Raw genomic sequence first — 576,716 nt, 5'->3', positions numbered from 1 at the left:
CCTCCTTCTGTCAGAACTTTATCACTACTGTATGTTCTGGTGCTGGGTAAACATATATATTAAGTGTGTCCTCCTTCGTATTCTCAGCATGGCGTGCTGTGGTTGTTCAGAGAAGTATTTTCCTCTTGTATATTCCAGACACTTACATCATTCCATGTCAGCCCTGCTGTTGTAAATGCAGGGAATAAATCAAGTGATATACTGTACATAGTTCAGCTAACACTGAGCTGGGTTCAGAGCAGGCTACATGTTGTCATGCTTCTCCTTCGTGGCTGGCCGTAGGCAGGCTATAAATCAGGCAGAGTAAGGGTGTTGATCAGTGATCAGACGCCAGTTCCCCTTAACCCACTGCATTTAGGATGACCTAAGCAGTAATGCTGGTCTTAAATTTGCATTTGGAAATGCTTGATTAGTACCAGGTCAGCACTCCAAAGCAATAGAGCTGCCACGAGGTGAGAGTGAGGGTCAGTGGGCTCCACTTACACAGCAGGAGGAGCAGAGTCACTTTAAATCTCTTTGACACTTGGTGCCGCACCCAGGGATTTTTATAATGTACTTATTTCCAACCGCAGCGTTCTACAGCTGGGAGGGGATGCAGGATATAGCTTAATAGGTGCCGATAGATGTATAAGTGGCCGCATTTGCCCGATGAATGTCTCGTAAGAGAAGGTCATGATCCTAGTGACGCGGAATAATGACTAGGCAATGAACATTGTGGTACTGGTAATAAAGCAAAATGCGAAAATTACCTTTGGAATTGAAGATGGAGTGGTTTTATATCTGAGAAAAAAAGAATCATAAAAACGATTGTATCATCTCCCCTAGTGCCAAGTAGAAGTCAGGAAAACCCACAGGTTAGCTGAACATCTCGCTAATAAGCAAGAGGTCTGTGTGTATTTATGTGTGTGTGTTGTTCTATAGTCAACATACTTTCATCCAAACTGCTTCATGATTGGCAGGTAAACTGCAAGACAACCAAGCAAGAGCAGAACTTTGGGGTTTGGATGTCGTCATATTCTGGCTGAAAGTCTTAAAGGAAGCACAGGTAACTACAAGGAGTGAACAGTCACTGCAACCAACGGACAATTTAAAAAGACATCTCTCATTGGCCACTCCCTGAGCTGCTTGGTAGGTGCGTGTTTGCTGTCCATGTGTCTGTGTGTTCAGCAGATCATTCAACTACCTACTATTCAACTACTATTTGCATCACATATATAGCATAGCAGTTATACCAGGGGTGCCAATTAGGTCGATCGCGATCGGAGGGGGTGCGGGTGGATTGCGTGCCATTTAAAAGATGTGTAATTTTATTATTTCTGTGTTAATTATTATAACCTGTTTATATATACTGTTCATATATCCTAAAATGGAAATCAATTATATACACGTGTATATGTGGATTAGAGTGGGTAGATCACTTTGACTTGGTCATTGTAAAAAGTAGCTCACGAGCCGAAAAAGTGTGGGCGCCCCTAAGTTATACTGACCATTAGCTGTCCATCCATTCATTTTGTCATAGTGGAAGTGTCTAAGTTTTGTTATATCATAATGTGAGTGAATATAGTGTGAATAAACTCTGCCATAACAGGCAAAAAAAATAAAATAAAATAAAAAAAAACCTTAAGTTAGAGCCAGTTATTTCTCTATGGAGCTGTTGGAGGCCAAACACTGAACTAAAAGAAAGCCAATACTGAGTAAACATGAAGGGTAATGTTGTTCTCTGTCTGCCAGATGTTTGCTAACATGTCTCTGGAATTGCAAACTGTTTCTTGTCCTGTCTGACTACATTACATGCTGCTGTGCTCCCAGATGTTACATGAGTTGAAGTGTGAGAATACAAATAATGCAAAGGCCCCTAATAACCAGATATAGAACAATGAGGCAACAATGAATCATGTCACCGTCTGGTTGCACTTACCACCGGTTAGCATGAGGGCGCACTTGCACATGCAGTTGTCATTGTCCATGTCCTTGGTGCTAAAGTCTGCTCCGTGGATTACTAGACTGCTCTGTCTGCCTGCGGTCCCACTGTGGCTTTTCAGGAACAGCCTGAAAGACATCACAGGGAGGGAGAAGGAGGAGGGGGGAGTCAGGATGCGAAAACACATACGTGGGAGTTAGGAGAGTACGGTGATGTGAACAGTGTAAGCAATACAGGCAGTAAGAAGACATAACATGCTGCTATGAGATGAGATGTCTCAAGAGAGATATTTATTTTTTGTTGTGATTGAGTACATGTAGAGCACCTGGAACAACATTAAGAACAGGACAGAGAGAATATCAAATAAAGAATGGACAGGGCATATGAAAAAAATTACAGATGGGAACGTGCAAGAGGAATGTCTGGGAATCACATTTCCGTCTGTTGTGGCCACAGAGCTTAAATTTACACAGTGACAACAGACTAAATTACCAAAAACAGACATAAAACAGAGGAATAACCCTATGTAACATGTTTAACCGGTTGTATATCACTAAGTGAATAATCTAGTGTAGTGTCAGTGGATTTTTTGGTGTTGGCTTCTTTTGTTTCTACGGTCCTCTTTTTACATTTTTGCCATGAAGAAACATACAGCGAGATGTTTTATGTCTTTTATACACAAGTCACAGGCTCCTCAATATTCCCATGCATTCAATGCACAGCACACAAACTGAAAACAAATATGGGGGCAGGTTTGTCCTGGGTGTGTCCCGACGTGAACTCACTCCTGGTCTGAGTGCTGATCCCTGCACCCCTCGGACACACTACGCCTTCTCTTGTCCCACTGTACTACTACTCATTCTCACGCTCTCAGAGCAGAAGAACTCGCACATCCAAAGAGCAGGACTGCAGCACCAAACCAGCAGGGTCTCCATTATTGCATACTGTTCACTCTAAAAAACAAAGCAAGCTCACTCCCTGACACCTGGGGACTATGGGTGTGTAGTGAACCTCGCTCCCTTTTCCAATATTTCCGATGAGAAAGTTGCAAATGCAAAAAACAATATTTGTAGAGATGGTGGAAATTAGAAATCGTGCCACAGAGCCTGTGTGGAGTATGCGGTAGCTGCAAGGCATCAGGTTGAACATCTCAAAGACTGATAGACTTCCCCTGGAAAGAAAGTCACTGAACGTGAAAGACGCCTGTATTTGGACAGCTGTATGAATGGCTGATTTGTGCAGCGGGGTAAAAGACTGCAGGCCACACTGGGGAATTCACTAAGCCACCAAACCACAAAGCATAATCCAATGTAAAGGGTGAGTCATGTGTCTAATCAGTGGCACCAGATGACCACTGGACATGGCAAGTTTGGATAAGGACCTTTGAGTATACTATAGTAGCGGTAGGGTGTAAAAGTGACACATATGGGAGTATTAAATGGTGTCTGCAAGGCTGCGGATGTCAATGGAGATATTTTCCAGTTCAGATCGCAAAGCAGTGCCTCATTTACAAGCAGCATGACTTCTATCAGCTAATTCCCGATTCTGAGGAATAAAACATGCAGCGTCAAAGATGAGGTCTGTCCCCGCTCTGATAAAGACCAGACTTTAGCTGCACATTTTCTCCGCATCCGACCATCTTTGTTGCGGTGATGAATTACCACGGCCCGTCATCAAGAGGGCTTTCCAGCATGACACTTTGACAGGCTGCTTTAAATAGTCTGCGGCTGTGTTTACCGGCTAGACTGTATATTTACCAGACCAACAACCCCCCTCTTCCCCTCCAACCCAACTGACATCTGCAGTTTTTCCTGTCAGGGTCTATTATGCACTCAAATGATAAGTGGGGTAATCCAAAGATGGGCCAAGTAATGAAGTCAAGAGGAAGAGATGCTTTTCCTGCAGTCTGTTCACAGTGAGACAAGGAAACGGCATCTGTTTAGTCACATGAATGAAATGTATCAGGGGACAGACGTCTGCTCAACCACGACCAGAACTAAATAGACAATCGGTGCTAATCTGAATGTTGCCGTGAAAGTAATTTAGTAATGTGGTTGGCTGACAAGGCTCATTTGTTACCAAAATACTGAGCAGCAAGTGGGAATTATTTGGTTTTGCTTTGAAACACCTCAGGGGAGAGAGTTTGGTGTCATGCCATCTCTAATCTCCACCGGGGATGCCGGATTGTTTCTAATCTTTCAACAAATTCACAAAGTTTCAACAGCGCATGTAACCAGTAGAGGGTCAGCTCATCAGAAACACAAAAAAAACATATTTTTCCATTTACTGCTTTTGTTTTCTTAGCTTTTTTAAACATTAGCTTACTGTGCTACAGCTAATCACTCACCCCAATAAATATTTTTATGTTTGCCAACCTAAGAGAGCTGACTGCACGTCTGGCAGTACTCCAGCAGTACACATAAGGCCTGTGAAAACAGTTTTTTTTTTCCATTTGAAACTTGCTATACTATTTCTTCACACAACAACAAACATTCTAATTTAATATTCAGTTTTTCAGCACCACAAATGAAATTACTCATCCTTATCGTTGTAGGGATGGGTGCTAATTCCTCTTTGGGAGACACATCAAAACTTAGGCAGATACAACCAAAACAGATTACATGACATACAACTAAGGGCAAATGAGAATTTCAACAGTGTGTATGTGTGGGATTCGGGTTTAATGACGCCTTGAAGCCTTGATACAGTTTCAGTTTCTGTGCTAATGAGTCTGTGCTCTGGAGTATTACAGCTGCAAGCTGTGTACGTGGGAAATGAGTTGTAGCAGGGTCAGGTAAGCTCAGATGACGGTAATATGTTTATGTGAGAACACTTCCAAGTAAAACTAGGTTACAGTGATTGACATTTTATCAGCCTGTAGCATAAAACACAGTTTTCTGACATCATTAAGACATTTAACGCCTTTCTTTCCACCAGTGTTTAAGACAAAAATGTATCTATGATGCACATTAACTGTTCTCCCTAGAAAGCATCTTAAAACCTAAATGAACGTAAATCAGCCTTTATATTTGAGGAAGAACACTTAATTTAAAGTATAAAAGTGTTGATAGAAGACTGCTTTGGGCTTCCCAAAAGCATGTCCCTCCCTGCCGACTCAGAGGAGCAGACCAGGGCCGGAGATCTGCTAACATGTCGCCTGTTTGCAGTCTTTCATTCAGCTGACATGTTCCATTTCACAACACACTGTGTTACTCTGAGCAGAGGATATTGCCGTCACAGTGATTTTATAGAAAAAAAAATCCTCTAGGGATGCTTGGGTCAAGTCCTGCAACAATCTGTTTAATGGTATGTGTGTTACACTGCAGAAAGTTCAAATGATTCCTTGAAGAAAACACTGGTAAGGAAATGATGTGAGGAACATCTACAATGTGCGTAAAATCTTTAAAATAAAGTGGTTACGGGAGTTGAAAAAAAAGCCATTTTCAGCTCTGGACTGACACACTAAGCTTAGCATGGTTGCCTTCTTTCATCTCCACACATGAAGGCGACAACCAGCGTGCGCTGCTACACACCTGGCAGTCATTATCCTCTTGAACTGCAGTCTGATTGGCCCATTGTAAAGGTTAATCACCTTGACCAAAGGGTGGCTTCCTACTGCAAGGCCACAGGGGTGTCTGGCTGTCTGCTCTCTTGCAACTTCATATAGATTCACTGGCAAAAAATACAATGCATATGTACAGGCAATGCCTCTGGCAAACATAAAAATAGTCTTTTAACAGAAGTTTTAGTTTAGCATCTTTTTTTCACAGCTTTTCACCATATTGCAGAAAAGCCACTAACTGATGATGAGCCTCCGATACATGAACAGTGGAGATTAAGGAAAACCTCCTGGAACCTGAAGCTTACAGGGATGTCTTTCTAGTAGACACAACTGGAGGTATCCAGGATTATCTCAGTGTGAGTTTGGGAAGGAGGGAGGTCGCCATGTTTTGGAACCCGATTTTGTTCCAGAATCCCCACATGAAAAACGAGATCTATCTGATTCCATGGGGCCTTGGGCCATTACCATACGGAGGAATCGGTGGATTTAAGAACTTGGCCGTCGGAACAAAGATAGATATTGAATAAAGATGTAATGGCTCATTCAAAAATAAACACAGAAGTCTTTTCTTCCAGCTGGGAGGCTTTGAATGCGAAACATTTTCCCTTCTAGACCTCAACTTGTGTCCGTGCATATATTCCACCACTGCAAATGTCTCAATCTTTTTGTGTGACTTTTGAAATGATTGATTGATCATTTAAGTGCCTAGACTAGTTTATTTAGGAGAGCTATTAAAATACCACTATAACTCTTTCTGACATGGTCCACTATTAAAACATAATTGTGCACATTTATTATTTATTGTGAATGGTCTCTAGTCCAGTCTGAGTAAGTAATCCTGTGGAAGCCTGCCAACTCATTTGTAGTGTTTTTCTTATCGTCAGCTTCAGTTCATCTATTATTATAAGATACAACTTTATGCAGATGATACGAGTTTGTACAGCTCAATTTTGGTGCATTCCATTTTAACAGATAGTCAGATTTAAAATTCAAGTTTGTGGACATTTTGTTATGGCATTTGTATGCACAAAATACCAACTAGCACTGCTCGCAATGGCTAATCTGGCAAGTCAGCAAGCCCCTCTGTATGTTTTGTTTCCCTCGATTGGTTGAAAAATTGGCTTCCACCTGAACAAAGATGATGAAGATTGAAATGTTCTCTCTTGGTTAAGAGTTATAATAATAGCTGGACTTCATTTCTTTACAGAGCCATTGTTATGAGAAAAAAAAAACTACAAAGCCACTTTAAATGAAAATGCCTTGGCTTCACTGTAATTTTCTCAATAATTACCCTTTATCTGGTTGAAACCATTTATCTCAGCTGTCTTTTTTCTTCTTGTTACATAATTAGCTTTTGCGTAACATGTCATTTTCTTCATTCTGTACTTTTCTCCCTCTAACTCGGCATTATTGTATTGTTTTACACTGCATCTTTATTTATTTTCATTTTTGTGTGTCTGTGCTGTTTTTGCAAGACAAAGATCTCATCTTTGCGTTCTGTTGACCGTTACAATCAATATATAAAGCCGACTTAAGACAAATGAGCATGATTAGTTAAATATGTAGGTATTACAGTTAGAACTACAACAATATTTACAAGTCATTAAATTATGTTTGATTTTATTATTTTCTTTTTTTGCAATCCATGCAGCCAGATGAAGATAGGAGCCTTTTTTTCCCCCAGCTGTTTACAAAGACAGAAACCTCTGCAATTATGGTGACCCCAGTCACAATGACACACACAATAAAAAAAACAAAAAAGGCTCATTTCACAAGATTATGAGGTTGTGGTTCAGTGGGAACTTTATGGGTCTACTCAACTGAAATTTGCTCTACCAAGAGCTCAGATAAGTTTGTTCATCATTAAAACAACATTGCTGATGTCAGCTTACACTATGCAGATACAGTCTCTGCAAATTCCTTCTTTTAGTGGGCTGCTCCTTCATCTTTGGATCTGCTCACTTCATCTATTAAACTACAAATCATTACCCGTCATTCAATTATTTGTTTAACCTTTACGGCGCAATAAAATATTAGAGTGAAATCTCCGTATCATTTTTTGAAATTCACAACACCTGATAAGCACTACAGGTACTGCACTACATGCAGTCACAAATCATGTAAATAAAAAAAAGCAGGTATGAGGAAGACACGCTAGGAATATAAAGGAAAACAGTGGTGACAGGAACATGGGATGAGCTGGCACACACACAGAGGGAGAACACTAAATATGCAAAGGGCTGATTCTTTAGTCATGTCTGTTGTTTAGTCATGCTTATTTGGGGTTTCCTGGGACACTAAACACACACCTACCACCAATGAATCATCTCCATTAATTATTGAAATCATCTGATGGTTCTGTTTTATTGCAACGGGCAGAGAGTTTGATGACTGAGTGCAGATAAATGGCAGGTCAAAACTTTTAGAGTGCTGGTAATAAATATGACATTGACTCTGTGTACATGATTTCATCTAAGAAGGATTAGGACTCTATATTTCACAAAGGAATAATTGCACACCTCCCTCCCTTCCTCCTTCTCTCTCTGCAAGTTGAGTAATTTCCGCTGCACAGTACATGCAGATGAAACCACAGAGCTGGCGGCAAGACAAACGTTTCCTGGCTGGTGGTGCTCAATATTGTTTATGATAAATGGTGAGTTGTGTGCATTCTGCACGGGCTAAAGACCATTTACTTTGCCTGCTTTCCAAGTGGAGCTTGTCTGTTCGTAGCCTTGTTTGCATGTGTGTGTGTGTGACTGAGAGAAACTGGAAAGCAGATTGACTGTACAGTATGAGGTCTTTATAAATGTTTGTCTGACTTGCACTGACGCAGACTGTATTCCAGTAAACCGCCATAGCTGACAGAAAATATTTCAAAACCAACCAAAAGTCAGGCACTATCACTTACAACTATCTCTTTGAGTTTCAAAGTAAAATAATAAATACAATCTGGAAAACCTGCTGCAGATTGTTTGACATTTAGGAGTAAGATAGGTGCCAAAGCAGAAAGAGCAGAGCGTGGCGGCACTGGTTTGTTTGTGGCCTTGGCCATCTGGTTGGTTTTGGCCCATGGTTCAGAAAGAGCAATGTGTGATCATCATACCACAACTGTTTTTTAAGAACCAGTCTATTTATAGGGATGGGTGCATTTGTTGGACTCACAAGCAGTATCCAAAACATGCTCGAACGACCAGGGATGCCCTTTTGCCTGCCTCCATGGGACAACAATTGTTATTACACAGAAGGTCAAGTGTTGGGTGGAAAAATAAAAAATAGGAAATGATGACAGAAGCAATCAGAATGAAAGCAACAGAGAGCAATAGGAAGTACGCCAAATTTAGTCACAAGCCTCTGCAATGGATGTTGCATGTATAAATCCTCAATCAATCACCACTAGCAGACTTCACGACTACCTTCAACAGGTCAGACCAAAAAATTACCAAAACAAAGAAGCACTGCAGATCTTCTGAAAGCTTCCAAGAAGTAGTTAGCATGGCAGTTTTTGCTGTATTTGTAAGAATACAGCTGTGGTCATCAATAGGGCATCTTAATGTATTCATATAACTGGTGAAATGGATTTGTATGACTTGTATGACACTTTATGACTCTAGCTGCCTTGTACGTTCACTTCTGTGAGAATTCTGTGAGAAGACTCCACAGAGGAAGAGGAGGGCTGTTCATTTACACACTACCCATACTCTAAATGCACAACCATGGTTCAAAAATCATCACTTTCCTTTAAAAGTACACAGTGAGGTTTGATACGCAACTCTAAAAACATGTGTCTGTGCCATGTTGACAAGTCTGAAGTCAGTGTCTCAAATAAAGTCAGTCAATAACAAGAGATGGAGTTTCACTCCCTTTATGTTGCGGTCACTCAAAACCTTAGCTGTGCATTAAATTCAAAACAAAAGAACACAATTTGATCTCTTCCGCTCGATTTGAAATCCATTCTCTTGTTCCTTAGGGGGAACCACAAAGTCCACTTCAGGTGCACACTCCTCACAGACCGAAACCTTGTAAAGTGAAACTCCTGTCATCACACAGCAACACTGAAAATTAGATATGGCAAAAAGTCTACCAACCTACCGCTGTAGGAAAACACTTGAAACCTATATCCTTTTCTGTAGTTTTAGTGCACGGAATGGAAGGATTGAGGTAAAAGCTTTTAATTTTGTTTCTTCTTCCATTATTGAAAGCAGAACACGAGACATTTCGCAACTAGAGGGACCTCTTATCAGAAAGAGCCAGCCATCCAGTGGAAGCGGCAGAATTGGAGATGTCAGACCTTTGCCTCTGAAGCCAGCAATTGCTTGGAATTTGCAGTCGTTTTCCACATCTGAGAGGGCCAAGCATCTGCCATAGTTTGAGGCCTGTTATCATTAACCCCCTCAAAAGAAAACAGAAACCTTTGCCCCAGCTACACAAAAGGACAAAGCATCAATCAAAGTACCGTTTGCGATGAGGAGACGATGACAAGCGATACATTTGGGCTAGAAGGAATTTCCAATGAGACTCACTTCACCACTGACTAACACGAGATAGACATTGATTGAAGGGTCTGGAAAGCTCACAGTCAGAAACCACTGTTCCAATCTGTAAGCATTATTTCCTTCATTTCTGACAAGAAAGGGTCGAAAGGAGACCAAAGATTTGCCATATTTTTTTTTTTTCGGCCAATCATTTCTTGGCCGTCTGACGGAATAAACAGTGTTTTTATCTTAATCAATACAGTATACAGAGGCTGTGTAATAACCTACATTTCACTCAGTCTGTTCTGTTTGTGTGTAACTGTGACCTGACACCAATTTTTATGCTTTACACCAGTTTGCTTCCATTTTACATGCAAAACAAAAAAGCTGTTCTGTGCTGTGCTCAGATCACTGGCAACACTGCACTTCACTGTGTCAACAGAGTGAAAAAGTGCATAGCTATGTTAATATGAATGGCTGATGTTGTGCAGAATAATGTGATTGTTGGTGTCACTGCATGCTCCTTTTTATATATGCTGCTACCCCAAATACGAGAGAAAGAAATAGGAGCTGTTTTACCTGTAGTTTTGTTTCTCACTGCCGATTTGGAAGCGATCATACAGCGAGAACGCCTGGTGTCCATCCCAGTCGCTCAATTCCACGCGGAGGGCATACTGCCTCTGACTGGTCAGTTGGTAAACATATTCATTTCCCAACCAATGCTCGGCCGACACGCTGCCAAAACCCTGCAGAGGAGGAGGAGGAGGAGAAATTAAATACTCAGCATGGTAATATAACTTTTTGTAAATCTCCTCTCTTTTCTCAGAATGATAACATCTCAGCACTAGAGGATTGTGCAATGGATGGGATGGAATTTTTTAATTTATTTATTGATTTATTTTTATCAATCAGGAATTAGATGAGAACAAACAGTGCCTCATAATAAATACTAGTCGTTTTTGCTTTAACAGATTTTTTTTTCCTCCTCTTGTTTCGCAGCATCCAAGTGTTGCTGCACACATTACTCACATTGAACAATAATATATTTTTTTTAAACATGCTTTTCCACATGGATAAACTTACCTACACATTAAAGTGTGTAAATTGGTACCAGCTGACATAGACACACACCTTTTTTTCCCCATATCTGTCTTGACTTGAGTCACACATGTTTAACTCATTATTACTTTAAGACTTCTTTCCCAAAATACGCACTGCATGCACAGACACTCCTTCAAACAACTGCAGAAGTGTGTATTTGATCAGAGTGGCTCCCGGTCACAGGCAAAGTGCTTCTGACAGCAGCAAGAGCAGCGGACTGCAGAGGGGGAATATCATGAGGCGGGATGACATTACAACTCTGACAGGATAGTCTCGACCGCTCCATTAAAGATTGGAAAATGGGAAGGATCAGGGGGGGGCAAAGTTTGGAGTGGGCAAAGTCAGGGAGTCTGTGTTTGTGCTGAGTGTGTGTGGTGATGAGGAATGGGAAGGAGGGAAAGTAAATATGGGGCATTCCTCGGGCCTTAGGCATGTCCTGCTGAGTGGGTGGAAGAGAAAGGAGCTGGGGCCCATTACCACTTCTCTCCCTTTTGCTCTTTCTTTTCCCCACTATTGATCTCACTCCTGATGAGATGTTCCCTTCTGACTGGCTTTCAGCTCAGTCCAATGCCTCCCACTGTGGCCGCGGTTTATCTCATGAACTCTGGCTGAAGGAAAAAAAACTTGGAGTCAAGATCTTTTGACAGTTTTCCCTTTGTATGGTTCCGGTGCTTTATGATTCTTCACACGCAAACCTGATCTCTATCACTCAGTCCAGGAAAGATGAGGAGGCGGTTAGTCACATTGTTGGACTGAGTGCTTGGTTTGCATGTCAGTTACACTTCCTAAAAATCCAGTAAATATTTCTGGTAAAAAAAAAAAAATGTAAATGTTATACTTCGTAAATTACCTTTTGTACATACAAACATGAACTACAGAAAGTCTAGTAGACTCTAGATAAATCCACCCAGCTACAATTAGCATCAGCTTCAAACATTTTTTCATTACTTTAAGCGAACAATTTCCACTAAGGACTCATTTCGAGCCACATCCCTAACGTGTGATGTGACGTTAAAGTGTTACAACTGACTCAGACTTGATGGGCAACGGAGTGATTACTGTAAATAATGATGTGTTACCTGTTAATGTAATCACTAATGTGGCCTTGGGATCATATTTTAATACGTGCTCTTCATCCAAGTTGCCAAAATTCCCCCCCGAGACCCAACAAAAAAGAATCCGCCTTTGACTGAAAGATTAACAAATCCTCCAAGCGCATTAAATGTGAAAATACAAGCCTCAGGAGACCAAGAATGAGAAAATTAATAACTCAATAAAACACTATCAATCATGCTGCAGTCTTTTCAGGGAAAACAGCAGTAAGGCAAAGTTATAGAGCTGTAAATGTCGGCCAAGGTCTGTGAATGTACCCTTGAGCACTCCCTGCCCTGTGTCTGTACACCTGTTCAAAGCTGGAGAGCTCCCAGGTCCATCTCATTGCTGCTTACTATTTAGGCATCATATTATCCTCCTTCCTCTTTTGTTGCTGTTTTTCTCCTCTTTGTTTGTTTCTTGTCTGCTTCCTTTTACTCTCCTGACTTTTCACCGTCCCTTCTGTCAAAACAATGAGGTCCCAAGTGCAAACAAAAAATGTCTGCCTTGTCCCTAAATGTTTATTAGTTGTTTGTGTTGATTTCTGTCCAAAAATATTTTAGTTTTTAGGAGCCAATGTGAGAATTTCTTACAAACATAACTCTACTATTAATAAGTGTAAAAACTGGCTGTTACTGTTTTCTGTCTTGGCTATGGGCTTTCATTTAGGCCACTATGGGATTACTTTATCTTTGAAATAATTTCCGATTGACGAAAAAAGTGGAAGAAGACAGAACATAAACTGACAGTCAGCAGAAGCAAGTTTTACAGCAAACAGCGGCATCACAACTGCCAGCAATAATAAATGCAATTTTACACACATCCTGAGTTGGAAATGTTAACACTCTTAATGCAAATATGCATAGATTTCTCCTTGACTGCAAACACATGAAGCACCTGGCACGCTGCTCTTCAGACTAAACAAATGCATTGTTTTCAGATTTAGGTAGTAATTTCCTGTTGGAGAGGAGGAAGAATAACAGTATGTCATTGAAGGCCTCGGCTGAGGAGCGAGTGCAAGTCTAAGACACCCCAGACAATCTTGCTAATGCAAAAAACGACAGGGGAGCAATTGCTGCGGAGGAATCACATCTGGCCGAAGTGTTCCAAATGGTCTTGGATCCTGCCTCAATATGTTCAACCGAGGCCAAAGCGCGCAGAGTATTTGTCATAGTCCCACTGTGGAAGCGTGTTTTTGAAGCAGGATGTTTTGCTCATCGCACTGTTTCGTAATTTATGTTTAATGGATATGAATGTTGTCTCCACTTTTGTGTTCGTTCACTATCTTGTGGTTTAAAGAATCAATGTTATCATCTCGTTTCTAATGGATATGGATGAATGCCTGGATGTGTATGTATTTGTCTCACCGTCTTGTACTCCTTCCACGTTCTCTGGAAGTCCACGCTGCCGTCTTCTCTGCGCTGGATGACTGTCCATCCACCGCCGGCTGTTTCCATGTTGCAATACACCTACGCAATCGTAAAGAGAAAGAAAAGGAGGGTGGGAAATGGAACACTTCAAGCACCCATAGGTCTAGAAGATGTAATTTAACTACCAAGCTAATGAATTCAACATTTAACTCTCAGCGGCATTAACAAACAATTGAAGGGCCTTTCGGACACTCCTTTTCCCAGCTTTCATGATGAATCATCTTTGGGAATGCGACATATCTGTGTCCTCCTCAAACTTAATCAACGTCTCCTTATCCCTCACCAACTCCCTGGAGATGTTCCTCATCAGCGGGCCTTGTTTCTGTGAGATCAAAGTGGAGGTCCGGGCCGGACACATAGCAGCAGGCACCTGGGTGTAATGTGGCCCTTAACCTTGGACCTCAATGTGTGTAAGCTGATAATGGAGAGCTGGTGCCCTATCTGCAGCGTGTTGCTCTTTGTTTTGAGGAGGAGACCCTGGGGGTGCAGCAGAGAGGGTCTCTCACCTCAGAGCGCCCACACAGCTGAACACACATGACCACAGCCTGGGTATAATTAAGGAAGTAGCCGTCTCCCAAAGACTAGCTCATCATTGAAGCACAAAATACACCCATACTCAAACACTGCTGGACTTTACAGCAAACGTTCAACCTCAGCCAAGCATAAACAGAGTTTACTCCTATCTTAGGATGCTGGAAATGCACTTACTGACCTAACAGGTGCTTGTTTAATACAAACTAGGGTGGGCCACAAACAGTGTAGGTGGCCAGGACAGCAAAAAACATTATATATATTTTATATTCTGTCTGTTAAAATATGAGGTTTTGATTTCAGCCTGAGGAAAAAAAAACACACGAACAACTCAGCCAACTTCTTAACCCCTGAAATCATCACTCCCATCAGTCACAAAAACATACAGTGTACATGTTTGGAACACACACAGCCACACACACTCTTGCACCATTGTCACCACTCTAATCAGGCTCGTGTCCTGTTTCACACTTCACCTCCCTGCTAAACTCATGCACTCTAAAAAGCTGCCAAATGTATTTTTAGCTGTCAATATTTCTGCAGCAGCTAGCACTCATCATTCACACTCATCAGCGGCTCATGGTTTGTAGCTCACACAGAGAAAAGCTGAGTGTTGTTCCAAGTCAAAGAAACCAAGTGAAACCCTGTAAATCCGCTGCAGAAACGCCTCTTCGAGTGATGAAAACATATTTTCATTATACAGTGGACTGCTGGCAGTGTAATGTTGAGGCTTCTCACCTTTTTGGTCTCCTGTGAATTTATCTGGATGGTGTACAAGCCGTTATTATGGAAGCCGGCCTGGTAGAGGTCAGCACAGTCGCGGAACTTCTTCTCTTCATCCGCAACCTTTGTACTGTTAGGAACAACTGGGGATACAGAAGAAGGCAATTCAGACAATAGTGAAGCAAAGAAGAGGTCAACAACACTTTAAATGTTACACCAGATACAGACACAAAAATAGCATGGTACACCATTCAAATTACAATTTGTCAGACAGATGTCAGAAATAGTATAAATCCCATATTGGCTATACCTGATCAATTTATCATATTTTGCATCTCCATATCTTACAAGAATAAATATAAAGAGGCAGAGGTGATCAGTGAAGTCTGCTCAAGTGGTTCATTGCCTGTATAATTTCACACTCTCAGCAGAGGCCTCAGACTCTGACAGACCAGCTGCATCCATTTCCATCTGCAGATAATTATGGCAGCTCTATTTTGAAACCAAGCAAGGGGCTAAGGACAAAATACTACAAGCTATAAATTTCAAGTTCCTGTTATAACAAGTGGTTTATATTTACCTTCCAAGCCCTTGTTATATTGATGGAAATTCCTTCCGATTTCCCCTTTTTCCCCCCGTCCTGTGCCTTTACCCTCTCATACGAGGGGTTCACATCAGTTTTCACACCCTTGTTTTTATTGTTGGAATTGTTGAGTCAAAGAAGATGTCAGTGAAACGTGAAATGTGTCAGCGATCCTTAGCCTTTGCCTTTGATGCCCCTGCTCCTGAGTGAGGAGCTTCTCGGTGGAAGCGGGGTTGCTTATTTGGGTGTGCTGAGCATTTTGACAAAGTACTGAGTGTCAGTGACACAATCCCCTGCTGAGACAGGTTGAGGGATTGGACCTTTGCTCTCCAGTCTCTGACACAACAAAGGATGGTCCAGCCGGGCAGTAATTTACCCCAAGCAGACAGACAGCAGGGTACATTTCAGAGGCTAGAAAGATCACCGTCAGAGGGGAAGTCTCTGCCATCCGATCTTTAACAGTGTGGACAATTATTTCACAATTGCTTCAGAGAACTCCCTTGGTGGAAGAAGACTGTGTGCCGGGGGACTGGATGCTCCGAGTAACAGCGGCTCCCTTGAACAGCTTGCTGCCCAGCTCTACAAATATTATTTATGTCCCAATATTTATTTACAGAAAATATTTTGTAGTTCAGCGGGGACTCGTATTCAGTAGGGGGTTCATGTGAAAAGACCAGCAGGGCTCGGGTGTTTGCATAAATCAGGAACCTTGCCAAATGAGCCCAAATACTAGAACTAAAAAGCTTGAATAATGGAGCTAAATGGGCTGCTATAGACATCACTGCTCCCATGCGACCATAATCAGCCCACTGAGTGCCTCTGAGAGTTAAAGTGATTCCATACAAGACTTGATGAATTTCTTCAGTGAACTTACATACATATCAGGGATAGAAAGCACGCTGACATCTCCACAGTGAATGTATGACAATGATGTGTAGTGTTTTGATAAAACTGGCTTTACTTCCTCATAATTCACACTAAAATATTTCCAAAAGTTTCTTTTTGTGTCTTTTATTTTCTTCTGACTTCAGTGAAGCCAAACATGTGACAATTTCAATCCATTCGAAGGTACTTGTTGGAACAGAAGAAGAAGATTAGGACGCTGGAATTAAGAGGTTGTTAAAAAAAATGAAAATTCATAAGATCGAGATATAAACTTGTGTTCACGTACATATTTTAGTTCTTTTAAGTGCTTCTCAAGGTTGGAGCAAAGGTTTTCTGACAGAAGCAAATTTTGCGCTATGCTACTGCTCACCAAGTGTGTTCAAAAGCTGCACACAAACAACAACAAGTTTAGTCTGCCCTTTTAAAAAAGGGAGGTGAGAGGGACCCCAACCTTTAGAAAGGTCACTCAGGTGGCTGGCAACGACTGCACATACTTCATAGGTGTCAACCTCATTCTGCTTGTCAGTGAAGCATAAAAATAATCACGTGGTGCAATAAAAGAAATGTTGGTCTGGATTGGCTAATGAAGTGGTTTACCATACTTTTAAGGCTTTCCGTGGAACCTTAACATAATTACACTCTCTCTAGGCTCTGACTAAGCAGCTGTAAAAATGATGAATGTCATTCATTTAGAGGGATAATAGAGCAGTGTAAAACAAAATCAGATTTAACAGCCAGATTTTTTGTTTTTATCACAATGTTCCTGAGCTGAGGTCAATTACACTGTGGCTCGTCACATTCTAATGAGGTTTGGATAATGACTACAACCTAAACACAAGCTTAACTCCAGAATCTGGCCACATCAAACGCATCTTCATGACCCTCACTTTGCACTGCAACAAACTCTGGAAACTTTAATTTCAGGAAAAGCCCTTCCTGGACAGCTGAAGGGAGGGGAAACACATTTATGGAGATTTAGTGTTAAAACTCCCTTCTCTAAGTATCGACCACCTTCCCCAAAAGTCAAAGATGATTTGAGTCCATCCTTTAAAGGAAATGCTCTGGCTCAGTTTTCAAAACAGAGCGAGCAGATACTGCTTGATGACACGAAACGCTAACCCCCGTCCTTAAATGAAAACACTAATCTCAAACAAACAAAAGCTATGCGTCCAATGGGGAAGCTCTGCTGCTTCGGTGGTGTTGAGAAACAGGGGGCAATATATCAGATGAACAGCGAGATCTACCTACTCCTTCACCTCCTTTGGACAGAGCGTCCCCCAAGGAGCTATTACAGTTTGACTTATCCGGGCTGGGGTGAAGAAAGGGGGCGGACCTCTGACCTCAACGCCTGGCTCAACCTTCACCACCACCGTGAAAAAGGAAAAGGACCAACCACAGCGTGACAGCGGGGCACGTTTCATTTCTATCTCCTCTTGTTAAGGCAACTACCAATCATGGATGAGGGGGTTGGGCTGCTTTAAAAATATCTAACATAATATAAAATATAATAATATAATAAATTACTCTGACTATTTTTCAGAAGGAGGGAAGAAGTGTTGGATGGAGAAGCTGAACATTAGAGAATGTGTAGATAATACAAAAGGACCAGTCAGGCCAAAGTGGTCTCAAAAGACCTCTGGTAATTAAATGTAACATACACAAATCCAGACTAAACAAATGTGCGAGCCGAGGCAGCGCGTGACCTTTATTGCATGGAACATTAAAATTACAAAAGGCAGCAGCATGATAAATACAAAGCATGTGTTAATCATGTGCTGCAGTTATCCACTCATGACTCTTACATCCTTTCGTGCCCTTGTTGTTTCCTGTCTGATGGGAAACCACAAGAAGCACCGTGGGGTCTGGAGGCGTCTCTGCAGGAAATCCATGAGTGGAAACGGGACTACAACCAATCCCCCAACACAAAAAAAAACTCATTCCAAATCTCCTGTGACCAATGGGATTTCAGGAAAATGTTAGGATCAAATAGGTTTGGTGTTGAAAAAGGGGTAAATGAGTTCACTGTGAATAAGAGGCTGCATTGCTGTCAGGTCAAACGCAGGGCCAAAAGGGAAATCCCTGGTCTCGTATTAACAGCGAGGGACCCGGAGGAATGAAGTAAGCCTATTACTTCATAGCTAGAGTCGTGTCGGACATTTCAGTGAAGCTGTTTGCACAGACTTTATAAAATTAAAGCGTGAAAAGCGATTGTTGCAGAAAAGAGCACCATGCTGGTTTATGAGAGTCACCAAGTGTCTTTAACAGGAGTACATCGGGTTACAATAAGAACCCTGTTGCTTTCTTCATGCTGCTCTCAATGATGCAGAATGTAATAGCTGGTGCATCCCAGTGTCTCTTGGTATGGGGTAAGGTTTGTATGACTGATTTCACAAAGATTGTAAAAAATCAAAGATGCTGTAGCAAAAACATCGGACAAGAGGAAGTAAATAATCCGAAACAACTTTCTGCCACTGAGTTCAAACGTCGCAGATTCGATCCACAGACTTTGCCGTGCGCCTTGTGGTCTGGCAAAAGTTGGATAGGCATTTTCCTGGGTTATGGTCATTGCTAGTGGGGGGTAGACAAATATTAGAGCAGTCCATAAGCAGCAAAGAGATGACTGACAAGTGCTCTCCCCCACTGAAACACAAACATAAGCCTTTTTTCTCCTGGTTGGATCCAGCCGATACGACATGCTGGATCATCTTGATTTTATTAAAGCCTCTTTCAGGTTGACTTTGAACCGTATGATTTTTGTGGCTAAAATAATCCCTCATATTATAATCACAACATTATCTCATGTGAGGTCAGCAAACACCGAGTAGAAACAGTAGTGACAAGATCTAAATAACAACTTTTCTGTGTTTGAACAGAATCCTATAAACAAGTTGTAGATGCAAGATTTCAATCCAGCCTGTTGGGCTGTCTAAAAACATAACTGCTAATTCGGTGATATAAGATCAGCTCAAAGCTATCTGCTGAAATCAAACACTGATTGGGGTTGAGATATGGGCTATGATAAGTTATTCTTTGGGTCTGTGCTGTCTTTCATTACTTGGCCCTTCTTATGACTTCAAAAACAAAGCCTTACTCGTTGTTGTCTACATCTAAACCATTCCTGGTATTTCAGTGATTGGTCCAGCTCTAAGCCCCCTCTCAGTGGCTTTGCTTGGCTATCAGAATCCCCAGTTTGCTTGAACTTCTAATAGGATATGACTGTGTTCATTTTCTACTTTTTTTTTTTAGAACCACACAGTTGCCAGACTACGCTTTGAAGCGATGGCTATTGTGCAACACACTTCACATGTTTGCCTCTTACCTCCATCTTTAGAGCAGAGGTTGAGCAGGTTGTGGACGGTGTCCATCATCTCCTGCTGCTGTCTCTGCAGGGCCGTGCTGTTCCCTGTGGCCCGGCTCAGCTGGGTTTCCAGCTCCCTGATTATACCGCTTTGCCTTCCCACCAGAGTCTGGAGGCTTCCCTTTTCTTGCTTAAGCGTCTCCAGCTCCTCGCGGTGACGCACCTCCATCTCTAACATCTTCTGCTCCAGGAGGCTATGGTTAGAAGGGTCAGAGAGAGTTTGTTATGGAAGATGGAGAAGTTGTAAATTATTTTTCCTTCAGGGCATCCAAATCCTCTGGAACCAGAATTATTTTCAGAGGATTTAAATAGATTGAAATTTGTTTTGCATTTTCTATTATGATATTAGCAAGATGTATCGGTTTCGTTTTTGTATCATTGTGAACAAAGGTCAGATTAATAAAACTAAAATGAATAAAATGCCTTTATCTTTAACTTTAGGTTTCCGCAACCCCTTCTTGAAGGACATCCAGAATGATTACAGTCAAAATGTTGTCATACTGTAGCTTCACTTCTTAACTATTTTCCAGCGAGTGATGTGGGAATTCAGGAACTTTCCAGATGAGTGATATAAAAATAATGATCTCTCCCGTTACCATGTGCTCACACAACATAAACATGCTCCATCATGCAATTTGAAGCCTCATATGACGGATATGAATACAATCTAATACCTGAAAGATGATATAAGCTGACACAAGTTAATTAGATAATCACATATTTCCCTGCGCTGTAAGTTTGGTAAAAGGAAAAGACGCCACACGCAAGATGGAGTAATGTCATAATTGCTAAAACTCAGGAAAATTGCCCTCAGAAATCCAAATCTATAATCCTGAAGAATAACTTAAAAAGTCTCAAGGCTGTGACGTGTTCGCTTTTTCAAAGTGATTGCAGGAGTCTCTATGGATAATGCAATGATACATGTGGACCAAACCCCTTTAAATGCTACAGCATCTCTGTCAATCCCGCTGGACCAATCACTGTAAAGATTTGGAGACATGAAAATGTATCCAAAAGCCACATTTTAATTGTAAAAGATTGCACAGGGTTCGATTGTGGAAAGCATGGCCTCATGCACTTCAGAGTGATTTACTGAACATCAAGAGAATATAAGGAATACATCCTTTTATGCTATTGTTTATACAAGTGAATATTGTTTTGGAAAATGGACAAACAATGTGGTAGTCAGAGGGAGCTGGTAGCAATCTTTTGATTTTGTTTATACAATCCTGCAGAGAATAAGAACAGAAGAGATATAGATAGAAATATGTTTTCTGTTGCACTGCACGTCCCTTCGTCTGTTAAATGTATCGGCTTTATTTCCCTGCGTTTATATTTGCTTTCCAGCCTGTGTTGTGTGTTTACCTGTTCTTGTCATGCAGCTTGCTGATCTCGTTGGTCTGGAGCATTAATTGCTTCTCCAACTTGTTAGTGGAAAGAGAGTTTTCCAGCAGCTGGATCTCAAGCCTGGATGTTTGATTCAAAACCTGTCACAGTAAGGAATACACACAAAGGGAATACATAATTAAGAATAATCATAATAATGTGGTTTAAGGTAAATAACGAAAGATGCTGTACATTAGTCAAATATTTTAATATTTCAGGTAATATATAATTTGTCAGCTGTATTATACGTTGTATAGCCTCAGAGAAACCTGAAACTGTTGGAAATCAAACATAAACCATCAGCTTTGTTTTCATTTTGTCAAGTCCAGAGCAGACACATGGTAACACTTCAGAGATATTCATCTCTGGTTTCATTACTTTTTTTTTTTTTTTTTTTTTACTTTGAAAACAATTATCTTTTTAGTGCTTTTACAACTTTAAATTACCTCCTCCTCAAACTCCTCCATACAAGCCTGTAGCCAAGAAAAATCAAAGTAGGGTTACGAATTTATATAGCATCACTGTTGTCTTTGGACAATTCTCTGTAACCTCATTAGGGAGGATAGATGTGGAGTATTTGGCTTAATGGAGTATACCTGTGTTTCAACATCTGTTAGCTTGCGCGTTTGTTCGGCTGTCTGAGAGAGGAGATTGGTTCCCATTTCCAACATGGCTGCTGTGTGGTTGTGGACAGCACTCTGCTGAAGCTGAGCCATCTCTGTCTTCATACTCTCTTTGATGTAGTTTTCAATCTGCAAAATAATAATAATCATATTAACACAATTTATACTCACAAGGAAAAGGAGACAGGAGACAGAAGTGTGGTCGCCATGTTGGCATATTGCTTGGTTACTCTCACACAGCCCAGCTGCAGAGCCCCACTTGTTGTATTGTCCCCTAAATGTTCATAGAACTCCCTTATTTTCCTTTGGTCACACAATGCAAATAGTATTTATGTACATCTGAAAAATGTCCAAACAAATATCTCAAGTGAAGAATGAGTTGAGTCCGTACAGGCACATCCAGATGTAGGTGGTTAGCTTGGGATGGAAGAGGCAAAGATGACCAGATATCCACTGGAGCTTGTCTGAAAAGAGCTCTTTCATCCTTATCTGCTCACCAGTCTACTCTCCAAACCCAAAACCATGACAAGATGGAGATAGAAGGTTTAGCTTGGATAAGATTTCTCTTATGGACTATCTGAGTATGTCACCTAGATTTGACTCTGATTTTGTTCCAGTAAAAACTCTACTATGCATGTCCTACTTGCCATCTTGTGCTTTGCTCCTTCTTCAGTCCTCACATTGGCTTATGGCCTTAATAGCTGACCTATTAGATAAAGTGTCTGTCTGTTTATAGCTTCTTGAACAAACAAACCTTACACGATTGGATTTTGAGTGTCTACTTGTTCATCCTGAACACACACTGAGAATCAATAATCAGCCAGTCGGATGATTCTCCCACTTGATCTATTTTACTTTGCTGAGTTTTGCTTTGCCAAGACAGATCAGTGTCACATGTCTCCTTAGCAACAGTTTCCATTTGGTGGAAAGCTGTGTCTACTCTGTGCAGCAGCACTGGGTCAGTGTGGCACTCACTGATCGTCCTGTAATATTAGAATAATAGAAACTTAGCTGTTAAAAATATTTGTAGTACAAATGTATTATTATTGAAGCTCTCAGTGGTTGTGTCTACAACCACTATTATGCGCTCACTAACTTTTCAGCACTTTCCACTGTGGCTGTTACGTTGGAGTTCTTCCACTTCGAATCTGATTAAATATCAGAACAGTAAATTAATTACTGTAGTTGCAAACTGCACGCTACAATGCAAAGAGTTAATATACAGTATGTTGGTTTTGGATGTGTTGGTCGTCATAAAGTTTCTAACACTAACAGAAAAATCACTCTGTGTGTATCTGCACATTAAAATATGAATAATACTTTGCTTCCTATAAAACGTTTATTCACAGAGAAAGAATAGATGAATTGCAATGTTTCAATCAATCCATGGCTGGTGGAGAAAGTGAAAGAATGGAGGTGGATCTATTTGCTCGTCAACGGAAACAGCCGGCTCTCAGCTGTTTGCAGACGTCTGCCAAGTCAAATTAGTTTTTCTAATCTAATATCCGTTCAAGGCGACAATATGAAAGTTAAATTCAACATTTTTTTAAGGCTGCATTTCAGACATGACACAGCTTCCCCTGACTGCGGACTACATAAGGCTGATATACGCGTCATTTTCCACATAACCTCCAATGGTCTGGCTTCAGCAATTGAAAAGAAAACAAGGAGCCTGGAATTCACAAAGCTTAAATAATGATGGATTACTCTGCCTGATAATGAACCGTAGAATATGACTGTGTTTGGGAATGGTGTTCAGTGTATGTAGAAATGTAAACTCTATGTGGATGGTTATTTTTACATCCTTAAAAGCTGCTGCCAGCAGCTCACTACATCCACTGTCTGTCTGGTGGCCAGTGAAAGTCACCTTGAAAGAAAGAAGGTACTGAAGGAGACTAATGGCTGACAGAGACACAGCCATCACTTCATGGTTGGTCTCACAGGGTATGTGGCTGGATATGGTGGGGATCATAAATGGAAAGTACCAAGGAGAAACAAGATTACACAAACACATCCAATCATGTAAAATCACCACTTGGGCAGCAGTAAAATAGGTCTATGTGGGTGTTGGGTTATTTAAAGGGTTTCTAACCTTGACTCCGGTTAAGTGCTGTGCTTTTCCAGTCTCTTGCCACCAATAGAAAACTATTATCTACACAGAAAGCAAATATTTGCTTCCTCTGCCAAAGCAAAAAAACGCAAATAGGTGTCAGTCAGAAGTGCATAATAAGAATGCAAAGGTTGTGGTGTTTCTTTTTCTGCAAACACACCAGAAATATTTAATTAAACTTTAATCTGGTGTTTTTATCATAAACCAACACAGCAGAAGCAGAGGAGACACTCATACACGCTGCACGCTGACTCAGTGATGTCTGTTACTCATTGTTTATGTAGAATTAGCCACCATTAAACCCCTGGTCGTACCAGACCAAATAAGGCTTTAACTGGAAAACCAGTCAGAGGGTGTTTTTGCTTCTAAATTACATTAAACAGTCTTACTTTAAATTTAAAAAAGATTCACTTTCAAAACATAAACAAAGTGCTTTAGTGTTATTTTAGAAGGTGTAATAACACTAGCCTGAAACTGCTCCTTCTACCTTCTGGTTTTACATAATGACTGTTTGCTGAGGAAATCACACAAGTTTATGTTTCCCTAAGTGCCACTTTACACGGAGGCATAAAGGTTTTAAGGTGGTGTGTTTGGCACAGTCTGACTTCATGTGGCCTTGCCTGTGACATACAAACTTCCAGAGATCCATTAGGGCCTTAAGTGTACCCCTTAACAATGTGACAAGTACAGACTGGCCTGTTGAGACAGTTTATGAGGCACAATTTGATGTAATTCACTAAATGAGCTGGTGAGAATGGAGAAGGATGCAGATGTTAGAAGTACAGGATCTAGGTTAATGATTCAGTGACAATGTATGTGCACAAATCACAGGCAAGAAAAAAAAAAGCTTGAACTCCATCATGTGAGATCCCCAACATACATATTCTGTGCATCATCACAGCAGAGCTGCTAAATTGCTCTTGCTTGAGAACCAAGAACAAGATAATCCCTCAAAGACTCCCTGCTATCACTGGTACAAATTACTGCAAATGTTTACCACTGCTCTGACATTTTCCATTTGACATAGCTTCCACTCAAGAAGGAGATTTTGATCTTTTTCTAAACAGCAGCAGTGGCAGAGCTCAGAGACATTGTGAAAGTAGGAAAACTGTCGGCCTGGACTTTATAAAACACTTATGAGTAGAGCTCTGTCACATCTCCGCTTATCTCCGCTCTGTGTGTCTGTGTGGGGAGGTGATGGTGATGGTGTTACTGGGGGGGGGGCGATCTGGCTTCTGGGATGCATCTCTTTCTTTGCGAAGGCTTGGATCCATTACAGACCACTTTAATGGACAAGAGCTCAGTGGGTGATACACACCGTCACACAAACTCCCCCTCAAATCAGCACCTCACAATGTATCACGCCGGCAAACACACTTACGCCTTCTTATCACCCACCGACAGTGAAAGGTGAATTTGACACCCCTCTTTGAAACCATGGTCTATAATTTACTCTAGTGGAGCTTTATAAGGTGTTACCCTGACTCACTGTGCTGCCACTCTCCAGGGTTGTATAATACAGATAAAGTGGCAGCTTCTCCATGGTTCTCCATGAAGCCGTCTGAATTGGTCACTGGAGTGTTTATTTTTAAAATCCACCTTGAAACAGTTTTAGGCTCTCTGTCTTAAACTCTGTCAAGATTAGGTGAGTAACAACTCAGTCTAAACTTGCAGCTGACTTCTGTGACCTTCGGCCCCGGCGGCCAACGCACAGGCGTTTATTCAGTTGCTGCCACATTTCTTTAGTCTCCCAGAATGTCGTCAGAGAGAAAGACCGGCTGACACGAGAGAAAAAACAAACACACGTTCCACATGTCTAAGTGGACTACGATGTGCACTAAGCTTGAGTGAGACTTGGCTCTCAATTTTAACTTAGCTACTGTAAGAAGGCACGGTAGAACAGTCAAGCTTTGGATTACGCACAGAATAGATTTAATTATCTGTGCCCCGCACAGTGGAATAAAAGAATTTAGGACCTGCTGTTGGCCACCATCTTTTTTTTCCGGGAGAAAACTAGGCTGGGTCCACTTCATTTGTATGTATCTAATAAACAGTTACAATCTCTAAAAATATCCATAAGTCTAACCACAACTCATTCATAACCTTATTACCGTAAGTCTATCATCAGTGTCATCTAGGATAGACACAGAAGTGTGCAGTGAGGTGGGTGGTCCAGCATAATCTTAGCATATTCATACAGTGGATCCCAGGCTTCCATGCAGCCAAAGAGACCTGCTGCCATTTGAGAAAACACCACAGCTACTGCCAGCTCCTGCTATTCAAAGACTTCTTATTCCCATCAATTTACATATTTCTTCTTTTCTTCCCTTTTGTTTTACTGTCAAGATGCCTTTTTGTGTCGCTGTCGACTGCATTTTCACAGAAATAATGAACCATGTGTACACAACCCGAACACCAATCAACAACTCCTCTGTACAACTCACTAGGCAGAGCCTGGAGAAAGGTTCAAGGTGCCCAAAATTGCTTGGCAACAAGTGGTTTGTCAACAGGGCAGACAATAAAAGAAAGTGAGACTATTAAGCTGGCTGGTGTTTCTTTAGAAACAACAAACCAAAATTTCAAAACCGAGGACAAAGGTTTATCGGCCAAATTTTTTTTGAGTCATCTTTTCTAGTTAACATTTCAAATAAATTACAATCTATAAAAACAGGGGAGAAAATGTGATCATGTGTTTTGATGTGAGAAACTGAGCTTCGTATGAAATGTATTTACTTCATGTTACAACAACAGAAAACCACAAAGATATAAGACTTGATTTCATGGACTTAAGTACTGAGAAAGTTCTGCTACATTATGATTTTGCAACAGGAACTGGCAGAAATGGGACTGTGAGGCGAGTCATATTTTAGATTTTCAGAGGTCAAGTGTACAAAAACAAAAACTCGATAGAAATTCCAAAAATTGGTCTGGATCTGCAGTCCACAGACAAATTTCACAATCTCCTTTTTAGCTTTCTAATACATAATGGTCAAACTTCAGAGAACTTTTTAAATCTAAAACCCCGACAGTGTTATGTCTACCAGACATACCTTCAGTGATTAACTGCAAACCCCAGAGCAAAATGACTCAAAAACATCTCTTTATGTCTGTCTGTAAGATGTGAGATAAAAGCTAATGGGATATATAAATGGCCATTCTGACATGGTGTTTTGAAAAGCTTGGACTTTCTCTTGACACGTAAAGAAGAAGAGATAGACAAAAAATGTTTAGCCTTGAACTTCTCAGCACTCTGAAGCGTGTGAGAGAATGTCCAACAGAAATGTTTGCTTTTCTTTTATTGGTATTGGTACGGTTGTGTGGACACTGCTTATTTTAACAATCAAAATTCATTCCGGAAATGAATTTACAGCGTTAGCCTAGACGTGGATAAGTTGGCTAAGCCGATATTCGGGTAGCAGTGCATACAGCATAACTCAACTCACTGACTGCATGTGCAAATAGAGTAGTAGCAGTGTCCAGACACAGAGAATATATGGGGAAATCGTACTGTTAGGATGACTTGTGGATGATTTAGAAGTTAGAGACATGTGTGCAAAAATAAATGATATATAACATAGTATAAAAAAAACATTAATAGCTATCATTAATTGTCATTATAAGCTGCATTGTTTATTGTTTTTGGGTACCTTAAAAAGCACTGGACCCAGACAAGCCTGCTTTCATCTGATTTACTTCACTTTAGCATCGAGCACATGAAACAACAGTCTCCATCAGAGTTGTGATGTGGTTTCTTTCAATGATAAATGAAAACAAACACAGCAAACTGACACAAGGATGTATATTTTTACAAAACCTCCAATTACAATCTTGCTCTCTAATGTCAAAAATTACTCCAATTAATTACGCTTATCTGGCCGTATGGGAGAGGAAGTACTCTCATTCGCCCAAGACATGGGAATGCATAACGAAACCCAAACAACCAAACAAACTCAGACCTGCTCATTCATGTAGGGCTCCTAAACAGCCAGCACCGAGCACAGAGGCCGTCTGCAGAAACTGTGGCCAAGTCGTTCAACGTAAAAATGTTTCCTTTGGGACACATCTGGACAGGAATGTGCCCGAAGATGGCTTTTTTTTGTGCGTCAGGCCATGTCAGTCTGCTCCTTTTACCACAAACCCACCATCCCATAGAGGGGTTTCTACGTCCAAATATTTGAGATAGCATTCCAGTGTGCCCTCTAAACATCACAGCAGGAGGACTCCTCTTCCAAAAACTTGTAGAAGTAGATGCAAAGGGACGTGTTTTGTTTTAAGCCCTGCCATGACTGAAACGCGTGGCGGTGTTGTATGTTGAACCTCCTAGTTGGGCAGAACGTCAGGGGGAAAATGTTTCCAGTGTTCCAGCCTGTGTGCCAGCACCACTATCTATCATGCTCGGTGTCTCTTCTAATCAAAATGAATGGGTATTTAATGACAAGGTTTGTTTCCCTCAATGTCACGTTTGTGTTTATCTTTCTTCCTAACATCCCTCTAACTGTGGACTCCAGGGTTTATAAACCATTCCTGTTAGTTGTCTGGGGTTACGATCGACACAGAGAAAGCCAACCACAGCCGTACAGCTTTTCTCACTTTCCCTTTCTGCCTCCCTCCATATCGCCCCATCTTTATGTGTTTGTTCGCCTCCCATCTCTGCTTTGCTTTGAGCTATTGGATCAGGTTCAGATTCTGTTATCCATGACTCATTTTGCTCTTCCACTGTTGCTTTAACGGTGGCTAACAAACCCCTGGGTCATTTATCATATCAGTGGCTGTATGAGGCACTTTTAGGATGATACCTTCAGTCAGTATGCCGCGTGTGTACATGTGCAAATGGGTCTGAATTTCCCTTAAGTGAAGTTACAGTAGCTACATGTAACAGCTCCAGTCTGACCTACAATTCACCACAGTTGAAAGGAAATAGATGCTGCTGCTAATGATAAGGCCAGTGCACCCCTATTCTGCAACATAAAAATCATGGATGGAAATGCTGATAAAGTGTCTGTTTGTGTGTCTTTGTTTTCTGTTGCTTGTGGTTTTCCTGGGAAAACCAAGCAACACAAATACAGCTGTGAGTCATGCATCCAAAATTACTTGAAGCAAACATGGCGTTTTGACAGTACAATTTGTTTTATTTTTGGATGACTTGCACTGTATTTCTTTTGGGGCGAAGATGCTAAACAACACAGAGGGAAAGTGGAGGTGGATTCATAGAAGCATGGAGAAAACACTGTCAAGTCTACGTGTAATCACTGGTCTTTTATGTGTCCAGGTTACCGTTTATTTTAAAAATGTTTCAGGCTAAAACACAAAAGATGTGTGTATAAACACAGTCAAAGGCAAGACTAAAACTAAACTAAGATCACAATGTTCAGACAAGAATGCAAAACGTATTACATCACTCAGAATTTCCACCATCAACAAAGACAAAAACAGCCTTACCATGTCACCCTGCAGTCCTTAAAGCTACATTAAAAAACATTACAGCGCCCCTCCTAAAATACTCCCTGGGAAGAGTGGTTATTTATCAGACTAGCTGTTAAACCTGTAGTGTCCTTTCCTCATCATAACTACCATGTATCACAACCCCATGTAGAGTGGAAGTGCTGTTTGACAAACTGAAAAAATGTAAAGGCCTTATTTTTCATCCAGGCTTCAGCTAATGACTGTCTAGAAGAGCAATTATTTAAACTGATGGTCAGCTCATACAAACACAAGACGATCACACAATGTCATACACACACACATGCAGAGATGGATACGAATGTGACTCTTATGTGTGTGCTCACACATGCAGAAATACACACACACAGATGCCTCTTGAGGATTACCTTCTCTATCTCAGAAACATGTTAGTTTAAAAAAAACATAAAGAACCATTTGTAGCACATCCATCTGTTCAATCAGTGACAGATTTATAAGCTAGTTCCTGTTAGGTCAGCATGCAAAGGCACATTTTAGAGTCAGTCTTCCAGCTACTATGATACACTGGGGAAGAAATACCTCCATAAAAACACTTGATTATTTTTTTTCTGTCTCTAAACACTGGCCAAAATGTTATATGACAGCACTGAGGTCATGATTATTTGCTAGAAATCAGCAGTCAATAATCAGGATCTGCCATTTTTAGTTTGTTGTACTCCCGTAGAGAACAGCTGGATGCAAGAAACAAGTGCCAAACACAGCAGCCTCAACATTTATGGCACAGAATGGTTTTACTTTGTGAAACAAGCAGCATACAATGCAGACAATAGAACGCTGAATATATCTGAAGGAGCATACAATTTATGTTGCTCATTCAGCCATGCAATGATCTCACAGACTTGATATGTTTATCATCAATAATGGCTCTGAAGCAACGTATAATAATGCATGTCACCCGGTTACCAGGTCAGAGTTTTGGACTCTTCCAGCTCATTGTTTTGGTTGTACGGCTTTTCTATTTTGGTTCAATTCTCCTGCGCTACTACTGTTAGTGTTCTCAACACACTCACACTGTGTAATTCAGTACAAAAATATCCAGCAAGAAAAAAGTGGGATCGTTACATAAATCTTACATATACTGTAAGGCAGGTGTTTTTCATCAGCTAATCACCTGCGCTGACATTTGGGTGTCACTAAAAGTGCAACATACTGAGAAAAGAAACGCTGGTGAAAGGTCAACAATGTAAATGATTTTATATGGCCTCTTGATTTGTGCTGTACAATGTTTTAAGGGTGTTACTGCTGAACAGCAGGGAGTAACCCACTTTACCGTGTCTCCACTTCAGAACTGTTAGTCAGCGTGCCAACTCTCCGGCCCCTGGTATTAAGTGGAATACCTCTGGAGACGTCTGGCTCAGGTCCCAGGTAAGGCAAGCACGCAATTCTGAACATGGTTACGAGTGTTTTCAAAACACGTATGCAGATTTGTGGGTGCAAATGTGTCTGCATGTGATCATTGCACTTACCAGATAAACTGAGACCCAACACACTCAAGCGTCCAAACCACTCAAAGAAAATACAGACGAGCCATAAACACACTCTGCATCTTCCATCAAGATGTGTGCGCCTGAAGTTGCACCATATTCACCCAACAACTTTTCCTTTTCACCCACGCCACAGGTCAAAAAGGATTAAATAAATAACTGAGGTAATTCCTGGATTTGGCCCAAAGTAGAAGTGGCTCACATCCCATGGCCACAAGAACACAACAAAAACAATAGAGCCAACCATTACTCATTTGAAGATCTATCTAGCCCACAGTGCAAGGGAGTAAAAGTGTTTATCTTTCACCTACTATCTTGCAGTCTGTCTTTATCTCCTGTCTTCTCTTTTCACCGTTACGTGCTTCCTGTCTGCAGGGGGGGGGGCTGAAAAAGTATCTTCCAATTTCAAATCACAGGAACACTCAATCTACAAGGCTGAACTCCGAACAAGGTGAAACGGCGCGAGAGAGGGAGACACTGTGGGGAGAGTGCGCCTCAGAGGCAGCATGCACGGCAGCTTCAGGAATTTTCTCTTAAGTTTTGGTATAGTAATTATCAGATACATGGGATCAAACACAGCTAACTTTGGATGAACATTAAAAAGGGGCATGTAGCGAGAGCATTAAAACTTCGAGCGTATTCTCAATTTTCATTCCCCTGCTCTTTGCCAGAATCAGCAATACAAGACATGCATGTTTTCTCAGAGCTATCTTTTACTGGAAGTAAGCTGTAAAAAAAAAAAAGAAAAAGAAAAAGAAAAAACGCATTACTGTGAATTCACACCACGTAAGACGTCCTGCAGTATCCACTATAAGCAGCTCAAATGTCCAAACACAGTTTTGTTTTTTCTAATGCCATTTCAGTTCCCTTGACCTTCATCAAGCCTTGATTTACAGCATACGACCAAAACTAAGTGAGGTCTGAAGGAAAATAAATAGCAGCAGATACGGCTGAGTAATATTATCATCCCCCGCTGGTTATCAAGAGTCGTTATAAAAATACAACAATGATAACAGCCAGCCCTGCGACCGAAATAAGTTCAAACACAGTCGTGATTTGCTGCAGGCTGCAAAAACACCACATTACTTGTGCGCTCAGCTTGACTATGATGTCTGATGTTTCGCTCTATCTAAGCCGTTATTATCATGCATTTGGCTCATAATCACTCAACCTAAGCAGTGGCAAAGATATAGTCATGAACTTCGTGCCTCTGGCAACTCTTCTCACCATAACTCACACAACTTATACACACACTCAGTACTAATGGCTTCCACTCGCCGGCCTTTTTAATGCTGCAGTAGAGTAAAACGTCTGTATAATGTAAATGTAAAATTCTACTTAAACATACACTTTAGATTTAAAGCACATGGAAATTGGAGCACCTATGTCTGCCAAAGACTGCTACAGGACCGAAATCCTCCCGGCATGATGGGAAGGCGGTTAGTTCTTCCAATTGTGATTGTAATTTTACTTCATTTATTGATTTAACAGCTTTACTGGATGTTTTAACATCTTGCAGCATGTTTTGGTTTTACTTCCTGGAACTTTAAAAAGCTTTCTCTGCCTCCGATTGGCCTTAAATAATCCATATCCATATTTTAGATGTAGAACAAATCACTGCCCTACCTGAGTAACATGCTGCAGAACACTCTACATTCATTTTTATCTCTGAACCACAAAATGAAGAAAAATTAGTATCATTACAGGGCTGAATAGTCAAGGGCACTTCGAAACACAAACATCAGAAGAAACTCTCAATATATTCCACAGATGCATCCGTGGGTGCCAAGCTACAAGCTAGCAACAATGTTTTCAGAAGGGATATCGTAAATCCTGCATGCATTTAGCCAAATGTGCAACCTTATAATTAAAACAAAATAAATCCCAAAATAAAGTGCTCACCAGAGAGTTGTTCACTAAAATGAATGATGGAAGAGGTACCGAATGCTTGCTTTATAGGTGCAATAAGAGAAACGAGACAGATTCAAGACAACCACTGAAATCGCCATAAAATGTACCGCTTCATTCATTCACTGCTAAAGAGACATAGGTGTACCGTACCTGCCCAGTATCAAAGCTGACAGGATGTTATGAAGCCACCGGCTTACTAAAATATGACTTCTGGAAACCGAGGGGCCTCCAAACAAAGTGCTTCGTTATATTGAGCATGACAAAACTACTAAATGTCCCTCTTCCTGTAAATCAGCTACATTAACAAAGTTGGGCTCTATTTTCAAGTCCATATGGAAACACTGTGGCACAGCTGTAATGTTTTTCCTTGTTCCCAAGACATGCTGAGTGGCTCTTTCCTTTTCATTTTTTAGTCCTTTTCATTTTTACAACTCTTCTGGAAGCTGTTATTGTAGTGTCCTTCCGTAATTTCTATGATTTCCCTTTTACAAGTTTTGGGGTCAAGGAGGACAAGCTCTTTATTCCTCTGAGTATTTCCGAGCCTTTATGTATCATCTGATTGTTAGTTTTGGCCTGCAGTATCAGTGAAAGTAAACGTTCATAGAGGAGGAAGTCACCACTAAAATAGATAGGTTTCTCCTTGGATCCCCAAGCACGCTGTGTGGCCCTCTGATAGCATTAAGTAGAGAAACATATTCACCCATATGAAATCCCAGTGTGGAAGGGGAAACAAGCTGCTGCCCACATGCTGCTGTATTCCCTTTAAACCGCTGTTTATGGAGCACAGCCGTGTTCGTCAAGAGGCAGAGAGATGGGAATTTCACAGGGATAAGACAACATGGATAGATTTCCCCCCTCCCTTTGTTCAACAGCTTAGCTTGGCACAGGTCGTCTTTCTCAAGAAACACTGCTCGCAACCACTTTCTACTGTCTCCACTAGCAGGGAAAGGAGAAGATCTATTACTTTCACTTCTGAAAGCAGATACAAGATTTGGCCTGCTGAACCTCTGCCTGTGCCAGAAATGTTCATCGTCCCTGAAATGTTACAGAAAGGATATTTTCAGAATATCGGTAAAAGTACCGTGAGATGCATGTTTCCAAAACCTCAAAGCATTTCATTTACTTTTTTTTTTTTTTTTGGAAACTTCAAGGGAGATAAAGTCTGGAATAAAAAGATAATGCCTCAGGTTCTGCTGCATTGATTTTGATCTTTCTGTCTATTATGAGTCTGACAATGTTCATACACGGTTAATTCAAAGTTTGTATTAGGAGGTAGGACAAGTTTTGGCAACTCTGGCACAGGACTCCAACACTTTCAGTCACCTTTATAGGTTGTCCGACGCTACACATTAACCAAACCAGAGCAAGATGATGTTTTTGAGGCCAAACTGAACCAACTACCTTAAGGTTTCTCTGTTATATTTTCATGCTGCTTGTTTTCTTGTTCTTGTTTGCGGCTGCCTACCTCACAGGCAAGCCGGAGCAGTAATCCTTGGACAAACACAAGCCACCTTTTGACTGGTCAGGAATGTTATCAGGGTCCATATACTCTAACCTGTGTTGACGGAGGAAAAAAGTCAAGACTTCAAAATGCTTCCCCAACAGCTGTTTGCTGCATCACTCCTAACAGTCTACCCCCCACACAGGGCTGAGCACCCAGTCACAGGGGTGCTATCTAGAATGGTCTCCTATGTCAGTCTCTTTCATCAGGGCTGGCTGGAGCGACATCAGGGCAAACTTTCTTTCGGGAGAAAGGCTGGTGATTAAGATAGATAGACTGGCTGGGATACTTAATCTTCTGTCCAATGAAAAATGTTAACTGCATCCTGATGTGTCCCCTCGATGCTGTGCAATTAGTCTGAATTACCACTGTGTGTGTTTAAGGAAACCTTCTGAAACGCTGATTCCATTCTCATGCTAATCTGCTCGCTTATAACAATGACGTAATGCTTTTTACAACTACATACCAATTACAATTAATTATTAAATAGCATTAGAGGGTGATGTCCGACATCTGAAGAGAAAGCGTAAAGGTCTCATTAGTCAAACCTTCAGTCTACCAACGCTGCTGCCGTGTTTTCTTAGTATCACTTATGCTATCACAGACGGATGAGGTCCACTGAGCAAAGATAAAGCTCCTATTATTTCACCCCTGGCCTTCTTGACACATTGATTGCTTTTGGGAGCCATATGGAAACACCCACACATACGCACAGCACTTCAGACAAGTGACTCCAAGCACAAAAAAAAAAAAAAAAGACATAAATAAAAGGTGCAACAGTTATGCATCTTAAATGAGCCTTTTTGCAGCACGTTCTGTTTATTTTTCTTGTTCCTGTCTTATGGCACATGTACTGAATACCTCTGCTAAAACTGAGATAAAGTCAGTGATATACAGTTCCGTGATAATAGCTGATACAGGACAGATTCCATTCTGTAATCTTAAAACCCCGCTTGTGCAATACTTCACTTGGATGTCTACCTGTGGACTCTGTTTCCATCTCCCTAATCACAACCTGATCTTGTTACAGAGACAGGTTAATTTAGGGGGGGAAAAAAAGACTATTTCCTCCAGACTGAGGAGTGAAATGTTTACTTTCTAACAGCAAAAGGAAAGCAAATGCACACAGGAGCGTGACTCCGACACGCTGGTTGCTAATGAGCAGACTGGGGGTATTGATGAAGTTCAGGTCGATTAATTGCACTGGCTACAGTGTAATCCATCAAATTCTTCAGGTGATACAGTATCTGAGCCTGCATTCGCTCATGCGTCAAAGCTGCTTCCTAGACAAAAAAATAAATCACAAGCTTTAGGCAATTAATCACAAATCTGAGCTGCTAATCTTATTTAAGAACAACAACATTGTTGAAAGTCTGAGGAACAAGAGGGGCTGCTGCATTTGGAAGTTTGTTTGTTTGATTCATGTATTCATTTCAGAGATAGTCTCGCTTTTCTTTGGAGACACAAAGTCTCAAAGCTTGAAACACCACAGTGCCTGCCAAAGCATATCAGCCATGCTCTCACAAGTTATTAACAGTAGAGCCATATTTGAACAAACCTCAGTCACTCCATGATTTTAGGATATTCATTTGTAGGAATTCAATAGGAAATATTCAAGTAAGATCATTTCATTCTTGTATTCAAGTCTGGATTCTCAAGTTGAACTCACACATCCTTGACTTGAATAAATAAAGGGAGCATTCTCTTTCTCTGTCTTTTCCTCTTCTGTGTGTCTCTCGGGGCTTTCTCTGACTTCCTGCCATTAAAGAGACAGCCCGCTGGAGAGCATGGGGTGACTGACATATAACTACCTCAGCTCTATGACCAACGATCTCTGCAGCTCAACTGGACATCTGTGGAATTTAGTAGTTTACTCAAGAAGAAATAGAGATTGCAAGAGAACAAAACAGGCGTACTTTGTAGGACTGGCAGAAGGTGGTGGAGTGAGACTACGCAGCAGTATAAGATGTCAGCGAAGGTTTAAAAAAAAAAAAAATCAGACAGCTGTTGCGCATCCAGAACAAAGAGTTCAGTCCAGTCAATGTACATGGTTATATAACAGCAAGTGAGATTCTTGTGTTATATGGCACTTCGCATTGTGTAACAGATGCCCGTTTCTCCAACAATTGTCGTGCCTTCTCTTTACCTCATGTTTTATTTTGAAATTGGCAGCGCAGCATCTAACAGGCAACAAAAAATCTCAACTCCCAAAACACATAAGCTTCCCTACGGACAAACATTTAGACAAAAAATGTGTCGGCTGCGAGAAAACAACACTGCCGTCTGAGTCTGAGATCCTGAGATCCTCATCCAGACAGATCTCACAAGTTATCTAGCGAAGCCACAACCAGACCACACACACTAACAACATACACAGAAACACAAATATCTCAACAAACATACGGCAGCGTGACCACTTCAAAAGAAACTGCTCCAGCATGTTCCAGATGCAACTTTTACAACATGGATGGAATTAAAACAGGAAAATTCCACTGCTTAGCTATTTCGGTTAAGAAATCCAACCCCTCTCCATGTATAGGTCTCTTCCTTACCTTCTGTAGCCACTGGGTATAATTCTCCATAATGTGCTCGAGCTGCTGGATCTTCTGGCTGGGAAACTCTGGCTCAGGTGGCGGAGCGTCCCTCTGGAGCGAGTTGGCGTTGTACTGCGAGCTACTGGTTTTCGCTTCCCTGCAGGAGCTTCCTCCAGCTCCCTCTCCCTCAGGTAGGATGAACGTGTAGGTGCACTGGCCATGCTGGATCTTATGAAAACGTCTGTTACTGTAATTACTGTTACTTCCTCCACTACTACTACTACTACTGCTGCTGCTGCTGCTGCTGCTACTGCTGCTGCCACCTGTGCTGCCGCTGCTGCTGCTGCTGCTGGTGGTGCTCCGCTGATCCCCTCCTCCACAGCTCACAATCACTAGAAGCGCCGCCAGCGAGAGCAAGTGACGACCGACGTGGTACAACAGCATCATATCAGTGTGGGAAACAGGTTACAGCTCAATCAAGTTCTTGTATCTTTAGCTGCTTCTTCTAGGTTAGATTTGATGTTCCCTTTAAAGCTGGATCAGAAAACGGTGAAGAACACCGTTGGCCTGAAACGTGTCATCCATCCAGAGCTCCTTCAAGTTTTGGTCCTGTCAGAAAAAGTTTCACACCTCTCCTGCAGAGTGACAGCTTGGTCATAAATCTTGGTGTTCCTCCAGTAAAAAGAGATTTGTTCTTGCATTTAACAGTGCATTAAAAATGAGTGCCGGGCAAGCGGGGATGGTGTCGTCAGACCTCCCCTGGTCTCTCTGCCTTCCCTTCCTCCTTTGCTCTCTGACTTAACGACTGGGGGAGAGTGAGAGAGACGCTCACTCTGAAGAACAGTTCCAAGCTTCCAGCACACTCTGCGCCTGCCCCTTGCAGAGCCTGTAGAGGAATGTGACTCTGTGCATGCACGTCTCTGTGTGTGTGTGTGATCCTGGCAGAAAGAGACCCCAGCACAGAGGATGTGCTTAGACTATGAGGATCGGTTTACAGGCAGGCTCATGTGGTTGACCTGCCTTCTTGTCTGTGTGCTGACACAAAAACAAATTCGTCTGAATGTGTGTGTTTAATTTATCTGCTCCTGAAAAACACTCTACTCCCTATTCCTCTACATACTGACAGGTGCTATATTACAAAAGGGAGGTGTATCTAGTGTATTATTGATCTAGATTTCAGTACAACAGTACAATAGATTATCAAATCAGGGCAACAGTGGCTCAGTGGTAGAGCAGGGTTGTCCAATAACCGGAAGGTCGGCGGTTTGACCCCAGCTCCTCCCTAGTCATTGTTGTGTGTCCTTGGGCAAGGCACTTTACCCGCATTGCCTCCAGTGCACTCACTGGTGTATGAATGCGTATGAATGAATCGGCGGTGGTCGGAGAGGCCGTAGGCGCACCTTGGCAGCCACGTCTCCGTCAGTCTCCCCCTGGGGAGCTGTGGCTACCACTGAGATACTGACTCTGTTCCCAAGAACAGAATAGACATAAGGTCACAGCGACTTTGATCTTTGATCACCAAAATTCATCCATGAGTCAAACTGAAAGTTTCTATGAATTGTACTAATCCAAATGTTCTCCTTCACTCAAAGACTGACTGATTAGAATTTGGTGGTCAAAGGTCGAGGCCACTTAAACCTCATAAAACAATAATTATTTTAAAGTTCATTCATGAATGCAACATCTTTGGAGAACCCTGAAGGTTACACTCAATTAATCCAGTTTATGTACAGGTTTCTCTCCATCACCGCAGGCCAGAAGTAGTAAAGCCCTTTACACTGCCAGAATCAGTAGGAGACTGTAAAACGCTCCGTCTGTGTTATTTATTTCCCATCTCTCATCCATAAACTGTATCTCCATTACACACACTGCCCCTATCTTCCTGCATTTTATATACAGTATGTCTCCATCACGCACACCCTCGGCTGTTATGTTATGTTTTCAAGAAAACAAAAGTGAAATCCAAGAATGAGCAGGGGAAGAAGGAATGCGTCTTTATCATTAAGCCAGAAGAAGGAGCAGAGTGAGGAAACACAGTGCTGAAAAGCCCTGGGTCAAAGGTCAGGTCCTTGCTATGGACAACCCATTAAGTTCTGATTCGGGGAAACACAGCTGTCTGATTTCTGGCTCAACGTCAACATTCTTTCATTCCAAAAACATCCAAATCTATGTACAGTGTGTGTGTGTATCTGCATACTTCTCTTTGTGAGCTGCATGTGTACAATATACACACATTTACTGCCTGCCCTTGCTCTTACAGTACATGTTATTTATGTCTGCACATGCATCCAGCAATATTAGCGGTCTAGAAAAAATTGGGTCGTCCGTGAAGGAGCAGGGAGGGGGTTTGAACAGCCCACACTGGTGTCTCCATGTTTGCTCTCGGACTCTTTATTTTAGCTTGATGTACTTTGCTGGTGCCAGTTTCTCTGTCCAAGGGAAACTGCACAGGAGAAAACACCAAAACTGGCCAATCATAAGCGTGCAAAATTAAAACTACACATCACTATGAACAGCTACCCATAAAAAGATACATATTTTTAAAAACTGTAGCTCCACACTGTGTCAGGAATTCACTTTTCAACACACAATGACAATGCTCTCACTATCCCATCCAGTGGAACACATTTTTGCGATAAAGACACAAACTGTACAATAAAAGTCAGCCAAAAACGCAAACACACAATTATTAACTAACAGACATAACAACATGTTTTGCTCTTTTACACCAAACACTGGCTAGTCTTGATCTTGTCAAATGCAGAAGTTGCATATACAGTATTTATGAGTTGGATACTGAGGGGTGCAATCTCTAATACAATTCTTACAGGAATGTAAACATATTGTGAGCCACAACCCCTGGTTTTGAAAGCCAGCAAGAGAGTAATCATTTGCTAACCCTTTGGGTCTCATAGCAGCCTGTCCCACACATACATCCAATGCACAAAATGCAATAATCGTTTTGCTGGTGACAGTAAAGCACAGAGCGGGTCATGTCAGCTCTGAGAGGCCTTGAGGCAGCTGGTATTCATGGGAATCTGGTTTGTGTTTTACTTGTGAAAAGCTTGGGAGGACATTTTGTATAACTCAACATCAATCTGACTGACACTGCCTTCCGCATGTAATGTAAAAAAATCTATGATAAGGGGAACATACAAGATCAGAGTGTTTACATCCTTCTCAGTCATATCGGGTGTGACAACTGCATTTAAAACTGAAAAGAAAACTACAGATATATTTTTGTCTTACTGACTTTTGGAGTTTTTTTTGGCATTTTAACATATATAACATATGCAGTAAATATTAGATGGCCTATCGTATCATAATATAGAACATTATTTACTTTTTACCCTTAATATTTAATTGCTATATGCTTCAACCTTAAGAAGAAAAACACAATTAATAACATTAATTTGTGATAATACAATGGAGATTATTTTATAAGCAATTCAAGTTACCTGAAATTTATGTCAAACATTTACATTCACTGATTAACATCTGTGCTTGCTATTAAGTCGTGGGTTCTTTGATCTCTTACACCAGGCCTGAAACAACACTGTGGGTTATAAATGCAGTTGTCACTGGATGTGAAAGGAAAAAGCGTTCCATGTGACTCAAAAGACAAACCTCAGCAACTCATTCACACATGTGTGAATAGCCTCAGCTCAGTGAGTGTTTACCAAACTGAGAAAATTTGAATTTGAAGAACACTGATGGCATCCTTTCTTTTTGCTCCTTAACTGTTTGTCATGGTGACACACACTCAAACACAATGTCACGGCGATGCTGAACTAGTGCCAGCATCCATGAGAGACCTATTTGCAACTGCTAATGCGGGTCATTCTGGTGTATTATTCTCCTGTTTTTGAGTTTAGGTCAGTCGTGTCATATTCTGAGCTCCTCCTGAAAGATTGGCAGCACGGTCGGCTGGGGCCTCAAGGGAACGTTAATCTTACACACAATAGCCTCGTTAGCATTTCACCAAGTGATGACTTCACTTTTCACGCTTAATGGGTGAGTAGCGAGAGTCAAAGAATCATACATCTGTGTGTGCCTCGAGTGGCTTCGGTTAGTGAATGGCTCTGTGAGAATGGATGCACTGAAGTGCATGTGTAAGGAGTCACACTGATGACTTATTCTCTGAAGCTACTTGAACTACTTTGTGGTAAGCCTATAGAGTGATAAGCTCAAGTTTTTTTAAGTCTGCTTACTGAAATCCCTTTGAAAAATAATACTGAGGCTGAGGTTTTCCTAGCTGATACAAACATAAAGGGATTAAGAAGTAGAAAGTTAAAGAAAGGGCAAACGGAGACAGGAGTTTGGTTTCCAGCTTCCTTTGCAGAATAGAATCAAGATGCAAGTTATTACCTCAGAGACCCACTATATTTTTCATTAAATAGCATTCTATGCTTCATTAGTTTTAACCATGCAAGTAGCATGGCTTTGATAACAATTTTGACTATGCAGACATTAAACAGAAGTTTAAATCTTCACCCAACTTCTGGCTAATGAAAGACATGCATAAGTATACTTATGTTTGCTGGCAATGACACCCACCCCACAAGCCCTTAATTATGAATACCTATTTACAGGCAAGTTGTATAGAACTTGTTTGTGAGGATTACCTCACATTTGGAGCCAGCCTCAAGTGGCTTTTTGACAAACTACAACCTTGTCGACCCACACACATGCAAACACAAGCCGGTGAATTTAAAAAAATAATAACAAATCAACACTGCAGATCTAGCCAACGCTATGCTAATGAGCGACATAGCAAAATGCCCTTAGCTATACTCACTTATTAGCAGTCCTCAAACGTCACGTCCAAGCGGCGGGTGATGGAGTAGCAGACTGAGCCTGGCTGATGGGTTTCCTGCCGTGGTGAACTTCAACTGTCTCCATTGTTTCCAGAGGAGTTGTCAAGCTCTCCTATCATCAAAGGGCTATTTCAGCGACAGCTAGCTAACACTGTTAGCATATCCAGCTAACTACAAAAACCATCTTACTCACCGTCTCTCGAACTAACACGCACAAAGCAAATCATTCCTGTTCCACGGTAAATATCTGCTGTAACATATACAATAGGATAACTTATAAACAGAGTTAAATGTCAGTATTTCCATTATCTCTTTATCAACTAGCAACAAACGCCTGCTCCCTCACTTTCCCCTTGCTCAACCCCAAATTAATCTAGCTCCATCCCCTCAGCCAATCAGAGAACAGGAACACTAACAGGACAGCCAATTAAGTGCAAATAAATGTAATCACGTTTGGTTGTACTCAATCTGTGTATAGTACCATACATTACAACTAAACTATGTCTTAAATACATATTCTTTCTTGACCAAACCTTATAATAGAAAAGAAGTATTATTATGATATATATCAGTATAACCAATTAACGTACAAATATTTATATAATTACTATCAATAATACATTTGAGTAACTAGCCAGGTTAGACATTACAAACACAGAAAGCTAAAGAAAACTGTGTATCCATAAAGCTTCCATGTTGCCTGGAATGTAGCCACTTGTAGGGTTGTAGACTCTTCGTAGACTCTTTGTCGTAGAGTCTTTTTATCCCCAAAGAGATGCTGACAACATAAATGGTACCTTTCATTATCAGCACATATTAATTTCTGCTACGCCAGCAGAGTTTTTGATGGATTTCCTAAACAACCCATTCTGACAGGTGCCTGCCTGCAGCAATGATGTCATCAGGGTGAGCCCGGTGGGAGAGTGACACCGTGGAGCCATTAGCACAAGGCGGCTGTCATTCTTTGTTATCCCCCCCCCACCCCCCCAAAGTTCCCAAGTCTATGTTAGCCCCAGGCATGGCCTCTATCTCCTGTCAAAGCAGCCATGCCCGATCCCTGTCCCACCTCAATCCCTCCCATCCTCGACACATGAGACCAAGTTCAGGCCGAGGTGAATGGAAAAAGAAGAAGGTTTCTGTCTTCAATGTGATGCTAAATCTTTCGTTTCAGATTTTGGTCCAGTTGAGGTTACCACTCTGCTGTTGGTCCAGCAGCTGGGGGTACAGAGCCATTGTAACAACAGCAAACAATAGAAAGATCAGTACTTTGGGTTTGTTTGCGAAAGCATTGTTGGTTTCACCAATTTATCAATACAGCAAAATCAATGTAAAGTCTAAGTTGATGTGTTTATCTGTTATGACACTGTATAATATTATCTACTCCATGTCACCGATCCCATCTGATGTGTCCTTCCAGCGTCTCACCCTCAGCCCTGTCTCACCATGAGCTGCCACAAACTGTGTGTTTCACTTTAGTGTTTTATTGTTATTTTATGATCTGATTAGCCTCAAATCACTGAGGTCAAATTTGTCACAATCAAATATAATGATGTAATTATGCCTTTTTAAATATACAATCACAAAGTTGACCGACTCCATGTGAAAACACATCGCACAAAAACAAAAGGAGGATTTTTGCTGCTGCTGCAGTGCGGGGGGTTGTTGCAGGAGTCAGCCGAGATGCTAAGCATAAGTAACACTGAACAATGCAGGTCTGGGACACACAAATACACACAAACACACATTTGTAGACATAAACATCTTTTCAAAACAAATACTAACGTCCCCATACTCATACCCATAGTGCACATATATTGCAACAGACTGGGATGGCCGTACATAGCGTACAGATGATTTATAGCATTCTCTGCTCTTTGTCCTTCTCTTATTTCATGCATGTCGTGAGTTTGTCCCCCTTGACTCACTCAATGACTGCAAAGTCGTGACACTGAGCCCTCAATCATCAAGGGCTTACAGGAAATCGTGCTCCTTAGAGGCAGCTAAAAACAGAATATTAAACAAACACTGATTTTACATCATTTTTCAAACTTTTCTACTTATCCGAAGTAAGCATGACAAAATATCACTGAGAAATTAGACTAGTTCTGTTCAAGTTTATGGAGCTTTCACTTCTTTGGACGTTATGCGTGTGCTCCTGGGAATGAGGGTAAAAATTCACCTGTAGCCATACATCATCCACAGTATCCACAGTGTCAGGGATGATTACTTCCCCTGCCACAAGGAGGAGACAAAAGTCCCACCCTGCAGCTTTAATATGATATATACATATAATGTTCACAGCATGAGTGATTAACTATAGGACCCATCACATTCTTTAGTCGTTAGTTCACAATGTTTAATGTACGTTTCCCATCCTATTCTGCCACATCAGATAAAGTGGAGTGTGACACCTGATACAACCTGATATCACCATGTTTCCTTCACAGTGTGTCTATGGTTACACAATTAGATGATGGCCATAAACAGAAACATGCCTTCCTGTCAGTCAGAATAGTTACACCATGCCCCCCCCCTCTCTCTCACTCTATGACATTATCAAACAATGGAACCTGATATGAAGCAGAAATGCAGCTTTAATTAGCAGCAGCTAATTTAGCCTTGCTACTTGGACCACTGTTTGACATTACGTGTAACACGTTGCTGATGGAGGAGCCTTTTGTTGGCCTCAGATATAGGCTACTCTGTCCAGTGTCATACATCAGAGGGGACACAGTAAGCCGAGCTGTATCTTCTTACTTACTTTGCTAATTTCCATTGCTGGCGAGTGCTGTTTGCTCTCTTCATCTTAATGTGCAGCCAGCTTGCTGTCATTTGTCATGTAGTATTTTTCCTCGGCAGTAATGGGGCCAGTCGGTCCTCCTAACATGGGAAACGAGCATGACATCAGCGCATGGCTATTTTCTTGCTTTAACCTGCCTGTGGAATCAACATGTGAGAGCAGTAGATAAGACTTTGTCTATTTAGTTTCCTATCAATGGAATAAAGTAAACTGAATGTCACACACAATCTGCTACAATCACAGTTTTGTCTATTTATTTTTGGGCGCCCTAACAGGTAGAGGTGAATGGGAGTCCACTCCCCTCAGCTCCCCTCAGCTGGCTGAGGAAGGATGAAGGATGGGTATCTGATAAGAGGTTTGGTGAACTGTGCGTTTCCCCGTCCACCCCACGTACACCTACATCTCCCTCTGTTTGTGGATGTTATGAATTATGATACAGACAGAGCAGGTTTTTGTCGATTCTGTCACAGAGGTAATCCTTTAATGGAAAGAAGGTTGGTATGCCGAGAGCTGGCGGTGGTGTGTAATACAGAAACTGCTGTGAGAAGATGGATGTGTACGATACTGCACCATCCATCTTCGAACCTGTGTTATCTATAGTAGAAATGATGAATCCATAAAAACTCAATGTAACGTACAAACACAGCGGAGAATACGGGCTTGACGTCTGACATTCCAGAAAAATGGCTGAAGGTTCTTTTAAACTGTGTGATAACACACACACAGTTTAAAGTTGTTCATGCAGAAACAAGCAGGGTGAGAGATTTCTGAGAGATTCTTGTGTTTCATGGTTTCAAGACATAAATATTTACTCACTAAAAAAAAATTAAATCAGCTGCACATGACTATCTAGCCCCACAGGAACCATCATGTCAGCCTCGCTTTCATGTTCTTTAACACTAACAGGCGCATTTGCATCTGCTTACAGTTTGAATCTTGTATGTTTTTGGTGGTTAGCCATGACATGGTGCACCTCAGGGCTCCATACTGGGACCGATCAAATACTCTTGCATACATTGTGTAGCCTTTGTACAGCATTTAGTTGACGAACAGATGTCATGTACTTCTAACACTTTGCTGGAGTCAAACATCGTGGGAGCTCACTGGGTGTAGCCATAGACAGTAAATAAAGATGACCGAACCCTTTCATGATATCAGCCACAGAATTTCAGCAGAGCACCAAAGATGAGTAGTGCTATTATTTCCCTTAGCTTGCTTTTAGGCTTCCTCTCTTAGCCCAAGAGGTTGCTGCTTGGTTATAATGCTAATAAAGTTAGCATGCTAATGCTATGTATGTTTATCATTTCATCTTGTTTGCATTTAGCAGCTATATGTAGCAACCTATTGTGTCCCTCAGGGGACCAATTAAAGTGGACTGTAAATAGAGATGGGCCAACCCCTTTGTGATGTCACCAATAGAATTTCTGAAGAGTGGAGTCCACCATTACACCTTTTTTGACGAATATATTTATATTGCCATAATTTATGTCTTCAATAAGAACTGTAAGCATGATTTAGTCAAGCTTACAGACAAGCGGCATTTAGAGAATTAAAAAAAAAATCCCTCTACCCACACACCCACAAAACGGTCTGTTTTCAATTTTATCCTCCACATCTGAATCACCTGATGACAACACAAAGTGACGCTTATATTTTCCGTCTGTAGAGCACTGACATTAATCAGACATTTTTTCCTTGTAGATAATGATACCACTCAGCGGTGGGTTGCCAGTTTGTCATCTAGCCACTTCATCAATTACCTTGATCGAACGTGCAGTTTTACTTCCAACTTCTCTGCCAACATTTTTTTTAAAAAAAGGCTTGATCAATGTATACTTTAATTAATGATATTGTAGTATTTATAGTTAATAATAGAACCGTTCTATCAATGCTGTGTCTTCAGGTAAGATGTGTTCCTTGTCACCTGGCCAGGTGAGTGCTGCACAATGTGCTGTCATCACCTCAGAGTCATTGGCTTCACTTAAAGTCCATTAAGTTTGACGAATGTTATATGAAAATATTTTCTTATGAAATATATATATTTCCATATTTTCACATGTGGAAGTCTCATGGTGTTTCAGTGCTTTTACATAATGAAGACATGTCACACAAGAACAGCCTGACCTTTAGCTCATTTTCTCATCCAGGCATGCTTTCCTGCAGGAATTAGAAGGAATCATGTTGTTATGCTTTGTTGTCTGACACTGTTTCACCACACTAATGACTCCTCCGTGTGATGAAGAGTTTAATTTTCCTTTTTTTGTGTGTATGTGTGTCTTCAAATTGTGTTGTTGTGACAAGATTAGCCTGGATCATTGTGAAAACTAGGACAAAAACTGATCTGCCTCAAAAAGGACATTTACAAGCTCAAAAACAGAAATACTGTTGTGACCTTACATACTTTTACCATTTAGGGTGGCTTCTTTTTTCTTTTTCTTTTTTTTATACAATAATATCAGCGGGTGACCACACATACGAGCCGCGATAGCGCTTGCAGCAGTTTTCTGCGGACCGGTGCCAAACATGCTACTGTGCCAAAATTTGATTTACAACACTCCGAAAGGATATGTTTTGAGCTTATAAGATCATATTTTTATGACAACCATATGGAAAACAGCACCCAACAGATATGACCACAACTCCACGCACACTCATAAAGCTGAATGTCACCAAGCCAAAGCTATTAATTTCTGTCTCTCGCCACAAAAGTTGATCTTGTGCAGCACTTGTAAGATTTAGCAAGTGTGTAATGTCAAAGTGATATGATGTTGATAGCATCTCTGATAATGTAAAAATACAGAGAAAGAAAACACAAAAGGAACAGAAGATTTTTAACCTACTTTCAGTTTCTGTAAATATCGAAACAGCCTGAGAGGCATCGGTGCGTCAGAGTCTGGCGATGCTTGCCCTAACCATTACAAACACAATGAGGTCAGAGGAGTGACTGACGCAGCGTAACATGGACCTTAAATACCTCCCAGAACGCGGGCCTATTAGCCACCTATTAAAACTCAAATAGCAAAGGAGCGTGTCTAACATGTCTAACAGAAAGCGGGCAGTTATTCACCTGGTGATTTGGGCGGGTATGTTTCACTGATCTGTCAGAAACACTGCCTGTGCTAGAAACCAGCACCCCCGCACCCCTCCTTACTTTCAATGGTGAAACACTTGAGATGCTTCATGGAGGCGAAATCCTTGGCTGCTGATCAGAAACTAACGTCTCATTAAGCTGTCGAGAGTGATGAATTGATTCCTTTAAATCAGAGAGTCATACAGCTGATAACTTGACCTGCTCAACCAAATAGTTGGAAGGTGCGCAAATGGTACAAACTTGGCCTTGCTGTGTGTCTGTTTATGGGAGTTCTGTCACGTCAAATAAAGCCAGAAGTGCAACAATCGTTTACATCGTGTCACCTATTGGTATGGGTCAGAGAGCCAACACTAAACACAATCAATGACCAGGCCCTCCTGCCTTGCCTCCAGGACACTCCACCGAGGGTCCTCAGTGCTTATTTGAGTATTTGTCTATGAACTTGTCACACACTAAAGCTGTTATTACCAAGTACAAATAAATGGAAGCTAATTTAGCAAATGGGGAGCAAAAGCACCACCACATGGTGCCTGACCTCTGTGACACTGGGGTTTGACCAAACTCGCTGATCTCTCTGGTTCTGTTTGTTGCTCCTGGTGTTCAAACACTGGAGCTTGGAGGCACTTCCCACTTCTCACAGACGGTGCGACACACAAGAGTCAAGCCATGCTCCACAAATATTAGGCCAGATGGCAAACAGGTCCTTCACAGCAGCGTAATTTATCTACATAAATGCACAAAATCACTGGACCACCATAATCAACAGGTTTTTTTACCTGTCAGCTTGTCCTCACAAGAAAATCATGACATGAGGCTGATCATTTAGTCTTTGAATCAGAACATTTATGTATTTCTTTACCTAACCCTTTACCCTGTGTTCAATGCCTAACCTTCACCAAAAACAAAACAGCTCAGGGTGTCAGGGGGGTCAAACCCCAGATTTGTGAGTGAAAGTCCGCTGTTGCCTTTTACCACAAGCCTTTGAGGCTGGTATGCTCCCATACTCGGACGACGTTGGGAAATACGATAAAATGTTCTCGATAAATGCAACCATGTGTCTATCTGGTGGAGGTATCATCGATCAAATGTGGTGTTTCTTTGAGGACGTGTTGTACTTGTTGGATTTATACACAAAAACTGCTCAACAACACGAGCACATGCATCACTGTAATGCAAGTAGAGAGGAACTTTAAATGTTCTCAAACAGAATCTTTGGTGAGTTTGTAAATGGTTGTATTAGATCTGAATTTATGGGGGGCAGGCTCAGAACTCTGCTGGGCAGTGACAGGCTGATGTAGAACATGTTAGCTGATGTAGAAAGATAAGGGTTGAGCTCACAGAAGATTTAAGATGTAGCTGTCGAAGTGTGAAGATGTTTTATACGAAGACTGACTGACCGCTCCCCAGGTGCTTGGGCGTGCATGGGAAAAGTGTTCCGTCAGTGCTGCGACGTGTCGAGTTAATTCTACAGCAGTGTTTTATAAAGACAGAGCTGGTGTCTTCTGTTTGAAGCTAGCTTGTCTACCATCACATATCCTGGAGGAAACCTTTCGTGTTCATCATTGTCACTTTCTGAATTTTCCAGTTTTTGATAAAAACATGCTTAAAGAATCTATTTGGCCCAACAACGTTTGTCATAAGTCTTCTTAACAATGCCAGATGCCATAAATTCTGCAGTTATCTGAGAACACAAAGTGCTGCATGCACACACCCGGACCCTCCAAACTGATATTTAACAACGAATGTGTGGGGCAGAACATTTTTTATCACCCGTAGCCTGTCTTTCATATGACACAGCACGGGACGATGGAAATCAGCCAGCCTTTCAACACAACATCCAACCCCCGCTGCACTTGACAACCTAGCTCGTTTTTACTCTTTTCCTGCCACAGTGAGAGAGACGTTTTGTACTAAACACCTTCACATGCTGCATCAGGCTTGCCAGAAAAGCTCTCTGTGCATGGAAACCGGCCTCTCTAAGGGTTATTAAATAGTCCGTTTGGCCTTTCAGTGGCACAGGATGAGGAAGAGAGGTGTGAATCCCACAGTGACGAGTAGATACTGTCGCAGGGTGGGCTTACTTCAGAGGGCGATGATCCTTCTCTCTTTGGCAAAGACAACGGACGAACATCACATAAGCTCATAAATGAGCGGTGCTTCCTACCTCTGATACAGAATATGCTTTTGATTTCAGTAATGTAATGGTCATATGGGGATTTCAGCATGAACTAACATGAGTTTAATTGCCGAGCAAACTGTCAGCAGTATCTAAAAAGTGACCTTAAAGAATGACTCATTGTCTTGTCATTGTGTACCTTGGTTATGGTTACAAACGAGCTCTTGACCTCTGAATTATGTGGTCATCATTGTGATTTAAAAAAGATTGAAACCAGTGGAAAAGTAAAAAAGGACAAAAGCCTGACAAATCCTAGCTCTTTCTTTCCATTTTGGCTTCTCGAGCTTATAATGCAGCTTTTCAGTCAAAAAATCTAAGATGGTTTGTGGGAAATTGGCTCGCTTGGGTTTGTATTGTGCAAGTTACAAAAACATTTAGTTCACAGAAAGAGGTGAAAAGCTAAGGACATTGTGTAAAGACCTGACATCCAGTATATGCCATGGAAATTTTTTTTTTGTGTGTGTGCAAATGATGAAGTGCTCCTTGTTTTTATTCCGTGGTTGTTATATTTTATAATTGTAGCCATAACCAACAATGACTGCTCACCTTTCCCTGTGACTGCTGCCTGGCTCCAACTTTCAGCCCCGTTTGATCATACTGACATTTTTGACTCTTTCTCTTCAGTGTTATTTCATGGTAGATGGTAAATCATCATTTTGTGGCCTATGACCATTACTCCATGTTGGGTTTTTATAGCATTTTACTCATTAGATTCAAAAGTTGAGGCAGTGCATAACCATTTGCCTTCACTGGAAAACCATGTGCTCGTGCCATGAATACATACAATACACTGCCTGGTGTTGTGTACTGTTGCTATAGTTCCACATTGTTGCCTATAGCGAGGTGAAACTAGCATAAAGCTGCAATGGTGGAGCTTTACATTGGTAGCATTGCATCCTCCCATTACAGCCCACAGAGGCTCTGTGCTTCTGGGTTTGGAGTTAGCATGTTTGTTGTGTGTCCTGCTGGTGTTTCCTCTAAAGATGGATAGAGCACTTTAAAATGAGGAGGAGGAGAAGGAGGAGGAAGGAGGCTAAAAGAGGCCTAAAGAATGATTTCAAAACTGGAAAAATCCCAGAGCTGCTCTCTTGACCAGCCAGAAAAAAAATACAAGGATGATCTAATTTTATTAAACCGCTGTAGAGTTGAGACTGGATGCTGTGCTCTTTCTTTTTTCTTTAGAAAGAAAAGTGTGTGTGTGTGTTTGTGTGTGTTGTTTTTTGATCTGTCTGTAACGGCAGCAGGAGGTCTGTGATGAGATGGTGGAACTTCACACAAAAGTCAACGCTCCAATTTAGCCTTTGAAGAATGTGAATAATCTGAATGTTACATCATGGCAGAATATTATTATCATAATTTGATCTGTCATGAATAGCAAACTGACAAATTCTACTACTCACGTAGAGAAAAAAAAATGCATCAATTCATTTAGAAGGTACCACCACATACTAAACTGACAAACGTCCTGCCAAATCCAAAGCATAACGCTAGCTAACGGGGACTCATTAAAAGGCAGGAGAAGAGTTATCTTTTTTTTGTCTTTGCAGCAGTCAAACCAAGAGGTTTGGGTTTCAGCACAAAATAAGAACCACTGATTAATAACTGCAGCTATTCATCTAACTGAGGTCACACACATCGACTAACCTGAGGTCAACACTGAACGTGTCATTCAGAAAGGCGCACAGTTTGGCTGAACCAGCTTCACCTCTCAACCTCTACTGCACTCCAAGATGGCGTCTTTTTCCAACATGGTGGAAATGGAGCTGCATCATCTATCTTTATATTCAGTCTATGAGCGTGAGAAACATCAACATAAGTATCTCTCGCTGTAATGATGTACTTCATGGATTCTGTGTGTGATTGACACCCTAGCACCTTCTTATGATCTATCACCACAATGTCTGTGTCACCTTGGAGCTGGAAAGTGGTCCAACCTCTGCCTGGAAACTAAGAACTGCAATCCAACACTGGCACTGCTGCCAAGCTCTTTGGTCTGTGGTGTGGAGATAATGAGCAGCCTCAGCTTTTTTTTGCACTGTGAGGGAACAAACGTTATCTGTTCTATTTTGGTCAGAATTTGTAGCATTAATGTGCTAAAATAGGTGGAAAGAGGCTCGGTTTACTCCTCTCTTTGTGGCCTGGTGTCACCAAGGTGTCCGCATATCCACACACGCTTCCCTCTGAGTGCAGAGTCAAACAGCTGAATTAATTGTTTCATATCTGCTGCGAGGTGTCAGGACAGAGCAGCAGGGCTGTCTTTTCTTCCTCTTACACCCTCTATTTTTACCGAGCACTGACAGCTGTACAGTGCAGAGGATCTCGGGAGCACATGGCATCCATTCCGACAGATCGAGAACAAGCAGGATGTCGGACCACTCTGATCCCCTCTGCTGCAGATTAACTGAGGTTTAAATATTGATGTAGTCCTGGTTTTAAGCCTCATTGAGACCTGTTGAACTTTCCTCTGAAACATCCTCGTCAGTTTGAACAACACCTCTGAGACTCAGGAACTAATATTTTAGTGGTTACAAAGAAAATAATGTTTGCCATCATGTTTCATTACACAAACTTTTCCTAAATAATAACACAACAATTTATCCTCATTTATGTCGCCGGACGCGTCGTGTTAGCGGAATGCTTTGGGAGATCCAGATTGTGCGATGTCTCTATTTATCTGCCATTATACAATCACTTTCACAGCTGCTCGGTATTATGGTCAATTTGCTGCACAAGCCTTGATAGGAGCCCGCTGCATTGTGCCACACTCCACCTATGCGATGATGTTATTTGATTTGGCATCGGGATGCACACAACTGTCTAGCTGACATGTCTAATGTGACAGGAGTCGCGGTGTGATCGATGAAAACGGGTTTAGAGGAAAGATTTGCTGCTCTAATTGCAGAACAGCCTCGGCCTGGTGTGTGTCTGCGCATGTAACCATGAGTAAATGTGATTAATCGCGGTCCCGTGAGTGCAGCCTTAATAAATCTGATCTCAATTTAGCGGCTCAGTCCAGAGAGCTGCTTCATTTCATCTCAGTGTTTTATTCCCTTTTCCTCCTGACCACACATACCTGAGCTCTGCAAGCTGCCAACACATTTCCCTTTCGCGTCTTACTCGTGTGTCCCATACGTGGCTGCAGAGAGGATCCCTCTGCCCTGGCATTTGAATAGGGGGCTCTTTGTGTGTTAACAGCTAAAGCGCTTCGTTAGGAAAAGTGCTACTCGCGTCCTTATCTGAAAACTGACAGAAATGAGTTCCAGAGCTGTGCAGGACATTCAGAGGAGAACAAGGAAAACGTGTGCTATCTTAGATCTTCTGGGTGATTTGTCATCTTGTCTTTGAAGGCCCCCTTTTTTTAAAATTCTGGCATCGTGTTTAAAACACTAACACTCTTAGCCGCTAAGGAGAGCTGCAAAATTACATTTTCATCAGGGTTGGATTCACTTAAAATCAGATGACTTGCAGCGATAGAGCGGTAAGTAATGTTTCCCGTAATTCAAAGCTGGTCGCAGGTCTCTTGGGTTCACATATATTCAACTTTATAATTCACTGTTTTAATTTCTGCTTTCGTTGAGGTATGAATGAGTTACAATGCTTTCTTTCTTGCAGCCAGATTTCACCTCTGATTGCACCTCTGAACTCACAATGATCATACAGTCAGTGCTAAGAATACTTATTCTACTATACTGCTGCAAATGAGCTGACAGGTACTTAAAAAATTACAGAAAATAGCTAAAAGCTGATTGTTTTTTTAAGGCAAGATCAGATTTAAATATTGGTCACCATGCCTAAGAGAAGTAAGAGAAGCTCTGGCAGTCCTGCTGTGAAGCTAATTTTAGATTGTTTGTTAATGCCTAACTTTAACCATTTGATTTTTTTAACACTTTAGGCAAAAACACAACAGCTTGCATATGTCAGGAGGACTCAAACCCTGATCAGGCAATACAATCAGTCCTTGTCAGTCATTGTTGTTTCCATTTATTAGCTCTTCATTAGGCTTGATCTTGTCAGCTTTATATTAGGAAAATGTGACAGCCTTGTCCATCCATCATCCATAAACCGGCTTCATCCTGCAGTGCAGGGTCACGGGAGGTTGGAGCCAATCCCAGCTAACTACGGGTCAGAGGCAGGGTAACACCCTGGACAGGTCACCAGTCCATCACAGGGCAACACACACACAGACAACCTTTCACAATCACACTCACACCTACAGGCAATTTAGAGTGATCAATTGACCTAACAAGCGTCTTTAGAATGTGGGAGGAAGCCGGAGCACCCGGAGAGAACCATGCAGAAAGGCCTCAGTCACAATCGAGCCAGGAACCTTGCTGTGAGATGACAGTGCTAACCACTGCACGCCCCACAGCCTTTTCATATTTCTAAATTTTATGTCCAAGGACGTGGAGACAGAGACATCACTGGTTTTACTGGAGCTTTGCCACCATCAGCCACACAGCACAGCACAGACATCTACTTATCATTCATTTCCTGAATGCTAATGTTTCACTGACAGTTATTTCAAGTGCTGGTTGGTGCACCACTATCTACTTACAGAGCAAAGGTAGATCTGAGGCAGCTGCACAACACTAGCAGCCATATTAAATCGAGTGTGAGGGGTGTGAACTAACAGAAACACTGGCACATTCCTGATTTTTAACACTCCTGTTAAATTAACATTGACAATTTGGTTGTGTGAGTTTTAAGAGAGAGAGAGAGCGAGGTAAAACTCAAGGTTTCATGCTCATTTAATCACTGACTCTATATCTGTCATCGCTGACGGAAACATAGCAACTATAAAACACAGCATCCAAAAACACCACTGAACCTCACCAACCCTCGGCTCTGCAGATTGAACGTACATGTTAAATATACAGAACTGATAAATCCATTATGAAGAAATGGAAAATACACTGTCATTGTCCTTTCAGTGGTTAAGCCACCGAAAAGTTACTCATTAAGATTCTAAAAGGATGTAAAATAGAAAATATGTGGCCTTAATGATCTCAAAACAATAGTTTGATGACATCACATATTGATTTCAGTGTTTTAAGATGATCTTTGTATAACTCCTTATCCTGTTTTTAATGGAGTAGCTTTTTTTAATGCCAAATCTAGCCAAAAGTTCAAAATTAAAAAAGTTAACCGCAAGTGCAAATGAAACGGTGCATGAAAACAAAACAGCTCACGGTGTCGGGGGAGTCAAACCTCAGACTTCTTGGTGAAACCAAGTCAATTTGATGCCAAGTAGTTAAACTATAGCTGCGTCTCAACAGAGGGGCTGCATCCTTCCAAGGATGTGTTTGTAGACTGATTGCCTCACCGTGGCGACGCATTTATAAAAAAAGAAGGATGTAAGGATCCTTCACAGCCAGTAATATCCAATCAGACTCCACCGACCGAACTCCTAATGGCTGGACTCAACTGCAGGTTTCTAGGCAACATGAGGAGTGCAGGACAATACACAAGAAGTCTTCTACAAACTAGACCATCCCATTTAACAACCATTGGTGCGACCTTTGAGGCTACGTCTGAGGACAGATCGTGTCCTCAGCCGCTCTGCCCCACATTACAAACGCTCCCTTCAGAGATGAGTGATTAGAGAATTAAAGACAATGACAGAGGATCCTCTGGTTGTTTCTCCACTGCCTGAGTGTGTGTCTGTGTGTGTTCAGGTGTGGCTATGTGTGTGTATTTCATATTGATTGTTGCAGACACCAGAAACAGTCAGAGGTAACTGAAGCCTGCAACATCCAGGACCTACCATTTATCAGTTTGCAGGCATGCGACTGAATGGAGGTCACAGGGTCGCCTACGTGTGTGTGAGATGGTTTAGGAAGTGGAGCAGACAACTGATAGCAACAACAGAGCAGAGCTTTACAGAGGTTTAGTTGAGGGATACTCGAGCACAGAGCCACCTGGACTGAGGCGAGCTGCCTCAACGTCATCCCTGAGATAAACCCGGGACAGAGAAACATTATAGTTGATTTAACTTTCCAATACTGTTACCATATTGTTGTGACCATGTTTTTTCCTGGCTTTACTTGTGTTTTTTGCTTGATAATGACAGTAGGTGGTGCCAAATACATGCAAAATGAGGTGTGGATGATGGTAAAAGGCCCCCTGAAGACCTGACAGAAGCAGGTGAAGCACATTATGATAAACCAACCAAGTCTCATCCTGCAATGTAAAACAGTCAGGTAATTTTGAACAAATTGTTTCATGCACATGCTCAATGGCACATAAGTAATATCCCGATCTTGCAGAAGAGTTCTCTTTTTGAGGTGCTAGCCAAGCTAGCGGTTTTCCCTCGTTTCCTAGCCTTTATGTTAATCCTGGCAGCCTTAGCTCCATAGTTAGCACAACAAGAGAGCGGTAAAGACAGCATGTAAAGGGTGTTTCCCAGTCTGCAAAACCATTACTCCATGGGAACCTACAAGTGGTTGTCCTACATTTTTTTCTCCAAACTGCATGGTTAGTATAGTTTGGCCCCCTTTGCTCCCGTGGAAAGACGCCATTTGTTCCATTTCGCTCAGCATGAAATGTAGCTTCAGACAAATGTTTAAATGTCTTCATGTGCTGGATGTAGAGAGATAATTCATCAGCGTTAACATCAAAGTTTCCACTTAATCATAACTTAATGTTCCCTCCCTCTAAATAGGACAGCTGTGGGAAGAAGTGGAAGTCACACGAGGAGCAATCTGAAAACATTAAAACAAGTAAACACACTTAAAAAAAGCTAATTATGCAGTAGTTATGGTGCAGGGTGCTTTCCCCTGGAGTCAGCTCTGTAAACCACTAAAAGGAGGCATTATGCAAATGGAACGCAATCTAATCTGGAGTTAACAGTGTCTGAGTGCTCGGTGGCAGAGATCAAACAAGCGTGTGTGTGTATTCCAGCTACAGTCCGACGAACCCTCGGGACGGATGGGTCACAGAGGCCTCAGATAGCCACTGGCCTTGGGGGTGGGTAAGGGGCAGGACACAGGAGGTTGGGAAGTATTTATTAGCCCAACATTATCTACATAAAGAGACAACGAGAGTGCTGATGATAGCAAAGGAGCAGCCTTCAGAGGGGAAAGAAGCACTTCAGCTAGCCCACCGAGCACTACATGAGCCCATAAAAGCAGCAGATAAATCATCCGCCCCTGTCTGTCTCCTGTATAAAAGATAAAAAAAGACAAAACAAATGGCTGCAGAGGGGAAAGAAAGCAACATTGAGAGACAAGGCTCTGATTTATTGATTCATCTGAGCTGTGGAAGAGATTACAAATAGGATATGGGGTGACACAGAGGGATATTTGACATCAGTCATGGCAAGAGGGAGATTTTTATTTTTTTTTATTGAATGAAGGAAGTGCACCACATCATTGAGACTGAACTAAACTAAAATAGCACTTAAAATTATGTTGTTTGTGTCTGTATGATGCTTTTAATTAGATGACAAGTTGCTATAAATTTTGCTTTTCCTGTAAAAAGCCACAGTGAAGCACTGCTGCCACCTGTTGGCCAAAAAAAAAAACAATCCCTGTGTAACAGTTCTCACCACACCATGCTGCAGTTCAGTTTGCTATTACAACAAACACACCCTCCACACACACTCCTCCATGAATCTCGTCAAGCTGATATAAATAAACCAACAACACGATCAATTTTTCATCTGACGCAGTTCAGTAAAATCTCTTAAAATCACAAAATATTCTAAAGGGAAGTATAACGGTTGCTCTGCGTGGTCGTGTGATAAAGTGGGTTTATGGTCGGTTGACACACACACACACACAGCTGTGAAGTATGTCTTAGCTTTGGGAGTAAAGTCCCAGACATGCTGTCTAGGAGAGGGCTCATCACTCAGCAGCCTGGGGGGCTCTGATGGTGGGCGTGTGCTGTAAATGCAGGGCTACTGGGGGCTTTAACCTTTAGTGCAACAGTGTGTATGTGCAGAGGAATTCATGTTGCTGCATTCTCCCTCCATATTCTTTCTCTTCACGTGCACAGATGCATCATATCCTACTCAAAATTACAGTATCCAAATATTTTATTCCTATGTAGAAACAAGGTAAGATTTTGAAGACTCCATTTTGTTCTCTTAGAGGCCACCTATGGTAATTTATTTACCATTTAAAAACAAAACCAGCGTACAAGTTTGATGTGGCCCAATTGTACAAAAGTGAGGCCAGGTTGGAAAAAGACGCCATCTTGGAAGCAGGATGTGTGCAACAGAAGCAGGACAGAGGTGAAGCAGCGTCGTCTCTTTTCCACCCATACACCCACTCACTTCAAACACTCCACCTTCCATTTTTGTTGAAGCTCAGCCGTTACTTGCTCTTTTTTTGCCAATAATAATAAATTAAATACAAACTTAGCATTTGAACACAGGCCTATCTACTAACACAGAGAAGTTTATGACCATTACTGCAGCCTTCCACCAGGGGGCAATCCAGATGTTTTGGCCCCACTTTTGTCACCAATGTTTGGGTTCATCTAATATGACTAACGTGACCTAATAATGCAGAAATAAAGATCGAATTTCAGCTGGGTTTGAAAAATTCATCATGAAAACATTTGACTATGTTTCACTGCACCACATCGTGTTTTCACACAAGCTCAACACGAACAGACTGTTAAACATGGTGTCTATATGTCTGAAGAGATTGTGCTGAGCCAGGGTCAGACTGGAGACTGAGGATTAAGTTGTCACTGTTAAGTCCAATAATGATTTATCTACTAGGTTTCTGCAGTCCATGCTTTAATGCACTGCCTCTCACTTTCACACAAACACTATTTCCCCTCCATGTCCTGAGAGACTTGAGGGAAACTGTTTTTAACTACACCCCCAGGGAGAATCTGTGCGACGTGGAGGTGGTGTTTAAGTTGCCTGTGTCCTGTCTCACCTTCCAGAAGAGGGGAGCCGAGGCCCAAAAGGTCCCGGAGTATCCCTTTGTGGATTGTTGGACACAAACCAGACTGCTGAGTGGGAACAAACAGAGGACAGAGGACTTTACTGTGTGCCAGTGCTCATTATAACCACTAGATGGCACTATAGTATTTGCATGAAAACAAGACATCTGTATATCCATGCACATGCAGACAAGCTGTTAACAGCACATGGAAAGTCTGCTGTTTTATCCCTGTGCTTCATAAAATATGCAGCCGATCGGATGGTTTTAAATTTGCATCCAGTTTTTGAAGAAACACAAATATACATGTCATTAAAATGCAGAATAACTTCACAGGTATCTGCATATAAAAAGCTTATTTTATGTCACCAAGGGCAGACATCAAAACGCTGTAGTGATGCTTGAAGGAGAGCTGCTTTTTATTTACCTGTTTCTGTGACACAACGGGTGAGAGAACAAATCTATAGCCCCCCCTCCAGCACTGTGACTGTGAATAAGATGAGCTATTTTGGAGAAGAGTCTAATGTTACAGCCTTCTGACTACGCTGTGTGGAGAGAGTCCATGGCCTCCTGTGTTATGGGTATTATAAATGCCAATCCTGAAACTTAATATCTGAATAGGTGAGAGGGCGTTAATGTCGACAGACACACAGCCTTAGGGCCTAATATTTCAGTCAGGCTTGAACTGCGACACAGTTTAGCAGATTATTTGAAGGCCAAAATAGAAAACAGTGATCTATCAAAGTCTCCGCAACAGGTGAGGTGTTTATGAAGTGTATAATAGCACAATCAAAGGATCTTTCTGAGGACCTCACACCAACAGTCGTTGCTGCTCATCGGGCTGCAAAAGGTTACACAACCAGCTCTAAACAGTCTGGAGTCCACAACATCCACAGACAGATAGAACAACCAACAACAACAAAGATCAGTCCAAAAACAAGACATGTGTTAAAACGCAATGCTACAAAGGAACCCAGCAACAGCAACCTCTAAACAGCCAAAGGTCTCTCTCACACTGGTTAATGTTCATGAATCCACCAGATGAGACCAGAGTAGAATTAGAATAAGCCAAATGTTGGAAGAAAGAACAAGGCTAACCCTAACCCTAATGTGAAACACGGTGGTGGTAGCATCATGGTTTGGGGCCCTCATTGGCTGCATCTGAACCAGGATGAAATCCCAGGAATTAATTCAGAATTCTACCAAGTGAATATGACAAGAAGATGTCATGCAGCAAGACAACAACCACACAGGTCATTTTACAAAAGAATTACAAAAGAAAAACAACATTATAATGGTTAAAGAAGTACAAAGATAATGATCTGATGTGGACGAATGACGTTAACAGAAACCTTTAACTGTTGTTATTCCTGCACAAAGTTCACAGAGCCACATTTATCATTAAAAATGGATGTTTGTAAGTGGCCAGACTCAAGCCAGAGACAGTACTTGTTGTTCCAATCTAATAAATAAGCTCTCATGAAAACTATAATGAACTCAAGAAGAAAAACTGTAAAAATTCTTTGTCAACGTTATGCTTAATAAAGTTTAGATGGAGACAGAACGTTCATAAACATGCATTCCCCCACTCCATCGACTCCTCAGGCCTTCTTTTCTGCCCTCAAAATTTCTGTTTTGGACGTTGGATCCTGTGATGCTCTGCCAGTGGCAGCACGGCCGCAGAGCGCTGCTCAAATATTTGAGCTCCGACGCAGCCAAGTTGACTTAGCGGTGTTCCCGGAGCTTTGATAGGATGCCTACTGCACGGAGCTCGGGCTGCTCTGTGCGCCTCTCAGTGCCTCGCTCCCGCTTCTCGTCTTCAGAACAGACGGGGTGGGGCTGAAGTGCAGACGGCCACATGAGAGAGGACTGAGGTTTCCTCACCATCAGAGTCAGGCACTGGCACAGGAAGCCTGCAGAAATCAAAGTTTCACAGTTTTGGTGGAAGGCAGAAGAGCAGTTTACCCTCCATTTTAAAATATGTGGTGCCAATTGACATCTGAATACAGTGGCCTACTTTTTCCTCTCACTAGGTTGGTCCTGCTGGCCAGCCTCCAGCTTCTACTGAAGCAGTTCACAGCTGAGGGCTAAGAGCAGGACTGAGAATCAGCACCTCTAATTCGGAGGTCATGGCTCTAAAACGGAAAACGTTAGAATGCTCTTTCAGATTTGGTGACGCATTAGGAGTTCAAGTATCTCGAGGTCTTGTTCAAGACTGAGGCAAAAGAGCAGCGGAAGACTGACAGCTTGATCAGGTTGGCGTCTGCTGTGATGAGGGCTTTACTAAGGTCGGTTGTGAAGAAAAAGTAGAGCCTAAAAGCAAGACTCTCAATTACCAGTCGTCGTCCTCCTCAATGGCTATGAGCTGTGGATAGTGACTGAAAGAACAAGATGGCTGGAATCTCCTGCTGAGAGGAGCTAGTTGAGGTGATTTAGGCCCCGTTCACGCTGGATAAAGTAAATCCAGCTAGAGTAGGATTGAATCCAGATAGCCTTTAAGCTGGATACATTTTCAAATCTGGCTATAGAAACGTAAACGTAATATACAGAGTCCGTTCAGGCCACAGTAGGACCGCGTGTGTGCATGCGTCACACGTTTTTTGTCCCATGTTGCTCGTTCTTTCGTTTGCGGGATTCGCTAGCCAGATTTGTGTTCAGACCTGAGCCACATTGGAGCCAATCCTGCTAAATCCACCTCCAAGGCCCTGTTCACACTGGAGAAAGTCATTCCAGCAAGAGTAGGATTGAGCCCAGACAGCCTTTAAGCTGGATGCGTTCAGACCTATTTTCAAATCTGGCTAGCACACACTTGTGTCCGCACTCAATCCGGCTTCATCCAGCATGTTTGCGGTCCTCCAAACCACTAGGTGGCACCTCGTAATATACAGAGTCCTTTCACGCCGCGGTAGGACTGCATGTGCGCATGCGTCGTGCGTTTTTTTTGTCCCGTGTCGCGCCCCGCAAACCGGAAGTAGCATGTCGCTAACCGGAAGTAACATGTTGCTAGCCGGATTCGCTCGCCACATTTGCGTTCACACCTGAGCCACATTTGAGCCAATCAGATTGAAATCAAACTGTATACAGCCGGATTCGAGGTGTTCACACTCGGAAAAAAACACATCTGGATTGATCTGGATGTGGCCGAATCCTGCTTAAGCCACATTTTTTTCCCCAGCGTGAACGGGGTACAAGAGATGGATTGAGATCTATCCAGATATAGCCGGATTCGCGTTGTTCAGACTCCGAAAAAAACTATCCAGATATGGCCCGAATCCCGCTCTAGCTGGATTGATTTCCCTAGTGTGAACGGGGTCTCAGGCACCGGGTTTGGATGGCCCCACGACACCTCCCCTGGTAAGGTGTTTTGAGCATGTCCCCCCCGAATGAGTTGTAGAGGGTGGCTAGAGAGCAGGAGATCTGGGTTTTCTTAGGCTGCTGGCCCTGCGACCTGACCGCTGATAAGCTTAAGAAAACGGATGGATGGATGGATGGATGGATGGATGGGTGGATGATGCTTTTTACATTTCAGTACTTTTCCAGCTCTCCAGAGTGGCCTTAATTGAGCTCAGTTCAATATTGCACAGCATGGTACCTGACCATTTCAATGCTCCTACGTTCATAACACTTCAGGAAAATGTGCAGCTTCTTGTTCCTCCTCAGTTTTTCCTGTCAGAGCTGCTGAGCCTCATTTCTTAGTTTATTGTTGTACATCAAAGACTTCAGCGTCATGATGCATACAAAGGTTATGCGACCCTTTCATGCATAAACAAATTCCATTTCAACAAAAGCAGACAAATCCAAGTTTAATAAACACGAGTTTGAAATACAATGACGCACACTTTATCCCGCTCGGCTTTTAGACAGCAGGGCAATGTAAAGTGAAAATCAGGCAAGCACATCTGACAGAGTGGATCTGAAAGCCTGAAAATGAGACAGCAAAGAATAGGCTGATACGAGACTGTACACACACACACACACACGCCGGCAAAATCTCCAGAACAATAACAGACAGCCTAAGCAGGCGTAGCCGAGAGAATGAAATGCCCTGAATGCCTATGAAAGGGTTTGATTTTCTCAGAAAACCAGATCCATCTTGCTCACAGTGTAGGTTAAATAGGAGATGTTTGCAGTGCGAGGAAATTCCCATGGTGGATCAGAACCCTGTTGTTTCCATGAGAAAGAGGAAACCGGGGCCCACGCAGCTACAGCGCAGCGCTGCAGCCTACGGGGCCTGCGTGAGCTGGAGGTCGTCCAACAGAGACAAGTTCTGACAAATGATCAGACGACGGAGAACGTCTTCCTTTGTCTCTTTTTGATTCTTGGAGCAAAGACACGTGGACAGACACGTCATCAGTTATTGCGTCACTTATTTTCCTAACGGCCATTTAAGCTGTCACGTCTGATTAAAAGGAGACGTTTAGGCGCAGTGCGCGATGAAGGTTCCATCTTTGAATAACCTCACCATGAACTCCCGTTTCCTCCTACAACATTTTTTCTACGTTTTTATGCAAGTCCTAATTTTCCTCTGCTCAGATAACCATGATGTGTGATTCATATCTCTGCTTTTACTCAATTTTCTTCTCCATCATTCTCTTTTCCAAAGTACACAATGAGGTCAAATTGGCAGTGTATCTATGTAGAACCAGCTGCATGAGTGATCAGCAGGAGGACACAGCGTTCATACACATATAGGTATAACTGAACCTAGCAACACACAAGGGGGTTAGCTGCAGGGTGCACTTCAGGGCAGTTTGACTGACTTACATCACCCCGTTAGGGCACATATTACATGGAAGGGAGCGCTGATGAGCACAGGAGGATATGAGAACATCGCAGGAATTAATTCCAACCTTTAAAAAGTTTGACTGACATTACCGAAGTTTCATTAATTGTCTTTTATTGCTTTTTAATATTCATAAAACCTCACAACTAAAACCATTCGCTCACCTAGTCATCATATCCCATCCCACACACATGCAGGCGTGCTGCTTTGTCCAGTTCCATGTCAGTTAATGTGTAATTATAGACAGCTTCATTTGCATTTTTAATTAAGCAGTGCATAATGGGAATACAGGGCTCACAGATATTGGGGTGATATTTAATGGTGTGGAGGCAATCGGAGAGATGACTGTTAATTACAGATACGCCGTCTGATTGCTGTCTGCCATCTAATGAATTGTCTGCCAGGATAAATGGCTTTGATCTAACGGACGTGGTCCCGATGAACCGAGAGGACCACCAAGAACTTTACCCCCCCTGCAGAAATCACAGGCCGCTGTTTAAAGCGATGCTGCTGCGTGCTGTGCAGGAGTACGCCCTGAATTTATCTTTATACCCATTCAATAAACACACTGATTACATGATGGTGAGATCACTTAAAGCAGAACAAAACAATTATTTCACTCTGTATTGTATTCACTGTGGCCGCACTTCCATTTCCCCACATTCAGCCACTTCTGGGCTGCTGTTCCCAAGATGCAGCTCATCTCTCACAGGCTTTTGTGGGTGAAGATGACACTGAAAGCAAGAATGAAGGCACTATTTTATTAATATTTTTCTTTTTTTTTTGCAGGAAAGCTCTGTGAGCCTCTTCTCTGTGAGAGCTATGACAGGTATTCTGCACTAAAAGCTTGTCTTTTTGTGTCCTTTTCCAGTATACTGCAATTTGTTCAGTGATGGCACAAGGTGAGGCGACCTTGCAAAAAGTGCAGGATAAACAAGTAAGGAGGCGAGGTCGGGATGATCTGACATGCAGGGACGTTGGGGTGTCGCTGTGCAATACACAAAGACACACAAAAGTGAGTCCAAAATAGTCTCGTCTTGAGTTAACGCCGCCTTTTGGCCTGTTGCAACCTTATAAGAGCTGCACAACTTGTTAAAAAATGCATGTCATGCTGCTGTGCAGAACGAGGTGAAGTGACATCACAGGAAAAGAAATGTCTGGCTCTTCCAAAATAGCTCTGGGGGGATGAAATTAAATTAGTATCATGGAGAAACAGAAGCCTCGGTGGCTTATTTAAAAAGAGGGGAAAAAGAAAAAGAGACGCAATTATCATTAAAGAGTGCGACAGGTGGAGAACGCCCTCATTAGCCGTCGCTGTGGTGTGTATGCCTCGTTAGGGAGCGCTAAAGAGAGGCAAGCCAATCAGCACGGAAAGATGATTTCTGGGACAGAGTGGAATCAAGGAATTATAAACGACTTCACACCGAGCAGCTTATCATTTGCACAAAAATGAACTAGAAATGAAATCTGTCCTTAATGCTTAGTGATTTTAAAGATGTATGATTTTACTGAGTTTGAGCTCCTTACTGGGCTCAGCTGTCATTTTAGCTTTTAGCAATAATAAAGTCCGAGCATAACTTGCTGTCACACAGCAGAGTGATCCGATGGTTGTCAGGCCAGAGGAGGGTCGGTGTTAGGAAGCGTTCAACAGAAACGTCTCATTCATATCAGTCTGAACAAACAGCAGAATGTCCTTTGAAACCACGAGAAACATCATAGCTTCTGCAGAGAGCGTTGCATCATGGGTTGTTGAGACTATATTGCCAGAAGTAGTCACTCATCTGCCTTTACACGCATATGAACTTAAGTGACATCACATTTTTCACCATTCACACTGCATGCTGTTTTGTTTTCTGCCATGTTTAAGTGTGGTTTTCACTCATGGTGAAGTCCCCGCCCCCATGAACACACAGAGATGGGACCAGAAATACACAAACGTGTTCGTTTTCAAGGACTGACACGTCCACCTTATGTTATGTTATTCTGGTGAGGCGAGCTGCACAGGAAGAGTGGTCTGTATTGTACGGTGTGTTTTTCCACTTATTCAAGGGCACTCTAAGCCTGCTTCACTCTTTTACACACACACACACACACACACACACACACACACACACACACATTGATACATAAATGGTGCAACCTTGCATTAAGTGTCTTAGTTGATGACACATCATCAGAACGCAGCCACGGTCGAGGATCAAACGACCAACTTTGTGGATAGAGGACGACCATCCAAAGATCCCTGCAAGCCTATCATATGCATTAATGCCAAATTAACAAAATAACGTTAGCTAATAACATTAGTATTAGCATTAGTTCCTCCTGGAAACTGGTGTGAAAGACACAGCCAGGAAGTGCGAAAACACGAAAAGGTGAAGAAGAGCTCCGCTGTCTATACTCCAACTCAATGAATGTTACTCCACGCTTTGTGTTCACAGTTCTTTTTATGTCTGAGCCATGTTTGCACCATTGTCTTTGTGTAACTCCTGTGAAACTTCAGAGAGAGACCTGTGCTACACATTAGACAGACATATCTATTCCTATCATATTCTAGTGCAGACAAACATAGCAGAAACAAGCAGATTTATTAAACTTCAGACCGGGTCTCTTTAAGAGTAGCATCGTCTAACAGGAGCTTTACTACATGTTTACCAAAAGTATGTGTGTGGCCACCAGTGGTTCCCATTTGCAGCTAAAAATAGTCCCAAATAAACCTGCTATTTATTCCTATCTGAAGAACATTTGCTAGTTACCAGATGTTTTGGGGAATGACTTGTTCTTAGTTAAAAGTGGGATGTTTTGAGCATCTAAGTTACAGCAGGTGAAGATCTGTCACTTATATATTGCCAGCCAAGTTCCTCCTGAGATTTGACATGAACTTTTCCTGTGGCTGCACCCACTGACGGCCTGGTCTGTCTGTGGACCTGAGCAGCGACAGGTCTCTGTTTTGAAAGCCTGGCTGGTGCCCACGTCTCCTGACATGTGGCTGGCTGGCTGGCTGGCTGGCTCAGAGACGGACCCTGCAGCTTGTAAAAGACATGACTCGGCCTACGCCTCAAATTGCACAGCCTCTGAGCACGTTTCTTTCTTCGTAGTTGTCAAGGTAACCCCGGGGCTGGAAGGAAAACATCCCACTTACTGTCAAAAAGGCAGAAAAACTGACAGCGGGAGAGAAAGCAGAGCAGTCTGCTATGATTTCAGTACAGTACGTGCGTTTATCACACTGGTATGTGGCGCAGTTTATTTCCAGCCAAAGCCCTGCGATGGTTTTTATTGTCCCCTTTCCAACCTATAAAACACGTCTAATAAAACACAGGCTTGATGCTGCACCTGTAGAGCAGAATGTGGTCTTTCTAACCTGAGAAGCCACACACACACACTGTGAAACATGACGCACCGCAGAACCAACATGCTGTCACTGAAATAACATCCACGGCGGGATGAAAAACAGACATTTATTCATCTTTATGAAATCCTTTCATTTCTATGCTTGAGTCTTAAATGTCGACATGGTTTATTGGTCACGACAGTCACACTAAATTCTGCTGGATAATATGTCATTTTTTACCCACAAATCTACCAGACAGACTCTGATAATTTAATCTCACAGTATGGCCACTAAATCTAGCATTTATATATCGACGTGCCAGCCAGCCTAGAGGGATTAAGATGGTGCTGACGATGTAAGTTACTGCTTCCTATGAATCCAGAATGAGGAGGCGGCCTCGTATCTCCCACATAGATTTCCTGAAATTCATTTTAAGGCCGGCACATCATGGGAGTTGCAGAATCAATGGAAATTCAATTCCTGCAACAGTTTTGTAAGCACAGAGCGATCAGATAAGCTTTATTTCCAGAGAGAATGAAAGGTGAATGAAAGGAAATGTTTCTATGATGCCTCATATGGAGCTCACCAGTGTTATACTCCATCAGCAGCACTGAGCAGATTTGGAACATATGGCATCTTAAATCAGAGAGTTGCATGAATATTTGCATTGATGTGACAAATTTTTTGCAGTTTATGATCTGTTGTGTTCATTTATCATTTCCAGCTGTGGCAGTAAATAATATAAAAATATTATGGTCACATTTGGTATATAATATTGATATAGCATATAGCATGTGTCATGCAGGTGTCACATATTTGCGAAATACACATGATGGCAGCCCTAAGATGTGTGTATGATGCAGCCATTTGGTTGGTATATAGACGTAGTAGTAATAATAATAATAATTCAATATTAATTTCTTTCTATGAATTTTTTTTTACATATGGCCAATATCCATACACCAATAACCACTACATTATTTTATTTTATTATAGACATCTTATTATAAAGTGAATATAACTTTTTATAATAATAAAAAATAATAATAATAATAATAATAATAATATATGTCAAGATTTTTATAGTGTATAGTGCATTCCAGTGTATGGCATTGTTTTTTTTTTTAAAGAATTATTGATACCAGAGTCGTTGCTTGTCCAGTGCTTGTCATGCCTCACCCATTCTGTGAGATATAACAATATTGGAACACCAGAAAACAACATTTCCAAGCCTGAATATTCTGTGGCACTTACAAGACCTCTCGAGTGAGACACATACATGTCAGTTGGTGGGATTACATTCTCCAGAGTTTAGACTGTGGAGGCTCGGGGCAGATAACAGTTTGTAAATGCCTTCATGGAACCAATTTGCCCAGAGACAGATGGACTCAGGTTATCTTGGTAACCCTGTGAAGTTTTTGGACTCATACAAGCAGCTTGTACAGAGTTTGAGCAGAGAATTTAAGACACTTCACAGCGTTAACAAGCGCGTAGGCTGCCTACTTCTGGAAAAAGCTTGCTGCGGATGGAGTCCATCATAGTGCCAAATTTACAGACAAAATGTCAACATGACTTTTTCTTTTGAAACTGTTGACTCATCTCAGGAAACTCTGTCTCGCTGGTCATTTACGACCCATCAGATCACTAGAATCTCTGACTTTCCTTCAGTCAAGAGCATGTCCACAAACACGTGTCCACCATTCTCAGACAAAACATCAATAAGAGGTTGTAAAACGTTCATTGACTCATTCATATTTATCACCTCTGCTCTCTTTGGTGATTTAGGATCGTGTGCGAACTCCCTGAGCCCTGTTCGGTCGTTACATTCCTAACCACCAAACAGAGGCTGAATCGTAATGTCACAGTCTGTGCCGCACTTAGCTTACAGTAACGTCTCACAGCAGGGCCAGAGGAGACTGAGCCATATAACACCCCGTCAGCAGAGGAGGGAACGTACGTCAACATGTGGCTACACACCTGTAACAACATCACGCTCGTCCACCTTTTATATACACACACACACACCGCCGTGCACCTGTGAGCCGCAGTCTGGCCGAGTCAGCACTTTATTTGCTTGCCTTTGCATTTGTAGTCAGTATTTCACTCTGCGGCTAACAGGCAGCACATTCATTCTGCAGAAAATTCAGGAGCGATCAGGGGCTAATTCCCTCAACCCGAAGAACATGAATGTAGCAGCGTGTGGGGAGTCCATCTCCACAGGCAGCGTATTGTGCGACTATGTGCAAGTTTAAATGGTGGAAAATTGTAATCAACATAAGAAATAAAGATATGCTGGGTGCAATTTTCTAAACTCTACCTAGGCACAAAATAATCTGGATAAAGATGAGCGTGTCTACTGCCCCCCCCCCCCCCCTATTGAAAGCATTATATCCTGCTGCCATGAGGAATTCCATATTATCACAGAGAAAAAGATAAACCTGTTCAGATGATTCATGCGTGCAGTTGAGCTTTCTCTAATAATAATGACATTCTTTAACCATTGTTTCCACAGGTAGAGAAATCAGTGCGGCCCTCGCCGGTGGAGCGTAATAACATTTGTGGTATGCCGGCACTATTATGTTGTGTTATCTGGTTCCAGGCAGGAGAGGCTGGAGATCACTGTAAATTGACAGTTTGCTAAAACTGTTCTCCTGAACAGTAATTTTCCAATCACAGCTTAGCAGCTGTAAACACAGCACAGCAGACCTGTCAGGTACGAGCCGAAGCTGTGGTCTGTGCTACTAGAAAATTAAGGAACAGAGTGTTTATCGGTTCAGGGAGTACATCATGGGCAGTGGCCCTGTTAGGACCCCAGAGTCTGAAAAATAAAAGGGGCCCCTTCAACCAGTGTTTATACCCCTTATGTTATAAATAAACATTTTTAAATAGCTACAAGTCGAGTCCAGGCTCTGGGACACAACACACCTAAGTTGGTTGCACCATTGGTGTGTAAAGGAAAATGTGAAATACTGCAGATCACACTGAGTACCGGGAGGGAGAAAAGTGTCATATGAATACAACCATTTACCCAATTTACATTGCAGCCATCTTGTCTATTGGACACACTGCATGTCGAGTATCACCGACACTTAAGCAAATGCCATGTCAGGATTAGGGTTAAATCATCATCTTGCTGTTTTTACTCCCTCACTCATGTTGTTTCAGGAGGCAATCAACCCTTATGTAGGAGGAACTGTTTGGATTATGCCTTATACAACCACCATCTGTGGAACTATGTCATTTTTTCAATACATTTAAATGCACCAGTCATCAAAACATTATCTGGAAAATTACTAGCAAAAAAACTAGCAAGGAGAAGTACCTAAAAAAACATAGTGACTACCACTGTGAGCCTCACCTCCAGCTCTATGGCTGAGCTATCTATGTGAAAACAGTCCAACCTCCTGCTGTGTAGCCTGCCTGAGTCCAGCGCGGCCCTATTTATTGTCCAGGGAGCAGACATTGGAGAGCAGCATGGTATTTATCCTGGTCCGACAACACTTTCTGCATTTTTAACTTCACCAAAGCCTGCCTCTGTTTGAAGCCAACAACCATCTGTTCCAACCAAATGTACTGAAAATGTTTTCGAATAAATGCGGCATCGTCTTTGTCAGAATGAGGGGCGTACAGGGAGGGGCAGGGGTTGTCAAACTGTCAACAACATTCCATCTGATCGGAGGCTCGAGGGGTTTTTACTGGAGAGAAGAAAAAAAAAACACTGGAAATTGAAAAAGTGAAGAAAAGGGACAATTTCTAAAACATGTGAAACAGATGCTTTTCATTCTCTCTATCTCATTTCCCCCATCTCTTTTTCTAAAACTTCCCATGAACTCCACCATTCTGACAAGAAAGATGAGGTTGGATACATCCTGGCACGGCTCAGGAAACTATACGTCAACTTGAATGAACATTATGTCCTCAAACAGAGACAAATAGAACAGGTTAGTGATCTGTTTAGACTTTTATTTTCCCTCCTCCTGATTTTGGAACAGAGGAAAAAAAATCTGGCTCATTCGATTGGCCTCAATAATGAGCTGGATAGAAATCAATACACCCTCCCTTCTTCACTGTGTGTGTGTGTTTGGGATATAATTAGCTTATAAAACACACTAACTTCTGTAGTGGTTAATGTGGCTCAGAACACACAATCTGCATTTCAGAGACAATAAAAATACTAAAGAAACAGTTTAAAGCCGAAACAGATAAATATTTCTGCAGAATGTTCATTATTTTGCCAAGTAGTTTATCTCCCTCCTTTCTTCGCCCACTAAAAGGGGCCTTGGTGGTTGTAAGTGGTTATAATTGTACATCTGGTAGCAGTTAGAGCCGCGTACTTGGCACCGCCGAGGTTTCTGCCGCTTGAGGAGAGCAGCAACACGTTCCAGGCTGTGCTCTCACTTCATCTCCTGGATAGAAACAAAAGAGCCGTTTGATTCAAAGCCTGCCCGACCTTTGGTCTTCACGGGAGGGAGGAGACATGTGAAGAAGAAGAAGAAGAAGAAGAAGAAGTTGCCAGCTCTCATATCTTCATATCTTTCATTCCTTCAGGTGCTGTTGTGTGAGTACACGCAGCGATGGAAGGGACGAGGCGAGAGAAGGAAGGAAAAAAAAATGCCCACAGAGATGATTGATCACGAAGTAGACTCAAGGCCTGCCTTCCACACTGATCTCTGCGGCATATATATATATATAATGATGATGAGGTGTCACATGGCCCTTTTCTTCCCCCTTGGTCAAATAGGTGGCTATCACATTCCCTCTAGGTGGAAATAAAGGTTATTTCCAGTCTACCATATAGGAAAGATCCCTCCGACTTTACCAGGCTTTGTTTCATGTCCTCATCCAGTCGGCTGCCTTTTTTTTCCCTGATAAGAATGCTTTGCTATTACCTCCAAACAAAATGACTTTCCAAAGATGAAACAGATTGACCTCCTGTGTAGTGCAAATAGCATCATCCCCAACAGTGCCATTACTATCTGGGTTGTTTCATGCCATTTCTCATCCCAGATGAGTCCCTCGACTTTCAGCTAAAGCCAATGTTTGCTGGAATAAAATGAGGTTGTGTGTGTGATGCCAGCTCCTACCAAGTGCTCTGTCCTCGTGAGGCACGAGAATCGCACACCAGCACATAGCAACAAACCAGTTCCAGACAACAACACGTCAAAACGTCTTTTCAGGAGCCAGATGTTGCCTGATGCAAGCGGTTGAAAGAACACATTATGTAATATACCTACAGCAGACTCTATTAGTGCTTTCACAAGCAGCCACCGCCATGACCTAATCATCCACGTCTATAATCTACATAAATACTCAATGCTCGCCTGTGACGGATAATCACAGGTATTAACAGTTTCGTCTGTGGGCTGACTGTTATCCAGGAATGCACAGGAAATTGTGAGGTTAGATTGTGTGGCTTTTGTCTAATGATACTCCACTACAGGTCACATGCCTCTTTCTCCCCACTCCATTCTTCTGAAAGTTAAAATTTCAGATTCGTGGCCACACGGGGGCAGCAGAAACAAGTTGTGAAGATGTATCTGTGCCAAGTGTAGGGTTGGTTACATTACATACATCCACTTTTTTACTTCTGGTGTATTAAAACACTTTTTTTTTACATATATGTTATTAGTTCTGCTTCTGAATTCTTTTGTTTTCAAGCACCAAAAACTGCTTGGTAGGTTTTTCTTCTCTGCCATTATATTGGTTACTATGGTGACCAGAGATTTTATACCAGAGTTTATAAGCACTCATTTAAATTATGACTGGAGGGTGCAGAGAAAAATTTAAAATCTGGTCATTTCAAGTACCGTAAAAGTTTGACTAGAGTGATTAACAGTGAAACATTGCCTGGAAATCATAATAGAGGTCTGTAAATGGTAGAGCTGCAGATTCAACTTATATTTTTTATCACTATTAGTGACTCCTTTCGAATTCTGAGTGCCTATGTAGTATCCTGTGCAGTGTTGAACATCGTTTTCCAGTTTTGTAGACCAGGATAAGCCTGGTTTTAAAATGCTCACTCGAGTGAACTCTAAAATATGGAATATTGTTGCATGTTTCATGGACGTGTTGACCTATTCAAGCCTGTCTCAGGCAGGTTAATGGCATGACAGTGGGGAAAATTTGCAAACAGTGGGGAGCCACAAAACTGGTCACTTCTATAAAAAATATCGCTTTAAATGAAGAATCTGAATACTTCTTTCACAAGTCTATCCATTGCTGCAGCGGTATAAAGTGGCTAAGAAAAAAAAATGCTGTGATCACCCAATCATGATTCAGCTGCGTTGGAATGTAATTATAAAAGCATTATGAGGTGCTGAGAGCAGCAAGAACAAGACATGCAAGGGAGAACAGCCCAAACTCTCCTCACCACCAGGTTACTTTACATATCTGCAATCCAAGCAGCTCAACACTCCCACCACCCCTCTGGCTCCTGACTGTGGTAATGGGTAGGAACAGTCAGCCTCCTTGGCACAGCCCATCTGTTGTTTTTGTTTTTCAGATCGGACGTTAGAGGGGAGTGGGTTGATGGGTGGGTTGGTGTTGGCCGGGCTGAGGAATGAGAAAATGATGGGAGGCTGTAACCGCAATTTGTTGCTGGCATATTATTACTGTAGGTTGAACGTTAGCGACGGTTGCACACAGCCTAACTGGCTGACACAATGGTCATCTCTAAATAAAGCAGCGGCTTACTGACGCAGTCGGTCCACCGCTTTTAGGCTCAGTGAGGAACCTGGGAGGCAGTTCGTAGCCAGGCTGTGACCACCACTGACCTGCACACAGGAAACTACAGGAAGTGGTACCAAGGTCAAAAATGTCTTGATTTCAAAATGAGAAATCTGATCAGAGGCCAGAGCTAAAACTTTATATGTTACCGCACACTTGCATGGATTCTCTCTAATTTCTATTTAAGATCTTGTTAGTAGAACTGCAACTAAACATCATAAAATTGATTTAAAATGTGGTGTTAAAGGACCAGTGTGAAGGATACAGTGACGCCTAGTGGTGAGTGATGAGACTGTCCACCTATCCATTTTCTTCTGCTTATCCAGGGCTAGGGTCATGAGGTCAAAGTAAGGAAAACCCAGACCTCCTTCTCAACAGCCACCTCTACAGAAACATGGAAAGAATGCAGCAAGTGCTCAAGATACCAAAAAAAGAGAGAGAACAGGCTTCAGCATATGCTACGTGGAGAGCAGGAGTCTGAAGTGAAAGACCTGTTGATGAAATCTCATACTGCACCTTTCCCCTCCGGGTTTTATATTCAAGTCCTTGAGCCATTGATACTGGTGTAAAAATATAACTTTCTTCTCTCAGTGATCCCTAGACAAGCTCGCTTTTGTTTGCAATGTAAGCAGCCCAGCAGCTCCTCCATCGCTCCCCCTGTCTCACACGAACAGCCCCTGCTAAAGCCAGCCATTGTTCCAGGCCAAGATAATAGTATCAGTCCTCAACGGGAGAGTTATACTTGGATTGGCACCAGCTGTTAAAGCAGCCATACTTTGTCAACCTGATTACATTACAAAATTGCACCCAACCCAATGGTCTGGCATTAATTATCAGACTGTAATACAGAGCGAAACAGGCACTGCGCTTTTCAACCGAGAACTACAAACAAGCCTCTTTAGCAGTTTGACATGTCCACAGTCCACAGAGCTGTCACTGTGTCCAGAGACTGTGTGGGTAATGTACTGTAGACATTTTAATTCAGCCTAATCTGTAATCCTAATCACAATTCCCAGAAGAAAGGAGAATGTTTTTCATTGTCAGCTATTGTTTCCAGACCACCTTCGATGGACGGGATGAGGAGCTGGCGAGAGCTTGTGTTACTTCAGAGGTGTACTGTGACATGTAACACTTTTCAGAGTAGAGATGTGTGGCACATCGGTGTGCACACAGACGTGTGTTGCAGGAAAACAGACTGAAACAACCAAAAGGCACTGTTGGATTTACTTCATTGTAAGGGGTTACAGAGGTGACATTGATGTTACAGCCATTAAAAACAGACCCTATCCAGCCAGTTCTCCAACCCATCGTGCTCTCCAGTGTTGGCTCCTTTAACAATAAATGGGACTTCATTTCAGTCCTTGTGTGTAAACATCAACTCTGCACTATTTACTCTCATCCTTTGCCCGACTCCAGAGTTTCTTATGTCATAAAAAATTATAATTATAGCACATTATGATAAAAGTGGCTTTTATCATAATGTGCTGTAGTTATAATGTGTTTTAATACAGCATGAGAGCAAGATACAATTTTTTATGACATAAGAAACTCTGGAGTTGGGGAAAGGATGAGATTCAGTGTCTCTGGGCTATTTAACCTAATACAGCTAACCATGAAAATAAACACAGAGGTCTTGTTGCAGCATGCAGTTTACAGAGCTGTACTGCTTTGAATTATTTGTTGTTTTGTACTGCTAGGCATTGTTACAAGCTAAGAGACGTTCCAGAGGAGCTGATGGCACATCAGACCCTGAAACTGATAATCTAGGCCTCCAACAACATGATGAAACGCAGATGAAACTATGACCAAAGGGAAAAAATGTCCATATCAGTAATTCTGTGCACCTGCTTGATATGACTAAATCACTAAAAGGGCAACTTTAAAACCAACCGACGCACTGCCATCTGTCATAAACAGCACACGTCACCAGTATTTAAAATGATATATACCCTCACTTCTAATTATTACCCGCAGATCTGTTGTCATAGTCTCCACGCAGAAGACAGGAGAGATGAGGTGTACGAACTGTGAGGGGAATATACGGGCAGCAGTGGATTTATTGAGTGATGCAGTGGAGAACAGTGTCTCAGATTTAGTGCAGGTCTGCTGCCTTTGAGGCAAAGACACCTCCAGAGCAGAGCTGGCTCATTCCTATTAAGATTAATAATGCTAGTATTTACAGGGCCCAGATCTCCCCTCAGAGCCCTGAGGCCACACTGTGCCAAGCCAGCAGCACAAAAGGGGCTGACAGAGACAAGGGAGGAAGAGCAAAGATGGCTACACACTCAGCATGTCAGTGTTTTTTGTTTTTTATTTTTTGTAACGCTGTTGTGTTTTCCATTTTCTTACAAGCTACAGTGCAATTTTGCTTCATTATAAACATTCCTCCACCTTATCTCAACATAAGTCACAGCTTATCATTGGAAAGTTTATCACAGTGTGGTTATACAGGACCAGGAGCCTGTTAGCTTATCACACAGACTGGGACCTTCACCTCTAAATCCTCACTATGCATATTTGAACCATAAAAAAAACAATGTCCAACTCTTCACAGGTAACCTAGCAACTAGTGCGAGTTAACGTTTCCTCTCACACAGGTATAAAAATTTTACATTTATTTACACCATAGAAAAGCAAAACATAAAAAAAATTACCTTAGTAGTATGCTAATATTTAAGGTTGATACTATTAAATTTACATATATGCATATTATATTGATCAGTGATTTTACAAAAACTAATACACATGCCCACAAGTGCTATTAAAATAACTAAAGCACCATGTGCTACAATGGGTTAACACATCCCATTCATTTATTTCACAGCCTTCAGAATGTACAGCGTGAGCTCAGTTCACACAGACCGCATACACTGATAAACACATACACAAAATGTTGAATATTAAGGCTGTTTTTATGTAGGTCTACATAGTTTTACACATCTCATATAGCTGTAACTACCAACTTTCAGATGGAAGTCAAACTTTCTGATCTTGCTCACACTCCATACTCCATACTCCATACTCACACTCACTTGGCTCTAAAAGTTTGAGGTTTGCTTGCACTGCTACCAGTTTCTGCACTCTTTCAGCCGTCAAAGAACCTTGCTCCTTCATATTACAGAACTGTGACCACAGGCGGTCACAAACACCTGTTGTTGGAGGGATCTGAAGTATAGTGAAGGCCACGGCAGACAGTGGCTCAGAGGAGCACAGGCCCTTCCAAGAGGAGGGTGCCGACACGTGCTGGCATGAGCTCCAAATGGCGGCCCCGTTCCAGAGTCCTGGCTGAGTACCTGGCAAAGCTGGCCAGCACTTTACCCTCATCGAGGTTCAGGTGGTGCGACAGGCTGGATATCACGTAGTACGCACTGTTTATCTGCTCCCCAGAGAGCGTCTGCTGTCCAGCATGCTTTGGATCAAGCATGTATGCTGCTGCATGGATGGGCTTCACACAGAACTCCTGACATCTCTCCAACGATGCCATGATGGCTTTCTGCTCGCCACTTTGCATAACAGACCCTGACAGAGAAGCTCCGACGAGATATCTTAACTGACTGAACATGTCAACAACACCAGAGAGTACAGCATCTTCTTTTTTCATGTAATCAATATAATTCCCAATCAAGTGGAGCAGGTTTCGACTGCTGCTCAACCCCCTCCCAGAATTCTGCATCTTCTAAAGTAGCTCTGATGGAAGCTTCAATGTCTAGTGAGGGTGAGACAGCCATCTCTTGCAGAGATTTCTGACCTTTGAGGAGGCTGCTGAGCATGTTAAGCACACCAGTCCAGTCAGAGGTAGAGGGCAGCTGAAGTGTCCCTTTAGAAGTCTCGTTTCTTAGCTTTGTAGTTTGCCAGCATCTAAAAGTCTCTATTAATGTTTTGTCCTCTCTAAAAAACCTCACCACCTGCTCAGCTCTTGTGCACAGTGACTTCATCGACGGCTGTGCCACCACGTCATCGAAGAGACGCTGGACACCACATGCTGTGCAGGCGATTGCTGATATGTGTGGGAAAATGTCCTCTACTTGAGCCCACGCTGCCATCATCTCAGGGGCATCATCTGTAACAATGGCAAAGACCTTCTGTGACCCGACTTCATTAATGATGCCAATCAGATCCTCTGCGATACATGTGCTCTGCTCCTTTGTCTTTGTGCATTTGTAGAACAGTGGTAAAGGAGTAGCAACAACGTATATAATAGTTCCAGTTTCTTTTAAGTTAGACCCGCCACTGCAGAGGATGGTGACGGACTCTGCTTTCCCTATGGCCTCATGAACCTGGCTTTGCACTCTGTCATACTCACAGTCCAACAGATGACAGGACAGAGCCTCTCTGGTGGGTGGACAGTAAGCAGGCCTGAGCACGCTGAAAAATCGTTTCCAATAAATATCATCTGTGAGAGTGAGAGGTGAGGCTGTGGCATACACAGCTCTTGCCAGGCACTCATCAGCGTACGCCTGGCTGCGCTGATCCACCGAATCAATGAGGGACGGTCCCTCAGGAGGGGCATACGGTAAGAAAGAGAAGGAAGGGACAGGGATGGAGGCAGAGGAGCTCTCGTCTGGTCCAGGTGACCTCTGTGAAACTACAGAATACTCCTTGCATTTGTCTAAATGCATCTGCATCTTTGTGGCATTCTTTCTGTATTGTGAGCAGTAGTTGCACATGAACATTTCCCTGCCATCTTTGATGACGAGTGTTAAATGCTTCCACACACCTGACCGCAAACGTGGCATTGTCCTGTATGGGTACAATGAAAAAATGTATATTCAACAAAACTTAATAACCTTTCTAAGTATAAAACAACAGATCAAAAGCACTATTGACTTTGTAATGATGTAGATGGCTGAACACTTCTCGCATACGTGTCCACAAAAACTAAGCAAAAAGCAAAAAAGTCTGTTTCTCCTCAGATCTTGTCAACCAGGTTGAAAACCACTATCCCAGGACTAAAATCAAAATTGTGCTTTTAATTGCAACAAACATAATAAAGATAAGAAATGTAAATGTAAATTTTAACAACACAGACAACGGCAATCAAACTAAATATATATTTCATTAACTCACCTCTAGCACTTTAAAAGTTGCTGAATACTGAGAAACTCTGTGTCTATCTGAAGTTAGCTAAAGCGTGTAGGCTAACTTGTTAGCCTGCTAGCAAAGCAGCCCCAATGAACGAAAAAGTACGATGTCCGCCCGTCGTAAACTTTGACCGGATAACGGAATGTCTGTACTCGTGTTGCGGCCCGATAAACAAGACTAACATATGAAAATACGTCATTATTTAACAAGAAAGCTGCGCTATACGCGTTTGTTTTGGAGACTGTGACTACTTCCTGAAACAGAGAGTGAAGGTACGGGAGCTCACATGGGTCAATAAAGTTAGGTTCGACTACAGAAAAGTTGCAGGGAAGGGAGAACTAAGGTGACTGTCAAATGTTAAATGTTATGAAACAGCTCAACTAACAATCTGTTGTGAGAGGAAAAAAAAGAAATAATATCACAAGAAAAGTCAAGAAAAAAATTACTTTTACCCTTGTAGCTTTTTGTGGACAGTATTTTATTTAGCATTGTTATTTTTTATATGATAAACAGCTTAAAATAGATGTTTTTTTAACAGCATCTCCTTAAAAACTGTTGTATAAACAGTCACTTTTAGCCATCATTATATGCACTGTAATCATGCAGCATGTGTGAAGGAGTACAGGTGGAGTAAATCATCCTAATTATGACTCTGTCAACATGCAGCAAGTTGCACCAATTTAGCTGTTTATCCTGAATGAAGGCAATAAAACCAGCTTCTAACCACATGTATTTTAACTTCCTGCCACTATAATCATATTAACCAAACTGATCTTTTACCGCCGGTGTAAGCCTGCACTGGTTCGGGTGTTAATGGCCCACAGTGATTTGCTCTAACGCTAAATGACAGTGATTATGTCTCGCTCAGGGTCACGTTTCTGTACCATATGTCTGTCATTAGAGACATTTCTGTAGTTTCTGCTACGGCCCCGGTTTTTCGTGGCATGGAGAGTGCAGCCAAAGCAAACTCACTGTATCTAATTTGGGTTCAATCCAAGCTGGTAATGTCAGGTTGTATCACAGCGCTCTTCAGAGGGAGAAAATCCATGCTGACGGGCTGCATGGAGGCCGAGAGAGCACCAGGACCTGACTAAAGCTGAGCACTATTATTTTCCTGTCTCTCATCGTTGGATTAAGTCGCCCAGCCCTTTTGAGAACCTCAGAATTGAAGCCAGAGAATTAGGAGTCCAGACCACAGGGACACCAGTAGAGAGGAAGCGGGGTGATGTCATGACACGGCAGTGATGGAGGGTGAAGTTGGTTTTCTGGTTAGTTGGTGGATTTGGCTGCTCTCAAGCCTCCTCAAGTCTCATGGGAATTGCCATTTATTTAAAGGTTATACTTTCTTAATAGGAAAATCCACTGAGGACAGACAAAGAGTCACAATCAAGCTGCCTCGGAGTGCCAGAATCTGATCTGAAGCACTGAAAAGCACATTTTGAAGCACGATAAATGTTTCTTTCCCCCCCGTTTCATTCCAGATTGATCAAAAAAACTTCGCCTCTAATCGCGTTAAACATGGAACTGTAATGATACCAAACGCTGCCATCTTGATTTAACTGTCACTCTTACACACAGGCGCAGAATTCTTCTAAAGTAACACAATCAGCCTGCTGACACATAAGCCCCATCTATCTGTAGGTCGTCGTGGAAACCTTGGCTCCCAGATTAAAGTTATCGTTTAAGATCCCAGCAATGCTTTCATGTCTTCCCTGTGAAATGCTCCGTCTTTGTAATGCTCCGGCGGAGTCGGGCTTAATCCGTCGGCGCTAGCTTTGTGACATAAAAGTCTTTCAGTTAGCCTGTAAAACGCGATTCTTTAAACATGACTTAGGCCCGTCAATAGAGCTGAATTAAACTGTATCATTTTTATTCCCTTTTAATGGGTGATCTCTGCTTCTCTGAGCCTGAAGCTAAAATAACATCATGGGACTCTGTTAGCAATTACTTGATTTATATCAGCGTTTGGCTACTTTTAAAGAGGCTGAAAATAGCTTTAGTGAGGCAGTTTATGGGAAAACATCTCGTACTGTACGTCGGCTGTAGGTTCTGCCTTCACACAATGGGATTTGGTGTCGTGCAATCGTGCGAGTTTAGTGTTTTTTGCTTTGTTTAGTGTTTTTACAGCAGTCTCATCTGTTCTGTCTGCCTGTGGTTGGCATTTTAAAGCCGTCATTAAAGTTAAAACAGTGTTTTCCAAATGTTTTGTCATTGTTTTTGTGTTAATTCTTATTCAGGCAGACTCAGAAATGCTAATTAAAAGCAGATCAATTGAATATTCCCCATCATGATAAGATGGTGCTTGATTTCCTGTATTAAAATAAACAATCCAGGTGTAATTTGATGAGCTACACTCATGGCTGCCTCCTGATTGAATCTTGCAAACATTCCAGCTCAATTATATAAGCCAAACAGTGCTGCCATCCTTCTCCAGCAGCTGTGCAAAGACGGGACAGATGCATCCAACAGCCTCTCCCAGTATAAGCAGTTGGGATCCATCCATGTCAATTATAATCCAGCACAACAGTTGGCTGAGTGGGGTTCATTATCTTAAGGTGAGCATGAGCCCATAGTTTCATACAGGATTAAAGTAATTAGTGATCATCCGCCCGTTCTTGAATAAATGTCACGGCTGTGGCGCTAACAAAATGATTGTCTGCACCCCTGCATGCAGTACCTTTACCACTCAGCAGAGGCCGCTGTAGCCAAGCACCTACACAGGACCTTTGACATCAGTTCCAATCTCTCTCTCTCTCAGGCTACACGGTGACCTCATATCCACATGCAACAGCTTAAAAAATGACTTGATAAATCAGAAGAGGGCAGACATGTCTGTTTTGTGTGTGAGAGAAAAAGTTCATGTGGATTTTAACAACATCTTTTCTGGTATCCATCTGTGACTGGAGCAGCAACTGGAGGGTGACTGAAGAAATTACACAATTACACAGACAGCTACACAGGGAAGCAGAGTCAGATTTAGCTGTGTTTGTTCTTCTCAACACTGCAGCCACTGTTTTTTAGAGCAGTGGAATTTAAAGGCGGGACAAATTGCCTTTACACAGGTTGTAATAAGTGAAAAACAAAGGAGGTCACACGGAGATACTTTTGATGGAGAGATGTTTTCATGAGATTTATATCAAGTATGTTGTAAATTGTTTGTTAGCTTAATGGACTTAGCATGCTAGCTACTGTGCTAATAGGCTGTTATATGCACATTATATTCAGATTATTAATTTATTGCTATGTGTATGTATTTCTACTGCTGTGTGGCTCTTCTAATCAGCTGTGTCCCCACTCACTTTACACTATGGAGACATTCCTGTGAACATAAACTATAATGACTGTCCTCCTGTAAACTATCATTTGCACAGCTCTCTGTTGACAGAGCTGCTATAGACACAGGATTGATGTATTGACCAACAGAGGCTGAAAGGCAGCATGTCTCATCTCCCCTCTGAACACAGCTAATGTCCCGGAAAGCAGCAGGTGTGTGTGTGTGTGTGTGTGTGTTGGGGAGGCAGATCAGGGGGTTGGAGGGATAGGTAAAGCTTAATGGATCAGAAACAGTGACAAGGAGGGAATCAATCTCCCTTCCAGACTCGGATTGTTTCCAAAACCGTATTTTTTGTTGTGAGCGTGGAAATGACGAGCTTTTGGGTGCTGCTTCATTCAACCTGTGAACACGCTGGAAAATATCACAGCAATTTGTCTTTGAAATTACCTTGTAAGCAAATGGATTTTTGTTTGTTTTATTATTTTTTTTTTTTACACCAGGCAAAGAGAAAACAAAACATATCTGGATGCATGATTGGAGGGAATTTAAAGGAACACCAAAACCACTGATGCAAAACATTCATCAGGCATTGAAAGAACAAAGCTCTAAAGTCTGCAGGACTGCTGGTAACGGGTCTGAATTCTTCTTTGTAATACTTTTGCAAGGGTCTGAGAGGGCCAGTGTGATGTCTGCATACACACGGCCCATGTGTGAAAAGGTCCATTCACACCAAACGTCTGTACAATGTGGCTAAAATAGGGAAATTAAAAAAAATATGTTATGTTTGGTGTAAAGCCAGGATTATTTCTGCTGAAATATCACTCTCTTTACCAAATGCCATGACCCAATTTAGCCCTATTAACATGAAGCATGGGGTCGGCTATGGAGCCAGACGGCTAAGTGTTGTTCTCAGAGACGGGGATAAACACATGCTAATAACACCAAACGCCATCTTCAAAAGCATTTTAACCGCATCTACGAGTTCATCCACATGAACTTAAACACAGTGAGGCATCACAGTTTGCACATTTCTCTGGCTGCAAGAACAGAAGAATGAGAAACGGCAAAGGGAAATCAATGACCGCAACAGACACATTCTTCAAGTGTCAGGGGTTAAAAGGAGCTCTTTGGGTTGAGTGCACATGCTTCCAATTAGGTCTTAAATAGGCAAGAGGAAACAGTTGATTTAGGAATATTACTGAAGAATGACTTTAATTATCTGAGAGAGCAAGGGGCCCTGAATGTGAGCACCGCTGTCAGCAGCAAACAACACTCCACAGCTCTGAGCAGGAATGCTGAGAGTCGCCGGAGATAAGACAACGAGCGGCGATATTTGTTTATCATCACTATCCTAATAATTCACAACTGCTGACAGCAGATTGAAAAGGAACAATTAAAGTTAAACAGATGGAGGAACGGAGGTTCAGCCCTGCTCTCTGCTTTTTACTCGGCAGCAGAAACACAGCCATTGTCACTTCCCGATGGCACAGCTGGATTGGGACTGTAGTGACTTTCAACAAATCAATAGCCTCATTTGAAAGGCAAATGCAGCAAATTGAATGTCAGTATATTGCTTCATGCAAAGCCTCGCTTTATTAGATGCTGAAAGATGCTGCGGCTGGCTAGCTCTGAATATGTCAGCGTTATCTCCATCATGTGGAGTAAATTAGATCCGGTTCTTAGATTTTGGTTTGATTTATTTAGAGTCAATTTGCTTTGTGTTTAAAGTGTTCTGCTTAATTTAAGTGTGAGTCACGGCCTTGAGAGGTAGATTAAGACCCCCTTCACACGGAAATCAATCCGGCTACAGCGGGATTCAGGTCGTATCTGGATATATCCCGATTTTCTGAGTCTGAACAACGCGACTCCAGATATATCCTGAACGGACTCTGTATAATACAAGGCGCCACCTAGTGGTTAGGAGGACAACAAACAAGCCAGATTAAGGCGGATTGAGTGCAGACCAAGCGGCAACCTTCGGGGCTCAAAGTGGAAGCCCATGCGGAAGTGTCAAAACTTGTAATTCACGCTGCAACAGCTGGGGGTTGGCTCCAAAAGCGAGTAATTTCCCATAGACTCCCATGTTAAAATGGCCGACTTCACAGCAGAAATTAACATGTTTACGGCCTGGTACAAAAAACCACTCTGGTCTCAGATGATAGGTTCTCTTCTAGTGTCAATTGTAGGGGGGGTGAATTTTTTTTACAACCCACTTGTTTCAATTGTATTCGGACTTAAAATTACGCATAATTATGGGCGTTGCCGCTTGAGTGACAGACAGTTGACGTATCACAGCGTGAGTTTCCTGCTCCCACGATCGCCCGCCCCCCTAAACCCCGCTTGTGCTCCCCCTCTCTTTCCATATTTGAGAGTTTTGGCGGACGTGACGCTGCCAACATGGCGGCGGTCATCACGTCCCGGAACCTCCCACCGAGCCTCAAAACGGCTCTTCAGAAACAAACGGGTGACGTCACGGAAGCTCTGTCCATAGTTTTTACTGTCAATGGTGCAGACATGCATGTGTGTGATTTTAAAATAGGTCTGAACGTATCCTGCTTAAAGGCTATCTGGATTCAATCCCACTCTAGCTGGATTGACTTTCTGCAGTGTGAACCTGTGTGTGCGTGGGCCTAAGTTATGTGAGGTAAAACTTAAAAGTTACATATTGTGTCAAAGCATGTGACTGCATTGTAATCAGATGTTTTTAACTACTGGTTTTTGTACATGTCACGACGCTGAGAGAGCTTCGGTTAAGGGGGCCATCTCTAGCAGAGATTTAGGTCTTTTATTCTTCTTCCTTAGCTCTGACTCGATACATGCTAACACATAAGGATTCAAATGTTTTGTTCGTATTAGCAGTGCACTACAATAAATCCGGAGTTCCACAAGGCTCCATTCTGGGTCCCTTTACTTTTTTAGTTTAGTTTTGTATGACTTTACTGGCCACATTTTTCAGTGAATACCACATCAGTGTGTTCACATTTCAACATGTAAAAACCATAGTTAGAAAACATCTACATCTCAGATAACTTCCCAAAATGCTATTCAAGCCTTGGATGCTTAATTAACATTTCAATGTGTTTAGTTGTAATTGTATACTTTTAAATAATTGTTTATAAGTTTATAAATCCTCCACCTTCACAAATCAAATCAGTTGCATTACAGTAATTTCATCTTATCTTCCTGCAGCTGTCATGCTAATCATCGCTTTATCAATCCAGCTTTAACATCTATTGCTGCGGCAGCTCCCCAGAGGAGCACTTTGCTTCCAAACAAGCCGCCTGAAACTAACTTCCCCACGTATTTATATTCAGGCACAGACTTAACCAGGTAGAGCTCTAACTAAGATGATTCTGTGTAATTATGCAGCACATTCAGCAGGCCAATGGAGGAAGCAGCACACAAAATCATTATAGGGCTTTGACAACTCCTCTTAATTGATTGATGCACAGCAACTAGCTGGTGATTACATGCGCTGTGCTCATATGAATCATCTCACATAAGGGAGGGAAGCTTTTAGCCACATATCACACTCCACAAAGCAGAAACACATGGATTAAAAATTCACATGTACTAGAGGCTGTTAATGAATCCACAGATGTTAGCGTCATGATTGTGTGAGTAGAATTGTGTGCGATTACACTCATTCTGGTGTGACTTCCACACTGGTCGATTATGTATAATAAATGCAGAGGTTCCTGTCAGAACAGTGTGACTCCTCGCTTGGCTTCACACACTGACTATCTCATAAAAACCTGCAATATTCTTTCCATCACTTAAACAGACTTTGTCTCAGAGGAGTGGCTTCCCACCAGACCGAGGAACAAAGGAACTAAGAGTGAACGATTACAGAGGCTTACCCAGATCTCTTAAAATTGATTACATCTATAAAACAGGTTCGACATAAAGAAATGGATTTGGATTTGGAAGGAGTCCTGCACATAATGCTTCACTACATCATATTTCAGTTATGGAGGGATTCATCATGAGTAAAAAACACATTTCTGCTTAAATAAATCTAAAAAAAAAAGGCTGTTTTAAACATCAGGAAGTGGTCGTCATCAGGAGCCCATGTACAGCTCAGGTACATGCGGTTAAACGGGTCCTATGTGGTTCACCAAAATCCTATTAGAGCACCCTGTTTAAAAACAATGTGCATGCAGCCGTGACCCACAATTATTTTTGTTCTATGTCATCTGATCTATACCATGAGTTACACAGATGTGTATTTACAACAATTTATGACATTTCTATACTTGCAAAGCTAGCACTAGCAGTAAGCTAAAGGCAATGACAGTGCCTAGCTAAGCAGAAATGAAGAGAAATGGCTAGTGTTGATCAGTTTATATGAGCTTTGGAGGTGACGCATATGCTTAAAAGACAAGCTAGCTATTTCTTTCTATTCCCTGCTTTCATGCTAAGCTAATGCTCGATCTCAAGGCTTTAGCTTAGTGTTCACGACACACTTGCACGGCATCAATCTTCTCATCAAGCTCTGAGCAAAAAAAAACAAAAAAAACTTTAAAAGTTGAGCTAATTGCTTTTAAATTTTACAACATTCACATGAATTTGTCAGTTAAATGTAACTTGAGGTCAGTATTTCAGTCCAGTTAAATATATTGTTGTCCAGTATTGAGTGAAAACAAAACAGCTTGCAGTGTCAGGGGGACCCAAACCCTAGACTTAGAGTAAAAACAGGCAGATGAACCCTCACCATCCTAACTTTGGCTTTTTCTGTCCTAAGATTGCATCAACATAACCACGCGTATATTGACCAAATGTGTTTTTTTCCTCAGGACATGTTGCCATTTGTAGATCTATTCTGACAAAAAATAGCAGCATAAGAACATTTCCTCCCAAACCCCAAAGCTCATGGGGGGTGCAGTTACACACAGTGGCATACACCAAGCAGCCATATCCCCTCTGCTCATGTGCACTTTGTCCTACATATTTGTATATTTCTCTGAAGAAGCAGCTCCGCTGCCCTCAACTGCTTCCAGATGTGGAATGCCAGAGATAATCTGTCCTTTTGCATCTCAATGGGAGAAGGGTGTCTCGCAGAAGCCAAAGGTCCAGATCCGGCTCCCAGAGACTGCAGTCATCATACATGTGGCAAGCAGAACGGTGCACCTGGTATACACACACTCACAGAAGTGCTACACCAAGGCAATCATCCTGTGTGAAAGGATGGTGTATCTGCCTCTGCAGCATGTCCATAAGTATTCACTGACATGTGCAGAGAAACACATTTTAATGATGCAGATCCCACTTGTGACATAAATTGCATAAATAGGATCCACCCCTACTGACCTCATTCCAATGCAGTTTCTCAGTGGTCTTGGCTTCGATGCATTTCATATACATATATATAATAACAACACAGAGCAAATGTGGCATTTTTTCACAAGGCAAATGACTTCCTGGTGTTATTTGCTAACAAAAAAGTCACACATCCTACAAACACTGTCAGGATGATGTCTTTCTCAGTTTTCTTCTTTGATTACTATTTATTCATCCTAGTTTATCCAACAGTTTGTTTTCAGCTGTGCTATGTTTGAAGTGGTGTTTTTGCTGATGGTTAGCAGATGCTTACTGAGAGAGAGGGACAACAGATATTTAAAAAATGTCAGAAGGCTGCGAGTTTATCGACATGACACATTACAAACACGTCTCCGTGAGCGATGGGATGGCCCAACATTGCAGATTCTTTAATTACTGCATATGGAAGTCGGTTTTGTTTTCATTTTTGGAGAGCATAGGGTTTCATTTCCACCGGTCCACGCTCGCCACAGTTGGCAGCTCTCCCATAGCCAACATAAACAACCGATCCTGGAAACCGGGTGCCAGGCATCTCAGCAACCCAAAATGTGTATGGCAACAGAACAGAGCACAGACCAGGCACTCCGGTATCCAATCAGAGGAAAGTATTCCAGACTGGAAAATGTGTCCATCATAGTTTAGAGGGGGAAAGCAATTTAGCTGCAAACCAAACAAGAACTTTAGAAAAAAACAAAAAAAACATGGAGAATTAATGTCATTACCGTACATTTGGGTATTTTCCCGGCCGCCAAAACAAAAGATTGGCTTCATTGGAGAGAGTATTCATGTTCCAATTTCCCTGGCACCAGAGCAGACATTACAATGTTTAGAGCGAGAACCAAGTAGGGGAATAACCAGCGACACAGAACATGTCCTCCTTTAAAACATGCAGGCAGACCTGGAACCGCATCCACAGCCTCCAACAACCCTCTGACTTTCACGTGTCAGGCTTCATGGGAGACTATTTCTCATGGTAGGGAAGGCTGCATGTCAATAAGGCATCAGCTTGCAGATCATAAAGCATAACAAGCTCACATTTCTCAAAACAATCTGCTTCTGCTTTGAGGGAAAATTGAAGCGATGTAAGAGAGAAAGGAGAAAAAGATTCTGTTGATCATTGGATTCCAGACATTGTGACTCATTGTTGTCTCTGCAGAAAGCCAAGCAGGGTTTGGGGCCCTACTGTTTAGTCACCTCCAAAGACTAGAGGCAAGTGTGAAACTCTCCAGAGCGATAGCAAAGTGGATGCAATTCAATTTACAATCAAAGCTGGATGTGAACCACGTACTTTTCCTGCATGGTACAAGTTGTTTTAAGTGATAACAGCGGCAGACACACTGATGTAGATTCTCTGGAATCTTTGTGCTTTTGGTTTAAAATTCTGCGGGTCACAAGCAAAAAGTCAACAACTGCAACAGCTTCATGAGCATAGGAGACACTGAAATAAACCAGGATAGACCTGCCTCTAGTTTTTCATCTTGCTCTTGTCTCCCTCCTACTCCACCATCCCCGTCCAGTACTCTGACTTCTGCCCTTTCATCCTGGTTTTCATGCCTCTCATCATGTCTCCTCTGGTCTCCCCCCCCCCCCCCCCCCCCCCCCCCCCGCCCTCTCTCTCTCCTCCCTCACCTTCCTCTCCTCCTCTCACAGAGATGTGAACAGCGCTGCCCTGGGTTCTGGCCTCTGAACAAGCGCTTGCCTTGTGGAGTTGTGTTTGCTTTGCGAGGTGTTTTCTCACATAGCAGCGTTTCACAGCCTTGCCTGGAAGATCACACCTCTGTGTGTTTGCCAGTGTGTGTTTGGAAGTGCTCTGTAGTACTCTGAGCTTTTTTTTAATTCATCTATAGTTCAAACCCAGTCTCATATATTTTGTGCGCATATTTAATGCACGAACATGCAACTTCGTGTGTTTGTTTTGCTTGTGTATGTCTTGAATTGTGTATTGAAGTGAGAGTCGCCCCTGGGCACTGCGTACCTAAAGCTTCACTCGCTGGTTCACTAATGAACCAAGGCATTGCCTGCCTTCCTGTTTTCTTAATCAACAAACATTTAAAGGAATTCAGCAGGTCTTCACAAGGCTTTATTAGACCGACTGAGAGAAAAACACCATCTAAAGCACTCTCACATGGAATCCTGGTGGTGGTACTTACATAAATATGCTCATCTGATGAATAATGAAAGACTGAATGTTGTTTATGGCAACAGAAAACAAGCATCTGATACTGATAAATACACAATAAACACGCTGCACTCTGGATCTGACAGACGTGGCTATGATTTAACATTTTAATTCAAAGGCATCATTGATTTTCGAATCACTTCTTGACAGACCTTACAGTGGGAGTCCAGTAATTCAAATCTATTTAGAGCTGCTGGATTTCCTCCTGAAATACCTCTAAAATGAGCCAGCTAGTATTAAAACACCTCACTGATTGCATTGAAAGGCCTCAGTACAGTACTTTTGGCATCGTGACTCATCGCCACGGTAGCCGAGAAAGCCAAGGAATAAACATGTTTACTCTGCATGCTCGTAAGTCCATGTGCGCTACGCTAACTCAGCTTGAACCTAAGAGAAATATGTTTTTGGTCCACTTTGACTGTGCACCAACCCACACTCCTGGGGTAGCTAGCATGCTGACATACATTAGCACTGTTGTGTCTTTTCCATGTCGGAAGCCGCTGTGAGAAACGATGTCATCTTGCCGATCTTAAACATGTTAGTATTTGTAAAAGGTTTAAATAATGCTTTATTGTCTTGGAGCTGTGGACATTTTACTTATGAACTGAAGCCAGGGACTTTCCGGAGCTTGCAGTGTTATGTCACGGCTGTCCGCACTGTTGATGGCGTTCTTTTTTACACTGTAATCCTTTTGTTTGTGATGCTTTACTCATAGTTTCTGTAGCCTGCTTATCTCCATTGCTATGGCTGCTGGTTGCTAGTGAACCAGTCATTTTTGGTTGGCAAAAAAAGCCTTGGTGTTGGAATGTCTCCACAAACATCACATCTAAAGACGGCGTACTGCAAGAAACACATTAGGTGTAAATCAACATTGTGTGAACTGTCTTTTGGCTGGGGCTTTAATGTACTTTTATTACATAGACAATACAAATGTCAGACTCTTTGTTAGAATAAGGCAGCAGGTGGCTCACAGAAATAATATTTCATACCTTTTACATTAGCAATTAAGAGCTGCAGGCAAAACCTGAACAACTGTAGCAGGTGGTGTATATTTCTCGGCCTTTGTCACATATGCTGCACTTAGCACTTAAGTTGTTAAAAAAGTCCATCATGGATTACAATGTGACACAACTGATGGCTTTGCAGCAGTGCGTTAGGTTCTATAGGTTTTTTGGCATTGTGGGTTTGCTCAGAGCAGATCATCTAGTATTGATTTAGTCCTTTTTGCCAACCCTGGTGCATGCTGAAGGTCATGCTGTCTATTGATTTCTCCTCAGAAAGCTTGCCACAATGTATTGGCAAGATGAAGACGTTTATATACGATACTGTGCTCATAAAAAACATCTGATCGGCCTGTACTAAATGTGAGTTTGCGAACATGTATGAGAGTATGCATGTGTCTCGGTCAGGAAAAAGAATAACATTACATCAGCCCCAAACCACGACACAGAGCCAGTGAACTTCATCTGACAAAGTAGCATTCCTGTATTATGTGTGTTTATCACACCTGCCTGCTCGACAGCCCCGACCTCTCCTGAGATGTCTGAGGCGATGCATAGAGAGAGATGTTAGCATTCCCAGATTCAACTCAGTCTCAAAACATTTGGCACTAAATGACCTGAGGGATGGGATTTCCCCAAGACAATCAGAGGTGGCTGACTCCACTAAGATAAAGAAATACCCTAAAGCACACTAACAAGGCAAAAAAAGAGTTGCTTCTTGTAGTATAAAGTGGTTAGACAATTTTGCTGCTTGCAAGCTTTCCACTGCAGAACATGAAAAATCTGAGAATAGACTTGCGCAATGTCAGTTACAGCACCACCACCACCACGACCTCCCTCCTCTTCCTCTGTACCAACAGAAGGGGGACTGGTTAGAACCAGACAAAGAGGAATTTCTGCACTGTGGCCAAAAATCAGAGACTAGAGCAGAGATCACATTGCACGTAGATGTAGTTTTTGAGCTCACACTGATACCAGGCTGTCGCTGATGGCAAGCTTTCGCAGGATTGGCCAACATCAAGCGCTTATGCAAGAGAGAGTGAAGAAAACCCAGACCCTTAGCTGGTAGTCCATCAGTCATTGCTTACTGGAGAGAAAAGTTTGCATCATTTTGAGATGCTTTTCTCAGGCTGGCTTTAGCTTATGTTGTTTCCTCTGATCATATTAAACCCAGTAAAAAGCATGGAATGCAGGAACAACAGACCTACTGGTGTGGCAGCATGGCTGAGAACAGAGGGAATCTGCAGAGAACACACTTGGCTTAGCTCCTCCCCTGCACAGGTGGGTGTTTCCACCCACTTCCTGTTTAAGGTAACATCCCTGTCCTAAGTACAACAACTGTTGTTAACAGTCACAGTCACCATCCAGCCATTCCTTCTCTGAACCCACGTTGTTCTATACTACAGAGTCAAGGGGAAGGCTGGAGTCTAGCCCAGCTGTCAATGGAGGAGCGGTGAGGTACAGCCTGGACAGGTCGCCAGCCTATCACAGGGTTAACTTAGAGAGACAAACAACCATGCTGACACCTACAGCCAATTTAGAGTCCTCAATTAACCTAATCATGCATGTTGTTAGTGCGTGGGAGGAAGCTGGAGAAAAACTCAACCCACCTCAGGACTGTGCCGCTGGCTGTCACCATGATGAATAAAATGAAGGAGAAGTTTGTTGTGGAAAAAGTTTTCCATACGTGTTGCGAAAGGTTTCATTTTAACTCAAACCATCATCTTTTCCTATTTGTTTTTGGTGCCAAAACTTAAAAACAGCGACGGAAGATATAAGAAATAATAATGAAACAGGGCGCGTAGGTGGTTCAGAGACTTTTTCTGGTTTATCAGCAACATCTGCTTCATCACATAGATGTTCCATTTTAGAAAGTCTGGCCCACACATTTTCCTTCGCCTCTGCACCTTTGCTTTTCTGTCCCCAAACATCTTCATCCTCCTGCACACAAGCCTTTTCCTGTACTCCACTCCCCTTCCCAGCAGAGTGATGCAGCGTTGCTTTTATGAGATACCAGAGTTGGGCTTGCGGCAGGATGACTGACCGACTTGTAGAGAGGACACAGGAACCATTTTGTGCACTGCCGCCTCGCTGAATCCCTTTAAAATATTCATTCATAAACTCCTGGAGCCTTTTACTCCACATCAAACAGTGAACCCATAGGAAAAGCACTGAGCTGATGCACCCAGAGAGGAGGTAAACAGGACCGAGGCTGAAAGCCACAATTCATCTAAATATTGATGCACTAAATATACTTTGATATATTCATTTTGTTTTTTAGGGAAATTATTTAGACTGAAAGTGGATCAACAGGATTTGAAATTGAGAAAATATGCAAAACCGTCTCGACTTGCCGAGTCATTTTTGCAGAGCAGCTGTGTTTATCTCTGTGAAATTGTCCAAAAACAATGAGGCTGTTTAATTCCTGGAGTAAATAGAAACACATTTCCTAATTAAATATCAACAAATTGATCTATTTCAGTGAAAGAATGAGACGTCTTGATTTGGCTCATCAGGAGAGATTCAGATTCATCACAAGGTTCTAAAGTAGGTGAATCAATTAAAGAAAAAAGACAAAAAGTCATTCCAGAGAAAGTAGAATTCATAAATGTGCTAACTTAGCTGCATTTATTTTTATTTGCAAATATGAAGGTTGTAATATTTTGTGTGTAATTTGGCCTCACACACGATGCGGAACTATATTCAGTGGTTTTTTTCCCTATCCTTGTCTCACAACAAGCGACTCCTCACCACAGAAGCCTCTCCTGACATCTCGGAAGTCACCCAAACTCACAACATATACTCGCTCTCTGCAAGTGCAGAGTGCACGGCTGCACTCAGATATCTTCACAGACAATATTAGGGTTTCTGTGCTGAAGTGTCACATCTAATGGACCTCAGCTTGACAGATATGTGCTTTTAATCAAAGGGGCACTACAGTATGAGAGAGAGCGGGCTCAGATGCAAAGAGAGAAGAAAGCAGGAAATGGAGAGGAAATCAGGGCTGATTGTTGATTAAAGTGAAGCCTGAGATGAAAAGGAGCGATGCATGAGTGAAGAAGGGGAGCACAGTAGGAGGGGGAATGACAGCTACGGCTGGTCAGTCATGGCTGTCACTCTAATGCCAAACAATCATTTCAAGCCTGCCTCGGTTTGTATCTACAAAGTCAGTAAGTTTGAAATGAGCTGCATGTTTGGGTGTAGAGGTTGTGTATGATCAGAGGAGGGTGGAGGCTGTTTTTTTTTCCTACAGTTCCGTGTTCCTGAAAGCACCTTGGCCTATTTTTCATCCATGCCGTCAACACAGTTTGTCACGGCAGGGGCACCAAACATGTAGGCTGGCAAAACATCCCATTCTGGAAGGGGGGTGTTAGGCGACCTCCCCCCCCCACTCCCCACCCCCATCCCTTCTTCTTCTCTCCTTCCTGTACCCCCCCTCCTTCCTGCAGACACCATAAATCACCCTGTGTCTCTTTGAGGGTGACCTGCTGATGAACCACTCACTTTAAGAAAAAAAAGTCATTTAAATTGCTAAAGCTGAGCCCACACACACACACGTGTGCACTTCTGAGAGGTCAGAAGTTTAATATTTTATAATACCCAACTGCTGCACCTTTGCAGCAAGGATCTGACAGTCAGAAGTATCGGAAGGATTGGAAGACAACTCTGCTGGCTCTGGTTTGCTCTGGACATGTGCTTCATATTTCATTGACCATACTTGGTTTAGGGTTTAGGACATGCTATATCATTAAATGCTGCTTTTTCTTCAGCGTTCATCCTGTGAAGGAAGGTTTTGTTCTGGCAGATGTGAGAGATTTGGGAAGTTCAGATGGGTCCAGGTCTAAGCACAGAGATGTGGTGATGAAGAAAAGTTGCAAACCCCAGAGCAGGAGTAAGGACATGTGACGCCTTGGAGCACAGAGGTCCAGGGTACCAGATTAAGTGAATAAAGCTGTTGGATGACGGCAGCCATCACCACTGGTGGACGAGCACTCCTCTTCTCATGTTATATGTCTTTGTTTTGAGCTGTCTCAGAGGTTAGAGTAGTATGGTCTTTAGCTGTGTGACCCACTTCCATGTAGCCCACTAGCAGCTCACCTTTTTTAATCCTAAAAAACACGCCCGCAAGTGTTTTCACAGTTTAGCCTGTTATTTCTAATTGGAAGTGATGGATCCAAGTTACACCCATGGCTAAAAATTGCTGAAGAAACCTCTCAGGATCCACCTCCAATGGTCAAATCCACTTTCCACCCAACACAACATGAGTAGCAGGAGCTGCACAAGTCATCTTCTTCTACCTTTTGCCGCAAACTTATCAATCACCCCCTTGTTGAAGAAATAGAAAGCCAGGGGAGTGAAAAAGCAGACATTAGTATCCTGGGGCGAGGCCTGCAGGAAATGAAGTCAACAGTCTTAGAGAGATGAGAATGTGAAAAGCAGCTGTGGGGCCGCCATCCTCTGCTCCCCCTGAAATATGCTGGAATGATTTTACTAACACCGGCTAATGAGCCAACCCAGAAAAATCACACTGTACTCCAAAACAGACTGTAATTAAGGGCTGATTAGACACCACGTGTGTTCTCACCTGCCTAAATTCAACTATACTGATGTCTAAAACGAGATGATAGTTAAAATATTATTCCGATTTTAAGGCAGAGATTTACAAGAGTCGCAATAAAATGTAACAGTGGAAGAATAGTATGCATTGCAGGCTGGGATAATTGGATTATTTGACTTTGTAGCAGCAAATCCCAGCTTAAGAGTTTTCATTAATCACATTCTGAGGTAAACACTTATGCAAACGCTGAATGTTTTTCAAATTAGATTACATTAAAATAGGTTTGTGTTCTGAATCTAGTTGCATGTGTGAAACATTTTCTACCCTTCATTCACAATGACCGTGATCCAAAGAGGATTAAAAAACATTGTTGGTTCATTAGCATAAAACAAAAAAACAAAAAAAAACTGCTGCATAGAAGTCTGAACAAAGAGCGGAAGAATGGAGGGGTGATTAGGGTCTTTTCAGCTGAGGATGAGCCCACACAGATGGGCTGAGACAGAGTGACGGAGGAAGGGTGGATGGGGGGGCTGATTAATGATTAATCTACCTTGGCCACAACAGAGAAAGATGCAAACACAGCCAAGGAGGAGAGCCACTTCAAACCCTGGCACAGAAAGGAGAAAATATGCCATCATTCAAGGTGCTCACTGGACCTCATGCACATTGTATCCTTAAGTGATGGAGCAGTGAAAGAGAGAGAGAGCTATTTAGAGCCCACACTTAAAATGAGATAGTGGGTGGTGTAGTGTGTCTGTTATGGAGAGAATAAAGGATGAGGCTTATGGAAGAAAACACTACCTTACCATTATTCACTTTTAATGGTTTCTCTAATTACATTGCAATGAGCTGTTAATGATAAAAGATCTCCTTTGACTGAGAGGCTGCTTTAAAACCAGACAATCATTTCACAGACTGTAACAAGAGAAAATTGCAGTCACCTCATGTACTGAAGCCATGACATGTTTCCACACCGCTAGGATTAAAACAGAGGGGCAAAAAAACTCCATTATGATAAATATAGTGTATAAATCATTTCTGCACTCACATTAAATTATGCATAGTCTACATAAACTGGCAATCATCTGAAGATATGGTTTGTCCAAGAGTTTGAAATTAAGGGCAACTGGACTCTGCCAGTCCCCCAGAGTGCCTCAGATCAGCTGCTGTTGTGGTGGAGAAGACGGTCCAAGTGGAACAGGACCAGTCATCCCATAAGTGTCTGGACTGAAGTTTCTGAGAAATTCTCAACAAACATCAGATCCAATGTTAAACCCATCTCCACTCTGAGACAATAACTGGTTCAACCCAAGGACAAAAGACACCCAGGAGGACGAAGAAAGACAGAGCAATTCAGTCTATGTAGTTAAGGGCAGTAAAGAGACCTCTGATCCATACATTGGTGGAGAGCCAGCTCTTCAGGACAGGCTTCAGCCACCCATCTACACCCTAAAGACAGTGGACACACAAAAATGTACACATCTTGGACAGAACTCCATCTCTAAACAGAGCAGGAGGGCTAAGACATCAGCTCTCACCTGTCCTCAGTCCTGGCATCTCAGGAGGTTTCACTCCCATTCACAACAACAAGGGGTCATAACTAGTTCCACACATGGGGCTGGTGTAGCCGATTGCGCAACATGCACCCACAGAGGCCCTTCACACATACATCTGCTATCCTGACCCAAGGAAGTTTCTTATTTGTAATAAACAGGCAGAATTTATAGCTTTCTTGCAGAATATTTAATAGAATGTGTCATCACAAATTGTAGCAGAAAGTTTAAGTGCAGTGCATTCAACACAATCATTCTCCAGGTTTGCAAAATATTTAGTAAGACCAAGTAGCCCATTTTTCTCCAAGAGTGAAATGTCTAACCCTGCGGCAAGAAAGGTGAAAGGCTCCTTCTTGTGGTGCAGAGAAGTGAGGCCACTGTGGATCCATCTTGTTACCGCCCCCGTATCATTCATCTGACAGCAGAGTTTGCTACAGCAGAGCTGAGGTGATTACTTCTCTAGGAGATGGACAAATACTGAGAATAGATCACGATGTCGCCCTGCCAGGTGAGGACAGCAATAAGAATCGGCTCGGTGGGAGGGAGAGGCAAACAGAGGCAGGGCATGCAGGCAGTGAGGATATGAGTGTTTGAACGCGGGTTGCTTGTACATTTGTGTGCTGTTGTAATATAACAGATTAAAATCAAAACAGAATGACATTCAAAATGAAGCCCGAAGGATCAGGCTCCAGCCGGCGTTTGTGGTTTGATGGACTGTCAAAACACTTTGGCGAGATTACACACCTGTCACAGGAATGCTGCTGTCGAAGTTATACAACGCTGATAACAAAATGGGATTCCTGTTATGAATTTTAGAAAGAAAAAAAAAGGAAGAAAAGACAAACACCTTTCACTATTATTCAGCCTTCTGCCTGTGTCTTCGGCACACCTGCCACACCAAGCCCGGTCTTCAGTATGCAGCGCTGTCAGGGCAGGCAGCAGCAGCTGAGCCACTCACTGCTCACCTGAATGAATTCCAACAAATTGCTTTCTATTTATGCTGATTTATTGGAGCTTTTTGTCTATTTTTTCCTCCTCTCTCCTTTCCCTTCTTCCTCTCTCTCTCCTTTTTTCCATCTGTTTCTCACCACAGATCAAACAGAGGAAAAATCTGCTAAAGCAAATACACTTGCTGCGTCACTCCAGTGTGGAAAAAGCCAGATGCCAGCATCTCAACCCTCGAGTGCTCACACTGCAAGACACTGCCAGTCATAATAATTATACATATATAGCATTTACCGGGACTAATACAAAGCCAGGTCTGTGGAATAAGAGACGCTGAATCCACATTTCAATACATGCAGTTTTATACTGATATTTTAACACAGATGGTCCCATTTAAGAAAAATCGGGCTTATGTTTAACAGTGGAACATTTAACTTATCGGTCAATAATATATCCACCAGATAGGACACATGGTTACATATATGAATGTATTGTTTTTAATGTTATGTTAATACTGATCAGGGACTAACAGCTACAAAGCATAGTGGGCTTTTCCTCGGGACTCTGGGTTTGAGTCCCCTCACAACACTATTTGTTTTGTTTTTGCCTGCTTTTAAGTTTTGTTTAAAATCACAGTTGGATTTAGCATGAAAAATGTTGCTGTTACAACGAAGGGTAAGTGTTAGGATGATCATATTAATAGATAGATTTGACTTTATTGATCCCCAACGGGAAATTCAGGTACATATCTTAAGTTTACATGGACTGAAATATCAATCTCATTTCTGGTGAGGACGGGCTTGAAAGGACACGACGTCTCAAAGTAGTGAGCAGTCTCACACTTTCAGCCTAGATATGGAAGAAGTGTCATTTTTTTTCGCCTTTCAGAGTCGACTCCAGTGTCTCTTGTGCAGACCAACCAATCAGTTTCTTTTTACCTCTGCCTGTTAGCTTGCAGTGACGTGTTTCCCGTCCGTCTGTATTTTCTCATTTGTATCTGGGTCTTCAATCATGTTGCCAGCATGAGTAATTTTCCAGTACATATATAAAGGCATTTTCAGATGATAAAATATCTCATTGCTGTGTGTGCTGACTATATAATAAGTACTTGGTGCCCATGGATTAATCAGTTCTGAGGTTTTGAGTTTTGAGGTCCCACATTCATAAGAGACTACCTGAGTTTCTCAGCAAGCTATAGAGTGTGTGGGTCCTGAGACAGTCTCTGTGTTGCATCTGTAAGCAGGCAGGAAATTGGAAGCGACAGAAAGGTGTGCTTGAGCGGCTGCAGGTCATTTTATCGATGTCAGACATGGAGTGAATGAATAGGCAGGCTGACTCAGGCCCCGTAGGATCTCTTCTTTCTTTTTTTTGTAGTGTCGATCAGAGGAAGAGGTAGATCTATACTGCAATTTCCAACGACCATGTGTGTGTGTGTGTGTGTTTGTGTCAGAAGCAGAGCTCTGAAGTCTCCGCGCTCCCTTGGGTTCTGAAAGATCAGACAAAGGAAACCGATGGGAACCCAGGGGACTGCAATAAAGTGCCATTTTCAAGCACATACATAACGTGATGGTAAAAAGTCGGAAAGGTTTCCACGCACACCTGGAGCTCAGGGCGTGATGGGTCAGGTGAGGCTGACAGAAGCAGACATGTTGTGTCTGGATTCTGCTCTTTTTTTAATGGAAGACTTACTGTGATAAGACACACGAACAGGAAGATAAAGTACATTTAAACTGTATCTTAATCTGCTGTCTAGAATCTTAAAGGTTGGCAGCTAAGGTTTCTGAAATGAGGAAATCGTCAGGGAGTCCTCTTTCATATGATTTGTGTTAGATACGTTTTGGACTTATGTATGTTACATTTGACCTCAGAACATCTTTTGCTATCATTTGATTATAGTCTGTGTCCACTGTAGATCGTTGCTCTCAATCGTTTTTTAATTAAAAGTACTTCTACCACCGCGCTCCATCAGGAAGGAATTCAATCATTAAAATTGCCTGTGGATAACTAAAGTGGTGCAGGAGAGGTCTTAATGGAGGTCTGGATATGTTTTGACATTTTTGCAATGATTCATTGTACCTGCTGTTAATCCAGCCTAATACTGTACAGCTGCCATCCTCTTTGAAACAAGGCCATTCTCCTGCAGCAAAAGCAGCGTTAGTCATTTCAGCAGGTGCTCAAATATGATGTGTTGACGTTCAAATGCTTAAATTGTTCCTATATCAAGCACGTCCTTAAATGCACTCTTTCTTTCCATGCTTGCAAAGGGCAGAATTGGTAGCTTGTGGTTCCCAAAGTTGCTGATGTGGGTGATAGCTTTTTACCTTAGTCCAGACTTTCAAGCCAGGGAAACCCATCTCAGGCCATTACTGCGTGTTGAGCTTATAACAGCAAGTTTCTATGATTTAGTTTAGTTGAGACTGGGCCTTTTTTCAGAAGGGTTATGGTCTCCCTTTTCTTGTCAGATAGCTGGAATCATATGAGATCAGGAAGGTACACAAACCCATGCACCAAATGTACTTGGTTAGGTTTGAAAATAGATCAATAATATGCAAAATACAGGCAAATTTCTATTTCTTCTAATATCTGCACCAAGCATCCACTGTTATTCAAAAGCTTGGCAGAAGATTTCACATACATGACCACATAAGAGCACAAATCTTATGTTGTTTCTCTTTTTTAGGTGTTGACAAGCAGGAAAAGAAGGTCACGACTGAATATGGGAGATACTGCGCACAAGATGAATTGTAACATAGCATTTTTGCCATGTGGGTAAAATGGTAATCATGGCAACAAGATCTTTTATTCATATACCCAATACTTGCCTACTTTTTATTCTTTAACAACTTTCACCTTACTAGAGGGTGACCTTTATTTTTATTTTAATCTTGATTTGTCACCCTTTCGTAAGTCGACGTTTTCATGGCAACAAGTGCTATGACAGAGCTCAGATGAAATGAGGACGACTCTTTTTGTTAGAATACACTGGGATTAATGATGCTCAGTGTTATGAAACATACTCAGAATTTTAAGGACATTTTTCATGTTTAAAATTGAAGGGGTTTTGTCCAACAGACACACACACACGGAGAACCCTCTGAGGACCATCTAATATTTGCGTAATGAAATCACAAAAGCCCATTTGTGTGTCTTGAGGACAATACCTCCACGTGTTGAGCTCATAAGCCAGCACCTCCTGCTGCAAGAGGCCTACACCCCCGCTGTGGCACCATCCAATGGGGGTTCCGAGAATTGAAATTCATAGATTCAGTATCTCCTCTTCTCTCAGCGCTGCACTAATATAAATACACTTTAATAAAAAAAAAGACTCTAAGCTTCCCATTGCGCCACATGAGAAAAAAAAATATCTGATAACACAAAGCTGGCTTGTAGTGAGGCAGTGAGTCAGTGAGTCATAGGTCTGGAAGATTATGCAGCTTCAAGAGGGATTACAGAGCCTACATTACAGGGCAGTGACTTTTGACTTTACCATAAAGTAACAAATGATCATGCAGGATTGAAACGGCTCTCAGACCTCTTCATTTTCCTCGGTGCTGTTCGAAGTGTCACCTTCCTGACAGCAGTCACCCCTCTGTGTGATTTACCTCACTCGCCAAAATGTATCAGACTGCAAAATTCAACCGCTGAAATTTAACCCTGCAAATCCCCCTTCTTCCCTGAGCTGTGCAGGGACACTGATACACATGTTAGAAACACATGCATGTGCATTCTGTCCTACTCACTCCATCGCTTTCAAAGTATAAGCAGCTTTCAGACTGGCACTTATGCAAGCTGAATGTTTTGCATCTGATTAGCTGCGCTGCTAAAAGTGCACCCAGCAGCAAACTAGGTGCCCATCGACCACAGGTAGACAGCTCCGAGACAAAACAATCCACTGTTATTAATGAGGACATTCTTCAGCTCACTTAGGAAGGTAAATATACCCCTCTGAATGTTAAGCCATATGGGCTTCTTCTGAAACCAGGATCAAAGAGGAGTCAGTGATTGGGTCTGACATCAGTACAGCCCTGAAATAACAATGATCAGACTGGGAATAACTACCCACAAAGTGTATTTGACTGTGTCTAGTTATGTAACATCACACTTAATATCCATGTAACAGCTGTTTAACTATGAGGCTGTGATAAAAGGCAACATGTGGTGTTTTTCAGCAAATAAATTAGCAATAAATTGGCAACTTTTCAATGAGTAATGTTTAGGAAAATATGCATTTTTAGCTGTAAATAATCTTTAAGAACAGACTTGTCGATGTTATTATAGCTCGTAATAACGAGCTTCTGTAATTGGTACAGGAATGGTGGGCAGTGGAGCTGACCAATAAGAGCAGACTGGGGTTTTTCAGGAGGGTTATAGCCTCCCTTTACCCTCCCAGACAGTTTTCAGGCTTCAGGTTATGTACCTAAACTCTGACAACGATACGAACATGACATGCTAACTGTTCACTTCCAAAGCTCATAAGTTATGCCTTAATAGACAGGTATTCTTTGAAAGTGTCTGCTATTTCTTGACAATTGTCCTACAGGGATGTCAATAAAACAGCTTTCACAGAAAACATGCAAATATGCCTAAAAGTAGTTAAAAATGATACACATGTGCTAGAGGACCGGGAAAACATACACAAGGTGTAACGACTTCCTGTCCACTCAATCAGCTCTGTTCAGCTTGACATGTCTGCCATCCAATATAGACTGGTTGCTTATTTTTAGCAGAACATAGCAGAGTGACACTTGTGAGATGCTTAAACATGCTACAGCATGTCTGCTGGAAACACATTATGTAGTGTGGTCGTGATCCACTCCGGTGGCCGTGTCACAGCCGGATAGTGACACAAACTGCCTCCTGTGGATTAGAGAGATTTAAAGCTGATACATTTGCTTTGTAGTTTACTTCTGTGCAGCTTTTATGCTTGTGACTTAACCAAATGTTGTGATTAAAAACCTGTATAATGTTGAAGCCAACTCCATAAATTCTCATCGTAAGTTTCCATCCTCTTGCTTTTGTACAACTTCTCTTGTCTTTTCCCTGCACGCAGCACACACACTCACCCACAGACCAGCTACTCACGCACACAGAACGTCCTCTGACCTGCTGTTTCAAAGTGAGCTGACTGTCCAGCGTCTCACGGGGCCGCAGCAGCACACCCCCAACATTTGACATTGCGTGAGGAACTAACTGCACACTTGGATGCATCTGGTATTCTTGTTATACCCAGAGACCCCGGTGTCAGGGCTATATAGTTTCAAACTGAGGACATTTTATTGTCTCTTGGATTTCAACACAGATCGTACGGCTCTCAGTAAAAACAGAAAATATAGACACGCGAGAAGAAAAAATGTAAAACTTATACCGGCGGAAGTCAGGAGTTGACTGACTAAAAACCCCTGTAGGGAAAGGTTAAAGTTGTGCTGAGAGCAAGGTGCTGAATGTATTTCAAGTCACCCGATCTATTCTGAGAATTTGCTTCACTGCACAAGTTAGCAGAAAAAAAAACAATCGATTAGGAGTTGTGTATTCTCTCATGTATTCTCTGAGGCCAACCTCACTGTTTGTCAAGGGCAATGACACATTTAGCTAGCATGTACCCTACTTTCTCCTCTGCAGTAAGGAAATATGTGATACACACACTAATAAATCACATTTATTATTCTGAACGATGCTGTTAAAGTTTACATTCCACAAACTGTAGCACTGAGCTGGCAAAATAAATATACTTTTACACCTAAAAGTATTGAATTACTCCAGGAGATGTCAGTTCCTACTACTGTGAGGTTGAGTACACACAGTGCAGCTCTAGGCCATAGTGACATTTTCACAGACGTTACGTTAGGAGATTATATTAACAGCACTCATCGACCAGATCCATCTTTAAAACCCTGCCCACCGCCACCGCTAGCCCAAGGCCACATGGCTCCTGAACAATGAGAGGCCTATTACAGTGCAGGGGTGGTAATAAAACCATCATGGTTATTAAATAGCCCTGGTAAGAAGGAATAAATGTTGAGTGGGAGCTGGTAATGATGATAGTTTTCATTGTTTTTATTGTATGCTGCAATAAGTCCTTGTATATTAAATGAATTGGATTTGACAGTTGTGGACAATTACTTCAATCAGTATTTCACTAAAAAAAAGCTGCAAGGAGAGTCAGATCTGTGTGGATCCTGGAGGGAAGGATGATAAAAAGGTTCGGATGTCAGCGTACTGTGAACTCGGAATTGGAAAATATTGAAGTAGCAGTAGAGCTGTGGAGTTTTGTTGCTATGCAATGAAGAGAATAGATCCGAGAATAGACAGTAAAGAGCAAAAGGCTTCACTTTTTCTGCACCTATTTGCTTCATGTGATGCTGATAATCACACATCACTGCGGGTTGAAGCCTTGAGCAGAGGCAGTAGAATAAGTATTTTTCATCCGATTAAAATGATGATTCGATGTAGTTTTATGTCACCGTCATTCAAACAAAACCCAAATCATTTCATTGTCAGTGATAAATGTCTATATAACAGCTGGTGGGTGGGCGTGAGGTCAGAGGTCAACCTGGCTGGAGCCACGGAGACAATTGGAGCCTGGGTCGTCATTTGCTACAGCGCAGGAAGAGCTAATAGACATGAATGAACCATTAGTCATTACCAACACGGTGACGTTATGTGGTGAAAGATCCACACGGTGACATCATCCTCCGCTGTGCGCTGAGAGGGACACATGATCAAACATTGCCAAAAACAGCACAGCTGTTATTTTTGGGGACATTCTGGATAAAAATACCTCACAGCACAGACACTCTTCTGAAGATGTGCCACAGCAAATCCTCCTCCTGTTTTTTCCCCCCCTTCCCGTAGGCGCCACCACGAGTTATGTTTAGATCTTAAGTTGAAGTCACACAGAGGTCACAACCCCAGGAAGACAGCGGGTCACAGCCCCACTGACCTGTCTATATTTCAAGTTATTATTCAGGTATGTGGGCAGGGAGGAGACTGGGATCGTGTTGCAGCGGGGTCTGCCTGTTCATCAAGTCAATGAAGAGACGGCGAATGTGACAGCAATGGAGACGGAGGCATGATAAATATCAGCGGGAGCCATCTATGAACCACAATAACATCAGACATCCAAAAACCGCAACATTAAACTGACAAAAAGTACAAGGAAATGAGACACAAGGATCCGGCAGAGAGCCCGTCGGACCCGAGACTTATTGGCACAAATCAGCACCGTCAGAATGCCCCCCCACCCCACCCCACCGCTCCTGGCTTAGCTGACCACAGGACCTGCAAGCTAATTTATAGATCGGTTGAGTTTTCTGTGGTTTGCCTGGAACCTCCCGCTCTATTATAAAGTCCTTTGGGAGCGGAGCAGTTGAGACTGGCAAGTTATTAGTCCATTCCTTTCTGCCACTCGGGTTGTAACTCTACCCTTCTTTTTTTTATTTATATTGAAAAGCCTTTATTTTTTCCACCCCCAGCCACAGTGCTTGTGAGAGTGTGAATGCATCTTTAACAAAGTGGCAGTTTATCTATAATGATCTCATGAAAATGCATCCACTCCACTCCACTCGGAGCAGTTTTGCAGTGATGCCTTGTTTATTCCGGGGCATCTCTAATGCTTCCTCTCATATATATATATATATATATATATACACATTCACAGCCCTCCTTTAAAGGCTCCCTAGCTGCAGACTTAGTTGCAGGTATATGAATATTCAAGACCCAAACAATTTAGGTACTTTATGAATAATGCTGGCTGTATAGAAAGTCATTTCCTGACTCATTGTCGTTTGTCATACCTCCCCTAAAGCACAAACTGCAGTGTTTAGTGCTCTCTGTAACAGCCTATAGGGCAGATTGAGAAGATGGCTGCTTCAGGAGGAGAATAGGAAGATTTAAACACTGCTTACTGTCTTGGCCCAACGCCTCTGATGACTTCAGGGGCTGGAATTTAAAATGGGATACAACCAGAATGGGGGAGGAGGAATTAATGTAAAGTGAATCAGGAAAGAGCAGATGTAGATGGCAGCACCTACAACAAAGCATATAACCTCTACATATACCCGCTGTATGAAAGCTAAGGGAGGACCCAGATGCAGACAACTGGCACAGGTATCAAACACATTCAAAAGAAGTTAAATACACACTAACATATAACATATAAGTCACAAATATATAACCTAACAAAGCCATAGACCAGCAGCCACTGTGTTCTGCACTCTAAAATCAAACTTGGTGGTCCTTCTCCTCTAAACAAACAGCATCATCGCAGCAAACAGACAGTATATGACTATTGACGGAGTGTCTGTGAGGTCACATATAGGTTCTGACCATCAACATGTTGGCAGGGTCACAAGGTGAAAGACGAGTTATAAAAACATTTCACAGCCATGCACTCGGTAGGCACCAAAAACCGCTGTAAAGTTGAAAATTTAATATGGCAGCATATGGGAATTGACTCACTTCTGGAGCCAGCCCCTAGAGGCTGCGGGTTGAACTGCACTTTCAACACTTCCACATGGACTTTATTCTCAGCCCCAGAGGTTGCCACTGAGTAAAACCCAAGAGCAAGTTCCAAAAAGTTCAGTTCTACATTGTTTGGATTCCCATAATCCTTCACTGCATGTTGACGTAGAGTGACTCAAAAAGACAACATCTGTAAATCAGCCTTTATCCAATTTGGGTGAACCAATTCTTTTACGACCTCAGACAGAAGGCGACATTTCTGCAGCTGCATGGACATCTCCACTTTCACACGCTGTACTAACAAACGCACAGACATAAACAGCGCACATGATGAATAGTACGACAAAGATATAAACACAGACATGCCAGCGGAGCCAAAGTCTCCTGTTTACATAGACCTATTTCTGCATTTAAGCTTTCACAATAGTTACATAAAAAGAATTCCACACACTTGTGCGCTGTTGTAGCGTAGCAGCCACCTGCTGTATGAATTCTGTTGTAGAATACCTCTCAGTGGAAAGCGTTTCTATAGCGATACACAAGCAGCTCAGAATAATTATCTATCGGAGGAATTATGTATGCTCTTAATGAGTGTTTGTTTGTGTGTATGTGTGTGTGTGTGTGCTCTCTGTCTTAAGGTAGACTCACTTTAGTTGGTTAGTGGTCCCTTGCAGTCTCATTAAATGTGGTCTCTGGCAGGGGACTGTGCTGCTGCACATTCTCAGGGTGTGGTGGTGAGAGCTGGCTTAAATTTCACATTTCTATGTGTGTGTGTGTGTGAGTGTGTTTGACTGCTTATTAGCTGTAGATGCCATTGTGATTGATCCCATAACCATCCCCTGGTTGGCCTTCCACCAAGCACATGCTCTGGTTTTTATAACCTGAACGTACACGACCCAGTTTTATTTAACAGACTGCAAATGAGTGTGTGTGTGTGTATGTATATGTGGAACAGGCACTCTCACAGGTCTTTAAATACAACCTACAGCTCACTGAAAAGGAGCCTGGACATCAACATAAACCAAAGCTGCCACAAAGAAATTGAAAAAGCAGCCCAGAACGTTTCAGTCTGGAAGAAATTATTTCATAATCCTGCTTCTGAGCCTTCTTATTTTCCTGCTCAAACACTTTCTCTTGATCTCAGCGACTACGGCTGCTTCACCTCTGTAGAAGTTTTTCATGAGTCGGTGTGGAGACTGCCACTCCGGCGCTACTTACTCTTTGGAGCATCTGATAAAACAACCTGAACCGTGGGCGTCAGAGGCCTGTGATGCCTCAAGCAGCAGCATAAAGCTCTGAGAGCAACAGCCTGCAATAGCTTGGCTTGTTGCAAACGACGCACACACACACACACACACAAACCTCACTATAGATGGGACAAAGTGAATGAGAAGGTCATGAGCACAATTCACTCATGTCTGAGTGCCGCTCAAAGGGTCTGTAGCCTTGGTCTGCCTGCAGTTCAATAGTGGAGAATTTTATAATATGTAACAACACAGACAGCAAGCCTTACTGTGAAGGTCTATCAGTGCTATGGTCCTGTGGGTTTGTTTTGCCACAAGCATTCATTTTGGCATTAAAATCAGTGTTGCAAAGGACATTATGCTGCCAATTACAGCAACATGTTTTGAAAGGAGAAATGTAGCAAGAATAGAGGACAGCATGATGTCAGACACCCCATTACTAAAGCAATCTGAATTAATCTGAATTTATATTGATAAAAATGACTCCAGTGTTAAATCAACACCTCTCTAAAGCTGATCAATGTAGCATTGATAATAGCATTGATTTAATAATGTTGTATGAGGCTGTGTTTTACATAATAAACTGGAACCCGAGCTCATTGCAATGCACTCTATTAAAGGTTATTTATGTCCTGAAAGATTATGGTGGCTACAAATGCCGCCATCTTGGCAGAGTCCACCTAAAGTGGCTCTGTGCTTGGCTATGCAGAACTTTACAGATCTGTATCTACAGCTGAGCTGAAGGCTACTGTTGTTCTGTTTATTGTGTTGCTGTAGCGGTCTCTAGAGATGTGGTACCGCAAACAGTTGCAATGTATGTTATCTAGTGAGCGCACAACTTGCCATGATCGATTAGAAACAACAGTACTATGAATTGAGGCACCACACAGATCATTTACATAGTGTGCTGTGGATGTGTGGCACCTTTGTGTAGCGGTGTGGTTTGTGTAAGACTTTTTTGACAGATACAGACGTATATGTGTCAGGAAACGCTGTCCAGGTATGCTGAGAAGTGCAGACGGAGTCAGTGTAAACAACCAGCGGTAAGCAGCTGTGGCAAAAAAGAAAAGAAGAAAAAAAACAGCTACAGTAACACGGCTAGGAACTGATGTGGTGAGGTGCCAGCTTGGGTAGCATCACACCAACAGGGTACATCACACGCTTGGGTAGCATCACACCAACAGGGTACACGCACACCTCGCACGTACCTCAGTCTGCTTCTATTTGGTGACACAAACCCACCACATACCAGGTGTGTACTTGACACATGGCGATAATGGCATGCAGGCATGACTAATACACAGAGCCCTGCTGGTGAGAATAGGGGCTTAGCCTGGGCATATGGAGATCATCACTCACACCTAGAGAGCTAGCGATAGTGGTGGGAGAAGATCTATGGATTTCAATGGGCGCCCGGGTTCTGGCCTCTTAGCGTCAGAGCACATTAAAGGCAATCACTTACTCTAAATAAGCACACCAAGAGCTGATTAAAGGAGAGCGGCTGAAAGCAGAAACACAGATGGATGACAGAGAGAGGAGAAAAAGAGCTGAACTACATGAATCATTGTGAGGTTTGCAGGGGGAAGAACCAGCGCACCTTCGTTAGTGCTCTCGCAGAAGCAGGTGTGATGGGACCAAAGAGGTGTCGTCCCAATTTATTTGACATGGGCTCGGCTGAGTCACCGCCGTTTTAAACTCACCTTTTATCTTCAGATCCGTCCTTTCCGCAAAAGGGGCCCATCGCTCAGCAAACCCTCCAATAAGATAAGCAGGGCAGATCAGAGTCAGATGAGCGGAGGAGAGGAGACGATGAAAGGATTAAAAAAGAGGAAGAGGAGGGGAAGTGTTAGATCTGAAAGGTGCTGTCATTACATGATGATCCTTACCAGGAATGTTCAGGGAGAAGCGGCTCGTACGCAGCAGGTCTGATACCTTTGATATTCAGGCTTGAGATAATATATACTTTAACAAGCACTTCACAGCATATATGAGACCATGCATGCATATTAATGCATCGATGCTGCTGAGGAAAAAAATTATTTTTGAAATATCTGGGATACCCAGGTAACATTTTTGGTCTAACCTGTCATCTCTGCCTCTAGACTTGGTTCACCTATCCATGTCACACTACAGGATGAAGTGGTGACACCTGTGGTGATAAGCTGGTATTGCAGCTGTGCCTTTGACGCAAACTCTGCCTCAACTACCACCTGCACTATGTACATAACCATGTACATATCACAACAACAATTCCTTTTTAACATTAGCATTGACAATGCTAAAATTAGCATCAGCTTAAAGCATTACCCTGAAAATTAAGGGGTTGATGTTAGCCACATGCTAACACTATAGGGTAGTTTTTACACATAAAAGCTATAGCAAAAACATCCATGAACAGCACTGTGTATACAACAGATTTTAATGAGACACAATAGCCAAAAGTGTGCACATAAAAACATGCAGGGAGCAGCTAATCTTAGATTGTAGGAGTTGATAAGTTTCCTCTAAACTTCTCAGCCAGCTCCAGTTAAAAAATTGGAAGGAACCATTTCCAGCCTTAACTAGACAATTCCTCCCCTGTATATGTTTTTATAGATGATGTAGGCGGACTGCAAAAAGGGGAGTTTTTGAAGAGGATTCTGCTCAGCTCCAGCACTTTTAACCACCATCAGCCTGATTGTTGAGTTAATATACCACAGAAAGACTCCTCTGGAAAAACTTCCCTGCTGATGTGACAGAACCACAGCCGTGTCCTCCCTCACATCTGATTTAATCATATGCTGAAAGTACTGTAAGTTCTTGGGTGATTACCAGTCATGCCACAGACTGTCATAATGTTACCCATTCACTGTTTTCTCATTATGTTGTTAGCATACTGCTACTGCTAATCTAATAGCACAGGCCTGTAAATCTGTGCCAAACAATCCTCTTGGCTCCACTGTATACACTACGTGCATTATTATCCTCTGTGTATGACAGAGGATTATATTTATTGCTATCCAAACATTAAAATATTTATTCCTGTTGATTTGTGCCGTGAAGCAGATTTTAATTTGCAGTGTAAACTTGAGGTTGTCATGGGAGCAGCATAACAGGCCATGACACACAACAACACTGCTAATAGGAAACAGCACTCTGCATCCCCGTGTTCAGGGGTATGTCCTCTGTGAGCCAGTTTGGTCTAATGGGGTAATTGCATTGGTTCTATACAGCTGAGGAGTGAAGCCGGTCAAAAAGTGAATATTGCCAATGTACATATAAACATTTTCAAATAGAAAAACGAACTACTTCTACACAAAAAAAGCTTTGCATTAGTGGAATAAAACGGCTCAGCTGTAGTCGAGTTCTAACAGGTGCTTGCATATGTACAGTAAATATGCTGCTACTAAAAATATCTGTAATTATGTACTGCTGCACCCTGAACCTATCACATCTGCACCTGCATGTGTCACACTTTATAAACTTCCACATCCTCCAGCCACCACATTGAGTCACCCTTCATGATTAAGTGGCTGTTAACCTATAGGCAGGATTATCGACAGGATTATGCACAAATCCAACAGTTAAATAAGTCAAACCTGCAGAAAAAAAATGTTTGGTGATCTATATGCATCGTGCTCTGATTCTAATTACATTACATTACATTCTAATTACCGCAGGGGGGTCTTCTGGAACCGTCCCCCTATCTGCCTGTACAGGTTTATTGCTGCAAACAGAGACACAGTGAGGGAACTGAGATGGGGGGGCGGCAGGGATGGATTAATGTGCTCATTATTAGGGGGGGATTCGGCTCATTGCAGTTTTGACGCTGATACATTTAATCCAGCATGTTTGGTAATGAAGCTACAGCCTTCCTCATTGGCTGATTTTAATTGCTCTGACAGGATCAGAACCAATACACTGCTCATGTCCTAAAGCTTGATGCTGTGTGATGGTCCACATCTGACATGTACAAACATTCAGCGCTGAATTCAGCTGATGAGAACACAGCAATTTCAGCTGCAAAAATGACAACAGCTCCATTCAAATAAAGGCTCAAATCTGTGCAATTTTCATTTAAAATGTGGCTTAGAAAATCAATTTAATCGTCCATTAACAAAGTTACACAGGGAGGATTGAGGAGAAAGTGCAGCTGCAGCGTGTCACATCTGTTACTGCCCTCATGGTGCAGGTTAACAGCAGGGTGATAACAGAGGTGAGTGTGGTAAAGAGGGGAGGGGGAGCAGGGAGCAGTTTATCAACAGTTGAGGGGGAGCAGCACCGATGATATGGAGGTGGTGGTGGTGGTGGAGGAGGAGAGAGGGAAAATGAGAAGGAAGTGCAGCGTATGTGTGAGGGCTGAGGGAGTGCGCTGAGATAACGGCGGTGATGGTGGTACAGGAGCGGGAGAAGACTTTATCTGAGCTGACTGAATGTCCTCCATTGTTGAGATCCCAAGCTGCTGCTGGCCTCCACACACAGATGTGCCTCAGAGGACGGAAGGGAAGAGGGGAGGAATTTGACGATCTGCAATGCTATCTCTCAATCTTCACCCGCAGCTGCTACCAAATAACCTCCTCCTCCTCCTCCGCCTCCTCCTCCCTTCACTGCACTCCCTCCCTCACTGTCTGGGAGTCTGTGAAGCATTTTTTGGTGTTTGGAATGAAGCTCACACAGACAAGCAAAGTAAACATGACCAGAATTTAAAGTTGTTTGTGTCATCCTTTGCAAAGCTAAAAAATGCGACTTGTGAGCATCAGAAAAACCAAACAATTGTGAATAAAGAACAAAAACATCCTCGCACTAGCAGCCTCAACCTCTGACTTCCTGTAGCTCGTGCTGTTGACCTGTTCAGAGGAGGATATGACAGATCTCATTGTAAACCACCTGCCAGCTGAGCCCCCCTTTCCTATAATAAGTAACTTATTCTGTCCAGTTGCTATGGACACAGATGGCACCGAACTAGTCTGGGGCAATGGTAATAGGCAGAGGGGTGAATGTGGATGTGTGGATAAAGGGCAGTTACTGTGACACCGCGGTCACCGCTCTGATAATAGGCTATCGCTGGGTGGCAGGTTACAAACAGCAAACATGCACTCAGTGTCAGTGGCAGGAAAACACACTGAAAATAACGTGTTTTCAGAACATTCGACTTTCAGACATCGGAGCCGCAACACTCACAATTGGAAAGATGTTCATATTTTTATAATTTTGCATAATTCTGCATAATTTCCGCAGTGTGGATAATTTGCTGTTCTGTGTGGGAGGCTTGTTTCTCAGCTGATGGGACATTAAAAGTTCTATGTTATTGTATTCTATGATTTGTGTTCGTTCACTTCAGCTCAGGAAACATTGTGGTTACAGCTGGAGTATTATGAGCATCCTGCTCAGTTTATCATACCGTAACTATAAAAGTAGAGGAAGTGTGTCAGCTAAATGGAGCTCTGCAGAACCATTCAGATGTCAGCGAGTGTTTATAACGCTCCTTTCCTCTCTGTAATGCAGCTAAAGCGCTGCAGTGGGGACTGAAGGAAATAAATATCAACCAGGCAGATATACACAGATACCTACTACTACAGTTTATACATGTTTTATGAGCTTATTAAATGATTTGTCTTACATTAATATCTTGTATTATAATTACAATCTGGCATTCATAGACTAGAAAATCACTCTATATGGTGATTTTTCTTCGAGGTTTCAGCTCTCAAACCTCTGACTTCACTATGCAGGATGGTGTATCTCATGTCCCAAAGGGGATTTATCCATCACATTTCAGATACATGTGCATTTTGTCCTTTAAAATAATCTTAAATATAAACTACAATTACCATTTTTGAAGCCTAGATACAGTTGCGAGTACTAAAAAGCTATTGTTAAGGAACAAACAAACACTGCAAGACGTCCCCACATCACATTTAGTCGATAATTCACCCAGCACATACAAACATGTTTGCCTGTATGTCATGGAGCATATGACTGTATTGCCCAACATGTTTTTGAAACAGCCATGGGTGTCTAAGTAAGGAGGGGACAGTGGAGGGTTCTGCAACGCAGCAGTCTTTTACTGAGGAGCCTGAGGTTTGAGTTCCCTGACAACACGAGCTGTTCTGTTTTCACCTGCTTCATTTTCGCCTGCAGTTAACTTTAAATCACCACTTACCGTTACCGTCATAAAAAAGGGGGAAGAAGTTAGGTAAAGATCAGAATTCATAATAATAACACTGTAGAAAAAAAAAGCACAAGTCACTGCCTCACTGAGTGGCAGGACAAATATGCACACATTTCCCATTTTCGAGGACTGAAGGGTCAACGTCATGTTACACTGGTGAGGATGGGTGAGGATGGGCCTGTTCAAAAACATCTCCTGTAGGGTATATACCCATGGGTTTTGTTAGCTTGAATGCTAACAAGCTGAGAGACTTTTAAAAAGTACACCAGCTGCTCTTTGTGCTGAAAATGGGGGCATTGTTCTCCAAAGCATCCTCTGTGATTTAAAAGTGAACCAGGAAGTTGCTGGTGTTTCCTTGGTCCTGTGAGCCTGTCACATGGTCAGCACAGTTGTTCCGTTTACACGCTGTGGCCTCTGCAGAGGATTAGCTGTACAATAACAGAGCCACTGTTACACGTACACACATAGCAACGCAACATGGGCACAGAAAAAACAAGCAGAAGAGAGGCCACCTGTTACAGATCATTTCTGGTCATTCTCTTCTTCCTCACTCTTCACATGAAGAAAAAAAAAACTTGAGGTCTTGCTCTCAGTCTCCTGTGATGTCAGCTCTGACCTCCTGACAACACAAGCACTGCTGAACTCACCACACAAACACGCAGCCAGTGGCAAACGCTGACAATTGGATAACATCCCCAGCTGTCCTGTCGCTTTCACCTTCACAGCTGCTAAGCCATGGTGTGTACATTACATTAGGCTAAGCCATGTGAAGTATTGTGCTTTTGTGCGTCAGTGTGTGTGTGCATAAACATATGTAGGACCACGTGTGTGAGTGGCAGTGTAGCCTTGTCACCAGCAGATTTAGGTGTTGACTCCTGCGGTCAGAGGAAGCACACAGGATCATTTACAGCACACAAACACGCACACACACACACACTAACAGTTCCAATGTGAAGAAATGGAGGAAGATATGGACAAAGAGAGGAGAGGAGCAGATTGGGTGCAGGGGCTCTGTAAGCCACGGCACTCCGCACGACTTGGATGTGGAAATGAATATGAGTCTGCCACGTAATCAGCTTATCCCGGGACCTCGCTCGGTGCCTCACTTACGCAACGCTCACACCATCTGAGAGCCTTTCATTTAGTTTTCATTTAGTGGGATGAGAGAGACTGATATTCCACATCCACTGGCTGACTGGCTGGCTCACCACAGCTGGGCTCAGCCACATACATCCTGCTCTAATCACGCCTGCTGCTGCTGCTGCTGTATAACTGCGTGTGTGGGTGGAATTGAGCTAGGCAAGGGGTTATGAGAGGTTGCGTTTGTGTGAGAATTTTTGCTTTTTATTGTGCAGCTGTGGATTGTGTGTGTGTGCTACATCAACTACAACCTGCTTGTGCTCCCAAGTGCATCTTTCCATTTTCTTGTAAGAACTGCTGCATGTTCTTTAGACTCCACCAGTACATCATTGTTTTAATAAGTAACGATTTGGGCATGTTCTCCCTGCACAGTAATACATATATAATTTACTGATTGGAAACAATGGCTGCATCCTCACCAGTGTTTAAATCACAAAGCATACACGCAAGCTTACTTAAATGTTGTATTTTACTACAATGTTACTACAATGTTACATTACTATAATGTTTTTCTATTAGGAAAGGTGCTTTGTTGCTTCTTAACTATGGCTGGATACTTGAACGTCCACCCTTCCTCCTTTTTGGCAGCAGCTTGGGTAAAAACCACTCTCCTGGGATCTGATTTATTCACCGGCTGCCCCCTTTTTCCACTTTATTTTTTAATGAATTTAACATGGCAGACACGGTTTGCTCCTTAACCCACTAAGCAACCAGGCCTTGATAAAACTGCTTCTCCTGATGAGCTCATTTTGTATCTTTTGCTGCCTGTGCTGTCATTCCAAAGGTAAATATCTGCAGAATTTTCCTTTTAGTTTGGACAGGACTGTCTGCACTCGCTGTTCTAATTCTGAAAGGTTAAAGTAAACATTTTAACTTTCAAAGAAATGAAGTGTGACATTTAAAACCAGACTTTTAATTATCTTCTGCAGATATGTTTAACAGGATGATGTGCAAAAGTGCCCTGATTCAAACCCTTCTTAGAGAAAACGTGCCTTCTGTTACAGCTGTAGCTTACAACGCTCCGCCTCTAAACTCCTCAGGTGTGCCCACACTAATGCGACTAATAATGTCGCTGCAATTTGAGTGCACTCAGGGAGTTATTTTGGAATGCCATGATGAAGTTAACGTCTCTCACTGCACCGTGTTTTTTCCCTCAACTCACCTCATTTACTCCAGGTTACATTTAGATGCATTTCCGAAAATGACTGTTAAGGGTTCCCTGAAGAGAGGGTGTGCACTGGCTGCAGCCATTAAACATATGCATAAGCCTTGCCATGCTCTTTCTGCAAAATATAACATGGATGTTTTATAGCTGCAACGCATTACGGCTTATTACAGCTGCTCTCTGCAGACATTTTAGTCTCAGCTGCATATCTGACATATAAAGAAAGTGAGAGCGTGAAACTTGACATTTCCCACTCCCACAGTACTTCAGGTAGCTGTACAGTCACAGTATTCTGTGCTAACAATGTACTGCAGCTATTAAATCATTTATATGTGCCCATACAAGAAGCGTGACAAGGACGCACAGACAGACATTCTTGGTTAGTAGACAGAGCTATTCTACAAAAGTGGTGGAAGAGAGAGTGAGATTTTAAGGACATCCTGTTTTATAACCTGTAATGTACAAAAATAACCGCACAGGTCTGCTTTTGCTGATGTCAGACTCCATTAGTCTTGCACATTTCCATTTGATCCAAAGCGCCATCACATCCGTCCTCATTAGAAAGCGTCTCTCTGTGACATAACACGTGTCACAAATCTGCCGCCACAGCCCCGCCTGTCACACGGCAGTGATTAAAAAACGCTCACAGATCTATGTGTGTCTTTGTAAATCAGATGGCGTGTGTGTGTGTTCTGTTTGTCTTGATTAATGTGTATCCCGTCCTTGCAAACAGTCATGAATGCCAGCGATTCTCAATTACACACTTGAAGTTTTCCCTATTACCCGATGTGAAAACACAGCTGTACACAGATAGATCACGTAAACTGGTCTACACTCCGACACCTTCTCCGCCACCACAAACCATTACCGCGCTCTTCTTCCAGTAAATGCAGCCATAGCATTAACCACACACAAGGTGCGTGTATACAGCTCACGGCATTTTACACTTTAAGTTGGTAATCTGCATGACGCACTGACAGCAAAACACACATCAAACAGGATCGATTTGAGTGGAATCTCCCTTTTTTTAAAACAGAAACCAAGACCCATCCTCTGTCCTCCGCTCTGCACAAGTGTGTCTCAAGCACGCCCTCGTGGTATGTTGATTGGGTGTAATACAAAACCTGAGAGCTTTATTAGAGTCTGTTGGTTGTGCAGCCCAGACAAGGAGTGTTTCAAGTGATGGCGCACCCACGTCTCTTGTCTAGCGGAGAAAACAAAGAAGCCTTTCTGCTCCCTGGGCAGTTTACCCACTCTGGTAACAATAGAATCACGCTCCTCATCTGTGTGTATATATATATATACATGAGGCCCGGCTCTCAGCAGAGAGCCTCAGATGGTTGGTTGAAATGCATAAGGTACTCTGGATGAGACGAAACACACAGCTGGACCAACAGAGTGGATGATGTATTTGAATAGATATAGTCCTATCATCCTGCTGATTTGTTGGCGCAGTAATTGTGGACTGAAGGTTAAAGTGCGTTGCTATTAGTTTTCCAGCACCGGGGGGTACCTCGGTTCAAAGCAAACAGGCTGAAGGTTGTGTTTGTCTGTGAGATCAAAGTACTCGTGCTGGATGATACCGGCAGGGGAAGAAATATGCAGATCCAATTTGATTTGAACTCATCCTTAAAACCAACACTGCAAAAAATATTCTTATCATGTTTTATTTAATTGAGCTTTGAAAGGCACCCCAGAGGCCCGTGCATCAACACTGAATGACATGAGCATGCATTCCAAGCTGGCAAGTTTTTCTATAAACATAGCTATTGGTGCTCGATATATCTGCATAGATCTCGATCCACCTCTCGGAGGTCTAGCCGGATTGGCTCAAATGTGGCTCAGGTCTGAACGCGAATCCTGCTAGCAATGTGATACTTCCGGTTCACGGGGACAGTGTGAAGTGTGACAGTGGGTAACGTACAATAGTCAAATGTATACAACCGTCGAACTACGACAACTTTGCCCCGAGTTTATTTTCCACAGGGTTACAAAGGAATAAACTGCCTTTTGACACAGGACAAACGAAACACACAATGCATGCGCACACACGGTCCTACTGCAGCCTGAACGGACTCTGTATATTACATAGCGCCTAACAGTTTGGAGGACAACAAACAAGCCAGATTGAGTGCGGATGCGCGTGTGTGACAACCAGATTTGAAAATAGGTCTGAACATATCCAGCTTAAAGAATCCAGATTCAATCTCACTCTAGCTGAATGGACTTTCTTCAGTGTGAACAGAGCTTTACAGGCAAAGCTGTGGAGTGAGGCAGGCACCAAAAAGGGCCTCCATAAAGAAGGATCCTGTGGGCACAGCCTGATAGTATATTTCAGAGATAAACTTAGTTAAACTTAGTTGGACTATATAAGTACGTTTGAGTGACCGCCCCTTACCTGCCTCTAAGCTTCAGCTGGCCCTGCTGGAGCTGATGGCTGAACAGCCTCTTGTTTCATAACACTCTGTAAAAGCCTAATTTGGTGCTAATGGGCCACTGTCTGTTTTTATAAGCCGTCGCATGCAGCCACAAGAACTTTACAAGGGAGTGGTTAGAAATGCAATTTTCCCTAAGAAGGGTATAGTTAGATGGGTGTGAGGGTGGGGGCAGAGAGGAGGGGTTTGATTTGCTGCTACAGCGCAGGGTGGAGTCCAGCGCCGCACATAACCTCTCTTTGGCATTCCTCGACTAAAAACAAACTGTAATCTGTGACTAAGCCCAAACATAACAGATTGAGGGCATAAACAGAAAGCCCAGCCGAACCTGGTTTTGCCCACTAGGGGCAGAATGTAGTGAGGGTAAGGACTCATTATGTTCGGTCTGGGGCTTGGAGTAGAGTATATAATAGACTTTTTGTTTGAAGTAGCTATAAGAGTACTGAGAGTGAACTGAAACGGTTGTGGCTGAAAAGCAACACAATAACAGGAAGGCGGTACAGAAGCAGGGGTTTTGTAGCTCTCGGTGGTCTTTACATGACATTTATGTCATCCAGCCTGTTGTCAAATGAAACTGCCGTTTAAAATAGCATCAACGAGGCAGCAGTGAAACATTTAGACTCAAGTACTGTACAACCAATAAAGATACACATGTTTGTTTCATTAGGAGACACACCTATAGTATAGAAATCATCCAACAACCAACCAGCATGATGATAAGCTAGTAGGGTTGGGTGCTATCCAAATTTTCATACTGTCACACCCTACCCTACTTTCCACTGCCAAGTTTTTCGAATGGAAACAATTAATTAAAATGATAAATGTAAACCAAACTTGTGCCTACACCATTTAGATACCATCTGAGCTCTGGCTCATCCTCTGAAGCACAGCAGTGTTCTTCTAAGGGACCAGGTCACAGGTGCAACTACAGCTCTCTAGCTCTCTCTCTCTCTCTCTCTCTCTCCCGCACTGTCACGTCATGTTCATAAACTTAACATCTCCAAAAGTAAAATATATTATACTACTGAAGTAAAACTGAAGATTCAACCAGGCAAGGCATCAAATAAAATATGTTTAATATTTGATCCTTATCTTCTATATTAGTGGATTGCATTTTTTTTATTGACAGTATTAAAAATGATACCGTCGCTACCTGTATGCCCCGCCGGTATACCTTAATACCTTAATACCGCCCAACCCTCTCATCTTTTCTTGCCTAAAGGACTCATTAGCCCATTCGGGCTACATACTGGCATGGTAAAGACAGACACACAGCTAACACATGCTCACAAAAAAACACCACATTCGGTTGATTATACGTCAGATATGACACATGGTTATGTTTTTGCTAACTGAACATATCAACGTATTGCCGGACATACAACATTATGTTTATGCAAACAGAACATATGGTCTGATCTGAACAAGGGTCAAAAGTCATTGCGGAAATGCACATGTCGCCTTTAATCATGGCTGGATGTGGCATACATAATGAAATATTCCGCTACTGGTACTTTAAGTAAAGGCTTTGAATACAATATGAGGGCGTTGAAGTGCCATCATAGGATGATTAATCACTCTGCTGTGATATCATACCAGTGGTTGTTTTCACACTGACAGCTCAGTCTCCTGCTGGAAGGAGTACAATAAACAAGTCAGTCAGCAATCTGTAGGCATATTTATAATAAATATGGTTCCATGCCGAGAAGAAAGGGGCACAAATAGACAGTGGGACATACTGTATGACATATGTCCTCATTCATCCATGGTGCAGGTAAACACACAATATTAGGTCAATCAGAAGTTTATGGTTGCTCTGCTGAGATTTAACTGCTTTGCGATCAATGTAGAGTTCTTGGATTTGGTTCTGTTCGGTAATGGAGATCACCACTGACATATTTGAACAACTTGGCTTCCTAATAAAAGAATTGTGTGAGTATTAGACTAGGTTATTCTGCCTCAATTTCACAGCTATGAGCAAGCAGAAATGGAGGGGAAACAGGAGAAGAGACTAAAAGATAAGGCTGAGCGTTAGAAGATGATCCGATGTTCCTCCGAAATTAATGAAAAAATTCATATTTCCATGGAAGTAGAGAAATAAAAGATTACTCACATTCGAACACCCACTCTCTCCCACACTACAAATGTGATTTATAGTCAGTCGTTACCACTAGCTTCGGGTAATAAGAGAACTGCGGAGCTCCAAAATACATTATCATAAATAGAGAAGCGCTCGGTACCTGGAAACACAGGAAAGTGCCATTAAAGAGCATGTGAACTCTATGACATATCTGAATAACTAGCAAAGGAGAAGCCAGAAGCACATTCAGCTCTCATTCCTCTTCTTTATGAAATGTGTCATTGCGACAACAACTGCCGCTCCTCAAAGTAATTGTTGTAAGAAAGCAGTAATGCACTCTGATGAGAAGCCCGTCTTCAAGCTCTCCGGACTATCAGCAGACTGAGTCTTACACAAGAGGTGGACATATTTATTTTTCATGATGTTTGGGAGGTGAAAAGTGCATCGCAAAGCAATAATTCAAAACTGGAAAACGGCAGTGCTTGGGGAGTGTGCGGATACATGTGTGCGTGCCACACTTAGGCTGACGGAGGAGGGGAAAGAGGTTGCTACTGTTTGGGATGTTTGGGATTTTGCTTGTTTGACCAAGCATCCGTTTACCTGAATGAGGGATGATAACAAGCCAATAATGTTCAGGGAGGCGTACATGATCGCAGCACTATAATAGACAGATTGTGGATTCTGCGCACCTGAAGAAGCTTTTCTGCTTCTCCACGCCCACAAATTCAGACCAATCACACAATAGTTCTCAGACACGACCAAGAAAAAAGTTCTGCCCAGAAGATGTGTCGAGAACAACCGCCCAAACCAGCGTGGATCTGGCATAAAAAAAAACTACAGCTACAACAACTATAGCTTCTCTGATCAGCACAACAGTATTCAGCTTTGCTAACATACTTGCACATGGCTTTTCTAATCATCAATTAGCCTTTTAACACAATGTACCATTAGAACACAGAGAGAGTTGCCACTGTACACTGCTGTATTCCACAAAAATCAGCCAGCTAGAATATTCAATTACCTCATTCACCTCATTCACAACATCTACACTGTCTGTCTGATTGTCTTCATTGAAACCAAAAAAAGGACATTTCTATGTGACCCCCAAACGTTTCAACAGCAGTGCATAAGCATTAAGAACACGATAAGGGATTTGGTAAAGATCATTTTAAAACACATAAAGCCATAACATTGAACACACATCTGTAAACATCATCACCACAGTCTGTTCTGTGATATAACCAGGGAGTTTTGAGGCTTTACCTTCACTGTCATGTTGTACAGGCTTTGTCTATCTTGTCCAAACTTGAAAATGTCTTCACCCACTCCCACTTCACCCAAGGACGCGCGGGACGAACCACTCTGCTGTCCTCATTTACTTCACCTCATAAAGAGTTAAACAGGATGCTAGCCCTTTAAAGAAATGAAAAATAAACACACAAAAGAAGTTTCAATTTATCAATTATAATTCTTTTTCTTTTAAATCAATTGCGTTTCTTATTATTTAGCAAAAAGAAGACATTAAAATGAAGACCATATAACGTTTATAAATCAGTTTCGGGCTTAATAAGCCACATTTCAGGCTACATGCTGCTATCGCACCGTGACTGCAGTCCGTATATAAACGTTTCCTCACGGCAGACACTCACTGCTGAATTATAAATGTTTTCTAACCAGTGGCCGCAAGCTGAACAACTGCTTCCATCAGTTAACCGCTGTTTGTGACGAGGGACGCCGAGAGCTAGCACAGGTGAGAGGGTTTGTTTTCTTCCGATCCCGCGGGTGCGTCACCTTATCGGGCCCGATAGGAAACAAGAGCGAAACATATGTTCCCCTTTTCTCCGTGCGCTTTTTTACAACAGCTGAACGTGACTTTTTTTTTTAAACCACTGAAAGTGATGAATGACGAAACGCTGATTACACGTGACATTCCTAAACAGGCAAAGAGGCAAACTCCATGGTAACAGATGACTTCTTCCTGTTGTTTATACACTGTCGTCACTCCAAACACACACCTTGAGGGCCGGTGTTGGACTACAAAACTTATAATTAAGTAAATAATTCAACAGATAATCACAACCTTAAATGTGCAAGAGTCCAAATATAAATTTTGTGTCACTCACAGTTTGTGATTTGTGATTAGTGGCTCTTTAGGAACACATGTAAAAAGTTAGAGAACACTAAACAAACGAGTCAATGGTCTGTAAAATATGAGTGAAAGAAAGTGAAAGCTGGAGAGGCTCATTATCATCAATCTCTCACTGCAACACAAAGACCTGCTTTTTTTCTATATAGCTCTGCCTCCTGCCTTACATTACAAATCCTTTCTGTTCTCACATGAAACGTGATTGCGTGGCTTCACTTTGTCTTGCAGGTCTGCACATGTCAGGAGTGTGTGCACATATGTGAGGCAGATAATTGTGTTGTTTGTACTGAAAGTCCTCTCATTGACGTCTCGCTTCCTTCAGTGTGGTCTTATAAGGCTGGTGACAGGTACATTATTGCCCTCATATGTGGCTGCGGGGTGGGAAAATAAACACGAAGCAGCTCAATCATTTGGTCTTTTGTGTGGAGAAATGGGTGTTTTTTCAAGACGGCTTACTTTTGGAGATTTATTGTCCTATGATAAAAAAAAAGTTCCTGTCAGAATGAAGGTGAAGTCTAACCACAGACAAAAAAACAACTAAATGCTACATGCTAGTGTGGGATATCCTGTAACAATGTGTGAGAATGTCCTGTGATACTATGCTCTTTGTTGTTGTGGCATCCCTGTCCTTAGTGCTAATGCTAATGGATGTCATATAAAATGGTGAGGACACAAAATATGATGGAAGGATAGATGGATACTTTATTGATACCTGAGAGGAAATTCAGGTGGCAGCATAGGGGTATAAACATAGGGTACTGAAAATAAAAAGCAAATTAGTGCATGTACAGGTTGGACAGGAGGTGCATGGGTGGGGGGGGGGTGCCAGCATCAGATGTGCAAAAATATAAGAGGTATTTACTATATGCAATATATAATAAAATTCACTACAAACAGGTGTATGTGCAAATATACATAATATATACAATAAGTACTTTATATACATTATGCAGCATACCAGGAAGATGGAAGTGGCTTAACACGTGGCTCAGGTCCTGCTCACAGAGAGGACCCATACAGCCTGAGGGACACATGACTTCCTCAGTCTGTCTGTGTAGCAGGCCAGAGACAACAGCCTGTCACTGAATGAACGTCTGGTGCAGAGGGTGGTGGACACTATCCAGGGAAGTGCTATTTATATACAATTATATACAATTTTATATAGAAATAAAATGTGCATATACAATTTCAGTAAAGCCTATAAAATAAAATGACTGAGATACAGAGAAGGCAACACAAAGTCATACACAAAACCAACAGATGACAAGCAAGAGGTCAGATTAGGCAAGGTCTAAAAATGCAAACCAGATTAAAAAACACTGGAAAACACACCAGGAAAAAGGCAGGAGAGCCAAGCACACAAGTTAACCAACACAAATCATCTTCAGAATGCACCACAGAGGTCACGTCAACCCATCCACCCTCCCCTAACTCTTCCCCTCGCAGACTTTCTCATTCAAATCAAATCTTTAAACCCTCCCAGCCTTCAAACAGACTAGAAACCAGCAGCTACAGCAGCTGAATGAATATTTAAAACATTTTAAAACATCTGAACTAAAATATCATCGGTGCACATAATTATTCACAGTTGAACGTGGACACACACGGAACAGCTCGCTTAAATATATCCTTCAAAATGGCTCCGGCCTAAAAATAAGACTCATTGAATCATTTATGGGTTAACAATCAAAGATGTTCTCCAGACATGAAGCAGCAGCGCAGCGGGACTCAGACGACTGCCTCGGCGCACAGCAGACAGGAGAGAAAGAAGCCAAAAAGCTTCACAAGGAAAAAAAAATCTGCTCCCAGTGTGGTGTTTTTAAAACGTAGGTGATTACTGATCGGCTGTATCATCATGCACAGCACTGGAGGTAAATGTTTCACAGATTCCAGGCCTTCCATGTCCTTCAAAGATCTTCTTTGTACAAAAAGACACATAAACACAGGGTTTCTGTGTAAAGGGGGGGGGCTGGCAGCTCGCTCAAGCAGGCAGAAGCAGAGAGAGGTGAGCATGAACCATAGCGCTGCGCTAATGTTGTCTTTCAACTCATTAATCTCTAGCTGGCCACGCTGCAAAAACAGGGCCTGGATGAGAAGGGGGCTGTAATCACACAGACTAAGCTCGCCAGTGGCTGACTGACCGTCCCCGGCCTCCTCCTGTCCTCTCCGGAAAAAAATCCATGGTTAAGTTTACGCATGCCAGCCTCAGCTGCACCAAACACAACAGCACATGACTGCTGGGATACAGACAATGAAGACAGAAACAAGGAAGTTAGGCGAAAAACCAACCTCGCTCAGACTGTGATTTGTTCACTGAACATTGGTTTTGAGTGCAGATGATTTAATACTGGACTCAAAACATCATCTTCACAAACAATGAGACCATGACCACCAGACTGTATATGCACTGTATCAGGTGTTGGAGCTCTGGATCTTCTTTTCAGGGAAGATGCTCCCTTCACATGCTTCTTAGCAGCCTTTGGAATTCCATGGGGTGGGGTGTGGCTCGATGCTAACTGATTGGGATTCATTTCCAGTTAAGCTCTGAACAAAAAAAAAAGACAAAGACAGAGGCAGAGCCAAGGAAGATGAGATAGGAAGGAGAAGTGAGAAAACCTGGGTCGCGCAGTGTTCCTGTAAAAGATCACACCACCTGACACCTAACCCTTCCTCTGGTTCCTGTAGTTTCAGAACACATGATCACAGGAAGGCTCTGGTTAACGCTGGTTATCCCAGTGGCCTCCGCTGCTGCTCCAGGGACCAGGGAAGGGATTTCACCTTCCAACCTGGCATACTGTCATTAAATTGAGTAAATATGAGTTTTCCCATGGCTGATATGGAGACTGTAACCACTGCTGATACTAATCTGCTTTTATTACATTTGTCTGGATGCTCTGTTTCTATACAGTAATGCAATTTCCAGCACTTGCATAATTTGCTACTTACTTCAGCTTAAATACTGCACCTCTGTGTGCTTTCATGATCTGTCTTCACTGCCCAGTTTAATAAAGCATTGTCTATTAAAGCATGACGGCTGGTGTGGAGTCAGATATCTGAAATATCACAGTGTAAACTGATAGAAATGTTCGTCAGTGTACTCGTACTTGTTGAAAATGCGCTAAAAGATTCCAGAAGTTTAGTTTGGCAGCGATCACATTATAATAGTTTACATTCACAAAGTATTGCAGACTATTGAGCTTCACTTCCCCCGGGCTTAATGCAAACCATATGCAGCAGTGTATATATTCCTTTTGATAACACATGGCCTTAATAGATTGCTCCAGGCAGGACTCACATGATAGAAGCCCACTACAGTGGAGATCAATTATCTCAGGAGAGAGAGGGGGGGTTAATGGAGTAAGCAAGAGAAGAGGATGACCTGCAGGAGGAAGAGTGTAGGAGGGTTGGATTGATAGGAGGGTGGCAGGGAAGTCGCCCACGGAGCCACTTTGTTTAGATAACAGAGTGGTATCAGTGCCGTGGGGAGGATGGGAGGAGAGGCGCTATCTGCTCCTGAATGCTTGGTGGTGCTGGTGTGTGTGTGTGTGTGTGTGTGTGTGTGTGTGTGTCTTTGATGCATATAGTTACATGCACCTAGGCAACCAATGCATATGACCACACACTACTTTCCATACATCCATTTCTGTAGTCACGGGCTTCAAAGTGGGAGAAGCTAACAGGATGGGACCAGCACGGTTAGTTAAGTAGAGACATGATCCATGTCCTGATCACAGAGGAGGACAGGACGGGGAAGGAGCCAATCATTCTGTAGGAGAGAGGAGGAGGTGAAGATCTCACATGGAACAGACAGAGACAAAAGGAAGGAAATCAAGAGGGAGAGGTGGAAACAGTGAGGGGAGAGAGGGGAGAGAGGACGGCGCATCCTCCGAGAGATGTTGGTCCCTTTTGAAGAGGACACGGGTGCTGCTCAATCACAGCAAACTTCAAAGGCTCATCATTAAAGCCTTGCCTGGAGACGGGTGCCCCTCCCCTCCGTGTACCCCCCTCTTCATCCTCATCCTCCTCATCCTTTTTTTCACTCACTCTCTCTCTCTCTTTCTTTTCTCTCCTCCTCCTCCTCCTCCTCCTCCTCCCCATCTCCTGCTTCCACTCAGCCATTAAAAAAACAGCAGGTAGAGGAGTAAGTGAAAGAGAAGAGGAGCGAGGAAGAGACAAAGGATCATCCAGACGTGGCAACAGAAAGCCGCGTCTGCCGAGCCGCTCTGGTCTTTTCTTAGAATCCATCTTCTTTTGTCGGCGCTCAGGCTCAATCAGCAATGTTGTCTTGCACCTCTTCTTTTTCGGCTTGAATGCTCGAGTCAGAGACGGATGAAAAGGTGTTGCACAGGCTTGAGTGAAGAAGCAGAATAGAAACGGAGGCGAGTGTTTGAAGCCCGCCGAGGCAGGCTGATGTGTCACATAACTTATCAGCTGTCACACGGAGACGCAGCGCTCCCAAAAAGTCAATCTCACGGCTTACGGATTTCTGACATAAAGCTTCATCCAAAACATTGTGTCAATTAATAATCAGCTGTTCTTTATTTGACTGTGGCAAACAGGAGCTTGAGGTGTGTGTGTCACAAAGAAATACACACCTATGAAAAGGCGATTATTAGCACATACACCCAATCTACAGAAGGTGAATCAAAGTAAACACATCACATGCTCTGATTGGGCGTGCAGACGTCGACATCTGTCAGGTGGAATAACAAGAAAAAAACAGTTTCCTTTGCAGGCAGAGTCCTCATCTGTCAGAAATGATGAAAATGCACGAGCAGCCATGATGGAAGTGGTGACAGGGAGATTTGAAGGCACAGAGGAAAGTCTAATGAGAGGAGGATGTGGCTGATTTGCTTTTTTTCTCTGCATCACTCCTCGGATGTTTTTCTCAGGCTGACATTTGGAAAAGTTAGTCGATGTGATTCAACAGCTGATTGTCGGCTTCACTTATTAGAAGAGCAAAGCTGTTATCAACACACTGCTCCGTGTTGTAAAAATCCCATTTCCCATGACAGACACTGGGTTTAGCTCCTTTTTTGGTTGTGACCCTGCCTAACTCCAAGCTAATCCAAACATGCTAGTGCCCTGTAACACACAAACACAAATCCATCTCATCAGTCAGGACCAATAATCATCAAGAGAGCGTCCTCTGACAGTAACAAGCTGCTTGCTAGCTTTTCAGGATTGATTTTCTCTTTGTTTCCTCATTTATCTGATGTATTGAAGTTAGCCAGAGAGAGGCGGTGACCGATGTTTCATCCAATCATCTGCTAGTTGTTCTTTTTAAAAGGTCTTTTTCCTTCAAATTTTCAATCCCGCTCCCGAAGCCTCTCTGACCGCTCCTGACCAGATCCCGAAGCCTATCCCAACCTGACCGCCCGTATCAGAGTTATAAAATGTAAAACGATTAGATACGAAGAATAAAATAAAGCTTTTATTAATTACACAGCACTCCCTCTCCTGATCAATACACAGTGAGCAGCTTGGACCACAGCTACTGTGTCCTTAAAATCCTCCATGTCCACTCCCTACAACAGCCTACTCCTAGTGAGACGGGACCATAGACCGGACAGGACCCGGTACCTTTAAAATGCCCGCCCGCTCCCGCCCGAGGCAATGTTACTCCCGCCTGATCCAGCAAGATCCTGCGGGAATTCCCGCCCATTGCAGGTCTCTGCTTTATGGGGCACCAATTCGCTTGCAGGCTTAAGTGGCCAACCGGTGAACTGCAGTCCAGCATCAGTTTCCTGTCATGTAGGTGAGAAGTTCATGTGACGTTCTGCACTGTGGATCCACCTGACTCACCACAGTGTCAGCGTCCTGTGATGCACCTGAATGCTGCCAGGATCACTGAACTCTGCAAATATCAAATATCAAAGTGATTTGCAGATTATTCAATGGTCGGATTGGCCATGTCTGATTTTGTCTGTCCAGCTCTGACTTCAGAGATGATCCTCTTCATTACCGCCTGTTTTTAAGGTGATTTATTCAGAGTTGCTTTCATCATACAGTCGCTGCCATGATGATGAGAACAAAGGCAGCTGTGCAGAAACCAGGTCCTCCAGAGTTCAGTGGGAGCACGGCATCCCCCTCCTGTGATGAATATGTAATCAAACGAGAGACAAAAGAAAGGCGAGATCAGCAAGTTAAGCCTTTAAACAAACCTTCTCATTAAAACCCACATTTTATCATCAAGTTAATTTGACATATTTCAACATAAAAACCTTCCTCTCAGGCCTTGATCTTTCAAAGTGTCACACAGCACTCACACTCTAAATCAGGAAGTCTGTTACAGAGCTACAAACCATCATTTAAACCATCACAGAAACAAGCACTGCACTTCCAGAAACAGAGCACATTCCCATGAGCTCCAAGCAGAAATCCATATGACGCGTCCTCCCTGCAGCTTCAGATCTAATTAGTATATAATGGTTATAAACGTTCCCATCACAGGCGCCCTAATCAAAAACAAAACTTCCACTTTCCCCTCAACGGACCTCCAACAGACGAGCTGCATTCAGATGAAATGACGGTAATATCATGCTGCAGAGCTGTGGCAGCAGAGGATGAGAAGTGTGTGTGTGTGTGTGTGTGTGTGTGTGTGTGTGAGGGTGTGAAGGGAATGAAATGATTTCCAAATCCTATCAAGAGGAAGTAAGGTTGCACATTCATTATCAGTCAGTGTTTAATCAAGAAGCTCAGTGATTAAGTGGCCGAGTGAGCCGCTTGCTTTTTCAGAGTGAGTTTGTCGTGTGTGGAAGGTTTAGTTAAAGTTTGAAAGTTCTGCTGAGGATTGTGTGTTAACATGCTAACTGAATGCTAACTAAGATAATTAGCATTATGAGCTTTGATGTGCATGACAATAGCATTTAGCTAAACAAAAACAAGGTGGCTGCTGTGATTGTTTCGTTTGTCTTCCCTCAGAGAAGAGATTGAATGCCAGGATTAGAGCAAAAAGAAGTCATATTCAGGGTTGCTGAAAGCCTCCCAGATTACAGCCTGCACTGTGACTCAGACCAGTAAATCATGTAGGAGAAAGTGGGACAGCTGGAGTTTTTGGATCTGATTTGAAAAACGATACATCTTTTTTGTTTGCGTGTACGGGCAGGGAGTGGTCGTCCCTCCGGAGTCCACACTCCAGCTCTTATGAACAACACGCTTTGTGGGCTCACCATGAAGTTAGACTTGATAAATGAGTCCTAATAATCTCATTATACCTTATCTGAAGTCAGCTGGATATGAGGTTATTACATTAAATCAGCACCATCATAACATTTAATCAGCTGTGACTGGGTGAAATCTGGATGAAGCCTTAATCTGACTGAACGAGCTCAAAAACTTACAATGTAGATTTTTTTTCTCTGAGCCTGGTGGCATGAATCACTGAAAGAAACAGAGCGTGCCTATTAAACTAGATTAAAGAGCCTTTCTGGCCCTGACGGTCGTAGCCACACACTGTAACAGTAGGACCCCCCCCCCCCCCTCTCCTCACCCATGTGTGCTATCTTAGGCCCCGTTCACACTGAAGAAAGTCAATCCAGCTAGAGTGGGATCGAATCCAGCCTTTAAGCTGGATATGTTCAGACCTATTTTATAACTCTGGCTATCACACACGCATGTCCGTGCTCAATCCGGCTTAATCGGTCGAAAATAAACTCGGGGCAAAGCTTTACATACGGCTTTTGTACACGACCCAGACATTGTCCCCGTGAACCGGAAGTATCACGTTGCTAGCGGGATTTGCATTCAGACCTGAGCCACATTTGAGCCAATCCAGCTAGATCCACCTCTGAGAGGTGGACTGAGATCTATCCGGATATATCCGGATTCGCGTTGTTAAGACTTAGCAGCCGAGCATCGCAAACCAACTCGTGCATTCATGCTTTCAGCCACAGTTTAAAACTGTTCAGACTCCCAAGTGGATCATGTTGTAGTTCATGCCTGATGTAAAAAAATAAAGCTTTAAAGTGACATATTTTGCAGCTTTTAAAAGGTGGGACAATCATTAAAGCGGGGGGAGATTAAGTCAGTGTTTCTTCACAACATTTAGATGTGATTCACATCCGAAGCATCCTCGAGCTCTAAACCCTTTGATCCCAACAGGTACTCAGCGTAGCTCTGAGCTCACCTCCCTCACAGAAGTGAAATTACACCGGCACACTGCTGCTGCTGGTATCCGTCCTCTTTGACCAGTCAGACTTTAAATCCAGCACTCTCAGAGGAAACCTGAGGCTGACAGCACAGCACAGAACCAACCAAATATAGTTTCTGTGTGACAGGCTAGCATTAACATTTCCTCCTGTTTAATCTGAGCAGGATTTATTCCTTCCTGCTTCACCCAGTTTTGCTCCATGCATGAAATGTTTACATAAGGGTTATATTTGTAATCTGCACCTATTTGGGCTTATAATCACACCCTGCTATAGTTTCAGATTATAATCCTGTTGACCCTGTGTGCCTGCAGAGACCTGCTGCATGTTTAAACACTGGTCTGTACTAGTTTGTGGTTATTTTTTCTTGCTCTACATTTCTCTTTTTAAGCCATGGTAGCAGCAAGGATTAGCTATTTGTGACCAAATGTGCAAAATAGATGGACCTGCTTAGGGTTTAGCACCGCAGCTGTTCTCTAGTTAGATTCAGAAACATTTCACGAACGGCATGAACTCGGTCCATCTGAAACAAGCTTTTCCTGCCCGGACAGTGTTTACGTGCCCATATGACGCTGACCACAGGAGGGCGCTAGCTGTGTAAACACTGGTTGTTTCGGTCATATATAATATGCGACTACTGTCATTTTTCTGGTGTGGACAGACTGTAATCAAATGACTATAATCATGTTTTCAGAGACCAATTAGCAAATGTTAGCATGCTAAGTATGCCAATGCATTTGTGGACATGTAATCATGCTAAAGTTAGCACTGTGAGCCATGTCTGCCTTTAATTTGATGATTTTAATATGCTTGTTCAATTCTTTTTTTCTTGTGTGTGTGTGTTGGACTTTTCCGACTATTCTGTCATGTGTGTCCTCCTGGAAAATGGGACCATGCGGTCACTTACCCTTTCTGTGTGTATGTAGTCAGCTTTAATGTTGGGTTGCAGTCAGAGTGGGTTCTTTGTTTGAAGCTGTGGAGCAGCAGCATGTAGCAGCGGCTGCAGCTGGCAGCGCTGAGCCCGAGGTCTTGCGGCAACAACAGCTATGACCGATGCCAGGCTGGAATATAGACCTGAGGTCAAAGCTTGGGCAAAGACTCCAGCTTCATACTGCTATAATTATCACCGCTGTATTTGCAGGACTCCGGCTTGGACGGGTGCATTGGAGCAGTGCTGTGTCTGCTGTGTTTGGGTCAGCGAGGTGCTACGTGTCCACCTCCGTCAGGCCCAGGCTTAGTCTCCAGCCATGAGCTCTTATGAGACCTGACAGCCTGTTTACCTTGGACGCCATTTCCTTAACGTTTCTGCATGGTTTGGTGCTGACTACCAGTCGATGGCCGGCAGCTTTATTGAATTAGCTCTGTTGCTACCAAAGGGAGACAAAAAGAACGAAGAAGGAAAAAGACTGGAAAAAAGGAAAATACCTACAAAGTTTACACTTGCAATATTAACTAGCGTAAACACGCACACACTGACCCCTTCCATGAAGCTAACACACATAAATCCTGGGTGCACTTTAACACAAACTGGACTAACAGAGCAAACGCTTGCAACACAGGGAAGCAGACGGGTTGGGAAATGTTTGTCACTGCAGCAGCTTCAATATAAACGGCATCTCCCATTGGTTCCCTGAACCACCCCCCCCCCCCCCCTCTCTAAAAGGCTCCGGTCCCTGTGAGATACATACAGACTGCTTCTGGGCAAATATCACTATCAGAGAATGCTGACCTGGTTCCTTACAAAGGAGCAGAAAGGCAAGTGTTCACGTAAAACAACATGCCGAGAATTCAGATGCAGCTTCATACTGTTCCTGATAATCCAGCCGCCCTCAGGTCAGGAGGAGGCGAAGCTCAGAGTCACTCTGACACACACGCCTGTTCAGCTCTTCCATCCTTTCATCATGCTCAGAGACGACACCACAAACTGCTCTATGTACACATGCAGGTCACACAGGGCTCATATAGGAATCCCAGCACTGTGCAGAGCTATGGATCCACCGTCAAAGACAACGACATACTGTACGTAGTCCATGCTTGTTTGTTCACTTTTACCCCGTTCACACTGGGGAAAAAATCTGGCTAAAGCGGGATTCGGGCCTATCCAGATGTTTTTTTCTGAGTGTGAACACCTCGAATCTGGCAGTATCCAGTTTGATTTCAATCAAACCAGTTTGATTTCAATCAAACTGGATTGGCTCAAATGTGGCTCAGGTGTGAACGCAAATGTGGCTAGCGAATCCGGCTAGCGACATGCTACTTCCGGTTCATGGGGTGCGACAAGGGACAAAAAACTGCACGACGCATGTGCACACGCGGCCCTACCCCAGCCTGAACGGTCTCTGTATAAGGCAGAGACTTAAGGCCCCGTTCACAATCCGGCTCAATCCGGCTTCATCCAGCGTGTTTGCTGTTCTCCAAACCACTAGGTGGCGCCTCGTAATATGGCTAATAATGTGGCTAGCCGGATTCGCTAGCCACATTTGCGTTCACACCTGAGCCACATTTGAGCCAATCCTGCTAGATCCACCTCTCGAGGGTGGATCTAGCCGGCTTGAAATCAAACTGGATTCAGCCGGATTGGAGGTGTTCACACTCGGAAAAAAACACATCTGGATTGATCTGGATGTGGCCAAATCCTGCTTCAACCACATTTTTTTCCCCTAGTGTGAACTGGTGTCTAAAAAGAATCACTTAGCTTAGCATATTAGCTTTGATTAGCTCAGCGTGCAGAAAGTTCACAAAAGCCACTTCAACACTCATCAATTAACAATAACAGATCTTTAGCTGCATCAATCACAGCTGTTTCCAATCTGTATGCTACGCTAAGCTAAGCAGCCGCTATCTGAAATATCACTGAACAAGAGAAACCAGCTTAGGAGAAACCACATTTCAGCAGGCCTGGTGTGTGTTTTATGTGATAACTGCATAAATAAAGCAGTTAATGAGAATAAAGCCAGGATCCCTCTGAGAGTTTTATCAGCACTCGTGTCAGCCGTACTTTTTTTTTTTTTTTCCTCTCCACTCACAGAACCACTCAAGATGTGCAATCCTGTGGAGAATAATCCCCTGTGTTACTCTAATCTCCCTCTGTAACAGGGTGAGATTAGGGCACTAAAATGATACGATGGAGCACATAACCACATAAAGATTACTCATCTGCACATTGATAATCCCCTTAGAATTTAAGTAATGTTAAGAGAGTGAATGTGCTGTGGAGTATTAAAGACGGCCTCACATTGTAACTGCTCTATTTATAGACACAGCATTTAAAAAAATAAAAAAACTTCAGGGCAGCTTTTCTCTGGGGCGTTTTGAGTTGTAGGGTAACCACAGTACAGAATAATTACCTTTTAATAATTAGCCAAATGCACACTTTGTCTGAGACATTTTTTAAAGCAGCTAATGAGGCGTGACGAACGGCGTCTGCTCTCCAGTCTTTAGACAAAACATTCAGTAATAGATCCCAGGAGGAGCCTTTGCTCAAAGTGTTATAAAATGGCTGAAGTATAAAGTAAAGCCACAAAGTTTTTGTCAAAACCACACAAAGGGCTCACTGTGGCTTTTAAAGGAAGGCTGCGGTTGTTTTATATATCAGAAAATGGTTAATATTAGCTGATAGACATAGGGTGCTAATGTTTTGAGCTAGTTGTAGCTTGTTGTTTAGCTCAACCTCACTAGGAAAGTAAATAAATAAGGAGATGCAGTGACTTAATATTATGACATGCTATTGTAGCTAACTACAACTTGCTAATATTAGCTTGTAGCAAGATGTTTACAAGTTTTGTTGTCCAAGTTTCAAATGACTGAAACAAACGTTTTTAATATCACTTATAATTTTACGCTAATATTCCACAAATGCAAGAAGTGTACTAGTGACCGTATAGTTAGCTAGGTTGCTAGTAACTAAATGATAGACTGACCTGTCCCGGTGCTTTTTTGAGCTGCCTGGTGAGGTGGGACGTTGTCAAGCCTCGCATCGTTCACTCTGCAGGGAGCCGTTCGCCTGTTAGCCGTCTGTTCGAAGGCGTCAACTTCAAATGTGGCACAGCTACAGGAGAAGCTGCCGCCGTGACTCGCCATGGCCCGTGTGGATTTGAAACCTGTGGCTGCACGCATGCGCTGCTTTGCATGTAGTAATACATTGTAAAAAGCTGAAATAATGCAATAAATAATTCCCTGGCTGGTGCTAATCCTTTGACATAGTGAAAATGAGTCCAATCAGGATGCTAATATGTTTGTTAACTACAGTACCTTGCTAATAGGGCCATCCTGTTTAGTCTAGCTTCACCAATGCAACAGGAAAACAGATAAATTAGAATGCTATGCTAACATGAGACAACTACAGTAGCTTGCTAATATTAGCATGAAGGGTTCTCATCCTCTCCTGACTTTGTGACAACTTTGGTGTTTTGGCTAGCTACCTTCTTTAGCATGGAAGTAATAGATACTATGCTAATGTTAGCACTTTTAGCAAGATACAAAAATCTACTTTAGCCTAACGGGGCTGTGGATGCATGCTAATGTGTTAGCAAAGCTAAGTATTAGCAGTGCGGATGCTAATCCTCTGACACATTCCAAATGAGTGTTTTCACAGGCCAACATTCAGCAGTAATATAATGAAGGTGGGGAAAAAACACAATGTTTATCTAACTAGCACCCTGCTGTGATCACGTGATTACACTAAATGTAACGTGTTGATATATATCATATATCATATATCAAGTGTTAAAACACATATGAAGTGTGTTTACACTTGATATGTGTTAAATCAAGATGGCTGACTCCGCTTGATATTAGGCCACAATGTTTATTCAGTAGTGTTGTTTCAACTTATAGGTACAATACTGTCAGCTTTTGTAAGACTAAAAAAAAGTTACCATTACAGTCATCCATGCTCACAGAATGCCAGTCAAGTCGTTTACACCCCTCCTGTGTGTACACACCCGCACATGCTCACCATGAGCAAGCACATTCCCAAATGGTAGGCACTTCGAAGGTTTAAAACATTTGTGAATATACATTTATATATATATATATATATATTTATATATCTTTTCATATACTAATAAGCAATTGGACTCAAATGTCAGGTCTCTAATAGAGAGAGAAAAAAAAACTAAAAGAAGACAGGAAACAACATGATGTGGCCATGATGGAGGGGTGGGGGGGTGGGAGCTGAAATACTGTGAGTCTTTGGGTTTTTCAGTATAGTTCAGTACCTTTAGGTCCTATGACAACGAAAGGACGAGAGAGATTGAGAGAGAGATAATGACAAAGACGTGGACTGGAAGAAGAGGAGGGGTGGAAGGGTGTAGGGACCAACAGCTGCATGTGGGTGGTGTTAGGAGTTTAGACGATGTGACCGCATCTATTTATCTACTTCACATTACTGTACAGCTGAAAAAAAAAAAGGCAACTTCACAAACCTGCCGGACGAAACGTGTCAGAGCAGACGTAACGTCGTGGGAACGATGAGAGAGACGGGAACTGGCCTGTGGATGTGACCGTGAACTTTCACTTCATGTAGCTACATGTGCAGCAGCCACTGTGTTGCATGTGCATCACTTAAAGGGACAGTCTACCTCAGAACGGTGCTGGATGTAAACATGAACTGCACCCTCCTCCTCCTCCTCTTCCTCCTCCTCCTCCTGCTGTGCCATCTGAATGAGATGGATGCCTGTATGACTGTTTTGGGGTGAACTGTCCCCTTTAAAGTAGTTTCGGGGTGCATAATGGCATCAGAACAAACCCCCCCGGGTGGGTTTTAACCCTCGCCTCTCAACAAAAACTCACCATAAAGAATGAAAAATAGCCCTCGACTGAGGCATCTGGTCAAGGACTGCTCAGGTAACACTGGAGGCTTTTTCTACGATTTCTGTGCAGCCACAGTTACTCTGAGGGAAACTAGGGAAATCTGCCGTGTGCCGCAGAGGTGTGTGTGATGCATGTAGGGTGGGGGGGGGGGGGGGGGGGGGGGGGCGCGGAATTAGGCCTGGCTCTGTGTGTTTGTGTCCGAGCAGTAGCCGGCCTTCACTTAGCAGATCTTTGGGCCTTAAAGCATCCCCGCGGGGACACCGACGATGACAGCGGGCCCACAGTTGAGGAGGAAGTCTGACAGCTCCTCCGGCTGTACTCCAACGGGATTAAAGAGGTGGGGGGGGCGGGGAGAGAGAGGGAGATGGGAGGTGTAACAAAGTTGGGGTGCAGTCAGTAAACATAAGGGACACATCGAGGATGAAGAGGAGGAGGAGGAGGAGGGAAACAGTCCATGCACACACACACACATACAAAGCTGCACCACAGCAGTGGAAACTGTGCAACGAGAGAAGAGAAAGCGTTTTAAATCGAGCCGGACATGAAAGAGCAGCGATGCTGCAACGCTCTCCAGCCCTGACTGACTGACTGACTGACTTCTTTCTGTTAAAGACTGGTTCCTGCGCACGAAAATAAAACAGTCAGAGAGAGAAAGGCTACACCGAGAAGAGAGCGAACAAACAAATAAACAAACATCATGAAACGCTAAAAAAAACAAAAAACAAAGCTGTGAGAGCAAATAATAAACATCGTAACCTGAAGGACATGTACACTGACTGTAACAGCGTTAATATGAAGAGCTTCATCCAAACTACAAAGGCAACTTTAAACATCAGAGAAAAGATAAATTAACGTAATACACCTTTAGATCGACATCAGACATGCTAGGACAAAATAAAAAGATCAATGAAAGAAGGTTTGATACAGAATTATTATATTCAATTATTTCCACTTTACACAGAACACACTGCTACAGTTAGAAGTAGCTCCTCACCGCCTCAGATCCTGTGCTCACTATCTCAGCCTGTTTCAAATCATACACTAAATGTTGACTCAGATTCGCCGTACGATGAGAAACGCTCGCTTTCATTAAAAAAAAGAAGAAAGAAAAGGTCTTAATTACAATACTCTACGCAAAGCTTTCCTTTAAGCTATTTATCGACTTTGCCGCTTGAACAGGTTCGATGTTGTTGTCGTCGTTGTTGTTGTTGTTGTTGTTGCTGTCGCTGCCGACAGTCGCTCAAGAATTGGCGCTCACTGGTGACGGGAGAGGGGCGGGACTTTTATGCATAGAACTCCTTGGTTGGAGCCTTCTGATAGGCCGCGCCGGAGGGTTTCCTCTCTCCCAGGTCGTAGCTGCCCTCGTCCTTCTTCCTCATGCGGTAGACCAGCAGGAGGATGAGGAAGATGGCGAAGAGGAAGCCGATCACTCCGCCTGCGATAACAGCTGAGCAAGAGAGAGAGAGAGAGAGAGAGAGAGAGAGAGAGGTAGGAATATATCAGTTAAAACAGGAGACCTTTCCCTCTTACAGTGTGAAGTTGATTCTGTCAAGCACTGGAGAAAGTCAATCCAGCTAGAGTAGGACTGAATCCAGATTCAATTTAAATTCCTTTAAACTGGATACGTTCAGACCTTTTTTCAAATCTGGCTATCACACATGTGTCTGCACTCAATCCAGCTTAACCCGGCTTGTTTGTTGTCCTCCAAACCGCTAGGTGGCGCCTCATAATATACAGACCCCGTTCAGGCCACGGTATCACCGCGTATGTGCATGTGTGCGTTTTTTTGTCCTGTGTCGCTCGTTCTTTTATTTTTTTGCTTCAAAAAGCAGTTTATTCCTTTGTAACCCTGTCGAAAAAGAACTCGGGGCAAAGCTGTCGTAGTTCGACGGTTGTTTACACGCGGCTTTTGTACGCGAACCAGACACTGTCCCCGTAAACCGGAAGTATCGCGTCGCTAGCAGGACTCGCATTCAGACCTGAGCCACACAAAATGTACAAAAATGACCTCTATCAGAAAAACTGTAAGCCGCCATCTTTGTTTTGACACAGGGCACTGATTATGAACAGAAACCCTGGGAGCGTCTCTGTGGAGGACGTGCTGTGCTGTGAACCTGTGGGCTGACAGGATGAAATCCACCCACGCTGAACCCCCCCCCCCCTTTCAATTACGTCTATATGAGGTTCTTTATAGCTTCTTAATCTGTTTAGAGCCTCTCCCGGTGCTACAATCAGCCCTCTGCACCACTTCAGGTTTCCACATGTTGCCTGGCCCCACACTCCCTTCGGTAAAGATCGTGGCGCTCTCCCAACTGCTGAGCTCCGAGAGGCAGTAATGCAATGCTGGGAGAATACATGAAAATTAGATTATGTGCAATTATTTTTATAGGAGTCATATGGGAGATGAAGAGTAATGGTTATAATCTAGGGGAAGGGCGGAGGGATGGTGGATGTGCGGAGGTGGTCCAGCTTCAGAGGCCTTAGCCAAAGACTCCACACACTGTATGCTGGTAATCCTCTTTTTTTTCCAACCATAAAAAAAAAAAATGATCCGATGACTGCAGGAGAGACGCTGCCCTGCTCTGTCCTTGTTGATGTTGTTCCTGCACGCTGCCGACACCAGATGGATATCACAACAAAGTCAAAGTGAGCTGCCAATCAATGTTCGCCTCAGACGAGCGGGGGAAACGGGGACGGCATCAGAGAGGGAGCGGTGTCAGATAATTTCCTCTACATCCTCCTTTCATGTGTTCACAGCGCACTTGAAACGGCCACAATGCTGTGAACTCCACGAGGTCCCACTGAGGGATGCAGGCAGAGTTTATAACAAGTAAGAGGCTGAAGACGGAAATATGACGTAGCTCTCAAGGACGTAGCTGTTTACTGAAAACATGCAGGCCAAAATATCCATCATTGTGATGATAATTAAAGTGTGTTTGTGCGATTATACAGAGAAGATGGCACGTACCTGCCAACACTTCTGTCCTCTGGAAGAGGTTTTCAGTGCGGACCTCGATGGGCCCCTGAGGTGAGCCGGGGGCACTGGTCGTACTGGTCGTCAGGTCCTCTGTAACTGGCACCGGTGCCTGTGAGAGGAGGGAAGAAGACAATGATTACAAACTGATTATCTTTTTGTCGATATAGTTAAGATATGAAAGCTGAAACAAGCTTAATGGTCGACTTAGCAAAAAAACTGCATCGAAATGGAACCTGTCCAATGGTGGCTGGCCAGAAAAGACAATGGATCACATCCAAATTTCTCAAAAACAAAAGTGCAAATAGGCAATACAAACTGAGCCGGTGACCCCGTGTAGGTCTAGGAGAGGAAGCGATGGATCTGGGATGTGCACGTTTCCCTTACTTTTTCCAATAACACCAGAGAAGGGTGCAAAGCCAATGGAACAGAGCCAGCGCATTGGGCCAAAGGGGGCAGTGACGGAGGGAAAACAGTGGACCACAGCCAGGTAGGCTTGGCTCAGGGGGGCTGAGGCCTTGAGGACTAATCCTAAACAGATGTAGTATCTAGTACGGTACAGTAAGACTGCAACGCAGAAGTGAGATCCAGGATGGTTCCCAAATATCTGATTATGTCCGAGAGAGATCTAATCCTCCGTAATTTGCAACGGAGGCGGAAAACATTGAGAACTGACATGAGCACTTGATCTTTATCCTGAAAGCGACCCCGCAGCTCCTGGTACTGCAGGGGATTCGATGTGGGTCAGCTGAACACATGCTGCGGTACAGATTCACTCTCTGTCTCAGGCGGGATGGGTACAAATAAGACGATAAATGGCACGGACAGAACTCTTCTTTCAAATGTGAGACAATCAAAGCCACGGTTAGCTTAGCTTAGAAACAAAGGAACATATTTTTGCTAAGCTAACTGTCCCCACAGATGTAGCTCAGCGCCGCCCCCGCCCAGCGTCCCATCCACATCACACTCCTCACCTCTGTTCTGATGGGTTTCTTGGGCACGCTGTCCTGAACCTTTTCTCTAACCGTGGCCGTGTCCATCCTGGGGGTGAAATCTTTGGTGGTGTCCTGGGTGGGTTGTGCTCCTTTGGGCTCAATATAAACCATGCTGACAGTCACTGCTTCATCCACCACTTCTTCACCTCCACCTTAGAGAGAGATGGTGACAGATAAATGAGATTTTAATGCATGAGAAAATACAAGCATTAAAAAAAAGTGTATGTATTATTTACAATTTGCACTTCCCTGTAGAATACATAGTGCCAGAGCAGACTAATAGGGTACATGCACAGTATTGGAGAGGCTATTGATCACAGTCCTTGTCTCCTTTTACCTAGTATGACCTTTTCCCTATACAGTTACACAACCCCCCCTCAGAAAGAGAAGTTACTTTTGACCAGGGAATGAGCACTATAAAAGGTGCTTAAGGTAAGTAGAGCAGAGGAGCTAATAAAAAAGACATGTAAAATTTGCACAACGGCCCCACGGCAGTCTGGGTGACAGGGCAATCTTAGATTAAATCAAGTGAGAGAGACAAAGAGGCAGTGAAGAGACAAAGATGAGGGAGGGAGGGGAGGAAGAGTAGTGGCAGCGAGAGAAGAGGAAAAGAGTTTATAAGACTTACCTGTAGCCACATGAATGTCATCATGCCTCTGAGCAACTTCCTGCTGAGGCTGCGTGTGTGTCCCTAAATGTATGTGTGTGTGAAAGTGGCGTACCTGAGCCAGACCCTGAGTTGAAGTCATCATCATCTTCAGGGTAGTAACCTCCTGAGCCGGTGTCATCCAGGTACAGGTCATCAGTCTGAGAGGAAGTCTTGGCTGCTTCTGCTATCTGCACAACAGAAAGATAAGAAGATGTTGATGTGTTACTTTTCTCATTTGCAGTCCAGGTGCGGCACATCACACTCACAAAGTCTCTTATGTCAGTATTTCACACTTACATTTAAATATAAATCAATCCCTCAGACACTTTTTTTCCACTTGTTTTAATTGGCAAACATTTAAAAAAATCCTCCTAAGGAGCAACTTAAAACTCAGATCACTCGTAAAAGTTTTTGTTAAATGTGTCGTCCTGAAACGGAGGCAGCTGAGGTAAAACAGCCCAAACAACAATCAGTCTCTTGTGTCTGCCATGATGTAGGAATGAATACACCCTGTAGACACTTCCCAGCAGACGGTGAGCCTCGCAGAGATGCTATCAGCAGAACACCCGCTGGTTTACATCTGAGCTTTGATCAGACTGCAGGGAAATCAAATTTCACAAATCTAATCATCGCGACAGGCTGTCAGTACAGTTTCTACAAGATGTGACATCACAAACAGTAACTACATGTATGCTGCATGTACAAACTGTTACTTGTTACTCAGCTTCAGCAGCCGGAAGCTGATGCATTTGCAGGAATCTGGACAAACTGAGCAGCTAAAAACTAACGTCTACGACTTTTTAATGAAGCTTAAGAGAACAGGTGACTGCAGCCCCTCTCACAGCATCATTGCCTTGGCAACTGCTCTGACAAGCGGGAATGTTTGTGTCCCGCTTAAGGCACCAATTGTCTGAAAAGACCTCAGTCTAACAGAGCCTGTTTGTTTAAAAAGCTCCTCCTCTGTGGCGTGTAAGTTGAAATTTTGACCGCAAACATCATTAAACAACAGCCTGTAGATGTATGCTGGAAGTTGGTAGTCCTGCAAATACATGCAACTAGTTAGATGCTATGTTTAGTGAGTGTGTGTGACTGGACTAGCTATAAACGCATCCATGGCAACGCCTATTCAACGCCCATTCACCAATCAGTGATTGGCTACACTGGCCCTTCTATACTGATAGTGCTGCCACAGAAAATAAAGAGTACAAAAGAAAGACTCCACCATCCTCTATGTGTGTGTGTGTGTGTGTGCCCCCATTGAGCTGGTTGCTACAGTTCCAGGTCTGCTGTGGGCATGTTGTGCTGATAAAGGTTGCTGGATTGAAGGAAATAATCAATTGGCTTGGCAAGAAAGCTAAGAAAAAGAAATATTCACTCAACAACAACTAAAGGCTGTTTACCCATCTGAATACAAAGCAATGATTTCTTTAACTTCAATATGTAGTAAGTCCTGGACCTCTATGGAAAAAGCACAATTATGGCTAGAGGAGCAGAGAGAACCCCCACAAAGACAACAGTACCTCCACGTACTATAGATGTTTTTAGCCGCAGCAGAACAAGCCAAGAATTTCTGATGTGATTGTTATTAGACAGTGAGTAAATCATAACTTTATAGTTGCAATATATAGTGTAGAATTTTTTGTTTTTTTACAGAATCTTGTTTTATTTTCTTAAAGTAAAAAGTGGTTATGATGAAACTTGACATTTATTGCATTGCTTTCCTCAGGTACCTTTAGATGACATTTTCTATTTGGGTTCGATAAAATAAAGTTTGATATTAAAAAAAATAAACTTTTTTTCTGTTGCTTGTTTTGATTAATGGTATAAAAACACAAACCCTCACTGCACAGATGCTGAATCTGGCATTTTTGTTGGTTGATAAATGACTTGAATCGGAGCTATTTGCAGATTAATGTCCCAACAAACTAATATTTTAGCATTAAATGCAAGAACAGAGGTACAATCCTGCTGCATCTCAGCAATTACACTCCATATTATAATGTGAGTGTGTTCAGTAATGCTTTCAAGTCATTCTGTGTGTTTAGTTCTGAAAGAAAGGCCAGGGCGCTCTCCATAACAAAGAAGCAGGGAGTACACACAGCTAACAGCAGCGTAAAAGAGAATAAAGGGAGACAGAGGCCAGATGAACACAACAATACGTTTCTCCATCCCTGCTCTCTCAGCAGCCTCTGACTTGTGGAATAAAGGCCTTTCACCACCGTACCCCCTGATCAAAGAGAGAATTTGTTCAAAGCAACTTTATCTTAACCTCTCTTGCCTTCTTCTCCTCCAAACACCCCCCCCCCTCCCTTCCACAGCAACAGCCTGGTAAACCAATTCACCAGCCCACGGGCTCCACAGGTCTTTATGCATTGGCGATACGAGCACAATGGACCAAAAAAAGGAGGCAGGTCAAAGAGCATTAATGAGTCAGAGGCCACACACATGCATGAGTAGACGTGCTTTACAAACGTATGCAAGCGCTCATTGATTATACATAAGACACATATTAGAGGGAGCAATTGAGCATGTAAACATTACGCCACACTGACATGCATAGAAACCTGGGAAGGAATGCACAAAAGAGCCCATTAAATATGTTATGTTGAGCAATAAAGTCAGACAGATAATAATAATAATACACCTTCACCTGACTTATCAGACGAATAAGTGGGTGAATAATATGCATAATGGTGTAGAAGTTGAAGAACTAATTATAGTTTTTTTAAATCAAGGATAATTTTTTATTTGAAGCAAAGAATAAGATCACAGAGTTCACAATGTTATAGTTTCAGTTTGTTGAATGTGTTGTCTTGGACTCCAGAAGGTGGTCCACAGCAGCGACATGCCATCGTCACGGTCAAAACTGTGACCACTTCCCATGGAGGATGGAGCACCATTGGTTCCTATAACACTGTAAGGGCTGCAACTAATGACTATTTCAATAGTCGACTAGTCATCGACTGCCTTAATGACTAGTCGACTAATAGTGGACGACTTTGGACGGCTAATTTGTCGTTGATATATCCTCCTCCATGCTGCCACTTCAATGTATAAAGCTGAAGATCTTAAGCCGAAGCCCTGGGTTCATGTTTTGTTTTGTTTTTAAAGATGTGTGGGTGTGTGTGTGCTCGAAGCGCACTGCGCTGACTCTACACGGTTCTCATACGGTCTGGCACATCACCTCCTCTGCACTGACCTAGCAGACGCTCATCCTGGTTTCGAACCTGCACCAAAAGCACCAACCATCCCGCTACACCATGAGCCAGAGAATCATTATCACTAACGACCCGTCGACTACTAAATTAGTTGTCGACGAATTTTGCCGTCAACTAGTCGCTGCAGCCCTATTTCCGGGGAGCAGAAGCCAGAGCCTTCACCTTGATGCAGACCTGACTTTGTCTGGAGCTGCAGATTTGTGTTAAAGGTTCACAATCAAATCTGTGTCAAACTCAAACACACCTCTGTGAGGAAGGCGAGAAATCCTATTCAAGAGTCTTGCTACCCTTACAGAAACCTTTTTTAAAATAATTTCAGACTTCCCGGCGCACAGTCAGCTGTCTCCTCTGTAATCTTTGTGTTTCGACGGGTTGCACAAAGCTCCTGGATTAGAGCGGTTCGACTGTGCAAGCTTCACCGCGACACTGAAATCGGTACAGACCTGAGAGGAGGAAATGGTCTGCTTGACCTCGATAAACTGCGCCAACTTTATCTGACACACGGGGAGACACACAAACCAGCGAGCATGTGTTCCTGTGAGCGTACACAATACAAACATGATAAAACCGACTTTCTCTATCACTTAATAACACACACACCAAACAGCAGCAGCTCTGATAAACCTTCCGCTCTTTATCAATCCAGTGACATTTACAGGTAGTTTTCTGCTTTTAGCTCTTATCACAGTCTCTGAGCTGAACCAGACATCAATCCACTGCCAAGTAAAAGCAGAGTGGACACTGAAAACCAGTTAGGGAGACCCTTTTCTTTCTTTTAAATATAGTTTCATTGTAGCATTGCTGCTCTACTCTAAGGAGCAATTATCTGAAAAGTACTGCGGTGCTGTGGAACAGTATCAGGACAGAAAGAGTCTGAAAAATGGAGCAAATTGTGGTCGTTTAATCAAAACGTAAAAAAAGGTTTTCACTGTGTGTGTAATAATACAAGTTAGATTTCAGTTCATGATACTCAGCAATAAAAAGAATGAGCCATCCCTCAGCCATTAAAATAAAATAAAGCGTGCACAAAGAGCGGTAGAGGCTTACAGTGTTGAACACAGACAGCACTCATTTTCACCTGTCTGAGTGTCATGCTGAGCTGATAAAAAAAGGACCATGGAGCAGCAACACCAAAGCTCTGAAGTAACAGTAACAGAGGCAGATCTGAGAGGACTGACACCATAAAAAAAACAGCAAGCATCCTGTTATTCATTGGAAAATTGATACAAAAAACACAGCCACCCTTAAACAGCACTACATTATGACAGCCTTAGTCACAATGTAGTGCGACATCGTCTGGCAAGGCGGTGCACAAGCTGATCAAACACACACAGGTCTGTGCACTTCAGTGCAGAACTGTTTTCTGCCTGAACGCCCACACTGAACTTTAAAGCTATGAAGATTTGCAGCTTTTGAACAGTTCCCCTCATGACAAATAAAATTAACTCTTCACGCTTCGATCAAGCAGCAAATTCCACGGCTGCAGTTCCTGAAACGGTCACTTGAGGCTGGCTTAAAGAGCGAGTCAATCCTTTGGTGGTTACTTCTGACTAAACATTACAATCGTTATTTATTTTAGCTATAATCAGCTCTGGCATGGCATTATGGGAAATATCCAAACCTGTTCATCATTAGGGGTGTATCACCAAGCCTTGCCATACACAGAGACACACAAAGGCACACGCACACACACACACACACACGGTAAGGCTTATTTAGTCGCTTTAACAAGCAGTTCCCACATAGTCTGAGCAAGCTTACAAAGAAAAAGAGACAGAAGAACCAGCAGAGACGGCAAGCGAGAAGGAGGGCGAGCTGCCATAATGAGGTAGTAGCTGGCAATGTATGGCCTCTATTAGTTGAGAGAAGAGCTGCATCTATTGGCATCTCTGCCTCTGCTAATGAACTAATAAGCCAGCAGGAGACTCACCTGCCTGACTGTATGTCAGCGCCGCAGTTTGACCTGTAAATCCGCAGACCAAGACGAGGCAAAAACGCAGATGAGAGAGAGGCCGGAGAGTGCTGAATGAAAGAGCCAGAGTGGGGGGGAAGACGAAGTGAAAAGAGAAAGTGAGGCGAGGACCCTGTAGCCTGCAGGTTTCTCTGCTAAAAGCCCGTCAAAACCACCATGTTCATGCCTGGCAGGGCTCGAAAAAGTCTATATGTGCTTACAGTGTGTGCAATATTTGAACTCTCTCTCTCTCTTTTTGTACACAGAGGGGTTACATACGGGGAAATGGAGTCATCCTGACTGTGCCTGCGTGGGCCCCCTGACTTTCTACTGTTGACTCACCGCTCTAACTTCTAACACAACAAATATTAGCTCAGCTCCAAGTCAAAGCAGGGGGAAATACTGCTCCTCTCAAAGGAGTGCTCACACACTGCAACAACGGCGTGGCCATTAAAGCACCCATATGTGCCAGAACAGGCAGGCGCACACACACACACACACCCTTATCCAGCTCTCACATCTGAAAAGGCGTGAGACGAATACACAGACAGTCATCACAACTTCAGAGAGAAGAAAAAGTGGAAAACAAGAGCACGGGGGCCAGCAGACAGACAGCTCCTCAGATCTTCCCTCAACGGTCTGCTGACTTCTCTTCTTCTTAAATCTACAGCAGAGCTTAGACAAGAGCAGATAAGCAGCATCTCTCTGCTTTCCAAGCATTCTCACTGTATACAGTGACCCCTCTCAGTATTTAATAAGAATATACAGCATGTTAGAATCTGTGCTGTCAAATCAAAGCCTTCAGCTTCTCATGTGCATACTGAGATATCTGTACTCTGTCCTGTGAATGGATCAGTTCTCATTATCGCTGCTGGGCCATCACATATCTGCATCTGTGAGAGAAGTCAATAATATGTAAAGAGGAGGGTGTGTGTGTGTGTGTGTGTGTGAGGAAGACAGACAGAGAGAGACACAGAGATAGTGTGTTAATCTCTAATTAACAAAGTAAAGGGTGGCAGATTGGCCTTCTGGCTCTCACTTCATCTGTGTTCTGGCCTGCTGCAGATCCATACACAAGGTCAATACAGCAGCACAGGCTGGTTAGCGACAACTGCAACAACACAACCAGACTTCTTTAAAACAGGAGGCTGAGAGGTGTGAGAGGAGGAGGAGGAGGAGAAGTTATCCTGCAGGGACAGTATGGGGATGTCATTAGGAGAGACCCTTCAAATATAATTTAATGTGGTAAAGAAGACCGTCTTCCTGCTTAGCAACTCTGTGCTTGTGAAAAAAAAAGCTGCTGTCTGCATGAGACAACAAATTGGCTTCCCTGAATTGTGATGCAGCCATCACCGCAGCGAACAGCTGCTGCCTGCACTGAAGAAGCGTGAATAACGACTGGATGCCAGAGCTGTTCCAGAAAGAAAGGGGAAAAAAAGCAGGACATCCAAACATTCAATTTGTCCCACCAACACCTGCTGATGGCTGAACAAACTGCCAGCAAGACAGACAGAAAAAAAGGTCTCTGTGAGTCATGTACTGTACGTGGGTGGTGAGCATTGTTTGGAAAATGTAAATAGAAAGAAGAGGCAGTAACAGCCACCTACAGGCCTGCCAGCAAGGATGTCCAAACTGTAACTGTAAACAGGCCAAAAAAAAGGTTAGCGTGTGCGTGTGTGTGTGTGTGCCTTTGTGCTCTTTGAACCCACTCTAACTTTTTATTGCCCTCCCAGGGATCATAATAATAAGGAACTAATTGATAGTCTTTGAGCCGCAAGGCTGAGGAGAGAGAGAGGGGGGGAGTTCCTTCAGGAAGTCAACACAAATCAAACTCTCTCAGAGCCCTAAAGGTCTGGAGCTACTCCAGCTGAGTGGTGGTGGGTAACAGTCACTGTGTACATGTGTGTGGGTGGGAGAGAGAGAGAGACAGAGGAAATAAGAGAGAGAGAGAATAGTCTGGGAGTTGACATTTAGGGATTTACAGGGTTTGCACGTCTACTGCTCCTCACTTAACCACATGCTTCTACTTTTGACCTAATAACTCAAAAGTTCACATTCACAGAGACACAACACCCTACCTGTGTTATCGTGTCGACCTTTAAGTGGCTTATAGAAAGACACACGTTATACAGAAAGTCAACACAACTTTACATAACCTTCATGAAGCTGTTGTCGCCCTTTCAGAGTTCAACACTGTTCCACATCCTATGGAAAACTCATCTCACTTTCTCTCTGCCCCCGAAGGGTTAGATCACGTTGCCTCAGTAGGTGAAAGGCCCCCCCCTCCGCCTATTCCCACACCACACACACACACACATCCTGAGCACAAGCTGAGCAAGTGGGTGCGCTCGGCTCAGATTCATATCGTCTCTTATTCCAAAACAAACGACCGTCTGACATAGAGAGGAATACAGCACATTCCACAGGGCTCAAGCCCCTTCATAAGGAGGCAGGAGGAGCCAGAGGGGCTTCCAGCTCAAACTTCCAGGGGTGTCGGCAACTATATTATAGCCGAGGTTCAACACAAAGTTCACATAACAACTGTTGCCTATGCAAACAAAGATTATTCCTCTGATACCTAACACATCATCTTCTGATATGATGGCACTTCATTCCTGCACACAGGGCTGTGCAGCCATGGCTGTAGACTTTCAGCACCAGCAAATGGATGCATCTTAAATCTGACTTTATCTTACTCTAATAATAATGTGCACTTGACAGCCAGGTCTTGATGAAAACATCTGAGTATACTTTGACCTGCTAGTTACTCAGAAAACTTTGACTCCCTGCAGTTTTGTGCTGCATAGTTAGCTAGTGTGAGCTGTGTTTGACAGAAATGACAGCCTTTAAAAATGCACCATTGAAGCAGCGTTCAGCAAACAAAGCCTCCAAGATTTACACATTATATATTAAAATGCAGGTGCAAAGATGACTGCCAACCGTCTACAGTTGCATTAGGACTTTTTATGGAATTTTATGCTTCCATAAAGATTAAGTAAACGGTCTTCAGGACGATCGAAAGCAGCAAACCCTTTTAGCAAATACGGATGCGCCGCCTGAGCAGCGCAGCCTGACACCGCTCAGCAACTACACAGAAATACATGACAGATCAGCGACCTGCTACCTCACTGCACAGCCAGAACATTTCCTCCCCACAGAGAGAGTAGCAGAAACTGAAACTGGCTGCTTTTTGAGGTGGGTTTTGGTTGATGGACAGGAACTGAAATGCTGAAAGCATGTGATTTTGATAGACATGCCAGTGGTGCAGCTGTGGGGATGACAGCGCTGATCCAACTGGTGACTTTGATAAGCACCTCAATGAAGCTGCTATTATTATGTCTCAAAATAGCTCAGATTATCACACAGTTTTGCAGAGACTCTGGTGAAAATGTAGCACCATCATCAGCACAGGCTTTAACAGGATTAGCAAATGCTAATATACTATGCTAACAGGAACATTTTTTTTCGTCTTTGTGGGGGGTGCGGGGCATGTCACATGACTGATCTGGGAACATTACAACATTACAAAACAACAGTTGCTCCATTAAATTTGCTAAGAAATGTTGGTAGATTGTCAAAAGGCTGAAAAATCTAATTGCTGCCTTCAGACTCTGTATATTCCTTGAACCTGTACCATGTAAACAGCACACGTGGGTCTCTACCTACAGAGACATGCTGCTTTTGAACCAGTACCACATGCTCCTTTGTTTTTTTTCCCCTTCCTACAGACCAATCAGACACAACATGGGGCGACTATGATTTCCTCCCTCGCTGTATTACTTCCCAACAGGAAGAAAGTCAATTTCATGGTTCCTAAGAAAAACAGACACAGGCCAGACGGACCACTGCCTCACGTTGTCTCTCTCTCTCTCTCCTCTGTCTGCCTAAAGGAGTGTTTAGAGGCTAATGCAGAATATCCAAACACTCCCAAAATTGAGAGAATGAATCAAATATTAATTTCTTATCTCTCTGTGAGAGCAGCTGCAAAACATTACAGCTGAGTTACTTCATCTCAGACCACTAAATATTTCACCACTCTAATTAAAAGCTGTCTAAATTGTGTCGGGTGGCTCTCATGAGGCCCTGATCGGATTGAATGTAAACTTTAATGTAAACCTCCTCGCTGTGAAATTTCTCCCTCGGCACTTCCAGAACTCGTAAAGAACAATGTGGAGCTCATGTGGCTTCAACATGGCTGCATTTAGAGAATACCTCAGAGCTGTGGTATCCAGCCTCACGGACCGTAACTGCCTTTCTTTCTGCTTACTGCACAAGAAGGAGCTCTGCAGATTCCCACTGCCGAATCCCTCCCCTCCTCTTCCTCCCTCCTCTTCCTTTTCCTCCTCCTCATTTGCTCACACGTCCACCGGTTGGGAATTGGGGAAATTCCTCTGCTCCGTTAAATGGCTTCTGATATGCACGGGAAAGTCTAGATTCTTTGTCAACTGTGAAACTCTAGAGTCTGGGAAATGGGCTTTACCTTCCAGTCATCTCTAGTGCTGAGGAGGGATAGAGGGTGGGGGGGGGGGACAGTAAGATTTGCTGCAGCACAGCAGCTTTCTTCCCTCCAGACAGGAGAGAAATATGAAGCTTAAGAGGAAAGCCTGAGCTGAGCAGCGAGGAGACAACCAAATGTAGTGAGAGAGAGTTTTAAGTGCGTTATATAAAGCAGGTTTCATATTCTGTATCTCACAGACTACAACAACCCGAAAGGCACAGCATGGGAACAAGCTGGAGTTTCTCCCATTTAGCTGGCTTTGACAGCACAGCCCATATCAATGAACACCACATATCAAGGACTCAAAATGGAGACCAGCCATGTTCACAGATGTATGAATGACAGACACAGCAAAGTGGGTACCCTGGCGTTTACCTACATACCAACACCATACCATATAATGCACACGTTAGGTTAACTGTCGACTCTAAATTGGTTGTAGGTGTGAGCGTGAATGGTTGTTTGTCTCCCTATGATAGCGCTGTGATAGACCCACCCTCCACCCACTGACAGCTGAGATAGACTCCAGCCCACCACCCGTAGACCTGCAGTACAGGACTAACTGGGTTCAAAAAATGGGTGCATGATTAGGTCATTGCTGCTGTGAGTGTGTCAAACAAATCACACGCTTCATCCTTTAATTAACATCAACTTCCGGCTCTCATGCAACTTTTAGCCGGACTAAAAACCTCTTGTGTTTCTTTTCCTCTCATTTCTCTAAAACAAATGACTAAGCCTGCAGGACCCACTTGACCTGGGGAGAACATCAGCATCACAGCAAAACCTTATTCTCTCACAAAGGTCTGGGTGACCCCGTCTTTGTATGCTCACTCCCAGAATAACGTGGAACTTTCTCTTTACTCCCAAACAGCACAGCCTCTCACCTGCATCACATCAATTTTCAATTAGCTTCAATTTTAGCCTGCAGGTGCACAATATATACGACACCCATGGCTTTTGTCTGTGCAAGAGCAGGAAATAAATGGTTATCCTGCAAACTTATTTTGTATTCTCCACAGTCGCACTGTATACTATTAGAAAAAAACAAGTGCACAACACCCGTGCTTGCAGTTGCCTGTGTGCTGGCCGTGCTGTGTAACGCTCACCTTCCGTTGGCAGGAATGTGTGCATATACATACACCTCTATATAAATGCATGTGTGCCTGTTATCTACCTCTTCCTTGCTCCCTGGATGGCGCTTTGGTGGAGTAGCATGTGGCCCAGAACTGAAGCTCCGCTGTGTTCAGCTGCTGTCAGCTGCCAACAGACGGACACACGGACACACTCTCCTGGTTCTCTTCCTTCCTTACAGATGGTTTTGGCACCCTCTGTTAAGCATTTTCAGCTTTAGAGTGCAGGACAGAAAACAGGTCTCTCTTTATCTCTATGTGCTTTGGCTAGTTTGCTGTGAGGACAGACTGGGGGGAGGGAGGATTGTGGAGGATTATGGTCTAGTTTTGTGTCTTTTCTGCAGATGCATTGATGTTACCAAGGTGCACAGATCAAATCTGTCAAGGTGTCTGGGTATGTTTTCTTGGCACACGCTCTGATTTAGTTTTTTTTTTCCTGTCACGCTGTCTGAAATTGATAAGCAGCCAATGAAATCCAATGCAGTGGCTTTTGTCACAGCCAGCTCCGTGTCTGCCTCTTGCTGATGAGAAGTGTCCAATTATAGAAGCCAGACGCTCATGTCCTCTGACCCCCGCTGGTGGCACCCGGTGCCTCCCCGACTTTGATATATGACCACTTCCTCTTTATTTCTAGAAACGATCAGCTGTCTGAGCTGGCAGCATTATTAGGATCACTGCTGCCAAAATGATCCTTTCTACAGTCAGACTAGTCTTTGGTACAGCTTAATGACAGAATGATTCATATTCATACGTATTTAAAGTAGTTATTTGTGAATATCGGACTGACAGAAGACAGAATTATATTTTATCTGCCTTACAAACATAATCCAGTACAGGCATCAAAAGCTTCACAGGACTCCCAGCTGAGATATATCATGCTGTTTGTTATATAAATCCCTGCTGTGCATACACACACCTGTGCCACAGGCAAACACACACACTTTCAGCACGGTGCCCTACTTATAAACAGGCACATACAGTGTAAATATAAAGTGCCACATGGTCATGGTCACACAAACTGTACACTGTGCTGGTTTGACCTGTGCATTGACCCGTCTTATTACAGTGTGCACATGCACAGCCTTCTCTTCCTCTCTCTCTCTCTCTCACACACACACACTTCTTCCATCAGGTAGCCAGCGTGTCAGTCAGTGCTCTGAAAAGGGATGAATGTGGTCTTTCAAGCCGCAGCAGGCCCTGCAATATCAACCACTCCAGCGCTAACACAGGTGTTGCTTCTGCTGGACGAGTCATCTGTGAGAATATTATGCACATGCAAATATAGAAGCTACCAGTGTGTGTGTGTGTGTGTTGTCCTTGCTCTGTACTACACATTCAACATAAAGTATCAAACAAGTACAAGTATCAAAATCACCTGAGAGGCACATGGGGTCGGTCAGAGCAGTGTGTTCTGCACCATTGACTTTGTCAACAAAGCACACACACACACACACACACACGCTGCTGGAATGTGTTTTGTTTGAACCCTATCACTATAATTAGGCTCTGTGTATGTTCCATGATGTCTCTGGATGCTTTGTACTTGCACTCTTTGTTGTTTTTCAACTGCTCCAGTCTTGCCACACATAGATCATGTACACTACATGTATACACCAGCCCTCAGTCTTCCTGTTAGGCATGCACATAATGTCTAACATGGGGGGGGTGCTTAGGGTTTTAAACTCGGTGCCCTTAATCTTTGAAACAATGGCATGCACATAGTTCAAGGCACCGGAGAGGGTGGGGTGGGGGTGGGGGGGTTCAGTGTCATTAATCACTGATCATGTGCTCCAGACTTAAAGCTAAGCTAATCAACTTATCTTAAAACAATTGAGGGCAATTCACTTTCAGTGAGGTCAAACCCACAGCATAAATTTAAAACATGCCACTTCAATAACACAACCTGAAGACACACACACACACAGCCAAGTTACACAATCCACCAGTCCTTCACATCACAAAACGTCTCTCACACCTCACACACTCTGGTTTTCTGTCACTCTGTCAATAGGGTGGCATGGTTTCCATTAACTCTCCCTTTTAAGAAGAGTGTGTGTTTCACTCAGAAATGTGTGTGTGTGTGTGTGTGTTAGTGTTTGCTTGATGGATGTAGCCAGATTTAAATGTAATAAACTCCAGCTTTACTTTTAACCCACCTTAGCGTCTCCGAGTCTACATGAGTGTGTGTGTGTGTGTGTGTGTGTGTGTGTGTGTGTGTGTGTGTGTGTGTCCAAAAAGAAAGAAAACCTTCAGCTCTTCATTGCCAGATCATTAACACCAAAACATGAAAGCTCTGTGGAAGACTGCAGGGCCCCATGTCCTCCTCACCACATAAACTACAACAGATCTAAACGCTGGATCGTCAAGAGTAAAGAAATAAAATAAAAATAACGGAGATAGTTAAATAAGATCTATTTTAGTATTATTGAATTATTTTCAGGCTTCAATCTGGTTTATCAGTTTACTTGACACCTTTATTACAAGTGTACCTTCGAAGCATTTTAGATGACAAGAAGGAACATTTGAGTAGCAGACTGGAATTAAATACACCTCATTTTCCGTTGCTGTTTACACTTATGGCTGTTTATGCACTTATGAGCATTCAGGAATGAAATGATGATGCACCACATTCCTTGGGATGCCAATCTCCCATTGCTGCCAGCTCTGACAAATAGGCCTTTATCACCTGAGATGAAAGCCAGAGTCGGTGTGCGGCACAGATGGGGCAGAGGCATGTGAGGAGGATGAGGGGAGGAAGAGGGAGGAGAACTGTTTTGCCGCTTTGTTGGCTGATCTGGTTCAATCCTTGCGGTGCAGCGATTGAATTCCCATCCAAGCCTTTTCCTTAAGAGGATTTGGACTCGAGGGAGTCGGCAGGCCACAGGACTACAGTGTGAGGAGTGTAAACCACTGATGGGATGATGGAGGAGAAAGGCATGGGTGCAGGAGGTGAGGAGGAAGAGGAGGAGGAGAGGATAGATTGGGAAATTGCAGAAAAGTAAATAAGAATCAGGATTTAAAGAGAAAAAAAAAAAAAAACACGGTCAAGGACAAATTCTGCAACCCACACCTGTTATCACTGCCAGCAGGAGCAAACGTTCAAAGACAGGAAGTAAACAAAAGATGGCGCCCACATTAAAGAAAGAAAAGGTGAAAGAAAATGGGGACAGTGAAGTTTTAAGGATAAACAGAAGGCAAATGTAGGATGAGATGATAGCAGGGGAGTGGCAGGTGGTGATCTCTGATCCCATTATCTGAGCTAATCCTGAGCAGCAGTCAGCGTGTTTGCACGCCGTGTGTGTAGCTGCTGTTGTAACCAGTGATGGTGTGACACTAACAGAAGCATCAGGCCTGTCTGGCCACCAGTAACCAGGTTTAAGGAGAAATAGGAAAGTTTCACTGCAGGGGGTGAGGTTAATTACTACATGAGCTACAGTGAAGAGCAATGATTTAACGCTTAAAGCAATTACATGACATGACCTACAAAGACAGGCCTTTATCTTGACTATTGTTTGCCGCTTGTGTCTGCTTATGCTCCATCTCGCCAGCTCTCACCCTGCCAGATGAAATACCGCACATTTCAGCTAGAGTCCACAAAATAATAAAAAACTCAAGTGCAAACTCTTCAGAGCTTGAGAAACAGCAGGTACAGCCATGATTAGGTGAGTGTGACGTCGGTGGCAGCCTTCAGCACAAATCCAAGAGCCCTGCCAAGAGTTTTCATTCAATATGCTACACACTGTACGAATCCGGCCCAACAACAATGACAGAAAACACGTTAGAAAACGTGAAAAAACAACATCAGTGATGACCAGCAGTGGGTCTGGGTCACCACCATCTTGTTTCTTACACATAACTGTACAATTTACATCTGCACAATAAATGCACTATAATCTGTCTGTGAGTGTGACCTACATGCACAGACAGCTTTCATTAATGACGTCTTATTCCTCAGGTTTAAGGAGGATTTTAGAGGTGATAAATAGTGTTGTCTCCATAGTCATTTATTTTGAAAGTAAATGGCCTTCTTAACCATGTTGGCCTTTAGAAATGTAGACTCAGATACATTTTTAAGAGTTTGAATGGACTCAGATGAATGTTTTAAAGTTGGAAATGGAGTTTTGAAACCTAAACTGCAGAGGTATTCTATCATTAGGCGAGATGAGAAGAGCTTCCCTGGCAGGATATTTCTCACCAAGATGGAAAAAAGGTGGCGCACGGTGGGCTCCAGTACAAACAGTGACTACATCCAACGTGGGCTCAGTGTGACTCATGTAATTGCACATTAATGACACTGTCTAATTACATGTGGATGAGCTTAGCTTGTGTGCCAGACTCTGCTGTTGTTTCTCTACACTCTCCATCAATGCAAAAAAAACTTTGACAAACAAATGAGTTCCTTTCACTGGACAACCTGGGAAATGGGATGCAGGGTTAAATCCTGCCAACGCTGAACTCCTGAGGGCTGACTGCTGCACCTACAAACCTGCTGAACCCTGCAAATCCACCACGAGCGGCTTAAACGACACCAAAACTGACTTATTTTACCAGCTCCTCAGATGCCAGGCACAGCATGGAAGGCATGCAGCGATAAGACACAGACAGATACCTGCGTGGATTAACAGGGCCTGAGAGTCACCTGAGGTGCAGCTGGCACATGCTAAAGATTAGCCTGCTGTGGCTTTGAGACCTCTTAGTGATGTGGTCCAAACGAAATCAAACTTGGGCCTGCATGTACCGACACACAGGTTGACATCAGACCAAGGCAGTAAGCAGCCGGGGAGAACTGCAGCACTTTCTGCGTGTCATAAATCTACATTTTTTCTAATGATTTTCAGAAATAACATCAAAAGAGGAAGCCATTGTGTCAGACTGCACATCTGCGTGTCTCTGCTCGCATGAGTGATGTTTGACGGGAACACCGGCAGTGCCATTCGTTTCCTCGTCGAAAACAAAGCTCTCCACAACAAAAAGCAAAATGGCCTCTTGTTTTACATATGCAGACCAGCTGCTGGATGCTGGATGCATTCTTCTCCTATCAGGCGAGCTGAAAAAGTTCTTAGTAAACAACTCTCCGGCATGATTTCCTCCAGGGTGCATTACATGTTGCAGTTCTCCTTTGATTAGACTCTGCTGCATGATGTTTTATATTCCGTTGAAGTAAAGTTACGACCACATTCCGCTCTTAAACATATTGTCTGGGGGATATTTGTGTGACTGTTTAAATGTGGGCTCTTTTTTTCATATTTGGAGATGATAGAGTAAAATTCTAATTGATCTTCAAACCTATGTAAATAATTGAATTCAGGCAAACAAAATAGGCCCAGTGCTGCCTTTTCAATCTTTAACGACTCTGTGAAACATTAAGCTGAAACTCTGAGAGAGTGCCAGTTTATTAGGATGTAATGTGTCTTGTGCTCCGTCCTTTTGAATGCAGGATAGAAAACTCCTGCAGCTAAAAATGGCTTTTACTGCGTCTGCCAAACCTCTCTGCTCTCTGCGCTCACTACCCGACCTTTCCCAAAAATTTCCCTGTGCTGTAATTCGGCAGGAATGTGTGCGAGTGTGTGTGGTTTCTTCCTTTCCTGAAAAGGTCCCGAGACAACAAAAGATGCTGGCTGAGTGGTGCTCCACCCTGCGCTCAAGGTTTTACCTCCAGACCAGACCAGACCAGACCAATGGTCTGAGGATGTGGGGGGGTCTCAAAAGCTCTTAGGGGGAACCTTTGAAAACAATAAGGCATGAAGCAGTAACTGATGGTATGTCACAGAGAAACATTAAAGACTAATCTCTCAAGTAAAAACAGACAAAGGTATGCTGTGAAAGCTAGGGGGGGAAGAGGTTGTTGTGGTACCATCCCACGCTGAAGAGCAGCTACTATCAAAAACCCCACCGGGTAGCAGATGTTTCACACAAATTTCCTCACAGCAGGGCTTAAAAGAAAAGTTGTCATAAGTTCTTTTGCGGTCACAGAGTCACACACAGCGAACCACACTAAACAAAAGCAGAGGCTCATCATCTTCAAAAAGCATTCTTCAATATATGGATGTAGTGCACGTGTAGGCAGCACCACACAGATGTGGTGTGGAGGACAGGAGTGTTCATCAGACACACATTATAAAAACGGGATGCCACACTGTCATATCATACAGCGTACTTCCAAATCAAAGCGGTTCCTTCAGCATAACGCTGCCCGACAGGACTGTTTTCTTAAGACTTCTCACACCTGACAAAAATACCTCTGGAGCCAAAGCAGACGTTACACTGTACTTGTTTTCACAGGCTGTCTCTGTGACTCATGAACTAATTTTGATGTAAAAAAAAAAAAACAAAAAAACTGTGGAATTCCCCTTTAAGTTAAAAGCTGGTTTCAACGCTGTCACAGAAACTTTTTGTCATTGGCAGCGACTCCATCTTGATCATTTGCTAATTGTGTTGGTCTCATGTGGAATTGATCACATTCATCTATCGTCAGATTAACTAAGTTGATGTTGTTAAAGCCAGCCTGGTGATTCCTGAGCCCCTGGAGAGCCCTCCTCCTCTTTATAACCACTACTTCATTAACTGAAACCTCTTCAGAGGCACTGTTGGGAAACCAGGAGACACCGTTCAGCCCAGTCTGGAGGGTAACGACGGTCATACAGCCGCTCCACTCAGCCAGCCAATCACTTGATGAAACAAATTATCACCATCATAGTCATCATATTTTGCCCCCTGCCTGCCCGCCTCCATTATACCATGAAAACTGGTTTAAATGTGGCATGGAGACGATGCGGATTATAAAGGAAAATGTGACCTTCAGAGGAGGATGTGTGGAAAGCTGGTTCATGTGTCTACAGGTTTTCATTCACAAAGTCTGCAGTCAGCTATGTTAAAATAGGGTCCTGGTAGAGGGAGTCAGAGGGTCAGCCGTGTACCTGACCGCCAGCGTGACACATTCTACAGTCAGTCTGTGTTTGTTTAGAGAACATTTTCCACTCATCATCGACGGGGGCCGTGTGGTCGCCGTGTAAACGAAGAGCTCGGGCAGCGATATTTGCATTTAAAAAAAAAAAAAAAAAAAAAAAAAAAAAAAATCAAAATGGTTTCCATCTGACACACGGTTTCACTGGACTAAAGCCTCTCTGTGCTGAATAATCAACCCAATCCCTGGCTGTATTGGAGGCCTGAATGCCGGGCAGCTGAATGCGGCGAGGTGCTCCTCTGAAAGGGTTTTACAGTTGGCGATGAGAACACAGATGGCTGTTAACAGAATGCATTAGTAAAGATTAACTCGCCTGGTAGAATCGCCACATTAGTGCCTCTGATCATGTTAACAAGCAGAGTAGGAGAGGCAGACAGTGAGCGGCATGTTTATGCCAGGAATGAATATTTTAAAGTATTGACAATAACGGTGCAGGCAAGTCTTTTCCTTCTAATAGCTTTCACATGTTTTATCCAGGCAAGTCATGCATGCTGCACGTTATTCACTTTCCATTCCTGTACAACAAATAGAGAGCTTTTAGCCTAAAAAAGTGAGTGGTGTGAAAATGTCGTCCTTCATTTGAGCTCAGACATTTGTCTTAACATACTTTCCCCCCTTTTTTTAACCACCGTTAGCTCATTCGGTCTTACAGTGTGAGTCACTGTCTGGACTGGTTGGATGATGTGGTCACGGTTTAAACTTTTTTTTTTTTTTAAGCCTGGGATTTCAGCCACACACACACACACACACACACACACACACACACACACACACACACAGGATACAGATCTTCACATCACAATCCCTCCAAATCAGAATGAAGCAAACAATCAGTGACTCCAAGATTAAAAACAAGTTTTTTTGTGCCATGGATACGGAACGCTGGAGACAGATGCACATTTTTATGACTATGGAAAAGAAGCTTATTATTAAATTGCAGGTTATGCGCTCAGAAGGAAATTATTGCAAGCTGGAAGCATTTAGTGAAAAAGAGACTTCCCACATGGAGACGGGAGAGGAAATCATTTTTGTGATCATTTACACGACTATGAATATTCATGAGCAGTTAATTGGAGCATTTAAAGTCACAACTTTTCACCAAATTGAGATTGAGGTTAAAACACCAGCTTGAATTTACAGGGGGAAAAAAAAAGGTGCCAGAAGTTCACTCATAAATTCCTGTCTGCAGCTCATCAGCTCACCTTTGGAATCTCCGCTCGAAGTTAATATTATGATTTACATGCTTACTTGTTTTGAGTCGATGTTAAGAGAAAATAATGGAAACACCAGGCATCTTTTTTTTTTTACTCTGGAGAAAAGCCAGCGCAGATATCACTTTGGTGCCTTTTAGAGACGATAAAGCTCGCTCGTAAATATGAGTGAGCGCAGATGTGTTAAATGTGCCGTGCTGTTTTCCGCAGCAATCTTTAGGAGTAAGATGGGGAGTGGAAAAAACCTTCTAGCTGACGTCATGGCCTTATAGCCTATATATACATATATATAGATATATATATATATATATCTATATATATATCCACAGTTTTTTAGTGCACAGATGGAACGCATTTATCCCTCACATCATTGTCTATGCAGCAGAACAAAGTCAACCAAGAAGCACATCATTCTTTAACAAGCCAGCCATTAAAACCTGAACCGACCGCAATCAATACTTATGACATTTAATACAGCTTTTAAAGGAAAATGCTTATGTTAGTTATAGGGTAATGTCAGAATCTTTGATTTACACTAACAGGAATACGATAATGTGTGTGATTCTTATGTGATCCGACTTCAACGGAGTCTATAATGTACATCAAACAGCACAGAGAGAGGAAGTATTACGTTCAACTAAGAGCAGCGCTCCGACAGGCTTCAACAGCAACCCTGGCCACATGATGTAAACAGTCCTTGTTTCAGTGTCCAAGAGCATAAAGAGAGGCCGCTCAGTGTATCAGTGTGTTTCTTCTCCTGGTAAAAGCTGTTTCTGTCCACCAGCACAGTGAAGCCTGCTACAAGACATCATCTGTGTTCATATAAAAACAGAACAAACTTCAAACTGTCATTGTAACAGCAGTGTGGTAGTGGTGTGCTAAAAAGAAAAGTGCAGTTCCTCATGTGGGCACTTGAGGCTACCTCCACAGACCTGATATTACAGCATCAATAAACAAAAACAGTTTCTTTTACTCAGGAGTCTGAGGCTCGACTCATTCTCTGCTTGTTACCTAATAATAATTGGATAGAAGCAAAAGGAAAGTACAAAGTATGAGGACTCCTACAAACTTTTATCAGACAACTCCAAACAACTGCATGTGTCAGTTTAGCCCCCGCTAAGTTAGACAGTTTTCACACCTCAGACAGCCAACATCCAGACAGGTCCTGTCTGTCTGGGAGGGAAAAAACAAAACAAAACAAAACAAAACAAAAGGGGAGATGGAGGTTCACACTCTTTATTTCTCCCCTACTCCTCCTTTTCCTTGATCTCCCTCTGAGCCCCGTTTCCTCCTGCTGACCGAAGCTGGAAAGCAGCAGGCAGTTAAAAGAAAGGAAGAAAAAAAAAAAAACAGACGTCCTGACACAGGGTTTTCCCCCATTTCTCTTGTCACAGCCACAATCCCCTCCACCACAGTGCTGCCAAGGAAGTTTCCATTTGCTAAGCTAATTAAAAAAAGAAGAAGAATGAGAAGAAAGAGGACGGGGATAGAGGAAGAAGAAGAAGAAGAAGAAGGTGGTGTGTGTCTAAATATTTTCAAATAGCCTTTTCCTGTCCACCGGTGTGGCCTCTGACAGCCTGCCAGCGAAGGTGGCTGAACATAAACTGGTGCTGCTGTCAGTAGTTTTTGCTGCAGCCACCTCTACTTCTTGCTCCGGTGGCTGGGATGAATGTGTATTTTAAAACATGTGGCTATAAACTTGCACACAAACACATGCACAGTCAACAGAGTCTGACTGTTTGCGAGTCTTTTCTAGTACACACAAGACACTGCCAAAGTAAAAGCCTCTTCCAACACGGAGAGAAAGAGAGGAGGGGGGGAGGAGCAGGAGAAGGGAGGGCAGCTTCTTTCAGACACACATACGTCCTGCAGATGTTAGCAAATTTAATACAAGCACCCACACAAAACGTGGGGAAAAACATGGAGTGCATCTTGTGTGGAAAAAAAAATATTCCTCTGTTCTCACAGACATGCTGGCAGAGCTGACAACAAAGAGGAGTGAGTGGGGGCAAGAGAAGACCATGTGAATGTATGTTTATCTACTTGTTCCTGTGTGGTGACAAAACAACAGTTCATGCGTGGACACAGATGGACCAGGGGAGTAAAAAAAGAGAGAGAGAGAGAGACGAGGGTGTTGTGCTTTGAGTGGTACAGCAGCAGCCCCCTGCCTCCTGTAGAGTCCATTAGCGATTGCATAATGCCTGGCAGACAGGGACTGAGTGAATGCACCCCCTGAAGGGTCGGACACTGGAGAGGAGGCAGCGTTAAGAAACTCCCGAGTTCCCATGTGCGTCAGCGCTCGGATTAATGAGGGAAAATAACACAAACAAAAAGTGGCTTTTCTGATAAAAAAAAAACACACACACACACAAGTGGTTGCATGTGAGCTGGTTCCGTCTTCACTTCTAGGAATTCTAGGTTAATGCAAAATAAAAGAGCGTCATTAAATATACAGCAGGAGAAGCAGCGGCAGCATCTGGCCTCTGCTGCATCCTGTCATTCCTCCATCATGACCTTTTTTTTTTTTTATTCGATTCCTTTTCACCCCTCTTCTTTAATATCATCCTCCCTCCATGACGATGAAGAGGAGGGTACATACTTTGTCCATGCGCCGCAGACGGGCATTTTACTTATTCATCATGAAGTACATTAGAAACGAAGGTGCTTAAAAGGAAGCATACTGCTTTTATCACTGCTGAATTGAAAGAAAATTTTCAATCCACACACACACACACACCTCATTCAGGCTCTGAAAGCCTTGTGCAGTGCGACAAAAATGAGTAAAGCGGCACATTGAGTTTGGTAGCCTTGGAGAGGGCGCCGGGAGGATGAAAAAAAAGAAACAACGGGGGAAAAAAATAAAGTGAAAGCAGTGGAAATAACACGCTTTTAGGTTTAATATAACCTTCATATCAGTGTACACAAAAGGAAATAACAGTGTGGCTTATTTGCTCCTGGTCGGGGGAAAAGAATGAGATGTGTGGATGGGATTTTGTGTGTTGGGTTTGTGTGTGTGTGTGTGTTGTTCATTTCATTACCACTAAATCAGCAGATACAGAAAGTGGCCCAGGAAATGAGAATACAGCTGTGGGACCCTGATAATACATCCTGGCACCTCCTGCCCCTCAAAAAGCCATCAAGGGCTTCAAATATAAGTCTTTATTTTTTGCCCTTTTCACCCATGAAGACAGTGTAAGAGATTTTCCTCAGGCTTAGTCCATCTTTTCTTTTTGTCTATTTGAGGGCAGGTTATCACCACAATCCAACCCCACATGCCCCTTTGAGACAGGACTAAGACAGCTTTCAGTCTGAGTTTATGAGAACAATAAAAAAAACACAATCCTCCAATCCCATATTTGAGGTTTTTGATGCAATTTTCCTCAACTGTCCTTGGAAAACCAGCGCTCGCACCAGAGCCAGCCCTCCTCTGAAGTGTTTCTTTTAGGTCCTGCATCAAGAGTGTGAGACAGCTCTCAGAAACCCCCTCCCTCCTCACCCTCCTCTCTGTAAATCACAGATGTAAAGGGAGGTGAGCAACACCCACGCTTCCCACCAAAACATGACACAAATTACAGACCACAACATCTGGTGAGCGGCGTGCACCGGTGCTCAGCTTCACTCAGAGACTAGCTCCTCTTCCCTTCTTCGCAAAAGTTAAACCAAGGACTTTTTTTAAAACAATGGTGACATCATCCTATAAAAGATACGAGCACAGCACACGTGTATATAGACCCACTGTGTATTATTGATCCATACAAGTGTTTCCTGTGATGTAAAATAAAACAGGTAACTACAACAAAAGAAAGTCAACAGGTGTCAGACTGCACCAAAGCAATTAAAAGACAGATGTGCCCGAAGCAGGTTATCAACCTCTTGTCAACACCAGTGCCAATACTGAGAATCAATGCCACGTTCCACTGAGGCCTGCAGGGAACACTGATAAAGGGGGAGGCAGGGATTGATCAGGGCACTTGTGCGTCTGTGTGTGCACGATTTGTGGATGTCAGTCATCAGCATAAGTTTTGACTGTGGACCTGACCTGTGCTTTGATATGTTTACTTTTTTTTTAGGTCACCCTTATGTCAACGTGCCTGGTGTTTGGAGCAGATGGAGCACACACACACACACACACAGCAAATAAACCAAAATCTGTCTGTGACCTCATGCAAAACAATGAGTCATTAAAACAACAGTGACTGAATCAGCTAATTGGACAAGTGGTTCTAACAGAGGAGGAGGCGCTGTGCCAAGCGACAAGTCACAACCCACAGAGAAACACCAGCAGGGGACAACAATGACAGAGGCTGCACATGAAAGTGCCAAAACCTGTCATTCTATCAGCAGCAGCAGCATCAGCAGCATCAGCCCAGGCCAATTCACAGGCGGATCCACACTCAGCAGCACTGAGTCCACATGTGGCCAAGTCAAGCAGCCTCTGCTTAATGAAAGATAATCAATCTGAAACGTGGCTTTCCTGAACTTTAAACACAAACAAGTTTACTGTGTCCCAAATAAATTGTTCTTTTTTTGTGCTGCTGTGGGCAGCAGTGGCTCAGTGGTATTGCCTTAAGCAATTTCCCCATTGTGGGACTAATAAAGGTTTCTTAATTAATTTAATTTAAAGTTGGAGCAAAGCGGCCTCTATTGTCTGTAGTCAGTGATGAATCCACCACACTGCTCAACCTTCCATTAAATGAAGCACTGAAACTGCACATCAGCGACAGAAGGAGCAACTTGTCCGCCACACACACACACACACACACACACACAGAGTTAAAGTTTAGCTTCCCCCTAAAAAACGGATAAAATACAAACTTACCGTTTCCCCGGAGAGGAAGACGGTCAGCCCGAGGGTGAAAATTATCCAAACGTTCCTCATTATTCCTCTTTATCAATCAATATTTCTTAAAAAAAAAAACAAATCGAGCGAAGTGTCAAATCTCTGCTCCTTCTCCTTCTTCTTCTTCTTCTTCTTCTCTCCTTGCACTCAACTCCTGCCGCGTCTCTCTCTCAGGAGTGGGATCCCACCGGATACGTGTTGCGTTTTGATTATTCCTCCTCCTCCTCGCTCTCTTCAGGCACTTCTTCTTCTTCTTCTTCTTCTTCTTCTTCTTTCTTCGTCTTCTTCTTCTTCTCTTTTTCCTGCAGAATTCGAACTAAATAAACCAACGAACCGACACGGTTTTAACTGCGAAGTCCTCCGCGCGCGGTGGATCGGTGCAATCTGCACGAGCTCTGCGCTCTCACTCTCTCTCGCGCTCACTTGGAATAACGAGGACAAAGTGTAAAGCACGCGCACGACTGACTGACGCTCGCGCTCTCTCTCTCTCCCTCACCCTCTCTCTCTCCACCGTGTCACCGCGAGAACTTACGACAAAGTGTCCCAAACGGAAGTCAATAATAATCACAACAAACCACTCGTGTTTCTGACTGTTGTATTTTTATTACCTTTACAGCTAAACGGGCTTCTTATCTCTGACATGCACCTTATTGATGAGTTATTGTGTGTATAATCAATACAGTACTGTCTGACTCCAGCAGTACACACACACACACACACACACACACACACACACACACACACACACACACAGCATCCCCGTCACACACACGCTACGTTACAGGGATTTAATTAATGATTATGATTTAATTTTATTGTAGCAGGGCGCCCTCAGTGTCTGTGAATGCAACCATTCACAGGCAAAGTCTCCCCCTGCTGGTGTGAGCTGAGAACTACACCCTTGGAATTTTAGAAAATTGTTAAAAAAAACAGTGTATTGAAGCTTAACAAATGACCAGCTTTCATTTTTGTTAAAAAATGTATACGTTAAAGGGACAGTTCACCATAAAATCACACATTTTCTCAGAGATTTTGTCCCATCTTGTTGATTGTGGTGTGAGAAGCAGCAGGATCAAACTAGATAGTCTTCAGCTTGTGGTGCACAAAATGCAATTTAATTAAAAAAAAAAAATCAATACTAATGTCTCTACCCAAGACAATGAATGTGTTGTGAGCAGCTTCATGTAGAACCATTTTCTATCGAGCCAGAAACTGCTCACACAACCCGAGCACCATTATGGCACCATTATATTGGAGAGAGGGCAGAAGATCCAACAGAATTCTGCAACTAGTCGTTTGATTTTGGAGTGAACTGTTCCTTACTATTGTAGTCTCCTTAAAGGAGACCTTTTTAAATGATTCATAATAATCAATCAATAAGAACCTTCACTGAAAATACCAGAAAAATGAAAACACAGTGTCCCTTTTTATCCAAAGCTACAGTCCAATCTGCAGTAAATCCAAGAGAAGGTTTTGAAACTGAGATCCTGAACACTTCTGCTACATCCTCCACCTGACACTGAAGCGACAGCGGGCCTGCTGAGGCATGAAGGGAAGATCCAAGCAAACAACAAGATATATAATACAAAGAGACGAAACATGGCTTCAAAGATGCAGCCACTGAATTGTTTTTCAAAAGGTAACATCCTGACTTTCCAACATGCAGTCAGACATCCTGATCTCCCTTTCTGAGGGTGGACCCATCATCCCCCCCCCCCCCACCTTTAATCCTGCTCACTAATAATCTGCCCTTTGTGCACAACAACACCCCGAACTCTCCTGATCACACAAGCACCGCCATCACATTCCACAGGCAGCATCATGGAGTCAGTTCAGCGCACACACGGTGACGTCCTTTAACACAGATGCATTCATTATCCTGACTTTATGCACAACTTAGTTTAACCACATGCTATCCGAGGCTTGACATTGTTAAACCGTTAACCCATCAAGAGTCACAGCCATGAGAATTAGAAGGCTTTGCTCATTAGTGCCACTGCTGGATCTCTTATTGTGTCAAATAAAACGGAGGATTTTGAAAGGATTGATTCACTGTTAGTGAAACTTTCATTAAAAACCCCATTAAGTTCAGTTTTTTTTTTTTTACATGGCACGTCCACACACTCGGCTTTATTAGTTTTTTGTTTTTTAGAGCACACAGGGGGTGCAATCAATGGATAATTGTGCAGAATTGTTTTTTTTAATTTGCTCCCAGCATACTGTTTGGATGTTTCAGAGACAAAAATCAGGTAAAATAGGCAATTAAGCCTGTGAGATTTAGTCACTTGTGGAGAGAGAAGTGCATTTTTGTTCAGGAAATTCAACTTTTTACCAAAGTTTCTTACATTTCTTGGTTAAATATCATTGTAATACTACATTGTAACAGCCGGTCTCTGCTCCACAGCCAGTGCAGCACCTCTTTGATTACATTCAGGCCGGGGAGAGGGACCTGCTATAACAGATAAGACCGGTCTCACTCTGTCAAGTACATGACTGCTTGCCACAGAGCACTGGAGGAGGAAGGCGAGAAGAGCAAAGGGAAGAGGACCAGAGAGGTGAAGTGAAAGTAACCGTCAGGCAGACAAAGACAAGACGGCTGACGAGGAAGAGTAACAGGTCTCACAGTTTTCCATTTCCTTATTAGACCGTTTATCTTCTGTGACCTCAATTATAAAAGAAAAATGAGCAAAGCGGAGGAGAGCTTGACTTAATCATTTTGTGTGTGGAACAGACTTAAATGAGTGTTTCTTGAAAGTAATTTAAACTACATCCTGTGACCCATCCCCCACCCTAACACATGAGCTCCTCAGGCCTCCTCCTCTCCCTCCTCAGAGGGCTTAGCTCCTACTCCTGGTGTCCCAGATTACACAGCCAATTAGGGCGAAGGCAAAGCCCCTTCTGCCACCGAGACTGGCTGGAGAGTGTGTGTGTGTGTGTGTGTGTGTGTGTGTGTGCAGCATCAGCTCATGTGATTGTCAGCCTGGTGTGAGGCAGCACAAGGACACAGAATGACAGAGTTGACTGAAGGAAAGCCTTCAATGATCTGAGATAAAAGAGATGAAGATGGGCAGAACGCATAATGTTTTTTCTCAAGTATATTTCATGGAATGTGAATTATGCATGGCTGAGCTCAGCTTGTCTCATTTTAATATCTGAACCGAACATAATTCAGGCTCTATAGGAGGTGGAGAGACCTTCAGTGATGAGTTGTGGAATTCATTATTTAACAGCACCAAAAGCAGGAAAGAACTCACTAAACAGTGTGATGACACTCCAGCAAGGTTAAACACACCCCAGTGAAATGACTGGAAACTCGGCTGCTACCTGAACTCTCCCTCTCACAGAAGAATATCTGGAAAGAAAATAAAAAAAAACTCGGTCTTGGTTATCGATTTCCCCTCCAACATGACAACCATCTGCAGCAGATATCTCTCCTAATGAAAAACTACCTCCACAAGAGCGAAGTGCACGTTACTCACCGGCCTGCACAAAGCCCGGGCTTAAGTCTGATTGAAAATCTGTGGACTGTACTAACGACCAGGGTCCATGCCAGGAGACCATCAAATCTGGAGGAGCTTGAGAGATTCACAGAAGAAGAATGGGCTACGATTCCTCAGGAGATGAGCTTCAAACTACTACTACACAACTGACTGTTAACATGGGGGGACTGTATGTCAGTACTTTGTTTGGGTAGCGCTCCCCTGTCTGATGGGGCTTGACGACTTGGATCCCACGGAGGACACCGTGCTACCTTGAACTTGGATTCTAGGAGGATCGGCGCTGCTGTTGTCATCACTGCCTGCCTCATCATCCTCTTCCTCATCTCTGCTGGTTCTCTGGCCTCCAGAAAGTATGAGGGTGCTTCGGCTGAACTGACACAGGGGCTTGCCAAGGATCCCAAAACTGATTAAATACATAAAAGAGCAACAAAAATGTTATTGTGTGAAACGGATACATCACAGCCCTCGTAACATATTTTGCAATGCTTTACACCACCTGATACTGGCCAGCTGCTGGTCAAGCTGCTCCGCCAGGGCCTTGGTGTCGCAGCGCCAGGCTGGCAGCGGGCTGGGACTCCTGGCTCGGCTGCTGGTGAACAGATGGGGTGAACGCTCTTTGGCAGAGGGCAGCAGAGACGCCATCAGAGGGGATTGCTGGTTGACTTTAGTGCTGAGGGCTGGATGCCTCTGGGATGTTCTATTAAAAAACAAAAACAGAACAGACCGGACAAAGAAAATGTAAAGAACACACTGAGGGAAACATGCGACTGTAAAAAGCATATTTATGTTAAACAATGCATATTTTTCACCACCTCCCAAACAGCAGCTGAATAAACTTTTTAAAGACAGACATTCCTTCCATATTCCATTTGGTCATACAGACCTAATGCACTTATGGCTTAAACAAATATCCAGAACTAATTAATCAGCGAAGCTGCTGTGCAAGTCAACCCGTCAAGATCCAGGTGCTGTTCCAGAACAAACACAAAAATATATATATACAGTATGATGGATGTCTTTTGGCAGAATCTAATTGTGTGAGCTGCAGTGACTCCAAATCATGTTGTGCACATCCACCCTCAGGAGAGAAGGAGCGAGCTTGAAGCCCAGCTTTTCCCCGGCTTGGTCTCAGCCTGACAGCAGGAAGGAGCACCGGGGGCCTCCGACAGCTTACACAGCTGTCAATCATGTGTCAGCCACAAGTGAGCAACATAAAACAGGCTGTCAGACAGTCGCCGCTATCGAACAGAGCTGTGAATCTGTCAACATCAATCATATGTCTGACACGACCGTCCATCGCTCACATCAACTGTACTCCCTGAGCTGTTACATCATGTGCTGTGTAATGTGATCGATTATGAACATACTAACAGTTTAACCAAAAAGAAATATTAGTTCAGCTTTGGGACTTATTTCTGAACATGAGGGATGATTGATAAGTTCATGGCCTAAACCATGAGGAGAAAATTGACACAACACAACACTCAACAACCACATACCTTTGTGTGAATACACCATTATGTCTTGTCTCTTTGGGGTCACCTGAACCCGTCTTCTCTGAACCATTAATAGTGGTGGGGGTCAGTCGAGAGTCTCCATCAGTCCTGTTCCTAACGGCCTCATTGAAGGTGTCAGAGTACAAAAGACGCCCCACCTCTTCCTGGATGTCCCTCAGATCCTTCCTGCCAAATGTCACCCAGGCAACGTAGCAGAAGAAGCAGTACAAGCACTAGAGTCAGCGTGAGAGGAAAAAAGCATATTCTTCTTGTTAGAACACCCATTTTGTCCATGTGATCACTTCACAGACCTTCTGAGAAAAAGGCCCAGGCAGTCACTTATTTTTTTTTGTGTGTGTGCTTTTAAGAAGGTCACAACAGCTATTTCTGTTACACACAGAGCAAACAAAAAGGTCACACACAGAGCAGGCAGTTAGCCGCCGCCGCCGCTGGGCTGATACTGCTCTCCCTGTCCACCCACCTGCCTAAATACTGGGGAGAGCCTGTCAAAGCAAAGCACCTGTGTTGGATCAACATCTCCTACCACTAACTGATTCATTAAGGTCACCAGGCATAACCAGCGCTCAATGTGTTTCTGTTCCGCTCCCTGCCGTCTGAATCCACAGATGGTGGACTGTCCTTCACTCTGACCAGAGGAAACGCAGCCTTCGGCTGGTCAGGGCGAAGGCACTGCAGATGACGCAATACACTTTCAATAAGGAAGGAATGTAAGGTCAACACAGATTCAATGCTGAGTACATTCACACAAAAAAGAAACGTCCAATTGATGTGTAGCAGAGGGTTACAATTCACTTACTGCATGTAACAGCCATTCTGTTCTATCTGATGACACCTGGCCTCTGCAAATACACAAAAGACAGCAGAAATGATTAAATAAATGTCAGAATGTGATCATAATAGTGACTAATAGAGAAGATGACATGCTATCAGGGTACCCAGGAGGCGATTTAAAAACAGTATCACATCATATCTCCTGATAGTGTACTGGGGGAAGTGAGAGCAAGACGACTTAATGCCTGTTTGCTAACTCCTCAGCGACACTCACTTGTGATATGACAGATGTTGTTTGGTTTCCTGGTCCATCATTAGGCTGAAGTAGCAGACAGCCAGCTTCTTCTGAGCTATCGCCTTCTTGGCTAAAGTCTCCATCATCATTTGGTGCTCCCTGAGGATGTCTATGCTGAAGTGTGTTGGTTTAAAAAAAAGAGAAGGAGTGTGAAGAAAAAACTATCACAGACATGAGAACACAGATATATGGTGGCATACTTACACCACTAAAGGTGCTGATTTAATCTCCAGGGATTTGTGTTCAAAGAAACAAGACAGGTAAAGAAGAAGTGTAGCCAGGACATCATCAAGCTCTTCACTCCTGGGAACAGGGAAGTCATAATAATCCAGAGGGAGGGCCACATCTACATACAAGTCAATTACTACATACAAACAGCTTAACCCCTTACTTTAGTATATCCAGGAAGCAGAAAGGAATGGGAAGCAAGTAATTCTCTTGCAGCAAACCGACTGCCACTTCTGCAACACAGAAAGCATCATTACGGGTCATCGCAGTGCAGAAACATGTGATTCTCTGGTTAATGTTTCCTGAAGAGCAGGAAGAAATTGGAAAAGCAATCACTAGAAAATAAAATGCATCCTGTGGTCATTATACGACCCCTTAACCCCAATTTTACCTGGGAGCACATACAGAGATGCAAATAATCTCTCTAATCTATTCTTCTCTGATGCGTCCTCTGCAAACACATCAAACTCCTGTTATTAATGCTCATATTGACACTTGCGTTTAACGTCGTGGATGGTGACTCGGTCCCCTTTCCTCTCCATCACTGAGGACCTGTATGCGTCCAGATGAGCAGGGCGCAGGCTGTTCCTGATGCTTTGGCGCCCCCTACGGTTCAAAGTACAGACCTCAGCCAGCCTGTGGAGTAATGCCACAGTAATGTGTAAATTAGCACCAAAAGGGGAAGATTAAAAAGAAGCAAAACATGGTTATTCATAAGCTTAGCCCTGAGGGAAATTACTTCCGCGTTTAGTGTTAGCATAAACACAGTTAGCTAAACAGATATTTATTTTGGAAGCTGTTTGTTGACTCAGGCCTACCACTCTGCTCGCAGGTGCAGCTCGTTGACACTGACATTAGTTTGACTCTTTTTCCTCAAAACTTTCTCCTCGACTGGGCCAGAACTAGAAATGAAGAAAACAAACATTGCAGGTGAAGTGTGCTAGCAGGAGCTAACGTAGCTAACGTAGCTAACGTCTACGGTCCTCCCTCACCGAATAAACTCCAAAGTTTGGGATTCATCATTCCACACCCAACGACCTGGAGGCGGAACACTCACCTAAAACACACGCATTAATAATAATAATAATAACCACACGCTGTATTTTTTTCATCGTAATTTTATGTTGTTAAAAATAATTAGCGACATTAAAGAATCGTTTTATTTACTGGTATTTCCTGATGTATTAAATCACACAAAAAGTCCGGAAGAGTTTTTATATTTATCTGTCTATAAGTGGCTACTTACATATTTTATGCCCTCTGGAAATTTTGGCATTTTTGCAGGTAAAAGTTGAAGGTTTGAAGTAGTGGTGCCTTTTCCGGTTTGTCGAAGGCGAGTGTTACGTCGTAACTAGGCAACAGCCAATGGCGAAGAAGCAGGGTCCATTACGCTCTGATTTAAATTTAATGACTTCTAACAAGTAGTAATTTGGCGCATAAACAGGATCAGACATAGAAAATGACAGGTGGTCCCAGAGACCTCCGCTGTGTACAGAGTTAAATACGATGCCGTTTTCTGCATGTGTGGCTGCAGCTGACAGTATTTTTACACACCTCTCCCTCCCAGCTGACCCAGATGTCTGTTAGGATTTATGTTCCCACAGTTCAATGTGCAGTTTGTTCATCAGAGGTCAAACCGGGATTTAGACCTCTCTGGAGTTTAATAAAAAACATACTGTAGCAGCACCAACATCATTAAATGCTCCCCAAGGAACATTTTGTGGCAGAGGAAGCGTTCAATACCACAAAAACACATTCATAAAATATTTAGCAGGTATTGTTATTAATTTTTCATACACAGTAAAGCAGTGTTTGGGGACTGTAATAAAAAGTACATGCAGCAGTAATCTGATTACAGAAACCAGTAAAAAGTAATATAAAATGATTTATTTAGGTGTAAATGGGACTTTTATTCATCTTTACTTGGCTCATAAATATTATTTTTTATACTGATAACCTTTCCCTTAATGAAAAGGATGAGTTTAAGAATGTTTAAGGCAGATCCAGCATCACATTGCCAAGAATGAAAGGTATAAATGCCAATTTAAATCCTCTCCTCTGTGTTTAGACAGGTTATGCAACAACTGCCAAACAAGCTAATCATAAACTAGTCGACTCCCCTCTCCTCCAGAATCCCTTGTTAATAATGATCTTAATAGGATTTTATTTATTAAAGCAGGATTTATTAAAGCAGCTATAAACCTGTTTAAAAATCTTCATCACATTTCTTATTCAGCCATTCTGTACAATTCTTGGAGGCTTCATACAAGTTCTCCGTCTCTCTATAGAATTAAGTTGTATCAAAAAGGACTTTGTGTGATTCCTGCCTTCTAAGCTCTATGACCTCCTGTTAGCTGCTCTTCGGAGTGATGAGGTGCACGTTTTCAGTGAAGAAGTCCAGCCCCCAGGTTCGCTGTCTGTCTGTCAGAGCGTCCACTGACTCCAGCAGCTCCATATCACAGCTACTCCCTGACAGAGAAAACACTTACACTTACACAAACGCAAATGAATCTCAGCAAACAACTACCCCCTGTTTCACTGTGTACATATCACTCACCAAACAGGCTGCGCACTTGCTCATCAGGCACAAAGAAAGGGGGACCTAGGGTTAACAAAACACAGCTTTAAGTCGCTTCTCCAAACATGGGTACAGTTTAACATGTATGCAGTGTGAAACACACCTTTATATAACTCAGGATTATACAGTAAAGTGTCCAACAGGTATCTGCAGTCTTTGCCCATCAGAGAAATTATAAGAGCAGCATACCTGCAAAATAATGATCCATAAGTACATTTTATGGAAAAGGCTGCACTTCATGCTACATTAAGACTTTCTTTACTTTTCTCTGTCTCTTGGGTTGATGGCCACCAGAGAGCCTCTGTCCCAGATTGCTCCAAACTGACCCTCAATAGAGCTGTGAAACATAAAAAAGATTAAAAAAACATTTACTTAAAGTAATTTAAAACCTTTTTTTTTTTTTAAATTGATAAACGCAAACTGGATGTCATTTTTCTCACCTGGAGAAGCTGTACAGGTCGCTTTGATACAGGGAGATGTTCTTCTCTGAGCTCTAAAGGAGCGAGGAGGGATTATCATGGTAATGAGCATGTTAATTATAGATAACAAAGCCGCCCAGTATATATGAAGAAACACACACATACAGCTCACAGAGGACAGGTCTAAACTTCCTTGTGGGAAGAACTGAATGTAGTGGACTGGGTCAAGGCTGGGGAATGCTGCATGAAGTGAATATGCTCCACCTGCTTATATAACCCCTGATGTAAAGTTCACCTACTTTGTAAACCTTCGCCCCAGGTATGGCGGGTACAGGCTCCTCACTGTACGTCATGTTGTTCTCCTCAAAGAACTGTTGGATAGCCTTTTCACTAATCTCCACGCCGACCACTGAATGGCCCATGTCTGCCAGCCTGAGAGTCAGAGAGCAGGGCACTCAGCTGTGGTTTCAGTGTGAGTGTTTACTATAGTTTTTTAGTGAGTTTTTTTTTTACCACTTCATATCTACAGCTTTCCCACAGAGAGGGAAGAAGAAGCGAACGCTTGTTCGTCCGTTGAGAACTGTATCGAGGTGTCTCTCCAACATTCTGTCAAGAAAAACAAAAAACACTCTTGAGAACAGCTTGTTAGGTTTACATGACTCCACTTTTGAACCTTTGGTCGGGTCCTTATTTGCCTTGTAAATAAGTGATTTGTTTTCTGATCTGTGTGATGGATCACTGCAGGTTAGTGTGCATTTACATGGGACGTCATCCACTCAGAATGTAAATAAAAGTCGTTACTTGTGCACGTGAGGCTGATGGAAACCGATTCTGTCGTCCTGCCAGCGTTCCTCCCATTCTCCCAGGGCCATGACCCGATCCGCCTGTGGTGCCAGCATGCTGCTCATGTTTACCTGACCCCGACTGGAACAAAGAGAGAAGCACAGGATGGAGTGAAGAGCTTTCATACGTGTGGCTGAAGAAGGACATGGAGGAGTGAGAACACATGATGCACACGACCACACGTCCTCACACATAAACACACAGAACAGCTGCACACTATACATTCTGCTGCACGGTTAAGGGTCACAACGCTGCACGTAGACACTTCTATCTGTTGCATTGCATAACTTACTGATTGCAGATTAATAAAATTCCTCCTTGTCACGTGACGAATACACAGCTGTGAAGTTTGAGGGAACAACTTGCATAACACAGGAGACCCAACTTACAGTAAATAACCACATTTAAACCTGCTTTAAAGCTGATGGAGACATGTTGACGCTGTCACGGGACAGATCAATGATTACCCTGTTAACAGGTAACAGTTTTATAACAGCATCAGATCCTCGCTTACCCAGCAGCAGCCTGGAGCAGAACCAAACAAAGGACTCTAAACAGGAAGTCTGAACGTCTCATGTTTGTTTATTTTTACACGGTTATCGTACCTTTGCGGAGTGAAGACTGCGCACCGGCGACAGCGTTTATCACACAGCCGTTCAATCAATGCGCAGAAATCTGACCCAGAGTTTAGACTGTAAGGCGACTCGTTTGTTGTAATACGATCCCGTGTATGGTTAAGAAGCAAATGTGAAGGCGAAAGTGTTACCTGACAGCCTAAACTCAGGGATTCATGTAGCTCAGCATAACCGAGTTTCACTTCTGGTTTGGGCGGAGCCTAATGCTGCATTCAGGCATCATGGGAAATATGGGATTCTCCTTTTTTAAATGCTTTTTTCTCTCTGTTTAGGCCTGTAAACACTGCAAGCCACTGCAATACACAGTATTATCCTAAGAGCTTTGTTGAAATCTCAGCAAAGGTGGAGAAAACCAGAGGAGAAATAAGATACGAACGAGATTAAAAAGATGGAGGCTACTGTAAACTCAAAGAAGTATTAAACAGGCTACTTTAACAGTGTAAACCTAAACGGTCAGAATACAAACACAAGTATACCAGGGATGCATACAGGGATTAGTCATTTAAACATATTTTAATTTGAGATATCGCTAATAATAGATTAAAAAAAAGTGCACTTAAAACATGGAAGTACATCTATATTGGCCTAGAAGGAGAGTTGTTATAGCGAATGGTTTATTCAGTCGTGTAGTGGAGTATTGCTCTGATATTTCAGTTGTCTATGAAGACATAAGATTAATATTTACTTTATAAATCCGTTGGGAAATTATTAAGTTTAATTATAAGAACATAACAATATAATAATAATAATTTTAATAATAATAATAATATTTAATATAATATATATTATTATTATTATATAAGATATAATATATCAGCCTCTGATAGGCATAGTGGATTATATTTTTCTTCCACACAAACAAATATAATGTATCCTTACATTATATTCTTAAATTAGCTGTATCTTATATTCTTCTTAACCTCATTTAAAGATCTCCAGTTTTATTTAAAATACATTTTAGTTTCATATATGTACATTTTTGTTTTTTTTGCTGTCAAAAGCTTGCTAAAACCACATTCAGACTGTGACAGCTGTCACTAATCCTCAGAAAGCCTCTGCACTGTTGCTCAGTGATTAGTCTCGCTTGCCCAGCTTGCCTCTCCCCACACTTGGATTGGTTCAGCGCTGCGCTGGAGCCAATAGACAGATCCAGAGATAAGATATGTTCCTCCAGAGAGAGAGAGAGATAGAGAGACGATGAGGAATCAGTCAGTGGGAAAGAGGGAGTGACTTCATTCGGACACAGAGGGGCGCAAGAGATCCAGAAATCTCGGTTTCACAGTGGAGACAGGAAGACCTGTCAGTCTCTGGATTCTGAGATATTGTCCTGTACATGCAAAAGCATGAAGATGATTTAATCAAAGCTGCATAAACATGAAGTAAAACTACAATCTGTAGGCGAATTACATTAATATCATCTAAAACAAAATACTACACATCTCCACATGCATTTTATTTTAGTATCTGAGTCCTCCAGTGTCTATTTATGGCCAAATCCGTCGTCATGATATGGACCCGTTCTCACCTATCTGCTATATTTATCCTATAAACATGTCTTTTAGAGTATAAATAGAAAAACCCTCCCGGGATGGCGTCCCCCTTATAAAGCCATCATATAGGCTACATGTGGGCCAGTGTTTACAGTGGGAGGCTTTCCCTAAAGCTGACAAGATTTCTATCTTCATCCACAGCAAGCATCTTAAAGGGGCCCTGACAAATGTGACGCTCCTCCGTGTCGCTTCAGTTCCTGTGCGTAATTCGGTGTTTCCAAAGCGCTCCAGTTGCGCAGGGGTCGCATCCAGATGTGTGTGTTCTTCTTTTACGGTGCGACGAAGACATCGAGCAGCCTGTGAACCAATCACCGCCGCCCGGGGGCGGGTCGCGTATATATATATGTGTGTGTCTGTGAGTGTGAACTGTTGTGGATATGGAAAATGGACAATTTATCACGCACATTCATCATTCATACTCCGACAGGGAGACCTGCGCTTGCACGCTTGGATTGATTCGCAAATGCCCGGCCGTGGTGTAAAAAGGAAAAATACCAGCGCGCAGGAGGAGGAGGAGGAGGAGGCGGAGAAGAGCGTGGCTCGCCACCCGGTAAGGGCGAGCTCTCTGTCGGGGAGAAGTCGGGAGCGCTGTGGGGATCGGACTGGGGGATTTCTGTTGTAAACGCATCTGAGAAATAACACACAACCCGATGCTCCAGCTGAGCGCTGTAGGTGACAGTTTCTCGGCTTGTGTAGCTGGTATCTCACCGCGCTGGTGGTCTGAACGCAAACAGTCACTCAGCATCGCGTATGATTGAAAAACACATCGTTCAGATTCACATTGTGCGCGGACTAACGTGCTGTTATTGTGAGAGCAGCAGCCTCTGAGGAGCTGCTGCTTCCTCCTGATGTATTGTTTGCGTGGCGCTCAGCAGCGCACCTTTGTCACTCACGCTGCTTTTATACGATGAGATCACAAGTGATCACAAGCAGCCGGCACCAGTATTTACGCACCAATGCAATATTTTTTTTTTTTTTTTACTAATGACGCGATAAGGTTAGAATAACCTGAAGAGCAACAGGGGCGCTTGATTTCATCACTGGGGGCTACCAGCTCCTTTTGACAGCTTGTTTGTTGCTGGAGGAGCAGCAGGGAGCGATGGTGTGGGGTCCACGGTGCTCCCACTGAGGGGGGAGAGGGTGAGAGAGAGGGGGAGAGAGAGAGAGGTGCATGCTGGATGACAAAGGAGACCTTTGGAGAATATTTGGAGGACAGACAGTGAAGGTGGGGGGCTGCGGGACACTCCTCCGCCTTCACATGATTTTGATGGTGTGCAGGCGAAGTGGAGGGAAGTTTGAGCCTCGGTGCAGCTGGTGGACCGAGCGACAGCAGAGCAGGAGGCTCAACAGTTCACTGGCGATTGTGCTTCAGGGGAAAGTGAAGAGTGGAGAGTGTGATCCCTGACAGGTAGGCTGTGCTGACGGAGTTTCTGGTTTTAGCACTGAGGAAGTCTTCAGCCTCAGATGTGGACAGATGGGCTGCAGGCATGAGTGTCATTTACACCAGGGACCACTATTTTGAAGAATAATTTAATAAGAATGTTCTAAAAAAAAAAAAGATCTCTCACCGTGAAGAGAGAAGACTTTGGTGAGTGTGAGGTGTTTTATTTACACCATAACAAAAGGTGTACAATGGACAGCCTCTTTCTGACATCTTCATGTCACCTTTGCTTGTTGACACAACAAACGAAGCTGTTGTGCTTCCTCAGCACATGTTGTGATGGCTCAGATTTAACTGTCCAGTCAGTCCTCACCAGGGAGACATGGGGTCGGGGTTTTTTTTACTGGTGAAACCAGCAGTGTTTGGGAACCTTCCTGATCTCTGGATGTGTTGTTTGGTGCAGAAAAGAAAATGGCAGAGAAGTTTTTTGCAGATGGGAGAAATACAACAGGTTATTGATCAGATTTGTTCTCTGCCGTGCTGGCTCGCCCTTTGACACGGCAGTCAATTGCTGATTGTATCCCATAAGAACAGCGTCTTTCAGTGGCTGAACCTGTTTCCCACCATTGTTATCTGTTTTTGCCTCGTTTTAAAGACTCATTAAGTTATGTAATATATACAGACTGTCCCTCCAAATACGTTGCACATCATGTTTAATCTGTTCAGTCATCCTGCAGCCTGAGCAAAAACATTAGTAACTGAATGTAGGACTGTGACTATAGCCCACAGAATAGGGGATACAGCACATAATCTAACACGACTTCCTCTTAAGGGACTAAAAGCACCGCTAAATCTCAAAATGTAATCGTCATTATAAATTTACTTCTCCTTAAGAGCTGCGGGGAATCTTCACCTTAACACTTAAAAAAAAGTCTCAGCACAGAGACTAAAAACAGACTTTGTTCTCTAACCTGTTTGTCTCGTCTGCCCTTCATGCATTTAAGATATATTAGCTAATAGCTCAGGAAAGAGCCGAACATTACCTGCTTTCACATCCTACTAAGTGCCTCCATGCATTAATGAATCCCTAAGAAACAACAAAAAAAAGGCAGCTGGAGTTCATTGAAGCTATTAATTACAAGTGTCTAGTTGTTGTTGTTGTTTTTAAATACATACAAAAAAGATGATTTCACTGATCCCAAACAAAGTGCTGTCATTATCAGGGATGTGCAGAGGAAGGCTCTCAGGGGAGGCTGGATCACGACAACAAGCAGTACATGAATTTCATCTGATTTATGAAATGACTTTATTGTAATGGCAACCCCCCCCTCTCCCCCCCTCTCGCCTTAATGGGATTTTGCATTCGTGATGGTTCTGTAAAAACCCTCCCTGGTGATTAATAGAAGCACAAATTTCTGTCTTGTCACAAGCCATGGCCAAAACAGGCTGTATTCCAAGACATGATGAGCAGCCATGTTCTTCAAACCAAAATCTACCTCCAATCTCAGATGTCAGGGGACGCTCAGCTAATTGAAGCCCGTCTGGAACGAGCCCTCTTCTTCCTTATCCGGGGTCAGATCGCGTGTCTTCTCTCCATGTCGTCAAGGTCAGATTGTTTATAGGTCGATCTGATCTGTGCCCGCCGGAGCTGCAGAGATAAGATGATGAGTTGCAGGTTAGCATGCGCTGTGGGCAGGCCTGGGTTAATAAGGCAGATGGATCTCGCTACATGTCGTTTGTGCTGTGTGTGTGTGTCAGGTGCACAGCCAGGCATCCTGAACACAGAGCGCTGTGCTCTATCCTCTGTAGGCTCAGGGCGGTTGTTGCTAGTGTTACTGTGATCTCAGGTCTCTGTGATACAGGGCTTATCTGCACATTACCCTGTCCCCGAGTTTCCAGGACTGTAAACAGCGTTGCCAAATTGAGAGAGCGTGAGCTCGAACCTCCTAATAATTGTTCCTACCCATCCTGTTCATTCTGTTAATTAGCCCTTATGGCATTGGAGTGCAGCATATTGTTGAGACGTAATTAATCAACGGGGCTTGTAATTATGCTGGGTTTAGAATGTGAGCGTGGTTGGGAGGCTGGTTGCGTTGCAGGGCATTCAGCTTGAGGTAAACATCTTATTACCCGTGTCAGAGTCCCTTCACCCATGCGGAGCGAGAGTGCTTTTATTAAGCTAGAAAAGAATGTGCCGTTATCCATATTATGAAAATAGCCTCATAAAAGAACCAGCGCGTGATTAAGTTTATGGTCGTTACGGTTGCGAGGTGGTCAAGCTAATGGAACAAAAAAAACCTCAGCAGCTGCATGGAGACAGGAAGAGAGATTATTTCTGTAGGACTGAAACACATATACCTGCTTACATATGCACCACTGTGTGTGGGAGCACACCTCCATTTCAAAAAGGGCAACGAGGAGGTGAGGACAGAAAATAGAACACGGATCACATCACAAACCTTTAATGCAGGCCTGTCAGGGTTTGTGTGCACCACAGTGAAATTCTTTGGTTTGCCACAGACTGACTGCACACTCACACACTCACACACCGACTCCTCAGGCTGTCAAAAAATCATGGAAATCATACCCTGCTATTCACATAGCCACATTTCAGGTCTAAAACAAAGAAACACAAAGGAAGCCACAAAAATCTGGCTTTTGTCTGCAGTGGGAAAGGGTACAAATCACATCATTCTGCAGTAGCTTTTCTGCCTTTATTGCCTGTATGTATGCACCTTTGTCCAACAATAACTGGCCTATTCAGCCATATGTGTGTGAGGCGGTGTCGGACCTTCCAGTTGTCACACACAGATCGCATGTTAAAAAAAATGTTTTAAAAAATGGCTGCAATAACACAAACGGCACAGCACAGCTCTCGGCTGGTCCTCGGTCACACTGTCACATCTCTCAGGCCTGTAATGACAGAGTCCGGCTTTTAATTTTAGCTCGCCTGAGCCTTCCACCTCACCACAAGATTTGTGTTTTCTTCGGAACACTTTATTTTGCTGAACTAATATGTCGCCAGCAAAAACACAGATGCCAGATGTGCATTTTAAGTAGTAGTTTTGACATGCGCTCACACACGCTCAGGCGCACACAGCCGCAAAAAAGGAGAGAGGAGAAAGTCACAGCGAGGCCTCCTGCTGTCGAGTGTTTGCAGCAGAGGGCAATTTGTGTCAGTGTATGGTAGACCTCCATCCTTCAGGTGCACTGTCTTTACAAGCTAACCATATCATTTAGGGAGGAATGGAAATCTAATTTTACCGAGCGTTTGGCTCGTCTAGTGTCAATTTACAACCTGCACTATGTCTGCCCAGATCATTTGAGACGTAATAATGCTGCTGCTGCTTCCCTTACAGTGACAATGACTCTGCTACCTGGAGAATGACTGTAATGGCAGCAGATTTCATTTTCAGCATTTTACAATGTCACTTGTGGTGCTGTGGTGAGAAAACAGAAAATGGAACAAATAAAGGAAAAAAGCCAATCTGTCACTGAGTGACAGCGATCTCTTTATAAAAAAATATCCTATTTGGCGAGAGGGGAACGCAAATCGACAGACGCTGAATTTTCCCCGCAGAAGGCCATCATCGGCAACATCCATTTCAGAGGAAGTCAGTTTTCATTTTCTGTCAAAGCCGGCGCGACCACTGCTGAATAAGCTGCTGTGCAAACACAACTCAGGGGCGACGTAGGATGACAAATCTCAATTCTATATCCCTGAATGACTTAATAGTGTAGTTCTGTTGAGGCATAATGTAGGCAGCAGTTCAGGTATGTCTGTAAGACCATCAGACAGAAAGAGAGGGCAGGAAGAGGAGCTGTGTCCAGCTGTCACCCTTAAAAAAAATCAAACATCGAGTCGGTCTTTATCTGGCTGTTCTCTCCTTTTCTGCCTCGTAATGTCCTCTATTATCACCCTTCAACTTTTGACCATTGACTTCCTGCCGTCCTTTCCATTTGCTCTACTTCAGGAGCCTCTGTGTTTTGCTGCTCTGATGAACCAGCACCTTTTTGTTCTTTTCCTAATGCTGTGTGCATTTCTACATTTCTTTGCCCTGCACACTCTAAATGAACCTTCCTAGAAGTTTTTTTTTTTTTTTTTTGCACTCGAGGCGAGCGGATGATCAAAGAAATGTCGGCCTTGCGTCCTCGTGTCTATTCATCTCACTTTTACGATGGAAGAATGACAGAAAAAGAAAGACACAGCATTGTTTCTAAGTGACACCCTCCACTCGAGGCCTATTGTACAAAGATGGAAGGCAGGATTCATGTGGATGGAGGACAGGAGGCACAGATTGGAAACAAATGGCGGAAGGTGCTCTAACTCCAGCCCTCACCTTTCCTTGAACCCCCTCCTTCCACCCTCAGGCCCTTCTATTCAATGAGCCTTGTGGCTTTTTCAGTGCTAGTCACCCAACCATAATGATCCATCATTGATCCATGACAGAGGGACACTCACCACTTAAAGTCACTTGCATGTGTGTGTGTGTGTGTGTACGTCTTTCTCAATGATTTGCAGCTTGAAGGACCCCCCTCCCCCCCGGTCAGGTCCGAGCAAGCTGCAGAATTTCACTGGCATACATTCATCATTTTATGCTTATTGTTAATGGCCACATTCAGTCATTGTGCGGTTTGTCCTTGGACACAAAAAGCACACATCCACAGAGGCCTTCACACCTGGAAGCTGCACAGGCAGCATTCTAAATTGGAACACATTTCAAATGTGAGCTTGGAGTCACTTTTATTGAGGTAAAATTAAATTAAATATGTCAAGAGACAGGTTTTACTGTGAAATGCCATCGCCTATTGATGATCCAATAGTAAGCTAGCTCAATGTAAACATCCTTATGAGACTGTTGTGTTTGCAAGAAGTTGGGTCCTCCCGCCAAATGGCTTGGCAGTAGATTAGATAAGGCGACGAAATCAATTCTTCATGCCCATCATCCTCACCGTCATTATAATGATACCCTCCATCACTTTTCTATTACACCTTACCGCCATCACTATCAATTATCCCCACAACCACAAATCACCAGGACAGAGCTCACACACACCTCTCACCGGGGTGTATCCTGAAGAAGATTGAGGTCTAATTGCGTACTTTGGTGGTAGGAGATATAAAGCATGAAAAAAAATAAAGAAAGGAAAATCAATGCTTTAACTAAAGGAGCAAGTGAATTATTGATGAGGAGCATGTAATGGGATCCCACGTGTCTATTTCTCCCCAACTTGGACTTCTTGCTGCTCAGACAGCTTCAGCCAGAAAAGAAGAAACAAGGCAAGGTGCCAAAAAACACCTACTAAAAATCTCCACAGGCAGACTAAATTATCTGTGACACACGTGGACAGATTTTGGAAAGACGTGCTGCTGCTACACTTACCAACTTTATTCCAAATTGTTTTAAATTCAGAATTAAATTGGCAAAATTGTCTCTGCTGGCTCGCTTTGACAAGCTAGTATTATGTAGCTTCTTGCAGTTTATAGAAGGGCAAAGGGCAGTCACTATAAACACTTATCTACCAACCAAACACAGCTGTTAACGGCTGATCTCCATAAAAACTGGAAGCTGTCACCTACAAAGGCATTCACACACATTCGTTAGTAGATGTTTGTGCATTTAGACATGAATTCCCTCTCTTGGTTTGAGCTTGAGGAATCAGGAGATGCACTGTTTACCCACATCATCAGTGCGCTGTTTGTTTTATTGCTAGAAGAGGAAGGCTGGCATAACTTCGACTTGGCCTTAGAAGAGGCAGAAAGGAGGAATGTGAATGTGAGGTAGAGAGCGAGAGAGCAGCCAGGTGAGACCTGAAAGCTGCCTTTGTGTGGCAGCTGGCAGTAAGAACACTGTCCTTCACTGTGAGGTGTGTCCTCTCTCTCTCACACACACACACATGTATACTGTACAGAGTTATGGGGGATGTTTGGCAAAAATATGAGTTTGAAAAACCGTTGCAAATGTAACAGAAACAGGCTTCACTCAGTCCCTCCGCGGTGAACGGACGTTTCAGAGCTATGAAGTGGCTCTGTTTTCCCTCTGCTCTTCCAAATCTGCATTTCAGATGCTAAACACTCTCTTATTTTCTCCTCCACTGCACCTCAACTGTATCTAGTCCAGTCCAACTGGAGCTTGAAGAGCATGATAACATTTATCGCAGTCCGCTGCTCCCAGTTTAGCGTTCAGTCAAAGCAAAAGACTATTCCAGATGTCACATCATGGCACATACGAGCCTGTAAATATCCATCTTTTTTTCCCAGGAGCCAGAGAGAGAGATGACGAGGAGATGGTTTTGATGTGTGGGTAATCACAGTTGGATGCCTCTTGGAAAGTTTCTCCTCATGAGCTTCAGCTGAAGAGCGATTTTGACAGCTTAAAACACTCCGCTGCCTGTGAAACTTTACCCAGCTGTGCTACGTTCACTGCCACTTTATTATATGTGTGTTTGTGTGTATTAAATATGATCAGGGTTGCAGATTACATTTGTCTAACCAAACTGAAAAGCGATCCACATGAAAGCTTATACCCATCAGGCTGTGAAAAAAGTGTTGGGGCATCTGTTGAGACAGCAGTTTCACAACTTACTGTATGTCTGAGTGTTAGTGGCGGAGCTGCAACTCCTGTCTGTGTACTGATGTGTATTCTTGTTTGTTTACTTCTCCCCAGGAGGGGCCCTGCAGACAGCAGTCGCGCCAGGCATCATGAGGCAGCGAGCTTGGCCTGTGAGAGCGCAGAAATCACCCTTCATCACTCTCAGCCAGGCTGGACAGCGGAAGAGATGCACACAGCAGCAGAAGCAGCGTATGCTACAGCAGAGACAGGCTAACGCACACATCTGAGAGGACAGCGCAGAGCAAATGGGGAAGGCAGCAAGAGGCTGAGACAGGGGAGTCAGTAACTCAGATTGCATCATTCTCAATGGCCAAGTGGACCGGGCCACACTCAGAGGCAGTGATGTCCTTGTTAACACATTGTCCTCTATTAGAGGCTCCTTGTTAGAAGTCACAAGTTGGTCCCCAACCCCTGTGAGGCTACAGAGCTGAGGGGCAGAGGAGAAGAAAACAGAGGACTAGAGAGCGACAGAGCGGAAAAAAGAGACTGTGACGGGCCCCCATGCAGGCGCGTAAGAAGTATGTTCTGCTGGGCTTGTGTGCGTGCTGCTGGCTGGTCCTCTTTTACTGGGGTGGAGGAGTCCAGCTACGTCTGCTGCGACTGCTGACACGCCAGCAGGGTGAGGTGGTGCGCCCCTGGCCCAACTGGACCGACCGGGCCTTCTTACCCCGCTATGCCCACTTAGATGAACTCCAGACCGACCCTGGCACGGCTGAGTCGCCCCGCCAGCGGCGCCAGGCGTGGTCGGCCATTTATAAAGACAGCCGTTGCCGCATGGAGACCTGTTTTGACTTCTCCCGGTGTCGTCGCCGAGGAAGGGAGGGGTTCAGGGTGTACATATATCCATCTGAGAAAAATGACAGAGTGTCGGAAAGCTACAGGAAGATCCTGACGTCTATAGGTGAGTCGCGGTACTACACTTCGGACCCCCGTGAAGCGTGCCTGTTCGTACTTGGTATAGACACCCTAGATCGGGACCAGCTGTCAGGACAGTATGTGCCCAATATGGACGAACGAATCCGTGGTTACCCTTTGTGGAACGACGGGCGGAATCACCTGATATTCAACCTGTACTCAGGCACGTGGCCTAACTACACAGAGGACCTGGGATTCAACATCGGCCAGGCCATTTTAGCCAAAGCCAGCCTCAACACGGAACACTTCAGGCCCGGTTTCGACGTCTCCATCCCGCTCTTCTCGAAGGATCACCCGCAGAAAGGCGGAGAGCGGGGCTGGCTGGTGAGGAACACCATCCCGCCACGGAGGAAGTACCTGCTGATGTTCAAAGGGAAGCGTTACCTGACAGGCATCGGCTCAGACACGAGAAATGCTCTTCATCATATCCATAACGGGAAGGACATCGTGTTGCTGACGACATGCCGCCACGGGAAGGACTGGGAGAAACACAAAGACGCCCGCTGTGACCACGACAACCTGGAATACGAGCGGTAAGGCACATGTAGACGTGAGTCAGTGTGGGGAGGATTTATGGGAGCCAGTAGCTGTTTTTATGAATAGGAAATACACAGCGGTGATGTTCTACTTGCCTCCTTATTTAACTTTACATGCTGTTTTATTGGTCTTTTAGATGGCACAGATTTTCTACAAGCAGTGTCAGCAGCAGCTTTTGTGTCCCACGGGTTATTTTTGTCGCTCTTTCATTGCTGCACACTTTTTGACTGTTTGAGTTTACGACGTTTGACAGTTGCTTTTGAGATCAAGGAGTTTAGACGCAGACACACGTCTCCTCTGGAAATCTCTATTCAGGTCGCTATTTACAGTAATTCTCTTAATGTTGTATTAGTGAGTGTGAATAGATCGAACAACTCTCCGAACAAGTTTTTTTCCACTGTACATTTGTGTGTTTACTGCTATAAGATTAGGAATAGAACTTAGCTGCAGATAATGCTGCTGTGTGTAATGAGCCAAAGCAAAGGTCACCACCAAGAATGGCTTTGTAAAATCTCTGATTATTATTTTTTTTACAATGTTTTTCTTGCTATTGTTGCTACTTGCCATTTCCACTCTAGTCAAGGCAAACAACTGGAGTGGATAAAAGACCCAAAGAAATTAGATTCCGACCGCGTCTGGGGTGATTTATTATTAAAGCCAATTAATTTTAGCATAAGACCTTTGGTGAGCTTTGAAAACAGGTTGTGCAAAGGCATATACTGCTTTAAAGTATATGTTCACTTCAGCTCCCTGCGCTCTACAGAAGCCTTTTATGTGGGTGGATTTCAAATAAGAGCACCATTGTAGAGTTAATAATGGAAAGCTTTAGGAAACACACCCATCTGCCTAATACATGTTGCAGCAGCAGCAGCTTGGTAAACACACACAGTGTACTTCTTCTACTCAGACAGGGCTCAAAATAGGAACCTTTTTTCATATCTGCAATAAAGCAAGACATATATATGTTTACAGTGCTTCATATATATCGGCCTTATTTTGACTCATCACATCAGCCTGTTTCAAAGTGTGATCTTCACAGCATGTGTGTGTGGAAGTGTATAATGGCAGAACCAAAGAACCTTTTCTGAGGACCTTATATCACAATTGTTGCTGCACATCAGGCTGGAAAGGGTTACACAACCAGTTCTAACGAGCTTAGACTCCACAAATCCACAGACAGACACAATGTGTACAAATACAGGTAATTCAAGTCCATTGTTGCCCTCCTTAGATTACTCCAAAAACCATTTATGTAACAGGCCACAAAGTTACAAAGCAACCCAGGGTAACCTCTAAGCAGCCAAGGGTCTCTCTCACATTGACTAATGTTAAAGCTCATGAATCCGCCATCAGAAGAACACTGAACAACTACAGTGTGTGTGTCAGAGCTGCAAGGAGAAAGACACTGCTCCCTGTAAACAACACACTGCTGCCTGTCTGCAGTTTGATAGCAAAATCCAAAACACAGACGAGGGTCATACAACAGAAGGTGGCTTGGTTACAAACACAGGAACGCATAAGATGATCTGGCAGCGAGCGAAGGGACGCACACACATGATATACACGAGGGAGGACAAGACAGGTGAGACACATTAGGGCGGGGCAGGTAATCAACAAGGAGGGAAACACAGACACACATTTCTCACATTACATGCTGGTGGTGGTTTGTTGGTACTGCATCCCATTTAATGAAAAGGGAACTGCCACCAAACCTGCGGTGCATCTTTCAATTTCAGGTTTGGGGTGGGAGTTGTTACCACGGCAACCAGGAACACAGCGCTTTCAGGTGGCTGTGACCTTTTTCTAAACCTAAACCACAAAATGGAAGTGAACAGCAAGTGAAAATGAAACACCTTTTTTTAGGTGACACACTTCCAGAGGGGTTCACATCTGCAGTTTATAGACCCGGTAAAACATGGAGTGAGCTTAGAGCACATTACATCAATGACTGCATGCTATAAACAAGTCATTATTGGAAGCTTTCAGGATTTTTTTCCTCCTGTTTATTAGAAATAATGACGTGATTTTTACCTGCTCTATTGCTGAATGTTACATTCCACCATACAGCCCCACAGCAGCAACTTCTCAGTTTCACTCCTACTTACTTGCTTAACTTACACTTTGCAATAAAAGTCTGTGAAGCTGAAGTGCTGACAGAGCCCCTCATTATACAGTCTGTGCCTGTCCATTCATAGACAGCGGGGTAGTCTGATGGTGCAGAACACTTGAAGTCAGGAGATGATGGATTTCTGTGAAAGAAAGAATAAAAAGTGAAAACCATGGCTCATTGCCGCCAACACTATAAAACTGTGAGCAAAATTTGGAAGGCTTGTCAACTTATACGGCCTGATGCAAAGATAGTTTTCAGACATAGAAACGGTTCCTCCAGGATCTGGTGGTGGTGGTGGTGGTTCGGACCTCTCCCAGCTGTGCTACCTTTAGCCTTGTTTACATTGGGTCCGGCTGCACAGGGATGGAGCTGCTTAACACTGTATGAATGAGCTCATTTATTCCACACAGCCCACTACTCAGACACCCGAGCGGGCAGGAGAGTGACAGCAAGCAGGGGAGGATAGTGTGGTAGAGGAGGTGGGGCTGTCCCATGTTGTTGTAGTTTGCAGTAGATTTGGATACGAGGGTGTGAGAGTGTGAATGGGGCAGAGACAGCTGCTGTTTTTGTAAGGGGAACACAAAAACCTGGATGATTATTTTCCCCCTTTTGAATGAAACCTTTCTCTCTGGAAACCTTTTAGCCTTGAAAAAAGAGAGAGGTGTGAAGGATAGATGTGGAGGGGGTGGAGGGAGGGAGGGAAGTTGCTGGATCATTTCTCTTTTTTTGCATCCTTTGAATCTTTCTTCGGGGATTTCTGAGAGGGGAACATGAGAGCCGTGAAGGCCCGTGGAATCAAAATGAATGAAGAAGAAAAAAAAGCAGGAAAATAAATAAACTGCATGAGCAGGATTCAGGCCATGTAGTGACACATCCTCACTGCACCATCTGTCTGCTGTTATCCACATTCTCCCTCCTTGGTTTCTTTTCTAAACAAAAAAATCCAGGAAAAACCAGATTACTCCCTATAACAGCCTTTGTGTGTGTGACTGTCACTGCAACGAGCTTGTGTGTGTGCGTGTGTTTACACGTGTGTGAGATTGTGTCACGGTCAATGAGGCTCTTAGAGGGTGGCACCAGGTTAATGAGCGCTTGCATCTGGTACACCAGCAGATTAGCCTTGAGGGACCTGGACAGCCAATGACCTGAGCAACCAACAGAACAAAGGGCACGGGGAGGAGGAGGAGGAGAAGGCAGAAATCAGGGAAGCATCATGACATCATTTTTTATAAGAAACACCCCTTTTTTAAAAGAAAAATGAGTTTTTAAATTGATAATAATACTGCTAACAGAGAACATATTGTACTGTGCCTGTACAATGTGCACAACTTTAAATAAAGCCCTTAACATATTCCCTCTTTAAGTGGGTGTTGCAGCTCCAGCTCTTCATTAAATATAAATGGCCTCTCACTGAGAGAATTTAAAGATGGTTTGAACGCGCATAAGTACGTTTTTTTCTTCTCATCATGCAACAGCAATGGGTGAAAAGAGTCCACGGTTCCACCTGGTTCTTTGTGCTTCAGATTCAGCGCAGGTGAATCGTTAACATTGTGCAGGAGTTCTTTTTAGTGTCGGCATGTGTGAGCCTGTGAGAAGTTCTTTAAACTCACAAATCAGCTCTTCCCACATACAGCGTCTTTGTTGCACTATCGTCAGTTTATCAGGGACAGTTTCTTGCTCAAATGAGAACTGGAGGTGATTATATAAAGTACAGAAACACTCATTCAGCAAAACACAGCATCGTGCATTGTGTATTTTCCTTGGATTTATGTTTAAACTGCTTGAATGTTTCAGTGTGATAGGAGTCCGAAAGAAAAGCTCCTCCTGAAACATTAATGCCCTGTGCTGCTGCATAATTTACATTTTATTGGCTTTATGAAACAATGATCAGCACGGTTATTAGAAAAGTCCCTTTTAAAAACTTTCGTTTAACCACCTTTGTCCTCACCTTTCTATTACCACACTTTCAGTTCTTTAAAGTACAGAATGATTGGTAAATGGTACCCAAAAATCCCATTAAAATCTGCCATAGGGGAGAAAGAAATCTGAATAGGAACAGAAGGTGCCTGGAAATACTTTTTTTTTTGGGGTCTTTTGAAATAGTGTGTAACTTAGGTTGTGCGTGCGAGTGCATGTGCATGGATTATAGATGATAGGAGGGAAAACAGAATGAAGTAAAAAAAAAAAAAGGTTGGAGATAGGACACAGTGGTACCCAAGGCGTTAGAGTAGTGAGACAGAAAGGAAGAAAAGAAGAATGTCATGTGATAAAGATTACAAAAAAAAAATGAGGAGAAGACTGAGGGATACCGCAGGCAAGTTAAGAAGAAGGAGACAGGGCAGGAGGGAGGGAGGGAGGGTGACAAAAAGTGGGAGAGAAAGAGGGAATTGGAAAGAGAGGGGATACTTGAAGCGAGGGAGAAGCAGCGCTGCAGCCTAATGGCCTAGTTTCCCTCACTTTAGAGAATTCTCTAAGAAAGGGAAGGGAAACGTGCGCTGTACAGTGAATGTAAATGAGCAAGAGTGTGAAAAACAGAGAGAGAGAGAGAGAGAGAGAGGGATGTCTCTGACACACAAAGGTACCACAGAGAACACAAAGTTGTGTGTGTTTGATTGTGTAACAGCAGAACAGCGTCGCTCTCTGTTAAATGACCTTGGTGCTTCTGAGGGCTTGAGCTGGAAACTGACGGGTCATCATTCACGACACCCCAAGGTTGTTGTAAAAAAAAAAAAAAGAGTGAGCGGTCCGACTTTAAAACCTCGTTGAGGACGAATGCAGCATGATAATCAGACTGCGATTGTGCGTCTGTGATGGAATTGTGTATGTAAATGTGGTATAATTATTCCTACAGTGTAAAGGATTTCACTGTGCTGCGTGAAAAGGGAATCAGTGCTGGAAAGGAAAGCAGCGTTGGTGTTAGCTGCTGGCAGAAATTAAAAAAAAAAAAGAAAGAAAGTCAGCACAGTTACTACTTCCATTATACAAGCAGGATCTAAATGAAGATGTGGGTGTGTACATGTTGCACTGTTGTGTGTTTGCCTGGATCTGTAAACGAGAGAGAGTGTGATTTAAGATTTTGGCAAACCAAATAAGAAACGCTGCAGCCCACTGTAATTAGGGGTTTGTGAAATTGTACCTCTGAAGATGCTGTGTGTGTGTGTACGGTCGCTGCGGCCTATCTCGGCTGTCTCTGTTTAGAATACTTGGAAAAGAGCAGCAGCCTTGCGATTCTCTGGCACTTGTAAACTCCATCCTCTGTTCTCATGTCGTTTATGGTCCAACACATCAGTCTTCTCCTCTCACTGAGCTTTTGTGGAGTCTGGTCACATATAATGATCAGAGGAGGCCTCACTGTGCAGCAGAGGTCGTATCCAGGTCATGAGACCAAATTGCTACATGGTGGTGGTCACATACCCGAAAGAATCTGAGGTTTGAGTCCCTGAACGCCACCAGCCGCTCTGTTTTTCCTTGCTCTTAAGTGTTCTTTTGGCCCGCGGTTAACTTTTAAGGATTTGGCATAAATTCCTACTGCTCCTCCTAGTTAGGGTTCGGCATTAAACACAGGGGAAAGGGGTTAGGTAAAGATCGTTTAACATAGAAAGCCGCTCCCGTATCATCGCTATTTTCGGCTGCCATCGGTATGGGTCCCCGCCATCATGAACACAGATGCACACATGTTCCGTTTTCAAGGACTGACTCTTTTTTGCGCCTTGTTTTTGAATGATGTCTTGTAAACTCTCTGTTTTGGTGAACCCACACTCTCACTTTGTTGCACCAGTCAGCATCTAGTGGCAACTTGAGGAACTGCAGATTCATTTACTGGAGGTTTGGTGGAGACTCCAGAGTTACTTGATTTCTTTTTAAACATTCATAAACGTCCCAAATTGCAGTCAGCAGGCTTCAGGGGAATCTATTGTGTAATCTTTATTGATAGTAATGTAATTAATTTGAGATGAATTTCTTCGTCCCAGCCAAATATTTAGATTTATTTCTGCAACATATCTTCATACACTCTAATAGGAATTTATGGGGACAGATAAAGCTCAAGCCAAGGGATAATTTGTTTTGTCTTGGATCTGTCCTTTATCAAATTCCACCATTTATTTGATGATTATTAGTTTTAGCCATAAGTTTAAGAGCAGTTTGCAAGGTCACAAAATCAAGCACTTCAGCTGCTGGGAATGATGTCTTTGGCTGTGATGTGAGCTTGGAAGAAGGCTCAGTGTTGGCAGAGGTTTTCAACTCACTGAGCCTTTTCAGACGACAGCTCCCCTGACTGCTCATCTGAAGGGCAGAAAAAAACCACAGCTCTCATTCCAAAGTCTTGAAATATTGTTTTCTTGGTCAACCTGCTTGTCATTTCTTATTAAATGTTTGTGGTCCAGTGTTTGTGGCCTCATTGTTCTCCCAACCTCTCCCTGGCTGTTTCGAAAAAACTCGAGCCTCCCACATCCTAACTGCTACTATTTCATTTTAAGTTTCTCGTAACTCTGACTGCTGTTTTTTTGTTTTTTCTTAAATGGGTTATAATTTATCCGCCTTGTCTGAGGGCGTTCAATGTGACAAACCCTTGTTGTTTACACCGTCACACTGGCAAAACCAGCACTGCTGGAGCCGCACCACAGCGTGAGTCAGTCCAGGTCTCAGCCGCTCCGTGCTGCACAGACTGTTGAAAAACCTCAGCAGTGTTTTTCATATGCAAACACAAACTGGGACAAAAGGCAAACACCCAAAACAGTATCTGCCCCTCCCAATATTTATTTAACATTCAGAAGGTCTTAATTTTAATCCTAACTGCAAATCTAATTGCTGTAATAGACACACTGTGAGAGGGCTGCACGCCTACGCGCATGTGAATGGATTTTTCAGCTTACTCTAATTTGTTTCTTGTGTTTTCCTGCACAGCCTCCTCTTCCTCCTCCTCCTCTTCTTTTTTTTTAACACTGCACTGTACAGCGTCTTCCTACAGTGGAAGCCTCATACCATCCTTCAGAGCTCCAGTATGCATAATTTATGAACAGACCCTGCTTCTCCATGAAGGCAAACTTTTTTTGACAGCACAGCTGTGTCTGTATGTTTCACACAATTGTCTTCAACATGCCATTGTGTTACTCACATGCACATGAATGCCCATATGCACGCCGAGGAACAGTCCCCTCTTTGCTGTCCTGGTAAACTATGCATTCCAGCTTTGACACCATGCCCCCCCCAGCCCCTATCCCATCCTCCACCAGTCCATCTCCCTTCGTACATGCTTTGATGAGACAGCATGTGAAAGGTTAGGAGAGGAAAGGTCTTACACCGCGTGTAAGCCTCAGTGAGGTTTTATCTAATCTGCACCTGAAGAAGTGACAAATGAAGAGTGTTGAACCTTAGCATACTTCTAGCAAACGTGTTACATCCTGTTGTCATGTACTGACATTATTTCATTTTTATTATACACAGTGCTGCTGTATATAATAAAAAAAGTTTGTGAATTTTCTATGTTTCTGCATAAATACGACCTCCATGTGCAGACATAACAACAACTAAAGCTTTCTGTTAGCTGCCGATCAGTCGTCCACAATGCCTCGGAGGAATTTTAGCCCATTCTTCAGTGCAAAACAGCTCCAATCTCAGATGTTGGGGAGGGATTCCACTCATGAACTGCTTGTTTCAGGTGCTTCCATAACATTTCTGTTGGAATAAGGTCACAATTTTGCTGCATGACCCACTGTGTCTTTAGCCCACAGACACATGTCTGACATTTTCTTGTTAAATTCACTGGTATAATTTGGAATTCAATGGTCCATGAATGCTGTGATATCAACCTGGTTCAGATGCAGCAGAACGGGCCCAATCTGTGATGATACTACCACCGCCATGTTTAACAGATGCAGCAACATTCTTTCTTTCAACATTAAAGCCACATAGTTCTGGTCTCATCTTTACATCATATTTATGCAGAAGGAACACACATTTTTCAAGCAGCACTGTAAATAATTTGTGGCAAAGACCCTAATTCTGTACATGGCAGCAGTAATACATCACTTTTGTGTATCTAACTCTGAAGTAAAACATTTCACTTGAGGCAACTGATCTCCTTTTATAACCAAAAAAAATCATAAATTCTACTCATATACTGCAGCTAACACAGTCCAGCTGTTTGAAGGGAGATCACCTTACCTGTAATATCCTCTGTCTGTTGGTTGACCTCGCTGTGCTCACTTATTACACACACATGTGAAAACAGTGATGATTTAAACAAAAAAAAAAAACATCTGTTTTCATCGTCTTGGGTAATTTGGAAAAGCAGCAGCAGTAGCTCCGAGGTCACACGCTTACAAACCATGACTGGTGAGAAATCCTGGCAGGGTTCATCTCAATTTATTTCAAAGGATTTCAAGATGTTTAATCCAGGTAGACTGGATAAGTGGGGCTGTGCTCTTACAGTAGGGGCTCTGTTTCTTGCTGATAATGTGAGAGTGTTGGCTTAAAGTTATGACAGAGTGAATATAATCACCAGTGGAAGGTTAACCAAAGCCGTATTTAATAACATTTGGCTCTGGGGAGCTGATGATAGCTTAGAGATTCAATCATTCGCCTCTTAGTGAGTTAGATTTGCACAACTTATGATGTTGGGAATCAAATGAAAACAGAAATTTTTCTTTTTCTTTCTACATTTTTTTTTCTTCAGCAAGTCCAACAAGAACATGTATTTCTTTAAGGACGGATGAACTTTACTTTACTGCTGGTTTTGAGCTTGAAAGTCTGGCGGAATAAGTGAAGCATGCAGCTTTTTCCTCTCAATCAGCAGACCTCATGCTTTGTTTTTTTTTTTTGCTCTAGTATTTATCGAGTGGGTGGCTCCAGTCTGTCAGGTGCATATCAGGTTTTTCAAGGAAGACCGTTTGGCCCCGGGGCTCACTCACTAGTGTGGATGTCCTCTTAATGGGTACCATTCAGTGCCCTAATCGGGCCCTTTATCAACCCCTGCTAACACCACAGCGATCATAGCAGGAAAAGCCTCCAGCGACCGTGCTCGCTTTTGTCCAGGCCAACTGGAGCGTAAAAGCTTTGACAATGACAATGCAGTAGGGAGAGAGACAGACAGAAAGAAGCAGAGAGAGAGAAAAAGAGGGAGACATCTCTCATTCCTCATGGAGTTAAGGAGCCGACCCACAGCTCCGTGGCCTGATTTTCACTTGTTTACACTTTTCTGATCACATCTATTTGACCTTTAACCTCATCACCACATACCGCGAGAGTCTGTGGGTTAGTAATTATGGAGGCAGGAGATGGGTGATTAGTGAAATCTCCTCATCTTTGTTTCATGTAGTTTTGAGAAACTGTGCAACATCAGATAATGAATCTAGAGGGGAAGACACGTTTATTTATGGCTAATTAACTTTTAAAAACACTTTCTTAAAAGCACTCAACCTCAACAGAAAGAAAGCTACGCAGAAAGTGTTGGGATGGGTTTAGAAGTTCAAATCATTAATGTGAGACAAAGCCAGCAGGCAAATCATTACTTACAGACACACGGCACTCAGGCCAGATTTGCTGCAATTAGGCTGTCCCAAACACACACTGAGGAGCTTTTCGAGCACTTCCTTACAGGACTCCTAAATTGCCTGAGATATCTGCTCCAGAATTAGGTCAGAAAATATTGTGTAGTGTTAGTTTGCTATAAGATGAAAAGGCTTTTAAATAACGGGGGGTTTTTCCCCTCTTTGATGTAGAATGGAGGGCTCTGATTGACTGGTCTAGAGATGAATGACTGATACACAGTGATAATCCCGGCCACTGGAGGGTTCAAAGGACTCACTAATATATGCAGCACTATCAGCATTAAAATGATCTATGTATCTTGTCTTTTAATAACACAGTGGGGTATTGGGGTTAAACAGGGATTTGGAAAGGGGTGGGGTGGGGTTCAAGCAGTGCCCAATGCAAACTATTTCATGACCTTCAGAGTAATTGCTTAATTATTTCCCTTCATACTTGCTGCTTGCATGACAGAGTCCAGATTCACCTGTGCTATATTTGCTATACTACCGCCCTATAGACTAGGACTTGAATATCCCTTGTTAGAATCAGTAATATATCGGTGTGTATAAAACCTGTCACGTTGAAAAAGTCTTCCCTTTGCGCTTCTTCCTCGTGCTGCATGAATGCGTAAAAACAAAAACCACATCCTCTTTTTCTTTCCTTCCAGAAACAATTACAAAAAAGCTCTCACAGAATAAGTCAAAAGGTGTTACCACGCTTCTCAGTACACGATGTGCTCCTTCATTATCACTTCTGCTCTTTAAATACGCTGCACATGTTTGTCTGACCGGTACAGCAGAACCTGCTTTGTACATTCTCTCTCTAAAACATCAAAAACAATAACAGACGGCAGCATTTTGGATGGAGTGACATGACGTGTGCTTCTCCTCTTGGGTTCTCGGTGTACTGGCTCAGTTTGAGTGTGTGCTGCCCTTTCTCCTGCCTTCTCAATCACATTTGAGCAAACAGTTCAGTTCCACTTTATCATCACTTTATCTGTTTGAACTGGCATTAAGGGAGGATTGTTCAGAGGCTTTACGGGATCCTGACCTGCCTTCATAATGTGTGCACTGTACTGTATTGTACTCCATATTCTAGTATAAGTACAGTGGGTACTTTTTAATCAATAGCAGTTTAGGGCAGCGTGTGCTGCTGTTTCATTTAACTTTTTTTTGACTTGTGCAACATCAGAGAGGCTTTGAACCTGGACCTGCTGCTTAAAAAACAAAACTGCTGTTTTAGCATGGGTGTGTGTTTGCATGTGTTACTGTTGCACAGCCCAACAGCAGACAATACAGTATGTATGCCCTAGATAAGGGCTTTTATTCTTCTACCTAGCAGATGAAGAATGTGTAGTCGATCATGAATTACTCATGAGTTCTGGTGTTGAACTCTTATTTAATGACTGCCCCCCCCTTCCCCTTCATCACCTTTGATGAATGAGAAACAAGTTGAAGAAGAGAGAGTCAAAACTTCCCTCCTCAGTTGCTCCAGAAATGTCGTTTGTGCTGTAGTCTCTCAGAAACTGCACCATAGACACAAACGCTGCACTTCAGAGTCTGTGATGTATGGGCCGCTGCGCTTCTCGTCAGATGGCCTACTACACTGAGCACTCACCTACAGCAAGCTACAAAACTTTCTCCCTCCGAATGCACCAAATACACACATACACACTTTGTCAGGTCTGCGTGCCGTGTGAAAAATAAGCTTTGTGTTTGCCGCCGGTGTAAAAGTCTCCTTCTCAGATTAAAACCTCGGCAGGCTGAGCTCCTTCACACCACAGCAGGCCCTGACTCACTCCAATCTGCCGCTCATTTCAGTCCTCATTTCCTTTACATTATACACACCATTAAGCATATTAAGTTCAAAGCCAGCCAATGCGCTGTCCCATGCTCTTAATGATAAAGCCATCTGTGAGCATCTTCATCCTTCAGCGAGCATTTGCATCAAGGCAGGTTAGCGAGAGAGAAAAAAACTGCATCGTCACATGAAGGGATTAATTAATAATTTACAGGACTCGGATACGTGCTGGTGAAAACTGCAGTCTACAGCCATGTTAGCAAGATAAGCAACATAAGCTAAATGATAACATCAAGATGCGAAACGCTCAAATGGTGTTTAGCAGAAAGTTTGTTTACCATCTTGCTATGTTAGCACATGAAATTAGCACTAAACTAAACATAAACAAAGGACATTTTGGCTTGATATAGTTTGAGGAAAAAACATCTAACTAGCCTCAAAGCCCCTTTCACATGGACAAGAATGATGAAATTTCAAGGCAATCACCCAAAGAAGGATGTATCATCAGGAGACCATGAATGACACCATCAAAATCTGTGCTAATCTATCCTGTAGGCTTTTGAAAACATGTTGTTGTGACTTCAACAAAAGTCAGATTATCTCCAAGCACGATGAATGTACGCACAAGTTTGCATCGTAATAAACTGGGGGTTCTTCCTCTTACTTCGCTCTCCACCATGTTTCCTTGGGGTCATTCATTCTTAGCTGGGTGTATTTATTCTCTGCTGTGATATGTGCGTACCATTACTACTATTAGCTTGCTGTTGGCATCTACTATAATGACCTCTAACAGTCCACTAGTGGCATTCAGTGTCTCTCCCAACCTTTCACCCAGTGCCAGGCTGTAAATGACACACATACGTACCCCTCATATGTCCTTACACACTCCTTCCTGTCTCTTTTTTTTCACTTGATCATCCTCTCAACTCAAGATGCATGCACACACACACACACACACACAAGCTGCTGCTCATGTTTCTCGCCGTGCTCCCAATGCACACAGCCGTGTGTTTCCCAGCTGTCCCCTGGTTATCACTCTCCCTGTCTCACTGTCCACTGGCTTCCAGTAACCAGAGCACTCCAGAGCGTCTCCGGATGGTGACCTTCCCTCTCTTATTATAGGAAGAGGCTTCACGCACACACACACACACACATTTCCTCCTCTTTGTGTGTCTTATTCCTTTTTTTATATCCTTTAGGAAAAAGGTTGAACTTTTTTACTGCTTCTGCCTCTTTTTTGTATTTTCACAATGTATTCTGCTGCACTGCTGCCTGTCATCCTGCTGCTCCCACAGCTGTCTTGCTATTCTGTATGTAATGTGAGAACTATCGCACTTCAAAAAGTAGATTATGCCCGAGTCCTCCTCTATATCATTTTCACACCTCCTCAACTTTAACCTTCTGGTGACAGAGGATCATTTGAGGATTCATGCTCTGGGCACGAAATATTTCAGTGTGGAGTGACCAAACAACTCACAAATCTGTAAAACGACGGTGACTGCAAATCGATCATCCATCCTCTTTTGGTCATGTTTAATGAGCACATATACAAGTGGGAACAGACAAAATGAAGCCCATGTGGAAATGTTGAAGCAACTAGCAGATGCAGTTCACGCTACAGCCTCTAGGGGGTTGGAGTCAATCCCTACAGACTCCCACGTTAACACAAATGTACAGCAGGAATAAACATGTTTAAAGCCTGGTACAAAAACTGATTCTGGTCTCCACTGATGAGTGTCAACTGTATGATGGTTGACCTTTATTAAAACTCACTCTTCTTAATTATACGACTTAAGCATAATTAAGGGCATGACCGCTTTAATAACAGGCAGAAACTGACTCACAGGGCGAGCTTCCTGCTTTCGTGATTGCCCGCCCACATTAGCTCCACTCGCTCTCCACCTCTTTACCTACAGGTGACATCACAAAGGCTTTGTCCACAGTTATATACTGTCTATGTTCATAGCAGAACTTGTTGCCATGGTAGCCAAGAAAATGTTTGTCAAAATGCAAATCAAGCATTTTCATCCAAACCACCTTTAGCTGAACTTTACTAAACTTGACCTTGCTAAAGTAAGGGCTTCAAACAGGACAAAAACCCTTGAAACACTGCATTGAGTGTGTCATCAGGGGTGTCACTGGCAGTCGACCTATTCTGTCTGAGTATGTGATTTTAGCATCCCAAAAATGTGACGTGCACAAAAGTGGTTGCAGCAAGAATGTTTTTTTTTACCGCAGTGCTTTACACACCCTTTTTACCCACAGCCATACAGGGTCTCGCCACTTATTATGCACGTGCAAGCCTTTACACACACACACACTGTCGTACTCTATCATGGCCTCTAATAGGGTCTAGGCTGATGGACCGGACGGGTCTGCTTAGCAGACAGTGGCAGAGTGAATCTATATTCAGTCTGTGCACTCCTTCCTCTGCCTGTGGAGCCTGATGAACTCAGGGGAATCCATGGAGCCAATAAATGCCTTGTGATCTATGGAAGCACCCACCCTGGAGTGGAATCCATATTGCAACAGGCTGTTCTTTGGAGGCAGATTGTCTGTGTGGTCATTTTGTATTCAATGTTGCACAAGGTCCAGTGGTTTTGAGTTTTTGTGTATGCCTGCATTCATTAGTTTTGTGTGTATGTGTGTGTAATGTAATGGAGAACCACTAAGAGACGGAGTCAGAGAGGAAAAGAGAGAATAGATTAGGTAATGACTCTCTGTTTTCTCAGCGTCGCAGCTATCAGTTTACAACAGGGTCGGTGGCGGCTGATGAGCCAGAAGAAGTAATGGCACTGGTGTCCCATAAAATGCATTTTCCTGTGAGAGCGGGCTCACTGCCACCTCACCTCATAGGTTAATGTGGTGATGATTAAACATGTGGGGATTTATTGATCCCGCCTTTCTCTTCACTCAGAGGTCAGGGAGAGATACAGGACAGATGTCAAAGCTGGCACTGTCTTGCTCAGTGACACATCAGCACATTGACTTTTACTTCAGGCTGAACGCTGAGTGAACATCGTTCGAGTGATGCTTGAGCTAAGATGGATGGCAGAGAGAGGCAGAAGTTACCAGAGGAGGTGACAAGTGTGTCCTATATGTTTCTGTGCCTGTAGACATACCGGTTACCCTTCTGCTTTAGGGTTGTATTCGGGTGAAGAAAAAACTCACTTCTATCCTGAGTTCCTGCTGTGGAAATTAACCCTTAGATGTCTCTATTGATGTCTAACGTACAGCTTTTCTTATAGATCTTCTCTTGACATCTTGATCCTGCGTCAGAGTATCAGCTTTTATCCTGCAGCACCCCTGCAGCTGCTGTGTATCTTCTCGTCTTATTTATTCAAGGTTTTCTTTTAACATGTCGCCTTTCTGACAGGTTTGTGAGGTTAACTTATTTTGTTTCCTGATAGTTTCACTTCCCCTGTAGGTGCAATTGAAACAGGTGCAATGAGACAATAAAAATCAAAGTTACAACACAACCAAATTACAAGCTTGTGGAGTGGACAATTTGAATGTCTGACTCAGTCCTTGAAAGAGCTTTTCATTCTGAGGGAGGAAAACTGAAGTGTTGTTTTAAACCATGCTGACTGTGTGCAGATTAAACCAAAAAAAAAAGAGGAAATGATTGGCAAAAATGTAAAGATGGTTTTCTATAGTGATGCCCAAACCGCTATGGCTGCATCTCGAAATGTTACTAAGCTGCAGGCGGCGTCCAGAAGAAAAACCAGCAGTGCTATCCAGCAGTGAGCGGCTCCTGGAGTGGAAATGAGGCTGTGATTGTGGAAAATGTGTGTGTGGGCTACTCTGCAGTACAGTACTGCTATCAGCCACTAGTTATTTCTTAATTCAATAGGCCTGTGATCGATTGAAATGCATTTCCTTCCTGACTATTGGCTGGAAACCTGCCATCCCAGATCTATTTGATCAATGTTTGATTTGATGTAAAGAAAGAGAGAACCATAGAGACACAGTGTGCTCACAGCAGAGACAGTTCTTTCAGGATATTACTGCATCTTTCTCTCTGTTCTTCCCTCTCAGTGTTTCACCATCCATCCTGCTTTCCATCTCCCCTTCTCTTTTTTTTTACAGTAATGCTCCATTGATCTGTGCTGGAAAAAGATATTACTAATTCACTGAACCCTGCTCAGCCTCTGCTCTAGATTGCACTAGTTCATCCCTAATGTTTCCTTTTCTCTCTTAGTTTTCCTCTACGCCTCTCTCTGCTCTGACCAACGCCCCATCCGGACATGCTTAACCCTTCAGCCTTCGAGCGCAGCCAACTAATGGCGAGGCAGAGTTGTCTCTCTCTGCTGCGAGCGCTGCTAATGATGACAGCGCCCGAGTACGAGAAGCACTGAGCGAACTGATGATTTGCTGAGCAGCGCTGTGAAAGTTGTAGAGAAAAAACCTCTGCAGCGGTTCAACTTTCACAACTGATAAACTACAGACAAATTAAATGTAATGATGACTCCCAGATTCAGCTTCATCATCCTCCGGCGCTTTCATCTGAGGATTCATATAAGTGTATAAATTTAAAATGAGGTCTTGGTTCAATCAAGAAGCTGCTCATTAAGTCATAGGTAGCTCTTGATTAGAATCTCTCAGCTGCAACAACGACATGATTGATGCAGGAAAATGCAACAAGATGGAAAATAGAGGTTGGTTTTACCAGCTTAATTTAAAATTCAAAACACAACCAACTGTACAAAAACTACAGGTGAGAGGAACAGTATGAATAAATAAGGGATATAATGAATGTCCAGGGGAGAAGTCAAATATTAGTTCTTTGGTTTATAAGCAGGTTCCAGCTGTGAGTTTTTCTATCTATTTTTTCTCTCATACACACACACACACACCCTCCGGCCACAATGCTGCCTCATCCTCTCAGATGTCTGCTGTCCCTTGCTCCCTCACTGCGACATTAGAGTGCCCATTTCTCCCCTCATTCATCATCCGACTGCCAGGTGTGGCAACCTCCAAAGCACAGTGGCTACAATTAAACTAAACCCATTAGAATTGTGTCTGCAGTAACTTTGCCAAGGGCAGAGAGTTTAAAAAAAGAAACCTAACACCAGCCAGTGCACAAGACAGATTCTATTTAAATAAAATGTAAAACTAAAGGGCGCTCCTTTTGCAGGGTGCAGTTGTTCGGTTGCTAGTAATATTTATTTTGGAGGAAAATGCAAGTTATAAGCAGATTTAACCCCTTTGAATATATAAATTTAAATATATATATATATATATATATATATATATATATATATAGGCCAAACTGTTTTTTTGTACCAGCCTGTAAATGTGTTTATGTCTGCTGTATTATTTTAACATGGGAGTTTATGATTCACTTTTGGAGCCAGCCCCCTAGAGGCCACAGAGGTAACTGCAGGTTTTTTAACACTTTTGCATGAGCTTTATTTCTCAGCTTTCTGATCACCAGGTTCATTTCTAAAGCTTGCTAAATCACAAGTTCTTCTTCTGGGAAAAGTGTGCTACCTGATGTGCTAAGCTAATTTGATAGCTGGTGGCTACCCACCACAAGAATGATGTTGAACTTACAGCAAGAAAGCGTACAGTAAATTATACTAAAAACAAAATGTGAGAGTAATTCATTCAGTTTTTTTAAGACCTAATAGAAATAGGAAATTAAATTCGTCACCATGACCTGGTGAAACTTCAACTAGCCCATTGCTTTTGATGTGATTCCATGTTTGATGCTACTCAAGAGCTATTTACATGTCTTTGAAAAGCAGGAAGTTCTCTTTGATGGCGGTATCAAAGTAAAAAGCTGCAGTGTTTATGTGAAGTGGCCGGTGTGTGGTTTGGACCTTCGATGTGTGTGTGTGTGTATATGTGTGTGTGTGTGTGTGGCCCGGTTGGCGAGGTCAGAGAATGGTGTTTACGGTCCCACTGAGGTGTGACATTTTAAAAATGTTCCATGCAAATCTCCTTTCCTCTCTGTCTGTCTTCCCTCATCTACCCTTCTCGAGTGTGACGCACTGTTTGTTCCTCTCCTCTCATCCACTTTTATTGCATCCTTGAGCACCTGAAACTCTGAATTTACATGCATTTAAATATGCACATACCAAGCTAGGTGTCAATCACCATGTTGTTTTCATTTCGTGCTCCTTATCTAGCCTCTCCAGATGTGCAGAGAGGGATGAGAAACTGGAGAGTCAGGAAGTATTCATGCTGCTTTTGGCTACAGTCTAGCTCCTTCCACTGAGTTCTCCCCAGAGGCTGAGGTAGTTCTCCTCTTGTTTTCCAACCAGACGAAACTCTGATTGGCTTGAGGGCTGTTCCCCATACGCCAGTCAACTCGTCTGACTTAATTAACCACTAATCTCTCAGCTGTCAGCTTCTGAGGCGGGAGCTGGAGCGACTTCAATCTCCTGCTCCGCTCTGTACTTTTTCCCCAAGAGCTTTAGGGTCCTCGTGGAGGAAAAAAAACAACCAAAAAAAACCCCCCCACAACCCAGTCCGCCCCGCTCAAACCAGATAACACTGACATCAAATACCCTGCATCATCTTGCGTCGACAGCTAGCAGACGTCAGCCGCCCACAGGAAATTGAAAGCTGAGGTTGAGAGAGTGACAAGGCGCTGTATATAAAAAAAAAAAAAAAACCCAAGACAAGTCATCCCTGCCAGGTGGTTGACGGACAGCTGGGTAGGAAAGTAATGAATTTCTCTGTGAGAAATGAAGAATGAAAGAGCAGGAGGAGGAATATTGATGTTCGTGGTTGTGTCTTTGTAGTCTTTAATGCAGCTATCACCAAGTCCGTCTCCATTTAGGTCACAGAGGCAGGAACTGAAAATTAAACCTAACTGGATACAACAGGACCCAAATGCAGAGAAAACTCAAGGCAAAAGGTCCAAAGAAAGGATGAGCTTCAATAAATAAAGCCTGCAAATCCAAAAACAACCACTAAAACCAAGCTGAAACAGAACATCTGAAACTTGACTAAAAACAAACTGGGAATGAAGACCTGGGACCAGACACTGGAGACAAAACCGTCTAGAAGACACAGGTGAAGACAATCGGGGCGAGGCAGGTAATCACAAAGGAAAACACACAGGAAACCTGATTTTCAAAATAAAACCACAAAAATACAAATACCAAAACAACCAGAGAAACCAAAGAATCTAATGAAAGCAGTCTGTAACACTGCTGTCACGCTGGTTCTGCTGTAATGACTGAGAGGAGGATATCTTTCAGATCAGACGGACGCTCGATGGCTCCGATTTGAGATCCCACCATCATTTATTTACAGCACACAGCTTTGCGTTTATCAGCAGCAGACGGCTGTGAACGGGTTCATTTCACGCCTTCATTTTTAAATTCCTCAGTTGACTTTTTTTTTTTTTGTCGTCACCAACTTTGATCTTTGTGTTGGTATCAGTTCTCTTGCTCTGGGCTGTTCACCAGCAATGCGCTGCAGAAAACATATTTGCATATTTGTTGGATATGCCCTTTTATGCTGGCGCGTTAGCGCTACAGCTCCGTGAGCTGATGAAGCAGGTTCAGTGTTAGGTCCGATTTGTTGTCGTAATTAGATCCAATGTATTGTTTTAAATGTGCTCAGCAGGGAGCAGTGCGAGGACGTTTGTAGTGAAGCCACACATGCACGAGTCTTGTTGTTTAATTATTGGATAGCGCTTCCCTTGAGGTCCCACTGCTGCTCCTTTATTCATCACACGGCTTCTTTCATCCCTCTTTTCTCAGATTTATCCTTGATTTTCTCCCTTCACTTTTTCATCCTCCTTTCCTCCTTTTTTGTTCTTCCTTCTGCTCTATCATCTCTCCTCCCTATCATGCACCTCTCCTCCTTCCTTCTGGATAGAGAGTGTTATCTGAGATGGCCACTGGCTCATCTGTGGCCCAATTAGGCATAAACAAACATTTGGACATCTCCCTCCTGAGCCCCTCCCCTGTTGCTCTATTCTTTTCCTTCCATTTTTTTTTCTCCTCACATAAGGACAACCCGGCATGCCTTCTCTCTGTTATTATCTGTGTTCTCTGTGACCCTGACTGTTTAAAATGAACGTCAAAGGGAGCTGTATAGAGAATAAAGATAGACAGTTCAAAGAGGTGGAACAAGGGAAAACATGCCATTTTTTTTGGGCGTAGAAGAGAATAAGAAGCGAAGGGAGATTCATCTCGGCAGCAGATGGCAACTGATGCCTTATAAGGTGGTTTCTTTTTCTTTCTTTTTCTGTTTATGGGCTGTGTTAATGCTGTAGATACAGTTTGTTTTGAGCTCTTCAGGAAGTTGAGTTCTGCCCATGTTTGCATGCTTCCATTAAAGGCCGGCCCTTTCAGCTATACAAAGCAAAAACTGTGCCAGAGACTGTTTGCAGCTGTGGCCTTCCTGTGAACATTCATGTTTGCTGGGTGGGATTAATTTACTGCATTGTTAATGAATGTTGTGAAATGTTTCTTAGGTCCAAACCAAACTGTAAACCAACACTTTTTAAGTGATAATGACCATCTCACCTTTATCTCTGGGCCAAAAAGTTGCACTTGAGAACCCTGCAAAGACTGAAGGCCAACTCTGCCTGCAATCAAAGCGATAACTCTTAATTCCAGCAGGTGGCAGTAGTCTGTGAAATAAATAGCAGAATAGCACGATAGGTAATGCAGTTTGTCGCATAGGGTGTTATATGTGGTAGGTTCAGGTGGACCCAAATGCAGACACAAAAAACAAGCAATAATAAATGAAGCCTCCTAAACAAAAGTCCAATAATCCAAAAAAGCACAAATACTGTCAAAAACTAAATCCAAACACGAGATCCAAAAAAGACCTCAGACAAAAACACAGGAGCAAGGAAACAACAACACAATGACATCACAGGTGGCGAACACAAAGGAGATCACAAGACTTAATTACACAAGGTAACAAGACACAGGTGAAACACATCAGGGTGGGGGAAGGCAATCAACAAGGGAGGAAACACAGGAGGAAGTAAAGCACACAGAAACACAGGGAAACTGAAGCAGGGGTCCTTAAACAGAGCTGGTTCCAGATTCTTCCAGTTAATGTTGTTACAAAAACATCTGCATATTGGAAAAACAATGCAACAATGCAATTACATTGGCTAAAGCACCCAATCAGAGTGCTTCCTTTCACTTCACTGGCTCCACTGTTGATTCAAGATGCTAACTGACCAAACATCGTCCAGCTCACCTGAGAATGAGCGGTAACACATATAAAAGTTTTCTTCTTATGTTGTTGTGAAGGTAGAAGTCTCTTCCAATGAATGCAAAAATGCCCTCAGACAGACACACAACACACACACAGGGTTTATGTAGACCTAAAGATGCTTCTCTGAATTCAAAGCATGGTTGAGTAAAGGCTGCACTCAGCTGGGGGAGTGCAGAGTAAACAGTGAAGGATCACTGCTGTGGAACTGTGCGTGCTCACGCTTAGATAAAACCACGATGTAGCTGCTTCACCCCGATCCAAAGAAAGACTTTACAGGTCGGACAAACAGATCTGTGGAGGCAGGACGCTGATTAATTATCTTCACTGACATGTTCATGTAGTGTCTGGGAGCAATTAAGGAAGCCTGATAATGAGTTAACTCTGCGTGTTGCTGTAATTTGGGCACTTCTTCTCTGTTCTCAGCGCGTGTGTTTGATTTATATTTGCATGCATTTATATGCGTGTGTGTTTAGATATATGTGAGCTTATGTGTGGGTGTGTTTTTGTGTGATATTAACACACACACACGTACTGTACACAGCTAACCCCTCTGCTTCCCTTGAGGTGCCGTGTAGATGATTGTGTCACAGCAGGAAGACGCTCTCTCTCAGCTCCATGTCTAATTAACTTCACGCCTCATTTTGTGTGTGTTTGTGTAGCGCGTGTGTGTGTGTGTGTGGGCTCGGCTACGCATTGTGGCTTTCGCCTGTGCTAAAAATGAGAGCGAATTATTTAAAATGAATGTGAAATATTTTAAAAGGAAACTGAAATGTTGGTCTGGTGTTGCCGCAGAAGGTGGGTGGCGGAGGATTCACCGGGAAAAGAAGCAATGGGGGGGGGGGGGGCTGTGAGGAGTGAGCGATCCTCGGTTCAGAGAGGGTGAGGCGTTATTTTAGGGGATGTTTCACAGTGGATGTACAGTCACAGGATCACTTTTGCGTGGTTTTGCTTTGAATGTGTACAGTGCTGTGCTTTTGAAGAGCGCTTCAGAGATACAACTCTAACCCATATTTTGGCCACTACTCCATTTCTGTGTTGATGTCATGCTTTCTGTTCCTATAAAAAACACTTACTTCCTCAAAAAAACATTTACACATAATGATTTCATCTCCTACTTGTGCGTTTATGAGCTAGCATTCTTCCCTTTTACCCTATTTCTTGGAACATTACATCTAACAGCTAAAACATTATATCATAGAGTAGAAAAAGTTCCTGTGATGACACTAACATTTGTGAGCACAGTGGCATAATCTTCAAAAACAAAATTCACTCTGTGATGACTCTCTCTGTGTGTGTGTAGTTCCATGTTTGTGCGTCAAGAGACCGTTATGAACGTGATCTCAGGGTCACAGCTAAACCGTCAACCACAAGGACTGATGTTCTAAGTGATGGCGAGAAGTCTGTGTTAATGTGTTAATTGCTGTGAGTGCGTATGCATGTTTACAAGCAGGAGTTATGTGGATCACGCCGAGCGGGATTAAATCCTTACTGAGACACACAACAGCTATATATTAACAACTCAGACGTTCTGCAGGCCCTCCTGTTGTCACTGGTGGGTTCACTCATTAATCACATGTCCATTATAAACTCACAGTGTATATTTGCACCTCCTGATAGAACACACAATCAGAGTTTAAAAAGCTGCACTTGTGTCATTTTATTAACTTTAGTAGACTAGTTTTACAGAATTAAGTGGTTTAAGTAATTTCTAAGACCAAAAGCTATTTGAATTTTTTGAGTAATTGCATATCATTGCTTCTAGAAGTAGATGGAAACAGCTGGATTTCTCCCACACAGCCTCCCACAAACAAAGCTCACTAATTAGAATATGTCTTGTATTTATTTCAAAATTCAATCTATGTTTGTAAAGTTTTATGAGGAGGAGGAATAGAATGTGCCAGACTCTTTCCTGGCTGGGAACAGTCACTGTCTGTCACTTGGAGATTGCCAGGAACTTGTCATTTTTGACACTGCAGTCTCTGCACAAATGAAGCAAATGAGACATATCATGTTAATTGTTGTGTTATTTTTGTTCATTTATGTTTTTATTTTTTCTACCTGTTTTCAGTCTTTATGCTTATTGAAGCTGCAAATTTGATGACTTGTGTTTCTCAAGTCCATTAAATCGAACTTGAATTTCAAACACCTAGCTGCCAGACCACCTTTGCTGAATACAATGATGAATCTGCGTCTTACATGTCCAACATGAGAGGAAGACGTGCAATCAGAGTGGTCATATTTAAGCCGTAGGCCATGCTCAGCTGTTCCTGCCATTGTCTGCTCCCTGGAGATCAAAGACTGCTGTATGTGGTCGCTGCTGTGTTAGTTACTGTGCTGTGGTCGACTCCATTGTTGAGGTTTCCAACATTTTCAATGATATAAAATTGCTAGTGTTGTACATAATTGTCAATTTCTCCACTTTTACACTGATTTAATTACACTTTGAGTCAGTAAACATAACAATGCGCAATTAGCATCGTGGTGAATCTCAGAGGAGATTAACAGAAACAACAGTTACTGAGCATATCTACACTCAACATATTAGGCACATTACTGTTTAATGGACCCCCTACCACCACACACACACCTTCCCTTTCTCTGGGCTGTTTCAGCAGGTAATGACAGATGTGTGTGCAGCAGCACTTAGCACAGAGGTCCAGTTAGTCAGTCAGACGCTATCAGTCGTGCAGAGGTCAGCTAACTAAAGCTGAATGGAGGTTTTTGCTGTCAGGGGTCAGCTGGTTTACTGATTAGTTTTGTTTTCTGAGAGAATCTGCTGACTAAACAGCAGCAGCGGTCCATTAATTACTTGAGGCAAGTTATTTTCACAACGTAAATGAATCTCTTGTGTTGTGCTCATTCTGTCTTCTTAACGCCGTGTGACCATGCATTTGTTACAAAAGCTATCACTATTTCAGACGCCTGTGAACCCTGCAGTCATCAGACCCCCCCCATCCACCCGCTTTCATTTAACCCCTGCTGCTACATCACCAAGTTATCAAACCCATTTGCAGGAAAGCATCTTTCTCTAAAAACTATTAAAGAAGAAGCAGGATGGAAACGAATCAGACGCCGTCTCGTCAACAGCTGGTGCTCGTAGTCAACAGTGTTAATTTGTTTGGTTGGTGGCTGCGTATAACGGCTTTTTCTGACAGCAATACAACTTTCAAACATTGTGCTGCTGAAGTGAAAATCCACTCTGAGAGAGAGCAGTTTTAACATTAAAACAAGCATAACATTCATTACAACGCTGATGGTTCAGAGCTGTAAAATGAGCACTTATCCCTGTAAAATTATCCCAAATACTGTAATAGAATCAGCAGAGCAGTTCTGCACTGATAGCATAATCAAGTCTTTGAAAGCAGACATTTTTTTTGTATTTGCAAATTGAGGCAGAATTGTCAGAGATCACAGGAATAATATGACATGGGTTAATCCCCTTTCAGAATGGATTTTTTTTCTCCTCTTCTCTGCAGGAATTATGTACAGCCGGTGTTGTTGTTTGTTGTTTAGCTTGTTTACCAGCAGCCATCCAGCCTGCCAGCCAGCGGTCTCTCAGTGGAATGTTCTGGAGAGTTTCTGGAGCCAGGCCAGTCTTTCCACACTGCACCCACTGTCTCCCATCTCACTGCACTGAGAGCTACTCAAGCTGGAGGATGGCATGGCCAATAAGGAGGCTGAGTGGATGAATGTGTGTGTGTTTGTGAGACGGACCCCTGCAGTGTCTGCGCTTGTTAAACCGCTAAACCACTGGCTATAAGACGATGCTTGCCTGGTGTGTGTGTCTGCTCTCCTGGGGTGAAAGAAGTGTTCAGAAATTTTACACTGACTCAAAGGACAAAGCCTGCACTGAAATTAGTGCTTGAGTAAAAGTGCATTATTGTCTCTGTGTAGTGCTCATCAAGTGTAGAAAGATGTAAAAAATATTGCATGAGACTGGTTTAACCCAAACCACACTCTCGATGCATAAACATGTGAAAACCAAACCTTGAACAGATAAAAGACCTCTGCCCAAGGATCTCACAGAGCTATAGCTGAAAGAGAAGCCTTAAAAGCAGTCAATAAAATCTACTTTAAAACATACTGGGAGACTATAAAGAAAAGCTAGAACACAGGTCTCTTGGTTCAGGTTAAAAGCCTTGTCAATCAATAAATTCTTGGTTCCGGCATGACGAGATGAAAACATGGAAAAACGCTCTCTGTGTGTCTTTAACACATTACTTTAAAGTCTCATCTATCAGATGGGTTTTATGTCTTATAGCTCACTAAGTTGTTGCACTTCACTGGGTGAGTAGAGCACCTTGGTACTTTTTGTGAGTTGTGACCCTGCCTGTGGCTTGAACAGCTGCGAGTGCAGGTGGAAACTTGGCAACACAAACTGTTGTGACATGAGAAAAACATGTTTGAAGCCACCTCTAGTGTTTGAATGCTGCTAAAAATACCGTCTCTTCAAATCTTAGGTCAATGAGTAGTAGTAGCAGTGATGTAATAGGCTACCATACAAATATTTTCTACGATCGTTAATAACCCTGACTGACTGATGAGAGCATACGGCTGTGCTACCACCAGGGTAGGCTTATATTTGGGGAGCTGCCCTTTTGATGCCCTTGAGGAGGCAACAAGCTCACACTGAGCTGAACTCGAAAGGCAGAGTGATGGTATCGCACCAGGGAGCTGCTGGAAGCTATAACCTTTGGATGAGTGATCAGTGAGGAAAGACGCCTTACATATAAACTGACTTAACACCTGTGTATGTCAGGATTTACTAGTCGATCCTTACCAGGAAAATCTAACATGAGGCTGATATCTTAGTCCATAAAAAATGATGGTTTAATGCCTTAGCCAGTAGTTTAAGCGACTGAAAGCCAAACAGCCTGCGTTGTCAGGGGGAGTCAAACCACAGACTTCTGAGTGAAAGTCTACCATGTTGCAGCAGCCTTCACCATCCCCATCCCACCTCCTTGATCCAACTTTTGCAGCTCCATCATTCCCATGATCAGATTGCATTAGGCAATACAATCAATCCATTAATATAAATGTGTCATAATGTTATATGTCAGGCAATATGTGCAGTAACCCTACATCATATCACCCCCCCCCCCCCCACACACGTTAAAACGATGTGACTGGAAAGGCTGCCACGTGTGACGATAGATTACATCATCTAAGTAACCTGATGTGTTGCCCTGGCTGTCATAAAACACACATCCTCATTTGTGAGGATGTGTGTTTCCATAAACCTTTTACATGAGGTGACGCCACAACCAGCTTTCATCGCTGTTGTTCCTTGATGTCTCTGTGAGCCTCTGTGCATTCTGTGGCTTTTGTTTGCATAGAAAACACAACATAGCTTTGGAGAGCAAAGAGAGAGAATAAGAAATGACACACTAGAAAAGAAAGTTTGATATTAAAGGCATTACTGAACAGTCTGGGAGATTACGCTGCTTGGTTTACTTTCCAAGTATTAGATGAGAAGATCAATAGCACTCTCAAGTTTGTCCACTAAACTTGATGCTTGAGCCAGGAGATGATTAGCTTGGCTTAGCATTAAGACTGGCAAGCAACAGGGAGGGGGGAATGGGTATTCTGGCTGGTTTATGCTAAGCTAACTGTGTCATGGTTCCAGCTTTGAGAAGTGCTTTTCACTTAGCGTTTAGCAGATTAGTGGAAAAATACTCAAAATCCAAAATAAAAACAATTACATACAGTTTTTATTGACAGATTAGATTATCATGTCAAATCCAGCTAACCGCTAACACACACAGATTTCATAGGGTTTCCACAGACATGCTGACTGCAGGCAAATGTCTGACATCTGACTTTAAATGCCTTACAGGGAAATGTGTGTGTGTGTGTGTGTGGAGGCTTGTGATATGGTCAGGTCATTACAAAACTAGTGAGGTCAGACTGTGTGTCTAGATCAATTGGGGTCATATGTTTCGCAGTTTACTTCACAATGTGTGTGTGTGTTGTTGTTGTGTGGTCAGGCATGCTCATGTGTTTCATTGTGATCTAGATAAGCTGGCGACTCTGTTGGAGTCAGCGGTTGATAACGTTTGTGCCTGGAGGTCGTAAAACTGTCCGAGTGAGCGTGAATGCCAGTCGACACATGCACGTACATACCACACCACAAACAAACACACAAACACACGTACTGAAAATCCAGCCGGCTCCATTGTCATGACCTCTTGTGTCTGCTGTTTATCTGAGCAACCTGTGTTTATGGTGTCACATACACAGTCTCATCGACTCCATACGCTTATGTGCACACACACACCTATAAAACACACACATACAGAGACTCACAGAAAGTAACACAGATGATGACACAATCATCTACTTTAGAGGTTCCCAACTTGTGGTCCGGTCCAACCCCACACACACACACACACACACACACACACACCCTCCAAATGTCCAACCTGAGTAATTGAAAAACCTGCTGGACAGCGAGGTCTGCTCACCTCACACTGAGCCGCTCCTTAAAGGCCGTGGCCTCCTTCATCCCCTGAAGACCACAGGTAATCATGTCCCAGCCAGCTGCCTAAGATCTGAACCCCCCCACACACACACACACAGCAAGGCATGCACACACACCAAAAGAGTCACAATCATGCACACGTAAGCTCTTGAATTATTTATTTTCGTTATATTGCAACAGTTTCCGATACACTGAGAGTTCCTCTGGTCTGTAAAAAGACAGATGCAATATGTAGGCCTCAGTGTTGTGATCAAAGCGAGCTCCTGCACTGATTGCTCTGAAGTACAGGAAAAATATTCAAGTTGTTATTTCCTTTCAACCGCAGTTAAAAGAAGAACAGGCTCCACTGCAGAAAGACTGTAGGTGTAACTCTGCGGTGCTGTAAATGCTGAACATGGTTCTGCTTCCTGTATTTGTGGCCTAAATAAACACCCATGGGAGCTTCTTTTGGGACGTATTGCTGCTGTCCTTAGAGCATGAAGAATTAGAGTTTGAGATACAAACTGCTACGAGCTGCAAACACACACACACACACACACACTGAGGATAAAGACAAAAAACTCCATAGTTGCCTCATGGTGAAGCTTTTATGTAGATGACTTGCGTTTTTTACGGATTTAATCAAGGGGGGCGACAATTCTGCGACATCACTGCATCACTCACTACGCTGGGGCCTACAGGTGGAGACAAACAAGTGCTAGCTCACACACAGACACGCACAGGAATATGCAGATGCAGCGATCTCTTCGCCCACACGTATGCTTGCTCATGTGCGACTCCCCGGGGTGGTGTCAGGACCCTGACTGATGCAAACACAGCGGCGGCGGCAGCAGTGCCGGTGTCAACGCCATAAAACAAAAGCTGCAGTGTAGATGAGCTGCCAGCCGTACCTCCGGTGATGGATTCTACTGCGCAGCACATTTGCTGCTGAAAACAGAACATTTAGTAACCCCGCTGCCTTTCTTCATCCCTGCTCTCTTAATTCTTCCACTTCTGCCTCGTTCAACCGCCTCCTCTATCACAGAGTTTGTCGTTTGCATTCTCTTTCCTCCTGTTGCTGTGCTGCGATTCCTTCCTTCCATCTTCACACTTTAACGTACCATCCCTGGTGCCCTTCAGCCATCTTCAAAGTTGAATGGCTCATGTTTATGACCCTAACAAAGGAACACATCTGTTCACTGCCTATCCCAGGCTGTCAGTTTCACTGTTGTTGGTCCTCTCTGCTCCACCTGTCTGCACACGTCTGCAGCGAGTCCGCCTCAGACTGCCTTTTGTCCATTCAATATTCTTCACAGGTGATAGGGTCACAGCAAGCTCCAATATCCTCTAAAACCCCCTCGAAAATAAGGGCTGTGTGTATCTAGCGAATATCTCCCACAGGTGGAAACTGTCAGGCAGAAGATTGTCAGATCTTGGCATTATTTCAACAGAAATGTGTGTTTGCCATTTTGCCTGCAGAGGGTCATTTAAAGTTTTGTTGTTATTTGCTGCTTTTCATATCCGAACTTGTGCTGTAGCGAGACAGATTGCTTAATAATAACAGCGGACAGATCAGTGTTAAGCCGCGCTCGGTCATGACTCAAGAGTTTTGGGTACAAAATGCAGCTCGCTGAAATATGCAAAACCCCCTAAACCGTGTGACTATTAATAGAGGATGAAATATCTCAGAGACAGATTATGTTCACACCAGGGAGTCTCAGCAGAGAACGATCTTTGGTAGTCCCACTCAACAATGCATAACAATTTCCTCCTAACAAGAGTCTGGGTTAATATCATGCAATTACAGTGAACATGTTCCAGCACTTATATTGTTTGTTTGTTTATTGGTCCACTAAATACTTGCAGAAAATGCTAGCCATTAGCTAGCAGCTCTATCTAACATCTAGATAGCAATTTTTGTTTTTTGTTTTTTTTTGGTTTGGTGTCCAAATTAGTTTTTAAGATGACGCTAGCTAGCTCACCATGATGATCATTTATGTTAATATTGAGCTACCAAATTAATAGATGACTGCTTCAGTTTTGCCTAGTGTGGAAACAGGCACAAGCCTGGGAGGTTTCGGCTCGGTTGTGCTTTAGCGCTTGCTAACAATCCAGTTTTTTTTTCTACTGTACTCTATCCTCAAGATGTAGAGTCTGTTTTTTTATCTGGAGCCTCTGAAAATTTGCATGGACTCATCCTCTGTCTCTGTTGCTATGGTTGCTCCCCTCTCGGTGCACCAGCACAGGATTGTCACCACAGATACCAGACTTTAAAATCCCAGTATACAGACGAGTTTACCGATAGGCTTAATGAACATTGTGTGAACTTTTTTTGGCAGCAAGGGAAGATTCACTTGCTCGTCCTGTAGCTTTAAATTTTCAACATTAAAATTCTGCACAGGTGGAACATTTCCAAACACCATACCTGTTTGCAGAGCACCTACCAAGGATAGACATTCAATCAAAGGTTTAGTCAAGCCAGTTGGAAGAGTCAGTCTCATTTATTTGACCGTGACGGTTTACGATAAATGGGCAGACTTTATGAATAGAGGTTCTATTTAGAGATGGCTCCATAAAACACACAGCCGTCCACTGTTTTATGTTTCATCATAAAACATAAGGTCAGTGCCATTTGAAGCCCCCAAAAAAATGAGATTCATTCTCAAGTTTTGCAGCGCAGCGGTTAATCTTCTGTGACATCATATTCATCAAGGTAGAAAATAAGCAGGACTATGCGTTTAAGATGGAAACTTGTGTGGTTGAGTCTGAGCAGAGGAAACTTGCACAGCCTTTATGGAGCTATTTGAGGCTTTGTGAGGGCATGAAAGGAGGTTTTATATATATATATGCACACACTAATGATGCGATAGTCTCTGCAAGTGCAAACTTTCCCTCTTGTTTGACTTCAAAAGGTCGCCGCTTGCATGACAGCCATACCTATTGTTGCTCCACCTGTGTATGGGCGTTTCAACCACTGCTATTAGTACAGCTGCTGGTCTATATGCGGCAGTATTTGTTCAGAGCTAAAATAGCTTTAATGACGGTGTGTTTGACACTGTGTTCTCAAAAGCAGCTCCATTGTCCCTGATGTAACGTCTGCTGTTGTGTGTTGGGCTTTAAAAAGGCTCCTAGGTGGTCCAGGAATGACAGTGGTGCAGTTTGATGGGATTTGTTTGTCTGTGTGGGTGTGTGTGAAAATGTGTGTGTGTGTGTGTGTGTGTGTGTGATAATAGACTACCTAGTGAGGTGCCAGTTGGCTCGTCGCATCACAAGCTCCAAAAATCTGACAATTCTCAGGCGAGAAAACAAAACATTTGTTGGGGTTTTTTTGTGGTTACAATTACAGGTAGAAAATCGACACTCAATTCTCAGACATACATGCATGCTCACAAATGCAACGTTTCCCACCTAACATGTTTTATTTTCAGCGTGCAGCAGAGAAATCATCAGGGGGTAACTACTGTCATTGATGTGTAAATTCACTATAAATAATTCCTCTCTCGCCTCACCCATAAGACCATCCTGACGCGTGTTCGCTGCTCCTGCTTCCAGCTTACGCCTATCTTTCTTCCCCTCCCTCCTGTATCCATCTCTCTCAGCATCATTACTCAGGAAGCATAGTAATGAAAGACTCATTTTCAGTGTTTTCTGAGCTCCTCCGTCCCTTGCTCTGCAATGGGCATCGTGGATTAAGTATCAAGCGGTAATGGAAAATGAAAGCAGGGCTGTGGCCTGCGCACTCGTGTGGTGTGAAAAACAGGAGGAGTAGAAGGGTCCTCGCCTTGCTCGCCTCTATATTTATAGGCAGAAAACCTGATTTCAGATCAGTCACGCTAGACTTGCAGCAGACACCTACTGCACGCCGGGGGAGGCGGCAGGCAGGGAGGCAGTGAGCTTTTTCTGGTACCTTCTGTCTGTCTCTGCTAAAAAGTGGGCATGCTGCGTTTTATTTTCTGCCCTCATGTCCAACTCCGCTTTCCTGATCTGTTTCTGTGTGTTCTTATTTACCTCCCGCTCCACTGATTTTCCTCATCAGAAACACAGTCAGTTTCCTGGCTGCAAACCCTATAGCCATTGATTTCCAGGACTCCTATGCCCCGTTTTATTTACCCACAAAATGGATAAATGTTTATTTTTTTTGTGCTTTTTTTCAACAATTCAGACGATGGTTTCTACACGGCACATTAACATGGATATAGCCTAGCTTTCTTCAGCACAAACTATCACATCCATCCATTTGGGAACCCGCTTTGTCACAGGGAGACTGGAGCCTATCCCAGCTTTTAGGTGGGATAGTTACACCTTGTCCAGGTTGACCTCACATTCACACTCAAACTTATGGCCTCACAGAAATCTAGAATCGAACCAGGAACCTTCTCTACCGTGAGGTCCTGTTCCTTCCTCAGAAGAAAAAAAAGGAGATGGCCTTTGTTGACATTTGCAGGTGCAATTAATCTTCACTACACTTTGCTCAATGCTAATCTAGATTTGTCAATTAAAGACTTTTTTGTTTTTGCACCACCTTGATTTAGTCCCACACCTCTGCCAATGAACTCACCACAGGATTATTTACAGGCTAGCCAAAATCCTTAAATCAAAGATCAAAAGTCCCTTTTTCTTTTAAATTCTCCACCCAGCTCCACCTGCTGTCCTCACTTTGTATCTCTCTTCCCCTCTTTTCCTCAGTTACCCTGGCAGCTGTGTCCAGATCTCTCTCTTTTTTTCTTTCTTCACCTCGTCTCCGTCTTGTCACACAGAGCAAAGCAGGCCACAGACTTTATGGTCATGTTCCCGTGCTGCTGTGCTTTTAGCCTAATGGACAGACAGCTGTGCTCCCATTTCTATATTTATAACAGACAACTCCACATGATAAGGTTTGTCACACCCTCTCTTTGGAGCTGACCAATGTATTAATGCACTGCTCTTTGAATATGTATGCTGAGATTGTAACAAGCAGTGAGCTGCTGTGTAAGATATTCTTATTTTGTCACTAAACAGCTGCATGTTTCTGCTGCTTTTCTTATTTAATCATGGGTTTACATAAAATAAAAAACTACATTAAACAGATTTAGCGAAAAAGCACTGTGGTAAGCCTTTCTTGGAACAAAGATACAGATTTTAATGTAGCTTTAATCTGCAAAAAAACTAAACAAAAACACAATTCTGTTATTAAAGGGATTCCGGAGGTAAAAAATAAAAGCCTTTTGGCTGCTCGGTTTCACCTGATTGTCTGCTGTTCATGAAAAAAAGCAGGAAAAAGAGGACAGTTCTTTGCAGTGTTTTTATTGAATGAGTCCTGGTCAGGATGCTGTTGTACATCCATGTATGTTGTGATTAAAGGTACAAATCCTCCTTTAACTTTTACATATATTAACGTTTCTATATGTGTGTGTTTGTGGGTATTTGCATGTGAGAGCTCTGGATTGAGGTGTAAGTAACAGCGTTAAGGGATCAGCTAGTGGTGGGGTCGTGACCATTCAGATTAGAGAGCTTAGTCCGTCCCGTCTCTGTGTAATTAATGAGCGGCGGAGGGAAAGAAACAGATAAAGACAAAGAGGCAAAGGGGAGAGTAAGTGCCTGTGTACTCTACAGTGGTATTAAAAGAAACCTGCACACACACAGACACACACAACAGGAGGGATTGTGTGTAATGACAGGGTGCCCGGTGGTCAGTGTATTTGCGTACACGATGCACACATGTGCAGCGGAGCACTGAGTCCAGAACCAACAACAGCAGATGGGGCTGGACTGGATATGTGGCTTGTCTAGCAGAGTTCAAGACCTCTGTAATGTTAACACAGAGAGGATGGAGAGGAATGCAGTGGTACAATAAGAAGCTTTAAAAGCACCGATACACACACACAAAAAAAAAATCTGCATGCAGGGAACACGTTCTTTTTATATTCCAACATTCAGGTGATATCAGGAACATGTCAGTGAGTGTCACAGAGCAGCAGATGACGAGCCTGATCTATGCATCAGGTGACAGTGGTGTTCTTCATGCTGTGAAGGGTGTGGATATCATTAGTGTTTATTAAAAAAATGCAGGTTGATACCGACGTAAATGATTAATACTATAGCACAAAGACACCCTGGGAGGGAGGAATGCATTGACGCCATCCTGTCTGCTTGTTAAAAGCCACATGCAGTGTGCAAACTGTATGCTCTGTGCTAGTGAATAATGTATGTTTTCTTATTTTTAACGTGTCTTTAGGGCACCGGGGGTCAAAAAAAAAAACTCAGGATAGCATATTTCAAAGCAGGACATTAGAACTGAAGAGTCTAACTGTCACTCCTGAGGAAACTGATTCACTTAATGTGATGAGGAGAACATTTAATCCAAATGCAAAGAGAGAGAGCGAGAAAAACAAAATCACTCCTTTTTAGCCTAGCTTTCCAACGCTCAGCAGTAATGACTCTGGGTAACTGAGGAAGACAAAGCTGCATGGCAGAAAATCCATTAGCGAGTCTGCTGCTAGATAGCAAAGAGACACAGAGGAATGGTGGCTTTTGATACCGCTCGGCCGACTGCACTGGAGGCCTCAGAAATAACTGGCTTGTCTTTTTTTTTTTCTGGGAAAGTCTCGACAAAGGCTGGCAGTTAGCCCGTGTGTCAAAACCAACGCTGGATGACTAATATCTGAAACACTCCTGTGGTACAGAGGTGTGTGTGTGTGTGTGTGTTTGGGTCAGGGAGGGGGAGGAACAGAGAAAAGAGACAGACGGGGAAAGAAAGTAACTCGGGGATTGCAGCAGCGCTGTCACAACACCAGAATGTTGACAGTAATGTCATTAAGGTTCAGTGTAGGTCCAAAGAAAATAGAGTTCTTGTATTCCTGGCTGCAATATTTGATGTTTTTATCTGAACAACGGATGAAGTATGTATGTGAGATTTGGCACTAGTTGCCAGTCACTTTGTTATGTCTGTCCAGATGTAGCAGGAAGCACTAGATTTTTGGATAAAGTTAGTTTGGCAGTAGGTGATGGAGATCCAAAATAGCTCAAAGAACAACTATTTTAACCCCGAAATATGTGTGAAGGATTAAAAAAAAAATCACATGTTGGGATGTGTAGGGTTAAACTTTTGACACCATTTCAATGACACTGCAGACAGTGGTGCAGCAGCAGCAGCAGCAGCAGTTACTCGTATTGCTCCTAGAGCCTTTGGTCTTCTGAGGTTTTGCTGGATCTATAAGCAGAACAGCTCCGTGTTGTACTCTAAATGTCACTTCCGTTCAACAGATTAGGTGCACAAGCATTCAGTTCAAGAGGTGGCAACCTGCTCAATATTTCTGAGTTAACGCTTTAAACAGCTCTCTTCACCGTGAATCACACAGTTTTTTTTTTATCCGTCAAAAATTGTAAATTGCTTCAAATTTCATTTCTTTTGTGAGGATGGATTTGAAGAAGCTGTGCTGGATGATTCATGGCTTATCTCTCCATCTGCCGTTAAGTGAGCCTGAAAGTTAACTGAATGTCTTTCCAACAACAGATGCAGGGAAGGATTAAACATGTGGCTACACCTTCCCCTTCTCTTGCCTCTCTCGTCACGCACACACATGCAAACACCGGTTCATTTTTATCTTGACTTGGAGATTACTGGCAAGGGAATAGATGATGAGGAGAAACAGATTACTGTGAGACAAGCATGGACACTTGTCTCCCTCGTCTTCTTTTGGTTTTTGTCTCTCTCTCTCTCTCTCTCTCTGTGTTTTATGTAAGTGGATACTAGAAGACCTCATTCCTCGGCACAGTGAAACCTGAACTCTCCATTTAGCCTTCTGCCTCTCACTCTGCCTCCCTGCGTCTTTTTCCCCTTTCCATAACCTCTAATCTTTACAATTTGCTGTTCACATTTCTTACTTGTCTCGCTGGGTTAATTCAGTTTTGATTCATGGCTTATTTAATGTCCAAATAATGCCTTTCTAACAATATAGACACAGCACAGTAATACTACAGGCCGGCTCCTGCTTCTGTTTTAGGGTAAGTTATAGCTCAGTGCCTGACCTATTGCCTGCAGACAGAGCTGCAGTTCTGTGACTTACTCCTTTCTGACCCTCCCTTCCTCTGTAGTCCCAGAGGCTGCAGCAGCTGGAGCAGCTGGAGCTGTACGTGTCCCTGTATGAATGGATGCAGGCAGCAGAGAACGAGCTTTGAGGATTCTATCGCATTTGATTATTAGATATATGATGAGAGGTGGCTTTCCTCCAGCCTGATTTGTTTATGCAAATTATGTTTCTTTTACAACATGAAAGCAGAAACAAGCAATAACGCTGCTACAGATGCAGCCAATACATCGAGATAGAGAGTAATTTTCTTAAGTGTCCTTAGGAGATTCAGAGACCCTTTCTTGTTCATTAATGTGCACACGAACTCCTGATTAAGGATGCTTCTAGCAGTCGTTATCTGTTCTGATCAGCAGCCTTAATCAGACTTTTTTTTTTGGTGGCCTGATGAGGCAGCAGAGTTTTTTTCTTCTTCATTTCTGGTGCTGAGACAGTCGCCTCAGTCATTCAGGTGTTATTACGCTCGATGAAGTGTACACGAGAATGAAAAGTATTGACAGTAGCCTGTTAGCGCTGTGGCAGCTATTCAATAACCCCACACTTGTGTTCACACATGCAGACACACAAATACTGGAACTCGCTCACCCTGTATTGACACCTGACCTTTACAGGAAGCAGAAAGGAAATCAACTGACCAGAACCTGCTGTCACTCAAGGAGCATCCGCATCTCCCTCCTCCTCCTCCTGCTTTTTCCCGCCTCCATTTTCACTCAGTCAATATTCATTACACAGTCAGTCAGCGCTGAGTAGACGTGAAGGATGAGTGCATGACACAGAGAGAAAAAGAAGAAACACAAAATGGAGGGTGAGAAGAAACAGAGGAACGACTCAGGGAGGGTGAAACTAATGTGAGGGACTGAGGAGAAGCAGATTTTCTTATCAAACGACTCAAAACACACATACACACACACACCAGACACACACTCAGTCAGCAATTTAGAGTGCTGCCATCTTAGTAAACACAGCTTTGATGATATGGGTATCACACTGAGCCCAATGCATTACCATGAAGAGACAGAGCCTCACATGCACTGTGTGTGTGTGTATGAGTGAAACACTGTTTCCTGTGCTTCTATTGTCACAATATAACTTTATTTGTGTGTCTGACTGCACAGTTAACTGCTCTTATCCCTCTGCATAGATTGGTTCCACATTGGATGTTTAATATTTAACTATATCAGCCCCAATTGGGAGACGACCGGGAGTGTGTAGACACACACAGAGCAGTGCTGACTTCCACAGTTTTAAGTTTACACACACACACAATCAGAATCTTTCATCAAAAACCGCAAACACTCAATGTGCAATCAAGAGCACACAAATAAGATGGAAATGTATTCAAACAAACTGCCAGTGTCAACATGTAAAGCACAAAAACCTTCAGAAGGTTGTACTTCTCCAAAATAACTTCCCAATAAGTTGATGTGACGTAACTGCAGTTCCTCAATCAACCACTAGATGCTCATGATTTAATACCTTTTTCGTGACAATTGTCATGTAAATTATGAATACAATTACACTGAATTTACAAGCTTTAAATCTGACAGACAACAAAGATGCAAAGAAGACGAACATAAGAGAGACACACATCATTTGTTGTTTGAAACAAAGTGCTTTTAAATGATTTACTTGTTCCTCTGTCTGAGTATGTTCGTTCATTAAAAAAAAACAGCCCAGACTGCTGCATTTGCACAGACACACACACAGTCGCGCATTACATGTGCAGACACACAAACAGCAGGCCCATAGGCAGAAGTGGGTCAGACTATCCAGCTCACTCTCCCTACATTTTAAACATGCAAAAGGGTTCACATTAGATGTTACGTATGCAGACACGCATCCTGGAATACATCCACCTACTCCACCAGGAAGTACCGTACACATTTATTTACACACAAAGAGTTATACAACTTCTCAGTCTACGAATTCATTTACTCATGCACAGCTAACTGTTTGTGTTTACCCAAATCCTGCGCTTAGAACAAGATTTGGACACACAATCCCTCAGAAATACCTCAAATCTCTTTAGCAGTCATGATGGATGTTTTTCATCTTTCATTTCATATGTATCAGAGCTGCACAGTGGAGATTTATACCGTGGCAGATCCTCATCACACACACACAACATGTACATATACATATAGCAGTGTTGACTGCAAACATCTATCAACAGGTGGAGAAGTGTCAGTGCAGGAGTGAAGCTAAGGCCAGACAAGGCCACCTTTCAGTAAACTGATGCCAGTGTTTGTGTTATGCATGCGTGTGTCCGTTCGGTGTGTTTTGATACAGTCGGTTTGGATATACAGCTCGGCTCTGAGCGCCTAACAGTGGCATCCATTCAGATCATCATGTCCAGGACTGAGCGTGTGGGGGGCCAACCTCAGCAATGGAATCCCAGTTTTTGTCATACAGGGCGGTAAAAAGGCGGTCTGTGTCTCGTCACTCGTGGAGGGGTTAAATAAATGAATGTGTGAACATTAATAACGGACATATTTCACTCTGACATTTCTTGTGCGAATAAATAAGCAGAGACGCAGAACATGGGGTGGGCTGAGGAAGATGAGGAGGAGCAGGGGAAAGTTCTCTTTAAGAGGCCGCTTGTTTTACTCATCTATTTACTCTACTTCTTTACCACGAAACCGTTACACCACTCGACCGTTGCTGCTCCACTTAGTGGGATGAAGGAAGGCATTGATGCAGAGGTTTCCATTTGGCTTCTCTTTTTATGAAATATGAGTATGAAGCATTGGACCTCAGCCGGGTTACATATAGCATTAGCCAGTGGGGAGAAGCAAAATTTCTTACTTGGCACAAGTTCAGCTCATCTTGTCTAAGACACAAATCAGTAGAGAAGAAAGATTCGGGCATATTTACTTATGGGATCAGTGATGGATACATTTTCCAACATACAGTAGCTATCGGTACTGGTGCCAACATGTCTGCCGAAGGGAAGATTTATGACTGCTCATAATCTGAGCTATTATGAGTAAATATCAGAAATGAAAAGCTGCAAAAATCCTGGTTTATGTTACGTGTGACAGATGTTAAATATGATGTATTAGAGGGAGTGTGTGTTGCCACGGTGCCAGCATTTTGTTATTTCAGCAGATAAAGCCTTCGCGCTGTGAGAGTCTTTCCGTTCAGTCGCTGAAAAATGTTCACAAAAATATCAGATTTGTATCTATATTTATCCACATATTAGCATTTAAACCCCTCCTCACCCCGTACCTGCTATTAATAATTATCAGATCCTCTCAGCCAACATCTCATCTACGCTCCTGCACTTTTTATGTCATCTAATCTTCTCCCCCACCCCATTGATGGACTATAATTTCTCTTCTCTTTTGCTAGGTTTGATTACCAGGAGCTCCTCCACAACTCCACTTTCTGTCTGGTGCCACGAGGTCGACGCCTGGGCTCCTTCCGCTTCCTGGAGTCACTACAGGTAAATGCACAGCCAGCATCTCAGATGTGTCTAAACAATAAAGGCCTTCACCAACCACGACATCCCAGTAAGGACAAAACTTCCAGTAATATAGTCATATATGCAGTCCAGTGCAGTGAGGCATGCTCCTCCACAGAACAAGACTCATCTTCACCTCAGGACACTCATTTGACGACAACAATGTTCACACTTTAGACAGAGAGGACAGATGATTTGGAAAAGGGAGTCAAGGAAGCCATCTAGTATGTTAAGCTGGAGGAACCTTCCCTTAACAGAGGTGGTGGACTCAGACATCATCTTTCTAACACATACAATGCAGCAGGTCACATGTGCCCAGCAAGAAAATGGGCTGTCAACCTGTCCCACCACCACAGCCCCCCTGTAGTCTCACAGTGGTTAGCCAGTCATTAGACACACCTGACACAGACAGACAGAGACCGACACAGGTACGTATGGAGACATTTAGAGCTACTTTCTGTAAGTTTCACACACAAACCTACCTAGGTCCTCCACCACACATAAACCATGTTTCCCCACCACACAGTTAGAACTGATGAAGCTGTAAAACGTCGTCAAGAAAACTCTCACCTCTCTCAAGTCCCTCACTTGAACCCCTTGAATGAAAATGACCTGGATCAACATTAAAGGCCCATTTGCTTTAATCAGCTCAGCAGGGAGCTCCTACAGTGCATGAAGTGGCGGGTGGTGCATATCACACCTAGGCCTCCAATGACGTCCCACTAAGTCCTACCTAAATAAATACACCTCATAATAACAATATGATGTCATGGTTCGAGAATACATACAGAATCACATTTAAACATATCATCTCAATATAAGCTAGCCGAGCAACACTTGATTTCCTGAGCATTTACAACCAATAAGCAGACATTAACAATGAAGAGTCGGTAGAAAACATCGTGGACACTGTCAAAAGGCAACAATAAAAGGCGATTTTAAGAGATAAAAAAAAAAATGCTTGCACTCACCAACACGGATCTCCTCCACAGTGCCTGCGTATTTGAAAATAAAATCCATCCTCCTTTCTTTTCTCCAGAAGACTTCAGGTTATCTGTGCGTTTCAGTCCTTTTCTGTGGACATGGAGGCTAATGCTAAGAGCCGTGTCTGCCCGGTCGTGTTTCTGGCACAAGTTTTAATACTTTAGACACAGCCAAACAGGCCAGTCCTTCCCTCTGCTGTAACAGGTTAGCTAGCTAGCTAGCAGGGGGGTTAGCCGACGTCTTCTCACAAGATCCAGTTTTTCGTGAAAGGTCCGTCTTGAAGATGGCGTCTCCTCCCTCAGCCATCATGGAATAAAAAACATAGCTGTAGCTGTTGGTATCAATTGAGTCTCCAAGTTTAGTTCAGACATTTTGCAAAGTGCCCGCCGCTTAGGCTCTCCCGAGTGCTTATCCAATCACAGGACTCGTTCATGTCCAATTCAGCGTAAGGCCTCGAGATCTGATTGGCTATTGCAACTGACTGTTTCCGTTCACTTACAGTGCACGGGACCCTGCTCTGTTGATTCTGAAGGCCTTAGGCAGATTTCACAGAACCTGGCAACAGAAGCTAGCTGAAATATGATTGGATAAAAACTTTACCATAATACAGAACACTGGAAGCAGCTGAACTAAGTATATGGATATAATATGACTTAAAGAATAACAGGCAATAGAGGGAAAACATATATATATATATATTTTTTCTGAGTATACTTGGCCAGTAGAGAAGGCCTTGCAGGCCCAGACAACCCACCACTGCTTTATACTAACTCTCAAGTAAACCACCACTTTCTTCTGAATGTGTCATGCAATGGTGCAATACCGCCGTGCAGGAAAACAGTCCTGCTGTTCGTCTTGTGTGAGTGTTTTAAGACTCTCCAGTTTCTCTGAGGCCCACATAAACAAACAGCTTCAGTCCCTGCGTGCTATATGCCAACACAGCAATTATAAAAACATTAGCTCCTGCATTTCCCACTACATTGTTTGAGTGGCCAAATTACACTTCTTACAGGAAACAGCTCGGGTTGAATGAGATCCAGCACAAATACAGTTCAATCAACAAGGAAGTGCACAGGATGCAGAATGTTTATATTTCAGAGCGCCACGTTTTTGTAGACTTTTGGGTTATTGACACCTTAATGGTTGCATCTGCAAATGTTTTCCCCCCCCGACCATTGTGTTGTGCTGAGTGCAGATCTGAACATATAAAAGGTTTATTTCCTCTTTGCTAAGCCTTTTAAAGTAAAAATGGGCCCATTAACACACAGAGACAGACGCAGGCAGGCACTTATACAAACAGTGGAATCGCTCATTTAAGTCTATCAGTCATATGCACAAGCCAATACAAAACAATGAAGAGGCCGCGGGCGGTGGAGTGAATGAGCAGTTTAAAGCCGTCAGCCTGCTGCAGTTCGCTCTCTCTGCCACCCAAGTTGACGATCTCTCACACCAGCACAGGAAGCTGTAGTGGCTGTTTTTAGATTTGCACTGAACTCTCTGGCTGCTTCGCCTGTTCCCTGGCTGCACAGCTCTCCGGGGCTACAATGTGTGTGTGTGTGTGTGTGTGTGTGGGTCCGGAAGCATCTATAGGAGTGGCAGACTGCCCCACCGCTGATGTCTGCTGAATGGACAAATCCACACACACACACACAACCCACTTGGCTTGGCAGCAGTCACGGTCCCTTTCTCTTCCTGTCTTCCGTCTTTGTATTCTCTTTCTCCCTCTCTCTCCTCACTCTCATCCTCACTTTTCAAGATTTTTTTTAAATATATATATATATATTGGTGCCAGCCAAGACCACAAAAGAACTGGCAATTACCACTGTGGTAGGAAACTTGCTGCCAGCTTTCCAATATACACACAGACACGCATTTGCACACTTCTCCGTGTACACATTTGCCCAAAAGCCTCCCCTTCTTCATCTCCCAATGCAAACAAACCAAAAACAACTACACAGCGCAGAGGCTTGCATGTTACCAGACGAAGTGGGGGGTTGAAAATGTTGCCCTCACATCTCTGAGAGGCAAACCCACAAACTGCATTTTCAAATTCTGAGGCCTTGAGTTGTCACTCTGGGAGTCTTTTATGTGACCTTGTTGTAACCTGTGGCAAAATCTGACACAACAAGTCTTCCTATTTGTTCAAGTGTCCTTCAGCAGGTTTATTCTCCGATGAAATGCAGGAGCATGGAAGCCCCAGTGGGCCGGGTAGGGGTGGGGGGGAGGAGTGTTTGATCTTCACCCTCTCAGCTGCTGATGCTGTTCTCTTGTGGTTCAATTAAAAAAAAAAAAAGACACAAACACCCACACCTGTCAACAGTCCAGACCACAGTGAGTAGAAAGAGGAAGAGAACAGGACAGAGGGAAAAAGGGAGTATAGAGAGAAAGAAAGAAGATGATGGGGGAGACCAAAGCGTGGCTGGCGAAGCAAAAAAAAAAGTGGAACAACATCAAAAACCTGTCAGTGAACAGGGGGATACAGCAACATCAAAAATCAGCTTCAATAAAGCATCTCGCCTTGACGTAACAACTGGTTCCTCCTCACTCTCCTCTCATCCCTCTCTCTTTGCCTTCAGTGCACCTCTACCCCAGCACGTGTTCCCTCAGTGGTTGTACCTAATTAGTGCACAAAGAGTCGGCCCTGTCAGCCACATCTGTGTTTGCATGTGTATGAATGACAGTCTTTTAACAAACCTCCAGGGCTCCCTGGGAAAGCAGAGATAAAACTTATTACTCATCCCAGTCACCCTATAGCGGTCTCTCTCTCTCTCACACACACACACACATTTACACAGCAGCATTGATCTGCTCAGTATTTGGATATAGCGATGCCAAGCAGCTGGGACAGAACTCATACAGACTGTATTATATTCATGCAGCTGTGGTATGTTGTGTTATGTTGTTTATTGCCTGAAAGGAGCCGGCAGCTGATCACAGCTCATATATGCTGTATGTTTTCAGTCCATTCTAGCAGTAAGTTTCTCATCATCTCTCCATCACTCTGTGTGTGTGTGTGTCCAGGCTGCATGTATCCCAGTCCTGCTGAGTAATGGTTGGGAGCTGCCGTTCTCTGACGTCATACAGTGGAACCAGGCGGTCATTGAGGGAGACGAGAGGTTACTGCTTCAGGTAAAACACACAAACACTTACACATTTCAGTCCAGAGAGTTTCATTGATGTTATTCTAATCAGCCAGAAGGGCCTTATAAGGCTGAACACATCACTGGACGCAGGAAATGTCTTAAATAATAGCAATAGCTGACATGATGAGGACCTGAGGGCAGCAGATAATGTTTTAAAAGCAAATCAACTGTTTAAATTGGCTTTTATTTATATTATATTAACTAATTTCTAGCTTTTCATGCACCATCATTTATTCATTGGCTGCTTGTTATCTTGTATTGTGCTACATAAATGAAGATTAATTCATATAAGGTTTAAAAAATCAATGTTCACTGATAAAAGCATTCTGTGTCTGACTGATAAGCTTTATTATTATTATCATTATTCCCAGAGAGTATAAGTAAAAGAGAAAAGAGTTCTCAGCAGTTTAGCATCCGCTTGTGTTAGCCATTGCTCAGATATGTCCCCGTTTCTGAGGCCTGTGTGATTATCTACAGTGACTAAACCTCTATGGCAACACTGCATCTCTGCATTATTTTTAAATTGGGTTCTATTTTTATTAGACTAAGATCTATGACCAACATGTTTCTCTACATGCCTGTGCTGTCAGCAAAGACTTTAAATGTAGTCATGGACACGGGGAAACATCCACCAGGCGGGCATTACCTGTATCAAACAGTGTGTTTACAGCTCAGACCCCTCTGAGATTACACACCCATGGAGACTTTAATCCAGCTTCATTTCAAAAAGCACTCACTGCCTCGTTTCACAGACACACAAGTAAACACAATGAGCGAGCCAGGCTCGCTCTCTTCCTCTCTCTACAACCTTTATCTCGCTCCCTCACACAAATTACATCATGTCTCCTCTGCATTGATCCGCTTCAAACCTGACCAGTGGAGGACATGAATTGGCATTCGGCTAATGAACAGGAACAAGCCCTCAAGAGCTCAGAGCACTGACCTCATCAGTGGCATTTCACATGGAAACACACACACACACACACACACACACAGATATTCAGGTCATAGGAGTGTGAGGCACACACTTGTGATTACACCATGGTGATTAAAAGACACACACAAAAAAATCCTCCTTCATCAGACAACTTCAATGTTTAAAAGGAGTCAACTGCTTCCACGGTTCAACATCTCGGGTTTCAAAGTCGAAGAGTTTAACTCTCTAAGTGATTTAATCAATTTTAGTCATTCATTTGAAAGCCCCAATTTACTGCTTGCTAATTAAGGTTTAATTATCTGAACAACAGGCCACAAATGAGCTCTGTGTCAGATGTTTTTAGAAGGGCAAATTAAGCAACCGCTCAGATTAGGAGTTTTGATCACTTAAATGCTGTTTCCTTTTCCTCCCTTCTTTAGTCTATTTTAGGAGACTTTACACAGCACACACAAAAAAATATCTTTGTAGCTACTTCCTGTTGTTCTTACCTAAGTCCTTTCTTCTCTTCTCAGGTGCCATCTACAGTGAGAGCGGTGGGGAATGAGAGAGTCCTGGCCCTCAGACAGAGGACACAGATGTTGTGGGAAGCCTACTTTTCCTCTGTGGACAAGATAGTCCTCACCACACTGGAGGTCAGCCCAAAGTCTCAGCATGCGTAGCATCATTAGGCCCTGTCATAGAGAGAGGCAACAACAAGAGTTCAGGTTTAAAAAGCTTAATGAGGATGGAACTAATGTAGATAGCTAGCTAGTTAGCATTGAAACTGGGTTGTGGGATCTGGTATAATAGAAATAAAATCATCATAAACACAATCACTGTTGACATATAAAAGAAGGTTGTGTTGTTCAAACTGTGTTTGTGCTACCATACACGTCTATTCACAAATATGTGGCACCACAGCCTTTCTAGTGGATCCACAAAAAAGAAGAAGCCACTGCTATAAACACAGGGTTTCTGCTGAGCATCTGCGTTTTACTGCCTGTGCGCTATCATCAGTTCGCTTTCAGAAAACATGCTTTCCAGCAGAGTTTTCATATTTGAATCAAACCACCCTTCTATCAATATGATTATAGGCTTGGATCTGGACCTGTGCTTCCACTCTCTCTTTCTTCCTGTGTTGCAGCCAAGGAGCATTTCAAAGCATCTGATCCACCTGAAGTCTCAGAAAAAATCCCCTAATGTACAGAAATAATATGTCATTATGTAGCAAACAGTCTCAACCTGCCTTGCTGCTATCAGGCTTATAATGTTTCCTTAAATGCTACAGGTCAGGGTTATAAAAGGAAAGAGCTGAAGAGCTGCTTGGATTATTTTTCTCATTTCTTGTCTTGCTCACACATCGCTGTTGGGTTGTTTTTTGTGCCTACCGCAAAGAAACGTACTTCAAATGTTGCTGGAGAAAGTCATTCAAAAGTTGCATCCTGGAAAAAGAACATAAAAGCCTCTTGGTTTGGTTTGTGCGCATGTCAATTTTAGCGAGGATACAACATGTTAACCCTTCTGAAATCTTAAAAAAAACACACACACAGTGATCTGATGTTTATGAATGCAGGCCTGGCAGCCCCCCCTAGTGTATTTGCTGTTGCGGATTTATGCTGGAGATAATAAAGGAGGTTCTGGAGGTTGGTGATAAGCTGCTTATATACATACAGCTAGCAGAGGGGGAACCTCTCCCCATGGGAGGACAGCTGTGCAGCCAGCCTGAGGTCAGTGGAGAACGCAGGCCGCCGAAAGCTGCTGCATGGACACCTCCTGTTGGTGGACAGTGGGAAGTACAGGGAGAGCGTCATTAGGGATTGCTGAAATATGCAAACACAAGTGTGTCAGGACTTGAATTGCAGCGCAGTTTATATTAAGCTTCACAACTCATCCGCTGGCTTAGAAGGGGGAAAAAAAAAGAAGAATGTGGCACAGGCTTATACAAGATAAGCACAACAGCCACTTTACTGCTTCTCTCTGCTTCTCATACCGCTACCTACATCTGTTTTTTCCCCCTCCTCCTCAGATCATCAAGGACCGAGTGTTTTCTCACATATCAAGGAACAAGTACATGTGGAACTCCCTGCCAGGAGGTCTGCTGGTCCTGCCGGAGTACTCCACTCACCTTGCACATTTCCCCTTCTACTACCTAGGATTAGGTAAACACTTCAATTAAAACAGTCTGCACTACATGCAAATGTGCATTGCTCATTAACTGAGATGAATGACCTACACTCCACCAGCAGAATCTGCTCTAAGGATATGAATGCATGTATAGGAAGCCACACTCTTATCTGCTTATCTTTGTTTTGTGACCTTGCTCAGGAGTCAGTCCAGGTCAAGAATTCACTGCAGTCATCCACGCTGTGTCCCCATTGGTCTCCCAGTCTCAGCCCATCATGAAGTTACTTCAGGTGGTCTCCAAGTCAAAGTACTGCTCACAGGTAAATAGGCTAAGTCACACAAGGCAGCATGGTATGTAGTATTGTGTCTACACTGATATTTTTCCAATAATATAATAGAATACAGACATTAAAACCAAAAGTGAAGTGCTTTGAGTGGTTTGATATGTCATCAGATTGAGATGAGGGAGCACACACCTCTGTCAATCCTGCTGCTTATTGATGTAAGCAGCTATTTCCAGTCTGCATCTATCTGTGTATGCGTCACGTCTATGTCACTCACTCTGCCCTCCGTCTGTCCTAGATCATCATTCTGTGGAACAGCGAGAAGCCGCCACCCAGCCGGAGCAAATGGCCTCCGATGCCGGTCCCCCTCACTGTGACAGACGGCAGGAGGAAGGTGAGAGCTGCAGACGCCTGCTCTGACGTCTGAGTGACAGAACGACACACTGTCAGATGTTTATGTTTCTCTCTTTTCAGTCTATATCTGTGCTAACCCGTCCTTGATGTCTATTTTTTGTCTTTCTTCTAATCTGTGCATATCTGACATATCCACGACCCATGTGTCAGTCATTCTGAGCATATCTTCTTTGCTGCCTTTTGAGGCGAAATGTATAGTGATGCCCTTCTCTCAGTCACTCCACATGATTTACTGCAACGCCACCGTTCGTCTCTCATAACCTCACCAGAACACACTCTACATATAAGCCTGAGAAGACTTACGGCTGTGCTTTTCTCACAGACCACCAGTCGGTTTCTACCTCACGTTGCCATAGAGACGGAGGCAGTGCTGAGTCTGGACGAGGATACGGTCCTGCTGACCAGTGAGGTGTGTGTGAAAAGCAATCAGTATTTTTAAACAAATGCATGCATCATATCTGAGCGCTCAAACTCTACGTGCAGGTGAACTTTGCCTTCTTGGTGTGGCGGAGCTTTCCTGAGCGGATTGTCGGCTACCCTCCCAGAAGTCACTTCTGGGATCCCCTGAAGCACGCCTGGGGCTACACCTCAAAATGGACCAACGACTATTCTATTGTCCTGACTGGAGCTGCCTTCTACCACAGGTACATAAACAGGAAGTAAAAAAAAAACCAAACAAACAGGAAGCAACATCAGGGCAGTAAAGCTTTGTTTTTGTTTTAATTAAATTAGCAAGGCACTCTCTAAAATCTGGATGACAGCATATGTTACTTTAAAAATCATTGAGGTCCGTCTCCTTTGTAATCTGGAAGATGCAACATGCAGGATTTGTCAGACCACACAGTGGTTCATCACTTAGCCTCAGCCCATCTTAATCAAGCTGCAGATCCAGAGAGCTCCTCCTCATCTCTTTACTTTTTTGCACCTTCCCATGTTACTGACCTACTGCCAATTTCCACAACAATCTTCTGGCAGGTGTTAATTTAGCTTCCCACGACTTTTTCTTTTGTTGCTCCTTTCCTGACTTTTCAGAAACATGCCGCTATATCTAACCTCTAAGATCAAAACAGGTGTGTTTGAGTTGAACAGCTAAAAACAAGGGAAAGCTTAACGAGCAGCAGCAGCAGCAAGCTTAATGACATGCGTCTCAATATGAGAAGCAATAAGGAACAATCAGACAGAAAGAAAAGGTATCGGAATAATTATGTATACGTGTGAGGGAGTGAAGGGGGTTAAATTACTCAGGGATTATTTCAAGCAGTTTGATTAATTCAAACGGCATGAATTTGATTATGTGCAACAGCAGCAGAGGGCTGCGAGTTCTTCCACAATATGAATGTAATTAATCCACTGACGGGGCACTTTAAAAGCTGCCGAAACCCTCTGACATTTAGAGACAATGTGGTCATTTCTGTCAGCAGATTCAATGAAAACACATTGTTCTCGTGCTAATTTGACACATCAGCATTACCTCAAATACCCATTATCGCAGCCTAAACAAAGACATAACAATGAGGGATCAGTCTATAAAAACCCCCCTTCTGCTCAGCGTGGAAACTGACAATTCAATCTCTTTTACAGTTGATCTAATTTATTCTTTTCCATTGAGGGTGCTTCAGAGGCATTTTTTTAAGCTTATAAGCGTGGTTACTTTTACTTCCTAAGCACAAATTAAATCTCGTTTAAAAGAAGATGCTGACTGTTGCCAAGTCTGACACTAAAAAAAAAGTAAAGAATATAGAACACAAGCACTGCACCGGTGGGGTTTAGTCAGTTGTGCGCTGTATGGAAATCCCACTGGTAGTGAAATGGTTAACTTGTCCTAGATACATATCATCAACATACATCACACCATCTTCTGCTTGCCTGTATATGTCACCACGTCTGGTACCACAGAGACTCTGTCCTCTTGACGACTAAATTATTATAATCCCATCTAGCTTGTCTAATTAAATGCAGTGTATTGTGCTAAACAGAAAATTACAGCAATTTAAATATTCTTCTTTTAACATATCCAGAAGTGTTAGATTCCACTTACCTCCGCTTACATCTGGTATAACAATGACAAAAAGTGGTATACTTAATGTTATCTTAGAGTTTCTCACTTCCTGGAAGACATTAAAGATGACTCATCCTGCTAGCTTCCGTATCTACAAAAACATAAAATAGGGGCTGGTGACCAATCAGAGCAGCCTTAGCTTTTCAGGAAGTGGGGCTGCTAGCTTGCAGTGCTAGCCATTTCATATGGACGTTAACTGCTATTTTTACGGGACCTGTGTGTAATATATAAGCTAAAAATGGAATATGCTAGTGCACAGCTAACTACATAATGTTACTGTCATCCCATTGTCCCATTGTAGTCTAGAACCTTACCAGCAGATGGCACTATACCCCGTTGACTGGTCCTTTAATTCAGATGGAAATAAATGGTATCGTGTGACACCTCCATCTGCCCCAACAGGTACTACCACTACCTGTTCTCCCACTATCTGCCCCAGTCTCTGCGGACATTGGTGGACCGCACCTCCAACTGTGAGGACATCCTAATGAACTTCCTGGTCTCTGCTGTGACTCACCTGCCGCCAATTAAAGTGGCTCAAAGGAAGCAGTACAAGGAGCTGCCCAGTCCACAGGTAAGTTGGTGGTGCTGTTGTGTCTAACAGACAAATGTCAGAGCAGGACTGGATGCTACATGACAGGTTGTTGTCTTACATCGCAGGGCACGAAGAGCGTCCCCTGGGCTAACCCGGAACACTTCAATCAGAGGCAAGAGTGTATCAACACCTTCGCCAACTGGTTTGGCTACATGCCTCTGGTCCACTCTCAGTTTCGTCTGGACCCCGTCCTCTTCAAAGATCAAGTGTCCGTCCTCCGCAAGAAGTACAAAGACCTGGAGAGGGCATAACACAAAGAAAAGACAGAAAGACAAAGGGGTACAGAAGTCTCGTCTAGTGGCCTTTTTGGACACACAAATGGACCAACCAGCAGTGGACAGGCAAAATCTAGTACTGCTTGGCGTGTGGACAAGATGCAGTAAGGTCCATTTGTGACAGACAACGTACAATCAGTAGACAGGCCCTGGTGGTCTGTTTGGACTTTATACATCAGATTATGAAGAGAAAGGGGTGTGGGAAGAGCCTCAAAGGATTCTTTGACCTCTGTAAGTCTGGTAAGACAGCGGAGGAGGAAGAGAAATCAAGGGGCTTTAGGGGCAGAGTCCCAGTGGGAAAGGACAATCTCTGTTGGATTAAAAAAAGGAACAGGTGTGAACACCTCCGAAGTCAGTCGTACTGACCATCTCATGCCAGAAGCACCCATGGGGACTGGTGGTATCGGTGCCATGCACTCCAACTGTCAATGTGTGTCTCTTAGGTGTTACAGTGGAGGGACAGTTGCCAAGGAAACAGATCATTTCACATCAAAAACGCTAACTGTAAAACCCAATAAAACGATTTATAAATGCAAACTCTGGTTTGTTGTTTGACCACATTTTAATTTATGTAACAAATTCAAACTGTAAATGTCAGCGACGTGGCGGTGTAAACAGGGCATGGCGAGCATTAGTCAGCATCACTTTATCTGCCTGTCAGTTCTCATTCTGGGCCAAATATGAAGACATTTATCAGCCAATACCAACAGAATGCCAATGTTCCCCACTTCCACTGAGAACACAAATATCTGCCGTGCATTCTTCATTTTACTCTCAGCTTAGCATCATATTTACTGTGTATTTTGTGTAAACATGTGCAGCTCCTACAGCGATGAACAAATGTTTTTACTAGAGTCCTTACTTACACACTGCAAAGAAAATAATGTTTTCCTAACATTCAATTCGAGCAGAAGGAATTACCTTAATAATAGCTTTGATACAATTGGCTGTGACTGGGGTTCTGCGGCTTTGTTGCCTTGCTGTAGTGTAGGAGCTACTACACTGAGGTGCAGTTGGCGAGTTAAGAAGATGAATGCAGAAGGTCAGAACATGCATCATGATGTGTAGGTGGCTAAGCTCTGATGTACTTATACATCATCTCAATTGTGAGGGAGATCATCCATTCCCACATCAGCCCCCAGGGGACAACAGAACAGAACAGAGAGCGCACGCTGCACACTCCAGAGTGGACCTGCGCTGTTTTTAGAAAAGGCACTATAAAAATATATGTTTTTTTTAAAAAAAAAGATGTTTATTTTATACAAAACCAGAAATGACCCAGCATGCTAAGCTTGTCTCACAGTTTACAAAAATAAATTCACAGGCAGGATTCTACACCCTCGGGGTAAACAGGTGTGATGTTTAGCACTCAGGAAGCTAATCTCATTAAGCGCACACAGACACACACACACATACTTATGTACAAAGCACCTGAGATACTTAGCTGCCAAGGGGCTAATTTGAATTCTGAACCCATAGTGTTTTACAACCGGCAGAGCATAATATGGGCAATTGTTCCCATTGTAAACACAGCCGTCAGATCAGCTCCTGTGCTTTCTGGCAGAATTACCTGCGAGGAATCCCAGCCTGCCTGGTGTCAGCACCCGGGGGCAAAACACCACATATATGGTGCTTTCAGCTGCTATTTTGTTTTACCTGAGGCAACACAGGTTTCAGCTCATTATTTAAACAGCATAAAAAAAGGAGTCAATACTTCATTTGAATAATATACTTACAAAACAATTGTAGAGCACTTGGCAAACATAGATTAGGCTGTCAGTTGAATGAATGGCTCTTAAAACGGAGTGTCATGCTTGGTCAGTCCGTCTTTTCTTTTTTTCTCCCCCAAAACAACTTAAATATACAACCAGATAAACCACAGAACCTCTTCAGGGGGAAAAGTGCAGGTGAACTGTGAGTTTCAGTGATGAAGTGCTCATATTAACAACCCAAAAATCAAACAATTCCCTTATTTGACCTGATGGCTGCCAGGTGACACAGTGCGAACACCTAAGGAGGAGTACATGGAGCTCTCCCAGAGCAACCATCACTTCCTGAGCGTCAGCATGGCATTGACGTCCCACAGCAGGTTCCTCATCTGGTCCATCAGAACCTTCATCTCCTGGTTCTTCTGACGGACCTTCTGCAGGAAGAACACAAGAGAGACCAACAGTCAAAATATGACAGCGACTCCCATCTGTCTGTTTCCAAGCGTTTAGAGCATGGATACGCAGAAATCCACTTTCACGGGGTGACCAGCCTCAGGCAACATTTTCCTCTGTTTGCCAACTAAAACTATTGGCCCAAACAAAAACAACACCATCATTTTGATGCTGTCAAGAGACGCCGAGCTCACAATCATCATAAAGCTGCTACCTTGACTCAGCACTGCCACCTAGAGGGATCAGCAGGGAATTTGTTAAAACTCAGTACCACTTTCTATTTCTATTAATTAAGTGTGTATGACACAGCTTGATTTCAGAAATATAATTACAATATAATAAACCCAAGCACAGATTCAAATAAACAAACAACAGTGATACTTAATATATACCTATAACAATTAGCCAGTCAGTTTCTCAAACTACTCAGTCAATCTGTATACTTTTTATACAGCATTTTACATACTACAAAAATTCTAGCTCACCCCATTAAACAGTGTATATATCGCCTAGTTTTTTTGACTGATGATACACTGGAAGAATGGAAATTAAAAGCTGCTACTGTTGAGTGTAACTTTAGAAAAGAGTAAAGAGACTCACCTCTAGCACCTCCTTCCTTTCCTGTATGACAGCAGGACTGCAGGGCTCCACTCTGGCAGAGACCAGCTCCTCTCCAGTGTACGGCACCAGCTATAAACACAACACCAGCAAGCTGTTAAGTGTCCTTTACGTGTTTTTATCAAGAATGCTGTGACAGGAAGAGGAAAAGGATGCGTGGACCGTTAACAGCACTGGCACTTGGGCAGCAACATGCTAACAGACAGTCACACTTGGGTTTCAGTAAAGTTCTCAACTGCACTGTCTCTAAACTACAAGTTTTTTCCCCTGCAGGATAACGATATCTGCACATTCCTAACCTCTGATGGCCCCTCCTGCAGGTCAGAGGTCATCTCAACGCAGCGCTCATACAGGAGCCGGAGCTTTCGGAAGAGCAAGGCAAGCTGCCGAAGGTGTTCCTGGAGCTTTCCAAAGCGGTCCTGGTACATTGCCTGGCTCTGAGTCACGCCATTGGGAAGCTAGAACAAAGACCACAGCATCACTCATTAGCTCCTGAGCTTCCAATGCCATTATTCTATATTTATTCCTTTTTCACTGTAAAATAAAAGGCTGACACTGTCAGACACTGCCCACAATTTCACCCTACTTGTTACAGTGCATTACTTATAAGAGCAGGAGTCAAGCCAGAGCAAAAGGCTTGACACAGACCTGTGGTCTTTTACTCTGAGAGTAAAAGACCACAGGAGAAAAACAGTGTGATGGGCAGGAGTGAGCTGGAATAAGTAAGCGATACAGTGGGGAAAAAGCACTGAGCAGGATACAATTAGAGTCACAGATCAGGTGAGTGTGGGAGCTTGAGTTAGACAGATGCTGACAAGCATGCCAAGCAGATACACCAGAGAGGAAGACAGGACAGATTCAGAGTGACAGGGGACAGAGAGGTCCTTTAAGCAAGAAAAACACCAGCCATTCAGTTAAAAACCACTCACACACCTGACAGGAGGTAGTACAGGCAGTCTGCAGGTTTCTTCTACTGTAAATCCACACTGGTAAATTAAACTGTGACCTATAAAAGCTGTAAAACACTAATATTCTGCATAGCTTTCAAGTGAGGAAAATAATTGTAGAAATGCCGAAATTCCAGTTTACCCAGTGAATATTCAGCCAACATCTTTAGACAAAATGCATCTTTAGCATTACAGAGAAAGTAGAAAGCAACTTTCCATTCATAAAATCCAGTATTGCCTGATGTAACTCACCTGTGTAGCCCTTGTAAGCTGGAATATTTCCATGGTGCGTGTTACAATGTCCTGTACCGTCTCCTGTCCAATCCTGCAGAGGAACACCGGGGAGATCTCTCTCAGGGCTCCCTGAGGAGGCATGGGCTGCTGGCCCGGGGCCGTGGCAGCGCCCGGAGGCAGATGAGGCTGCGGCTGTTGCTGCTGCGGGGGCATCCCTGCCATGCCCGGCTTCTGGGGTAAGGAAGCTGCCATAACTACGCGAACCTGGCGAAATAAAGATGGTGTTTTGCCACTTTCTGGACACTCTTCTCAGTGTACTCTACCTAACAAACCAACAACAGTTTATTTTTCTGGACGCACTCTTCCTATAGTTACGCCGAAGTCACAAGCTAATCTTGGTGGCTAATCCTACTAGCCTTAAACAATAGAGACTTATTACCAGGCTAGCTCACCACTAGCAAGCCAAGTAGCTAGCCGCAGCCGCTTACCTACAAATTCACAGCTTCCTGTTGCCGCGGACTGTCCAGAAGTCTCCGACTTGCTTCGGGTGTGATACAAATGCAGATTTGTCTGTTTGTTACTTTATATTAGACATAATGACGACACGTTCCCCTGGAAATCATTTAGAAAGCACGGCGCCTTATTGTTTTCAAGGCGTCACTTCCGGAAAGAGCAGTGTACACTCCCCACCACCAGATGGAGATAGAGAGCCGGTGACTCATTAAACGTGTGGTAAATGGTTTACATTTACAACATTATGTTAGAATCCAGAAGTAGTATCAGCAACATTTTGATAAATTACCCCATAATAAGTAATTAGTTGTATATTATTAACAGTAAGTACTACTACTTCTATGTGTGTGTATGTACATATTCTTTTTTTGTTGCTGCCATGTGCATGTATGTGTATATAAGAGTTTTTGCTTGTGTTTATTGTATTTATTCTTTAAAATGCTGCTACTACAACTCAATTTCCCCACGGGGATTAATAAAGTAAATCTTAATCCTAATCTTACTAAATAACGAACTAATTTAAATAAATAAATAGATAAGATAATCCTTTATTAGTCCCCCACAGGAGAAATTCACAGTGTTACAGCAGCTAGGAAAGATAGAAGCCAACACTGTAAGAAGAAAAAATACATATTGCATAACCTGCTTCCTTCATTTGTTAAATATGTGTGTGGCTGAATTCATCCATGGTTTACCTATTATCAAAGGTTAAACAGGTTTGATATTTTAAAGGAAGTGCCTGTTATTTTTCAGCTGCTTTGGTGTAAAGATGAAAACTTCCTTATGGACTTAAACAAACATAACTATCAATGTACGTAGGTAGGAGCAGCAAAAAAGGCATCAAAGGTCAATTTTGAAATGTAAAAAGAAAGAATCGCTGACGTGTTTACATTATAGCTTCAGCTGGAACCTTTTATCGTCAAGGACATTTGGTTTGCATGGAAGCATTACACACACACACAGAGGTCAGAGGAAAGCCACACTGCATGGCCGTGTGTCCCAGACATTTGAATGCTTTGGGAAAACTTCAGCCATGATTTGACGCTAAGAAAGCTGCTCTTTGCTCAGAATAACAATCTGAAACTCTCACCTACTGATGCCACTTTTACGACGCAGCAAGACAAGTCTCTTTGGAGCAGTTTTGGAGCATCAGTGGGAGGACACCACTGAAGGAAATCTCTTTTGTACAAAGGACCTCACATGGTTGCTAATTTGCCTACATTTGATTGCTGACCTAGAATTCATACAGAATCATAACTATTTCCTCTTCGTTTTGCAAGTCAGAAATTAACATGTTGTGATTATTTACAGGTTCACATGTACAATATGACAAATCATGTGTTATGGGGTTTTTAAAAGTGGAAGTATGAACATCTGTGTTGCTCTGTTGGCCGTTCATCAATCAGTTTAAAGTGAATCAGCTGCTGCATACTTTGTGTGCTAGCATGCTAACTTGCTAAACTATTAGTGAGCAATGTAAAAGTTAGGATACTTCACTGTTTAAGCATTAGGGGGAGACCGGGGCTTGTTGTCACACTTTTTACACTCTGTTATATATCTTAAAATTAGTTCATCAGATTGTTAAAAAATACAAATGAAAGATCAAAGTCTTGGGCACAAACGTTGTATTCATTTCATTTTGATATCTCTGTTCTGTGCAGACTTATCAGCATTTAAATAGGGAGTGCACACATGTGACATGCTGCCCCATTAGTGGGTAAGTTGTCACACCGTGTGGAGTAATACGTCACACATGTTTGGCATAAATAAAACAAGTACACTTCAGTTTAATTAATATTCCAAATTAAATTTAGCTAGAAAAAGTTTGATTAATCAGTGACTTGAATAAAAATTGGCCAACTTCACCTCCAGCTGCCATTTCTTCTTTTTCTTGTGTAATTCCTGATAATTTCTTCTCCTGTGAGTTTTTTTTTCCACAAATTGAACGACCAGCAGATTCTCTGTGTCTATTATTGCATTTACTCAAGTAGTGAGACAAGTTGCCCCCTGTTTGCTAATATTAGCCATATTTTAAAGTTAGTTTGAAGCAGCACTGTAACTAAAGTCTGGCCAAACACTTTATTCTTTCTTCTAACAGGTTCAAATGTTGACAGTTGACAGTGTGCTTTGCTTTTCCCAGACAGGATGTGACATCACATAATGTTTAAGCACTAGACCCCCTTTGTGGTCAAGTTATTGCAATGTGACAACTTACCCGTGTGACAACAAGCCCCGGTCTCCCCTACAATTATTATTCATATTAATAATATTTTGGGGGATTTTCATGGATTAGCTGCTCTGGCAAGAATCTTCCTGAGCTCCTCCTCCCTCCCTCCTCCTCCTTCTGACGGCTTCTTCTCATCTTCATGGTTGAAGCCTGTGAGGCATTAAAACAGGACTTGGTGCTTTCACTTGGCCAAACAACCCTAAAAAAGAGGAACAATAAATAAATGTTGTATGATAATTCAGAGCCCAACAGAGTCACTCGACTCGTAGCTACTTGAAACATGTCACAGATTAAACACACAGCAGCAGCAGCAGCATCGGCCTGATGGCTCTGGTGCATTAGGTTATCTGAAAGAGACATTTAAAACACCCGATAACAGAAAACGTGCAGCTGGGTGATCACAGGGCTGATTAAACACTACAAAGAGCTGCTTGTGACCTCGCAGGCAGCAGAACAGTTTGTTACAGGAACAGGTCAGCTTCCCTCTGCGTTGACGATGAGAGAAGCTGCACACGCTGCGGCATAAATGGAGATTTCATATGACTGGCAAGCCATAAAATAGCATCAAAAAGCAACAAGTACTTTTTCACTTTGCCTTCAGAGCCTCAGTATGTTTCTCAGAAAACGATAAAGTTCCAGCTTTACCTCAAGTATTTGCCAAAACCTGCTATCATTGATTAAATATCACATGAGCACATTCCTGACTGCTGCAAGTCAACAGCCAAGGTGAAATCAAAACAGGCCCCAGTCACCAAATTTCTGTCCAAACAAAGGTGGACGAGCGGAAAAATGTGAAAGTAAGTAAAGGAGGGTTTCTGTGGCTGCATTCCGTTTTCAGGTGAAGTCGCTTATCGTCACCTTTTCCTCATGTTTCTTCCGTTCATATCTGACCTCGGGTGAAAGTTCACCACATCAGTAAGAAGTGGACAAACAGCCGATGGGTGCAGTTACAGTGTAAGCCTGGTAATATTTACACATGTGCCCATTAAGTGACCTGTGTGCTCCCACCCTGCAGTGATTTGAGTATCTTGAGATCCTTTTAGTGCCAGAAAATCAGGTGTAGTGACTGAAAATGATGCTGATTCATATAAATATATTGTCAAGGAAGTAAAGTGTTGTGTATGTATTTTGGGAAACCACAGAAGTGTGCACAACACACCCAGGACTGCTGCTGAATTTGAACTCTTATGAGCTGTAACATAATATACAGTGTAACATGGCACTACTGTATGATGTGGGACAGTTCCTGCTTTCCTAATCCTTCCAGCTATACTGTTTATAAAGTGCAGATTGAAGCGGGAAGCCGTTGGCACGTCGTAACAACAAAGTGTAAACCAAGCTCTACTTTCACCAACACATAAGCAACTGTGACATTTACATATTACAGACTCATGAGCGTATCTGCTCCTTCCTCCTCGCTCCAGAGCACAGTGCATCATTTTTTTCTCTTCCCTTTTTTTCTGTTATCAGCATCGGTGTTGATGGGGAGCTGGCAGGTATAAAAGGACAGACTGAAAGGTGGAGACAGCCATAAAGTACAAAGAAGTCAGACCAACAGGACCATCAGGATGAAGATAACAGGGACGCTTTTCCTCTCTGTGTGTTTGACCTTCGTGTCACCGGGGAGCTCTGAGGTAGGAGACACTTTGAATTAAAGGTGGCTGTGATGCTCAGATCGTTCAGTAGAAATTAATTGATTAATGTGATTTGAATTTTTTTAGCTGAAGTGTGACGAAAAAAAAAACAGTAAATGTTTAGTAATTGTTTAGATTTAAGTGTTACTTAAGTTAAGTTAGTTACTTCTGTGTTAACATTTTTCCTGTTTATCCAATGAATATGGCTAAACCCTGTTCACTGAAAGAAAATGTATAAAATGTATATTATAACCTTATTTTGGGGTAAAATCCATTTATAAAACATAATAACAGGCCGGCAAAAGTCATTATTTTTGTATGAAAACTTTTCCTCTAATCAACTTCCCCTCCTCTGCCATAATTCTGTGAAACTAAATATATTAGACCTACTTTATTCAGTCAGCTGGCACTAATCCTTTTCTTTACCTGGGAGGAACTCCTGGGAGTTCCTATTTCCAGATAATCTAGATGTGACCCATTGTGTCGAGTCAAAATTGAAGCTACAGAGGTGAATGTGAGATGCAACAGAGACGCAGATGCAGATGCAGATGCAGATTTGGGCAGTCAGGGGGGGGTCATTATAAAAACACACACACAGTGCACATGGTGGTCATGTACTGCAGGCTCAGACCAGCCGCAGCGGTATGCAAAGCGCTTCTAATGTCTTCATGCCTCATGTACTCAGCTGGAGCAGCAGGTCAGCTGGACCTTTGCATGGTGGTGGACACTAAGTTGACACACGGGGCTGAAAGTAAAACAGGAAATGCAAACAATATCTGGGATAATGTATCTGAAGATCATCTGTAGCTGAAACTACTTTTGATTTTTACAACATTCTGACATTTTGAGGGTTTTTAAAAAAAAAACAAAGTTTAATTTTTAACTCTTTCCTGCTCTATGTAAGCTTTCTAGTTCCAGAAACTTGTGGCCCTAAAAAACTTTATCACAGCAGGTTTAAACCTCCGCTGTGTGCTGCCATGTTTGAAAAGGGTGCCATCTTAAAACCAGAGTCAAGAGGTGGAGCTGATCCATGATGTTCGCTACATAACTAATAACTAATTACAAATGTATCCTTAAAAACAGAGCATGTGGACACAGATCAGTGTGATCTAAACTAGCTAACACACCATTAGCCACATCGGGAAAGTATTTGTAGCTGTAGAGCAGTCAGCCACCAGGGGGCGATCCAGATGTCATTGATCTTAATTTACAGTCTATGGTCTCATGGGTGTAGATTTGCTTTTGACATTGGTGGGGACCCAAGATTTCCAATGGAATTTAACCCTTCCTGCACCCAATGAGAATCTGTCGAGGGGATCAAATTGTTGGTGTGGACGCGTCATCTCCGTCCATGCTAAATCTACACCCTTGTATGGTCCTCTCTGGCTGTGCAGGACTAAAGGCTGATAAGAGCCATGAACACAGCCTGACTCATAAGTGAAAGTCCACTTGGCTGTATAACCAAGCTGGATATAACCATATCCACCCTTCTTACTGAGACTCTTGCAGCTGTATTGATCTGACACCGGGCGATCATAGGTTCTGTTACTGTCGGGAATACGTCCGTATGTTCCATTAGCAGAAATGTAACCATGTGTACGATTTATGGGGTTCGAGGCTGATGACAACCATGATGATGATAGTAGGGGACAGGAAGTAGAAAAGCTGCTTAGACCAGGAGGAGTTAATTAATTAGATGTTTTTTTGTGTGTATCCTTTACAGGGAAATGCAACAGATACAACACCCACCTCCAATCACACTGAACCAAACAACGTGAGCCTGCCTGCTACACTGACCACACCACTGCTCAGCAACGCCTCTGATCACACATCCCACGATGGCCACACCAGCAACGCTGCCACCACAACCTCACCCCTGGATTCCTCCACCCCGCGCTCCACAGGCACCACAGATCCATCCCAGGATCACACCAGTATGTCCTCCGGAGCCACGTCTAAGCCTGGAACCGGCACGGCCAGCACTCATAGCGCCACAACTGGGACCGTTGGCACTACAACTACCACAAGAACCACAGCTACGACACCAAAAGGGGGGTCCGCCTCGTTGTTTGGGGGCTGCGGTCAGCTGCTGGGGCCGCTCATCTCCATCCTGATCTATGTTGCACAGGGCTGAAATCAGGGACTGAAGGGAAATGTTGAATTGAAAGAGTTTCATCATTTATGTTGGCTATAGCTATGAAGTGCTTTGTTTGCACTGAGTTCTCTTTCACCTTTAAGACTGTTGCACCAACCTCTAAACTGTATGTAATCATATGCAGCGTGTGTAATCTTTATGCTAAAACTCACCAAAAAACCAAAGATTTCAGCAAATAAAAATTAAAATTAAGTTAACTGACTTGAGAAAAGTCTTCATTTAGATGAATCCTTGGACAAACAGGCCTGCTCACAGTGATGGACGCAGCCACCGGCGACATTTGCATTTTAGTTTTGTTATTGAAAAGGTTCCCCATTGCATTCAAACCAAGGTCTCATTCAAATCCAGCCTGTTTGCTTGGCACAACCTTCAGTGCTTTGTTTCTCTCTGCTTGGCTGAAAGGCTATTAGGACACGCTATTAGAAAGTGTACAAACACAGCCAACCAATGGAAACATCAAGCCTCATACTGTATGGATGTAAGGGTGTGTGAGTGCCAAGACAAACAGGCGACATTGGCAATAAGAAGCTATCAAATATCTTGACATACATAACATACAAAGCTTCTGGGCTTGGATTCTTTTATTGATCAGTTTTTTTATCTTTCTGCAGAAAATCAGTGCTTATAAAAGGATAAAAATAGCTGCAGATATAACTGGAGGGGCCAGAGGGCCAGCAGAGACAGTATCTCTTCCATCCATATCTGGATTGCTTTCAATTGGCCCAGCGTGAAGTTTTGCATGTGTGGTCTGTGAGCGGGGGGAGGGTGGAGACTGAGGCCAGGCTTCCTGGATGGAAAAGAGTATCAGGTGAATAATGTGAATGCATTATAAAAGGCCGGCTTCTGCGGATCCCGATGTTACTTTGGTACAAGCAAGTGCACGCACACGCAAGTGTAAAGAAACAAGACACAAACTGGGGATTTATTTATATATATATATATATATATATATATATATATATATATATAATTTAAATAGGACGTCTTCGGCTGTTTGTCTTTAAACAAGAGGAAATCATCCTTCATCCAGAATGAAGAACCATCTCTTGGTGCTGTTTTCACTGACTCTGCTGGGATTTATCTGTGCTCAGGTATATTTCTTCTTCACTGTAGCAAAGCCAGGGAATATTTTTATCATTTAATGTATTCAATTTCTTCTAATAATGTCTTTAACAAAATGATTTTGACAAAAAAATGTCAATAATGTATGAGTATAGAGTCAAATATCGAGCACAGTGTGATGTCATGAACCGTTTTTTTTCTGTCTCCACAAGAACTCTGTGACTCAAAGCACTGGGAGGCCACAAAGCACCAATTCAACCAGCAACAGTACCACCAACAACGACAACACTACCACCACCACCAACAACAACAACAACAACAACAACAATACTACTACCTACAACAACAACAATGGCGGCAGCAACAGCGGCAGCAACAGCGGCAGCAGCAACAACAACAACAACAACGTCAACCCAACTGGAGCCACCACCCTGAACCCGATGGCCTCAACTACGACCACGACCACGAAGAACGGACAGAGCCAGGTCTTCACCTCCGTCGGGCTGCTGGTTGGAGCGTGTGCTCTTCAAGCCCTTTGGCAGTGAGTCAGTGAGCCATCCGAGCATATTTTAGATCTTATTTTGAAATAGAAAAGCATTTCCTGTAGATAAAAAGGAGCACATTATCAGAGGTGGTGTGAGTGATTAGAATGATCAGTGAGGTCAGTGATGCATGTGAATCAGATCTGTGAAGGAAGGAGCAGCTTCCTGTGAATACTGATGAGTCTCTTTGCATAGCATGCAAACAGACTGTCCGACCTGTGCAAGAAGGTGACTTATATACGGCACATATTTATTTTCTTGTGTGGACTTTATTCCATCCCATAGTCTACAAACATACATACATAATGAATGGATATATAGTTTTATATAGAGAGAATATATAGCTTTATCTGCAAACCTGTACCTGGAGAATATGCATGTCTTTTGTGTGTATTAGTAAAATTGTTTGTACAGTACAAAAAGTTGATTTTTGGAACATCAAAATATAAAATCATATGCATCAATGACAAATAAAAAAAAATCATTTCTTTTTCTGGGATTTGTGAACAAAGCAGGATAAAAAACAAAGCACATGCTATCAGTATAAAAGGGTTTTGTTTGCACGTACAGTCGCCAGTCAAGGTAAAATATTATGCGATAAAGAAAAGGTCAATATTTGAGCAAAGGAGAGACCTGATACCAGCTTTTGTTATCAGAAGGTTTTTGACATTAATACCGGGCCAACACCCAAATACTGAACTACAAACGTCCCCTCTTTTCTCCTTTAAACAACAGATATATATATATATAATGTATGTTACAACAGCTTTCATACTTTGGATCCCTGGTGACAAAACACACTGACGGATGAACTCCATATGAATGAGTCACTGATTAATATACGTAGTATTAGCTTTATATAAGCAGCAGAAAAATTAAGAATTAAAAATAAATAAATATTTGATTTAAAGGACTCAGTGGACAGACTCAGTGTTGCCCTGTTGCCAGGTCCATTACAAAGATTGAGGAGCCTGATATGGGAGAAATGCAGAGTAACATGTGGAGCTTATCTACATCTGAAAATAAGAGAAAAGTTCAGACTCTTTATGAGAAGGCAGAGATGGTGAGATTAAGTCTCAAAGGCAGCAGTCAGTGTATGTGACATCAGCTTTATGTACGCAGAAGAAAAGTGAAATAAACGACCTGAGTGAACGTGAAGAACATTGAAATCTTAGTGGACACTGTTGCCCTCTGCAGCCTCAAAAGGTCCATTACAAAGACGTGCTTTGAGGCTGCAGAGCAGCAGGAAGTGAAACTAAGGGTTAATAAATATAAGAAATAAATATTGACATTAATAATAACTTGATTGGTACAGTGCCTTTCTCATAAGCAGACATTAAAATACCAGTAAATAATTTAGGGCATTTAGCCATGCAGACAATGTTGTCAAGTGCGGAGGTGATGAACACATGTACCTTTTCTGTAAATAAAGAAACTGAAAGAAAATGACATGCCCAAAATGAATATAAATGAGTATATCTCAGCAACCACAATGTGTATTTAAATACAAATTATATACAATTACATACACATTTTGAATGACCTTGGAATTTGAATGTTTTGATGAACCAAACTATATATTTCACTTTTAGCTCACTATTGGTGTTCATCACTTCAATTTATCACTTTTTTACTTGTATACATTCATTATTATACATCTATAGATTATAATAGATGTATATTGCAGGTATACATATTGCAGGTAATACCTTGACAATTGGCTCATAACTTCGCAATGGATGGGTTGATTAGGGTGATTGACACCTCTATCAAAAGGTCAGAACCAATAGATTTGACAGGTAGTAGTAATATTAGTGCTAAACTCACCAATGACCAGCCACATGGAAGAAAACGAATTATATGCTAAACAACCATTGCCACATTATCCCCAAAAAAAGTCCTCCACAAACATAATAAATGTCAAATCCTAATATTTCTAGTCTGGAATAAACACAGACATGTTGGTCTATCTGAACCAAGCATTTATTGCTATATGTGCTTGTAGTAGAGTTCCTTCTGTTTAATTTGTTTTGTAATATGATTATTTTTTACATGGTTAGTACAGTGTTTTATGGTTTTTATTGTTGGCTTGCTGCAAAAAAAAAGAAGGTCAGAACTCTGCCTAAACTGAAAGAAGCAAGAATACACCACCTCTGTCACATGACCATTAAAATAGTATTTGTTTACATAAGTGGATTAGAACCAGGCCAGGACAGGAGGCATTAGGAGCGGCAAGGTCATTTCTAAGAACGAGACCATACGCTTTAAGCAAGAGCTCAGTGATGTTTGAATATCCTGTACTCATGAAGTTTTTTTTTTTTTTAAAGTACCTGATTGGTTGTCAAGCTGGCAATGATTAAAGGGTGCAGATTCGTTTCTATTTATGATTAATATAACTGCTTCATTTCATCACATGTAATGGAACAAGTCAGCGTGAGAAGATTTTACATTAAACCGTATCAACACAGGAGGTCGGTGTTGGATTCTATACTTGTGTTATCAATAAAGGAACAATGAGCTTGATCCCATAAAAAGTACGATTAGTAAAAAAAACAAAATGTAAGTGTGGATGCTGGGCTCAGTGTTACATGAGTAAAAAGTCCACCTGAAGGATGTTTTTCTTATACACATCCCATAAAGTCCTCACAAACACTTCCTGGATACCGGGCCAAATCCTGCAGTACGTCACCTTATCCCCTCCTGAAACCTGAGCGTTTTCTATAAAAGCCACAACAACAAAAAAAACTAGTTGCCTCTCAGTGTCCCAGAAGGAGAAGTTCACATTATTACAGAGCTGGAACTTTCACAGCACATTACAGGAAGAGCTCTCTTTTTGTGGAAAAGGACGGTTCCCGCCACATCTCTGCTGTCTCCATCATGAAGACTCTGGCTCTGGGGCTGTTCGCACTGGCTCTGCTGGCACAGGTATCTGCTCATAGACACTTAAAATGACCGTTCTGTGGATTCTAAAAGATAATATGGTCCTGGACATTAAATCTGGATATTATACACATATACTCATATTACTGCTATATAACAGTAATAGGACTTGTTTGTTACTAGCTTGTTATCAGCACACATGACGGAAGTTACCACTTTCAGTGGTTCTCTTTTTTTTTTACGCATCATCAAATTCAAAATGAGAACTTTGTATGTTTGCATTATATATTATATTCACATGGTATTAATGCCTGAATGGAACAACTGATTCTTATCAACCAGTTTTCACAATCTGCGGTCAGTTATGACCTGACCAGATCACTGCAGAACATCATGTCCTCACTACTAAAGAAAAGTCTTACATTTGGTTTAAACTTGAAATTTTGTTTAAAATTATTGATTTATATAACGACTAGCTGTGTTAACAAAAAGATGCATTTAATGCTTTCAGAGTGATTACAGGTCATAATGACTTCCAGGCTTTAAGATAAAGACATGTATAATACAAATGCTACAACTGAATTTTTTTATTGATTTTTCTGATTTTTTAGATCAATAGTTCTGTTGCCAGCACAAATGACACCAGCGTGTCAGGGATGACCGTCATCGCCCCGACATCCGCTCCCACAGACAATGCGACCACGACAGCAAGCAACACAACAACCACTACAACAAGCAACGCAACCATGACAGCGAGCAATGCAACCACTACAGTGAGCAATGCGTCCGGGACAGCAAGCAACACAACAACCACAACAGCAAGCAACACAACCATGACAGCAAGCAACGCAACCATGACAGCAAGCAACGCAACCATGACAGCAAGCCTCGCAACCACAACAGCAGGCAACACAACAACCACTACAGTGAGCAATGCGTACGGGACACCAAGCAACACAACATCCACAACAGCAAGCAACGCAACCACGACAGCAAGCAACACAACAACCACTACAGTGAGCGACGCAACCACGACAGCAAGCAACACAACCACGACAGCAAGCAATGCAACCACTACAGAGAGCAATGCGTCCGGGACAGCAAGCAACACAACAACCACAACAGCAAGCAACGCAACCATGACAGCAAGCAACACAACAACCACTACAGTGAGCGACGCAACCACGACAGCAAGCAACACAACAACCATGACAGCAAGTCTCGCAACCACGACAGCAAGCAACACTACAACCACTACAGTGAGCAACGCAACCACGACAGCAAGCAACACAACCAATATAGCAAGCAACACAACAACCAATATAGTAAGCAACACAACAACCAATATAGCAAGCAACACAACAACCAATATAGCAAGCAACGCAACAACGACAGCAGGCAAAGCAACCACGACAGCAGGCAAAGCAACCACGACAGCAGCTTGGATCCCCACTACGACCTCCACCCCAACCACAACAACCACCACTACCCGAAATCCCACTACAACCACCACTACAACCTCTGCCCCAACCACCACCACCACCACAACAACCACAAACAGTACTACAACTAAATCTACGGCCACTCCTGTCACCAGAACCACAACAACCCAAGCTCCAGTCACTACATCAACCATGAACCCAACTTCCAACTCAACTAGTTACAATGAGACCACCTTGACCACTGAAACCATGTCATTCAGTGAGGGCTCAGAGGTCAAAGCTTCTGTGCTGGTCTCTCTTGTGCCTCTCTTTGTGTTAAAATGTCTTTGAGTGTAACTGCAGCTCAGTGTGTGTTTTTACAGTCCACTGAAGTGACTGATAGTAAGTTAAATCCTGACTTTGACAGCTTATAATGACTTCAACCTATAATTCTGTACTTTGTTACATCACTTATTGTTTAGTTTACGTAGGTTTTTGCACAAAATGTAAACACAGGTTGTTTTCTTGATATTTATTTAAAAAGAGACAATATTGCTGTAGACATGTAGACAAACTGCACTCATAAACTTGTTTTGTTGGTAGCACATAGTACGTGTATAAGTTGATAAATTGTTGTCAAAACCATCACATCCAAAGTGTTGATTTCAATTGTTTTTGTGCAACAACAGAATATATTCAGGTGAATTGCGGCTGCAAGAAGACAGGAAGGACAACAACAGAGGCCTATCAACATGCACAGCACGCACACACACATCAGCTCTGATTCTGTTTACCTAAAACCTTCAAACCCAGTTGAAAGTCTCCAGGAAAGTGAAGAGAACGCACACTGACCGCCTCACCTCTGTTAAGATGGGCTGAGTCTCCAGAGGGCAGGATGTTGATCCACGGTGATGCATCAGCTTTTTTCCCATTTAGAGATGCAGAGAGAGAAACTGGAAGCCTGAATAGTGCAAGAAATATGAATGTATGGTAAGACAGCTGTATTTATGGAATGGAGTGAGAGTCTGAAAACACACTGTGGTTGATTCGAATCTTCACCAGATTCACTGAGTTTGTTTGAACTTTAAGCATTTAGACTGGGGTGAGCTTTAACCAACATTCAACAACACTCTGTCTTGCATCACTCAGATTTGTATATTTTCTCTCAAAAAGCTTGATGTTTGAATATCATGTACTAATAAAGTTTTGTTTTAATTAAGTGCCTGATTTGTTTGTCAAGCTGTCAATTATCCACCAGGGCGATTGAAGGGTGCAGATTCTTTTCTATTTATGATTAATATAACTGCTCAAGTCAGTCAATGGAACAAGTCAGCGTGAGAAGATTTTACATTAAACCGTATCAACAGAGGAGGTCGGTGTTGGATTCTCTTTAGATATCAATAAATGATCAATAAGCTCGATCCCATAAAAAGTACAATTAGTAAAAAAAACAAAGTGTGAGTGTGGATGCTGGGCTCAGTGTTACACGAGTACAAGGTCCACCTGATGCATGTTTTCCTTACACTCATCCCATAAAGTCCCCACAAACACTTCCTGGATATCGGGCCAAATCTTGCTGCATGTCACTTCATCCCCTCCTGAAACCTGAGCGTTTTCTATAAAAGCCACAACAACAACAAAAAACTAGTTGCCTCTCAGTGTCCTAGAAGGAGAAGTTGACATTATTACAGAGCTGTAACTTTCACAGCACATTACAGGAAGATCTGTCTTTTTGTGGAAAAGGACGGTTCCAGCCACATCTCTGCTGTCTCCATCATGAAGACTCTGGCTCTGGGGCTGTTCGCACTGGCTCTGCTGGCACAGGTATCTGCTCACAGACACTTCAAATGATCGTTCTGTGGATTCTAAAAGATAATATGGTCCTGGACATTAAATCTGGATATTATACACATAGACTCATATTACTGCTATATAACAGTAATAGGACGTTTGAGCTTGTTATCAGCACACATGACGGAAGTTACCACTTTCAGTGGTTCTCTTTTTTTTTTACACATCATCAAATTCCACAGAAATGACCGTTCTGTGGATTCTAAAAGATAATATGGTCCTGAACATTACATCTGAATATTATACACATAGACTCAATTGACTGCGATATAAGAGTAATTTAACAACTAGAACACTTTTTCGCCATAAAAAAATAAAACTAATAAAAACAGAAAAACATATATAAGCTGTAAAGAAGTTCTGATTTGCAAAATTTAAATTTATACAAAGACAATGTTTAACAAAAGACTGGAACATTTTTTGTTTATCTCACAATGAATGAAGAGTCGAGTTTGTAACACAAGTATAAAAAAGAAGACTCCTGAGAGACTGAGTGTTCTAAAGGGTTCAAATTTCAAATTTCAATTCAAAGAAGTCGAAACATTTATCATCCGCAGTACTAAAAGATTCCGACTGAAAATACAAACAGGAGTCAAAAACTATCCTCTTTTCTGACAGATCCTTCTCCTAACCATCCTAATTCATTATCTTTATTATTATCATTCATATTTTTGTTGTTGTTGTTATTTCAAACCACACATTCTGTCCTTCAGGATAAAGAAAGATGTTCCAGCTTGTTCAGTACAAAACGTATTATTTGTAATGGCTCTCTTTGGCTTTTGTGTGATGCTGGCATCAAATTCAAAGAAAGAAAGAAAGAAAAATCATTTCATATGTTATCTTTATATTACTTGAAAGAAATGTATTCACATTTTATCCCAGTTTTTTCTGGTGTATTTAAAATGCTATTTAAACAGTTGGATCACTTCTGATGTGCCTGTCTAAAACACCCGACTATGACGGACCAGTCACTGCAACCTGCAGAGTTCTAAAGAACAAGTCTCTGCAGAATCTCACGTGAAATGTTTAAAAAATACATGTGGTTTAAACTTTTTGTGTAAAATTATTCATGTATTTAACAATTAGCTGTGCTAATGTATTCAAAAATTCATATGTAATCCTTTCAAAATGATTACAGGTCATGATGACTCTCAGGCTTTAAGACAAAGACATGGGTAATACTGTTACTATGGAAACAGAAATGCTGTTGGCATAAATGTTACAGCTGACTGATTTTTTTTCTCTCAAAAACATATTTTAGATCAATAGTTCTGTTGCCAGCACAACTATAGACGACACAACAACTGTCTCTATAACAACCATCATGCCAGTGACCGCCTCTGCTACAACCATGCCTGAAGACACCACCGTGTCAGGATTGACTACCATAATCCCGACATCCACTCCACCAGGTGACGCAACCACTACAGCGAGTGATGCAACTACTACACTGAGCAACCCAACCACTACAGCAAGCGACGCAACCACTACAGCAAACCATGCAACCACTACAGCAAGCGACGCCACCACTACAGCAAGTGATGCAACAACTACAGCAAGCGACGCAACCACTACAGCAAGCGACGCAACCACTACAGCAAGTGATGCAACCACTACAGCAAGCGACGCCACCACTACAGCAAGTGATGCAACAACTACAGCAAGCGACGCAACCACTACAGCAAGCGACGCAACCACTACAGCAAGTGATGCAACCACTACAGCAAGTGATGCAACCACTACAGCAAGCGACGCCACCACTACAGCAAGTGATGCAACAACTACAGCAAGCGACGCAACCACTACAGCAAACCATGCAACCACTACAGCAAGCGACGCAACCACTACAGCAAGCGACGCAACCACTACAGCAAGCTATGCAACAACTACATCAAGTGAGGTAACCGCTACAGCAAGCTATGCAACCGCTACAGCAAGCAACACAACCACTACAGCAAGCAACACAACCACTACAGCAAGCAACACAACCACTACAGCAAGCAACGCAACCATTAAAGCAAACCATGCAATGGTCAAAGCTTCTGTGCTGGTCTCTCTTGTGCCTCTCTTTGTGTTAAAATGTCTTTGAGTGTAACTGCAGCTCAGTGTGTGTTTTTACAGTCCACTGAAGTGACTGATAGTAAGTTAAATCCTGACTTTGACAGCTTATAATGACTTCAACCTATAATTCTGTACTTTGTTACATCACTTATTGTTTAGTTTACGTAGGTTTTTGCAGAAAATGTAAACACAAGTTGTTTTCTTGATATTTATTTGAAAAGAGACAATATTGCTGCAGACATGTAGAGAAACTGCACTCATAAACTTGTTTTGTTACAGTTAGTAGCACATTGTACGTGTATAAGTTAATAAATTGTTCTTAAAACCATCACATGCAAAGTGTTGATTTCAATAGTTTTTGTGCAACAGAATATATTCAGGTGAAGGAAAATGTATTTAAATGAACACAGGATGCAATAATTTAAAATGTAGTTCAGTCTTCAGATCGACAGATGGCCAGCAGAGCCTGTAGATAGATGAACATTAAAATATATTTGGATTTAAGAATGTTTGTTTTTACAGAATGTTTGCGACCAACCTGTAGACACACAGCAGGTCTTCCTCACTGTGAGCCACCATGATACTCTGCAGTAATGGCGGCTCCAAGAAGACAGGAAGGACAACAACAGAGGCCTATTGACATGCACAGCACGCACACACACATCAGCTCTGATTCTGTTTACCTAAAACCTTCAAACCCAGTTGAAAGTCTCCAGGAAAGTGAAGAGAACGCACACTGACCGCCTCACCTCTGTTAAGATGGGCTGAGTCTCCAGAGGGCAGGATGTTGATCCACGGTGCTGCATCAGCTTTTTTTTCCATTTAGAGATGCAGAGAGAGAAACTGGAAGCCTGAATAGTGCAAGAAATATGAATGTATGGTAAGACAGCTGTATTTATGGAATGGAGTGAGAGTCTGAAAACACACTGTGGTTGATTTGAATCTTCACCAGATTCACTGAGTTTGTTTGAACTTTAAGCATTTAGACTGGGGTGAGTTTTAACCAACATTCAACAACACTTTGTCTTGCATCACTCAGATTTGTATATTTTCTGTCAAAAAGCTTGATGTTTGAATATCATGTACTAATAAAGTTTTGTTTTAATTAAGTGCCTGATTTGTTTGTCAAGCTGTCAATTATCCACCAGGGCGACTGAAGGGTGCAGATTCTTTTCTATTTATGATTAATATAACTGCTCAAGTCAGTCAATAGAAAACGTCAGCGTTAGAAGATTTGACATTAAACCGTATCATCACAGGAGGTCAGTGTTGGATTCTCTTTAGATATCAATAAATGATCAATAAGCTCGATCCCATAAAAAGTACAATTAGTAAAAAAAACAAAGTGTGAGTGTGGATGCTGGGCTCAGTGTTACATGAGTACAAGGTCCACCTGATGCATGTTTTCCTTACACTCATCCCATAAAGTCCCCACAAACACTTCCTGGATATCGGGCCAAATCCTGCTGCACGTCACTTCATCCCCTCCTGAAACCTGAGCTTTTTCTATAAAAGTCACAACAACAAAAACAAACTAGTTGCCTCTCAGTGTCCCAGAAGGAGAGTTGACATTATTACAGAGCTGTAACTTTCACAGCACATTACAGGAAGATCTGTCTTTTTGTGGAAAAGGACGGTTCCAGCCACATCTCTGCTGTCTCCATCATGAAGACTCTGGCTCTGGGGCTGTTCGCACTGGCTCTGCTGGCACAGGTATCTGCTCACAGACACTTAAAATGATCGTTCTGTGGATTCTAAAAGATAATATGGTCCTGGACATTAAATCTGAATATTATACACATAGACTCATATTACTGCTATATAACAGTAATAGGACGTTTGAGCTTGTTATCACCACACATGACGGAAGTTACCACTTTCAGTGGTTCTCTTTTTTTTTACACATCATCAAATTCCACAGAAATGACCGTTCTGTGGATTCTAAAAGATAATATGGTCCTGAACATTACATCTGAATATTATACACATAGACTCATTTGACTGCGATATAAGAGTAATTTAACAACTAGAACACTATTTCTCCATAAAAAAAATAAAAATACAGAAAAACAGAAAAACATATGTAAGCTGTAAAGAAGTTCTGATTTGCAAAATTTAAATTTATACAAAGACAATGTTTAACAAAAGACTGGAACATTTTTTGTAGAACCCATTCATCTCACAATGAATGAAGAGTCGAGTTTGTAACACAAGTATAAAAAAGAAGACTCCTGAGAGACTGAGTGTTCTAAAGGGTTCAAATTTCAAATTTCAATTCAAAGAAGTCGAAACATTTATCATCCGCAGTACTAAAAGATTCCGACTGAAAATACAAACAGGAGTCAAAAACTACCGTCTTTTCTGACAGATCCTTCTCCTAACCATCCTAATTCATTATCTTTATTATTATCATTCATATTTTTGTTGTTGTTGTTATTTTAAACCACACATTCTGTCCTTCAGGATAAAGAAGGATGTTCCAGCTTGTTCAGTACAAAACGTATTATTTGTAATGGCTCTCTTTGGCTTTTGTGTGATGCTGGCATCAAATTCAAAGAAAGAAAGAAAGAAAAATCATTTCATATGTTATCTTTATATTACTTGAAACAAATGTATTCACATTTTATCCCAGTTTTTTCTGGTGTAATTAAAATGCTATTTAAACAGTTGGATCAATTCTGATGTGCCTGTCTAAAACACCCGACTATGACGGACCAGTCACTGCAACCTGCAGAGTTCTAAAGAACAAGTCTCTGCAGAATCTCACATGAAATCTGTTTAAAAAATACATGTGGTTTAAACTTTTTGTGTAAAATTTTTCATGTTTTTAACAATTAGCTGTGCTAATGTATTCAAAAATTTATATGCAATCCTTTCAAAATGATTACAGGTCATGATGAATCTCAGGCTTTAAGACAAAGACATGGGTAATACTGTTACTATGGAAACAGAAATGCTGTTGGCATAAATGTTACAGCTGACTGATTTTTTTTTCTTTCAAAAACATATTTTAGATCAATAGTTCTGTTGCCAGCACAACTATAGACAACACAACAACTGTCTCTATAACAACCATCACGCCAGTGACCGCCTCTGCTACAACCATGCCTGAAGACACCACCGTGTCAGGATTGACTACCATAATCCCGACATCCACTCCACCAGGTGACGCAACCACTACAGCGAGTGATGCAACTACTACACTGAGCACCGCAACCACTACAGCAAGCGACGCAACCACTACAGCGAACCATGCAACCACTACAGCAAGCGACGCAACCGCTACAGCAAGCAATGCAACAACTACAGCAAGTGACGTAACCGCTACAGCAAGCAACGCAACCACTACAGCAAGCAACGCAACCACTACAGCAAGCAATGCAACAACTACAGCAAGCAACGCAACTACTACAGCAAGCAATACAACCACTACAGCAAGCGACGCAACCACTACAGCAAGCAATGCAACAACTACAGCAAGTGACGTAACCGCTACAGCAAGCAATGCAACCACTACAGCAAGCGACGCAACCACTACAGCAAGCAATGCAACCACTACAGCAAGCAATGCAACCACTACAGCAAGCAACGCAACCACTACAGCAAACCATGCATCAACTACAGCAAGTGAAGTAACCATTACAGCAAGCAACGCAACCACAACAGCAAGCAATGCAACCACTACAGCAAGCAACGCAACCACTACAGCAAGTGACGTAACCGCTACAGCAAGCAATGCAACCACAACAGCAAGCAATGCAACCACTACAGCAAGCAACGCAACCACTACAGCAAGTGACGTAACCGCTACAGCAAGCAATGCAACCAATAGAGCGAGCAACACAACCACTACAGCGAGCAACGCAACCACTACAGCAAACTATGCAACCACTACAGCGAGCAACGCAACGACTACAGCAAGCAATGCAACCACTACAGCTAGGAATGCAACTAATACATCGAGAAATGCAACCACTACAGCAAACCATGCAACCACTACAGCAAGAGACACAACCACTACAGCGAGCAACGCAACTACTACAGCAAACCATGCAACCACTACAGCAAGCGACACAACCACTACAGCGAGCAACGCAACTAATACAGTGAGAAATGCAAGCACCACAACTAACGCCCTATCAGACAACACAACCTCCATCAATGCAACCAACTCTCCAGAGGGTAACACACCCACCACTCTACCAAACAATGGAACCACTGCCAACACAACCACTCCAGATGGTGCAACCACAACCACCACCAACGCAACCACTGCAACTGCAGCTCTAATCAAGACTACAACCATCACCACAACTTCCAACCCAACCACAACAACAACAACTACCCAGAATTCCACTACAACCATCACCACAACTTCCACCCCAATCAATTACACAACAACCCCTACAGCTCCAATCCCCACTACGACCTCCACTCCAACCACAACAACCACTCCAGTGAGCAACGCAACAACGACAGCAAGCAACACAACAACCAATATAGCAAGCAATGCAACAATGGCAGCAAGCATCGCAACCACGACAGCAGGCAAAGCAACCACAACAGCAGCTTGGATCCCTACTACGACCTCCACTCCAACCACAACAACCACTCCAGTGAGCAACGCAACAACGACAGCAAGCAACACAACAACCAATATAGCAAGCAACGCAACAATGACAGCAAGCATCGCAACCACGACAGCAAGCAAAGCAACCACGACGGCAGCTTGGATCCCTACTACGACCTCCACCCTAACCAAGACAACCACCACTACCCAAAATCCCACTACAACCACCACTACAACCTCTGCCCCAACCACCACCACCACAACAACCACAAACAGTACTACAACTAAATCTACGGCCACTCCTGTCACCAGAACCACAACAACCCGATCTCCAGTCACTACATCAACCATGAACCCAACTTCCAACTCAACTAGTTACAATGAGACCACCTTGACCACTGAAACCATGTCATTCAGTGAGGGCTCAGAGGTCAAAGCTTCTGTGCTGGTGTCTCTTGTGCCTCTCTTTGTGTTAAAATGTCTTTGAGTGTAACTGCAGCTCAGTGTGTGTTTTTACAGTCCACTGAAGTGACTGATTAAATCCTGACTTTGACAGCTTATAATGACTTCAACCTATAATTCTGTACTTTGATACATCACTTATTATTTAGTTTATGTAGGTTTTTGCAGAAAATGTAAACACAGGTTGTTTTCTTGATATTTATTTGAAAAGAGAATATTGCTGTAGACATGTAGACAAACTGCACTCATAAACTTGTTTTATTACAGTTAGTAGCACATAGTACGTGTATAAGTTAATAAATTGTTCTGAAAACCATCACATGCAAAGTGTTGATTTCAATTGTTTTTGTGCAACAATAGAATATATTCAGGTGAAAGAAAATGTGTTTAAATGAACACAGAATGCAACAATTTAAAATGTAGTTCAGTCTTCAGATCGACAGATGGCCAGCAGAGCGTGTAGATAGTCTCCTTTGAACTGATTCTGGTGGTGAAAAAAATTAAATATATTTGGATTTTAGAGTCGTATTTGGAGAAAAACAGTTGCAGAATGTTTGTGACCTACCTGTAGAGCGGTGTACAGTGAGGTGCCTGTTTGTTTACGGTAGGCAGCTCGGATACACAGCAGATCCTCCTCACTGTGAGCCACCATGATACTCTGCAGTAATGGCGGCTGCAAGACAAGACAGGAAGGATCAAAGCAGCATAATTGATGAAAAAAGGTTGTATTCTTTCTGGTTTTGACAACAGAAATAAAACAATAACATCATGTTACCTTCACTGTAGTTAGTCTCTTGGCGAGGTACACATCCGGGTTTTGAATGCACTGAACTGTCACAGCACAACAACGGTCAGAACCTATCGACATGCACAGCGCGTACACAAACATCAGCTCTGATTATGTTTACCTAAAACCTTCAAACCCAGTCGAAAGTCTCCAGAGAAGCGTTTCTCCACCAGCTCGTTCACCATCTGTCCACTCTGCAGCTCCAGGCCCATGAAGACTGCAGGAAATTAACACAAATCAACACAAACTCACAGAGAGGAGTTCAAGAACGCACACTGACCGCCTCACCTTTGTTAAGATGGTCTGAGTCTCGGGAGGTCAGGATGTTGATCCACGGTGTTGCATCAGCTTTTTTCCCATTTAGAGATGCAGCGAGAGACTCGACATCTCTTTGAATCACACCAAACCCATTCTCCTTCTGTTTTAAGGACGAGGAGACAAAAATAACTCAAGCTGCCACCTTTAATAATAAGAATGTCAGAGATCAGTGCTCATGTTGAAGAAAGGGGAAAATGTAATTACATTCAATAAAGCAACAACAAGCTTAGCAAAGTCTCCACTGGTCTCCCCTTTCACTTCCTTCTCCAGGTCCTTCTTATACACTGCAAAAGAGAAAGTAATGCAATCATCAATATTTAGAATGGATCACACATCATCACGTCTTGTTACCCACATTGTTTATATGCAGCACTGATTTCTTTCAGCTGCGTCCCAGATCTCGTACTGAGAATCTCCATCAGCGTTTCCTCATCAGTGCCCAGACCCTGCACACAAACACACACGTATGAATAACCTGTGATGCTGCAACAAAGAAAAGGCCCTTTAAATGTATCTACAAACACACACACACACACTGACCGCCATGGCCTGCTGCAGCCGTAGAGCTTCATACTGCATAGGGGGCATCAACAGCTCCACCAGGACACTCTCCAGATCTCCAGACAAAGCTTTCTTCAGAGCTGCTTCCAGGTCCTGGAACACCACAGTGGACATTTTTACTTCCAGCTTACTCCCACATACTAAAGGTAGGACTCTAAACTTGCTGTAGGTGTGAGTTGTATGTTATGTGATCATGTAACTGCCTATTTCATTCACCCTTGATACCGGAATACCTATAATCAATTGGGGCCTTTTTCCTGCCTGGGCCCAGGGGCCTATGGACTCCCTGAGCTGGGATAGGCTTTACACTAATGCATGGTTAATAATAATATTATGATATACATCATGGTACCTCTGTGGCCTAGCTCAACATGCTGCACGCTCTGTGGACTGTTCCTTTAAGAGACACTGTTATTGTGCATCTGACCACAAAGTGCTCTTTACACAAAGGTGTGTTCAGGTCTGAAGACCAGTTTGATATTTACACAAGTTATAGATGAGCAAACACACAGAGGGAGTATCATACGTGCTGCACTTGACATATTTGTTGCTTCACCTTTTTTGTCAGCTCTTCGAAGGTCTTGGCGATCACTTGTCTCTGGGCGTTGCTGCGGTTGGTCAGAATCCTCACCAGATTCAGTGTATCTGAGTGGGGAAGGGGGGGTTAACACAGTGTTTGAACTTTGGGCCTTGACCCCAGAATGGGGGTGAGGAAATCTGTCTTTGGTACCTTTCTTCTCCAGCGCTGCCTGGATCTCCTCTGCATCTCTCTCGGGGTAGAAATTGGAAAAGGGTCTGACCGTACCAAGGGTCCCCCAGCACATGTCCTGTGAAGGTGTCCAACAGGTGAACAGGTGTCCAACAACACAACAAGTGGAATGTATCACAAAAAGAAAGGGAGGAGGAAGTGGTGACATGTCAATGAATGTACCCAGAGGAGATGAACAATGATAACAGATACGCTCGAACTAGAAGAATGTGAAATATCCCAAACTCCTGCAGTGACAGGTTTGAAAAAACAGGGAAAGTAGTAGCAGAAACACTACAGAAAATGGTTTTAAACCTCACTTGAGATGCTTCTTAATCCTACATCTTGACATTACAAAACATGTACATGCCTGGAGACGTTATTCTCAATGGCTTTTATAGATAGCATTCAAAGGTAGCAGATAAGAAGTCCTCGGACAGTAAAACATTTACTTACATAAGACTTGAAGTAATCAGGGTCCATGGCTGTATTGTCTTAAAAAGACATAGACATGAAGAAAAATAAAACATTACACACACATACACATGCTACAGCGTGTGTATCCATTCATACACTCACATATAGCTCAACAGCAACACATCTGAAAGAGGTAAAAGTGGCTACAACACCCCAACATGCTTAAAAACAAACTGTAAAGTGAGTTATTTTTGAAAAGCTTGTTTTCTTACCTGTAACAGAGCACTGTGGCTGCAGCTGTAGAAAGGTGTCTAGGAGGTGTAGTTTTTTAAGCCTCCTCTAATCAGCTCTGTATCACAGTCCCACCCTAGTGTTGCCACACATGCTCCCTGTACACCCACTCCGCTGTCAGTCTACCATCCAACCAATCAGGGCTCAGCATCTTCACTGCCTCGTCAACACTATTTAGTGCGCATGCTTCTGTCACAGAACACCTGGAAAATACTGACAATCCCGGCAAAGTAGGAATCCAGACAGGCAGGTTTGTTTACAGGCCACCTTTGTTGGGGAAAAGGATTTTCCAAAAATCAATCCTTTAAGGCTAAATAACTCCAAAATAAATCAATAAAGAGGCGATGTTGTATTGTTGTATTCAGCTGGACAATCCATCACCTTCACTGAAGATAGTTATTTTATTTATTGAAGTTATATCTTTATCATTTTGTGGCTTTCCACCCACATACAGTGGACATCTGATAAACGAAGCCATCAGACAACATGCCAGTCTCATTTGTGAGTGGGTGAGGGGGAGACTTTGTGTTCAGGGTGTGCTCATGAATATCTCCAGCACTTGAAAATGAAACGAGAGCAGCAACAAAGAGGCTTTTCAGCACAAGATAACAATCTGATACCGAGGAGCTCTCGCCTGCCCCGTTTCCTCAGTCAAGTGTAACAAGAGAGAATTACATTATTGCAAACAAGTGAAAGCAATCATAGCACAGTTAAAAGGAAAGTTCACCTCAGTGGCTGTGGTTACTGCAGGGCCTACATATACCAGGATGCTGTGTGACAACCTGACACTCAGTCAGGAAACATTTCTAGGCAACACAAACCCTCTTATCACCAAACAAATCTGCAGCCAATAATTTGTGGATGAAAATATAAAGCGTCACTTACCCAGTAATAATGCTTCTGCCCAGGTCGAGTCTTGTTGCTCCAGGATGGTCTCCACTGGTCGTACTGTCTAACACAGCTAGATCCAAGGCTTAGAATACATCAGCAGCAGTAAAACAAAACAAAAAAGGATTTGGTATTCTGTTCCTGCACCTCCCTGTGTGTCCATAAGGCAGAGAACACAGCAGCAGTGACACAGTGCCACAGGAGGCCTCAGCGACAACAGATAGGACACTGCGTAGAATGGAATTACTTCATCCTCATCAGTGTTTTTATTTATTTATTTTTATTCAATATTGTAAAGCCTCTCCCTTTTATATTAACAGCAATCTTTAGTATCAAATATTAACATATCATATATGTCCATGTCAAGACATGTCCAGAAAACCCAGTCCATTTCATTGCACCGTGCAATGTAACATTTCCCCCGAAACAAACAGTAAGACACATTTAAACATGTTAAAAAGAGAAAAAACAAAAACAGTACATGTCATAGAGATACTACACATGCTTTTGGCTTCATTCGTTCAGTGCCAGCAGTTTAAACCACAGGAAGCTGCAGCAGGCTTCACATAGTCTGAAGGATCAGCTACTGGCGCTTGTAAAAATTTGCATGTCACAATCACATAAACAAGAACATTCAAGTTTGAATACTCAAATAGTTGACAAATGATGAGATTAAAAGGTCAAAGCTGCAGGGCAAAGCACCCCCCTCTCTTCTTCTCACTGGGTTGTAGTTCAACACATGGTCTAATAGATTCTTTTCTACATCACAGCACTTAAAGAAAGAGGAATGATTTCATGAAAGCAGCAGTTTTCAGTTTTACAGGGCTTGTATTGCTTCATCAGGTTCTTGCCATTGTGTCCATATTTATTACACATAATTAGAAGAAAGTCCTGTAATATATTACATCCTGAGAGAGAGGGGAAGCGTTGGGTCCTACAAATGGCTACAGCATCTCTATCTCCCACTGCTGGCTTGGCCTCTCATCACTCTCTGGCATGATCACCACGTGGTCCTTGTCATAAGTTTTGCCACCTAATGGAGAAAACATTCAGTCACCTTGCACTGAAGTGAGGAGACAATACTGTTTATGTGTGTTCTCATCAGACCTTTAACATCCAGGACCATGCCGGGGAGCGTCAGGCTGCTGATCAAGCCTCTCATCTGGGCCGTCCAGGTCTGGATCGGCTGCCGGGTCCCTGTCCACAGGACCACCTTTGCTCCTGGCTCCATGTTTCCCATCACCTGAAGGTTCATGGTTGGGGACAGCTACGGCACAGACACAGCAGGGTTAGTGCTCGTGTCATACTTACATTCAGGTTTGAATTGAACATCATCATCACCTTATTTTTAATCAGTCCGTCTTGATAGAACCAGATGTCACTCATGGGCTCCACCTGTGGTGTCACCACCACCCGCCCTGATTTCATTTCCTCCACGCCGCCCTGCACTGAGAGGTAGTGACCCCTCTCTTTGTTCTTGACGCGGAAACAGTGACGCTTCTGCAGGAAGCGAAGTACAAAAACGACTCAACCACAAAACGACACAATGAAAACTTAACCCTTGTTAAATGATAGATAATTAAAAAAAAACGAACCTGTCTGACAGGGTGCATGGAGCCAATAGTGTTTAGAGAGCTGAACTTGGGCCAGTTGGTGATTTCAATTGGCTCCAGCAGGAGCTGGCGCCCCCTGTAGTTGCTGTGTTCAAATATCACCCAGCTACAAAGCAAAAGGAGAGACACAACTAAAGAACAATGTAGCTGCTTAAACAATTATCTATAATTTATATTATAAAATAACAGACTTACCAGCCACTGTTGACTCTGACAGACAGGATGTGGTTGTTGAAGCCCTCTTCCACCATGCTGAGGATCTCTGTGTCTGTGGTGATCTCTCTGCCCTCCAGACACTCCAGGCTGAACAGAGAGATGGAGGGAACCGAGAACGACTGGATGCACACAGATGGAGGTTTAAAGCAAGAAAGGACATTTTTACTACTACACTTGCAGTACATGAGCATTTTCTCACCAATGGCACGACTTTGACGGAGCGTAGGTCGCAGCTGGGAGGGCAGCCCATGCTGGTTAGGTTGGGATAGTCGCCTTCGGATAAGACGTATGTGTTTCCAGAGAATTGCTTTTCCTCAAAGAGCACCCAGCTGAATCACAAAGCAAAGACATTTATGAATTAAAATGCTTTCCTTCCATCCCTCTCATCTTTTTTTTCCCCTCCTTCTTCCTCTGTCCTCACCTTCCTCCAGCCACCCGGCATGATTTGGTCAGGAATTTCTCCGGCATTGCCTCCTGGTTTTGGTCAAAAACTTGACACTCGCCCTGGAAGTCTGGCTCAGAGTACAGAAGGATCTGAAAGGAAAGGATCTTTTTTATAATGTAGTATTTACTAGTTAATATTTGACTTTTGTGTCTTTGGCCTTCTTTTGTAACCAGGGGTTTTCAGAGGGAAGCATGACCATAAAATTAAAAATGTCACAGTCCTCACCTCGTTCCTCTGCCTCGAACTGTCAGCAGGAGCCTGAAATCCAACACAACAAAGCATAAATGGATGCACCTCTTAAACCCTGTCATCTGACGATGCAGCACACAGCAGCTCTCACCAGTAAGATGGGCTGAACCGAGCAGATCCTGGTGTCTTCAGAGCCCCAGTCAGCACAGTTGTTGTAGAACCCTTTCTCCAGGATATACTGGTTCCCAGAGAAGTCCACATGGGAGTACGCAATCCACCTGTGGAAGTAAGAGGAGCAGTTACCTGGTCTGTAACATATATACATGTATATACATGTAAAAAGACAAGAAAAATGATGATGACTTACGCCCCGCTGAATACTTGGATGGAGCGTGTGGCGGTCTTGTACCCAAACAGCTCGACATCAGGGATGGCCTCCGTCACCTCAAAGGTGTTCTCGTCCTGCATGCCCTCCTGGTCGTCCTCCAGCTGCTCAAACATCACCATCAGAGGGTCTGTCAGGTCCTGCAAACCAGCAAGAAAACATGGTATTTTTACTGCGCTGACACAACTTGTTGTGCTCTCCGGTGCTCTTCATATTGAGCTTGGCTTTGTCTGAAAGCATTCTTGCTACTCACTGCTCGTATCACCCTGACGGAGCGCAGCTCTGAGTCACAGCCTCCCCACACCCTCCAGTCGTGGTACTCTCCCTCCTCCAGCAGGTACTGGTGTCCTCTGAAGCCCTCCTTCTCGTACCCCACCCAGCTGCAGCAGCAGAACAATATGTGATCATTCATGTAACCAAACTTATGAATGATCACAAGATCCAAAGCAGCACTCACATTCCTCCCAGTACTTTAAGGGATCCGACGCTGTACATGAAGGTTGTTTGCTGCCTGTCTGTTCTGGTCATGAAGTCTCTCATGTTCGTGGTTATCGTCCTTGATTTGCCCGTGAAGTACGGCTTCTCGTAGATCACCATCTGGAGATGGGTGGGAATTACAGTTAGGAAGCAGCAGATAAGCCAGTCGCAGTAAAATGAGAGCATATCCTCACATCCTGACCTTTGGTTCGCTCTGATTTTCCACTCTTGGTTCACCCTGTGATAAAAAATAAGAAACCTTTATACCTGATAATACAGTAGCAGTACAAAGCAAAGCCTGTTATTGCTACTAACAAGGCCACCTACTATTTTGAGTGGATGTAGTGACCCAACATAGGGTTGTTCCACCCCCCAAGCTGCTGGGTTGGAGTACCCCCCGACCTCCAGGACACGTGGCACACCCTGGAAGAAGGGCTGTGCGTAGACAAGCCATCTGAGGAGCAGGGAGACAGATGAGGTCAGTGCACATTAAACCACCCAATGATTCATTTTGGCTTAATTTCAACTCACAGTCCTGCATTAATAATGATGGAATTAGCCTTGACAGGGAAGCCAAAAATCCTGGCGTCATCAGAGGTGTCTCTGAAGATGACCTTCTTGCCCTCGGCGTTCTCTTCTGGGAAAAGACTGATTTCTGGCACGCTGTAGTCCTAGTGGAGGATGGAGAGCGTCCAATAATTAATTGATCATGTAAGTGGAAGAAAGAGACAGGTTGAAATGCTGCCATCTTGCCTCACTTCAGTTTTCTTTTTCCCTTATAGTTTCAAGTCACATAAAAGACCTTTCATGTTTCATGTATGTGTACTGTATTCCTCCCTAACTAATAACCTCTAAATGAATAAACATAAACAAAGGTGCCAGCTGATCACTAAAGCTGCAAAATGTGTGATTACTTATTATGGGCACTAGATGGTGCTATTGAGCTGAAAATCCAATCCTGTCTAGAACAGTCCTCACTTTTGTATTAGATACTGAGATAGCAGCTGAGCCTCAAATAAAATGGTTTCCTGCTACACACTTAAAATAAACGGAGCTAAGTGTACTTCTCTTACCCTGACTGCTCGTCGTATGGATCCGACAATGAACCTCCTGACGGGCTTGGTCTCCATCTGCTCATCACTCGTCTCTCCATTCTGCTCTCCGTTGGGCTCGTCACCCTCCTTCTGTCCGTTCTGCAGCTGCTCTTCTGAAGGGCCGAACGGGTAGGTGAGCTCTATGTCCCCCTCATCCAGGGCGATCTTCTCCCCTTTGAAGTTGGGATGCTCATACAGCACCCAGCTATGGAAGAAACATAAGGGCACTAGGTTAAAATATGCTTTATAGACGACCCACACTGATGTGAACATGAGATTTAGGACTTTGTAATCTCATCTGCAAGTGGTAACATGACTGTCTCACAGTGAGAGGCACCAACACCCGAACACTGACTTCAGGGCCTCAAACCATTATTCTGCTGTCTGTTCTGTTTAGATTTAAAGTGTCAATAATCTGACATCCCCTTTTTGAGATTATAGCTGCTTTAAAAACCACCTTTATTCTCTCCTTAAGTCCAGCACCTGAGATAATGTCCTCAGGCTGCCTTGCTGGTGCAGCTTCACAGAGTTAATCTCTCCACAGAAGAGACACCACCAAGTCCGATGCTAATGTGCTACAAATGCCACTTACTTAACACGCATTTTAATTGGGGGCAGCAGTGCAGGAAGGTTTTTAATGTGCTGACAGCATAATAATCTCATGGTGGTGTTAGCACAGGCACCATCGGAGTCACTGCAGGCTCTCAGTGTTGGCTCTGTTCGATGAAACATTCCACATCTGGGGTAACTGTGTGTTTAAGCTTGTGTTTGGGTGTGTTCGCTATTGAAGGAATCTGCATGTCCACAGTGCCAATAGGTGCCTTGTTTTAATGCTACCTGAGCTACATGCGGTGATGAGGGGTAAGGTCATGTTATCTTTCATCACACACTTGAGAAAAGAAAGAAAGAAAGAAAGAAAGAAAGAAAAGAAAAGAAAAATGTGTGGAGGTGCCAGCTCAGCTAATTTGAATATAAGGATGTGAGGAAGATTTGGTTTAACTGGTTTAACAGCATGTTGAGGAAATGATCTGAGGTCTGATACTGATATAATAGTAAGAGTAAAACCTGAGCTGACCCTGAGTCAAAGGATCTGATGAAAGATAGCCTTCTAAAAAAAACTGCTACGATGGTCTTAAGTTAGTCATGAAGAATCACAGCAAGAGGAGAAAGGCCACAGTACAAAATGTACTTGCATAAGTATAAGATAAAATAATCTGAACACTGATAGGAAAGTCAAAGTGTAGCTACATCTTCTCACCCTCCTCTGACGACCCTGATGGAGATGGTTTCCTGCAGCTCCCAGGGCGTAGCATCGATGACATCACCGCGTATCTCGATCCTTTGGCCGCGCATCCCCGGCTGGTCAAAAATATACATCTAGGTGAACAATGGACAGATTCAATGTTAACATTAGAAATCCGTGAGAATCCAGCTCTGTACTGTACAGAAAAATAATGACTACAGGCAGGATGTTGAACTGCTAAAGCATCTCTAATATTGTCATGAGAAATCTTTGGGCAGAATCTTATATTTCATGCTAATCTCCTGAAAGATATCTAATACAGAGTTGGGAGTTAAGATAAGTTAAGGAGTTATGCTGCAGAAACGACAGCAGGTCCACGCACACATTAATGGATGCCAAATCTGAGCCTCAGCAGACATGTTCGGTTCAGGCCCTGAAGCATGGGAGAGCACCAACATCTAAATGTCGGCTCCACCTCCCACATTAAAGCTCCCTCATGGACAACCTCTGTGAGAAAATAAATGCTCTTCAGCAGCAAGCAGGAACAAGCCTGACCTTCAAAAGTTAATAACAAACATGACCACACTGGAAGAGGCAGAAGGCAGCAGGCATACGGCTTAATGATCAAGCACAGATTCCACACAGGGCGCTCTGGTTATCTATCGAGGAACAAACACCTACTTAGTCTCCCCCTCATGTCAAGCAGTCAGGAAGGAAACAAAGACACTCAGAAAGTTCCTGTGCCACTGCGTTCATGTGATGTTGGGAAAATCTACAAGATGACCTCATCAGGCTGTTGACATCATATGAAGAACGATGACAGATGACTAAAAAAGATGAAGTATTTGTTCTGATTTGCATTCACAGGAGTGAAGCAGGCAAACGTATAGTCCCAGCTAAAGACATGGAGCAATCCTAGGCATGCACACAGTGGCTTGCAGCTTCTGTTAATGCTATCTGGAGCATGCTAACCTCACTCTTTGACAACTTAATGTTGACAATCCACACAACTGACATGCTGGAATTACAGAATCTTGAAAATCCTAAAGCCAGATCAGTTCAAACTGACTCATGATTGAAGAATATTGTGCAAAAAAAGAAAATCAGTGGATCATTGAAGGAATTGAAGCCAGTAGATCTCAGATCTGACACTAATGTGGATCAGAGTGACAGGATGCCTGATTGATTATGAACTGTTGTCATCTTTAGATCATCATCAGTGAACCCGAGACTGTCCTTCATACATCGATTCAACAAAATCGACAGCTGCAGTTCTGCATGAGGAACCGGCTGTGCTCGGTGCATTGATAAGACAGTTTTGCATGATCCTCGAGATCCTCTTAGTGACCTGTGGTTGAAGCACTTGACTCACCTTTCCAGGACGAGGGTTGAGCTTGCCATGCTCCTTCTCTTTGGTGAGCTGTGGACAAAGAAAGATAATATTTAGTTTGTGAAGCAGTTCACTGTTCGGCAGCTACTGAGGAACACACACATGCCTGACAATCCTAACATTGTTTATGTTTACGACACCTGCTCGACAGGTTCGGGGGGGGGGGGGGGGGTCCAAAAGACATGATGATAGAGCACCTCCCTCAAAACAAGCACTTCTTTGACAGACAAGAATACATCACTGTTCCTGTTTAACCTGATGCCTTCCACCCCCACTGGCAACATCATCATCATGAACCTCTAATGAAACTCACCCCTTATGACCTGCTATGAAACTGAGCTACAGCTGCCACTCAGCATGTGATGTATACACTTATCTGAGTGTAAACATTTGTAATGCTCACTTGGGACAACATGGAGTTTAGATGTATGTGTGTGTTATTGTTGTTTGTGTGTTGTTGTTGTAATGGTCTCAGGTATCACTTGGCCTCTATGAGAGCCCTGTAGGAAACAGGTTACCACCTGGATCGTGTTACCGACCAAAGAGGGCCTGCTACTGTTCCCAAAGTCCCTGACCTAATTCAGAGTGAGGAGGCAGAGTGACAGTCAGTCACATTTTAAGCTGATCAACACAAATGGTTAACAAATCTGCACAGAAATGTTGATATTAATGCCGCTCAGAGAACGCCAACTTCCTCCTCATCTCCTCCTCCTCCTGCTGTCAATCATTTTCTATTTTTTTCTGGTTGGCTTTGAAAGAGTCTGTCCTCTTTCAAAGCCAACAGAGAATGACAGTCAACATTGACATTCCATTAGCATGCCGCAGTATCATGTAGAGTAGGGCAGAGAGCACAGAGACAGACAATCTCGCAGGACAGTGGTGCTACTAATAACTTCAATCCTAATTAAGATATAAAATCAAAGGAATTAAGGATCATTAGTCTTCATTTTTACCTCAAAAACACTCTATAACCAGTGTGTCTGCAGAGTTAAACATCTGCATCATTTATGTGTTTACTGCTACCTAGCTGCCCAGATGAAACACACACTCGCATGGAGCACCTTTTCACCCTCTGATCCCTTTTCTCCAATCTGCTCTCCCATAAAATCAGTTACCACAAATGGAATGTGCACATGTTCAGCAATTTAAAAAAAAGCTGAATGTGTGATGCATATTGTTAATGAAGACAGGATGGGAACAGACTGCTCACTGTGCTACCTTCTAAATCATCGCTGTCAACTCTGGTTCATCAAAAATCAAACATGCTAAGTGAAGAAATGAGAAGATAAATACAAAAGACAAGGTGTGGCTGTGTCTCTGCAGTAACAGACAGATAGCTGTGATGGGTGGGGAGCCCAGCGGAAAAAAAAAAACAAAAAAAAACACACACACACGCAAAATGTTCCACCTCGATCAAATCATTCAACGCCTGAGAACGTGTCACTGATGGTTTTTAAAGGAGGATGACCTTTAGCAAAGAGGGTGCATCAGCACGTGAAGTCAGACAGGAGAAGGGAAGCAGGACGGAGCTTCTCCTCAGGGAGCCTTCGGCTGTCTGCAGAGTGCAGATGGATTTTTTTAATGGTACATTTCTATTGACAGACAGAAACCTTTTCCATGACCACAGGCACCATTTAGGGCTGCCTTTTATAGTAGTAGTATAGCTTGCAAACATTTGCGTCTCCATGGTAACAGGCTGTAGCATCTGTATTTAAGCTGCATCTGTCATGCAAGTGATCACAGGCAGGAATGCACACCTATGTATTTGCAGCACAAGCTTGACTGCATTGCTCGCCTGTCACATCTTTCATTAACTCATCAGTCACCCTGCTGTCTTCTCAATGCTGACATCTGCTTCCAGCAGTCTACAGACCTGAACCTCTCACCAGAAGTTCAGGCTCAGTCACAGGTAATTAAACCTGCAGCCATGTTGTGTGCTAACATGCAAATGAGTTACACCCTCTGAAACCCTCTCTGTCTCCTTGTTGTATTTAAAATGACACAACCATTTTGTGCTCATAATGTCTGATTACAGAAAGCAGCATCATTGTAAACAAAAATGCATGACCCTACCTCATGTTCTTGATGAGGCTCGGTGCTATATGTTCGCCATTTTGGCAGGGACCGCCTACATTTACAACTACATACAGAATTGTGAGGCCAAAACCAGACTGATGACACTTTTATTTCTGCTGCCATCTATGGAATTGCAGTTTTTTTTGGCAATTCCCTTGTTTGCTTACATTGTCGACCCCACAGGCCACCTCTTGGTCACAACATCCCAGTGTTTTTCACCATGAGTTCTTCAGTTATTGTGCATGTTAACTGTTCTCACAGTCTATAATAGTTAATTATTATGGGTAATGGTTTAGTGTCAAATCGCCTGAAGACGTTTTATACGTTCTTAACTAAGGCGTGAAACAGGAAGAGCAGCTGAAAAAGCGGCCCACTTTACGTGCATGTGCAGGCAGAGAAGGTGTGTGTGTGTCTGTGTTTTGGCATTTGGGCATGTGTGAGTGGATTCTGCATCGCTTGTGAATGCAAATGTTTTTTTAAGACAGATGTTAATCAGACAAGTCCTCCATGGGCACACAAGTGCACACATGCATAAATGAGACACACACACCCTTTTCTGTGTAATTTTGTGCACACTGATAATAATGGCTTATCTGGAAGGTCAAAACAAAACAACAAAAAAAGGTCACTTCCACAAATTTCTACGACTGTTTGTGCTGGACAAATATTACAGATATTTAAATGCTACATGTTGTACAGTGTGTATACAATAACCGACAAAGGGGGATGTTTCCTGTGTGCACAACCAACCAACTATGAAGTCATCATTCTCACCTATTGTTAGCTGCATAAAAGGTACAAATATGAGGCAGATATACATGTCAAGGATCTTCTTTCTTATGTTGTTACCATAGATGTTGTAACCATTTTACACCTCACTGCAAATGTCTCACAGCGCAGCCAGACCCAAAGACTCTGAAGGCTCCAATAAAAATGTCACTTTGAATGTAACATAAAAATAACAAGCTGCCAGATGTTACAGCATCGTTTGACTTGAAGAAACATGAATTATTCATTGTCCTCCAGGAACTTCTGTTTAAATTAGTTGTACAAACTATGTGTCAGTTGCACCAACAATAACATGTCATTAAGTGTCTAGTGTTATACTCACATAGGCGTCGGGGAAGGCTCGGTATTTCAACACCAAATTTCTGTCAGGCTCTGGCTCCTGGCTCTGGAACTGAGACCCTCCGTGCACGCTGTTGAACATTGAGTTCTGGACCCCCACAGTGCCATCACCGCTGAAGCTCCTCTGCAGCAGTGGACTGCCAAGTGCACCGGTCTGGCCAAACATAGATAAAGGGGAGTCTGTGGTGGTGAAGGGCCTGTGAAGGTCGATAGAACCAGTAGGACTCAGGAGGCGGGTGGGACTGTTGCTGGAGGGAGGTGAGCCGATACTCAGTGGTGGAGGCCGACTCATACGATTGTTAAAGTCGTCAGTTCCGGTCAAAGAGCCTGATGAGGAGGCTGAGGTATTCAGGAGGAAGGAGAAGCGCTCATAACGGGAGCCTGTTGTGTCTGTGCCTGCTCCAGGCTCAATTAGTCCTGTGCTAATTCGATCATTTGAAAGCCCGGTTTCTGGAAGGGAGCCGGTACGGAAAATCGGGCGATGGGCCTTCCCGCTTTCCAGAGTCTGATCTATGGATGATGAGCGGTAGTTTGCAAAGAGGACGCTGCTGTCCAGGCGAGAGCTTGTGGAAGACAATGGCAGGACTCCATTTCCATTGAGCACCGGGGAGAGTAACTCCTCGGAAGAAGAGTCAGAGGATTTTCTCATCACAATACTGTTGGTAGCAGATGCTCTGAGGGGCAGGTTCAAGCCTTTGTTTCCAGGCTGCAGCTGGTCCTACAGGAGAGACACACAAGCATGAGGAAAAGGTTTAATTCACTGCTCATCAACACACCAGTATTAAGAGAATCATTTTGGGTGAACCTCTGCAGAACCTTTAGGGTCATAGCTAACATGCAGAGAGAGTCTGAATGTGTGGTACCTGGGCTTGTCTTATCAGCTCCAGTGGAGAGCGGGTGTCTCTGGCAGAGCTTCTCTTCAGTCCCAGCTCAGGAGGCAGGGTGTACATCCCATTGAGGGGCTCAGCTGAAGTTCCAGCTCCTTCCGTTGTCTTTATGGGACTGCTGAGGGAGGCAGGCCCGTCAACAGTAGTAATGGTCGGAGCATCCTCCACAATTGGTGGCAGCGAGGACATGAGGACCTGAGGAGGCTGGCGTAGGCTGGGGCCCCTCGGCCTCAGGGAGGGTCCCATGTTCTTCAGAGTATCCACCAGACTCTCCATGTCAAACTGGTTGGGTGAGTCCGCGTCCGGGGAGGCAGGGGGAGTAGAGGGGGGAGCTTCAGGTTCGGAGACCAGCTCCACCAGCGTAGCCTTGAACACTCCAGTAAACTGAGATGACTCGTCGTCTTTCAGAGTATCAGTGCTGTCTCTGCTGGTTCGCGGTGGGGAGGAGAATTCAGACGACGGGAGCTGCTGTGAGTCCCAGAGTGACTTAATCCTCCTCTCTGCCTCTGCCTCGCTCTGTCTCTCCCTTTCACCTGCAGGTGCAGCAGGCTCCTCCTGCTCCACTAAGCTCCTCCTCCACTCACCTCTTACTTCTCGCACTGCTTCACTCTCTTTGCTCAGATAAACTTCAGTCCTGTCACTCAGCTCCTCTGCAAAGGCGGAGGAGGAGGAGGAGCAGGAGGAGGAGGCGGTGCTGAGGTGTGTGTATGCATTGGCCTCAGGGAGCGTGGAGGAGAAGGAGTAGTTACTGGAGCAGGTGTCAGACATTTGGTCATCAGAAAAAGAGGAACTCTCCACTTTGTTTGGTACATACTGAGTCACCCTGTCAAATCTGTTTTTCCATTTATACTCTGTAACGTCTTCACTCACAGTGGTGCTTGTTGTGTCCTCCTGGGAGACATCAGCCTCATTAATTAGAGACACTTTGTGAAAGCGAAGTTTGGATTCGTCCTCTTGAGGTGGAGATGAGTTCTTAAAGGACAGCTTGGTGCTCAGGCTGCTGTAGCCTGAATTCATTTTGTCCACTGATTCCTGCTGGTCCTCTGTCTGGACACTTTCTGGAGCTGCTGTGGTGGTCTCCGAGTCTGTCAGAGATCTGGACAAAACCAATGAAACAGATGAGAACAATTAAAAAAAAGGCAATAAAAACACATCTGTCAGATAGTTACAGTGGCATGCAGTGCTGCCGTGGCTGCAGGGTGTGGTGATCAGACAATGCCAACAATGCAAAACAAACAACACAAAGCATCTTTGACATCTTAAGTGTAAACAGGTCATTCCTTTACCTGTTTTTCTTATTTCTTATCTGAGTTTCCAGCAGCTGATAAAAAAAAAAATCATATAAACTGTAGGAATGAAAATGAATTAAAGAAAAAGTTCCAGAGGATACACTTTCTGCTTAAACACAGTCATACAACTCACAATGAGTTTGTGCTGGGAGGAGCGCAAACTCAAATACTGTCAGCTGACAATTTAAGTAAACACTCCCTTTATAACAGAGTGCACAGACACTGAGCCGAGCAACACTTCAGATGTGCTCTTTATCATTATCCATCAAGCCTTTTGTTTTATATAATCAGAAGGCTGACAGGCTTAGATCCCATATGTCAGAAGCTGAGTAAATAAATGAGACTTAAAGCTTCCTCGGTTGCCATAACAACCAGTGAACCCTCTTCTATTAAAAGAACCTGGATACCTTGCAAACTTCTCTTCACCTACTGTAAAATACAGAATGGATAACAGCACCTAATTTGTTAAAATGTGATGGATCAGGCCATAAAATCTGCTAAATTACTTTATTAGCGAAAGTCAACAATGCTAGATAAGAGCTGGCTAGCTGTAGCTTAGCCTTGCATGTGCACTGATGTCACCATTTGGTAGAAGAAACATGAGAACGCACACGTCTACGTCATAGTGCATCTACATTAAAACCTGTTTCATTGCAGAAACCCCTTTCACACTGGACAAAATCCTACTAAAATAGGATTTCTGTCATTAAGGGTGTAATCATCATTCATTGCTGCATCACTTGACCCACAGCAGCTTCAAAAGGTCACAGCTGATCCTGCTTTAGTGCATCGCTTGACCTTTCTGCCTCTCATAGCCTGAAAGCTGCCAAAAATGTGTGGGTGAAAAGGCGAAGAGGCTGCACACTGTCAACTCACTCCTTACAGGTTCCAAGACAGGTGGCATCAGTCAGTGGATAAATAACAACATTAGCTTCTGCATTGTTAAAGGAAAAGGTCAAAATACTGATGCAACACGTGCATGCATGGCTCAGTGCTTCCTGCAGGTTAAACCAGTCGATTCAATGATCTATAAAAACATCAGTAATGACAAAGGCTGCAGAATTCGGTTTTATCAATTATCTTGATTTCTACTGAAACTGCATACTCATCATGTGAAATGTGAAATATCTGCAGTAAAGGCAACAGTCCAGTGGACTCATGCAAAACACCACCAAATGTGAGTGTTAGTGTCCCTGAACACACACAGAGCGCACATCACGTCAAGGCAGACACTATACGTCTCAGTCTTTAAGGTTCGGGTACATTATGTGAACATGATCCGTGTGCACACACACACCAGCCTGAACAGAGAGTCCAGCCCACATGCAGGGGGAGCAGGGAGACTTCTTCTCATTTAATTATGTATGAGTGTGGTACAGCTTTGTAGCTCTCTGTCTTGCTTTGTTATGCAGGTCTGAGGATCAAAAGAGACACGTCTGCCTCCATGTAAGTTCTTTAGTAAATGTAAACTCCTCTAAACAGCTAATTGTCTTCTGCTTGTATGTGCGTGTTTAAAATTCCTGTCACTGTCTGCGAGTTAAAGACCAACCAGCCTGCAACTTTACTGGCCTCCATACAGAAAGTTAAGCATTGTTTGCACATCCTGGGTTAAAAGGTAACTGCAACCATTATTACTGTGCAGTGTCTTCTCTACATACGGACTATTTTCTGGCATGGTATTTCATTGTATTAATTGCATTTTATTTTTATTTTTACTTTATCTATGTAATTTGTTGTTTTAAGTTATTTTTTATTATTTAGCAGGTTTTAGGCTTTTATAGTTCATTGTACATGGAACTGTGTTTACAAAGGATTTTAGGCAAACAATCTTGGACCAAATAAAATCTGTAAATAGCCAGTTTATTAGTTTAATAGTTTAAAATGAAAGCTTTCCTGAAGATGTCTTCTGTAATCTGAAGGTGTGGTTTTAAACGTGTTTCGCTGACAGCAGGAGAGTTCTCCACAGGTTTGACATTCTAACTGTGTCGCAACAGAGCCGTCAACAGACGGCAGCCCATCACTCACATATGGAGTCAAGACAAAAAAAGGGGGTTTAGTGAGGCTTAGTGTACAGGACCCTGGACTGGTTTCAGATGCCGGTTCCTTTCAAGGAACACTCAGTTTCCACGCTTCAACTGTTGAAGGAAAAATAACCCGAATGACTGAGAGTCTTCGCTGACATGTCACAGTGATTACAGAATGTTCCAGCAGCACAAACTGTTGGAAATCATGCAGTAAACTGATCCTTCTGTTGACTTTCAACAGGTTCCTCCACTGAAAGAATGATCTGAACCTAGCAGAAAATCCTTGTGTGCTCTGTAATCTGTCTTCTTTGAGCCACTGCAGTTACACAGTACAGATATACAGAGGAGCTACTGTATGTGTTCCGCCTTCGTGTCTCTGCTGCCATCTTGTGGTTTCTAACATTTATTGCTGCACGATGATAAAAAGTCAAATGTTTGGATCTGAGGGCATCTTCAGCTTCAACAAGCATTTAGGACACAGTGTGAGGAGAAAAGTGCTCAGATGTAGACTCTGCTAGTGAATTAGGTGGTGCTAGAGGGGCAGGAGGAGGAGACTGGGGAGATGGAATGGTGGGAGATACCAAAGAGTGCAGGATGCGGTGAAGGGGTGCTTCACCTTGAGGTTTGTAGCGATTGTGCACCATTTTCCCACATTTACAGTTCATTATTTTCTATCAAAAAGTAATCAATAAGTTTAATCACAGTAAATTATTATTTGATAAAAATCATAAATATTTCTAAATTATATATTTTGTGAGGCATAAGTGAAAAATACATCACTTTTCATTCAGGTTTGGTTAAACAATATGCAGAGCACATGGAACAGTGAACCCTGTATCATAGGCTGTACCATACACACCCACTGATCAATACCCTATTGTATTTGGTGATATCTCAAGAGTTAAACAGAATGCACACGGAAATGTTCTCATTCCACCAAGCATGAGTTAAATGCAGTGTATTAGAATATAAAGGGTGTGTTCGATGCACACAGGTATGCAGGCAGCTCTGTTGGTAAACAGGCTTGCTCATCCACTGCTGACCTTGTGGAAATGTTTTGTTGTGACACATTTCAGAGCCTTATCAGCTGATGACAAGATGTGCTGATAATGTGTATAATAACAGACTTAACATAACACACTACCATAACCCACGTGTTCCACGCAAAGCCCTTGGGATACATGTTACACATTCCAGCACAGCGACTGTAATTTGAGTAAACTCTCACTCTCATCTTGAGCTTAAAGTCGTGGCCTGCAGCACTCAAACAGAGACATTATAAGATTCAGTGTCACGCACCTTTGGCTCAGGTGAGGCTGGACTCCTGCTGGATGTTCCTCCGCTGCAGCTTCCGAATCCGGACAGCGTGCGTCTGCTTCCGAGGTTGACAGCTCAACTGACACCTGCTCTCTCAGCGCGCTGCCTCCGCTGGGAACAATCGTATCCGCCCACTCGCTACTTGGTGTGGCTCTATTGTGTTCATTCTCTGTGGCATCACATTGCAGGTCGGTGCTGTGGCTCAGATCGCCTGTGACGACCTGGGCTGCTGCAGAAGTGTCTGATAAAACCCTTTCTGATGTGATACTGCTGCTTTCTTTGCTGTCTTCTCTTTCTACACTCAGTGAAACTTGCTCCTCTGCCTCTCTGACTGTGACTGTGGGTGTGAGCCTGTCCTCCTCTCTTGTGTAACTGGCATGTGTCCACACAGAACTGCCAATGTCTTTGTTAGCAGCACATTGTCCTTGCTGGCTTGGGAGTTGTGTCTCTCCATTAGAATGGTCTCCTGTTTCCAAGTCCACGGTGCTGGTTTCCTCCGACACCTCCCCCTGCCCAGGCAGCTCAGAGGAGGGTGGAGCAAAATCACATTCCATCAGTGTGTTCACCTGCCGAACCGGTGTGGCCAGTAACTCCTCCTTTCTCCCCTCCAATGACTCGTCTTTCATCCATGCTGTGGTTGCTCCTTCTTTTTCCTTGCTCTGTGCATCACTGCTTACAATAATCTCAGACTTCTGATCTGTTGGCTGCACTTCATTCTGATCTCTGACATTTCCATCACTGCCACTATTCCCTTCCTCATACACCACCTTCGAATCTTCCTCATCTTTCCTACGTATCCCTCTTTCCAGCGGAAGCTCTATGGGAAGTCTCACCTCTTTCCCAGCATCTACCACATTCATTTCCTCTCTTTCAGCCATCGTGAACATCTCTTCATCCATGCTCTCCTCGCCATTGTCCTCCTCAGCGCTGTAGTAAATCTCCATGACACTGCCATCATCTGATCCCACACTCAGATATGCGGGGCTTAAAGGCCCTTCGCACCCCTCCATCTGTCCAGGAGGCCCAGAAAAACAATCAATTTTTATCTCCAGGGCTTTCTCTGCGAAGGTACAGCCAGCAGCAGCGCTTGCCTCGTCTGTGACTAACTCTTTCACTAGGATCACTCTCCGTTTGGGCTCAGTAACCTGAGCATCCATCCCCTGGGATGTTACACAGTGAGAAACGGGAGGGGCAGAGTCTTCTGACCTGATGGTGCTGTGAATAAGGCTGCTGCTGTCTGGTTTCACCTGTGCACAAGATAGAGTCAGCTCTGAGTAAGGAATGTTAACAGCAGGCTTTAAGGAAGGTAGATATGTGAGGTCAGTTTCAGATTTAGAAGAAAATCTCGAGCTCTCAGTAGAGAATATTGGCGTTGTCTCAGTGACAGGGGTCACATGGTTCACCCTGTCTGAAGCTGACATGCGGGAGTATATAACACTGGTTTCTGTGTGACATTCACTGAAGGTTTTGACCAGGACAGGTTCTGTTTTGGTATCAAGTCGTCTCATCTCTGTACAAATTGGAGGTGAAGAGTGTGGGAGCAAAGTCGTTATCCCGGTGGTAAAGCTCTGAGGGAGAAGTGACTCATACAAAGCCCCGTAAACTGCTTCCTGATTGACAGGGCGAGGGCTCTTTTCACTGCTAGCAGCTGAGGTCGTGGTGACGCTGCTGTCAGGTTGAGGAACAGACCTCTCAGAGTGGGAAACTGAGGCGTCATGATGGATGGTAATAGAGTCTGCGCTGTCACTGTGAGGAGCAGGAGCTGACTCTGGAACAGAGGTGTTGGTGTCAGTACCTGGCAGGGAGGCCTTACTGTGTGAAGCTGTGCTGTCAGCTGTGTCAGGCCGATGATGTGATAAAGTGGTAGATTCAGTGTTGTTCCGTATGGACTGTTGGAGGACTTCATTGTCACACAGACTGCTGCGTGTGCTGACTGCTGCTTTGTGATCAGGCACAGCTGGATCCTGGCTGGGTGGAAGGATCGGTGTCTTTACAACACAAGTGTTTTCCACCTGAGCAGTCGATTCAGCATCACTCCCGGATGAATGATCGTAAACAGGAATGTTCTCTTTCTCCTTTGATGGAGCTGGATCATCCAGCTCCAGCTCAGGAATGGATGCCATCGGTGCTTTCCGCACTTCTTCCAACACCTGTAATCCATTGGTGAGAGGCTCCGGGGTTTTTACAGCAACAGATGAGTGGGGCTGGGACTGGCTCAGGGACTGGTCAGGGAGAGTGACAGGTGATTCTGACTTATTGGTGGCCATGGGAGGAGGATGGGAGATGTCAAAGGTGTTGGTGGAATCAAGCTCAGGTTGGGACATACTGAACATCTTTTTCTGCTCCAGCTCCATGGGCCTGGGGTCCAGAGGCGCCTAGAAGAATCATTTACAGCTTCACTGATACAACAAGACATTTTATGGAAGTAATTATCATTAGTAGATATGGGCAGAGAGATTATGCCCCCAGTATGTGGAGCAAGGGTCAAATATTTCTAGAATCCTTACAGATTTCTTCATTCTTGTATGAAATAATATGTTATTATTTCATACAAGAATGCATTCGTCAAGAAGCCCTAGTCACATGTTAAATAAACAGCTTTAGGGAGTGGTGTGTTACCTCCTCATTCTTTTCAATGCCTGAGGTATGAAGGCCAAAGGTGCTCTTTGAGATGTTCTCTTCATCTTTCCTCTTCTTTTTTCTGAGACCTAAGGAGAAGGTAGCGAACCTTTTGGGCTTTCGTAGGTCCATCTCTGAGTAGCTGAGCTCTTTATGCTGCGAGGAGGAGAGAAGGGTGGAGAGCAAGAGTTTCAAGATTTCTCTACAGTAAACTCATAATGTTGCATAAACCATCTACAAAACGTGTGTATAGTCTAGTTGTTTGAAGCCCGTGCCAAATGTTATTTATAAACCTGCCACCAGTGCTTCCTGCAGTGGCAGGAATGAGGCCCCTGCACAGCTCCATCACACAGATTATGAGCTCTTACACTTGTAAACAAACAAAAGAAGTGTTGACACACTGAAACTTCATTCCAAGCAGTAAAAGCTGCTCCACCCTGAGAGAAATGAAAGACTAGTAGAACATGATTTACTTCACTGCCGCCTCACATGCATTCATTTCCCAGTGTTTACTCTACATCATATGATTCTATTATCAGCCGAGCACAAAGCACAGGGGAGCCACTTCATCTCCAAATGATCCTAAACATCACTACAAGACTTTGGAAAGATGCTGAAGTGTGCGCTCCTCCGCAGACATTTAATATTAAGATGGTGATATTCTTTGAGCCTGGGTGACAAAGGAGAATGGAACACACTGGATGAAGCCTGACACACTCACTGACATCTGTCAAGGCTTCTGATTAGGTGTGCCTTCAGGAATTCTTCCTGGAAAGTATGAGAGGCAAATACCCCAAGTTTGTAGTGGGCAGATGCACACGTTCCAAGTCTGTAACCATGAGGCAGGCGTCTAATCAGCTGAATTCTAGATGAGGGTGGGGATGCAGATACTATGCACACAAGACAAAACTGACTAAAGTTAATGAGGACGGAGATATAAAGGAGGCAGGATACAGCTGCCCACACAACCTTTACTGTGAGGTCAAAGTAAGACAGTCTGTAACAATAACATTGTTTGCTTCAATACATACAAGGGCCACAAGTGGCTGCTGCAGGCACTGCTTTCTATGTGAGTCAGGCCCCTAGGTTTGTACTACTGTTAACACAGCATTAAATATTATCAGTATTATTAAGAGACACATTAAGGTCTGCGTTGTCTTAACTGCATTATTATTATTTAAACTGAATTAAGCTCATGTATAAGAAAACACCCGCTGGATGTTCTTTTGGAAGTCAACATCTTTCACCATCATAACCCTTTGTCACACTGTCAGCATGCTGCTACCTGACTAATGAAAGGGTTACTGTTTAATAATTGAAGCATCTGAAAGTATTAACATAAATTATTTTAATTGTTTTTTTTGTTGTTTTACATTCATTACTGACCATCATAACATTAACACAGTAAAGCATTGGCGCCCTCTTGTGGTGATGTACTTCACCTGAGTAAAGTCAGACAGGACACAGAGCCATGTTTTTGTAACAGGGTGCCCTCTAGAGAAGCTGTGCTCCATCATAAGTTTTGTCTGGTTAAATGTATAAATAACACTGTTTGTTATTTGAGTGTGTGTGTGTGTAAGGGGTTCAGAATTACATAAGAAATACCCTCAAGGGATGTTTAGCTGGAATGATGATACCGTTGGAAATGAGATCATAGCGTCACATAAGGCTGGGCTCATGCTTCATGAAGGAATTTAGCCTTAAACAAAATACTAGTTCACACAAGTTTCTGATATCTTTACACTGCTGAGAGGGGACCTATAGGCCTACCCTGCAACCTGAGAGCTACACACGGAACACACTTCTTCCTGCAGGGATGTCTCACACTAAAGGAACAGCTGTTTGTTCCCCAGACTTTCCCCAGATTCAATCATATCCAGTCAGGAGATCATCTTGTCGCACTATACCTCTGGAGGATGCTGCCTGGAAACTACACTGAGGCCATCCGAGCCACTAAATAAGTAACAGGAAGTCATTGTATTTATGAATAAATCTGTCAGGTTTTAATGCATGAGGAAGTTTTGCAGGCAGGGCAGAAGAGTGAATTTTAAAACTGTGCCAAGTGGGCAGTCAGCCATCAGTGTTTGGATTTCCAAGTTAGACGGAAGAGGTGAAGCTATAATTAGACACACTTTCAGTGTATGAGCAGGAAGAAATAAAAAAAAAAATAATGTAGGAAAACTTCCAGAGGTGTTAAGAAGAAACAATTAAGAATGATTAAATAAACTACCAGTTTCTTCAAACTATAGTGAGAAAATCCCCTCTGTGTGAAGTCATGCAGGCTTTTGACTCCACCTTTTTCTATAACGTAGAGAAGATTGAGGCAAGGCATCTGGACTTGTAGAGTTTTCTTGAAGACGTTTCGCTCATCCAAGCGGCTTCATCAGTTCTAATTGTTTGGTGGGGAAACAGTTTATATGTGGTTGTAGACCTCAGTGGGTGGATCTGGGTAAAACGTTTTAGTTAGAACTGATGAAGCTGCTTGGATGAGCAGCGAAACGTCTTCAAGAAAACTACAGAAGTCCAGACGCCTTGCTTCAATCTTCTCTACGTATTATGACCTGGCTAACTAAGAATCTTCATCAACATTTTGTCTATAACAACAATTAAAAATTACTATACACGGTCGGTTCTGAGTAAGTATGTGACTAAAATTAAAAAAATGAACACCACTTTTAAAAGTGAGGTAACCTCGTTGTTTTGAATGTACATGTGTATTCTTGCAGGCTGTCTGACTAAAAACTGTTTTTAGTCAGACAGCTTAAAAAGCTCTGCACTAAGTACTTTTTAATAACTACCTGTGAAAAGAGGTCAACAAAGCTTCACTGACCTTTGCCCTGGGTGCGGTGGCATAGAGAGAAGACCGCTTGTTTCCAGCAAAGGCCTCTCCATCATCTGCAGGGTTACTGGGCTCCACAGCACTGAGGGGAGGTTAGAGAATTACATTGAGAATGTTTATAGAAATATACAGTGTAAAGTTAAGAACAGTGTCTTTATAAGCTGTATGTATTAATAACTGAAAACAGCAAAATAATGAATGAATATGATCGATAATAAAAATATGCTGCTTAGCAACATAAAACAGTGAATCAGTGCCTGGGGAATGTAGAACAGAACTGGCTGATTAGTCACTTTTCTATGACAAAATGACTAATCAGGCCGCATAGATGGACCTGATATCAAACAATTAAGGCATCAGACACAAACAGAAAAGTGAGGAAAGACAGCTGCCTCTGTTCAGTTGTCACTACTGTCTCCCACTTATGTGCAGCTCAGTCAACATTAATGATCGTATGCTGTCATCTCATTAAACAAATGATACAAAGGACACCTCGTGCAAACACACCACTGTTTTTCTTTACACAACAGGAAGCCAAATGACAGGCAAACATTAGCAGCAGCACCACAACTTATGCCTCACCGACACTCAGCCGCCACGCACATTCATGTATACACACACATTTTAACAAACATGCACACCATCTCATCTTGTCCTTGACATGAGGGATATCTCAGCGCCGTGTGTTTACATGTCAACCCGCAGGACACCCAGAACAGTACTGTGTGGACCTACAACACCAGATTTTCACGACAAACCATCTACATTTAAATGACGTTCGACAAGTGAGAGATGAAAGTGCCCTCTGTGCTTGGTTTGGCTGTGCAGTGACATGTGAGCGTGTGTTTATTTGAATAAGAACAAGGCTGACAGAAAAAAGAGAAAGCGTTAAAGTGAGGCCCGCTCTGCTGATTCCAAACTGGCAGACAGTCAAACCACATTTTTTCCATATGCAAACAGGCCACAAAACAGGCAACACCTCAACGACACTCATCGGTTCAGCATTTTTTGGAAGCAGCCCTGCGCACTGTATAGGCAGACACGTCAGTATGGTAAATATGTAGGTGTAGTAGGCAGGATTAGCTTAGCTTAGCATAAAGACAGGAAACAAAGCGACTGCCTCACCAAAGACGATAAATTCAGCTTTCCTGTACTTGAACCTGACATATCAAGAACTTCTGACCTGCACAAGGTCTTAGATCCTCCAGGTCATATACCCATGGAACAAAAGGCAGCCTACTGCTTGTCCTTATCAGCTGCACTGACGGGCTAACAGGCTAACCAACAAGATGATGCTTAGGCCAATGCTGTGTAAAGCCCAGGAAGATGTGATCCATACACTGAACAATAGGTGATCAGTATCTTTTGTGTAATTCCTTAAGCTGTCAGCTGGAAACATGTGGGATCAATACTGCTATATTATCTAAGAAGAATGGGCTGAATAGTGCAGATGGACATTACATCGACGGTAGAATAGCGACACCGCGCCATTGATTTTACTGACAAAGCTATCGCTAACTCGAATAGACGCCTCAACAAAGGACCAATTCCTCCAAGCTGACTTCATTCAGCTCAAGTACAATGTGTTTTCTTAATATTGTGACAGTGGAGCTGACCTTTGACCTTACAGAAGTACTATGTAGAGGGTGACTAAATGATTCATTACTGTGGGCTACAGTTCAATATCACCAGGCCAGTTCTACAGCTTTTCTGATCAGTATAACAGTTCAGCTGTGCTAAGTTTTCTAATCATCAGTTAGCCTTTTTAACACGATTAGCTAACACAATGTGCCATATAGAACACAGGAGTGATGTCTGCTGGGAAAGGGCCTCTGTATACCTTTGTATATATTCCATTAAAAACCAGCCTGTTCTAACTAGAATAGTCATTAACTTTAATTTTATCTTCTTTTTACTTTTAAAAATAGACCTTTCCAAGTGACCCCAAACTTTTGAATGGTAGTGTATATATATAAAGCAATGTCTTCCATCATTGACCATTTCACACCCATCCACCCACCCTGGATGGGTCACCTGTCTATTGCAGGGCTATCAGTCACATTCACATCTATGGCCAATTTAAACTCCACACCCTTCCATTCCACATCTTTTTCCCATAATTCCTCACATGTTTCCTTCCACCAAAGCCTAAAGACATTTCTCAGACGGCAGTATATACTTTGTGTCAAACACATTATGTAGCTCTTAGCGTAAGTTCAATCAGGAAGACTCTGTTTCCCATCATTCACCATTTATCCCGATCTGCTTCCTAATCTCTCTCCCTCTATCCCTCACTTCTCTGCTCCCCCTCTCTTCCGCTCTCTTAGTCAGGCGCTTAATAGAAAGCACCTCAGCTGTCGCTTTCCGTCCCTCTCCTGACCAATCACAGCTTAGCATGAAATTTAAAAGTCTCCTCTCCAGCTGTCTTCTGATCGAACCCGGCAACCCTCCTCCACCCCAAGCTCCACCAGATCCACGCCAGTTCAGGCCTCCTATCTCCTGCCCTCCAGCTCTCCACCACCACCAGGTCTAGACCCCGGGGGGGATCTTCTGATCCAGCGGCCTCCCCTCTTGCGTTTTCCTCCCTTTTCGGATGTGGTCTTCACGACGGGGTCTAAGACGCCAATGCACACTCAAAACTTTGTACTTAATAAATCTTTCTCATTCAGTTCGTTGAGTCTTTCATGGTTGAAATACTTTTATAATGAGACACAGTTTCAATTTAACTCCACACATAAAAGACTTCATTCATTAGTAACTTTAGTTTATGTAACCCCACTATTTCATTCTTTAATCACCAAAGCAGCAGGTTCAACAATACCCTGAGTCACTCTGAGCTGCTTTGAAACATGTTTCCAGCCTGTATGCTGCAGCACAATGACAGTGTGTATGAGTGTATTTGTCTCATTGATTAGTGGTTTCATGATCATGCAGGAGGCATGTGGAGTGGCAGGTTTCTCTCACAGTACCTCTATTAATTCAGTCACATCTCACCACATACTGACACTGTGGGTGTGTTGGGCTTGAAAGAAGAAAAAAAAAAAGTCACTCTGTAACTGTATACAGCGATGACTTTGACATCACCATGAACTGTATGAAAGACCGTGAGATCAAAACAAACACAATAAGTTGAAGATTAATTTCCTCAGACCCTGAAATCCTCAGGACTTCACCAGATAAAGACGAAATCCTTCACAACAAAAACAGATTTTAATCTACGTCTGGATTAAACATTCTGTCAACAATTAAAAAGCGTTTAAAGAAATCAGCTTTAACTTATTAACCATCAGTCCCTGAAATGTTGTTAGCTTAATTTTTATTATCCATTATCTCAAACCAAGTGTGTTCTTTCATGCACTGTTGCATTACCATTGTGTAACCTGTGTGTGTGTGTGCCGCTATTGTGTGCAAAGGCGTCCCTCACGCTGTCAACTCGTCATTTATTTTTCTCTCTGTGCAAACACAAGCCGTCACCCAGCCTCATCTGCAGCCACCTGAACAACACGATGCTCACACACACACACACACACACGCCATAAGGTTTAAGCAGGTTGCTGCATGTTTGCTCATTTGTGCAAAATATTTCTGACCAACATGATGAAGTTGACAGTTGTGTGTGGGGAGGAGGGAGGGGGGGACACCAACACCTAAAACTCAGCTTTGCCTACATCTGTGCATTGAAAGGGTTAAATATAATATAAGGTAATGACCTGCATTATGATTTGGAGTAAATAAACGTAGGCATATTTCTGCATCAATTCTATGCATGCAAAAACATTAGACTCTGTGTTCTCTATATGACACATCCTCCACTGGCTTAAGCTACATGTAATAGACATGCAGCGGCTTTTCACCCATCCCAGCATTAAATGCTAGTGTCTGATCATGCATCACAATCCAGCAGAAGGTTATTCTAACTATCTATCTAGCAATGCATTTATTGGTTAGCTGTACAAACAGCCTCCGGTACATGACTAAACACACACCACACAAGGCATCCTTTCTTATTGCAGGAATAATCTTCCTCACCTTCTATGAACTCTTATCAGTCATAAAAATCCAGCGCCTGACAGCTGCTACAGCACAAATAAGCCCTGCATGTTTCATTATTTCACTTCAGCCATTCCTTATTTACCTAAATTTTCCCTCAGGGATCAATGGAGTATCTGTTCATCTATGTTTTAACATCATTGCTGAATGAATGAGGTAAAAACTAAGCAATGGCCTAATAAAAGCTCCAATTAGAATCACACTGTAATGTTATTTGAAACAACAACAAAGACACGCAGCCCTTTTACAAGTGAAAGGATTTAGCATTAAAACATGTGACAGACAGTTTAGTGGTAGTAGTAGTAGTGTCAAGTATGCACCTCAGGAAGTTACAGTGAGAACAATATGTCTCCATCTGTGTAAATAAATGTGTTACTGTTGTGTTTATGTACATAAGCTTATTTGCAAGCACTGCATCAATGATAATATGTAGACTCTGAGCTTTTGCTGCTCCACTAAATTTGAAGTAAATAAAGTAAATTAAACAGGTGAAGCTCTTTCACTGCACCATAACACTGTTGACAACAATGCCTTCTTATCTCATCATGTCATTAGGAGTCAGTGTGCAGATACACAGACAGCTGCCGTTAGGTGCTGGAGGCTGCCTGCACCTTTACTGCTCTCTGAGGCGTCAGATGAGGCTTCATGCTGTGACACCTCCACAGTGGAAGCCATTATGTCACACACACACACAGACATGAAAACATCAAAACAGGGCACTGATCCAACATCACCACATTTTGTGCGCATACCTGAGCACCTGCTGGCTCTCATGAGCTGCCTTCTCGGAGGTACTGGAGCCGCCGCTCTTGGACTTTGACTTGAAATGCAAGAATTTAAACTTCTTCTTCTCTCCCTCGTGTTTGTCCACATTCTTCTCCGCCGACTCGTTCAGGCTGGCTTCGCTCCTGGAGAACAAACTTTTCAGAGACTTTCTAGATGAGCTCTTCTTCGCCATTTCTTCCTGCGCTTATTAAAAGCAGATGAAAACAGAGGAGGTGCTGAGGAAGAAGAGCAGCGCGGGTATTGACAGATGACAGCTACTGCTGCTGCTGCTGCTGCTGCTTCATTTTGTGAGCAGCGCGCTGAGCTCAGGTGTGGTGACACGCCCAGGAGCTACACCCAGAATCCGGGCAACCTCCAGGGTCAGGCCGCCTCTTCATAACTTGGTTGCTTACACACTTCACAACAACATGATGATGCTGATTTTTTTTGTATCAGTCTCCACACTGATGTATAGTTTTTATTATATTTCTATATATTTTTATTTAAATTTGTTTTATTTTATTTTATTTTATTTAAACGTAGAGCTCAGTGGTGAACATTACAGGATAGTATTTATAATAATAATAATATTTATTATTATTATTATTATTATTATTATTATTATTATATTATTATTATTATATTATTATTATTATATGTATTATTATTATTATTATTATTATTATGAGGATTAAGAAGAACCTGTGGTCTCAGCAGGTGAATGGCGACATCTAGTGGTGTGTGTGCAGACTGCAGCCTGCTCACAGATCTGATCAGATATCTTTTGAACTTCTCTTCCTCTGCCTCATGATGGCGCTATAAGCTTACTTACTCTTTTATTTCCAGCCTGTGGTTCACTCCAGTTTTGCCGTGTAACAGTTGAAAGTCCCTTCCAGCGTGTGTGCGTGTGTGTGTGCGTGTGTGTGTGTGTGTCTGTGTCTGACAAGGAAATGATGAATCAATCAATAAAGTGACACAGTACAGTAATAATGACTTCATCTCAGTGACACATATTAAATGTGCCTGTTTGCTGCTACACTTAAATTACATATCTGATCTACTTTGCTTTACGGTAACAGTGAACACCCACTCTACATTGGTTATATGGTGGGTGATAAGGAGAGCGAAGATAAGACACTGAAAACGCTAATTATCTAGTTTCTATTGGTGGTGAGGTCATTGTGTAAGGATTCCCCTCGAAGGACTCAACGTCAGAATATTATTTCAAATTTAGTTAAAATTAATTTTATCATTGTAAAAAATGAATGATTGTTAATCTAAACAGACATCTGCTGGTGATGTGTAATTTCCATTAGGCCTGTATTTGTTTCTCTTCTCAGATATTACTCCACATTTAGCTTTAAATCAAAATACAGGAATTAAAATGAGGGTAGGAAATTTTACAACATACTAAATGAAAAGATTTTTATAGGCCACAGTGACCTTTGACCTTCAAACTATAACACCAAGAAGTTCATTCAACTGCCTCTTTGCAGTGATTTGGGTTCAATTTTATTTTATTGTGTGAGATCATTTTAAAGGAAACATCATTCTGATTTTCTGTAATTGGGGTCTAAAATATTTGAACAATAATAGAACATGCTTGGTGCAAAACCACATCATATGACTATACATGTGTATATGACTATACACACTTCAATGAGCCTAAAATTAATTATTCAAAATTCATATTTGTATATTAATTTATTTTTTTTTAATCTTTTTTTAAACAAATAAAACCAGCCTTAACAGTTTCAAATGATTGACAGTTTTGCTCTATCACGCATACCTAAAAACGTCAACATGCACCTGACGTCACCAGATGCGGAAGTCAGCGAGTGGATGTTAGTTTGATTGAAAAACATTTAAGCAGATAATCGTCAGTTTAACTCCTGATTTTCTTTCAACTTTAGTTTCGGTACCTCACTGTGAGACGCCCAAAGCCCTCCGCGCTGTCCCCCGTCCTCAGTTTTACTCCCGGCTTCAGTTTCTCTCTTACTAAAGGCAGCCATGTTGCCGGTTGTTTTGCTGCTCAGTCCGATGTCAGGCTGGAGTGTTCTGGGGCCGAGGTGATGTCTGCGCATGCCCGCTAAAGTAAAGATGGCGTCCTGTACGTTTTTTTTTTTTTTTTGTAAGTTACATTTTTCAGAATGTGTGAATATTTTTCACCCTTGGAATATTTTCATTGACAATCCGGTTAATTCTTCGGAGCAGTGGACCCGTGTGGACTATAAATAACAAGAAATGGATTTGTAACGGGACTTATTCAGAGGTATAGCGATAGCATTTTAATGCTACATTGCTAAATATGATTTAATTATGTTATGGTGCTCACGGTCTCTCTAAAAGAACTTAGGTTGAGTTGTGGAGAATCTAAAACTATGTATAGCATGTTAATATTTATTCAAAATCAGCACATTTCTAAGTTTATTTGCACACAGAGGTTGCAGGATATTATTAGCATAGCTACATATTTAAGGCATTTTGAAGAGACACCACTCCTTTCTTTCATTCCTCATTGAAAAAAACATGTTAAATAATTATTGATGCAAATATTTGGTAACACACTTTTATCCAGACCCCATTCTCTCTACAGTGTTCAATACTGTATTCATGTTTTCTGCTAATAGGCTGTAGATGACCCTTTCTAAACATTCAGACTATACTGAAATCACATGGCTTTACTATGATACTACATGATTTAAACCACTACTTTTATTGCTATATTGTAAACCTTTAGACCCATTTGGCTGATTGCTGCAATGTCACAACTTTTAATGAGTGTCATACACCCATTTATATCTCTTTTACCACTGGAAAACTGCAACCGAAAGTCAGAAACATATGATGTAGTGATAAGCAAAATCTATGAAATCCATAATATCATAATGTAAAAAAGTTGTCTTCCTAAATACTATGGCAACAGTGAGTTTGTTATTGGCACAACCACCCACCCACAAACACACACTCCTAACTATCTTTTGTCATTATCATCCCTGTAATCTTTCTGTTGAATTCAAACAGAAAGTGACACCTTGGTGCCACAACAGTTCAGGGTCACGTGTAAAAGATATTTGATGATTATCCAACTGGTTTCTTCCAAGGAAGAGGACAATGTAGGTTCCTACCTACCTACAGGGATGTTGCCACTGCATCAGCTCTTTGTTTACTTGTTGTTTTACAAGTGAATGTTTGCATAGGAACTTTATTCAGGAGAATTTCTACCATTTCATATGAACAGACCTGCGTTATCACGTTTCCTGTCACAAAATATATAAACCAATAACGGCCGAATGGTTTGAACTCATGCCTCTTGTAGTCATAAGTTGGTATGTTTTACTTTTTGGTGGTATTTTCACCAGCTAACCTTTGCATTTGGGCTGCAGAGTGATTTTGTTTTTAGAGAAATATGTGTGTAAAGGAAGATGAATGTGATGAATATTTAGCCAACTAATCAAGGGGGATATCTATGGATACTGTGGGATACTTATCTAATAAGACACTAGATATTATATTGTATTTTTCTTCATTTTATCCAAACATTATTGCCTATATTTAAACAATCACTTCAGCTTTAGTTGCTCCGTTGCACACTAGAATTACAGTGTCAGACGAAAAATGGTTTCCTGTCACTGTGGCAGTTTTTTTTGCACATTCTAAGGTCTGAGGTGTTTTTATTCTGGTCAGTGGTGTGTAGGTGTTTTCTTGTGGGGTTCTTTCCCACAGCAGAGGAAATACTACAGTGTGAGGAGTCGGTGCACACAGCAGAAAGAAAAAAGAAAGTGGTTAAGACAGAAATAAAGAGAAAAGGGAGGCTGCTGAGAGAGACAATTACTGTAAAGACCAAACCTTGCTTACAGTAACTTTGCTACAGATTTTCTTGGTTGAAAGTGTGTGTCACTGCCATGACATGGCAATGATCATGTTTCATATTAGTTCGGGTAGTCAAATGTGGTTTTCATAAGACACAATGCACCTGTTGATTCCTAAAGAATGTTCCAATAATTGACATTGTGAAACATTGTGGGGCAAACCGGCTTTTTTAATGCTAAGATCAGATTATTTTGATGTATTTATTTATTATGAAAACAGGATGTAAGTTTTATATATCATCTGTTGGCACAAACATGATGAAGTATGTGCGTGTCTAAGTATATCGTGACAAACGATTCTCATAGCTTTCTAAATATACCTTAGTCTGAGAAAAGATTTCAGCAGAAACATCTTGCCTAAGAGAAGCAAAATGAGGAATCACTTTTAAAAAACTGTATAAAATTGATTGTATAATCAGTGCTTTGTCTGACTTTCATGGGTATGACATACGTTTTATTTCCTTCCTGCACTTTCCAGGAAAAACTGGCTGTAAAAATGAACCACTTATTGGAATGTGTTGTGGAACTTCCTATAGTGTATTACCAGTGAAAAGAGAGTGAGCAGGATGTTGCAAGGCTGGATTTGTTGTGTTCCTGTCAACAGTGTACAGGTTCTGTCAGTATATGCCACCGTGGCTTTTAGGTTAATGGGTTCAAAAGCATAAAAGGCGGTTAGAATGTCACCATAAAGAACACAAAACAGACAAGATATCTAATCAGAATAACTGATGTTGGTAAATAATCAGCAACAGCGACGATATGTTGCATGTTTCCGATCACTTTCCCACAAGAAAACACATGATACATTTATAGTAACAATATCTTTAATATGCTACATCATGTAAATATAAAAGTATCATCAAAATAGTCTCTCACATATAAATTCTTAACATCTTATCATAAAAATAAACTACGTAAACAAACAAACTGTACATAACAAAACTACAAAAAGGACAAAGGAATTTTACTGACTCAGTAGTAAAATTTTAAAATGATTCCTGGTGCTTTTGGGAGACGCAAAACAGACAAGTGTTGCATTTAAATTGTGCTCCTTTTAGCTTGGTGAAGATGAGGTACCTTTGTCTGAACTGAGATTTGGATGACGCTTATGCTCACAAACATTTGCAGTAAAGCATTAAGAAATACCTGAATTTTGAAGAATGAACAAGACATGTGTACATATTAGTTGTAAAAAAAAAGTGAATAATGCTTTGTCTGAATTGCTTTGAATAATGATCCAAAAACAGTGCTACACATTCATGTTTTTGATTGTAATTTTGGCAATTGCTTATATTAATTATTATTGTTATCATTACACAGTTTTAGGACACCTGATTTTTTTCCCCCTTTTTAATCATTTATAAATAAAATAATCACAGTCGAGGTACAGAAAGGTGGTTTGTGCTTTGACGTGTACCCAGAAGTCGTCCCACAAAGTAACACAATGCAGCATTGAAACAAGTGAAGGCTGATCCACAGGTTCATGCCGAGTTTGCAATTCTTCCTTAGAGATCTAATCTCCTCAGAAATATCAACATGTTTAAAAAAAAAGCCTTAAAGGTAAAACAAACTATGATACAACTAAATAAATATAGATCACTTGTCCGTTTAGAAAAGTAATAAGTTAAAGCACAAAAAAGCAAACAATTCTCTACCTGAGTGAAAAGAGTTTTAAATATTTCACAGCTTAACGTTTCCCCCTTTACATTTTTAAACCAGGAGAAAGTACAGTCCCTGAATGACCTCACTCAGTCTTTGGAATGCTCTTCTTTTGGTGCTGTGCTCATTGGATTAGCAAAGTTCATTGTCCCTGTTATGCACAGGGAATTTTATTTGGCGATACCTGATTTCTTTGTAGATAATATGCTGTATGTTTGTCTTCATGTTTTCCTCTCACTGTCCTTCTGTTTTCACCATTGATCGCTTGTGGAGATGCACAACACTGGCCCGCTCCTGATAGGGCAGAGGAGGGCTATGGTGTGATGCAGATATAGCTGACTGGGCCATGGGCAGCACTGGTGCACTGATAGCTGCTGTCAGTGCTTTCAGCAGCATGGTGGCCTCCTTCTGGTCCTCCTTTCCCTCGCCTTCTAAAGTACGAACCAGCCAGTGCTCCACAGCTTCCCCCACCTGAGGCGGCGTTGCTGTTTCTGTGAGCGTATCTGCCTCTTGACTGGCGTCAAACCTCTCCACCATTTCTTTCAAATGCACGTTAATAGGAGCGGTGGAGTTGGCCGGGCAGCAGCTGCGCTGGTGGATGCAGAGCGAAAAGCGGTGGAAGAAGGTCTGGGCACAGAGCTGGCAGCGGTAGGGGCGGTCGCGGCTGCTGTGGAGGCGGCGGTGCAGTTTCAGGTGGATGTACTGGGTGAACTTGGTGTTGCACAGCTTGCACTGGTAAGGTTTTTCCCCGGAGTGCAGGCGCAGATGTGTTTTTAAGTTGCTGGTGCTGCTGAAGCGCTTATGACACACCTGAAAAACAATAAAATCGAAGGTCATGCTATGGTGACTAACAATAACATGACTGATTGTACGCTGCAAACGGTAACAGGGTGAAGTCATCTTTCTAGTATCAGGATTGATTGTACCGTTTCAGTTTTTCTGTGTTCACATAAAACCGGAGGGACTACTTTCTCTTTGTAAGACACTCACGCCCACAGAGTAACATTAGCAAACAAAAGCATAAAGATGCTATTGCATGAAAAGATGGATTGTGGCTCAGTGGGAGTCAAATAGACATGGTGTTACCAATACACTAAGATAAGTGCAACGAGGAAAACACACAAGCAGTAGGTGATCATTTTCAGCATACCTGACATTCATGTGGTTTCTCCCCTGTGTGCACCAGGTTATGTTTCTGGAGATGGGCCAGCTGAGTGAAGCTCTTTTTACATAAGTTACACTGGAATGGTCTCTCGCCACTGTGCACTCTGAGATGGACCTACACAGATGATACAAAGAAAAGTCATGAGCACTGGAGTCACATGGCAACCTATAAAAGAGATGTGTTGAAAATGAAGTTCAGTCAATCCTTACTTTGAGGTTTGACAGCTGTCCAAATGTCTTTGAGCAGATGTTACATTCATATTTGATTTTTCCGTTCTGCTTTTTCAGTGGATAGGGCAGGGACTTGTGCCCGGGGCCGTTGCGTGGTGCTGTGCTGCTTTTTATAGTACCCACGCTCAGGTTCATGGCCTCCTCGCAGCCGGAAGGAGACTGCTCAGGGGACTGGTGGTGGCTGTTAGGCTTAGCAGGAGGCGAGAGCTCTGGGGTAGCTGGTGCAGCTCTTGATGGTGAAATATTTGGTGTTAGTTCTTTCAGGCCTCCATGTAGAGATGGAGAGTAGGGAAGGGACACTGGGAGAAGATTTGGAGGGCCGATTGGGGGGTAAGGGAGTCCATCTGTTCCCAGGTAGCTGTTGTATCGCAGAGATCCTCTTGAAGGCAGCATCCCAGGAAAGGGAGGAGAGTATGAAGGGAGGAGAAGGCGAGGGTAGTGTGGGTTGTAAGGTGGAAGGAATTGATAAGTGGGCTGGAGAGGTCTGGACTGGGAATAGAGAGGGTAAGAGGACACAAGGCCCTCCCTGTGCCCGTAGAGGCCGTGGAGATGAAGGGGGAGATTTCTTTGAGGGGCTGTGAGCCCAGGGTGGTGATCTGGTAAATAGGGGTGATGTAGGCCCAGACTGGGCTCTCTGTGTTCAGGCTGAGGGGACGGAATGACTCCCCTGCTGTCTTCTCCATCTTTATCCTCCTTCTCACCCTTTTTGCTGAAGTCCATTATTTGGTCGTCAGGCGTGTCAGGTGGAGTATCTCTCTCCAGCATCTCCACATCGATCTTCTCCTCTGTGTCTTCATCTTTCTCTTCTTTCACATCTTCCTTTGTTCTTTCTTTAAGCCACGTCTGCTGAGGTAGGTGGTGTTTGGTGTACTCTGGCTCATGGTATTCATCGGTGCTCATGTATTCTGTGAGGGGAAAAAAATAGATTGAGTATTGATGTGTAATGAGATTGAATCCTTAAATTCTGTATGACATATGGCAGATCTGCCCACGCGAGGTACTCCTCTTATGGTAAATGATAGTAGTTTCAGTTATGAGCTGACACGTTAATCTCGCCGGGTAGGTTTCTGTTTGTCACAGTAGTGATTTTGATGTGGGAGAAAGCATTAGTGGTAGTGTTTTTTTGAGTCAGGTAATCGCGAATGTACAGCAGGATTCAGAGTTTCATTTGTGAAACCTTTTCTGGGTAAAGCTGCCTTACCGTACTAACCACAAAAAATGAAACATCTCTTCCTTTTTTCTTTTCTTGCTCTCTTGCTCAACTCACTGTCACTGCTGCTGAGAGTGCTCCGTGTGTGAGATGTATGTAAGCGCTTAGGTTGAGGTTGAACCAGCTGGCAGACCTGGCAGATCTGCTTTATTTTTTCTTAATTGCACTTATATGCGTGTACTTAAAAGAACAATCTGATTAAAAATCTGCACTGGAAATCGTCCCCCAACTAGATAGCATTCACAAAGGATCAGAAAATCAAACCTGTACGACCATAAGCAATGACTAATAGGAAGGAGAATGCTTTCAAGATCTTTACCTTAGTTTGATAAAGCAAAGTAATGCTACCTTGTCTTTTCTTAGCATTAGTCACCAAGATGAATGTATCAGGTGTATCCAGTTGCCATGAATCACCAGACTTACCCTCATCTTTCAGGATGTTGAGGGTATGATCTGATGCTCTACAAATAGCTGAAAACAAATGACTCACAATGCTACTTTGTCCAGCCATTATTCCCCTGACATGTCTCCACTCCACTCTGTTTAAAATCCCACAGATTTGTTTGGTCTGCGTGTCGTACGTGCAGTCCTCCCATGATCTTAAATATTTGCCTCACCTTTGTATGCCAGACAGATAGCAATGCCATCAAGTCAGCTATCATTACAGTCACTAATAGGATAACATCAGGCGTTCTTCACCAGAAAGGAAGAAGGTATCTTCATGTACTTTGAATGGAAATAATTTTGCAGATAGGAGCCCTCTTACACAGACTTTGTGACACCCCCTTAGTTATCTAATTATAATATTTATCCGACTGTTCAGAACAAAACATAAAAAGGGGTTTTTGAGTCATTGTTTTGTCTCACCACTAAAAATAGTTGCCTCCTCACAAGTCTGTCCTTTGTTGAAATACATTGATGCACCAACAACACTTTAAGCCACAACAGCTTGCATACTTTGTTCCTTTCTGTGCTTTAACATCTCCTTGTCTTCCTAAAAAAGGTTTGCACTCACTCTCTTTGTGGTCCTCCTGCTGGCTGCAGAGCCTCTGGGCAAACTCCTGGCTGTACCAGACCAGCAGCTCCTGTTTGGGCTCCACGGGGCGGATGGTGTAGAAGTAGACGTCCCGGCCATTCTGGCAGGCCACAAGGTTCTGTTCGGCCATGGAGCGGGCCGGGTTGACATAACGCATCCAGTTGCTCCTGTGGACGTCATAGCCATCAATGAAGTTTTGAAGTTGCCCACCGTGGTAAATCTGCAATAGAGGAAGAAGAGAAAAACGTGAGTGAGCATAACTTTCAATTAAAATTCTGGTTAAAATATGTTAAAATTCTCAAAAAACTGTGTAAAAATATTCATATTTCAAGATTACAAAACACAAAAATAATCACCTCTGCCATGTACAATTAAATATCCTTTATCCTGTTCAGTTACTGTATTCCACTGCTTTCCTCTGTGCTCTGCTCTGTGTGTCCTGAGAGCACTCTCATGTGTTGTGTTGAAGCGTCACTCTTTTAGAGGTGAGGTTTGGAGGCGTGGCCTAACTATCAGCGCAGTCACTGCTCCTCTCTCTTTCTCTCTCTTTTTTTTGCTTTGTTTCACTTCTCACTTTGTGTGGTTTCCGTCCATTTAACCCATGGAATGCATCACTGATACAAGTACCTATGATTATGTGCACTGGTTTATGACATAGAAAAAAACAAAATGAAACGGAAATGTGACAGGTGCTGGCAGGCTGCCAATACCACACAGTCACACATACACACGTAGGCATGCTTTTGGCCGCACATTATTGTCCTCTACCTGAGTCATGAGGTGAAAAATGTAATCGCCTGACTTTCACTATTGTACCATAAGGCAGGAACACCCCCTTGAGAGGTTTACAGGAAATAAAGCCGGAAGGAAAATACGCAGGATGGTAGCAAAAAGTCCTTTTGGGAATTGACTCAGCAGAGTGAAAAAAAACAATCCTGAGTGACAAAAGCTGCATGTGGATGACTGGGAGAAAGGAAACACACACATATACACCCATGACTCGGTTGTGTGTTTCTTTTTTCTTTCTTTGAACAATGATCTTCTTTCCTTTTGTATGTGACACATGTAGCCTAGGAGCTGAGTGCCGGTAAGGCTCTGATGACTGTGTAAGAGTGAATCCACTGTTACGTGCTACCAACTTCCTCTAAAATTTTGACCAAAACCCCTCTACGCAAGTGCAATCTATGTGAAAGCAATTTTGTTTCCTTATTGACGTGTGGATGAGCTTGATGTGGAACCTACCCCTGAGCAACCAGTGTTTATTATGAAAAACAGAGGAAGAGTAAAAAAAAAAAAAAAACAACAGTCACTCCCTGATTTTTTTCCCCCCCAGGTGAATTTCTCACTTGTAGAGCAAAGTCATTCCCGGACCAGAATCTAAACCCACCGTTTTTATTTAGTTGAGTATGTAAGCTTTGTATTTACCCTCCAGAAGTATTTTCTGTTGGCCTGTTTGGGGACGTTGTCTTTGGTGTAGATGTCTCCTTGCAGAGGGCCGAAGCGGGTCCCCTGAGGAATGTACTCCTTGCTGAACACACCTATCACCTGGAAAACAAGTGAAAGATATTTCTTATTGAAAAAAGGTCCATGCTAATTCCTAGAAACACTTGTGTTGAAATGCCCAACTTTACATAAAGTTTATTGCCTGCTAACATTGTCTGCACTGAGTCACATCCTAAATTTCTACACACGTCGTTACTCATCCTTACATTGAGTAGGAGTGTAGTTGTCTTCAGGAAACCAATGACAGATGCTACTTTATTTACAATTTTTGACATAAAAGTTAATCTTTCATGCACAATTAAAAGAATGATCCAAATCCTTTCATTAACTCACATGGCCTTGTGTTTGTTTACATCCAGCAGGCCTGACTTGCAGCTGCGGTGGCTCAGTTATGTTAACCCAGACAGCTCCTTGAGCTACATTTAGATGCACACAGTGACCCACTTTTGTCACTAATGAGTTAAACGAATGAAGAGAATTACACTCTCTCTGACCTACTCCACTGATTTCTATAAATACCAGAGACAGAAAGAAAGAGAGAGGACAGATGTTTGTCTTGGTAATTTACTGACAAACAGAATACAAAGTAAATAAAGAGACTAATTCTTTCGTTGACAGGTTGTGTCAAGACGTAAAGTCTGCGATTACAAAATGTTCTTCATATGCTGAACTGAGTCACCTCATCTGCCTTCCTGCACATAGGTGCTTCAAGACTGAACATATTTCCGACAGCTGTATGTTGGGACCTACATTACGCTTTACATGTCTTGTTGTGCAAAGTAGTGAGTCATTATTGATCTTTGAGGTGGAAAAGTTGGTAAAGATCATAAATCTTGTTGCAAAACAGCTTTACGATTCCCAAAAGTTAGACAAGCTTGGGGTCAACCCTAACCCCTAAAGCACACCCAAACACACACACACACACCATTAGGCAGGGCAGCAGCATCTGCGGCACACACACACTAAGCATTGGTGTCTTGAAGAGATTTGTGTCTGAACTTTAAATACCCATCAACCCTATATGTAAAGACACTCTCTCGCTCTCTTCCTACTGATGAAGGATTATATATCAAATCAAAAAACATGGCAAATCACATGTAAATGATGTATACTCAGTTAATTACAAAACCAACAGGTCGCTAAGGGCAGCAGATGTGTGTGTGTGTGTGTGCGTGCGTGTCGGGCGGCCACTGAAGCGAGTGAGGTGATTCCAAGATGCGATGAACCAGTCTGACAGGGACATTGTGCTTCACTGGCGTTGCGTGACTAACAAATTGCTGTGGCTGCTGGACTGCCGCTACCGCGTAACCGCTAAGTTGAGCCAGGTTGGGTGGGAAGGAGGAAGGGAGGGAAGGGTGTTGAAGAATGGAAAATAAATAGGGAGGGCGTTCTTAAGTGGACCCACGCTACCACCTTCTCCAAGGCCCTCCTCTTCTTGAGCCTTATCCACAACCCTCATGTCTTCTGAATTTTCTTGAAATAGCTTGTGCGTGCCTGCCAGCTTGAAGCCTGATGCCTGGCTGCCTGCCTGGCTGCCTGCCTGTCCCCAACGAAAGTTAATCATCTGGTTTTAACCTAAATCCCCCCCCCCCCCCCCCTTCCTCCCCATCACACCCTCCTCTCCCCAGCTTCTCCCCCCCCCCACCTCCCCACTTTAGCGACACCCGTTGCTAACGCCCCATCTGCCACGTGCCCCCTTCACCCCTCCTCGCCTTTCCTGGCACACTTCGCCATACATTTTGGGAAGAAAAAAAGAGATCTGAAAATGTGTGAAGCAGTTTCAAGGAAATATAAAGCTTGTCTAAATGTCGCATGTGTTGCCAAACAAAGTAGTAAACACACTAACTGCTTTAATTTTTTCAAATGTGTGTGACGAATAAAAAACCCTTCCCGCAGATCCTTTCCTGGTAACAGCAAACTGTCCCACAATCCCACACAAAGAAAGGAGCGGCTGCCTCCTGTCATAGTCACAGGAAATTAATTTTCCCATCTGAAGTGACAGTGCATCAAGGGAGGAAGGTAAACATGACACCATCTTTAGGGAGGAAAACCACTCAGTGGACAAGAGCCAGTTTAAGCAAAGCAGATTACTGGAAACATGTGAGTGTGTTTTCATGTCATCTCATCTGATAGTTCCAAGAACTTCTAGACAAATCTATGCACAGGTTTTTTTTGTGACATGATGTGATTGTGAAGAAACTGTGAAATCAAGTTAGGCTGCATCAAGTTTGAGCAACGTGTGGGATTTTGAATTAGCCCTCAGTGTGGTTTATTCTTGCGATGCAGCAGCAAACGCTGCAGAGAGAGACGAGGAACAGATGAGAGCATGAGAGAAGAGGAAGAATGGCAGAAAATGCAGCGTGGGTCTGGACAAAAGAGGAAGGGGAGTGCGAAGTCAACCGCAAACATTTAAAGTGTACTGCACAACAAGTGACATTGCTCGCTCCTTCTTTCAAGATAATGAATCTCCCCTTAAGCTACAGTCCAAATTCCCTCTTGCTTGGCATGTCTGGACAAAAACTGTTTTACAGCAGTAGCCTACAATCAGCTGACTGACTCACCTGAGTGGGCGAGGATTGTAGGAATTACAGGAGAAGTTGTAAAGAAATCTTGTAATATATGTAGATAAGACAAGCTGGTATAAGGACTTCTACTTAATGCAAATGTCTCTCAAGTAAAGCTCCAAACATTAGGATGACATAAAAAAAGGTCCCTGACCTCAAGCTGACAGCATGTCCGCTGTCCCATATGCACCCACTCTCTCTCTTACACACACACACATACACACACTCCACCATGCAAGAACTCATTAGTCAGCACATCTTTTGTTCTAAGTAACCCAATGCAGATGGTCTGACAGAATGTTATGTAACACGACAATAATAACAATATAAAGTGTGCACACAAAAGATTTAATCTGATATTTACTTAAAGTAGGGCTGGAGTTTTCAAAGGAAATCTTAATCTGCTCTTACCTCATTGTCTGTGCCATATTCGAAGGTGAGGTTTCGAGGGATGGAGGTCATGGCTTTGGGCAGGCGGAAGCTGGGGTCCGACACTTGGTCCGGCACAATATAGGTGCAGTTGAGAGCGAAGTCCACCTCCCTCCACCCGCTCATATCTCCTGGTGTGCTTTCCAGCTTCATTCTTGTCGATATAGAATACAATGTACTCGACGGGTTTGGTTTGGTGTGGTTGGTTTTTGGTTTAAGTTACTTTGGTTTAGAAGTACTTTGGTTTGCTTGGGGTAGGTCCCGTTTCTTAGGTATGTTGGTTAAAGCTCGATCTGCAAAAAGGGGGAAAAAAAGTTGTTATAATACATGTTTAGTTTGCACACATGTTTGTATGACACACGAGTGAGATCTGATTCAAATAATAAGCGTCCCATATCAGCTTTGCCTCTTTGCCTCCATCTAAACATTCTCACTGCTTGTTAGCTTTGGCTTTCATTCACTGCTCAGCTTTCATTCATGAACAAAGTTCAATGACACTGCTCTTGGCTGACATCCCAACAGTCTCTAGTCACTTAAACTGGTCAGTAGGTCAGCCTCCTGTCAGTTTCTTAATCTCATTCAGTTTTATTTATTCACCATTCTAGGTAATGCTCACAAAAAAAAAGAAAAACAATGACTTACTTTCAAACATTCATTCATCTGGTGGATCCTCATTTCTTTGGCTATGTCATCCCTTGATCGTCAACCTGTCTGTTCTCTCTCTCTCTCTCTCTCTCTCCCAGTCTGTCTTCTTCTGTGATTCCTCTCAGTCAGATCCTTTTTGGGTATCCACTCTCGCTGTGGTCACTCTTGTCAACCCTTCACCAGAAACTCGTGAGCCGGCGGATTGCGCCAAGCTTTTTTAGCTCAGCACCCCGTCCAATCACGAGCCGCTGCGGTCATGTGACTGAGCCATCTGACACACAACTGTTGGTTTTAGACAACAACATCAGTGACGTTGTACACTTGGCCAGCGAGTAGCTGTTGTGATGAATGCATACACACACACACACACACGTCCACAAGCACACAAAGAAGACATCTTAATGAATGAATAAAAGAAGAGCAGATGGCTGGCCTGTTGCCACTGAAAAACACACTTGTATACTTTTGCTTGGTTTGGCACTTAATGAGCAATCTGCTGCCACTGTATCTCCTTGACCTACATCTCAGTGTCTTTAACTAAGACCCCTAAGACACACACACACGCAACTAAATGACACATGCAAATGCACAAACACACAAACTTTCTTTTGCAATTTTTACATTTTTTGGAATTAAATTTGATATATTTGAAAAATGTTTCCTCATCAAAATTATAATAAAAAACATACAGGGGTGACGTCAATATTCATTAAATTGATTTTCTGTTAGTTGCTGTGCAGTTACAGATGTAGGGCAGGTCAGCCCAGCTCAAAGGGACTTAGACACCTGTCTGGTAAGTGTTCCCTTTACTTTCAGACACTGTCGAGTTGGGTCAGATCACCTGGTGGCCTGCATAAAGATAGCTAGGACAGGAGAGAGCAGTTAAAGCAGCATATGGAGGGCAAAGAGAATGTGACTTTTCTATCAGTGGCGATGTTGTCTGTGTGCTTTTCATAAATACGTTTACAAAAAACACACGCGCACATCTGAAGCAATCGAAAACATTTGAATTTTTTGGTGAGAAGAAAACATTTGAAATTTTAGTGTTTGTGATGTCTCCAACTTCACCTTTTTTAAAACAGCTGCTGTGGTTATTTAAACATTACACAATAACACGCTGCAGAAGTTAGTAAATCATGTAGTAAGATTTATTACCTAATAAATTTTCCAACGCTAAACTTTACATTTGAATGTTTTATAATCTGCATACTAAATGAAATTTCTTCCTTCAGTATTCCAGATTGAGATCTAGGAACTGCAGTGGATGTAATATATTACATGTATATATATTTGTTTTTATATGTTATTTATCTCTGCCCCCCCCCCCCCCCCCCCCCCCTTTGCTTCCCTCTTTCTTTCGTAACTTTAGCAAATTGGCTGCCATATGGCAAGACTGCTCTTCCAAGAGTGGAGCTTTTCTGCCCAGAGTGGCGTTGGGGGTTAAATGTGGTGGTGGTGGTGGTGGTGGCAGTGGTGGAAGTACAGTGTGTGTGTGTGTGTGGTGGAGAAGGAGGGGAGAGAGGGATTTGGGCTCTTTCACTGGCCCGCGCCTGGCTGGGCTAATTTCTCTAATTTGCAGACAGTCTGGGCTCTGGCTCAGGGCTCAGAGGCTAAAGACCCGGCACTCCAGGATGGCAGGCTAGCCGACTCATCGCACTCCTGGACAACGTATTACATCCAGGACATGAGAAGGTTCAGACAGGCTGGGAAGTCTCACTTACACATAGAGGGAGGTATAGGGCAGTGGCCCAGACAAAAAGGATAAGTGGAGGAAAGACCTGAGGTCAGCTGTACTGAAGCTGTCTGAGACCATCAGACAAAATGATGTGACCTGAGACATGATAATACCGAGTGTTTTGTAATAGTCTGTTCTAACAGAACACCTGTTGCAGTAATTCTGAACTTGTGTCAGTAACAGTCCAGAGAAAGCAAAGCCGCCACCTGCACCACCAAATGCTGATCTCAGAAGTGAGTTGAGATAACTGTTGATAAAGAACCATGCGAAGGTTTAAACCTGCTGCACTTAATTGCTTGAGGGTGTGAAACACACTCAAAATAATGGAAGCAACTTGAAATCTATTGGGACTACGAGCCAGTAACAATTAGGTGGTCGAATTCCAAAATTATACACTGTTTTGGTATGACCAAAAACAAAGGATTAGTTTCTGTTCCCATATGCTGCGAGAAAGCAAATAGGGCAATTAGGAGTATAAAGTAAATAATCCTATTGTTTACCCATCAATACACAGATTTACAGCCCCCATAATGTCACACTGTGCATCCCCAACAGGTCAGATAAATATCAGAAACTTTTTCGACAACATGTGGAAGCTTCAAATATCATATTTATTGTCTTTCACACTTGGTTCACAACAAGCATTTACAGCAACATACCTGTGGATTGACTGACAGCTACTCAGGGTTTTGCTTCAGGGGGGGAAGTAGTTGTTTTATAACCTGTCAAAAAAATACCCACACAGACTGAATAATAATCCAGGCGCAGTGTTACTTCTCATTTCCCGAAGACTTTTCAGGAATTCTTACATGTAAGATGTGTGGGTAGTAGTGCTTTGTGTGTGTGAGAGGTGTGTTAGAACATGTGAGCTGTTAAGGGAAAGGCCACATTCAGTCAGGAGGAGACTGGAAGAGTTTGTGCAATAATGGGAGTGTGGCTGTACCGGTAACTAGACATGTCTATTGTATAGATGTGATGTAAATATGCCTGTGCGAGTTGTGCTGCAGTGACTCATCTGAACGTTTAGTCAGGGGACTTTGGAGTTGTTCAGTTGTGCTTTCTGCCACATGACAGTTTATCAGCCTGCACAGAGTCATATTTACCTCACTTACATCATCTGAGTCTGTCATACTTATAAATGCTTATTAGAACTGAAATGTCCATATTTTGACATATCACAGTATCTCACGATCAAAACGACAACAGCTGATCCTGAGGGCACCATTAATGCTTGAACCAAACGTGTCATTAGAGATAGTATCATTAGAGATAAGGATCATTAGAGATAGTATCATTAGAGATAAGGTAAGACAACGGATTCACAGTAGACAGGTGGAATCTGTAGTTAAAAAGTGTAGGAATACATCAATGACTGTTAATAGTGTTAGTGTGTCCACCTGCAGGCGCTTCAGCCAGGAAATACCTATTACATCGTCAGACCAGAAAATAAATGCCGAAGATTAGTTAGCAAAGCCAAATATTAGTAGTTATGCTAATGTAAAGGTATATGCATGGGAAAAAACAATACAATTAACAATAAAATTATCAACTTGATGCTTCTAAAAAGGTTAAAATAAAAAATAAATACATTCCAAACCATCCATCTTTTGCTTTAGGCAGTGATTCATAAACCCCATGCCACATATCTCCTGATCTAGTTTACTAGATCAAGATAAGGGACTTTGAACTGCAGGCATCATGCATTCCTCTTGATCTTATGCAACCCTATCAGCAATACCAAAACATTTTCATTTCCCAGTAACCAAGATCTGACACGTGAGATGTACCATGTCTTTCATCTGGTGTAGCACCTGGAGATGAGCCATGTGTCACTTTTACATTCGCCCAAAGAGAAGAAAACAGCGTTTCATTTCAGAAGATGGATTTCAGTGATGTTGCTGTTTTACTGGTCAGTGTTTTTCTTTCACTCAGAATGAAAGTGTAAACAACATCCCTCAGCTGCTCGGCCATGAGTCAGAACCTAACAAATGGAAACACGCCACACCCCAAAACAGAAACTCAAGGATGGGCACTTGACCGTGTTTACACCCGCTGTGTGTGTCTTCACATCTAGGTGTCCCCAATCCTTTTTTTTCTCTCTTGCTCCCCCTTCTCTTAGTGTTGTTCTAGATCTGCCGTGGTAAACAGTAAACAGCTGAGCTTCAGATCTTTGAGGAAAAAAAGAGAGGATTATGTATCTGTCTATGTGTGTTACTGTGTTGCTGTAGTACCAGAGAGTTACACGCGGCGCCTTTTTCTCTAAATGGAAGGGGGTGGGGGGGCTTGTTGTTTACTGAGTCTGGATAGCTTAGTTTTTCATCGGATCTCTTTAACCAGTAGGATTATCCCTGCTGGCTGAACCTTAAATATGTAAGAGGACGTTATTGCATTTCATCACTAACATGCGTAGGCAATTGTTGTTTTCCTGGAAGCATCTTTGTTTGTGAGTGGATTTCTAAGTGGGTCTTTGGCTGCTGGAAATCCCTTTGTTATCAAAGGGAAATCCTAAAGTCAGAGTTTGCTCCTGTGATGCTTTGTTTTGTCATCACTTTTCTTTAAACCCTATTGTTCAGCCAGAGGAAGTGGTTTTATTTGTGAACGTACTAAGACACAAACCCCCCTTACACTTAACTGACATGCCCTGTCAGTTTAATTTTTGGCATTTTAAACCTGTTAGACCTGCTATGTTGCTTCAGGGTACGCTGTAGATTCAGTGGAAAGACCTTGGCGAAGTAAAAACACCTCCAAGGCTTATGGAAGCAATCACGTTTACATATGGGGAGTGGGGGGGGGGGGGGGGGGGGGGGCACACATTCATAAAATCTTTAGGTTGAGAAGGTCAACATACATAATCCAGGTACAATTTGAGCATAATTTTAATCTAGATGTTAATCCAAAAGAGTAGACATCAGAAGTATATGGGTTGTCATATGTTATAGGAAGCTTAAGAAATAACAGTAGACTTAAATGCTCATTTGGCCCTTCCCTCTGAAGATTTGTGTGTTTACGCTTCACTTAGCTTGCAATCTGACTGTTGTGTTGGCACGGCGATTGTTCCATCCACTTTTGTTTTGGTCATTGTTAAATTCTTTGGAGCTACTCTGGGTTCCGTGGAAACCTGGCAATAAACTGGAATTTCTACCTTGCTTTGTTACTTTGTGTGCCAAGTTACAGTTATAAATGAATTCTAAACATGCCATTGTTTAGAACAAACAGACTATGGCACAACTATAGGGGGCCTAGATGGGTTCATTACAACAGTAAATTGATGCCTTCTAACATCAGTGGACTCCAAACTTATAAGAGGAAGAAGCAGAGGAAGGCTACATCTTGTGGTTTGAATGGCAGACGACCTCAGTGTTTTTGTAATAGTCATGAGGAACATATTAGTCTCTAAATACCACCACATCATACTGACTGCCCTGCTAGCAAGGCTTCATCGATCAGCTAGTTGCCATCATTATCTCCAGTGAATTGGGCTACACAAGAAGGCCTTCAAATGTCTCACTTCAACTTTAGGCTTTCTTCATTACCACTGTCTGTGTTAGTCTGGGTGTTAAATGGATAGATAGACTTTGCATCCTTAAGTTAAAGAATGCCTATTATTGGCCGATAACCATTGCATCACTCGACACATTTATTCGCAGCATCTGTTGCCGTGCTTGTGTCTCTTCATGCCTTTTTTGCAAAAACCCCATCCATGCCTCAAAGCAGTTAACAGCTGCACCATGTTACACATTATGCTGCTGTTAGACTGTTGTAGAAATCAGATCAGATTAAGATGCGGCTCATGGTGACTTTAGATGATCCTTTTTAGAAATCTGACACTTTTACAGCATTTTGCACGTCTGTTTATCCATACAAGGTCAACACGAAGTGAGAGCTCACACTTTCTCACACGCATCTGTAGTATAAGCTACAGGCTGACAGTGACAGACTAAAATAACCCGTCGTGTTTTCACACCTCCTCTGTGTTGCATGCCATCACAGAAGAGGAAGGAAGGAGACGGACGAGCCAGAGGCCTCAACAAACAACATCCTTATCTGCATCATCATCATCAGCGTCTGTGCTGTGCTGTGCTGTGCTGTGCTGTGTAGGGGACATGTCAACACATCTAATTTAACACAAGAGCTCACCAAACGTTGTACTTTTAACGGTTTTCTGTAAAGTCACACACATTATATGCACGTTCACCCGTGTTGTGGGTTGTGTTGTCTGCATTCAGGCTGCACTGTATGACATGTTTCTCATGCCAATGTTAAGTTAAGGACCTTGATATTATAATGATATGGGCTCAGTGTCCTGTTTGTGTCATTACCACAAACATGTGTGGTATATATTTCTAAGTAATGACATGTTGCTACCGGCAACTTCTGTGCTGTGGTGCATGCTCTGTGACATTCTCTTCTTCTTTGTCTGAATAAGTGAGAAAACCAATTCATGAGAAAATGTGCAAAAAATAATCATCAGTGTATCAGTGAGTGAACACATCAGATGTGGCGGCTCTCTCTCTCTCTCAATAGTTAACTACCGTTTGAAGTGAATTGTGTCCCTGATGTGTTTTATCAGATTAGATCACATTACACAACGTTTTCTGAGTCAGACAAAATCCAAAGAAACAAGCAAACAGTACAACATTCACGTACACACTACCTGCATGCATCACATCACCCCTGGCCTACTGCAATGACACCCTCTCTGATTCGTCTACTCTGTCTGATGAATGTTCTACAACCTGTTTAGCCCGTGGGAAGACATGAGAAGGACGAAATGTACCAAAAAAGGCTAGTATCTGACAACAAATCAGTTTTTGGTCTTTTACTTGAACACTGGTTGATTTTGACTTACACTCACTCACGAATGATAATGAATGAATCCTAATGTCACTGAGTGTCATGAAGCTCAGTGCTGTCCTGCTGCCCGCTCACCTGTCCCTCAAGGAAGTCACACTTAATGCAATTTACAGACAAATGTTGTTTATTTCTGCTGTAAAGCTAATAGCAATGAGCAAATGTGGAGTTATGCTGCAGGACTGCTAATAACAATAATCACCAGCAATCTAAACAAGTCAAAGTGCCACTTGAAGGAGTACCAAGCCACTTGCAGTAAGGTTTACTGCATAATTAGGCACCTCTTTTTAAGGGTTCCATCTCGCACATGTCTTCCTTAATGCCCAGTTTACACTGTGCAGACGAAAGATGAGCATCGTAGGAGAATCGTGGACATATCTTTGGTCGTGGCTGTAAATCGGTGGTCTTACGTCGCGCTGTGAGACAGGTTCCACAGCGGCCGTTGTCAGCGTCTTGCGACCAAAGACAAGCTGAGATAAAATTCTAGCGGTGTCAGAAATTCAGGATGACTGACTCACAGTGAGACAGCTGCTACCACCTGTCACTCCACATCCACGTCTTCCTCCTCCTCGCATGTTGCCGTAACCTGTGATCGCCTGTGACTCAGTAAATGCTCATCGTACAATCTGTGCGCATCAAACTTGACCGTCGTACCAAAGTTTATTAGATTCACGTCGCATAGTGTGTCATGCAATGGTCTTATAAGATCGCTAAAAATCGCACAGTGTAGAAAGGCCTTAAGACATCAAGAAGACGACAGCGACTGCAGCAGTAACACAATGTTAACAACCTAACAATGTTGAAGGGGACTTTGTTTTGGAGTCGTAGTAGCAGTAAGGTAGTTTAGTTCCTTAAAAAGTATTAAGAAATTCAACATATCATATACACTCAACAAAAATATAAACGCAACACTTTTGTTTTTGCTCCCATGTTTCATGAGATGGACTTGAAGATCTAAACTTCATTCCAGATACACAATATTACCATTCCTCTCAAACATTGTTCACAAATCTGTCTAAATGTGTGATAGTGAGCACTTCTGCTTTGCTGAGATAATCCATCCCACCTCACAGGTGTGCCACATCAAGATGCTGATCTGACATCATGATTAGTGCACAGGTGTACCTCAAACTGCCCACAATAAAAGGCCACCCTGAAATGTGCATTTTGTTTCTGCTTTATTGGTGGTCTGGGGACTCAGAACCAGTCAGTATCTGGTGTGACCACCATTTGCCTCATGCAGTGCAACACATCTTCTTCGCATAGAGTTTATCAGATTGTCTATTGTGGCCTGTGGAATGTTGGTCCACTCCTCTTCAATGGCTGTGCGAAGTTGCTGGATATTAGTGGGAACTGGTGCACGCTGTCGTATACGCCGGTCAAGCACATCCCAAACATGTTCAATGGGTGACATGTCCGGTGAGTATGCTGGCCATGCAAGAACTGGGACATTTTCAGCTTCCAAGAATTGTGTACAGATCCTTGCAACATGGGGCCGTGCATTATCTTGCTGAAACATGAGGTGATGTTCATGGATGTATGGCACAACAATGGGCCTCAGGATCTCATCACGGTATCTCTGTGCATTCAAAATGCCATCAATAAAATGCACCTGTGTTCTTCGTCCATAACAGATGCCTGCCCATACCATGACCCCACCACCACCATGGGCCACTCGATCCACAACATTGACATCAGCAAAGCGCTCACCCACACGACGCCACACACGCTGTCTGCCATCTGCCCTGAACAATGTAAACCGAGATTCATCCGTGAAGAGAACACCTTTCCAACGTGCTAGACGCCATCGAATGTGAGCATTTGCCCACTCAAGTCTGTTACGGCGACGCTCTGGAGTCAGGTTAAGACCCCGATGAGGACGACGAGCATGCAGTTGAGCTTCCCTGAGACGGTTTCTGACAGTTTGTGCAGAAATTGTTTGGTTATGCAAACCAATTGTTTCAGCAGCTGTCTGAGTGGCTGGTCTCAGACGATCTCGGAGGTGAACCTGCTGGATGTGGAGGTCCTGGGCTGGTGTGGTTACTCGTGGTCTGCGGTTGTGAGGCCGGTTGGATGTACTGCCATATTCTCTGAAACACCTTTGGAGACGGCTTATGGTGGAGAAATGAACATTCAATGCACGAGCAACAGATCTGGTTGACATTCCTGCTGTCAGCATGTCAATTGCACGCTCCCTCAATGCTTGTGACATCTGTGGCATTTTGCTGTGAGACAAAACTGCACATTTCAGGGTGGCCTTTTATTGTGGGCAGTTTGAGGTACACCTGTGCACTAATCATGATGTCAGATCAGCATCTTGATGTGGCACACCTGTGAGGTGGGATGGATTATCTCAGCAAAGCAGAAGTGCTCACTATCACACATTTAGACAGATTTGTGAACAATGTTTGAGAGGAATGGTAATATTGTGTATCTGGAATGAAGTTTAGATCTTCAAGTCCATCTCATGAAACATGGGAGCAAAAACAAAAGTGTTGCGTTTATATTTTTGTTGAGTGTATCTATTTGTTTACATCTGGTAAAAGGTACTGTCTATCAACCTAGCAGACTAGTTTATTAGCCGGTAGGGTGGCTAATTTGCGATTTATAATCTTTCTATGCCACTTAATTATCAGAGAGTGGTTATCACAATCTGCTACTTTCTGGACTAATGAGACAGTTTAAGCTTAAGACCCTAATTATTGCTTACCGTGCCCTGCAGCGCATCCTGTACTTCTAACAGTCCCAGATTACAGCAACAAAAGTAGAGTGTGGGGGTGCACTGAGGATTTTGAGGGACTTAAAGATGTGCTGGGGAGAATGGGGATAAAAAAAGGGGGCTGATATTAGCGGTGTAGCAAAGTCTGCACGCCTTTGGCTTGTGGACAACAGGTGGACCGGTGTACAACCCCTGACCCCTCCCCCCAAAACTCACAGCCCACCAGCTCAAGAGAAGGACTTTAGCCAAGATCTGTCTGGCAGACAGGGAAGGGGATTTCAGCACCAAATCCTGCAGATCAATAAAAATGTCTGCTAATTAGGGTCCAGGAAAAAGGAGGGGGCGACTGGGAGAGAGTGAGACGTAGACAGAGAGAGGAAAGGAAGGAAAAACATGGGGGCAGCCAGTGCTGATTCAGAAGTCTAGACAGATAAGGAAAATCCCCAGACACGAGTGCCTGCTGTGGAAATCAGGTGAAGCACACTAGGTGACACTCCACCTCGCTGCTCGGGTGAATCCAGCGTAATCTTGCCAGGGATCAGGCTCGCCGTCCCTCCCTCCTTCCATCACTCTCTTTCCCAGTCAAAAGCAAACCCTCCCATGCGACAGAGATCAGTTTCTCTGACCCCAATCCTCCCTCTTCCACCTCCCCACCTTTTCTTTGCCCTCCTCCTTTTCCCAGCTCCTCCTCCTCCCTCCTTCCTCTGGACATCATCACTTTGACCTAAATCTCCCCATTTAATCTTCTTCTTCACGTCTTTTGGATAACAATCAACCCCCTAATTGTCTTAATCTCACTGGTCTTTTATTGTACCCGGGGCACCATGCGTACCACAGAACAAAAACATTAACCGCAGATCAATACTTGGCATCATGCTGCAACCACCGTCTCCGATCGATAATAATTTAAGGTCTGCACATAGATTTAATTAAAAACATTAAAAACGAGGGTGGGGCTTTTCAGTTGCAAAAAATTATGAAATGTTTCAATTTTACTTATAAGAATGCTTTTAATTAAAAAAAAAAAATTGTGCATCCCCCCCCCCCCCCCAACTCTCTCATCTCCACCAAATGAAACAAAGCTATAGATTGTCAGTTTCTAAAATGAGAAGCTTATGGAATAGCACTTTAAGATATATTACAATACAGCTCTAAGGCTCTGAGCCAGAGATATTAGCTCGGAAGCAGTGGTAAGCCCAGGATCAAGCTAAGGTTAGGGCATGATTTGTGTATGATTTTGAAATGACTACCGGGACGATAATCAAAATATTCAGAACAATAACAGATTATCTCTCTCAGTAGCTGCAGTCTGCACCATCTGTTGAGGAGCAGGGCATGAAGGGGTGAGTAATGTTGTTCACTTGTGTGTGGGATATGTGTGTGTGTTTACACATAGAAGCTATATTTCTTATTTCCAGTATGCTTATGTGTGTATTCTTCTTTTTCTGCTACAGTATTTCTACATGAACTAACCACAGATTATCCATTAATACACGCTTTATGTTGCTTTCCATCTTATTTGTAGGATTATTTCTGTATCTGCTGGGCCATCATGTTGTTTTCTAGATAAAACATCACTATCAGGGTGACTCTGCTACTTAAGGAATTAAAATAGGAGTGTATGGGAGTGTGTAAGTGACTGACCTCTACTACTTACTCATATTTTTTTTGTGTGTGTAACAGATTTACACTTTTAAATTCACACACCTTTTTTTATCATCATCCTTATTTAGCACCCCGTCCCCTCCCCCTTCCTGTAGCTCTCCTCTGTCTCAGTGGGTGAGTCTGCAGTCAGATGACACTGTCTGACTCTGCTCTGCTGTAATCTGACATGGCTAATCTCATCGCTCGGTCTTCAGGACTGCCAAACTACCTGGGTCTCTCCAGCCAATTAGAGCCCATCTGCACAGCACGCCGTGCAGACCGGTGCCAAAGCCCTGCCTCCATAGGGGCCCTGCCCTGCGAGGCTACTCAGGCTGCTGAAGGGCTCAGTGGTGGCTCAGGCTGTCTGGGGCCCCAAATACTGTATCTGCTTCCATAACAGCCCATCTGCCTGTGGTTTGGCCTGGTCCACTTTCATCCCTCAAGATTAGGACTCCTCTGCAGACTTACTGACAATTAAAGCACTTGTTGCCATACAGTTGTTAGGTAATTGCCTTCATGTCTTCGACTGAATAATCTGACACTAATGCTTTTAAACAATCAATTTTTGTGCAAAGTTTTCAGCTTTTGCAGTCATGCAACCTCAGAAGCTCACACATAAGAGCAGCTACATTAGAGTATGGCTAAATATAACAGCTATAATCGACATTATGGCCACATTAAGCAGATATTTGGTCCTGTCAGCAGTTGAAACTCTGCTATCAGATGACCTCTGCACTTTGTACCATGCGTCATTCAAGTGTTTCAGTTTTTGTTTTTGCTTTTATAGCATGATAACTTCATTTTTTAACAGGAACTGTGCCTCAGGTCACTGTAATATCAGCATACATATTTCCAAATACTGATACCAAGAAGTAAATAAACGGAAACAAGGTCAGAGGCCTTCTAACAGCTTGTTTACTCATCAAGCCAGTCTCACTTAATCACCTTAACTAAATTAGTTTGAAATTAGCCCTCTTTCTAACTCCCTGTCTTTCCCCTCTTTTCCTCCCCCTTTTCTCCCCAGCAGTTGTTTTCACAGCTTTGTGGATTAGACAGATTACACGTCTGATGTAGAAATATCCAGATACATAAAGACAAAGCAAAAAGCATGAAGGCTAAATAATAAAGATTTAATTCATTCCATGTTACAAACATTAAAAAGTCTGCCGGAGGTTGCTACTTATTGGCTACAATATAATAATCAGTCTCACACTACATACAACAAGCAGAGCAGACGCAGCCGGGAGGACTGGGACCTGATTGTTTAAAGCCCTTTTTTTTTTTTTTTTTAAAGATTCTAACCCCAAAAAAGTGAACTCTCACATGGAGGCGTGAGTGTCAGGTTACCACAGAGGGGCTCTGGTGAGAACTCCCTTCCAGCAGTGGGAATCTGCAACCTGCAACAGAGCAAGGCAGCCAGGAGAGTGCAGACAGAGGAAGAGACAGGAAAACATTTGCTTTAAAGGGACAGTTCATCCACTGACCTGCATTCTCTTTTCAAGAAACCTCAGCTTCTGATTCAGACATTCAATCTCCTGAGACGAGACAGAGGCGGATTTATTCACATTTCAATAATAATAAAAAGACTTCATAATGCAGAAAAGTTAAACTACCTGTGTAATTTTTTCATTGTGTCTGAGTTTGATCTCAGGCAGAAGCTCATCCAGTCTCTGAATCTGTCATACAATCAACAGTTAAACAGTTTAAACTTTATGATCTGAATCTGGCAGAATAAAAACAACAAAAAGCAGAAATGAACCGGTGCCCGGCTGCAGTGTATTACCCTCCTGTCAATAGTCTGCAGCCTGGTCTTCATGCTCTTGTTGATCACAGTCATGGGGATGGTTCTGGGTTTGGGATTCACTGCAGGAAAGTCACAAGCAAACTCTGTTTTTTTAATACACAGACAGTCCACGATAGTGCATCTCTTTCCTTTGTTTCTGGTCTGTGAGCTAGGCTGAGCTAACCGTTTTAACATATGACCTATGTGTGAAGCTGCTGTGCAGATTTAGAACCATACTAATAAAAGATAAATAAAAGAGAGCAGAGAGAGAGAGACAGTGGACTCTTACCATGCTGAAAGATCATGGCTACCTCGAGCACATGAGGCCTGTGGAGACGAGCACAACACTGATTAATATAAAGTATGTGTACTGAATCCAGATGTACATCACCTGACCACACACATGTGCTTGCTGTTAGCGGGGATGGAGCTGTTTAAAGGGATCAGACAGCCGCGGTGGTTCCGTATCTGCACACAGAGGAAAGTGTGTTTAGAAAAATACTGTAGAACGTGCAATCAGACACAGGCCTGCATGAAGAGGAGCCATTTTACCTTAAACACACTGGAAGAGTTCAGCCCAAAGGCACTGGCAATAATCTGAAAGGAAGTGCAGTGTTACTAGACAGACAGGCAGACAGACAGGCAGGCAGGCAGATAGACAGACAGACAGACAGATACCTGTTTGACTGTGGTGACATCAGCAGCTGGGGGGATGGAGACTTCTCGAAGAGCCACCACTCTGTGATCTGCAACAAATTCAAAAAGTTTAAAGTTTTTAAAGATTTAAATTTCATGTTTAAAAAAAGGAGAAAGATGCAGAATGAATGTGTAATGTCCTCTTGTTGGCACTCTCTAAGATGCTGCCTGCAGCCTGTCAAACGCAGCTGCTGCTGCCCTCTCTGAACGTTTTGTGATGCTTTACAAGTTTCACTTAGAATAAAAAAACTTAGGCACAACACCACACCACAGTTTGTTGGATTTATTAGATTAAAATATGTTTTTTTTCTGTGTAGCTGAGGCTGGTTGCCATGGACACAGACGCACAGAACGTCCATCACTTACTGACAAATAATCCATTGCACCTTTACGCTAAAACTTACGAACCGTTCTTGTCGAGCCGTCTCAGAGCGATCCAGACTTTGGACGCATGAGGTGATTTATCAAAACATTTAGACATCTTTAATGTCGGCGAAGCAGAAACAGAGACAGCAGCAGCAGCAGCAGCAGCAGCGGCGGTGGCGGCGGACTCCACAGCAACTGACACATCCGGTGCAGGACTTTCAAAATAAAACATGTATAATGATGTTTTGATGACATAACATTGAGAACATTTACTACTTATCGCAATTCTGATTACATCGACTCCTTCCCACATCTGATACACATTAATGAGATTTAATAATGCAGATCTGAGACACTTAGAAAGACTTCCTCTGGGACAGTTGATTTGAATACACTCCTCATATGTGTATGATGTGTATTAATGTCAACTGAATGATATACTGCAGCTGATTTCTAAGCAGATTAAATGCTGCCGATAACACTATATACTATATACTATATCTATATCTATATATTTCACAATCTCATGTATTTTTAGCATCCAAGAGTTGTGTAAAGTTATTTATCTGCTTTTTAAAAAAAAATAATTATTAACAAGTAATGACTCTGATGCATCAGGAGCATTACCACCACCTACTGGACTCTTATGTTAAAATAGTAGCCTGGCACTGAATAAAACTTTGTCCTTTATAAAAATGTGTAAGAATGTCAGGTAAACAAAAGTGAAAGGTTTTATCAGATCTTGGCACAGATTGATGATAAATTACTCATAAAAATGTACAGCATATGTAAAAGGGTGCAGACAGATTAGTTAGTCCACTGAACATCAACAAGAGAACTTTTCTTTCTTTTGCTCCGGGTTGATGCGCACACGGCTGTGCGCCGGCTGTGCGCATCATTTCTGGAAGACGCATCATTTCCTGTGTCAATCTAGAAGCACAGTTGCCTTATACGAGCATGAGTGTGAAGGGAAAACGTGCTTTCACTTTCACTTCAAGGGTTTTATTGATTCAGCCGAGTCACCGCTGCCGGGACGATACAATAAAAGACAAAAACACACAAAACACGCGCGCGGAAAAACCCCGTCATGGCGTTCAAGTATCCAACAGCCCGGAGAGACGAGAGGAAGGTCAGTGTCAACACAGACCTGCTGTGTGCGAGTTCTTTTTTCCTTTGTGTGTGTGTGTGTGTGTGTGGGTTGGAGGGTGTCGACCCGTGACACACACACGCAGTAAAAGCGAGAGCAGGAAGAGACACAACGGTCATATGGGTGGAGGTTCAGAAAGGCTGATGGCGAATGAATGAATGAATGAATGAAGAGAGGGGCAAAAACAAAACTTCAGAACCCGGCTGGAAAGTCTTCTGCTTTCGTGGCGAATTTCTCGCCAAGACACGTGTTACTGCTGCAAAGGCGCTGCGTGTGTGTGTGTGTGTGTGGTGAGATAAATCCACAGGAACAACAATATCTTTCTATCTATATTTACAATTTATGAGTTAATTATTTATTTAAAAACACACAAAAGGTGTGTGACGGTGCAGGGTCATGTGACCAGAACTCCACAGAGCCTATCCACTTCCGGTTGGTGTCGGCATGTTGGCTGCAGTCCACCTAGAGGGCGCCTAGATCGAGACGGTCCTGTATGAATAAAAGAGAACTGAGCTGAGTACTTCCATGTAGTTTCTGGTTTATTTCAGCTGGTTGTGACACAACATCCTCCCCCCACAGCAGCACGGGGTGCACAGATATGGAGGCTGCGCTGCTGTGTGTTTAAAATAAAAGCCTTATTATTATTATTAATAATAATAAATTGACTTTTTATACATATCACTGAATACTGACAGTGTTTTAAAATCTTTATATTAACATTATAACATCATGAATTTGACACTTCTGGGATCCACATTCACTCTGGACTTTCTGAATGGTGCCCCCCCCCCCCATAAAACAGGAAGTTCAAAGTGGAAGTTCTCTATGTAGAAAGTCTCTGATGTGTTGACCCTGAATCTCGAGTGGGAGTTGATTCCGCAGTTGAGTTGAGATTATACAACTACATGCTTCAGCTGATGCACTGTGTAAAAATATATGCTAATCGAGTGACTGTTGTAGTCATCATTACAGCAGTTTTGTACAAAGGTGTAGGACACTGTCTTCTTGGGTATCAGATTGAACTAACTGACAGTTCTCATGAAACTCTGCCCTCCTTTCACCATTAACTATGCGACGAAAGGGAGATAAAGTTACCCAGAGAGTCTCTGTGATGATGGCTGCCGTCCAGGCGTACAGATTTAAGCTTGCCTATTCACCTGATTTGGCAACTGCAGACTTCTTCCTCTTAACCAAAGATGGAGGAGAGTTAGTCAGTCACTCTGCTGTCTGTACTACTACAGCAATCGGTTGAATGAAAGGCAGTAGTGTGTTGTCTGCTCGCGTGCATCAGGTTCCATGTATTGAAAGTGTGCTGACATGCATCAAGCTGACGGGCCAAATATTAATCTGAAAGTTGGCAGCGTATAACCACAGATGTGCTTTAGTTCTGCAGAAAAATGAACGGGAAATGGCAGCTCTGTCAAGAAAAGCAAGTTTGACAGTTGTTTGAATGTTTATGTTTGTGTGTTGTTCACGTGTGTGTTTTTAAAACAGGTGGACGACTATCATGGGACGAAGATCTGTGATCCCTATGCGTGGCTGGAAGACCCCGATAGTCCAGAAACTATGGTACATAAAGATTTTCCTGCAGAAAGCATGCTCTGTTAGCAAGAAGCTCCACATTTCTTCCCTCGTCACTCTTCCTTTTTGTCACTCAGGCGTTTGTTGAGGAGCAGAACAAACTGACCATGCCGTACCTGGAGAAGTGTGCCATCCAGGCTCAGTTCCACCAGCGTCTCACTGAGCTCTATGACTATGCCAAATACAGCTGCCCTTATAAAAGAGGGAAGAGGTACTAGCTGAAAGTTAACAGAACTGAGAGGCTGCTTCATGCAGGTCTGAGGTCATACAAAGGAAAAAAAAAACTTGCTCTCACAGTAGTTCCTTTTTTATTTTCAGGTATTTCTACTCTCACAACAAAGGCCTCCAGAACCAGGATGTGCTGTACGTGCAGGACTCTTTGGATGCACCTTCGACCGTGTTCTTTGATCCAAACAAGCTCTCTGAAGATGGCACTGTGGCGCTGAAGAGTATGTGGCTGTGCACAAACACCAGCAGGGGTGTAAAAAGGAAAAAGACTTGCTGTGCTGATTTAACTGTCTTTCCTTCCAGTGGGGCGCCTATCAGAGGAGTGCGAGTACTTTGCATACGGTTTGAGCAGCAGCGGCTCAGACTGGGTAACGGTGCATTTTATGAAGGCTGACGACCTCACTCTCCTGCCTGATGTCCTGGAAAGGGTTAAATTCAGCTGCTTGGCATGGACTCATGATGGAAAGGGAATCTTTTACAACTGCTACCCACGCCAGGAGGGCAAAACCGATGGTAGGAGACACTGAAACAGCACCACTGCTAACCAAAGTGGTTCAAAAGTATTCATCTACTTGTGTGTGTGTGTTTCACTGAAGGCACGGAGACTACCAGCAACATCAATCAGAAGCTCTACTACCATGTCATCGGCACCAAACAGGCAGAAGACATTCTGGTTGCAGAGTTCCCAGAAAACCCCAAGTGGCACAGCTCGGTGACCGTAAGTAAGCGTAACCCTCAGGACGCTAAGCGTCACTGTAACAGCCGAATGTTTATCTTTACTACCTTTCCTCCTACTTCTTTTTTCTGTTAGATTTCAGATGATGGCAGATATGCTGTTTTGTCCATCACTGAAGGCTGTGAGCCTGTCAACCAGCTGTGGTACTGTGACCTCCTGCAGCTCCCTGATCGAATCAATGGTACCGTATCTTTGTGTCAATCTCTGATTGCACCATAATCACAACAGTTTCTGATATTTTCTGGAGAAGAAGTGGGTGCAGTGTAACATTAAGGTGTTTTCACACTGAAGTTGATGAGTAAACTGAGAACAGTTGTAAAAAAAACAAAAAAAAAACCTTGTGAACCAAAATGCGTCACTTCAAAGTACATAAGAACGTTCCCATGCCTGTTGGTCAGACTTGTCTGGGTTGAGAGGAAGTAAATAAAGGAAGGAGGTCTGTATCTGTGAGAGCGCAGGTCGAACCACAACCCTAAGTGAGATTACATCTTCACAGTAAAAAGTAAATTATACAGTCAGTGGTGGAAAGTAACTAAGTATTTGTACTTCGTTACTGTACTTAAGTACATTTTTATGTATTTATACTTTACTTAAGTAAAAATAATAGTGCATACTTTATACTTTTACTCCATTACATTTTGCAGCTATTATCTGTACTTTCTACTCCACTACATTTCTACAATGTCTGTAGTTACAAGTACATTTATGAATACAGTTGTGTTCATACAGCAGTGCTGGACTGATGTGAGGTCAGACTCTGTGTTTCTATAATGAGCCTCAGTCATGATGCCGGTGCTCTGGCTCAGTTAGCTAACTAGTTAGCTGCTGTCTGCTAACACAGATCCATCCATTAATGTCTGATTAACATGAATCATAACATCAATCTGAAGCAGGAATACTGACACAGTAAAAATGGTGACTGCCTGTTTTTTATTATCAGCCTCTCTGTTCACTTGATGCCCACAGCCTGCCTCATGACACACAGACCTGTCCATAGCTGCTTCTGGACTGAAAATGTAAAACTACACATTTTAATTTTAAGATGATTTCTTTGATTATATATTACCTGTTCAGATATCCTTTACAATGGAAATCAATATATATATATTCGATGCGTGAGTATTTTTATTACTTTAAGTACATTTAAAAGTACTTAAGACTTTTACTTAAGTAGGATTGTTGATGTAGCACGTCTACTTTTACTTAAGTATATATTTTGCTGGTTATTTGTACTTTTACTTAAGTACCAAGCTTCAGTACTTCCTCCACCACTGGATACAGTAGATGATTCTTACAATGATAAGTGGCTTTTTTTATGTAAGTCTGTGTTGCCCTGCCTTACTGTGTCTTATTTTGTTGATCATAAATACGTGAAAACATCAAGAATTCAGCAGATCGTCTGTAAAGTGACCCACAAATTATCCCAGCAGCTGCAGCACAGATAATGCAATTATTTTGTCATATTTCTTATCACACATGATGTCACTGACCATAAGAATAACTGTGCTGTATCGGCAGGAGGTTGTGTGGGTAGCTGTTTTTGTAAATGACTCAGTTGTTATTACAGCAAAGATTTCAAAATCCACTGTGTCAAAACCTGATATGAAAAACGTATTGGTCTTTACAGGCCACCGTAGCTCAGGTCGACAGACCAGGAGTGACCATTTCTTTCATATTTTTATCCATCCTCTCCTCCAGGCCTGCTGCCGTGGGTCAAACTCGTGGACAACTTTGAGGCCCAGTACTCGTATGTGACCAATGAAGGCACTGTGTTCACTTTCCACTCCAACCTGGATGCCCCACGATACTGTCTCATCAACATAGACATCCAGAAACCAGAAAGGCAGCACTGGACTACCCTCATACCGCAGCACGACAAGGATGTCCTGGGTGAGACGACATGTACATTTCTATCTATGGTATCGGTTCTCCACAGAGAGAATGTGATATGAGAAAGAGGTCATACAGCAGCTAGTGCTGGTAAATGGTGAATCAGACTTCTGCTGTTAAGGCAGCTGTGGCTTTGTGCAGTAGAATGTGAAAACTCCAGCTGGCTAAATACATGAAACTGAACTTCCACAATTATTTCCTAAAAATCTTGCAAAATGATTTTTTGCTGAATTTTCTGTCCTAATGTTTCAATGACACTCACCACAACAACAGGGAAGTTCAGCTTCTTTGGTTGAAAGCCTTCGTCAGAGGGAACTCTACTCAAAAAGTGAAACTTGGTTTTTGTTTGTGTGTTATCGTCATTTCAATGATCGTAACTATGACTGGAGATCACTGAAGTCAATGAATGTCCATGTTTCCCCATGCGTCAGCATGTGGGGTGTTAGTGCTGGCACAGAAAAGGATCTGGTTCATGCAAAGAATATAAAAACAAAGAAAGAAAGAAAAAGGAGCGGCTCATTCTAAAAGGGAAATTATATGGAAAATTACTGTTACTAAGCCATGCTCATTGTATCACATCTGCTGGGCTCACTTCTCTGGTACCACCCTGATCAAAAAAACACACACTTGTTGTCATACCATCCAGGGTTGGCATCGATAGCATCATCTGATAGCGTTCACTTCATTTAAAGAGAACTCAATCCTTTACACCAAGGCAACAAGTGAAGTCTGATGGTGGTTAGCTGTGTAAGTCTGCATCAGATTATTGAAGTAAAATCGGTGATTGATCAGTTTTCTTCAATGTTATCTTCAGTTTGAACACTAAATGCCAAATATAGTGACGGCAGTATCAGGTATCAAGCAAGCATGTTAGGCTGCCCTCTACAGGCTGTTTCTCCTCATCCTCAGTTTCTGTGACAACACTCAAAGAGGGAACACAACAAAACTGCCTTCACACGGTTCATTCTTATATTACTTCCTGTTATTCTACTTCTGCAGGCCTGGTATCCTGTGTGAACCAACGCCACCTGCTGGTCAACTATTTGCATGATGTGAAGGACATCCTGCAGATTTACGAGTTGTCCACAGGCCGGTTCGTCAGGGACCTGCCGCTGGACGTCGGCACCGTGTCCGGAGTGAGCTGCAAGAAGAAACACTCAGAGTTCTTCTACAAGTTCACCTCCTTCACCACACCAGGTCCGTCTGCCTTTCAGAGACTGTGTTCTAATACACACTGACTCTCAGCATGTATTAAAATAACCTGTGTGCCCTCTACAGGTATCATTTACCACTGTGACCTGAGTGACACAAACCCAGAGCCCAAAGTCTTCAGGGAGGTGGAGGTGAAAGGCATCAAGCAAGAAGACTTTCAGACCAGCCAGGTAACCTCTCTCTGTTCAATCTGTGGCCCTCTATGAAAGAAAACTTAAAAAAAAAAAATCAATTTATACAGATATCTAAGGCACTTTATCTTTATAAACATTAAAGAAAAGTGTATTGTTTGTGGATGATTACTTGTAACATTATTTTAAATAGTTGGAATGAATGAAAATACTTAATTTTTAATGTTTTTAAGGTTTAAAAAGTGCCTGAATAGCAAAGTTTTAACATATTTTGCAATCCGCAAAGCTTGCTATATTTATTTGGGAATACCTGGAAGTATCATCACATGTGTTCACATTTCTGCATATTAAAACAGACAAAAATGAGAAGATGGCTGCAGATCTCACTTAATTATTGATAATAATTGAATCCGAGTCCTGCCATACACGATTATTTATACTTTACCAAAGGACACAGGAACGTCCACATCAGCCACTATGTAGAGAGCTTACTTGGAGTTGCCTGCCTGCCTTGTTTTAAGCATGCTGCCAATACTGTGTATATAACTGTTAGCCTCTTTGAATCTAGTAGAAGCAGCCTGTGGAGTCGCCCCTCTAAATCCACATCAGACCACCAGAAAGACCACCAGCACAGAGCACCATAAAAATCATTTGTTAACTCTAATGTGACACTTTAGCAGGACAACAAAAAATGTAACCAACCAGTCCTCCTACTAATCATGTGACATCATAGGGGACATTTTCAGAACCATGCTTCCTGACAGTGACATTGCAAAGCACTTCCAAAATCCAAAGAAAGCGAAAAATCCCTTTGAGTGTGTGATTTACATTTGCTGTTAGGTGCTGGAAATGCTAGTAAATGGTCCTTGAATTTAAATTTTGATCCTGTGCGTGTTGTATTATCACGTCAGCTCTTTACATATTCATGTGATGATGCAGACTTACCTCAGTCTTACTCACAATGGTTGAGGAAGTGGCAGGCGGTTTGTGTGTGAAACTGAAATGAGATGAAACAAATATTATTATTGTTCTTTCAGGTGTTCTATCCCAGCAAAGATGGAACAAAGATCCCCATGTTCTTGGTTCATGCCAAAGACATAAAGAAGGATGGGTCTCACCCTGTTTTCCTCTATGGATACGGAGGCTTTGAGAATTCCATACAACCATATTATAAGTAGGTACATATGTGTTGGGTCTCTATCTGCTTCAGTTCATTTATATAGTATTATCCTAACTGCTGTCAGCCTGTGTAGTTTTGTAACCACTCTGCCTCATCAGTGTGGCCTACCTGTTGTATGTGAAACACCTGGGAGGGATCCTGGCAGTCGCCAACATCAGAGGAGGCGGAGAGTACGGCCTGACATGGCACAAAGGTACAAATCCTGTTACTATACAGGTGGAAGAGTGGTCCATTTCTGTGATTTATTTCAGCTTTGGTGTGACATATGAAGTGTCCTGTGTTTGCAGCTGGAACCTTAGGAAACAAACAGACCTGCTTTGATGACTTCCAGTGTGCAGCCGAGTACCTGATCCAGGAGAAGTACACCACAGCCAGCCACATCGCCATCAACGGAGCCTCGAATGGAGGGCTGCTCGTGGGTAAGTACAGAATCGACCATCTGTGGCTTTAATGGAAAACCAAACCAGCGACATGAAAGAAACAAAACTGAAAGAGCTTTAAAAGTGCACCCTTGAAACTATTACACAAAGGTTCATTGCTTGTTATCATTTGTAAGTGGAAATTGTGAAGCTGTGGGACTCAATTTAACAGATCAGCTCCCAGCTCTGTGCGATTTAACCCATGAGGCCTCTAATGGAACACAAACTCTATGTTTTCGTAGTTTAAGCAGAAAAAATCTGGTTCATTGAAAGCCTCTGCTCAGCAGATCACAATGTTTCTTCATAGTGCAGCTAAGCCATAATTGCTAATGTCAAATTCATCTAATAGTAATTAGCAGCTTAGCTCCAATTAATTTAGCTGTTAAACACCACATTAAACAGAGCTTAGCCACATCATTTACCAAAGGCCAGCTGCCATATGGCACCGCCAACTAATAGCTGCTTCCCTGGTGTGTGAGTGGCCATTTAACGTGTGCGTGTGTGTGTTTGAGACTGTGCATATGGACTCCCTACTAAATATATATACACACACACACACAGCGGCATGCCTGAACCAGCGCCCCGACCTGTTTGGCTGCGTCGTGGCAGAAGTCGGAGTGATGGATATGCTGAAGTTCCACAAATTTACCATCGGCCACGCCTGGACCACCGACTACGGCTGTTCAGACAACCCGGAGCAGTTCAAGTGGCTCATCAAGTACGCAAAAACACACACACACACAAATCCTTAGAATGTGTCATAAGTTAGCACACATGGATTTATGGACAGGTAGTCAGTCAGGATTAACAGGAAAGCTAACCGACTAGCATTTATTTTTAGCGTAGCTCCTGACACACTTCTCTCACCCTGAAACCTTCTGATAATTACAGTCTCCTGACACCAGCATCAGTCAGAAAGTCTGGTCACCTTAGAAAGCTGAGATCATGTGGGTTGTATCCTTATCAGTGCACCTGTTGTTTCTAAAACCAGGGCCCTTAGTGAGAAACAAAGAACTGAAGAATGCTGCACAGTGAATTTAATGAGAACCAGGTTTAACTACAGAAAAAAACCCAAACTGAAACTCACCTTCACTTGTTAGAAATAAAGATCATAATTTAGCATCTTATCTAGCATTTTCTGTACCTCAGTCCTCTAAGTGTTGCTATTCTTTTTACATTAAGCTAAAATAATAATGAATAATAATTTTTCCTCCCACATTGTCTTTGCCTGCAGGTACTCCCCTCTTCATAATCTGCCTCAGCCTCCTTACTCCGGCCATCCCTACCCCGCTGTCTTGCTTCTGACAGCGGATCACGATGACCGCGTGGTGCCTTTGCACACTCTGAAGTACTGCGCGACTCTGCAGCACGGGGTCGGCAGCAGCTCTGTGCAGCGTCAGCCTCTGATGGTCAGAGTGGACACCCGTAGTGGACACGGTGCAGGGAAACCGACCGCCAAGGCCATCTTAGAGGACGCGCACATCTTCTCCTTCATCGCTGAGACACTCGGGCTTAGCTGGAAGAACTGAAGAGAGCATGACAGGCCAGGGAGGATGCTCACAATAAGAGAGGTTCTTCCTTCCTTTCTATATATGTATACAAATAAAAACAGACGATCTATTCAGTGATAGAACAGCTAATGGTAAAAGAAAAATGTCAACATAACTTCATCACGTCTTTACAAGAAAGATTTAAAATCTAATGAATCTACAACTTTCTCTTCTTCAATCTTTGATTCATCTGGGCTAAAGCATGTTCAGTAAACCTCTACTTGTACCACCATATCTGTCTATTGCATTAAAAATCAATCCAGTCTAAATGTCACTGTCTTGTGCGGCTAGTGTTTTGCTGCTGGTAAATCAAACACAAATAGCAGTTCCAGGCTACTATCGTTTTTTTACATTTAAAATATGAAATTAGAGAGGGGGGGGGGGGATAAAAAAAAATCTAATTAAAAAGGAATTATACTGTAGCATATTCAGTGAAAACATGTATTTGGTTATGGTGCAGTTGTCTTGTTTCTCCACTGAGGGGCAGTATTGGACTGCTGACTTCACCCAGAGAACAACCAGGGCCCGGTGGTTAAAGGCGAGGTATCAGTTCAGAGTCATTCCGCTTGGCTGCTTCATTTAGAGGGATTGTAAGGTTAAAAAAACACAAACAGCAGGATGGACTCTGCTAAATCCTTTATTTTGTTTGTTTACTGGTCTGTCTGTCTGGTTGTGGTAGAGGGGATCAAATGACAGGAAGAGAAAGTCAAGGAGACAAAAGTAGAACAGACTGAGATGGCTTATATGAAGGGAAGGAGGACGTGAAGGGAGACAGAGTCTTTAAAGTATGTCTGTATGTGTGGCGATGGAGAGGTGATGATGGACGGCAGATATATAGCGAGACGGCGAGTGGCGACAAGCAGACATGCGGAGAGAGACTGAAAGTGCACTTATGGAGAGCCTCGGGAGGCCGCCAGACAGACGGGTGTTTAAACTGTCAAAAAGAGAGATGGAAACTCTGCCAGGCTCCTGTCTGCCAGCCAAGCGCTGAGTGTGAGCAAAGTTGTCCGTTCGGTCACTTAGAGTTTAATCTGAGCTCAGTGGGGGAAGTTCTGATTTGGTCAGACTGAACCCTGGGCCCTATCTAAGTACCACTCAGAGGAGAGATAGGGATGGGAAAAGGAGAAAGGGAGGCAGCGAGGGCTGCAGGAGGAGGATTTGTAGACAATGACTCCGAGCCACAGGGGGCAAAGTGGTTGAATGAAGCTAGGAAAGACAAAGGCAGTAATAAGCTGGACATATGAGAGACAGAGAGAGGGGTTTAAGATCATGCTGCAAAAAAGGCTGTGACGCTCTCCTCCCAGGAGCATCCCAGAGGATCGGGCAGGCTTTTGCTGCTTCATTTCCTTCATTCACCCAGCCGTCACCTCTTGAGCTCCCTCTCTGTACGCACACATGTACGAGCACACACAGCCTGTCACGTCTCTCTTTCCTCTGGAGAAACACAAGCTTTTACCTACAAACGCCTCACCGCCTCAGCCACCCCCACCCCCTCCTTCATCTCACACACTCACAGGTCCCCATCCTGTCCTCCGTTTGTTTACTTTACTCCCTCCATAATGCAGGGATTAATTTCTCAAAGCCGATTTGAGCTGCGGCACGCTTCGGCAAAGCACGGAGAGCAGAACTTTTGTGCTGGGGGAAGTTTCCCCTTCACACTAGCTTAGAGGTGGACTGCTCTCCCCCCTTTATGCCGCTCACTTTAATCTTCACACAGAGCGGAGGGAGTCGGGGATAGAAGGAGGACAAGAAGGGGAGACAGCTCTCAACACACAGCCGGGAATCTCTAATGTCTTTACAGAGGTGTTGTCTGCTTTCCCATGTGCCTCTTTGAATTCTTTTCCCTGTTCCACTGCCTCTCTTCTTCTTCTTCTTCTTACATTTCTCATTTGTTTCTTTTTGCACAGGCTCCTTTAATTACGCTTGTGTTGTTTGAGCAGATCAGAGCATGTGGGTTGCCAAAAAATCTGCAATAATGGTGCAAAGAGATGCAGCTTCCTTTGCATTTGTTTAGGATGCATCCAGCAGCAGAGGGGTCAGGCTTTGTGCATGTTTCATTCTCTCTTAGGTGGAAAGGGTTAAGTCTAAATCTGCCACCTGTGTGACATCTCACATTATCACACAGATTGAATTTCACGAAGGCCTCGTGTGTCTGCTGCTGCTGCTGTGATGCCTTTCAGGTGGTACGATCTGCATTTTTGAAACGCAATTTGCATCCGTTTCTCAGAACAATCCCCGCCCCGCCCCGCCCCGCTCTCCCTGTCCCAGTCTCATTTACAGTGAATAAACAGCCACATCTGATTGAAGATTTACTCTCAAACCGTGAGAAGCCTGTTAAAACAGCACCCTTTGCCACCGAGGAGAGTTACTGTGGGGATGTGCTGTTTGCATACAAAGACATCACGCTCAAAATAATGGCATTTCATTACATGGCATAGCACAGGAATAGGCGGCAGATAGTCAGTGGTTATGCTTGCTTCATTCGCTTCATTTAGCAGGAGTGCAGCTGCTGGGACAGAGGCAGCAGTCAAATGTTTAGGCTATGAGGGTTTCATCATTTACATTATTTAGATTGAAACCAGCTTATCTCAAATACAAAAAAAAAAAATCTTCAACGTAAGCTCAGCCTCCAAAAATGAGTCCAAATGCTGCGTTACTGCAGTGGGAGCTCAGAAGCTGCTCGGCTTCTGAGCTGCATCTGAAGGAGGTGATGTTTGGTTGCGTAGGAGGTTCAGTCAGAGATGGCTCTGAGATGAAACTCATTAAGTCTCAAACTCCAATCCTCAACTCCAATAAGACTGTAATATAAACGGTATGGATTGGTGCTGCAACTTTATGAGATAAATAAAAAGATTCATTCTCAAATGTATGCTCGTGTACTCGACACACACACACACGTGGTGACCCCTTGCGAGCTTAGAAGCACGTACCAGCACTCACTTCCACACACCCACACACCCACACTGTTGCCTGCAGCAATCCCACGCAAAGTTAATTTGCATTTACAATCATTTCCCATACGCTCAGACTGCTGGTCTGAAGGTGGGTGTTACATGATGAAGCAGTAAGTAATATAACCCCGGTCCCAGAGATAGAGACTTAATAAGTTCACATGGTGCTGCTGAGAGAGAAAGCCAGGAATAAGGCCAGGAGAGGTAACCAAAAGTTGAATTTTATTGTAAGAGGATAGAGGGCATTAGCCTCCTAAGTAACAGATAAGGACAAGAGGCCCGGGTAGCCGTGCGGTCAGAGTTTTAAAGGCATTTAGCTCATCTCTGTGCACCAGAAATGAGGCTAAAGGATACAGGGATAATTGGCAGAGTTTATCATTTAGACTCCATGCACCTGCTCCCTCAAGGCAAGAGGCGAGACCCTGAAACCTACATTTGACTGTAGATACACAGAAACTGAACTTTAAGTCTAAAGTTTTCAGTTTGTTTCTAAGAAGAGATGCTGCTGCTGATTTAATGGGAATTTCATCAGCATTCACATAAAAGCAGCGATTTAATGAGTTATTATTTTAAATTAAAGCCAGTTATGAATTTTAATTGCTCCACAGCACCACTAGTGGTCAAAACACCCACAACATAGCTTTAATGTAAAATGAGTGACTCTCGCTGAGCTAGCTGCTCATGTATTTGTTTTGATAGACAAATATGCAAATGACTGTAGAGGAGACATAAAATATGCTGACCTCTCTGAACTCTGAATGTTGAGCTTGTGCCATAGTTGGTGGCAGAAGATAAACATCCAGAGGTCATTTGAGGTTATTTGTGTAGCTGTTTAATACCGAGGTTCCCAAACTGAGGGTCGCCAAGCACTGGCAGGGGGGAGGGGGGCACGGCAGGGCAAATGAATGACCTGCGTCGCTTTCCTTGTCACGGTGCAATTCACCACTACAGCGGTTAGAGCCGGGTTTTGTTCTTTAAAGTTTCTCGTTGGTTGGTTTGGTTCCACCACTGTGTGCGCATGCGCATCGTAGTGGGAGGGCTGTATGAGGAGTTCTTATACGTTTCTCGTGAAGTATGAAAAGAAGTGAGAACTGAAACGAACACACCGAGTTCGGCACTCCGTCACGCCCAAAACACGCCAATTGCACCGACTAGAACGAGCAGGCAGGAAGTCAGCACCCAAACAGCAGAGAGAATCCGGCGGCTTTAAAATACAAAAATCACTGGGTGCCAAATTGACGGTACAGTCGCTGTTGTGAAGTCGTGTGTTGTTGTCAGGAAAAGTCTCAGTAAAATAACAATTCTAATCATACAGATTGGAAGTTGCTTAAAATTGAAATCCACATCAATCATGCAACGCCATTGAAAGGAATAAAAAGCCCTATTTTGAGAATAAGTTGTGTAATGTTGGTGTAACTCAACATTACGCAGTTACATATAATACAATAATAGAAGGAAAGAAAAAACATGTTGTATTGGAGATTTTTTAATAACACATTTCAATGTTGCAACAGCCATCAGATTTTCTTCTAACGGGTAAAAATCATCAAAAACTAACAAAAAAAGAAACTTTGTTTCCAGTTTATATTCCAAACACCAGAGTTTCTTGGCTATGGCCCTAAATTCAAACAAATAAAACCCTTACACAGTGAGCAGATATTATATTCAACACATTGTTCTTCAAACAAATTATAAAAATAGATTTAGCATTTTCAAATACATATTTACAGTATTAAACATATATCATAATGGTCACAGCAATAGATGGGGATAGGGGAGGGCAAGGACGACGACTTCAGATTCATTCATCGTAGTGATGAGGTCCAGTTTGTTCCGTGTTGGCGGCTGCATGTGTGTCTTTGTAGATTTTATCGTGTGTGTAAAAGGGAGTGTTATGCTCTTAGATATGCTCATTGGTGTGTAATAACATCTATAAGGACGCATGAGTTTATTTCATTTGACAAAACAGTTACAGAGAGAAAAGGAGAGTACACGCAGAAAAAAACCAACTGTGTACCAAATGCAGTCACGATATTCCACTGAAAAAATGGATTCCGTTGTCCAATAATGCCCCCAAAAAGTGTCCCCCTTAATGTCTCCTGCACTGAAATAAGACAGAAAAGGTGAGAGGGGCAGATCACTGTACAGAGAGGATTCTGGGAAAAAGTTGCGACCACAGACGGTAGTATCGCAGCGCGTGATATTAACAGCAACGGAAATCAAAACGTGACGGCAACAAATAATAATAATATTAATAAAACAAAAACATCGTGGACATTCTGTCTCCATAGTCTCACACACACACACACACACACGCATACAGCAGATCCAATGATAATGAGCCTAAAATCAACTGTAGCAAATCCAGTGTTTAGAAATACACAGATACTGTGTGCTGACAGTAAAAACCCTCCAGCGTCGCTCTCACTTCCTTTTTTTTTTTGTACAAAACAATTTTCAGGTATAAACTGAGTCATAATAAATCAACAGAAACAAAAACAAGAAGACAACTGCTTTGCTTTAACATTTTTTTTCTTAAATACGTTTAAGTTAAATAAACTTCCATAACCCCCCCCCTCACTGGAGAGGTTTGTGGTTACAGTCTGTAAACATAAATAAATATGGATAAATATCAGGCCATCTTCCAGAGTTGGCCCGAGTTCTATACAGAGTAATAAACACTGCAGTGAGAGAGCCTTTGGAGAGGAGGATTGTGTTACCGAGACGACGTCCAGCAGGCTACAAGGGAGAGTTTGATGCTTTAAAGAAAGCTAACATGGAGGAGAAGATGAAACAGACGGAGACGTACGATAAATTCATGAACAATCAAAAACACGTTTGCTTTACAGTTGTATCCTGCAGCGTTTGTTTCACCATCAGTAGCCCCCGAACGGGGGGGAAAAATAAACTGGGCTGAAATTCCTGAAAGACCACACGTTACACACTGTGGCTCCTTTCATGCCATGAGCGCACTTTTAAATACTGAATATATTCAGCCCCGTTTTTTACTGAGGCCTCATCCGACTCCTCCACTAGCTCCTCAAACCTGGACAGCACGGTCCTCCTTTACGTTCCCCAAATACTCAGTTTGATGTGAACTCAGCTGTGCCACGCTGTCTGAGGCGTTATTTGATCAAAGGCCAGTAAAATAGTACAGTATGTTCTTTTAAGTGATTCAATGTTGTGATAAAGGGAAACTCCACCCAAAAAAGCCTCTGAGCTTTAGTCCTGTGTGTAGGACAGCTCTGTCAGAGTTCAGCTTCCTGGTACAGACACAATTCTTCAGAACTGACACAGTTGTCAAAGTGCAGATAGAGGTCACACAAAAAAGTCACATGACATCACTCGTCTGCTATCCCGACAGACACAGCTTGTCTCCGAGGAGACCTCGTTGGAAAAAAAAAAGGGAAAAAGGAAGGAAGGAATCAAGGAAGGCATGAGGAAGTGTGGGAAGGAGGCGTAAACAGAGGAGTGCAGGAAGCTGAAAGATCTGCTCGTCTCTCTTTCAGTCTGGAAGAGCTATCTCTCTTTTTTTTCTCGCGCTCTCTCTCTCCGCCTTCACCACCCCATCATCCATCTGCACACAGGAGTGGGTCTGCAGCAGCAGCAGACCAGGTGTGTGAGTGTTTTTTTAGACCTGCACACCACGGCCGTGCATCTGGATGACCTGGGCTCTGAGAGTCTGGATAGCAGCCAGAATCAGCTTCTGGTGCTCCAGAGAAGTGATGCCGAGGCTCAGTACGTCTCTATGGACACACGTAAAGACTTTTTAGATGCAGGACAGTGCTGGAAACAAATGAGTTACTCTCACTGATGACTTTTCCATCAATAATACAAATTGAACAGCAAACATTAGCAATGTGTCTGATAGTCATGCTTTCCACGTGTCTGCAGGGGTGATGTAAATTTCATCCTATGCTAACTCTGTGAAGGTCAGTACAGACAGCCACATGCAGAATTAAATCTTTTTAAAAATATATTTGCACACATGCCAGTGTGAGATGTGCTGGAAAAACAGATGCTTTGCTTCCCGTGTAAAAACGGGTGCTATGCTTATACATATGCACAAGTCTTCAGGGTCTGTGTGGGATGTAAATTTTGCCCTCAGAAGGTGAACCCAGCAGTCTGTACGGACATCTGAGCGCTCACCACTTGTTATTTTTAAGTGAATTTAAAGACGTTTGTTGCTCCCCACAACTGCACAGTTAGCTTTATAAGAATATAAAGAGGGCCAAACACAATCACTCACTATATGGATATAAAAGTAGAAATAACCAGATCCCTGTCCAGCTGATGAACCTCAGTCTAACTTACTATCAGAAACAGCTACAGTACAGTTGTGACCCTCACTGTAAGACTGAATATCATGAAACAGTGGACATCATCTGCTCTGTTCTTCTTCTACACTTCTTTTTAAAACAGGAAATGAGGTGATCACAGAGTCACAGGTGTACAAAGCTACTCACTGTACAGTCATTCTTGCCACAGACTCCAAGTAGCAGTATCCTGCGGCAGTGAAGTTGTCCTTGTATCTGCCCATGTCGACCGCGTCCAGCCACTCTCCCACGGAGTTAAAGGCTGGGAAGGAGGGGAGAGGCCTGTCTGCCAGTGTAATGGAGGAACTCAGGGTTCTAGAGCAGGAGAGATGAAGGTGATTGTCCAGAGGTGGAAATAAATGTGTATACAGAGCCCGTGGTGCGTCACCTGACTGTACCTGCGCGCTAGCGTGGAGGAACCGATGCCATCAGGCGAGCGGATGCTCTTGCTGAGGGCTGAGTGGATCTGGCTGAAGGTGGGCCGCTCCGTCCTCTCCTTCTGCCAGCAGTCCAGCATCAGCTGATGGAGATGCGGAGGGCAGTTAACTGGAGCCGGCAGCCTGAACCCGTCCTCGATGGCCTTTATCACCTGCACACAGAAACAGGAAATCGATAATATCAGGTCAGAAATCTGTACTGAGATTTTCCAGTACTTATAGTATAATTGGATACATTCCTAAAGAGCATGTGTGTGACTGGTAGAGAGGTGAATAAGGAAAAAAAAAGTTTCGCCCTACTTAAAAAGTTGGATAAGGTGCTTAAAACTTCTTTTTTTTCTTTGGAGTGGACCTGCTTAGCCTCCAAGAATAGAAGCCTTTGGACAGTATAGGTCCTCTGTGAATAAACAACAGCAGAAAAGCGCTGCTGCTTTCATTTTCTGTTGTCACTAATTACTGTGCACCACCTACAACGCTTCATTGCGTGGTTAGCATTTCGGTAAGGCAGCGTCCCTTTAAGTTGACCTTACAAACCAGCACCAACTGCACAACAAACCAAATTTTACTCAGACGTAGCTCCAAAAACTGCAGAGCAAATACACACTATCAGAGAGAGAGAGGCGCGGACTGAGCAATGCAAAATCTAAATCATTACAGACTCACACTGCTTGTAGACTGAAAGGTCATTTAGCAGGATATTCAATGTCTGCTAGTCTTACTTTACAGGATATTTGATGGGCTATCAGAAAAGCTTAACGCCTATCAGCAGAAAATAGAACTTTTAATTTCCTATAGTACAGTATATGAATTAAAAAGTTTGAAAGAGGAAACCGAAGAGATGAAGCAAACAAATGAAACACCCTCTGGATAAACTGATTCATCTCTCCTCCTGTAAAAACCTCACTGTCTTTGAAAGCATCCCTGCAGACCTCTTCAGTGTTCTTTACTGCTCCATCAGACTAATGTTGTCCCCATTGAAAAGCCATTCACTAAAACACCTCACCAGAGGTTTCCTCTCCGTTTATCTGGGGACATGTGACATATCCTCCTCCTCCTCCTCGAGCACTCTAAGAAATACAATCTCCTGAAAAGAGGCAATAAAGTCACAGCATAATCACAAAAAAGATGACATCCATCAGCAGCATTATTTCCTTAAAACACTCTCTTCTTACCGAGCTGCGCTCTGTCCTGCTCCACCGTCCCCTTAAGCTTCTATCTTACTAAAGAGCATTCATAAAATGCTTTTCAGCATTTGACATTTTCCATTTAATCAAAGCCGCTAGGTAAAGGGCACAGCGGATCACAGGTGGACAGGCCGACCAACAATTCCGTTATGATATAATGTATCAATTTAAAGTGGATTAATATCCCCGGCGCTCTACAAGCTTGACCTTCGCCCTCTCAATTGGAAAGTTTGATAATATGAACCAGGCTGAGAGCAAACTTTCTCCTGCTTTATAACAAAAGGGCACCAAAAGAAAAAGGACTCTGAGAGCTGGCTGCTCCTGTGCCTGCTGAATAACTCATGCATATTAATTATGGACATTCAAAAAATGGAACATGCTAATAATCTGTTGCTTTTTAACGATGCACCTTGCTGCATAAAGTGTGGGAATTATATTATGATGACAGTAATTTGAGAGGGCATTAGCATGATTAAGCCTTTTGGATTTGATGAACAGTAATAACTCTTAAATATCACTATCTGTGCTGTCAGCCTCACAAAAGTGGCTTATTGTCAGAACAGAAGCAGACTTGCATCAAGCCTCCAACTGCACATTAGAGGCATGACTTCCTTCAAAACGCAGAATAAAAAACAACCTTTTTTTCCCTGAAGGACAAAGAGGTGGGACTGACGCCTGCATAACGCAGCTCCCACCCACATTGACTTGGAAATAATGGGTTGCTCGTGACAAGCGGCAGGGTCCTATCAACTGGACAATCTCCTCCCTCAAACAGCAAGTGCTTTACATTTTCTTAGAGAAGCTGAATTTTTTTTCCAGAGGGATTTTCAACACTTTTAAGAACAGGATGGCACCGGAGGACGGGAGGTGGCCAATAGAAGGGGGTCAACGCGTCCTTAAGAGGAAACAGGATTGGTCATGGAGCTGATGCAGACTTAAAGAGGGGGACTTAGGCCCTGCAAAAGCTCTCAGAGGTACTGTGGCTTCTTGGCTTTCTGTTAATAAGATCCATGCTGGGCATGGATGGAGAGTTCATTGATAAAGAGAATAAGGAGGCAGTGAAAGGGAGAGGGAGGGTGGCAAAGTGCAGATATTAATATGAAAATTGCAAAGAGTATAGAGAATAAAAGGAAGTGACTGGGGAGATAAATTGTAAAGCCTATCTCCCTCTTGCCCACTTACATCCTGGTTGCCCATATCCCAGTAGGGTCTCTCTCCATAGGACATGACCTCCCACATGACGATGCCGAAGCTCCAGACATCTGAAGCGGAAGAAAAACGGTGGTATTGTATGGCCTCAGGAGCGGTCCAGAGCACCACACTCTTCCCTCCATGCTGGAAGACAGAACAGGAGAGAGAGAGGTAAGACGAGGGGTTAAACATGTGTGAAGAGTTCACAGAAGTAAAGCTTTAATATTCTCTTTGAAAATCTTTGATATTTAGTAGATCAAAAGACTCATTAGAAGTGAGTTCAGCTTGAGTTGAAACCAAAAATAAGCACCTTGATTACATGGTATTTATTAAAGCTATAGCATGAAAGGTTTGTCTCCCCCTGCAGGCACTGAGAGGAACTACACAAACATTGCTTATATGTAAAAGTCCAGCATTCATGCTCTGTTTATTCATCTAAAACAGCAATGTGAACCCTGCATTGTGGGGGAGGGAGGAAAAGTGGCTGAGGGTGTAGTTGTGTGTCTGTTTGGGTTTTAGCTGCTGATGATAGGAGCTGTTGGAAAGTCATTTATATGTTAAAGTCTACCGTATCTAAAGCCGACATTCTGGGAGGATAGCAGGTGTTGTCTCTTACCAACGTGGTGTAGATTGCCTCTATCTTGTCCTCCTGAAGAGGTCTGAAGCCGGATACCTTGCAGCCCAGGTTGGAGTTAACCAGCACCTGAGATCAGGAAAACGAACTGATTAGCATGGCTTCCATTTGGAGGGGAAACAATCTCAGTATGAGGGCTTGGCACCCTGGTAGGCAGAGCTCTTATCACACCGGGGACAATTGATTTGTTTACAAGAACAAATGTTCTTCATTTTCCGGAACATGACCGCTGCATCTGCTGTTTGACAGACAGACTCTTTTAGAAAAAAAAAACAGCACGAACAAAAAAACTTGGATGTGACAAAATGGTTTTGACAGTATTGTCTCGTCACTTTCAGCTTCGTGCATCTCTAAAATAAAAGCCTACATTGTCAAAGATGTTTGCAGACAGGAACAAATTGTGTTCTGTGCACCATCTGCAAACAAAAAAAAACTTGTAATAGCTTGAGACATACATCACACTCCACCTTGTCCTCTATCATCTCCTCCCACCTGCTCCCTTACCTTGTGTGCGGCCAGCCGTTTGTGGACAAAGCCCATTTCGGTGAGGTACTTCATCCCCGATGCCACTCCGGTCAGCATATCCATCAGCTGCATCACACTCAGCTGGCCTTCATGTTTCTGAGGATAGAGAAGAAACAAAAAAAGAAGAAGAAGCTGAATAATAAAAGAACATTTGCTGACTGCGTGCTGCACTGTGTGTGTGTCGAGATGTTAAAAAAAAGCCTACACATCTGTTCCTACACTACAATGCTGTGCTCGCTGAGCTGAATCCCTTTATTTGGAGAGTAAAAACAAACAGGCCATTAATTCATATCATTATAAAGCACACTGCAGTGGTTCACAGTTTATAGGAGTTTACAGCGTCTTGGAGGAGAAGCACTCCATTTGTGTTGTTAATTATGCCGCAATTTTCCTTATTACTGTAATAAGCACAAGTGTTGCTGCCCTAGGACTGCATCATAATGAAAGTGAACGTAGCATTATTAGAACAAAATGCCTTGTTTGAGTCTTCATTTTGTTAGATAATGAGGAAACAAATTTACATATATACATTCAATGAATAATACCTACCCTAAGGAAGGAGTCTAAGGCCCCGTTAGACATGCTCTCCACTATGATCATCATGGTGTTGCCTGCAGAATGACACAACAAGTGGGGAAAATTGTGAGAATCGAGGCAAAATAGGGAAAGTTATAGCAAGGTAATTGAGACGCAGTGCGAGAGAGGGAGGGAATAAAGTGAGTCTAGTCCACTTGCCAGCACAGCAGGCATTGTGCAAAGCCATTCTTCACCCAGTGAACTGTAGTGAAGCCCGGAGAACCTGTGTGCTGGCCTGGCTGTCTCAGCAAGTTTAACGACCCTGAAATGCTCACTCCTAACAATACACACAGAGCCCAGGCATGCACATTCACACACACACACACACTATATGTGTACAACAGATGCATGCTCGCATAAATACACACTGTGCCAAGGCGCAGATGGCAGGGATCCAGCAGTGCTATGAAGTGCACAGAGGAGGAAAATAAGGCTGCAGCAGTCGGAGGAGAGGCGGAAGGAGGAGAGGATTATGGGAGGTTGAGAGACACCAAGATAAAGCTTGGTAGATATGTAAACTATCACATCAGTAATGGGATGATCGGTCCTGGCGGTTTTTGAAGGAACATTACAAAAATGATTGTAGTAGCCATCATTCGCAGTGTGCCAGCATCACTGGGTTTTTAGGAAGCCATTTGGAAAGGTTACAAACAACACTGTGAGAACTGTGAGTCAGAGATGCAGCCATCATGTTACTGATGAGCCGGAGAGTGGCTTACACAAGGCTGGCATGACAAATACATTTAGCCACAATGAAGGGAATTCTATTATTTGTGTGAAGTTCTGCTAGAAGCATACTGACGTCTGACAATACTTATGAGGATGTACAAGAAATGGAGAAATAACAGCAACAGAGGATTAAGACGTCCATGCTGCCACATCCTGAGTGACACACACAGCTAAAACCTTGAACTTCTACATCTGCTTCATCCTATGAATTCAGCCTAGCTGCTTCAGCTGCTAATGAAAACTGATGTATCCAAAGAGACAAGTGGATAAACATCATCACAGCCAATTAAATAGCTGATGGCACTCTGGATGTCTGCTATAGAACCTGTGTCAGGAGTCCAGCATCTCATTTCTGTGTCTCTCTGTTCTTCTCTTCTTCTTGTTGTCGGCAGTATGCACCACTCTGCAAGGAAGTGGATGAAGTAGCTACAACAGCAGGCTCAACTTTTTAAAAATATAATTATTATGGCTGTGGACAATTTCTCCTTCCTACAAGCACAATTAAAGATCCTGTAATCCTGTCCTGTCAGTAAGCATAAGCAGACCACGTCTCTGCTTACATGTGGCTCTGAATTGTGGTGGAAGAATGAGAGGATTAGTGAAGCAGCAGAGGGAGGTGGGTGCTGTTTGCAGGTGAGCTGAGTGAGAGTCTGGTGGGGGGGTAAGTGATGTAAAGCAGGTGATTTGTAGTCTGACAGCATGTGGGCGTGTGTGTGTGTGTGTAAGGATTTGTGATTTCACGCCAAGTGGGGAGGCAAGTAGGCAGGTGTGTGTGTGTGTGTGTGTGTGTCAGTGATAGTGAAAGAGAAAGTGAGCATATGGGACTGCCATCATTTGTGTGTGTGTGAGGTAGCATGCACGTTAGCTCTCTGTGAAAGTGTGTGTGTGTGTGTGTGTGTGTGTGTGTGTGGTGAGAGATGGGAGAGATTGGAGAGTATCTCAGGACCCCGCTGGGTCTCTAGCACCAATTACTATACCCTGCACATCTGCTGCCATCCTACTGAGCACAGAGTGTGTTGGGGCACCATGCCCACCCACACACACACACACACACTCACCAACAGCATCACTGCGGCAGTAACAAAAACTTCACAAACTCCTTAAAGCTTCTGCCTTCACCTGCCATTCCCATTAACCTCTACCTCATCTTCTCTGTCTCTCATGTCTCTTTCCTCCACCTCCTCCCTTCCAGTTTTTCCCTCCCCCCTCTCCTTCCATCTTGTTCTCGCTCTTGGACCTCAATTGCTATCTGTCAGTGGCAAATGGGCCTTGATGTAACTTGGCTGCTGCTAGTCTACAGCATCTATCCACCCCGCTCTCTGCACTTCAAACTTCTCTGCCCTGTGCTGCCCTCTTCACTGCGAGTGTTGACCCCCTCCACGTGTGTGATATTGAAGTGGTTGGAGTGTACTCGTGCTCTGTCCGTTTCTTTTGCTCCTCCCTTTTACTGAAAGCAATGGCCCCCTGTGCATGTGTGATATTGAGATGGTCAAAGTCCAATTCTGCGTGTTTTCTAAATCCCATTCTGCCTCACTTTCTTTGCTAATGGAGGTAATGAATCTCTTTGATGATTCTGCAGGTGCAGCTTTTCTATTTCCCTCCTTGATCCATGGATATCTTGGATATTTTTTCTACACTCTTTTATTCCTTTCATCTTCCCATTCTTTTCCCTGTGGTATCACCTTGCTCCCATACTGCCTTTCACCTTCTGCTTTCTGCTTAATATCCCTCCCGCCCTCCTTTACCGGTGGTGATGACGCCCTCCAGCCGGATGATGTTGGAGTGGTCAAACTGCCCCAGGATCCCAGCCTCGCTGAGAAACGAGCGGCGCTGTTTGTCGGAGCAGCCAGCTCTCAACGTCTTTATGGCCACGGGCAGCTCTCTCTTACTGGGCAGCTTCAGGCAGCCGCGGCACACCTCCCCAAAGTCACCTGAGACGGGAGACAGACAAACAGAGGTTGTGATCACTGTTAGCAGATGCACAACAAGAGACGGAGAGCAGAGAAAGAAACAGCGGGGTCAAACTGTACTAAGATCAAAAGAAAGAGAGAGGGTTTGACAGGAGAGGGGATCTGGGAGAGAGGAGACACAGAGACCTGATAGAGAAATACTAACATATTGGGATGGAAGAGAGATGATGCAAATAGACAGACACTGCTGAGAGAGAGAGACTTGAAATACAAAGAGGATCAAAGAGAGATCAAAGATGGGGTGGGGTGCAGGTGAAACAGTGAACTGTCTAGTAGAGCCGGGGTAAATCTAACAGCCACAAGTGTGGAGCTCGATTTTGGCAAAGATCAGTAAGTTGCCAGACTGATTAAACTGGCTTCTTCAATTTGCCTCTGGGCAGGTTGAGAGAAAGTTCAACAATATATTGAGTTGCCTGTGGACAATCTCTCCTCAGTTCAACCTGTAATGTATCTTTTTTAACATAACCTGTAGCAAAAATGGGAGCCAGATTCCCAGAAAACAGACACCTCCTTCCTGTAAATACAGGACATTAGAGGGGCCAGATTCAAGTTGTCCGATTCAATTCACACATTTGTGGAAAAATAAGTCATCATGTCTGCTGTGCCATGCACTGCTTACAATCTTATCCTATAGGGTGAGCATGACTGGGAGCAGATTGGACTTGTTCCCATGTACCTGTGTGCACTATCCTCTCTATCTTGATGCTTGAGTTGTCCAGCTCTTTGGCAAATGCATGCACAGCCTGCAACAAATCCTCACAGGTCTCTGGGTCAATGTACGTCCTCCGCGTCGGGATCTTGACTAGAATAAAAAAAGACAAGAGACACACAATTATCCAGTGAGACAGCAGCACTCTGGCAGCACATCAGTTATGGTGCACATGCTCGTCGGCACAAAGAAACACAAAGAGACGTCTGGAGCACCCTGCAGAAGCAGCACAACAAAAAAAAGGAAACACACTGTGGTTCAAACAGCATTACAATGTGTATAAACAATATTTAAAATACATCTAGCTGCCCAAATATTTTGTTAGCATAGAGCTGTCTGCAGCACTGATAGCACCACTCTCTTAACACAAAGCAAAATGTTTGTGATGTCTGCGTCACTTTTTGCAATATTGAGGCTCCCATCAGAGGGGAAATTGGTATCTCTGCTTCCCTGGACAAAGAACCTCTCTCTGTATGCTTGTTGAACATTTGACCAAAAATGTTGCATCTAGGAAAAAGGCTAGCTCTCTGGCCCACAGACTGAAATCAATAACAGACTTTTATCATTGATGTTTGAGGGTGCTGCAACATTTTCTGCTTTCAAACTCTGAAAATATCACAGTTTGACATGTTTAGCTGGATATATGAGGTTTTAATAACCAAACTTAACCTCCAAGGCAAAAAAAACACATTTAAAAACTACTTAATGGTTCATTTAAAAGACACAAAATGCTCCATTTCCCCAGTTTTTTCTTTTTTTGTGCTTGACCTTGCAAAGACAAAAACGGAGATGAAAGGCTTGGAGTGCTTTATTCAGATCACAGAGCTCTTCCACCAGGCTTTATGTCTTTTCAGTTTGCTTCAAAATGTTATCTCTCCAATGCACAAACACATATGCTACATAACAAACAGGCAGAAACACAACCCAAGCTTCAGTCAAAAACTGGGACGAGCCTAATAAGACTTTAAAATGCTGAGGCAGAGAAACCTTAAAGTGTCATGGTACACATGTGGATCGCTTGCTGAGATGAAAATGACAGCTCAGAGAAAAATATCTAAAAATAATGTAAGTCAAATGGCCCCAAACCACAACGTGACATGTGGTTAATACTTAAAGAGAGGCCTACAAAGTATTGTTAACGTGAAACCAGAAAACAGAATCCTGAAGTTTAAATTCAGGCTGAATGAATAATTCAATCCACAAATGATTAATAAAAAGCTTCCTATTAATGATTAGCCTGTCAAATTTTTTCATGGACCTCTACAGAATTACTACTGAGACTCTAATGAGACACAACGATTGGAAATTTCAGCTGACATTTAAAAATGAGCCGGATATTGACCCCGACTGTTTGACTGTACACAACAAAACAAAAGCACGACCCGCTTTCTCGATCTGCCTCTCCTTCTCTTTTGTAACTGCCGGTTGTATTTACTCAACACTAACAACTAGCAAATAAACTAGCTGGGCCAATAGCCAATAACTATTAACCAGTAGGATATAGCTCTCAATTAGTTGACCTCTGACCCTTTTTACCACATGTTAAGGCTAATCTTCCAGGAAAGGGTCTGGTAGTTCTCCCAGACGCAAAGAACCACGGCCCTGAAATGTGATTACAGCTCCACATCGACCTGAGGGAGCCTATACTGGCTGCCTCATAACGGCTTATTGATCTAACACACACACACACAAGAGTTTTCTTATGGTGTACACTCATGAATATGTTTGTGTGCAGTCACATAAAAAGCCAAAAAGTGCAATTATGAAGCAAATGAAACCTTTTCTATCTAAAGCCCGGGCAGAGCAGAGGATCGAAGACTCTTCTGTCAAACATGCTGCTTTAGTACAGTGCACACACACACACACACACACATATATATAAAGAAGGGGATGCCTACACAGGCTGAAAATGGCTGCAAATGTTCATGTATGACACACAGATATGTGCTCCATGGCTGATTAGTTTCAGGGTTAACTGTGTCACTGCCACGAGTGATTGAGGGCAAACACATTCACACTTGGCTGCATAACCTCCAGTGGAGTGCAGATCAGTGAATATGCTAATACAAATATTTAAGGCTACTAACGCATGTCACAGTATTGTCCTGCTTTTGTTCCTCAGGACGCCTCTTGCTGTCTCTCACTCACTATGAATGGTATCTAAAACTGGTCTATTAATGGGGATTGCAGATGAGCACACCCTTCCCCCCCTTCAACCCCCACATCCACTGCATGTTTCTAGGTCACGTACTCTGACATAAAACTAATGTTCTGAGCAGTGTCACTTATGATGAGGCTCTCCTTCTTTGCTAATTCACCTCTTCCATCCCTTCACTCACTCATTTTTTCCTCCTTCTTCCTCTACTTCATTACTCACATGCTCATTTATCCGCTCTTTCTCTCTCGTCCCCTGTCCTTCTGTGTTAATATACGGTTGTTAAATGTGTTTTTTAAGAGTCTGGCAGGCGAGCAGATGGGTTGAGAGAAAAAAAAAATCACCACATTGCAACCTTCTCTCCTCTCGGACGAGGCAGACCTGCAGCCCGACGAGAGTCCACATTTTAAGGAACAGGAAGTGTGAGGAGTGAGCTGGATAATGAGAACAAAAAAATGTGTCTTTCTGTCTATTTATATGAGTGCCCATGTGTTACAACAACGAAAAAAAAAGGTGTGCATGCCTATGAAGAAAGCAGGCCAAAAATGGTGTGTGTTTGTGTGTGTGTGTGTGTGTATTGCGTGCTTGTCAGCTGTTGGCATGTCTTTGTTTGGGCAGATTTAATTCCCAGCCGCATGGCTTCGGCTCATTATTCATCAGGCATAGTGCTCCAAACCTCTCCAGAGGGCTCAGCATGCTGGGAGATTAAACAACGCAAATGAGTGCACGCGCACACACACACACACACACAAGAAAACACACACAACCACCACATTAGCAAAGCACTGACACACAAACAGGAACAGATATGTCAAACTAGTTCCATTCTGTCACTGTCAAACAAAGAGCCTATTGAGAGCTTAGTGACCAGAGGTTAAAAAAGAAGCATTTACAACCTTGTAGAACATGATATACAACAATGTTCAACATCCTCTTTTTTTGTTTTTTTGTTTTGAAGTGTAATCTTTGCTGCTGCCCGCCTTGTTCTGCAGCTTTTACCACCTTTTATTCTCTTCCACCTCCCCTCATCTCCGGCTCTTTATCTCTCCCCTCCTCCTGATTTCAATCTCTTCCCCATCAGACTCAGCCGTGCACACCACCTAATGGAGTGTGTCAGTGTGCTCAGAGTTGGCTAAGCATGCACTCAGAATTAAGAATTAATGCTGTGGTGCTACTTAATGCCTCAAAAGTCATCTGGAATGCACAACCATGTGTGTGTTCGCATGCATTCCAGCACAAACCAGTCTTTATTTTATATACCTTCCATACAACAAACATGATAGAAAGATCATTACTTACACTGGAAGTAAAGTTCCTCGTCTCCCTCCTGAGAAGCTTTGCTGTAGCCGCATTGTCTGCAAAGACACACAAACACACAGAGTCATCAGACGCTGACTATCCTGCAACACAACAGATTATATCAAATGTGCAATAAGTGTCAGATGAGGAAAAAACTAGGACAAGAGTATTGATAGTGGAGCAAAGGATACAGAGAGAGGCATTGACAAAGACCACTGATGTGATGAGAAACACAAAGATCCCAGGCTGAGTGGAAATCCTGCCGATCTGACTGAGAGAGCAACGGACGCACACCACCACCATCACCACCGAGGAGCTGATATGCTATTGTTGTTTCACTGTGAGTGGCTTTTTTATGCAAGGGAACACACACACACATTTGGACAACACTAACCCATCCATGTATGTGTACACACACTGTTATCTCTCATCTTTTTGCCACCACAGGGGGTCTAAAGAGGAAGGAGCTCTCTATGATCTCACTGCTGATGGCTTTTCGGCTTAGAGAAAAACTTTACATGCACACACACACACACACACACACACACACACACACACTGTTAGTCACAGATTAACAAGTGCTGAACAGTCTTTCAGCTCTCAGATTAGGAATAGGGACCAAAACCAAGACTCAAGACAGGATTGAGGGTTAAATCTGTGCCTGAGGTTCTTCTGCCAAACAGGAGATTATTGAAAATAAATCTAAATATTTATCTGATATATTTTAGCCCCTTGTAAGTAGATGTGTTTACTGGTTTCAGCTCAAAATACCACACAGGTTGTTCAGTCTGCTGTGTCTGTATACTCCTTTTTCCAACAGGCTGTGTCGGTGTCGGTGTTTAAACACAAATGTGTCATATTTTGTAAGTCACTGGAGACACAGGTGAATCGATACGCTGCCTTATTTATAAAGATGTGTGCAACACAGCTATGTGGAGACGCTGTAACCAGCTGTGCAGCCGCTGCTGGGGTCGTGTGGATTCTTAGACTTTGCTATTTTTCTTGCTTCCAACGCTCCAGTTCGGACTGTTCACTTGCTGCCTCATACATTCCACCCAGTGACCGGTATCACCGTAATGACATGATCAATAGCTTTCCCTTCACCTGTCGGTGGGGCTGATTGGTGGAAATACAGTGTCTTAAAAAAAGACTTTGGGGGATTTTCGTTCAGCTTCGATCTAAAGAGCTTCGAGCAGTTCTCAGCAGGTGGTATCAACAAGTGAGCATGGAACACACAGGATCTGCTGTGGCTAGTTAGCACGTTTTGAGCAAAGAATCTGCGATCAAACAAAATTAAGACCCGAGGGCAGACTGAACAAATAAGGACGCCCACACACTTGTCCAAAGACCTTTGTGTGTGCATTTGTGTTTAAGTGAAATGTTATATCTGCTCAGGGAGCCATGCGTTAATGTGAATGTCAGAGCGCATCAGCTCCTCACACAGAACCGCAGCACAGCTGAGAGGGAGTTCACGGAGAGCCTCACAGACGTGACGCATGTGTTTGCGCTCCTGCCGGCTTCTTTACATGTCCTGTAATATTTCTCTGTGGTATGCACAGGCGGAGAGGTTTCCGTTGTTTATCATGCACACGTCCCTGAGAGTTTGTATACAGGAAGATGTGGTGGAAGGGCGAGGCTGACACATCCCTCAGCTTGTGCAGCAGCAGGGTCTGAGACAAGGTCAGGACCCTGTCTGTCAAAACACACCAGCAGACACATGCAGCACAACTCCTCAGGGCAGGAGATATCAGACAGGGGAGAGGAGACAAGAATTAATAGATAAGGGAGCACAGCCCGAGGAGGGGAGGGGGAGGAAGACGCGGGACTGAGGGCATGATGGTACCATGAGAGACAAGATGCAAGAGACCGAAGGGGGCGGGAGTCGAGGTAAAGGAGCAAATGGGGAACATGGTGATGGGAGAAGGGCAAAGCAGGGGATTAATCATTGAGAAACACTGTGAGGAAGTAGTGAGACGAAGAGGCAGAGGAAATAAGAGGTTTGCGAGTGAGAGGATAATTGGGAAGAAGGGTATGCAAGGAAGGAGAAGAGAACTTGAAGAGGCGCACAGTATAGCCCATAATGTACAGGGGCTGGGAGCAGAGGAAGAAGAGAAGAAGAGCATTCATGCTTAAGATTAAGGAGGCGAGGCAGAGCAGCGAGGACATACAGCAGGATGAATTAAGGGAAAAGAAGAAGGAATACACTAATAACATACGAGGGTACGAGTGATTTAAAGAAAGTGAGGGAAGGAGGAGGCAAGGAAGAAGAAGGAGCATTGGAAAGGATGTGTGGAAAAAGTCACATTCCATTATGTCTGCTGAAATGTCAGAGATGTGACAAAAATGAAATAGAAGATGCAAAGTAGTTCTCTGTGGAGAGTCGCTTCAACAATAACCCCTTCACCACTTTTTAAGTTTATTTCGTATCATGGTGGAGCACAGCTGTGAGTATATAAACAGAATTGAGCCAAACAGCTTGACAATAAAAGGAATAAAAATGATTTTGGCTTTATTATCATTTTCTTGGTGTGTGAGAAGCTCGAGAAGGAAGAAAAGGAAGCGTGGAGGGAAAGAAAACTGGCAGGAAATGAAAGAAGGCGGAGGCAAAAAAGGGGGAGTGCAGACATGCCAGTGTACCTGGGCATCAGCTGTGTGAGGTGAGGAAGAGGAGAAAGAAGAGGAGGAGGAGGAAGGGTGGAGAAGGAGGTCGAGAGCAGCACCACGCTAGCAGGAGTAACATTGGAAGAGCCTGAGCAGACGCTGCTGGGAAGAAAACAAGGGAGGGGGGGGGGTGCCAATGTCAATCCTGGCTCTTTTCATTTCGTCAAAATAAGGACAATAAACACAGTGTTGGATTGATTGGTAGATTCCTCCAGCCAAGAAAACATGCAGAAACTACATAAAAACAATAGAATAATGGAGTTTCTCGGTTTTAAAATATACCCTCCCATTTACTCCCCCCTTTAAAACATGAATTGTTACAAATGTGGATCATTTTTTTGAGTTTCACACACAGAGAGTAACCAGATGGCATAAAGAAAAGTGCCGATGCCAAACACTGAGAAGCAGCCAAAATCTGTTGCTGTCAGCTCAGCTTCAAATGTTTGTTTTGGCAAGATTTTCATCTTGGTCCTTGTTAGGAGCAGAACAACTGAAGTCCAGTTTAAAAAAGTCATAAATGGTGAATGAATAAGTTCGGCTGAATTTGATGGCATAACAATAATCATTCTGCTGTAGGTACACAGGTGTTTTAGCTGAAACTAAAAATGATCTCTTATGTCCAATAAGCACATTGTTCTCTCCACAATATTAGATGACACAATAGCCGTACTGTATATAGGATTTCTGCTCATTTTTTAAAGTGAATTATCATAAATGCAGCTCACACACTCGCTAAAGGTTTTAGGTGAGAACTATAATGCAAAAACTTAAAGGTAGGGTAGGAGATTTTTAAAACTCGGAGAGTTTCAGCCAGATTTGGAAAGTTGCGGTCTGTGACTTCGGCCATCATGCACGTACCTCTCTGGTGCGCGCAGAGCAGGAAGAGAGTGACAACCAGCCAATACTCCGCGCAGGGTCCACCCGGAGGATTGGCTGATGTTTTTAGCGTTTTATAGCTTCCACAGATGATTCATACTCTTCGTTTTAATGAGAAACTGCCGAACTAATTGGTTGCTATCGGATTGTAAAGAGAAGTTACACTAATTTAACAAAAAGTGCATCAGAATGAAATCTCCTACCCTACCTTTAATTAGTGGCAGCACTATCCGATACATATTTGAATTCTTCCTCAGAATAATATGAATAAGTGAAAGAGAGCAGGAACAGAATCCTGGCTGACAGCTGGAGTGAGGCAGAGGACGGCATAATACAGGGAAAATTTAAAGTCTTCTTTTAAAGTCTAAGTTTTAAACGTGTGCCTACGATTTGTTTGCTTTCCTTCACATCCATGTGTTGCTTGACTGCGATGATCCCCGCTGTAAGTATTTCCTCCATCTGTCGGTTTTCTTAGACATGAACGAACTGATCTGTCCGAGACACGCAGAGAACTCCACTGCTGAGCTCGAGACCTTTTCTCTTGGCTTACCAAGCTCTCCCACCCATCTCATTTTTTCCCCTTCGTATCCCACTTTTTGTCACTGTGTCACTGGCCTTACACGACCCCTCTGCTTTAATTTCCTGCTTTTTCTTTCTCCTTGATCTCCTCTCCGTCTCCTGCTCCTGATAACTTGCTACTCACTCATCAGCAGACATAGACACATACAGTAGACACACACACAGTCAAGACACCAGACAGACATACACACACACATGCATGCTGGTGTGGCCGGTGAAGGGTAAACAATCCTAGCACTGACCAGTCAAGCCTGGGCTTCCTGGAGAATGTTTGGGCAATGCCCTGGAACTCTGGCTCAATCAAACTCTGTCAGGCACCAATGGATTGTGTGTGTGTGTGTGTGTGTGTGTGTGTGTGTGTGTGTGTGTGTTAGGATAGAGCATCAGTATTGGGTTTCAAAGAGAAAAACACCAAGTAATCACTCGTCATCTCTATCTACCCACCAGTGTGTTACTGATTTTAAAATCAAGAATAGTTTCCATGTAATGTGCCTTTAACAGACGTTACTGTACGGCAACAATTACTCAAAAAATAAATGAAAATCTGAAAATAAATACGCAATGATTATAATAATTGACTTTTTAATGCATAAATGCTAGATTGCTGCCAGATTACTATTCAAAGTGAAAGGAGGTGAGAATTGTGCACTTATAAATGTGCACTTGTAACATAGCTTTTGTGTGTGTGTGTGAACTCATTTGCATTTGTCTGTGTGAGCGGGCAGATCGATGTAACTGAGACCCTCCAGCCATAGCTGGGAGCTGGCTGTCTTTGCAAACACAGGCATGGTAATTGAGGCATCAAACCGTTCCCCTCTTTGTCTCTATGCAAAACATGAAGAGCTAGTTAATGGTCCGGCAGCGAGGAACAATGGCGACCACTTGCAATGAATGCAGCGATGGAAATAAAGGAGTGAAAGATAAGCATTATTATTCACTGCCATGCCGTGCACGAGGGGATGATGCTGCCTTTTCTCAAAGCAAGAATCCATTCAAATACTTTGCGTACAGAGAATACACATATTTTTGCATATTTTGTGTGTTGCTACAACAGCGGCTTCACATGACTGTACATGTGAGACTGTGTGTACATCCACTCTTATATAAAGATATTTGAATGACATCCACCCATTTGTATGGCGCTGCTGTGAATGAATAGAAGCCATTTCTACAGCTGGCTGACTCCATCATGTCTGTGTGTGTGTGTGTGTAAATTGGTGGTGTGTGTTTCACAGCTCCTTCTCTTTATTCAGATGCAGTAGGTGTATCTGCATGTGGGGAAAAGGCCGGGCTTTTATTTTATCTAAGTCAGACCATCACTTGCAGATCTTTCTCTCTCCAAACAAATGTTTCCATATTGTATCTGAAAACCACCCTGGACAGACATCAGATGAATGCCAGCCAAACTATGTGTGTGTGTGTGTAGTAGATGTGTGCTCCTCACTCATGTGCTTGCATGTGTGATGGAGTATACAGTAAGAATTGTGTGTTTCTGTGTTGGCGAGTTTGAGGCGAGTTGGCAGAATATAGAGTTGGACAGGAGTCAAAGAGCAAAGTGGTTGGAACAGCATGCAGAAATGCACTCGTCTGCCTTTTTTTCTGCTCAGCTGAATAAAACATGTAACAATACGAGAAGATGCACCGTAATGACTCAGCCTCCATATCCTAAAATCACTTCACGCTTAATGGCCCAGAGGGGTCAAGAGGGTTAAGACTGGCGGGTTTAGTTAGTCCATGCTGAAAAGGCAGGACTGATAAGTCTTTGGCTCCTATATACTGTACTGCTTGAAATGAATCCTGCAGAAGTTTGGTCCAGACTATGTGTGGTTTGAATTCATGTGAGCCTGTGATGAATACACCTTGTTAGAATCCACTTCCCTCTCAGCGAGGTTTCAATTGGATGAAAAAAAACAGAAACCGGTGTGTGTCTGATGCATTGCTGCAGGAAAAAGCCACAAAAACTACGTACACAGACGCTCTCTGGCGGCTCTGCAGTGGTGTGTCATGCCCCTTTGACGCAGTTGAACTTGTGACTCAGACCGTTACAAAAGGCAACAGAAATACAACAAAGGCTTGAAACTTTAAGGTGCATGTAGAACCCATCGATCAATCACACCTTGTGTGTCTACACTGATTTAAGTACAACTTTCTGCACTGCTTTGCAAGAAATGTTCTTAATAAAGGGATATTTGCACAGACTGGCCTAGAAACTGCAGCTTCTGAAACCATGCCATCGTAACACTTATTGTTATCCTCATCTTTGATACTGGTTGGTTCTGAAGGCCTGACTGGAATTCATTTACTTCAGTTTTAAAAATGGCCCAAAGTGAACCTGAAGTGTGCCAGACTGCCACTTTAAACCTAATTAGAGATGTAGAAATGGAGACCATTCAGACTGATTGCTGCGGTCTGCCTGGTCTTCGTTCCACCACCTTTCAGAAAGAATCTTGACTTAATTAGACCGAGCAGCACGCTGAGAAATTAGGTCACTGTTGTGCTCGGCGAGCTACTTTGCTCAAAAGTTAAACATCAGCTGTAGTAATCTTTAATCTTGACAGGAAAAAATGTAAAATAATGAAGCCAAACTGTCCAATCCCATTATTAAAAACTGTTAAAGAGCCTGGTACGAGGCCCGCGAGGTCAAGCGGAGTATAGGTTTTAGTAAAACATGTGTCAGCTCTTATGCAACTGACACTACTTTAACCTCACATCTCTTTGTTGTTTTGCAGCTCCCCATTTTGCTAAAACTAATTAGACTGCAAAAGAACTATGAACTCTGCCAAAAAAATATGATCAAAGATAGCTTCGACCCTGCCAGCGTTTCCCCCTCAGCTCCAATGGAGACAGCTCCATTATCAAGCTGAAGGCTTTATGTTGCATATTAAATGGTGGTGACTGTGTTGATCGCCATTCTCTCACTGACGCGCAGCTTCCACAGAGGATCCCCTCTGATCGATGGATTACTGTAATCTGGATTATATTATGGAGTAAGCATGTGATTTAATATGTGATGTGCGTGAAGTGTTTGTACACATGATGTACAGGCTAAAAATCAGGCCTTAAAAATCTGACAACAGCAGCTCGATGGGAGTGATTAGTGAATCAATCACGTGTGTGCATGTTTGTTTTATAGCTACCTCCTCCAGATGAGCAGTCCCACTCCCATCGAGAGCAGCATGATCAGGGCGGCCACGGACACGACTACAATGATCACCACCGGGCTCTGCTCACTGGATGCCAGTGCCACTGAAAATGAGAAGAAAAGCACACGTTCCTTAGCAGCAGATCATCTCAAGAACGACCCACAGTTACATTTGTGTTATAATAACATAACTATGCAGAGACACACAGAGCTACATATATTCAGCACGAAGAAGGACATGAGATGAAAACAAATTATGAAGCAATGACCTTAACGGGCCGAATTAATTAAGCAGGTCTGAGCTGAGGGTGAACTGACATTTTCCTACTTTAGAAAACCACGTTCTAAAAATTCTGAACTGACCCTTCTTCACTAAATTATAGGTTACCATATGAAACATTCATACACTCTCAGCCTCACCGAATTAACCCAATAGGAAGAAGCAGTGTTATTTTCTTGAGACAATATATTATTTTAGAAGGAGGTTGGGAAAACCTCAGTCTACTCTGATTGGTCAGCTCAAAATGCCCGAGCCACCATTTAGCACCTTCTTTGCATATTTTTTAAAAAAGTTTTCCAGGAATTTACAAACTGTAGACACACCGTAAAACACACCTAAGCTTCAAATTTAAACTTTAAAGGTGGGTGTTGGCTGTGAATATTCACTCATCTGTTGCCATGGAGGTCTGCCAAACATTCTGTTTTCTACAGACATTAAACTTGAAATGTGGTTAAAACTTTAGCCAAAATAATGACTGAACTGTCCAACTAACTACAACAAACAAGCCTAAACAGCCCGAATTAAATAAATCATTGTAATACACTCCTAAAATACCATATGTACATCCTCACCAATTCAGTTTTCTGGAAAAAGGACAATGCTGCTCAAGACAATGACTTCCTGACAAATCTAAGAGATTAAAGACACACAGAATCCCAACCAGCCCCCCAGCAGGCACCGGGGGGATCATACATACTTTTACAAAGATTTCACAGCTTGCTGCTACACACACACAATCTTACAATCTCAGACACAGTCCCGTCCCCCTTTTTTTGTCTCTCCCACTCTAACAGCATGTCTCATTGCGTGGGCTGGCCAGGTGCCTGCGTACCCCCCCCCCCCCAATCCTGATCAGCCTGGCAGTGCTGAGCGGAGGGACTGGAGAGAAAGTGAGGAAAACAGGGAGAAGGCGTAAAAACGGGTACTCACACTCGCCAAGTGTCTGCAGCTCCAGGGGAGTGCTGTACGCCCCGTAGTCAATGGGCGGCGGAGAGGAGGAGGATGACGATGATGATGATGATGAAGAAGAAGAAGAGGAGGAGGAAGAAGAAGTAGAGGAGGAGGATGAAGAGGAAGAAGACGAGAGAGGGGAGGACGACAAAGACGAAGAGGGAGCCGGCATTGAGAAGGGGCGGATGAGGAAGACGTATGTGGTGCCAGGTTTAAGGTTGTTGACACTGATCCGGGTGGCGGCAGTCTTCACAGTAGAATAACTCTGATCCTTTTGTTCCTGCAGAGACAGAAAGTGAAGTGAGAAACAAAGAAAAAACAGGAGTGAAAACAGGGGGAGAAGGAGTGAGGCGAGTAGGTGGAATCCATTTGTGAGACGACTTGTTCATTTCCAGTACACACTCTGTACTGTCGGGGGAAGTGAGAGACAGAGTTTCGTAACAAAATCAAGGTTTTTGGTTATGTTTCAATCATCGAGACGAGGTTTCAAAGACTCAGACAGTTTGGCAGGCCAAGTGGAGAAGTTCTTTAACTTGCTTTTAATAAAGAGGTATTGCTCTGTGCTTTGGGAATACAGTATGAATCCAAACCCAGGCTGTAATAACAGTATGACTCAATTCATTAGTGAAATCTTTGGAAAACAAATTAAAGCTGGTGCTCATCTGTTTGTGAGAATGACTCACACCTCGCACGCTGACGCACATTACCGTAATGACTCCACTCCTTGTTATCTGATATGTTTGGTTTTGCCTGTTCACTTCCTACCTCTGTTGTGTCTTAGCATGTCAATAAGATCACATGTGATGTAAACCAACGTGAGGACATACAAATATGAAGTGAGGAGAGTGCTACGATGACACGGGAGAAAGGAGGAGGAAAATATGGTCGGATTCTGTGGAGGAAAACAACAACGGCAGCACTCAGATGGCTCTTATGAATAAAACTGCATTAATCATTATTAGTCATTAACAATGCTAATCAGTATCAATGTCAACAAAGTGCTATTTGCTATTAAATAATCCATTTAAAGTGTCCAAATACTTAACGAGTGATTAAATTAATCACGTGCAGATTGAGTATAAACTCTGTGTGTGCCCTTACTGTGAAGCAGCACACTGTCTGAGCCGGGTTGTATATTATACATTTACAGGCTCTTGTAGCTGCATTGCTTTTTCATTTCATGGCCTTTCAACAATTTCCCTGTCTCTCTAAGTTACTCTCCATCTATCTCTGCATTTCATCCCTCGCTTTTCTGGCCCCACAAAGCACTTTCATTCATTTCCTTCCATCCCATCTCCACCTGTCCCTCTCTAACCTTTTCTTTCCATCAGTTATCACAAAGGCATCTCTGTCTTTCAAGCGCGCCTCCTGTTACCTCATTCCTCTCCTCTCCTCACCTCACACCCTCCTTGTTAAATCTAAAGATGTGGGACATAACAACAGGGCTTTATTAAATATGGTGAGGAGACAGAGATGTGAAAATGAATGAGAGTGTGACGCAGCCAAATACAAAAAGACCTGGTGCTGCTAGAAAATGCAGTGTGTGAAAATGGTGAAGCACGAGTGTGGCAGCTGTAGTTTACGTGCATGACAGATTTACTGTAGAGACTATGACTGTTGATGGGGTGGCCACAATCTGACTAAGTGCTGTGGTAAATGAGCGTGAAAGGCCGATGAAATTACAGCGGTTGTCCATAAAAACAGGAGAAACACAGCAGTAATACGGAGTCAGTTTTACACATAATTGGCCTCTGAAAGGCTTTAAAAAATAAACGACTTTTGTTCAAGACCATCATTTCGGTTTTTTTTTGAGAGAGGCTATAAATGTGCAACCTCTGATATTTTTGGTTTATCTCTCCCCTCAGCTGACTTTGTGTGTATTGTGGATCAACTTCCATGATGCTGACTTCGACAAAGAAGCGATCTGTTTGCTCAACTGTGAGACTTAAAGTGTAAATTTCATATTTCTTTGGATTTTAATTTAACCTTTAGAGTCGTCTTTTTTAATTAAGAACAAACACAATGAGTTCAAATTTACTGAAGCTTATCTGTGGAGTAAAAAAAGCCCTGAACAGCAACGCTCAGGCAGCTGAAGGTGTAACAGTGGATTTACCTTCTCATAGTATTTGACTTCATATTCAGTGCGGCTGCTGTTCGGGTAAGCTGGCTCCCTCCACACCAAGGTTATGCTCTTCTGTTCGATCTTCTCTGCTCGCAGCTCACTGATCAGAGATGGTGCTACAGAGGAGGGAGAAAAGACAAGAACGATAAGTTTGGGGGATTCCAGCCTCATTCAATATATATATACATCGGTTGAACAGTCTTCTAAAGCACTTCAGAAACTTCTTTTACACTCCTGCATTTCCAGTTTTCACAAAAAGCTTGACTGTGTGGGCGAAGGGTCAAGGGAGGAACACCTAATATTCTACCAAGCAGATTTACTGTATGTACAGTATGCTGCACTTACACATCTATGGTTAGAGAGAGCAACGAAATGAGAACTGTGAACATAAGAGGACACGTGGGAGAGTCCGACACAGAAAAAAGGAGTGAGCGAGAACAGAAGAGGGCAGGAGAGAGGTAAGGAATTTATTATTGATGCTGAAACACATCACAGAAGACAACTTCATTCCACTCAAAAGCCCCATGAGTGGACAAACACAGCATACATTTCTGTGTGTGTGTGTGCACTGAGCAGAGTGTGTCTGTACATTGGGACTGACAATAGATCAATGCAGATATGGACTGACTGACAAGTCTGTATCGACACAACACAAATGGATGGAGACAGTCTTAATCCGGACTCTATTTCCTCTCGCGGTCCATCAATTAAAGTGACCTCAGAACTTTTCCTGAGTCAGTCTGGGACAGCTGCCGCAGAATCCACCCGGACACATATTTCATCTTCAATTGATCAGAACAGGAAGAGAAGATGAATTATCTGAACAAAGCTTTCTGAATGTAGATGTAGCATGACTGACTCACTAAGCAAACAATTTCATTACTGATGAAAAAACACTGCTTTGATTCTGTGTCAACAAATGACAGGCTGCACATAGTATGATAATAAGCGAGCACCGCCCACTCTTGCTTAAGTGCTAATTATGCCATGGTTAATGAAGTAGCACAAAAAGAGGTGTCAGTCAAAAAAATACAAAGAAAAAGAAGTGGTGCAGTTGGTGCAGTCAAAAGGTCTTTATTTTGGGGAGGAGTGGTGCCATTAAGGCCATTAGGGTTGGATTCAGTGGCAGGGGTGTGTCCTGCTGTCTTTTCTGTCCTTGTGATGATAATTATTATTATTTTTTTTTACTAGTTTAAGTGCCTTTTAATATTTTTTCCTTTCTCAGAGACACCACTCATATTTTCCAACACATAAATGCTTGTTGCAAACAAGTGGGAACCTCCGAGGCTGAGAAATGAAGCCAATGCTTAAAGGTGTTTAAAGCTGCAGTTCACACTGCAGCCTCTAGGGGCAGGCTCCAAAAGTGAGTCAATCCCCACAGACCGCCATGATGGTTCAAAAAAACGATTTTGTCTCATTTCTGCTTTTTGTTCCCTTCTAGTGAAGAACTGCACAGGGGGTGAGTTTTTGATAACTTACCCATTTTAATCACATTAGGACTTAAAATTAGGCCTAATTATTGGCATGATGGCTTTGAGTGATAAATGGATGCTGTAGAGCCCGGATAGCTCAGTCGGTAGAGCATCAGACTTTTAATCTGAGGGTCCAGGGTTCAAGTCCCTGTTCGGGCGAAGTTGTTTTAACTGTGGGACAAATAAAGGTTTTCTTAATCTTATCACAGTGAACTTCCTGCCTGCTTCACTGATCTCCACTCGTACTTGACTAGTTTTATATTCTGAATGTTTAAAGGGGAGGCTCTCCAATCTGTAGCCATTTTTCTCGGCCTTCATGCTGTCAAGTCCCCCTACTGACTTGAAGATTTTACAAGCATGTCATTTTAATCTCCGTCAGAACCTGCCCACATTTTCCTGATGAGGATGTGATGTTACTTTCAGCTTACATTTCCTTATCTGTTTTTTATCATTATTATTATTATTATCGTCCTTATAGCCACCCTGTCATTTTAGCCGCTCCTCCCGGCTTCCTGCTCATCTCTTTCCTGACCTTCAATTCATCTCTTTCCTCTGTCCTCTAATGAATATGTTCTGCCTGTCACTCAACAGCAAAACTATGTGAACACACAAAACACTTCACACACACAGAAAGCATCTGTGCTGCTCCTTCAGTTCTCCTCTCAAACAGCACGATAATACAGTCATTTTAGGCAGCAGATCAAAGACACACTGTCTGCGGCTCACTCTCACACTGTCCACCACCATCTGTCTGTTTTATGACGCTTCTGCAAACACAGGTATGAAACATTCAGACTTTTTGTATCTATGTGTTTGCATGCACAGCCTGCCAATGAGGGCTACATTTATCATTGCATCTGATGCTTTATGATTGCTCTGCACATGTGTGTGTGCCTCTTAAGCTCTGAATGCAGTCTAATATATAACAAGAAAGACCGACTTCTGTTAGATATAATCAATAAATAAGAAGGCAAGAATGCAAAAACAAGCTCACACATGTGTTCAGAAAATGTTAATCATTTGCAATTAGTGGCATTTTAAAAGCATCAACACTGCTTTCATTAAGTCATTCTGAAGAATATTCCTACATAATAGCTCGATGTACAGATGCAGGCACAGTAGGGGTGGGTGAGCGAAGGAGAAGGAAGGCTGCTAATGAACACTACACAAGAATGTAAATAAGCACAAGCAGAGAAATCATTCTCATTGATTAATGAATCTGTACAGGCATTTATTATGCAGATTATGGCACAGAGGAACACAGTCTGGCTTAGCTAATGGAAAATAAAGGAATTACTTCCAGAAAGGCAGAAAATTAGGGGGAAGAAAATATGGAAAAATAAAACGCACAAGTGAGACAGGCTGGACAAATGTAAATGAAATTTATGAAGGACAAACAAAACAAAGACAAAAAAAAATAAAGCCTGGCAGTAAGATAACAAACACTGCCTCCTTTCTTAAAGCCTCTGCCACCCAAACACACAAAGAAACTCAGCCTAACATACTAAAGCAAGAACACAGTGTCAACCTGCTCTGCAGGCTATTGTTTGCTATTCTTTCTTTCCTTGCATGCTGAATTATGCATAAGACCGCTGCCTGCCTCCAAACTCCAGATCACATCACAGCTCAATCTGACACACTATAAACAGGTGTGCATAATTCTGCTACCAGCACACACAATCAGTTATAGGCTCAAATACAAAAGCAATACAAAGGTTAAAGTGGTGTTTACACAGCTGCAGATGCAGAGACGTGGGCTCGTTCCTGTGGCAGACAAACAGGTGAACTAGTATCTGACTATCTAAAACCCTCGAGGCATTACACTAATACATAGTACTGTCAGATTTACTCACTATATTTCCCAAACAACACTGCAAATGTCGATACTACATTTGTATCTATGATGCATATGAATGTGACTGTGGGCACTTATTGCTGTGTGTTACTGCAACAGCTTGCTGCTCATACAAGCGACAATAACACGGTCTTCTGTTTTTCTACATCAGCCATCGCTGCACACACACACACACACACATACATGAGTCTACGGCAGGAAATGGTGGGTAGAGTTGGATTTGGCTCTGAATTTGAGAGGAAGAAATCGATACAGGCTGCCGTCTGAAATGGTTTTTGGACTCACACATGTACACGCACAGAAACACACACAATTGCACAATGATTTTCACAAGTAATATAGAAGAGGTGATGGCCTTGTGGGCAATAAGCCTCTTCTCTGGCTCGGCTATGGAAGTACACAGCAGACATCTTTCAAAGCTTCATCATACAGCAGAAATCGCACGGAGGACACACTCATCACAAAGACACAGAACTTCTGATAGGGTCCAGTATAAGAGCTGTGCAGTACACATACCAATCACTGATGGGAATAATGGTCTTTAGACAGAAGAGACAAAATGATGACAGCAAGTGAGGCCTGAAGACATGTAATAGATGTACAAAAAGACAGCAATATTTCACTACACCAGTCACTACTGGAAACATAAAGGGCTTCTCTTAAACTTTGAAGTTGTTGCTGTAGTCTGCCGTAACCAAGCTTCTAAAAGTTTCTGTTCAGACCAGTCAATATCCAGTCCTGTCATTACAGAGACACTGAAGGCTATGTGGCAGCTCTATGCTCAGGTCTCAGTGGCAGGTATGAATAGACTTTGGCACAAAATGGCACCCTCTGCTGTAGGCTCTTGCATCCATGTGTACAGAGGTGCAACTGGCATCTCTGTTCTGTTATCAAAGGAGACAGGCAGAGGAGCTTCTCTCCCCAGGGGCGACAGCACAAGCGGGGCTGAACATCTTGCAGTCATTCTTTCACTTTTTCCCTCCTCCTCCTCTGCCTCCTCATCATCCTCCACCTCCTCCTCCACCTCACATCCATGGGTCTTTCTCTCCATCTCCTTATCTCTCCTTTTCCCCGACACAGCTCCGTCTCAATCTCAGTTCTCGGGGGAATCCGTTGTTCCCTGCAGACCTGTTTGTGCCTCTGCTGAGATGACATCCATCTTGTCAGAAGGAGGTTTCATTGTTCTTCTTCTCACTATCTCCGCCACGTGTGCATCTCTGTGTGCTCTCACATATTAAAGACAGTGAGTGTCTGTGCACGACTGTCTGTAATGACGAGACAAGATGGTAGGAAGTGCATGAAACTTGCAGATGGGAGTGATTGAGATTGTGCAAAGGGTTAAGAGGAAGGAACAGTGACGATCCCTCCTGGGCACGGCACCACTGGCTCCTGCCTAGGGTTAAATGGATAGATTTATGTGACTGACAGCGGTGGAGTGGGAGTACATTTATAGGTTCTTTTGGTTTGGTTCCCCCCGGGGCTTCTATCAAGGATTTCCATCAACAGTTCCAAAATCCCAGTGGAGCATGAATTTGAATGTGCATGACATTAATAAAGTTGTTAAAGTTTCAAGTGGCCGTGAGGATGTCTGCTTCAGCTTTTTCAAGTGCTTTCAGCGCTGCCTAATTTTCCAAAAAAGAAAAAAAAAGGGATTCTTGACTTCTTGTCCATAGTAATACAGTAAATTAATCTAAAAGTAAAGACAACATGTTAACAGTCTTCTATAATAACTGACTTTATGCCAGCACTGGCCTTGTAACTTTCAAGATGAAATCAAACAGCAGATGGAGCACTTTCAACCTACAGAGTGCATATTTTTATGTCAACATGCGTGTGGATGTGTTTTATCACTGCAGAGGCTTCACCTTCATGTGTCATTTACGCATGCCTAAGCAAACATGTTGAGTCCACTATACCCCGGCTATCATTTACTGCCTGATCTGCTCTGTCAGCATAACACCACCCGGACACCTCATCATAATATACATGTACAATTACTGCTCCCTGCTAACCGTAACCAAAGTGAGAAGGAAACAGGAGAGGGGAAGAGACTGGTGACAGAAGTGAAAAAATGAACTAATCCATGAACCTGCTTCAGAGGCAGGGTGAGCAGATGTAGCCAAAGACAGGTATTATCTTAGGAAATTATCATTCATATCAGAAGAGACGGAATAAAGGAGCAGAGGTGTTTAAAAGGAGTGAGTCTAGATGTAAGATATACACACAGACACACACGAATGTGGATGTTTTTGTCTGCGTGTGGGAGGATTGGTGCAGGGAAGACACCTGGACAGGGCACATTTCCATCTAAACTACAAAATTACATGTTGCGGGGACTTGATCCATCGAGGTGTGAGAATATGTGAGGGAGTGATTGGTGCTTGTGTGTGCAGCACAGCAGAGTGTCAGTGTCGGTCTGATTAAATGTGTCAGTCAGTAGGTGGTGAGAGAAAGACCCGAATGGTGAGCAGGACAAAGAGTCTCTCGCTGTATGACATATTTAAAAGTGCCTGATCAACATAAGCCAGCTGTGCAGAAACACCAAGCCCTGAAAATATGCTTCCAGTGAAACATTTCTGCACATATACTCCTGTCGACATCAGACAAAGACCAGCCATGCCATTGACCGGTCTTCAAAAGACCGGCTGCATGTCAAAAAGCACCTATAACATGTCGGCATTACCTTCACAGAGCTTACAAATCTGTCAAATCTGGCATCACACAGTCTCACCGGGGGAGAGCATCTGGGGCCGACTTGCTAAAACTGCACTTGACAGCTGCACACTGGCTGATTCTGAACACTCTTTGGGCCCAGTGTGCTTTAGCCTAAAGGCAGAAGCATGGTCTGATCACAACATGTCCGTTAAGCCAGACAGCCTCTGCCCGGAGCCTCCAACAAATAAAAACACAGGCCACACACACACACACAGACACACACAGACACACGCAGACACACACAGACACTTACAGAGTAGCTGACCCAAGCCTGCTGCAGGAGTTTGGCAAATAAGGTATAGAAAGCTCTATCTGTGCTAACAGACTTGCAGTAAAAAACAGTTTGTATACATATATATATATATATATATGCATACATTCTCTGAGTCAAACTTTCTGAGCAATATTAAAATGATTAATTACTGTAGAAAGATGACGAAACACTGTCTACATGCACATGGTGATTCACAGAATGTGGTGAATACAGTGAAAAACACTGGGACTTAACAAAAGTGCAGCAGTTCTCTGCTTCTGTATGTATGCATCCATAAAAGAGTATAATCCTGCCTCAATCAGCACTGTGTGAACTCATTTGGAAAGGATTTCATTTATATTTAAAAGACCTGCCTGTGTGTGTTGGTCCCAGAGGAGTAAAACTCATCATACCTGCTGAAACATAAACACACTTTTCAGTATATATCAAGAAAAAAATATAAATATACACTGTACGCATTGATTTTGAGGACCACTGTGTAAAAATGATGCAGAGCGACTGAGAAGGAGGCACACGTGTCTTTGTGTGTGCAATGTTAGGCTGATGAGCTGAACTGTCTGTTACCCACCTACTGCTGTATCCGAGCGGAGTGCACTGTCAGTCAGTCAGACAGCTGCATCTCCACACAACTTTCTCTCTTTTTCTGCACAGCGGGACGCCGCCAACTTCCCCTCCCCTCCAGCAACAAACCCCACAAAACACAAAGATGTCACACACACCCACACAAACACTGCACGCTCTCTACGGAGCTCCGATAAAGACCTCACAATGTATTAGAGGGAGGAAAATGAGAGATGAGAAGGATTTGGAGGTTTGAACTTTTCTTTCTAGTACTTCCTCGATAAGAGTTTCCCCCTCTCTGTTTCCTCCTGAAAGGGGTTTTAGTGAAAGATGCGCATCAAAGACAGCCCTCTAACCATGAATAATACTCTGATTATGACGATAAGATTCTGTGCTGTCAACTGTCTTCAAGCTTTGTTTTTGTTGCTAAGTGAACTACACAATTCCCCGAACAACAAGAACAGCACCGTAAACCCACATACAGAGTACACATACTAAAGACTCTGAGAGCCTCTTCATAGACTCCAATTATAAGCCAAGAGGTAGGCAATTAAAATTCCCATCACAGGGTGACAAAGCATCTTAAGTGGCTGGGCTATAGTCCTGAAAAGTAGCTTGATGACTCTATTCATTTGGTGCCTGCTGAAGCCTCACCTTCCCATCACTTCTAATTAAGGAGGCAAAAAGGATCCAAACGCCTCCATGCAAAGGGCTGGAGGCGGGGATGAGGGGAGAGAAGGTTGAGATGTGTGAAAGTGGGAAAAAAAATGGCTATTGGCAACTAAATGACAAAGAAGGAGAAATCTGTATCTTGACACTCGAGGAGCGTTTATTCAGAGAAGGGGAAGAGAAGAAAAACAATATCCACCAGTTTGTCTGTCACAATGCAGGGAAGGTGTCATACCAAATTAATTCAGACTCAAACTTATAAATATTCAAACAGTCAAACTGAAACTTGTGCTGAGAAATCAATCAGAGTTCTGAGGTAACGTTCAGATCCAGAGAATCAGACGACACAAACCGAGTATTCTCTACCTACCTTTTCCATTTAGTCTATTTTAATCTCTATAAATATTAATATTAATTTGATTTTAGTTTTATTGACCCAGATGATTATTGGTCACTGTCCCACTAAAGACATGTCAGCACAGACGGGTCATGACCCAACACCTGTAATATAGTGATACACCAAGTCGACTGCCTTGTTACTGCTCCTACTGTTTGTTCCTTCAAGTTGAAGAACAGCAAACAGTAGAAATGTTGCTTGGATGTTTTTCTCTGTTGTGTTATTGAAGAGCAGCTTTCAGCCTTGACACCAGGATTCACCTGATTCCTTCTACTTTACAAACTTCAGTCTCCTGTAATGTTACACAGCACACTCTGTGCAGCTTGTCCCGCTTCTCCTCGCTTGCTCCTAGTCATCTTTGACTCTTTTTGTTCCTCACTTTAACGTCTAAGCCTCACCACCCCCCTCAAGCCTCCTGACTTCCATCAGCACATAAAACCTATGCAGTTTTTACATGTACATATCTAAAGTACCAGCTTGTTATTCTTATGTGCACAGCATCTCCGAGAAGTCCATGCATTCTTCACCCTTTGCTCCCTTCTCTTCACCCAGAAGGCATTCTGTGCCACACCGCTCACCTCTCTCCATCCCTCCACTTCTATATTCATTCCTCTCTCCTCTCCTGCCTTTATGCATCCAACTCTGAGGCCCGTGTAACTCCGCAGGGACCAGCCATCTAAAGCCCGGCCAGTAATCCTCTCATGATATTGAAATGCCAATCCTTCCTCCTCCCTGACCTGCACCTCCACCCCATCTCAGCTTCCTTCCTGCATCCCTTGCTTCTTCTCTGCCAAAGCTAAAGGGCTTTGGATGTACCACCGGGGGCCAAGACATTCAACCCGAGTGCACGTCGATCTCACACACACACACTCCCAAAAAACACACTCGTATGGAACAATTCTCTGGCAAGATGTCATTACCGAATCTTTTCTTAGACGCATAAATCAAGCATGAAGCAATTTACAGAGCAAGCACACATGAGAAAACGCTGTCACACACACGCACGGCATGCATTTATGCACACACACACATATATGCATCCCTAATCCACAGCTGGATAAGGGGCCCCATGAGCCTTAGGCAAAACTGATCCCCCCGTTTACCCAGCCCATGCCCCATCTCCTCACGCAACTCCAGTTTCTATACCCCCCCCCAAACACTCCCCTCTTCCCTATTATCCATCCATCCATCCTTGACACACCATGCAACACTCCCCCTTCCCCTTGGTGGCCTGGAAAGTCCTGATAAAACCCCATCTGTCTGGGAGAAATCCACTCCTCCAGTGTGCATGTGCAGGCATCCGGTTTAATGACAGAATTCAATTTGTATTTGGTTTTAATGAAATGTTATTCCTGGTGATTTTTATCCCCTCAGGAAAAGGTTAGTATATAGATATTTATAAGTAAACTGACCCGCCTGTATGTTTGTGTGTGTGTTGTTGGCCATGATATAGCACTCATAGTAGCTTTTCTCCTTAGCTCAAGGTGGACTCTGCCCTTAAATCACCAGGCTTTCTTGGTCCTCAGCTGCCAGTTAAAAAAAAAAGAGAGAAAGAAAAAAAAATAACACCCATTGCTAACAAGCTTACTGTGCCCAGAAAAACAAATATAGTACAGTAAGAGATGAGCTGTAGAGAGGATAGAGAGCACTGGAGAGGTGAGGAGGGAGAGGGAAGCGGTGATTACACCAAGACAGGAGAGGAGAGCGGAAAGAGTGGTCATGGATAGAGAACCAAGAGGGGAAGGAGGAGGGAGAGAAATTACCATCTAAGAATAGTGAGTTTATGGGGGGAGCAGGAGAGGATATGGTGAGGGAAATGAGGAAGGAAATAGAGGGTGAAAAAAGATGAGATCGGGGTACAAAGGGAGGGAGGAGGCTAAGAAAAAGCACAAAGTAATAAAGAGATGATGAGGTGGCAAGAGAGAGAAAAGGTGAGTGCGTGCTGGTATGTTCTAGCTTTGTTCCAAATCCCTACTGCAGTATTTATAAAGGTCAGTGAGTTTTGATGATGTAAAGTCTTGGTGGGCACACACACATGAGGACACAAGGTTTTTCAATTCAAAATTCTCCTGCTGAAAAATCCTGCATTAAAAATAAGAAACAAGGAAAAATCAGGTGAAGTTTGTATCTCATGTATATGATGCTGGGTATTAAGCAGGGATCCTAACACCACTGCAGGCCTCTGACACAACCGTTCACACACTGCTACCCTGAGAGACAGAAAGCTGTCCACAAAACCAGACTGAGACTTTCAACAAAAGCTGAGGACAGACTCATACAGGTAGTGATTCTGAATCATATTTTAAAATCACCTTTTATTCCAAAGCTCTGTATTTTTCACACATGCACACACACACACAGATCATGAAACAAGCCACACTAAATGTCAGTCCAAATCCTCCCGGACACAGAAAGTCCTCTGAAACCCCTGCAAACACACTCTCCTAACCCCTTGTCCAATCCCTCTGGATGACACGGTTAGCAGGACAACTCACACCCTAATACCCCATAATAACCACAAATCAACGCCATGGTAACTGCTGACAAGACAGACAGACACAGACGGACGAGGAAGAGAAGATAAAAGGGAGAAAGGTTGAAAGCTGGGAGGATGGGGAAAAAAATAATCACCAAAGGTTTGTCCTTTTCTCGTATAGTGTCCCTAACCTTGGAGCTCAGAGGGTTTTGAGGCCTGCTAAATCCCCTTAGGGAGCTGCAGAAAGCTAAGCTGTCTCTTGTTAGTCACGTTAGCATCAGCAGGGTTATCATTAGATTTCAACTGTCAGATAAAAGGGGTTTGGTTCCATGTGAATAGAACCATGAGGCTCAGATTTGATTCTGTAGGTTTTATTTAATGTTCTTGTTTTTTCCTTAAAATAGAAAATGAATCCTCCTCAATGAAGCTCGCCGTATTATCCACAACAAACAAACCAAACCAAACACCGCCTCGCTTCGCTGTAGTGTGCGTTACTGCAGTTCCAAAAGTGACGGGTTGCCATCAGCGTTGAGCCACATGACACTGAGGTCTGCACGCACAGTACAAAACTCTGATTCACTCAGATGTCCAGATGTGGTGCTTACATAACATACAGTTGGTCAGCAGAGGAATGTAGGTCAAGCACATAAAAATCAATCTACTTACCGTAAGTCTACCCTCTTTGATGCATCTGTCAGTTTCAACATGCCAGCAAAACGATCCAATACACATTTAACTCCTTAATGAAGTCTTTTATGAATATAAGTGAGCCCCTTTCCTCGACAAATAGATTGTCCTGTGTATCATTCACTTAAAATGTAACCAGAGAGTGATACTGAGCTGTTGCAGCCATCACAAAGACACCACATCTAACAGTTCTCCATTCATTATGCAGCCCATTTCTCTAAGCTAATTTCCAATTAAGGGCGAAAGCACCCTCACTTCCTCATTGTTTCTCCATCACCAGCTTGCTTGCGCTGCACCTTTCTGTCTCAATGCCCTCATATTTGCCTCATGATGTCTTTGAGACTCATATTTCTTTCCATTTTTTCCAAATGAAAGATTCACAAACAAACAGAATACACACAATCTTTCAAATACAGGCACAGCGACAGGTAAATGTATGTGTGTATAAAGAGTGTTTGTCAGCATTTAAGCCAGAATGTGTGTTCGTAGTGTACGTGTGCTTCTCTAAACTGTGCTATTGCAGAGCAGGTTGACAGGGCTACTTGGCAGAGTGCTTTTTCAAGCCCCCAGCTAATGACCTGCTGAAGCATTCTGCTGATGAAAATGAGATCACCTCCACCAGCCGCGAGACTTTTTGCGCCGTCGGCAGCGACAGGCAGTCAGTATGGAGAAGGAGTGTGTACGATGAGTGGTTTCTGCTGCTGCAAGCATATGCACAAAACAAACGACTCCACAGGATGCACATTTGGGCTTCAGTGCCACGTGTACACTCAGGTATGTTTACAGTTACAGGTACACTGAAGGGGTCAAGGCATGTGTTTAGATATTTAAATTTATGTACAAGGAGCAAAGTGCATGTAAATAAGTTCATGCACGAGTTCCTGTATCTAAGCACATGACTTGTAGTGACGTATGAATGCATGAGGGGGAGCAGCAGAATTCAAGTCATATTTAGATATATCCTCTATAAAAGATACAGTTATTTAATTACAGTCTATGCAATGCTGGCAATAATGCACCTTTGCTCTGTTTGCCTTGAGGTGAAAGTTCAGTTGTTGTTTGTTGCTACTCAAAGGCCTCTCTGCAAACTCTTATATGCATGTTTTTCTTTCAGAAAACGAAAGATACATGGGACTCACCAGGCAGGCTTGTTGACACGTTGACCTGTGAGTAGAACCTTTTGTTGGGCAGCAGCTCCGACACTCCGTTCAACGCCTCCACAGTAAATGTGTAGTTGGTGTTGGGAAGAAGATTAACCACAGTCACCGTTCGTTCCGTCAGGCCGACCTGCTGAGGCACGAAGCCGATGCTAGCTCCGCACGGCTCACACTGCTTCCCGTTGCAGCGCCGACAGCCCACGCTGTAGGTCAGATCCACGCGGCCTCCAGTGTCAGACGGCGCAGACCACTCCAAGATCAGTGTGGACTGTTTTAGTGTGTAGACCAAGTCTCGAGGTGGGGAAGGAGGACCTACGAGGGGAGAAAAAGAAAAAAAAAAGTTTTTGGGTTATCGTTTCCCCCTTTTAATAAAACACACACAGAAAAAGTGTGTACACAACATGTAATCCCTCTGTTTCAAACTTTAATCAAACACATTCATGCTTCAGTAATTGTCAATTACAAAGTTTGACAAAGGATCTAAGACTTTCTCTGATCATCTCACAACATGCCAAAATAAACTTAATAATTAGCCCCCAGGGTAAATAAGTATAAACATGTACATCAACTCTAATGTGTTGCATGTTTGCATGGCTGGCTTCAGACTGCTCAAACATCCTGTTGATGTAGCATGAGATCCACTTGACTGATGTAATAAGTGCATTAGGTATTAGGGTGTGATTGCGTGAGCTCAGTTTGCACATCACGCTACAATAATCCTGTTTTATCCAGGATTTGCTGTTAAGAAACAATTGTTTCAATAAGAACCACTTGACCTTAATGGAACCCGGCAATTGAAAATGTGGAGTTGTTGATATGTGTTAGTATATGTGGCGTTATTATGGTTTGACAGTGCGAAAAAATATGAATAAAAAAAAAAACATTCATTGAATGGAGATGAAGGGCAGATTACTGCAGATCCAGACAGAGAATATGAGAGCTAAAACTCTTTCCTATTGTCCAAATGTGTGCATGCATGGATAACAAATGTATCCATTATGTACTGATGTTATCTGCCGTGTGGGACAGATCCTCCATTTGCCATCAGTAAATAAAGGTGAGTTGTAATGGAAAGGCTTTTATCTCTCCTGGAACATGAATCTGCTTTGATACAAAGGTTGGATGTCAATAATAGGGGCTGCAGGAAAAAGCTGTGAGAGCTGTAATGAGTCCCCGTTACACTTAGCTTGTCAAAGCTAATGAAACCAGGACAAATGTACATACATCATATGTCTGATAGACCAAAGCTGAAACTTCTTTTTTTTAAACAAATCAGTCACTACAAAATCATAAAAATCAGTTCAAACGGACTGAAAAATGTCTCCTTTCAGTCCGTCATGTCCTGGCTGACCTGGGCCTTTCCATGCAGGTCCTTGCACAGAACGCTTTGGTCCATTAAAGGCCATGAATCTTATATGCGTCCCTGTATGTGTGTTCACATGCTGTGTAATGAATAAGTAAAGGTGTGCTGCTCTGTGCGTGCTGTCCTACACGTCACACACCACAGCTGCGTCCCGCTCCCAGACACACGTGGAGTGTGGAGTTACATAAGAGCATTCAGAGTGTGAACACACATACACACACAGTAGATGTAGACACAGCTGGGTCTTTTATTCACATCTCTGTCTACTTTCATGCTTTCTCAGCGTTGCGCTCCCTCATTCTGTTAAGGTTTCCTTTTCTCTCTTCTTCCACTCTCAGTGCCTCTTATTAAATCTTCAACTCCTCAGCACTCCTGTACCTTTCTTTCCCATCTTTTGCCCTCTTTCACTCTCCATCTGTCTCTAACTTCCATCTTCCTTTCCCCCTGCCCATCCAAAGTGACTCCCTCTTCACTGCAGCTCTAACGCACATACATTTACTTTTGGTATTGCTTATCTGCTGTTATCATTACCTATGCATGCAGTGTGTCTGCAATATACTTACTTCTTCTAGAAGCAAATCCTATCAGAAGTTAGTTTAATCTTTACAAACACAAATGTAAAGAGTACTGCAGAATCTGTGTCTGGCTACCACAGGTCTGTTTTAACATACAGTAGCTTATGTAGATTTTCTCAGTGTACACCAGCTTCCTCCCATATGCCGAAAACATGCAAATCAGGTTAATTGTGGACTAGCATAAACTAGCTGTAAGTGTGATTCTCAGTGTGCCTGATTGTTGCCCATTGATAGCTGGGTGGGTGGGTGGATGGGTTACAGGGGATCCACTGGGAGGGAAGGCTGAATTTCTTGGCTGGGAATGGGAAGGATGCCACTGGCCTCAGAGCCATCAGAAAATAGCTGATGGGTTCCCAAATATTCTGTGTTTTAATAGGAGATTTACATTTACAGTGAACAGTTTAAGTAAAAGTAAATGGAACTAGTGCCATCAAGCTTAGGTTTAGAACTCTTATGCTGCAACTTCTCCTCCTTCCTTCCTGCTGTTTTCAAATACCCATTTGCAGAGTCATACATAGGCAGACATTATGCATCACTATAAGGTATTTTTTCTTATAGTTATTATGCTACAATCATTGCAGTCCTGTCAGCAGCACTTCCACTCTGCCAAAACTGAGTTTCAGTGTCCCCAGTGAGTTTCACTTTTCCTCTCCGCAGCCACCTAGAAAGATTTACCACTGAGCTGTAATGGAAAATCTCCCAGTAGTCATCATTACCAGCTGTAATTACTGAAGTTATACATATCATTAGAGGAATTGGAATTTTTCTAAATGCAGCAGTTTGTTCTTTCAACCATTTCAAAAGAATTCTCACAACAATGAAGATTCTATTACTTCAAAAAGACAGCGGCAGCGTGTAAGTGTGGTAAACACATTAAGGTTGTAATACTTCACAGACATCAATGGCGAAGGCGTAAGAATACAATTACATTGGTAATTGCTGGGATAAAAAGGTGCATCAGACCTCATTCATCTATCTATATATTCTCATTTTTTTTATACTTCTTGATTAATCAGACTCTCTCTCTCTCTCTCTCTCTCTTTCCTTCCTTTCTTTCTGTCTTTCACCATCTGTACCATGCGGTGGATTAGCCGAATCTGGAGATGATCATAATTACTGAATCAATAGTGTAATTAATGTGGTCATTAGGCTGCTATAAATGTTATCACACTAGGATCAGAGAGCTCAGCGATCAATATTGTAATTAAACCCCTGCATTGCAGTAACCACAAAAGCTGGTATGACCACACACTTTCACATATATGTGCACACACAAAAGTGTGTGTGTGTGTGTGTGTGCAAACAGGCCTGGTGACCCTATGGTTTTACTGCTCTGAGTACTCCCCAGATCTAGAGCCTATTATTCCTCCATCTAATTACTAAGCTATATCAATAGGCTGCTCTCCATGCAGGAATCAATAGGGCTACCCTGTATGGTCTTTGTCTTATTGGCCTTGTAGTGCATCTTCATTGGAGATGAATGGGATCAGTGAAGGAGAAAGGGGTGAGAAAAGGTGAGGTAAAAAGTAAGAGGTGAGGGATAATGCATGGACAGTGGGGATGAGATTATAGAGTTTGTCGCTTGAGGATAGAGGGATGAGATTCCGGTTTGACAGAGGGAAGAAGAATGGCGTGATAACACGCATGGACGAAACGGATGAAAGGATAAAGAGGAGGGAAAATGTGAGGAGGCAGTGGGCAGAAAGAAGAGTGATGAGTGGTCGAGTTAAGAAGACAGATGGAGAGAAGGATGGAAGAGTGAGTTCAGGCGTTGAAAGGGGGGGGGGGGGCATGGGGGTCCAGGGAAAAGGTGGATAATGGATGTATAGCCAAAAATGGATCTGTAATGTCAGGAGAAGAGGTGGAGGTATATGGAGAGGTTGTGCAAAGAGATGGAGAAATGGGATGGGATTTTTTTTTGGACTAATATGTGGACATAATGTTAGGGAGGATGAAAGATGGATGGGTGATAAAAGGGATAAAGGTTAAGAGGCAGGGAAAATGGCTGTGGTGCATGGATACATTATATACTATTATGATTTTGTATATGTCCAGGGGGGTGATGGTTACAGGAGAGGCAAGCCTAAACCCTGATGGTGCTCAGAATATTTCCTCTTGCCTCTTGCTGAAATAGGAAATTTAACTGTATTCAAAAGACTCACAGTGGTGTTAGAGAGAGAAAAATACATGAACTAAGGGGCATGTTTATCCAAACGAAATGACAGAAATGCTTGTTATTAAACCTTTTATATATTCCATCTGAGTGTTTTATATAAAAGGACATGGCAGACGAGGGGTATAAGGTGAATGAGAGGTGAAGAATGATGGTAATGAGGACAAGAATGAGGAGGGATGGTGGGACAGAGAGTGGGAGAAGGTCAGACGGGGGGGATGAGGAGGCAGCTGAAAGGACACAGGGTGAAGGACAGGTAAACCACAGGGTCCATAAACCAAATGGAACTTTATGGAGAAAGCGGCAATTGCAGACATATGAAGAGCTGAATGGGTGGGTGAGATAATGACTGGAGCTCCGAGTGAAACTGCTCACTTAATGCAAAAATGTCTATTATGAAGTCATGTGAGTAAAATGATGTGAATTCAAGAAGACACACAAATATGAGGAGAGATGTATAATCTTATTACGTGTGCACGGTGCTGAGGGGTTGTCCAGGGGAGTCCTGAAGTGGTCCTCCTCACAGACACACACCACAGATCCTTCCTCCTCTGCGACACTGTTGGCTGGGCAGGGAAAACACTCCTGCTGCCTGGAGGACATCTTGTAGGATCCAGGGGGACATGCTGGAGAAAAATAAAAAATAAATACAGCACATCAGAAACATGATTTAATAGTTCCTGCTTTCTTTATCTACAGAGGAAATCATAGCTTATGGACATGTATTAAATAAAACGCGGGAACGGAGACATAACATAGGCATTTCTGTGTCAAAAAGATATAAAACCACAAGATAATTCTGCAGAAAGGCTGATAATTTAGAGCCTGCAAGTTTCCCATTTCAGCATTTTAAAAACCACAGAAACAAGGCTCTAATCTCCCTTTCAATTCATGAGAGAGAAAATTAAGAATGAATGGGGAAATAATAGAAACCAAGTGAATCCACGGGGAGGTACAGACAAGATAAAAGATAGGATTAGGGGAGAAAAGTAGAGGAGACTTTGGTTAAATCCATCTGACAAACACAATTCTCACATTACGTGTGATCAGTGGCCTTGGCAAATGGCATCAAAGGCTGCTTCTGGATTGTTCCAGCTAGGCAAATGAAAACAAGCCGAGCCAATATGCAGGCATGCAAAACCCAAAACTTAATTTCATTGTTGGTTTCCCCCCTTTTCCTTAACCAGAAATTTCAGATGTCATCAAATCTGAGAGAGACATTACAAAAGGTGGGAATGTGGGCACTCATGACCTCACATGTGTAGCACACACCCAAAGCTTATCAATACATGTGTGACAACGGAGCGGTGCATAAACAGACACTCTGAAACACGGGTTATTTTACACTCTCCCTCTATGCAGTTTCATTTTCCACTTGCCGTGACTTTGTAGCAAGTGATAATGGGTGTGAAATCAGGCAGCCAGCCGCCGCTCCATGCTCCAGTCTCCTCTCTTCTGAGACTGTATTCTAAACAGCGGGTCTACATTAACAGCTCTCTCACTTCCCTGCTCTTTTTCCATTCACCTAATACATCTGTCTTACTTATCCATGGCCCTCCTCTCTCTTCCCTCCTTTTCAATCTTCCTTAAGTGACCCCCTTTTTGTCTTTAACTCTCTTTCTCCACAAACACATCCAATGGCTTCCTTTCCATGTGTTATATGTTTTATTCGGCATGGCTAAAGGAAAAGGCTGAATGACACTGAAAAGGATTTTTTTGGGGGGGGCTTGATTGTTCGGGGATGCTTTCTGTAGGAGGAAGGATCGATTGTGTCTTCGCTGTGACGTTAGTGATTGACTTATCCGGTCAGGCTGTGTTGGTGTTTAAACAAGGAAATGGCGGCTGGCATTGGGAATCTATAAGACAAAATAATTTGTAGATTAACTAAGAGATAAGGCAAAACAAGGTGGATTACAGGAGAATGGTTGCAGATAGTCCCGTTCATACAGTAGTAACCGCTCTCTCTGCTTTACCAGCACTCCATGCAAAAGGCCTGCCATCACACGTGGATCAGCAGCGTCCCCCCGATTCAGACAGACTGAGCGCATGCATGTGCCCGTGTACCCGTGTGTATTTCCTTTCTGTGCTGCATATCTGCAGCTGTAAGGACCTTGTAATCGACTTTCTAATGTCTGTCATTACACAGAAAAAAAGCCTTTCACTTTCAACTCACAGCACAGCCAAGCATGGAGACATAACAGAAACACACACACACACACACACACTCTGTCAAGCAGCACTGGAGTAGAATCTCTTTGTTCCTGACTGTGCTGCCACTATCCTTCCCTCACCACGCCAAGAACATCAAGCGTGAATAGCAACCCGAATCAAGGCGAAATTATGCATAGATCTATGAGAACAGAAATGGATTCTGCATTTTCTACCTATCATGCTTAAAAGCAGGCTAGCCGCATTCGTGGCTGGCTGCAATTCTGACTTATCTCTTCAATTCAGCGTGGATGCACATTTTGCCAGCCCACCTTGGAAATGTGTGTCTAATGATAGGGGTGTATCAAGACAATATGTGCAGCTCAGATAACAAAAGGAGCTGGCTTTGTATGATGCCCATCATTCTCCACAGTGAGGGGATCATTCCAAAGGGCCGCCAACAGCAAATGCCAGGCAAGGTCACGTCAGTCAAAATGGGCCAGCAGCCATCTGCCAACGGGAGAACGCACATCACTAAAAAGGCATCCAACAGAGAGAGAAAAAGCAAGGAGACATTTGTAAGAAGACCACCCCAGCCATTAGGAGACTTTGTTTCCCATCTTTGCCAAGGTATACAAGTTAAACTGGAAATTAGAGCTTGAGTGAGAGGCAGGAAGAGGGTGGGGGGATGGTGAGAGAAATAGAGAGACAGAAGGAGAGATCTGCCAGGACAGCTGGCAAACCAACTGATCAATTTGTCCTATGTGCTGACTGTGAGTCTCAATTAAATGGAACATGGGTGCAGATCTACACACACACACACACATTTTTCAAGGTGTAATAATATAGATATGCAGTGACATGCCAAGGCCTTCGGGGGGGAGCTTTTGGTGGATGAAGCAGTCGACCAACTGCTGTGAGAGATTGTTAGGAGAGACAAACAGATGGCGTGTGAGAGAGACAGAAAGACAGTAGGCTGTGTACTGTACAAAGAGAGGACATTAAATAGGCAGAGAGAATGGACTCCTTCAGCTTGACAGATAGACACAGGCAGAAAAACAGATAAGCAGAGACACGTAATGCATACAGATGAGACACACTGGATGCAGGAGTGACGGCGACTGAGATTAAGGTCATGTGAAGTGAGAATGTATGCAACAAAAGCATCGTCCTGCATGTGATGGAAGCCTGCAGGTGGTATAGGATAAAATAAGAAATATGGAAGTAATGTAATATTCAATTATGACACTGACAGCCAACAGTCACATTACAAATGACTTTAATAGACTTTTGTCTTTGAGAGGAATCAGTTAATAGTTTGTCCTTTCCTTTATTTTCTCTCTTTCTTCTAACCTTAAACAGGCCCATTAATAAATCATGAAACACTTAATACAATAAATGTGTGCAATGAATTGTTTCTTTGCCTCCCTGACAGCACACATTAATAAATATTAATCGTCCTAAAAGATGTTTGCTTTACACTGCCGCATACATACACACACACAGCTGGATTGAACACAACAGAGAGGAAGAGCTGACCGACGGTTTCCAAGAGAAAGGACAGTGAGGGAGGTGATGGCATGACGGAGAGAGGCGGCGATGTTATTCCGGCTGCTGGAAATCAATAATTCAGAGTGCTTTAAGTCAGATCAGTGCCCTCTGTGAGGCTGATGTTTACTCTTTCAGCTGGCAGGCAGCGTTAAAATCCACAAAATGAAGTCTCATTACTCCCAACAGTTTTTTTTTAAAACACACACATATGTGAAAATATGTCCTCAAGGTCAGACAGGAAGGAGGGTCAAATATGGGTTAAATTATAAAACTGTGAAATGATAAGGTTACGGTGAGATCGATCATGATATCATGATTGAATATTAAAGGTAGGGTAGGAGATTTTGAAAACTCAGTGAGAGTCAGCCAGATTTCCAAAGTAAACACACGCCCCTTTCTCTCGGAGCGCACCCCGATCACATGGACGCGCATTACCTGTGACTAGGGATGTCCCGCTCAGGTTTTTTTGCCCTCGAGTCCGACTCTGAGTCATTTGATTTTGAGTATCTGCCAATACCGAGTCCCGCTCCGATACTTTCTATAAAGGCAAAACCTGTGTGTGTGTGTGGCCACACTGGGAGATTTCATACACGCAGCACATCAAGATCTCAAACCCAGGACCTGTCGCACCAAAAGTAACTGTCATACCCCTGCGCTACAAGACACAGAGCCACCCTGCACAGAAAGCATTAACTTGGACAGCCCTGATAAATATATATCTGAGTCCTGATCGACAGGTAATGTCCGATTCCGATCGAGTCTGAAATCACGTAATCGGGCCCGATTTCCGATCACGTGATCGGATCGGGACATCCCTACCTGTGACTTCGGCCATCATGCATGTACCTCTCTGGTGCACGCAGAGCAGGAAGAGAGTGACAACCAGCCAATACTCCGCGCAGGGTCCACCTGGAGGATTGGCTGATGTTTTTAGCGTTTTATACCTTCCACAGATGATTCATATTCTTTGTTTTAAAGCGAAACTGCCAAACTAAATGGTTGCTATCGGATTGTAAAGAGAAGTTACACTAATTTAACAAAAGTGCATCAGAATGAAATCTCCTACTCTACCTTTAATCTGTTGGAGGACAGTAAGAAAGATGTCATTGTATGTGAAGTTGTGAAGTTACAGAGCAGTTCCTTGTTCACTAAATAAAGCTGTAACATAGGTATAATTTGTTTGGAGTTAGAACTTCTGTTTAAATAAAGTCGTCAGCGTACAGTTGTTTATTGGTGGTTTTGTATCAGGCTCTGGCGTAAAGTAAGTAATGAAAAAAGCAATTTTGTGACACTTTTCCTGATCTCCCTTTTTGGAGGCAACAATTTTCTCCAGCACTGCATGCAGTGTCATAACCTGTCTGCGTGTCTAGCTGCTTTGAAGATACGAACAAGCCTTGAATTACAGCATAAATCCCTGTTATTAGCTCAAAGTAAAGACCTCATTCAAGTCCACCCACTGACTTGCTGCTGCCTCACAGTGTAATCAGGGAGAAAGCTCCGAGCCGTGCCATTCAGGTCAACGCTTTGCTTTATCATTTTATTCTCTGTTCTGCCCTGGTTACCACAGACTGACATCACACAGAGAACACAGGAGGATAACTAGCGAACAATGCCGCCAGGGGTATTAATGTCAACAGTGCTGCGTACAAGCTTTACACTGGAGATGTGTCTAATTCTGCATGCAGAGTGCAGCACGTATACACACAGTGACAGAACAAAAAGCACACAATTACACCCACTTGAATGTAAACGCCCACACTTTTCATTCACTGGCTTTTGCACACAGACATACACTTCGACACAGAACATTTAACAATACCAAAAGCGGTTACATCACAAAATGGACACAACAAAGAGCTGTCATGTTACATCACAGCACAGAAGAAGCAGGCCTGCACTGTTTGTATCAGTGCAGAGAGGAGAAGCTATGCAGACATCACAACACAAATACACCTGAACCAGCAGAGAGGCAAACACAAATGTACTCACAGACATCCAGTTATATACACTAGGTACACATGAAACCCAGCCAGAAACAATAAAGGCACAACTGAGGCGTCTCTTGCTACCATCACAGATGAAAACGGGAGATGCTCTCCATTTTCTTTATGATATTTATAGAATGACTTGGAAAAATGATCATTAAAAGAATATGTGATTACTTTTTGTGAGTAACAGGGGTCTTCTACAGTAACAATGCAGTCAGACTCAGGTACTTGAAAACCATCCACCCCTAAATTGCTGCAATTATCCTTAAAAATCTCTTTTTTTCTGAGTCATAACCTACTCAAATGTTAACATACAGGTATATTACACATGTATTCTAGCTACAATGAGGATGTGGAGGCCAGTGCCATCACTTACGCTATTGTCTGCTGGGGCAGCAGTCTGAGGGTGAGGGACATAAACAGACTCAACAGAATCCTCAGGAAGGCGGCCATGTTGTAGGAGAGGAACTGGACCCTCTGACAGGTGTGTCAGAGAAGGATGTTGTCCAAAATAAAGATTATGCTGGACTGTCCCTCTCACCCACTCCACACTGTGCTGACCAGCTACAGGAGCTCGTTCAGCAACAGACTCTGACTCCCACGATGCACCACTGAGAGACACAGGAAGTCATTCCTGCCCGTCTCAATCAAACTACTGAACTCTGAACTGTAACAGTCACACAGACACTGTACATTCATGGCATGCTCTTTACTATGTAAAGGTTTTTATACAGTAGTAAAAATGTTCTTTGGATACAACTCAGGGATTTAAATGCTACCTAGGTATTTAGATATTTATTATATATTTCAATTTATCTTTGATTTTTATTGTCTGTAACAAAAAAGAATTTCCCCTTGGGGATAAATAAAGGAATTCTGATTCTGATGTCACTTTTTGCATCAACATGTCACCTGCCTACACTGTAATGCATTCATTATAGATGAGGCCACTGGAGGTCAGAGTATTTGGACTGACCACAAACACAAAATTTGGTCAATAATGTATCCCCCAGATACGACACATAATTAAAACACATGGACATGTATCCCCACATGCTACAAACTCTCACATTTATGCAAATGAAAATCATTCCCTTCCACAGGCGCCATTTTTTGCTACCAAGGTGACAACTCCCCGCCCCCATAAGAACACAGAGAAACATGCACATTGACTGAAATATCGACCCCATGTTACATTTTTCCTCGTGAGGACGGGCTCACTGACCTGCCGCGCAAACCAAAAATAAATTGCAAGCTGCAATATTTTCAGGTTTTGCAGCAAGAAAAAGCTGCAGACTGAGAAGAATTAAAGATGCAGAGAAACAGAAAAGAAGACAGAAAGCTCTGCTAATATGTGACAAATAAATCATGCTTTTTTTTTGGAAATATGCCTCGTACAGTATTGTATACTGCCTTTCAGCATTATAGTCTTATATGCAGCCAGCCTGTATGTTATGTCACCACTGCTGAAATGGATATAAAAAAGATGTGACTCAAAAATAAATAAACAATGCGATATGCTCTGTGTTTATTCCAATATAGAAATAAACAGATGTATTTTCTTTTACACGCGCACACGTAATGTGAGCGGGCAGCTGTCTGTAGGATGCATATCTCTATTTTATGAACACATACTGACTCACTCGGTTTCCAACAACATGCACACGCAAAAGTCAGTCACTGGCTGTTGACAGACCTTCTTCCTCTCTGCCTGTGTTTTCACCACTTTCTCTAATACCTGTGCTACTCTGCCGTTTACCTTTCTCCCATCTCATCTTCTGAAATAGCTCTTGACTGCTATCAGCTCTGCTTCCTGCCAAACTCTACCTCTACCACAGTCACCCCCCACTCCCCCACTCCCTCCCTCTATCATGTTTGCTCTCTGCCACCCTCCCTCCCTTCTGCGTCTATTATTTGCTACCCCTACTTTTGCTCCAGCTATAATCTTTTTTTTTTGCAGAATTTATCAGAGGCTGTGGAACAAAAGCCTTAGAGGGAACAATTTCAGGATATTATCACCTCCTCAGCTCCACTCCTCACTCTGACACACGTGCGCTGTTCATTTACATTTCAGGTATTTAGTTGTTCATCTCCTTAACAATGCACCCATATGTTTGGGAGGAGAAGAGCTCAGGATTAGGCTGAGTCCATCATTGTCTCCCTCTAATCATTAACCGTTCTCAGTTGTGGCTGTAAGCTATAAAGATGGACAGACATGTCTGCATGTGTGCAACATGTAAATCATGTTATGTAATTTGGCTGAAGTGTCAGAGTAAATATATCTGGTGCAGTATCTGGTGAAGAGGGAGTGATTTAAGAAAAAAAAAACCTTGACCCTAGCTTAAAGCAGCCCCCATCTTACCTTAAAAAAACTCAACTTTGATTCTATGTGACGTCCTGTGATTAACAAGTGCCTCTGGTTTTATCTTTCAAAAATAAACAAACCTTTGATATAATTAAATTTGATCTAAATGAAGCAACCCAGACTGTGGGATTTATCCAGTGCATTGGTGCTAAAATGTAGGCTTTCTGTGACTGATTGCTTCCACTGAGCTCGAACATGGAGCAATTTATCTGTCTATGGCCATCTGTGTAACATGGGACCTCTAAGCAAGCACATGTAATTGTGGTTCAAGATCAGATATCACTGAATCACACATGGGTGGGAACATGGTGTACCCTGTAAGCTGTGTAGACATATCTACAGCTGTTAAGTTTAAATGCTAATCAGCTAGCTGTACTGGTCCAACAAAAGAAGAAAAGTACCTAGCACAATTGTCCTTTTATACAGTCTATAATTCTACCCCTTATCAATCATGCTGACAGGCAATCAATGATATTAATGAAGAACGTGACTAGCTGAAGCTCGTAGTGACGGTTAGAGACCAGAGATTAATGGAAGAGCTTAGTAGGTGGGATTTGTGGCTTCCCTACACACTGTTTACGATGTCCACAGGCCACCAGCGTCACCACGTGCAGCTCATGCGTGCAGAGCATCTTTGCTGGATTCTTTCTTGGATGCATTTCTTTGTCAGTTTTGTACGTACCGCTTTACAAAATGGCCTCGGGGCTTCACGTCCCATTGTCACCATGATCTCCATCACTTCCAGATGGACAGTCCCACACACACACACACCCTCAACAGCTTGCAGCACAAGGCGGGATCAGTTAGCGTTAAAATATTGTATACATTTGTGTGCGTCTGTCTGTGTGTGTTGTGTGTGTGTTTGAAGCAATGAAGAAGAGCATCCTCGTCATTTACATTATAAGCACATCAGCCTCAAGTCAGCAAACATGTTTGCATGTGAATGTCAGGCAATTTCAGGTCGAGCGCTCGCAAAATGAGATTCACTGTTCTGCTCACACATGCGAGTGTGAGTGTGTGTGTGTGTGCATGCATGCATGTGTGTGTGTGTAGCCCTGTACCCGCTCGCCTGTCACACTTCGCTAAAATACAATTCCTCCTTCAAACTGAGAGCGAAGATAGCTTAGGTAAGAGAAGTAATATTGATTTGTAATGCTGCTGAAGGTTATACAGACGGCAGTCTTTCAGACACTTACATCGCTCCCCATTTGCAATGGCAATATGTAATGTCATTCTTCACTACCTCCAATTTTTCATGTATAAAACTGCATTGAAATACACATCTGCAGCATGTCTTTATGGGAAGTACACACCAAGAAAGTGTGAAAGTTTAAAAAAAAGTTTGTTTTTTATGTTTATGCAGTGGACTTATTTCAAAAGTTTCAAACAAAGAGAGCAATCCTAAAAGCTGTCGATATGAATCATAATTCACTGTTTCATATGCACAGATTCAACATTTCCTAAACATTTAATACGATACGCAACTAGAAGCTAATCAAATTCCCCAGTGGAAGCATTAGTGAGGATACGGGGAGCAGGGAAGAGCTTTTGTTTTCTTGCAGGCCTCCTCGTTTGTGTATATGTGTGAGTGTGTGTGTTGAATATGGCCTGGTTATGGAAATTAACAGGCATAATCTCCAGCCCGCAGTCTGTTGTGACACACCAATTCCATTTGATTCCTTTGAATCAGCTATTCAAATCTAGGATGTGAACTTGAATGAGTCTCGCCTACTAATGACATTCCATTTTCATTTGCCTCATCCGAATCGGCCATTTTCATTAAGACTGTGACCCAGATATAGACAAATCGGCCTGATAAATTTGATTCCCTAGAGTGTAGACGGATGAGCATTGCTGCATATCTTTAAGTACAGTGAAGTGAAGGAGAGCGAAAAGGGGGAGAAAGTAGGACTGTTCATTCATTCTAATAACTTGTCAAATTGTTAGAGGAGGAGGTCAAGGGTAATCAGATAGCTCCTCAACCCTGGAAGGCACAACTATTACAGTCACTTAGAATGAACCCGGCTAAGTAAAAGGTTCATATCAGTGTGTGCTTATACTGTGTAATTTTTTCACAAGGTGGTGAGCATCTTTTACAATATTTAGTGTCTAATGTGAGTAAATGAAAGGAGCGCGTGCCTCTGCATGCATGCACACAGACCAGCATTAGAGATGCACTATCCAGTTCAGACATCAGTATGCTGACAAAGCTTGATTGGAAATTGGAATAGTTTAAAGGTGATTGAAACAACCAGTGCTGTTCAATCACCAATCACCAGTGCATTCCAAGCCCCAGTGCTCCTGATAAATGCCCTTGGCCTTGGTGTGCAAATCTGCCATTTCAGATGTCTTTTATATAAAAAGACGTGTATTTTATCACATTGTTTACTTGACAATGTGGCCATTTAACTCTCTTTTCTGTATTTATTTTGTTCTTCTCTGCTGCACACTCTTAATGATTCACCTGCCTGACTCTCACTTGACATCTGGCCTGTGTGTATGAACGAAGGCCAACAGGTCAAGTCTCAGCTCAGTAGTCTCAGGAGAAAACAGGATATTATTCATCAGCCCTGTTATCTGAACACATGCAAACATTTTCAGTCTCTTCTTGTTTGTGTATGTGTTAAAATCTATGTGGGTTCTCCAGTCCTGTTGTATCAAATCCAATTTAACCTCAGACTCATTGGTGGAAAAAAAACCCCAGATTACAGAATGGGATTAGGACTGTAAATACTTTATATTTGTCCAAAATATTCTGCTATAAAACAACCCTTTCTAAAAACAGGTTTCAGTGATACCTGCACTGGGGTGCTCGATGAACTGTCTCAGGTAATCCCTGCTCATCATTCTTTGCGACATTTGAGATCCAGTGTCCCTGATCCAAAGTTATTAAAAAAAAGCTGAACGGCAGCAGAGATGGATGGAGATAGTGGTAGGGGGTCACTTGGACCATACGGCTGATTAAGTGTTTTTACTAGCGGGGGGAGTCATGGTCAGAACATACGACAGTTAAAATGTTTTTGCAGTGTGTGTGTGTGTGCGCGCACAGGACCCCATGCGATGATGAACAGTTGGTCTATCAAGATGATGGATGAGGTGGGCCGATCGTCCAACCTTTCCAAACCCCCCCCGCTGAGTTTAATGGCTCAGCTCCATGTCAGGGATCAGAACACACATGTGCAAAAACATGCTCAGGTTCATCATTTTCACTTTAGTTTTGTTTTGTTGTTTTGTTTACAGTCAACAAGGTTATTCCTGCAACAATCATAATTCAGAAAGAGCTTCCAATGGAAAATTAAGGTGAAAAATGCAGCAGGAGGGGATGTTAATGATACATTAATTATGCATCAGAGGCCACTGAGGAATGTTAAAAATAAGCGATAAAACAGTTGAATTATAGTTCGTGCATTTATAATTTCAGCCTGATTTTTTCTTGATTATTGATGCCTGTATTTTGTCAAAATAAAACATCACGTTCCCCCCAAAAAAGACACAAAAACTTGTGCATATGATAAATACAAGTCTACTTACACAATTACTGAGGCCTTGCAACACAATCAGGGGCCACAATTAAGCTGTGAAGGTAAAGCGGCCTTGACCTTGCTGTGTAATTAACGGACTCTTCTTTCATTAATCCCCCACCACCCATCGCAGCCCCCCCCCCCCCCCCCCCCCCCCCTGCATCCCATCGTTCACTCAATACCTTCCTCCTTCTGAGCAGGCGTTTAATTAAGACATGCAACATGGCGTCATGAGGAGTCAGGGGAAAGACGTCAAGCAATTAAGGAACGAAGAAAAGAAGAGATGAAAGAAGCGGCGCAAGAGAAAAATGAGGAGACATGTTGGTTTCACTTTACATCTCGTCCATAACGCAGACTCCACAATTTTATTAATAAACCAGGTCTGGGCAGTGAAGAGCTGAAATATTAATCTCTGAATGACAGCTGTTTTCATACTTCCAAGGGTGCAACTCTCTGAATATACTACAAGGTCTTAGGCGAGGAATTATGGTCCAGACGCTGAAGCATGTGGAGACAGACTGAACCAGACAGTGAGTCATCGGGTAAAGTGACTCAAGAAGCATTACACCACATGTGTGCATTTCTGTGTCAACGCTATGTTGTGTTGTGTGTGCTCACTTCCTGCTCTGTGCATGTTTACGTGTGTGTGTATCCTAGTCCATGAGGGTCTCAGGCGGGCAGAGAGTGCGTCTCTGCGGTGAGCTATTCATAGAGCACAGGGGATGCTAACAAACTGTGCTTAAAAGAGGCATTAATGCCTAAAACTCCAACTGTTCAAAGAAAGCAGAGCAAGTAAAAAAGACTCATGCTGCATGGGCAGACGTGGCAGACGTTTCCAGACCCACTATTCGGTGCTATTTACTGCCTCACTTAGTGCTGTCAACAGCCATCGCCTAATACAGGCAGAGAGCTGTGGTGAGTCTCAGCTTGAAACAGGTAGAGGAAAATAGAACAGGTGGCTGGAAACTCAGTGCACAGTAAGATTATACTTAAAAATGATGGCTGAACAGCCAAAAGGAAACATGTATGATTGTACATTCAGGACTACTTTACACATTGTACATTAAACCTCTCTCTGATTTTGGTTGATAACACATTCTCTGACTCATTACCTTCTGATTAGATGCCACAAATCATTAATCCACCTCTGGGCGACCTCACTTCTTCACACCACGTGAATGAGGCTGCAGCATGACATGCAGTGAGAAATACTTGCCGTTCTCCGACCGTATTAAACATTAGTCAAGTTTGAATTGCTGGTAAATCGAACTAACCAGTCACTTAGAGGCACAAGTGGCTCCAACTGATGTTAAGACAGCTGTGGTGCTTGTCATAATTTGGGGAGAACAGGCAGACATTCACACCACGGTGTCCATCAGCACCAGTTACAATCAAACGCCGACACAAAGAGATCCAGTTAAATGTTTCTCCATCACAGCTGTTCCTTCTTCCTCAGCCACACTGCTGCTGTCACTGTTCCCCTGTTGCCTTTTACCCCACTTCATTACAACGAGATTGTGTTTTTTTAAGTTATGATGTCACAGCCAGTCAGACTGTTAGACCAGGAACGTCTGCTTATGAAAAAGAGGATGACATTTACCTAACTCCTCCTGAGCTGCGACTGTTCTTGCAGCTCTGTTTCCTTTAGATGACCTCCTGCAGCTGGGGAAATGAAGCACAGGGCTCACTGAAAACGGATGCAAAAAGGGCACCCATAATCATGTAATGGAGGACTTTAAAAGGCCCTACTTTCAAAAGTTATTAAGACAAAAATTAAAAATGTCTGGTGCTTCTGTACCACTGTTTGAGTTCATGCAATCTTTTCTTCATAACCTTGCTTGGGTACATTTTAATGAAGAGCAGAGTGGCTGTCTGTACCTTTAGCCCTGACATTTCAGAGTGTTAACAACAAGAATTGTTCAGTCATATCATAACCACTGATTGGTCTTTCCCAGAAAACCACACACACACACACACACACACACAGAAGGCCAATTTAAAGTGTTGCTTTGTGTCAAACGTTTGTGGAGTAAAGGAAAATATAAAATGTGTCCTTCAAAAAAGGAACAAGTTAATAAAAAGCGTTTTCATAGTCAGACAGGCAGAACACACATTTACAAAGAATATTACTTTAAAACTAATTCTTGAAAAACTGGAATAAACTTTTGTGCGCAGTATATAAAGATGAGAGAGGTCACGAAGAGAGAAAGCAAGACAAACTAGCAGCATATTTAGCTGGTGCGTGGGAGTGTTATGTGTGCGAGCATATCGATTTGTCCTTCCCCTGAAGCCATGTAGCATCATTCCTCCGTTTGCATTTGTTTGCCTTTTTTTTTCCCACTCCCTCGATCCCTGCTTTCCTGCTGGCTGACACCCTCCACACTTGGAGCTCTGTATCGCTGGGAGGCAAACCCAAATGGACTGTGAGTGAGTGTGTGAGTGTGTGTGTGTGTGAGTGTGTGTGTGTGTGAGTGTGTGTGTGTGTGTGTGTCAGTAAGCAGAGAAGTTCGATACAGCCTCTCTCTGTTGTGTATTTTTAACTAAGCCTCACTGTAGGGGCGCTGCTGAAATGGCTACAGTGATTGTTTTATAGTTCAGGTCATTGTTCTCCATACCTTACAACCAAAACTGTATGTAGTATTGATTCAGAAACAGCGTGCTCCCCAATTATTTAGTTCAGGATATTTCTGCACTCACAACAAAAGACCTGCTGAAGGTGTTTTTGGAGACTTTCTAAGAATAATTAGACTACATAAAAAGGTTCGGCTTCTCTCCTGCTGATCTGTTACATGACATTTTGTAACTTTAAGAAGAGATTTTACCCAAAAATCATCACTGTCATGGTGGTAAACTAGTGTTAAACAAAGAAAATCCAGATTTCTGAACTGCATGAAGGTCACCTGAAATAAATTTGCATCATATTTTAGCCAACATTAAAAAATATGAATGCATGTACTTTTAGTGAGCAGTATGTATGGATTAAGCTTAAGACGTCTTCCCAGCTTCACCAGAGAAGTGCACACATTTCCTCTCTGGTAATTACCGTCATCTGTCGAGTCATCTGTAAGCTACAGTCCTCGACCCCACTCTGCTGCTTGTTACCAGTGCACGCTGCCAATCGCCCGAACAAGAGGTCCAGAGGTCCTGGTTATGCATAGAGGAGATTCCTGCGTCAATGTGACTCTGTGGCCTCACACTCACTCATCCCTTCCCTCCACCTCTCCACACTTCTCTCTCTCTCTCACAAACACACTCACACTGTCTTCTTTCTCTCTCTCTCCCCCATGTTGAAAACACACATACACACACACACAGTCCTGCTCTCTGCTGAGCTGTGTCCTTGTTACAATCCTGCCTTTGGCACATCAGCCGGTTGTCCTCGCACACAGGGTCGACTTGGGTTCGCGACAACACTAGATTATGCAGAAGCTACAAACACTCAGAGCAGAGTGGGGCTTGTGAGGCTTTTCTTTCTTTTGGCATATGTAGCTTACTTGGAGCTACTACTTCTTAGAGCATTAGCTCTGAATTAAACAGGGGAAAGAAGCAAAGATGAATAGATGAGCAGAAGAGGTGAAAACTATTACAAACTTTATAGGGCTGGAGAGAGAGTGAAAGATTTTACGAGTTTAATATGAACTATGATTGCTTTCTGTAAGGGCTGGATGGGTCAGTGCTGCTAGTTTTTGGCCAGTCGGGGGGTTTGCTTGCCAAAATATCTTCCCATCTGGGTCCGAGCTTCTGCTTCCCTCTACCTCATCTGCACTCATCGTTGCCTGCTGCTGATCTGCATTGCTCCCTTCACTGACCTCCTCCGCCCACACTCCTCTTTTCCAGCCATCTTGCTCTTTCACCCCTCATCACCTCTGTCCATCCATCCATCCACCTCCCGTTCCAACATGTTTTCTTCTCCCGCTCGCTCGCTCTCTTTCCTCCCACTACTCCCTCCATTAATACCTCTCACTATCTCTGTGCCCCGAGGAAAGGAGCAGGGAGTGAGTGGAATCACTCCGACGTTGCGATCCAAGTTGAAAATGAAAACATCCGTGCGCGCACACACAAAGTTGGAAACTACTCAGCATACACACATTCATAGACCCAGAAGCAGAAACACCCACCACCATTCCAGCTCCTCCTAATAATGTGCTAAAATTCTCCAAGTGCGCTTCCAGCTCTCTTGTTGGCAACTAAAAATGAACAGTTAGCGGTTTGCCTAATGTAATTTCCTCTTTGGCCAGCTTACAGCTCGTCCGCTTTGAAACTTTACATTAAAACATCTTTTCACAAGACATTTTTTATACAATTTCCGGTGTAAGGTGAGATTCTTACACACGTTGCAACCATCCATGTTGAACCTTTGAGGATTGCACACAGTGTGGTGAGTAGTTTCCATGGAAATAAGGGAATACATTTGCAATATTCAGTTGAATGAAGGCCCTAAGCTGATGGGATCAGCCACATACGGCAACCTACTGGTGATGAGTAACATCACTGGATATTAACCTTTTGAATCACACGCTGTTTTTCTTAGATTTTAGCTTCCTTTATTTGCAGGTATCAGCCACACATGTTATTTCTGGAAGATAGAATTTTTTTCATGTGCTGTTTGCTGAGTTGTTTAGCTGTGAGTTTTGAAGACATGTCTGCCTTCTTTCAGATATTTTTTATGATTATTTCTAGCTGAAAACATGGATAAATAAGTGGCCTAATGGAGACCACCCTTTGGCCAGAATTCGTAAGCTTCAGTGTCACAGTGCAAAGCTACATTTTTTTTAGCGACTGTCTTTGTGGACGTTGTTGGAACAGAATGTACCGGCAACACATAGGGACAAACTGTCTGGTGCCTCAAGGGCATGCTGTTGTATCAAAATACAAGATCCAGCACAGCAGCCTGCGCAGATATCCACAGCGAGAGAATAAACAGTTGCAGCGCAGACTGGAGGCTGTAAACAACTCAAAGACAGATTCTGATGGAGGCAGGAGGGAGATTGATGCAACATGACGACACAGACTAAAGGGACATTCTGGACTGAATCCCTGGAGTTTATCGGCTTTTAGAGATGAAGCTGTGGGGGTAATTTCTCAGATTTTCGCATTGGCTAGAGAGGACGTTGGCTTAAGGAGTTTCAGAAATACACAGTATGATCCTCTCTGGGCAATTTAATTGTTTGGCTTGCAGTGGGTACAACATTTAATTTGCCTTTCTCTCTCTCTGTGAGTCTCACCCCTTTGAATTCTTTCACACAGAGCAGTGAAAGCAGAGACAAGAACACACTTCCAACAAGGACAATGCCAACTTTCATACAAAGGTCTAGTTTCTTCCCTGCCAAGTGTAAGATAGTAGTTATGTCACCAAGTACTGCTCTGTGCACTGACAGGGAGACACAAAAAGTGCAAACACAAACTTACAAAAAGACACAGCACTTGATGCAACCGTGATTTGAGAGTTTCAGTTTTTAACTCCCGTCCATTTTATCACTCAATGTGACCATGTTTACATGTATGTAGTTTTTTTTAAATTCAAATAATTACATTGTGAAGTTTTTATTTTATTTTATACACTTGGCTAAAGACTAGAGGACTTTTCAGACCTCAGCTGTTGCCTAATTACCCAACCACACACGCATCCATCAACTTGCTATTTCAGGTTTTCCGCTGTTTACACACTCACCAATTAAACCTGTGAACCATCATAATAATCTGTGGCAATTACTTCACATACAAGAGTAAATGTAGAACCCTGCGTGTGCTTTGATTTTTTAACTTTAAGAAATGGTGAAACTGAAATAAACGCCAACACAGACAGATGAAAACAGCTGACCTGTACCAACATTTTTAAGTAAATAACACAGATTCACAGACAGATTATAGCTTAAATAAAGAGCATGTGTTGCCAGTAAATGCTGAGAGTCTGAGAGGCTTCTGATAACAGACTAGCATTACTGTAGCTCAACCAAAACCTTATTAGCATTAGCAAGAATTCTATTAGCATCAGTCTAAAAAAATCAATATGGGAATAGTAATGGCCAATGTGTAAGCTGCTGAGCTGGTGTTTTTACAAAACCCTTCCCACCTTACTATTTCTAACCACAATATAAAGGCTGAGAAGTCATTTTTAGAAAAAGCAGCACATCTCTCTCTTTTTTAGTGTGCACCACAACATTAGACCTCCAAAAACAGATTAATAGAAGCCATTATGTCAAAATAGTGACCACTGAAGTCCTCCTTCATGATGGGAAAGAGGTTGAGAACTCCATAGTATACAACCTTAACTGTAGCAATGCACTTCTATTCACAATTCAGTATGTTGATTATCGGTCTCAGCCTTCCTTATCCTCAGATGTACAGGAAAAAAAAAACAAGCACAGTATATCCCCACATGCAAACATACTCACACACGCACACATCATCTCTATCCTCCTCATCCAGACACATGTTCTGACAGTGCCAGCTGGGCAGATTAGACGGTATGACAGTTTATTAGAGAGGAAGTGACACGAGCAAGGCGGGAAACAGCGCCAACATCACAAACACAGCCAAGTCCACTTCTGCTCAACAGAATACACACACACACAGAACTCTTCAAAAGATGCAAATGTCAAGTCTGCTACATCACGAATGCGCAGAGTAAAACTTCAGATATAAATGCATCCCACCAAAATCTAGTGCTTCGTATGTTGCTACTGCTGGAGTCCAGGTCTGACCTACAGACAGCACAGAGACTGAAGGGAGTAAGTGAAAGTTTTTTCCCCCAGCTTCTGAATATTACTAGATATCACACTGGTGGCTTTAAATGGTTCTGGCAACAAACACAAACAATTAGCATGAGCAGTGTTGCTAGCAGGACGTGTTAGGGCAAATTACTTCAGACAATGCAACCGATGTGAGCTGATTAGAGGCAGCGCGCTCTGATTACAGTCCAACCCTTTAAAAACACCCACACAGGCCCACAAACCATAGAAACCTACATCATCACTCCTAATGCATGATTAACCAGCTTTCAACAGTTAATATCATTTGTTGAGTTCTCATTGTTCTTTCATTGGATGAATAAATTCCATAACTGCTGTTGCTATGTAATGTGTTATTAACTGGAAGTGCTAATTTAATTTAATGCATTAGTTTTGCTGGGCCTGCGCTACGCTACCCTGTGCACCAAAATGTTTCTTCCTGCTTGGTTAGTTTGCATTTGGGCATGTGCTCGAGTGTGTGCGTCCCACCGGGTGAATGAAGAGTCCTCATTAGTATTTCCTCAAGACACTTGTTGTGTTATTACGATATCTACCACTGAGAGCCGGTATAATTGGACTAGAATGGGATGTGATGACTCTAAATGGGCCCCGCACTCATAGTTAGGAGCTAAATGGCCACAAAGCCTGCTGGGTAGTACTCAAAGAGAAGGACTGCCTCTTTGTGATTGGATACAACATGCATGAACCCTTTGTCTGAATTAGTCTGCTTGTTTTTCAGCCGATACAGAGTCTTGTTATTGCAGATGACAAAAACATACACACACACAAAACTAGAAGTGCATACACAATGCCAGATTGATTTAAATACGCCGCATTGTATTCTATCACTGCCACATAATGCATGACCTTTGCAGTGCTGGAAAAGCACACACATCCGCACAAATTCCCAAACACGCTGAGAGATACCACACAGTGGTCAATAAATGACACAAGCCATTCATTCCCTCATCCATCCTTCCTTTTATTTATACCTGTCTCTCACCGAGTGAATGTGATTGGCTGCTGGTGGTGGGTGGTGGGAAAATGGTGGGAAGAGAGGCGGTATGGGGGCTGCTGAGCCAGACAGAGCTCGCCAATTAGATTGATCTTGGAATGAGGGGGTAAACAAAGGTTACCTAGACAACAGTTGGCAGGGGATTTGACAGCAACTAATCTATTCTGTCTTTTTGACTTTGGCTAGAGGTATGAGGCCAGTGTGTGGTTGAGTAGACATTGCACAAACACGATGGGCGAATCAATGATGGATTGAGATGCGTACTATTCTAATCGATGCTGAGAGGAGATCACCAACACCAAAGCACACAAAACAAGGAGTACAGATTTTTAGATGTATACATTGGTGCAAGGGGACAACAAAGGGCGTGTGTGCGTTTCCAACATTTTTAAACCACCCCACTAACCTACCAAGCAACTGCATTTAAACCAGCAGCTACTGCACAGTGCTGCAGTGCTGTTGGTGATAACACCTCTAAAGTGTGTGTGAAGTATCTGCGTACCTATTGATCCAGTATGCACACACACACACACACACACACAAACACATGCAGCAGCAGCAGCAGAAAAAGACTTGTCAATATACAATCTGGAGAATACACACCTAATTGTGTTTGATCGCAGGTCGCTGCAGATCAATAGCAGCAGACGCCAGGCACACGTGTTTTAATACACAGACACGCACACATACAGTACTCATCTTACTCTTACGTAAGTGGTTGAAAATGTTTCTTAATTTAGCAGAGCACAGTTCCTCTCCCTGTTATTATCCTGTTGTTTTTACCTCACCGCTGTGTGTAAAAGGTGAACAATAATGCTGTTGCACACATGAAGCAGCAGTGGTAAAAGAGAAACCTGACATTGTGGGACATGCTGCACAAGACACCAACACTGGGAACAAAGGACCAGCAAACTACATGAACCTACAAGTTATTCACATGTAGAGAACAAAAGACTTCTGCCCTCACCCTCCCCTAACTCACACACACACACACACACACACACACACACATTTTTACTGTACACATGGAGCATATAATGTTTGCATGAAACAAGCAATCATGTTGCAGTGAGTCGAGGCATGCTGACATGGCGTGAGACTGATTGTCGGTTAGTGCCCAGAAGCAGGGTCAGGCAAGGGGAAGGGGGAGGGAGGGCGAACACACGAGGGGCAGCGGGTTCAGCTATGGAAAGTGGCAAATGAGAGAGAGTAAAGGAGAAGGAATAAACATGCTTCATGAATAATTCAATCTAGGCCACAGCCCCAGAGACACTGACTGTAACACACACACATGCTCTTGCACATGCACACACAGTGGGCAGGTCACTTGTATCGGAGGGATTACTATGCTCTTGTGACAAGTCCAATCTGATCCAGAGGAAGCCCCACAGGGAGGCAGAAGTGACAGAAGCAGGGAAAATGAGGTGCTAAAAGGGCAAGAAGTTTGGCAGCTGCAGGCTGTTACACATTATTAATCATCGGCTCCATCTATTGTTTGCCTTTTTACATATAAAGATGTTGATTCACAGCCTCCCTGCTCTCTAAATTTCACTCTGATGTCAAGTGGTTTTTAACTTTAAAAAGAAAGATGGGGGACCAAGAGAGTGTGTGATTGTTTTGATGGTATGCAACAGGCCTTTGTCTGAACATCAGACACTGAGGATGTGAGTGCTTCACTGAAGTTGTGTTGTCCATCCCTAACTGCCAGTAAATCTGGTATTATGGTAATATGAAGGGGCTCAGATGCAAAAAAAAAAAAAAAACATAAAAATAAAAAAATCTTTCATCTTCTTTCGATCCACATGACAGCAAGCGACCCTGGCTCGGTCAGATGCTCTCAGATCTGCTCGGACAGATATTTCATAGTCTGACAGCTACTTAAAAGTCTGATGTGACTTCCAAAGCATCACTTTGCCCCTTCTCTCTTCCTTCTTATACGCCCGCTTCATCTCAAAGCGATACATGGGCACTCATGTTCCAGCCTTTCATCTGTCCACCCCAGTTTCCTCATGGCAAATGGGATACTAAAGGTTCATTTCAAGCTGAGCATATGCACAAACAGGTGCAGGAGCAGGCAGAAAGAAAAGGGGAAGAGAAAAGAGAAATTAAGAGGCTGATTTGGTCAGGAGCAGCGGGGAGCGTGTCTCTCTGCGGGAGAAACCACGCTTCCATCTAACTGATAGCACTCACAGAAAAACATTTGCACACACACACACACACGCCAGAATCAATGTGTCAATACGCTTCCCAAAACCAGAGTAAATGGATTGCAGCTCACGCAGATAATATGGTTCTGTTGGTGTGTGTCTGACCCCCAGTTCTGACCTTCCTGTAATGGCAAGGTGCAAGAGGAAATGGAATTTCTTTTAAGGGATCAATAGAGTATCACATTATGATTATTATTGATGGTATGGGCTAAACTACCACCACCATGTAATCCATTACTGCTTACACTATAGTGTTAAGACACCACTGTATTTATCAATTGATGTTGCATAAATGAGTTGGGCTAAAAAGAAAGAAAACAAGATGAAAAAGGAGGAGACAAAGGTGAGAGGAAGACATACGGGGGAAGAAAAATCCATACAGGAGGACGAAGACACACACAGAGAGATGAGTGTGTCCTTGACAAATGCTGCTGTTATCTTCATGCTTTATCAGAGCTGTGCTGATCTGTGCTGCAGCGAGCAGACAGACATGCCGACATGGCTCACATCCCTGAGACATTTAGCATGGTCTATAAACCTCACACACTCGCACACACACACATACACACAGCTTATTCACATAGAGAGCTAATAGCACCGCTGCCATTATGACAGCTCGATGGCGATCGCCAAGCCATTTCTTGGTTACTGATAAAATGCATGGGCAGCCATGGGTGTAAGACAAATCACAAAGATGATGGTATTGCTTTTGTTGCCTCTTAGTTAAGAATAAAAGCTCAGGGGGAAAATGATGATGATACCATTTTTTTAATCAATTGAAAGGCCATCAGCAAGAGTTACAAGCATGGAATAGAGCCCTCCAACCACCAACCCGAGTCCAGCGATAAGCTTTGATGCTTCATTCTTCAAACTTAGTGGAATAGGGATTCCACCATGACCACCGTCTAACAAATGTAAACCCCCCCCCGACTTATTGTCCCTGCTGAGAGCTCCCTTGAAGAGAAGTTAATGATGGTGTTTTTCCTGGAAAGATTTCACTGACGCCAAGGTGAAGGGATTGCGACAGGCACCGCGCACGGCTCTGAGGAGGGGGCTGCACCAGAGATAAAAACAGCATGACAGCACAATGAGTGGCATGGTGAGATGTGTGTCCTCTTTGGGGTGAGTGTTTACATATAGCTGGCTAATTAGGATATGAAGCCTATACAGTATGTGGGGGGGAGGTGGGAAGTGATCCTATGTGCATGCGTGCATGCTAATTTGCAGTGTGTGCAGCATACACGCCACATGTCACTACACGCACACACAATCTAAGATTTTACATTGCATGTCTGTTGCATATATGTTTGCCTGCACTATACGCCTCAGGATAATTTGAAGCTATAGGATGAGATGGTGTGTGTGTGTGTCCACTCTTGGGTTGGCCCCTTTCTTTTATATTTGTTGATGCCTTCGTTGCTAAGAGACAAAAATGACGAAAGAATACATTTTTTATTCAATTATTTTGAGTAGCATTTGGCTTTTCCGTCACCACAGTTAATAGCACAGGCTACTGCCAATTACTATACTGACATGGGACACAAAATCACTACATATAATAGATACACAATAGTTTTATTCAGTAGTGGCATTTTCTAACTATCGTCATCACCGACAGCAGTAGTAATGCACAACAGTAATTTTCTCAGCCACAGAAGCAGAGCGTGATTATTATTTGCAATTATAATTTTTTTTGTGCATTTAATGTGGGAGAGAGAATCTCTCTTTTGTAAAGTAGTGTTGTGAGGATTCTTTGAGTCATCTCTGTCAGAGGCGGTAAGGACATGGTGGAGCATTAGGCACTGTAAATAATAAATAATCAATAGCTATATAGTTCTTAAGCAACATGTGGCACAAGAAGTTTGAGTAAAGTTTCATTCTTTTCTTTTTCAGAGGATTATTTCATCTTGTATTACATTATTCACACATTCAATCATATGGAAGTCTTTGCATTCTGCTCCGCGCTGAAAATCCTCGGGGCTCTTAAAGCGACTGTAAATGGGCCTATTAGAGACTGGAATTGAAGAAATGCTATTTTGCATGATTGTGAGCATGACAAGAGCTTGAGAAGAAAAACATTGTTATATATAAAGCAGCCTGAGAGGCAGAAAGGTATAGAGCAGCCATGGGGAGAGGGTGATTATGTGAAGTTGGGAGAGGAGTGAAGTGTGAAGTAATGAGGCCAGAATGAGGGCTGCAGCTGTGTTGTGTCCAGCAGAACCCCCCCACACACACACACAGAGAGAGAGAGAGAGAGAGAGGCCGACACACACACGCAAACACACACAAAAGCCAGTCAGCCATGGGGACTCCAGAATGACAAAGTGACAAATGTGCCTTTAGGGAGCAGGGCAGCAGGAATTGAGTTCTGCAGGGTTAGACGAAAACACAAATCCCACAACACACGCACACAGACAAGGAAAGTTGACTGTGTGAAGACAGAGAGGAAGTGATGTACTTCCAGTTACACACGCTGTATGAACATCATCTCATCTGTGTCTCTGCATCTTGTCATCGTCCGTCAGGTTGGAGCACATGCATTTTTGACAAGCTGCTCTCAGTCACACCCTCCTGAGAGCTTGACCATGTCAACCTACTGCATTCTCTCCTGTATTGATTTATACTTTTTCCCCCTTTCACTTTGTTTGTTTTGTTTGGTCCCTCTTATCGGGGGTGTTTTAAAGGCATGCTTTGGGTCAAAGACGCACACGAATGGAAGTGGAAAAAGAGACGGTGCGACAGTGAGAGGCAGAGGATAGAGAGACAGAAAGAGGGAGATAAAGAGGGGAAGAAGAGATGAGAGATAAGAGGTTTGCCACCAGGGGCTATTGCCTTTCTCACACTGTGTATTGACTTGGCCTATTAGGGGGTGGGATGCAGTGCTGAACATGTATTCCCTCACACACGCTTCCCTACGTTTGTGCTTGTATGTTTGGTGCGGTTTACATTTAAGAACTGATCAAACAGAAACAAAGTCATATGGAGCACACAGACACAGCAGCTGGCTGCTGATGTATCCTGTGCCTATGCACTAATTGGCATCTTCCTCCTGTGAGTTGCAGGGAGGGTCTCAGACAAACACACACACACACACATATGCACAGCTGAAGGACGCAGGGGCATGGGAGAAGCCCAGACAAGCGGGAAGAAAAGTGGAGGGGAAGCAAAGGTATTGATCAAAAGGAAGGAGCGGCATAAATGAAGGAGAGGAAGACGGAGAGATTCAGGCGTTAAGAGGAATGAGGGGAGCAGCAGAAGACAAGTCAAGGGGAATACGGAGAGGAACGAGGCGTAATCCCCCCATGCAGAGTTTAATGGTTGGGCCCAGCGGTGGAGGACGCTGGCAGGAGGTCCCGAGGATGGATCGATCCAATCCCTCAGACAGGGGTGGAAAACTTTTGTCTTTGAGAAAGAACGGCTGAAGGATGAAGAAGAGTGGTGAAGACAAAGAGAAAGTAGAAGCAAGGGTGAGCGAGCGAGCAAGAAAGAAAGGAGAGAGAGAGAGAGAAAACTAGAGGCAGACTCAAGAGGGTGAAGAGCCAGGGTGGTAGGAGTAATAGGAATTATCTCTGTAATGCTGTTTGGCCATGCAGAATGCCTGGGCAACGCAGAGCAGGGAACACGCTGAGCGTGTCACCCAGAGTGCCAGTCAAACTTTAATTACAGGTGCAAACACATGCATGCAGAAACACCCTCTAGGTGATCCAATCCATTCAAAGTACACAGAATAAAGAAACTATTATGTAACTAATGCTCAGCCTCAGACCACATTTTACACATTTCTTACACTCTTGAAGAATTTTTTACTTCTTTAATCACAGACTCATGAAAATATGTCATTAAATATGTGGCATACCATACCTGCTAATATCAGTAAAGAATGCGATGTCTCCATTAACAACACATGTCACGATCAGAACATCATACACACTGCAGTTAAAATGCAGCACAAACTACACAAACTATGTGGCTTTCTCTCCCGGTGGATTTTCGAAACCCCGTGATCTTTCATTTACGGACCTTCTCCCTTTATGTTCAGAGCCTTTTTTAAAGGCTGATAACATTTTCCCACATCCTATCCATCTCCCATCACTCACTTTTACCACCATCCCTTCATCCCTCCATCCCTTCTCTCCCCCTCCTGGTGTAAATCACATCAGCGAGTAGAGCAGAGCGGAGAAATCCCTTCTTTCTGTGGGAGGAGATTAGGAGTGAGCACAGACAACTGGATTTAAATAAAGATCACCTTCCCTACAGTGTCTCATCCCTGGAAGGAAGCAGGGATAGACTCACCGTGGACATTTAGGATGTGTGACTGTGCATGAGTGCAGTAAAAAAAGAGGTGAAAAGAGAACAAGAGAGAATCTACAGCCTGCGTGTGTCTGCATTATAAAAGCAATCTGCAAGAAACATCTCGACCGGCATATAAAATGCGATTTCTTTTCTAAGCTGGCAGAGTTCTGAGAACAATCATACAAACACACACACACACCTGATAACATGCAAATACTGACACCTGAAGGTCAGCAGCAGCTCTCTCCTGCTGAACTGTAATGTATCGTTGCCTGAGAATTTACTGTTTGTTCCTGAGCTGGCCTTATCGGAGGCGTCACATGGCGTGAACCCCTCCCCTTGCTGTAAATTTACTTCCTACGTACTGATCGCTCCCATAACAACCTGAACTTCCATTTCTGTTCCATGTAACTTAGGTTCTCTTTGTGTTTAACATAATGCTGTAAGGTGATGAAGTGATAGGTCACTTTTTTTGTATTTATCTGTGTTTTCAGTCACTGTTTTTCATCCTGCTGTCTTCTATCAATCGCTGTTTGAAGCACCAAAATGACTTAGAAGCAGATCAGGGTCTGGGTCTCGGTTGCTCCAGGAACAACTCACCTCCCATCTAAAATATGATTTGTGGCCTAAAGAGAAGCGACAGTGACTACACAGTTTGTCTCAAGTCTCACAGTGTGAGATGCCTCGAGGCTTTGAGCAATCACAGTGTGAGGCTATAGATGGATGGTGTACAGACACCAGAGCCCCTTGAGGCAAAATTATGATTTTCATATAAATAAAACTGACTTGACTTAGTAGGAGGATTTAATACGACACATTATCCCAGCAGGCCTGGTGATTCATTAGTTTTAAACCTTGCTTTGGTGGCACTTTTTAAAACTTGCAAGGTCAGTAGACGGCGGCTTATTTGACCTGTGATGTCATCATAACAAAAACACTACTTTACTCTCATGAGAGTAATGATGACATACGAATGTGAAGTTAGCTTGACCTTTAAATTGACACACAGGCTTTAAAAATATCTCCTAAGGCTGTGGGACATGTCATTTTTTTATTTTTGTCATTTCACCAATATAGTGAATACACATAGTAAAATACACATGACAGGTAATCAATGAATAAACCGAACACCAACCGCACTGAACATCAGCTTAGGAAAGTAAAGATCAGTTTAGCCCCAACCAGCAGCTATAATCCCTGCTTTCTTCTGTCAGATGTAGATTACATGTAAATGTAACATGGACTTTAAGAAAAAAACAAACCTCAAATCCCTTACAAACTTACACAAACAAACTAAAACACCCAAACTTTGTACTCAGGGAACGAACAAAAGAACAAACCAGAGCTAAAATCAGAGCACTCAACATGCATCATTTATAGCGTACACTGGGTTTCACTGAATTACAGGCCCTGTTTCTGGTAGATTGACCTCGAAACTGTGTTCTCATAAGGACACTTTCAACACTAATACTGGCTGTCGCTGCATTAGATTTTTCACAGTTAATTCTGAATTTATGTACAGTCCTGTTGCTCTGTAATCAAAGAGGCAGTTTGTGCATTCATTTAAAGTGTTATTGCATGCTTTACTTATTGCCACTCCATTCATTCTACTCTGTTTACATTGACTTAATGAGCACAAGAGGCAATTTCTCATTCCACATTTTCCTCTGTAGTATTTTTTTTATCTGTTCTTAAACAATGCAGTCAGCACACTCACACAGAGGAACTCCATCATTTCCTGACTTCCTGCACTTTCTCTCTCTGAGGAAATATTTCTGATTCTGTTTCATGTCCCCGGCCATGTCCAGGCCCTTTCAGTGGGGGCAATGGGCCTGACACTGTTTTTTTGCTGAGAAAAGTGATGCATGTAAAAATTTGATGAGACATTTTTCTGTGTTTAGGCTTTTTTTTTTTAGCTGGAGGTAAAATGAACCTAAAGTGTTAAGGTCCTGGCCTCAATCAAAATGAGGGAGGTAAGAGGAGAACAGAGATTCAGCAGAGCTGGGATCTGCAGAGCAGAGAAGCAAAGAGGGAAGAAAGGAGAGTTTGAAACTAGAGAGACAAAAGGGGGACAAAGGCACCGAAACATCAAATGACAGAAGATGTAAGGAGCAAGAGGAGACATGTAGAGAGTAGCAAAATATCAGTGCAGAAGCGAATGGACAATTACGTTCTAATGGACAGACAAGACCGAGCTCAGTACCTTCACAAAGGGAAAGAGGTCTGAGAGCGAGTATAAAGTATGTGAAGAAGTACAGGGGGTATAAAAAGAGAAGAAGGGGACAGATAGGAGGAGGAGGAGTGTTGTTTTGCTCGCCGGCCAGGTCCTCCTCTGGCCCATGATTCATTGCAAATGAAATGTCACCCTGGCAGGCAGTAATGCAAACCGGCCCACTCCCCTGCAGCCTAATTGAATTTTACAGCCATATAAACAACAGTCAGCCAGCAAAGAGAGAGAGAGAGAGAGAGAGAGAGAGAGAGAGAGAGAGAGAGAGGGAGAGAGAGAGAGAGGGGAGAGAGGGAGGGAGAGGTATAAGTTATTGATGCTGGTGTTTATAGGTGCAGGCTTCTGATGTGCCATCAGAGAGTGTGTAAGGGCCTCTGGGGAACCATAGGACAAAGCACACAGATGGAGGGGACGCCAAAGCAGGCCTGCCACTAACATGACTCCCTCAGGACACACGCTAAAAAATACACACATAACCATGACACTAAACCTATCTGCGCTTATAGAGACACACATTCGCTTAACACGCCATGATGCTTTTACCAGAATTAGTTTCAGCTACCAGCACGGACCTCGCAGTGGTTTCCACATAGTTTCATAGAAAGGTTCCAGGAAAGGACTATGGATTTTGGAACTAATTACCTAGAAAGCCTTTTGTAGAAGTATGCAGCAGGTCAGAAAAACATGCAAAAAATGAGAAGCTGTAAATTAAAGCAATCTACTCAACAAGAATGGAGATTACAGTACTTTGTTATGAAGAGTATTGTAGTGCAATCATTTTTATGGAAATAACAACACACACACAGACACACACACACACGCTTCCCTGACACTTGTGTAAACTGTCCTAGAGTGTGTTCTCCCCTGTTGGTTAAGTAAGATGTGCTGGCAGAGCTTTTTCTGCAGGTGACAGCCACTGAAGGCAGTATAGAAACAATCAGCAGTGTCCCCTCAGGCAGCCCTGCGGGCCAGGTCAATTTGTCCTATCCTAACAGAGGACATCACCTCCCTGACAACCAGGCAAGCTGGCAGACAGACAGGTTCCTGCAGCAGTGGTGGGTTTCTTTGATAAATTAGATAGAAGAAAGTTAGCTAGACATTATAAGACATTTAAAGGGACATTCAGCTTTAATTCCAGTCAGATCTTCCTTAAAATTACTGGTCTCCAGAGGGATTCCCACCCATATATTGAGAAAAATTTTACTGATGTAATTTCTCTTCCATGGTAATACAGCTGAACCAACCATGGATTGATTAAATGACCTTTTGTAGGGCTCCCTGACCACTGCAATAACCACCACCAGCTAGGAAAAAATGTTAACATGCAAACAGTATGTCACTGGTATCTCCTGGCCTTACTGATGGTGCTTTACAATGCAGAGCACTCATGTCATTTTTTTCATATTATCCTTCCTCATTTCTGTCAACAATAAGCACTTCTACCAACATGATGTGGCTGCAGCTAAAACTCCAGTCTGCTTCCATTTCATCCTCAACCTGCCAACATATCACACAAAATGTTTTCCTTCCTCTCTCACACATAGAAAATGTGTCCATCAGTCTCCCTGCCTCGTTATTCATATTCCTATTTAGCAGCAACTCTGCTTGTTTTTGCCGTCTGTCCCTCGTCTGCCCATCTGTCTTTCAGTTTAATAGTCGACTGTCTGGTCTATCTACTTCTATCTGGCTTACAACTGCTGCCTCATAAACCGGCATGAGATTTATCCTTGTGCCAAATGAGAGTACCGACACAGGATGGATGAGGCTGGCTGGATGAGACAACACAGAGGGAAGGACAAATAAAAGCAGTGTGTGTGTGTGTGTGTGTGTAAGCATGTGCATGCATTTTGATGGTGCTGCTGTCAAGTCCACTGTTAGACAGTAAATATCCATCACATAACAAGCTGCCACCTGGGGTTTAATTAATGTGTTTTATATTTTAAAAATAAAATGTTGGATGTATGTTGGTGAGCGACTGAAGACGTGGGACAATTTTCACATGTGTGAGAGTGTATTTATGCGACGTGTTCCTGGCTCAGCAGGACTCCAGCCCTCCCTGCTGTCTATGACCTTCCCTCCAAGCAAGCGGCCCCATTTCTCTCCTTTCTCACCTCCTGGCTCTCTCATTTTCTTTCCCTAAATCCCTCCAATCTGGAGTCTTCTCCCTCTCCCCCCTTCCTTCCATCCTGGCCTCTGTCCTCCCTTGATCTACCAGTCCTGCTCTCCGTCAAGACTGGATGATGCTTGGAGTCCTTGATCCAGAGCATAAATACACCATCCATCACCGCCGGCAGGGCCAGTTAAAACCACACGACACACAAACCTATGACTGGGTTTTAGTGAGTGTGTGTCCTTCCTACTGCTGGAATGTCATTCATACACACACATACACATACACACCAACCAAACAAAACAAAAAAGTAAAATGTGTGATCAACCGTGCTTATACACACACTCATCGTGTGAATAAGTTCCCATGATGAAGAGCAGTCACACATTCAAGCGCACACACCACAGCGGAGAGTCCAAACTCCAAACATGCAGCTTGTGTATGAGCTGGTCCATCATCAATAGAGCTTCTGTATGAGTGTGCTGTGTGTGCACTGCCTGGCAAAAATTCTACATGGACACGCATGTGTGAACTTGTGTTTTCCCCATGTCTGATTTTTCAATCTGTGCAAACACGGCGACGGTTCACTGAACCACGCAGGCCCTCACTGTTCCACACTCCGTCCTCTCACTGTGTCCCTGTTTGTGTGATGGATGATAGGAAGGGAAAATAACTAATTCAACAGTAGATTTACATTGTTCTGGAGGGCAAACAACACACAAAGAGACAAAAAGTCAGGAAAAAAGGTGTCACCTAAAAATGAAAACTACCCATGAATTAGTGTCACATTTTCTATAGACAGGATATAATGGCTTCAAAATCATAATCAATACACCATGTTCTTGCCGAGTTCAGTACACTCAAGGCTTGTAATGTGACTGTGAGTATAATGGACACTGAATCATCAATTACACTTTGATAGCAGTGTTAAAAAGCTTTCCTGTCAAAATCACTTTAGGAGTGTATTTTCCATGTGCCTTAATAAGACATTCATGTTGAATATAGACACAAGACAAATGAGAGGAAAACAAAGTAACACAGGGGACACTTTTGTTTCCTCTTTTCCATCCTTTAGAGATGCTTTTGAAAAGATTTGATTGTCTATTCAGATCGTGTGGCCTGTTTTCCTCTTTGTTGCGCTGTGCTATTAATGAAAATGAAACCTCATCAAGCCAAGACAGCTTTGAGTCTTCTAAGCCTGTCATCTCTCAGTCATATACTTGAAAGAACCGCTCTGAGTTTCAGTGCGGTAAAGTGAGGTAAGTTGTTTATGTTAAGTAAGATAAAAACAGCTTATGGCACAAAGTGGTTTATATGTTACAGAGCTGGGTGGTTAGCTTGCTTCAGTAAATATGGCAAAAATATAGCAACATGTCCCATCCTTAAAGAAGTTCACAACTCCCTTATAGGACCATGAAACAAGAAATTGGGAACTACCAGAGTTACAATATCTCCCCCCTCCCCCCCATAACCACCTCACGCCTCCCATCTCTCGTTGCGCCAGTGGACCAGAGGCTCTGCAGGAGACCTCTATACCACAGTACAGTGGAAATGTCACCCATAACACTCTCCTCAGGATGCCAATCACTTCACACTGCTCCCCACCATGAGCATTTGTGTGTGTGTGTGTGAGAGAGAGAGGGAGAGAGAGAGAGGGAGAGAGAGTACCAGGAAATGATGATGGGACACGTCCATGTGTGTAAAGCATATGAAACGATTATTGACAGTGTGTTGAAATCCTTCACATCTCTACCAGAATACAGAATGAGATTTAGCTGTTTTTTTGCTCAGTGATGTGTGCGCCTGTGAGCTACAGGTGTTTGTAGAAGTATTCATGATTATACATCATAACAATGAGCGTATGTGTGTGTGTGTGTGTGTGTGACTGTACTGAGTGGTAAATAGGCCTTGGTTAGGCGTGAAGGCAGAAACAGATGGAGTGGGTTATGAACAAATAACACACATGAGCCTGTGAGGGAGTGGGAGTAAGCCCGTGTCTGAGAACGCATATGTAGTGTTGTTTGTTTCTATGTGCATGTGCTGCATATGAGTATGTGTACATGCAAACGCACATGTCTACGAAATCCTGGTGTACATTTCCGTGCATACGTGTGGGCGTGTGCGGTTCGGTGTGAGCCATGTAGGGGAGAGGATTTGGAGCGCAGAGGCGCAGGTGTCCCTGGAAATGCCATCCTTTTCATTGGTATGTGGGTTGCGTGTGTGAATGCGTACCAGTGTGTACAAGGGAGGGTGCGTGATAGGGAGGGTGATGACAAATGACAACAAAATGAGGAAGGCAGGGGGATGGAAAGCCAAGCTGGCAAAGGCTGGCATGCCAGGCGCACTGTGGAGCCAGGGGGGCGGGCACTCTGTCCTCACTGCAGGCCCCTCAGCCGGGCTGTGAATACAGAGACAACAGCCGGCACACACACACAGAGTAGGCTCAAACCGTGATGGCATCACTGTTCGTCACACACAAACACACAAGGTAAACATTTGCCTGGATGCATAATAACGCACATGAAGGTTTATCTCTAATGAATAACAAATGGATTAAGAAATCCCCCTTAAGATCCGTGGGTGAATTAAAAGGCTTTTCTCATTTTTGAAAATTGTCTATGAAGATAATTATCCAACATTACAAAATAAGACCTAAGTATAAGGAAAACTAAAATCAGTTTAACTTTTTAAAGATGCTTTAAAGAGACCTCTACACCTAGAAATCTATAGCATAAAACAAAAAAGGGTATCTACCCAAACAAAAGTGTCCTTGTGAGGGACAAGTCATAGAAGTTTGTGATAGAGTGTGACTAATGAAACCAGCCACTGTATCAATCTCCAGTTGCAGCATGTTGGCGGAGTGCACATGTCTACACACACACACACACACACAGGGGTTTACTACAGAAGAAGTGTGTATCTGGTGTATTTGTCTAATTTAACAGGAACTAACCACATGCAAACAACAACAAATGATCAATCATTTATTTCTAGTATCATTAAATTCACAAAAGAATGTGAAGAGGGTTTTCATTTTACATGCTTTGTTGATACTGAACAGCCATCAAATGTAACTGGGGTCCAATGCATATGTGTTTTCACACCATGTGACACTCACTTAACGGCCTGTGACTTCCACATGTCAACAATCTAAAATGGTTTAATGGTCCTCACCACTGAGCCAGTGGAGCCACTTAAATGACTGATAACACATCTTTAAGGCTAATTCTATAAACCCAGCTGGCTCTGCCTTCACATTTCTACCCACCTTAACATATTTAATTTTTCATTTCACTCAGCGAGACTGATAATTCTAAAAATAATGACATCCCTGTTCAGACTTGTATTCTAATAAGTGTATGTGCGTGCGCCGCTCGGCTCACCAGCTTTCACCCGTTCTGACAGAATAAGTACATTTCACTGAGGTTAAGTGGGGCCAGACAGATCTATACACTGATCCCACATCAATTTTGAACAGATGGAAAGTTATTAGTGGAGGTTGAATGGGGATAGAAAGAGGAGATGGTGGGACAGCAGGGCAATTGCTCAACACTCACACAATATCCTTTTTTTTCTTATTTTCAATATCATGGAGAAGAAAGAGGGGGAAGGGTGCACTGCCAGGTACTGTGGCAGGCATGTGTGCTTATTTCTTGCGTAATCTTAAAACCTTTTTCTATTCTTTCTCCCTGGAGGCCAAGAAAAAGAACTCTTTGACTTAAAAAATCTTGCTGCCTGTGCACAGGCGCTCAAAAACACTTGTAAGCTTTCAGCCTCCCTCTGCTGTGTCACTTCAGGATACAGGGAATTACACAGTCTGACATAATCAGAATTTATCTTCAAGCTAAGACGCAGCACATCCTCACCCAACCTTTCATGTGTCAGTGGTTCAGCTGGGATTCATAATCTGCACAAAATGGTCATTACACTCACTTTCTGTTCATTAATGTTTGTTGCTATGCAGCACTGGGTTCTAAAGTACATGTTTTTAGGGTTATTCCTACCAAAACAGACTTATCTAACACACACACGCTTAACAGTTCAATATATATAATTTAGTTTAGAAAATACAAGCATTCTGTCACAAAAGGCAGGTTTGTAAAAAAAACATACATTTAGCTGAGTGAAAATAACATGGTCCTCTCACCATAAGTCAAATAAATATGTTTCCTAGCAGGAGGAAAATGGTGCTGCACTTATCAGCTGTGCTGTTAATCTACTCTCAGTGTTCCATTTTGATTTATAAACTATTGTCTCCCCTGTACATCATTTCTATTTGCTGCTGAGTAACACTATTTCTTAACAGGGATGTTTTTACATTTTATTATACCAGTATTTACCATGATTTAAGTCTAAAATAAGAGCCTGCGGTACCTGCAACCAACACTGCAGTACTCACACACCACGTTTAAAACAGGGAGGGAAAGTGTCAAAAAAAGAAGCAGCTGTCAAACAATGTTTGTCTTAATAATACCTTTTTATTCCTCACTAACATCACAGCTGTCAAGTATGGAATGGCTTCTCTTATGGGATACGTCTGTGCTTTGCTGAGTGTGTGATTCAGCTCAGTGGTCATGGATAAGCTGGGAAAAAATGAGGCTGTCACGTCAGGTGAGCTAGCAGCATGATTAAGCTGAATGTCAACCTTTTCTAACTTTGATGCATTCATGTTTTCTGTATTTAATTTATGAGTGTGGTGTGGAGGACTGAAAGTTTTAAGAGGAGGCAGAGGAGAGAGAAAAGATGCAGATGTAGTGGGCAAGGATCCGTCCTGGTTGAGTCAGGACTCATCATCACAGCAACCAAGAAAATGGCAGAAAAACTTGTTGCATATGCAGATGGGAGTTGTACAGTTGAAAATAAAACTAATGCCTGAGTGCTAAAACTAGGGATGTCCCGATCAGGTTTTTTTGCCCTCAAATCCGAGTCTGAGTCATTTGATTCTGAGTATCTGCCGATACCGAGTCCAGATCCGATACTTTCAGGATTCTCTATAAAGGCACTCATTGCAGCAGTGTGTGTGTGTGCGTTTCACGCTGCCGCCACACTGGGAGATTTCACACACACAGCAGCTCATCGAGGTCTCGAACCCAGGACCTCTCGCACCAAAAGCAACTGTCATATCCCTACACTACAAGACATAGAGCCACCCTGCATAGAAGGCATTAACTTTGACAGCCCTAACAAAAATATATGCCTGATCGGAAGGGTAATATCCGATTCCGATCGAGTCTGAAATCACGTAATCGCGCCCGATTTCCGATCACGTGATCGGATCGGGACATCCCTAGCTAAAACTGCTGCAGCTCCAAACAAGAGCAAATCCCCACTGACATCCATGTAAAAATGCAACTATTAACCCCTTAACATACTTATCAAACCTTCATTTTCTCAAAACGTTCCCCTGTTGTCCTCTCTCTCTTTCCGGTTTGTATAACCACTCTCCCTTCTTTCTCATTTCTCAGTCACCTCTCAACAGCATCATTATGTGCGGGCCTGAAATCATCCTCAGCTTTTACAACTCATATTTTATGCATACAGCGCTTATGCAGAGTGACTAACAAACAGTGCAGCCACGAGAATTCAGTGACAGCTCTTTTTTTGCAATGCTGTGTATTCCCCTGCCTATTTTTCTTCCTTTTCCCTTCCATACCTATTAATGTTCTCCTTTCCTTCTGTCTTTCCTTCACTCCATCCTTCCTCATTCTCCCTTGCTGAAGGAAAGCAGGGGAAGAATGAACAGTGAGTGCTTGGCCTCCCTCCAGCCCACATTTTCAATATCCAAGGGACGTTTTAATGGTCCTTCTGCGAGTGAGCATGCACACAGACGCTATGTGGGAATGTTCCTACATTTATATTAGTGTGTGAATGCTCGCTGGTCTGTGTGTGTGCTTGTGCTTCTCTGCCCACTTGTTGTATGGCTGGTCAGCAAAATAAATACATCAGATGCCGGGCTCAAAAGAACACATTTGTCTTTATCCCAGGAGACTGTGAATTATTTAAAATGAAAGCTGAGGGGAGGGATTACTAACAGAAGCAGGGTGACGTGGCTGGAAAGGAGAAAGATGGAGATGGATGGGGGTGAGGGAGGAGTCGGGGACCAGATGGGCAAGGGTGGCACCTGGCCAGAAAGAGCTGGTAGAAAGAGAAGGGGTAAAAAAAGAGAGCGAGAGAGAGAGAGAGAGTGGAAGGAGTCAAATGCTGAAGAGGGAAGAGTGGAGTAGAATGTAGAGTTTATATGTAAAAGCAAAATTCATCATTTATTTAAAAACTGCAGGGTCAAATAAAAGAAATAAGACTTGTTGAGACATGAAGAGTTAGTCTGGCTTGATTAGAACATGATGAGAAGTGACAACAGACAGAGGGGAAGACGAGAGCAACAGAGGGAGCGACTTCAGAAACATATGATTGGGCACTGGTGCCAAATATTAATCACACACAAATACACAAATACACACACACACACACTTAATTCTCCACACAAACACATCAGATAGATCTCCATGCTTCTCCACCAGATTTCAGGCTGTTAACCTGCCTCACCCTGTCTCACCCTGCCACATGGCCCTCACAGGAGGGGGAGAAGGACAGAGGGTGGGAGAGACAAAAGCAGCATGTTACATGGAAATATTTAAAAGAAGCAGAACAGAAAAACAGAAAGAAGAAGAAAGCAAACAAACTGGTGTGTTAGAGGAAGTCGTGAAGCACTGGTGGGATCAGTGGGATAGATATTAAGTACACAGCCTTTTGGCAACACATGGGACTGCATTGGGGGTAAATGGGCGTGGGATAAAGGCACGAGGAGGGGGAAGAGGAAGTGGGGAGTTGGGGGGAGGAGAAGGAAGGCGTGTAGTAAATTACAGAGGGAAGGAGAGCAGTAGGAAGGAATAGCAGGGTGGTGAACATGCAGGAGCTGGATTGTGGAGCAGCAAACAACAGAGATAATAAAGGAATCAGCTGAAGGCATGTGCCTCACTCACTAATTATACAGAAAGAGCAGCCTGCTTTAATTAGAACAGGATGGAGCTTATGAGTGTGACAGAAACACACACAAGTACGCTCGCACATGAAATGCAGCATTTACAAGGTGGAATATTACATAATTTATTTCCCCCCCTGGTCTGTTCCTGCTGGTGGCTCTTTATAATGAGAGTGAAGAACATGTGTGCGCTCGTCACCGCGAGTACATGTAGAGGAAATTGGTGAACACATGTGGGGTCAAGACTTGGACGGTTTAACACAGTATCACCGCCCTCATCTTCCTCTCATCTTATGTCACAGTAAGTACAGTTTATATAATAAAAAAAGAAAAGATGCAGCACCTTGCACGGGTCTGCTGTCTGCTAATAATCTCTGCAGCACAACACTATCTGTTTACACCATTATCAGTAGCTACTCCTGGCTATTCAATATTATTGACCTGCACTGAGACACTTAGTGCATGTGCACTCACTCAGTTAAACAATTACACCCAGGAGTAAATAAGACGCGCAAACTGTATACAACACACACACACACATTATTTGCACATTAATGGTTATGTTTTGCCTGCTATGCATGTATAATATTTCACGGTAGTTACTCATGCATGTCCACCATTTAGGCGTGTTTGTGACGTACAAGTCAAACTTTCTGTGATCTCACTATTCATTTGTATCAGGCTCACACACAGACTGAATCTATCTCCCACACACAGAATGAAATCAACCGCAGTGTGTGCTGCAGATGCCACAGTGCGCTGCCGACTATGTGTGTCCTCCTCACTATATGTGTGTATGAGCAATCCCAGCACAATTCCTCAGTTTAGTGGAGCATTACTGCTGATCAATAGCTCTGGTGCATTGGGAGATGTTGGGGCTTTGGCTGCATATTCATAGCATTACAGGAGGAGAAGTGAGAAACAAGGCCCTACAGGGGCAGTGTGTGTGTGTGTGTGTGTGTGTGTGTGTGTGTGTGTGTGTGTGTGTGTGTGTGTGTGGGTGTGTGTGTGTGTGTGTGTGTGTGCATGTGTGTGGATACAGTGTGAATGTGTGTGGCTGTAGACCACTCTCATAGATAATGACATTCTGTCACCTAGTAGACCACACTCTTAGTTGCTAAACTGCACTCGGGTAAGGTTGAGCACCGAACGGAGCAGTGTGACATCTCTCTCTGCCTCTGCAGGCTACGGCATCCTTGTCCCTTTGCTCTTTTGGCAACACGCCCAGCCTGTCTTATTCTCTCTTTTTACTCCTTTTTTTCTTTTTTTTTTAAAATGTTACATTTTCTGTCTTCTTTCTCTCTTCATCTCAGTGTTTCTTCTTCTTAGCACATCTGCTGGTTTGTCTATTCGTCAGGGTTTAATGTCCTTGGCTGAGCTTTTATTGTCGAAAAAGCATTGTTGGTAATTACAAAAAAAAAAAAAAAAACAGGTCAGGCAGCACATACATTGTTAGCACGCAGACCCACCTGCCAATATCATTGAACAGTTCTTATCTCAAACTGTCAAACAGTTGCTGTCGGACCAGAAATTCTGCAATGCAGCCAAAGTTCAGCGTGACTTATGATCAACGTTTAGCATTTTTCTAAACAGCTGAATGTGTTCTTTAGAAAAACAACTGGAGATGCAGCACATTTGCCTCTTTCTTTAAATATTTAACAGCTCCTTATAAAACGGTGCACTTTCGTCCTTTTGTTCTTTGTATGTTTGTTTTTCATACATATCCCACATCTAACGCTTTATTAAAATTAAAACCAGCAAGAAACAAGTGCAGTTGTATTTAAATAAATGTGTCACGCCATTTGATCTCTTCTAACAACACCAGAGCAGCTGTTACTCTGTGGTTAGTTAGATCCATGGTATCATTACTGTATATAAGGTATTAGACAAATTATCGGCAGATTTTAATTGTCATTGACTTATACAGCCTGCAGCGCATTCACTGATACTGAAACAAGGACAGTATTCTTCTCCTCTCTTGGATTCAATGTGCTCAAACACAAAATGAGCAGCAACACTGAAGGATATTCAGCAGAAAACTGAAAAATACCACTGAACCCCTCAAACTGATCAAATGCTGGTTGGTTGCAAGTCTTGCAGTAGTAAGTAATTTTCTACAGCACTGATAAACACTGATGAGTGATTATGATGTCTATAGCATGTCCCTAACACACACACACAGTTTTTGAACAAGAGCTTAACTAAAGTGTGTAAATGGAATACACACAAGTGGCAACCTCCGGCTGAGGCATGTGTTAAAAACTGTAGTTCATGCTACAACCTCTAGGGGCTGGCTCCAAGAGCGAGTCATTTGAAATGCCCAATTTTACAGCAGAACTGTTTACAGCCTGGTCTAAAAAAACAATGATAAGTTACTATTTAATAACAAACTTTTTATATAACTCATTAATTTTAATTATATTAGGTTGCATTTTAAAATTACAGGTACAGAGCACGCGTTCCTCACCTCCACCCACGCTTCGCCTTGTTTTGCCATTTACCATAAATGAATTTGCATGAAACCTTTTGAGTTTTTACATTTACTCCTACACCTCTAATAATCCACACATTTCAAGAGAACAACAGAAAAGTAAAGACAAGCCAAAACAGAGAATTACAGTATCGACAAGAAGCTCAGCAGGAACGATTCTCATTGCTGGATTAGCCTTACAATTCACTGGTACAACACAGAAGAAGATGTAGTTCATTTTAAATACACAGATCAGATCTCAGCAGTCCTTCTAAATTACTTTCTCATTACAGTACACACAGTCTGCTGTCCAGTGACTCCGGCACCCACGCTGCATTGCACAATAATGCAAGCTGGAGTGTGAAAACTAGCAGCAACAGTCAGTCGATTGAACTGCTGCTGTTGTATGAGCAATCGTGACAAAACAGTCTAATACTGTACATATCTGTTTACGTCAGTGTGCGACGCCCTCACGACGCCCACTGCATTTCGTATGACAATGCTTTGTGTAGGCGTCTTTGTGTGCTGCCATGACATTTGTGTTGTTTGACTCCATAGGACATCGTGTTCACACTCTTCAGACTTACGGTTCACATACCGCACCTTCACCTACACATCGATTTGTGTGACAACTTGTGGACATACGTAAGTAAAAATGTAACACCAGCAATAAATCAACGTCTTTACTATTGACAAACGCAGGACTGAAACTGTGATAGAAAGCCTGTACTGTATCGAAAACAAGAGCAGTCACAACTGTTCTCTTTGTTTCAGCACTGTTCATTCCTCTTTGTGTCCTTGCTAACATCCTCTTCACTCCTACAGTAACATATTTTCACCATCTCTGTGTTAATACAGGTCAACCTGGCATTCCATTTTCTTTCGCTTCATTTAAATGTATTTTCTATTCTCTCTATTTCCTGCTTTACTCATCACTTCTGACTTGTTCCCTCATCTTCGTCCATCATAGTAGTAATACTTCCTTAAAAAGGAACTTTCCAAATCAAAGTCTCCATACATGTATAGAAAACTGTTGAAAAATGATGAAAAAGTTGTAGAAACAATTTCTAAAGCCTGAACTCCACTATAAGCATAGCACACAAACCTTTAGTGCAGTTATGTCTTATTTTGCCTACTTTCATGTCAGATAGTAAAATGGGACAGTGGATCTAGTTGCAGCTGAATCATACTTACTCATACTAGATATTTTCACAATTCCATCAACAGCACTCACTCATTTCGTCCTCCACCTCCTCCCTCATCCTTCTTCCTTTCCTGACACAGCCCCTCACTGATCCACATCTCACATCTCACAGTGTGTTTAACCATTTCCTACCTTCACAGCTGCTGTGTCCCTCCTCATATCCGGCGCTGCAGCTGCACTTTCCAATGGGCACCAGCCACTCGCCCTCAGCGCTGCAATGCATCCTGGGAGGGCTGTCAGTGTCAACCTCAGAGTTGTTGACGCAGGTACCGCGCACCTCCACTAGAGTGGCGAACGCCGCCTCAGCCACCGTGTCGGGGAACACTGCCAGGTTCTGGACGGTTGCAAGGCAGCGCTTGTAGTAAACTCGCACAGCCACCAGGGCCACGCAGGCGCCGACGTCCTGGAATGCCAGGTGGAAGCCTTTACGGTTGAGGTGGCCGATCTCACGCACCTCCGTGTTCAACTTCATCTTCCTCTCACCAAGGTCGCCCTGCGTGAAGCTCTCATCAGCAGCGATGGTGTCGATCTTAGTGTAGCGGTCTTCCCGGGTCACACCACCAAGGTCCCTGTCGGACTCAACGTAAAGGAGGTTGAAGGTCTCCTTGCAGGTGCCTGCCACGCCGGGGATGCTGTTGCAGTCACGCAGGGTGAACTGCAGCTCCACAAAGATACGCTGGCCACCTCGGCGTGCCACCCAGCCAGTCTGCAGCCAGTTGTTCTGCTGCGTGGGCTCCATCACATTGCATACCTGGTACGTCCGGATAGGCTTGTACTTCTCATCGACACCACTGATCTCCTCCCACTGTAGAGGCAAAGAGCAAGAGAGGGGGACAACAAACATTAAGTGTGGAGTGGAATAAGAAGTGGTGGACGATGGGAAGATAATGTGATGAGGCCAAGTGGAAAACAGAAAGTTTAACAACAAAACCAGAGTGGAGTCAGTTCAGGTTACTCAGTAACTCAACAGTCTAATAACATAATCTGAGTGGATGTGTGGGTGAAAAATAACTGGCAGTCCCTTTAAAAATGGCACAAAAACAATGACAATATACTGAGTCATCACTTCAGTCAGCAGTGGGTCTAATACTATGGGCCAGACATTAGTCACTTAAACAAATGGCTAAGGGAAGCAGGTCTTTATGCTGCGAGGACTTTAGGATTAGGATCATTGTTTAAATGTATCTTCAGCTTAGCCTGAAATTCCTTAATCTTAATCAGCGGCAGCATCAGAATACTGAAATTTTCCATCCATCTGCTGGAAAATTGTTAAAAGCAAAACAACTAATTAAAAAGACTGAACGACTGCTTTCTTGCTTCTTTCCAGACAGGCTGGCGGTGGAGGGTCTTCTAACCATTTATGTGTGTTTAATTTCCGTCTTTCACTGTAAAATTTATCGTGTTAAAAAAAAATACAGCAAATGTGGCTTGCTGTGCTGCCACAGGTCATAAAGGTGTGTCATAAATTTAACAGCTAGTGACTATGTGAAAGCTGATTAGCTTCATTAGCATTTTACAGATTAAACTGGGTTAGACCATCTTAGATCCTCTTTAAGTCATTATTAATACATGAAATGTACCATTTCTCTGCTGCTGTGATTTCAAGCTGCTGGAGGAGGATGTCAAGGAAGGAAAGCAGAAAAAATATTTTTAATTCTACAGTAATTTTTCTCCAAGTATTTACAATAGAGGCAGAGTTTGTATTTCAGAAAAATACCCACACGTATAATTTGTCAAATAGATAAACTTCACGTCATTACTGCCTGACTGAAGTAAACAGCAACAATGAGCGGCTCTATTTCTTGGATGCATACACAAACCAAACCAGACAGTGAAAGTGGATTATATATGATGGTATATCCATTCATCTTGGATAAAGCTCTATATGTGGTCCGTGTCGTGCCTGACAGAGATTCAACAAACCCTACACTAAACAATACTGATGTATCTGTTCACACATGCACAATTCCCTACACAGGCTATTTATATACAGTAATAGACATCTCAGGTGTATGAGCAGGGAAAGGCCAACCTCCAGGTGGGAAGTGGTGACAAACTACTGTGGCAGTGGGATTCCTAAAAAAAAGGCTGCATTTGTCTCGCAGTCATAACTTTGCACAAAGGTTTTTACAAGCCGAATCGATCGACACAAGCCCGGGTCCATTTATCTGTGGCAGCATATCTGTGTGGCTGGTTTGGACACTGCAGTATCTTTTGCCTAGATTAGCAGGACAATTAATCAATGATAACGATCAGCTTAGAATGGGGGAAGAAGACACACATGTACAAACAAATGAATAAAAATGTGCACACTTACTCCATTGGGGGGAAATGACGTCCAACCCAGCTCTGCCTGAGTCTCCTTAGAATTCAGCAGGACCACTGCAAGAAAACACAGGCAGACAGGCAAACATGGGGTTAGAGGTCACTTTAATAGAGATTAAAGGCTCCTTTATTTTAGTGAAAATAAGCCAACGATGTGCCTCAAATACAAAACAAAAAAATAAATAACAGCAAAAATAATCATCAATTTACAACTACAAAATGACATGTTACACTTGGAATAATGACAGAAAGCCATTAACACCAAGGCAGGCTTGTCAAAATCTGCTGAGGGCAAACGTATCCCTTCATAAGTGCATTAATGCCATCTGTTGAGGACTTAAGCTAGACAAATAGCTTTCGATCATCCTCTGGCTTTAGTAGTATAAACACACACACACACACACATACAGAAGATCACAAACAAACACAAAAAGCAGGAACTCTCATGACAAAACACCCTCAGATAGCTTTCAGAGGCGTAGCAGAGACAAAAACAACCTGAAAGTCTGTTTCAGCACCATGGACAGAGAGTGACTCAGAGTCTGGGTTCAGCACCACGGACAGCTACACAGGAAACAATGTGCTGGAGGTGAAACTCAACACAAAGCACCGAATGATTGAGTGATTGGACTAATTTTACACCAGAATTACCATGATTACCTATATAACCACACGTTATACCACAGAAATCACAAAGCCACAGCTCACAGGTCAGGATGTCTTTGATGCCGTCAGGATGAGACAGCTTCAGTTTCAGTTCAATGCAGCGTGCGTACATGAAAGCCTCCATCGACACATTTATCTTAATCTATAATGCAATATCAACATCTGTAGTGACATATGGTGAGCTGCATTATCGTGTCATTTTGAAAGGATTTTGCTGATATTAAAGTTACCCATGCTTTAAGCTTGTCTGCTTGAACCCCCACCACCCCCACCACTACCTACATCTGAGGTTTGACAACCAGACAGAGCCATTTTTAGTGCTTTGAAGAACACACTGTGCCAACTGCTATTTTATCATCCTTGAAAGTTTCTTTCATTCCTGTGTGACTTTTACTTTATTTTTTTTCTCCTTCGACTTTCAGCCACTTCAGGAGCTTGTAAGGGCTTTCGAAAATAACCTGAGGGACACATTTTGGAGTTGGAGGCAACAGTTGAGACGTTACCATCTCACCTCATCATGAGCAATGCCGGCATTCTTAAGAAGTATGACTTTGATCTCATACCTGCTGCTACATGACAAACATTCGGCCTTTCGTCGACATTAACAACAGGGCACATGGACGAGAGTAGAAAACCTACACAGTCTGACTGATGCTGTAAAAAAAATGTTGTGACTCAAGACCTGTAATCTCACTGACTCACACGCTGACAAGGACAAATGTGTGCTGATGAACCAAAAGGGAAGTGAAAATAAACCTGTGAACTTTAACAAAAAACAGGCAGCTAAACTCATCTCTGAGACATCTTTTAGAAGTTTGCAACACAAACAGTATTTGAGATGTATTTAAAGAAAAGACTGCTCTGTAGTGTCCCCACATTGTATCACCAAAACCCTTAGAGGCTGATGAGAACGAGAGTTATTGTTCTGTTTGGGAGACACTGGAGCGTACGATGGAGTGTAAGGAAGCCTTGCTGGACCATGAGAGATCCTTTACTAAACACTTAACTTTATTGTTTTGGGGTTAACACCGCTGGGTGCCCAAAGCATGGTTCTGTGGTTAGCTGATAACACAGAGGCATTTGGAGAAGATTAGACAGGGAGAGGGCAAGGGTGGTGGAGAGACACAGAGGAAGGCCGAGGCAGAAGGCAGGCAGAGAAAATAATCGGTGAAGGAGAGTCAAGAGAAGAAAGAACAAGAGCCAACATGAAAGGGAGAGTGACAAAAAACGAAAAGAAGTTGGCAGAAGAGAGACGGGAGAAAGAAACGAGCATGTGAAGTGCAAATAAATGAATACACCGAGTAATACACAGAAGGATCAGTGTGCCTTAGTGAGCAGTCAGTCAGTCAGTCAGAGAGAGACTCAGAGGACGAAGTTGGCACTATGATCACACACTGAATACAAAAGTCCTGTAATCACAGCCTGGTTAGACTAATGGGCCTTCAGGGGCAGGAAGAAGAGAGAGAGAGAGAGAGAGAGAGAGAGAGAGAGAGAGAGAGAGATAAAAGAGAGGCAGACCAAATATCAAGCAAAGGAAAGCAGGTGAAAGAACGGCCACCAAAAGAAGGAGAGCGAGGAAAAGTTAGTAAAAAAGGACAAAACCCCCTCTGCTTCTCATGGCTCTCACTTAATAGCTGTGACACATTAGCTCTACTAAACAATACTTTCAAAAGGCTGATTCATAAATAATTACCCTTCATTATAGAGACAATGTGCATCTGTAAGCCAGCTTTTCTTTGGTGTTTTTCTGGCCTCTGCCATATTCAGGACACACAAAATGATGCAGACTGTGATCACCAATAGATAAAACCGATGATGCATGAAGGGCCTTTTATGGTTTGATTATAATATCTAGAGAAGAGAAGAGGGAGAGCACGAAAAGACAAAAGAAGTTTTCATATTTTTATTTGAAACTTTAAACCTGACAACTTTCCATTTTGGGTAATCGGGGTTTCTAAGAATTCTCAGAATTGAAAGAAATAGATCCTTTGAATTGAACTTGAACATGTTAATACTGTTCTCGCTGCCTTTGTGCACAGCATGAGGATGTGTGAGCATGCAGGAGGTGGAGATTTAAAGGGACTCTGATTTGTTTTCTCCTTTGTTTAGCTGTAAGTGGTTTCATTAAAAGTGTATCTAAACGTCTCTTTCTACCTTCCCTCCCTCTGTTCTCACACACTCTTTCATCTCTCCTCAGTTTTGTGTGATGTATTAATCGAGTTGTTCAGCCTTGCTGAAACACAAGGATGAGATGTGTCGGATACAAAAGCATGCACTAAGGAAGAGACAGCAGCAGAAAAGACATGGACAACAGCACTCAAGCATTCAAAAGAAAGAGAGGGGATTTTTATGTGCACTCAAGAAGAGGCAAACACGTGTCTAGCCGGCACTTACATGGTTATTTTTTTTTCCTTTTAGTGTCGCGAAGGCCAATTTCAAGGGCATCCACAGTTAAGGGTTCTCATTCTGCAACTCTAAACTAGGAGTACAGCAGACTTCCACTTACACAAGAGGTGAAAATAGAACAAACTAATAAGTAAAAAATAAAAGTTAATAAGTTTAGTGCAATGAAGGTAATAGAAATATGCTAAAAAACATGTTTACCTCAGATGTCCTATATCACTGTAGCTTTGCAGCCAGCCTGCGCCCTAAGAATGCCCAGGGGGCTCCACCTGCCTGAAGGGAAAGGACTGAGTGGAGGCTATTAATGATCCACCGGGGTAACGTCTGTCCACACGTTATACAACAAGGGACAGGAAGGAGGCGAAACCTTAAACGGCCCCTAAACTCTAAAACTTTACCCGGTAAAGAAGACAGCAGCATCAAACAGGTATGTATAAATCGAGGAGAGTAACAGGAAGAGATAATAGGGCTAAAATTATACAGCAAATGTAAAAAATAAAGTCGTACAGGTATGTACACATGTACCCGAGAGACTTTCCCTCCCCAGAGAGTGAGACTGGTTCTCCACTCTCCCACTAAACAGAAATATCAAAGCAGAAGCACCCTGGAGGCTGCAGGGATTTACAGTCTGGCTCGAGGACACTACAGAGCAAGGAGGGAACATGGGAGTCGTCTGAACTGCAGCACTTCTTATGAAGAATGATCTTCCTGTTTGCTTCACTACCCTGCTGCTCAAAAACACGGGAGGCAGGATAATATATAGTTCAACAGGAACAATACAGTAATACTGCTGTAGGACAGATAAAAAAGGATAAATGGATAGGGGATATGATGTGTCACATAAAAACACAAACAGGCATATAAAAAGATAAATGCTGTGTATAAACACACACCTTCTGAGACAAATGGTGTCAGGGAATACACACACACACACACACACACACAGGGCTATAATAGCAGAGCTAACAGCAGAGCACATTAACTTCAAACTGGGCTCTCCTTTTAACAGAGTCATTAAACTTTCAACTTCCGTAATGTGACATACTGTAAAGAGACTGGGCTGTCTGCACTCTGGAGCTGCCCATGCAATTACCTACATGATGCATGACAATGGGGTGAATGGTTAAATGCTACTATTGTTCACGGCATGTTTCCCATCTCTATACAATGTGCCAAAAGTAGCTTTTAAACTACATTATGAGCTCTAAGTACAAGACTATAATTATCGATCATTATAATTATGAACTCATTTGTTTTCATTGTTAATTGCAGCAGGACTATAAACATACTTTATAAACCTTCATAATTCTATCATCTCAACATATGCCATAATATTTAACCCTTTAAGAAGATTGTAACTTCTGAATGGGCCTAATTGTTCACTGTCCTGAAGCAAAAAAGATGATTGTGAAGCATTAGGTGACCTAAGGGTTAAACATGGTGCACAGGAGACCTTTGTTAAATGTCAGCGCCTCTTTCTGTGCCACTCTCTCTCTACACTGTTGACTTGCAAAATAAAGGGTGCATGGTGGAAAAATTTGTACGGTCTTGTTAAGCCAGCTATAACAGAGGAGGTATCATGTTTTGTGTGTGTTGTTAATCCTCTCACGGCTTCAATTCAGTAAGGTAAATCCCTGAAATCCATGCATACTTAAATGAGGGAAGATAGGTGTGGGGACATGTGTGACATACAGTCTATAGTCTCTTTTTTTGTTAGAAATTTTCTGTGAAAGATTCAGGTCTGCAGTAATGAAGGAAAGACAGCAGGGTTCCAGCACCAACAGCGTGAAATACATTTTTACAAAACATCATACGGTACATAAAATCCATGTCTCCCTCCCTATTCTCTTTTCAATTACTTTCAAGCTCTCCCACCTTATCTTCCTCATTCTCATCCCACGATAATTCTCAGCTTTTCCTTCTTCCTACCTCTTCTGCAGTGCCAGACTTGAATCTGAATGACCACCTGTTTAGACAAATAGCTTCAGGAGGAATGACGTGTGTGTGTGTGTGTGTGTGTGAGAGAGAGAGAGAGAGAGCTTGAGGGAATGAAAGAAAAGAGTCATTGAGCGAGTCAGAAAGAGCGAAAGCAGAGGGGGAAAAAAAGAAAGGAAGGAAGAGGCAAAGAGTGAGGAGTGACTGTAAAAAACAACATGGTAATAGAAGGTTTCAGTCAAGCATAGAAGGAAAAAGATCCTATTAAAGTTATGCCTGCTCCTGCCGAAAAAATACACTCCAGCCAAGCATTGTTATTACAATATGTTCTGAAGCTCTGCGGCTCATACAATAGATTCACCTGCTTCTTTATCCCAGACAGACAAGAGGGTAAGAAATGAGAACGATAGAAACATCAGGAAAAAAGAAAGAAACATTCTCATAGACTGAAAGTCAAAGAAAAAGAAAATGCTACATAAAAAGAGAGACGGAGAGACCTGAGGCCAAGGAAACTCTCATTTGTAGGGTCTGGTAAAAGGTTGTAATTATTTGTCTAGAGGGCAGGGAGAGAGCTGTCAGGTCTTATTCTTACAACAAAGCAGCTCTAAGGTACAGACCATGCAGGTGCACACAGTAAACGACCTGACTGAAGGTTCTGTAAAAGATGAAGAGATCCAGCGCTGCCAGAAGCTCACATGAATGAACGTATCAGGTTACATTGTAGGACACACAGCAATCCAAAGCTGCTTTCTTTCTCCTGTGCCTGTTGGCTCAGCTTCAGGCAATCCACTTTAACCACGGTTTTTAGCAAAAGGGATAAGCCATTTAAAGGAACAAGTGGACCATGCAAAGAGAACTATTTAAGGGATGGACAGAGCGGCAAGCGAAGAGGTACGTGTAGGAATCACTTCAGGAACAGTCACAGCACTAAAAGCGAAGTCCTCAAAATAAAAAAAAAAAAACAGGAATCGACCAGGCGAGAGAGGTGAGAGCAACTCTCACAGATATAGAAAGTTGAAAAACCAAAAGTGAGAGGATGAGAGAGATGAGAGAGTGGGGTCCACATGCCCGAGTGACTCAGCAGCTGCTTCTGGGTTCATGGCCTGGGGAAACAGGCTGGGTCTCATGAGTGCAACATCGGTCATCGGTTTCTACAGGCTGAAGTGAACTGGCAGTTCACTCTGATGTTTGCCTCATTAGAATGAACGGTATTCCACTTGACACAAATTAACCCTTTACATAACGATATGAACAGCATCAGGAGTTGCACCAGCAGTATAGAGCTCCAAAGGGACCTCACTGGTACAGCTGAGCAGTTTTCACATTTATTTAAACTGCAACCAGATGTGGTATGCATTTTAGACATAAACAGTAGGCCTATAGCTAATACCAACACAGTAACATTCAGGCAATCCTATCCTAAGCATATGCGTGATGCTCAGTGAGGCAGTGTTTAATGTGCTTGCATAACATGAGAGTTTACAGCCACGTGTGACCGAGGCAGAGCGCAGTTTCACTGCATCTTCATCATCAGATCATTACAGAAGCAGAAGGTAATTACACAGTCAAACCTGAAGTGGGGTTTGTATGTGTAGAGGGATGGCTGTATGTGTGTAGTAGTTGTGCAAATGTTAAAAAAGAAGCAAACTTCACGCACCAGTTTCTTATGCAATGACGCTCACACACAGAAACGTGTAATTATATTCCCTCGTCGCAGTGACAAACTCAAGCGTTAACCTTTTTGAAGCGCAGAGGACCGCTTTAAATGTCACAAAAACACGGGGCGCACAGGAAAAGTGGCATGCATGGCATTCATGTCTGCAGACACAAACGCTCTCATGTTTGCACTTGGACAGGTTAATTTAAGCTGAATGAGCGTGCAAAAGTGCACCTGCATCAATCACGCATGATCAGGCTGCAAACACTGAATGCCAGGATTTATCGGATCTCTGAATGTGTATGAGCACTGAGTGTTTACACACACACACACAAGTTTTAATTCTGGGAATGCCTTGCTGGCAAGCCTTTCAGAGGACTTTTAAATAATAGAAGTGTGTATCTTTGCACTGTGCCACTACGTCCTCCATCTTCTCCCCGAGTCTCTCCTCAGTCCAGCCAGCAGACTGCATTATTTAACTCGACACTCATTCAGGCCACTGTATCTTGAAGAGGGCCTGCCGGGGCCCTACAGTTTGATGTCAGTGCAATAGAGAGCGAGAGAAAACATGGTGACGCAGGCAAAGACGAGGAGAGGAGACAGAAGTGTGCGTGACAAAGAGAAGAAAAAGTTTTGTCTGTCATCGTCTCCTGTCATGTTTGTCCGTTACAACATGCCCGTCTGTTTCGTCCTCAACACCTCACTGCCCCTTCACCTTTCTTCTGTTTTCCAATTACCTCAGTTTTCCACAATCCTCTACCATCCATCCCCTCCGCCTTTTTTTTTTTTATTATTTCATTCCCTTTGCCCTGGTCTCCTTCCGTTCACCCTCTCTTGCTCCCTTCATTCCTCCCTCTCTCTTATTCATAAGTGAGGGCGGAGGAGACGGGAGGGCAGAGCCGTTACATAAGTGAAGAGGAGCTCCAAGGTTTTGTGCTGACTTTGTTTTCCCTCTGGTTCAATTTGAGAACCACTTTAGATTAAATTAGGTCGTCTTCTTCTACATTCACCTCTCCTCATCTCTTTCATTCTTCTCCCTCCCTCCCTCCTCTGCTTAGTTCTGCACTCTTTTATTCAATGACAACTGAAAGAAGGAGAAGTACCTGCAGCAGTGTTGATGTACACAGCGGGGTCAACATGCACACAATAACACACAGAAAACAGTCTGTGCGCCCTCAATAATTTGATGCATACTTCATATTAAACGTCGTCCCAGTAATTCTCCATGGAAACACATACATTTCCAAAGCCATAACGGTGTTAATTCTCCTTCTCCTTCTTCCCATAGTGTATTACAAAGCAAACAGCGTGCTGTGCTGAGGTAAACACAAACACACCACACGGTCACTGGAGCGCAGCCACAACAAAAACATTGTTTTACAGATAACTAGATCTCCAAACCATCTTTATGTAAATTCACCTTTTTTTTTTAAAAAAAAGAGGCTAAGCTTTGTAAAGCTATTTCCACAGAATCACTTATGTTTCATATAAGTATAAAGACTCTCATTCATCCAGTTCATGTTTATATTCAAGAGTTTAAAATTGAGGCAACTGGATTGATTGCATAGTTTTCTGAAGACATTTCACCAGCTCCCTGAGTCCTCAGTCCTGTTGATCCCACTTTATTCAGAACTTTTTCCTGTTTGTGTTTATTATCTACTCACTACTTTCAAGCTAAACTGGGTTAATACATGCATTAGCCGTCTGGTGTATAAGAGTGGATTATTCTACATTCAAGAACGAGGTGACAGCCTCATCTTTAAGCCCACTTAACTTGACATGTAAGCTGTATTTGGAGGATGATGGTATGTTTCTGACCACAGGAAAAACATGCACATAAGGATGTGAAGTATTTCCTAACAATAAGCAAAGCTCAAATAATTCGCGTATACTGACTAAGTGAATGCCTGAACCCATTAATTATCTTCCAGGATAAAATCCATGTTATGTGTGGATCTAAGTGAGTTTGATTGTCCAGGGTAAAGCAGCCTTAATGAGGTAATACCTGCATGGTTCCAATAAAATGTATGCTGTGCTGACTATGCAGCTGTGGATTACCCCGTCATTTTCAAAGTTGTCATATATCTTTTTAATGTGTCCGAATCTCACTAGATAAAACAACTGCTATTCAGTGCTTTATCACCAGGGATAAGGAAGAATAATGACGTTGCAATGTGATTTGAGTAAACTAATCCTTTAAGCTTTGCAACAGTGCTCTTACAACATCTCATGTTATATCACCCAGCTGTGCTGTGATGTCTTCATGTCTTTATTTTCATCACACACTCGCACAGCTTTATACAAACCACTTTGATATAATTCAGAGGCCACAACATAAAATAAGCAGCTTCTTTCACATCACCTTGTCTTATCCTGTCTTGACTTTTCCCAAAAAGCCACCTCGTGTGTCTTGTAGCAGCCCTACGGCATACCCTCCTTACTCTGATTCTCTCTCCCTCCCTCTCGCTGTTCATCCTCCCTTTCTCTTCCTATCATCAGCGTTGTTTCAACACCAAGTCCATGGACCCTTAGAGCGATTCCTGCCTCTCTACAGGCCCAGCACCCATTATCCTCCGGATCGATCTGCTGCATCGATGAACAATAGCAGCAAAAGACGCAGATGAAATGAAGGATCGGTAGACAGACAGATGAATGGCCCAAACAGGACAAGAAGAGGTGAGTGATAGATTAAGCAAGGTGGACAGAGAGAAGAAGAAAAACACATGAGAGCGTAGTGTGGTGGGAGAAGATGATGGAAGCAGGGAGGGCGGGCATTGCAGGGCCATTCGTCAATAGCCAGCAGTGCGACCCTGAGGATCGATGAGGCTGACAGCCAATCAGTCAATAGGGCCCATAACTAGCTCTGCAAGGCAGGAGCAAAAGGGTTGAATGGGAAAAGAAAAGACGGCTCGGTCATAGCACTCAATAGGCCAGAAAAACCGCCGCTCTGATGCAACCCTGTCAAAATACAATATGATAGTAGTGAAGGATAATGGGATCGGAAAGAACATGGATTAGATCAAATGGAAAAATGAGGAATGGGATCGCATTGAATCAAAACAATTCAATGTTGTGTTAGTGTGCACTGATTTGGACATTGTCCAGCAAGAGCTGACCTCCAGCAGTCTGCTGAAATTCTGGGTTAAGGCCACAAAGTTGTGAACAACAGAAACCAGTAGATGTCATCATGCTCCAACTGCATGACGATTTCATGGTTAAATCATTCCGTGAATTGGCTCACAACCCTCCGTACGATTTAATTTCCGGATAAATGTGCAAAATGTTTGCATTTTATTTTGAAAATTAGGCTAATGCTAACCACATTATATGGTTCTTCCTGCAGGTTGAGCCAGATCCGGTTTGAGGTGATGAAGAGGAACATAAAACCAGCTTGTAAGGGACAAGGTAAGACAGGCCACAGCTAGTTGCTTAGCAGCAAGTGAACTTTCAAAGTGAAATACTCACATTTAAAGTGACTCACTTGTTACAGGCTGAGTGTGAGGAGACGTCTATGAATGTACATTGTGCCTGTGAATGGTTTTTTATCCTTTATAGATGTACCCAAGACTCAGAACACCGACACTGTGCTCATTCAAGATGACCCTGTAATGATCTAGTTGTGCAGCTGGCGATATTAGATTCCTATCAGATGGGAGCTCATCAACAGAATCCAGCCCGCTGCTCCACATGAGTAGGAACTCTGATAAGAAGACACCAACAGAGAAAAGAAGTCCAGGGATACAGAACACAGAGCTGAAAAAGTAACTGTAGAAACAGCAAAAGTCAGCCCAGCAAGTGATCCGCTTCTGTTAAGCACACAAATGAACACACACATACATAAAGGGGGAAAAAAAAACTCCATGGAAAATTGTGATTATTAATTATCAAGCCAAGCCTATAAATAAATAATGTGTATCAGCGAGCGGTTAGAAAGGCGGATTGAGGCAAGCCACAGCAGCAGCAGCAGCAGCAGCAGATCAGTAATTAATGAAATCAAAGTGCTCCTCTAATGAGAGACAAAGAGCACTTCCTTTACTGATGACTCCTCCCTCGGGTAAACAAGAACCCAACTGACAAAAAATATTGGGTTCATTTTAAATATGTCCGACTTAACACAAACGCAGTTTAGTCACATACTCACAAATCTGTCCAGTCCGGTGAGAGGACACAGACAGCTTGAGCTCCTCATTTGTACCAATGGCTCTAAGCGCCACAACCCCGTCTTCCCCCTCTTCATCCACCCACCAAGCATTATCCCATTTCATTTCTCCACAGCCAATTGTTTATTTACTTATCGCCGGGCAGATAATAGAACAGCATTAATCTGCTAATTCCTCATTTTTTTACGCACCAATTTTACTGTTTATGCAAATGGGCAGAAAAGCAAGGCTGGCTCTACAGCATGGGCTGACAGGCTGACTGCAGGATTTAATTATCAGGGCTAATTACTTGTTTTCCCTCTAACTGCTAACAACAGGACCACTGCTACTATGCTTCCCTGGGTGATAATGCCTGAGGCAGCCGCTGGTTCAACTGGAAGGACAGTGGTGAGACAGCACCACAGGAAACGGGGATGTCTTTTCTCAGCTTGCCATTTTAAATCATCATTTTTTTGTCAGTCAGAGTCACAGTTGGATGTGCTAAAATGCTTCAGCAGCACAGCTGATTGACCAAAACGCCTAGTTTAATATTTCTGTCACTTATGCAATGCTACATAGACAACTGTCCAGGGAATCTCCCACATGTCTTACCCCTCCTTCCCTCCATTCATGGGCTACAATGCATAAAACATAACCTTGCACACTGATGCGAGAGAAAGTTCACCAGTGGAAAGCGCATTCATAAAATGTAGTCATTTATATACTGGAAAGGACCAATTACTTGAACATGGGTGGCGTGTGACCAAAAAAAGGGTCCTACAACATCCAGAATGCTTTGCAACCTGTTTCTGTGCTCTTCAACAGGGAACATAGCTAAGAAAAAGGCAGGAGGAGGAGAAGCTTGTTGACAATGGACATAAAAATCTGTAAAGCCGTATAACCTTATATCTCCTAAGGAGACTTAGGTCCTTCAATGTCTGCCAGACCATGCTGCAGATGTTTCACTCGGTGGTCTCCAGCGTCATCTTCTACGCTGTAGTGTGCTGGGGCAGCAGGATGAAGACGGCCGACACCAACAGACTCAACAAGCTCATTAGGAAGGCTGGCTCGGTACTGGGAGTGGAGCTGGAGTCTGTGGTGGAGGTGACGGAGAGGAGGATACTGAGGAAACTCCTCAGTATTCGTAACAACACGTCTCACCTCCTGTATGACAGACACACTGCTGTCCTACAGGAGCACATTCAGTGGTAGACTGAGACTACCGAGGAGCAGCACAGAACGCCACAGGAGGTCCTTCCTGCCAGTGGCCATCAGGCTGTATAACTCCTCCCCTTATTATCCCCTTCTTATCTAACCAAACAACAAAAAAATATGCAGCTGCTGAGGCCCCTGTATCATCAGGTCATTTGTTTCATCGGCTAAGGCTAAGTGTTCTGCTGGTTGTGACAACAAACCATCAGTTAAACAGGTGCAGTGACAATCTAATTTATGGCTGCTAATAAACTAATTGAGGCCACTTTAATATAATGAACCTGTGGTGTGTGCGGACGCACGTGCTTAACTCAAATGGCAGCTGTGCGTTGAGTGCGTATCCCTTCACATGTTCATTCACACATGCATTAATATGTGCAATGATCAAGCTAATAACATGGCAAGGAATGCACCATGTTGATGTGATCAAATCTGCAGATGGGGGCTCGGGTAATTATAGTTCGTCAATATGACAACTCAGCTCCCACTAATCATACTAAGAATAAACGTACACGTTTACAATAACACCTCATATGCAACATTGCTTTAATTAGCTCTGGCTAATTGAGCAGGGAAGTTAGCCTGTTAAAAATATGTTACAGTATTATAGATATATTAAAAGTAACAGCGTCACGTAAATGCCACTTTATTTTGTACTTACAAAATAATAAATGTAACTTAATATGATTTCAATCATTAGTTTGTTATACTAATTAAGCTAACTCAACCAAGCTTTAATAGAGAAACACTACTGAGCTCACAAATGAGGAGGGGCAAACTTCTTCTATCTGCCACAAACCTAAACCATGGTGATAAATTCCCCACCAACTGACAGGACTGCACAAGCCTACATTTGCCCTGATTAGACAAAACTTCTTAAACATCATCAAGATTTTGCTACAATCATGTAAAGCTCACAGGCCTGTAACCTCTACATTTTAAGCACACAAACTGTTCTACACCACAAATTACTCTACAGAGACATGCATGCTCCTCCTCCACACCAATAGCCTAACAACCTGAAGTTGACTTTCTGCCCTTTGGGGGTTAAAAGGGAAAGGTCATCTATCTTGACCTCTAAAGCCCTCCTCGACACCTTGTATCGAACAATCACAACGGCCGGTTCAGAGCTCAAAGGTCACATCCCACCGGGGGTGTCAGACCTATCGACCTGAGGGGGTGAATCAACTGAGGAACCAATCAGGACGCCTGCCGCGACATGTAAGGGGGTTTGATCAAATGTATGTACATCTCATTTTACAACCTCAAAGCCTTGAGGCATTTTGTAAATCCTACATATATTATATATATTAAAAGTAACAGCGTACCAGCAAAACAGCAACAGCATATCCTGGATGATGGACTGAAGCGCCCTTACACACACATATGGGAGGAAAACCTAAAGACTTCTGTATGCATGAAGCTAAAGTTAGTTTTAATCAAACTCTGAAATCTGATTACTAATGTGTGTCACCATTTCCTGCACACACCATTTACTGAGTTTCTCGCAGTCACCATTGGGTTAAACTTCAGTGCACTGGACCTCAGGGAGCAGTTGGTCGTGTGAAAGGTTCTTCATCTGCCACAGACAGCTTATGGCCATGTTATAGATGGCTAGAGCGGAAAGAACGAATGCAGGGAGGGCGGAAGATATCAAAGGGGGGGACAGAGGGGTGGGTCGGAGGGGGGAAAGAGAGATGGGATGACAGAGGGTTGAGATGATGAGGGCAGAGCAGGGTCACGATTCCATGACTGCTGGAGCCCTTCAGAGCTGAGTAGCGTGGCACATGGCATCGCTAATGAAATCTGTGCATTCACTCTTCTGGCAATGAGAGATTGGGGGGGGGGGAGGTTGGGAGTGTGATGAAAGTCAGAAAAAAAATGGTGTGTGGTGGAAGTAAGGAGAACTAATAAAGAACTGAAGTAGAATGATGAAAAAAATGAAGGCAGATAGAATGAGTGGCAGAAGACAAAAATGAAAAAAAAGCAGGAGAGGAGTCCTCATCTCCATACGCTGTGATAGCAGGCAGATTTGAATTTAGGTCCCGTCTTTCATGGAACCCCTATAAATAGGGACGAGAAGCAAACACCAAGCAATTTCGTCGCAACACCAAACACAATGCCTGATTGAGGGCAAATTAAAATGCAAATGCAACAATTCCATTTTTCCAGATTTCACCCACACGATAAGCGAAGGGACCTCTGTCTCTTTCATAAAGTGTAGCGGTGTGCACGAGTATGTGTGTGTTAGTGTGTGTTCTACACACAAATGTGTGTGTTTTTGTTTGTCAAGTTTCAAATGAGAGGGGACAGCAGGGAGACTGGAGGTGAGGTTGTATAAACAGATTATATTCAGTTCCGTCATCTCCGAGCTGAATTTCAATCGTCATCGTTGCTGCCGTTGCTTCTGTCCTTGTCAAGAGTTTCAACAGACATATAAGAAAGTACAGTTTGTAAGATTGCTCAGTTAAAAAACATTTGAAAAATTAACATTAATTATTAACAGAATAGCTGACATGCAAGCCCAGGACAGAAATGTAGCTGAAGCAACACTGGTGTGGTGTAGCTTATAGATTTAGCACATTCTGCTTTGCACACTATGACATCCTTTTGTGGCATCAGGTGATGCTCCCTGCTGGATGCCTGGGCCCTGCAGCAAGCCCAGATTGTGTAGCTTCTCCAGCACACAGTGTCTAGTAATGGTAGTAATGTTCACGTGATATAAATATTAAAGAAAACAATTGAATGATAGAAACACCACAACCCTCAAGACTACTACTCCACCTCCATTAACAAATCACCATGAACAGGCTCTGATAAAGAAGTCAAAAACATACAAGTAATAATACAGGGTTATTTATTTCTGTTTCACAATGTGTGACAGAAACGTCCTCTCATTTCTGCTCTACCCGTCAAAAAGTTTTAATTATGAGCCATTTTAAAAACTGGCATAAAAACAGCTTTTATGTATACAAAGTATCTGACGGCTGACAGAGCCTGGTTCTGCCCCTTAACTGTTACAAAGCCACTGCTGCACCATATGTACCCTAACCCTTTCCAAGTCACGGGTTCCCGACATATTCAACTACTGAGGTCACGTGGTCTCACTGAGCAGACGGTTTGCACTTGAAGCCAAGCGGAGGGTAAATGTTGATGGTAAAGTGCTGCCCAGTGACCAATGGTTCCACTGTGGCAGGATCTCTTAGCTATTTTCCATTTACCAGTAAAGGTGTGTGCAGGAAAAGGAGGCGCACAGAGGAGGAAGGGAGGAAAAATGTAAAAGAGGGTATAAGCAGGGACAGTGACAATCAGACATACAAAATGACAGACGGCAGCAGTGAGACTAAAGAAAGGACCTAAACCAAACTGCCTTCAGGCCACTCTTTGACTAACTGAGCTGAATTTTTCATCAGCCTCCATTCTCAGGGGGTGGTTGGCTAAAAGCAAGCTTTCCCTCTGCAATCTTGCTGTGTGTGTGTGTATATGTATGAAGAAAGAGGGGGGAAAAATTGAATGATTGTTGAGGCGGCAAGTCATATCTGTCACATGTGGCACCAAGCTGCACAGACTTTCAGAATATAGGAGAGCAAGAAAAGTGTCACTTTACAAGGACATGCTAATGTATTCACTATTAACTTTGGCTGTGTGCTGCTGGGCATTTTCTGAGCTCTTGGCTACTTTTTAGTCCCAGAGCAGACTTGGTGAGAAAGAATGACAGGACAAAAAAAAAAAAAAAAAAAACGCAACAAAGAAGAGGAAGGTTGGAAGACAACGGAGGTCATTTTAGGGATTACTTTTATTCTAATCTCATTTTTTGTTTTCAATTCCCATGTTATTGAACAGTATCAAACTGTACTGTCACTGTTTTAGCCCCATATTATACTACCTAACCTTCATCAGATGTCAAATGTATGTTATGCTGTAGACTTCGGAGACACCTTATACGTACTGTGTACCTTTCCTGTGCACGACTGCTCTTGAGCCTGCTGCTGGAGTAAAAGTCCTCTTAGTCATCCTGGCAGCTAGTTTGTTAATTAACTCTGGTCTGTTGTGGTGCAGCCTGAGTCAAACGTCGAACGTTAGAAGCCATGTTAAAAAAAACACATATACTCCCCTCTGAAAAGATACGGAAAAAAGAAGCTATTCTAGAAAATGCACCTCCACAAAACAAAAGCATTAAAATGCAAATTCCAGTGATTCTGTCAGACTAAACAGCAAGTATGCAAACAAGACCCCCATCCAATCACACAACAAAACACGGGAGTAATTGCCTAAATCACTATCACCCTCAGAGTAACCTTTAGTATCCCCATTAAAATCAATTCATCCACGGAAGGTGAGCCCAATGCACAAACACACAGACACACATAAGACACAATAACCACACACAGCAAGTGTATTAAATGTGAGGGCAAACCAATTATAGAACATAAACCAATTCTTGCTAAAGCACACGCATGCAGACCCGCATATGTCCCCATACACTCCTGTCCTTACTGCAGCAAAGCAGTAATAACCATGGCTACCTTACAGCTACAGGCTGGACCACCAGGGAAGCACGCCGAGAACCGTGTAATAATTCCAGAGATTAACATGCAGCGAAATGAAAAGCTATTCAGCACTGGATATGAAACAATTCTATGTCTTATTATTGCATGTCGTGTTTACTCTACAAGCCTGAAATGTGGGGAGCTGTGTGTGTGTTAACGGTGTGCGTAGATTTAGTTTTAGATTTTTGAAAGCCCTGCATGAGAATCCATGTTTTGCTACAATAATGCCAGATGAAAGAGTTAGAGTGCTGCAGTCCAAGGTCTTATAAGTTTCCTGTCAGAGTGGGTATCAGTGCGTCAGGCATGCTGAGAAACGGGTTTTCCATCGCAGACTTTTAAATCAGATAAGAGAAATCCACAGCAAGGAAGAGTAAGGCTGCAGGGTGTGACGGGTGCCACGATTTTGGATTCATTTTTTGGCCAGACGAGGCACACAGTTTGCACTTGCAAACAGTTGGTAAAGTTTATTTCTTTCTTGTTTTTTTTATTCGTGCAGCTCTCTCTTGATAGCTGTCAGTGCTACAACTGGATTTACATGTTTCCTTTGCAAACATGGCCTCTGCAGTCTTGACTGTACTTCTTGTTCTGGCACCTGTGATCCAAACTAAGCACGACTCGCTTGTTTTACTGAGTCTGCATGATGCTTAAGGAACAATTCCTTCCTGTTTTTATATACCAGTGAGAATGACTGATGCTTCAGACGTAATTGTGTAGGCTCAGAGTGACAAAATTAAGAGTTCAATGAGATCTGACTGTATTACAAGTGCAGACACAGAAAGGAATACATTTGGTGTTCACACTGTTTTGTTGATAGACAATCGCTGGCTCCTCTCCGAGATAACTGATTAATCAAATGCCATGCTCTTTGATTGGCTGGCTGGCTGACAGACCTGCAGACAAAATGACAATCGGCATCTGGCTAACTTGATTATCAGCTGAATAGTTTTTTGATTGACTGCTGGCTGCTTCACTAAATGCCTTCCTGGCGAGCGGTCTTAGCATTCACTAGGTTGCCAGACTACCTGACTAAATGGCTGGTTGTCCGGCCAACTGGTTAACAGGACTAACTGACTGGCTGGCTGGCACGCTGATTGGCTGGCAGGCTAATTGACTTGCAAACAGGAAGGCAACATTTATAGCTGTGAGGAAGCTGAGAAACAACAGGAGCACACTCCACCCAGCCATCCTGCACTGATGACACTCTGATTGCAATCACGAACAGGCACACACAGATATGCATACAAACACACACACAAAGCCAGACATTTCAGAAATATAGTCTGTATGACAGCCTGAATAATAAGCAGCCAAGAGAACAACGTTGACAGTAACAATTCAAAGAGGATGTAATTTTTATACATTATCTACTCCACCATAAGAAAATGTGTCCTTGGTGTGTTGGTCCTCAGCTCAGAAGAAGGTTTTGCTACCTGAACAAGTGCCCTGGACTAACAACCATACTGAGAGGAGCTAGTGACAGTTAAGGCGTGTTTTAGGTTTGGGTGGGACTGCAAGAAGCGATATGATTGGTTAAAATTAGCCTATGATTATAGACATGAAGCCCCTGCGCGGAGTATTGGCTGGTTGTCACTCGCTTCCTGCTCTGCACGCACCAGAGAGGTACGTGCATGATGGCCGAAGTCACAGACCGCAGCTCGTCTTCAGGTAATGCGCGTCCATGTGACTGGGAGGCGTGGCTTCGGGGTGAGCTCCGAGAGAAAGGGGCGTGTTTACTTTCGAAATCTGGCTGACTCTCACTGAGTTTTCAAAATCTCCTACCCTGCCTTTAATACAGAACAGAAAAGGTGAGACAAAAGGATGCAGGAGTGTCACAGTTGTAGGGCTTTTATTTTGAAACCATTAGGGTTTATGAGGTCATGCTGTTCTGCAATTCAACTGAGAATCCACATGTATTCGTCCCCTTTTCCTCACATGGAAAAATTCTGAATGAATCAGATCAGGCCAGGTCATCAACTGCATTGATTTTTCTTTGTCCTCTTCTCTTCTTCTCTGCTTCACCTCTCACTGCATGGTTCATTTCCTCGTTCCCCTCTTTCAACAGCCTCTAGCGTAAACCGAGCAGAACAAGTTTCATCCACTCCCGCCCCATCACTTAGCCTGTTACAGCCTCCCTTACCTTTGATAATCTGAGCAGATCTGGTCCCATGCTGCTACGTTAACCTTCGTCACCACTCACCGCCACATTACATCCTCTGCCACCTACGACACTCGTCCACACCCGCCCCTGTCTTCTGATAAACTAAGAAGAGCAGGTCCCATGCTGGTGTGTTAACCTGCCTCACCCACTCACCTCATTACATCCTTCGCCATCTACACTGCTTGCACTCTCTCTCACACTCAGCCCAGTCACTAACACCCCTTCATTACAGATAGTCTTCTCCACAGGGGGCTATCACTTCAAAGACACCCTGCTCTCGTCTTCCGTGTCTGCGTGGAGAGGGCGCCGATGATGGGGTGCGATGTGGCATATGGGAGGGTGAAACTGAGTGGAAGGGGTATCATAAAAGTGACTGAGCCGGAGCCGAACAATTTATGTATTTATTCATCACCAAGGAAGCCGCGTATTAAAAGGTCGGGCAATTTTCCAGGTCACTGACCAAACCCACACAGTGAGGAAGTGAGGGGATAAAGAGGACAGGAGAGGAGAGACAAGAGAGATGAAGAGAGAGTGAGAGCGGCTAAGATGGCAAGCTGCTAAAGGCAGTTGGACACACACCACTGCATGTGCGCCTCACCTGTGTGTGTGTGTGTGCATGAGCCGGGTACTATGCACACACTGTTTATTTGTGCATGGGAAAATGAGCGTGCAGTGAAAAGGTTTGTGTATATGTTCGCTTCTGTGTGCACACCGGCTGTGGTTAATGAGTTTGAAAGGTCAAACGCCTCTCAGAAAGATTAATGGGGTTTCCTAGGCACGGGGGTAATGGTTTACGAGGCCCAGCCGGACACATTTCCAACATGATGGTCATTACCACCGCAGAGCAGAGACGGAAGGAGCGATCGCAAGCAAAGGGGAGGGTGATACGAAACTACAGGGCAGAAGACAGCGTGTGTTTGTCAGTCACTGTTGTGCGTGCTGGAACACAACTCTGAGCTTTAGAGGACACATCCCTCTTATCTCTGATTTAGACTGAGGTGCTTGTCATACTGCGGTGCACTCAGGTACTGTGGGTGCCTTTAATTATTCATTTATTTGATTCAGCCGTGCAGGAGACGCAGGTACCCATCCTCCAACATACAGCCAGCCATGAATAAAATCAAAAGCAGAAAAAAACAAAATACCCTGCAACAGATGCTGTAACCCACACAGAACTGACATTATGTCTTGCATAAGTTGACTGTAGATCACATGATTAGTTGCGCCCACAGAGAGCAAACAGTTACTTATGCACAAAGAAGCACTGAAGTGCAGGAACATGTACACATAAGGTAACGTGCAGCCTCTTTCTCTCTCTTTCTGATATGGATGCACCAAAGAAGAAGAAAAAAAAAAATCAAAGTGTCCTAACATGTGTCATCAGGTCAGACGTGGTTGAGGTGGACCATCGAACATGAAAAACACATTAAAAGGCTGCAATTCCCGGCCGGCCTGCCTCAGCCGGAGCCAGCGAGGCGGACACTGACACAGCAAAGCAAAGATGAAGAGGGGCAGCTAATGGGAGTTTACTGTAGAGGTGTGGAGGGGGCCCCCATGTATGCCACGTGTATGCTGGTTCATTGGGATCTGTAGACATGATTTCTCATGTGACTTCAAAACATGAGCAGTGCAGGACACGGACACATGAAAAGGGGCCGTGTATCATGTTCTCACAAGTTGAGAAGCCAATCTAGTCACACTTATGTAACGGGCTGAGGACAACCGGACAACATTGCCTCAGCTGCAGCCTGTCTGAAGGTTCAAAGGGTTCAAAGAGCAGTGGATAAAGCTGCACCCAAAACAGAAAACACACTGATCCACAGCAACACACACTGCAGGCCAAAGGGCTGAGACCACTTCAAAAATCTGTCATGTAAATGTTTGAAGCGTCAGAACTAGAATTTAAGCACATTAGCAGCAGTGACCGTGTGATTTTGTACAAAAGGTCAAATTTCCTTGAGTTGTTGACAAGCGTTCAGATGACACATAACATCAAAAGCGTCAGAAATTAGATTATTATTCTGAGCAAAGAGCCTCATGGTTTACTGGGGGCCCGTGCATGGCGGTCTGAAGCACTCTGTGCATTAAACAGTGGGGAAACTATACCTTACCAGGAGATAAACTCACATAAAATGTATTTTCCATTTTTTATATGTACTGGTGTTTGAAGGCGCAGACATGTCATCTTGCTGATGGGGACATCAGATCAGATCAACAACACACTATGTGCCATTCTAAAGGTCAGTAACAAACAACAGATTTTATTATTTACTTGTTGACCCAGATGACTTGTTGACTCACAATGTTGTTTTCCTGGCATCACTCCTGCCTTACACCAACTTAAAAAAGAGAGGTGTTTCTTTAAACATTAAAAATTCAACACAAGTGTCTATAATCCCAAGTATAACAGCATCAATGTGCACTGTAGTTGTGTGTTTGTGCTTTATACACATTCCAGGACCTCTGTCACCTTCACAGCAGTGTGATGGGTCATCCTAAACCAGGCTCAATTGGGGTTGATGGTGTCTAAGCCAACATCTGAAATGGAGGGCAACACATTTAACCTCAAGCTGCACTTCCTTTCCCAACACTTTCCCCACCAAACCCTGTGAAGCTAGTCCATGATTCCACAGAGCATGCACGGCCAAAGAGACTCAAATACAGGCAAGAAAGAAAAACAGACATACAGTGCCTGAAATCTGGAAGCACAGATCCTGGATGTAAAGAACAAGAAAAAGTCTAAAAGCCAGCTTGGGTCTATACATGCCCACCCACATAAAGACTCGCATTAATGCAGCCGCTGTTTACTCTCAATGCAAAACACCCTGAGCAGAACATTCTGCCAAGAACACAGCTACAGCAGCACACAAATACACACCAGTGACATTTATCAACTTTAGACACCTCAGGACTGAAAGCCTGCCAACAAATACTCCTCTAATCCATTAGTATCCCAACAATAGCAGCACAGATGAATAATGTGTTTGAGGTATACATATCAGGCAGAAATATGTCTTAACTCTCAGGATCTGGCAGTGTGGGTGGTGGGAGACATTTAATTTATTTTTTTTCCCCTCATATTTATTAGACTTGTTTGCATATAACCTTTGAAGAACCTTTGGAGAACAGGCCCTTGAGATGTTTACATAAGGCTCCAGCTCGATTGCATGTCTGCAAAGAAGCTCACATTTACTCTTCACTGGGAGCTGGAAGACTTCTGACCTCATCTGCAGCACCAGATGATGATCGGTGTTTTATTCTCACCTACAGACTACATACATTTATTCAGATTCAAAAACTATTTGCTTGCTCCGTGTTTGGTTGCCGTTAGTGCGTCTAATATCCTCACTGTGAGCTGGTGTTTAGTTTGCTGAATTATTGCTGCAATGATTCAATTAACTCCCACACAAATTAATATTGCTTAATCTTTGATAATACGTCAACAACAGGTTGGTTAAGCTTTGCTGCAATTCGGTTCACCCTGTAAGAAAACTGCAGTTTCTGCAGATTTTGTGTAAAGTACATGCAGCTGCATCGATATAAGTCAACATTTCTGCATAGAGTCATCAATGAAATGAGTATCTATCAGAGGCAGCTGCACACGGCCCCATCCTAACTGTCCAATATGGCTGAAACACCTGCTAAACCCCCACTTTTCCTCCCACATGTGAACACATACGCACAAAGATTGCTCTTTTCCCCTCCAACACACACACACACTACCTCCCCCTTCTGTTCTGATGGCTCATTCTTGCAGATCCAGCAGAACAGCACTGCACCTACAGTGGTAGTAGTAAGGAATCACGGGACCCTACTGGTATCTAATAGACATACATACGATTTCTGCTTCTATCAAACAATGTGTTCCAGAGCTGCAGGCAAACAAGGATCCATCCGAGGTGCCTCGTTGACTTCTTATACCATCCCTTGGTTTGTTTGATTGTATGTAACTTACAAGCATCCTGAAACAAAGCAGCTGTGGCAGTTAACATCTCCAGTTGCCTTTACTTCCTGCCAATTTTATTCCTGTCACTTCCCTCATCTGCTGGTCCTCGTTTGGTGCTCCTCACCTCTGAACCTGGTGCACCTCCCCTGCTCTTTCCTGCTTGTAATGCATCATTTTTTGGATGACTCTCGTCTTTCTCTCTCCCGCCCTCTCCCTCCCTTTATTTCCCCACACCTGTCCCTGCCCCGTTACCCTTCCTCCCGCCGTCGCACTCCTTTCTTGGAAATGACAGTGTCCCCGAGGCCTTGACGGGAGAATGTCACCTCACCATCTTCACAAATCACTCTGACCTTTTCATACTCACAGAGGTCACAGTTATCTAGAGCAGCATGCTCAGGTCCAAGGGTGTCGTTGCCAAAAACAAAACAAAAAAAAGTGGACCGGTGTATTGGTTCTGGGCCGCGGCAGCAGAGCAGGAAATAACCCTGCATCAATCACAGGCAATTAGTCCCAACTGATGGCTGGGAAGGTAGAGTGCTACTCCATCGCCTGATGAGCCCAATATTAGTCAATCAGATCGCTTCTAACACTAATTATAAGATTCAGTAATTGTATGACTTCTAAGTGGAGTTTAATAATAAAATTAACTTGTTTTCATGCCACCATTAAACAGCATGAATCTATGTTTTTTTCCCCTGGTTGGCCTGTTACATTGAACTTTTATGTTAAAATCTGCCTTTGTTCACAACTTTTATGAGTACTGCAGCAATTTAGTACACATCAACAACAATCAGTGCAGAAGTGGCCAAGACAACCATTAAATCCTGGGTCCTGTGTTTTCAAGGTTCACCATAAGTGTTTGATCAAGACTTTTATAAGTCAGAGAGTTGTTTCGCTAAAATCAAGCCCCGAACACAGATCTATAATTCCTATTATGTGAGCTGTCAGACGAGCACACTCTCTGCACAGACACAAGGTTAAATGGTACGCTGTGAAGCTTGAAGTTAACATCCTGCAGGTTACACCGTATGACATCAAACAATGCAACTGCCTGCTGTAAATGATGTGTCCCAACCTGCAAACATACACAAAGAACTGGAAGAAACACTGTAGAGTTCAGCTCACACAACATTTGATCTAAAATGCTTCCCGTTCTCAGCAACACAGTCGAAAATGTTAGCTGTACATTTTGAAACTTGAGGTGTTCCAGCATTACAAGTTTGCAGGTAAACAACAGGCTGCATGTCTGCCAAGAGCACATTTGAGTCACCTTGGCTATACTCTGACATGACACTCAAACAGGATAAACCCACAGGTTACACTACAGTTTCTGATTCTCTCTGCCTCACGTTCTCACTCACTCTGCTCCCCCTGCTTCTATTGTTCTGTACCTGCGCTCTCTCTCTCTCTCTCGCTGCTGAATGGATGGACGCGGCGAAAGAAGGGAGTGAGAGAGGGAGGAGAGCAGGAAAGTAAATGAGATCCCGATGAGATGCCAAGGTGTGTTAGCTGTGAGGCGTGGGGAATGAGAAAAGCGACTTGAAGGGAGGAGGAGGAGTGGCTAGATTGACTCTGTGTGTGTGTGTGTGTGTGTGTGTGTGGTGCTGGTTGTAGGATGGTGGACACCCGGTGCTGCTTGTCAGAGCCCCGCAGCTGTATTAGCGTTTGCTAAGTCAGCTCAGGATGCAGCAGGCAGGTACAGGAGGGAAGGAGGAGAGGGAGAGGATGACATATGAGAGGAAGAACAAAGGAAAGCAAAAGGCAGAAGAAGAGGGTAGCACAAAGGAAGGAACAACATTCAACACAAGAATGTAGCCTCACATAAAAGCAACACAGGAAAATGCTGTTGGCACAAGAGGGGAAATTAAATAAGAGCACAAAGGGACACATAACAGCTACTAAAGGATTAAAAGATGCACAAGGGCAGATGGGGAAATTCATGAATGCTGATCAAAGAGCCACATGAATGCTGTCATATAATATAATAGAATGCTTTAATGGATACTTTTAAAACACCAGAGCCTTCATGCTCACACTCACACCTCTGCTGATAAACATCTCTCATGGCAGAGTTTCTCAGTCAGAACTAACACAATACACCTAAATAGCCCCATTTAATGTGCACATAATGGCACAGAGAGAAAGGAGGTAAAGAAAAATCTCTCCGGTGTGTTCCCTATCGCTCACATCCTTACCAACAGTAAGAGGAATTGCTGCCAATACCAGCCTTCAGGAGCACATTGCTTTCACAGCAATTAATCGCTGTCACAACATCAATTAAACAAAAGCTAGCATCCAAAATCCGGCTAGCCAGCATTCCAGGGAACCAAATCAATCTGGCAATGAGGCCATGTGTGGTGCATCCAATGCTCCAGAGAACGCGTGTGTGTGTAAACCCAAAAGAGAGGCAGACATTTTTCTGTGTGTGAATGTGTGTGTGTGCACAAAAAAAGCCCTGAAGTACCAGAAAATGTCACACCATGCGTGCCTGCACAAGTGTTTCACGAAGAAGCTTGCATGCAAGTGTAGCATGTTCGTGCCAAATGAGTGTGTGCATTTGATCCTGAGTTGCGTGTGTGCCAGATCTGCAATGATGAGTGTCACCGATATACGACTGTGAAGTGCACTTTATATAGCTCACTGTGTACATATACACGGTTGATGCTTTGCCAGGGGGGTCTGAAGCCATTATGGTCTTTCTCACTTCAGTTGCACAGCTGATTAGGATCACTGCTGGCTTCACATGTAAACCATCCACACACAAAACGCACATACATCCAGCAGTTTAAATTAAGCTGGAATGATACAAGTTTCAGTCGCTTACAGTTTCTTTTTGGCCAACTTGTGAGTGCTGAAAGTGTTTATCGGTGGCAATCAGCCAGGCTGCTAAATCACTGAGCCCCTGGCAGTACCTTTCCCAGCTCTCCTACACACTTCAGTGCAGATGCACAGGGGCAATTAAATAAGCCAGGAATCCAAATCCCAATCCCTCACCAGCATTAAATCTTGATAAAGCACCCAGCAAATGAAACATTCTACATCCCTACAGACAGGAAGACAAAAGGAGGACTGTCCTAAAAATATAAATATATATTCATTTAAAGGAGTGAGCTGTAAAATGGGGGAGAGTTGCATCCATCAGCTCATAATGCATCCTGTCATCTGTGCCACAGCATCAGTGACTGTTAGAATATGAACAGACAAAGAGACCAGTTGCACAGAGATGCCGTGACAAAAGCCGTCTGTACAAGTCTCATCTCTGTGACCGCGGAGCGAGGGTTTCTTTCTCATGAGGGAAGGCTGCCTGCACCAAACTGACTTTTTCCCTTCTTTCTGAGGGAATCATCACATATTTACAAGGAGCTCTGTGTAGGACCATGACTGAAACACGGCCCGCACACTTTTTATTAAGATAATATCCTTTAACTTGTCAGCTTTTTTAATTTGATCTGATGCGCTTCTTCTTTAACCAGTTTGGTCTGTTTTTTTTTCTGAGAAGCAGCACTAAAACGCCACGCTCATCTGCTCTGATGTTAGGAATTGAGAGACTAAATATCTCTTTAGAGGATATCTGTTTGGAAGCTCAGGATTTTCCCGAATTCATTTGTTTAGAGTTCAGCGATCACAGATGCGTAAATCTGTCCCAGCGCTCTGAAACGCGTGGATCCATGAACAGGGCAGAGATTTCCCATTAAAATAAGTCCACAAACCCCACTGCCCTCTCATCTCTGTGCCTCGTGCACCTGTTTCTCCACGCAGAACAAGTGCAAATGCCAAACTATCTGCCTGTGCGCCGAACAAAACGCCGCCTGCCGCGGTCACCACTTTGGAAACAACCGACACACAAAACACGTTTCCCCCCCCCCCGCCACGTACCTTCTTCGGTGTGACACTCTTTCACTTCGTTCAGCAATAATATCCAAAGCACCGAAACCAGCGTTTTACGGAGATCCATGTTTCTCTGGCCAGGTCCGCGGGGCTCTTGTCATCTCTCTCCAGCCTGCGCGCAACGCACCGCAGCAGAGACGCGCTCAGCGTTTGAATGGAGCGGATGCCGTCTGGGCAAGTAGTGCAGGATCCAGAGCGCCACACGGCCTATATGATATCTCGGGGGAGGGTTTTGTCTGGGAGATTGACATCGGGCGAGCGCAATGAAGTGGGATGTGCAGCCGAGGGTACGGGAGGGTCGACCTATCAAAGAAGCGCAACCTGAAATCCCCGCGCCAGGTGTTTCCACTACAGCCAACAGATCCACGCCGCAGCACACAGCGCGCTGATACACAGACCTGTCCTCAGACAGAGGGAAGAGGCTTAAACTAAGGATTCCGATGGTTGTGTTTGATCAGTTTCATTTAATATGTAACATGTGCAACCTAAAATCTATTAAAGTATCGTTTTTAATATATAAGAAAGCAAGAAAAGCCTGATTTCAACACTGTAAAATATAAAAAACCTTGTTTTCCATGATTATGTCAAATCATAAATCCAAATGTATGTCAAATTTTCAATTTGCATACATGAAGAAGAAACAATGCCTATTAGTTGATGTGAAGAAACACAAACAGCAAACCGTCTCACTTAAAGGAGAATTTTTGTGGACACTGAATCTCAATAGGGGGAATAAAAGGGACATCATGGAGTGTTAATTATCTGTATATAATATATAATTGTATCATATCACCCACATCAGCATGTGGAGGTGCTGACAGCCCTCACAGTTAAGCAGACTTGCTGCAACCACCTAAGCCACAGCTGGTCCCTTGCTGATGATGCTATGCGTAGGTTAAATGCCAAACAGCTCAACGGTTAGCTTTTAGAGGAAACAGTGATGACCACAGTAGAGTTAATCTTTCTATTTTTGGTTGTCCCACATATTTTTGACACTGCCCCCAAATGGCAGCGAACAGCTATGACAGCTATGTAGACCTGCATGTCTGTGTGTGTGTGTGTGTGTGTGTGTGTGTGTGTGGCACCAACACAAAGTGTCAGACACTGATACTGACTGGCAACATCCTTCCAACAAAGATAGCTGTGTTTCCAACACCGAACAGAAGTCTGACTCTGAAGCCTCGCAGGAGAGGAGCTGCAGCAGGAAGACAGCAGCAGTATGTGAGTGAAAGTTAGAGGGAGCTGTCCCAGCATGGCTTGCTGTCGTCTTAAATATTAAAGAAATAAACACACACTCTCAAAGCTTCGGGGGACAGGAACACACTCCTGTCCATGCACTGCGATTTACAAACTCTCATGCTCGCAGTGACAGGTTTGAATGGAAGACTAACAGGGAGTAAGGAACTCAGACCTCAAAGAAAACACACAAGCAGAGACCTGCTGTAGAGAGAATGGAGGTAGGCTAATGGTGTTAGCTGACCTGCTATTATATAAACAGGAAAAACATGCAGTTTTAATACTGTTTTATGTTTGCTAATACAACCATTTCTTCATATTAATCATTTAGACCCAAACAGAAAGGCTGAGTTATGATAAAACCTGAATTATCCTTTTACATTTAAAGCAGCACTCGTATTTTAATCCACATAAATGATACAGTTTAACATTTTACACCCCTTTCTTTTCAATCCCCATATTGACTGAAGATCATTTCTATAATGAAAATGACTTCCTTCCTCAGGAGACTCTATTGATTTGATACTACTTAAAGTGAGGAGACGAGCTCACAGCACTCTGCACTGACGCAAATATCACCCAGACTTCCTGCTTCTGTTTCCCTTCAGAAGGAAAGCCACATCTTTTTACCATGTTTAAGGAAAAAAAGATGTTTAATTGTTGTACATCACTGTGACCAGAAGGACATGTAGACACAGGAAGTGTCTGCACTGTTCAGAATTGATCATTCTCACAGTTTAGCTTGGGCAGCAATACGCTTTATTGCAGATTGACAAGCAACACAGTGTTTTTGCAAAGAAAGAACTAGTGATGTGAGCACAGGTTGAATCTCCAGTCAATATATGCTGAAAAGAGACTGCAGGAAATTCTCTTAGCTCTCTGTGCACCATTACAGAAAGAAAAAGAAACTATTATGCGTTTCAAAATATGGTACATAACCTGTTCTTTTAATTAAATCCAGTTCAGATCAATAATAAGTTCTTCAGTTTTAAGAGCAAGTGGCTCTACATATTACGCTGAACCATTAATACAGAATTCTGAAGCATTCAGTTGTAAAAGTTCAAGCCTATTCATCAGTGTATTTACTTTATCAGGTGATTGTTCCATTGTTTTTCACTCTGACATTACAGCTTCCTGAATGAACCCATAGTGCAAAGCTCATGTTTATTTATCTTGTTCAAAGCATAAATCTGAAACTTTCCCACAAACCTAAACCAACCAAAGCTTTGCTTTAATGATCCACTATTTGGCATTTGTACCACTAACCTTGGCTATTTAGCTACTTTTAAAACTTTAATGACATGCTAATGAAAAGGCTAGTCAGCAGACCTAATTTCCCCCCTAAGCCAGCCCTGCAACTACCGGACATAAAGCAGCTCTCTAATGAATGTAAGACAGTACTGTTAATAACACACACACACACACTCTCACCTCTGTGCAGTGGTGTGCAAACACACTCACATTCCGCCTCTCTCCTCTCTATGTGCTCCATAATCAACAGTAGGTCTCATTATCACCGTCGTCATCCGGTCCCACTCCATCTACTCTCACACACACATGAAAACACACACACACACACACACACACATCAGCCTGACTGATCCTCCCCCAGCAGGGGGGCTGGTAGCCTCAGTTCTGGGAGTTGATGAAAAATGATCATCTGTCCTCCTCTGTGGTCATTACTCACAAGGACAGAGGCCAACAGGCCCACTCAGTTATTCTGTGGCTCTTAGAGGCCACACAGCAGTCTATTTGATGCTTTTTATATCCACCATCACCACATCTGGCAAATCTCAAAACCTTTAAATGTAGCCCGTGTGTTACAGCATGTGTAAGTTCATGTATACAAGCAGGTTAGTCGTCTCTACCAGCTGGCCCCGCCCCTTCTCTGCTCCGGAGAATGGAGGAAACAAGGTGGGAGAGAAGTCACCTTTTTGACCTCTTTCATTTCCTTCACATGTAGTCATTCACGTAAAGAAGAGGAGAACAAACAGAGGAGAGGTGTGGAAATGTAACTATGTGTTTAAGAGTACAGAGTGAAGATCATCACCAGGTAAAGCTGCATGTGGAGCGCCTGTCCCCAGTTAACTCATACCTTTCATTATCCAGGCTTTGCCAGCACTGTAGGTCATTTTCCAGAGAATTCATAGCAAACATGTGGGCGTGTTGACAGAATTGATTCCATTGTACAGAATGTAACTGCTTTGTACTTCTCCGCTCGCCTGTATAACGCCTTTCACACTTGTTATCTGTGTTTATATCAATGCAAAAACAGCCCCTCTGCAGCCTTACCAGCAAGTAGGTAGAACACGTCTGACAATCTCCTGCTGTGTGCCACATTCTGTCTGAAGTTTATGTGTGAAAATGTCTACTGTACTTCTTACATTTTTTAGACCTCGTAATAATAACAACCACGGAGAATAGTGCCTCCCGACATGTTTCAGGAAAGCTCCTGTTTAATTCCACAGGTTTCTTCCTTCACAGTGCAGAGAGCAGGTTTCTACACTCGAACCCACAAAACAAGGCTTCATCTGGAGCAACACCTCCCGTAGCCCTGTATTTACATTATTGATCAGCAACACAATGAAATATTCTAACTACTATAAATCACAGCCTATAAAACTGCACGCACATTTACATGCAGCTCCGCAGGTTCAATACTTTTACAGTTTCTTGACTCTACCCGACAGAGAGAGGCACAGGAGACAACAAGGAGGAAAAGTCAGCAGGTGTGAAAACTGTGTCCTGAAAATGAGAGGGAGCAAAAGAAAGCTGTCACATATGGAGCAGGGTCTTCAGTAAAAGGCTACGTTCAGACTGCAGGTCTAAATGCTCAATTCGGATTTTTTGGTGAAATCCGATTTTTTGGTGTTAACAAAAAATATGTGACTGCTACCACTCTCCTGTGTGAACGGACTGCGGCCCTGAAGTGACCCGCATGCGCAGAAGAGGACACGACATCACACAATGTCCGATCGTAGCCAACATAATTACAACCAAATAATATTAAGAAGAATGCTGAGAAGGAAGAGAGCAGTAGCTGCAACGTCTGTACAGAGATGTGTGTGGGTGCGGAGTGGTGGGATAGTGATGTGACTGCTTTTAGTGACACTGACTTCATTCATAACATTCAACATTCATAATTTCAGAATGACGAGAACCTTTGAATACGTCTTTCTGTGTCACTTTCACGGCAAGAGAGTCGACATCTCCCTCATCTGTGAGCAAGCGCGTTGGAGTTGGGCTCTACTTCTTGTGTGCCCGCTCCTGTGACGCAGAATTGTAACGTCTGTCGCCTTTCACTGATGCAAAAGTCGGATATATGCCGCATAGCCGTTCAGACTGAGGTCGCATTGCAAACAATTCGGATACGTATCTGATTTAGGACCACATATGAAAGTGGCCGGGGTTGGATATAAAAAATCAGAATTGAGCTGTTCAGACTGTCATGAAAATATCAGATACAGGTCACATATGGGCAAAAAAAATTTGGGTCACTTTAGCCTGCAGTCTGAACGTAGCCAAAGAGGTTTGAGTGTGGAGGAGGTGCAGGTCACAATTAGGAGCACTTTCCTGCTGCCCCCTCCTCTACCTCCTCTTACTTTTAAATAATGTCACTCCTTGGACACAAGAAAAGAGTAGGAGAGAAAGAAGAGGAGCGGTGGAAGGAGAGCAGGGTGTTTGATAACAGCAGCCTCCAAGTCCCAGATGTATTGTACCATAGATGTGTTATTCCCAAGACAGAACCCTGTAAACGCTGCCAAGTGAAGAGGTGTTAATGTGTCTCTGAACGAGATATATACGCCTACACACATATACACTACACACGGACAAGGACATGTCGCAGTACACACACACACACACACACACACACACACACATCCCTACGCCCACACCCACAGCAGTGGTGACAATAATAGATACAGAGTGTTTAAAATGGGCACAGAGGAGCAGGCGTCACCCTTTGCTTTATTCAGATGGGTGTGCAGAGAATCGTCATTGGCTTTTACGAGATGATTAGCTGCCAGGCGTTAATCACGCCCACATTTCATAATGAAATTAGATTAAAGATACGCTCTAACAATGGCTGGGGATGGATTGCCTTCATTAGTATTTCTATAATAGCCTGTTTGTGCTTTGTTAGTGGATTTATTACAATCATACTTTTTTTTTATTAATGCAAATGCGATAATAACTTTCACGTGCGGTCTGCCATAAATCAGATTAAGAAGGGAGAGTGATGACGGTGATGTGCAGAAAGGTCACAGTTCAGAAACTGGACTCGAAGTTTGAATATTCAAAAGTTAAATTCACCTCATTCCAGTTTACACAGGTGTCCGGGCAGCGCGTCCTGGGAAGGATGGGTAAAGCCGCCCATGGGAGGGTGGATATTGGGATAATGGGTCCTTGTGTTGCAATTAGTTCCAGGAACAAGAGTCTGTGGCATCATCAAGGTTATTTAGCATGGTTGGAGTCACATGAGGACACAAACGTGCTCTTTCAGAAAGTTTAAAAAGGGACATGCTGACCCAACTGGGATATTATCTCAGTGCCACAGAGGAAGCCAACAGCGCTCATATGCAAAGAAACCAGCAACTGTGTCCAGTATAAAAATCACCACCATGACAATCAGTTGCCCAGTCTCAACTGGCTGCAGGGACCAGGCCTCCTGTCCTTGGCACCCATGTGTGAGGAAGCACAAGTGTGGTGACATCCCAGGTATCCATGCACACAGTGGAGGAGGAAGTACTGAAGCTTGGTACTTAAGTAAAAGTACAATTACCCAGCAAAATATATACTTAAGTGAAAGTAGAAGTGCTACATTAACAATCCTTAAAAGTACTTACTTTTAAATGTACTTAAAGTATTAGTAAAAGTACTCACACACCGAATATATATTATTGATTTCTATTGCAAAGGATCTGAACAGGTTAAAATAATCAAAGAAATCATCTTAAAATGAAAATGGATGTGTAGTTAATGTACATGTTCAGTCCAGAAGCAGCTATGGACAGGTCTGTGTGTCATGAGGCAGGCTGTGGGCATCAAGTGAACAGAGAGGCTGCTAATAAAAAACAGACATTCACCATTTTTACTGTGTGAGAATTCCTGCTGTAGATTCATGTTATGATTCATGTTAATCAGACATTAATGGATGGATCTGTGTTAGCAGACAGTAGCTAACTAGTTAGCTAACTGAGCCAGAGCACCGGCATCATGACTGAGGCTCATTATAGAAACACAGCTGGCAGCGTGACACCACCTCCATGCAGAGTCTGACCTCACATCAGTCCAGCACTGTGTTCATCAAATGCAACAAGTAACTACAGACACTGTAGAAATGTAGTGGAGTTGAAAGTACAGATAATAGCTGCAAAATGTAATTGAGTAAAAGTATAAAGTATGCACTATTATTTTTACTTAAGTAAAGTATAAATACATAAAAAAATTACTTAAGTACAGTAACGAAGTACAAATACTGAGTTACTTTCCACCACTGCATGCACATCATCATCACATCTACAAGAAGAATAGGGAATTAGTTGATTAAAACTCTTTTTTTAACTTAGATGACATTTTACAATGACACATTTGGATTTCTCACTTTGATTGGTAAAAACTTTGTGTACTCTGCTGTGACTAAAAATACGGACTTCCCTGTAATTGAGGTGATGTTTCTTTTGAAGTGGGACTCTTTCCAGATTGTGTTTTGACCTGACATTTTTAGCTGGGATCATGCAGGCAATTAGATTTACAAAAAAAAAAAAAAGAAAGCACAGCGGTGTTTTAGTTACAAAGAACATCTCAGTTACATCGTTCTTGCTTCCAATTTTCTAAAATGAAGTTATCGTGAAAAGAGTTTGGCAGACAACAGAAGTGATAAACAAATCCTGCCCTGTTGCTGATGATAAAACTTTTTTATCTTTCTTCCTTCTATCTTTTTATTTTGTCTCCAGAGGGTAGCAGAACGAGCCCAAAGACAGAAAAGGTGTGAAGAGAAATGTAAATATACACCGGACATAAAAAGAGCAAGAGGAAGAGGGATGTTAAGGTAAAAACGAGGACACAGTAAAGGCAGGGCCAAGCCAACTGTCAAGTAGCCATATGGCAGTTTGCAGATAAGGGCCGTGACTAAGTAATCAGGAATATACAGTGTGATCTACTGCTTACCGACACATTCCCGGATATGACATCTACCCGGCAGCCTCATTTCTCAACCACAGCAGGCCGAATCTGTGGCGACTCACTCGGCAGGAACCGAATCCGATATCATTTTTCCAAAGGATTGTTATTCCAGCCACCACTGCTACTGTGCCAGTATTTTTAAATATCAACACAGATAGCGCCAACCTATCGTGACTTCAGATAAAGTTCAATTATACAGTTTACACAACCGGCCTTAGTTCATATGGAGCGGTGTGTGTGTACGTTCCTCTTTAGCAGGCTGATCCTTTTATATTTAAATCTGTGTGTGAGTGAGTGTGTGTGTGTGGTCGTTCAGGGTTGCAGAGCGGTTTATCAGACACTGAATACACTCTGTGCAGGTGATGGGAGATTAGGGAACGCCACTGTTTCCAATTTTTAGAGGCGACTTCAGACAGCCAGGAAATGGAACAACTGTGACTTCTTCTGCTTTTTCTTCACCTCTGTTTTGTTCCCTTAACTGTTTTTTTCCTCCTCTACATCCTTCTACTTCGCCTTGTCTCACTCATTGTTCAGTTTGTCTGACTTCTTTTTGCCATCACCTGCCTGCTTGTTCAAATCTATTTAACTATTTTTATTAATTTAGCTACACTTTGTGACATTTAACCTAAATAATAGTTTTTTTGTGTGAGATTTTTGAATAAGAAATAAAAATAGACAAAAACATCAACACACTACACTTTGCTTGATGTTCTGGGACAGTCAAACCTATAATAGTCATTACAACAGTGGACCGAGAGTGAAAAATGCCTTTGTTTTTCATCAGAGAGACAAATTATCTTGTCATCGCAAGAGACAAATTATGTTGCAGTGATATCCCTCTTCCCTTATATGTGTGTGTGTGTGTGCGTGTGTGTGTGTGTGTGTGTACATAAATGTGCATCTTGAGTCATTTCTTGACTGAATTGTTATGAGTGTATAGATCAGGTAATACATGGTTAACTGCAAATGTGCACAATGACAGTAATTACATTATTGACTGTTTAACCTTCTCACTAAGCAATAAAGGGAGCATTGATGAATGTGTATGTGTAGATAAATGTTTCCACATGAAGGAATTAACTTATATTAAAAATTTATACAAACCAATATCTTATTATTATCAGTCTCAGCACTGCCTGCGGTGCTGCTTACCTGTGTTATTATTTGCTGCATGTAGCCTTCACATGAAAATCAGTGTTTTCAGTGTCACTTTAAAGCTTCCAGTTGTAGAGTTTAACCTAACGACATAAAATAAAATGTGCAGTGGCATCTGTGGCACATTCTGTAATTAAGCAGCTTTCTAATTCAGGGCACAGGGTGTGTAAATTAGATTACAGCTCAGCAAATCAACTGCAGTTTAATAATATCGTCACTGTTGCAATTAAGACGTACAACTTTGAGACACGCAGGAAATCAGCTCTTCACCCTCCCACTACTCTTCATAATAAGCAGAAAATAACACACATGCAGAGACGGAGACACTTACTGCACAAAGAACAAACTGTTCTGAGAAAAACAGATTAACAAAGGAAATCATCTTCAGGAGGGAAGAAGAAGTCATCTATTGTCTAAACCTGGGGAATGGGGACAGGTCACCAGTCCATCACAGTCACATATGCGGCTAATTAACCAAACATGTAGGTCTTTAAAAGGTGGGAGGAAGCCACAGTACTGGGAGAAAGCCTACACAGGCACAAGGAGAAAGCACAACCTCCAGGAGGGCCCTAGCCAGCTGCCAGGGTCGAACCAGAACCTTTGGATGAAGTCTGTTTTGGAAAACAGCTCCCGTATACTGAGGCTGCCACCTCGGTGCAGCCCTGCCTGATTTTGCTTTTTGGTGGAGAGCCAGTCACACTCAGTGCGCCTCTTTGCTGATGTTGTCCATGTTGACGTCAAACTTTGTGCACAACACTGAAACAGTTTGACTGCATGTAATGAGAGCAGCATCAGCTCATCCTCTCTTTAAATAACCCTTACAGATCATAAAACAACAACTGAAGACATACCTGTGTACAGACATTAGCATAATCTGCATAAACATCCATGTATAAAGCATATTCCAATGATGATTATGAATGGCAGGGCATTATTATATATATAAGGAGATTTGACTTGAAGATGAAAGGTCTACATATCGGTCTTTGGTTCATTCTAGGAGTCCAGCACTGCCTTGATTGTTCCTGCTCTGAGGACAATAAAGAGCAAAAAATATGCATGGACAGAAGAAGAGAAAGCGACAGCCAAGCTCCTGCAGAGATGTGAGGCTTACGGAGGTCTATGACCAGGGTCAGACTGTTTTCATCACCTCTGTTTACTCCTTGGTGCTGCATGATGAGGACTTGAAATTGCACCAAGATTGGATCTTAAAAAAAAAATGAATATGAATATAGTGGTTGGAGGCTCGCAATAATGTTGGTCCAAGAGGTCTACTTACAGCACAAACCAATCTCATATCAATACACTGCCATGGATTGGTTTGCAGAGAGAAGTGAGGCTTTCATCGCTGTTATCTTCAGGCTTAACAGATAGCAGATCTACTTTTTTCTCGTTTTCTAGTCGCTCTAAGAAAAAAAGAATCAGCAAAGGTACATTACAGTTGATAGCTTGGTCCAAAACAAAAACACCTGAGAGCAGGATCTGTATGATTACAGCAGGAAGACTCTGAATTGTCTCCTTTCTGAAATTGATGTCCTGGTATATGTATGCGCCTTACACGAAAACTACAACTATTCCTCATGAAAGGGGACAAGAATCAAGAAAAGCATGGTAGTGACAGCTGCTTTAGGCAACATTGATCCACCCGTCGAAATGAATGATATCTTTGCAGTCATCATTTTAATGGAGCAGCAGATAATATCTATAATTAGCAGCAAACATGGCTTTTAAACTCATCAGGGAAATCAGAGGGAAAGGGTGCATATATCATCCATATGCTGCATGTCCATGATCAATGCAGCCATGAAAAATGAAAAAAAGGCCAATGTGACTTTTATAACTGCTAATATTTACAAAACTTTGTCAAAGGTACATGACAAATGTAGCTCTCAGCATAAGTTCAATCATGAAGACTCACTTATTTCACATCATCCACCACTTCCGCTTCCCACTCCCTCTTCATCATCCTCGCACTCTCTCTTTCACTGCACTGCACTCCCTCTAGTGACCTCCCGCATAGTGTTTAATAGATGGCACCTCCCTCACCAATCAGCTGTCGATCTGTCCCTCTCCTGCCCAATCATAGCGCAGCAGGAAATTTAAAAGCCTCTGTCTCTTCTCCAGCTGCCTCCCGATCGAATCCGGCAACCCTCCTCCACCCCAAGCACCTCCCGATCCATGCAGTTCAAGGCCTCTCTGCTCAAGCGTTCCACCCTTTCGGACGTGGTCACAATTATAATATTAATAAATTCTTTCTCATTCAGTTTGCTGAGTCTCTCAGGGTTGAAATAGTTGTTGAGCCATCCCAAACATCCATCTGTTTTTAGCCCGTCTGTCAACCCTTAAAAAAACTGTTGACTCGTGATGTATTAGCTGTGTTTACCTTGTCCAACAACTTCCAAACATGCATGGCTGCTTAAAGCTTTGCTATATTTACAAGTGTAAGATAAGAGGGTGTGTCAATAGCCGTGACGTCCCCGCTCAGCTTCAAGAACGCACACCGACGGTGCTCAATTTTGCCCGGACAATAGCCTATTTGCATAATTGATTACACGTACAGCGTACAGAGCAGGGTACGAACGAAGGGAGAAAAGTAAACAGCTTGACGATGACATTTGTTCTGGTGAGAGGATAGTACACTGTCTGAGAGATTAGTAAGCTGTGATGTAAGGTGAGCGGGCCAAAGGATGAGGAGCTAAGCATATGCAAATGCAAAGCAGAATATTCATGCGCTCCGGCTGGGGTTTCTCTTCAGGATTTCTCCAGGCATGTGAATGAAAAATTGTTCCTCAAACTTTGGCTGAACTTTCTTTTACCCTCCGCTGGCATTAAATATGTAAGACTGTGTTGCAGGAAGCCAAATCTGGGTTGTGTAGACACAAGACAAATCTGCACATTTTTCTTTTTTGGGTAGTTTTTGTGAGGCATATTTTGGCACAGTGTTATTGTTTATATTTGTTTGTGCAGCACATGCTTGTACCTGCCAGTGTTTCTTTTCATGTGCTTCCAAAATCCTATTTGGGTGTGCATGACTGTAATATATTTTGGAGTGTGCATATGAGATTACATCTGGTTTTCAAATTGCTTTGCATGTACCTCTTGACAAAGACATATTTAAATCTTTCTTTAGAAACTGTGCTAAAGTCACCTCTGAAAGCATAAACAGGGAAATGTGAGTGAGTTAGTATGCAGATCAGGTGAACGATCCCCTCCTTCTTGGCCCTAAAATGATGAGATGAAAGGCCACATATGGACACCTGAGGCCTTGAGGATTAATATTGCTCTGTGGAGATGGTTGGTGGCAAATTAATTGGGTCCGGAATGCTGATTGCTTTGACCAAAAGACTTTTGGTTGCAACTTCATCAAGCTGTTGCAGTAACACTCTCCAATTTCTAGCCTTGCAAAAGAAAAGTACATTAACAGGACTGGCTGCTTCTGTTTATATCACACATACAGCAGATGTTTTACACTGACACTGCTGACATCACACAACTCATACTGCAGCCAGAGAGGCTCCTAATTTAAACAACAAGATCACAGAGCTTGCAGAAGTATCGGCTGACACACTGTCGACGCTTTATTTACATCAGTCTGTCTAATTATATCACGAGTAGACAAACACACCCTCTATAATTCAAAACATAAACACAAAGGCACATACATACATGCAGAACATGTACAGTTTACACACATTAGCATACATGCAGAAACTACATATGCTAATGCCTACTAGGGCTGTGTATTGGCAAGAATCTGGCGATACGATACATATCACGATACACATGTCACAATACAATACAATATATCCCAATACTGTAACAAAGACGTTATATATTGCGATTTTATATATATATAATTTTTTTAAGAGTATGGAAACTTGTTTGGAAAGCCTCATCTGAATACTAGTAATACATCTTTCACAAGAACAAAATGTTTAATTATAATTATTTTATTTATAAGAACATTGCACAATGCAATTGTATCTCACATTTAATTTGTTTTTATGCTGAAAGAGAAAGTGTGCACCACAAAAGTAAGATGTTGAAATTAATGTTTGCTGATAAATAATTAATAAAAAATCAATTTGGCCGCAACTTAAATCAATACCAGTATCTCCAAATAAAATATTGTGATATATCACAGAATCGATTTTTTTATCTTACACCCCTAATGCCTACATTAGCATATGTGATTGCATCAGTAAAAAATTAAAGCAACCAGCATACAGTGTTCCAGCATAGTGACATAATTACAATAATTTTGTTGTGTAAAGTTTTTTTTTGTGGTGTGTGTGTGAGAGAGAGAGAGAGAAAGAGTTTTGTTTCCAAAGCAACAGCTCTAATTACAGGTACTTATCTTTCTGGCATCAATACATCTAAAAGCTCATTACAATGCATGCACAGACACAGAGACGCCTTCTCCCTCTGCATCCTCACACATATTAGTTTACTGTTTTCACTTGTATGTCATGTACATTGATGTGTACCTCACCGACATTGATTTGCACCTGGTTGTCATTATGTTTTGCTTTTGTATTTCTGCACCACAGTGTAGCTTGTATGTTTGAGTTTGCAGGCAGGAGGCCGGTAGGAACGGATGTCTGTCCTGCTGTTCTATTAGAAGCAGATCAATAACATAGAGGAGAGGAGTAGGGGAGGAGAGGGAAGGAGAGGAGAGGAGAGAATCCCCCTGCAGCCTGCAATTTAAGGGCTCTTCAGGATCTGCAAAAATATATTACACCAGCAGTGTGTCTGATCAAACTTAAGCACTATGGCTACTTTGCCTGTTGGGAGCATAAAGACTGACTTAACACTGCACAAAGCAATAGTTGTCTCATTTTCTAAATGTCAGTTTCATACCATCCCACCAACCTACTTACCTTTCTACCTACCACTGGTCTGCTTCATAATTATGCAAATTGACTGAAAAAGCTCTTTCTGAGCTGTCTGATTGTTTGGTGGAGGGTGCTATCCTTCACTCTGGGGCATTGTGAGGATATAAATCCCTGTAATTATGTTCCAAAGGCACTGCACTAATAGGGATATCCATAAACACGGAGATTTGTACTTGATTAGCTTCATTCATGGTGCATTAGCAGTGCCACTCAAATTAATACGGCATTGTATTCCTCAGAGGAAAAGGACACATTTTAATTTTAAAGGCCAGTGACACTGAAAAAAATAGACAGAAAACATGAAGCATCTTCTCAATCAATGTCAGGAATTATTAACACTTTAAAGTCCATAATTCAGCAGTTTGATCGGTATCATTTTCTCTCTTAGTAATAAGAGACATTTTCTGCACTACAAACTATTCTGTTTATGTTATTTTATAACGAAGTCAGGCTTCGGGCTATGCCTCAGTCTCAGCTTACTTATGAAGCAGAATGAATGGGGCTTTCTGTTAGCAGAGAGGCTGCATCACTTGATACAACTGTTGTGGTGAAAATGTAAGAAAACAACAACAGCAGTTGTCTCTTGGTGTTCTTATATGTCATGGCACTGCCCTAGGACAACGACTAGCTGAGGTTAGAGTTTTATTTAAGGCAATCTAAGAACTGAGGAGAATTATTCATGAAAAGTATTTGCTACATTGTGCCACAGTGGACCTATATATGTAAATAGCTCTGTGTGTATTAGCATTTCACATACATACAGTCGTACTATATAAATCTTCAAATAAAGTCTTTGTTTTCAACCCCTGCTGTCAAATATATACATAATAAAACACTATGGTTTAGTGCTTTGATCAGATCCCCCTTTATCCCATGTCAGCATGCACATAAACATTCACACAGACTCAACCTAAGTCTCTGACAGGAATGAATAAGTGGGAAAGAGGTGACGTCACCTCCTCACAGCTATCTGAACGCAACCAGAGAAAGTGGATGAGCAGCACACCGAGCCTGTGCGCTGGCTGGCTGGTGTCAGGCGTTACGGACCTCATACACCTACAAACACACAAACAGAAGTCATTCTGTCTCACTCGCAGCCTGCCTCTCTATCACATTACTCTTCCTCCCAGAGGCCAAAGCATGATTCTTCATTCAGAGAGATACGGACAAAGACGGAGAGCGTGATCGAGGCTACACAATGACTGCAGTGAGTCAGTGCTTGTAATGTGATTTGTCACTCCCTCTGCTCCCTCTCTGATGTGATTACGGGACGGGCTTTGGCCGGCCGTGTCAGATGAGATGGTGGCCTCCGATAGGAGAAGCAGAGCAGAAACCAGGAAGTGCTCGAGCGCCCAAGCACAATCTGTCACTGGACACAGGGAGAGCGGCTTTGAGAAGAGGACTGTTGAATAGATATCAGGGGACTGTGGGGGTGTGTTTTTTTACCTCAGTGTGTGTGGGTCTGAATGAATTAAATGGAGCTGACAACATTTGCTGTACCTACACTCGTTCCTCTCTCTCTCACACACACACAAAACAATGGATCAGTGTCACACACATCTATCTCTATGTGCCATTTCCACTGAGAAATCGGGAAGCTGTTTCTCTCTTCACCGCAATCTCTTCTCAGCTTATTTACATTGGTAGTAAGAACTTTTTTTTTTCTTTACTCTCTACTTTTTTCATCTGTGGTAATCCTGACCATTGTCTGCTAATTTATTTCTGCTGAAATTAGCAGACATGAACGCAGCAATGGCTGCCAACGGGACACAATACTCCCAAGGCCCCGCAGAAAGCTGATGAGCCTGAAGCTTCCTCTCAACCCCCACGCTCTCCCTCAGTAAAACACATCCTCTCTGATTTATCCTATTTTCACTGTCAATCCTCTTTTTTTGTCTCAATCTCCCCCACATCTACCATGCCATTTCTCCACCTTTTGTCTCTTCTTTCATTTTCTCTGTAAATCCTCATTATTGCCAATCTCTCTTTTTTGTTGTCTCTCTCACATGCTCAACACTCCCCCACATCCCCCACTTCACTCTCTCTCTCTCTCTCTGACTGGTGGCTTTAGGGGGCAGTTGGCAGCTGTGGACATGGTAGATTGGATGTGAGGAAGAGTAGGAGGAGGAGGAGGAGGAGGGGGCTGGTTACGCCTGGCATGGCTCTTCCACTTGGCAAGAGGAGTCATGGGTAAATTGGAAAGGTAACCTGCACCCAGTGCCAGTGTTCAAGGTTAGGCTGGCTCTGCATGGGTGCATCCAATTGACCCCCATCTGTTCAGCAGGGGTAAATTGACCCAATCTCAAGTGCTGGTACCTGACCAGAGGGTACAAAGGCTGTTGCACACATGTGTACACACACACACTAGGGCCACCATCGCATGCATGCCCTCATTTCCTGCCACACACAACCATTATATAGAGTCCACTCACACATGAACTCACCCAATGACACAAATCCACATGCGATCTTCTTTTTCCCCCCTATTCAGCTTCTCTCACATGCCATTGCCTCACGCACATAATGTTAACACCTCCTCCTCAGCTGGCATTGCGACTTAATCCTGTGCTGCTTGGTTCATTTTCACTTAGTTTGCAGCAACACGGCATCACGCCACAACCTGTAAAACATCACATACTGTAGCAAATTGCTGAGTTACCCAAATGTGTCCGTGCTTCATCCTTGACACACACACATTTAGCACACAGTTGGTTTCTGATAATGTGTGTCTTCATTTGCAGAGATCTAATTGCATTGCACTCACCCACAGGGGAAGTAAGTGGTGTGGTGGAGGTAGGTGGAAGTGGATGAATAAATAATGAATCTACTTCACCGCTATCTTTAATCCTTGCAACCCCCATGTGTGAGCAGACCTCGGGAGGTAAAGCCACGCACACTGGTTCAGGCTAAATATATACTTTATGTTTCTCTCTCAGTCATTCACGCTGCGGCACCAACGCTCTCTGTTCGCACACTGGCCTTTAGGATTCCACCAAAAATGAGTTGTATTGCATGCAGGGTCATACCTGCATCACCCCACCTACTTGCTCACAAATACAAATACGTGCACACAAGTCCTATAGAGAACAAAGCTCCAGCATCCTGGTGTCTTTGCCCGGCTAACATGAGGCTAATATTCCAAACAGTATCTGCGGCTCTCTGTGGTAGAGAGATAACGCTTTGGCCAAACATTAAAATCAACAAGCCAGAGAGGTCATAGCCTCACCCAGGATAACAACTGCAGAAAAATGTTTATCTCTCACTATCAGCATGTCAGCCACTCTCACCTCCTCCCCCCTCCCCCTCTCCCACCTTGCCCTCAGCCATCTTCCTCCCAGGTTTTTTGCCCTCGCCTCCATGACCTCCATGAATGCGCGGAGCAAAATTATTCTCAGTCGATCAGAAAATGCAGGAATAAGAATAAGAAAAAAAAAATCCAATAAAATAACAGAACAGAGGGAGGAATCCCATTTTCCACCTGCCATTCCCAGCGTTGGCAGGATAATAGCAGGCATCCCGGTGTTGGGATAAGCTGTGATAACAAATAGCTCAATCTGCTCTGTGTCTTCATCTGCTGTTCTATCTCTCGCACACACACAAAGCCACAGAATTATGATTAATGGCCAGGGCAGAGGCCTAGCTCAGGTATGTGTAAGATGCTCCACTATAGTGAGGCTGATTTCCAAAAAACTAAATACAAAAGATAAAACAGAATATATTAGCAGGGTATATTTAGGAGTCAGCAGGGGAGAAGATTCACTACTGTTGATACTTAAGTGAATATGTCTCAGACTGTCTTTCTAAATTGTCTTCATTAAAACATGAGAGACATTTAAAAAAGCAAAGCTTTTTTTTTGGTCCCATTATGACGGATATAGATCCAGATCCTGGTGTGAAGCAGGCTGTTCGCCAGACTATAGAGTGAAGTGGAGTAAACGGTAATAAAATTCTTCTAACAAGCCACTTTTATTGCCTTCCTACTGTTTTCATCTCATTTCAGCCTCTCGCCTCACACTCCTTAATGGCCTCTGATTCAAATTCACCCTAATGAGGCGAGGAGGAGAGGGAAACGAGGGGAAAAAGAGAGGTTTAGAGGATGTGGCATTCTGATAGGCACTTGGATAAAAAGGTCAAGGCTTTCTAGACCGCGATTCAATTCAGAAAAGACAGACGGGATCCTTCAGAAGCAGATGAGGAGTCATCACACAGAGATTGACGACTGGTGGCAGTTTGTTAAGATTATAAGCAGAACATTTTCAGATCTATCTGAAAGTTCTGAAGTCCAGGTTTACAAAAATGTTTGTGTGTGAGTGTGTACAAAAGGTCTTTTAAGTAGGTCTCTGCATTTGATCTGTTCATTTTAGGAAACAGGAGACAATAACTATATGTCTGTGGTGTCCAGCAGGAGTTTAAGACGGGCCTAACAATGTCTAGTTTAGTATAATTTAAACATTAACATCTGTCAGTAACAAAGTTAATTAGAAGCAAAAGGACAGATTTTCTTGAACTTGTCCTGTATTGACAGAAATGTGCAGAGGGGACTCTGATAGACATGAACACAGAGCATTTGTCATCCATCAACCAGGGAGGACAGCCCGCTGTCATCACCTCATGGGGCCTGTCAATTTCATTATTTCCCTCTCTGTCCATCCCTCTCTCTCTCTCGCTCTCTGTCTGTCTTTCATCTCATCTTGTGTGTGGTGTCTCACTCTGACCTATCTTCTGCAGCATATTGATGATTTTACATTATGGAGAGCAAGAAAGGTCACAGAGGGGCTGTGGACAAGCACAAACCCACACACACACACACACACAACCAAACACTCACAGTGTGATCATACGCAGACACACAAGCATGTTTGTAAGCGCACACAGACACACTCACTAAAGTGCAGGGAAATTTGAGGGTAGAGGTAATCTCCCATGAATATTCCATCTCAGCAGCAGCAAGCCATTTTAATTATCAGCCCCTCCCAGGCCCTCTGTGAGGTCTAGCCCAGGTAAATTAGGCTCAGCAAACACCCTGTCTTCAACCCCACCAAATTCAATATGATGTCAAATAGAGCACAGCAGTCTCTGAGCACACACCAGACATGCACTCTGTTGTGCGTGCGCAGCACTGCTGGTGGGTGGCACAATTGTGTGTGTTTAAGGGAGGTAGCGAGAGACAGAGAAACACAGTGTAATGTACAGATACTCACAGAGACACCCAGCGGAGCGTCTTCTAGGTATTAATATGCTATTCCATACATGTTAAGGTCAGAGAATGTTGCCGTGGCAGCAAATATAATTTCATCATATATCCCAGAGCTGCAGTTTTCACCTCACATTTAGCATCATCTCTGCATAATGTCTCTTCCTGGAATACATCAATCTCGGCCACTGGATGAATTAAATGTAAAGCCTCAAATATGTCCACAAAAAAAAGTCCAAAGCTATATGTAAAGCAGACATACATACATACATACATATGTGGTGAGTTTTTGGAGATGATACCATTATACTACTCAGCAAATTTTTCCCAGGCATCTCTTACAATGTTAATCCACCCTGGTAATATCTTGTGACATGTTTAGAAGCGATTTTCCTAAATTAAAAAGAGGAAATTCAAAACAACGATGGATTAGGGCTTGAAATCCGCCTGTTCATCCTTTCCTCTGATCTCACAGCTACATGAAAGTAACTCGGTTTGGAATCGGATCAGGTAAGACTCAGGTGCTCAAAGTAAAGATATCTATCATCTCTTATCTTCTTGATGTTTAATCTACTCTTTCCTCACTCTCTGCCTCGGCCCAATGGAAGAAAATTGAGTGGAAACGGGTCTTTCACACAAACACAATCTTCAATCTTCCTCCCCTCTCCCCAGTCTCTCTCTTAGGAGTGATCATAGCTGCTTCCTGAGTGGTGTTTCCACATTTAGACCTTCCAGTGATCTGCTGCCTGCTCCTCTCCAGCTCAGCTGATCTACTAATCAGAAGGACATCCTCCAGCTGATCTGCAGATACCTGCTTGCAGCTGATCAGGACTCATAATACAGGTATGTAATAAAAACACATATCAATACACACAGGGGGAAAGAGTCGGATACATTATACCACATTCACTGTACTTACTTAAAAAAAGTGTGGAGGTGTTTTCATCTGACAAAGCTAAATAAAAATATCAAGGAAATATATTTCTGACAGGCTTTGAGGCATTGAAGGTTCACTAAATTGAAAAGTTGTCCAATAAAAAAAGCAGCCATTTCAAATGTCCTATAGCTATAAATGTCTTGTTTGAGTCACTGTGGCAGCCTTGCAAATAGCAAAATAGTAATGTGTTGAGAGGTGAAAGCAAGCTGTAAAAGAACCACTACCATGCAGTTATTTTACAGAAGTACTTTCCATCAGTCACTACAGTCTGGTTGAAGAAAGCAGGAAACAAATGAAGCAATACAGTGCACAAAGTTTAATTTTAACATTACAACGTTAAACTCTCTTGCTTCTGCTGTCTTACCAGTAAATTTTCCATTTATTAATAAGATAGAGAAGATACACCTACCTATCTAATTATCATGTGAACACAGTATTGATCTAACACCTCTTATAACTTAAATATTTCAGCATGAATCTGTAAAAATTCCCACTGTACACATTATAATCAGTAAATAAAATCAAGCGGTATCCTCCCCATGAGGTGACCTCTGGCTGTCAGCATAAATGCTTTTAGATACAGATGGTGATTCTCACAGATCAGTGTGCCAGTGGGAGAGCGCTGTAATGAGTCTAATGAGTCTACTGTGTAGCTGAATGCGATTAGTTGTGCTGGATTTATTACTCTATATGCGCCATTCTGCATGTGTTTCCTGTTCAGTGCATGTCACAGTCACAAATGCTGCCTACAACAGGACTCAAAGAGTGCTGTGGTTGGGAGTGTATACTGTACATATATGAACACATTACTGCTTACCAGAGCGTAGCCAATCTCCTATAGCCCACCATATCATTATGTATTAATGTACTGGGTCACCTTACCCGCTTCTCTGCCTGGTGTATTCATATGTGCATAGGACCTGAATACCTGTTTCCTTATGGGGATGATAAAATGTTCCACATGCATTCACAACAGCTCAGGTGTGTAAATGAACACATGACTCTGGTGTGTTTCTACTGGAGGAAAAGTGTTGGTTTTGGTCACTTATTTGCAGAGAATTAAGCAAAAACAAAGAGATTTATCACTCCAACAGGACAGAGAGAGAGAGAGAGAGGAGGCCTCAGTGGAGTGTCATGCCATCATAAATATTCTGTTTTCAAGTGAGGCTGCGTCCCTCCATTCTCTCTCATGTTGGTCACTGTTTTGTATGTTTGCTGAATAAATCAGTTGGGTTGGAGTGGATTTAAGTTCACACAACTCAAGTATGTCACAGTTGGCATGCAAACAGAAGCTGCCTCTGGTTGCCTGCGAGTGCACACGATGCCTGCCTGAAGCAGTGTTTGCTTGAGTGTGTGTGTGTGAGTGTATACCTAAAGCATAATGTGCATAAACCCAGTAACACACGGTGCATCTGTTTTGAGCTTGCATGCAAACACGGAACCTTATAGCCCATGTGTGTGTGTCCTACATATTACAGCAGCAAATCCTTGAAAAAGACATCACCTCTCTAACGCTTTCCCTCCGTGTGGCATGATGTGTCGTGAGACCCAGTTCTGTTAGCATGGAGACAGATTGTTGCAGCTCTACTTCCCATAATTCCACTGTCACTTATAGTGTGTATACCATGCAAGACAAGACATACATTTAAGATACCCAGAACATGTTTGTTGGTCATTAGTTCTAATTAAAAGTGGAGCAGTGGTGTGTTTTTTTCTTTTGTAAATTGTTCACTTTGTACATAGTTGCAAGGTTTACACATCAACTATCAACACAAAGGCATCCGGCAGGAATAAAGAGACACATCAGAGAAAACAACAGGCCTCTGCCGAAGCATTCATTCTCTTGTCTTTCCCTAAAACTCGCTGCCTTTCTTGTTGTTTTCCCCCTTGGATACTTCAGCAGAAAACAACTCCGTCTCATCTGTGACAAATTTCATCAAAGGCTTCAGGCAGCAGTAAAAAAAGAACCATGCATACACCACTGATTACAATAGCAGTAGTTGCTGGACAAGTCTGTGTGTATCATCTGGAGAAAAGTTCCTGTTCTCAAAAGGGGAATCAGAAGTCAGAGTGGAAAAAAAAAAGCCAGAAGTGGGATTGGAGCTTGAAGATGAGACTTTTGGATAATCCGAGATAATCCCTCGGGCAGAATCTCGGTCAAAAAAGCAACATATGGCGTCAGACAGAAAGAGTGTGAAGGGGGAACTTCACAGCCGCAGTTCAGACTGGGACAACGGAAATCAGCTGTCAGCTTTACACGTCTGTGAGCAGTCAAACCTCTGACTCACACTGTAGCCGAACTAACTGCTGCTGAGCTAATTCATGCTTCAAAGCTAAGACATAAAGAAATCAGAAACATTGGTGTAACTTTTGTGGAGTCACTCTGAAGTCACTCTGGCTAACTTTCAAGCAAATGAAAGGCAGATCAATCTGTGAGGAGGCAAAATAAATGGAAATTGACTTAATTGATTACAGGGATTGGGGAGAGGCGTTTACAGCTTTTTTCATTAAGACAAATAGACATCTCTCAAACAGCAAGGACAACAAGGTGGATGCAGGACAGTTAGACAGGATGGGGGAGGGAGGATGAAAGACAGTGAGGAGCTTTTTTAATAGACGAGCAGTGCATTGTCTTTTTTAAAAAACAGCGTGTGGGTGTTAACTGTGCACAACTGCCTCATTATTTGTTTCCCATCAGAATCACAGCTCTCCTCTACACTCCGTCCACCCACTCATGATCTATAGTCATTAGCACAGAACATTATACTAAAGTCTACAACTAAATCACACCACACATATATTTGAACAGCTCGGCTTTTCACCTCTGTGTCTCTCCGTTTCACTTTCTTCCTCCTCTACTCTCTCACGCCCTGTACCTAACGGAGCGCCCTCCCCTCCGTTAATCCCACGGAACGCTTTAAAATCATCCGGCGCTCCGATTCTCTGCCTGAGATTAAGACGGACCTTGTCTCATTAGTGCCTCATTAACACATCAGATAGCAGGCTTAACAGAGCGTCAGAGAGGAGGTGTGGAGAGAACAGTGTTCAAATACTGGGAGTCAAAAAGAGCAAGAGAGCTTAAAGGGGAGAAACCTGAACACATCCTCTCATGGAGAAATATGAAATATGATCAGAGGCTGAGGATGATCACAGGGTGCAGAGAAACATATTGTTATATATTTATTATTTGAGATATTTTCAGAAGGATTTGCAGGTAGGTGGGTCAAAAGGAAACCAAACAAGAAAAGCTCACTGAGGATGATGTAGACACACACACACACAAAATAGTCCTCCTAACCAACATGGCTGTGTCATTACTCTGCAGCCAATCGATAAGAGCGCGGTCTCACTCATCATTCTTAATCATGTGTACTCCACAGTCATCTGGGATCCCACAGCAATCAGTGAGTGTGTTTACATGAAATAAACACAGGCCACCACTGGATCAGCTGCCTGACATGATTGAAAAGTGGTCACAGTTCTGCTTTGGATTAGCCATTAGTGTGACACAGGATCACCTTTACAAATTCACACATTAAACCTGCACAGAAATGTAGATTAAAAATTGTAATATGCTCATATTTTAGAAACTGAGCTCCATCAACAGGCAAATTCTGTGATGCCCACAAACTGAGCAAATATCCCAATGCATGCTTTTATCAATGAAGCTCCTCCAGTGCAGCCATACTTATATCTACCGTCTCTGACATATTGGGCTGAGTACCCCCCACTGCAGCCCTGCAGGCTTACTCTCTCCCAATTTAAACAAATCTTTCTCTTGTGCAATTAGTAGCTGAGGCCTAATTCCTGTGTCCTCAGCTCCCACTGCCAACCCATTTACGCCTGTAGGCCATTGCTGTGGCCAGCTCCAATATAAGTCAGCAGGATGCAGCCTGCAGGCTTAGCATAGAATAAATCCCCCACATATCAATGTGGTTTAAGCTGAGCGGGGCTGATATATCAGCTGCCGCTGCAGGGGGTCAGGCTGGGCTGGCAGGATGCCAGCTGGGACAGTCAGAACTACTAATGTAGAAGTCATGATATGCATGTTACACATTCTCAAGCAAAAAAAAGGTTTTGCCCAAGGCGGTCCAGCACTCCTTGACAACTGGAGGAGGACAGGAGGAGGGGGTAAAACATAGGAATTGACAGGTGTCCAGTCAGACGCGACTGTGATGTCGCTCCAGGCGCATCCGTTTCTGAAGCCCCTGCTCACACACTGTGATCCACTGTCAGGCACGTCAGGGACTCAGGCCCTCACCAGTGATGTACATTCACTCTAGGACCATAACTATTATGTTATTTTTTATGGTTTAACAATAAAAACGACCATCAATTCTGCCAGGCATCTTCACTATTTTTGTATTTACTTCTCACTCTTTGCAAATTCCATGTTGTGTCTGCACAAGGTGCCACAGATAAACACCACCACTTCCCTGACAAAGCGCTGCCAGCTTCATCATTATTGACGCGCGTGGAAAACTTTGTTTCTTATTAAGCTTAAGCCATTTCTCAAACTGGCGGACACCCACAGCTCTCTCCTCGCCCAGTTAGACAAACAACTCAAGTTAACGCTGCTTCTATAGGACAGGGCAGTAAAGTAAATTATGGCAAATAATCACATGGCGCTAGCAGCAGTACAATAACTGCCAGACTGCCATGATTTCTGCTGCACCTGTTATTGAATAATGACAGAAGTAAACACAGGTTTCACACCGGCTGCAATTTATCATCGCATATCGACAGCCAGCTCACAGATGAGAAAGAGAGAGAGAGAGGGAGGGAGAGGATGGGTGGAAAGAGAGAGAGAATGAAAGGAAGGTAAAGAGAGGAATGCAGAGGCATGAATAATGGAAGGAGTGTGGTGTGTGTGTGTGTATTCCCAGAGCTCACAGAATTACTCTCACTTTGCAGCATTTAATCAATGGCTCTCCCTCTATATTTTAAATCCCTCTCCCCTTTTCCTCCCTGCGTTACTCTCCCTGTGGTGGTTTTCATTTCACAGTGGGGCCATTTGTGTTGCAATATGCAGTAATATGACTGTCCGACACACATACAAGGATACATACAAGCCCACACGTAATCTGCTGGGGACAAGGAGGAGCGTAACAACACCTCAACTAACAAAATTAACTCTGAGAGATGAATTTCTGTTTCTGTTAAAAAAAAAATCAAACTAAAGAAGATTCTCTTTGTGTGATGGATCATTTACTATGTGATTTATTAATTTCTGTGTGTTATTGAAAAAGAAAAAAGAATGCATCTCAATAAAAAAAGAAAGAAAAGAAAAGCAAATGCTCCAATGCTCATAATGATCATAAATACCAGAGTGAACTAGGGTTGTGTAGAATATGCTCACTCGGTGTCAACTGTCCTATAATATCTGTGTTTACATATTGTATTTTAACACAGTCTAAATCCTAATAAAATGCAGCTGCCTTCATCTCTGTGTTGCCGCTTTGTCTGTTCAATTCAAGTACATTTAAATTTTGATTTTATTGAATCTCTTTAGTAATAACAATTACAATTCTGACCCAGAATTTAGCATGCTGCAACCTGGTGTACACAAAGATAAAACATTAAGACATTTGCCTCCCCTGTCTCTCTCCTACATGACCTTTTCAGTGAACTATTGTACCAACCGAGTACAGCAGCATTCCCAAAACATCACAACAAAAACAAGTAACTTACATACAGTACTGTTATGATCCTGTGTTTGTTCCTGGTTTTGTATTCTTATTGTTTATCCCTCTTGTCATTTATTAGTATTTTTGAGATTTGGTTCCTCTTTCTCTGCTCTTCCTCAGTCCTTCCCTCTCTCCTTCTGTTCCTCCCTCCTCCTTCTCTGCTCCTCCTCAGTCCTTCCCTCTCTCCTTCTGTTCCTCCGCCCTGATTATTAGCTCCCCCCTGATTGTGTTCACCTGTGTTTCACCCTCCTTATTTAAGCCTTGTGCTCCCCTTTGTCTTAGTCAGATCATTGTGTTTGTCACTCCCCGTGCCATGAACTTCTTCTCCCCAGGTTTGTTGTATTGCTTTGTACTTTTTGTTGCTCAGTCATAGTTTAGTTTGGTCCTTCTTGTACCCTGGACTGTATTTTTTGCTTCATTAAAGCTCACCTTTGTTTAAACGCTACTTTGGTCTGCATTTGGGTCCAATTTCCTCACTGAACACAACAGAATGATCTGACCTAAAAATGGACCCAGCAGACCAATTGGTTGACCCGGTGGAGCTCTTTTTTAGTTGGAGGGTCTTAAACGAGCACATGGTAAGGCTCCATGATGCCGTGAACTGGGTGGACCACATGCCATCTCCCCCCTCAGATGAAAGGGAGATTCAGCAGTTGTGTGCCCACCGAATGTCCCTGCTGCTGCGCTTAGGGGACCTCCACGGGGAGATGCAGAAGCTGCGGGTTAAGATGGAGGAGGTCCTGGTCACTGAGCCGTGGATGCACTCAACCTACCACCCTGTGTTCCAGAAGATGGAGGAGTTCCCCCCTCCGGTGGCTCCAGCACTCCCTGCCTGGGCCGTTCGCCCAGCCCCTGCTACCCCTTCAGCTACTCCTTCCTCGCCTGTTCCTGCTTCAGCTGGCAGGTCGACGATGTCGCCCCCAGCTCATCTCTCCCTGGGTGTTCCTGCAGAGGCCGAGGGCTCCGTTCAACCCAGGGGGGCAGGTCTCCCCGCTCCGTCAGAGCTCCTCCCCGCTCCTTCAGAGGGCGGACTCCAGACGACGTCGCTCCTCCCCGCTCCGTCAGAGCTCCTCCCCGCTCCTCCAGAGGGCGGACTCCAGACGACGTCGCTCCTCCCCGCTCCGTCAGAGCTCCTCCCCGCTCCTCCAGAGGGCGGACTCCAGACGACGTCGCTCCTCCCCGCTCCTTCAGAGGGCAGACTCCTGACGACGTCGCTCCTCCCCGATCCTTCAGAGGGCGGACTCCAGACGACGTCGCTCCTCCCCGCTCCGTCAGAGCTCCTCCCCGCTCCTTCAGAGGGCGGACTCCAGACGACGTCGCTCCTCCCCGCTCCGTCAGAGCTCCTCCCCGTTCCTGCAGAGGGCGGACTCCAGACGACGTCGCTCCTCCCCGCTCCGTCAGAGCTCCTCCCCGCTCCTTCAGAGGGTGGACTCCTGGCGATGTCACTTCCTCCCGAGCCACCCGAGGGTGGTCTTCCCTGTGCTGCCCCTTGTGAACTGTCCAACGAGACATTGGATTTTTTATTTTGTGGAACAGCTGTGGCTTTGACGTTGACTCTGGGGATAGTCTATTCGGATTATGTTGGACTTTCAGCCTCAGCCTCCTGTTCGGTCCTGGGTCACAGTCCTGACCCAGTAGAACCTTCAGCCGTTGTGACCGGTCTAGTCACCGAAGTTTCCTCGTCTCTGGTTTCCTGTCCGGCCCCCGGAGGGTCCTCGTCTCTGGTTTCCTGTCCGGCCCCCGGAGGGTCCTCGTCTCTGGTTTCCTGTCCGGCCCCCGGAGGGTCCTCGTCTCTGGTTTCCTGTCCGGCCCCCGGAGGGTCCTCGTCTCTGGTTTCCTGTCCGGCCCCCGGAGGGTCCTCGTCTCGGTCTTCCTGTCGGGACCCCGGAGGGTCCTCTGCCTTGGCTTCGTCTCGGTCTTCCTGTCGGGACCCCGGAGGGTCCTCTGCCTTGGCTTCGTCTCGGTCTTCCTGTCGGGACCCCGGAGGGTCCTCTGCCTTGGCTTCGTCTTCGGCTCTGGCCTCCTGTCCGGACCCTGGAGGGTCCCCGGCCCTGGCCTCCTGTCCGAACCCTGGAGGGTTCCCGGCCTCGTCTTCGGCTCTGGCCTCCTGTCCGGACCCTGGAGGGTCCCCGGCCTCGTCCTCGCTGGTGTTCTTCCGCCCGGACCCTGGAGGGTCCGCGTCTCCATCTCTGGTGGCCTTCAGCCCGGACCCCGGAGGGCCCAGCTCCCTGTCCCTGCTGGCCTTCAACCCGGACCCCGGAGGGTCCAGCTCCCTGTCCCTGCTGGTCTTCCGACCGGACCCCGGAGGGTTCAGCTCCCTGTCCCTGCTGGTCTTCCGACCGGACCCCGTGGGGTCCAGCTCCCTGTCCCTGCTGGTCTTCCGACCGGACCCCGGAGGGTCCAGCTCCCTGTCCCTGCTGGTCTTCCGACCGGACCCCGGAGGGTTCAGCTCACTGTCTCTGCTGGTCTTCCGACCGGACCCTGGAGGGCCCATGACTCCGCCTCCACTGGCCTTTTGCCCTTCTCCCTGCCTCTGTTGGGCGTCTGTCAGGACCCAGAAGGCCCCAACCCCTGAGTGTTTTGGCCTCCTGGCCATTTTGACTCTGTTTTGGCCCCCTGGCCATTTTGACTCTGTTTTGGCCCCCTGGCCATTTTGACTCTGTTTTGGCCCCCTGGCCATTTTGACTCTGTTTTGGCCCCCTGGCCATTTTGACTCTGTGGCCTTTGGCCATTTCTGTACCTCGTCGTCCTCCTGAACTTTTGCCCATTGGGTCACCCTTTGTTGAACTTTGGCTCCTTGTAATTTTGTTTTGGTCCCTCCTCCGGGCCTCCCCCCTCCCTCCCGGCTCAGCTGCGCCTTTTGGGTTTCTTTCCTGGGACGTCTGGGAGCCGTCCCTTGAGGGGGGGGTACTGTTATGATCCTGTGTTTGTTCCTGGTTTTGTATTCTTATTGTTTATCCCTCTTGTCATTTATTAGTATTTTTGAGATTTGGTTCCTCTTTCTCTGCTCTTCCTCAGTCCTTCCCTCTCTCCTTCTGTTCCTCCCTCCTCCTTCTCTGCTCCTCCTCAGTCCTTCCCTCTCTCCTTCTGTTCCTCCGCCCTGATTATTAGCTCCCCCCTGATTGTGTTCACCTGTGTTTCACCCTCCTTATTTAAGCCTTGTGCTCCCCTTTGTCTTAGTCAGATCATTGTGTTTGTCACTCCCCGTGCCATGAACTTCTTCTCCCCAGGTTTGTTGTATTGCTTTGTACTTTTTGTTGCTCAGTCATAGTTTAGTTTGGTCCTTCTTGTACCCTGGACTGTATTTTTGGCTTCATTAAAGCTCACCTTTGTTTAAACGCTACTTTGGTCTGCATTTGGGTCCAATTTCCTCACTGAACACAACAAGTACATCTCTCCCTGACTGGGACAAGGCCGTGCAGAGTTCAGAGAAGAGTCAGCTACTGCAGCTGCTGCTGTGTTTCCTTGGCAAGGCAGAAATCTTTTGCTTTGCCAGAGACTAAATGAACAAGGTCTCCCATAATTAAGAGAGTTTATTGGCCCCTAGAGAGCCTTCTTCTTCTCATATAATTCCCATTCAGCCTTGTTTATATCCCTTTCTTCTTCCCTCAACCAGGGAGTGTGCGATCTTCATGTTAGCACACGAATATGGACACACATCTATGCGTGCCCAAGAACAAAGATCCCCTCCGTTCACAGAGATAAACAAGCGCTGCTGACGGGAAATGCTACTTAATTGTCACAAATCAGCACGAATGTACACAAATATGTTTGCTCAAAATGCAAGGCAAACCTGCACAGATGATGAAAAACACTCACGCAGCAGTCATCAAACACTCTGTCCACAAAGTCCTTTGTAGCACACACACACACAAACACTGATTACACATTACACACGTGTGCAGGTAGGAGAAAGGAAACATTGGCTAATGATGCGCATTAGAATGCCTCAAAGGTTTGGACTCGAGTCTGAATCACACATCTGTCATCTGTGTCTCCTCCTCTTTCAATTATATATTTATCTCTGTACTGGTTGACTGATGTGTTGAGCCCCGATCTACCACTGATCCCAGCCCAGATCCGACAGAAATAGCACACTCTCCTTATGCTGCTATCAACCCTTCTACCACCGCCCTTCATCCTCCCGTGGGGTTTATGCAAATACTTTCTCTGTGATTCCACCTCCCTTCCTTGGTCAGGTATTGTGCCTTTCTCTTGCAATTCTGTTGTCAATGTGATGACAGACTAAAAAGTGGTAAACAACTAAAAGAATGCATGTGAATGAGATAGAGAAGACCGTTGGGGAAAAGAGAGTGGATCTCACGGAGGAGGATGCACATCGAGGGAGGTATCGCTCTTTAATCAAATCTTAGCTGGAGGTTGATTTGATGTTTGAATATTTGATATTTTTTTATGTTTGTGGATCCTCTTGGGGTGGGGAGGCCTTTTTGCATGGATCCAAATATACACACATATCTACAGTATAAACAAAATCAACTAAAGACCAAAATAAAAACAGATTGGTTTCAGAATACGTAAGCAGTGCCTCAGTTACAGAGAGAACGTTATCTTCAAGTCAAACAAGCTTATCTTATATATCATGGTTATAATATATATACATATATATCATGGTTACAAAAAATATATATATATATGTGTGCAGTGTGAGCCACATTTCTATTGTATTCAGTAATATTCTGAATTTCAATGAACTCACTGGGACTGACTGGACAGTCCCCCGCTGTGGTGATGGCGTTGAAAGACGCGGGGGAAGGTCACATTAGTTGGGCGCTAAAATGACAGCTGACAGCAGCAAAAAAAAAAAAAAAAAAAAGCCCTGTTTTGACAGTGAGATGATTGGCTCATGGAGGAGGTGGTAAAGAATTGACTGACTGCAGAGAGAAGTGTGAACACTGCCGCCAGATGCTTGAGGTGCAAGCCGGGAGGGAAAACAAATCAAACACTCTCATTGATTCAATTTATGCTTGCCATTTCTACTGATCAATAGCCTCTCTGTTTATTTACATTGAGTAATGTTCCAGTGACTGACCCATGAGTCAGCAGAGAGAGCGACTTCCTGTTGCTGCTGTGACCCTGACGGACAAAGCAATTCGGAAAATGGAAGGAATGGACTATACTAGGACATTAAATGATAAAACTCCACTATAAGTTTTTGCTGCTATTCTCCCATGTGCACCAGGTCAACAAACTCATTTCAGCTAGAAGCATTAGCCTACATTCACTGTGTCTGGGAGCGTTTGTCTTCAGGACAAAAACAGTTTGGAGGAGGATTTCCTCTCCTGTTTGACTCACAGTAGTTATTCTGATCACTTGGTAGCACAGAGACAAAAATATGTTTAATTTTAGAAGATATTATTCAGTACCAAAAATGATGTAGCAGCACCGACAACACACAGGAAGTGTTAATTGGCCCTGAAAGCTAACTGTAAAACCAGGTGACAGATTTCACATGCATCCCACTCACTCGTGTTCATTCTCTTACCTAAATCATCTAAAACTCACAACACAGTTCGATTTGTTAGTACAATGTGATTACAGGGTCAGAGTCTTTAAAAAGGGACAGAAACTGGACGGAGTACAGAGAGAGCAGTAAGAACAGAGTGAGAAACAAAAAGAAGGCGAGAGCCACAGGCAACATGGCATCCTTATCCGGAGGATTAGTGCAGATCTGACAGGTCGCCATAAAAACAGAGCAGCAACTACAGCAGGCGACAGAGTGAAACAGCGAAACGAGTGCATGGGCCTTGGGAGCAGCACACACACACACCAGCTAAAGACATGTCAACTGTGTAATGGCGTAGTGCAGCACACATTCTAAAGCCCCTGAAAGGCATGAGGCATACACAATGAAAATGCTGGTTAAAGTGCAGGTGTTTGTGCGTGTGTTTCACAAAGGCCAGGTGCACAGCCTGAAGGAGTGGGAGGTTGGGGACAGAAAAAGGACAAAACAGTGTGTGTGAGCTCATCGCTGTGTCTTTGCATCATGTTGTCATAATGCCAGAATGCCTGCAGTCCACAGATGTAAAAAACAATATGAGATAAAGACACATCTAGCGCCAGTTTACAGCATCACACACACAATTGCACTCTATGAACTGTTTCCACTCTTTCAAAGAAATTCTAAAGGTCTGTAGCACGTGACGGGATACAGTGAGTTTGACATTTTTTAAAAACCATCTTGAAATGTGTGTAATGATGAGCACGAGCTGTTTCTCCATTGATCCATTAGTCGGTACTGTACAGATCCGTGGTCATTTTTCACACTATTACGGGTCAAAGCCTTACAATGCAAGTAAGGTAAATGTTCATGAGATCCATGAACTTACAAGACAACATGACAAAACAGAGCTGGAAGGAGTAACACCTCTGAGATGGTAATGACAAGAGCATGAATGCTCCTCTTCACATATGGCTGATATGATCATCCATTGTTATCTACAGTCCTGTTTGAAACATCCAGTAACCCAACAGTTCCTTTTAGAGGTTGAGTAACAGCTTGTACAACAAGTATGGCAACAAACAAACAAACAAACTCACACACAAAAAAATAAGATTACATTAGATGAAATTAACTTAAAAAGACATCTTTGGAGTTGGGTTACATCCAAGGCTGTAAAAATCTGTGTGTGTGTGTGTGTGTGTCCACAGTCTGTGCGTCGATCCATCTTGCTTCCCTCATGAACACAACTTTGTTTGAACCATCTCATTTGACTTAATTCCTCCTCACTGCTTGGCTTAGGGCAATGAAAAGAAGAAGAGGTAAAGATGAGGTTATGAAACACATTTGGCTGCATGGAAAAATGATTCAAACAGCAAATAAAAATGAGATGACTGCTTCTTGCCGAAGGAGGGATGAGTTAAGAGTGCATACGTGTAGATAAAGGTTTCCTCTCATCTGACTTGGCAGTTTCTCCCCCTTCTTTTTTTTCCTTTCTCCTCCTGTGACTTTTTGGTGAACTCTCCCTGCTTTCTCTCTTTGGTATTCAGGAAAAACGGAAGACTCTCTTGAGGTCTTTTCTATTCTGTTCTCATATCCTGATTCTCAAAGGGAAGGCACATTTTCCCTCCTCAGTGGACAGGTTCTTGTCTCTTCCCTCCTTGCGATCTGTGATTCTTTTCTCTCCTGCCCTCCTTTGTTCCCATCTCCTTATTATTCTCCACTTTTCCTCAATCATCTCAGTGCTCAGTGTGAAAATGTGCCAAAACATTAGATGATGTAAAATTCCCTTCTGCTTTTGCAATCCAAACAATAATTCCTATATTTTTGTATTATGTCTAGACATCTGTGGCGTAGAGCTTTGGGATTATGCAGAGTCAAAGCACAAAGCAGAGATGGCAGCAGGTAGACTTCCACAGATACCCGGGAGCCATCGATGCAATGCATTCGTACATCAGTTGCAGCCTCTTTGTTCAAACCTGATACCTGAGAAAAGCAGAGCTGATTGCCCATGAGACATCTCTGCAGGTTAATGTCTCTGTTGCTGCAGCTTCAATGGCAGGAGAGAGACGACTGCCGGGGAAAAAAAGACATTCTTTAAAAAAAAAAAATTGGCTTTTGTAAAGATTTTCATTGACGTGTGCAGGCAGATGTGCCCCCTTGATGCTGAGAAGTTATCCGTTTGATGCTTTCAGGTTTTGAAGTTCTGATATAATTGCCGCTGATTAGCAGCACCAGTATCAGTTTGCGATTGAAATTTTTTCGTTGATCTCTCAGCACCCTGAGAGGCTCAGGTAATGACTGAGTGTCCGAGACAACGTAATAAATAAATAACTGTCAGAGGAGGAAGATCCGAGTGATGAAATACCGCTTTATTGTTCTCATAAGACTCGTCTTCTGTGACAGAGGCTGAGATGGTTTCACTGGAAAATTAGGCGTTTCTAATGCCGTCTAAGCTCTTAAGCTGCTCATTGCTGGTGCTTTTGTTACCTTTTTTCTCAGTCTTTCTTTTGTTTCTCTGTCTTATACACTTTCTCACCTTGCGATTTCTTCTGTTCTGTGTTTTTCCCCTTTCTCTCCTGCATACCGTCTCTAACTGTGTTGTCTGCTGAGACTAGTGTTGTTGTGGCCGGTGTGAGTTCGAGGACAGGAGCACGGTCAGGCTGAGGCAGCCGGCCAACACGCCGCTCCAACTGAAGTCAAGTCAAGTCAAGTCAAGTCAGCTTTATTGTCAACTCTGCTATATGTGCTGAACATACAGAGAATCGAAATTGCGTTACTCTTCACTCCGCAACATATAACATGTAACTAAAAACTAAAGATAAATATAAAGTGTAAAAAAATGTACCTACAATGAGGCACACACAAAATACAAGGCACATAATGAAGGCACAATGCAGTAAGAGTGCAAAAGATGTATAGTGCAAGTCAGTGCAGTTGGCATAATATAAACAGGAATGGTTTAACTTATAACAGCTTATTGAGACTGGTATGAGAGTGCAAAAGATGCAATGGTGCAACTCAGTGCAGTTGGCATAATGTAACAGTCCAGGAATAGTTTAAGTTATAGCAGCTTATATGAGACTGGTGTGACATGACAGGGTAAAAAGTGACTGGTGCACAGAGTTCCTTTGGTAAAGTGGCTGGTACAAAGAGTTCCTATCTTGGGTGGTGGTAGGGGTGAGGGGATGGTGGTAGGGGTAGGGGGTGGGGGGTGGTGTCAGGGAAGGGGGAGAAAGTGGGGCACAGCAGGTAGAGAGTTCAGCTTCCTGACAGCCTGGTGGATGAAGCTGTCCCTCAGTCTGCTGGTCCTGGCCCGGAGGCTGCGCAGTCTCTTTCCTGATGGCAGCAGACTGAAGAAGCGGTGTGAAGGGTGGGTGGGGTCTCCTGTGATGCGGAGGGCCTTTCGGGTGAGACGGCTGTCGTAGAGGTCTTGGAGGGAGGGGAGAGGGACGCCGGTGATCCTCTCAGCTGCTCTCACTATGCGATGAAGCGTCTTCCTGCAGGTGGCGGTGCAGGCTCCGTACCACACAGTGATGCAGCTGGACAGGATGCTCTCAACAGCCCCTCTGTAGAAGGTGCACAGGATGGAGGGAGGGGCTCTGGCTCTTTTGAGCTTGCGGAGGAAGTAGAGGCGCTGCTGTGCCTTCTTGGTCAGGGATGCAGTGTTGTTAGTCCAGGAGAGGTCCTCAGTGATGTGCACACCCAGGAACTTGGTGCTGCTCACCTGCTCCACAGCAGCACCGTCGATGGTCAGAGGGGTGTGCTGACTCTGTGCTCTCCTGTAGTCCACAACCATCTCCTTTGTCTTCTCCACATTCAGGGAGAGGCTGTGGTCTCTGCACCACCCAGCCAGAAGGTGCACCTCATTCCTGTAGTATGTTTCATCTCCACCGGAGATGAGACCCACCACAGTTGTGTCGTCCGCAAACTTCACAAAGATGTTGGTGTTGTGTGTTGGCGTGCAGTCATGGGTCAGCAGAGTGAAGAGGAGGGGGCTCAGCACACATCCTTGGGGAGCCCCGGTGTTCATTATGATGGTGCTGGATGTGTTTCTGCCGACCCGCACTGTCTGAGGTCTCCCGGTGAGGAAGTCCAGCAGCCAGTTGCACAGCAAGGAGTTCAGCCCCAGCTGGTCCAGTTTGTTGATGAGCTGCTGTGGGATGATGGTGTTGAATGCTGAGCTGAAGTCTATGAACAGCATTCGAACGTATGAGTCTTTATTTTCCAGGTGGGTGAGGGCTGTGTGGAGTGCTGTGGAAACAGCATCACTGGTTGACCGGTTGGGCCGATATGCAAACTGGAAGGGGTCCAGAGAGGGAGGAAGGGCCGTCTTGATGTGTTTCATGACTAACCGTTCAAAGCACTTCATGATGATGGGTGTGAGTGCTACTGGATGGTAGTCATTGAAGCAGGCGGGGGTGGACTTCTTCGGCACAGGGATGATCGTGGTGGCTTTGAAGCAGGTGGGGACAACAGCCTGGCTCAGTGAGATGTTGAAGATGTCTGTAAACACCTCAGCGAGCTCCTCAGCACAGTCTCTGAGCACACGGCCAGGTATGTTGTCAGGAAGCCACTTTTACAAAACTCTCAAGACCTCAACTTTTCTTAAGTTGAAGTAGATGCTACAGCTACACACTGTCTGGTTCTGACCAGCTGGTGCCTGAGTGTTGGCTCAATTATTACATGATTTCACTTCTGTAGGGAGGTCACTCCAATGTCAGCCTAGAGGGCAACAAAATGACCTTCTAGGCACATATTACAGACAGCGTACACAGTCACAATACAGAAAGCACAATGGGTGATTCTATTAATAAACAGCTTTTATCTTCTAGTTTTCAGTCAACAGACTTACACAGAAGTCCCAAAGCAAAGCAATGAGACAGGTCTCTGGTGGTACCATCCATGTTGCACCTTTTTCCGGCAGCAAATCTTATTTTTAGATCATGAAGAACTGCAGCAGCTGACACACAAACAATGTTTCCCCCAGTTTGAAACCACAACATTAAGTGACATAAAACAGCAGGACAAAACAAAAGTACACAAATCCTGCGTCTGACTGACCCAACAAGCCCCCGACTGCCTCTGTCCTGAAATGCAAACTCTGTCCCCCAATAGAAGATCTTTATGTGCATTTATTTACACAAAAAGACACAATGGAGGTTGCATAGTGATGCAAACTTTGAATACTACTACTGTTGTCTTTCCTGATGAGAACAGAGAAGACAGCAGTGACCTTTAAACCCTGTTTTCTTCTTGTAGAGTGTATTCATTAGTTATATGTAAAGAGTCTGTCCCTTGCATAATTGGAAAGAATCAAACCAATGGATGAATAGGTAAAATAATATATATGTATAAAATATTTGGAGTCAAATTTTACAAAGTGAAACTCTTTTTCATGTTTCATGTTACGGTGTTTTTTTACTTTCAAACAACAAAGCAAAGGGAAAAGGAAGAGAGAGGGGGGGAATCTGAATGAGAATGAGTTGTAAAGGAGAGGAAGGCGCTTTATCACAATTTCTCCCAAGGGTGCTTCTTTCTCTGACTCTCTTCGGCGTGGTGCACACTACCTAACGGCTGAGCGCAGGAATTTTAGTGAGCTCCGGAGGGAATGCATTCCTTGGTCAGACACACACACACACACAGGGGAAAGATAACATATAGCACCCAGAGCAGTGCAGAATCCCATTCAAAGGCTCCATATGATTCTCCTTCACACCGGATCGACGGCAGAAAAAGGAGAACGGAGAGAGCGCCTCAAAGCTCTTCCCCCCCTGAGGAGTTGAATAGATGGATGGATGGAAGGACAGAGAGGAAGATGAAAGTGGGATAAAGATGAACAGAGGGGACGGACAGAAGCATCAAACTGTGGCGGCTGCTGATGCCAGGTGCATAGGAATTTAGGCACTGAAAGGAACAGAGGAGGAAAGGTCAAGAAGACACAAAGAGATAGATAAATACATTGGTATAGAAAGAAAAGGGAGAAAGAGTCCATATTTGTCTACCTGGTTGCCAGTAACGTATCCTTATTGTGCCTGTGATTTCTTAAATACTAACATTTAGGCAAACAAATTTCCCCAAGGGAAGACAATTCAAGTACATGGAAACTCCCCCTGAGGCGTCCAAAAACACACTTTCCCACATCACTACTTTGACATTTTTACAAGATAAATTCTTTGCCAAGAATGTGAAATCTCTTCTTCTTGCCATTCAGCTTCTCCCACCAAAGAGAGATAAATACTGTTTAAAAAAAGAGTTATTAAAGCTGTTAACGTCTTCAGGCTGAAGAAGAAGAGGAAGAGAGTTGAAATCAACATGGCTGAACTCGCTGTGAACCCTGTCAGCACTGAGGCTGTGTCAGTGCTTTTCAAACATCCACTCTTGGGACCCAGATTTTTCAAAAAGAGTTCCTCTCATGCCTCAAACTATTTTGCATCTCTAACTTTTGTCTCCTTCTCTCTTTTCCTCTCTATCTTATCCAAACACCTGCAATGGTGACTCACTGAAGCGTGAGTGTCCAGGAACACACACACAAACACACTGGAAAAAAAAAAACAGGACACAACTTTCGTGACCTCTTTGTGAACTTCAGACAAAGAGACAGCAAGCAAGACAGAGAGACAAGCAGGCGGGCAGGTTGACAGAGTCAAGTGGGATTAGACTGCTCTTTGTGCCTTTCAGCGCCGAGTTCAAAAAGAATTTTAAAAGATTGTTTTCCCTTCACTGAAAGCTGTTTTATTGTCTGTCTTCTTTCCCAACTTGTCAAAAACATCTGTTAGAAAAGACAACTCTGAACACATGAAACGTCATTTCCTGCATGCAACAAACACCACTGCGTCTCTAACCACATCAGACAAGCAACAGCTGGTTTGATACAAACCACTTTCCTCCAAGTAAGACACACGCCATGGCAGCAGGGGACCAGAGGCTAACTGGAGTAAATGAAGAGGAGGATGGATTGTAGCTGTTTGTTAGCTACAATTAAAGCTGTCAATAGCCATTACAGGAAAAGAGGCAGGAGCCTAGTGGGACAAAACACACAAACATTTTCATAAAATGACATCCCAGAGGCGCATGTGTACCCACAGACAGACAAATAAAAGAATATGAAGGAGCTAAATAAAAATAACAAACATGTTTTTTTACATTCCACTTATTATTTACAGTAGAAATGAATTAATCTTGAAGAACATTTTTCATTGGACAATTTCCCAATGTTTAAATGTCAACTGATTTGCATAATTCCTGTGGAAATGAAATGAAATAATTACATGATGACACCACTTGCTCATCTATGATTATATTTGCTGATTTTTAATATATAAAAACACAGCAGCTGCTCGGAAACATCAAATTATTCATCCAAACCACTCTCTAAATGAATGTTTAACAAAAAAAGAGTCGTCCTTTGTCTATACGTTGGAGGTTCTCATGTATTTATAGAAAATATAAAAAAGTGTAAACTGGAGTCAGAACACTAACACACAGGCCCATAAACAAAAGCACACCAGCATAAACGCACAATCCCTCTGCTGTAACGCTAATGGGCGTCCTCAGTCTCCTCTACAAGCCATCTTTCTTTTGCTACCATGAGACACGATTAGCGCGCACATACGGCATCACACACACACACACACACACACACACTCTCTCTCTTTACTGCAGGGCGCTCCCTATCAGCAGTAGTCTAAATGCCAAGTCACCTAGCTAACCATGCAGAACTAACACTCTTCCCTGACATACAGCAACCCACAACAAAGGGACATTCCAACACTTACTGTGTAAGTGCAGGTATTAAGATTTAATGTAAAGCCGCCTACACACACACATAAAAGCGCACACAGTGTGCACAGACGTGTGTGTAGTTTAGAGATACAACAATAACAAAGTCTAAGAAAGGAGGCCAGTGTGTATCTGAATGTGTGTGTGCTTAAGTGCGGGTTTTGATGAGTTATAACAGTCCAGCAGCTTTGAGGCCAGAGGATAGACCCTCACTGAGGTGAGGCCAGGCCCGCCTGCCTGAGTGTGAGTGGATATGAGAGCACAGGGCAGCAGCAGGACGGCCTGCAGGAGGAGGGGAAGTGAGAATCTGGGCGTGTCTGAGTCTGAGACCACTGTGTTTAAGGATTATTATATTTCAACCTTAATGCCAGACATTAATTCAATAAAATATTTGTGGATCCTTTTAAAAAAAAAAACTCATATTGAAAATCAGATTAACCCCGTATTGAATTCTGGCTCATTTGGAAATGCCACAACTTAGAAAATGTGGATGGAATCAATAAAAAAAAGGATAAATTCAATGTTTTGTGTCATATTGCTGAAATAAAACCTTTGATAAAAACTCCTCCACAGTACAAACTTCATGTCGATGCGTCCTCCCCCCTCTGGAGCCAACCGCCCCACACACATCACAAACAGTGAAAGTGAGGTGAGATATTTCAGTCCTGCATCCCGCATTGAACTGAATCACCAAGGCTGAAGAGCTCTTTTTCAGTTATTTTCTGTAGACAAACATCGGTATGAAGACATTTTTATCATAGGGCTCATCTTTATAAATGAAACCTCTGGTGTGTGTGTGTGTGTGTGTGTGTGTGTGAATGTGAGACTCGCTCCTAATGAGTCACATAATGAGTGTCCTAATTTGTGGCAGCAGCGGTGAATCCAAATGTGAGTTTACGCCAACATAATATCAGCTATTTAGTGGAGGCTTTTATCCAAAGCACCTTGCGTTACAGTGGGCATAAATATTTTTAGCATGAGTGGCTCCAATGGGAATTAAAAAGGACCATTAAGAATGTGGGTCAGTGTTTGTTTTTCATGTGCATCCTTTTGATCTATGATAAGAGGAAAATATGAAACACAGGAAGCTCTAAAGACCCTTTAATGGTAGTACACAGGGTAATTTCAGGTGTCATTAATTTAACTTAGGTGGCTTACTTTCTATAAACCGAAACATGTACATGTAGTGTATGTGTGTATGAAAACACACATTACCTGGAGGTCTTTTAGGAAGGATGGGATTTGTGTCTCAGAAATCTTCTGCATTTATGATTTACATAGAAACATAATAAGCTACTCTATTTTTTTGAATTAATTTTAAAGTACAGATTTTGTTCTACTACTCTGTGATTCAAAGTATTTGTTTTGCAAGTTGTGCTAAAACTTTTTAATAAAAATATTTATCAAGGCAACAGATAAAACTACTCTGCATGACTAATGGCTGCTTCCAGTCACACGTTCTGGCCACTGCATTCATTTCTTTTTCCCCCTCTTTCTGTCTTTATCCATCAGTCTTTAACCAAGTCAATGGCAGCTGTATCCAGGCTATACATCACACACACTTCCTGTCATCTCTCATCATACTGGAAGCATCTGTCTCCAATTTATTAGCTGGGAGTCATCTAGTGTGGTGCTAAAAGGGCACCTCTCTGTGTCTGATCACCAGCTACGGCGAGGGAAACTTTCCTGGGTGTGTGGGTGTTCTCTGCCTACAAACTTCTGCTCTGGTAATTATCATGTGCTTTTTCACTCAAGTAGGCTTTGTTTTCTTTAAGTTGATGTGATCTTTAACACAAACAGAGGGCAAGAGAAAAAAGGAATCTGCAGCTTTCTCACTCTTGCTCTGAAAGCTGTGTGTATATAAACACTGTTGTTGTTTAATGCAATTACAGTACATACAGCGAATGTTGTAAATGCTGCTTTAGTGCTTTGTTTCAAACACGCCAAATGGTGTGGACTCATAATGCTCCAGCTTTAATACCAGCATAAACCCTCAGCGCTGTTATGTTGATAGGCCATTTGAGTGCAGGTGCAGACGTAAAGAGACCACGGCAGTTGTGATTAGGAATGTTTTTAACATCAGTTGTGGGATCCAAAGAACCAGACAACCATCTCTTTAGATGGAAACTGCAGTCAGCTGCAGATTGCTTGCAGGCAGCAAGCCAAACAGCACTGATGAGGCAGATGTTGAGAGGGAGAGCAGTATGTAAAAGAGAGAGAGTGTTTTATTTTAAGTGAACATGACACTAGAAAAAGGCCTACCAGGCTTATGCACACACATGAATCATATAACTGAACACTATTCTTACAGATGACCTACTACTATGTTGAAAAAAAACTCAAAACACCTCTCCAGGATCTGGGCCTGAACAATTCCATATCAACAATCAATTGTAAACTTTCATAACCAGAACCATTTGGGGATTTACTGCAAGCTGCAACCACCCCAGGTAACAGGAAGCAGTTCACAAACACATATAATCTGAAGAGCTATGGAACAAAAACCTACCTATCGACCCAAACTCAACCGGAGGACAAGAAACTAAAGCAGGACGTACAGTGAGATCTGTCCACCCCTGCTGCTGTCTGATTTTGTGTTGTGCACATATAATTAAGAAGACACACAGCTGTATTGTCTGTTTCAAGTTCTTCTAATAACTCCATTCAGATAAAGTGCTATCAAACACACATTAATCCATACACAAAATAAAGACAATTAAACACAATTACCTTTTTCTTATAAGCAAACGTTCACACACAAACACACACACACCCAAGCGGCCTTTGGACCCCATGCCAGGTGCAGCTGTGCTTTCACAGAGGAACAGCAGGACTCGAACGGGGCTATTTCAGGCTGTGGCGGCCAGATTGAATTAAAGCCGGATTAATCCCTGTAGAATTTGTGTCATTCTTCCAAGCAACACTAAATCCAAATCAAATTATACAACCCGATCCCCCGCTGCCACCACCGCCACCACCACCACCATCATCCACGGTAGTGTAGCAGCCTCAGTGTGCACGTGCCTCTTCCTTCCCTTAACTTTCTTCGTCTCGTCTGTCTCCTCATACGCACATGATCTATGTGTCCCACCCTCAGCCAACCTTTTGTTCCCTTCCAGCTGTGACTGATGTGAGGAAAGTTAGTTGATGGTGACAGCCTGTAAAGCCAGTGGAGGAAGCTTTTTTTCCCTTGTATTGACCAAACATAAAGCATACCATCACTTATTGCAATTACTCACAGTCACGCACACACAATCCAAATTACTAAAAAAAACAAAAAAAAACAACTACATCTTGGCCACCTGGCGCTGCTCCAGCTGACATCAAGTTTTTGGGCAAACTGCAGCTAACAAGACATTTTACACAATTTTATACCCTGTTGTTATCGTTTAAGGGTAACTGTCAGATGTTTCAACTGCACAACTACCAGTAACAATAAAATCACAGAGATTACTCTTCAGTGACATCCAACCACTCTCTGAGTCATTCAGTCTGTCAGTTGCGGCAGCAACAGAGAAACTCTGGTGTTCTCTTGAGGGATCCCCAGTCACACCTTGGGCAGCTGGGATATATAATCTCTTCAGTAAGACCTGAAAGTTATCAGGTCCCCACCTCCACCGGCTCCTCTACGTGTAGAAGGAGCAGTGCCTCTGCTTTGAGTCCCCAAAACAGGCTTTTAAAATGTCACAAACAATTTACATATTTATATCTTTTTTTTTGGGATGTGTCTTGCTGTGGTTTTAGATAAATAGCAGCTAAGTGATATGCATTAGAGGATTCTTTAATTTACTGAAGTCATATTTTCCTGTTTCCACTTCATAGCTCTGAAAAGATGAGAGTACAAGTAAGGACATCAGCAGGGGACTGGGTCAGTGGGTCTACTCAGTTTGTCCTGGTAGCGAGTCCGTCACAGTAACCCACTGCACTACTCTAATCTGGAAAATGTTAATCTGCAATCCCCTGAACCATTTTGTAAATCTCCTGATGAGAATTCAAGAAGCACTTTTTTTTTTATCCCCGCCACACAAGCCCACTCAGATTTTCAGTGTTTCTATGTTTGATTTGTGGGATAATAAGGATTGAAAGTGCAGTGACACCCAGCTGAGTTGGTATCATGCGATGTGTGTGGGTGATTAAGTATGCAAGTGTGTGTGTGTGTTGCTTCTCTCTCTCTATTTTGGTTTGATGGACGGATGCAGGCTATAGAGGATGCATGAGGGAGGAGCTGGAAGAGGAGCGAGCAGCCGGTGGCGTGAGGCAGCGAGATGAGTTCATTTCCTGACAGGGCTGACGTGCAAAGCCAACAGGGGAAATCTCGTCCTTTCTCTGTCTTACACATGTGAACACACACATATAGATAAACTCATCAATCCCTTTCTTACACAGTTTTACATCCTGTTAAGCAACACCCAATTTACATGTACATTCCAGTTTATGAAAAATAAACACAGGTCTGTATAGCTGTCCCCACACATGAATCTTATTAGCCTATTTTTGGATTACCTGGGAGACAGGCTAAGTCAGGCACTGACAAGATGGAACAAAAGCTAGAGACAAACATATTAGTTCAGACCCAGTATTTCCAGACAAGGAGGACTGGAACGTGGATGCCTCAGGAAGGAGGCTGGTGATGTGAAAATTATAGAGGAATGACAGAAAATGCAACACAGACAGACACAAAGAGGAAGAGAGAGTCCACTTCCCAGACAGCAGTGTCATGTCTTTTCTGTTGTACAAGTTTCATATTTCCTGGCGTGGGAGATAAAGGTAGGAGGCGGTACGTAAAAGATGTACAGGAGAGACAAGAGAAAGCAGTGAGTCAAGAGAGCGACTTGCTGAACTGAAGGCTACTGTTTTTCCAGGACTGAAGCAAAAAGTTAGATAAAAGCAAAGCAGAATGTGCTAGAGAAACTCAGAGAGATCAAAATTAAAAATTGAGGAGTCAAAATATTGTAACATGTAATGATAGTCCAAACCACAGCACAGCTTCAGACATCTTTCTAGCTCTGTCTCTGTGAAATGTTCCACATCTCTCGGGGAAAGAAAGAAGTGAGAGATGTAGGAAGAGAAACAAAAGAACAAGAAAGAGGCAGGAAACAGTGTAGCTGTAGGGAACGAAGATGAATAGGAAGACATGAGGGGTGGAGAGATCAAAAAAAAAAAGCAGAAGAACGGGACCACGGGGAGAGGAGAGGAGAGGAGAGGAGAATACAGCCCATCACCTAACCACCTTGCCTGCTATCATCCCATCCCATCTCAGCCTGTCATGGAACGAGCCAAGCAGAATGAAAAACAAGGGGGAGTGCAGACTACTGAGGGGGAGGCGAGACTGACCACACTGTATATCTGTATATCGCCCTCCTCCATCTCCTTTTTCCCACGCAGGTGAATCCTGGGAAAATAAAGAAGCATGTGAAGGAAAGCCTGTCTGCCATCTCACGTTTCTTGAAATCAATCATTCACACACACACACACATATATCATATCAACACAGAGGCCTTTCAGCAGGCTGGTATTATATGTAGAAGCGCCACAAATAAAAATAAAATGCTCATCTGAGCTACTTTGACACTTCAGTCCTAAGAGTTATCTGATGAGACTGTAATATATTTTAAGCCCTAGAAAACTAGAAAAGATTATATGACTAGCAGTAAAATTGATGATATATTTTTAGGTATTTCAGAAGCATAATGTGTAGCTTCATAATAAAAGAGTCACATTTCATAAGTTACATAATAAAAGAGACAGAAAAAGAGATTTAAGAAAAAAAAATCTTATGCACAGCTTTGTGCAACAGATCACTGTATCTCTGAGAGAGCTTGCTATTTGTCGAGAAAGGTCAGGTTGTTTATCATAGCAGGTTCTTACACAGGCATGTAGGGCAAAAAAAAGCTTTTAAATCATAAGGAAAACAAGGTCACCTACATCAAGTGCCCAATCAAAAAGCACTCATTGCTGTTCAATGATATGTCAACACATCTTTTATTCCACACATATGAGCTCTTACACAGAGAAGAGCAAGGGAGGGGAAAAAAGGGATGTAATATCAGAAAATGAGAGAAAGAAAGACTGTGTAATCCATGTGGCTACTTTATAATTAGCTGACAAAGCTGACAAGAACCTCAGCAAGTGACTGAAGCCTTGGATTAAACAACGTTCTGTATTTAACAGCCACGACCGCATGCTCCAGTGCTTGGGGAGTGCAATCAGAAAACCTCACATACACACAATCGTAGTCGTGTCAAACAAGCACCACGTACGCACACACCGGCCCTAACTGTCTATGGCTGCTACAGCACCGCACCACCACCACCACCACCACCACCACCGGCTCTTGACAACAGTCTAATTGGTAATTATACACACGCCCCCCTCCTGGGAAGCAGCGATCCTAATGAAACCGCTTCGGTGTCTGGTGTGCAGACAGGTCTTTAGCATGCACACACCCACACAAAGCAGAATGTTATGAGAAACTAGGGGTGTGTGCTTGAGGTCAGGAGGAAGGTCAAAGGTTAAGGATGGATGAATATCAGAGCGCAAGTACAGGGTAATTAACTTGACCCTTGGAACTGACATTGACCCTGCGCGCAAAGAGTGTATCAGTGGGACATTGTTGGTGACTAATAGAAAGAGATTCATGCATGAACTCTGCATAAATGATGCTATAATTACATGTTTGGCAGACATAGAAAACTTCTCCATGTTTTCTATTGAGGTCTGAGAATTTATTTCTAAAAAGTGACCTCCAGTGAAAAACTTACTGCTGTTCAGGCAGCCAGGACATGAATAATATGGGTTAAACGCCTCGTGCAAGTGTCTGCTGACTGTTGAGTCATAATCACATTGATACATAATGACTCACCCCATTTCTCTAATGCCTGGTGTTAGTGTCAGTTCTACTGCGTACAAGGAGCTTGGCAGCCATTTTTAGAATGTGATGGCTAAAAAGGGCCCTGCTGATTGCTGTCATATTATAATCAACTCATTTGCATGTCATCACATTTGATGAGGTAGATTACTTGGCAAAGACTTCTGTAAGTTACAATATCAAGGCAAGCGCCAGAGAGACGGGAAAGGATTGGCAGAGCGACAGCTGTGAGAAAATAGCCAACAGAAAGTAGAAAAGTAGACTTTAACTTCTGAAAGACAAGAGGACATCCTCCTCCTGTCACAATTAGAGGAAGACTTTATTAAAGCTTATTGCCAGCACATAGACGATGCAGAGGTAAAACTAGGTGTGCACAGTGTGTCTTCTAATATCGAGTCAGGTTTGCAACCTTAGTCACACCATCTCCTGATCTTCCTCATTCCTATGCTGCCAATGAGCATAGCCTTAGCATGTGATAAGATTACAGTAGGAAAAAAAATTAATTATTAACACACTAACCTATAGTAGTCCTGCAGTTTAGCCTTGCTAAATTGTAGATGAGGCTTTGTAGAAGACACTCTATGGTGAAGTGTGGGTAATATAGGAGAAAAAACATGTATTCTCAATCAGCCAAAAACAATATGGAGTTCATGAATAATATAGGAGCCTATAGGCAGACTGCGAACGAAAAATGAAAGCATGTATGGAGGGGGGCTGGAACCTGAAAGGAAAGGAAATAATGAAATCGACCGAACAGAGGAATGAGTTTTTACAGTCAGAAAAACGTCTGTAATTTAACCCATTAGATGTTAAATATTGTAAGCATAGCAGAAAAGCTACTGCTAAGATCAGACAGCTAGCATGACTGCAGAAATACATATGGCAACAGACACCTTTCATGACAGCTCACAGATGTTTGCATGTCTTAAAGAGTCAAAGTGAACACACACACAATGACACACAAAAGCAGATGAATCACTGTGTCATTCATTACGCCTCAGGGTGCCATCCTCTGCACCACGGAAATGTGGCGGATTCCCTCTTTAATAAATGTAAAGGCTTCTCCCATTATTTATATCTGTTTATGCACCTTGTTGGAAGCACATCCAGGGAGATTTCAAGCTATATGAGCTTACTTTTTATCTACTAAGACAACTGAGCATGCCAACCACCTCCTCTGCCTCCCCCCACCCTTCCTTTTCTTCCCTCTCTTCCCCTGTGTTCATCTCCTTCCCCCCATTTTTTTTTTCCATTTCTCCACACTGCAGAAATGGGATTTGAGCGTTTGGGGTTCACACAGCGGGCAACAAGGACTGAAAGTTTCTGTTGTGTTTCAATCGTTTAGTTTGGGGAAGTTTGTGCGAAACCCACTCACAGCCTGGAGACATACAATACGATAAGAAGGCTGGCTCACATCTGATAACCAGTTGCATAAACACAGAGCAGGAGAGAGGAGGACAGCCTATGCTGGCTGATGCAACAGAACTAAAGCAAGCTGTGTACAGAAGCTTATATTGTAGTCGTGTGTTGATATATAATACCACTTCATTTCCTACTGCCCGAGCTGAGATGTACATAAAGACACCCACGCTCCCTCTTCCTCTGTGAGCTATTCTCATCTCTCCTCATCTGAGAAAGTTCCAAAAGTATCATAAAGTCAGGTGGTACCTCGGGAGGTTTTACTTGCATGGTCAACAAACCAGAACCATGACTTTTTGTGTCTTACCTAAGAGCAATAGCAGAAATGAAGAGGGCTTCAGGACTCTAAAACCTCTAAAACTGTCCATAAGGATCCCAATGATACTAGCAGAGATCACTGGAACTAAGAGTTTACCTTCTCTTAAGTGCTTACTCGCCTTTCAATCACTGCTGAAGCCTCTTGACCCTCCTGGGATTTGACGTCCCTGAAGGATGCAGAAAGAACCTTTAAACAGCATTTATTTACCGGCCTCCGTCTGCCCCCTGTGAGGTCATCCTGACCCCCTTGACCAAAAGCATCTCAAGGCTTTCATCTAGCAGTGACTAAGCAGCATTTCCTTCACCATATCTGCCTGCAGTGTCTGGATTATTCTTCACACATTTCATGTGTGCGGGTTACTATGAAGGTGGGTGAAAGAGATGCTGACGTAGGCTGAGTTTGTGTATGATATGCCCGGAGTGACATTTACTCAGCAAATTCCTCAGTAGACAAGCCGTATGGTGGCGTGACTCTCTTTCTGTGCTTTCCTGTCATGGGAATTATTCCAGCTGTGGTTTGTTAGGATCAAAGCAAAAGAGAGAGAGAGAGAGAGAGAGAGGAGCTGATCTTTGGTGCTTCAGGGGGAAAGAAGGAAGCTGAGGAAGAAAGAGAGGAAGAGGAAGAAAAATAGGTCACAACAGTAAGACTAAAAGAAGACAGTCATGCCGCATCACTGTTTTCTTTTATGAGGCTACCTGGTAGTTACTCTGAATATGATTTTTCCTTTAATTATTAACTACTCTACCAAACACCAGCAGTGGAATGTGCAATTATTAAATACTGAACTACAGCACAGGTTTCATCTTCATTTCATAGTTCATAGTTTACACTGGTGGATTTATACCAAAAAAACAAGAGGGGCCTTAAAAACCTGACCAAGTAATGAGGGAGGTAAGAACTGCTTACTTCTGAATTTTCCATCTTCATACTTACTTTTTCATTTTTGTTTGCCGTATCATGGCAGACAAAGCCGTGCATGGTTTTCTCAAACAGTATATATTTTTATATGATTATTTTTATATTGCTGGAATTGCTAAGACCTGCCAGACCTGCTTTAACTCTACTTTTTTTTTTATTTTATTTTGAGTAATTCTGTTCTATTGTGTTCTTTGCTGCTGTAATAAAACATTTTCCCTCTGTGGGATCAATAAAAAAGTCTATCTATCTATCTGTCTGTCTGTCTCTGTCTGTGATGGTCAGTGCACAAAGATGCAGCCACAACAAAAATGTTTTTAGGTGTAAAAGTTTGTGAGTGTGAGAGTTAAGGATGATGATACTTTGCTGGAGTTAGCTCTCCGCTCTGTTATGATGCAGCCTTCAAGTTCTCAGCAGAAATTCAAGTCTTGCATAACAATGTGAGAGGAAGTGAGTGGGTGAATTAAGTAAATTAGTGACAGTGCTGGGGGTGAAAGAGAGTGCATTTCAGAAACAAGCAGAGGGTTGAGCAGTTTTCATCTGCATAGGTGTACATGCTAAACAGCCCTGTTTGAATTCATTTAACCAAACAGAAAAAGCTATAAGAATAATTATTGTTTATTTAATGACACTCACTTGTCACATGTCAAGGTAGCAAAACTTTGGCGCTGACCCTTCAAATGTATATTTTTTAGACTTCCCTTTCATGCTATTCAAGGTCGTAGTGTATGCATGTAAGAAGCTGAATGGCAGCCAGGCAGGTGGTGTCTGCAACAGAGGAATCTAATGACACTTTAAGGTTTCACCACAGGGGGTTCTGCTCACTGCTGGCTGCCTGCAGCACGCTGACATGTCAACTGCACTGCCCTCTCTAACACTGGTACCACATGTGTGTATGTAGAAGTGCACCGAAATATGAGAGAGCGAGTGTGTGTGTGTGTGTGTGCGCGTGTGTGTGTGTGGGTGTGTGTGTGTGAGAGACTGCGCTCCAACCCCTCCCTCCCTCCCACAGTGCCAGCAGGAAGAGAAAGGTAGAATTTATTCTGAATATCGATCGTCTGGCATCTCTGTGGGTGTTCTGTGCTGCGGTGTTCAGTTAGGGAGCAGAGATTGATGCCTTGTCAGTCTGCTGTCACAGTGAGGAGAGAGGTCCTGTCAATGATACATAAATCTACAGCAGAGGAGTCACAAGAAGGGCAATGAAAGAAATATAAACAGGGTGTATTGACTAATTTGTTTCCTTATTTGTTCTCAAGTTTGCAATACTAATGAGTTGGCCCCTCAGCAGGTGCAGTGGGGAAAAGGCCTAATGTGCAGTTTTTCTGTTTATTTAACATATGACCTAAAATAATTGTTGTTCTGAGTGTTATATATGCACCTAAAAGATCTTGTACTAATAAAAAAATATCTAAAATATTGTCTCAGACTTTCTTTCCAGACATGAAACCTCCAGTATCTCATCTGTATTCAACATGAATATTTAGTTTCCCTATTCTTATCCCAACACCTTTACCTGATACATGTGCAGATCTATGAATATGCAAATTACCACGTCTATCTTCAACCATTCCCCTGCTGCTCACTTGCAGTTTCATCATACCTGTTCACCTCTGACTTGGTTCAAACACTTTTCTGTGCTACAACAGTGCTTGATTTACTGGATTAAGATGCTAAACTAAATAAAATAAAGATGCATTATGGAGGTCTACGAGGGTTGATTCACTTTTGGATTCAATTCAATTCAATTCAATTCAGTTTTATTTATATAGCGCATATTACAATCAGACATTGTCTCAAAGCGCTTCACAGGAACCCCCCTAAGAGCACTGTGGCAAGGAAAAACTCCCTTTAAGAGGAAGAAACCTTGAGCAGGACCCGTCAACTTAAGGGGGAACCAGTCCTGCTGCTAGTCAGAGAGGATGAGGGAGGGAGAGAGAGAGAGAGAGAGAGAGAGAGGATGAAGGAGAAAGAGAGAGAGGGAGAGAGGAGCAAACATGATACAAACATGATACAGTACAGAGCAAACATGACAGCAAGATGAAACAGTGATTATATTGTAATAGATATCTATATATATCGTCGGTCCATAAGTAGGAATAGTAATTTGATAGTAAAGATGAGCAGCAGGGGCTAGTGAAGTCAATGAGCACAGGAGAGACTGCAGGTCAGTATGCAGGTCTTGAGACCTGCAAAGAGAGAGAGCGAGAGCGAGGCACAGAACAGAAGTGGCCATTCAGGGAACTGCAGCTTTTAGCACTTTGTCTTTCTTGGAGGCTGGCGCTCACATGAATTCTCAACCTAAATTTTAGCTTCACTTTGTCGGTGGTTTGTTTGCTCTACATTAGCAGCTCCTTCTGAGCAGATGTGCGCCGCATTCTCTCAGCAGTAGCTCCTTTTAAATTCAGAGAGCTTCCCTCACAGTTTGATAACACACCTCACAACCTGAGGCTTCAATGCATTCATATTTCATGAAAAAAATGTTTCTTTTCAAATAGTTTGGGACTCTGTGTGTAGTGTGTTTTGTTTTCACAGTGGCTTTTAGGAACAATGTTGCATTCAGTCATGCAGCTCCTTTGTGATGGAAGGAACCTCTTAGCAAAAACAAACAAATGTATCAAACTGAATCACTTACAGTTAACAAGCAGGGTGGTGTAAAGGTTTTCACCCCGTTTCAGCTAAATTACACAACAAACACAAACCTCCTCATTAACAGAGGGAATAGCGGCGATGATACATGACACAATCACTGAATGCCAACTAACTTTAATCTTCTTTTAAATCCCTCCTGGAATATGGTCTGTGACAGTGTGGTGCCTGCCAGCTGTTACCTCCATTAATATGCCTATCCTGACAAAAATGAAACATGTCATGTCAAAGTACTTCATAAAAACAAGTACCCAAAAAAAGCCCCTCCTCAAATGTTGCATGCCAGCAGCCTCTCTCTCCTCTAATGGCACAGTGAAAGCACTCACTGGCAGCAGAGAGGAAGAGTTAACCATGATGGGGTTGATGTAATGTACTATGAATACACCATTTTAGACATTAAATTCAATGTCCTAAATTATTCTGTGGAACTGAAGTTGGCGAAAGGAGAAAACTAAAGGAGGTCGCATAATGGTGTGATATGTGTTTTGGATGCAAGGGAATGCATCAAAATGTGAAGCTGATTTATTTTGGTACAGTCATCATTTTGCACACCTAGTTAGAAAACACACAAACACACACCAATGTTTTCAGACGAGCTATTTTGGGGCAACCTTAAATATTATGTTGGTTAAGAAGGTTGTACTTGAATACAAAGTTTTTTTGCTGCTTAAAGACCAGATTATTCATCATCACCATGCTCGAGCAAAAGAAACAAAAAACACTATCTATACATCCAAAGCACAGCTTTAAACCTGTATGCTATTATGCACTTGTCTATGAATTTATATAGCACATTTACCCAAAGCACTTTATAATTTGCATCTCATTCACAGTCTCATTCACACACTAATTGCAGCAAGCTGCAATGTAAGGCGTTACCCTGATCGGAGTGAGCAACGTGTGGTTCTGCATTTTGCTCAAGGACACTGTGATAAGCAGAGAGGAGGTAATGCACATCCATGTGCCAACCCTGTGAGTCTGTTTTAATGGGGCAGTGATTAGATGGTCTGTGTTAGATTCTTTACTTAAGTATGCATTCCACTCCATGGCTGAGGTGAGGAGGTACACATGAAGACAGTGAGGTACAAATGTCAAAGGACACAGACAGGTGGTGTAATCAGGTTTTACCCCTCTCCTCTCCTCATTTTTTCCTCTTCCTCCTATCACCCTCAGCCCCTAGTGCAATAATCTGTGATGTAATTTTGTGAGGTCTATTATAAATTATTCACGAATAAGCTGGGACTGAAAAAATATACATGCGCAACAACAGCAGGGGTCCAGAGATGGCTGATCACCAGGCTGAATACCATCAACAAGGTTACACATATGACCAACTCTATCATACTGTAGGTGCTTAGAGTGGACACCATTCCCGATCATTACAGCCTCCTGTCAGTGTTTGTTTAAAGGATTCAGGGGATTATCTTGTTGTCACCATCATTAATGGAAAGTCCTCCATGATGCTTGCTCATCTAAATTAATTTAAAATTTTATACATGTAATGTTCTAAATATATTGTGAAAAAACACAGTACAACAATAGCAATGATAACAATGCTAAGTGCACCGTTACCTCTCCCTGGGTGAGGCCAAAGAAGTTCCCATCTGGTTCCACACTTGCTTTACCCTGGTCGCCCTTCAGGCATCTCCAGATGACGCAAATGGCCTCTCTCCTGCAAAGAGACTGAGGATTTAGTGTCTACAACAGGTTAAAAGACAGGTCTTTGCACATGCTGCTGCAAAGCTGGTACTGTAATCTAAGTCTAGATGGTTCATAAAGTGAAAGACTTGTAGGGTATGGCAAACACTGGCATGTTTGATGGTCTGGCAACTGTTCACTTATTCTTAAATTAGCTGTTCCAAATCAACAAGATAAATCATTATAGGCTATCAAGTGTGTCTAGTGTGACAACAATGAATTTGCACAAAGTGCTCCTCCATCTCTGTAAACAGCACAGCACCGTCCCTGCTAATGGAGTGCTAACCAAACAATTTTTGGTGCTGATAATGTTGAAAATCATGAGCGTCCCCCTTTAATTGAAAAGGAGCTGTCAGGGGGTAAATATCTGTTTATTTTACCATTCATCACCTTGTAGCTCACAGGCTGGTGCTTGACATGGCCTTTAACAATAGGAGCCAATCATGAATGATTTCCAGTGGGGCTCCATGGAGACTGAGGATCTGTCATTCTGTGTGTGTGTGCGTGCGCGCACGTGCGTGCACATTTAAGGTTTCATCCATTTTTTCTGTCATTATGTTTGCCAAGGACAACACAGGGTGTCCTGATCAATGCTAATGGTTTGTGGTTTGAGTGTGTATTTTTGTGTGTGTGTTTACTTGTATTCATGTTGGGGGGGGGGGCTTGAATCTGTTATGCCTTTATACTTTGGAGAATCATCTCCCTCTTTTGAGTACAAAAAAGCATTATTAAATTTAAGCATGAAGATTAAATTCAAAGTTAGACAGGTATAATTTGGGTGGGATCCAGAAGATGAATTGATGTAAACATAATGTCCTTAGAAGTGATGGAAACGTGTGTGTGTGTGTGTAGTTTGTGCAAGGTTTTCAGTCCTTTCTGTGTTTAAGAAAATTGCCATTGATGAGCCGTACTGGAGTGAACATCCCTGTGCTGTCTGACAGGCTGTACACAGCGTTGATGTAGACCATCACAAATACAAACATTTCATACAGTCTTCGTGGTAGATAAGGACACCAATGCTGAACAGGTGTACTGGGACACAGAATCCCCTCAGAGATCAATGAGGAAAAAAAAACTTTTTATAAACATTTAGCAACAAATACACCAACTACAGCCTTTAATGTAAAACATCACATGCGGTCAGTGCATCTTGCTAAAAGCAGCCATGAAATGGAACAATTCTGGTGCAGTTTTGTGGTCACGAAGTCTAGACATTCTTTTGACATTATAGTGCAGGTAGTAGGAAAATGTTGAAAATACTTAAAAAGAATGAAGGAGAAAATCCTAAGAATCATCTGTGACAAAGCGTTTATTTTTACCTTTCAATGTGATAACAGAAGACACGAGTGAGCGTGTGAATATCTTCTAGACAAATTAGAGCTTTCTCTCATGGTAATATTAAAATTACCAGAAGTGGATAGAAAAGAATGAAATATTTCAGACCATCATTGAATTAATTTCGCTGTAGAGTGAAACACTAATAAGCCCTCTAGAAGACCTCAGACAATGTAGCCAAGCAGCCTCCAGACCTCATTAAAACCACAAGTCCTAATGTCTATATAAAAGAGGTAGGTGTGTGTGCAAGAATGTGGGCCTGCAGGCATGCCTTTGTGTTGCGCTCAAGACTGTAAATCCACGAGAAGACCAGAAGAAAAGTACCGACATACCTGTGTGTTGCCGTTCTGAAAAACCAAACTCATACGACTTCTAAACCAGGATTAGTCAGGATGTTTTTAAAATGAAAAGAACACTCTCACACTATTTCCTGTTTTATTCAACAGGATTTTAACTTCCTAAGAGGTGACGCCAGATGGAGAAACACCCACACATGACCTGTTGCTCAAATAATTTCCTTTTTAGGCAGTTCTGGCTTCATTAATATTTAAAAGCTGCCTAAAGGCAGACTACTTCTGTGGTGATCAGCACAAATGAGGCTATTTGAAATACATGTTTTCTCTTCCCTCCTAACCTCGTCATAATCCCCCCGGAGGACTTTAAAGCTTGAAAAACAGTATCTTAACTCAATCAATATTTTGTACCACAAGTATATTTCCTTCTCACAGTAAGAAAGTGAATGGTACAAAAAAGGGACAAAACAAAAGTGAAGGAGAATACAGGCTTTTTGAGGGTGTAGACCACTTTTGTTTTTTTTTTAAACCAAGGACATTACCACCATTCTCTCACATGCAGAGCCACAACCAAAATCCAGCGGCCAGTCCACAATCCTACAGATGCTCTATTTCGTGGAAAATCTGCCACCCCCTGCTGTCACAGAGGCTGTCCTGTACGCTGGGCCTCTGCAGGGTGCTCCGCAGGGTGCTCTGCATCCTGACCGGCTTGTCTGTCACTGATTGTGCGGAACACTGTTTGAATGAAATGTGTTCGGAGTTAATGTATGAGAACCCGGGCTGTTTTGGTGACTGACAGATTGACTGATTGCCTACAATGTTGACAAACATTGTTATTGAGCTGCAGCCTGGAAGAGACAATGAGAACGTGTTTTATGATGTCAGCATTCCTTTTCCAATCAGAAGGGGGGAGAGGAGAGAGACATCTCTTGTTTCTCTGTAATATTAGCTTTTGGGGGGGGGCTGACTAATTCTTGCAAAATAACAAACTTGAATGAGAATCCTCAGTTGTAGTGCTTGGGGTCTTAATGGTACAGCCACACAGACTGCACTTTACACTGAAGTGTCTGTGATTGGCTGTCAGTGTTGGACAAATCACCACAAAGATGAAATCAATTACTCATTACACACTACTCACTGGAAAAAAGTAATTACTAAACAACTACTCCTAAACTCTAGGCACATTATAAGCTCAAAGCTAAACTGATGAACCAGAACATTATCATCACAGCTGCCCAATCTGTTTCTGTGCCAGCTCTGCCCTGCTGAAATGTGGACTCTACATGACCTTCTGATGTGCGCAGAGCACAAGCAAATCCAGGCAGGCGCTTATGAAAGCACATAAACAACAATACATGCAACAGTATCACAGGTGCAGTCTACTATACAAACATTTCTAATAAGTGTTAACACAATATAACGTGACTGGAGACTGAAATAATCAACACACAATACACAGTTTTTACCAAACTATTATAGAAAAGTCCACCAACATGTTCTTACTAGTGCCCCGAGGAAGATGTTGAACATAAAGACAACAAAATTGTCATTAAATTGTGCTCGACCATTATCGTGGTGTTGTAATACTGATGCACTAAAGCAAAGCTTGAGTTTACATAATGAAACCGTATAAGCACAAATCTTTTCATGTGCTAACAGCAACAATCTTTAAACTGGTTTGGCTGTTTTTAGCTAAGGTCAGGAGTGAATCAGGCAAAGTACCTTCGAGCGCTCAACTCAATCTTCATAGAACTGTGAAATGATTTAAATAATAATTGTCTGGCTACATACAACTCCCCCAGGTTGTTGCTATAGATAAGAATGTGTTCTTAGTCAGCTCGCTTTGTTATGTAAAGGTCAAAAATACTGTCTGTTTGAAGTGAGTCTCTAACAGGGTCATGGAGGCGTTTTACATCATGATCACTTTTATATATTTATATGCAACTTTGCAGCAACAGTATGGCAGAGATTTCAGTATCCAATCAGAATGCAGATCCGCATCCAGTCAAACTTTTTGCATAATCCTAAACAAAAGGTTTCCACCTAGACTGGGTTAAAGGCGGGTCATACTGTAGGTAAACAACTTCAGGTTGTTCTTGTGTATATATACATTGTAATTTTGTCTCATTTTTTAAAAAACTATACTTTGAAACTCTGTGAGGGGAACGCTGCACACCTGACAGGCCTCTGCAGTGAGTGCAGATGATCTCAGCGTTCACAGTTTGGAAAACCACTGAGGTGTAAATGCCAGAGGATGTTGTTCGCTCTCGATGGCACCAGAGGCACCTATAACTCTGGCACCCCGAGGAGCTTCAAAGCATCCTGAAATGGAACAGAGTACTATCTCCACTGACAACTGTCATCTATATTTCAGACTGCAGTTTAATGACTATATTAAAAGCCCTATTAATCTCTGGTAATGATACTGCATGGTTATTACCTTGGTGCACTATGTGTGGAGGGTGGATTTGTGTTAGAGGAGATAGATCAAACAAATCATTTTTATTGTCAGCTGCCATGATGAAGAAGGGCATTTGTTAACATTTGGGGATGACAGTTAATTAATAGAGACAGTACTGTGGGGTGATGATAGTGGCTTGACCAGATATGGACCTCTCTTTTTTTTCCTGTATAGACATGTTTTCTATATGTGAGTCCAGCTACCATTGCTCTGTAGTGTTTAATTAACTTTTCTTTTACCTACGCTGAAGTGTCTGCAAGTCATGAAAAAGGCATCACTTTGTAAGAATTGATATTCAGCGATGGTGTTGTGTAGGTCTGAGTCATGTAAGAAAACAAAGAGAAGAGAAGAAGCTAGAGGAAGTCCAGGCAAACGCAGAGGGCAAGAGTTAAAGACAAGTGGCTCTCACAGATGACAAGGAACGGGAGGATAAGGAGAATAAAGATAAAGAACAGAGGTTGTGAAAGGCTTTCATGTGTTGTGTAACTGAGCTTGAAATCGCCCTCTATTCTAACTTAATGGCAAACTTTCTATTCTCCTCTCTACTGTCTTAATCACTTTCTCTCTCATCTTCTCATCCCTCCCTCTTTATCCTCCCCTCTTGTTTCCTTGTGCACATGAAAGCGACAGGCCCACTAGCTGCAAGTTATGAATATTAAAAGTTTTTTGTTTATGCCAGGCATTTTTTGCATTTTTGAGGGCACTGATTTTCTCCTCTCCATCCTCCACCTTGGGCCCTTACCTCTCTCTTCTCCTCAGTTTCCCTATGGCAGGATATGTTATTGGGCAAAATCATTTTTTCCCCCCTTCCCATAGGCGCAGATGTCTTTATGTTTGCCTCTGTGATTATGTGAGTGGCTGCAAGAGGGTGCTTTGCATGCCTGCTAGGCAGTCGCTGTGAGTAATTTTGGTGAGGAAGCGGGAGGACCCAGGTGTAGGGAAGATATTGGAAAAAGGCTCTTATTGAGCCAGTTCAAATTAGACACAGTTTAGGGTACTGCATTTTTGTCATGGCTGTTCCATCAGCACCACTTTTGTGGGCCTGTAATCTCTTTTAAATCTAAGATAACGCAGTTCTTTGACATTCTTTGTAAGGAAAAAAAGGCACTATTTTCATATCTGTAGAAACAATCAAATCCCTCCTGCAGCGTACAGTAGACAGAGCCTTGATGCAGCATGGATGAGGCAGTCTAAGGATTGCTTTTTTTTAATATGTGTGTGCAAGAGCATGAATGTTGTTTACCAAAAAAAAGCCAGTTGGTAAATTCCAACTGGCAAGTGCTTTGGTTTCTGAAATTCCCATCTCACTCTGTGCACCCTCCTGCAACCTATTTCCATGGAAATCAAAGCATAATGCCAGGCATTACAGCTTTTCCACTAAGACACATAGACGCTTAAAAGGAAATAACAGAGGATGTTGAAGTTTACATAGCAGAACATGGTGGAATAAAATCAGAGGTAGATGCTGGATTTATAAATATGGAGGGAAGATAAGAGGATCAGAGAAATAGAGCCTTTCTGGCTCACTGATCAGAACCCTGATGGACTTAATTCAGCTGAAACACAGTGAGAGAAGGTAAGTAAATGTAAATTCGATGGGGTATGACAAGGGTTTTCAGTCTCCTTTTGGTGCGCGGAGTTCAAATAAACAGGTGGAAATACATCCTACTATTGCTTCGGCATTGCTTTACACACAATCTACATAATTAGAAGTCTATTTACTGACTTGTTTAACAATCAGCCTTTCCTGCAGTATTAAGATGCATCTCACTTTCTGTGTCTGTGTCTTTATTGCTCTCTTCTTTGTTGTTGTGCTTTATGTCTTCATTTAAGCCTTGACATATTCTCACAACATTAGATGTCTCTCCAAGGCTTTAAAAGGCTGCCTGCACATCCCATTCAGTAACATAAAGCTACAAACATCCAAGATTCAGAGCAACTAAATCCTCTGCAGGGCGTAAGATATAAGGTGAATTAAAAAAAAAAGCTGAAAGGAAAGCCTGTGTATGTGCCACCCTATGCCATGTGGATATTACATAATGTGATATAAGGCGATTAGTTAAATGAGCATTCTGTGTTTATGACACATTATAGCTGCTTCTCACCTCCAATGGCATTTACTATGTTGGTGTAATGAGATCATTTGACTGCTCTGTAAACACACAAGTGATTCACTTGTACCAGTTAATCAATATTTGTTAATTTATAGTGGAGTAGATTGAAAAAAAATCTGTTGCACCCCCGGACAAATGCAGTGTGATATTTATATGTAAGCTATAAGGAAATCATATGATATGACACATCAAGTAAATACAGAGGTCCCACTGTATATGGGAACCTTCAGTCAGGTAGCTACACCCGACTACTTAAAGGGATGGGCTCAGAGGTGGAGTGTGAGTGCAGCTGAAGTGGGTGAGTGACAGCAGGCCGACAGGTAGCAATCTGTAAGAGCAGCCACCCATCACTCAAAGCATCCATGCCTTTAATAAGTAGTGAAATTAGCGATAGAGACTTCAACCTTTTTCAACCTACCAAGCAGTGAACATGTTCATTTCCGCTATAACATGGGGATATGTGGATTGACCCGGTTTTGGAGCCAGCCTCAAGTGGCCTTTTCAAGTAACTGCAAAATTTGAAGTACAATCACAATTCGCAATTAATCAATTAGTTCATTCACCTCCTAATCACAGAGGTGGAGGTTCAACAACCAGCTCCACATACTGAAGTGTCCCTGAGAAAGACACCGAGTATCCAGTCGCTCCTGATGGCTACCAGCTCACCAGTGGCAAAAACTCCACGCTCCACTAACTCAAGTTTTCAATCCAACTTTCAAATTCAAATCCAAATAAAGGGTAATCAGTACAATAACACACACACACAATGTGCACACCATCAACAGCCATATTGCTCAAATACAAACTCTCTATAAACACACACATACACACAGTGTGTGCAGCACTAGTGAGCCCGAGGGAGACAACGTTGTGGTGTAACTAAACACAATGATTGCCCTGCCCACACTGCCTCTGGATCCTCTCCCATTATTGGCTTTAGATGAAATCAGGATCGATTGATCACTCAGCCCGAGACACTGCTACCGCTCAGCTGTGTGTGTTTGTTTATGTGTGTGATTAATTGAGTGTGGAACAGCACCTTCCTTATCTGACTCTGACATAAGTGTTTAAGAACCTTAAGCAAATTTTTGAGTTTCTCTGTCTGTGTGAGCTTTTTTTTTTGAGGACGGACAATTCATTCACGCATGTTTACTGTTATGTTTATGTGTCTCACAGAAATAAGCTCACTCCCCCTTTGTGAGTTGTTCCCCAGAGCGAGGGCTTCCTGCAGGTCCGAGCAGGAGGTATGAAGTACACACACACAGACAGGGACTAATCTGACACACTTCCTCAGGGCGTAGGACAAAAAGAATTTTTAAACATTGGGCTGTCTGAAGGACCCTCATACATATTTCATCCCACAGAACTCATCCTGCTATCATAAAGCAGATTAATTGGACATTTTACTCAGGCATCAATCGATTTGGATATGGAAATACATTTGGAAATACATCAGTATCACATTTTCGCTTCCTCACTTCCAAAATTGCTCTTTAGGTTTTTATCATCCCGTTAGCTCTCTTCAGGATTTAGAGAAGTGCTGGCCTGGAGTGGCAATTATGACTGCATGACTCCTGAGTGTTCAAATCCAGAATAAGAGCTTGTTGTGTGTGTATGTACAGTGCATGTCTGCTAACACACTAGCTGTCCGGTTTTGTATCCATAAATATTTGCTAGTGCATCAGTTCTGCAGATTTGATCGTGCAGGCCTTCCTTCTTGAAAATACTATTTTAAAATTAAGCACTATAAATCAAGCTCAGTTTTTTTTTCAACTAAAACTACAGGAAAAAATAAGGCCTATTAAAAAAACTAATTTCTTTATCAAAGTAACTGTTCAAATCTGTTAACATAAACTCTGTGCTACTGTTATGTGAGCATATGTAACTATACTGGCCACAACAGGAAGCTGTTAACAGAAATATGTAGAAGAGAATAAAGACAGGAAGGTTTTGCCCTTCCTCACATGGCCACTGGAGGGTGCGCAGCTATGTAAACAAGTGTTTACAAAAAAGCATGGCCTTCTAATGAGGACCTCCTGATAAATAAGCAGGTTTCCTAACAAGTTAACACAAATTATTGTGCTATTTTCAATTCATATTTATCACAAAAATGCTACTCATTGGTTTTTACATCTGGTTGAAGGACCTTCATGGCAATAATAACACTTCTAACTTCTACAGGTTGGATCCCAGTGCTGTCAGTATCAACAGTGCATCATCTTCTTTGGGCTTCCACTGTTTGAACTGTTGAAATGAAACCAGCTCCCAGTGGGGACACAGTCTCTGCCCTCCACTGGAGTCTGTTTTAGCCTGAACAGTGTGTAAGTGTTGCTTTAAGTTCCCAGTCTGAGTCTCTCTGATGGAGTGAGCAGGAGTAGAGTCTCAATCCACTGAGTGCTCAGGCAGGCAGAACAGGTAAAAGGTTTTTGCTGGAGGCCAAAACAAGTAACTCCAAGTTTAGTGGTGTGTATGTCAGATAATGAATGATCCTGTACATGTATGTGTCATGTGGCACAGCTTCATGCATACATGTAGCTTCTACAATTATGCTAAAGCTTTATAAGTTATTTAGGTTTCTCCGAGCCACTCTTGGGTACTGGAACCAAACAAGGGAGCAAATTAGGGTGCAGTGCCATTGCAGAAGTGTGTGTGTGTGTGTGTGTGTGTGTGTGTGTGTGTGTGTGTGTGTGTGTGTGTGTGTGTGTGTGTCTGCTGTCTCAGCCAGCAGTCTGAGGAAACAGGCGCCTGGAATCTCAGCTGACAACCCAGTGGCTTGAATGAAACTCTCAAAGTGCTCTCACTCCTTAGACCCTGCACTGCACCTGGCTTTCACTTCACACACAACGTACACAAGAATGTAACACACACAACAAGACTCACACACTCAATGATGAATTCCCCCTAGCAGGCTGACACAAAAACAAATACAACAATTAAATGTTCTGATAGAAGACATCTTAACAGAAGCCGCACCACTTAGTGCAAGTGGTGCATTCATCTGAACATTACAGACAAACGACCTAATTTACCTTTAATTAAATTTCACATCTTTGCTCAGGCAGCACAGTAACTTACTACAGCACTGAGATTTGCCTACACTATGGTCATAAATTCCAAGACAGTGTTTTACCTCCAGTGCACTGAGGCTGGCAGTTGGACTAACAGACAAAAAGTGACATTTTACTCAGCAGCAGAATCATCAAGGATGCAGAAACTTTTTTTTTTTCCCACATGGAGGACAAAGGTGATACAGTACCCCATCACAGAGGCACTCAATCATTTATCCTGCATCAATCCTGCATTAATACTTTACAGATTGTCCTTGGGATTACACAGCAGACAGCAGGAAGAATATACTTTCAAACTGATATTTAAGGACCTTCAAACAGACTTTTACTGATGGGTGAACGATGACAAACTTTTCATAACAGTTCATAGAGTTTTTCATGTCTGTGCAACATTATATATCCGGTATTAGGAGTAATATCAGGCCATCTGCGGTTGATACTAATTAAATTCACCTAAACTTTTTAATTAAATATGGCAGCATCTTCTGTCTCCAAGTTATTTTTCCAGCAGTGTCAAACAAGCAAATCTTATCCATTTTAATAAGATATAGATAGACAGCTGGATACTTTTGATCCCCAGGAGGAAATTAAGGAAAATGTTGTCATGCTTCATACACACCTAAGCAGCTCTTACCCAACATACTGTATGTTTCATTCGAGAATATAGACAAAGAAACACACATGACGGGCCTGCCGTGTGTCGAATCCACTTTTCTTGCTAATAATCCTTTTGTGAATCTCCTTTTCTGTCACACTGTCATGTTTGCTGTCTTTGTTTTCTCCTTAATCTGTGTAATCATCTGCAGTTAATTTGCTTGTCTTGAAAGGTAATCACAGAAACCGTCACAACACGTTGGCAAACAGTGTTAATAAGGAGAAAAACAACTTATTCCCCTTCCTGTATGTGTGTGTGAATGTGTGTATCTACATATTGGCACTGTACTTGATGCTAGATGTGTGTACAGCTCATTGTATTGTATTATCATCTAAATACCTAATGTAAATCATTTTAGAGTTGGAATTAATGTGCCCAGCAGGGATTTAAACCCAACACGGTGCATTAATATTCAGTCTCTCAGACCTGAGAGTTTCTGTCAAACATGATTTTGGCTAAATTGAAGTTTTGGTGCAACTACAACAGACTTCGTCATCTTCATTTATATAACATCACAGTTCAGACAACAAAAATGTGACAGACCTAGCAAGTCTTAACCCTGCTATACAGTCAAATTAGCTTAAATGTAAGCTTTTTATTCATTTTGTTAATTTGCTTATATTATATATATATATATTTATTTACAGGTATGTTCAACCAAAAATTGGCTAGCTCCTGAGGAGCAGCAGCCCAGTTCTGACGAGAGCAGTCCTCCTTTACCAAATGAATTAAGACAGGTGATGATAAATACTGTATGCATGAGCCTCTCAAGACAGGGGAGAGATGATGAGATAAAAAAAAACAAAGCAGCAGTTGAAGAACACCTAGAGATGAAAAGTAGAGTAAGAATGTGGGAGAAGGAGGAGGGAATGAGAGCAGAGAGCACGAACATGCCACAGCCAACAGCCTGTTCTTCTCGCATTCATCAGCGCTCATCCTTCCTCCCTCCATCTCCTCTCGTGTCAACAGCTTTTCTATTCACGCCACTGATCTATATATCATGGAAGCACCTTTCACTCAAAATTTCCATTATGCATCGCGTACTATGATGCACTGCATGAATTATGGAGATTGCCCCAACATTTGGCTCCAGAAAGAAAAGATTTCATGGGGCCTCGGTAAATGGCACTCATTCCTGCAGTGTTCATATAGCACAGGTTTGTGCGGAGATTGCATTTAGAAATGGAAAGACGATAAGACGCAGCTAGTTCATAGGATTGCACTTTCTGTAAAGATACTTTATTGTCTTTTGAATATTGTGAACAACATTACTTTTAAATAGGGTGAGCTAACTAAAGCAAGAAGTGCAAAGAGAGTGTGGAAGGAGGGGAACCGAAAGAGAGGAAGCAAAGTGACAAAAGACAATGAGAGTACTGGCTGAAGGGTGTTTGGAGGGTAGAGTAGGTAAAGATGGAGGGAGAAGGAGAAGGAAGTAGGGGGAGGAGAGGTAAGTGTAGAATAAGATGTGATATTGTTAATGCTACAGTAAATTAATATTCGTGTGAGGTCATCCATCAGGAGGAGAGCAGGCGAGCCGTGAGAAACATGATAATGGAACCTGTCACCAGGAGGGAGAGGGGGAGCGAACAGGGGAGAGAGGGAGGGACAGAAGAGGGAAGGATGTATAGGTACAAAAGCAAGAAAAGCAGAGCTATATGTATGTATGGGAGGCTGAGGAGGAAAGACGACAAAAGGAAGATGCAATATACAGAAAGATAAAAACAAGACAGGATAAAAAGTCAGAAAAAAAGATGTAGATGAAAGAAGAAAGAGTGAAAATCCCTGACATAGAAACAAAAGGCAGTGTGAAGAGAAGGGAGAGAGGAGAAATAAAGAGGCAGAGAGAGATGAAGAAATGTGTGTTTTGGGTATGTGTGTGTGCGCGCGCATGTGTGATGAGGGAGTAGCCATGCAGAATTAATCTACAAATTACAATGAATAATTAAGGGCTGGGAATCCCATGGGGATACGATGGAATAGTGAGGAAAATGGAAGGAGGAGGGGAGGAAGCGAGAGAGGCAGAGAGCACCCTGATGGGGAGGCTTCCTCAGGCAGCCTCTAACACAGAACCCTCAGGGAAGAACAGAGTGAGCAAAACAGGAGTCAAAAGAAAGAAACAGAGGTTGGAGGTGTTTTGTCTCAACACAGGCAGCACTGGGGAGATGTAAAGGGGAGAGAAAGAGCTGAAAGAGGGCCTGGACTTATTGAGAGCAGTAAAAAGGAGAGGAAAAAAGGTAAAAAGGTGAGGGCAGAGGGTGATAGAGAGGATGTGCCTTTGGCCATACTGAGGAAGAAAATATGGGGACACAGGGAGGAACAGCTAAGAGACAAAACAGGAAACAGTGGAGTTTGTGAGTGTTATTTCTTCTGTACAGTTGCTGCAGGCATCACTGTGAACCTGTCCTCCTGCTGTGACTGTGAGGTGGCCTCATGCAGATACAAAGAGCGGAGCAAAGACACCCCACCTTGAGATGTGCTGCCAGGTCTGAAGCTGCAACGGGCCAAGTGGCTAGATCCGCTGTGATGAAAGAGTTCATAGTAAAGGATATGTTGATGTATGATAACTAAATACTAACAATTGGAGCAGATGCAGATGAGCAGATAGTTGACGGATGATTTGTTTAACATTAACAACACATCCTCGCAACATTGGTTTGGTGAAACTACATGTCGGTTTAGATTTTTAACTTGAAACTTTACGAACACAGACAATATGCTTTAAGAGACACAACTGCATCCACTGATTTTAAAATGTGATATTCAGATTAAAATGCCTCTGTATATAAAGTAAAGTAAAAGATGACACCGTTTTGAAGATAGCTATCAAACTCATACACTGCAGAAATAAATAAATAAAAAATGCAAAAATTCAAGCTAATCTCCATTTTCCACTTCAGAAGCTGATCCAACAGCAACGGTTTCATCACAGTGTACACAGTACTCTTTCATCCTCACAGGTACTAGCCCACTATAGCAGGAACACAGCTGTCACTTGTCTGTATACTAAAGGCACATCCCGCCCTCCCTGGGCTCTCCTTGACACCTTCTTGGGATTAGAACAGTGCGCCATGCATTTCCTCAGAAACACGTTCACTATTGTTTTCACTTCATTAGGTATTGTAATGGAATATTTTGCATTTGATTTGAATTTCTACAGTACAAAGCAGCATACTAATGTGACACCTTTCCCCCCCACCTGATCCCTCTCAGAACCTTTGGGCTAAAGTCTTTCTGCATTCATCTACTCAGCTGTAATTAACATAAAAGTTGTTATTCTGTGCAAAGGATGCAATTTAGATATTTTTATTTGGGTAAACAATATCCTCTTCCAGCAAATACATGATTACTGCACGTTTTTCACCTCTGGCTCCTAAAATTCTTTAGGTTCACCAAATAGTTTTGCTTGCTGGGCAGGTAAGTTTTCAAAAAAGAGGCTAAAACACTCAATAGGTCAATGAGACTGGTGATAATGATTAGTGATTTTGTCAAGATGAGAACTCCTTTCTCACTACACACTTCAAACTTCTTGTCAGCCCCTGCTTACTACAAAGGACGCTACAAAACTTTCAATCAAAAATGTCCAGATTGCTACAGCTGATTGCATTCACATCAGTGTTATTCTATTTAGAGACAGAAACAGAACTTAATTATATTTTTTAAAACAATGCAACCAAAAGTCATTACCCACAAAACAATGTTTGAACACGTACATAAAACAGAGGAAAACTACCTGACTGCAAGCAACATGTTCCTACTTAAATGCTTGAGTTAGCAAGCAGCTAACAGCTAACTAGTTAAATTTAAAGTGTACCAGCATCATGACTGAGGAGCATTATATGTGCGCAACGCGGCACCGTCACTCTTCACCCTCATCCTCAGACTGAACTCCATCAGTCCGCCTGCACTGTCCTCTCTGTTGCCCGCAGCGCGCAGCTTTCTGTCCAGTTTGCTGACATGGCCCAAAAACTTTGAACAAAGATGTTGTATTGACGGTGTGAGCTCTCACTCCAATGACTATTCACCACCACACACATGCATATAACCACACAATGAGACAAGTGATCAGGAGAAAGTCAGACATCTGCTATATACAAGATCTTTGTTCCAACGAAGACAAAGATTTTTATGTGATTTGTTTTATCCACCAGAGTGAATAAACATGTGAAAGTACCGTCGTGTAATCCACTGATTTGAACAATGTAACTGTATTCTGATTACCATCCCTGGTGAGACTGTAACTGTAGCAGAATAGTTACTCATATTTTGTATTCTAAATACATAACACCAGCAGTGACAATATCCATAATATCAGCATATGAACAATCATTTAGAGGCTCAATGTTTGTCCAAGCATTTTCAGTTTTGTTTTAGTTGATATGAGAGCAATAATAGCGGTTTAGATATTTTTCATGAGGGACTGGATAAAAGCAAGATAGCAATGACATCCAGTTGGAAGAAGATAAAAGAGTATAAGTGGAAAGAAAGGAATATTGGAATGAGTCCTCTGTGTGCCAGTGGACCCACATTGATTTTGCTGCACTAAGACAACTTTCAGCACACTGGACATCAATACACCCACAGGACAAAGTAAGTGAGACAAAGTAAAAATGCAATAAAATGTAAACTCAAACAAAACCTAACAACTGTAGGCACATGCAAATAGAAATATAATACACGCATGTCTCTGGGCTTGTGTAAGAGTTCCCTTACAGGTCTATATGCTGGATCTTTGTCAGCCCTTCCAGGAGACTTGTAAAGATAACAATAGGCCAATTACTGCCTAATTACTACAGATAACTGGTTCAATAAATTCTTCTGGTCCAATTTCGCTTTAATTGTCCCAATTAGATTCAATTAGATGTTGCCGCTACAAAGAGGACAGTTAGAATGGATGCTCTGGCACCACAGGGTATATTATGCAGTCCCAACATCCCACATGTCGTTTCAGGATATGCATGAATGCCCATAAAACACATGTACATGGTTAGCAACACTGCACCTACACACACACACACACACACACACACACCTATAAACCAAACTTTCTTTCTGTCCTATTATTTCAGTTCTATAAAACTTATGTCTCAGTACCCCCTGCCAAGATGTAGCTTGATTACTCATAGCCTCTATGAGGATCAATAAAGTTTATCTTCATAGCAGAAAAATTTTATTTTTAAGTCCAAAAGTCCAAAAAGAAGCAAGAGAAAATGACCTGTGATAAAGTGCTCCAAAAGAATAAAATATATATATAGATATATATATCTATATATATATATAAATTGCTCCAGTTTCCATAAATAGTTCGCGTGCTGCAACCAAAGCATGAGGATGGAGCCTACTTGAGCATGCAGCGCTGCTCCTAAAATGCTTCACTTTGCAGCACGCAGTGCTGGTGTGGCAGGCTGAAAAATTAACATGGCAGCAGCTCAGCAGCTGCTGCTCCTGGTTTCAGCCACAGCATATTATTATGCTTTTCTTATATTTTACAGCAGCTCTCATGCATACAAACGCACTCCACAACACCACTCTGATGGTAAGCAGTGGAGTTTTACTCTGAAATAAATCTGTCTGCTAACCTATAACACTGCTCTGGTTTATGTATTGTTCATATTTATCAATGTGTGTCATCCAGCATAATTATAACAGATGAGCTAAAAAGCCTCCAAGGAAAAAAAGACTAATGTTTGGCGATGGGTTGCGTTCATTGGCTTCTTAATGGAAAGTGCTGAGGGGTTTTTATTGATTACCTTCATGTTATTTGCTTAATGTGAAATAATGGTTCATGAGGAAAGACCTAAAAAAAACAAAAAACATTTCTTTTCTGTTCAATAGCACCACAAATATGAAATCAGCTCATCTAGAGGTCAGACAGATTCTGCCATTTTACCCGCAGAGTGAAGACTGAGGGGATGAGTTTGGGTTTAAAGGTAGGGTAGGAGATTTCATTCTGATGCACTTTTTGTTAAATTAGTGTAACTTCTCTTTATAATCCAATAGCAACCAATTAGTTTGGCAGTTTCGCATTAAAACGAAAAATATGAATCATCTGTGGAAGCTATAAAAAGCTAAAAACATCAGCCAATCCTCCGGGACGACCCTGCACGGAGTATTGGCTGGTTGTCACTCTCTTCCTGCTCTGCGTGCACCAGAGAGGTACGTGCATGATGGCCGAAGTCACAGACCGCAGCTCGTCTTCAGGTAATGCGCGTCCATGTGATTGGGAGGCGTGGCTTCGGGGTGAGTGTTATAGAGTGTGTAATAAAAGTGAGACTTTGTTTGTGAGACTATGTAATAAGGAGGACGTTTGCAGGCAAACACAGGTAATGTTGTAAAAAGGGTGTATATATTCACCCAAGCCACAGTAAACTACATTCATATATGCTTTTTGTTGGTTGTTTTATGGTTAAACATCATGAAAGCATGCTGGTAATGTGTGTTTTTATATAATAAATGACTATAATAAACTTTCATCTTTAAATCTCTCCCTACTGTCTTCCCTTTCCTCTCTTTCAATCTCTTTCATCTCCTGTCTCTCCTTTATGCCTGCTGCCTCGGAGAACAGTGCTTTTCCGACTTTCTCCTGACACGACAACAGACGGCACCTTGGCTTGGCTTGCCCATGGTGATAAACGGGATGGCTAATTAAAAAGCTCTCTGATAGCTCTCCTCTGCCTTTTTAATTTCCCCCTCCTCAGTTACTACTGCCGTTTATACCAGTCTTCTCCCCGTACGCTCTGCCTCTGCTTCACTTAGGGCCCATCTTTTTTTCCTGGCAGCGTTATTGTCAGTGTGTCTCCGCCTGGCTTTCTTACACACACACACACTCAGATTTACCCAAATACAACAGGGTAAACTACATAAATACATGCACAAACACAAACAGGACAACACCATTCAAACAGGCAAACAAAAAAAGACAATTGTGTTTTGTTACACGAGTTGTAGCACTGAGGCAATGAGTGACAGCAAGGGAATTGACAGAAAAGTCAGAGATAGACAGAACAAGATGATTGGTGAACAAACATGCATTTGACAAAGCAGCAGAGGATGCCATTAAAAAGCAAACCATTAATAATATGCCGTGTTTGACGACTGAGGTTTTGTTTATTTTGGCTGGCATTCACTTTGCGAGCTCATCTAATGCTCCAACATGTTCAAGGGATTAGGACGCATTCAGAGGTGTGTGTGTGTTTCTGTGTGTCAGTAGTTGAGTGTGTAAGAGACGGGGAAGATGAAAGGGGAAAAAAAATAGACAAAAATTATGAGAAAGTGAAATGGGAGCTTGTAGGTGTGGGTGAGAACTGAGATTGAGAGAAAAATGGTCTTGTAAGGGAGAGAAAGTGAAACAGATAATTATGGAAAATATGAAAGACTCTCCATTCCTTCCCTGTGAACTTCATTTCACCTCCTTTTCAGCTATCCTCCTGCCAAATCCTCTCGTACGTTCACACCGCGTCCTTTCATCTCTCCTCCCTGGCCCTCCTCGTCAGATCCTCTCTCAGTTTGACTTTCTTTACCCCCTCATACTGTCTTACGGACCAACTCCCCCCTCTCTCACCTCCGACACATGCTGTCCTCCCCTTCTTCTCCGATCTCCTGCTTCTCTTTTATCTCTTTTGCTCTGTGCTATCTTTTCTTTCCTCCTCTTCTCCCCCCCACCCTCCTTCTCTCATTGAGCCCAATCAATAGCAGCTGAGAGAGAAGATGCCTCAGAGTTGACTCTCTGACACCCATCAAAGCTGATACCCTGCAACTCTGCTTTTCTGCACTCCACTCCTCTTTTGATGAACGTTCCACCAACCTACATTCATTAACAAACATCAAAACAAACTTTAAATCTTCCCCGTGTATTCACTATGAGAGCAAAATGGCAGAGAGATTACAGTTTTTTTTTTTATCATTGTAGTGCTCTTGAACAAGAAAGTGATGTTTTGGGAGTGCATCACCGTTCATTACAACACTTTAAGAAAATCACCTGGTAATTATCAACAAAAGCTCTTCAGCACTTGCCATTAACTAAACCAATCTGCAACCAATCTCAATAAATGTCTTTTCTAGTAGGCTTTTAGACTCATCACATGCCTGAGCGATCAGTCGCAATAAGCCATATTGAATTTAATAGTTCATCATTCTGAAGAACATGTATACAAGCTAACTGTTTCCTGTTTCCAGACTGGCATATAGTATTTTTATCTATGAAACACTGGGATTCCACCATATCATATAAAGACGTTCCCTCTTATTTAGTCATAGTGGCTTGTGGCAAAAACCTAGAATATTCCTCTAAGCCTGCTGTTTATCTTGGGATCTGTGTTTTTTTTATTTCAAAACATCAGCAGTGAGATCAGGGGGTGAATTCTGGGATTTTATGGCACTGCTGGTGCTTTAATAAATCCAGGAAGAGAATCTTCAAAACAAAGTTGTGAAAGTTTGAACGACTTACTGCAGTTATAAAGATGAACCTGCTGTGGGTCGAGGGAGGAAAAAGAAACATTAATCATAGTTCACATCCTCACATCCATCCTCATCACAGGGCTGGTCTATGTGTCTCTGCTCCTGAGACATTTCGCAGCATAGAAGCAGGACCACAGGCTCTTTTGACTAAATACACAAACTACCACCACACACACCTGTAAGTCTGCTGTAAGGCAGGTAGTTTAGGTCAGTCTACCTCATGTGCACAAAGCTGCTGCAGCACAGCATTCTGCCAACTCAGCTTTTCCACCAACCAAGTGACTCAGCATTTTTAACAGGCGTTTGGCTGGTGGAGTTTCTGTTGCGGCTGGCAGTACTAAAATCAAATGAGGGATAAAGACTTTTTTTCCCACCTCATGAATATTCCCTGAAAGGGCAATAACTTAAGCAATTTGAGCACAGCGTTAATTCTAAATAACTGCATCATTCAATAAAGACAGAGAGGAAATCTGACACACTAAGAAAAAAAGGGTTCATAATAAGAAGCAGACACAGACATAAAAAAGTAAACAGCGCATTCCCTACTCTTAACCCTGCATCAGTCTGAACCTGAAAGAGCTGGGGATCCTAACATTCCTCAGAATGCTAAAAAGCGAGCAAGAGCCCAATAAAACACCAAAACCAGAGCAAGTAGAGGACCAGCCTATGCATTACAGTCTCTCTTGCTTTGCCATGCAAAGATTTATACTTCCCACTGTTGACATATATACAGAAGGTCCAAGTGTGCCAACATGAGCAAGGGTAGCATGGGTATGAGCAAAGGGAAGGGGGACGTCTTTTTCCTCTTTGATTCAGCCTTCCTCTTTATTACTTCATTATGTGTGGTTTGTAAGATCAGACTATTTTATCTCCATATATTAGCTAAAGAGATCTAACATATGGAACAATAGGGGTGCATTCATCACAAGTAATGATGTCGTGAAGATGAAAAATGTTCTTCAAAGGGGGTCCTACATATTATTACTTCATTACTGTACACTCACATTGGCTCTGAAGGAGCACAGGGTGATGATGTGGTTAGAGTGGGTACAAAGATGGTCAACAGATGGGAGCCAAATCTGTAGATCTGTGGCGTAAAACATGGGCATTTACCAGACAGAGAGGGTCTTGCGAATGATGTCTTCATGACGCATTTATAGAAGTCCATCCACACAACAGACTGAAATCAGGACAAAGCAAACATCTGGTAACTTGCAAAGAACATTGCTGTTACTAATTATGATAGCAGCAACAATCATACACAACAAAAATATCATTAAACTTGGGCAACTAAGCTAGTAGTTGCAGAAAACAGTGTTGGGCAGCTCATTTTCAAAAAAAAAAAACTAGTTAAATCACTGGAATTATTAAAAAAATTAATCAACTGTGTGTTTGTCACCCTCCCTTCTCATCAAAGAAACAACTTTGCAGCTCCCACACATGCTCCGACACATGCTCGGATGTAACGTTGCAATTTAGTGTCAGTAACGGTTCTCTAAATAATTCGTTTGATTACTCGTTACTGAAAAAAAAGTAACACTGTTTATTTATAGCTCCGTTATTCCCATCACTGGCAGTAAACCTGAATCTTTAACCCTTACCTTATGCTCTTTTCAAAGGGATGATATGCAAAAGGAGTTTGGAGGATCGCTAGTTCTCATAGTGATAAAAGGGCAGGAACGCTTACAGACATGTACAGGTCAATAAAAAAACACACACACACACACACACACACACACCAAACTAAAACCTCTGTTCCTTTGCTCTAAAATGATGCAGCAGCTTTTTAAACCATCTGTCCACTGACAGCACTCACACACAAACATACCTTGTCTCTACCCTTCACCCAAATATTCATTAAAATGATATTACCCTCCTTTCTCCCTACAAATAGCAACAAGAACCTTCAATCACTGCCGTGAACATACGGGAAAATCAGTGGAAAACTCCAGACTAGTATAACCAGCCTGCAGAGAGACATACAGCTATACACACACTCTCATCTGCCCTCACCAAATTCACACAAATACACAAACACATCATGTGTCTCCCTCCTTCTCTCTGTCACTACACAACCCACCGGGGGACAGAAAAAGGGAGGAGATGCAGCAGGAGGCGGAGGAGGAAGCACAGAGTAAACTCTCATGACTGTCTCCATATCCATCAGGAAATGTCAGGATACTGGTACAGGAGGACTGTCAGGCTGCATGTAGTTTAGGGCATGGATAACCGCAGTATACAATATGTATGAATGTAGCGGAAAGGTAAGGTAGGGGTGAAGGAATGGAGGAGGAAGAGGGTAAGGAATGGAGACAATGAGCTGGTATGTGTCTTCAGGTGTTAAAGACAGGTCAAGGTTGAAGCAAAGGTTGGACAGAAAACAGAAACACTGCAAGAAAAACTTGCTAGTGTCGCTAGCACTGATGTGTTAGCTAAGTACAAAAACTATCTGGTTGTATTTTACAGCAATGTGTGTTTAAAAAAAAGGCAACAGATCAGAACAAAGGTGACAAATGAGCTCTTTCCAGTGATTGATGGTGATTTTTACATAACTAAATGAGGGCTTTATAATTAACAAAATGTTCATTTAATTTACACCTTTGAGAAGTAGCCTCAACAATGAATGTGCTTCGCAGGGTTCCTGCTCATTTATGAGGTCTAGACAGAAAAATATTCTACACCTCATTGTAACTACAAGACATCTTATCTGATTAAAACACGAGGAGCATTCATATGCAGAAGCCTGGAAAATACACACACAAACAATTAAAAACTTTGAGGCCTTTCACAGCCACGCGGGTGTTATTTAATTATTCCGCCCGACTGGACCTGAGTACAGGTATTAATACAACTGTAATAAAGAAGAGTGAGTATTCCCACACTAACAGGTGCAATAAAACTAACAGGGAGGGAATGAGATGTCAATCAAGACTGGTTTGTAGAGGCCCACACAGCCCTAAGAAAATGTGCAATTAGAGAGAATAAGTGAAAACTCCTGTGTGGGTGGACTATGAATGACTAGGACTGAAACCACATTTTTCTTCCATCACTGTTGAGTTAAAACAAAGAAACACACAATCCAAAACTATTCAGGCATCACTGTTACCAATCAGTGCAGTAGATGAACCAGTAATACAGATTATGGCTGCATATAAGCAAACTATTTAATTCGATAAATCCTTTTAATTAATCAGCTGTCACGCAGTCATATTGATAGTAAAGAATTTTTAAATACAACTTGTCATTTGTCATTTATCAATTGTAAGAGTTGACAGTCCCTAGCAGGTTCCCAGTCTGTTCTGGTGTTGGATGTTTGTTTGGCTGCACTGGCAGACTTTTCTGATTGGTTTCCCATTTTTTTTTTGTCTTGGCCTTTCTATTTTTATTTTCCACCTTCTTCCCAGGCTTTTTGACATTTCGTCTCTGTGCCTGATTGTCTGTTTTCACTCCCAGTCCTTCTCAGCCACCCTTCTCTGTCTCACCCACCTGCTCTCTCTCTCTCTCTCTCTTTCTACATCTTGCCATCTTTTCCTCTATCTATCACAGCGGGAGCTAATGTGACCTTTATGTGCTGTCAGCGTGGCCGTCAATCATCATCTGCTCCCATTAGAATGGCTCTATCAGGAGCTGTCAGCACCACAGAGCTGCCAGCCCACTCCTGCATCCATGCACGCCACGCACCACCCACCACTCGAAAAGTAGAAAGATAAGGAAAAAAAGAGCAAGTGACACTGAGAAAGAGACAAAAAGACAAAATGAGAGAAAGAATCTGAAAGCATGTCTTGTCTCTTTTACTTCACCCATCTCTTATCCATATACTCCCTCCATCTCTCACCTTCATCATGCCTCATTAAAGTGTTTACCTGAGTTTTGGTCCTTAAGGAGCCAACATAGTTAGCATCCCAGCCACTATCTATTCTTTTTCCACCCATCCCTTCACACGTCTCCAGCTTCCCTTTCCGTCTCTCATTATTACTTTTCAGTCCTGCTGGAGGAAGTTGACTATCTCTGCTCCTCCCTTCCTCTCCATCTCTGTGTTTACCTGCTGTGGGAGCTCACTATCTCTCCCTCTCACCTGTTTTTTTTTCCACCTTGACTCTACCTCCCTTCCCCTCTTGTGGCCCCTGTTCCCTTCACTTCCATCCCTGTTTGTTTACTGTGATACGTCCTTTGTTTTTCTACCCCTCCTTGTCTCACTCTGTCTCGCCATCCTATTTCACCCTTCTTTAATCCTCCCTTTCTTTCTTTCTTTCCTTCTCCTTTAATGCATTAATGTTTAGAAATGACACAATCTGGCTGGCTCACAGACATGCTAATGTAAGTCAAAATACTCACAGTTTACATAACACACATCATCACACAATTAAATGCAGGAGTAACAGCTGCTGCATGAGAGTGTCTTTGTGCCAGTTAATTGTGTTCCGGCACACAGAGTGTAAATGAAAAACTAACTACACCTGCTTCTCTTCTCGTGAATTAAGAAACAAAAACAAGATCTAAAACAGAGATTTACTTTTCATAGTGTGTGAGCTCTGCAGCCAAATTATTATTTCAGCACATTTTAAACTTTAAAAAAAAAGACATTATATACTACTGGGTCATACTGGTTGCAAATTTAAATGTCTGTAAAATATTTCAATATTTCTTATCTTTGTCTCATCTGTGTTCTCTTAAAATTATAATTATATTTCTGATTGATGCCAGTTAAAGAACAAGCTTCTCTCAGTCCCTTTCACACACACACACACACAAATGTGCACTCGGATGCCTAACAGAGAAATTAAAATGTGAGTTGGGGTAGGGGGGTGCGCAGGCATGGCAGAGAGCAGCTGTGTAATGCTTCTCTTTGGCATGCAAGGTCAGTTAGTGTTGTGAAATGGCCCGGTCATCGCAGAGAGTTAAAGAGGATGACAGAGCTACAGACAGACATGCAGGCAATGAGACAGACAGCTGTGTGACTGTGTCTGTGACAGAGGAAATCAAGCTCCACAGACACATTCCTTTTTTCCCCATTGTGCCCAGTCTGTCATCCCACTAAAATGAATAAAATTTGTATTTAAGCAGACAGAGGGAATGGCAGACAGGTGAGCCAGGTAAACAGGGGGGGGCGGGAAATGAAGGCGTGACTGACAGGCCATAAATCGAAATAAAGGAGGAACTTTGACCCTGTCAAATGGATGTCTCCCGTCAATACTTCCTGACTGCCTCTCAACTTCTCTTTGCACTTTCCTCTTAAGCTCAACTCCACTTTCATCTGAAGAAGATGAGCTGAATGAAGAGCGCTTCAGAGACGCGATGAATCAGCCATTAACTCTGCTGTATCTCCCTTTCTCTGACTGTCAATATTATCAGCTGACTCTGCGTCCTTGAAGCTGGGCTTGAAACTCACACATGTGCTTACATTCACACATCTCAAGGTGGCTGGAAGTCACATCACTGTGAGCTGAGAGTGTCGAGCAGTATTGTAGTTAAACAGCTCCAGTTTCTGCCCTTTCTGATCTTGTTTACGAGCTCTTGAGAACCTTGCCATCAATTTTCTGCATTTCATGAACTCATCTGAAAAAACACATTATATAAGTTGAGCACATATAAGATTCAGTTTAACCTAGAAGGCAGCGTAAGCCTTGAGGAGTGCTGTTTAGTCTGGTGGATGGACAGAAATGCAATAAAGAAGCAAAGTCATGTCCTAAAACGGTGCCAGCAGCGGTGTCACCTCTGATTTTTATGCTAACAGGTGACATCAAAGGAGCACAAAGGTCACAAAACTCCGAAACCAAGAAGGCCGATGGATGGTGGCATTAACTTAAATCCAGAATGAGCTCACTCTGCAACAGTTCCATACGGCATAGAGGTTTAAATAATGCAACGCACATGATAAAATGTATGTTAACAGCAAAAATCAGACCCTGTACATGTGAACCAGTTTGCATCTGATAATAAAAAGTTTCCATATTTGGGAACGCACTGAACGACCTTCACAAGTTTTTGCTAATTCAGGTACTTCAGCCACTGCTTAGAGATTAGATAATTTCATGGACAAAAACTAATGAACACAAACCGTATATGGCAGCAGACTCACACTTCACCAGTTTTTCCCTGCAGATTTTGGCAGCAATTGATATTGCATGGGGGTAAGCTACCTCCTCCGCCTCTAACAGACAAACACCACCTGCTGATGAGCAGGGTTAGGGTTCACAAAGAACCTTTAACTGGATATGTGTGTATGTATGTGCATGTGTGCGCATGTGTGCATGTTCAAAAGCGGAGCTGGACCCAAAGCAGAGCGTTGACACCGGCCAGCCGAACAGATGGCATTTCATGAGCCCGTGTGTGTGTGTGTGTTGTGTCCTCAGGTGGCTGAGAGAAGTGATGTGAGGTGAACTGATGATGATGTGTTGTTCTCATTACGCAGCCCGATGCTCATCTCTCTACTATTTCCCTCTGTCCTTCTTTTTTTAGCAAACAAATTAGGATGTTAAAAAAAAGCTCGATTAATTCTCCTTGGGTCTGTTGTAGGGCAATGTATTTCCTTCCGTTTACTTAATTACTGTGCCCTTTATTTCTCTTACCCTTCATTTTATTCATCCTCTACGTTATCTGCCACAATCTAACTCATTTGATCATTATCGGCTTTTATCCAGACCTTGTCTAAGGTGGATGAACCTTCTGTGATGTCACCCAAAGGTTTCCTGAATTGAGTGGTTCTGTCACCATCTTTCTTATAATGTATGAAGTCACCATTAAACATTCATTGTTTTCCAGGAAGTGACGTTTTCCTGTGAAGTTTGAGTGTAAATTTTATTGCATCTTTAAACAAACACACACGAACACTTGACAGCTGCCCCACAGAACCTTTAAGTGCTGATGTTTTTCTCGCCATCTGCTTACTCTTTTGATTGTTTCTGGTTTTCGTCCTTACTTTCTCTATTAGCTTAAATTTTTTCTTCTGTTTTTATTTTACTCTCATTGCTGTTTTGCACTTTGCCTGCCAGAAGGCACCTGTCTGTCAGTGTCAACACTGTGATGTCTGTTGATGCAGCTTCACTTTGTGTCAATCATGTTAACGCACCTACAGACCTGGTTCCCTTTATTTCTCATTTAATTCCTGCCTTTCTTTTTCTTATTATGTTCCTTCCTCACAAATGTATCCCCCCATTTCTCTGTCTTTACCTCACATTTTCATCATCTCAGAAATCCCTCTCCATTCTCTCCCCCTGCTTGTCCCAGTGGACAGCCTCAGCGCCCGAAGTCGAACTCAGACTGGTACATTGCGTCCTTACAGCATCTCTCACCTAGATGATACACACACACATAAACCTCCACACACATACCTCAGCTTGTTCCTGTATAGGCTGGGCTGAGTTAATGGGATGAGTTCTAATTAATTTTGCAGTGTCAGGGGAGTTTAGTGGATATCAGCAGAAGAGAGAAATTTGAAGGGTAAAGAGAGAATGATGTGATGGATAGAAGCAAAAAGACAAAGATGAAGAGAAAGTGAGGAAAGAGAAAGTCTAAGAAAGACAGAGGGTGAGATGTAAATAAATCAAATTAAAAAAAAACAGAAGAATAATTTATGGAGAAGCAGACAAGGAAACGAAGACAAGCCAATGACAGAGTAGCAAAGACTCCATCAGAAAGAGACGAGGGGACTCTGGAGGAAAGTCAAGTTTTACCAGCACTGCCTCTCATTTGTATTTTTTCTGACCTTGAAATGTGCTTTTTGTGCTATAAATGGTAGATCCATGCAGATTGGGTAAATTAGGAAGCGTCCCATGAATAAACATCAAAGGAGCAGGCCTGTTGCATGCAGAAAGACACTCTCCTGATAATATGATGATTGAAGCACGAAACAAAACTGTCGAGTTTTTATGTCCGTGGCATTTATCTCTTCTAGGGCTGAAACTTTAAAATAACATATACATTCCAATGACATTTGTAACCCAGAATAACTAGGCTCAGATCATGTTGTGTGTTGAAGACATGTTGTCGTCAAGCCCCTGACATCTCTAGCACATAATCTGTGGCCATGGCCACTATACACACACTGTTAATCTGCACCTTTGTAGTCCATTACTGATATTAGGTAGTTGGACTGGAAGCCAACAAGTGGACCTCTAACTGGCTGCAATACTTTCAGGTACATTCAATGTCCATGTTGAAGGCAAGATGCTTCCAGATGTCTTGTCAAAAAGTTTGACATAGTGATTTACCATTCGACACGGCTCACTTGTTTTCTCAACAACAACAAGAAGCTGGTTTTCTGGGATGCCAGGGGGGCTTTGCAAGAGCTCAGAGTGACACTACATTAGACACCTCTCCTCTCTTGGGTAAAAAGGCACAATCTCGTTGCACTTCACACTTTGAGCAGATCAAATATTTAATTTCAGAAATCTCATTGCATCTCTGCACATCAAATGCAGTAGTTATAATTCTATATTTTTCTGGTGAATGCACAACATCCTGATACACAGCGGACACAGTTCAGAGAGTTCACTGTGGAGAAAAAAAAATGTGCCAAGTTCCCATCCTCGCTACAGAGACTGAAGCAGAAATGAGATGTGACTGTGACAAGCATCCCAACATCAGAGCTGCACATGATAAGAATTTTAGTTTATTATGTCTAACTTCTTCACAGTTACTGTCGGCGGAAAACAACATCTAATCCCACCTGCACAAGAGATTTAGAGCATATAGATGTAGGTGTATTTGGCAGCACTGAGACACAGGAGAAAAGAAATGCAATGAGCAATATCTTAGTATGATGTCTTTATCTTAGGTTGTCTATGCTTCATGTACTGTATATTTTTTGCTCAGTGTTTAGCAAACAGCACAGAGTTTGCGTGACAAAGAAACATTCAAGAGTATAAACAGATTTCATTTTGTACATTCTTATAAGTTTGGACTATAGCTTAACATCAGAAATGCCCTCATTTCATCCAAAGGTTAATCTATTTTCATGTTTTGTGGATGCTTCTAAATCCCCTTACATATCACAGTGTTCACTCACACACACACAGAAAACAATGCCGTAATTAAGATTACTCGGTTGTCTCAACATGAATCACAATGTCTTTAACTATGCATACACAAAATGGGCCAAAGGCGTAATGCCTGTGGGTCCCACATGACAGGAGCAGTAATATGTTTTAATGAGCCTGGGACCCTGGTCGAGATTCTGAATTTGTCATTTAAGCCCTACACTGTAAAAATTGTACAGCTACTGGCATTAAAAAGCATGATGTTAAATCAAATGTCCCAAAAAAAGCTAAATAAATAAATTAAGGAATGCAGTGTAAAAACGATAGCGTGAGATTGTTGAGGTTTCTGTAGCATTTGTGTGATTGTGAGATTCTAGTTTATAGGAGATACTGAATTTTATCTTAACTTGCAAACTTTAGTTAAGCCGACAACTGAGCAAATTGAGAAAACGCAAAAATCTACCGCAGCTTGTTGCCTTGATAATTTAAGTTTTCCCAGCCTTTTTATTTGTGCAGACTAATATTACATGTTCCATTTCAACACTTCTAACAACACTAGTCAGCACTAATACACATTAATAAGTGTGTGCATGGATGGAAAGCAAGATGGAGTACTAAAAGGCATGGGTATAATTTACTGTAATCTACTTAGCAGCTGAGGCGCCTCAGGTGTAAGTGAGGAGAAAGGATTCATCACCCAAAGTGAACAGAATCCATTAATGCCCACCATTAAGATCGTTCTAATGCAGTAAGCATTAACTGACAGGTTGATAAATCTCTTTGTGTGGAGAAAGCTTCTCATAGTCATGGGACATCCATCCATCCATCCACCCCATGCATCCATTAGCTATACCTGCTTTATCCTGCAGAGGGTTTGCAGAGGGTGCTTATACTCCATCCCAGCTCATACTGGCCTCACCTGCACACCAGGAATCAATTAACTTAACATGCATGCCATTTGAAAATGCACACAGAATGTTTTAAAGGTGTAAAAGCGCATCCATCTTGAATCAAAATAAACTGAAGCAACGTGAAGAAAAGACTACTCCAGTTGTTTCAACACATGCAAAAGCAGCACTCAGATTTTGGCACATTTGTCTGATCTCTGAACCTCTGAACCACTCACTAACTAACTGATCTGTGTAAGTGAGGGTTCAGCATATGAGAACAAAAATAACATTTATGCCGAGTGTCAACACAGTTGCCACTTCAGCTACCACAAAGCTTCAGCAAACAATGTGTGTTGAACACTTTTGACATGTACTACACAGACAAGACCACAAGCACTGCAAACCAGCCTCTTTTTGATGTGGCTGCTCTGAGTGTAGAAGGAGTTAAAAAAAAAACCTTTACCTTACTGTAGGTTGGGAATGCTAGGTTGGCAAATCAATGAATAGTCATGCATAGTATCTCATGCAATCTGACTTAAACACTTTCAGCAATGTGATGAGTTTCCTGTAAGGCGCTGATTATATTTACAGCACACACATCACTAAAACACTCATCAGAATAATTTGTAGCAAGACGTCAGAGATGCTATATGTACATACACAGTGTGTTTACAGAATGCACCCCTGAAACTATAGGACAAATTTACTTAAGACTATAGCACTATGAATAAAACATTGAGCAACGTAGCCTTGGCTTGCACTTTTATGATTTGTGTTTATTTGTGCGCATTTTATTTTAGAATAAGTGGGAAAATATTGACCTCCCACTACAAGGTTATCTTTTAATTGCTTGATAGCGGTGGTTACATAAGATGAAACAGCATGCGAGGAGAGAATAAATTAACTTTTAATTAGAAACATCATATTCCAATTTACCCTGCTTGTTTGCTTGTTACTGTTGTTGTCTTTTCATAGAAGAGAAAAAAAACAGATACAAATGCTTACAATGGGTTTGATATGCCCCAGAAGCCTTGATAGACTCAATTATCGCACAATATCCCACTGTCTTTTCAACAAATAAACACTAATTTCACCACCACAACATGGCTAAATGGAGTAGTCATGATTGTGTCTTTTATTCAAACAAAACAAGGATAAGTGGAATCTGACAGTACAGGCCTAATGTGGTAATCATCACAACCCCCTACTGCATGTGGACACCAGGCAGTTATTCTTTGTACACAACAAGAATGAGCCTATAAATATACTGTCACACATGAAGTAGTAACTTCTGCTCTGCCTTTTTTTTAATCTTTTTTTAATTTCTTCAGCATTAAAGGTAGGGTAAGAGATTTTGAAAACTCAGGAAGAGTCAGCCAGATTTCAAAAGTAAACACACGCCCCTTTCTCTCGGAGCTCACCCCGAAGCCACACCTCCCAATCACATGGACACGCATTACCTGAAGACGAGCTGCGGTCTGTGACTTCGGCCATCATGCACGTACCTCTCTGGTGCACGCAGAGCAGGAAGAGAATGACAACCAGCAGACAACTCCACGCAGGAGGATTGGCTGATGTTTTTAGCGTTTTATAGCTTCCACAGATGATTAATATTCCTCGTTTTAATGCAAAACTGCCAAACTAATTGTTTGCCATTGAATTGTAAAGAGAAGTTACACTCATTTAACAAAAAGTGCATCAGAATGAAATCTCCTACCCTACCTTTGAAGCTATAGTGTGGAATCTTATCACATACAAAGTGGTGCTTTACATTCAAGCGCTTGCCAAATGAGTTTTCGCCCAATGCTGATTAAGCCAATTCTTCCTCACCAGAGCATAAAGAGGTCAATATTTCCAGACCTTTGAAATGACCAGTGTGTATATATCTTAAGCCACAATAGAAAACAGTACAGTGAGAACATTTCATCTGCAGCACGCGTACTGGAAGCTTGCCTCATGTTTGTCGCTGTACACTACACAGAGTGGCGTAAATCCTGAAACTCTGTTCTTTGAAAAACATGAGCAGATTAACCTGGAAACCACAGATCATTTTTATGGTGACCTCAGGTTGATATCACAATGAATTTAAAATCCATACACCCCCCAACTCACATAATCCATCGCGACTAATAGGAATTTTATCTTAGTAGGTCAAGCACATATTGTATGTATTGATCACCGGCTTGCTATCCTTGACATTGCAGTTATTTTTTATTTATTTTCTAATCCTATACTTGCCACTGGATAAACCGGTAAATGAGTGTAAGGTATTAAAGTGAATGAGAAAATGGTGTTTTATATTTCCTAGCCATTCCCCACTACCTGCTGTTTTAGAACAGCTGAACACATGGAACAGAAGAACCACAGTTTTACAAAAGAATATTAAAGGACCACCTTAAAATCCAGGACAGATATATTGATTTTTTACTCTAACTGTTCTATTGAGTGATACTAAGATGAGTGGAAGATTAATGGCATTTACAGATGTACCTTTAAATACTGAATGATGGCAGCCAGTTTGGTTGGTGCTTAAGACTGCTTTTAGCAAAATGCACCAGAAATGAAATAATACCTTTTTTTATTTTTGCTGCAAAGGATTCTCTGAAGTCTTTGACACAAAATGAGTCATGCAGCATGTGGAGGAAAACTGAAAGAATGGACAAGGGTGTCCTCAGGGAGTTTATGGTGTTAAAGGCCCCGTCACTACTGGACAAAAGTTGTGAAATTTAGGGTCAAAGTCTCAGGGTGTGACAGCTGCTACATTCAATGCATGCAAATAACTCAAAATATCACAAGAAATGCTACTAAACATACTGCCCAAAACAGAATTTAAGACAAATTTCATAAACCATGACTTGTCATCAGCAACTCTTTAAATTTAGTTCATCCTTGAATATAATTTCAGGTGCCAAATTAATGTTTTAACTAGACAGCATACAGCAAAAAATACATTCCAGCCCTTCCTGCAATCCTGCCACTGGTTAAACATTTGTGGCTTCAGGTGGATAATGAAGTTGATCTGTGTCTTAATGACGATGGCCCAGCTTCAGAATAAGTCAGCCGCAGGCAGTAGCGTCTCACAGGTGATGGATTCCAGTTCCCAGCAGACAGTGTGAAGGGTCTGTTCTCATTGATAAAAGGTGCCGCTCAGATTAAAGATGTTAAACTAAAATCCAGAGTTGGAGGATCAACTGTTGAACCTGGTGTCTTTGACTGGTTTTATAATATGCTCACCATCTGTAGCCATGTAACCAGTCTGTCTGATTATCTCTCCGACATACCCGTGCGACTGTCCTTTAAACTCTGAGGCAAACCAACGTTTGGCTACCATGGTGCTGTGATAAAAAGGGACTCTGACACCTACCAGAGCCCAAAGGCTGGATGTGTACCACCCCTTTTAATGTCCTTCACTCTGACTTTATCAAATATTGATTGCAGTGAAAGCCTCTGCTGAGACCAAAGGGTTCACAAACAAACAGAGTTTCTATCTGCTTTCAAGGGAAACCTAGTTCAACAAACATTTCAATCGCTGGTATTCCCCTGCTGTCTATTATAAAACCAAACTGCTGACAAATGTCCAAAAAAATTATAGAGATAAGCTTTATAGGTTGCATTTTGACACTGTGTCTTAGTGGTTCCTTGATACAGTAAGAGTATCTACGGCCCTGTCTACACCAATGAATGGCTGCTATTAAAATCAAACCTTCAGTTTCCAAAAGGTTAACGCCTCAGAAAACTTGAACTAGAGCCTCAAAATAGATAACCAAAAAATTGTAGAATTAAACCTCAAATTTAGAATGCTGCCATTTGTATAATATTTAGACAAGTTGCTATTACATCTCATCAAACTGGAACCTTTCTGGTGTCTTGATAGTATGTATTTTGTCTTCAGTATCCGTCTCTGTGTTTTAGACAGTTCCACTGCGTACACAGAGCTACAGTCGCCCCCCTTTTTGCTATTGTTGCACCAACACAAGAACATCTCCACCGACACCAGATTTAAAACATAAGATTGCTCTACCTGACCCTGAACCTGTTTGGCAATGGCTGGACTGTAAGGCACATTAATTTATAAAAGTCCCACACTATAGATTTTAGGATCTCCAAAGTCATTACAATTCATGAGCCTGTAAACACCATTTCTACCAAATTCCATGGATATATATATGTGTATCAGTTAAAGAGAAAACTGAGCGTCAAGGCAGAATCACCAAAATCATTAGGATTCTTTAATGGATCCCACAGATCATAAAATTGCAAAATTAAACTGTGATGGATGCATCAGATATGTGTCGGTCTGGATGAACTGAAATTGGATTTGTGCTTCTGTGGGCTGAACATGCACAGGTGTCATTTTATACTTGAGCGTAATCCTTGAAAGAGCCGAATCGACCAATCAACACATGACACCACCCTGCTCTGCACACATTTCTATGCCAGTCCAAGCCCAATGCATCAACTTCTCTTTTTATGTTTTTTTTCCTCACATCAGTGTTTAAAAATATCTGAAATGAGCAAAAGTGACATATAAAGATTTGTATGTGTGCATGAAGCACAAGGCTCAGAACGGGTGCTGCAACAAAAGAAAGGAGGAGCCGGGTTCAGTAAAGGTCCTTGAAGGTGATCTCTCTCTTGGACTTGTTGGAGGTGATTAGCTATTTCCCTTTGCTCCCATACACCCATACATCATATGGATTGGGTCCGTTTGACAGAGACAGAGCAAGAAACTAAGTATGCACACACACTTGCGAGGAAAGAAAGGCACATGTGGGTGTGGGCCGTGGTATGGCAGGGCACTGGCTTCTATCTCCAGGGTCGTTGGCTGGTAATTAGTTTTGCTCTAATGGCTGCCTGGTGAGGTCAGGGGATTCCTGTAATCCCTCCTCTATCTGTTCACCTCCTGCTCGCCTCTTACTAGTAATCTTTCTAACCTATCTCCTCCTGTCTGCCACCCCTCGCTTCTAACATCTCTCCTTCAAGATATCACATGCCTCTGCTCGCTTTTTCCGCTTCTTATGTCCAGCATGCCTTTCATTTGTTTACATTATGTAATGAATGCACTACTTTTCTTATGCTTTTATTGTCTCTCTCTTCATTCCCACCTTTCTCCCTCATTTCCTCTACAAGATAGTAATACAAAGTACCTCCTACACACATTTCACGCTATGCCACTTCTCCATCTCTCTTTGTTCAGTTCACTGTATCTCATTCCCTCTTACTTGGCCAGCCCTGCTCTACAGATCATAGCTGAGAACCTGCAGAGTTATTCTGTGGGTTTATTATTATTCAACTGGGATTTTTTAATTCACACGTTCTCTCCACTGATGGCTCCAACTGCGAAACATTATCAGAAAGAACAGACCATCTGTGCCCATATCACAAGCTACTATCCTCGCTCCCTCTTCCACTTAAAGCTAACAGATGGAACCGCAGTTATGCACACAGGAAGCTCACTCACTTTCAGTGAAATATGTATGCATGTCATATGCATGTTCATTGTTTTCCTAATATTTATTGACACTGTTTTGTGATATGCCATTGTAACATTTACACAGTCATTACTCATCAGTAGATGTGGTTCACTGAAGTTACCGGTATTCCTGATTGCTTCCAGATACCCGTTTTTGGCAAAATGTATACACTGGTAATAAAAAAATGCTACAACAACATGACACTGTTTACATTTTGTGGATGCAAAAAGCAGCCATGATGGATTTTTTTGGTCAGGGTATGAGAGGTTTTTCCAGTCTTGATGATAAGCGGTTGCTTATAAGTGATGTTATAAACAAACAATGAGATAATAGCTAAGCTCAAACACTTTTAGCTGCTGCTATATTTAATCCCAGTCTTCTCATTTAACATCAGACTGTTTTGAGCCAGTTGATCTTTGTCTCCATCCTGTACAGTATGAACCCACTGTGACAAATTGTCTCCTGGCAGCAAGGACAAAAATAGAGGAGACTGTCACAGTTAGTCAAGACTATTGTTTGGATGTGCGGCACCATTTCCACAGTAAAATTTGGGGCAAATTTGTCTCATCTTAATTATGATGCATATTGCATCTCCCTTACATTTTTATAAGGAGCACTTTACAGGACAGAAAAGAGCAGGACACTTTACACATTATCTCAAATATGTCAAAGAGGACACAAAGGCACATAAGTATGCAAATTTGAGAAAGAGCCAGTAAGTGAATGAATGAGGCATATTTGTCCTCCACCACTGCCTGGCACACCTGGCTCACTCAGGAGCTCATTTGAAGCCCAGGATTAGGCCTAATTACTGCTTTAATTAGTGAGTTGCTAAGGGCCGCATCCCACCCTGCCACCACCGCCAACGGCACACAGCGCTGTCAGACCGGGTGGCCAGGGAGGGAGCACATCAAATGAGATCTAATTGATGGCAGCTTAACATCATAAAAGCTGATGATTTGGGAGGCTGGTGCTCAGCTGAGTCAAGTCAAGGTAGGAGAGGGGGGTAAAACTCATTCATATTTAATGGGAGTTTTCAAAGGGAAAACGTGAATATTGAGAATTAATTAGGAGCTAGTGTCACTCATGAAGAGGGACATTGTGCATGCACATGAATGTGAACATTAAAAAAGCACACAAAAATATTAATTTCCCATGAGATTAAGTTGTAATGGCATATTTTCTTTTAGTGTGGATTTTAGGTTTGCCATTGACATCCATGCTTAGTGACATTGTCTCTCAAATAAACACAGAATAAAATAAATCAAATCATCTTCAAGTGTCCTCCCTCATGGTGTTTATCGTCATGATGAAACAAGAAAGACTCAAAAGTATTAATTCCACAGCATTCTGGCAGCATGAGTCAGACTTCTGCATCTGAAAAATAATTATCAGGGCACTGTATAATCATGGATCCCCCCTGCTCACCCACACGGGCATTGTAGCTGTGGAAAATCACTTACATGGCCATTTCCATTGGGATGAAATTCATTCTAGACTTACTGAGATAATAACTCAGTAATTATCAAGCTCCTTCTGGTGATACTAATGTTGACTGTGAAGGGCCAAAGAGACAGGCCAACTTACCGACTCACAGACTGACTGACTGACGGACAGAGATCCAGTAATAGACCTGGCTGTTGTTGAGTTGGTTTTATGGCCTCATCTTAAAGTCTTAATGGCTTTCAGAGGACAAGGCTGTTTGGCTGTCTGGTAGACAGAACGTCTGGGTTTCTTCTCTAATAACTCCCACAGTAGAGAGTTCCCAGAACCTTGCTGGCTGTAAGACATAATAATTGACTCATGCAAGCTTATGTTTATGGGTATTGACAAAAATCCGAACGTATGACCGCAACCTGCGATAAATCTTGCATTAACAACACAAAGCTTAGGTGAAAAGATATCCCCTCACTGAGATACAGCAATAAAAATAACAGTGCTCTATTTCTTATAAATTAACACTAAAATACTTGGTTATTGATTCATCATGCTTGCTACTGGATTCCTAACAGACTTTTTGACCAGAGTATCCATTATCTAATCCTGTAATTGATTAGAAGTTGCATACTGTGTTTCAGAATTCTTACATTAGCTTTAAACAATATTTTATTCCTACATCCCACAGTCATGCATTCACAAGCAAGAGAGGTATAAGAGGTTATTATCATTACAGAGCCAGAGCTGTTTCAAGACAAGCAAAGCTGCATGAAATATATCTTCACACACATTCAGCTCAGCAGAACAACCTTGAGGTCAAGGAAGTGGGCTTGCAAAGCCCACTGAGAGCTACAGCGAGGTTAAGGACACCCACAGCAGAAGAAAAGACCATCTATCTGTTTCACAGCTTTAAGTTGTTGTTCTTTTACTTCGCTCTCTTATCCTAACCGCCTGACCTTCTTACCATCCCTCCTCTCCTCTACCTCTTGACCTCCTGGTAGGGTAGGATAAAATAAGAAGTTGGAAGAGAGAACAGGAATCTCTGCAAATAAGCAGGCTAGTCTGAGAACTCAGGGTGGGAAGGGAGGCTGTGAGAGGAAGGGGGTGGAGCGATCCACAGGAATCAGGAAGAATGGAGGTGGGAGGGAGTCTCATCTCATTTTCACTCTTTATCGGTCTCTTTCTCCCTCTCTCCTCTGCTCAGATGTGACAGGTTGAAGCGGAGGAGGTGAAGCAAGCCCAGCAGGTTTCTGGCCTCAGCACAGTGAGGCCGAACTCCGCTGTGTGAAAGGTCTCCTCTGCTGAAGGCCCGAGCACACAAGTAAGGGTACACTTTGACATTTTGCGCCCTCTGTGTTAAGCTATTGATGTTCTTCCAACACTCAGGAGATTATTATTAAATACTTTGCTGCTTTCAGGTAAACTCTCTTGCATAAAACATGAGCAGCTTTGACCAAACAAAGCAATCGTCTTGCCTATGGTCTGTATGGCAGTATATTCCTCTTTTGTGATCTTCCTCTGTATTATTATTTTGCCCTTCATTTCAAATTTAAGTGAGCTGTGCCAGAGAACCTCATAGTGAGTGAGTTACAGGTGGCTGCCAAAACAAGGAAATGCACAGTAAATGGGGGCGGCCACAAAGCACAAAGTAGAAAGCGGGTATTTGGCAGGTCTTTTACTAGTGTGGTTCATGTCCAACCAAAACTTTTGAAGATAAGGCAAAAAAGAAAATAACGTCAAAGAATAAAAAACATCTTTTAAAAGAATTGTTTACAGTGTGTAAGGAAGCAGAGGCACACCAAGAGGACCGTGACACATTCACATCGCTTTTGTGTTAATGTTTCTCTTCAACAGTCACATGCCAAGAGCTCGATGCAGTTTATTAATTTCATCAGCCACAGGCGTAGGTAAACATTTAAATGTTAAAGACTGAAAATGTTTACTTGCCATCAACAGTTTTGTGGAGAATGTATAAACACAGTGAGTGTTTACACAATAGCAGTGTCAAAACTGCGGGCAGAGACAACCATTATACCTATGTTTGTACGGCAGATTTGGCTGTAGTTGATTCTGTATGGGTGCCTGTGCAGACATTTCAAGCGGAAAGGAGCTTTGCAAGCAAAAACGTGCTTCTCAACATCATCATTTCCAGAAAAGTAAGAGCCGAGCCTGTCAGCAGGCTTTTTACATCTTAACCCTGCATCCAAGTGAATCCAAATCCCAAGCAAGGCACTTTGCTGCACCTCAGGCTAGTATTTAGAGGCTCCTGTGCAGAAAGTCTAACCAGCAGGCACAACAGCCTGTAAGCCAAGCCAGCAGAGCCACAGCACAATTCACTTTCTCCTGATGAAGTTCCCTAAATTGAGCAGGAAATGGGGAGAAGCAGTGAGTGTTGTAACCTTAGCAGAAGTTAATTTAACCAACACTGCAGCTCTCATCTCCCTTCTGTCACTTTTTTTCTTCTATTTCTACCTGTTTCATTTTTTATTTTATTCTGAGTCTATGTCCATCTCCATATGAGCCTCTCTCAATATCACTTTGTACTGCACAGGGTGTACAAAGATCGATGTCGAAAAAGAGATCTGAGATGAAATTAGAATTGAGCAAAGGGCTCTTTTATGCCGAGCTCCATGGAGGAGAATGGGAGGGGTTAAGGGAGGGGTGTGTGTGTGTGTGTGTGTGTGTGTGTGTGTGTGTGTGTGTGTGTGTGTGTGTGTTTGAGAATGTGCTGTTGGCTCTGAGCTGAATCAATGTCCACATAGTGCAAAATATGCTGGTATGATTCATTAACAAATTAATTGATTTGTTTAAGAGCGTATTTATGAAGGTCACCTGACGTCACGCTGTAAAAATTGATTCTGTTGACATCCAGCTTCTCTAAGGTGTCAGGAAAACACACACAGAGGACAGATGGAGAGTACAGCAGTGATGGAGGAGCAGGAACAGAGACAGAGGCATTGATAGTTTCAATATGGCTTTTGTGCTGGGCGAATTGGCACTTAAAGAGCAGGCAGTTAACAAAGGTGACAGTGTCAAACTCACCATATGGGATGGGGGTGTGTAAACCTTTCTCTGCTCAATAACAGAGAGAATGTACCATTTTTGGAAAATAACACATATAATGAAAAAGATTTAAGCTTCCTTGGACTTCAAAATTGCTGTTTGGTCAGTCCCTATAGGTCCCGCTTTACTAGGCTTTGAAAGGTAAACAGGAAACAGAGGTTACAGCTGTGTAAAGCAAATATACATTTCTTAATGTTTTCTAGGAAAAATCAATTACCGGTATATTCATTGATTAAAACTACTATTTCAAAGGGCCATGTGCCCTCCTATCATTGTGTGAATGAACATGTTAGGTAAGTTGACTGGACAAGACTGGAACCCATCACAATAATAATCCAGAGAATGTCAGAGAAACTACCAGATTAGAGAAGCCTGCCAGATAACATGTTCACACACAGGCACCAGCATCTATTAGTGAACACACAGTGAAGATCCACGCCAAAAATAAGCATGTGTAAAAATTTAAAAATATCTGCTATAAAATAGGACTAAAGACTTGCTTCCAAAGACGCCTTCTTACATGTTGCACATGTTACGTTCGCCCTTCCATTTCTGACCGCTATAAATCTTTGCACGTGCCTTCACAGTCTAAAGTTAGTCATGTGGACAGATGACCTAATATTTCCTGTATAAACTTAAGGCTTCGGAGACACTGATTAGGAGTGAGTGCTTGATGACACTGAATGAGCACACGTCCTGCTTGAACTCCCACAAGCACCCTTTTATGAAAACAGATATTGCTTTTCCGCAAGTTTGACACCGGCAAGCCAATTTGTGACTAATTTGCCATTCCCATTTCATTGTCAGTCACAGATAACTTTGCATAATAGTATGGACATAATACTCCCAGTTTGTTAATCCATCATTGCACGGTCTGTTAGTTCTGTATAGAAAAGACATCATTTGCAGGAAGCTTTATAGGCAGAGAGCTTTTTAATAAAAGCACCCAGCAGGAGATACCATAAATGATTTTAGTGGGATGCACTTCTGATGTTTTGTGTGTTTAGTAATGTTTAGTGAAAAATTATTTAAGCCCATGATACTGCTTTATTTTAATCAATCCTTCCTATTATCATTTACAGAAACACAGGACAAGGTGAACTGTTTATGAGATGCCCATTTTCCCTCTGGCCCTCCTGCCCAGTTTAAAATGTAATTAAAATAGATTAGAACTGAAGATTAAAATGACATAAACAAAACTCTGTATTTAGGCCATGTTAAAGCATCAGCTATGATGCACAGTACAGAGATTGCATGACTACAGCACAGCTGGGACAAATCCTATTTATTTTTTTATTTCTTATTTTTGGCTCTGGCTATACTGATATCACTGTTGACCTCAACATAGGTACAAACAACTTTCAACCACTAAAGCAGTGATTGTCAACATCCAGCCCCCTTATGGAGGGAAAACCACATTTCTAGTGTCTAACCCAGGGACACATCAACACAGAGCCAGGGTGGAATCGATCCAACGCTCCTACCACCTGAGCTACGGCCACACCAGCCTGTCTTCCATCTAAAATTATATTGGAGGTAACATACAAATAATTAAAATTCTATAGAGCCATTATGGAAGATGTTAAATCTTTACCACTGCAATAAACTGCAATGTCTAAAGTATCTGACTCTAAGTTAAGACACGCACAGTTATCCTCTAGTTACTATCTACATAACTAATCCACTTTAAATAAAACCTTTTGTTAATACACTGTACAATATAAGAGACATACAAGCCTTTAATGTGCTCTTCCCAGCTGTACTCTCAGCTATCATACCTCACTGTGCAGCTACTTAACATGCATTGATAGCAGGCCTCATGTAGCAGACCTGCTAGCCTGGTGTGCTTTGTTGACTATCTATTGTAATTCACTGGTTAAGCCACTGTTTAATGCTGGCCTGCTGCCCAGCCATCCAGTCAGGTCTGCTGAGGTTGTGGTACTGGACCACAATATTGCGTCTGATTAACTTGTGGATTATTTATACCTTAATCCCTGCAGCCATCCCTAATGGGCAGCCTCTTTCTCTGCTGCCCTCCCTTTTTCTTGCCAGCTGGGGAGGCGTCTGTCAGTCTGACTTTTTTCATAACAACCTCCTCTATCTGTACTGTAAGGATGATGGTGCAGACGGTTAGAAGAAGATAAGTAGAATGAAGGGTAGGCTGATTAAAAGAGAAAAGAAGGCACAGGAACAATAGTGGCAGAAAATAATCTGAGTATGTCTACGACAGAAGGTGAAAGGGGAGATGGAGAGGTGGCATAGAGGAAGGGGATTGTAAGAGAGAGTGAAAGGCAGAGAGATGGACTGATGAAGACCTGAAAGAGACAGGAAATGGATTTATATTCACCACTCGTTTTGCGCTTCGTTTGACTTTTGGAAGGGAAGCAGATGTGCCTTCGTGCACACGGCAGCCTCAATAGTCGCACAGTGATTCACAGGCTTACAGATGAATATGGAACAAGCTCAGTTTGCCACATTAGCACGCTCATTTCCCACAGAGAGACAGACATTCACTCAATCCGTCACTTCTCCAATACTTTGATAGACAGAGGAGAGGAGAGAAAGGGAGGGATTGAGAATCAGAATGAGAAACGCAATGAAAGTGACAGAGAGAGAGAGAGAGAACATGAGAAATGGAGTTTGCTTTCTGATGCTCATATCTCTCGGGTTTACAGTGATGCTGGAAATAATGTGGTCATCTGCACTGAAGATGCATGGATTGTAATCAGGGGGACCGGTGTTTTTGTAACTCGGGAATGGCTGGGTTGTTGATCTACGCTGATGCCTTTTTCAGCATTGTAAGTTGCGTGGAAACAGAGCAAATAACTTGCACTGCCAGACAGAGCAAATATAAGACAGATGGCAAAATGCAAGAAGCAGCCAAGATCAACACTGGTACAAAGTTTCATTAAAATAAGGCAGCATAATTGCAAAGTAAAAAAAAATGAAATATGGTGAAGTATCAATGTTTCAATGACTAGTAAACATTTGTTGTCCAACTGTATTATATTATGTTCAGTAGTTTTCAAGATATCCTTAAGTGAGTCCTTAGACACAACAACAAATCAGAATGAATGGCCATGAGAAACTGTAGGGCGGGGCTTAATGCTGATTGGTTAAACACTCCAAGCAATGCAGCATTAAAAATAAAACAACCCAGCAGAAGCAACAGCTGAACAAAGGAAGGAGAAATAGAAGTGAGAAGAGGCATGCTTTACTGGCTTGTTACGTCACCAATAAAGTCAAGAAGGAGACGGACTTACAACAACACCCCTGTTAGCCTCGTGGATCCTAAATGTGGGCCACCTCATGACTGCCCAAATTCTTGCAGCATTCCTGCACTAAATTACGTGCTGTGATTCAACAGAGAAAAATAGCATTTTATACTGATTAGTATTAAAAACAAATCCATCATATAATGGTGGCTCAGTAGCAGCAAGCCCCTGAACCACCTCTACTCCTGCTTACAAATGGACAGTTAAATCTAATTTTGCTGAACATTCAGTCAAGAAGAAATGGGTTAAGGGGGTTGGAGCAGGAGTGAGATGATCCCAGATGCTGCTTATAGCATGAACACCCCGCAGCATTCAGCTATGATGCAGATACACTGAAACAGAAGGTCGCCCTGGTGCAGAGATGTAGATGGGGCTGTAGAAATGCTCAATGCAGCAAAACAATAGAGCTATCCAATGCGTCACATAGTGTGCAGCGTATAGCTATACCACTGAGATATCTTATGCTGCAAATGCAGGGATCAGTCCAGCTGCGTGCTGCAGCAAGCAACACACACACAAGTCTATATGTACCTATATACTCTCAAAGAAGCACACACACACTCTTGTTTTTGTTACTGTCTGTCACTCTTTCACATACTGATAAACACACACACACAGAGCTGGAATATGCACCCTGACACATTCACACAGCCACACACCGGACACACACTCCTATAGGGGCAGCAGCTTGTACTTGAAAAATAACTATACTGCTGAAGTCAACATCAGCTGTCTGCGTGAGAAAAGGTGGGAGGGGAGGGAGGGAAAAGGGGTGAGAGGAGTGTGTTGGGAAGAGAGATCGCAGATGGGCGAGCAACAAATAGGGAAAGATGGGAATTAAAAGAGAAAGATTTGGAGAGAAAGCTCCAGTGTTTAGTCAGCAGAGATGAGTGGCAGCTCTTCGAAGACAAATCTTACAGACTAAAGCAGTAATATCTCAGCAGTTTAGTCGGCTAAATAGGCTACTTAAGATACAGCATGAAGCTCATAATAGTTTGCAGACCTTTTAATATAAAGTAACACTAGTGACAGCTTACTTATTAAAGATATAAAGTAAATGAGCCAGAAGGTTTTAAAGTAACTACTAATAGCACAAAGGACCTAAGAGTACCATCATAACAGTTAAGTCAAAAGTGCACTTCCATGACAAATCTCTGTAATAAGAATAAAGTTAATATTACGTCTGCTTTCAATATACTGTGTGCATGTAATGAACTTCTCCTTGTGAACTGTATCCATAACTAAACTCTGTTGTGTTATTGCCACTTCAAAAGAACACAAAACATTACACACAATAGCACAATAGCAACATTTACTACTCCCACATTCAGCCTTCAATAATCACAGTCTCACCATATGGCACTGATGCAGAGTCAAGCTACAGAAAATGTCAACACTTAACGTGTCACAATTCTCCACCTCCAGCTCGGCACGTCACTGCTCATAACTGTATAACACAACAGACACACAGCTGCCATTTCCAATCCTACAACATAATAACAGACAATTGTCCTCGCCTCACCATATGGCTGTGACTCAGAAGCAGGGGAGCTGTGTGCTGTATGCCAACTCTGACACAGAGGACGGAGAACATCAGTGGAACATTAGTTCATGTTTAACAAGAAGGTTGGCATTTAAAATTCAGGACCACCTATGAATCATTTAGTTGACGAAAGTGAAAGGAAAAAGGCTCCAAAATTACTTGAGAGCTGCACGCTGTGCAAAGCCCATAAAGAGGGATATGCACAGTCATATTTGAGAGATACTTACACATCACTGGATCCTCTGGTTTGAGCTTCTATGGATCAGGCAACTACTCCAACAGAAGTTCAGGAGGCCAAAACTGTTCCATTACAAGTTTTTAGTGCTGTGCGACAGGATTTTTAATGCTGCTAACCCAACAACATACTCAGTGTTAAAAGAATTATAACATGTATTGTGGAATACAACTATTTTTAACAAAACAAAATATTTTTTCCTATTCTTGAGTTTTTTTGTCTATAAAATCTCTCCAATCAGTATGTGCAACACCATTAAGCACCTAGCTCATTATCTCCTCTAATTCCTAACTAAACTAATTATTTAATCACCATGGTAAATGTAATTTTTGATTTTCCTTATTATAATAACCACATAATCCCTTCTTGTTTCCTGTCAACTTGATCCTTGATTAAAATGTTAAAACAACCAGCAACATCACTTCCTCTAAATCACAGCAGCTCTCTGAAGACCATTTTCTTCCCTGAAAACATAAAAACTCTGCTTTTAGTTCCCTTTTAATATTCCATTGGGTACCTCGAAGCAGGAATCTTCCTCTTCATACATAATCATTACATTAAGTGGGGATCTAAATTTTGTAAAATAGAAAGAAAAATGAGATTTACAGGTTTTTGTAGCGGTGGTAGTAATGGCCAATCAGAGAGTCCTGGAGGAGCAAAGTAGAGCTGGTGGGCATGTCAACGAGGACAGGATGTAACTTTATCAATAACCTCTGCTGACACATAAGGGCCTCTTCAGCCGCGGTAACTACTGCCTTGTGTATGCTGCTAAAGACGTTTATGTATCCCCTGGATGGAGAGAAAGAGGGGAATGAAAGGAACGAGTGAGTGGAAGAGACTGCAGCAAGAAAGTGAGAGAGGGGGGGAAACAGAGAGAGACAAATGAGATGGAGGATGAGGTGGGGGTGAACTCAGAGGAAGATAGGTGTTCCACTCTCCTGCTTGGTTCTGCCTTAATGCTGATGTTTATTGGAACTGTCAGTCCTGCTGCTGCACAATGGCACAAACACACACACAGATCTCACACTCTCACTTTAGCACACACATAAACACATGAATACATTTAAGCGCATGGCTGGAATATACGCACCTGTCACATATGAAAGCGCACAGAGAGAGAGAGAGAGAGAGAGAGGGAAGACAGTGGCACACTCTAGAAAAACACTTCATCCCACGCTAGTGTGCAGAGTGAAAACGAATGCCACTGGTCTAGAAAATAGCAGTAAACACAGCCGGCCTCGGTCGGCCTTTCAACACCGATGAACACTGTACTGAGAGAAAGAAAGATGAGGTTTCCCTCCGTGTGTGCGAGTGCGTTTGGTAACACATGACTCAGAATTGGATCATTTTTGGCTGTAGTTGAAGGAGTCAGAACTTCACTTTGGGTTTATGGAAAAACACTTGAAAACATGTGAAAATATGTACCGAGCAAAACATTTAAAAACCAAATGATTGATCTAAAATGGGAATTATCGAGTTAATATTCACAGCAATGAGCAGCCAAAAGAACAACATTCAGTGTATTTATTTACCAACTCATATTTAAGTGCCTCAATATCACCACAGCATTTCCTCTTCTCCATCTGCCACATTGCAGCTGTTTCACATATTTGTGTTTCCAGATTTCATCTTAAATTTGTCATATTTAATTACTGTGTTGATAAACATCGTTAGAGGAAGTTACGAAAAGAAATGGAAGCAATTATTCTTCATAATAAAATATTTCATATTCGTAATTTTAAATATTATTGCTACGTTTTGCGGGAGTTATCTGTTTTGCCACCTATTTAATTCTGCTTAGGATGATAATCATAATGAGTCTGTTTTTTTCTGTCTTCTGAGCTGACACTGTGGAGGGATGAGTTGATGTTTGTTGTGTGCGATCCTCAGTAATATGGCACAGAGCTCTTGATTGTTGTATTCATACATCTTGGCCTTTGCTGCTACAATGAGCCAATTTCCCCACTGGGATTATTGAAGTTTCATCTTATCTCACCTTTCAGCTCCGTGTGATTGTCAATGTGCTGCCAACAACCAACTGCTGCCCTCACAGAGTGAAAGAGAAAGACATTTGACATGACGATTGCCTTCTCTGAATCACGTGCCCTTTGGCCTGTTGCTTAAAAACTGTTTTATTAGTATATCTTAAAATGCTTCATCTTTTTATGATCTGTCTGAGTGAGTTTGGTCTTGTCGAAATGTCTTATATTGCCCCTAAGTGATGCTCAACCACTGAACAGCATAGAAACGAGGAAGGCCAAGGATTCTTGTTGCTATTGATAGTGACAGTAGAAAATGGCAGAAAATAAGCAGTAGGAAGTGGTATGACAGGCAATAATGGTCTCCTGTCGGATTTTAACCAGAGACATTGAGCGTTTTTTCCCTGTGGGATTGTGGTGCAGGCAGACCTTTCAAAGACTTTCCTTAACCTGTGTGTACCTACCACAAGGTGACATTATAAAAAATATTTATTTGGATGTAAATGTGGCTTAATAAACCAACAGCCTGCATCGTATCATCATTTATGGTCTTAATTTAAAAGGCTGTGTAACTGCGCAGCATTGAAGATGCAGACCAGATTCTTCTCTATAGTTGGCTTAAAGGACAGAGCACACCTTAAATACACATGTAGGATATTTTACACACACACACACACAATGCCATGACCTCCCTCTGTCATACTACGCACGTCGTCTGCAGGCATAAATCCTTTCCTACCAGCTTGGTTCCGTCTCCCTTTCTTCCTCCCCCTCTAGCTCCATTACTCGCTCCTGCTCCTTAAAGAGGGTCTAAATGTGAAATCAGTACCGTCTCCCATCCCAGAACCAATTTAATGTCTCTGCATGGTGCAACACCTGCCTATCTGGTCAACTGTTACTTCCCATTAGCCAGCTCACCCCCCCCCCCCCCCTACTATATGAACCCATGGGAACACCTAAATGTATATGCAAATGCCTTTACTCTCAAACCCATGAGAGTCAGACACACACAGAGTGCTGCATGGAAATACACTATGAGACACTGCAGGTGGATGCCTTCAGGTAAAAAAGACATATTACAGTGTGTAACAGATGCACACAAGACAAAAACACCAATAAAAATACACTTTCAGCACATGTACAATTTAAACACCCACATACACACTCACTGGCAATCATTCATGAGCATGCAGCCCTCGTTTTCCAGCTTTGATCCCAACTGCTAGACATCAGAACAGTGCATGAATAAACCAATAAACAGCAAAAGAGGGGATGAAAGAAAGAGGGAAGGGTAGTGAAACAGACAAGAAAGGAAAGGCATAGTCAAGCGGGAAAGATTGAATGTGTAGAAGCGAGAGAGAGAGAGAGAGAATGAGAATGAGAAATGAAGCAGTAACTGTTAACAGAGAGAGAGATGTTGAAGAGAAGAGTCCTGACATCACTCGTCTCCGTTGGTTTTCAGAGGCAAGACAGCTGGACAGACTGCTTATGCAGCAATACCCTTCTGTGTCGGACTCCCTCACCAATGCACACGCACACATGGATGGACACACACAAACACACACACCGTCTGCTGTCTGCTTCCCCCTCTCCACCCTCCTCTTCTTCTTTGCTTATCCACACCTCGTCCACCTCTGTAAAACACCCCTCGCTTCCCTTCTTCCTATTCCCAACCTGTCTTGTCTATTGTTTGCCTGTCTACCTCCTCTCCTCTCCCGCCTGTCTCCCCCATCCTCACCTCTTGCCTTCCTCTACTATTTACTTTCTTGTTCCCCTTGTCCCTTCATTCTTCACTGGGTCTCGTTCTGTGTGTCAGCATCTCACTGATGTTTTTTTAATCTATTATACTCCCATCTCACCCTTCTCTCCCCCACCACCCTTGTTTTTCCTGTCTTGTTGACTCCCCCTTGCTCCCACCTCACCCTCCAACACTACTATCGTGTCTGGCAGTAGATGTCTCTCTTCCTGTACCCTGAAGAGATGAAGGATGAGGCCCTGGTGGCCTGGTAGAAGAAATCCATTCACATACAGAATGAGCACACAAACAAAATTCACCTATCATACTACACATTAGATTCAGGCTGCTTCAGCTTTTCCTGTTTATGTTTAGAATGTGGGGTGTGTAGAAAAATGATGGTGTTTTGGTGGCAGGTTTAAAGTAACTAGAATCATTAAAATAGATATGCCTTTAATCAAATATCAATCAAATGTAGAGCTAATTTATATGTATCTTCACCTATGGTGTGCACAAAGCAGGATTAAGACTTTTTTTCTACAGCTGTCTCTTTTTCTATTACCTGGATGTTTGTTTGAGCGCTACAACATTAAAGGGTTTGAGAGGAGGTTGTCTTAAAGTGTGCGCACTTATACCTGTTTCTACAATGCCACTGCAGCAGAAAGCTTACACTTTGCCATTCAGGGCACTTAATTCAGTATGTGTATTCAGTAAATACTTCATATCAGTTAGTTCATTTGAAGCTTACCGACCTTCTGTGGGATAGTTAAAAATCATGTAGATGTGACTACAAGAAGACTGATACCGTTCCTTAAAACACACCACTGTTTATCTATAAAACAGTGACCTGGCCTTGCAGAATATGCTTCCTGGGTACTCTCACCTCAAAGCGTATTTGTTTCCTCACATATATATTGCATTTATAAAGGCATGTTTGCACTTCGCTGTTGCACATGAATTACCCAGGATTTTTCCCCTTGTGCACTTTACAAAGAAAGTTTGCCTTGCCTGCTTCTCTGCACTCTCCGATCTGTGAACACAGGTCACAATAAGACCCACAAACTGGGAATTCCTGGCGTCTGTTGAATAAAAGGAAATCAATGTAGGTTTGACATGCTAAGTAAACTCGTGAAACAGCAGGGAATGCCAATGTGCTGCACTTTTCTATAAGTTAAGAACGTATCAATCAAACCAAAACTTTTCTGCACTCCTTCAAAGCCGCATGGTATACTGTTAGAAAATCAGGAACCCTTTAAAATGTGGAGGAAGTCAGTGAGAGGGTTTACTGAGTGAGCTGTTTAGACAGGAAGGGTTGAATGCATCAACACTCCTTGAAACAGTAGCTGCAGTATCTGCATTTGGTGTTGCTGCTATCCCCTCTCAACTATTTATAATACAAAGCATATTTCGAGTTCGGTATCAGTGTGTGAATGTCTTTTTGGAATACAGGAAGATATTTGAATAAAATTACCACCATTTGCAAATGAAGCAGATTCCATTCCAAAGTGAGATATCCAGCATTTGAATAATAGTCACACCTTTCAGAAAATAATTGCTTGCATGACAGTATATAAGTATAGGGGGAACTATTTTCTATAATTTCTGAGTATCCATGATGCCTTCAAAATGTTGCCTGAGCACAGGAGCATCATTTGTTGGAAATAATAATAAATCTTGCATAAAACCATGGTAATTATTCTAATTTCTTTTTTGGTCTTTCTGGGAATATAATTCCAGCTTCACCAAGGATTTAACAGTTCTGCAATTCATATTTTTTGTCCATCACAGTCATCGTCCTTGGAAACATCCACTGATCCTGATTCTGATCCTTGCGGTTTTCTGCAGTCAGCTAAATGTGCTGTGTTGAGCTTCTGACGGTTTCCTCTTCCTCTCTGAAGATTTAGACCTTGTCAGATCTCAGGGCAGGAGATGACCTTGGCTTAGTCATTGAGAAACGCTGACAAAGCCTAAGCCACCAGTACAATGGATTTTACTACTATCTAGGTCCAAGAACTGCACCAGTGTCCTTCAAAAATTCAACAAACAGTTTAACATAAATATTTTTCAGGGGACAGTTTCAATCCATTTTGACAAATTTGTATTACCTGATCACAGACCACAAAACACGCAGCATTGTCCGACAGACCTCAACAAAAAAACCTTAACCTTCAGGAAAAGGCTCCATCATCATAGACCATTTTATCTCATCAGGTAGCAAATTATACTGTCAATAGGGTGCAAGACTCCATTTTTTTGTGCACCTAACTAAGTAGTTTTTATACTTAAATCAACAAATCTAGTATGTGAGTTTGTTGATTAAAAACTGGATAGTGGTGATAAAATATTATATAATTATATATAATATTTATGATAATGACACAATATTCTCAGTCTCTCTCTTCATGTAATCAGTTCAGACATCTCAGTCTTTTACCCCATGTCACTGACTGGTGAAGTTATGCTGACATAAGAGGGGAATGCATTACCTTTATGCTATGCAGTGTCCAACCCTATTATGTAAATAACTTGCTACTCATGTCCTTTTCTTGGCCATGACCATTTGCATATGCATACGTGTGTGCACATGGCTTCGAGCCTGGCCTGGTATATATATGCACATTTATATTTTATCTTGTCATTTTGCATTTGTCATAAATCTACCTAGAGAATACATTGTTTGCATGCTGCAAGGCATGTGTTGGTGTGTGTGCATAGATGTAATTCTTGCGAACACAGAAGGACATTTGGAACAATTACAGGAAACAAAGGACATCAACAAGGCCACAAAGTATTGATGGCTCCCATTAGAGGCATGCCTGCCATATGCCTAGGTGCTGCACCTGATTAACCACTATAGCCGATTAACCACTCTTCTCCTCTGGTTTAATTTTAGTGTTCCTGTTATTTCTGTTAGCAAGTGTCATATAGGACACAAACAAATCCCAGTTTAGGTAACAGCGCCGTTGTTCCTCCCCTACTTTCTTTTTTCTTTTTGTGTCACTATCTTACTTTATTTTCCTGCAATGCAGTGCAAAGACGTCCGCGCAGCTGCGGGAATTTTTAATGAAGGCAGCTTTGGATAATATGGCCTCACCCAGGGGACCGCTTGTTTGGAAATAATTATCTCTTACAGCTGGCATAGAGAGGGAGGGAGAGTTATAGAAAGATGATATGTGTGAAGCAGAAAAGGGGGGCACAAAGAACCAAAAGGTACCTTCATCTGATGCTTGGGTGCTTGCCTGCACTGAGAGAACAAATAATAAAGAGAGACACAACTCTGCTTCATTTGCTTAATTTAGAGAGTACAGTTATTATACCCAGTATTTAAAGAGTGTCTACATCATGCACTTTTGTCTCTTACACACAAGGATCCACACAGCTCCTGCTCCTGAGTTAATAAGCTATCATGGAAGTGGAGCATGGCTAAATTCAGCTGCGTCTGAGCACACAAAGATGGGCTGATGGAAAACAAAAACAATCACAGAATGAGGATTTGCGATTAAATTAGAACTACTGCAGTTGTGTGTTGGAAATAAGAGCTGAATAGGTTTTATCTTTGTGCAGCCTCTCTGTGTGACTGGTTATTATATTTAACCCTCCTGACTTCAGTGTGTGTGATAGCACGCTACATTTGCTATATCTATTGTGGGTTGCCAAACACAAATACAACCACAGCACGCCGCATCAATCCCCCGCTGCTGGTACCGTTACCCTAAATCATCCACACACACACACAGGCATGTAAACGCACACTGATGCAATAGCACGCCAATACCCAGACTTGTCCCACCCTTCTTCTCTTTACATTTTATTTCCTTCAGCCCTATTTTTCTCTTTCATCTTGTTTTGCTTCTTCACTTTCCGGCCTGTCTGTCTTTTCCAACAGCTTTATATTGCTGACAAAGCCAATAGAGAGGCTTCAGGTGTGATGGGTCAATGCTACAGTTTTATCTCTACACAAAGACACCTTCAAACACAGAGCAGGGAGGAGAAAAGAGGTCAGAGGGGAGGCAGAGGAGGGAAAGTGAATGACGAGAATATTGAGGAAGAGCGCGAGTGATAAAAAGCGATCAACCCAAGGACAAGAGGGAGAGCTAGGGAGGGGGGACAAAATGGCAGGACAACAGGAGCAGGTGGATAAAGACATGATTATGATAAACCAACGGTATGAGTACACACAGCTCACCCCCCCCTCCCAACAGACAGATAGAGAGGGGTCTCTCACTCTGTGCATCATCTCTTTTCTGTGACCAGCCACTAATTTATGACATGATAGCTGCGGCCATGTGCCTGAGAGGCACACATAAATCTACTTCATCACCGTTAACCACAAGGGCACGTCAAGGGTAGCACCTACCATGCACTGCAAAAAAATGCCACCCCCTCAACAAGTCATTTCATCTCTTTGCAGTTTTAAGACCTGAACTGGGTTGATTGAATAATTTCCAGCATGGTTCCAGTATCTTCAAAAAAGCAGATTAATTGAAAAAAAAGGAGTTTTTCACCTGAATATTTAGTAGGCTTTTTCTCGTTTGAAGACAAACATCCATTGAAAAAAGCCCTGCAATTAGCTGATAAAACACAAGAAACATAAAAACATTCTAACTGCAGACTTATTTTTATAATGCTGACCTATCAGCAGTGACCTCTGAGAAAAGACGGCATTTTACAACAAGAAAAATGAGACAAATTTCACAAAAATGCGTGTGTTGCCTCAGTTGCCAACATTAAGTACAAGTAGAATTGGCCGAAAAGCAATGGTAAACTGTTAAAAACATAATAATTATAAAAAGATGCTCTCTGAAGACAGGAGCACGGCAGCACCAAGGTTAGTCAGCCTTGGCAAAGGAGTGAGATCAAGGAGGGAAGACAAAATGGATTATGGGAACAGAAAAGATCAGTCGGACTGATAAGCTTATTGTCCTCCCCTTCAGCGCAGTATGCCCTACACCACAGCAGGAAACTAACAAAGGCAAGCCAGGGGCACTACATTCAAACGCACAGCATCATATCACAAGGCATTATTGATTCATCAAGATACACACACAGTCATCATACAAAGTGTGCAATCATATAGCAAGTATGCACACACTTATACACACAATCATTTACATCTGATCCTGTATGCTGCAAAAATGAGGAACAGTACGACCGGGGGCATCAGTGAGGATCATACCATCACAACAAGCTTCCACTACAGGCTCAGTGCAGTTTTCACCACTATCATCATAGTTACAGGGACTCACAATCTCAAGAGACATATATGATCCTCCCTTTTTTCATTTTTTTTCCCCATGATGCAACTGTGTCTACTGCCAACGGATCGTGTCTAAACATTCTCTTCACTGCAGATAATCCAAGCATGTACATGTAATTAAATTTGCACATTAATCACTCACATACTACAGGCACACACGTTGGGAGAGCACATGCTCTGTCTCGCTCCCCATCTCTTCTCCTCATCGCCCTCCTTCCATTCTGTCTACACGAGATGCCGCCTTAATTGAGGCCCCTCTAATGAAAAAAACAGCACTGCCATGTAGACGAACGTGGATTAAATTCTGAACAATCAACCAGCCTTTGGAAGGAACGGCTCCCGAGGGGCACACCTCATCCCATCTAATGCAATTTCTTAGATGTTCAAGCGATAAATAAATAAATAAATAAATAAACTCCTCTCTGTATGTGGCGTAATTAATTTAGCACAGTGAAAATTAAATTATGGCTGGATCGCAGGCGACACACAGGGGGGTGTGTGTGCATTACGTTGAGATGATAAACCAAGTTTCATGTTCACCGGCTTGTGATGTGATGTAGGCAACAAGACGCATGTGAGAGAGCAAGGGTCCGGCTGACGGCTCTGGAGAATAGCTTGGCCTTTGACCGTCACATAACTGTGTGGCCCGTTTCTTGTTAAAAGCAGATAGATTTTATAAGCATGCAAGTCAATAAAAGAGTACACACATACTGTAGCCTAAGAACATGACAAAGGAGATAAAGCACCAGCTAGCCATTAGCTACCTCAGATAAATTAGTGGCACCTAGGTGGCAAAGTTGCAAAGATAGCATGATTTCTTAGAAAAGAGAACAGGCACAAGTATTTGTTCAAACAATACCATCATTCCAATGCTACATTCTTTGCAGCTATTATAAAAAACAGCTGAACTTATGACCTTAAATAGCAATGATGAGGCTTAGTGGACATGAAAACCGCATAACTATCCTCCGAGGATGACCATAAGACATCCTGAAGACTATGGTGTAAATTGCAGCAATTATGTAATGTAATGAAATCATGTTTTATAAATACTGGAGCTTTAAAGTGGGCTGGATCTAAAGTGGACTGAGAGCAGTAATGGTGGTTGTTAAGTTGTGGTAGCAGCTGTGATTAGTGATTTGATTTTTCACTGTAGCATTTTCATTTCTTGAGACATTCACAGCTGGGTGCCATGGAGCTAAACTAATTTTCACTTGCTTATTAGAATGCTTCTTTACTGCAGTTTAATAAAAGCAATAAGCTTTGAGGCCACGTTTTACAGTGTCATTGGTTTAGAGCTTAATTCTCCTCGTGATGTCTGCTTGCCTTTCATACAAGAGTGGGTATCAGCATCATGCAGAAAGCCCTCGCCGATGATTTTCCGTTTGATTTACCACAGCTGATTGATGGTGTTGCCCCAAATGAGAAGAGAATGAAAAATGAGTTCGGATTTTTTCACACCTGTCGGAATAGGAGACAAACTCATCTGCAGACAAAAACACCATCATCTTTTTGTGTGTCATACAAGCGCTCGCTCACTTGAACATCCACACACATGATCTGTTAGACGCACACCTACATATGTTGCTGCTGTTTGAACGGATGGAGTGAGAGGAAGGCCTCATTTGCCAAAGTGCCAGCCCTGGACTGATTGCAGCGGGGTGATGAATGACTGATTGAGGCTCAGCAGGGGTGCAGAGGAAACAATTAGTGCCATGTTGATCTCTCCTCTTCTTCTCCACCCTCCATCCATCCCTCATCCTCCTGTTCTCTCCCTCCGATTCTCTTTTGTGTTTGCTCAGTCAATCATTGTGTCTGGCTTCCTGTCCCATCAGCTGGACCTGTCTACAGCCTCTCTCCATTCTTCCTTCCTTCTCTCCCCCTCTCTCTCTCGTTCCATACCTTAATGAATTTGCACCTTATCGCCATTAGTATTAATACACATCTTGGGGGAAGAGAGGGGACATGCATAAATCAATAAAGATGGAAAGAGGGAACAGGTGGATGAGGGCTGGTGAGAGGACAATGAACTGTCTCGTCCTCATGATGCCAACATCATTAATGTTAGCTGCTGGTGAAGTCAAAGAGAAGGAGGGAGCAGGCACAAGGAAAAAAAATAAAGGATTCATGACAGGAATGAAACTGAGGAACAGGTGAGGCTTAGAAAACCAAGGTGGAGGCTTTTTCAATTCTTCATCAGGTCAATATGAGGAGCACAAGTCAGTTTGCCAGTATGCATCTCCATCTTTATTTATTCGCCTGGTTTACTGATCAATCAATAGGGCGCAAAGAGGTCAAGCTGCATTTTGAGGATGCCCACTGTTAGACAATCACATCATGACCGTAACTTTGGAATCTAAACTCTAACATTCAGTATTTTTACACGTAGTAAAAAGCAAAACTTTCAAATAAAATTTCACACCACTACTCTGTGAGTCAGAGTTTATTGGAGTGTACATAGGCTGCGCAGGACCAACAATATAAAGTGTCTCTGTCCCACAACGAGGTCAGGGTGATGAATGGCCACTCCTCCGTAAAAGAACAAGGCAGGACCGATCTGTTTATGTCACCCCACCACTCAGTGGACAACAATAAGTGTGTGTATGTCTGTGCAGACTAAAAACACTTTTGCATATTGTGCAAAACCTTGCGTTTATCTTTGCACACATGCATAAACTATAAGTGTTTATGAATGCATTCATGTTTTCGAATAACAGCTAGAGTGAACCTGTGGACAACAATCACAGCAGGTGTCAACGATCGTGCTTTGTAGTTACTGAGCGCAGGCAGATAAATCACTCACACCGAGTCACTGATCATCGCTACAAATAGGTCATGACATAAACAGGCTAAAAAGAGGGTGGAAGCAGCGGAGACCGCCCCATAACTGAAAATTTAAAAGTCTGATCACAGCATGAGGAAATCAGCAGCCATCCATGTGCACGAGTACTTTTAAAGTCTCATATAAGGCAAGACTTGGGAAATCAACTAATTTATGCTACTTTGCGACTGGGGTTTAAATTAGGAAAGTCTTACTTCATTTTCAGCATATTCATACTGGTAACACACACTGTTTGTCCATCCATGACCGTTTCTGTCTAGCTGAAGTGTCCTTGACTCAAAAAAAAAAAAAATCACTTACTGTTTTGTAAATTGCTTTAAATAAGATGTTCTATCAAAGTCTAACATTTTTGGTGAAATAAACATTTAAACGTGGCTTAGTCTGACCTCTACATCGCCACTTGCCAACAGGATTCATTCATTCAGATGTCTGCTTTGTGATGCTAAGGCATTTACTTTGCCAGATGTTTACTAGCCTGGAGACCAGATCAGACTTGGAGAATAAATTTAAATATACTCAGTATGTTTCTAGTATAAGGACATACGCTATAAGATATATATATATATCTATATCTATATATAGATATAGATATATATATATGGACAATTACTTTCTTAGAAATCAAACGAAAAATGTAAATTGGTAGCATGCATTTCTTGTTTTGGGTCATCACCTGTCTGTCCCATTTGCCATTAGTTTGGACTTCGTCAAGTAAATGTGAGGCTTACAGTATGATTAGGTCTTTGTAATGAACAGATATAACTTATTACATTATTTCAGTGCTATACGCCTGAGATGACATCTTTTCCTCATTCTTGGCAAAGGTACAGTGCTTCAGAATCAAACTGCTGAAACACCTTTTATATACCTTTGGGAAGTAGGCGCAGCAGTTTTCAGGTTATTATCATAAGCTCTATAATCTTTGTTAAATGTTTAATACGACATGGAAGATAAAAATGGAAGTAGGTTAAAGGAGAGAGAGAGAGAGAGAGAGAGAGAGAGAGAGAGAGCATCACTGTTATGAGAATCGCGCCCTAATTCATTTCACTCAGGTAGTTAATTCAATGCAATTCACCACACTCATACTTATGTGGAGTGCTTTGGAAGAATATGGTAGATATAAAATCTCATTCCACGGACAAAATGAAAATGGAGGGATAACAGACAAAAATGTTTAAAAAAGAAAAAGTAACAAAGGAATGAAAATAACCCAGATTTTACAGGACAGTTTCATTTCAACACTCTGGTCCACTTATTATACAAATTACTTTTCATTTTCATTTTCATGATTTACTGTAACTGTATTCACCGTTTCATTGAACTGCATCAGTCTCTGTAACTTCACAGTGATCTCATACTGCCAAATTCTACCAGTATGTCTGTTTCCTACTTCTCCACTCCTGAAACAAGTATATATCTCATGCTCAGATCGATTAAGTTGTTGTCGAGTATTATCTGTAAGACAGATGTTTTATGGTTATTAACCTGAAAATAAATCTTTGCAGACTTTATAGTCTACTGCACCCGCACAATCCTATCTGTCTATGTGTGTCTAAAAATAGACCTATTCTGATGTGCATGTGTCTTTCCATTAATCGATTCATATCATGCTTTCCAGGAAACAATGGCCTCAACTCACTACAAACCCCCCAAACCTCTGCGTAGCAGTGTCCAAACAGGAACACTGCTATGTGCATCTGCCATACATCAAATGTTCATGCATGTCTTATTCTGCAGTTTTTCAGAAGAATCTGATTTTGAAAAGATTTTTTTATAGAAATTTTAGGCCTAGCAAGCTTGGAGGACTTTAAACTCAAATGTAAAAACACAGAATTTTACCTTTTAAATCTGAGAGTTACATGTTCGTTAATAAAAGAGCCACACAAGTGGCCGCAGAAAAGCTCTCTGGACTTGTGCAGCCATTATGGGAAGCCCTCCTGGAAATACAGAGAGAGATAGAGGGGCTTGAATGGGCTCTTGTCATGGAAATGCGTAGGAGTGTAATGTGTGTCTGCATGTGTTTGACTACAGGCCACAGACTGAATGAGTGACTTAAAGAGTGAAAGAGAATCAAAGAGAGATAGACATCAGGGAGAGGGTAATCTCTGAGTAATCTCCATCTGAGTGCCAATGCCAGTGGAGGTCCCAAATCTTCTACCTTTGTGTATTTGCATGTGTGTTAGAGTTCTTCATGCACATATACATCTGACTCATCGCAGCCACTGTGTACCATATTGTGCATGTGTAGCCAACTGCCCATGTGTCCCCTGTGTGTGTGTGTGTGTGTGTGTGTGTTCCAGCCTCTGATATTTGTTAGTGTGTGTCTTTTGCACCCGCCCAGTGTGGGTGCTGGGAGGGCTGTTGACAGTGACAGAGAAGCACACTGGGTAATGGAGTTTGCACCAGTTGAAAGTGCATCACACTGACAGATGCTAGTCCCCTCTGACACTGTGGGGGAGGAAGTGCTCATTCACTCTCATTGCCACCTCGTGGGAGGGCCAAGTATACCACCACACACATGCACACAGATAGAGACGCGAAACAAGGCTAGATGTACCACAGTTATGGCCGAAAGTTTAGCTCTTAAACAATGAATGTCTGAATGTGGGACGATCTCTATAAACGACCTGTAAAACGGCCTGTCCCAGTGCCCTTTTGCAGTTTTCAGAATAGATACATGTAAATGCTGCATGGTCAGGAGAAGATTGTCTCTTACCGGGTTTACCATGACATTTTTCCTAGCAGTTTTGGTTACTAAACTGGTTGAAATTGCCTTCAAACTTCAAGATTATACATCTTTGTCAATCAAACCTTTCTCTCTTCAATGTGTGATGGCACACAAGGACAAGGATAAAAACTCTGGGAACAAAAGGTTCGTCCCCAAAAGAAGTTCACAGCCACCTTTCAGTTTAATATGGAGGCCAGACAGCAGCGTCAAACACAAAAGACACTCAGAGAAATGGGTCACATCCACTTTTGTGAAATACAAACTGAACACAGATGAACTACACACATTGGTACCAAGTCTCATTATCACAAACAGTACCTCTGACAACTCCACAAGAGCTCTTCTCTCTTATCTTGTCTGTGGTCTTTCTCTGTCAGGCATTTTATCAAATTCACACACCTTTATGCACATATACAGAAGCACATGGCACATTATGGCACCAAAACCTTGAAGACAGGTTCAGTGAAGTCTTAGGAGTACAACAAAAGTGTGATCTGATGAGAGTGAATAAAGGACTACTAACAAATGTTTTAAACTACAGCCCTGATTTTTTTTATATATAATTTCTGTGTCCCCCTTTTATATCTGTTGTTTCATAAACGTTTTGCAAGATCAGACGTTTTGTACATTGTGGACCTACATTTTTAGTCTTCCCACTTTGCATTACACAACAGATTTCATCAAAAGATGACATAAAACTAGGAGATGAGTTGCTATTTTAGGGAGGGTATATTAAATGTGGTCATTTCTGGTGCACTTTAACTTTTTTTCCATTTCAATCTCCCCAATTTTCCTGAAGAGCTGTATCGCTAAATTAATCTTACATAAGCAACTCTTATCTGGACTCAGGGCTTAAAGCTCTTATCCAATTACAAACGTATCCAGCCCGCACTGACAGACCACTGCACTTTGAGGACACTACTACTACTACTACAATTACTCGAGGAGAACACTTGTTCTCTCCGTCTGTATCGTGCCTCTTTCTCACTTTCTTTTAATATACAGATGTTATCAATGCTTTAAAACCACAGAGAGGAGAGAGGGCAACAGACAAAATAAACATAGCAGGGGGAAACTTGTTCTCTCTGTTCATCTATCCCTATGTCTCCACTACATTCAGTTAGATATTATCTATTATTTAGACCAGTAATGAGGCAGAAGGAGCTAAGGACTAATCACAGTAAGGATTACCTGGTTTTTAAAAGCAGCTATGCTATAAAATGAGCAGTAAAGATGCACTGCATTATCTCAGACAGTTCTGCACAATAGGAGGACGCTCCTTCTTGTCATCATTATCTATCCGTCTTTCAACAGAGAGATGAATCTGTGCATTACACCCTGTGGAGAGTCCATGTTTCACAGAGACAGCATCTTCTGAGGAATCACAAGTCGACTAACAACAACAGCAGGACACTCGTTCATGTCATTTTATCTCCCCGAATTCATATTGACCAGATATATGTCACAAAATAAGTCGGAGAAGAAAAGACGCATAAAGTTTTTAGTTTGCATTCTCCGACTTCACAGAGGCAGTGGGATGCTTTTGTAAATGGGTTTTTCCTTCTTCATTGTCTCAACCTAAAAACCACCCTGTGGAGTTGGAGTTTTGTTGCTAAATTATAGGGTGTACCACAAGGCCTAACATATAGTGAACCCTAATATATTGACCTGGCAGTCATACTGTCTCTATACCAATGTTCACATGACAGGGGTAGAGTAGGTGAAAAACATGTAGAGAAAGAGCTCTGATAAATCCACATTTCCTAGTCTACAAACACAACAGAGACTCATCTTTCTGTCTCTCTAATTTCCTTTCTCCACCTGTCCTTACCTCTCATCCCTCTGTTGCTCCATCTGCCAAAAAAACAAAACTCATTCATAGCACAATGTCATTATACATGCAGCCAAACAAGGTGACACTCATACCTCTTTATATTCATTTTTTTTGTATTTTATATGTAATTCCATTTGTCTTGCAGATGTGTAATGCTTATCTTTTGCATGTGTGGCCATGTCCCTACATATATGCACACATCTTTCATGCATGTTCAGACACCACCAATGCAGGTATACACACACTATACCAAACACAACATGACACTATACAATCATGACAAACATCCACACACGCACACGCAAGCCAGCGGGAAGAGGAGCCCACCATAATGTGATTTTGTCCCGATTAAAATGGTGGGAATTGGATCTGAGGTAAAAGGCCATGTCAGGAGAGAACAAATGGGAACAGCGGCACACGGAGAAAGATGAACGACTGTCTGGGAGATGGAGAGATGAGATGGAGGGGAGGAGGTGATGGAGGGGGAGAGGGGAGCCAGAAAGGGGAGTGGGGTGCTATGGGTCTATATTAATCCATTACAGAGAGGGCTCCTTGCCTCATATCGGTAACCCCCCTCTCCACCGCACGTGGTGATAGCATTGACCTCTTTGTGGAGAGGGGAAGTCATGAGCACAAAGACCGGCCGTACATACATCCTCATCCTCTATCTGTTCTGGACCTTACTTTCATCTGTGCTGCTCTATGCTTCTTCTATTTACATCCATAAAATTTGACCGTTTCCACTGTCCTTTCTTTAGGAAGTTGTTTTACATGCTTCCAGGACATATTCTTTATATATCCTATGATTTTGTCACCTTGATTAGCAGTGTTGCTACATATTTTTTTCTGTACACACACTCATTCTATCAGGATAAGCCCTCCTCTTTCCAAGGACTCTTGTTTTTTCAGTGGTTTTTGGGGGGGTTGTTTTTCCATATCTAAATTATCCGCACCAAGGGCAGCGGGTGTTGTGAGCTGTCCTGACTGCAAAAAACCTTGAGGAAAATTTCTGATTTATGATATTGCCGTATATAAATAAAATTGCCTTGACTTGCAGCTATTGGTCCTTCAGGCCTCTCCATTAATTCAATTTGCCTGTCTTCCAATCTGTCTTTTTTCTTCTTTTACAAGGAAGTTTTCATAATTTCTTTTACATACACACACAGCTTTGATCTAGCTGTCACTTATCTGATGATTATATCCTGAACCTACACATAAAAAGATAAACCAGAGCTTGTTGTAGAATGCATGTATTCTGCGATTAACCTTTCTGAAATTTTTTTTTCACGCTCAGGATGAACATACGGATAACAACATGATATCTCTCTACAGTGTGCTGACCCAGACAGTAAACATGTGCACCGTCTAGACTAGAGGCACTACAGTCACTTGTATATTATACTGTTAGTATTAGGGGTGGGAATCTTCAGGTACCTCACAATTCGATTCGATTACAATTAATTAAATAATCGATTCAGAATCGTCCCCGGCTGAATCACGATACATCGAAGAAACTATTTTTTTCTCCCATTATACTAGCTTAGCTAATGTGACACATTCGTAGGGTTTAAATGTTGCCAAGTACAAACATTTCATTCATGTTCACATTACAGTGCCGTTGCTAAAACAACCCGTCTCACAAAGGACTCTCTCTTAGTGTGCCGTTACAGATCAACAGGTGTGCCGTGGGAAATCATCCAATTTCACTTAATTGTTCAGAAAATGATCATTCAATCACTGTGAATAGTTTATCTTCATTCGCCTATGCCAGCAATGTGCACCCACTTGATTTAGATAAGTTGTCGAACTGATTTTTGTGACACCTTCACGTAGTAAAGTGTGTGTGTCTGTGTACACACATCAGGGTGAAATCTGCCGCATGCGACACAGAACAAATTGAAAATGCGAAACCACGTAGAGACAGAAATGACACGCCATCCTACAAATAAGATTAACAAAAAGGCTATTATACAAAAAAAGATAGAGGTTGCTACAGAGCGAGAAAAAAAACATTCTATATGAAAAAAGATACATCAATAATCATTATAATCGCTAAATTGTCAAATAATCGAATCGCGAGGTGCCTTAGATGGCACACCCCTACAGTGGTGCACACATAATTCAGTATTGAGTATTAAAGTTGAGCATTAAAGTTTACACCAAAAAACACCGAACGTGTTGTTGCGATATAAACATGATCTGATCAACCAGACAACCTTTGAGGGAGAACTGGCTCACATTGAAATTGGATCTCAGCCATTGAGCTGCAAATGCAATTTACTGCAGTGTTCATATTTGTGAGGAACTGCCACCCATGCTGTAGAGATCACTCACAAGTGAAGTTTGTAAAGCCTATGCTTACAGTCACCAAAAGGCTCTTTTTAAATCAGCTCTTTTATGCCATCTAGCAGAGGCAATAATGTGATAACGTTAATTAAATTCAATTTACTGGTGCAAAATTATCTCCTGTCACATTAACTAAAAGGAAGATCTTTCATGTTCATGTCCATGCTTCACACTCACCTAATGTAGCAACAAGTCTTCAAAATTACATAACAAAATACAGAGTGTGTCCACATACTTGAAACGACACATGAAAGTGTCCTCTGATCTGATGCAGCTATCAGCAGGACAACATTAACTGGGTGAGCATTCAAAAACCAAAAAAACCATTAACTTTCAACATTAAAAAAAAAAACTCTGTCATGTTTTGCAACATGATAGCTTATAGTCTAACACTATGATCACAACTTAATTAAGTTTGAACTCGGAGACACATGACACATAGGCCTTAAGCATTTTGTTGTGGCAGCAGCAGGCTAACTACAGTATTCCAGACGTCTCTCTCCCTTGCAACTTTTCCAACTCCTCCTGGGGGATTCCAAGGATTTCTAAGGCCAGATGTGATATGCACTGTAATCCCTCCGGTGGGTTTTGGGTTTGATTCCAGCTGAGCGTGCTTGGTTAACCTCCAAGGAAAGTTGCCAAGGAGGCATCTTAATTATAAACAACCCCACTCTTTCAATGCAAGTACTGCCTCTACTACCAGCTCCCACTGAATGTCCTCTAACCCAACCACCCTACAAAAATAAAACTGAGCTCTTTAAATATAATATATGTTAGCCTGTCTATAGTCCTCAAGATCCTATCAATGGTGCCTGCTGGAGAGAATTTGTATATGAAGGATTAATGTAATTTATCAAACACTTCATTACCCTTCAGTATTGAACAAATTCCATTACAATTTCATCCCAATCAAACAGTTAAGAAACTGTTTTGTGTAATGAAATGTCCAGGTCTCTTTGACAAGTTCTAAATTGGTATTTGCCAAAATGACAAAGACACTTCATTTAACAAAGGCAAGACATGCAGTAATCATGGTATGAAGCATGATCAGCTGTTTGGACAGAGCCAGCTTGCATTGCACAACGCTCCCATGGGTAATTCTGAGCAGAGAAAAGTGATATGTGATGAATCTCTTGTTAAAAGGTCAATACAAAATATCAGCTGGCCAGATTGCTTGCATTGATTTGAAGCAGGATGTTCTGGAGACATTTGGCAGCGGCCAGAGAACAGAACCAGTGATGAAATACTTTGTTGAAAGGCCACACTGACAATGATATAGATTTCTAAGAGCAAAACAGCAGTAAATGAATCTGGGCTGTCATGTTAAATGAGCAGAGAGTAAGAACTATGTAAGGCACAAAAAGTGACCAACACAGGAAACAGTTAATCTAAAATATCCCGCTTCCTAATGTACTTTTCTGTTGAAAAAATACAGTGCACTGGACAAATGGAGCGTATTTTTGGCTTTAAGTGGTTATGGTCAATATGATAATGGTTTGAGCATATCCCAGCAGATAACTAGCAATGAAAATTACACCCATTGCTGCTTTCATTAGTGTGAAGAAAAGCCAGGGAGAGGGAAAGCGGGTATGACCTCTGAACCACAGACTTACTGCTGAAATTACTCTGGTGGTTGATTTCGTTTTGAACACAGCCAACTGTGTGGTGGCTCATAGACAGACATGGCTGGACGACATACAATCACACACAACCATGCACACGCACACACACTTAGTGGCACATCTGGAATGCACTTGTCCAATCTCACATAAGGAAAAAACATGAAAGCAGCACCTGTGGAGTAGAAAGAGAAATTTGAAGAGGGAAAAGTGAGAGGATAAGGAGACGGTAAAAGACAGAACAAAGCATCTGAAAAGGTAAAGAGAGAGAGGGAGGAGATATATATATAAAGAAGAAAATGAAAGAGAGACAAGGACAAGCAGTCATGAGGGTGAAATGGAGTGCAGCTTATTTGAATGGCTCTCGGATTCAAGTCTTTGACTCTCTTTCCCCTTGTTCTGCTTTGACTGTGCCTGGGCCTACTAATGTATCGATCTGGGACGGGTACTGACTGAAAAGAGTATGGAGTCATTTAAAGTTTAGTCTGACTTACTGTCACTCTCCAATGACAAGAGTTGGATATCAGCTTAAACTAGCTCTGTCCCCCTCCCCGTGTCTTTTTGGCACTCAGCTTTTTTCCTACGTTTACTTTTTTCCCCCATCTCCCATTGCTCCGTCTGTTTCAGCTGCTCTTGTCATTTCATATTCAGTGATCTGAGATCTGACATTATGAGACCACAGTGGGCATCTCCTATTTTGGCCTGAAAATGTCCGTTACAAGTCTCCTGCGGCTGCATTTTTTTTTCTTTTTTTCAAACTGAAGGAACTTTGTATTTTTAAACTCCATCTTTCCACTGCTCATGTGTAGTTCTGCATTCACAGCATGTCATGTTTTGGTCACAGCAAGAGAATGATCACTGATTGAACAGTTGGGAATGCAATGCAAGAATTTCACGTGTAGTATAATCTGCATCAGCACCTCATATCTACAGCCAAAAATATTTTAATCAAACTGTTTCTATCAATAAATTACTGAAATCGGTTTTGCAAGTTATAATTAGGGTTGGGCGATATTGGCAAAAAAATTAATCACGATTAATTGATGACAATTGAAGTGAAATGTTTTTGACTCTAAATTGCCACATTGTTCTAAAATGATACTGACAAATCATCAGTCAAGTTAACTATTTCATTCTAACAGGTTAAACTGGTGATTAGTCACCAACCAGCCATGTTTGAAATATGTATTGCTAACAGATGCACAAACTGCTTCAAAATAATAATGAAGCAAACATTTAAACCTTTAAATGTTCTTATCTTAAGGTCACAAAGCAGTGCATATCAACATTAAAACTAAACAGGACAAATACGTTCAGAAAAAAGTAACATCGGTGATTATTAAAGTTAAAAAAAATCTATTAGTCTAGTCTTTGCAAATTAACCTGTGACTGGAATATGTCACACACTAGTGCATGTTTTCACTCATACAGTAGAACAGCAACAGAAAAAACAAACAAACCGGACAGTTCCACATTTAACTGTATGTCTGTGCACATCAACCTGCGTTACGTTCGGTACGAGCAAACTGACTAAACGTATCGCGGATTCTCGGCTGAGAAACATCCAGTTACTATGGCAACGACCATCATTTAACTGCACACCACTGCCTTCCGCCATTATTGTTATTGTGGGCTCACATGTGTGCGCTTGCGGGTGATGGTGAGAGTACGTCGCACACAAAATTGCATCATCATGACGAGGCACTAATCGCCGTAATCGATAAGTGGCAAATATGAATCGGTACGATACGATTTTTCACAAGCCTAGTTATAATGAACCTGTCTTTTTTTTTAACTCAAGAGGATCAGTCCAGTTTGGCCTTCAAAAGCAACATTTTCCACTTAAATAGTATCAACTTAGTGTGATCAACTCAATGTTTTTAAACAGACTTGTTATCATCCCCCTACATGTTCCCAGCATTGCAGGAGTTATCTGATAACACCTACATTTGATTACCACTCTCTTTTTTTCAGTATTTGCAGCAGATTTCTGCCACAATATCACGTTACAGTAACTACATTGGACATAATTCTCAATGCAATCCATTACCCCTGCAGCCCTGCTCAAATTCCATCCTGCTGGGGGATGAGAACACTCAGTGTTGTAGGGGCATTAAGAGAGCATCACAGACACAATGGAAACCATGACAGGGAATCATCATTGTATGTTTTGATGCTATCATGGTGAACAATGAAGCATTTCCTCTCCTGAGGCTCTGTGGTGAGATACAATGAGAAACCATTGGACTAATGCTGCAAACGTCCCCGGAGGATGTTGAAGATGAGGAACATGTCCTCTGCTCAGAGGCATTTTTATGCAACACAGACCCAGACACACACCAACAAACTAATATACATGCTAGGAAAGCTGAAACAGTAAATTACATCATGTCTTTTCTGACAAATCCTAACAAATGTTTACCAAAAACCCAAAACAGGTTCCATCTTAAATTTCACACCTTACACACATTTATTTTCCTAGTCATGATAGGAATATAGTATCATTATATAATCTTATCCTAGATTTCTATAGCATGCAGTAGTTACATGCTTCCTGTTCTGTTCATCTGTTCATTGTTTTACTGCAGATGCTGTGAACACTACCTCTTCCCCCGTTAGTCTTCCTCCTTGTGTGTCTCTTGCTGGCAGGAGATAAAGTGGAAGTGACACTTGTGTGGGTAAGATAATATTTATGTAGCGCATGGGGATCATTTATTAAAAGGAAAAATGGCTTATTACTGGCCTTACATGATGACTTGATTTATTCTCTCTTCCTGTCTTTACCTGGGAAAAAAAATCCTGCCTCCCTGTAAAACAACTGGGATTACTGCTTCTCTCTCTTCCCTACATACTAAATCTATACATTTTTCTTCTTCTCTCACATGCTCGCCCTCCTTTCTCCCACTCAGGGCTGATTAACTCAGAGGACAAATTACAGCCTTGTATCTATTAGTGCCGTCCAGGTGCACTGGCCTATTGAGCGATCAGAACTATAAAGGTCTGCAAAATACACAGGCCCCTTAGATTTAGATGAAGTCTCTTTATGCACCAGAGGACAAAAGAACATGAAGGTTTGGAGATTACATCATTTTGGTTTCGCACCAGCTATCTGCTCGGCAGTCAGGTTGGGTGGCAGATTTACGATCTATTCATATTATTCCAGCAGGCCGCGCTTTCTGTCCTTCTAAAATAAATGATTGTACACAGGGAGTTCATTTAATTTGTGCCACGCTGAGTCCCCAGTCAAATTAAACTGAGTGTTTACTAGGGATAAATGCAAAATGGCGACTACACAAATGACAAAGAAACTGTAGGGGCTTTGGCAGCAAATAAATGTAAAGGAGAACAGTGTGAAGTCCACTCTCACTCAGCTGGGGATTTGTTGGGACAAAACATGATATTTTCCTTCTTTTTTTTTTTTTTTTAAACAAATGCTGTCAGATATGAGTTTACTGCCATTTTACATATAGACGCTGTAACACAGATTCCATGGGACAGTTTGAGTCTGTCCTACTAATCTCTTCAGCAACAAAATGTTTAATTGCCCTTGAAAGACACATATACATTTCCTGTTCCGACGTATTCTCCATCAACATGACAACATAACTTGTTGCTGCCTTCCACCATAAAGAAATCTAGTCACCTTTCTTTTTTTTCTTTTTTTTTACATTCAATTTACTAATTGGACGTTATATTGACCATGCATCTTAGAAACTGGTTTTCAGAAATTGAGTCATAAGCAGCTCATTATTCATATCAAGAACATGACACTACAATACACTTACAATATGTCTCTCTTACACACACACACACACACACACGTGACGTGTACAAAATCAGGTTAGATATACAGACAGGTTCTTTCATCTGAACGTCCCATGATGTAATCAACACATAAGATGAAATCCAATTAGATGGAAGCAAATCAAAGTCCCAACACAACACACTAACATGTCATTAAAATAACCTTAATGTATTGGCTTTTACATTCCTGTGAAGTCACACATAATCTGACATGGATGCATGCATTCGCAACGTCCAGCTCCTTCATTACTTATTAATACTTTCAGACAACCTTCGAAGCTGGAGAGCTATTTTGGGGGCCAGAATGATCTTCAAATCATCTGCCAGTGAGCCAATCTCTCCCTGTACTCATCACTCTCCGACCCGATCCTCATCACTTTTTCTCCCTCTGCTCATCATTTCTTTCCTGGGAGCAGGAGGTTGAATACAGCCAGGGCATGACAGGTTGGAGAGAGAGAGAGAGAGAGTGAGTGTGTGTGTGTGTGTGTGTGTGTGTGTGTGTGTGTGTGTGTGTGTGTGTGTGAGTGAAAGAGAGGGAATGAGAAAGACTACAGCATAATGTCTGGTTAGAGAATGCCAGGTCATGCTTGTCTTATACTGTGCGGTCAAAGGACACCCTCCATAGGTCAGTTGAGGAACTACATCTGGTTACTTAAGCTGGATCCATACTCCGCGAGACAAAGAGCGGAGAACGCGCTCCACGGGTGGTAAGAGATACAAAAAAAAGGTCTTTTCCGCACTGAGGTACCATACTCCGCGAGACGCGTGTGTGCAGAACTCCTCATACGGCCCGCCCACTAAACTATAAGGAAAGACTTTACTGAGTTTTTTAACACACCACAAGGACTTGTGCCATGGCAAGAGGGCATTACACAGAGAGGGTGCCTGCAACAGCGATGAGTTGTGAAAATGCGACATAACAATAGCAAAGATTCAGTGTTTGTGCCTTTATGACCACATTTGCACATCTACTGTGTTCCAATGTGCCTGCGATACTTCAAACTGTCCGGTGATGAGCTGTGAAGATGCGACATTAAAAGTAACAATAGCAAAGATATACAGACATTGTTAACGAGCCTATTATGCCCGGGTATGTAGGACTATATAGAATGGTAATAACATCTGGTATGTGTGAAGGGCTGTCTGGAGTTATTGGTGACAAATCACCCTGACTTGCCTCTTTCTTTATTTTATTGCTCATCATGCCAAACCGGTATGGTCTTATCTAAATCTGTTGAATCAGTGCTGTTTATACACCTACCTATATACCTGGAGAGGCTCTTGCGCTTCTCCACTTTCATCACGCCCACAATAAATTCCGACCAATCACAGCATGGTTGCCGCACAGCCTTGAAAGACAAAGTTCGGCCCAGGCCCTGTGCACAGGAGTGCGGATCAGCGGGCGGTCAGAGACAAAAAATGACGTCATTTTGTGGGCGTAACGTCTGCAGGGGGGGAAAATGTCTTTGTCTCGCGGAGTATGGATCCAGCTTAAGGGTCAAAAAGGTCAAAGCCAATCATGCAAACCAAAAAAAAATGTCATGTAAGTCCTGTAATTCAGAATTCAATTTACTTTAGAGAAGAAATATCTGCAATCTACAATCAACTTGTAAAATGACTTAACTCCTCTTTTCGCTAGTGAGTCTTTATCCAGTCAAATTCATTTCATTTCAAGCATCGCACACAAAACTTCAATAGAAAGATGTTTAAATGTCTCTTTCCTGCTTACTGATCATCTGCAAGACAACAATTCTTATGACTGACAGCTGAAAATGAAAAACAGTAAATAGAAGCAGAAGAGGGAGACATTAAAGTGCATTCCCAAGGCAAAGAAGCAGAAGAATGATGTGCAACTGTGTTGTAAGATGGAGTCATATCTGCTGTTGCCTGACTTTATTCTGTTGAATCACACAAACAACCAGAAGGTTTAAGAAGCAGCTGAAAATCTATCCCTTCATAAACCTGCATGCAGTGTCTCTGATGTAAAACAGAAGCTATCCCAGTAAAAATAACACAAAAATTAAAATGGAAATATCTATAAAGAAATAAACTCCAATATTAACTGCTGGAAAAACAATTTGAGTCCAAAACATCAGTTATAAAAGAGATTTTATTATCCCCAAATTAATTATTGCAAAAAACAACAACAACAAAAAACACACTGTCCCCAGACATTTTTTTCCAGACTGCATCACCACAATAAACAGTAAAGGGACAGTTTGCCCAAAACTCAAATATGCATTTTTTTTTTTATTGTTTCCTGAGTGTTATTTGTCGAGATTGTTTTGATGGTAGATGCCAAGTTTTGGAGATACCAGGCGCTGCGATTTCAGCAATTTTCTCTCCACAGGGATTCCTGCTGCGCTTTATAGTTAGAGCGGCCGCCTTGGCAACAAATGCCTTGACTACACCCACCCACAAAAAACAATAATTCTGCAGCATCCATGCATGCATAGACAGGAAAATAAGGCTGCATCGCCTAATTGTTTTACTCTGTACCATACATTTAAATCCTGCCGCTAACTAACAACTCACCACTAACGGGCACTCAAACTCTCTCGTCTTGTACACACTTTCTCCCGCACACTCATGCACGCTCACCCCCTCCCAGGTGCATGCACACACACACATACACTCACTGCCCAGTTTGTTAAAGGAGACATGCCACTCATATAACATCCGTTTCATTAAGATAGGCTATATGCTACTTGCTTCCCTCCCAACTGACGGTCAATCTCACAGTAAACCCTTTGATCTGTTGATGACCACTTTTTTTTCTCAAAGTCTTCAGATGAGTTGGTGTGTGTGTATTTGTGAGTCTGTGAGTCATGACAGAACACCGTTTCTTTTAGTTTCTCTCAAGGCGCCCTGCAGGTATCACTGCACCACTCCTATTTTGCCTCAAACGCACACTGCATCAACATCTTACAATCTCTCTCTTTCGCTAACACACACTTACTCATAAGTGTCAAATTGCCTAACTACTGAGTCCTCCGCACTGAGAAACTCCAGTTCTGCTAAAAAAAAAAAAATACCAATTTTTGTTTGTCCTATCAGTCTTTTGATTTGTGAAATAGAGTTTATTCAGCTTTGAAGTGACAGTAAACTCTTTCTTTTTGTATCTTGCCTGATAATGAAGAGCAACAGTGAAGATTTGCTAGCTCAACTTTTAATGAAATATCACTGCATTAAACAGTACTTTTTAATCATTTTCATACAAATGAGCAGACCTTGGGCATAACGCAGCTCCACCTGCATGGTAAAGAGAGAAAATTCAAGTAGCAAAGCAGCTTCTTAACCCCAAAATAACAAGACATAGGGTGATTTTGTGGCAGGGGGAAGCATGTAATAATTTGAATAAAGTAAACAGACACCCAGCTTTGTAAAAGTTTGTGTGTGAACTTTGTACACATACTCTTCCATGTCAAAAAACTCTGTGGAAAAGTTTGAGAAACTATGGAAGATGGAAGCTACTGCTGAAGAAGCCCAAGAGTAACTGAGATCTCCCGGGATTAGTAACAAAGCCTATTCTGTGTCCACCTGCCTTCCTGAGGAGCAACAACCTGTTGTGTTTGAAGGGGGACCTGCCAGTATTTTTTTTGGATGGAAGTCAGGGCTCATGTTGCCTGGAAACAGATCTCAAAGACCCTCACTACTAGCTCCTTTTGTTCCACAATTTGCACATTGGGATACTAAAACAGCTTCCACCTGCTGAGAAACATTATAATAAATGACACTGCACACAGAATGTTTACAGGATTCTTTTCTTGCTAAAAAAAAGCACCGGATTTCAAATGAAACCATTTATGCTCTATTGAATCACATCACATCATTCCACATGTCACATCATGCGGAAACTAGGAAATATCACATCACTGCCACTTCATGAACTGAAACATTTCCCGTATCCTAAAATGTGCATCTGTCACATAGGCAATGATACTCATCTGTAATCAGAAACAGTCCTTACTTCCTTACTGCAACTCAAACACACACACACACACACACACACACTGTCAGCCAACTATGGACATCAAATATTGCAACTTAATCAAGAACTACTCAATTCAAAGTCTAAAAATTGAAATGTGTCACATTTTTTCTTCCAGAATTTAAATAATTATGAATAACCTTGCTGCAGTAGCACAAAAAGTAATTCAAAAAGGCTTTGAACCTGTGCAAACCAGGTGGAAACTGTCACAGGCCTCACTCTCTCAGTGCCACTCATGAGCAGTCACAATCAATTTGCAACAAGGCCCTCAGCACTCTGCTAGCTGTCAGTGTGATACAAGAGCTATGAGAGCAGTGCTGGAAACCTGTCGCTTCTTCTCCTTCTTCATCCTTTTCTCCCTCTTGACTTCTTCCACATTAAACCTAATTCACAGGAAATTGCTCGTTCCCCAGTTCCCTATTGAAGACTGTGATTATCATGCTATTAGGCCTTCGGTCAGGCTGGGAAAGTAAGACAAAGCAGGACAAAGAAACTCACGGGAGAACTACGTCACAGACTGCTGCCACATGTCTGCCTATGGTTCTTTTAGTTTTTACTGAATCATGCCACCTTAACTGTATGAGGGCAAGACATCTGATATTTAGCATTGTTCACTACACAGCAACATCTTCGCCAGTTTTTAGAGGGCACTGCAGGGCAACAATAAACTGGAGCAAGAGAGAGAGAGCTGTGCTGTGAAAGAGAGTAGACAAAATGAAAAACAAGAGCGAGGCTCTCAAAAGACAGGGACAAAAGAGCTTTCTCCCTGCTGCCTGGTCCTCAGACATGACTAATACATCACCTTCACGCCATCAATCACCAGGCATCAAGTGCAAGACTCACATGATCGATTCAGATGCCTTCTACCTGAGGAAATACAGAGACCAAGCTTTGTGGTGTATGCATGGGAGCACACAAGGGGAACGCGTATAATGTACACAGTTCAAATTACAGGCATTGTGTCATGTGAGGCTTTCATCAGAGGAAACTCAGATTTTCAACATGTTCTCCAGACAAGAAAAAGAAAAAAATGTTAGTCCTTGTTAGCCTGGGTCTCATTCTTTAATTACATGTATGACTTTCTTTTACATTCTGTTGTTATGTATGTTGCTGCACCTTAACAACAGCATAACATCGCACCAGAGAATCTGCTGTCATGTAACGACTTGGAGGCAGGCTGCTAGTAATCTCTTTCCTCAAGGCAATATATTCTCACTTTAAAACTCCACCCACCCTAAAAAAAAAGTGCATACTTTCTGACCTCTGACCTCTTTATTCTCTGAGGAAAACAACCGGAACATTTTCCGTGAAATGAAAGTTTTCTCTTTACTGTCATTCTCCCTGCAGCAAGAGGAGAAGAGAAGGTTGAGCAGAAGGAGAGGACAGCGCAGCACTTTGGTGGCCTCGATGGATGTTGCCTTCAAACGCCTTATACCCATCGAGGCAAAAGCACTGAAAAACATGAGAGACTTTTATTTTTAACGCAGCTTTCCCTAATCTAATTACCTCAGCAATTAGACTGCGCTGACATAAAAATGAACTTGCAGAAGGCAGTGCGGGAGTTGTGACATGCTCTGTTTGCTTTGGCCAGCCCAAAGACAAAAAAAAAAACGCTTCTGAGAGTTGGCATAAAATTTCATCAGTTTTACTGCCTGTGGCAAGTGTGCGGCCAGTGCTTGTGTCTGCGCCAGTATCTGTCTGTTGGACACATATATATCAGGCTGACAGTATGTGTATAACTGATCTGCTATGAGCTGCTAGGCATTCATTTTTGTCAGCGTCAGTGACAGCTGAAGCTCAGTTTCACAAGTCGTCACAATCTCCATCAGAAAACACAGAGTCGCATTGTGCCATCTAAAACAAGGCTTTCAGGAACAGATCCATACCTCCTCAGTGTTGTGAGTCACGTGTTTGGACACCTGCCTGATCTTGTTGGCAAAAGGTAGAGTCACACACAGATGGAGAGATGAGAGGCAGCACACGGCTTGGTTTCAAGTACAGGCATGGACAAACATGGCGTGGAAACAGAAAGAGAGGACCATGAAGATATGGATGTTGACATGTGCCCAGGAGAAAAGAGAGGAATAACACTTACTTTTCATCATCTGTCTGTGTTTAGAGGTATATGTATGTGAGCAAGTGTGTGTGCCTCAACTCATCCCGGTCTCCCTGAACACTCTGTCTTACTACAAAGTCAAACCAAAACTGATTTATTATGCATTTCCCTTGACGGGACATTATGGCTGTTGATTAGCATACTGGTGGAGCACACGCCACGCTGTTCTACACTAAACACACACACATGCACACGCAGTGTTTATATCAGACAAAAGAAGACAAACGATCTGTTGTCAGGTTGATAATACTACTTACATATACCCCACACAGAAAATATCTGTATTCATTCAGGTAAAAATGGATGAGTTAAACTACATAAAGGTCTAACATGTAAATGCACACACAAATGTCTCCATTAGGAATTTGCAATCTGTAAACAGGAGAAACGTACAAATGCAACCACTGTAAATCTGTCTGCACACGTGACTGTAGCAACAGCACTGTGTGAACAGCAGCAAATTAACTGTATTTTTACTCTCTAATACAGTACAAGAAAAGTGATGCCTCTAAAATTGACATTTGGTTGCTAACTTCCAACACAAAGATTAGAACGTGTTGAAGATCTGCCGGAACAGATCGAATTATAGTTTATAGGGCACATACCGTCAAATGCCCTCCACATTTTACCCCGGTGTACAGAAATACCGTGCTGCTGTAGCCTACAATTCACGGCAGGTAAAACGCATTATAAACTGCCTGAAACATGTCAAGCGATCTTTTTCAGTTAATATAGTTTTTATTGAGGCCATTTAAAAACCTATATATGGAACAGACTTTTTTAAATTTCATGCTGTCAGCACACCACGGTATTAAACTGGTATGAGCCAGTCCCGATGTGTTTCGGCATGGGAGTCAATTGACGGCACTTTAATTTGACACAGCCTAAAGCCTGCTTTTCATTAAACGACTCTAATTGATAAGCTTTGATATCATTCTTATATATCCTGCATATCATTGATCATTTTAAGCTCCATAAATTCTGATAATAAAAACATTTGTCCAGTAAACTGAAAACCTGCTGGTCACGTTTTTCCCACTACCAAGTTTTTCTAATGGAAAAAATTAAAGTTATTTTAACATAAAGATCAGACGGCGGTGGACCAAACTGTTGGCTTGTGTCTACACTGTTCAGAAACTAAATACCATCTCAGTTCTGGCTCTAAAGCGCAGAAGTTGCGTTCTTTTAAGGGGACAGTCACAGGTGTGACCATAGCTCGCTCTGCCTCTCTCTCTCTCTCTCTCTCTTCTCTGCGCTGTCATGTCATGTTCATAAACTTTATCAAAAGCTGCAAAACGTCTTCAAACCGTGTTTGTGTGTGTGTGTGTGTGTGTGCTTGCCACCTCAGGAACACAAACAGTTTTCTCTGTTCTCGTAGAGTACAAGCTTTAGGCCAAAACACCAAATATAATGCAGGTGTTTGATAAAGATACTCTATATGACAACACTAGCAAATGGTGGAAAGAGGTGACAGCAGCAGTTCCATTTCTTATTGCAAAAGATATGATACCCATTGAAGTTTGATCATTTGTGTTCTATATAACAATGCACTTTAAGAGTTACTCAAGTTTGCTTTCTGATTTGACCGGATTGGAGTAATAATTCATGGAGGAATCCATGTTACCTTGCATACATAAGGAATAAAAAGTCCTCTGTAAACAGCACTGTTGGCCTTGCTACAACAGGTTGCAGCACCACATACAGTGACCATTTCATAGTTAGCGAGTCTGGTGTCACTAGTGTAAAACATAAGAAACAGACTTTTCTGAAATGTGTTTCTTCACCTCAATCACTGCTTCCTCCATCTTTTAATTAAATCCATTTCACCTCTGTTCTCTCTAGTTCTGTCCATGTCCTCTTCTCTCGCTCTCTCATTCTTCCCATCCATTTTGCGCATTCTGTCTTTCTCTCCTACTCTCAATCTCATTCGCTCGCTCTCTGCCCTGTGTGACTCCCCGACCGCAGTTGATTGATGATGAGAAAAATCTCCCAAGGACAGGCGCCTTGTTAAAGACAGGCCAGTGTGTTCTGTCTGTGAGAGCAAACAGAGACGGAGGGGGTGAAGATTACAATGAAGGAATCACCCCAATATCCACCTGCACTACTTTAGCCATTCCTCTCAGTTTCATCTTTCCCTATAAACTCTGGCTTCTATGCATTGTCTAGTTTCTTCTCTACAATGCTTTGTTTTCAAACCCTCCAATTCCCCAGTTTCACTGAGGCCTTTTTTGGAATTCTACTGAGAAAGAACCTCCTCACCAGAGGGACTGCAGGATCAGGGTGAAAGCTGTCAGAAAGAGGCAGAAGAGGGGGGGGCTCTGTAGACCCTGCAGGGCTCCCTTCAGAGACCCCTCCAGGAGGGGCTGGGGATGTTTTGGTCGGCGGGCCATCCCAGAGAGAGATGAGCTGCGGCCTGATTAATGACAGGGAAGCCATCGTATTCATCACTGCCCCACATCAGCCCAGAGAGAAGCACCATTTGCTGCCAAGACTGGTGGCTTTCCCGCCTCTAGATATGTTGTTTTTTCCCCCCTTTAAGTTTTCCAGCAATTAATTTAGAACGATGAGGCAAGCAAAGGCAGGATAAATATTAGATGAATGAGAAATACGAATAAATTAAATTCAAGATGAATGTATAAAACAAAAGGGGAAATAAGGATAGGAGGAAATGGAGGGGGGAAGAAAGAAAGAGTGAGAGAACAATGAAAGCAGAACCCAAATATGAACTGAATGTCCGGCTGGTCCAACAGCACAGCATTTTAAACGTTTTAAATTGAATAAATGAAACAAAAGGAAAAAAACATGAATTATTGCTGTAATGCTGCCTCAGTGCTCACAATTAAAGAGCGCACCAGCATTGTCCAATTAGGTGTATCTTTGGTAAATTGTCTTATGTGACATGTTTGTGGTACAGGCTGTCTACAAGGGGTTTTTAATGGATTCCCCAAAAAAATGATGTTACCCGTATCCAGGAACAAAATAAGACCACTTCAACACTACAAGCACCTGAACAAAATGTGATAAATAGATGCCTTCCGTGGTTAAATGAGAGAGCTTGTTGTGAAATCCATGGGGTGCTAGTGAATGCAAATGAATGTAAATAGCTTTGTTTTAATTTACAAGCAGAACTTATTGAGCCTGAGTGCCTGATTAAACCTACAGCAAGCAAGCAGTATACATGGTCATGCAAGGCAGATTATTATCATGTCCTTTCTCCACACAGACACACACACACACACAACGAGCATAGCATCTTGAACCCAAACACTCATTACAGCAGTGCAAAACAGATCAGAATGAAACTCCCTTTGATTCAGGAGACACTCTGTAACTCGCGCCTATATCTGTGATGTTTCTACACTTTTCAGTAATGAGTGTGAGAAGGTTATATTGAACTGAAGTCCAGATCATTTAGGAGACTTTTAATCCTGTAACAAGCACATACCAGTGTACTTACAACATTATGCCAACTCATGCACACAAACTGCACTGGCCTTGCATCTTTTCACCCTGAGTGTCTTTCCTTCTCAGTTTTTCCCCTCTTTCCTCACATTCTGTTCTCCTTTTCCTCCACTTTCGCGTCTTCTTTCCTTTTCTCCGTTCCCCAAGCCCTCAATAGACTCATACAACATTTATAACTGTCTGGAACATACGCTTGCAGCAGGAAACTGAAGGGCATATATTCCTCTCTACACACCAATACCAACACTGTCTAATGCAGCTTATCTGGCGTGTGACTGGGAGAATCCCTTTTTTTTTTGTTTTTACCCACTGGACAGCATTACACCAATTCTCGTGTGACAGTGACCTGTTTTCAACTTTCTGCTGGAGAAAATGCAGTCTGAAGTCTGAGTCTAATTTCCCTACAGGGGCATCAACCTAATCTGGTCGATCTGGCCTCCCGTCTGAATATAAATCCGAATCTGCCGCGTACCACAAATAGATTGAAGAGAGCATGAGCAGGTTGGAACAACTGTGCAGCTGCAGCAAAATAAGTTTGTGGGGGGAAAAAGTGACACCTCTGAGACAGATAAACAAAATCTGTATTGGTTTATTCTTTCGTTTTCTTTAAACCCTTTAACTCTGGTCTCATTCTGACTCATCCTTGAGTTCAGGGAAACCATTGCACCAATTGTGCCAACATTACCAACATTATAATAAGTTAATCACACAATCCAAGTCTCTATTCATGAAATATATTCAGCTTAACACAATTAAATAATTTGTTACATTCTATATGGTGCATTTCCTTCCACATTGCTATCTGCATTTCCTCTTCCTGCCACTCATATTTCCTGGTGGTAGTTATGTGTGTTGCCGACCTATAACCTGCCGGTTAGTGGTTTTGGGTGAGTTTAACAGAAAATATCCATCAGGTTGGGTTAAAAAGTGACTAAGCAGTGTTCCCACTACGTTATAAATAATTTACAGAAACATATACTGCAACAGGCCAAGCTGTGCAAGTCCACCATCTGTTCCCCTCTCTCTGTCACTCACCCTCCGTCAAAGGACACATGGTTACAGGTCCTCATATGCCCTGTCAACGTGCAGAAAAATCAAGTGAGACACACTGATGGCTGTAGTAACGCTATTCTTACAATATTCCTTCAATGTTTTTATGTTCATCTAGTAAAGTCAGAACGTGTGTTGTGTTGTTGCCTGTACTCCCTCCTAACCCTTCTTTTTTTTGGCTGTATTGGTCTCATGATCACACATGACTTATGGCAGTATACTCACAGTCATGATACGTTTCTAATGAATAGCCAAAAAAGTAATGATTTGTCATATCTAGGGGGAATAGTGTTGACATTGTTTTATTGTGAGGATGTGTTGAAAGATGTCTGATCTGAGTCGTTTACTCGCTGTGATCACAAGCATGCCTACACAGCAATGTGACTGCATGCTGTTCAGACATGTGCAGCAGTTTTTGAAAGCAACTGTTATTAATTCAAAGGTTTATATATTTATTCGTGTTACTGTGCAGCTGGGACTTACTGAAAAGATCTGTATGTTTTACAAAAGCTTTACCCTGAACAAGGCCACACAATAATATTACATTCATTCAGGGTTACAAGTGTGTAGAGCTAGTACCATAGAAACTTGTTACCTGTGACTCCTTAGCTGTAAATGAAACACTAAAAACTATCTGGAGAGGTAATTACAAAATGCAAATCACATCAAAAACACAGTTCAATAAAATCAAATCTGTACAAGTATAATAGACTGTGAGGCTACAGCATCCCAGAGGAACCAAGGTGAGCAATAATGACAAAAACCTCATAAGTTCTTTGAGTAAAAAGATGGAGCCGCTTTAGCTCACTGGAGCATTAAGTAAAGATTGAAGGAAGTAACTACAATGAGCCTTTTTACTGGACCTAACACTTATATTATGTGCTAAAGAGCCATAATTGACCCTCACTGAAGTCCTAAGTAAGCACACTGGTGGTGCTGAAAGGAGTTTAAGAAGATTCCACCGGTTCATATTTCAGAGGTTCTTTGATTTCACGCCTTTGCCCTGCACATTACCTTCAATCATTTGTGTTAATAATAAAATAGACGGTTTTCTTTTGTTGTTAATCTTTCTTATTTGCTATTCAGCCACTTAAGGCCATTTCAGTAGAACTCATATTAGAATACTGGGCCCAGTGGGCATTAATATTGGATGAAGTGGGAATATAATAACGCGAGTTCCTTTCACTGGAGGCGAACCACTCTCAATGCCTTTCTCTAGGGCTCTCCTGCAATATATACGGAGGAATATTAATTACTGTCAAGGCATTATGGTTATTATTATGATTTCACATTATGCAGCTTCTAAGGGCAATCTGCAGTGAGATACTAAACAGGTATGAGCCACTTAAAATGATGAGAAGATGGGGAAAAGGGCACTACCCTTTTTCTCATCCCCTCCATTTTCTAGGTTTTCTGTCCTTGGTGTCTTAGGCAACCTTCTCTTTCCTCCTCAACCTCTTTCAGCCTCACCCTGTTTTGTCCATCCCTCCCTCCCTCCCTCCCAAAGTACACTGGATCAGAGGATTTTAGGTGATAAATACCCTGGACCAAGGGCTCACCAGCCACCGATTCCTGCCACTTTACTGTGTCACATTGTGGCCGAGGCCTCATTAAAAAGGCATTAGCCTCCTCTTGGTCCCATGATGGAGGCCGTGTCTGGCTCAGTCACTGCCGCAGGGAACTATTTAAAAGTGGCAGCAGGAATGGATAAGGAAGAGAGTG

At 42.7% G+C, this 576,716-nt stretch overlaps 15 protein-coding genes, 1 long non-coding RNA gene and 1 other non-coding gene across 25 annotated transcripts in view; 6 read left to right on the top strand and 11 right to left on the bottom strand.

The window, feature by feature from the left end:
* Positions 1–37,591, bottom strand: part of angpt1 (angiopoietin 1) — a 54,210-nt gene extending 16,619 nt beyond the window's left edge. For all 3 annotated transcript variants that reach the window (XR_003672182.1, XR_003672180.1, XM_028429693.1), the window contains exons 1-8: positions 36,707–37,591; positions 21,641–21,796; positions 21,024–21,145; positions 19,620–19,852; positions 14,848–14,975; positions 13,516–13,617; positions 10,535–10,701; positions 1,919–2,049 (exon numbers count right to left, since the gene is read on the bottom strand). Coding sequence is in view for 1 of the 3 variants with exons in the window: in XM_028429693.1 (XP_028285494.1) it covers positions 1,919–2,049; positions 10,535–10,701; positions 13,516–13,617; positions 14,848–14,975; positions 19,620–19,852; positions 21,024–21,145; positions 21,641–21,796; positions 36,707–37,135 (1,468 nt within the window). In the remaining 2 variants the exon portion in view is untranslated. The remainder of the gene's footprint in view (positions 1–1,918; positions 2,050–10,534; positions 10,702–13,515; positions 13,618–14,847; positions 14,976–19,619; positions 19,853–21,023; positions 21,146–21,640; positions 21,797–36,706) is intronic.
* Positions 37,592–75,659: 38,068 nt separating this feature from the next.
* Positions 75,660–78,637, bottom strand: LOC114431689 (uncharacterized). Its single transcript, XM_028399277.1, has 2 exons — positions 78,374–78,637; positions 75,660–78,046 (listed from the first exon to the last, which is right to left on the bottom strand). Exon 2 carries the CDS (start codon positions 78,040–78,042, stop codon positions 76,912–76,914), a length of 1,131 nt encoding a protein of 376 aa, XP_028255078.1. The 5' UTR covers positions 78,043–78,046; positions 78,374–78,637; the 3' UTR covers positions 75,660–76,911.
* A 47,917-nt stretch (positions 78,638–126,554) lies between these two features.
* Positions 126,555–131,692, bottom strand: LOC114431931 (uncharacterized). Its single transcript, XR_003670203.1, has 2 exons — positions 131,096–131,692; positions 126,555–128,131 (listed from the first exon to the last, which is right to left on the bottom strand). It is a non-coding gene; the product is annotated as an uncharacterized LOC114431931 (long non-coding RNA).
* Positions 131,693–134,975: 3,283 nt separating this feature from the next.
* On the bottom strand, positions 134,976–164,880 carry sdc2 (syndecan 2). Its single transcript, XM_028399653.1, has 5 exons — positions 164,412–164,880; positions 140,694–140,808; positions 139,951–140,123; positions 138,971–139,088; positions 134,976–137,449 (listed from the first exon to the last, which is right to left on the bottom strand). The coding sequence occupies exons 1-5, from the start codon at positions 164,469–164,471 to the stop codon at positions 137,286–137,288; spliced, it is 630 nt and encodes a 209-aa protein (XP_028255454.1). The 5' UTR covers positions 164,472–164,880; the 3' UTR covers positions 134,976–137,285.
* Positions 164,881–166,166: 1,286 nt separating this feature from the next.
* ppp1r36 (protein phosphatase 1 regulatory subunit 36) lies at positions 166,167–172,588 on the bottom strand. Its single transcript, XM_028400491.1, has 13 exons — positions 171,990–172,588; positions 171,736–171,800; positions 171,562–171,645; positions 171,243–171,379; positions 170,907–170,976; positions 170,720–170,818; positions 170,495–170,629; positions 170,246–170,288; positions 169,432–169,661; positions 168,429–168,629; positions 168,184–168,335; positions 167,912–168,007; positions 166,167–167,784 (listed from the first exon to the last, which is right to left on the bottom strand). The coding sequence occupies exons 1-13, from the start codon at positions 172,017–172,019 to the stop codon at positions 167,771–167,773; spliced, it is 1,356 nt and encodes a 451-aa protein (XP_028256292.1). The 5' UTR covers positions 172,020–172,588; the 3' UTR covers positions 166,167–167,770.
* Positions 172,589–172,904: 316 nt separating this feature from the next.
* LOC114432466 (probable thiopurine S-methyltransferase) lies at positions 172,905–175,393 on the bottom strand. Of its 2 annotated transcripts, none has more exons than XM_028400493.1 (9): positions 175,189–175,393; positions 174,542–174,664; positions 174,254–174,346; positions 174,040–174,172; positions 173,762–173,814; positions 173,584–173,658; positions 173,425–173,510; positions 173,301–173,345; positions 172,905–173,212 (listed from the first exon to the last, which is right to left on the bottom strand). In XM_028400493.1, exons 2-9 carry the CDS (start codon positions 174,646–174,648, stop codon positions 173,094–173,096), a joined length of 711 nt encoding a protein of 236 aa, XP_028256294.1. In that variant the 5' UTR covers positions 174,649–174,664; positions 175,189–175,393; the 3' UTR covers positions 172,905–173,093. The 2 variants fall into 2 exon arrangements, with proteins under 2 accessions (XP_028256294.1, XP_028256293.1); XM_028400492.1 differs by having other exon boundaries at positions 175,098–175,245.
* Positions 175,394–177,128: 1,735 nt separating this feature from the next.
* ext1c (exostoses (multiple) 1c) lies at positions 177,129–236,146 on the top strand. Of its 3 annotated transcripts, none has more exons than XM_028400526.1 (12): positions 177,129–177,318; positions 184,818–186,211; positions 224,734–224,827; positions 228,851–228,958; positions 230,422–230,541; positions 231,915–232,047; positions 232,214–232,332; positions 232,595–232,690; positions 233,033–233,119; positions 233,194–233,354; positions 235,172–235,343; positions 235,430–236,146. In XM_028400526.1, the coding sequence occupies exons 2-12, from the start codon at positions 185,265–185,267 to the stop codon at positions 235,613–235,615; spliced, it is 2,223 nt and encodes a 740-aa protein (XP_028256327.1). In that variant the 5' UTR covers positions 177,129–177,318; positions 184,818–185,264; the 3' UTR covers positions 235,616–236,146. The 3 variants fall into 3 exon arrangements, with proteins under 3 accessions (XP_028256327.1, XP_028256329.1, XP_028256328.1); XM_028400528.1 differs by lacking the exon at positions 177,129–177,318 and adding an exon at positions 177,351–177,436; XM_028400527.1 differs by lacking the exon at positions 177,129–177,318 and adding an exon at positions 177,967–178,176.
* A 155-nt stretch (positions 236,147–236,301) lies between these two features.
* LOC114429424 (mediator of RNA polymerase II transcription subunit 30) lies at positions 236,302–240,259 on the bottom strand. Of its 3 annotated transcripts, XR_003669717.1 has the most exons (6): positions 240,089–240,259; positions 239,619–239,864; positions 238,719–238,877; positions 238,402–238,491; positions 237,376–237,782; positions 236,302–237,295 (listed from the first exon to the last, which is right to left on the bottom strand). XR_003669717.1 is itself a non-coding variant. In XM_028398274.1 (5 exons), exons 2-5 carry the CDS (start codon positions 239,850–239,852, stop codon positions 237,687–237,689), a joined length of 579 nt encoding a protein of 192 aa, XP_028254075.1. In that variant the 5' UTR covers positions 239,853–239,864; positions 240,089–240,259; the 3' UTR covers positions 236,302–237,686. The 3 variants fall into 3 exon arrangements, 2 of the variants coding, with proteins under 2 accessions (XP_028254075.1, XP_028254080.1); XM_028398274.1 differs by having other exon boundaries at positions 236,302–237,782; XM_028398279.1 differs by having other exon boundaries at positions 236,302–237,782; positions 240,093–240,259.
* Positions 240,260–243,818: 3,559 nt separating this feature from the next.
* On the top strand, positions 243,819–246,326 carry LOC114432659 (mucin-13-like). The gene is made up of 2 exons (XM_028400816.1): positions 243,819–243,974; positions 245,698–246,326. Exons 1-2 carry the CDS (start codon positions 243,909–243,911, stop codon positions 246,106–246,108), a joined length of 477 nt encoding a protein of 158 aa, XP_028256617.1. The 5' UTR covers positions 243,819–243,908; the 3' UTR covers positions 246,109–246,326.
* Positions 246,327–246,984: 658 nt separating this feature from the next.
* Positions 246,985–248,223, top strand: LOC114431960 (putative cyclin-dependent serine/threonine-protein kinase DDB_G0272797/DDB_G0274007). Its single transcript, XM_028399655.1, has 3 exons — positions 246,985–247,005; positions 247,109–247,220; positions 247,404–248,223. Exons 1-3 carry the CDS (start codon positions 246,985–246,987, stop codon positions 247,742–247,744), a joined length of 474 nt encoding a protein of 157 aa, XP_028255456.1. The 3' UTR covers positions 247,745–248,223.
* A 2,279-nt stretch (positions 248,224–250,502) lies between these two features.
* Positions 250,503–253,154, top strand: LOC114431699 (uncharacterized protein YBL113C). Its single transcript, XM_028399292.1, has 2 exons — positions 250,503–250,658; positions 251,225–253,154. Exons 1-2 carry the CDS (start codon positions 250,611–250,613, stop codon positions 252,383–252,385), a joined length of 1,209 nt encoding a protein of 402 aa, XP_028255093.1. The 5' UTR covers positions 250,503–250,610; the 3' UTR covers positions 252,386–253,154.
* An 8,008-nt stretch (positions 253,155–261,162) lies between these two features.
* On the bottom strand, positions 261,163–264,169 carry anxa14 (annexin A14). The gene is made up of 12 exons (XM_028399242.1): positions 264,082–264,169; positions 263,849–263,886; positions 263,375–263,471; positions 263,201–263,289; positions 262,624–262,737; positions 262,439–262,529; positions 262,288–262,367; positions 262,054–262,183; positions 261,887–261,982; positions 261,754–261,809; positions 261,544–261,651; positions 261,163–261,462 (listed from the first exon to the last, which is right to left on the bottom strand). The coding sequence occupies exons 2-12, from the start codon at positions 263,873–263,875 to the stop codon at positions 261,403–261,405; spliced, it is 948 nt and encodes a 315-aa protein (XP_028255043.1). The 5' UTR covers positions 263,876–263,886; positions 264,082–264,169; the 3' UTR covers positions 261,163–261,402.
* Positions 264,170–265,248: 1,079 nt separating this feature from the next.
* Positions 265,249–291,231, bottom strand: crybg2 (crystallin beta-gamma domain containing 2). The gene is made up of 24 exons (XM_028400032.1): positions 291,022–291,231; positions 286,211–286,301; positions 283,381–283,536; positions 280,744–283,136; positions 276,108–277,227; positions 275,228–275,962; positions 272,023–272,070; positions 270,666–270,784; positions 269,387–269,612; positions 268,845–268,984; positions 268,641–268,767; positions 268,516–268,551; positions 268,294–268,433; positions 268,090–268,216; positions 267,819–267,976; positions 267,603–267,729; positions 267,488–267,520; positions 267,239–267,351; positions 267,017–267,146; positions 266,797–266,936; positions 266,584–266,707; positions 266,330–266,488; positions 266,096–266,255; positions 265,249–266,021 (listed from the first exon to the last, which is right to left on the bottom strand). The coding sequence occupies exons 1-24, from the start codon at positions 291,225–291,227 to the stop codon at positions 265,933–265,935; spliced, it is 6,897 nt and encodes a 2,298-aa protein (XP_028255833.1). The 5' UTR covers positions 291,228–291,231; the 3' UTR covers positions 265,249–265,932.
* Positions 291,232–295,712: 4,481 nt separating this feature from the next.
* prdm1b (PR domain containing 1b, with ZNF domain) lies at positions 295,713–305,514 on the bottom strand. 2 transcript variants are annotated; one of them, XM_028400160.1, is made up of 7 exons: positions 305,345–305,514; positions 304,685–304,995; positions 301,632–301,751; positions 300,186–300,426; positions 297,940–298,865; positions 297,716–297,844; positions 295,713–297,375 (listed from the first exon to the last, which is right to left on the bottom strand). In XM_028400160.1, the coding sequence occupies exons 2-7, from the start codon at positions 304,853–304,855 to the stop codon at positions 296,800–296,802; spliced, it is 2,163 nt and encodes a 720-aa protein (XP_028255961.1). In that variant the 5' UTR covers positions 304,856–304,995; positions 305,345–305,514; the 3' UTR covers positions 295,713–296,799. The 2 variants fall into 2 exon arrangements, with proteins under 2 accessions (XP_028255961.1, XP_028255960.1); XM_028400159.1 differs by lacking the exons at positions 301,632–301,751; positions 304,685–304,995; positions 305,345–305,514 and adding an exon at positions 300,563–300,652.
* A 14,557-nt stretch (positions 305,515–320,071) lies between these two features.
* Positions 320,072–329,456, top strand: LOC114431726 (prolyl endopeptidase). Its single transcript, XM_028399328.1, has 15 exons — positions 320,072–320,270; positions 321,783–321,857; positions 321,947–322,080; positions 322,188–322,318; positions 322,401–322,610; positions 322,694–322,815; positions 322,909–323,014; positions 324,532–324,723; positions 325,723–325,920; positions 326,002–326,105; positions 327,104–327,240; positions 327,345–327,439; positions 327,534–327,665; positions 328,227–328,383; positions 328,900–329,456. The coding sequence occupies exons 1-15, from the start codon at positions 320,229–320,231 to the stop codon at positions 329,192–329,194; spliced, it is 2,130 nt and encodes a 709-aa protein (XP_028255129.1). The 5' UTR covers positions 320,072–320,228; the 3' UTR covers positions 329,195–329,456.
* A 6,341-nt stretch (positions 329,457–335,797) lies between these two features.
* epha10 (EPH receptor A10) lies at positions 335,798–444,639 on the bottom strand. The gene is made up of 18 exons (XM_028421538.1): positions 444,553–444,639; positions 418,003–418,067; positions 415,818–416,490; positions 375,347–375,502; positions 370,748–371,077; positions 358,494–358,618; positions 356,360–356,660; positions 355,145–355,253; positions 347,892–347,947; positions 344,405–344,530; positions 343,504–343,689; positions 341,003–341,064; positions 340,433–340,549; positions 339,911–339,997; positions 339,286–339,438; positions 336,881–337,071; positions 336,633–336,797; positions 335,798–335,912 (listed from the first exon to the last, which is right to left on the bottom strand). The coding sequence occupies exons 1-18, from the start codon at positions 444,629–444,631 to the stop codon at positions 335,798–335,800; spliced, it is 3,096 nt and encodes a 1,031-aa protein (XP_028277339.1). The 5' UTR covers positions 444,632–444,639.
* Positions 360,061–360,133, top strand: trnak-uuu (transfer RNA lysine (anticodon UUU)). Its single transcript has one exon. It is a non-coding gene; the product is annotated as a tRNA-Lys (tRNA).
* Positions 444,640–576,716: the final 132,077 nt, after the last annotated feature.

Source organism: Parambassis ranga, chromosome 2 (genome assembly GCF_900634625.1).
Source record: "Parambassis ranga chromosome 2, fParRan2.1, whole genome shotgun sequence".
NCBI lineage: Eukaryota > Metazoa > Chordata > Actinopteri > Ambassidae > Parambassis > Parambassis ranga.
Note: the sequence above shows the minus strand (reverse complement) of the source record. Positions and strands in the feature narration are given on the sequence as shown.

What these genes read in the sequence shown, in the direction of transcription:
- LOC114431689 (XM_028399277.1), bottom strand. Translation starts at nt 78,042, where the DNA reads ATGCCACGTTTGCGGTCAGGTGTGTGGAAGCATTTAACACTCGTCATC.
- sdc2 (XM_028399653.1), bottom strand. Translation starts at nt 164,471, where the DNA reads ATGAGGAACGTTTGGATAATTTTCACCCTCGGGCTGACCGTCTTCCTC. An exon ending in TCTTCCTCTCCGGGGAAACG is followed by an intron (nt 140,809 to 164,411) that starts GTAAGTTTGTAT and finishes TCTGTTGTGCAG; the next exon opens with ATAGCAGAAGCAGCCAAGAC. An exon ending in GAGGACAGAAGTGTTGGCAG is followed by an intron (nt 137,450 to 138,970) that starts GTACGTGCCATC and finishes TCTCTTGCTCAG; the next exon opens with CTGTTATCGCAGGCGGAGTG.
- ppp1r36 (XM_028400491.1), bottom strand. Translation starts at nt 172,019, where the DNA reads ATGCCAAAATTTCCAGAGGGCATAAAATAT. An exon ending in CAGAATGGCTGTTACATGCA is followed by an intron (nt 169,662 to 170,245) that starts GTAAGTGAATTG and finishes CGCTGACTCTAG; the next exon opens with TGCTTGTACTGCTTCTTCTG. An exon ending in CAGCAGCTGGCCAGTATCAG is followed by an intron (nt 168,336 to 168,428) that starts GTGGTGTAAAGC and finishes GTATTTAATCAG; the next exon opens with TTTTGGGATCCTTGGCAAGC.
- LOC114432466 (XM_028400492.1), bottom strand. Translation starts at nt 175,159, where the DNA reads ATGAGACGTTCAGACTTCCTGTTTAGAGTCCTTTGTTTGGTTCTGCTC. An exon ending in AACCCAAGAGACAGAGAAAA is followed by an intron (nt 173,511 to 173,583) that starts GTAAAGAAAGTC and finishes ATTATTTTGCAG; the next exon opens with GTATGCTGCTCTTATAATTT. An exon ending in TAATCCTGAGTTATATAAAG is followed by an intron (nt 173,346 to 173,424) that starts GTGTGTTTCACA and finishes TGTTAACCCTAG; the next exon opens with GTCCCCCTTTCTTTGTGCCT.
- ext1c (XM_028400526.1), top strand. Translation starts at nt 185,265, where the DNA reads ATGCAGGCGCGTAAGAAGTATGTTCTGCTGGGCTTGTGTGCGTGCTGC. An exon ending in GCTTCCTGGAGTCACTACAG is followed by an intron (nt 224,828 to 228,850) that starts GTAAATGCACAG and finishes GTGTGTGTCCAG; the next exon opens with GCTGCATGTATCCCAGTCCT. An exon ending in TAGTCCTCACCACACTGGAG is followed by an intron (nt 230,542 to 231,914) that starts GTCAGCCCAAAG and finishes CCTCCTCCTCAG; the next exon opens with ATCATCAAGGACCGAGTGTT.
- LOC114429424 (XM_028398274.1), bottom strand. Translation starts at nt 239,852, where the DNA reads ATGGCAGCTTCCTTACCCCAGAAGCCGGGCATGGCAGGGATGCCCCCG. An exon ending in AGCTTACAAGGGCTACACAG is followed by an intron (nt 238,878 to 239,618) that starts GTGAGTTACATC and finishes TCTTTGTTCTAG; the next exon opens with CTTCCCAATGGCGTGACTCA. An exon ending in TGCAGGAGGGGCCATCAGAG is followed by an intron (nt 238,492 to 238,718) that starts GTTAGGAATGTG and finishes TTGTGTTTATAG; the next exon opens with CTGGTGCCGTACACTGGAGA.
- LOC114432659 (XM_028400816.1), top strand. Translation starts at nt 243,909, where the DNA reads ATGAAGATAACAGGGACGCTTTTCCTCTCTGTGTGTTTGACCTTCGTG. An exon ending in TGTCACCGGGGAGCTCTGAG is followed by an intron (nt 243,975 to 245,697) that starts GTAGGAGACACT and finishes TATCCTTTACAG; the next exon opens with GGAAATGCAACAGATACAAC.
- LOC114431960 (XM_028399655.1), top strand. Translation starts at nt 246,985, where the DNA reads ATGTTACTTTGGTACAAGCAA. An exon ending in TGTTACTTTGGTACAAGCAA is followed by an intron (nt 247,006 to 247,108) that starts GTGCACGCACAC and finishes TAATTTAAATAG; the next exon opens with GACGTCTTCGGCTGTTTGTC. An exon ending in TGGGATTTATCTGTGCTCAG is followed by an intron (nt 247,221 to 247,403) that starts GTATATTTCTTC and finishes TGTCTCCACAAG; the next exon opens with AACTCTGTGACTCAAAGCAC.
- LOC114431699 (XM_028399292.1), top strand. Translation starts at nt 250,611, where the DNA reads ATGAAGACTCTGGCTCTGGGGCTGTTCGCACTGGCTCTGCTGGCACAG. An exon ending in CACTGGCTCTGCTGGCACAG is followed by an intron (nt 250,659 to 251,224) that starts GTATCTGCTCAT and finishes CTGATTTTTTAG; the next exon opens with ATCAATAGTTCTGTTGCCAG.
- anxa14 (XM_028399242.1), bottom strand. Translation starts at nt 263,875, where the DNA reads ATGGACCCTGATTACTTCAAGTCTTAT. An exon ending in CTGATTACTTCAAGTCTTAT is followed by an intron (nt 263,472 to 263,848) that starts GTAAGTAAATGT and finishes ACACCTTCACAG; the next exon opens with GACATGTGCTGGGGGACCCT. An exon ending in CAGTGCTGCATATAAACAAT is followed by an intron (nt 262,368 to 262,438) that starts GTGGGTAACAAG and finishes TCTCTTTTGCAG; the next exon opens with TGTATAAGAAGGACCTGGAG.
- crybg2 (XM_028400032.1), bottom strand. Translation starts at nt 291,227, where the DNA reads ATGGCGAAGAAGAGCTCATCTAGAAAGTCTCTGAAAAGTTTGTTCTCC. An exon ending in AGCTGATAAGACAAGCCCAG is followed by an intron (nt 275,963 to 276,107) that starts GTACCACACATT and finishes TCTCTCCTGTAG; the next exon opens with GACCAGCTGCAGCCTGGAAA. An exon ending in CCATGCACCCTGTCAGACAG is followed by an intron (nt 266,489 to 266,583) that starts GTTCGTTTTTTT and finishes CGCTTCCTGCAG; the next exon opens with AAGCGTCACTGTTTCCGCGT.
- prdm1b (XM_028400160.1), bottom strand. Translation starts at nt 304,855, where the DNA reads ATGAAGCTGGAAAGCACACCAGGAGATATGAGCGGGTGGAGGGAGGTG. An exon ending in AATATGGCACAGACAATGAG is followed by an intron (nt 301,752 to 304,684) that starts GTAAGAGCAGAT and finishes CTTGTTTTCCAG; the next exon opens with GTGATAGGTGTGTTCAGCAA. An exon ending in GCAGGAGGACCACAAAGAGA is followed by an intron (nt 298,866 to 300,185) that starts GTGAGTGCAAAC and finishes TTCCCCTCACAG; the next exon opens with AATACATGAGCACCGATGAA.
- LOC114431726 (XM_028399328.1), top strand. Translation starts at nt 320,229, where the DNA reads ATGGCGTTCAAGTATCCAACAGCCCGGAGAGACGAGAGGAAG. An exon ending in CCTTATAAAAGAGGGAAGAG is followed by an intron (nt 322,081 to 322,187) that starts GTACTAGCTGAA and finishes TTTTATTTTCAG; the next exon opens with GTATTTCTACTCTCACAACA. An exon ending in GCACGACAAGGATGTCCTGG is followed by an intron (nt 324,724 to 325,722) that starts GTGAGACGACAT and finishes CTACTTCTGCAG; the next exon opens with GCCTGGTATCCTGTGTGAAC.
- epha10 (XM_028421538.1), bottom strand. Translation starts at nt 444,631, where the DNA reads ATGGATCTCCGTAAAACGCTGGTTTCGGTGCTTTGGATATTATTGCTG. An exon ending in CGAGGAACTTTACTTCCAGT is followed by an intron (nt 344,531 to 347,891) that starts GTAAGTAATGAT and finishes TTTTTATTCTAG; the next exon opens with TCAAGATCCCGACGCGGAGG. An exon ending in GGGATATGGGCAACCAGGAT is followed by an intron (nt 337,072 to 339,285) that starts GTAAGTGGGCAA and finishes TTCTGTGTGCAG; the next exon opens with GTGATAAAGGCCATCGAGGA.